This window comes from Pavona decussata, unplaced genomic scaffold (genome assembly GCF_977016875.1).
Source record: "Pavona decussata unplaced genomic scaffold, jaPavDecu1.1 SCAFFOLD_114, whole genome shotgun sequence".
NCBI classification, from domain to species: Eukaryota; Metazoa; Cnidaria; class Anthozoa; order Scleractinia; family Agariciidae; genus Pavona; species Pavona decussata.
Window position 1 is genome coordinate 169319 of NW_028145528.1, and position 572161 is coordinate 741479.

The 572161-nt window shown below is 38.3% G+C and overlaps 31 protein-coding genes, 3 long non-coding RNA genes, 4 other non-coding genes and 2 pseudogenes across 62 annotated transcripts; 19 read left to right on the forward strand and 21 right to left on the reverse strand.

Moving 5' to 3' along the window:
* Nucleotides 1-6942: 6942 nt before the first annotated feature.
* Nucleotides 6943-7014, reverse strand: Trnaq-uug (transfer RNA glutamine (anticodon UUG)). Its single transcript has one exon. It is a non-coding gene; the product is annotated as a tRNA-Gln (tRNA).
* Nucleotides 7015-8988: 1974 nt separating this feature from the next.
* Trnag-ucc (transfer RNA glycine (anticodon UCC)) lies at nucleotides 8989-9060 on the reverse strand. Its single transcript has one exon. It is a non-coding gene; the product is annotated as a tRNA-Gly (tRNA).
* Nucleotides 9061-25128: 16068 nt separating this feature from the next.
* Trnag-ucc (transfer RNA glycine (anticodon UCC)) lies at nucleotides 25129-25200 on the reverse strand. Its single transcript has one exon. It is a non-coding gene; the product is annotated as a tRNA-Gly (tRNA).
* Nucleotides 25201-25733: 533 nt separating this feature from the next.
* Trnaq-uug (transfer RNA glutamine (anticodon UUG)) lies at nucleotides 25734-25805 on the reverse strand. The gene has a single exon. It is a non-coding gene; the product is annotated as a tRNA-Gln (tRNA).
* Nucleotides 25806-29874: 4069 nt separating this feature from the next.
* LOC146469986 (uncharacterized) lies at nucleotides 29875-38179 on the reverse strand. Of its 2 annotated transcripts, none has more exons than XR_014867026.1 (2): nucleotides 37383-38179; nucleotides 29875-29934 (listed from the first exon to the last, which is right to left on the reverse strand). It is a non-coding gene; the product is annotated as an uncharacterized LOC146469986 (long non-coding RNA). The 2 variants fall into 2 exon arrangements; XR_014867025.1 differs by lacking the exon at nucleotides 37383-38179 and adding an exon at nucleotides 31741-32280.
* Nucleotides 38180-38675: 496 nt separating this feature from the next.
* LOC146469987 (F-actin-monooxygenase MICAL1-like) lies at nucleotides 38676-62645 on the forward strand. The gene is made up of 20 exons (XM_085122075.1): nucleotides 38676-39380; nucleotides 41968-42069; nucleotides 42228-42586; nucleotides 42915-43172; nucleotides 43900-44242; nucleotides 44619-44757; nucleotides 45141-45189; nucleotides 47164-47305; nucleotides 48079-48185; nucleotides 48475-48540; nucleotides 49432-49575; nucleotides 50400-50652; nucleotides 51556-52911; nucleotides 53331-53443; nucleotides 53690-53891; nucleotides 54503-54599; nucleotides 56454-56527; nucleotides 57629-57737; nucleotides 57901-57947; nucleotides 60390-62645. Exons 1-20 carry the CDS (start codon nucleotides 38897-38899, stop codon nucleotides 60407-60409), a joined length of 4464 nt encoding a protein of 1487 aa, XP_084978201.1. The 5' UTR covers nucleotides 38676-38896; the 3' UTR covers nucleotides 60410-62645.
* Nucleotides 62646-67578: 4933 nt separating this feature from the next.
* Nucleotides 67579-72091, forward strand: LOC146469988 (uncharacterized). The gene is made up of 2 exons (XR_014867023.1): nucleotides 67579-67750; nucleotides 71325-72091. It is a non-coding gene; the product is annotated as an uncharacterized LOC146469988 (long non-coding RNA).
* Nucleotides 72092-73094: 1003 nt separating this feature from the next.
* LOC146469989 (carnitine O-palmitoyltransferase 1, liver isoform-like) lies at nucleotides 73095-88992 on the reverse strand. The gene is made up of 14 exons (XM_085122070.1): nucleotides 88770-88992; nucleotides 86054-86343; nucleotides 85696-85907; nucleotides 84893-85080; nucleotides 83460-83591; nucleotides 83150-83204; nucleotides 81272-81398; nucleotides 80857-80996; nucleotides 80178-80377; nucleotides 78484-78652; nucleotides 77521-77592; nucleotides 76783-77103; nucleotides 75686-75805; nucleotides 73095-75272 (listed from the first exon to the last, which is right to left on the reverse strand). The coding sequence occupies exons 1-14, from the start codon at nucleotides 88901-88903 to the stop codon at nucleotides 75042-75044; spliced, it is 2391 nt and encodes a 796-aa protein (XP_084978196.1). The 5' UTR covers nucleotides 88904-88992; the 3' UTR covers nucleotides 73095-75041.
* Nucleotides 88993-89148: 156 nt separating this feature from the next.
* On the forward strand, nucleotides 89149-93889 carry LOC146469990 (dihydrofolate reductase-like). The gene is made up of 6 exons (XM_085122073.1): nucleotides 89149-89303; nucleotides 89956-90005; nucleotides 90705-90810; nucleotides 91081-91204; nucleotides 92344-92456; nucleotides 93397-93889. The coding sequence occupies exons 1-6, from the start codon at nucleotides 89215-89217 to the stop codon at nucleotides 93473-93475; spliced, it is 561 nt and encodes a 186-aa protein (XP_084978199.1). The 5' UTR covers nucleotides 89149-89214; the 3' UTR covers nucleotides 93476-93889.
* Nucleotides 93890-95177: 1288 nt separating this feature from the next.
* On the reverse strand, nucleotides 95178-98472 carry LOC146469991 (peroxisomal membrane protein 11C-like). 2 transcript variants are annotated; one of them, XM_085122072.1, is made up of 3 exons: nucleotides 98075-98472; nucleotides 96757-96974; nucleotides 95178-95685 (listed from the first exon to the last, which is right to left on the reverse strand). In XM_085122072.1, exons 1-3 carry the CDS (start codon nucleotides 98309-98311, stop codon nucleotides 95394-95396), a joined length of 747 nt encoding a protein of 248 aa, XP_084978198.1. In that variant the 5' UTR covers nucleotides 98312-98472; the 3' UTR covers nucleotides 95178-95393. The 2 variants fall into 2 exon arrangements, with proteins under 2 accessions (XP_084978198.1, XP_084978197.1); XM_085122071.1 differs by having other exon boundaries at nucleotides 96751-96974.
* A 2605-nt stretch (nucleotides 98473-101077) lies between these two features.
* LOC146469992 (HEPACAM family member 2-like) lies at nucleotides 101078-105135 on the forward strand. Its single transcript, XM_085122074.1, has 3 exons — nucleotides 101078-102097; nucleotides 104196-104326; nucleotides 104528-105135. Exons 1-3 carry the CDS (start codon nucleotides 102076-102078, stop codon nucleotides 104669-104671), a joined length of 297 nt encoding a protein of 98 aa, XP_084978200.1. The 5' UTR covers nucleotides 101078-102075; the 3' UTR covers nucleotides 104672-105135.
* A 2670-nt stretch (nucleotides 105136-107805) lies between these two features.
* Nucleotides 107806-124043, forward strand: LOC146469993 (uncharacterized). Of its 3 annotated transcripts, none has more exons than XM_085122076.1 (3): nucleotides 107806-108060; nucleotides 117620-117722; nucleotides 121230-124043. In XM_085122076.1, the coding sequence occupies exon 3, from the start codon at nucleotides 121232-121234 to the stop codon at nucleotides 123731-123733; it is 2502 nt and encodes an 833-aa protein (XP_084978202.1). In that variant the 5' UTR covers nucleotides 107806-108060; nucleotides 117620-117722; nucleotides 121230-121231; the 3' UTR covers nucleotides 123734-124043. The 3 variants fall into 3 exon arrangements, 2 of the variants coding, with proteins under 2 accessions (XP_084978202.1, XP_084978203.1); XM_085122077.1 differs by lacking the exon at nucleotides 107806-108060 and adding an exon at nucleotides 116715-117429; XR_014867024.1 differs by lacking the exons at nucleotides 107806-108060; nucleotides 121230-124043 and adding an exon at nucleotides 120372-121219 and having other exon boundaries at nucleotides 116654-117722.
* A 1385-nt stretch (nucleotides 124044-125428) lies between these two features.
* Nucleotides 125429-130943, reverse strand: LOC146469994 (dihydrofolate reductase-like). Its single transcript, XM_085121953.1, has 6 exons — nucleotides 130750-130943; nucleotides 129995-130044; nucleotides 129695-129800; nucleotides 128033-128159; nucleotides 126465-126577; nucleotides 125429-125582 (listed from the first exon to the last, which is right to left on the reverse strand). Exons 1-6 carry the CDS (start codon nucleotides 130857-130859, stop codon nucleotides 125501-125503), a joined length of 588 nt encoding a protein of 195 aa, XP_084978079.1. The 5' UTR covers nucleotides 130860-130943; the 3' UTR covers nucleotides 125429-125500.
* Nucleotides 130944-133742: 2799 nt separating this feature from the next.
* On the reverse strand, nucleotides 133743-135404 carry LOC146469995 (neuropeptides capa receptor-like). Its single transcript, XM_085121962.1, has one exon. The coding sequence runs from the start codon at nucleotides 135352-135354 to the stop codon at nucleotides 134266-134268; it is 1089 nt and encodes a 362-aa protein (XP_084978088.1). The 5' UTR covers nucleotides 135355-135404; the 3' UTR covers nucleotides 133743-134265.
* A 2286-nt stretch (nucleotides 135405-137690) lies between these two features.
* Nucleotides 137691-152998, reverse strand: LOC146469996 (uncharacterized). Its single transcript, XM_085122097.1, has 12 exons — nucleotides 152757-152998; nucleotides 151530-151901; nucleotides 150874-151122; nucleotides 150589-150709; nucleotides 148457-148528; nucleotides 145842-145913; nucleotides 142644-142715; nucleotides 142081-142391; nucleotides 141594-141875; nucleotides 139564-139973; nucleotides 138927-138999; nucleotides 137691-138123 (listed from the first exon to the last, which is right to left on the reverse strand). The coding sequence occupies exons 1-12, from the start codon at nucleotides 152965-152967 to the stop codon at nucleotides 137990-137992; spliced, it is 2379 nt and encodes a 792-aa protein (XP_084978223.1). The 5' UTR covers nucleotides 152968-152998; the 3' UTR covers nucleotides 137691-137989.
* A 5291-nt stretch (nucleotides 152999-158289) lies between these two features.
* LOC146469997 (uncharacterized) lies at nucleotides 158290-250893 on the forward strand. 6 transcript variants are annotated; one of them, XM_085122085.1, is made up of 28 exons: nucleotides 158301-158503; nucleotides 160170-160655; nucleotides 161968-162219; nucleotides 163432-163552; nucleotides 164294-164368; nucleotides 164463-164534; nucleotides 165638-165718; nucleotides 166368-166439; nucleotides 167278-167349; nucleotides 168744-168815; nucleotides 174719-174790; nucleotides 175549-175623; nucleotides 176501-176572; nucleotides 177317-177388; nucleotides 178293-178364; nucleotides 234599-234670; nucleotides 239360-239431; nucleotides 239591-239662; nucleotides 240486-240560; nucleotides 240926-240997; nucleotides 241495-241566; nucleotides 241678-241749; nucleotides 242660-242731; nucleotides 243241-243551; nucleotides 244574-244855; nucleotides 246674-247083; nucleotides 248488-248587; nucleotides 250007-250893. In XM_085122085.1, exons 1-28 carry the CDS (start codon nucleotides 158446-158448, stop codon nucleotides 250159-250161), a joined length of 3561 nt encoding a protein of 1186 aa, XP_084978211.1. In that variant the 5' UTR covers nucleotides 158301-158445; the 3' UTR covers nucleotides 250162-250893. The 6 variants fall into 6 exon arrangements, with proteins under 6 accessions (XP_084978216.1, XP_084978211.1, XP_084978213.1 ...); XM_085122087.1 differs by lacking the exons at nucleotides 177317-177388; nucleotides 178293-178364; XM_085122090.1 differs by lacking the exons at nucleotides 234599-234670; nucleotides 239360-239431; nucleotides 239591-239662; ... (8 more) ...; nucleotides 248488-248587; nucleotides 250007-250893 and adding exons at nucleotides 180028-180338; nucleotides 182207-182488; nucleotides 183371-183780; nucleotides 184977-185076; nucleotides 186487-188148 and having other exon boundaries at nucleotides 158290-158503.
* On the forward strand, nucleotides 171889-173204 carry LOC146469998 (neuropeptides capa receptor-like). Its single transcript, XM_085122115.1, has one exon. The coding sequence runs from the start codon at nucleotides 171889-171891 to the stop codon at nucleotides 172930-172932; it is 1044 nt and encodes a 347-aa protein (XP_084978241.1). The 3' UTR covers nucleotides 172933-173204.
* LOC146469999 (52 kDa repressor of the inhibitor of the protein kinase-like) lies at nucleotides 178424-179419 on the reverse strand. Its single transcript, XM_085121891.1, has one exon. It carries the CDS (start codon nucleotides 179417-179419, stop codon nucleotides 178520-178522), a length of 900 nt encoding a protein of 299 aa, XP_084978017.1. The 3' UTR covers nucleotides 178424-178519.
* LOC146470000 (uncharacterized) lies at nucleotides 189240-212412 on the reverse strand. Of its 2 annotated transcripts, none has more exons than XM_085122122.1 (3): nucleotides 212316-212412; nucleotides 191485-191600; nucleotides 189240-190360 (listed from the first exon to the last, which is right to left on the reverse strand). In XM_085122122.1, the coding sequence occupies exons 1-3, from the start codon at nucleotides 212396-212398 to the stop codon at nucleotides 190164-190166; spliced, it is 396 nt and encodes a 131-aa protein (XP_084978248.1). In that variant the 5' UTR covers nucleotides 212399-212412; the 3' UTR covers nucleotides 189240-190163. The 2 variants fall into 2 exon arrangements, with proteins under 2 accessions (XP_084978248.1, XP_084978249.1); XM_085122123.1 differs by lacking the exon at nucleotides 189240-190360 and adding an exon at nucleotides 190890-191044.
* On the forward strand, nucleotides 230634-232164 carry LOC146470001 (neuromedin-K receptor-like; annotated as a pseudogene).
* LOC146470002 (ankyrin repeat and MYND domain-containing protein 2-like) lies at nucleotides 246942-262216 on the reverse strand. Of its 4 annotated transcripts, none has more exons than XM_085122111.1 (12): nucleotides 262141-262211; nucleotides 261995-262059; nucleotides 261343-261450; nucleotides 260467-260497; nucleotides 259668-259766; nucleotides 258476-258550; nucleotides 257781-257866; nucleotides 256907-257121; nucleotides 255538-255673; nucleotides 253902-253957; nucleotides 252322-252394; nucleotides 246942-247078 (listed from the first exon to the last, which is right to left on the reverse strand). In XM_085122111.1, exons 1-12 carry the CDS (start codon nucleotides 262199-262201, stop codon nucleotides 247073-247075), a joined length of 1011 nt encoding a protein of 336 aa, XP_084978237.1. In that variant the 5' UTR covers nucleotides 262202-262211; the 3' UTR covers nucleotides 246942-247072. The 4 variants fall into 4 exon arrangements, with proteins under 4 accessions (XP_084978237.1, XP_084978234.1, XP_084978235.1 ...); XM_085122108.1 differs by lacking the exon at nucleotides 246942-247078 and adding an exon at nucleotides 251310-251927 and having other exon boundaries at nucleotides 262141-262216; XM_085122109.1 differs by lacking the exon at nucleotides 246942-247078 and adding an exon at nucleotides 251674-251950.
* A 61-nt stretch (nucleotides 262217-262277) lies between these two features.
* On the forward strand, nucleotides 262278-275520 carry LOC146470003 (uncharacterized). The gene is made up of 20 exons (XM_085122103.1): nucleotides 262278-262318; nucleotides 264080-264247; nucleotides 264557-264606; nucleotides 264937-265039; nucleotides 265170-265250; nucleotides 265887-265926; nucleotides 267580-267657; nucleotides 268238-268285; nucleotides 268786-268873; nucleotides 268985-269050; nucleotides 269288-269409; nucleotides 270080-270152; nucleotides 270949-270975; nucleotides 271122-271200; nucleotides 271416-271505; nucleotides 272101-272198; nucleotides 272968-273054; nucleotides 273550-273600; nucleotides 274108-274195; nucleotides 275370-275520. The coding sequence occupies exons 1-20, from the start codon at nucleotides 262291-262293 to the stop codon at nucleotides 275498-275500; spliced, it is 1596 nt and encodes a 531-aa protein (XP_084978229.1). The 5' UTR covers nucleotides 262278-262290; the 3' UTR covers nucleotides 275501-275520.
* Nucleotides 275444-315796, forward strand: LOC146470004 (uncharacterized). 5 transcript variants are annotated; one of them, XM_085122079.1, is made up of 27 exons: nucleotides 275444-275515; nucleotides 293448-293518; nucleotides 294399-294539; nucleotides 295006-295241; nucleotides 296141-296222; nucleotides 297080-297259; nucleotides 297673-298005; nucleotides 298511-298843; nucleotides 299221-299556; nucleotides 300331-300657; nucleotides 301715-301829; nucleotides 302065-302136; nucleotides 302872-302943; nucleotides 304167-304238; nucleotides 304369-304440; nucleotides 304847-304918; nucleotides 305461-305538; nucleotides 306234-306305; nucleotides 308361-308432; nucleotides 309274-309351; nucleotides 310663-310734; nucleotides 311040-311117; nucleotides 311358-311533; nucleotides 312588-312728; nucleotides 313111-314543; nucleotides 314947-315052; nucleotides 315372-315796. In XM_085122079.1, exons 2-27 carry the CDS (start codon nucleotides 293461-293463, stop codon nucleotides 315650-315652), a joined length of 5088 nt encoding a protein of 1695 aa, XP_084978205.1. In that variant the 5' UTR covers nucleotides 275444-275515; nucleotides 293448-293460; the 3' UTR covers nucleotides 315653-315796. The 5 variants fall into 5 exon arrangements, with proteins under 5 accessions (XP_084978205.1, XP_084978208.1, XP_084978206.1 ...); XM_085122082.1 differs by having other exon boundaries at nucleotides 299221-299448; XM_085122080.1 differs by having other exon boundaries at nucleotides 299224-299556.
* Nucleotides 275655-290080, reverse strand: LOC146470005 (uncharacterized). Its single transcript, XM_085122092.1, has 15 exons — nucleotides 289646-290080; nucleotides 287465-287812; nucleotides 286251-286523; nucleotides 285711-285749; nucleotides 285037-285096; nucleotides 284704-284781; nucleotides 284183-284251; nucleotides 283370-283432; nucleotides 283215-283280; nucleotides 282107-282211; nucleotides 281655-281723; nucleotides 280545-280601; nucleotides 279271-279549; nucleotides 278853-278888; nucleotides 275655-277997 (listed from the first exon to the last, which is right to left on the reverse strand). Exons 1-15 carry the CDS (start codon nucleotides 289704-289706, stop codon nucleotides 276397-276399), a joined length of 3204 nt encoding a protein of 1067 aa, XP_084978218.1. The 5' UTR covers nucleotides 289707-290080; the 3' UTR covers nucleotides 275655-276396.
* Nucleotides 315797-316273: 477 nt separating the features above from the next.
* Nucleotides 316274-348272, reverse strand: LOC146470006 (meiosis-specific nuclear structural protein 1-like). Its single transcript, XM_085122104.1, has 14 exons — nucleotides 348119-348272; nucleotides 347763-347984; nucleotides 346521-346580; nucleotides 345818-345885; nucleotides 344014-344116; nucleotides 342960-343189; nucleotides 342039-342114; nucleotides 341515-341655; nucleotides 340369-340418; nucleotides 339241-339298; nucleotides 338761-338883; nucleotides 317970-318104; nucleotides 317746-317871; nucleotides 316274-316642 (listed from the first exon to the last, which is right to left on the reverse strand). Exons 1-14 carry the CDS (start codon nucleotides 348119-348121, stop codon nucleotides 316532-316534), a joined length of 1506 nt encoding a protein of 501 aa, XP_084978230.1. The 5' UTR covers nucleotides 348122-348272; the 3' UTR covers nucleotides 316274-316531.
* A 132-nt stretch (nucleotides 348273-348404) lies between these two features.
* On the forward strand, nucleotides 348405-359099 carry LOC146470007 (RNA-binding protein with multiple splicing-like). Its single transcript, XM_085122121.1, has 13 exons — nucleotides 348405-348770; nucleotides 348855-348932; nucleotides 350801-350839; nucleotides 351895-351909; nucleotides 352629-352691; nucleotides 353249-353381; nucleotides 354114-354177; nucleotides 354312-354396; nucleotides 354897-355060; nucleotides 355657-355729; nucleotides 356776-356816; nucleotides 356935-357031; nucleotides 357799-359099. Exons 1-12 carry the CDS (start codon nucleotides 348741-348743, stop codon nucleotides 357002-357004), a joined length of 855 nt encoding a protein of 284 aa, XP_084978247.1. The 5' UTR covers nucleotides 348405-348740; the 3' UTR covers nucleotides 357005-357031; nucleotides 357799-359099.
* Nucleotides 359100-363613: 4514 nt separating this feature from the next.
* LOC146470008 (major facilitator superfamily domain-containing protein 6-like) lies at nucleotides 363614-369364 on the forward strand. Its single transcript, XM_085122100.1, has 2 exons — nucleotides 363614-366491; nucleotides 369041-369364. The coding sequence occupies exons 1-2, from the start codon at nucleotides 364946-364948 to the stop codon at nucleotides 369325-369327; spliced, it is 1833 nt and encodes a 610-aa protein (XP_084978226.1). The 5' UTR covers nucleotides 363614-364945; the 3' UTR covers nucleotides 369328-369364.
* A 4110-nt stretch (nucleotides 369365-373474) lies between these two features.
* On the forward strand, nucleotides 373475-377959 carry LOC146470009 (major facilitator superfamily domain-containing protein 6-A-like). The gene is made up of 2 exons (XM_085122098.1): nucleotides 373475-375530; nucleotides 376023-377959. Exons 1-2 carry the CDS (start codon nucleotides 373793-373795, stop codon nucleotides 376352-376354), a joined length of 2070 nt encoding a protein of 689 aa, XP_084978224.1. The 5' UTR covers nucleotides 373475-373792; the 3' UTR covers nucleotides 376355-377959.
* Nucleotides 377960-378535: 576 nt separating this feature from the next.
* LOC146470010 (putative maltase-glucoamylase 2) lies at nucleotides 378536-398922 on the reverse strand. Of its 2 annotated transcripts, XM_085122094.1 has the most exons (24): nucleotides 398691-398922; nucleotides 396964-397155; nucleotides 396203-396348; nucleotides 395762-395933; nucleotides 394119-394215; nucleotides 393216-393328; nucleotides 392502-392627; nucleotides 391661-391792; nucleotides 390349-390456; nucleotides 389889-389951; nucleotides 387500-387613; nucleotides 386607-386691; nucleotides 385842-385959; nucleotides 385219-385352; nucleotides 385002-385036; nucleotides 384500-384616; nucleotides 383578-383726; nucleotides 382638-382722; nucleotides 382000-382056; nucleotides 381701-381825; nucleotides 381541-381629; nucleotides 380815-380864; nucleotides 380001-380162; nucleotides 378539-379804 (listed from the first exon to the last, which is right to left on the reverse strand). In XM_085122094.1, the coding sequence occupies exons 1-24, from the start codon at nucleotides 398859-398861 to the stop codon at nucleotides 379649-379651; spliced, it is 2796 nt and encodes a 931-aa protein (XP_084978220.1). In that variant the 5' UTR covers nucleotides 398862-398922; the 3' UTR covers nucleotides 378539-379648. The 2 variants fall into 2 exon arrangements, with proteins under 2 accessions (XP_084978221.1, XP_084978220.1); XM_085122095.1 differs by lacking the exon at nucleotides 396203-396348 and having other exon boundaries at nucleotides 378536-379804; nucleotides 398691-398828.
* Nucleotides 398923-400006: 1084 nt separating this feature from the next.
* LOC146470011 (uncharacterized) lies at nucleotides 400007-402534 on the reverse strand. The gene is made up of 4 exons (XM_085122116.1): nucleotides 402102-402534; nucleotides 400986-401084; nucleotides 400364-400557; nucleotides 400007-400261 (listed from the first exon to the last, which is right to left on the reverse strand). The coding sequence occupies exons 1-4, from the start codon at nucleotides 402445-402447 to the stop codon at nucleotides 400037-400039; spliced, it is 864 nt and encodes a 287-aa protein (XP_084978242.1). The 5' UTR covers nucleotides 402448-402534; the 3' UTR covers nucleotides 400007-400036.
* Nucleotides 402535-403835: 1301 nt separating this feature from the next.
* On the reverse strand, nucleotides 403836-415898 carry LOC146470012 (uncharacterized). Of its 4 annotated transcripts, none has more exons than XM_085122119.1 (4): nucleotides 415282-415898; nucleotides 414235-414333; nucleotides 413294-413500; nucleotides 403836-404239 (listed from the first exon to the last, which is right to left on the reverse strand). In XM_085122119.1, exons 1-4 carry the CDS (start codon nucleotides 415625-415627, stop codon nucleotides 404055-404057), a joined length of 837 nt encoding a protein of 278 aa, XP_084978245.1. In that variant the 5' UTR covers nucleotides 415628-415898; the 3' UTR covers nucleotides 403836-404054. The 4 variants fall into 4 exon arrangements, with proteins under 4 accessions (XP_084978245.1, XP_084978244.1, XP_084978246.1 ...); XM_085122118.1 differs by lacking the exons at nucleotides 413294-413500; nucleotides 414235-414333; nucleotides 415282-415898 and adding exons at nucleotides 404351-404544; nucleotides 405217-405315; nucleotides 410883-411284 and having other exon boundaries at nucleotides 403836-404255; XM_085122120.1 differs by lacking the exons at nucleotides 413294-413500; nucleotides 414235-414333; nucleotides 415282-415898 and adding exons at nucleotides 404351-404544; nucleotides 405217-405315; nucleotides 410883-411284 and having other exon boundaries at nucleotides 404064-404251.
* LOC146470013 (uncharacterized) lies at nucleotides 405467-409498 on the forward strand (annotated as a pseudogene).
* A 1071-nt stretch (nucleotides 415899-416969) lies between the features above and the next one.
* On the reverse strand, nucleotides 416970-436305 carry LOC146470014 (uncharacterized). Its single transcript, XM_085122084.1, has 13 exons — nucleotides 436147-436305; nucleotides 433038-433319; nucleotides 430751-430938; nucleotides 429756-429977; nucleotides 429202-429428; nucleotides 428430-428623; nucleotides 427288-427456; nucleotides 426233-427057; nucleotides 425256-425357; nucleotides 424036-424305; nucleotides 422267-422400; nucleotides 420662-421348; nucleotides 416970-419857 (listed from the first exon to the last, which is right to left on the reverse strand). Exons 1-13 carry the CDS (start codon nucleotides 436219-436221, stop codon nucleotides 418493-418495), a joined length of 4740 nt encoding a protein of 1579 aa, XP_084978210.1. The 5' UTR covers nucleotides 436222-436305; the 3' UTR covers nucleotides 416970-418492.
* A 1276-nt stretch (nucleotides 436306-437581) lies between these two features.
* On the reverse strand, nucleotides 437582-449080 carry LOC146470015 (T-complex protein 11-like protein 1). Its single transcript, XM_085122107.1, has 8 exons — nucleotides 448819-449080; nucleotides 446987-447107; nucleotides 446192-446412; nucleotides 444815-444951; nucleotides 443590-443795; nucleotides 442133-442314; nucleotides 441306-441472; nucleotides 437582-439969 (listed from the first exon to the last, which is right to left on the reverse strand). The coding sequence occupies exons 1-8, from the start codon at nucleotides 448965-448967 to the stop codon at nucleotides 439743-439745; spliced, it is 1410 nt and encodes a 469-aa protein (XP_084978233.1). The 5' UTR covers nucleotides 448968-449080; the 3' UTR covers nucleotides 437582-439742.
* A 2060-nt stretch (nucleotides 449081-451140) lies between these two features.
* On the forward strand, nucleotides 451141-469287 carry LOC146470016 (prosaposin-like). 2 transcript variants are annotated; one of them, XM_085122114.1, is made up of 13 exons: nucleotides 451141-451286; nucleotides 455743-455873; nucleotides 456670-456738; nucleotides 457618-457677; nucleotides 459469-459528; nucleotides 461574-461798; nucleotides 464395-464457; nucleotides 465392-465509; nucleotides 466306-466412; nucleotides 467280-467342; nucleotides 468091-468168; nucleotides 468372-468479; nucleotides 468892-469287. In XM_085122114.1, exons 1-13 carry the CDS (start codon nucleotides 451244-451246, stop codon nucleotides 468925-468927), a joined length of 1161 nt encoding a protein of 386 aa, XP_084978240.1. In that variant the 5' UTR covers nucleotides 451141-451243; the 3' UTR covers nucleotides 468928-469287. The 2 variants fall into 2 exon arrangements, with proteins under 2 accessions (XP_084978240.1, XP_084978239.1); XM_085122113.1 differs by lacking the exon at nucleotides 451141-451286 and adding an exon at nucleotides 453125-453274.
* A 10459-nt stretch (nucleotides 469288-479746) lies between these two features.
* LOC146470017 (uncharacterized) lies at nucleotides 479747-502198 on the forward strand. Its single transcript, XM_085122078.1, has 25 exons — nucleotides 479747-480576; nucleotides 480675-480768; nucleotides 480881-480978; nucleotides 483368-483504; nucleotides 484925-484954; nucleotides 485100-485227; nucleotides 486242-486293; nucleotides 486615-486685; nucleotides 486926-486983; nucleotides 487115-487203; nucleotides 488726-488802; nucleotides 489332-489413; nucleotides 489507-489603; nucleotides 490799-490917; nucleotides 491638-491728; nucleotides 491943-492077; nucleotides 492511-492664; nucleotides 493104-493238; nucleotides 493675-494128; nucleotides 494796-495781; nucleotides 496069-498072; nucleotides 498512-498650; nucleotides 499458-499658; nucleotides 500086-500177; nucleotides 500644-502198. Exons 1-25 carry the CDS (start codon nucleotides 480458-480460, stop codon nucleotides 500795-500797), a joined length of 5796 nt encoding a protein of 1931 aa, XP_084978204.1. The 5' UTR covers nucleotides 479747-480457; the 3' UTR covers nucleotides 500798-502198.
* A 2256-nt stretch (nucleotides 502199-504454) lies between these two features.
* On the forward strand, nucleotides 504455-519547 carry LOC146470018 (putative cytosolic Fe-S cluster assembly factor v1g210509). Of its 2 annotated transcripts, XM_085122105.1 has the most exons (22): nucleotides 504455-504534; nucleotides 504608-504649; nucleotides 506064-506114; nucleotides 507050-507111; nucleotides 507696-507789; nucleotides 508286-508381; nucleotides 508645-508681; nucleotides 509534-509588; nucleotides 510734-510816; nucleotides 510942-510996; nucleotides 511500-511571; nucleotides 512351-512472; nucleotides 513346-513418; nucleotides 513516-513567; nucleotides 513743-513784; nucleotides 513867-513941; nucleotides 514755-514811; nucleotides 514929-514998; nucleotides 515586-515679; nucleotides 516929-516973; nucleotides 517988-518018; nucleotides 518484-519547. In XM_085122105.1, the coding sequence occupies exons 1-22, from the start codon at nucleotides 504469-504471 to the stop codon at nucleotides 518553-518555; spliced, it is 1446 nt and encodes a 481-aa protein (XP_084978231.1). In that variant the 5' UTR covers nucleotides 504455-504468; the 3' UTR covers nucleotides 518556-519547. The 2 variants fall into 2 exon arrangements, with proteins under 2 accessions (XP_084978231.1, XP_084978232.1); XM_085122106.1 differs by lacking the exons at nucleotides 504455-504534; nucleotides 504608-504649; nucleotides 506064-506114; nucleotides 507050-507111 and adding an exon at nucleotides 507519-507620 and having other exon boundaries at nucleotides 507662-507789.
* Nucleotides 519548-520738: 1191 nt separating this feature from the next.
* Nucleotides 520739-553983, forward strand: LOC146470019 (von Willebrand factor-like). Of its 2 annotated transcripts, none has more exons than XM_085122101.1 (8): nucleotides 520739-521478; nucleotides 545399-545476; nucleotides 546174-546592; nucleotides 547463-547622; nucleotides 549315-549736; nucleotides 550553-550709; nucleotides 552880-553038; nucleotides 553836-553983. In XM_085122101.1, exons 1-8 carry the CDS (start codon nucleotides 521187-521189, stop codon nucleotides 553910-553912), a joined length of 1764 nt encoding a protein of 587 aa, XP_084978227.1. In that variant the 5' UTR covers nucleotides 520739-521186; the 3' UTR covers nucleotides 553913-553983. The 2 variants fall into 2 exon arrangements, with proteins under 2 accessions (XP_084978227.1, XP_084978228.1); XM_085122102.1 differs by lacking the exon at nucleotides 520739-521478 and adding an exon at nucleotides 539801-540069.
* LOC146470020 (collagen alpha-5(VI) chain-like) lies at nucleotides 527095-534610 on the forward strand. The gene is made up of 7 exons (XM_085121892.1): nucleotides 527095-527152; nucleotides 527993-528411; nucleotides 529172-529331; nucleotides 530586-531007; nucleotides 532342-532498; nucleotides 533484-533644; nucleotides 534462-534610. The coding sequence occupies exons 1-6, from the start codon at nucleotides 527095-527097 to the stop codon at nucleotides 533606-533608; spliced, it is 1341 nt and encodes a 446-aa protein (XP_084978018.1). The 3' UTR covers nucleotides 533609-533644; nucleotides 534462-534610.
* A 3982-nt stretch (nucleotides 553984-557965) lies between the features above and the next one.
* LOC146470021 (uncharacterized) lies at nucleotides 557966-564743 on the reverse strand. The gene is made up of 4 exons (XR_014867028.1): nucleotides 564522-564743; nucleotides 560999-561043; nucleotides 559085-559171; nucleotides 557966-558989 (listed from the first exon to the last, which is right to left on the reverse strand). It is a non-coding gene; the product is annotated as an uncharacterized LOC146470021 (long non-coding RNA).
* Nucleotides 564744-572161: the final 7418 nt, after the last annotated feature.

Genomic DNA, 572161 nt, shown 5'->3' on the forward strand with positions numbered 1-572161 from the left:
ACGCAAAATCGTCAAAATAGCCAAAACTCGAGAAAAATCTTCACTCCTGTTGTCTTTAATTCCTCAAGAGCCAAAAATCTAGGAGTACATTAACTCCTATCATGTTTCACTTTCGCCTAAATAGGCACAAATCTCGGAAAACCTTCACCCCCGTTGTCCTTGAATTGAGTAAAAATAGCTTAGAATCGAGCTAAACATTAACCCCTGTTATGTACCAAATTTCTCAAAATAGCCGGAAATTGAGAAAAAAAGTTAATTTTCTCCTGGTCTCAAATTTTTAAAAATAAACAAAAAAATCAAGCAATAAATTTACTCCTTTCTGGTCTCAAATTCGTGAAAATAGTTAAAAAGTCGAGCAATAAGTTTATTCCTTTCTGGTCTAAAATCCGTGAAAATGGTGGGAATTCAAGCAATAAGTTCATTTTTCTCTGGTCTCAATGTCCTGAAAATGGCGGCCAATAATTTAGTTATCAGTTCACTCTTTGGTGGTCTCAAATTCGTGAGAAGAAAATATTTATTTTGGAAACAAAAATTGTTTTGAAATTCTTCAAAAACGTTTCATATCAAAAACATTTTGAGAAGCAACGGCCGGATTTAAAATTGAGTATGGCTTCGCAAGCGTTGTGTCGTACTGTATTGTATTGTAGTTGCCTGGTGTTGTGTTGTGTTTTGTTGAGTAGGTATGTTTTCTTTGTTTTGTGCATATTGCTTTGTGTTTAGTAGGTTTCATTTGTTTTATTCTTTTGTGTTGTTCTTTTCTATTGTTGTGTTATGTTATGTTTGGGTGAAGGGTGATTAGATGGAAAGGTAATTGTATTCCGAATTGAATTGTAGTGTGCCAAGAAAAATCAAAGCGTCCAATGAATAACAAAAGAGAAGGGTTCATTCTGTATACTGTGCGCTTAGTTTACTGATTCCACCCAAACCATCCGGGTGGTGTTGCACTTATATAGGCAAATAACAATAGCTTGATGGAAAACCAATCAGAAGCGAATGGCGTCATCACGTATTAACCAACAAGATAAAAGCCGCAGAATAATTAACGCAAAAAACTGGTAAGTAAATATCAGTAAGTAAACAGTTAGAAAGAGAATGTAGACAGAACAGCAATTTCGTGAATATTCGCGTTTGGCAAACTCTGCCGCAAGATAAGAATAGAAGAGATACGCTTGAGATATTCATGGCATAAAGTTTTGAGTTCAATTCCCTCAAGAAACTTAAACGATCACATGCTGATGATTTCTTTAACTCTATGGAACTTTACTGCTACTGTGTAGCGCGCGAATATTTCTGGTCTCGCATTCGTCACAATCGGCAAAAGTAGAGCAATGATTTCATTCCTTTCTTTCTTCAGGTCTGTTATGTCTCAAATTCTTCAAAATAGCCACAAATCGAGAAACATCTTCAGTCCTGTCTCGTCTAAAATTGATCAAAAGGGCCGAAAATCAAGAAAAATTTTCACCCCTGTTCTGTCTAAAATTCATGAAAAGAGCCAGAAATCGAGAAAAATCTTCACTTTCGTCGTGTTTAAAATTCATCAAAAGACCCAAAAATTGGTAAAAATGTTCACTGACCTGTCATGTCTAAAATTCGTTAAAAGAGCCAAAGATCGAGAAAAATGTTCACCTCTGTTCTGTCTGAAATTAATGAAAAGAGCCAGAAATCGAGAAAAATCTTCACTCCTTTCATGTCTAAAATTTATCATAAGAGCCCAAAGTCGAGAAAAATCTTCACTCCTGTTCTGTCTAAAATTCATCAAAAGAGCTAAAAATCGTGAAAAATCTTCACTCCTATTCTGTCTAAAATTCATCAAAAAGCCAAAAATTAAGAAAAATCTAAACTACTATTAGGTATCAAATTCGTCAAAATAGCCAAAAAATCGAGCTATTCCTTAACTCCTGTTATGACTAACATTCGTCAAAATACCCCCAAATCGAGAAAAACCTTTACTCCTATACATTTTATGTCTTAGATTTGCCGAAATAGCCAAAAATCAAGCAGTACCTGAACTCCTGTTATGTTTCAGTTTCGCCCAAGTAGTCAAAAATCTCGGAAAACCTTTACTCCTGTTATCTCTGAATTTAGTAAAAACGGGGAAAAAACCTTCAATCCTATGAGGTTTCGAATTCGTCAAAGTAGGCAATCATAGTGAAAAATCTACACTCCTGTTAGGTCTCAAATTCGGCACAATAGCCAAAAATCGAGCGAAACCTTAATTCTTTTAATGTCTCAAATTCTTCAAAATAACCCAAAATCGACAAACACCTTGACTCATGGGCCCAAAATTGTTCTCTCAAAAAGTGTGGGGGCTGTCTTTCTCAAAACACTTTTGATGTAGACAGATGAAACTTTGACAGATACTTACATTATTGATTTGCGGTAATTTGGTACTTTTAAATTATGCAAATTAGGTCACGTGACTTCCATTGGCTGACAAAGCTTTATCTAAAAATGGCAACACTTTTTCTTGTGTCCTTAATTTATTTATCATTTTAATAATGTTAAGGGCGTTTATTATATCACTTCTGTGCTTGGCTTTCTTAAGATTTTTCTAAGAAAAGGCCTAACGTTGGGGGATTATTGCTTTGGGGGACTAGGTACTAATCGAAAAATCCGTGTATTTTAAAAAATTATTTGAAAATTCAACAGCTTCCAGGCACATTTTTGTAGATACATTTATTGCAAGTTGTCTTGTACCAATCAGGTTAAATATCTCACAATGGAAAGTGTTGCCATTTTTGCTTTCATTATTTTTAGTAAACTGTGGCCGTGCAAAGTCACGTGGCAACATTTACATAATTAAAAAACACCAAATTGACACAACTTGTCAATATATCTATCCACAGGCGTCTCAAGCTCACGTTTAGAGAAAGCGAAAAATTAATTATCTTTTTATTCAAATATGCGTCATGGCTGTGTGAGTTGGAACGTGACCTTTCATCTTACGCGGTGTTAGGTTACATGAGAACCGTTGAGAATTTGAGCGCTTTATAAGACGTTGTATGGGGAATAGACAACCTAACACCGCGTAAGATGAAAGGTCACGTTCCAACTCACAGAGCCTTGACGCATATTTGAATAAATAGATAATTAATTTTTCGCTTTCTCTAAACGTGAGCTTGGGACGCCTGTGATCTATCTGGCAAAGTTTCAACCTTCTACTGCCAAAGCGTTTTGAGATAGATCACCCCTTTCACTTTTTGAGTGAATAATTGGGGACCCATGTCTTAATTTACCTGAGTCCTTGTCGGTGTCAAATTCCTCAAAATACACAAACATTTAGAAACGTTTTCACTCTTGTTATATCTCAAATTACTCAAAAGTGCCAAAAATAAGAAAAACCACTCCTGTTATGTCTATATTTCATAAAAAAAGCCAAAAATCGTAAAAAACTGTTCACCACTTTTAGGTCTCAAATTCGTCAAAATAGCCAAATGTAGAGCAAAACTTTACATCCTGTCATGTCTCAAATGCGTCAAAATAGCGAAAAGTCGATCAAAACCTTAACCCCTGTTATATATAAAATTTGTCAAAATTGCCAAAAATCGTGAAATAAGTTCATTTGCTCCTGGTCTCAATTTTTTAAAAAAGGACAAAAATTAAGCAATAATTTACCCCTTTAATTTCTGGTCTCAAATTCGTGAAAATAGTTAAAAAATCGTGAAATAAGTCTAAAATCCGTGAAAATGGCGGGAAATCGAGAAATTAGTTCATTTTTTTCTGGTCTCGATGTCGTGAAAATGGCCAATAATTTATCTGTAATTTACTCTTTGGTGGTCTTCAATTCGTGACTGAATAGCCACAAATCGAGCGGCAGGTTTACTCCTTTCTTTTCTCAAATTCATGTAAATAGCTAAGAATCGAGCCGTTAATAAGTTTGTTGCTTTCTGGTGTCAAATTCGTGAAAAGGAAATATTTCTTTTGGCAACAGATTTCTCGCGAGGAAACAAAAATTGTTTCGAAATTCTTCAGAAGCATTTCATATCGAAAATATTTTAAAAAGCAACGACCGGATTTAAAATTGAGTGTGGTTTCGCAAGTGTTGTCTTTTCTAGTCTTGTGTTGTACTATATTGTATTGTAGTTGTCTGGTGTTGTGTTGTGTTTTGTTGAGTAGGTATGTTTTCTTTGTTTTGTGCTTGTCGCTTTGTGTTTAGCAGGTTTCTTTTGTTTAATTGTGCTTGTCTTGTGTCCTATTGTGTTGTTCTTTTCTATTGTTGCGTTGTGTTATGTTTGGGTGAAGGGTGATTGGATGGAAAGGTAATGTATTCCGTATTGAATTGTAGTGTGGTAAGAAAATTCGATGGGTTCAATGAATAACAAAAGAGGAGGGTTCATTCTGTATACTGTGCGCTTAGTTTACTGATTCCGCCCAAACCATCCGGGTGGTGTTTCACTTATATAGGCAAATAACAATAGCTTGATGGAAAACCAATCAAAAGCGAATGGCTTCATCACGTATCAACCAACAGGATAAAAACAATAGAATAATTAACGCAAAGAACTGGACATAATCAAAATGGATTAACATAAGTGACTAAACAGTCGGGACAATGTCAAGACAGAACAGCAATAATGTCGTAAATATTCCCGTTTGGTAAACTCTTCCGCAAGATAAGAAGAGAAGAGAAGAGATTCGCGTGAGATATTTATGGGATAAAATTTTAAGTTCGATTCCCTTCAGAAGCTTAAACGATCATATGCTGACGATTTCTTTAACTCTATGCAACTTTACTGCTAGTGGCTAGCGGGCGAATATTTTTGGTCTCACATTCGTTAAAAGCGGCGAAAGTAGAGCATAAAATGATTCTTTTCCTACTTCAGTCCTGTTATATTTGGTTTTGTCCCAAATTCTTGAAAATAGCATAAAATCGAGCAAAAAAGGTATGTCTTGTCAAGCTTCAAAATCGTCAAAATAGCCAAAAATCGAGAAAGATCTTAAGAGTGATTGTTAGTAAAACTTGAAGAAATTTCCAAAAATGTGGCCAGGGCCAAGAAAACGATTTCGCTCATACTTTGTTAGTTTCAAGGCCTAGGTAGTAAGTGAAGGATAAAAGGTTAGTTTTTTTTAATACTCCATATAACGGTAGCTATAGAAAGCCAAGAAAAACGGTCATCCTACCGGAAGCTCGGATTTCTCCTCGTGAGAACTCGAAATTTTTTACTTTTCAGCTTCTCGCTACACAAGAAAAATGGAACAAGCATATTCAGTAATAGGACGACTGCAGGAACAAAAGAACTGTAGAAATAATGTGATGGAATATGTTAAATCTGGTAAATAAATAAGAATGATGTATTAATCAGTAAACTGGGACACAGGCATACTAAAAAAAAATCCGAGTGCTCCTATCAGGAGTCGAACCTAAGACCTTTTTTTTTTCGAGTATGCCTGTGTCATTTACTGATAAATACATCATTCTTCACAAATGCATCGCAGTCATTAGACTGAATTGCGTATTTTACAGAGAAATATATAAATAGGTAAATGTTAAAACTAATTACAATCATATGTACATGATATAAAAATATAAGTATCTCATGGGATTAAAATATGTATAGTTACTAGCTATGTACTACGCGTTGTTTGTTGCTAGGCATCTTTTGACATTGCATCCACAAAGGACTGTCTAAAGCGGTCTGTGCGCGAGCGTGGTAGGTTATATGTTCTCTGTTGTCGCAGGCAGTAGCTTTGTTCATTTCTTGGAGGCAGTAAGTTGTGTAGTTTATGCCCCGAGTTGTTGGCGATTGAATCAAAGGGTCGTTTACATAGTTCATTGCGTCTCTCTTTTAGCGTTGGCAGGCCTAGTCTGTCCAAGCAGTCCTGATATGACATATCTGTGAGAATTATGAATTATGGCACTGTTACCAAGAGTTTCACCTCGGTCCATTCCTTTCTCTTTAACAACAACTATTATCATCAATTATCGGCGCAGTGTTGTACAGACAGCAGTTATCTTAAATTAATTTTTTGGCTCCATTTTTCATTGAACTGACTTTTTCGCCTCTAAACATGCAGTGGAAACAACATAAGTTAATTTCAAACGTTTCTATATTCAAATGGAAGTCGAATGGAATAAAATTGTAAATGGATGGATGATTAAAATGAACAACTTTAAAAGGCTTATCCACATCGGATGGATGTTTTGACACGAATAAGGCGTCGGTGGTACAGTGGTGAGCATAGCTGCCTTTTTATATACTATTTTGACGAATTAGGGAGATCTCAGGAATTAAGAAATTAAGGTCTGCGCGAGTTTTGACTATTTTGACGAATTTGAGACAACAGGAGTGAAGATTTTTTATGATTTCTGGCTATTTTGAGAATTTGAGACATAAAGCTGGGAAAAGCTATTGCCCTTCTCAGTTAAAACACTCAGGCTTAGGCCCTTTTGAGTTGGTATAGTTCTTTGGAGAATGATGTATCAATCAGTAAATGACACAGGCATACTCGGAAAAGATATCCGAGTGCTCCTATCAGGAGTCGAACCTAAGACCTTCCGATTACTAGTTCGGGTGCTCTAGCACTGAGCTACAGGAGACTTGTGGGAGCTAAGGCCATTAAACTAGGTTCATGGGACAAACATCCTGCATACTGCTAGGATTGGTATGTCAATGTGTGGCAAATGCCCAATGGAAATAATGTGATGGAATATGTTAAGCCTGGTGAATAAATAATAAACAGTCTATTCCATTCCTTTCATTCTGCCCTGACTGGAGATCTAAGGTCAGTTTCACGAAGCCCGCCTATGTAAAGTTGTATTTGAAGTATTGTTTTTGAACAATTGTCTATTGTTAATTTAACAATAAGCTATTATTAAGAAACAATACTTTAAAATCTATCTTAGGAGGGCTTCGTGATTCTTGTTTCTTGAATACTACAAAAAAAGAGAAAAAGGGACAGAGTTTCTCAGTGTATATTGAAAAATAAAAAGGGGCTCTGTCAAGGTCCCACCGAGATTTGAACTCGGATCGCTGGATTCAAAGTCCAGAGTGCTAACCATTACACCATGGGACCCTGGACACGAGAAATAGCAAAATATTAAATGGCCTTATTAACCGGATATAGGCAGGAAGGAGGGAAGGGAGCGGATGATTTTAAACGTTTCTATCTTCTTTTATTATCTTATTTATTTTCTATCTTCAAAAAGCGTATTAAATCAGCTGATTTATTTCAACTGATCGACAATACTTGTAGGGACTGTTTTCTCTGCAACAACTATTTCCGTATTTATTTATTTTTATGAGTTTTATTAATTTTTATAATTTTTATAGGTAGTTGGGTGTCTTCTAACACATTGTATAGTAGTATTGATCGATCGTATGTATATTTTGTAATGTAAAGTAGTTAGGTGTCCCAAATTAGCGTCACTCTAGTACGCTAGAAGCTACGACACGTTAATAAAGTTTCCATTTCATTTATTTCTAAGCTAGAGCCACCAAACTTTGCGACTTATTTGTGAGAAATTTGTTGGAGCACAATTTGGTATGGTAAGTTAAGTCAATATCCACCGAATTTGATCATACCAAGGCAATCAAACTTAAACGGACATCTTCTTTTTCAGAAATGGAATATCACTGTTTGATCAATGAAGTAATTATAGTAATTTTCATATTTTAGATCATTTGACCGTTCGTCTCTTTATTTTGATAGCTTTCATGTAAACCTTTGGCAGTTTTATAAAGTTTTGGGTAAGTTAAGAAATCCAAGATGGCGAATCCAAAATGAAAAAAAGTAAAACAAAAATGGAACGATACCACATTAAAGGATCTAATAAGTTAAAATAACGAAACAAATATTACAAAAAAAGCAAGCCTGGTGGTTCACAGAAGGAAAAATACATTATTTTCTTCTTCAGAGTCCCACAGATAAGAACAAAAGGTTACGTGCAAGATGACCACCGGTTAGAAATTCATGGCGCGTCATATGGCACCATGACTTTTCATTGTGGACATGAAAGGACATATCCCCGCACGTACTGTTCATTCTCTATGTTTCATTGACATACCTTTAATATTGTGGGAGTTATAGAGGCGGGTCGGGGAAATTGTCTCTAGAAGACAACAAAAACCTAGTCTAGATTGGGTTAAACATGTTAAATAAACGCCAGTTTCAATTTGTAAGCAGACACTATCAAACTTTGTAAATATTCCTGAAATTAGACTGGCAACAATTTGGTATAAAATTTCATGACGTGATGCGTCCATGGCAACAAGATCGTGACAGTCATGTTTGTCAAAGGAAATCAGATATTGACGTACTATCATAGTTTTCCTCACTATGATAAAATGAGTTTGAGTTCGATGAACAAGATACAGAAACGAAAGAGTTAAACGATAGGGGAAAAGGAACAGCTAGATCAATTTCTGGCTCTATATAGTTCTCTGCATAACAATGTTATCGAGAAAATAATTCTCAAAAAATTACAAGACTCAGTATGCGTCCGCCATGTTGGTGCCCCTCTTTCAGGACTGCAACAAGGCAACCAAGCAGACAATTAACTCCATTTTCCTAGTTTCTCTTCAGAATTCATCAGAGAGTATCATATCTTAACATCATTATCAAGCTTAACAATGAAAAAGTCACAGAAAAACATTGGCTTGATGACACGGTTTTGAGAATCTCTGTGGTGCAAGCTGCCACCAATTTGATCAAATTTCAAATGTCTTATTTCTATACGGAAGCAAGGAACAAGCAATAGATGGACATGAAATTATCTTTGAAGGTTTGACCCATCGTAGCAGAGAACATGTTTAAAGAGCAGATTTGTGTTGGCCTTTGTTTAAGGTTTAGAATTTTAATGACATCACATGAAAACTAACCATGAATACATCACCTTTGTCGTAGGAAAGAAATAAAACAACTACAGTGCAAGCCTATTGTCGAGCCTAAGTTAAAACGTTTTTTTTTCTTGGACGCGTAGTTTGGCAAAAGGAATTTCAAGATGAAAAATGCGATTAAAAAAAAAAACAAAAATAAAAGAAGGAACTATGCGTCGGCCGGGAATCGAACCCGGGTCAACTGCTTGGAAGGCAGCTATGCTCACCACTATACCATCGACACATTCGACGTCAATAGCCAAAAATGTTCCCATGAAGGCTGGCTATACACGAACAATTTTTTCGTAGGCGAGTCTGCATTTGAGAAGTTTTATATTCTCGCGTGTAATGCAAAATTTGTGAAGTTTTTGTTGTTCCAGTTTTTGAACAAGTTCAGTGACAACTTATTCACTCATCACAAAAGGAACAAGTTAAAATTGTCTAAACTGAAAAGTTAATATACAGGGAAACGTGCTTGTGTGGGACCAGACAGTTTCGGTAGCTTATAATTATGCTTTTCGTTTTTGTTCCTTGAAGCCATCCCTATAAAATACTTCGTTTTGTATCGCCTTGCAGGTGAAAAAAAAAGAAGAAGAAGCAGAAGAAGAAGAAAACTGAGAAGAAAAAGGAAAAGGAAACGAAAAAATCGATAGGGATTCATTTGCCTGTTTCCTTCTCTGGAGTCTTTCCGGGTTTGCTTTGTATACATTGCAATGCACCCTGACATCGAAACTACGACCTCATAATCACGCCTTGGAAAAACCTCTTAACGTGATGGCGGTTTGTTGCAAAATGGCATTCACGGGGAAAGATATAAGCAAGCTAGTTTGGAATTATTTATTTACTTGTTTATTTATCTATTTCTTTGTCATTATGTCTTTTCTGGCCATTATTTACCAATTGTTCTCTCTTTTTGCACTCGCATTGAGATGACGATGGTGATGAAGATGATTATGATATTGATGATGATTGTTATTGTTATCATTTGACTAGGCTTGAGCCGAGATTGCAAATGAACAAGTTATGTATATAGTGGTACTTAACAGTTGTCTACTCCAGCATGTACTGACGTAATTGACATTTATCTGTTCCCCATTATCTATTGTTTATTTCCACTTATTCAGAATTTTCATTAATTTACACTACTCTGAAAGTCTACTCAAACTAAATATAAATTAAAGAGCACATAACTAAGTTCAGGACGCTTACTGTGTATCCGGGACACACAGTAGTTTATCACAGTTTACATTCAGATTATTTAGTTTCACTCTAAGAATTTAGTTTGGAAACAGTTTCAAATGAACTTTGCGTGTTGTAGTCCAAGCAAGCACTTTTAGAATTAGATAAATAATCTTCATTTTTTATAATAAACTGCCAATATTAGAGAGGGTTCCAGATAACCTGTAAAATAGAAAGACGATCATGAGTTAAGTATAGATTTGAAGGTTTTACCGTGTTGAATGAAATGAAGAGGAAGAAGAATAAATGAGTCAGCAACCAAAAAGCCAAGGTATTTACAGTCAGATATTTGCTTTAACAAAGGAATCCTGCTTGTTGCACATTCAGGAAAATAAGAAAATTCTCTAAGCCTTATGAGGAATGTCAAGCTGAGTCAATCTTCTCAATCCCAAGTTGTCAAATAAATCATGGTTGCTAGGGATACTCGTAAACAGGGTTGGGCAGCTTATGATGTTCACAGAACAGAAAACTTACCTCAAACTTAACAGTTAAAAAAATTAAGTTAAAATCAAAATAGTGTACGGACGCCTCGAATTCTCAAAATCGCTGTTCCCTGGATAAATGGAGTTCTAAAAAATTCAATGGTTTCTGTTCTTGTCTACGCCAAGACGTATCATAATTATCATAAGGTGTTCAGTCTTGTTTAAGAGTATCCATTCCTGGCACAACCTATAAATAGCGCCTAAATCACTTCCATAATACCTGAATTCAGTAAAAATAGAGAAAAATCTTAAATCCTGTGATGTTTGAAATTCTTCAGAAAAAAAATCTTGAAAAATCTTCACTCCTTTTAAGGCTCAAATTCCTAAAAATACACAAAACATTGAACAAAATCTTCACTCCTGTTATGTCTCAAATTCAACTAGAGAACCAAAAATCGAGAAAAAGTCTCATTCCTGTCATGTCTCAAATTCTTCAAAGTAGCCAGAAGTCTTAAAACATCTTCACTCCTGTTATGTCTCAAATTCGTCAAAGTAGCCAAAAATGGAGGAATGCCTTCACTTCTTCTATGTCTCCAGTTCGTAAAACTAGGCAATTATTGAGCGAAAACTTAATTACTGTTGTCTCCAGTTCGAAATAACAAAAACTCGAGAAAAATCTTCACTGCTGTCATTTCTCAAATTCGTAAAAGTAGCCAAAAATCGAGAAAAACATTACCTCCTGTTATGTTTAAATTCGAGAAATCACTCAAAAAGGGAGAAAAAACTACACTCCTTTTACGTCTCAAATTCGTTAAAATAGCCAAATATCTCCGAAAAACGTCACTCCAGTTATATCCGAATTGAGTAAAAATGGAGAGAAACCTTTTTCAGATTTAAAAATCATGTAATGTTTCAAATTTTTCAAAATAGCTAAAAACTTGGAAAAATGTTCACTCCTGTTGTGTCGTCAAAATAGCCCAAATATTTTGAAAAACTGTCACTCCTGTTCAGCCTTAAATTCGTCAAAAATCCAAAATTGAGCAAAATCTTACTTCTTGTGATGTCTCAAATTCGTCAAAAAAGCCAAAATCGAGCAAAACCTTGCTTCTTGTGATGTTTCAAATTCGTCAAAATAGCTAAGAATCGACAAAAACCTTGTCTCCTGTGATGTCTAAAATTCGTTAAAATACGGACAAATTGAGAAAATCTTAACTCCTGTTATCTCTAAACTCGTCAAAGAGCCAAAAGTCCACCAAAATCTTCACTCCTGTTATGTCTCATATTCGTCAAAATAGCCACAAATAGAGGAAAAACTTCTTTTATGTCTGAAATTCATAAAAATAGCCAATTATTGAGCAAAAACTTGAATCCTGTTATTTCTCAAATTCCTCAAAATAGCCAAAAATAGAGGAAAGCGTTCAAATTCGTAAAAATAGCCAATTGCTGAGAAAAACCGTAATTCCTCTTATGTCTCACGTTCGTAAAACTAGTAAAAACTCGAGAAATAAGTTAACTCTTGTCATGCCTTATCATTATAAAAATAGCCAAAAATCGTGAAAATTCTTCACTACTATTAGGTCTCAAATTCGTCAAAATAGCCCAAAATCGAGCTATACCCTAACTCCTGTTATGTCTAATATTCGTCAAAATACCCCAAAATCGATGAAATCCTTAACTCCTGTTATGTCTTAGATTTGTCTAAACAGCAAGACATCTTGACAAATCTTCACTCCCGTTATCTCTAAATTTAGAAAAATGAAAAAAGACCTGTTTCAAATGTTTCAAATTCAACAAAAGAGCCAAAAATAGTAAAAAATATACGGTTATGTCTCAAATTCGTCAAAATAGCCAAAAATGTAGCAAAACCAAAATTCTTGTAATGTCTCAAATTCTTCAAAATAACCAAAAATCAACAAAAACGTTGACTCCTTTTATGAGTCAAATTCCTCAAGACCTCACTCTTGTTATGTCTCAAATTACTCTAAAGAACCAAAAATCGAGAAAAACATTACTCCTGTTGTCTGTATTTCATAAAATTAGCCAAATTCGTGAAAAATCTTCACTCCTATTATCACGCAAATTCGTCAAAATGGCCAAAAATCTAGAAAAATCTTAACTCCTTTTGTCTTAAATTCCTCAAGAACCAAATATCTAGAAAAAGTAAACTCCACTTATGCCTAAAATTCGTCAAAATATTAAAAGATCATGAAAATTTTTAACTTTTGTTATCTCTCATTAATTCGTCAAAATAGCCAAAAATCTACCAATACCTTAAGAGCCGTTGTCAGTAACTTTCGAGAATCCGGCGACAGAAGCGAAAATTCGAAGATTTCGGCAAAGCCCATATAGACTTAGAAAGAAAATATAAAACTAAGAGGAACAAAGCGAAGTAATCCCAACGGCGTACTATTGTTATCCCTATTGTTTCCTTTGAACAAAGACTGTATGCATAATTAAATTAACACTTGCCAACCAAGCTTTTGTTCTTTCTGTGTGTTTGTCGAAAATACTGAAGAATAGTGCAACATTGTTACTGACTACTTGACTCATTCAATCACAACCGGATAACACGACTGAATACTAGATATAAAAAATGCTCTTACTTCTCTGCAATCGTTACTCACATTATATCTGGCGATGTCACATCCCCGAGGCATGGCTGAAAGTTGTCTGTAATTCCGCATATTAGAAATTTAAAGTTTTGGACAACGCGAATAACTTTCATTGCATGACAAGTTCTGTTTTAGGTCACGTAAAAAGGGAGCATTTACACTTTCTAGCTTAAAAATAACGGCAGTTTGGAAGTGTAGCATGATATGAGAGACAGGGTATTAATTTCACTGTTTTCAATGCAAGTTGTTTCCCTGGAAACGGCTCTTTTATCTCACTTGAACGGCTCAATATAAACTCGAAAATTTCACCTGAAAAGAATCATTTGATGCCTTAATGCTAATATGGGGAGCTCTCAAGTTTAAAGCTAGTTATTTACGTGTATTAAAGCATGAAATGAAAACCAGAGACCTTGGCTTTTGTCTAAAAGTTTCCGTGAACTGTATTGACACATGCAAAGTAACAGGAGGAACATGAAGTGCTGAAATGGCGAATTGTGTCAAAGTGCATTCCACACATCTCGTCCTAGCGCGCTCGTTTTTCACGGGCCAAACTAAATATTCTAACATGATAAATAAGAAAAATCTCCCGTTCAAAAAGTTATTTCATTACCAGTATATTCGTATATCCCCGATGATATGGTTATCTGAAATATGGCTAAAATCACTCTATCTAAGAAATAGCAAACATTGTATTCTTTACGTTGCTAACTTCAAATTAAAGAATGTTCAGGTCGAGATAAAATAAAGTTTGGAAGCAAGCACAAGGGATGTAAAAACGATTGTGAAAGTGTGAACTCGAGAAAACGTTGCCTTGTCTTGAACGAGAGTTTTGAAAATGTACTAATTTGCATAATTTAAATCGGGCTATCGGACACGTTGAGGCCAATTTCGAACTTTCCCAATTTTTTCCGAAAAAAAAATTCGCTGGAACTTTTGAATATTATTTTTGAAAATAGTTCACCAAAAGGGTCTTTTGGGGCAAATAAAAAGAAATTCGAATTTTCGCTTCTGTCGCCGGATTCTCGAAAGTTACTGCCAACGGTTCTTAACTCCTTTTATGTTTTAGTTTCGCCCAAATAGCCAAAAATCTCGGAAAACCTTCACTCCCGTTGTCCTTGAATTTCGTAAAAAAAAAAAAAAGCTAAAAAATCAAGCAAAACCTTAACTCCTGTTATGTGTGAAATGTTTACAAATATCCAATAATCTTGAAAAACATACACTCATGTTACGTCCTAAATTCGTCAAAATAGTTCGAAAATCGGCCAATAAGTTAATTCCGTTCTGGTCTAAAATTTCTCTGGTCTCAATGTCCTGAAAATGGCCAATAATTTAGTTAACAATTCACTCTTTGGTGGTCTCAAGTTTGTGAAAAGGAAATATTTCATTTGGTAACAGATTTCTCACGAGGGAACAAAAATCGAGATTCTTCAGAAACACTTCATATCGAAAACTTTTGAAAATGAACGTCCGGATTTAAAATTGAATGTGGCTGGCTTCCCAAGTGTTGTGTTGTGTTGTGTTGTGTTATGTTGTACTGTATTGTTTTGTAGTTGTCTGGTGTTGTGTTGTGTTTTGTTCAGTAGGTATGTTGCTTTGTGTTTAGTAACTTTCTTTTGTTTTATTGTGCTTGTCTTGCGTCATATTGTGTTGTTCTTTTCTAGCGCTGCGTTGTGTTATGTTTGGGTGAAGGGTGATTGGATGGAAAGGTAAATGTATTCCGTATTGAATTGTAGTGTGTTAAGAAAAATCCATGGGTTCAATGAATAACAAAAGAGGAGGGTTCCGTCTGTATACTGTGCGCTAACTTTACTGATTCCGCCCAAACCATCCGGGTGGTGTTTCTCTTATATAGGCAAATAACAATAGCTTGATGGAAAACCAATCAGATGCGAATGACACCATCACGTATTAACCAACAGGATAAAAGCAATAGAATAATTAACGCAAAGAACTGGACATAATCAAAATGGATTAACATAAGTGAGTAAACAGTTGGAAAGAGAATGTAGACAAAACAACAAAAATGTCGTAGATAATCGCGTTTGGTAAACTCTTCCACAAGAAAAGAATGGGAGAGATACGCTTGAGATATTTATGGCATAAAGTTTTAAGAGTAAATGTCCCTAAGCATCAAATATGATCGTCAAATCGCGGACACAGCTCAAAATTCGATTTCGCTCATACTTTTTCTATAGATAGGCCTTTGACCCAAACTAAACAAAACAGGGTTAGTTCGTTTTAAAATCCGTTTCCTTAAGAGTAATTTAATAAAAACGTTTGCGTTGGTTTTGAGGCTAATTTGGATCGAAATTTCACAATATTCATAGCATTCTAGTGTTCGTTAAAAATACACTGTAAATCTTCCTTTGCTGGAACTTTTTAGTTTGGTCTCTAGAAAATTCAGCAGTGATAAGAAAAGCGGTTATTTTCTTCCTTAACAACGGTCATGGGTTTTTTCTTGAAGCCACCTTCGATACTCTTTTCGAATAGTTTTGAGGTACCCTAAAATAACTCCCTAAAAATCATGTCGGTACTCCAAACTAGGACCTCAACCTATACTGCAGATACAAATAAAGGATAGATGTCAAAAGTTATGCTGGCATTTTTTTGGGATGTCGGTTAGTTGTGTGATACGACTTCATTGAAGTTTGCTAATATGACAAATTTGCCGACGGACGCCATTTTGAAAAACTAAAATCAGGAATCCGGAATCCGGAGTACGGAACAGAAAAATGGACTCCGGATCCAGAGGAATCCTCAAGATTGATCAATTAGATTGTACAAAAATTGTCTGAAAATATTGTCAACGCAAATGTTATATTTTTCGATTCGTGGCACCAGAGAAAAAATCTAATTAAGTCATTATTTCCCGCAAATGAAAAATGATTGGCCTCACGGTTAAAACATTTAAAAACGATCGAGCGTACAGTAAAGAAAAGAAATTTGATAGTCTATATCTTCATTTTGAAACTATGTTAAGGTTTTCTGGAGACAATCTTTGTACAACCTTATTGTTGAATCTTGAGGCTTCCGCTGGAACCGGATTCTGGATTCTGGATTTCGGATTTCAGATTCCGGATTCCTACTTTTAGTGCTGCCCCTTTCGAATGGGTGAGAACCAGACACTGACTGAGCATGTATTTGAGTTTGTTTGTTTGTTTGTTTTTTTTGTTTTTTTTCGAAAGCGTCAGTCCAAAATTTCCCTTTTTTGGTGGATCAAATATCCAAGAATAAAATGTTTCGGGACTACTACAGATTTTCACATATCCGACAAGGAAATGGATTGAAATAAGCTTACCTGTTTGTATCAAATTACCCTTGTCGAAGGGCCGTTTCTCACAGTAAACGTCACATGGCCTTCCGTCATTACTTTACCCCTTCAATTTACCTCAAGACGGCAGTATAAGTCCAAAGTGTATTGAACTCCATAATGTCTATGATTATGTACCTGTTCTGTCCAAAACGGTGTGCTGTGACCCGCGGCAATCGTGAAACCGTAGCAATGCCAAGTATTGTTTGAATACGTGCCTCGGTTAAAGAGTCTCTTGCAAAGTGAAGAAAGCAAATCAGTCGAAACGAAACTCGAAATGGAATAAAAACAAATATCATGAAAGGATAAATGCCGTCATTACATCAAATTCGAAGCAAAGACAGTTATCTCGCAGACCCGGTTCTCAGTTTAATAAAACTTATTAGAATATTTACTGAAATGAACAACCTTTCGGAGCCGACTCTTTTCTTTCATGTTTCCGAAATGCGGCTGTTAACCGAAAGATGATACGTCTGGTCAGAAGAAGGAAAATGTCTTTCTCTCTTTTGGTCGGTGGTGAATGTGGATGTGATTCAAGAAGTAGGATTCTGTCGTGTGGGATCCTACCTCTTGTGTCGTGCAACAAGAGTGTATCAGGTCACAAAAAACTGTTGAAATTTAGTGGCTGTGAAACGGAAGTCGAGCTCATACTAGCAAGAAGTGCCAGCCTGTTTTCAAACACCGCCGAACATCCAGGAAATGACCATATGTCCCTTGCACAGTGAACGTTTGGGTATAGGTTGGCGGTAATCTCGTACCCTGATCTCAGTCGGTTCTGGAATGTCGAGATTAGGTTGGCGATCGATAAAGTCATGCAGCTTGGCGAGCGAGAAGAAGTTATCAAATTTTCCAGTTAAAATGTTAAGGGAGCTTTGTGAGAATCTGGGATTAAATGTGGATGGAACTTACCGTTCATTGATCTGCTTACCCAGCTTGTTGGGGAAAGGTCATGTGCACGTAAATGACACCTGCCAAAATTATAATTATTATAATTATTATTATTATTATTATTATTATTATTATTATTATTATTATTATTATTACAGTCAACTCTCTTGTAAGCGACCACCCTTGGTGCACGACAAAGTGGTCGCTTACGGGAGGTGGTCGCTTACGGGAAAGATCAACAAACTAAGCCTAATACTGGATTGATTAATTAATTACAAAAAAATGTTACCTTAGCAGCTAAAATCAGGCAAATAGAAACTTATTTATTTGATTTTTTCACATTTATTCATTCTTCTGATGAAACTTTGTGTAACATGGTTCATGGTTCATTCTGGAACAGATCACTGTAACAATTCCCGTTTACCTAAAGATCTAATTGTAGCCATCTTCTCTGTCTGTAAACTGTCATTATCTGTCAGCAGTACGGGGAAGCGTCATCAAAATTGAACTTTTGTCACTTCTAAGTAATGATTTACATGCGATCATACGTGATTATGTTGTGTGGTCGCTTACCGGAAACAGAAAACAAAAGAATGTGTAATTTCTGGCCTAAAAAGTGGTCGCGGTCCCTTAAGAAATTTGAGTGGTGGTCGCTTACGAGACAGCTCTTGAAACAGTATTTAACTGAGAAACAAAACCGTTGTTTACAAGGTGGTCGCTTACGGAAGGTGGTCGCTTATGAGAAGTGGTCGCTATGAGAGAGTTGACTGTATTATTATTATTATTATTATTATTATTATTATTATTATTATTATTATTATTATTATTATTATAACAACCTTTCCAAATCTCACATTGTAAGCTGCAATTGGACAGTGCAACATAAGCTAAAGTTGCCAAAAATTTGGCATTAATAAAGGAGTGTTAGGGAAGACAAGTCTGCCAGAATACGTTTTCATATAGAATTGTTTATTTTGACAAACCCCTAAAGTGTTTAGTTTATGTGTGGTTGGTGCACTTCATGCAGTCCTCGTTTGATCAGAATTGAATATAATGAAAGTGTTTGCAATAGGTTAAGGACGAAGATCGAAGGGCCAGATTCTCTACCTCCGCTAGAATCTGGGCTAAAATAAATTCTTGTTCTTTTTCAGTCACAATTTTTGAGCGACAAATAGAAGACGCTGTGCGTGAGTTTGCCCCGCGCGCGAAAGTCCTGCGAAACGGTAACTGTCTTGTCGCGCGCGACCGTGAGTTTCATTTTAAAGAAAATGGGTGGGAGGGTGGGGGCATAGACCCTATGCAAAAATGACTGACATTTTAATATCCTTTTGTTTGCATTCAAATTAGCCTCACTAGCTTCGTTATTGAGTTTAAAAATCAAAAGAGTATTTTACCTTGAACGAGGCTAGTGAATGCAACAAACGGGAATGTTAAAATGTCAGTCATTTTTGCATAAGGTATATGAACACCCAGTTATATGGTACAAGCTGATCACAGTCAGCTTAAAAACATTTATTCATTTTCTATTTTTAGTCAACCTTAGCCTGAAAGTGCTTTAAAAAGCCTTGACTTTTATTCAATCTTTTTTAAGTTCGTAAAACAAATGTGTACTGCAGTAAGCCACCCATTTGCCGGTTTATTGGTTGGAGTTCCCGTTGAGTTAATTCACGTCTTCCTAGACAAATAGCGACAAGAAGTTTATTGTCTTTTTTCGCTTAGCTTAAGTTATAAAATTTGTTTGCCAGTTTTGACCTTTTCCAGTCTCAAGGTTCGCGTAAGCGAGTTTTGCCAAAGAAGGGGTATTGGAAGTTGCGTGAGCGTGACGCAAAGTAACACAAAGTGACGTTCCGTGTTGATCACGTGAATTTCTGTAAAACTGTATTCGAAATAGACGAAAATACTGCACAAATTTCCGGTTGGAACGGCTGAGCTCGCGGTGAAAGATTCACAATGGTTTGTAGCTTGGCTTGTATAGTAGGGAACGTAAGATTAAACCGAGAACTAAGAAAATAACGGCAAAGAAATCAAGTTTGTTGAAGGTCAGTGACAGGAATGAGGTGAGTCACGGCAAAACCATTGCCAGACGCGATTTTGTTATGTTAACTTGCTACACTTTAGGTTATGATTTCAATTCACAAAAAAGAACATAAAAGGGATTTACAGCAGTTGATACTTCGTACAAATAGATGTTTCAAGCGGCTCTTTTGAATAAAACAATGTAAGTTTTATAAACAATTCAAGTGTGTTTGTTGTTCATTTCAAAATGGCGGATAGTGAAAATATGCTCAGTTTAGAAATGTTTTTTTCTTAACGTACGAAAGATCCCAAGAAATTGAAGCGATAGAAACTGAAAACTATCATAAATTGTACCCCCAGAAGGTTTTTCGGTGAGATGTTTTGAGTACCACAGGTAGTTATGGCTAGTTTGTTGGAGGTCCTAACAAAGCCTTTAAGAGAAGCCGTTGGCATTCCTTAAAAAAAATCGTAAAATATTTATAAGAAGAGTTGCCTGGCTATGTTACAAGTCAGAGAACTAAAAAAGCATTTAATGAATAGGATTTGCGTGTAAGAGATTCAAAAGTTACGATTGCTTGATTCGGTAGCTTAATGAATGTTGACATTATTTCAGGCTTTGTTGACCAAAAATGCCGTTGGTAATTTAAAATTCGTTTCTCGTTAACGAGTGGTTATTTGGTTAAATGGATGTCCTTTTCATAAGTGTGGCACTAGGGCCTATCAATCTACAAAGTATGAGCGAATTCGAATTTTGAACTGTGTCCGGGATTTCTTTGGTTTTTACAGACATTTACTCTTAAGTTCGATTCCCTTCAGAAGCTTAAACGATCATATGCTGACGATTTCTTTAACTCTATGCAACTTTACTGCTAGTGGCTAGCGGGCGAATATTTCTGGTCTCACATTCGTTAAAATCGGCAAACGTAGAGCATAAGATGATTCTTTTCCTACTTCAATCCTTTTATCTCTGGTTATGTCTCAAATTCTTGAAAATAGCATAAAATCGAGCAAAAAATGGATCTGTTGTCAAGCCTCAAATTCGTCAAAATGGCCAAAAATCGAGAAAAAGTTAACTGCTGTTATGTCTCAAATTCGTCAAAATAGCCACAGATCATGAACAAGCTTAATAGTGCATGAGCCAGGGAGCCAAAATTGGCCATTTGGTACCACTCAGGGGGGCGAAGGCTAATGTACATTAAAATGTTTCTTGATATCCCCAGTTTATATTTTTGGGTGATAGCAATGTATCCGGTACAGCTATATGGTGTACGAAGCGTTTCTCCCCCCCCCCCCCCCTTCCCCATCCCTGAGGCTTGATTTTTCGATTCAAAATATAAATCATCACACTATTCAACTTATCATCGAGTTGAGACATTTAATTGATAATGGTCAAAAAGCTCTGGTTTGAACAACTTACATAATTTACAACACTAAAACAAATGCTAATTGACTTATTTGTGATCTGAATTTATTTACGTGACCGATAACTGGATCAAAGTTCAAGAAGTCAAATCTTAGTATTGCTTTCATTGTTAATTCTTACTTTATCTGCATTAAAGGTTTCTTCTAAATCAAAATACTACTGTTGTCATCTCAAATGACTTGCTTTACGCGAAGTGTTATCAAAATTGGTCATATTTACATTTTTACTCCATTATATTTGACTTTTGTGCTAGTTTCCAGTCTCTCTCTTGCGAAATTGTGTGACAGAAAGACTAAATCAACGTATGTACAAGTGACTTACAATGACATTTCTTTCTTTCTTTTTTTTCTCTATTTCGTTCTTAGCTTTTTTTTTCATTCTCTCTTTCCATTTATTTAAATAGCTTCAAAAACAAACATTTGCACCTAATCTTCATCATCAGTATCATCTGAGTCATTTGTGTCATCATCTGAATTATAAAGATCAATTTCTTCATCGCCTTCAACTTGGTTTTGGCATTCTTTCAGAGTGCAAATGTCTGTACATTTCAGACCATTAGCCAAGCAAACACAGCTGGGAAGCTTGCAGGACCTTGTACAACGGCATGCAAGTAGCTCTAGGGCTGCATCAGGAGCAGGTTTTCCATCCATCCAGTCAAACTGAAGTTCTCCTCGCTCTTCCACTTGCTGCAGTTTCCATCCCATGCCGGCAGGACTTGAATTGTAGGATGTTGTTGAAGACATCGTTTCCAGATACCCGCTTGATAGTTAGCACGCAGGGTGTGTTTCTGAAGGGAATCTTTAAACAGTGGTAGTTGAAAGGATTCCATCTCACCATTCTTGGAACAGAAGAGATTGTAGCGCGCAGCATTCACTTCAGTAGCTCGAGATGAATAGAGATCACAGGTGGATTTCTCTATACGGGTGAAGAGGTCAGGTGGAAGTTGCCATTCTTCGCCCAATCTAGAGAAAGTTTCTTTGACTTCTGCATAATCCTTAAGCATCTTTAGGGCTTTTGTTTTTCCGTTGCCTGCAAATGCACTTACGCTATCACAGCCTGTAAAAGCGTGCACACCAATGCATGTGTCTTCACCAAGCACGGTTGTGATTTTCTTCATGTCAATCACCTTGGTGCGTGTACTGGAGCCACACATCTGCAAGATGGTTGTGTTCATGGCTCTACAGAATGAAAGGAGCAAAACAAAAACATCTCTGTCTTCTGTGACGACAATGACAGCTCGATGACCCTCTTGGGAAGCGTGTGAAGCATGAAGTAAAAGCCGCGTATCAGCTTGTTCTTGTGAGCTTGTTAGCTCCGGCACCTCTTCGACACTTTCTCCTGTGATCTTCCACCATTTCTCTTCGCTTGTAATGAAAAGAACCTTTCTTTGGCGTTGCAGAATTTCCTTGTATTTCTCTTTCTTGAACTCATTTGCAAGAAATCGAATCAAGCTGGTCTTGTTCTTCATTTGACTGAGAAACCTCCTCCACTGTCGGATTATCTGTGTAGCAGACATGTTTGCTAATTGCACCCCTTGAACCTCCCCTCTGATATCTCTCTCGACATTCGTGATGGATATGTCTCTGTACGTAGGTCTCAGATTCTTCATTCCTGTTAAGTCTCAAATTCGTCAAAAAAGCTAAAATTGAGCAAAACCTTAACTCTTGTGATTGGATGGAAAGGTAATTGTATTCCGTATTGAATTGTAGTGTGCTAAGGAAATAAATGGGTTCAATGAATAACAAAAGACGAGGGTTCATTCTGTATACTGTGCGCTTAGTTTACTGATTCCGCCCAAACCATCCGGCTGGTGTTGCCCTTATATAGGCAAATAACAATAGCTTAACGGAAAACCAATCAGAAGCGAATGGCGTCATCACGTATTAACCAACAGGAAAAAAAGCAATAGAATAATTAACGCAAAGAACTGGACACAATCAAAATGGATTAACATAAGTGAGTAAACAGTTAGAAAGAGAATCTAGACAGAACAGCAATAATGTCGTAAAGAAAGTAATGAAATTATTTCTTTACTTCTGCTAATTGTAACGAGTGTGAGACCAGAAATATTCTTGCGCTGGCCAGTAGCTGTAAAGTTGTATAGAGTTAAAGAAATCATCAGCACACGGTCCTTTGAACTTCGTTCGAGAATCGAATTTAAAACTTTATGCCACAAATATATATGTCACGCGAATCTCTTCTATTCTTATCTTGCGGCAGAGCTTACCACACTCCTGTTATGCCTCAAATTAGTCAAAATAGCATAGAATCGTGCAAAACGATATCTCTTTTCAAACCTCACTGAAATTCGTCAAAATGGCCAAAAATCGATAAAAAGTTAACTCCTGTTATGTCTCAAATTCGTCAAAATAGCCAAAGATCACATGAAAAATTTTAACATCTGTTATCTCTCACCAATTCGTCAAAATAACCAAAACTCTTTCAATACGTTAACTCCTGTTATGTCTCAGATTCGTCTAAATAGCTAAAAATCCGTTGTGCTTGAATTTAGTAGAAATAGCTAAAAATCGAGCAAACCGTTAACTCCTGTGATGTCTCAAATTCGTCAAAATAGCCAAAAATGGAGAAACATATTTAAAACAGGTTTAAGGGAATAAAGATTTGGGACTACGTAATATACGAAGAACTCTTTTGCCGCATTTAAGTTCTTAGGTTGCGTGTTGTTTGCCAAAGTAATTGTTAATCGTCTAAACAGAGTATGAATTGAAAGTTAAAGTTTTGAAGGAAAGCAACTCTTTTACATTTTGGAGACACGTTTTGGCCATTACAACAGCGATCGTCAGTAACGAAATAAGTTGCAGAATTAAAAAAATGTCTTCAATCTCAAAATGTGCCTGCGTTTCTCTTCAAAAATATTACTTGTTTCCCGCTATCAAGACCTTATGACAATATGAAAGTCTTTAAAAAAAAAAATAAGGACGGTGCCTACCAATACAGAGGGTTTTTGCGCAGTTTATAACTGTGTGGGAAAAGCAGATCTTAGCAAGGGCTATTGGAGTCCTAAAAGAAAATTGGGGGTAGCCACGCATTTTTTTAGATAATGATGAAGAAACAATAATTCTAAAAAGTGCTAAAATTGTTCGTATGCATGTGATGTCATAATTTTCTAAAATCCAAGACTAAAGAGCCTCTAAAGTTTTTATCCTCATTAGGCATAAGAGGCCGTTTATTTATAACTGTTTACAATTTTACAGCTCCACAGCGTCCTTCGTTTGGAAATCAGAGAAAGTTTGAATTTCACGGTTATGGAGTTGCGTGACAAAGAGCTACGATCGACTCTGTTTAAAAATATATGCTTATCTCATTATTTTCAGCCTTTTAGAAGTTAGAACATTAGAGAAAGTGCTTATTTAAGTGGTTTTGGTGTTCAGTACTGCTAATCAGTCGCTAGATAGCCAAAGTAAGTTCCAGATGTTAACACTATTTTTCGGCCGCCATATTGGTGTTCCACTAAGGTACACCAAGATGGCGGATCCATACTGGGCTCTGTAAATTTCTGCAAAACATTTCAACGTATATCTGACGTTTGGGGAGACTTACAGGCCTAAAATTTGGAGAATTGTCTCCTTCAGTCATCCTCTATAATATCACAACTTCTCAACTTTTTCTACCGGATGGTTTTCGATTTATTTTTTTACTGCGTGACAGTACATACCAGCAATACAAAGAAATGTTTGGCATTTTTTAATCAAATTGAAGGTTTATTATCTCTGAAAAGTGCATGGTTACTCCAAATTTTTTTTTTAAATACCAAGAGCACTTGCTAAGTTCTGCTTTCTTCACATAGTTTTAAACCGCACAAAAATATCCCTGTATTAGTAGACACCACCCATAGGAAACCCGAGTATCTCGAGATGCAATCTCGTTCCCAGAGCCCACGTGTCTTTTAGTCAGCGTGTCTTTTGGTCTACCAGTACCGACACAGCGGCAAAATGACTGCGCATGCTCGTCACGCGTGAGCACTCTTACTCGGCAAAAGGGCGGCTTTTTTAAAATTTCAATTGCTTGTTTTCATTTCGCGTGGATAAGCCCAAATCAAAATAGCTAAGGTTGCCACTATCAGGAAAGGTTCCTTCGAACTTGTTCCATCACATATCTTATGCAACAAAAAAGTTGATTCACGATTGAATCACAAATCCCCGGAGCATGCGCACTCATTTTGCCGCTGTGTCACCAGTACCTCAGCTCCGTGTCTTGGCGCTGACCAAAAGACACGTGGGCTCTGGGAACGAGATTACTCGAGATGTGCAGAACGTATGCGCAGAAATAATAGTAGACACCGTCCTTAAACCAAAAGGGATAGATACACTTAGTATGCTACAGTTTGGCAAAGGGATTTATAATCAACAGAAAACGAAAATAAAAGAGTAAGAAAATGCACTGCGTCGGCCGGGAATCGAACGCGGGTCAACTGTTTGGAAGACAGCTATGCTCACCACTATACCACCGACGCCTTGCTCCTGTTAATCATCCATTCGATGTGGATAAGCCTTTTAAGTTGTTCATTTTAATCATCCATCCTCTTAAAATTTAATCCATTCGACTTCCATTTGAATACAAAAACGTTTGAAATTAACTTATGTTGTTTCCACTACACGTTTAGAGGCGGGAATGTTAGTTCAAAGAAGAATGGAGACAAAAATGAATTTAAGATAACTGCTGTACAACAATGCGCCGATAATTGAAGCAAATAGTCGTTGTTAAAGAGAAAGGAATGGACCGAGGTGGAACCCTTGGTAACAGTGCGCTGACTGGAGGTCAAAGGTCAGTTTCACGAAGCCCGCCTATGTAAAGATGTATTTGAAGTATTGTTTTTGAACAATTGTCTATTATTAATTTAACAATAAGTTATTATTAAGAAACAATACTTTAAAATTTTATCTTAGGAGGGCTTTGTGAATCTGGTTTCTTGAACAACACCAAGAAAGAGAGAAAAAGGAACAGAGTTTCTCAGTGTGTATTGAAAAATAAAAAGGGGCTCCGTCAAGGTCCCACCGAGATTTGAACTCGGGTCGCTGGATTCAAAGTCCAGAGTGCTAACCATTACACCATGGGACCCTGTCGTAGACGTAACATGTTTAAGACGTAGACGCGTAGACGTACACGTTTAAACAGCAGATTTGTGTTGGCCTTTCTTTAAGGTTTAGAATTTTGATGGCATCACATGAAAACTAACCATGAATACGTGCAAGAGACATCACCTTTGTCGTAAGAAAGAAATAAAATAACTACAGTGCAATTCTATTGTCGAGCCTAAGTTAAAACCTTTTTTTACTTGTACGCGTAGGTTGGCAAAAGGGATGTCGTGCTGAAAAATGCGATATAAAAAAAAAAAAAACAAATATAAAAATAACAAAAATAAAAGAAGGAAGTATGCGTCGGCCGGGAATCGAACCCGAATCAACTGCTTGGAAGGCAGCTATGCTCACCACTATACAACTGACGCATTCGACGAAAGTAGCTAAAAATGTGGCCATAAAGCCTGGCTATACACCAACAATTTTTTCCTAGACGAGTCTGCATTCGATAACTTTTATATTCTCGCGTTTGTTTTTTTATTCTGAGAAGTTTTTGTCGTTCCAGTTTTTGAACAAGTTCAGTGACAACTTATTCACCCATCATACAAGGAATAAGTTAAAATTGTCTAAACTGAAAAGTTAATTAGTTTTAATTGTCACCGAAAACGTGCTTGTGAAGGACCAGACAGTTTCGGTACTGCTTATAATTGTGCTTATAAATCCTTGAAGCCATCCTTATAAAATGCTTCGTTTTGTATCGCTTTGCCTACCAAAAGGTGAAAAAAAGAAAACTGAGAAAAAAAAAAAGGAATTGGAAACGTAAAAATCGATAGGGATTCATTTGCCTGTTCCCTTCTATGGAGTCTTTCCAGATTTGCTTTGTATACATTGCAATGCGACCCTGACATCTCATAATCACGCCTTCGAAAATTCCTCTTAACGTGATGGCGGTTTGTTGCAAAATGGCATTCACGGGGGAAGATATAGGCAAGCTAGCTTGGAATTAATTATTTTTTATTTATTACTTTGTCATTATATCTTTTCCGGCCTTTATTTGTTAAGGGTTCTCGCTTTTTGCACCCGCATTGAGATGACGATGGTGATGATGATGATTATGTTATTTTTTTAAAATGATGATTGTTATTGTTATCATTTGATTAGGCTTGAGCTTGAGCCGAGATTGCAAATAAACGGGCTATGTATATAGTAGTACTTAACAGTTGTCTACACCAGCATGTACTTACGTAATTGATATTTATCTGTTCCCCATTATCTATTGTTTATTTCCACTTATTCAGAATTTTCATTAATTTACACTACTCTGAAAGTCTACTCAAACTAAATATCATATAAGTTACAGAGCACATAACTAAGTTCAAGACGCTTACTGTGTATCCGGGACACACAGTAGTTTATCACAGTTTACATTCAGATTAAGTAGTTCAATTCACTCTTAGAATTTAGTCTGTAAACAGTTTCAATGAACTTTTGAGTGTTGTAGTCCAATCATGCACTTTTAGAATGAGATACATAATCTTCTTCATTTTTTTTTTAAGTAAACTTCCAATATGAGAGAGGGTTCCAGGATAACCTGTAAAAGAGAAAGACGATCATGAGCAAAGTACGAGTTTGAAGGTTTTACCGTGTTGAATGAAATGAAGAAGAAGAGCAACATCAACAAGACTGACATGAAGAAGAAGAAGAAGAAGAAGAAGAAGAAGAAGAAGAAGAAGAAGAAGAAGAAGAAGAAGAAGAAGAAGAAGAAGAAGAAGAAGAAGAAGAAGAAGAAATGAGTTAACTACCAAAAACAAAAGTCAAGGTATTTGCAGTCAGAGATTTGTTTTTGCAACGGGATCCTACTTTTTGTTAAACATTCAGGAAAAGAAGATAATTCTCCAAGTGACGTCTTACGTCTTACCCTTAAGCACTGACAATCCCGTTAATTTTTTTTGTAAGCTATGAGAAATGTAAAATTGATTCAATCTTCTCACACCCAACTTGTCAAATATATAACGGTTGTTAACAGAAGGGATACTCGAAAAACTGGTTGAACAACTGATGATGTTTACAGAACAGAACTGAACTCATTTCAAACATAACAGTAAGAAAAGTTAAAATAAAAATAGCGTATGCCTCGAGTCTGGGTCATTGGCTTCATATCTCCTTTCCAACTGACTAGGGATAGCTGACGAACGGGATAATATATTACTTGTGTTTGGTTTTATGGACAGAGTAATGATAAGGTATTTTGGCCATTGTAAAGAGATTCCTGCGGTGTTAGATTCAAGTACTCGAATCACTCTACGTTTGCCAAATTACATTATCAACCTTGTTCATAAAACCAAACATTAGTTCCTATTCCCCACCGACGTAGCAAAACAGTTTCTTTGAAGAGCTAAACCTCTTATTAATTTTAACTTTTTTGACAGAGTTAGCGACGACAACAGATGACAGCTAACCGTTTTCAAATCAGTGCCTAGGCCTAAAAAATTTAGATCAGTGCCTAAACGCTGTTAAAGGGAACCTCTGCTCCGAAAACAAATGAATGAATTCTTTATTAACAAATGCCAAAAGAAACATGCCCAGAGTCAAACGTCTGGACTTACAAATTCATATAACTAACTACTATAAGAAAGAACTTATCACAAACTATTGACAAATGTGCAAAGAAAAATAGATAAAATTGAAAAGGCATCTATTGACAAAACAGCGTTAATGACGTTCAGTTCTGACACGTGGCCGGATGTAAGGGTGTCGCACTTTTCCTAAGGCTTCTTGATCTCTGGGGTGGAAGCAGTTTATGAAGGGGATGAGTAAATGGGCGGTAAATTGTTGGAAATAGTGTCTAAATTCTGAATTTTAGTTTAAGAAGTAGAAATAACATTCAAATGTGCTTAAAATTGGGCTCTATTCTCTCAGTTCTGTGCCTAAAGCCGCCGTTACACGTTGAAACTTTTAGCTGAAACTTGTGTGCAACGGCGAACGAGACCAGTTTCACGAAGTGGTGTTACACGGTGAAACTCTTGTTTTTTCACCACTGCGACCGTTGCGAGCCGTTGCAGAAGTAGAAAGCGGTTCTACTTTTCGTGAAACTTGTCTCGCAACGGAAGTTCGAAAAAGTTTCACGAAACCGACCATGTTACACGGTGCAACGCCTGCTGAAACTTGTTTCGCAGCGCCGTTGCACACAAGTTTCAGCTAAAAGTTTCAACGTGTAACGGCGGCTTAATAGATTGGCTTCTGTTCTTGTCTACTTCAAGATGTATCATAATCATCATAAGGTGTCCAGCCTTGTTTAGGAGTATCCATTCTAGGCACCGAACCTATAAATAACTCCTTAATCTCGTGCCCACGACCTGTCGGCTACGAAAAACCGAGGTGGCTCAAGATATGGACAGTTGTGTGGGAGAAAAAGGGAGACCAATACGCATAATCCATCAAATATATTTGCTTGCCTGTGATTGATCAAAATAAGATACTTGACGCAATATGTCCCATCTAAAACTTGAAAATATCAGATGATGTTCCTCAAGTTATTACACCCAAGTTCCAAAATTTGATTTGCTTCAGTGCCAGAAAAATCCGCATTATTGTGGAAGAGCATTTTGATGTCGGAGCAGATGAAGACACCCGAACATACTTGTCCAAAGCGGTGCTACAAAAAACACTTAAAAGTCAACATCCAACTTGTGCTTTCGGCGATAATAAATATTTGAAGGATAACCAATACTAAAAGCTTTATTGGCTTTAAAAATATGCACCTTTATTTGCACTTGGATATTATCTGCTTACAGAAGTAAACAGTCTTCGAGAGCGTAGCTCGAGTTCAGATCTACCAACAAAAGACAAATCGCTGTGTATCGTTTCACGCTATATCAAGGTTATTGTCTATATATTTTGTGGAATTCAAAATTTTGGCTTGGTGAAAACAAGTAACGAATCTTCTGAAGTTTGAATATCTTGTTAACTCGAATTTGCCCCTGTCTCATTCATTGCAGAACTTTCGATTTTTTTCCTTGTCGGATGCACTTTGTACTGTAAGCATCTTTTAACCCTTGTTTGATGATTGCTTTTATACATGTTTTTATTGCTTTAACTTACTTCTTGAATAGAAATCACGGATGGTCATCTTTTACTTGCCACCAGAAACTTTCTTCTTCTCAGTTTGGCTGAAAAAGTAAATAAATAAATAAATAAATAAATAAATAAATAAATACACGTAGCAAGATCATCGGTACGTGTGGTATTACGCGTGTGAAATTATGACGCCCGCCCTGATCAGTGGCTGTGTTTTGATCAGCTTATATAAACAGTTATGAAATCGCACAACCGGCGTTTTTTTAGCATTGCAAAATTCTTCTTTGCAATAATAACATTATGTATGCTTAGTTTGAAGCTTTTAGAGCTTTTCTGTCCTCTTTTATGAGCATTTTGAAGGGTCGTACGGTAAGAGTTATCATGGGTAAATGGAGCGGTCGCCAGCTTTATTGGTACGGTAGATTTCTCAGTTTTGTTGATTTTATCGCAGTGAAAAGTCAAATAAATTAAAGTAAAAATAGCTGTCATTCTTGAAGCTGAACCATTATATCGAGTTAAACATGTTTTTAAAATGACATTCTGTACAAAACATTGCATTTCTAACTGATTTCAAAAAGGGAGAAATGGACAATTTTCAGTCTCGATATTCTTTTGTGTAGAAATATTATAGACAAAATGAATGCTTCTGTGAAAAGCAGCTTTTACAGTCTACACATACGTTTTCGCTCACTACTTAAAGTCTCAGAAAAACCAGGTTTATGGTGCTAAATTCTTATCCTTATAATGTGTATATATAGTCATAGAAAGTTAAGCTGAGAACAGAAATCACTGTGAACAAAGATGTGAAAATATGACTCACACCCGGGAATTAATCCCAGTATTATCTTTGAAAAGCCCTTGCGGAGAAAGATCACAATAAAGTATGTATAAAAAAATGTATGCAATCTTTTTTCCAGTAATGGAATTTATTCAATCCTTCGACGAAACAGCGTGAAGTACCCGGATTATTGATCAAACCACACAGTTCGTAAGCGAGACACTTTCAACTCTTCAGTGGATTAAATTTTATTTTCATTTTCTTGACAGATTTCCAGCCGGTTTTCAGCACACGGTAAAATCTTATGCAACTGATAAATATTAATGACAATGGAAGTTAAAATTAAACATTTGATAACGTTTCAATTGGCGGGAGATTTTGTTCAGTTCGCAAAATAAAACTAAGCGTAATGAAAATTATCGCATGAGCAAACAAAGCTAATGTTAAATAGTAGTATGTCTATTGGATAAAGAAAGGTTGTTGCTTGTTTGGTTTTGTGCATCCTGGAGGTGCGGGGGTATGCAAGTTGAACCATAGCCTGCAGCCAGGTGCTCTAGTTTGTTTCGCGCGAATTTTAGGCCGGCCAGCTTGGTGAACAGCTATTGCAATAGGATGTTAAAAGGGCTTGGAATACATACTTGAATGAGCAAAAATCGAATCAAATCTCTTAGAGCCTTATACCCAAATAACAGCAGAGTTTGACCTCAGAAAATCGAAGAACAATACCAACCAATTGCTTCTACACGATAAAATCGTTTTTACTTTGCTCAAACGTTGCATGATCCTAACAGTTTGCAGAAAGATAGAACAACAGCTCCAAAAATTCACCAAACATAAAGGAAGAAACGGAAAATTTAGTAAATAAAAGAAAATACGATTTCGTAAGAGAAAAACTAAACGAAAAAATCCTTTTCCGTTCCATCATGCCCTTCCCCAACAAAACTTTACAAAATTGATCTCCAATATCCGAGCTACAAACAATATTTTAGGCAGTTGGCTTTACATTTAAATGCAATAATTTTGGGTATGAATTTGCGAGGTTTTGAAAGAGAATTTTTGTTTGCCGGGAAGAGCAAAAACTTCTGGTTATCTGCAAGGAGAATTAATACTTTGATCATACCTTGTGGACTGTCCAGTGAAGACTGATAGTGGGCAGTTCGGTGTTGCAGAGTCACACAAGCCATCAAGGATGGAGTTACCGGCGCTGTTTGGGATTATTTTTTTCTTCCGACCAAAGCAAGGGAAGCAACAGAACGGAACACCCAAAACGGATCTCAGCACAGCTGACATGATGCTTCAGCGCGGGATTACGATGAAAACTGTGATTAATCTATCCGTGTATGTGGGGGCTGTTAAATCAGATACTAGTAAATTCCACGATCCACAACTTCTCAAGGTACCCATCGCAGATTTGCCGAGAGTAACAAAAACTGAAGACAATGCACTTTCTAAAAATACTTTTAAACTTATAAGGTAGAATCGAAAACACTGTTTAACTAGCTCAGTCGGACTTAAAGTGGAAAACTGCGGGGATAAATATTAAAAAGAATATAAAAGAATCGTGAGAATCAGAATTTTCCTAATTAGGTTATTTATCAGATCGATTGGAACATGTACTTGTCAAATTTTATATCTGAAAGCAAATTATAAACCACAGAGCAGGCCAACATTTTTTTTTTTAAACTCTTCTTTGGCACGGTATTTTTACTTTTTTAAAATTATCTAAAAAGACTTAACTAAAATAGTCAGTTGCTTGTGGACTTGTTTTGGCTTTTGACGTAAAAACTGATCCACCTTGCTAAACAAAAATCTTACCTCTAAGAGCTGATTAACTTTACGCCGGCTAGCTATGCTTAATAATTATATTCGTAATTTTAACCACTAATACCACAAATTTCATTTTCTATGTTTTGACCTCCGACGCCAAAGATGTGAAATGTTTTAAACACGCAAGCGGGAAAAGGCGGGCGTGATAGCCAATAACAGCAACCATAAGAAACCGGCGCTTTATTGTCGTGGTTTCAAGTTTTGAACAATATGCTTTTTTTTTCTGGTCCTTAGCGTATTTTATGATCAGTATTTAGAAACTAGTACTGTGCCCCCTTTTTGCCTCTCGGCAACGTTTTGGTCGTGTCTCAGTGAATATTCCAGTCTTAGTGCAGTCTATATAACAATTATTCCATGAGACCGCGTTGGATATGAAGTGATAAATAACCAACGAGCGCTCGATTACCAGCCGCTGTTCGGGAAAATGAGCCCGCGCTCAGAATCGAGCCTTTGAACATGATATCGAGCCATGCATTTAAATTTAAATAACTATTCATTCCTAATGGGCAATCGCCGAAAAACAAAAGTTGAGCTGCACTAGAAGATGGAGTCTCTCAAAGTGGCATTTGCCGATGCAACCCCTACGGGACTACAATAATCAAAGTATTACTAAGTCAAAGTACGGTTGAACAAGAGCATTGTAAATGTTGATTAAAGTTGCGATCCCGCGATAGTAAGGCCCTTGCACGCTTCAAGACTGCCAGACCCCCAGATACCATTTCTTAACAATCTGCTGGCCCCGGTTGTTCGAAAGCCGATTAACGCTAACACCCGATTAAAAATTAGCCGAGGTTTTCATCTCGCTTATTTTAAATGTTTTCAAGAGCTAATTTTAAGCTAACGGTAAAGGAAAATCTAAGTCAAATTAAAACTAAAGGATAAAACTCTTTTGGAAGAATCTTTATTGATTAGTCATTAAACTTGAATCAAAGTTTATGGTAACCCAGGATTAGCTTAACCGGGATTTGAGAAACTGGGCCCTGGTCAATAAGGGAGTGCCACGGTAGGGTGTCGTCTACATCAATCCCAAGATATTTGTGAGTTTTTATCCTGGCTATGAGATGTCCATCTATCTTGAAATGAAGATGACGATTTGCAAAAGTTTAAGTTTATTGGGTCGAAGCCAGGATTAAATTTTGGCTAGGTCACTGTTTAGCTGAGATTGAAGATCTACAGGATCGTATGAAGTAACAGTAAGACGAGGGTCTCAACTTGGGTGTAGGGCTTTTCACGGCTTACGGTTATCAAGGGCAAATTTCTTGCATGAGTTAAAGTAAATATTAACTTTTGTGGTCTTCAATATTAACAATTGTGTTTTGGGGTTGCTTTTTGGTTAGAAAAATGTTACCTTTGTAATACATTATTAATATTTTGAAACTAGAAGTACTTCCAGACGGAAGTTAGTTAGTTGTGATTTCATTTTAGACGCAAATTAAGTGGAAAAGAGTATAGTGAGTATATTTGTTGACATGAAAACTGGTTTACCAGTTAAAACGATTCTTTAAGAGCCAGAAGTCCGGGATGAGCTGAAATAGTGGACTTGCCTTTTTTTTGACGGAGTTGACGGTTCCAATGAGGCCTCTTAGGACATGTATCGTCGGCATACAATCTTGGTGTTGAGGATAGACTACAAGCAGAAACTGATCATTTATATAGACGTGATAGCGGAGCTCCGCGCGGGGAGCCCCATAGCTAAGAGATTTTGGTAAACCCATGAGTGTGAGAAATTTTGGGTTGGTTATGACGTCACTTCCGTCCGACCGACCGACCGTACGTACGTACGCAAGTTCATGTAATCAAAAGTGAAATGAGACACTCAACCCTGTGCTGCAAATTCGCAACGATCGGCGTATAAAATCGCCAGGTGTGTCGCTGGCTTAAGCAACTCACAATTCGCTTAGAAATTAAATGCAATTTTGCAGATTTTGTAGGTAATTTACCATATTTAACACATTTCAAACTACACACAAATACTAAGAGAAAATGAGGGGACAGACTCTCTGCCCCCTCATTTTCTCTTGCAAATACGTAAGTCGTTGCCATACGACAAAGATTCGTGGATAAATTAATCTTGAAAATTGACAAAACTATTCACAGTTATGAATTGTTTGGAACATTTTCATTCGCCATTCGCAGGGCATATTTGTAAACGCGCTCTAATTTTAAGCGCCCACTGAAATATTGTGGACCACAACCAAACATTTATTTTTCTGTATTCTCTTTTGTTTATTTTTACTTAGAGAGTAGAATTATTTCTGTAGGAGAAATATTCCCAGAGTTATGAATTGTTTTGAACATTTTGTGTTGGACTTGTGTATCATTCGCCATTCGCAGTGCATATTTGTAAACACGCTCTAATTTATTTTAAGCGCTCACTGAAATATTTCGCCTAAACAGTTTGCTTTATGTGCACTTAAGACATATATAACTCCAGAGAGGATGAGGAATTTGTAACGTTATTACGTGTTATTACGTATACAATAAGCAGACTTGCATGTGTATACAGTCGAACCTGTATAAAACGGCCCTGTATTAAGCGGCAACCCTCTATTAAGCGGCCAGATTTTATAGTCCCGATTTTCCGTGCATACCAACGCTGTATTTGTTACCTGTATTAGGCGGCCACCCTGTAGCAGTCCTATGTTTGTCGTTCTTTGTTATTGTGGGCTAAATATATATACTGTATATATTAGATTAGGAACAAGAAGAGACCTTTAAAAATAGACCCTAGGGGGGGGGGGGGGGGAGGGGAGGAGGCACCTACAACAACGGGGTGGTAATTAGACATACAATGTAATGCCATTTATATGTAAGTTCTCAGCATGCGACCAGTTAAACAAGAATAGAACCACTTTAAGAAAAGGAGGTCCACTCCATAGAGTTAGAACTTTTGTTGTAAAGGTCAAGGAAAAGCACGCTATTTAATATGCTTCAAGAGATGCTATTGTCCATATTAGAATAACAATCATTGGTTACATCTGGAAGGACAGTTCATGTTGAATTGCAAGGTCGAAAAAACCGAGTGAGTGTCTGTGTATGTAAGTCATGGCGTACCAAATATTCGTAAAATTTGTTAAAAACTATTCTTTCAAGCAGTTTACTATGAGCCATTAAGACAAATTTTTAAATCAGGAATGTTCAAATTTGAAGGACAAGTTTTATTCTAGTCCTTCGAATTTCTTCAAAATAGCATCGTACTTAATAGTTTCGGAGTGATTAACTGGCCGATCTAACCGCCCTTGAAAATCTTTGATAGCAATGCCAGCTAATGCTCCTGAAAGCATCTGCCTTTATTTATCGCCGCCAATTCCTGACTACGAAACCCATCTGAAGGGCATCTCAAGATTTGTCTCAAGATTCTAGCATTCAAAATATTTTGTTTATTTCATTTTTTCCTTTGCTCTTTAAGAGAGCTACTTTCCTCAAAGAGGGATCAAAATCATACATTAAACACCATAAATATTTTAAATACAACTGAACAGCGTTTACACGACAGAAAAGGAGGAACGGCTCGGATAGAAACAAGAACCGATCCAATAATTTTTGACCGTTTATACGAGAAATATCAGGGAACGGCTACGATAAAAAGAGACACCGGTCCCCAAATATTGGTGGAACGGTAAGGGCTGTTTACACGACGAAAGTTTAGGGACCGGACATGATTGAGCCCGCATGAATCAGTAGATCAGTGTATTTTGTTTAAACTGCACGTGCTTGTGAAGCAATATGGCGACGGACGATGGATTGTTACTTTATTTGTCGCGTTTGCTGTCCAGAAGGAAATCAAGTCGATCTCTTTTGAAGCAATGTGAAACCAAAATATACCTGAAAGAAAGATTTCTTCGGAAACGAAAATTGAAGTTTTTAGTTCTTCTAGCATTAGTAATCGGGCACTCCACTGTGGAAAGAACAATTTGGCAGAAACAACGTACAAGTGCTTGGTTCTACTCGGTGTGCGACAAATGCAGACTGCAGACTTGCAGACTTGCAGACCTGCAGACCTGCAGACTTGCAGACTTGCAGACTTGCAGACCTGCAGACTTGCAGACTTGCAGACTTGCAGACTCAACATACTGGCCTTTGCCAATTCATTTTAGAAATAGTATTGTGTAACCTCTGCCATTACATATCATGCGCTGTCCGCTTAGTACGCTTTGATACTTGGCTACTTTCACGGTTGTCATTCAGGAATTAAATTCGTACGTGCGCCAGTTTTGAGAAAACGTTGTCAAACTATATAGCAAACAGCATAATAAGGGCTAAGTTCTGGAAAAAATACAATTTTAGTGATTATTTTACATTCTAAAATATCAGGATCGGGTAAACGCTCCGACGAACGAAGCCTGTTGGATTAAATTTATCGGGTATCGAACGCCTGGCACGAACGAATTAGCTGCACAGCGTTATTCAAAAGACATTAATAAGGCTTTTCCGATATTTTGATTGGTTATCGAGATATCCGAGTTCAAAGTTAGAATAGCAAAAAAATATGTAGACGTCTTGCTCAGGTGGTCGCCATGTCAAAGTAAGTTTGAATTTAAAACCCTGTGCGAGATTTTAGCTCTCAAAATTTCGTAAACAACAAATGCCTCCGCAAGGGATTATATCACCTCGATCGTACTAAATGCCGCGAGCTAGTGAATCAGCAACACTCCATGGAACCAACAACACTAGCACATAATTCTCGTTAAATTCCAAAGTCGCGAAAATCCGGAAGTATGCAGGTCGCGCAAGTCTTCACGGTTGTCCTCTGAAAGTAGCCAAGTAGCCTTAAAAGCGTACTAAGCGGACAGCGCTTGATGTGGAATGGCGGGAGTTACACAATATTATTTTTAAAATGAATTTGGAAAGGCCAGTATGTTGAGTCTGCAAGTCTGCAAGTCTGCAGTCTGCATTTTGTCGCACACCGGGTTCTACCTGACATGCGACACTTACTCTGACGATGAATGGTATAGAAACTTCCGTATCTCCTGGAACACGTTCCACTTCCTTGTTGATGAACTGCGAATGAACATAATACGTCAAGATACTGTAATGCGGAAGGCCGCTGAAGTGAGAAAAAAGATTGCCTTTTTTCTGTATTTTATAGGCTCAACTGACGGATATCGGTCTCTACCCAATCTATTTGGGGTTTCCAGGGCATTTGTTTCTAGTTGCATTCGTGAAGTTGAAGACGCTTTCTTAAAAATTCAACTCCTGATAAATGGCGTTTTTGTCTCTTGGCGACCTCGCAGCCTCTAATGAGCTTTGGATGGTTTCCGAGCTAAATATATTCAACAACATGTCAATTTCTTCATCACCCCAAACGTCCTTTTGGGTCGCTTTTATTCTCGATTTCGTCTTCTGCCCCTTTTCTTGATTTTCCGCCATTGTCGTAAGGAAGTAAAGCCAAATACGCATGCACACAAGGGCAAATGTCTGGGAACAAAATAGTGCTGGCTCGCAACAAATCAAGTGGAGCGGGTACGTACATGTTTACACGATGCTCAAGACCATAACAGATGGGGACGGAACCAATTTTTATCCGTGCCGTTCCGCGACGAGACCATAGGCGGCTATGGTCCCGTCGTGGAACGGCACGGATAAAAAACGGCTCGGGTAAAAGTCGGGTACGCATAGTTTACACGAAAGAAACTATCCGTGCCGTTCCACTTTTTGTTCGAGCCGTTTTATTTTTTTCTGTCGTGTAAACGGGCCTTGTTCAATGTTGTTTTTACTCGCAATCTACTTGTTTGATAAACTCACGTGACGGACAAACTATTCTTGAAGCCCCTCCGTAAACATTCCAGTTTTTAAGATTCCAGATTTCCAGTTTTTCCTATACTCTGAGTTTAAGAAATTGCAGCAATTTCCCCAAAATGCAGTTATAAACTTTCTGACTAGTTGCACTGCAAAATGAATTTATAATTATTCACTGGAATGTAACCGGAAGTGAACTGATCAAAGTCAATATTTGCAATATAAACGATCAGATGGTAGAAGGTAAATATGCATCTCTTTTTATCTCCGCTCCGTACTTTTGCATTGAAAATAAGAGTGGTAGTCTTTATACAAAAGATTTTTCTATACAAAGCACGTATTTTCCGTGTACACAAAAATAGAAACTTATGTCAGCTTCCGGAAAAACAAAGAACCACAAGGGCAAATAAATAGAGCGGGAAGTTCTTCACGGGGTTACCGCTGACAAGCTGTTGACTTCGTTGTTGTTTGTTTCATTTGTTTGACTTGAAGATTGCGTCCAACTTTCTTTTTGACAGTGTCTGCGTTAAATTAAGGTGAAATGGGTCAATTGACACAGCTGATTGAACAAGTGCTGGTACAAGTGATCGCGGCAGCGATAAAGTTGAATGATGCTAGCGATTTACCGCGTTGACAGCCAAACGTCGATGAGCCACTCCTCCAAGGCGACTCGCTAATATTTATAATTTTGTCAGTAAAGTCGTGGCGTCATGGATGTAGAGGATGGCTTTTTCAAGGAAGAAATTTGCACGCTGACGCCAGATGAACTCTTTGACGCCTTTCTTCAGTCTGGCGATCTTGCGGATACCCTTGACGTTTTTCGAAAACTATGTTTGAGTGTGAATGTCAACCCCCGTAATCACAAGACATGTTATGCTTCCCTCAAGGCCAAATTAACTTCTTGGAAGTGCAAGTCGCTGTGGACAAAACTGGACAAAAGAGCCGAGCATAAGGATTACAAAAACAAGCCTTGTGTCAAGAACAAAGTGCTGGTTATAGGCGCTGGGCCGTGTGGTTTGCGAACCGCCATCGAATCCGCACTTTTGGGTGCGTACGTTGTTGTTATAGAAAAGCGAGATCGCTTCTCTCGAAACAATGTATTGCATCTGTGGCCGTTTCTAATCGTGGACCTGAAAAATTTAGGAGCCAAGAAATTCTTCGGGCAGTTCTGCGCTGGAGCAATCGATCACATTAGTAAGTACTCAATTCAAATTCCTTGTTAGAACTTATTTCTCGTGCTGGTACTTCCGGAAATGTCGATGGTTCATCATTCCAGACGAAAGTGATCTCCTAATTATTGAGTCATCTCTATAGAGCTTTCAAGCGGCTCTATCTTGAAAATAGAGTACATTCGGCGTAAGAACACAATCACTTAATCCAGACCAGAGAGATAGTTTGATTTTTTGCTAAAGATATGCTCATTTTCAGTATTTGTATTTTTTCCCGAATATCGCAGTTCATCGCAGCACGTTTCTCGACGAAATGTCATGCACGTGATGTGCTTGAGCGCAGGAAAATTTGTGGACAAAATATAAAGTTTACCGATTGCAGTAGGCCTAAACTTAGGCGACTTTTATTCGTAAAAGCGGTTCCTCCGCTGAAAAAGACACAATCTTAAGATTGCATAATGTCATTCGAGCATTAAAGAACATAATTAACCTTACATAATGTTTTAATTGATTCGGTGCGCATCATGCAACCAGTCAAGAAGATTTGAGAGTTTATTTCATTTTTACGATCGTATGAAGGAAACGCGAGAATAATGTCTGATACTGTTATACTGTGTTTGTCTGTTTAGAGTAGATTCAACGGGTGGCTTTCATTCTGATGCGATGTATTATTTTGTCACGAATTCATGCTGTGAAGGGAAAACGTTAAAAAAAGGTTTCGGGTAATTTCACACGAAATGAGGAAAACCTGCTTCTACTGTTTAAGCTGTTTAACGCCGGAAATATCCACGTGAAACACTTCTATCATTTTGATATTGCACTAGTTTGTTGAAAATCACCATATTCTACTCTTTGTACTTCATGCTAATTTTTACCACACAAAAATAAATTATTAATTTGCAGCATTGAATGAACAAAAGTTGAACAATTGTACATCAGCAAGCTGGTAGTAGTAGCTAGTATAGTATCAGCTGTTGGGGTGTTATTTTAGAGCCAGGAAAAAGTATCACTTCAAATACCTGTAAAACTGGGTGAATTTAATACTTGACTAAATTTCTTAAATATTCATATAAATAATACATGTATGTCTTATTACCAATGAATTTCCTTTTCTGATGATGATGTCTAGGGCATGAATTATTTTAAATTTGTGAACATTTGAGGTGTGTTCTTTTGATCACAAGGTATTGATGCTAATATTCTATTCTGTCCTAATATTAAGAAAAGACACAATATTCTAATACTGTATTTCCTCGAATAATAGCTGTCCCTCGATTAATCGCCTCCCTTGAATAATCGCCCCCCTTTGATGAAAATATTTACATGTAAAATACTCGCCTCCCTAGAATACTCCCCCCCCCCCCCCCACCTCGTGCCATTTTCTCTTTCTTTTATCCCCTCCCTCTCAAGTTAAAAATTGACATCTTGGGTAACAAACAAGCTCATTTAATCATCACAGCTGAACAGTTACAAAAGCACCAGTTCTTTTACTGTTTTTTTCTATGGAAATGTTCATGTATTTCACTTTTTCAGGGTCTGACACCAAAGATATTGACATTAAACATTGTTTAATCAATGAAACAAATTTGAAACACTTAAAAAGCCCATGTTCGGTTTATTTTTGATGTGATTAGTTTTTTGATTTAATGTTATAAGAAAACAAAATATTTAGAGCACGAGAAATATTTGAAATAATCACCTCCCTCGAATAATTGCCTTCCCTCGAACAATTGCCCCCTTTCGGTGTGAAAAAAGATAATTGCCCCCAGCTATTATTCGAGGAAATACGGTATTCTATTCTGAGGTAAAAAATTTGTATAAGAAAACATACACCCTGACCTTGAACCAATTTTATTAAAATCTTGAAAATTTCAAATATGTTATAAAGTTTTTCGTATGGATATTTTTAAGGGAGAGGAAGGGGAGCAGAATGGAAAAAAAGTCAACTTTCCCAAGTAGAAATAGTTCATGATCAGATGTCATTGCCTCATTTGGTGTTATTTCCTGAGAAGTCAGTAATGGTTCATGGTGCAGTGGTTAAGGAAATAACTTCCAAAAATAGTAATGGTTCACAGTGCAGTGGTTAAGGAAATAACTTCCAAAAATAGTAACTAACCTTGGTTATTAGGATCTTGTAGGTCAAGATAAATGTATGCACAAATGTGGAGCTGAATGAAACCATACAAGTTATGTTTGGAGCTTATATTATACAATGAAATAATTGTCTGTTTAGAGGCACCTGTATATAATGTGGACAGTCTACTGGCCTTGGGAAGTTTAAAATAGCCTTGGACTCTCCTTGACAACATACATTTAATATATTTATTTTGTTCAAGCAACACCGGTGCGCCAATTAAGACTTGTGTGGATCGACCAAATCCATTTGATGTCACCATAATGTTTAGTTAGTTATTAATCAGTTAAACAGAGGTCTTGTTTTAGGTTGTTCATGCTCAAGTGGAGTCTGTGAATTCATACATGCATAACCACCTTTTACTGTGTATCTAGAGCTGTGTCACTCTGGATTGCAGAAGCTCTTTTACACAAACACCCACCCTTGACAGCCAGACTTTAATTTTTTGTTAATTTGTTGTATTTATTGATATTCTTAGGTATTCGTCGACTTCAGCTTATTCTGCTTAAAGTCTGCCTACTACTTGGAGTACAAGTTTATCCCAAGTGTGGGTTTATCAATTTAGTGGAACCAACCGATGGTAAGTCATGGAAATTAGAATATATCCTTCTGCCTTCCCTCCCCTCCCTTTCACTCTCCTCCTTCCCACTCCCCTCCCCTCTCTGTTTATGTACTAGCCCTTCTCTTTGTTAATGTTGCTTCATGTTAGCTGCTTACAATTTTTTAAATCTGTTATAGCTCATGGCTGGAGAGCTACCTTTGACCCACCATCACATCTCCTCAATAAATTTGATTTTGACATTGTTGTGGGTGCAGATGGCCGACGAGCAGCATTAAAAGGCTTCAAAGGTAAAGAATTCCGTGGTAAACTTGCCATTGGGATTACTGTCAATTTTATGAACAGAAATACAAAAGAGGAGGCCCGAGTGGAAGAGATCAGCGGTGTAGCATTCATCTTTAATCAACAGTTTTTTCAAGACCTCAAAGAAACTACTGGTATTGACTTGGAGAACATTGTCTACTACAAAGATGAGACGCATTATTTTGTCATGTGTGCAAAGAAGAAAAGTTTGCTTGAGAAAGGAGTCATCAAGAAGGTGAGAGATGTTCAGTAGATGCAACTTAACAAATCAGTGAAAGTGGAAAACAAACCTTTTTATCTAGCATTTTTCTCTGGAAATCACATTCCCTGGCAATTTATCTTTTTATCCTGAATTTTTTATTAGACAAGTTTGCCTAAATTTTAGATAATTTTTAGTAATTTATTATTATTTTGTAATAATATTTTTATATAGTATAATTTGGAGGGCCACAGGTTCGTTCGCTCTAAGCTACAATGTACATGTATTAAGTGCCACTCTTACTAAATAAAGACTTGTAAGATTTATACTGTAGCTGTATTTTTTTTAACATTTTATTTTATAGGACTTCCAGGATGCTTATGATCTTCTTCAACAAGGCAACGTAAACCATGAGAAATTGTTGACTTATGCTAGAGAAGCTGCAAACTTCTCCACAAGCAACCAGCTTCCCAATCTTGATTTTGCCTTGAATCATTATAAGAAGGAAGATGTGGCCATGTTTGATTTCACATCACTGTATCACTCAGAGCATGCTGCTAAAATCTATGAAAGAAGAGGACGGCGACTTCTTGCATTGGTGGTGGGAGACAGTTTGCTTGAGGTAGACATAACTTAAGAAATTACTGTTTGTCAATCATAATTATATCACTTCAATCTGTTACTAGTAAACATGGATTATACTGAATTTAGCTCAGTTAAAAATACGATGTTTCTCTGTTTCCTTGGTAAAGCATCTGACTGTGCGTATCATCCTCGATCTAGAGTCTTAATTATTAGGTAGACCTCTCATGTACAGTACATGTGCCCCTCCTTTTTTTTTAGTTGATGTCGTAAAAACTGATTAGAACATTGATTCCAACAAAACTGTCACCAATCAAAAAAGGCTAGAAATAGTAAGAGAGACAAAAGAAGGTAGAATTCATACTTATTTTTTACTATCAAGTACAGAAAATTGTTCAAAACTCAAGAAGCAAAAATTTCCCATAACTATTGTTGAAATAAATGTCCATGGCATGTTTGAGGACAAACAGTGTTTAGGTCAGCATTGCCCCCTCCCCCCGCCTCCCTCCCAGATGGGATGCTACTCCATCACAGTTCACTGGTATCAACTTTACATTATTACATGTACACCTGAATACCTCAGTGGGTTAATAGAGAGACAATATGGAGAAAAGTTTTCCGTGGAGACCAGGGTCTGCAAGATTCTGAAAATTTCAATCCAATTTCATACTTTCCTTTACATTTGGGGGTATGGATATTTTTTTAAAGTTTACAATAGCCTGTTATGACCTAATGCACACTATTCTAAAACAGTATGCTGCTTTCAGCCCTTTTGGCCAACAGGCTCTGGGTGTGCACGTGGATTTCTTGGCAGTTTTGATGCAGCTTGGACAATGAGAGGCTGGGGCATGGGCCGAGAACCTCTTGATCTTCTTTCTGAAAGAGACAGCATTTATCGGCTTCTTGCTCAGACAACGCCAGAGAACATTTCCAAGAATTTTGAAGAGTTTGGCATAAATCCTGCTTCACGGTACCCTAACTTGAACAAGGAATCTGTCTCCAAGAACAGAGTAAAACACTTGCTTGACAATGAAGATGGGCCCATAGACCAGTATGCTGGCCCTGAACCCATGGACACAAGCAAGGACCTCAGCAATATTGAGGGAGGAGGTAAGGGGTTTGGGTATGTCTTGGAAAATCAGCATGTCACGGTTCACATGAGTGGTTCCAATAAACATTCCAACCCTTTGCTTTAATGACATGTTATTTAGAATGTAAATTATATGAAATAACTAGCTGTAATCGAAGATTATGGAGACACATTCAAAGTTTTTTCACTTGTGGGGCAGGAGGGGGGTGGGGGAGGCACATGTCACCTGACCCATGAATTTCTGGAAGAAATGAGCCCTTGAAAAAAAGCAATCTTTATTGCCAGTACTTGAATCAGGCTGTAAATAAAGGCAAGCTAGTGAACATTACTGAACTATGATTTAAATATATGATGGTCTACCAATACATGTATTTCTATTTTCATTTTTCATTGCAGTCAATGCAAGGAATCTGTTGAAATGGTGCCAAGAACAGACAAGGAAGTACAGGAATGTCAAGATCAATGACATGTCAACTTCTTGGAGGAATGGGCTTGGTTTCTGTGCCATTATTCATCGTTATAGACCTGACCTTATGTAAGATATGCATGATTTGTCTCAGCCTTCATTAAACAAGAAAGTTTGTCAATAACATCATTTTTATTAACAAACTCGTGTACAGAGCTCTTAATGTCGTCATGCTGAATTCAATATCCACTTGCAAAATGTGGTTTGCCTTTCATTACCCTTTAATTTTTGTTGCAATTACATTTTTACTTAAAATAATTATAGTGGATATTAAGTTCTTTTTTCAAGTTGTCACAAATTGTGTTTTAATATTGTAGTAACAGTATACTTCAGTAGTTGACTTCAGCGGTGATTTTACTGACATTACAAAGTTATGCTGTGAATATTTTAATACCGGAGTCTAATGTGAGAACATTGCTGTGTAAATAATAATTTTATTCTGTTTCTTTTAGTGATTATTTTTCTTTATCACCAAAAGATCATTTGGCAAACCTTCAACTGGTAAGACATGTCTTCACTTGTGTTTCTACATCTTCACAAGTTAAAAATATAGAAATATTAAGGTGCAAGTAGAGTAATGTATTAAACTATCTAGCTGTGAAGTAATGTAAATGCATCATTTGTTTAGTGGCAGTTAGTTAGACAAGGCGAGTTTACAGGGATTCCAATCAAATACTCAGAAACAAGCAGTCCAAACTCAACATAACAGGTTAAAAATCCTGAGTGGCAGGACGCAAACTTTGTAGTTGGCCATTTACAAGAGTGGCTGAGGAGCTATCAAGAAACAATTCCTTGCAGTCAGATCCTACAGACGTGAACCCTGGACCTAATACCTTAACCCCTTGATTGGCCTTGCTTCAAGCCATTTGCTTTAAATTTTAACAGTGTACTTGTATTAGGTGGTCAGTGATGATTCTTGGCAAGAAACTGTTAGTATTTATATATATTTTCATCACATGACACTTGTACAGGAATAAACAGGGCTTTTGATAGGGTGCGAAAAAAAATTGGAAATTATGCAGCACTTTCAAGTCTCATTATGCGGCAAGAAAAGTCTATTATGCGGCAAATTATGCGATTTCATTTTAGCTAATTTAACCTTGTTTCATTAGGTTTAAGAAGAGCACAATCCATGTTTTGCTGTTCATGAAGCAATTAAAGCATGGATAAATGAAGAAACAGCTGAAATAAATCATTTGTTGCCTCATTTCAAATTATTGAAAATCAGATATTGCTAATTTGGTCAAGTCAGCATTTGTTGCTTCCCACCCGCATTTTTTTCTGCATTCCGCTTGTGTGACTCAGCTTCAAGGTGCCTGTCAACCACAAACTTTCGAAGATGATCAACCACTACGTTGCATGAAGAGCAAAACATCTAGGAAGATAGAAGGAGACTCTGCGCGCAGGGTAAACAACAGACCATCGTCAACATGAAACGTTCCATCGGAGTACTTTCTTGCCCTGTCTTTCGCCGAAATATTTTTGCGATCTTTTTTTCTCCTGCAAAGAAGCGCTCCGCATTTTAACAACAAACTTATCCGTAATGAGGATGTTTGTTTCAATTAAAATAAAATAACTACATATTGCAAAGCGACTATCGAGCAGTTTTCCATCTTAAAAATATATCAATGGTTGTGATTGGTGTATTTCCATAAAAGGATTGTTTATTCCGTGCCAATGATCACTCGCTTAATATTGAAAACCAGCACCAGGTCCCCAGCATGTAAAATGAAGCATAGAACGCCTGTTTGTACGAACGAACGCTTCCAGGTGATTTTTGACGCCTTTTGAAAGAAAAAACTCCATAAGATAACATTTAAATTATCGGAGAACTTAACATTAAGTGAGATTTTTGCTCTTTTTTTCTTAAATTGTGCGATTTTGTACAAATTCTGCGATTTTTCATGAATTATCAATTTGTTGCGATTTTAGGTCAATTATGCAAAATCGCAACATGGCATAATATCAGAAGCCCTGAATAAACTAATTGGATTTAACCCCCAAAATCTCGCTGCTGAGAAAATCCAGCAAGCTGCTCATTGTATTGTTTCATTTACCTCTGCTGCCCATATACTGGGAGATAAATGGCTTCTGGCTTTGGACAAGAAAAAGATTGTCTGAATGTTTTCTGTTTGGTTCTCCGGATTTGCAATTTCAGTAGAATCCTTCGTTTATCCGAGCAAGTTCAGTCATTTATTTCCCATTCATCTCATTTTTCTTAAGTTTAGCTTTGCAGTTTTCTTTTTTTAACTTATTGTACTCGTGTTAGCCCTGTTAATTAGTCTGTCTCCGCCATGTGTTTATGCGGGTTAGTTGATCCAGCGTAAGCTCTCTCGATGAGCACTTAGTTGCTCTTAGTGCAAAATTAATGTCGTGTTCAAATATTGTTTAAATAATAAAAAAAAATAAAATCCAGAAAATATTTAGAATAAACGTTACACAACCATCCTAACTGTTCCAACTTTATATTCTCAGGCATTCGATGTGGCTGAAGAGCATCTCGGCATCCCACCTCAAATGTCTGCTAAAGAAATGGCCATGAAGGAAGTACCTGATACGCTCATGATAGTGAGTTATGTATCACAATACCATGAAGTCTTTAAGAATGAAACCCCAGGTAATATGGTTATTTATTTTTTTAACACACATTATTTCTAAACTAGTTTAGTCTAGGTGCTGTAGGTAGTCCAGTGTACATTGTATATTAGGTAAATAGTCCTTTTTGTCAGGATTGAAGTGAGTAATGCATGCCAAGTGCACTGTATGGTAATTTGATTACAGTTAAAAGTTTGGATTTAGCTAGCTGTTTGTTGAATCTGAGTATTGTTAGTAATACTCAGAAACACTTATCACCAAGGTCAATTGAATTTACTAGACAGTCCTAATTTTTCACTTCAGTAGTAAAGTTTTAACTTTATTTTCTTTAAAACTCCAGCCTCTTGAAGATAGCGTCCTCTCATCACTCCCTGTAGCATACACAAACACCCCTAGTGGCTGGGAGTTATGAAAGGCTGCTGTATTCTCATGCTATTGAAACTCTTTATTGTAGAATAAAGTCTGTAAAGAACCCGGGCTAAACCTTAATTTACATCTATACTGGGCTTTTTACGTCTTCTGGGATCTGGGGTGGGGAGGATTCTTCCCCCACCCGTCCATAACTTTGCAAGTATCAAAGCTCTGATAATGTGGAAATGAACATGGAAGATAAATGGTACATCCAAAGACGTTTTCTTTGAGGTCTGTAACTGCAAGTGATGATGTCATATGATGATGTTAATGCTTTGTGAATCTAGCCCAAGGACTGTATACAAATCTGTTCAGTCAGTTCTTCAAATCCTTAGTATTCTTGTACATGTATTGAACTTTCATTGATAAATTGTTGATTGACAGTTGCTACTGAAGGGAAGAAGCTGGTTTCAGAACAGCATGAATTCAGAGCCAAGTCTCCGCTGTCCAAGCTGTCAGTATTAACACGGTTATCTCGCCGCACCCACAAGGTTAGCCATTACAAGCACAAAGAACCTACAGTGTAGTAGACTCGGCAGAAAGTTGTAACTTATGGCTGTGTCGTAATTATTTGGTATCAGTCAGAATGAGTACTGGTATCTGAGCACATTATTAAATACAACTTTCTGTTTTAAATAAATAATTATTGTTAATTGCATGTAAAACATACTTTATAGCTGCATTGATTGGACTTAAAAGGTGGTTCCTTCATTAATTTTCCCCAAATGGAACATTGGGATAATAATAATAATATTTATCATTGGAATTGATTGATTGCAGGAAAAAAGGCGAAGTGAAGAAACTATTGATAGTGCCCCCAAACGAAGGAGGCCATCAGTGACAAAGGTACATTTGAATACTTTCAGAGATTTACAATAAGAAATAACTGAAAACCATGCCTTGACAATTAGATGGTCATTCATGTACATGTAAATCCCATGAGCTGGTTATGATTGAATTGCCAGCCAATGTGTACCAACGCCCTTCTCATGACTACCCTCACCTGATCATGCAACACAGACTGCTGATGTGCATCTGTAGACCATAAACTGATTCTGTGTAAAAATATCGCAACTCCAAATAAAAAAAAACTACCTATATCTAAATTCCTCTTTTTTTTGGTTAGTTCCCAGCAGAAAATATCCATACCGCCTTTGAAGAGATTTTTTTACGACACCCCCTCTACTCCTGCGGGAATTCTAATTTGGCTTCACACTTTCCATAGCCTCCCACACAATTGTTTTTAGGGGAGTCATATTAGACTCCCTCCCCTAAAAACAACACTTTTCTTTACATTTTTTTGCCTTTGAGACCCCTACTCCCTTAGAATTTCTCATTCCTTCTGCAGTGGGTGGTATTTTCTGCAACTGCAGACTTTTTATTAGTTAGCCTGCAAATACAAGTTGCCTTTGGAGTGATCAGAGACAGTTGTATTTACAGGTAAATTATAGGATATTGAAAGATTGAAATTTTTTAGTGAATTTCATTTTTGAAGACAGTTTAAGCTAGTCATTGGTATTTATTAAATACATTTAAAAGATGCAAGTTCTGAAGTTTGATAAGCACAAAACTGTTCTTGCTCAGGAAACCTAATTGTTCATTGCTACTCAGTAAAATAGAGACAACAAAACGGCAACAACTAAACTGCAAAAACTGAAACTGAAAAACGACCGCAAAACTGAAACTGAAAAAAAAAAATATATCACGCAGTAGATTAAAAAAATGCGTTACTTTTAGGAGAATGAAGAGAATGTAGTTCCTATGGATACTACTGCACCTGAGCAGGCCTCGTCCCAGGCCCCAGCTGTCACCACTGGTAAGGCGAGTAATCGGATCAGTGCACTGGCGGCACAAGTGTTTGGGCCTAACACTGGAACGAAAGTGAGTTCAAGGCTACTGCAACCTCTTACAGTCAACCACACCTAACCATAACGGACACCAGTAACACTCTGAAAACTCTTTTTTTGTGATCCCGTTCATTGTCCTTTAGAAGTTTCTTATTAAAAAGTAGATGAAGTCCTCAAGTGTGACCCTTTAATGAAAGCTACCGTTCTCAGCTTTCCCGTGGTTTTGTTTTTTGTGCTGTATCAAGTGAGTCCTTAGATGAATTCCTATACATTTTAGCAAGCAGTATTTTTCAATAGTACTTTTAATTACAGTGGAACCTCTCCTAACGGACACCTCTTTAATACGGACACCTCTCTATTATGGACCGTCACTTGGTCCCTGAGAGACCGAAATCCATATAAAGCCTACCTCTCTAAAACGGACACCTCTATAATGCGGACACTTACTCCTGTCCCCTTGGTGTCCCCTAGGTTCAACTGTACTTTGGGTTTTTTTTAGACTGTTTTTCTCTGTTTCGAGCACTGGTACTCATTAAAGTAAACGAAACATTGTTTGTAAACCATTTGAATCTCCTGCAATCGAGAGATTTAGTATTGTGTTTACGGTAAACGGCAGAAATGACCACGTGACCATGTTTATCCTTCATTTGCCGCTCGCTGTTTTCAGTTTGTTAGTAAAATTCAGTAGATTTAAGTTAGTATTAAAGGCCAGAATTATTTAGCACTACGCTCATCTATCTATCCCCCCCCCTCCTTTTTTTCGAAAAAACATACACGCGAATCTCACGTTCGTAGTTTGCCGTAAACACGATTCTAAATCTTTCTAACGTCTCTGTTGTTCTACTGATAAATTTTCAGAACATCATTCCCTCAGTGAGGGACTCCAGTGAACAATGCTTCTTCTGTAATCGTCGTATTTATCTGATGGAGAGGCTGTCAGCTGAGGGACATTTCTTCCATCGCGAATGTTTCCTGTGTGAGAAATGCGGCTGTACGCTAAGGCTTGGTACCTACTCCTACATACCTCCGTCATCAGACGGGGATCAGGGCCACTTCCTGTGCCGGCTGCACTACGATCAGCTGTTGTACAAGATGCAAGAGGAACCAGTCGGTATGTAGCTTGGCTCACACCAGGTGTAGATTTATGGGGAGCTTTGAGCAGAAAGGCCATATATTAGGGGGCTTCGGATTTGACTACGAGTACAACTTTTCAAAGCTAGTTTTCCGTGGTTTAGATAACCGCTTGTCTCACCAATCTTGTTTCTAGGGTTTCCTATCTAAACAACAGGAAGGCGCGAGAGTCCTGGGATGTGACTGATTTGAAATTTGAAAGTCGTACTCGTACTCTGATCTGATCTGAACGCACATTTTTATCCGTCCTCTCGAATCCTATCGTGAATTTTAATAAAGGAAAAACAACAACAACAACAACAACAACAACAAAAAAACAAAAACAAAATTTAAACCGATATTACATTAGAAGCCTCTTGTTTTGAATCTGTTAGCTCCGTCGGATTTCAGTAAACATGCCATAGCAGCTTTACTTGGATTTTTTTATCTAGCTTGAGGTTGCGTCTCGGATGTCCCTTTTGTAAAGTGCGCGGTATAATTTGATAATTACTATTATTTTGTACCTTCTACTTTTATCGGCTAGTTTACTACCAACAGCAGATATGTTTTTATTGGCTGTGATAATGAACTTAGCTTCTTTCCTTTTATGACATAAATGTTAAGCCGGCAGAAAACGAAAATTCTGTTGGACACATTACTCCATATGTATATTACAATTACTTACACATTACTCCATATGTATATTACAATACAGCTGACTGAAATTTGTTGGCATATGAATTGATCTCCCTTCTTGGCTATAAGCTGCTTACATTTCTCCTCTGTTTATGGTATAAAAATTCACGAGGGTTTTCGGATTTACGTGGTTAAAACTTAGTCTGCCTTTCGATGAAGAATTTTAATTGTATTTGGGGATTTGTAACAAAGTATTTTTTCCCCTCAGATGAAGTGGAAGTAGCTGGAAGAGGCAGACCCAAACTCTTGAAATCGAAATCTGCTGCACCCGATACCTTGTTCAAGAATGTCGAGTTTACAAATGAACCTGTTGGATTTAAACCCAAAGGAGAAGGCGGTGCTGCTAAAATGAACGGTTACCATGACGACCAGGAAATCGATGACGAGGAAGAAGATCGTCAGAGAGGTAAATCTGAGCGTTCCAACTCGTTTGGGAAATACAAGAGACTAGAGGCTCGTCCTTTGCGCAGATCCAGTATTGCTTCTGTGCGAAGGTCAGACAAAACTGTGCGAGAAAAAGGAAAAGGATACACTTTTGATGACGATCTAGGCAAAGGAGATACCAAGAAACAAGAGTTTCCACCGCTAAAGATGCCGCCACGAGATCAAGGGCGTAAGGCCAAGGATGCCGGGCGACCTACCACACCTGGTGCCAAGACAGGAGTACCCAGAAGCGTTGCAGTCGATATCAACATGGAGGATACATCTGCGGATGAGCGAAAGAAGAAAGAAAAAGAAGAGTGGCAGGGTGTCATCGATGCTGTCAAGACTGCAGCTGCTGGTAAATCATGGCTAAAGAAACAAGATGCACAGGAAGGGATGGTCCAAAAGCTTGGGACTCTGGAGAGAAAGAAGGCGAAGCAACGCCGAGCCATGTATCCGCCATTATCGACTTTTTTCAATCCCGAGGATAAGAAAACTCAGGAAGCACTTGAAGGGATTAGTCAAATTGCAAGTGGAAAACAGAACATGCATCTTAAAGTGGTAGATATTCAACTCGATGACGACACACCCGCTCCTTCTAAAGACAAGAAAGGTGCTGAACAAGTCAAGGCTGGGTCTAAGACGGTTTCTGTGCCAACAACGAACGAACCGACTTCTCCTCCCCGATCTCCAACCTCACCGACGTCGCCTACGTCACCGTTAAATTACAAACCAAGGAAACCTGCTGGTGGTCTTGTCGCCTCTCGAGCAGCGAGATTAACAAACTTAATGGCCAACGATTTCCGCCCTCCAACAGTTAAAGATAAATGGGCTGAGAGAGAGGAATGGAAAAAGGCTCCTCCGGTTAAGGATGAAGCAGTTGAGATTGAAACGAAAAAGGAAGAGCCTGCGCCCGCGGTCAGCCCCAGTGCTCAGCGGCGCTCCTTACCCAGAGTTCCAGCGGAGGAACCATTTCACTCGACGAAGGAGACCACGAAAATCGTCAAACGAAAACAGACCGGAAAACCCAAGTTTCATTTTGGTAAAGGTAAAAAAGGGGATAAGAAAGGAGCCAAGGAAGCAGAAGATATGGGATTTGTCGTCGTGGACGTATATGATGGAATAAGTACTCCAGAGAGAGGTATGTGAAAAGTGACTTTAGAGAGTCTTAGTTCCAGTTTACCGCGAACCTCTGCGGTTTGCGGTTCGACGTTCAAACGTAATTCGATTTAGGTCTTCTCAAACGTGACGTGAAAGACTGGTCATGTCACCTCCAGCGGTTCGCGGCTCGCGGTAAACTTGGATCTAAATCTCTTATGTATAATCTGTGACCTTAGTTAATGTGAGATCATACGAAGGACCTCGACTACAAGAACTATCTGTGGTTATGACGTCATTCGTGCGTCTATACTTTAATAACAAACTCCTCTAGACCAATTAAAACGCGAGTTTCACACTCTATTGTATAAAAGCGTGTTATTCGTGCATCTACACCGCCTTTACCTGTTTTTTCAGATTGAACAGGGTTGTCGCATGTTTATACTTACCATTTCTTCGTAGAAGCAATTAAACAAAGAGAGGAGGAAGGAGTGTTCTCGGAATCAAGTGAAGACGATTTGATTGCTGACAACAGCCCCAAGCTTCTACGAACAAACGCCAAGCGTTTCGGCAAGGTGAGCGTTCAAGAGCGTCAATGCTAACTCGATTTTGTTCATTATTATAAGTAAAGGTTTAGATATACATAAACAAGTGAAAATAGACGATAAAAACGAACAACGTTTCGGTGTCGGGGGGGGGGGGGGGGTAGTAGCAGGAGGGAGTCCCAATTGATAACTTGTCCGCAAGACAATGTATGGGCGTCGTAACCTGAAGAAGATGAGTGTCAGTCACTTGGGGTTTGATGTTGCTTTGTATTGCAGGGAAGACGAAATACCGAGATGCCAGATGATAAGGTGAAAAGACGTGAGCAAGCGAAGATCCGCTCCGCTATGAAACAACGTGAATACAAACGCCTGCGTATGGCTCAGTCGATCCAGCGCGAACTAGAAGAAGTAGCAGTGAAACAAGCAGAACTTGAGACGGAAGGAGTTGTTGTAGAGAAAGCACTCCGGAGTGAAAACAGTGAGTTCAGTTATTCATAGCCTTTCCTAGCCTGTTGACAGCCTTGTACATGTATTTTACATTCCTCGCAGAACTGCTTTGTTTAGCGATTGAGTGAGAAGAGGTTATGGTGATTACTTTGGATTGTATTGGACGGCATACCGATAGATATTCTAGAGATCTACCGTTTGTTTATTTTGTGAAAGTTTGATTTAATCAAGAGGGGCGCTCTTGATTTAATCAACTGAGTTCGGCACCGTAAAGAGATTTGAGAGCTGACGATTCGCTCTGACGAAGGGCTAATGCTCGAGACGTGAGCTCTCAGATAACCTTATTATCTCGCTACCAATTACTAATCGTCTATAACTAAATTGTCTTCTGGTTGGTTGTTCTTGCAAAGCGAAATCAGCAAGATCTAGGAATATTTCTTGATTGTTTTTATTAAAACAATTATTCCACTCGCGGTTGTTGGACATAAAGTGATTATAACCAACTCGGCTATCAATCATCTCATATCCAACGCGTGCCCGTGGAATAATTGTTAAATGTTAGGGGTTCCAACTCCCCCACCCACGCAGCACCACAGCTTCTTTAGAAACTAACCCCTATTGGTTTGTTTTTATTTTGTTCAGTGATTGGATCAGAGGAGCAGCAGTTGATGTTACAGTGGTTTAAATTGGTGAACAGGAAAAATGCGCTGATACGATATGAGTCCGAGCTGGTCATTCAGTAAGTACCTCACCCGTTCGAGTAGGAAGTGTATATTGTGATAGCGTTAAAATAAGTGATGGATCAGAGAAAGTAACTCTACAGTATATGTTAACATGCTAAAACGAAGCCATGAATTTCCCACTGAATATGAACATATGAAACATACATTTGAACTGCGGGTGAAAGACTCAATCGAAAAAAAATTAAAAAATTTTAAATTTTAAATTTAAATATTTAGTCTTTCATCCGAAGTTCAAATATATGTTTCATATATTGGTATTCATTTGGTCATCCTTTTCGGGTATATTACGAACTCACAATATGGCCAGCTCCCAGTTGGCTTGATTGCTCAGTTGGTAGAACACTGCACCAGCAACGCAAAGGTCATGGGTTCGAATCGCGTTCAAGCCTGATTTTTTTGAGGCTTTCTTTTCGCAACTACTAATAACTGCAAGGATCTTTTTTCCATTTTATTAAGAATTTTCCACCGAGCGTTAGCCCCAGTGAGGAAATGGACCTCCGACCGCGGCGGGAATCGAACCCACGACCTCCGAATTTGATCATCCGTTGCTCTACCGACTCAGCTACGAGGCCATTCGGGAGCAAGTCGTGGGTGATTATGGTGGTAATTTCGGCAATGTGAATGTGAAGGGTACAAATGAATGTTGTGTCGCTGACGCTAAGGAAAAAGTGCTAAAGTGACCCCATGAATTTCCTACTGAGCGTTATCCCTAATAAGGAAATGGAAGATCGCACGAGCTCCAAGGGCCCAGTAGGCCCTTCGCAGATTTTTGCAGGACCTTTTTCAGGTTTGGGGGCCCAAGATTTTGTTTTTGTTTGACAGAACGTAAGAATTAACGCCGTTAATTCTTACGTTCTGTCAAACAAAAATTTATCGGCGATAAATTTGTGAATGTGTAAAATTATTATTTTGAGATATCTGGAACTTTTTAATAACTTGCTTCGATAGCAGATTAAAATTGTAGCTTAGCTTTTTTAAGGGTGTGGCCCAGAGTGACTTCAAATATTACCATGTTCGCACATGTTATTCAATTACAAAAGGGCTTTGTAAACAGCCTTACTTGGTGAAATTTTGGCGCCAAAGTTTGACGCGCTTACGCAAAGTTTATGCGCCAATATATGCCACATTGCCGCACTCTAGATCGTACGAGGGAGAGAAATGTGGACCTAAGAGGAAAGTTGGTCACATCACTCTTCGAAGATTTCTACTATACAACAACTAGATGTAATATATCAAACACGTGACACAGTGTTTCATCACAAATCAAACACCGAGAAGAGGGTTGAAAATACGACGCGTAGCGGAGTATTTTTGACGAACTTCGAGGTTTTTGATATTTTAATGAAACACTGTTACGAGTGTTTGATATAACTTCTCAAACAAACTGATTTTGAAGGAGAAATTAAGGAGCTTTTCACCAGATATCCAAACACGTCACCGTGCATGATTTCCTTCGTCTTTGGCTTTTGAATGTAATGAGTCTGAGAAGCTTTGTTCAAAAACTCAGTGATGGACATGGCTGGCTTTTGACACCGTTTCCGTAGCATGATTACATTAGGAATGTTACTGCACCATTGGTTGAGACGCTAGTCCATCACAGATCGACCTCCTGTTAGTTGCATCCGGCGGCCTTAAGCAGCTATTCTATTAAAGAAATCGAGTTGTTGATACTGATAGGTCTGTTTAGTTTCCTCCGTCAAAGAGGCATTCATAGACTGAACGCGAATGGTTTGGAAATTTTGAGGCGCGCAAAGCCAACTTGATGAGGAAGTTTGGGCGCAACCGACAGACGTAGCGTTTAGAAGTTTTACAAACAGTAGTAATCGTAATTATGGATGTTCTGCTTTTAGTGCTAACTCCATTCAACTTGAGGATCAACAGGGAAGACTTGAGCAGGAGATAAGAGAACTTCTCATGAAGGAAGGTAAATCATTTCTTTAAATAGTTACAGTAGCCCGAATCCATAACCAAGAGTGCCCTAAACGAAAATGCAAATCCATTTTACAGCTTACATAAGGATGGTGCCTTCAAATACAGAGGTATTTTTGCGTGGTACATGTATGTGACTATGCGAGAAAAGAAGATCTTAGCAAAACCTATTGAAATCTAAAAAGAAAGTATCGGGTAACCGTGCATTTTTCAGAGATAATTAAGCAGCAATAATTTTAAAAATCATTAAAATACATAGCAATATAGCATATATTTTTTCAGAATTGCGTGGTTACCCCTAACCCTTTTTGAATTCAAATAACTCTTGCTAAAATCTGCTTTTCCCGTATAATCATAAATCGCGCAAAAATACCTTTGAATAAGTAGGCTCCAGGGTTTCTCGGACTATCCCAAGATGCGCAGAACGTATGCGCAGTAGCAAAGGAGGGTTAAAGGTACTCTGAGTAGAACTCTCTTCACAGGTCTTTTAATATAAACTCAACTTGAAACCAACTTGTGCAATGTGATAAACAGCTGTTCCACATGAAGAAGTTAATCTTCATCAACCTGTCGTGCGTCGTGAAGACAGTGTAGCAGAAGAAGGCATGGAAATTGTAATTGAAGATACACCTCCCGAAGAACACGGAAAAAAGCGGAAAAAAAATTAAAACACTTGTACTATGACTTATGATTTTGGTCGTTTACACTAATCAAAATAGTCAGAGTTAAATGACTAATCTCTATGGTTAAAACACCTATTATTAAAGGTTATTTTAACTATTTTAATTTGTTGACAATTTCAACTGTTAGGAATGGTTAAAATGACCATTGTTATTAGTCGTGACTATTTAAAATAGTCATTTTAACTAGTCAGTTTTTACAGTGCAGTTACATACTGTTTAATAGCAATCGCACGAACAGCCACAGCTTAGGATTTCATCCACAGACTCAAGAGCTGTTTTTCTCAATCGCTAGTTGTCGTTCCTTCCATTAATTTTGGATGTCCATGTCGAATGAACTTCGTTCGATTATGGTCGTGATGATTGCATGAAAATTTTTAAAAAGTTTCTTCTTTTATTTGTCGATATTCTAACAGATCCATCAAAACATGACAATCGAGTCATACAGCAAAAGACCAAACAATTGGTAGATATCGTGGAGCAGAGAAACATGTTAGTGGAGCTGTTAGACGAAGAAAGAAAACGGTAAGTGGAGTAACTAAACAGCCGTATCGTATCATTTCCCAGGTAACTTTCTACAGCAACGATCACAAAAGTCAACAAAAAACTATGAACTTGAGAATGGCAATTGACAGTACAATGAAAAATCTGTGCTCTGTTTCAAAATATTCGTTGTCTTCTTTTCCAGGGAACAAGAGGAAGACAGACTTTTTGATTCCATGATTGCAGCCAAAGGTTTGTAGATGTGTTCTCGACCATTGGCACAAACCATCCTGCTTCGCACATTTTTAAATTGACAGAATGTTTGTCAGTGTTCAAATAATTCGAGGCGTCGTTCCCATGCAGATTCCACTGAGATTACGCGTCGCCAAACGACACAAAAAGTAGCACAAAACGTGCAATTCAACATCCCCAGTTTATCGGACATGTGATCCGGAGGTCTCGAGTTTGAGTCCCCCTCTGACCGCCGGCTAGAGCTGTGGAGTTGTTTCTCAGTTTTCCTGAGGTCAACTGGTTTGCAATCCCATATCTGAATGGTAGTGATTCTTTTAGCCAATCATTTGTACGAACCAAATTTGGGAGGCGTAACGTCATCACACGGCCGAGTTTTGTACTTCGAATAGTAAATCGATGGGGAAAATTTGCAGGATTGCCAAAGTGGACGAGGCCGTGTCTGTCCAATTTGTAAAATATAATGGGAAGGTCGCTTTAATTGGATTAAAGGTCTTGTTTGTTAATGTATTGAAGTTTAGTGTAATTAGATATAGGGCCCTTTGGATACTAGCTATTGAGCTGAATGAGCTGCCCTGCCAAAATAAAGTTTTCCAATTTACCTATTAACTTAATAATTTAATTTTACAATAAATATGTGGATTACTTTTTCTGTTATAATTTTTGATTAAACTGAACGCTGGTTGTACAACCTGTAAAAGCGACTTAATACGTTCAATATTAAACTGAACCAACGTTATGAAAATGCAGTTAGAAAACTCAAGGAGCCACAACACACAGTAAAAATCTTGGAAACTGTGTTTCGTGAATTCATGCGTTTACTGATTGTATTTTAATATTGTTAAGATGACAAGCTGAGCTCATGACAAACTGTTGAATGTGTGAGGTTTTGCAAGGAAAACGTCCTCACAAACCATTTTTCAGCAGCGATTTATATTCTATAACAACTCTAAAATAACGGACTAACCTTGTAGTTTTGTAATTACTAACTGATGCATGTTCACATTCCGTTGGGCAGCCATGTACAAAAGGCGAACGGCTTGCAGAATCAGTTAAGTGAAATAACTTTATACTAACACTTGACAAGTAATATAGGAAGTGAATAAACGGATGATAGAGATAGAAATGTTAAACCAAACATAACAAGTAAATAGCTCGAGATCTAAGAATGAATGAGATAAAGTAAACTCGGTAAACAATAAATAAATAGAATACGAAATGGTTAATGGTCAAAAATAAACAAATAAATATGATTAAAAAAATAAACAGGAAGAACGAAAATAGAAAGAAAAAACTCGTAAATGGATAAAGAAACTACGAAGTGGATAAACATTACAGGAAGAACGAAAATAAACAACTTATCAAATTAGATGAAACCCAGTATGACCTTTTGGTAATCTCAGTATATAGCTGTTTCGACAAAGGTTGTCCAAAAAAGCGTAAAAGCGTACGCGACAGTGCCGAAAGGTAGTCTAGGATATGCCGGAAATACCCAATAAATTTCAATAAAAGCTCCGAATCCATAATTCCTCGACCGTGCAGTGAAGACTTGAGATGGCAGGTAATATGGATTCTGAGCTTTTTATTGAAATTTATTGGCTATTTCCCAGACTACCTTTCGGTATTGTCGCGTACGCTTTTACGCTTTTTTTGGACAACCTTCGTCGAAACAGCTGTATATAGGTTCAAGGTTAATCCGAGAAGTTCTGTTGTGTGTCTTTAATACAGACAACAAGACACAACTCTTTTGAAGAGTTGTACCCAGTCTTCGCTCTGTTTGTTTCTTACCCTTTCTCATCTTTGAGTGGTCACTTCAATGCTATGAAGAATAGAATAACACCGATAGAATAGAATAGAACAACACCGATATGTCTTACCGAAATTTCGAATTTCGGCACGGAAATCTGGTCAGCCTCGTCCCGGTCAAATGTGACGTCACCCGTTGAGCTGATCGGAAGACGTGCTTTCACGCTGAGCTCCAAGCCCCCATAGCCAAGCTGGGTACTTCAATAAGCGCGTAGAGGCCTGAGAACGAAGCTACAGTGCAAACTACTCAGATTAAACTTTTTCCTGAATAACTACATGCGCATGTAATACATTGATATACATGAATAAGCCAGTAAGAAAATAACAAACAGGGTAGATCGATCTTAAACGGATTAATAAATTTATACTTACCGAAAAAAAGTAGCAAGTTGATCAGTAAAGAATCTGATGATAACCGAATGACTAAAAATAAAGTAATTCAAAGTGAAAAAAATAATTAAATAAACAAACTAACTGATAACTACAAAATAGATAATAGCGCATCTCAAAAATATTTATAGTTTGGAAAAAGTAAAAGATGACCTTATGATTGCACAAGCTATTGAAAAACTTACATATTGAAGGTGGAAGTTGATGCTTTAACATTATCTTATTTACTTTATTATTTTTTCTTAACAGGCTTCATAACGACAGTTTAATCTAAGAAGACGAGCTTCGGGGGTTACATCACGTGGATCTTAATCTTGACCCTCCAGTCTGCCCAAAATTGGTATAGCCACTATACCATGGATACGGAGAAAAACACATGAAGTAAAAGTCGCCCTTTAGAACGTTATCAGAACATGGTGTAACAAGACTTGACTTAGTGAATTTAGTCTAAGTTACCTGTATATAACCAAATTGCCTGAAAAAAGGCGAAATAGAAAATATCTTTTAAATCTACGATTAAGAGAATTCGAGAATTTATTGGGGTAATGGTTTTATCGACAGAATTTGTTCTTTTGTGAAAAAGAAGTGTCAGTCAAAACGACACATACAATATCATTGGCTTGTTTTAGCTAATAGCTCGCGTAAGTTATTAACTGCTTTTGTACAATGACGGATTGGAGTGCTTTAAACTAATATTAGATTTAGCAGGGCTCTCTTCCGTACCCAACACTGATCCCAGTTCATTGCTTACAGTATTGATACGTTTTTAAGCAGACGTTTCAGAAGAATACAGAAAAATATCAAATACGTTTTTCGAAAAAGATTTGATAACTTGTCTTAAGTAACTTGTCAGAACATGTCAAATTACAGATGCCTTAACTTTAGGCAGTTGTTATTTGAAACATAATTTACGTCAATGCCTTATTTCCTGTTGAAGGAAAATTATTTGCTGAAGAAAAAGAAATGGCTATTTTCATTATAAAGTGAACTACGTATGTATATAATTACAAAAAAAACCTGCGTGAAAAAGAAAGTAATATTAGTAAATTCATTAACTATTAGTGTATAATATCGCCAAACAATTTGAGCTATAAATATCTAATAAACTCACGCAGTGTTAAGCCCGTGCAATTGGGACTGTTAAGGCTTGAACTCAAGCCTTGGCTGTGGTACAAACACATAATTCAGAAAATTAATGGGTTGAGTTGTGATTGTTTATAAATTCCATATAGTCGTTTGTGACTGTTAAAATGACTTAAATAATTGTGAATTTTAAATTCAAATGATCTGTTGTTGGATTAATGGTTTTCTGATTGGCTTAAAGTGCCATTAAGCCCCGGAACATTCGGCTGAATAGGTGAAAGAATTCTGGGATCATCTCCACATACTTTGGGAGCTTGGTCCAGACCTGGTGTGACGTCATTTCAGGAAAGGAGTTCAGTCGATCCAAGATTCTCTTTCGCATTTTTACCTGTTGGTCCAACTTCCAAAGCCATAAAATGCAATTGCATAAAGAATTGCATATTGATATCCAAACGTGGAGAGAAAGTTTAATTTGAAAACGTTTTCTGGCAGTTGGGTTAGGTTAGTTTTGAGGATTAGTGTCAATTTAAATCAGTTCGGTATTAACATTGACTCAATTCATACCCAGATCTTCTCTTTTTTTCGAAGATTGAAGGTATCTCATTGAGAGTTATTCATTGCTGCTGGAGCACTGCTCCGCTGTACTTTCATGAAGTGTTTGATGCATTCACGTAGAGTCAAGGTCGTTCCTGTGTCGATTATGACGAAAGCGGAGTGTCGTTTAAATAGTCGCAAGCTTTTCTGTTTTGTTGTTGTTGCTGCTTCTGGTACTTTTTATGAGTTGATGGAAAACATTGTCCCATTTTCAACCTCCATGGATTTTGCTAGGTGAATTGCAACATTAATTTTTAAGTGCTTTTGTCCTCTTTGTTACTTATTTGGACTGCCCTTGAGTCTCCGAGAATGCTGTTTCAAACACCAAATGTGTGAGCATCACTTGAATGTATACAGGGACTGGCTGTCGAAGGATGATTATGCTAATCAAATAAACCGCTTGTTGCAGTTGTTGTTTTTATTTTATTTTTGTTATTTTCTATTTTTATTAAATGCAATTGTAAGAAAAAGTTTTTTTATGAAATTATAATTGGCTTTAATAAATATGAATTTTAATTCAACTTTGATAAACGTTTTTAGCGTTCACGTCTCGATTAGCGTTAATCAGCTTGCGATCAACCACTATGGCCGAGGTAAACATCGAGGCTAGGATCTAGAAGGACCCTCGACTCGTTGCTGTTAATTTGTTTATAGTTTAAAATGAAGTTGAAAATTACAAGGGTATTTAATTGCATACCAAGTGGGAAATTTTAAACCACTGAAGGGGTCCTGAAATAGTAAGGAATCCGATAATTAAATATTGTAAAATGTGTAAAGTAGCAAACTAGAAAATAATAAAACTCATTTTGGTTTGTTTCGTATGGTCAAGTTAGTTTTGAGGTTGATCCAGTATTCTCGTTTGAAGCCTTCGTGGTTTTATTTCTTGCCATCAAAACACGATGTACGATTGTAATACATCGTGATGTACTCGTGATGTTGCAGAACATGACACGTGATTAAAACAATCAAAGGCTCCTGTGAGCCAACTCGTGAATGCAGATGACACATAGTAATTGCAATTTAGACGGCTACGGAAACTTCCTCAAAAGCTAAAAGAAATTATATCTTTGCCCGATTATGTAACGAAAAATGACCATTCTTGTACTATTAAAATGATTGTCAGATTATTCTGTACAGATTGAATAAGCCGATTATTCTGATGCGCCGATTAAAAAATATCACGTGTTTTTTTTATTCAAAGTTTATAGGAGCACGCCATGTGCAGCTACGTCATGCAAATTCGTGTGATAGTCCGCGGCTACTGGATTTCGCGATCGGGCTAGTGGATTCTAACCATCACTTGCCCGATGGGCAAGTGAAGTTTTTTTGGGAATTAAAATTACAAAATTACTGTAGGGCAAGCCGATCTCACAAAGGGAAATATGTTCAACAAAGTATCGCATTACGATTCATGCCCGACATAAATGCGTGAAATTTTTCCTTTGGAGTTCAGTCCACGCAATCCTCAAGTAAAAATAATGAACTATGACAAGCTCTTGCTAAATAAGAATTATTTATCGACCGCGTCCTTTTGCTTTCCCATAAATTACCAGTTGTAAATTTCGAAAATGAAACATTTTTTCCCTTTGAAACCTCTATGAAAGCTGACAAGATCTTAAAAGTGTTCATTTCACCAGAAATTTGCATAATTTTGTTTACGACGTCAATGATGCGTGACATGGCACGTTCCGCTTTCGCGTGAAAACTGACAAATTAAATTTTTTTTTAATTAAATTATTTTTAAATTAAATTATTTTTAATTCTTGAAAGAAACCGCACTTCGTAGAAAAAAACGAAAAAATCCTATAACTTTGCTCAGATTCAACGAAAAATCCCCATTCTTACACTAAAATGATTGTCAAATTATTCTCTACAGAATGAATGAGAGAATTCTGACGCGTCGTGAAACAAATTTTCACGTTTTTTTTTTTTTTCACTAATTGAGTTTACGACCCCGGACTTTCTGAAAAACTGAAAAAACTTGAAACTTTGCTCAGATTGAACGAAAAATCGGGGTGTCAGTAAAACGCGGGGCCGGGGCCGGGGCCGGGGCCGGGGTCGGGGTCGGGGTCGGGGTCGGGGTCGGGGTCGGGGTCGGGGTCGGGGTCATTTTTTTTTCTTTTTTTCTTTATTTTTTTCCTTTCTTTTTTTTTTCTTTTTTTTTTTTTTTTCAACATCACAGGTCATTTGTGGGTCAAATAAGAATTAAAGACAATATAAAAAAGTTAAGTCTCTAAACCTTACTAGCTTAGGATGTGTCATCGGTGACAACACTCGATACAGTTCCGTATTCTGGCGGACTTTGGTTCCGTGAATTGACTACATTTTATTCTTCCAAGAAACGAAATGAGGCAAAAAAATACAAGGTACGAGACAATATATTTCCTTGAACTAACAAATTCGTGAACTAGAATGTGCATGAACTTACTATGAACACCCCCGCCGCCTTCCATAATCGTGCTCGTTTATTTCCGAGAATGAAATAAACATGCGTTCGAATTCCTTTGTAAAGCTAGGCATTTGAATAGAATGTAGAACATTTCTCTGGCAATCTTTCCGAAAAAGACGCATTGACTGACAAAAAAAGATTCAAATACTTTAGAGACAATTGTTATTCTTGAAATACTTGTGCCATAATATAAAGAAAAATTCATAGTTTTATACTGTCAATAAACTAGGGAAATTTCTACGAGAACTCTGAAATCTCATTGCCGACATCAAAACTGACATGTAAATAGGCCTTATCACGGTTTTCGACGCCATTTTGGCGAGTAGGCAAACAGGCTGGCAGTGTTTGTATGGAAATCCGATGTCAAATAATTTTCATAAAACATCGCTGCTGAAAAATTCATGAATTGTCTTTTTCGGAAAGATTTCCAGAGAAATGTTCTACATTCCATTCAAATGCCGAGCTTTACAAAGGAATTCGAACGCATGTTTATTTCATTCTCGGAAATAATAGTCACGCGTGACATGGATTGACTGTAACAAACGAGCACAATCATGGAAGGCGGCGGGGGTGTTCATGAGTTCATGCACATTCTAGTTCAAGAATTTGTTAGTTCAAGGAAATATATTGTCTCGTAGAAGAATAAAAGGTAGTCAATTCACGGAACCAATGTCCGCCAGAATACGGAACTGCATCGAATGTTGTCACCGATGACCTATCCTAAGCTAGTAAGCTTTAGAGACTTAACTTTTTTAAGAGACTTAACTTTTTTATATTGGCTTTAATCCTTATTTGACCCACAAATGACCTGTGATGAAAAAAAAAAGAGAAAAAAAAAAAAGAAAAAAAATGACCCCGACCCGGACCCCGACCCCGACCCCGGCCCCGGCCACGCGTTTTACTGACACCCGAAAAATCGCCATTCTTGCACTAAATGATCGTCAAATTATTCTCTACATATTGAATAAGAATTTCCTGATGCGCCATGAACAACAATTGTTCGCGTGTTTTTTTCCACTAATTGAATTTAAACCCATTCACTGCGCACGCCCGAAACTTAACGACAAAACCGACTGATCGACTGATCGACTGATCGACCAAGTCGAGAGTCAGCTATCGCTATAACTCGTTCATTGCGCATGCGCGCATTCACGAGTTAAAAAGGGCAAACTGTAACTCTTTCGACTCACCAGGGTCCCCAGAGTCGTGTGCAAGCATTGGATTCACGTGCACTGTGAGCTACTGTGCCATTCGTGCTTCCAAGGTGATCTACGACGCACACCGCCTGCTTCAAGGGTATGGCTAATCGCTCGTTTTTTGGAGGGGGTGGGGTGGGGGGTTGCACTCACTTTTGCACCTTTTGCCTGCACGAAGAAAAAGGACAAACACCCCTTCGACTCCCCAGGTTGCGGTCTCATCGTCGTCACCGCAATTTTCTTGCAACTTAATAAAGGGGAAGTATCATGGGGATTTTGACCTTTTGAGGTGAAAATAGTGCGACAACACCTTCACTTAGTTACAAAATAATTCCAGAACATCAAGACAAAAGAAATCAACTGAATTCTTGAATGAAACAACTCATGACCTACTCCAGTGCATTTTGGAAACGAAACCCAATCCATCTTTGGTCAGAGCCAGGAGCTCTCATCGATAATCTTAGTACACTGGCGTGATAATCAGAATGTACAACAAATTTGAGCAATACTTTAAGGTTTCTGTTGATAAAAAACGTTTTGGAATTTTTGATGTAAACACCAAATTCGGAAAAAGTACTGTCAGGTATCGAGGAGAGACCTGGGGCCCGTTTCTCAGAAGTCCCGATAACTTTCCGGGCCCGACAATGTAGATTAAAAGCGGTGATCAGACAAACACATATTATGCGATTGTTTCAATATACAGAACGAGTAAAAATTCGCCAACTTTGCAATATGTAAATAAACAACTTATCTATTACAGATCAAAACCTCGCCGTTGTACAACGGCGAGGTAAATGCCTATGTATATAAAGACACTAACATCTCGCCGTTGTACTACGGCGAGATATCGATGCCTTCTATTATACAGACGGTTGGCTACGCCGATGATCAACGGCGAGATATCGATGTCTTCTATTATACAGACGGTTGGCTTCGCCGATGATCAACGGCGAGATACCGATGCCTTCTATTATACAGACGGTTTATTTCGCCGTTGTACAACGGCGAGATTTCAGTCACTTTCATATACAGAGGCATTCACTTCGCCATTGTACAACGGCGAAGTTTCGATCTGTAATATATAATTTTTTTTACTGTAATTTACATATTGCAAAGTTGGCGAATTTTTACTCGTTCTGTATATTGAAACAATCACATAATATGTGAAAGTATGATAAAATCTAGTATTTAAAGCTAACAAAAATTGACTTTGTAGCGAAACGACCGTAAACCTAAGAAACATTTATCACCAAAGAGTAAGACTCTTATCGGTCTTATCGGGCCCGGTAATGCGCCGATCAACTCGAAACTTCAACATCCCCCCCCCGGGCAAACCCCGGGCATTTGAACTTTTGAAGATTGGATCGTTCAAATTCCCGCCCCGTCGGGCAAAAATGGTGTTCAAATGCCCTACCTTATCGTCGGATTTGTCTGTCAAATGCCCCTCCTAAAGAACAATCGTTGTCGGCTACTGCCATGAGTTACTACAAAAACCACAACTTTAACATTGAAACTAATGATTGGAGATCGAATTTATTAAGTCAGACAATGTCAATCAGCAAGTGTAAGCTGTTCTAACTCCGAAACACGGCAAATGTTGTTCGAGTGGCAGGATATTCTGCAATTTAAGCCAAAGCGGTTTTTCATTCGACAGTGTTTATTTCTTTCACTATTCACTGCGGGACAAAGCCGCAGCTTGACTCATTGTATAAAAAATCTACATCGTTTATATACAATCTATAAAAATAATTAATATTTAAGCACTCTCACTTTTGAAGACCTTTTTTTGTAATGCTATATCTCTTCCTTTAAACTCTTCCATCTCGTCCAAACACGTGTTTATAGCTGTTTAATAGCGACCAAAAAAGCGATTTGAAACCTGACACTTCCGGTTCAATTTTCCCCACCCCACCCAGGCAAGGTCAAATTCCCCACCCCCGGGAAGGCCTTACCCGTCAAATTCCCCACTCCCGGGCACAGAAAATAGTCAAATGCCCGCGGTTTGCCCGGGGGGGGGGGGGGGGATGTTGAAGTTTCGATTTGATCGGCGCATAAGTTACCGGGACTTTCGAGAGACGGGGGTTTTTAGGCCTGGTTACTTAGCCAAGCGCTCAAATTCACACACGTAAGTTCCATTGATCGAGAGGTTAGTGCTTTAAAAAATTTTGTGATCAGATAACTAATATTCTTTAAGATGGTTGATTTGAACGATCCCAAGTCCCATGACAAATTTTCTGTGGACGTGAAACTTCTTCTTGTACCAGGAGGTGCTCTGATTCTTTTAGTGGGTAAGTCAAGGTAGAAGTCAATAAGAATTTACTTTATATTTGAATTGAATTTAACCTTAACTTAAGAAGATGAACACTTATTTGATGGTCTACATGTTATCTTTGAGTTAAGTTTACTTTTCTTTTTATCAAAACTGTTAAAAATTTAAAATAACCAAATCGGTGGTTCTTGTTTTGATATGATCTATGAGCTGTTTGATTTGTTGTTGAAATTGTTTATTTGATTCTCCTAAATTATAACTTAGACACCATGCCAAGTTACTGAAAAAGCTTTACACAGGTGTAATCCATTGAGCTTTTGGCCGTCGCCCGTCGGTTTTTATTTCTAAATACCAACCCTTTTTACCGGCAGCATCATTACTGAAATTATTTCCTGTTGAGACAATAAGGTATCACTGAGCCATTCTTTAATTTGCAGTTGTTCATTTTTCCTTTTGCATTTATGTCCTCTTCGCTTTACACTTAACGATGATGTTGTTTGGAAGGATAGCATGTTGATCATTCTCAGGAACAAGCAGTGCTAATTTGCCTGTGTGCAAAAAAACAATTACAGTAATAGCCCACGTATAAGAACCTGAATTTTTCAATTTAGCCTGTAGGTTCAAATTTAGGTTACCAAGGTTCTTAAAATAGGTTCTTATATTTTCATATGAATTTCATCTGAATATACTATATATATTATAAATATCATCTCATAATACAGTATAATGGCAAACACAATAGACATACAACATGGTACTTAAGCTTGAAAGAAAAAAAAGTTATGTCAAGTTACTTTTAAATAGGTGATGATGTTACACTTTCACAGCAACCCCACTGATAAGAACCTAAGTTAAAATTTTAGCCTAAATAGGTTCTTATGTGAAGGGGGCTTAAAATGAAAATTTTAGCCTAACAGGTACTTAAAACCCAGGTTCTTATACGCGGGCTTTTACTGTATTTAACATAAATGTACTTGCAACTCTCATGCATTATTGTCCACAGGTCTTGTCTCGTGGCCATTTTTTCATGTTGATGCTGATCTGTCTGGCATACTTAAAGTTTCTTACTCACATGTACATTAAATTTGATTCAATTTCAACCCAAGTAATAGCAAATAAACAGGGCTTGAACAATCGATGAAACCGATGATCGGAAAATCAATCGATCAATCGATGACAATCGATGCCAATTAATCAATTGATATTGATAATCGATGAACAATCGTTGCACGGGTTTTTTGTGATTATCGATTTCATCGATTATCAATTTTTATCGATTATCAACGCCAATCGATCAGTTACTTGACATCGATTGTCATCGATTGGTTCTCATTTTTGATGCGTTTTATATTCAGTCAAGATTAACAAAAAGAATCTGAGTCCAAACTGTGGCCTATAGTTCTCTTGTGACCGGTGGTAACTGTGTTTCGGACAGAGGCTGTACATGTTGTGTTGTTGGCTTTTTCCCGCGCAGCTCTAAGTTTCTCGATGTGGTCTCTTTTTTTTCCAGCTTTTACTATTAATACGGCTCACCCATTTAAGCCTGCATGCAGTAAACTTTATTCATTTTTTACACTGTTTACTTTGTGCACCTTTTGTTGTGACAAAGAAGTAATATAAAAGTGATTACCGAAGCCTATTCACGTTTATTCTGGTTTATTTTATTACAATTCAGTATGATTACATCACCCACCATTCAGAGCTCACTCGTCTCCAGTCGCATCTGCATACAAACAATCCGGTGAACGAATTTAAATCTGAAACATTTGTGCGTACTGCGAGAGCGAATACGTACATGCTGGAACGTGTGGAATACTGAAATTTTTTTTTAACACCAATCGATGACAATCGATGAGTTGAGACCACTTTTGTGTGATTATCGATTGGTCATCGATTGGCCGATACCAATCGATGCCAATTAACTAACAAGGCATCGATTGTCATCGATTGATCGATTGATTTTCCGATCATCGGTTTCATTGATTGTTCAAGCCCTGAAATAAATGATGCTACATCTCTTGTGAAACATACAGCTAATTAAAAGTTTTCTCTAATGGGCTCTAATGGGCTATGGTCAGCAATCTTTGGAAAATTATCTATAATCACACATCCGTAGCAACGTTTGGAAATCATTGAAACATCTTTCATCTTTGACAATGTTCAGAAATTTATCATCAAAACATCAAGTCAGAAATATGCTCAGATAATATGACGTTGAAAGTCTCACATGTCTTTGACTAAAGAAAAGTTGGAAGGTGCATATTTCTGAAAAACGACAGCATAATAATATTACAGACTGTTTTCGGTGATTATGGGGACTAGTGTGGTAAGCAACAAGCAAGGATGTACTATAAAAATTTGAAACACAAGGAAGAGTGTTTCATCCAGTTTCCAAAGTCTGAGAAGTGGGTTGGAACAGCAAGGTGCAGCTGAGTTAAATATTTATTAACCAGCTTCAAGGTGTTTGGAAATCACATGAGACACTCTTTCAAGTGTTTGATGTATAATGCCTCCCTCTGACTTTTCTGAGGTAATTTTCCATTCTTAGCTCTCCTTATAGCCTCATTTCACTTATTGTAGTTTTGAGCTTCCGACTAATAGAGTCTCGATTAACATCATGTGTCTTGGCACATTTTAAGGTGGCTGGCACAGGTTTCCATCATTTTCCGTCACTAAATACTCTGATGGATCAATACTACCGCTCTTTGTTAGTTGATACAACGATAAAGGTATCGAACAAATGCCTAAGCATTTCAATATAATTGGTTACAATATAACCTGTAAAAAAACACCCTTAACGTTACCTTCAAGTGGTTGTAACTCAAAAATGAGCTATAACCACCTAAAGATAAAATTAGGTTTTTTTAAAAGGTTATGCTGTAGCTATGGTAACCTATTATATCAAGAGAACAACCATAACTTCTTTGCCAATGTTTAAGAATTTGTTTGATACCATTATTGTTGTATGAACTGATAAAAAGTGGTAGTATTGATCCATCAAAGTACAAGTACTGGAAACCTGTGTCTGTGCCACCTTTTAGCAAGTTGTGAATCTCAATCCAACTCCAAAAGTTGCATCTTAAAAATCAGGGGCCAGATTCATGAACTCAAGCCTTCCTACGTTAGCCAGGATGTATCTTATGTATTGGTTCTTAACAATAGACTAACATTGGACACTGTTGTCAAGAATCAACACTTAGGATATTGACTTAGGGCTTTGTGAATCTGGCCCCTTGTTCCTAAAACACCAGGGGCCCGTTTCTCAAAAGTCCCAGTAACTTACCGTGCCCGATAAGTATATTAATTTTTTAAATGTTTTTTCGCCGATTGCACAGTGATTACATACATGGTACTTGGCCAATGTTTTCATAGAATTATAAGATAGTACTCAAAACTAAGAAATATTGACTTCTGTTAAGAAACTTTTATCACCAAAATCACTTATCAGGCCCGATATTGTTAGCGGGTCTTTCGAGAAACGGGCCCCAGGGCCCCTTTTATCTTGCATCGTACAATGCTGCAATCTACACCTTTACTAATGGTTTCTGCTCTGACTTGTATTTTTTATTGGAAATTTCTTTCCTTGGTTGCAGTGTTCTTTATATACCGGTTATTAAAGGCAAACCATGACAGAGAGAGAGCCAAGCAAGAAAAGAAAAAGATGAAACAGGAAAAGAAGAAGCAATGACAGAGATGGCGCGTGCTGTGCGTGACGTTAGGACTACTAAATTATTACAATTTTATTTAATATGATCAAATTATGCTTTCCAACACGGACAGACTGCAAACTGGCCTTTTGACATCTGAAGTGCATGATTCATGGACCAAGTCAACCTGTGAAGACTGCAAGCAATGAGAAGCGGCTGTAATATTGCTAGCTGTTGGGCACTCAACGGGGAACAAGCTTGTTTCCAAGAATTGTAGACATTTACTTGTACCCTGTAAGTCCTTCGAGGTGGTAACAGAACCTTTTACACCAGGGGTAGCTTAAGCCATGGCCTATCCCAGCTTCTATAAAGGCTTAGCTAAGTTGTGGAATTCACAACAAAAAGTCTGCTATTTTAATTTGGTGTCATATATAATTATTAATAGGTAGATTGATTCAAGTCAGGATACTGCATCCAGTGTTTAGCTTTTTTACTGTCTCATGCTTGAACAATATTATCATTGTGAAGTTAAAAGAGCTCATGATAAAAAATTGTGGGGACAAACCTCTTCCAAGCACTTAAAATTGTATCAAAAGTTCTTACATAGATCTCAACTTTCGCAGAACTGAAAATTATTAATACATTTACCAATGCTGACACTAATTCACCAACAGCTACTAATAAAAGCTTTATGCAGTTTGAGCAAAATTCAAGTTGGTATTACCTTTCATTCAAAAGCTTCTCATAGTTTCACAAACTGGTTTATCGGTTGGTTGATATTACATTTTTTTATCCCACTGATTGAATTCTGTGCTCTCTCATTGGACCAAACATATGTTGTACAAAATTGGATGCCACTTATTTTAACCAGATTTGATATGGCCACTAACAAAGCAGAAAAGAGATTTTCTGTTTAATAATTCTCTAAGTACTGTAGTGTGAAATTGAGTAAACATTAGTCAATTTGTATTGGGTTAGCAGCAATCTGCTGTATTGATCAGCAACTGCTGCCACAATCTGACTCATCCCCAGTCATCTATCCACCCCTTCTGCCTCACGCTTCCCTTTTCTGCGCGCTGTATGAAGACAACTGGGGATGAGTCAGTGCCATGATAGCTACTGAGCACACATTTCAAATTACTTGGACGAGTATTAAAAGTGTCTTGATATCTTTAGTACTGTAGTGTTTACTAGGGACACTGTAAATGGATGAAAGGAATGACACAAACTAAACATGAACATCTCTAAAAATCCCAACTGGCAGGGGCCTTAGGGTTTAATAAACTAAAAACTGTCATGAAACAAGTCCATCTACTGACCAGTCAGAGAAGAAAGTTGAGCCCACCACCTCCAGACTTACAATAGACCTTTATCACATGGAGGCCATGTTGAGTTTCAGGAGAATAAAAAGCTTTGTTTTTGCACGGCAAGCCTCGCACTGAATTTGCATCTGGCCCAGGCTTGCAGTGTGAAAACCAAGATTTTTGTTTCCCCGAGACTCAACATGGCTGCCATGTGATAAGGGTCTATTTGGTGCTTTAACCAATATTCCACTGTGCCCCCTCCCAGTTAAGAACATCCCTTAAATTTGACAATTACCCTGAGCTGTTCATTTTTCTGACAATTGTTCAGCATCATCCATTATCCCCCAATTTATACAACCTGCCTGAATAGTGTTATCATTTAGTAAATAACTGGTTCACTCAGCAACTAAACTGTGTTTGGTGAAAGCTTTATTGTGTTGCCCACCAAACTGTTTCTATTTCAACATGGGATAAAGACAGTTTCTAACAATCTGTAATTTCTAACTGAACAACTGTTAACTCTTTCTGACAACAAACAGTACCAATAAAAATATGATCAGCAAAATGTATAACAAGAACTAATCTGATAGTGAATAAGCAGGTCTTCACCAAGAGCTGGTGTATAGTAAAAAATCAAAAGCCATAATTCCTCTTTTCTCCAAATATATTTATTACCATCATGTGACATCCAAAATTTTCAACCGTCAATGAAAAAAATGTGTTTTTGAGTTTATGTCTTCTAACAATCACTCAAAGCTTATATGGGAACTGAAATCACCCAATTCTCTTGTGTGTATTTATAAACGCAGACAAAAACATCCGAGTAATGACAATCATTGGGAAATGACAATGACATTAAATGGAGAAAAAAGGAAATACATGGGCTAATTTATTCAAGTTTGCTGTCCTAACTTCAAAATGACAACATTCTAGTTTTGTACAAATTGAACTGCATCAGCCGTCATCTGTTCTAAAACTGTAATTGAACACTCAAAACAGTCTTGGGAAAATAAATAAGTGTTACTTCACAGGCTAGCAGTGACTGTCTCATGATGGACATAAAAATTAATACACTCCCCAGTGCAAAAATTACTAACCTTGTATAATACACTTTCCGTTATCAAACTGTTCAATTTTTCTATCGTAATATTTGATATTATAAAATAACAGGTTATATTATCGTATTTCCTAAAAAGAAAAGGCAGTTGATTAAGCCCTAAGCCGCCCCCTCTCCCCCACAGTAAGTACCCAGCTGGGGTCATGAAATTTACAGGTAAAAGAAACAACAAATCCCTATCCCTCATCTTAATTTAAGCAGTCTAGGAAAATGTATCAAGAGAGAAAAGATAGCATTAACTACATACTTATTGCTCAATAATAAAAGCACAATTTTTTTCAAGCTTGTTTGTGGATATTGAAAATGCAATTGATGTAATATATAAGCGTCTAGGACGTTACCTTGTTCAAGGAAATACTGTACACAACCTGGACCAATAGACTAAACCATCAATTTATAGACATAAAAGAAAACTTGCATGCCCAGGTAAAGGGTATCAAAATATTTAAGTGTCCAAGACTCTACCTTGTTCAAGCAAATGCTGTACACAATATGGACTAATAGACTAAACAGATAGTACTAACCCATAAATAATATTATTATTTCTTTGACTGAAATAATGAAGGTGTTTTCACTTGAATAAATGCCCCCGTTTGTCAACAATGGGTTCATCAAGGAGTGTTAAGTATAACTTAGAGGAGACAAAACAGCCGGTGGAACAAAATAAACAGATTCACCCTTTAAACTATCAGAACTGTAGAATTAACACTTGGTAACAGGTATGTTCTTAGTCAGTTAGTTCCTCATTCTAGCCAACCTCACAAGAAAGCAGAAATGTCAACAAATTATCATAGACAATGTGCCAGATTGAGTTTTATGTTAACACAGGCCAACCTACAAACTCAAACCCACTCCTTGAATTATTTCTTTATGAGCTGACACTATTAGTTGCAGTTATTTTAATTCAAAAATTTTAAGATTTGAGCTTGTGAATTTTTTTTTTTCGGGGGGGGGGGGGGGGTCCACATGCACAGAAAATAAATTTTATGAAGTAACTAGAGTTTAGAATTCTTACACTGTAGTTCAAGCTACGTGTATAAATTTATGCAAATCAGATGATGTTGAAAGTGGGAAAAGCCATGTCCCTTTTATAGTGCACTTTTGTGTTCAACCAATAAGGGCATTTATTCAAATGAATATGGTTTACTATTAATAATTTATGAAAGATCAATGAAGTACATGGAGTATTTTTGCCTAGGCCAAAGTTGCACTTTTTCTTTTTCCTCCATCCTGTACAAAGTATTAGGAACGTGTACTGTTTGGCCCTTGTTCCTTTGTTCCTTTAACTAATTCATAAAGTTCTTTGATCTCAGACATGCTTTCAAACAAGAATTTGACAAATCTGTCAGAATTTGTCTGCTTGGCAGAGATCTTGGAGGAAATATGGAAGAAAATCCTGTGATCGTCAGGAACCATGTAAGAAACACCATATCCATCATCAGCCACTGGTCCAAACCCTCCACCAGGAGAAATCTATGGACAAAACAAGTTCAGTGTTACAACCAAAATAACGCTACAGCATTCACTGTTGGATGTCTTGGAATGTTTGAATCAATTAAAGAAGTATTACTACAACAGCATTTAAGGCTTTAAAATTATTTAAATTTAGCTAAAAAGACAGTAATCAAATTGAACAGTTACATTTTCGCATAGTTTCCCTTGAGGGCGCATGTAATTCCAAGCATTTTTTGTTTGTCAGATTAAAAACATAATTTTTCAATATTGTGCAGTTTCACAACCCACCTCCCACCCTCTCCCCCACCCGAAGGCCAAAGTTTTAAAAGGAAACAGTTGAAGGTAAAGTAGAATTTCCACTGAGAGGTCGGTAGGAGGGAGTTTCAAACAGGAGGGGTATGGACTTTCACTTGTTTGATAAAAACACTTACCAAATGCGTGAGTTCTGGTTCAGTGACACTATAGTGCTGGCCGGCCATTTGCTGTTGAGGTTGTTGACTTGTTGACAGTGTCCATGGAAGGCTCAAGGCACTCTTAAGAAATTCACTTTCCTGAAAAATATATTGAAAGATATTTTGTTTCCTCTCTGCAGAAATTGCTTGCCATAATAGCATAGTTTTCAAGATCTTAGATGGTGATTTTACAAGTATGCAGGATATTTGTCCCATGAGCCTAGTTTAATGGCCTTATAGCTCCCATGAGTCTCCTGTAGCTCAGTAGTAGAGCATCCGAACTAGTAATCAGGCCTCAGTTGTGCAAAGGGCGGATAATTTTATCTACTGGATAGTTCGCTATCCGGCAGATAAGATGTGTGCAAGATTTTCTCACTAGTCCTCCTATTTGTGAATAGAGTGGAAGCATATGTCAAATTTAACAATGGGATTGTGTGGAAAACTTGGCAAAAGCTTTTGTTGGAGTACATTTTCTCCACTGGATAGCGACTTATCCAGTGGATAAAGTTATCCGCTTTTTGAACAACTGGGGCCAGAAGGTTTTAGGTTTGCCTCCTGATAGGAGCACTCAGATTTCTTTTTTCCAAGTATGCCTGTGCCACTTTCTAGAGTAATACATCATTCTCAATTATTATGATTATTATTATTATAAATTATTACTGAAACTGGGAATTTATAATAACAGGTGGTTGTTCCAGCATCTGATCTATCCCTGGAAACATTGTAAGGACAAAGAAAAGGCTACAAATTATATAGGAAGAAAACAGTCCAGGGTATTAAAGTAAGATGGTACATTTTAAGCTCCATAAATTGCAAATATAAGAAAGATGTAATATAATAATAAATTATTATATCCAAATAATAGGAGAAGAGTGTTTCATCTGATTCTCAAACAATGAGAAGAGGGTTGAAAAACAAGGCACAGTCAATTTTTTTTTAAACCAACTTCGAGGTGGCAGTTTGGAAATCCAATGAAACTCTTTTGAGTGTTTGGTATAGCTTCTCAAACCATCAATAATAATTATTCTTGGAGAAATGGCAATTAATTAATTGAGGGAAATTAAAGCTGTACTTACATATCCCTGACCCCTGCACACTACATAGAGTGCAAAAAGATGCCTGTCAATTCCCTTGCCATTCATACAGTCTTTGTACTTCTTTGCATGAAGGTCAGCAGCTTTGAGCAACAGTTTGTATTTCTCCTCAGGAGGAACCGTTTTATCTACAAATGCTTGTACAAACTCCTTGGCTTCCAGTGTGAAGCTGCGCACAGTTTCTGTCCGGCCTTGAAGGTAGAGGCGTGTCATGGAAGACTCATATGTGAGGGCATGCGTTCCACCGGAATCTTTGTAGTAGGCAAGCTGTAAGGACAACTGGATGAACGCATCAGGGCTTATCTGTTAAAGGCCAGAGAGAATGGAATTCTTCTATTAGCAAACATGCATGGTAGAGAGTATAAACTGAGGAGTAACATAGAAAAACAAGGAGCCCTGGGTTGGAAATTCACTGGCGGGTCTCAATTTATTTGATTCACTGTTAAAACCCAACCATTTGTTCTTTCTAGTTGAATATTACATCACCTTACAAAACTTCAAAACAACCTGATATGGATCTACACGTACAATGAAAATTAACTGAAACTCGTCAATAACATTGAAACCCAGAAATATTATAAGGCACTACCAATCCTAGTGACTTGGAATAATATTATAATGGCATCCAAAGTGATTTTCAGGTATTCAGAATCTGTTGGATTTTACACCTGACCTGACACCAATATATGTTCTATAATGATCAATATCAAGCAAACTGACCTTCATGTGTTTTATTAACCCTTTTCCAAATCCTTCATGAACCAACACATAATGCTGAATGTCATCATTATTCTGAAAAAATAAATAAATAAATAAATAAATAAATAAAATAAAAAAGGTGTAAGTTATTGTTTCTCATTATACAAGTGGCATTAGAGTAGTTTTCAATCAAGCAATGTAAACCCAAAACCAAAGTAATTGCATGTACTCTAGGCAATCACAACAGACCAATCAGAACTTACAGCAAAACAATACATGTAGCAGCATCAGTGCTCGAAATTAACTTTGCGCAGTACTGGCCCTCTGGCAACCTCAGTCAGATTTTAACTGGTCAAACTGTAAGTTTTACTGGCCACGTACAGGAGCAACTCAATCTTAATGACAAACGTGTCTATTAAAATACTGTAACTAGTTAAGTACAACTTCTAAACAGTTCTTGCAAGCCTAACATCATTGTGATTCAACATGTCACATGTTGGATTCATCTAGTCGAGATGGACTGGGCATGGCTTTATCCCGATATATGACAAAATCGTAGCACCATAACTTGAAAAATTATTTCCTTTTAAAGCTAAGAAATTAGTATTTGAAGTTTACTTAGTAAGGTTTGCAAATAATTCAAAATTAATCAAATCAATTTTTTTAAACATTTTTCTCCTGGCCAAAATGGCCAGTTGTTCCAAATTTCTGCTGGCCAGAGTGTTATTTCTACAGGCCAATGGCCAGCAGACCACCGTTAGTGTCGAGCCCTGAGCATAAAGTGTCAAAAATGCATGCGGCCAAGGTATGATTGGTTTTAATTTGAATAGAGTGAGAAAGTGACACAAGTTTAGCCATGATATGATATGTGTAACTTATGATATTTGCATAATTACGTATACTTTCCTTAACATGAACATGTGGGCAAGACTATTATTTATTTCCAACTGGATAACAATAATGGCCTTTTGGAAAACAACAGACCTTTTGTGCAAACTTGACAGCATTTTCAATGACTTCTTCTAGTTTAGGAGTCATATCCCAATACAGCCTGGCAGGTTTTTGTAGGTTATGGGTCCTCATGGTAGCACTTTTGTGAGCCCCACCAATGGGGCTACATTTGCCCTTGTCATTGTAAGTTCTATAAATGTACCTAAGCAACAAGACCATAAAGTTATTAACTTATCAGTAACCGTTACAAAAATATTATCAACACACATCCAAGTGTTTTCAGTAGCTAGTTCAATGCCATTTTAAAACACATCACTAATGTGCATGTCATGAGTTGCACTCACATTTTACTAAAAAAAAAACATCACTCAAGATTTAACCCCTTATATGTATCTGGACAGGGCTTGTTTGTGTCTTCTAGGGCTGGGGAATCCCCCCCCCCCCCCCCCCCCGCACAACTTCGCCAGTATAAAAACTATTATAATGAGTTTTGGAGGATAGATAGTAAGTCCAGATGTTTCCTTTGAGGACCGCAATGGAAGCCGATGACATCATGTGATATGGTAGTTATGTAATGATTGCCAAATGGCAGCCATCTTGGATTTCCCCAAAACTTCAGGAAAGCAACAAAATTGAACGAAAAGTAATCAAAAACTAATATGAGCTAAAAACATTAAAGTTACAGTAACAAAAGTAATTTTCCTTCATTTGAAAAGGGATCTTCCATTTTCTGAAAAAAAAAATTGTTGCCATGGTAACATCAAAGTCAACAGACACTAACCAACCAGATCCCATTTTTCCAGATCAATTCTGAGAAAGACTCACAATTTCATGGCATTTGCCCAAATATTAAAAAAAATTATTTAGGTTCATAGTCACCATGGGCAGAATCCCCCCCCCCCCTAAAAAACCCCAAAAAACAAAAACTCCTGGACCCAGTTGTTCAAAGCCTGATTAAGCTAATCCTAGATTAACTAGAACTTTGAGTTTAACTACTAATCATAAAGATTCTCCAAAAGATTTTTGTCCCTCAGTTTTGACTTAGACTTTTCTTAACCTTTAGCCTGAAATTAGCCTTTTAAACCATGTTAAACAAGCAAGATAGAAACTCTTTTAATCTTGGATTGGCATTAATTGGCTTTTGAACAACTGGACCCTGGGGCCCATTTCTCGAAAGTCCCAATAATTAATGGGCCCGGAAAGTTGTTCAATGTTGTTTACATTCAAGATCGAGGTTTCAATAGTTTTGCAGATAACATGAGAAAACTATCAGTTAACAAAACAAAATGGACTCGTCTGGTTCGTTAGCTAAGACCCACGCTTTTATTCTTTAGATTTTGATTTGAATATTTGATTTGGGACCTGAAAAGTTACCCGGACTTTCGAGAAACAGGCCCCTGGTCTACATGTAGATTGGATTAAGAAATGATTCAAGCCTAAAAATAAAATAATAAAGTTTACAGAGTAACCAGAAGATTTGGGTTCATAGTAAACAGAAAATGTTTACATCTTAGAGTGGAGCAGGAGATCAATCGAGCAAGCAAGTGGTTGCGCACACATGGTGTCTGTATAAGTTCACTCCAAAAACATACATATATGATTCAATCATGAATAGTTCAAGTATTGACTAAGCTCCCCTTTCTAAATTTACAATGTGTATTGCAAATCAAAGAATCCTTGTTCAATTATAAACAATGAAGAGAGTGTAACACATGGATTTAACTCACTCATAAGTAAGGCTATACTCGACCATGTGCCCGATAACAGGTGCATCAGCCCAGGAATGTTCTGCATTTATTCCACATTTACCATCGGAAAACACCATCAAACAGAAACTCTTGTCAAACCAGAAGCTGCGACCATCACCATGTAAAAGATACTTGGCACGATCACTTAACTCAGTGAATGATTTTTCTTCAAGGATTACCTACAAGAACAAAACAGCCAGCAGAAAACTGATTCATCACTGTACAATGTAAAAGCAGAATTAGAAAACACAAGTCAAGCAGTCTGTGGATGCAATATTTTATCCACAAGTGGGAAATCAAAATTCTATAATCATAACCCTGAATTCTAATCATCCATATTACAGGAAGTACACTGTACTGTTTAGACTGTCTCTAGCACCCCCATTACAACCAGTGAAACATCTTCCTTGGTTTTCCAGAGATTCATGACCTAATAATCCCAATCCAGGAAAGTAAACTTCAGACAGTTACAGCTGTAAATAGCAAGTAAAGATAACTGTTTAACAAAATTTGTTGAACAGTTGACATTTAATGTCATAATAATGAGATCACTGATTTTGAAAAGCTCAGTTTGACTACTGATTGCAAAACCACTACACTACATGTACAAAGTTTCACACAAACATAACGAGCTTCTTATAAAATTATGTACACTAACCAGAAACATAGCTTCCTCAATGGCTTCAAGTGCCTGTTGGTTAAGACCCTCTGAGAAGTACTCCTTCCTGATTTTAGCCCACTCTGCTCTGGGTAATGCTGTGAGAGCTGGTACACTTCCTTCGGGTTGTTCCTTTGTCACTACATTTCAATTATTTAGTAAAAGCAAAAGAAAGTCATAGAGTCAGTTTGTGTAGAGAACTTTTCACAGTCAAGAGACAAGTACAGATTTGGTGAAACCTCAAGAATTAAGGGATCAAGACTGCAATTTTAATTTTCTGTAGCCAACCAGAAAGTGATGCAAGATCCTACAAGCTAGTGTCTTTGAGAAAACATAATTACATTTTAACAAAATTAGATTTCAGTAATAAAGATACATGTACAGCTGTTATCTATGTAATGAGGACAGTTCTCACCATTGGAATGTTTCGCATCTGCCATAATCCACTCAAACTGGCCCTCCAGATCCAACGTTGATAAATATTTCCCCTTGCTAGTAACAGGCAGCGTGTAGAAGTTGCCTCCACACAACACAACTATGTGCTATTGAATGGGAAAAATAGTTTACATGTAAATACTTGTGGTATTGGTTCTCTATCTAAAACTTCCCCTTCAAGAAGCTGAAGAGTCACCTGCAGACTAGAATAACCCTAGGCCTATAAAACCTGGCCCCAGTTGTTCAAAGAGCAGATAACTTTATCCAGTGGATAAGCTGCTGTCCAGTGGATAAAATGTACTCCAACAAAAGCTTTTCGCAAGTTTTTCACACACTCCCATACTTAAATTAGACCTTAGACGCTTCTACTTTATACACAAATTATAGGGCTGATAGGGAATTTCTTGCACGCATTTTATCTACCGCATAGCGACCTATCCAGTGGATAAAATTATCCGCCCTTTGAACAACTGGAGCCTGATAAAAAGGTAAAATAAGTCCAAGATTATAGTACCTTGTTGTTGGGAATGAATATTCTAGAAATTAATGCAAAATTTATTTAACTCACAGTAATTTTTTGGAGTTAAATGTCCCTGACCCTAACAGAGTAGGGCATCAACTTCTAGCTGTCACAATTTTTATAACATTTAATGTAAGAAGAATGCACTCCTAATAATACAGATTGGAGTTGAGATTGTATGGGACAACATTGATTGCCGGAATGAATGGATGGATCTTGGGATGCGTATCTAGCATCCCCTGCAGATCTTTTTGCAGGGGCAGATGACATGACAAAGGAAAGAGAGCCTGGGATCGAGATAATTAAACACACTCCCTAATCTTTTATTATTACTAGTATATATATAGTCATGTGAAAAATAGACTCATCATCAACATTCAAACATCTCATGTGACAATTGATTATAACTTGACTGGCATGACATGCAAAGTTAGAGAAATTATCCCATAGTGGCCAGACATGTAAGATCATAATATCTATCAAGAATAATACATATTCGTCTGACTCCTGAACAGTCGTTTGTGTGTCTCCTTTCAGAACACAAGGGCAACTTGTTACAACTTCTGAGATGCTATAATTACAGTATGTGTAAATTTCCATGTTATCCTGTCTAGTACACATAAAATAACTCTTAAGAATAATATTACTGGGATACAATAAGACTCTCCTTTCATCATGAAATTCAACTTTCTTCCCCTTTTCATATATTTTCCTTCCCTTTACATTACTTTCAAATAATGTTATTAACACGAGTGCCAATTTACTCTAATAAGGTAAGCCTTAATAGTCAAGTGTACGTAGGTGTCTTAGGTCTACATGTTGTGTAGACTAGGACCAAATACAGTGTACCTACATGTAATGTAGTCCTCAGTGACATTAAAGGGGAAGTACTAGTATCATGGGGTTTTTGGTATCTTTTGTTAAAAATGATGAAATAAGACCTTCAATCAGCTGCCAAATAATTCTAGAATGACGAGAGGAAAGAGATCAACTCAATTCTTGAAAGGAACAACTCGTGATCTGTTCCTGTGCATTTTTGAAACAAAAATGCGAGAACTTGAAAAACATTAGCCTAACATTTTTCAAGTTTCAATCCATACCCACCTACTCTGTGTCTGGCCAGAGGCACTAATCGGCAGTTTTATGGCACTGGGGTGATAATTTATAACAAACTTGGCAATTATTTCTTTGTTTCTGCTGACTGGCAAACGTTTTTGTGTTTTGAAATAACAGCAAATTTGCGTGATCCTTCCCCTTTAAGGTTAGTTTGCAATCTGCAAAATAAAATTAATGTTCCATGCCTGCAATTTAAGGGTTCGTTACTGTTACAGCACAAACCTCATTTTCTGTGTGTTCAAAGTGAACAATTTCATCCACATCTTCTTTTGGAATCCTAAAGGGAAATGAAAACAAACACAATTTCAAAAATTCATTGCATCACTCATACTTTGGCAAATCCAATTTATTAATTAAGTAAGAGTCACAGTTAGAATGGGAGACTTTCTTTGTGGAACCCTCTTTCTCAAAGCTTAATGTTGACCACCCTGCAATTTCAAAATTAATGGTTTTCAGTAAACCCAGTTACACCAATTATACTCCGTTCCTCAGCAACAGTAGCTTGCTTAATTTATCTGTCAATTTGTATTACCTGGTTGTCTTAAAAGTCCTTTCATACTGCCACATGCAAATGGGAATAGTTTTCCTAATCAGCAAAGGTTCCAGGCTCTCTGTTTGGATCTCCTGATGATACCTCAAGAAGAAGTAGCACAAGGTTGCCGCTCTGTGATAGTAAATTATAACAACATTCAAAATTAGACAACATTGGCATGAAGTTCCACTTTTGCCACAAGCAGCCCTCGTCCCAGGCATTTAACCCAGCTTTTGTTGCAAAACCTGGACAAGATTCCCTGTGAAGGGTATTGTTTTAAAACTGTAATACTACATGTAGAAGACAGTCATAACACATAATATAGTATAGTTCCACAGTATAGTACAGTGCGCCGTAGAATGGAGCATCATGCTGCTTTCATACAGTGTATATAATTTACTTAATGACCATTTTTTCCACATGGTTCCAATCTTATTTAATGGCAATTTTCACGCTTATTATACCAGGTCTAGAAATAATATCCGCAAATCCACTGCCAATAGAAAATGGGGCCACTGGTTGTAAATTAATTTAGATCCCGCGATAAGGGAAGCAGAGTCACTGACTGCTTTTAAATGTGGACTGTACTGTCAAAAGCCATTTTATGATCCTTTTATAGTTCTACTTTTAACTCTTGTATAATTCTTAAATTATATATATTTTTCATTTCTTGTTTCTATAATTGGGTTTTTATTATTTTGTTCTTGGTAATTTTTTAGAGGACCCTTCTGTAAACCACTTTTGTGATGTTGGCATCCTTATTAAAGATTACCCCTCACTGTAACAAATACTGTACACATTTACTAATTAAAAATAGTAATTTCTGTAAGTTCAACAACATGTACATGTGCTGAACCAAACATGTCTTGGCTAGTAGTACCATCTGGTACAGTAACAGGGGTTTCATCAAGATTTTAAACAGGTGGGCAGGAGATTATTGCAGCTAAATAAATAAACAAATAAATAAATAAATATATAAAATAAAATAAATCAACTTGTTTATATGAGGGTGAGGCTTAACAGTCTGTTACAAGTGACAAACTTGTGGCCCTTAGATTCCTGACAGAATTGGAATTTGAAAATGTTGGTTTTTGAGGAGAGGGGAAAACTGGAGAGCCCAGAGAAAAACCTCTCAGAGCAAGGTCAAATTACCAACAACAGACCTGACAACCCACATATAGTGCTGAGTCTGGGAATCGAACCTGGGCCACACTGGTGGGAGGTGAGTGTTCTTACCACTGTGCCATCCCTGCTCCCCAACTTGGATTTGGTTATTGAAGAAGTTGGTCGAGATGTTAAAAGCAGCCAGGCAATGTTGTGTTAACAGACGGTCAATTTTCCCACTGCCCAGCCCTTAATGAGCCCCTTGTAGCAGAGGGGATGAAGTAAAGCAAACCTGTAATCCCTCCAAGTCAGTGTGAACATTTTCATACCTTGATGCTTGGTTTAAAGTAGGGTGCCAGTTCTGGTCAAGACAATAGTAGTTGCTATTGATGGGTAGTGGTGAGCGACCCATGCAATACACATATTTTTCCCACCAGTCTGTGTGATAATTGGGTGCCCACCATGACTTCAGTTTCAAGATAAACTGCAATTTTGGTCCAAGGTTTTTCACAAAGTCCTACAAAACAAGGAAGTCATAATGCCATATGAGGCCTTAGGAAATGGATGTGATTTAATTAAAACCCACACAGTCTTCTGCATGAAGAAAAACTCTGAAAACCAAGCTGGAAAATCCACATTGATGGCATGTACCTTTTTAAAAAATAATTATTATTGCTACCCAGGTCAAGTACTGTACATAATATTATATTAAATGTGTTGTTCTACTGTTTTGTTTTTGTTTGTTTCTTCGACATTTTGTCTTATAATCTTTATACTGTGAATTTGAAGACTTAAAACATCTACTTTGCAAAAAAAAAAAAAAAAAAAAAAAAAAAGAACGCAAAGAAAACTCACCAGCTGTCGTGATTAAAATAGAATGATAATTACAATGAATCCATAAACAGCCATTCTATTCAGACTTTTTTCACTACATAGTTTTATGCTATCAGTACAAACTCCCTACAATCTTTGTGGACAGTCTGATCACAAAACTTGAAAACACTGTTCAAGGTTAACAAAGTACGGGATGTATAACCATCTTTCTTTTGCTGAAAATATTCATTTAAAAGGTATTACACCTGGTACTTTTCTACGATAGCCAATACAATCATGAACCAAAATGCGAACCAACCTTAGCGAGCACCTCCATCTTTTTGTACTCTTCATCATCCAAGATGGGTTTGACAGAACGCAGCAGTTCTGTACAGGTATCACTCAGATTTGGAACAGTCATTCTTGGAAGACTGTTTTGATAACTGAACAGTTTTGGGTGCTGACCAGAACAAAGTTTCACCATTAATCCCCACAATAATGTCAGTTTGCTCTGTGATCGTGGAGGCTCATCTAAAAGGGTGGTAAAAATAACCAGTCATTCAAAGACATACATGAACATGGTATAATCTGCCTCTGGAGAGATTTAAAGCCAGTCTAAACAAGACAGCTGTAGGTAGAGTTCCAACTGCCAAACAAAAACTAAAGCTGCTACTTACACATCCATCCTCTGTAAGCCAAAAGCATCCTCAGGATATACTGCCGCAGATAGAGCACCACAATAAAGAATACCACACCCGCCAGAACCGATATAACAACAAGCCGGAAGTTATAGGGATATGCTTCATCTAAATGAAGTAAATATGTCACTTTCCACAAGACTGCTGCAACTGGTTGTAGGAAAGACAGCTTGTAGGAATCTGTAGCATACAGCATAGCACCAATAACCACCACAGCGCCTAACAAGTTGGACCAAGTTGTTGGCCATAACCCATTGGCAATCTGTTGACTGGAAAGGAAAGCATAACAGAAGTTCAGGTTTTTCAAAATGTTTTGAACTAGGCGTCAGCAACTGGAAGAGTAGGCGGCTGTGACAATTTTGGGGTCGAAAGGCCCCATATCCTAGGGGGGTCTGGGGGCATGCTCCCTCAGAAAATGTTGAAATCTAGAAGCTCGGAAATGCCATTTTCAGCATTCTAGCAACAATTTTAAAGTTAAATACTGATTTATTATCAGTGGCACAGCTGTATTGATTTTCTTACGTAGAATTAATTTTGATGAAAAAGTAGTCAAGCAAACAATGATTTATGTGTGTTGGCCGAATTTTTTCACCTACCTGATAAATGTGACCTTTTGAAACCAGAAGAAAAAAGGGTGTTTATGTTGTAGGTTAAAATGAATCCCAGGTTAAAATGCAAATCAACCTAGTTTGAAATCATTTTAACCTGAATTCACTTTAACCTACACCATTTACAGTATTTGGTTGTTTCCCTGCCATGCCGTCTGCCATGCACAAAGCGACACCCAAACGAGGCTGGCCCGGCCACTTATTTAAAAATCCAAGATGGCTACAGAAAGATGATAATGCAAACATCACAAAATATAGTGGACAATTTGAGCTCTCTTTTAAACAAGCTTACTTCCTATTGTATATGGATTATTGCCACAAAACTGAGTGTGCCTTCTAAAAGATTTATGGATCAGATGCAACGCTGAGCTTGTTTCCCTCGAGCTGATTGCTATGACCAGAGTAACTGGCGATATATAATCAAGTAGCCAGCGAAACTCCAGCGGTCGCCAGCTTGTTTTGAAAACACTGAGAAGAAAGGGAAATATTAGCTTAGGTATATGCTGGTAACTGGAACAAAAAAAGGTGGCATTTACATGCATATCATACACTTTGCTGTGCAATAATGGCAGCAGATTGGAAATGGGAGAAATGACAAATGTGATGGAAATTTCTTAAGTCAAATTTTGTTGTTTCAATAGACCATTTCTGTAGCTTGACTATGAGGCTTGAGGAAATAAACTAAAAGAAATTAATTATTCATCTCTGAACCTCAATGTTATTCTTGTTTTATTTCCCCAAGCCTCATAGCCAAGCTAGAACTTTAATACAATCGGAAATGGTCTTTTAATAGAATAGTGGACTATGGAATGCTTTGTATGGTTCCCAATATAGTAAGTTTTAAGAGGGGAGATTTGAGTACAAGTGCATAGATTTCTTGTATTAGTTTACTCTTATGGGGCTTTCTTGTGTAAATTTCCATTTTTCTAATTCTTTGTATTATTCGGGGGCATACAGTGTACAGACCTTCGATTTTCCTATAGTATCAATCAGGAGGTGCTATATAAAACCTAAATATAGAATTGTCTGTTGCAAATTGATTGCTTTTCTACTCCACTGTCCCAAAGTGAGATACCAACATGGTGTCATTAATATAAGTATTGCAGTAATTTATAAAATTTTCAACATTTTTTCCCTCAATATTTTGAAGTTTATTTGCCAACAAAACACACAAATTAGAAGGGTTAAATATTGGGCTTACGTGTATTTCATATTGTACCAAAAATTAATATCTTAATTTTTATGCTGTTCAAGTAATTTCCTAGATGAAGTAATATTTAAATCGCCAATATGGTGACTATTATCATATAAATGGAAAACAACACTTGCAGGGCCTTACAAAAATAATTTTATTATTGGACATTAACATGAAAATCAGATTTCAATTCCTTCAATACAATGGAATCCAGATTGACACGAAAAATAATTATAGCAGCGATCTCAAACTGAAAACATAATATTTTTAAGGTCCAAAGTTCATCTATGGCATCCAAAATCACGCGAAAATCAAATCGAATATACAACTATAAAATCACTTTGGCGAGACAAGCCATTGACTAATCATGTAAATTTAGAAGTTACGCCACATAAGCTTAATCCATCCTTTAAAACTGAAACAGTCAAGGAGGATCAGAAAGCTTTATTTAACCTCATGTTTTGCCGTTTGCGTCATCAGCATAGCCCAAGCTTCAGTCTAGTATTTTAGACTAGTATTTTATTTAAAGTTAGTAGGTCTTAAGTTTCACTCTCTAGGACATTCTTACTACTACTGACATTACCTTCTAACAGTTCCGAGAGGTAATTTGAAAGTTTGAAACCGATAACAGGCCAAGTTAAATCAGAATTCAAAAAAATTAAAGCTCAAGTTGAACTTCCTTTACAACTGCAGCTTGATCGAATCAGACTCGATCCAAAAGCCAGACTACATATGTATGAAATTAAACTGGCGTTATCTATCTTTTGAATAAACAAAGATCTAAACTGAAAAAATAATTCATTCTACATAACTGTAGAAACATAAAAAATTAGCCAGTTTAAGTGATTGTACTTAAATCCACGTGCAGGTCTCAAAACAAAAATTAACTCACCGAGTTCTGAAAGCACATTTCTTTAGAGTTTTGAAGGTGCTTTTTAGCAATTCGACTTCGGCTTCCTTTGTGCTTGTCCCTTCAGCGTGAAGACGAACATCGGGCCTTGTTACAGCCGCCCTGGCTTCTGCCATGATGCCTTCTAGGAAGAATGTGCCGGCAAAGTTCCCTATGAAAACAACTGAACTCTCAAACGGCGGCGAAGACAACTGTGTCGTGTTCAAGTTTCGCTTCGGCCCTCTACCCTCCCCACTAGCGCCCACCGTGTTTTGGTTTGCCCACGCAATAACCAATCAAATTTGAGCTACGAATAATAACAAGGTTTTCAGCCAATCAAAATTTTCCTTAGTTCACAGGTTGATTGCCCTTGATTGGCCTTCGGTTCCACTCCAGTTCCCGCCAAAATCTTTTGAACGGTGAGGCTAGAGAGAGAAGACGTGACAAAATGGCTTCGATCCGAAAGTTTTCGTGTGTTGTTGCCGTGGCAAATAATGGAGGAATCGGAAAAGATAACCGTCTTCCTTGGCATTTAAGGTTAGTTAGGGGACAGTGGGGTAATCTTCGTTTCAAAACTAGTAATTTCAGGAGGTGCGTGCATCGCAGCATCGGTTGATGCACTACATGCAAATTTTCGTGAACAAACACAATTTCCTTGAAGGTCCTAAATGTAGATCTTTCTTGAATATTATAAATTCTCAGGAATGGATGTGAAATTTACTGATTTTACCTTGCACAGCGAACGAATTTTCGAAACATGCAGTTACGCATGCATGCGTACAGTAGGCTTTAATTTTAGAAGCTTAAGAAACTTTTTTTTTTTAGTTTTACGGTCAAGTCTGCTCTTTATAGAACTTTATGGTGTGTATATGCGAGACTTAAAGTCTGTCGTTTCTTTTGGATAAGCCTATGTGCAGTATTTAGAACATGCAAATTCTCCCAAACACTTGACTTCGACTCACTCCATAAAATTTGGGTACTGAGGTTGGGTGGGGCATGGGGAGGGGTGCAAAAGGTTGGGTCCTGTTGGGTCCTGTCTATGTTTCTGAAAGCGGATTGTAGATTACTCAAACTATGCATAGAAATACTTTAGTTTGATTGTTATGTAAACTAAGTTTAACTAAGTTTGATCAAACATTTTTCTGACTATTAAAGTAAACTAATTTCATGATGGCTTTCTTATTCCCAGGGGAGACATGAAGTTTTTTTCTCACCTCACTTCAACAGTTTCAACTGAGGGTAAACATATTTTTATCTCCTTTTATCATTAGTTATAAATAAAGATTATTTATATATTTAGCTGCTTTATCGAATTTCTCCTTGCACTTTGAATACATATATTCAAGAAACGAGACATCAGAACTATGGTGGTTTTGACTTTAACACGTAATTAGACACACCCCCTGCATGGTTTTTAGCTGTCATCACTAGAGGTCAAATTTCGATAGTTGCTTTAAATTTGTTCAGCATTAGAGCAAAGGCCATTCGCAGTATCTCCTTCATTCTACCTTCATTATTCAGCGTTTTTTGCCCCAAACACTGCTTGGCTTTTGTATAGTCCTAATTATGAAATTATCCCCCAAATAAGGACTGTGTGATCTACTGGTGCATGCAGTAGGCATGCATATGCCTGTGAGAATAAGAGCACTTTTTTTAAAAAAAATGGTGTTGTGCTTTTTCACTTACCATTTATTGAAAGCACCAATTATCTTTATTTAATTTTTTAAGGGAGTGAATAGAGACCGCAGCAGATTTGAATCTAAGGAACATAAAAAGTTGTTGAAACCCAAAAAATAACATACAGTCAGCGCTGAATAAAGAACCAACACAGGGTCAAACCATTTACATTGTTATATGATACATTTAATACACAAGCCATATTTATGGCACAATCCTTCCAATATTCCACTTCATTCATCCTTTTCTTTTTTGTAACAGGAAAGCAAAATGCTGTGATCATGGGTCGCAATACCTGGGAATCCATCCCAGCAAAGTACAGGCCTCTTCCACATAGACTCAACATCATCTTGAGTAGGAAATTGAGGTACTTAAACAGAGTCTTGATTTCAGGTGTTGGGTCTTTTATTTTTTTGCTCTCACCCTTGGGAACTTGACTTCCATCACAAGGCCAGTTTATACTATATGGACATATATATGCATCATCCACAATTGGGAAATTTAACTGATTTGAACCAAAGTTTGTGGGTCGATTTTTGAAAACAAATTTTACAAAAGCCTAATGTGGCATGTCCTGTCCTCCCCGGCCACATGGCTTTACATTGATGGGTTAATTGGTAAACTGTTTTATTTTCAGTGAGGCACCTGAAGGGGCCGTACTCTGCTCCAGCCTGCAGGGTGCACTGGATATGCTGACCACTGCATCATACACAGACAAGGTGGAAAAGGTCTTTGTGATTGGTGGAGCTGCAGTCTACAAGGTCAGTTAATCAACACATGTGAACAGAATTATTACATCCAAGTTGATCCTTGTTGGCTTCCTAGACATACCTAGCCAACCTAGTTTTGGGATGATTTGGCGTGAGCTCGTTCCCGGAATATCAGTGCATAGTCTGTCATATAATATGCAATGGGAGAGTGTTTCAAAAGATTCCAGATTCAGTGTTTGACTGAGAACTGTTTTATAAAGGTGGTCATAAAGAAATAGGTGGTCACTGATGAAAGTGGTGAAGTAAGATGCAGATTGCTGTGATCTGTATCACAGCACAAAAACTGTAAAACAGCTGTTTCTTACTGTGTACCCTTCGGGGCAATAAAATGTTCTTGCCGCCTAAATTTTTGCATCAGCACCTAACATTTCACAGGTGGGGCTCCTAACTTCTCAGCTTTTAGCCTTGTGGTCTCCTTGGGATTTTTCTTAAGCAACAGCCTTGCTCTCCCCTGCAGCCTCCCACTCCCACACCTGTCCCTACCCACATACAACTGTATTTATAATATATTATTATAATATTCCTTAAAATAGAAACATGCACTGTATGCCCTTGCCCCATATTTATTCAAAGGACATGTTTTAGAGGCTTGTATTCAGGGGAGCTTATTATAAATTGGGGAAAATTTGCATTTAAAAATGGGTCGGGTTTGACAATAAGAACAGGCTGAAAAACTAAGCTAACAGCCTAAAACAGCTAACCCTAACAGTCTGCTATGGGCTGATAATAATATTATTGGGGAGACAAATGTTTGGTTTAATTTATCAGCAGAGTTGATAACTAAAGGTAAATTGGCCACCATAAAGAGATTCAAGTGCTGACATTTCAAGCGTTAGCCCATTGTCAGAACATTAGCCTTTTGCTCTGGTGCTAATGCTCAAAGCATCAGCACCAAATCTCTTTATGGGGTAGTTATCAACTCCCTCCTGATCTGTTGATAAACCAAACATTTATTCCTACTCCCCACTGACAAAGCACAGCAGTTTCTTCAGGAACTAACCTCCTTATCCTTATATATTTATCAGAATGATGTTTGCATCTGAGATTTAGGGGCAGGGGACTTATTTTCAGGGGCTTGTATTATTTTGGAACCTTGCTGACTTTACTTATTATCACTTGATATCCTTTAGGAAGCAATGCAACATCCTAAGTGTTACCGCCTGTACGTTACACACGTCTACAAAGACTTTGAGTGTGATGTGCACTTTCCAGAGTTTGACAAGAATGTTTTCAAGGAAACAAGGTAGGAGACCCTCTAAAAACTACTGAATTATTTTGTTTAGTGCATGTTACTGTAGCTTAAATTGCCAGATGGAAATTAAGCGTTGTTCTTGTCCTTGTCCAGTTTGTATAATTTTATATTTCATCTAAAGCTCAATCTACTGTATTGCTTTCTCATAACACAGGTAAACAATTTCTCCAGAATAGTATTGCATGATTGGAAATGAATATTGATTAATCTTATGGTACATGTATATTGGACATCATGTTTCTGCCTTACCTTGCCAAATATTATTTAATTCATCGGAGCTTGGCATGGCAGAAGTTCAATGTCGGAATAATTATAGCTGTTCAACTAGTGTTGCAACTTTGATTGGCTGTGTTACATTACCCAACAGAAATGTGTCACTGATTCAAATATTTATTGAATATCTGTCATCAGATGTTGAATCAAATGTAAACATTATTCTATTTTTTCTTAAGTCTGCTAGTCAAAATAAGGCAGAATTAATGCAGAGTTGAATGCAGTACTGTTGAATTTGATATAATAATTTTATGAATCAATGCTCAAACTTTCGCTGAACTTCTTATGAATTCGACTCATTTAAAATTTGGCTTGACAGAAGTGGGGTATTTGGAACAGGATAGAGAAAATGGAAAATTCTGTGTTTACATAGTTATGGTAACTTAAGTGGAAATTTTGGGGTCAGAACAATACATGTTTAACAAATTGCTTGTTTAGATGCTCCTTGACTTCACTACATGTTCCTGTAGCAAGCAGCATTTCTATGGAATTTTACTGCAGTTTTACATCTTTCACGTGCATGGGAGCACAACAAAAAATTACGCATCCACAATGAGTCAAACCCATGACCTTCTGCAAGTTGTGTTAACAGGTGTTACAGGTTGTTGGTTCAGTTCCACTGTTTTGCACCACTCTGTTTTCTGTTTTTGTCTTGTAGCGACCCAGATGTACCAAGTGAGATGCAAGAAGAAAATGAAATCCAATACAAATTTCAAGTGTATCAGCGAGATGTGTGATTGTCTGATGCCAAAACTACAACATACAAGGCTGTAGTATCAAATATAATCTGAACAACGAATGTTACTTAACTAAAATGAAGAAAAAAGGAAGAAGGAATATGCCATGCCGAGAATAGGATTGCCTTGTTTCTTTTTAAAGTAATTACACTGTAATAGTGTAACAAGCATGGACTAGTGTTTTCTAAACACGATTCTTAACCTTAACAGCGTAACAAGGGCCGACTAGACCAGTGGAAATGTGGAGAAGTATACTATGTAGGGAACAGCTGTAACAATGTACTAAGCATGACTAGACTTTGTGTGAGAAAAGGAAAAAAGAAATCTAAATTTCAGTTAAGCAAAAGAAAGTCTCACATTTGAAGCCTTGTAAGTAAAGGCTTAAAAAGCTTAATTAAATTGTTTTCAAAGTAATGCTTTCTTGCATAGTGGTCTTGGTCTTTATATGTAACATTCAGCTTTAACTGACTATGGTGGTTGCATGTTATGAACTGCAGCTTTTTTACTGGCAAGGACACCAAAAGCCGAGGAGGAGTGGGAAGGTGAAGAATTTATTATTACCAGCATTTTATCATTTTGTATTAATATTCTTTACTTAGCCAAGTAAGTTACCCAACATTGAACAACAAACATTTAGTTAATACAGTCAACTCTCGCCTTGCGGACACCTCACTATTATGGACATCCCAATAATACGGACAGCAGTTAAATCCCCGGCAAAAATAAATTACAGACGTTTGGCTGAAATAAATTCCTGCTATTACGGACTCTCGCTATTAAGGACACTAACTCGCGGACCCAAGGGTGTCTGCAATAAAGGGAGTTGACTGTAGGTTGCTTTTGCCGTTTCTTCCTGGTTTACACCAGGTAACTATTTGTCCCCAGTTTCATACATATAATTTCATTTTGTTAGGTTGTATAATAATAATAATAATAATAATAATAATAATAATAATAATAATAATAAACAGGTTTTCTAAAGATTACACGTAACATGGGTCCATTTAATAGACCGTATTCGTATTCTCGGTATGGAACTGGAACTAGCTTGCACACGAGGCTTATGCGGGGGAATCTTTTTACATGCAAATAGTTTCTAATATATTCCCCCGCATGGGCCTCCATTGCAAGCTCGATCCAGTTCCATACCGAGAATACGAATATGGTCTATTACAATGCATGCCTTGGACAAGCATGGTGACCTATAGGTGTATTTTTTTTACTACATTATTTTAGCTCAGCAATCATCCACTTTGTGTTGATAGATTTTTAGCCAAAATATTTGTCAGAAAATTGAGTCGTCTTCAGAAAAGTGAGCTTGCATGTTACTTCTGGAGACAAAATCATGACCTTGAGAATACATGCGCAAGAAATGTCGTGGGTTAATAATACCGCTTGATGCTGTTGTTCTCTGCCAAGAAGTTTCAACTTGATATTGACGTCCAGAGGACACAGACAACTGAAGTGAATAAACATGATTATTGAATTTCCTTTGTGGCCTCTAGGCCTCATTTTCAAGCTGAATTTTAATATATCAAAAGGACCTATTGCTTATGCTTCATGCAGTACATGTATATTTAAAGTTCTGCTGTTTCAATGTATCCTGTTCCCACCAAGGGCATTGAAAAAATTACATCTTAACTTCCCCTTTAAAAGGATGTTAGGTTTCATATGGACGCTTAGAAGCTCCAAGCATACAATATTCAGTTAAAATTAATGTAATTTAATTCATAGATAAATGCACTAACTGCTGAAAAATAGTTGCAAGCTAGTAAGGAAACCTTTATGCAAGTCTGTATCAGTACCAGAAAAATATATTAGGAAAGTCTCCATTTTTTACCACGACATAATGTATTAATGGACCCCTATTTACTCATTTGCAATGTACAGTGTGCATTGAGTACATGATTGTGTGACATCAAATGCTCCCAAGAGCTTCATCCGGCAATGCTGCAGCAGGTTTGAAGTATTTATACAACTCAGAAAGGGAAGATATTGTGCCAAGCAGTCCAACAGATCCTATTGAGAGCTTTTGTGCCCATAAAATTCCTGCAGGTGCCCAGTTGATTGCCATAGCCAGGTCAGCAGTAAATCCAATAACAGAAATTATGAGTCGCCTCTGCAGACACCTTATTTGATTATGCCTGGTCAAAAGAGAGCTTTCAGATTCCCTGTTGCTTTGAAGAATGCTACTGTCATCTGATTGAGCCCTGAGTAAAAGAATGATAACTGAGTAACCAGTAAATATTACTATTTTCTCTCATTTTGGTGTAATTTTAAAGTACATGTTAAATGTTGATCAAAGTTGTACTACAGAAAGGGTGAAGCATATTTGCCTTTTATGAAGGGTTAAATTATTTTGGGTCAAATCCCACCATTTGGGGTTTTATTTCACTTTCAAGTACGTCCTGGTTTTGAATTTGACAGTCAAATTTATGAAGATGGGGACAGAAAATTAGATCAAATGCCCTGCACCTCCCTGGCCAAATCTCCCTTCCTGTTCCTCAAAGTACATGTTAATTTTGTACAAGTGGGGAGAATTTGTTTAAAACTTAAAACATCAAGACTTTATCTTTGGGGATGCATGACTTCCTTAATTGTCATTACCAGAGTGTATGTTTGATCAAGGAGCGATCATTGTGGAGAAATTAGATGGTGGCTATTACTATAAGAGCTTGGTTTGTCCATTACTAGAGTATTCATCAGTGGCATGGGATGCTTACACTATATAGATAATGTGAAGAAACTGGAAATGGTGCAGAGACATGCAGCCAGATATGTATGTTAAACTGATATCACAACACATCCAGTGTCAGCGAAATGCTCCAAGAATTACAGTGGGACACCCTCAAAGAGAGAAGGAAAAGGAACAGGCTGTCCATTTTTTACAAAATCCACAATAGACAAACTGGGATTAACACCATAAAATATCTAACCCCCCTGGGGCGTATTAGTCGCCATATAAATGAGAAAGCTTACGAGGTCCCGTTTGCACATACAGACTACTACAAATTTGCGTATTTTCCTAGAACAATAAGAGAGTGTTTGTCTTATCATCTGAAGCGGTTAATGCCCCTTCCCTCACAGCATTTGTAAACTACGTTTAAATTGATGGTTTTTACTTATCTGTTTTTATTTATTTACTGTTTATTGGTTGATTACCGCTGACCAATTTGCAAGAATCATCATTTTTGATGGAGGCAAATTAATAGCAGATAGATAGATAGATTGAGACTAAAGGGTTATTAAGTAAAGGTATGTTTTGTTTTACTTACTTGGACCTTTCATGTTGTTGGAGCTTTTTAAGAAGCCACAAGTCTCTGATTATGCAAACTATGAGTGATCCTATCCAACAGTAGAGAGACAAATCCCACAGTTTGGCACTTTTGCCATGAAGCAATTTCTTGTCCCTAGCCCAGGCAATGTGCTCGATAGGATAGAAGGTCAAACCACAGAAGATGTCAATTAGGTTGGTCCAGCGAACAATTTTATCTTTTTCCTGCAAGAAAGTTAAAAACTGCATTTTCATTTATCCATTTTGTTTACAAAAAATATTGATGTGATAATTCATAAATACTCTATATCAGTCAGCAATCCCATCCCTTTCCTAAATGCATGTTCATTGCTTTGTACGTGTAATCTTCAGTTTCCAGTTCAATCAGCTATAACTTAATTCCTGGTTCACACTGCTACACCTTGGGGAAAGGGGGTTGGGGTGACATGGCAGTGCAAACAAAGTCAAAATTTACTATCAATAGCATGCCCATGGGCCAAAATTATGTGCCCCCACCTTCCCTTAAAAAAAAAAACAGACGCACAACACACAAAATTTATTTACAGTATCTAAAAGAAACATAAAGGTGAACTCAACTGTTGTAAACAATCACTAGTCAAAAAAAAAAAGAACTACTTTTGAACTCTTTTTGAAATTTAAATTAAGCTACCAAAAATACCTGCCAAATCACACTAACTGGAAAACTTACTGGATAAAATTTTCTCTGAAAACGTGGAAATATGTATTATATAATTGTGTATTAAAATCATGATTTTCAAACCAAAAATTAAAAAAAATCACTGATTCGCAACTCCCAGTCATTTCTAATCCCAGCAGAGGAATTCTCTCCTACCCTCTGAAGTGGAAACAACATGGATATGCAGCCAAACAATATTATAGGGCAGCATAAGTTTATCAAGGTGAATACACAGATTTGTGACGATAAGCGACTTCAAAAAGGAACAGCTCACTCCACAGAAATACTAAGTATAACACAAAATGGGCATGTGGATGTCAATGCAAAGATCAAAGTTTAACACTTTTTAATCGACATTTGTAAACAATGCAACCAAGTTGAGTTTATTTTTCATCTGAGATGTATCAACGGACAATTTAAATACAAACAAATTGTAACCTAAAATATTGTTCGATTTCGTGACTTCACCGGACCAGCATCATTAATTATATTAACTCACGTTCTTAATATTATATTAAAGCCTTATATTTCTTTGATTACTATATCATGTTTTAGGCCATCCTGAAATTATTTGCGTTCCACACCGTCCTTGATATCGATACTAAGATAAGTATGACATCTTCCCTACCTCTTTTCCCGTTCCATAACTACGGGCATACGAAATCATCGCCGCATCGTCGAACAATCGAAGCACTGTTCGACACTCGCTCATGGCTTCGGCAAAAATTCGGAACTTTTCGCCAGTAGTCTCGCGAGACACCTTGTGTAATCCTCCACTTGCCAAGAAGCTAGCATACTGAAGAAGTCGCATTAACTTCTCTCGTCCTCGGTACGTTTCCAACACACCAGCTAACCTGTCCGCCATCTTGTTCAGTGAACTTTGGCCGAGGTAGATTTCTTCCAGGCGTTCTGCTCGACAACGCCTGGAAACTAACTTGGCTTTAGGCCTCCTCGACGTCTCTTCTCCTCCTGATCTAAGAAAATCCTCTCCTCGACCAAATGAAGGTCAAAGAACTAGTAGTATTCCTCTGTTTTTGAGAAAAAAAAAAGGAGAAATAGAGAGCCAGTGTATTTTTAGCTATTTTACATGTTCTTGTTTTGCTAGTTCGGATTTATTTACTACTGATTAAACCACTTGGTGGGTTAGGGTACGAATCAACAAATTTAAAGCATAAAATGCTTGTGGGCTCGTGAAAACTACAAGATAAACAATTTTAAATGCATTAGATAATATTAGGTTAGAAAAGCTTCAGCAGTTCTGTGTGTGCTTAGTTAATTTTGTGTTCTTCAAAATACTGAGGTAAAGAAAGAGTGTACATCAAGAGATTTGTACACAGTGCACACGTTATCGCGCACTTCAGTTCTTCCTCTTTTGTTTCATCTATTTTTAACAGATCGGAACCGAAACGGGTTAGAGGAGAAGGGATGAAACAAAAGAGGAAGAAAGTGCACAATAACGTCGGTGCACTCAGGTAACTTACTGCTTTTTTAATTGGAGAGTCCGCCATCTGTACCGCGGCCTGAAGCAATACACGGTTTCTCTCACTGTCCCATAATATATTGCGTCCTTTATAAACAGAGTTTTCTTTTATGCCAACGAGCGGTTTAAGGCTTTTTAGTCCGTATTTTACCATTATTCCACCATTAAATATTTCTCTCTCCGTTCTAACAAACTTATTTCCAGTTCCGGATTCCGGATTCCTGATTCCGGATTCTTGGTTTTATCGCTGCCCGTCTGTGAGACTCTTCTTAAGAGTTCCGTTCGGCAAGTCCTTCATAAAAAAAATGCGTCGTTTGCCATAGTACTTTAGTAATCTGGGATAGCTGCTTTGTAATCTGGGAAGACTAAAATTGTTCTTGTTTCTTGTTCTTGTTAAAAAAAAATTTCCTAAACTTTCCAGTTGTATCTCTATATGTCGATCAGTTAAACCGATTTGAATGGCATGGCCGCACAATTATTAAACGATTGTTTAATTGTCATTAACCAGGCGCGTAGGAGGGGGGGGGTTCGAAGGGTTCGAACGAACCCCCTTTGAAGATCAATAATGGCGGAGGAAAAGCTTTTAAATAAAGTTCCTGTGGTCGAAATACATCAACTAAAAAAAAATAGATATAAACCCGTTCTTTAATGGCTTATCCTCGGTAAAAACAAAAATTGTCAAGAACCGTTGGAGATTCAAAGTTTTAAGGGTCTCTAAGCTGCTTGGGCTGGGACCCTCTGTAATTAGAGAAAGTCAGGTCGATGTTCAGCAGCTCACTGATTTTTTGGATCTCTATCAAGATGACCTACCCTCTCCACAACTCTTTTCCTCCGAATTCCAGAGGTGGAAAATTATGGTTCAGGACGTGTGATCCCGACGACTTCCCCAACCTGTATATGCTCCTGAAAATCGCTGCCACCTTTCCAGCAACCACTTGTGAATGTGAACGTTCCATAAGCACAATGAGGAGGTTGAACAACTACATGAGGTGTACCATGGGAGAAAGTAGGCTGTCCACCCTAGCTCTAATGCATATCAAATAGGATATGCCTGTCAATCTTGACGAGATAGTCAATTTGTTCGAAGGCCTACACCCGAGAATGATGCAGTTTACCAGCTTGGTGTGTGACTATCAGCAGATCGAACAGCTATCAGAACTTGAAAGGGCACGGAATGTACATTGAACTTTCTTGTTTAAGTTGAAACAATTATACCGTCCAAATGATGTATATATCTTAAAAAGCTGCCGTAAAACAAAGTTGTTATTTGTCTAAAATGGGTCTCAAAATGCAGGAAATGAGGTTTCTGGGAACCTAGATTTTCAAAAATTTTCGCGGGAGCACCGGACCCTTCTAGTAAGAGCGCCTCAGGGGCTCAGCAAGATTTGGGGTTCAACGAACACCTCTATCGAAACCTTAGCTACGCGCCTGTTAACAGATCATCAGTATCCAAAAACAAACAAACAAACTAACAAAAACGAATACATACAAGACATTTACTGCCTTAAATTCTCCTTGTCATTTTGGGATGCTCTCTACCTTCCCCATGTATCCATTTCTTATTATTAATTCGAAATTTGTAAACTAAAGCTGTTTGGTCCGTTAGCTGAGAAAACGAACCTATCCGGACAAAAACAGGAGTACGGGCTTGTATCGGACATCGTGTGTGTACTGATATGCGGCTGCAGTGTGATTTAAATCCCGGTATCTTCCATTTCCATCACTGATTTCACCGGCCTTTTGTCTAGATACCAAACTTAGAACTTCAAGAATAAATAAGAGAACATCCTGAAAAGTTTTAAAACTGGCCGTACATTTTCCCCTGGTCTGTTCTGTTATGATCACATTTCATAATTCTTAGACTGAAATGGTTCTTGTGAAATATAGATTAAACTTTGAAAGAACGGAGAATGCGCATTAACCAAAAATATATACACTGACAAGTCCTGTCCCAGAACTGCCTCTTATTTCACCCTGCACACGGTATGCAGGACGGAGTAAGAGGGGGTTCTGGGACAGGACTAATGCATATCCGGCACATTCACTTCACCGCCTTTTACGAATCCTCTTCTGAGAAGGAGCAAGATTCAGCTTGCAGCTGATTATGCAAACGGAAGAGAAAGTTTATAAGACACCGGCTGCTACCATTAGACAGTAGAGTGCCTTCAGCCAAGCGAATCAGTTCTTTTTGTTATCAAACCAGTTACAGATCATTAAAATCCTTGGTACCTATTCACCTCGGGATCGAGATGCTACGTGGAATTTTGCGAGGGGGGGAAACCATCACGCAGTCCGTTTTGGTAGTTCAGTTTCGTATAGCCTTCGAACAGGCGTTTGATCGCGACCGGGAGGCCTGTTCGCAGGTTAAGTTTCGTAATGTCTGCTAACATGACCTGATTCACAGTTAAGCTCACAGACTATCCGTGATATTCTTGATCTTGCTCCATATCCTCTAGGCAGTGCTGGCCTGCATCCTCTCTCAGTTTTAGCGAGGGACCTCAATACCGTTTGAAAATCAGTTTCAAGGCTTACCTCCTCCGCGGGATTTTCTCTTCTAAAAGGGAGAGCGCGAAACGCAAGCAGGACCGTGGGAACGACCGCAAACACGCAAAAGGCGAGAAGGTCGGCTCTCCTCCCGACCGAAAACTAACGTACGAGTTACTCAGGGACAATTGCTAAAGCCACAAAGGGTTATGCAACCTTTGTCAAACTAAAGCATTTTATATTTGGAGTCGTCAGCCTAAAATCATTTGCTCTCTTTCCACCCAAAGCAGCTAAAACTCTCTTTCATATTTCAAACCATTCAATAGGCAACTCACACCTGCTGTTTTGCGTTTACTGGCACCGTTTCAGGGTACTTGAACTTCAGTGTAAACTAACAGCAAGCATTCTCGAGGCATCCACCTGACACTATTTCATATACAACGACAAATTTATCGTATTTTAATTAAAAGTTGTTGTCACTTTTCCAACCTTATAATAAACAACCCGTCAAATGCACGTGTGACAATCCAACACCAGCAGCTAATTTTGTCTACCTAGAGGATCACGGGGGTTTGTTCCCTCCAAGCGTGACAGATTCGTTGCCGGCTCGTAAGCCGGGCAATACTTCATCTTAACTCAAAGACAAGTTTGCCCAACGCCGGAACATGCCCTCTATATTGAGCGAAGGTAAGTCGTGGTGTGCCATACGAGAACAGTGTTGCGTAAAAACAATGAGTATCTCATAGGAGTTTTAAGGTTATCCATGTGTGTTCCAAGAGGAGGTATTTTTGTCACCATAGCTCATTCTAATGCAATCTGCTGTCAATACTAAAAAGCTAAACAACTAGGAAGTGAAGGGACTTATTTAACCCATACCCATCTTTCAATATTTGAATTTCATCGTTGTTTGACACAAAATGCTTAACTACTGCCGAGCTTCCTCAATTTTTGTTTACTTTAACGATCGAGAATATATTGGCTCAGGGTGATGGTTATGTTTGCTCCGCTGATACAAACATTTTGCACATAATTCGGCTCAGGAATGTAAGGCTTTTTTTTAATCGAACACTTTTCGAAGTAAGCCGCTAATACTGTCCGTTTCGTATACTTTACTACTGAGCTGTTTGAAGCCATGTGCTTGTATAATGTAAGCTTGATATAGACCCGTCAATTAGCAGTTGCCGTACCTGCCATTTCAACAATCACACCTGTTCAGTGCAGTGACAAAAACGACTTGTCCAGGAACAAATAAACAACGTGTTTATGTGAATTTGGTATCAATCAAAGCTTTTACTGTTAACAATAGTTTGCAAATATATCGCGCATCACCGCAAGGAACAAAAAAGGTCTGCGAAAAATTCCGGTGTTTCAGCGAAGAAAGCACTTTTTCCGAATCGTTTCCTAAACCGGGTGCATGACCATAAGGCCGACGGCGCTCTCCCAAACTCTGGAAGTCAAACTGGGCAACTGTAACTAATGTGGCATAAAGGTGATCTGACTGTTAGCAGTAGGTTTCAGATCAGTAATAATCCATTCAGGATAATGCTGTTTTATTTGCAAGTGTTGCCAATTTAAAGTCGGTGTCCAAAGTTATTCCCTAGATGTATGATTGCGCGTTCTTTTGCGAATGGGTCCTCATACTATCTGCACTTTTCCATAATTTTACTGGGTAAACACCCGGCAAAAACGGGATGTTTAAAGAAGTACCAGAAAAGTTTGAATTTCTAGGCCAAAGTTCAGAATTAAATGGACCTCATATTTTATACATGTATGTTGATTATTTCGAGCGCAAGTTATACCGCCAAAATGGAATATGGCATCGTGATCTCTAATTGTTAACAAACTTTTCAATGGCGACGGAGATTTATCGCCGCATATTGTAATAGAGTGGGATTTTGTAATACCGAGCTCATAACACTGAATAAAATTTAATTCGTTTTGCTACGAATATCGCACTAACATTTGGTTGCAATTTGGGGAACTCTTAATTGTCGCGGTTTTTTTGTTTTGATAACTTGTTGATCTCACGCTTCCTTGTAAATGTTAGATCATAGTGACCCACAGGTCTTATACTCTTTTTTTTTTTTTTAAGTTGGAGTACTGATAAGACCTGTGGGTCACCATGATCTGGCATTTACAAGGAAGCGTGAGATCAACAAGTTATCAAAAAATAATAATAGTAAATAAATAAAATAGTCGCCCACAGGTCTTATACTCGGTTAAAAAAAGTCAGAAAGTACAATCGTATAATCGTTAGTTACCTTACTAATATTATCAGTATAAAAGGCTTTGCAGATCACTGCGATATGGTGATGCTAACATTAACGGCAGCTTGGGAGATTTCAAATAGCGACAATTTGTGATTGGTGCGTCATGAAAAATGCGACAAGCTATTTATTGCAATTAACGAGAGATATTTCCAAACGCGACAATTCATTTTATTAAAGAATTGCGACAGCATGACAATTTTTCATAGGCTAGCCATTACAAAATGTGAATAGCGTCGGCTGATGTCAATTTACAACAAATAATACCAAAAGTGTGGCCTGACTGTCGTTAACTCTGTCAGGCGGACTTTTAACATTTATAACTTCACACTTTCCATCCGTCTGTATCAGACAGATAGAACGTGTGCATGTAGGTCGATCCAAGTTGAGTCGGGCGAACTCAATGAGCGAACATCGAACTTATCATAAACTTAATTCGCTCAGTTTCGGTTCGTCTCATGTGAAGTTCGACGTTTGACCTGGACCTAACTTGAACCTGGATTATTATTTGCCGTTAGTCCCAGTCATAGAGAAACACCCTGAATCCTGCACTGTACAGCTAGGACGAGATTGCAAGTTGTTCTGTCATGTGACTGGCAAGAACCTCAAGTATCGCTGGTATAGAAGATCCAGATGTCTTGAGGGAGAGGTAACAGAAACATTACTTTGATTGAGAATGATGTATTATTCTGTCAGTGACACAAGCATACTAGGAATAAAAAAAATCCGAGCTCTCCCAACAGGGTCGAACCTAAGACCTTCTGCTGGCTACCAACCGCTGGCCAAAGAGTCTGAGGAGTCTGGGTACAAGATTGTAGACTGACCGATTTCTGCATCCCTTTCTTGCCAGATCTCTTCAGTTCTCCATATAAGGAAAGCCGCCATGAATGACGCCGGCCAGTACTCCTGCATTATTTCCAATGACAAGGAATCTGTGATCACGTGGGCAACTGTTGACGTCATATCAGTTATTTCTTCTCCCAAAGTCAGATAGCAGCAATTTAGCTCTAGCTACTAGGACACTTGAGGGTGTGAGACATGAAGCGGTGACTTGTATCAAGCTCCAAAGACATTACCTTGAGGTTGCAAGAGATCAGTTTTTGAAACTGATTTTTAGACAATTCTCTGTGATTGGTCATCTGTGTATTGCGTTCAGGTAACAGATTTGAACTGAGCAAAATAGTTTATGTATAGTATCTACCAAGATATTACTTGGTGTACTTGTTTGTTTGTTTTTTTTTTTTCTTTTTTTTTTTGCTTTGTTGCTTGTTAACTGTTGTTGTTATTTTCAATTCCACCTTTTTCCCAATAAAATAAAGTACTCTTTTGGGTAATTATTTCTTTATAAACTTTGCGCTACAACAAGATTCACTTAACACATTCTCATGCCGCTTTTTAAAACAAACAAGCTTAAGAGTTGGCCAGCCGGCGGTGGCAATAATCTACGCTGTAGGTAAAAAGCGCGAAGCGTGCAAGCTTAAAATTATTTTTTTTTTGTCTTGGAATCTGTGTTTTATTAAATCCCACGTTATAGTAGTCTCCGCTGCTCGGGCAAATCTCTTTAGTATGGTATACGATAGAGGGGGGGGGGGGGGGGTACAGGGTACTGAAACTTTTAAAAGAGTTGGACAGACCATCCTCGGAGATCCAGGGGCAGACAGTCGGGATGAAAACGGCACTGCATCTCTCTGTCTGCATTGATATGGTTATATGTCGAAAAGCTATGTCAAGTCGCTTCACACTAAAGCGAGATTGAGACGAGGAATGACTCGGTATGGTGGAAATGAGCGAAAATCAATACTTGGAGGAATCGAAATCTGTGATAAAGAAACACTAACATCAACCTAAAAATTAACTTGCGACGTGACAAACTATTTTAGATATAAATAGTTTTCTAGTCTGGGATGCAAGCCTTCATGTTACTGTCAGCAGCAGACAATGAGGGAACTTAAGCAACGACAACAAAAACGTCACTTGAAAATATAACTTCACGTTACTTCTATTACTTCGAGATTATTCCAATTGATTCACCTTCTACAATGTGGGCGAAGTATCCTGGAACTAAATTGACAGGAACGGCGTTCAAGTAAGGAAGGAAAATGAAAAATTCTCCTTCGTGTGCTCACGTTCTCCACAAAACCTTGAATTTGGTCATTTCACGTTGCTGTTTTGCTGATGACGGCAAAGAAATGTACAAAAACATATAACGCACGTGCAGAGCGATTGTTTTTGCTCAATAAACCTATTGTTTTGTGGTGGTCTCGTTGCCGTTGCCGTAATCGTTGCTTAAGTTCCCATAAATGTTTAGATATGACTGTTGAAGCTTGTTGACAAAATTGAAAATGTCTTAAAACGAAGTTTTAGTTAAACGCCGTCTAAACACCGACCCTTAGGCTTTTCGACCAAATTGGACTTACCGTCTGTGACAATTTTTTCCCGTTACCAACAGTATGAAACCTCTGCTAGCTTTCACAGGGCTAGAATGTTAATTTTCTCAATTGTGCGACGTGTTTAGTTGCATGCAGCCAGGTAGTTATCGCTACAATTTAATCCGCCCAAAATTTGCATCATTGGTTTAAAATTAACTGAACTCCAGATCATTCAATTGGCCCTCCCCTCCTACTAACTCTGATGGAAATTTTTTATTAGTAAAAGTGTTAAAAGCCAGACAAACCCGCCGGGAATAACGGTGCGAATAAAGTCAGTCGAATTTCTTTCATTAGGATCTTTGATGAATTACACTTAGCCGCAAATAATAGCTACAGGGTTTGCTAGAAGATTGGAATATCCGTCATTTCAGCAAGTGGCTACGTACCGCTGTCGTTAATGGAAATCATTTGGAATCTTAAAGAGATTCGTTTCGGATCGATCGATAGCCGCTTGATTCTCTGTATTCAATTGCAAACGGCGACTTTGTAAACAGATCATTCATTTTTTCCCTACTAATGAGGGATTTCATAGCCAATGGTGTATAAGGCCGGGTGACAAGCTATCAAAAACAACGCCAAAATTAGTATGTAGCTTTTAAAGTCATTTGTTCGTAGACATTTTAAGGACACCAAAAATGGAAATTTTACATTTAGTCGTTTTTCAGTCCTAAAAGTGGTTAAATTTGCAAGCAGAAAACAATAGGGGAAATAGAAGGTAAGTTTTTGAAAGCAGAACCAAAATAGTGTTTAACACGGTATCTTGACACTTCTCCGAGCTGAAACACGAGAATAGAAAATCAATCAATTGCCATTCTTTGTTAAACAAAGAATATTAATCATACAGTTAAACCGATAAACGTGGTTTACTGCGTCGGTGTTATATAATGTATATATTCTAAAAACGTAACCTTCGCTTACACTCCCCTTCAGACTAACATGGGTGAACCAGGTACAAAAAATGGTTACACGAGAAAGGAGGAAATGATCTCTCTCTAGGTTATAATTGTCTTCATTTTCTTTTTGCGTAGAATGTCTCACAAGCAATCGCCGGTGCTGGCCGTTTTCCATTTCCGATTGTACTTGCAAGTTCTGAACTTTATCCAGACAAGTTCTTCCTTGACCACGTTTTCAAATTTCATCCATACTTAAGCTTGTGTACACTAACTTGATGAAAAACCTTGAGCTCTGTCTCGATCTGTCAAATGCAAGTGTAAATGTGTATGTATCTTGGTTGACTCAGTTACCATTTTTTTGTTTGATCGCTCAAAAAGCGACATATGGCGCCGTCGTGTTCTCGCGTCGCATTTCATTTTACAACTTTCAAGATATTTGTACGCGTATCTACACTAGTACGGTAAAGTTATTGTTCCTTTGATGTTAAAGTGAATTTTCCCCCTTCTCGGCCATTTTTGCTGTCTACAAGGTCACGTTATACCAAAGATAAAACATCTTTTTGATGGACACTTTTTTTCTGCTCTTCTCAATATCTGCCCGTCTGAAACTGGCATTGTCTCGAGCTAAGCCTGCAACTGGCGCCGGAGCAAAGCCGCCGCCCGTTTGTTTTATCGCAACAAATGTATTTGTTTCAAATTTCAGTTATTTCTAAAACAAAAGTTTAGAATGAGGATAGAAAACTTTTCGGAAGCCGGGTTCCACACAGGGGGACATCTGGCTGGCTTGAGTTGAACAGTGCTTTTGTCAAATGAAAATACTCGGATTATTAGCTTTTAACCTATGAATATTTAATTTCATACACCAGCGCCTTTTCATATAATCTCTGGCAGTTTTAATTAGTCGACGGATAGTGAGACAGGTGTGCCACGGTATTGTTTTTTTCCAAGCTTAAAAGCTATTGATTTCGACGATTAAATTAAGTCACCTCGGAATCATACACATCTTATTCAAAGCGATCTAAAACTGAAAATTTTCCACCTCAATGAAGTTGATAAGCCAGGTATGTTCTTCTCAAAGTATCTTAACCTAAGCTGGACGACTATACTGACAATATAGATATATTTCCTTCCTGTTCCATCCGCCCGACACCTTCAAATATAAAATTTCAGATCAAATATTCAACTGTCAAAAAATATCACTGTTTGACCACTAATGGGACTTATCTTATTGGAATAATGTTGTTTTACTTCACATCTCTAGTTTTATTTCTGACGCTGAAGGACGGTTATTCGACAAGCTGCTGCTTCTGCTTGACTCTCAGTTGTCTGACATATTGATTAGAAGTCCCATGTTTAACTCCGACTGACAAATGTGAACTCTATGAGTTAGCTTTTGTTTCGCTAGGAAAATAAAGTGTATTCACCGTGATCGGCCATTTTTTGTCTGGCATTTGAGAAAAAACGCCTCAAAACGGTATGCCTATTCCATTTCGCGGTTAATTTGTCCAAACATCGACCATTACAGTTAAGAATCGAAATTAACCTCCAGTGAATCGGTAAAGTTATGAATTCGTAAACGCATTCGGGACATCTTGAGATTCGTATTAATATTCAAATCAGTCCTGTCAAGGGAAAATGCCGTTCGTACGAAATAGGGTTAAAAATCCAAAAATAGTGTTTTTTGAAAATTTATTTCTTTTATGGTTTAAAACAGCTGTTCCACCCACGATTTACATGGCATTTGTTATAAAAGGAATAAAAAACAAAAACAAAGAAAAGATGCGTTAAAGCTAAAGAAAAACGTCGAACGATCCATTCAAAAAAGTGATAGATGGTTCATATTCTTGTCCTTGTAAATGATTTGTTCTCCGGAATGATTTTATCGGTTAGGTTGTTCGTCAACTTAAATTTAAAGGTCTGCAATAACGTCGGGCCATCTTCTAAATTAATGCCGCAGATCAGTCAATTATCCGCAAATGTTGCGACTGCCGGTCCAGTGCGTTACATTAATTGTATCATGTTATGTTGAAAGCCTAGCAGTTTTCCATCGCTCCGGCAACAGAAACAAGTTTTAGACCTTCCCCATGAAATGCTCAACTTTTCGTCATCCTTTCTCTCGTGGAAGTGGGTCGGTCGGTCGCTTAAAAAACGAAAGAGAAGAAAAAAAAAAAGGCGAGTAAAGAAATGTTGAAAAATTAATAAACAAATAATTGCAAGGGAGCCTTGGCTATAAATATCTTCCTGCAAATGCCATTTTGGGCAGCTATCACTCTAAAAGGCGTTCGAAACCATTGTTTTGCGCCAACATTATCCGGGTATCCGGGCTTTTGAAGATGAGCACTTAAGGATAAAGCATTTTTGCCCAGAGGGGTCCCCTGGGCAAAAATACCTAACCTTTAAGTGCTCAAATGCCTCTCCTGAAGTACATATTTTCACCCTCAGTCAATAACTTTTCATGCTTCCGGACAGAGATGTACTAACGATACCTTCAAAAATGCTTTGAATCTCCGACTGAGTGAGCCATTTGTTCTCAAAGGCGAAATCTCGTCTTTTAAAAACCCCTCAATTCCCTCAAACTATGTGTACTTTGCAAGACCAACAGATAAATCTAGTTTAAAACACCCTTGCGGTATACCGGGGGATGTTGATTGAGGTAGATTGATTGATAGGCGCATTATGAGGGTGCTTTAGACGACATAGTCCCTTAATATAACAAAGGATATAAACTTGAAAACAGCCGAGAACAAGGAACAGGCATGGAATGAAGCCGAAACTTTTTTTATTACTATTGGCCAAATTGGGTCGGTCGGGCGATCAGAAATTCAATATTTGTTAAAAAACAAATGTTGATCTCATGTTGAACCGTGTGATGCTCCGCTGTCATACTGTATCCGCCAGGATTTGTTTTGTCACTACTATCAGAGAGCTTAAGTAGCATAGAAATTGCCGTTGTTTTGTTTTGCAAAGTTTTTCTCTAAGGTATACCTGAACTCAAATGATGAGACTGATGATGATAGAATTTCGAGCGTGAACTTCAGCTGAAACTTGAAAGAAAAATTTCAACACAGCTTTATGGTTAGCCTCTCACGTAGTCGTTTTTAGGGGACTCGTATTACCTCCTCCCCACATAGTGGGGAGGAGGTAATACGAGTCCCCTAAAAACGGCTGCGTGGGAGGCTATGGTGGGCCAGACCCAGGCCAGACCTACGACTGACTTGCAGTATGACTAGAAGCATATATGGTATAGTATAGATGTCATACCATTCTGATATGCTCACTCGCGGAGTGACCAGCAGCATACATGGGATACGTAAAAATAAATAAATAAATAAATGACAAAAACAAAAAATACATGGGATAGGTGAGGTTTCAACGCGTGAGCTATGCCATGCTGACGAGCCCTAAGAAGGGTGAAACAGCTATCCACGGCTAGTACTTTCTGACCACAGTGGTGCTGTGTTGAAGAGGTAAGCAGGGGCAATTTTGGCATATAATTCATATTTTTCTTTGAAACTACAACACAGGACATCGAATTTCGAAAATAAATAGAAAATCAGACGGATTTTGTTCAAATTAGTCCTAACTTACTCCACTGAATACGTATAACATAGGAATGGCCCTTTTTGGCGATAATATGTTCCTAGCTGATGTTAAGTTCCCATTCACATCCAACATTAAAGACAATGAAGACTATCAGGCCACTCCCTGTTCTCTCGTTGAGACCAGCAAGTCAAGGACCAAGGTGGGAACTGTACCACAGACTGAAATGGCACGTTCTAAACTTCAGTTCCCCGTTTTTACGTAGAAGATGGTTGCAGAAAAGTTACTAAATCAGTTTGTCTCGTAAAATTTTAGAGTGATTCAACACCAAATTACAGTAGTCCTATACGCACTTCACTCAGATTCCCTTTGAAATATTCATTTGTTCAACTTCATTCAAAACTGTCATGGTTCAAAATCTTATCACCTTAACTGAAACTTGCGACTGAGTTTGTTGATGATTTTCTCAAAGTGTGACCATTCAAATGAAAGCTACTGAGCAGTAATTTCCTGGAGTGCTGTTTATGATGCTGTACAAGGTGGTTCGAAGATTTCAGCCTGTGAATAATTTTCTAAATTGTGATCATTTAAAGACGCCACTAAACGAAATCTACTGGCTACTTTCGTGTGGTGATGTTTGTTATGCTGCGTAAAGTCTAGCCATTCAAACTGAATAGTTCTTCAGCAGTACTTGCATGTGGTATTTTCCAAAACAAAATTCACTCAGTTCCCTTCATCTGAGCACGGAAAGAGCCAGCTGAAAAAGCAAAATGACTTTTGAACACAGCTCAAAATCACCGTTTCATCAAGCACTCTTACTCATCTGTGCGAAAATCTTTTGTATATCATTCAGTCACATTGACTTAAAACAAACAAACAAACAAAACAAAGCAAGGTCTCAATGCAGAGGCAACTAACGGTTCGTTTCGCTGTAAATATCTCTTCAGAAAACCTTTTTATTGCCTCAAGAGTTCGGATTTAAATGTACTAAAACCGGACTAACGTTACTTTCAGTGAAATGTCACCTCGGTAAAAAAAATAGTTCCTTTCGTATTCGAAAGGACAAAACGGGTATTTTCGAGTGCGAAATATTTCGGACAACCACGTAATACAGCTCGTAAATTCGGGGGAGGGGTTTCTCTGTTCCCTAAAGTTTCTGCGATTAAAAATTCAGCAAAATTATCAAGAACAGATCAGATTGTATCCCGTTAAAGCGACGGTTTTTCGCGGACAGCAGCTTTTGAACATATGGTAATAAGGCCACTACACGTTCTTGACAAAGATCACGTTGTTACTCTATTGCAAAACAAAATATTTTCCATCTGAAGGCCAAGATGAAACGGAATATATGGCCACCTGTTCTCAGTAGATTATTCTCTTTTTTTCTTCTTCAATAAAACTGTTTTCCTCGCTGAAAGCGAAGAAAGTAACGTAGAACAATTATACCGGCATGAAACGGCATATAGGCCACGGCTATCGAAGGATGGCAAAATAAAAAGCGACCGATTTTTTTATTAACGAATTTTAGTTTTGGCATCTAAGATACCGGCGATTGGCATTGAGACTATCACCGAAAAGTTAGGAAGAGAAATAATAATCTAACGATGAATTCTGTTTTTCCATTCAAAATTGTTTTATCACGGGACTTCTGGTCAATCGGTAAAAAATATGTCATTGCATTTTCAAATAACAATCTTCTGAATCTTTCTGGTGTTTTCGGATAGTGATCCGACTTTATTTTGCCGATTCCTTTGATCTAAAAACAAATGTTCATGTTGAGTCCATTTGTCATTGTTGCAATATGCAAGTCACAATTCGCTGACGTCACTGCGGTTTGCTATTTGTATTTAATGTTTGTAAAAACTATGTACGTTATTATTCTCATCTCAAAATAAATTTTTCCCCCTTAATATCCTGCACGTGCTCTGAAACTATATCCCAATACAACCAGCTATTAAGTTGATTCAGCCCATTCATTCCAGCCCAGTCCCATAGCCATCAAGTTGAATCAGTCTTTTTAAACTAATATTATTTTTTTAATTTCTCAATTTTTTTTTTCTCAACGCAAATGGGAACTTTCTGTTTGAATACTTGTTTTGCATTGACAGCCCAGTACCTTGGCCATCATCAAAATGTACCACGTGTTTACATCACTTAGTCGGCCAAATATGCGCACAGTAATCGTAAAAAATCTAAAGCATGGAAACAACTTTAATTCATCGATTTCCTTCTTTTCTGTTGGGACCCAATGAGGGCGGTATATGTTTCTGTTATGGCTCATCAGATAAACAGGGAAGGTTTTATAAAAACAAAACAAAGCAAAAAAAGAAATGCCAAGTACAAGTAAATTGCGAAAAGAAGCCTTAGAGAATATAAATAATAATAATAATAATATAAAAAATAATGTTTTATAACCGACTTGTTTGTTGTTTCTTTTGCTGTCGGTGCAGGAAGCGGAGGGCGATTGTTTTTCTTGGATCTTACGTTTTAAACAGATTTCCTTTGTCTTTAATCGATTACAGTATATGAGATTTTGCGTCTAAAATATCAACTGAGATTAAAATAATTGGAAATACAGTGAGGCAAGTAAATAATAACTGGGAAAAATAATAAACTCTGGCTGGAAAACACTAATCAAAAATTGCCCTGCAAGCTCTTTCCTTAATCAAATGAAAATTATGAGCCAAGACAAAATAACAAAATGCAAATGATAACTATAAACATAACGGCAATATATAGGAGAGAAAAGCAAAGGCTGTTTGAGATCTGGTATCATAGGACGTTGTTTCAGTCACTACAAAAGGTAAACTTAAGAAGAGTTGCAAGGGTTTATATTTTATATCTGGAGATACGTTTTGGAAGACGAATGAACATATTCGGCGCAAGCCGTCTATACAATTTCTCTATCACGCCCGTTAGCGCAAGTGAAATTAAGCGGCAGTACCTTAAGTTTACACCTTTCCGAAATGTTGTCGACACACAGACCAGCCTGTAGTTTGCGCGATTCATGTAGGCTTATATGAAGAGCCTAGAGGCGCAAGTATATATGGGGCAGATTTGAGTACGAGTATGAGATTGAGTACGAGTTACGACTATCAAATTTCAAACAGTGACATCCCCAGAACTCTCGCTCCTTCCCATTGCTTACCAGCAGATAAAGAGACTCTAGATCACGGTGATATTCGATTATATCAGAACGGTTTTCCTTAAACCCGGCGAACTGGAAAGGTCCCCATTCATTACTTGGTTTTATGGCCTTAGCACGCAGTCCATATTTTGTACCTAGCTCACGTTTTATACCCAGTCCGTATAGCACGTGTTCTATAATGACCGAGAACTTTATATCGTTTCCAGATCGCACGTTCCCTTCACGCACCTACTGGGGCACGCAGGATTTGTAGATCAGTTTAGTAGCACGATATTACGCATGTGCGGCTATGATTAACAGGTGTGATGTAACATAGTGTAATCTACACCATTTGGACGTTGTGCACAACATCGTTTCCGAACACGCAAAATTTCTAAGCCAATATGATCCGCGTTCTTGTCATCCAATTCAGTCTTTTCCTATATCTTCAGCACTGGAGGTTTTTTGTGATAATTCATTCGCGGGAGGCATACATACATGGGCTTATTAAATAGAAAACTTTTATTTTGCAGTTTCTGTCGTTCTCCAAATTATATAATTCGCTGACAAAATTTTTTAAACGACTTGTAGATTAATTGAAGCGAGTTAATTACAGCCTTTATGTCTATTTTTGCTATTAAATTCGCTTTAGCCATACTAAAATTTGACAATTAATACAAGACAGAGAATCATACCGAAGACCTTATTTCATTTCCTTAGTAACAGCTGCTTGCAATATCCCCCGAATTGTCTATTCAAATTTGTAGCTTTCAAACATTGATTGAAATCTCTAGAATTAAAATTTTCTTTGCCAGTATAAATCCATTCCGAGTACAACAATCGAAGCTGACATGCTTATGTGCTGGATTACACTTTCGAAAGTAACGATTGGTTCGAAGCCATAAGTTGCACCATGTCAAACAGGTGAAAATTCTCATTAGCAAAAAGACAATTTGTTGTCTTTATTTCCTCCTTTCGATATTGAATAGCGTCTTAAATTTCATGTCGGACGCTGTTGAGCTTCATAAAATAATAAAATAATAGGTGCGGTTACACTACAGCCCTTCCCCAAAGCTCCCCTCGGGTAAATAGCTTGGGTTGGGTTTACTCTGGGTTTTGATCGATTTTATGCTTGCGGTTACACGCTGATAAATTGCCCGAGGGGAAGAGTAAAGCTTTACCCGATTTGGCGGGAAACATTGATAAATGCAAACATGGATGACACGAACCGTGAAATGTTTTCGGTAACTCTGCTGCTTTTATTACAACTTCCACTTCAAATAGGTTTAGTAGTTCAGCAAATTATAGTTTAAGAAGAGAACGTCGACGCCGACAGAGATTGCACTTTTTACTTTTTTATTTAAGAAGACGTCGAATCGTCGTTAGCCAACGTATACGAGCTTAGGCGTTTCCGCGACCACAAAATTGGTTTCAGCGACTTTTGAACGAAAGGAATCTGGACCACTGGTGGAAAGAGAACTTTCGCGTGTCTCGAGGCACTTTTGAATTTATCTGCTAGCTTGTAGGCCCAAACCTGGAACGTCAAAACACCAGGATACGAGAGGCTTTTCCCGTCGACAAGCGAGTAGCTGTTAGTTTATGGCGTTTAGCAACCGGTGAATGCTACCGGTCATGTGGATTATTGATGGGACTAGCGAAACCTACAGCAATTAAATGCTGCCATGAATTTGTACAAGAAATCTGTAGCTTAAAGTAAGTTCCCTTCTATACTTCTACATTTGAAACACATTTAAACGTATAAAAATTACTTACAGAAACGATTGAAAACCAACCGCAGTAGCGAGTAGGATTTGGCGCACAGCACGTAAACAACACGTGATTTCTAGTGTTTCGTACATTTCACTTTCTCGTGATTGGTTGAGCCGCTTTGGGTTGTCCTTAACACATAGACCTTACCTCTGGAACTGTCATGGGAAATTCTTTTGTTCTTTTTGACGTATCCATGGAAATTTCCCCAAGGAAATTTCACTCTGGGAATGTCGGTTACACACAAAAAGTTGCTTCCCCGTGGGCAAGAGCGATTTACCCAAGGGTAAAATGGCCAGTGTAACCGCACCTAATATTTGATGCCGTAAACACTGGCGAAATCTATATACCTTTAAGCTACGATAACAGAACATTTTCAACCGAGAAATTGACCATTCGCAGAAGCAACTGTTCTTAAAAGTGTATTTTCCAATAACCACAAAGTAACAAGGAAACCGTACTTGTTGGAGGACGCGTGATGAAGTACCCAGCCGCGCAAGTTTGTGTGGGACATTATCGGCAAGGCATGGTCGATAGATTAGGGATTCTTTTTTATGCCTGACACTTACTGACCAAAACGGGGAAAAGGGCGAGTAAATTCTGTCCGAAATTAGCCGTTGCAGAGAGATTCTTCAGTTTCTGATCCAGTAATCTCGTTACCGGATTACAACTTTATCTCGTTTCCAAATCACGCGTTTTCTTCACGCGCCCACTGGTCACAGAGAACGCGGGCTCTGTGGATATTATGTTATTGGGGAGATCATTAACACGACAGTGCGCATGTGCAGCTTTTGGCAGGTGTGATGCAAAACAATGTACTCGAATTGCATGAATTCTAAACCATTTGGTCGTTGTGCAAAACATTGCCTCCCAGGATGGAAAATTCTCGAGCCTCTATGAATTGAGTGTTTGTAATCTAGTTCAGTCCGCTTTCCCTATCTTCAACACTGGAGGTTCTTTGTCATAACTTATTCATGAACTTATTAAATTGAAAACTATTGTTTTCCAGTTTCCATCATTCCTCGAGTTATCTTATTTGCTGACAAAATTGTAAGATGACCTGTGGATTAATTTGATCGAGTCGCTTCAAATCGCAGCCCTTTTTATGGTTTATTTTTACTATTAAATTCGCTTCCTACCGGTTTGTAGATTAAAAATTTGACACCACGAGTCAGAGAAACATACTCACAAGCTTATTTCATTTTCTCTGTAACAGCTGCATGTAACTTCTCCTGAATTGCCAATTCAAATTTGTAGCTTTGAGACTTTGATTGACGTCTCTAGAATTAAAATTTGTTTTGCTGTAAATCCATTTAGAATACGCAAATCGAAGCTGATATACTCCCTGATATGCTTATGGTTATGTCGCATTACACCTGCAAAAACAACAATTGGTTTGAAACTAGAAGAAACATAAACGGAAAAAAGTGATATTTCTCATTAGAAAAAAACAATTCTGATTATTTCTTTCTTTTCCATATTGGCTAGCTCGTTAAATGCCATGTCGAACGCAGTTGACCTTCATAGAGCACAAAAATAATGTTTGGTGCCGTAAACAATAGCGACATTTATAGGGCCTGTAATCTCCCAAAACAAAAACTCTATTAAGTAAGCCGTCGATGTAAATCTTCATTTCCAGCCGATTATGAAACCATTCGCAGAAGCATCTAATTTGAGTTACGCAAATACGACGTGTGAAGTAACACGGGAAAGTCGAAGTTCTTCAGTAAATCAGCACTCGGCGTAGGTTTCACTGAGGTGAAATGCCAAAGGCTAGTCTCGTCACTCAGCTGCAACAGACGCATATGAAAGTTCGTTCACCGGGGTGACGTTGTATCAACGATCATTTCCTGCTTTCGCTAACCTTATCTTTCGTTTTCTTATTGCTGTCTAGCTACTATGGTGATAAGGATTAAATGGACACTGAATGGGGGAATTACCTATAGCACAATTATCCGAGGCGTCAACGTGTTTCGTGCCTGATAATTTGAAACAAGTAAACGGTCTGTTTGTTGTTGCACTTTATGGTGGTTTTCCTGCGGCTTCACGTCCGCTCCTAATGACAAAACATCTAATTATTGTGTGGATTTTTTGAATTACGCGGAAAAGAAGGCAAAACAAAAACTCTGTCCGCGGATGTGTCGACGCATTCACACAATAACACTACATTTCTATTTGTTGCTCAGCCCCACTGGAACAAAGCCAAAGTTCTGTGGCCAAGGGAGGGATTTTTAAGAGCCTGAAGCGAGGACCTACAGACACTGTTTTCTTACATCAGCAGTTTTGAAGGTAAGTAACCAACGATCACAAGCGATCACAGGAATATTATGTGCGTGTTGGTAGCCTACCCAAAAACAGGTAATCTATCACTACATACAATTGGGGACCTCCGTTCATAGTCTTCCTCCGAAAAAACTGCAGTGGTTCAAATAAGTTCATTCCTATAATTTCTTAACCTTTGTTTACATTAGCCTTTACCCAGCGTAGCTTCATATCGCAGTTTTTTTTTTTTTTTTTGGCGACAAGCAATGTTTAACTGTAAACGTTTGATAAGAAACAATAATTTCAGTATATACCGCGGTCTTGCAGCAGATTCGTTGAGCTTCGATACGGCAAAATTTTAAGTCATTTTTACTGGAAAATTATCAAATGCAAATACTAATATCGACTTATGTCTTGAGGAAGCTTCGGGGTACATTCTACTAATCAATGCAATTTTTAAGTGGTCCGAGTTGAACGGCTAAAGGAAGAAAACATTAAATGTAGTAACATCATAAGATTCCGTGATGTGTTTCTTGTTGACGAATGAAAAGGAATAAAATAGGATAATAAAGGGACAGGGTTTTAGAACTGTCTTTGTCCTAACGGAGAATGGAAGACTTTCTCACTGGCTCGAACGTTTGCATAACGCGTGGGTGATGTATGGCGCAAGACACCTGCAAGGTTTTTGAGACAATAATTATGGCAGAACAGAACTGAGGCTACCGTGAATTGGGCTCAACGACGCAAAAGCAATTATAGACCCAACAATTTATTTCCCACCCTAAAAAAAGCAACATTGAAAGCGCTGTACTTTCTCGCAATTAAAAAAGATTTACCGACAGAAATAAAATATCTTTCAACTAAACAAAAGCCCCCGTCAACTCGTTCTTCACCGTCGCTCATGTTACTTCGGCAAATGCCAAATGAAAAGTGCTGTCGTAAAAGCGATATTTTTAGTGTCGTTCTCGCATTCAAAATATATATACCGAAAGAAATGAAATGACCATCGGTTGAAAAACACTGACACCCACAGAAACTCATTCTTCATCATCGCTCTCATGGTATACGTATGCAAATGCCAAAGACATCCAACTATTATTGTAAAAGCGATATTTTTAGTTTAAATCTTCTTTAAAGCATCCATGATCGACAATAAAAAAGTCGAAAAAAGAAAAGACAAAAAATAAATAAATACGTAAATAAAAGAGGAAAAAGAAAAGAAATAAGAAACAGATAAAACTCGTCAAGACTTAAATGCTTTAATGTTTGCTTCACAACTGCAGAGATCCCCGCCTTTCAAAACTTGGCTCGTGCATGGTTTTCGCAGTCCATAATGCGATTTCCCCTTTTACGCTATTTCAAATTAAGGATTTTAGGTCATTCTATTTCACTAATAGCTACAAACCGAAACCTTATTAGAAGTTACTTATTTGACAAATGATCTGTAAATGGAAAGTGCCCACAAAATCACGTCAAAGGCAAATCAAATGCAGGAGAAAATCGGAACTTGCACTCTGTTGATTCCGTACTGGAGCAATACGTGCTTCGAGTTTCAAGTTCATTAGAAAACCATTTTGAACACTGTCAATCCGTGTGGGCCGCCTCCTCTTCACACCCACCTCAGAAGATGGCAGCCACTTATGACAAGCACCTTTATTTTTAGAATGTTTTAATTTTAAGGTTCCTGTGTTTTTTTCTTCTCAACACAAAGCTCGTTGTTCCAACATTCATTAAAATCAGGAAAACTTGTTTTTAATTCCGTGGGTTAGACAAAGCAATATTTCAATTATTTGAACGCGCCTGCACGAACCAAAATTGGTCAGAGCCTCTTTAATAACCCTTAAGGCCCTAATAGTGATCAGCGTATAATTTCTCTCTACAACATCACTTCTTGGTCAAGGATACAGCTCATGAGAATAAATGGAATGAAATCTATTGGGAACAGTGAGTGAAAAGAAAATGCATTTTGATCTTGGCGCAGTAAGTCAGCTATTAGGGAGTTTAAGAAGCTACAACGAGAACGTCACAAAACAATAGGATATAATGAGAAAAACAAAGGCCCTGCACGTGCGTTATGAATTTCGGTACATTTCTCCACCTTGCTTGGCCAAACAACAACGTGAAATAACCAAATTCAAAGTTTTGTGGAGAACGTGAGCACATGACGGTAAATTTTTCAATTTCTGTCTCAACTTGAACGCCGTTTCCACCTGCTCTGTTACTGGATAGTTCGGCCACATTGTACAAGTTGAACGAATTGGAATAATCGCGAAGTAGTACAAGTAATGCGAACTTATATTTTCAAGCGACGTTTTCGTTTTGATTTCTTAAAGTCCCTTTTTTTAGCAAAAGTAGAAGAAACATTAGAATCAAAGGCAGACAAAGAATAATGGTTCGGTTTTGTTTAGAATTCCGTGCTAGTTTTGTTGAAGTAAAAAATATAATAAGGTCGTACTTGACATCTGCCGTAATGCAATATGCTTACATCGTCGAAAAAGGTGAGAGCGAGCGAACTCGGACTCTCTTAAATCAGGCTAAGGTTGAAAATTAAAACTAAACCCATCGTTATTTAAAGGTGCTGTGTCGTGTTAGGTTTTGCGGTTTTTTTTTTTTTTTTGGCTCAAAACGTAACCATGTTAAAACCAAAATTGTGTTTCTTTTAATTTCCTCTTACAGAAATGCTTCCAGAACACATAGGGCAGAATATCAAGGATTTTCTCAAAGGGAAAACAAACCGTGATAAATTTTTAGCGATTCAGTTCGTCGAGACACAAAGGAAAAACTTGGAACAATCGCCATGTTTGTTTTTTCAAGTTACAATCCATTTCTATCCTGGCCAACCGTAAGGAAAGGCACTTATTTACAAGTGTCTTCTGCATGTGTAAGAGTTAAAATTTGCATGGACCTCTCTTAACAAAAGTGTTTGCATCCGAGTGCCAATCTTCTGCTTCGTGCAGGAACAGCAGGACAATTGAACATTATTGATCAACAATGTTTCGTGCAGGAACAGCAGGACAATTGAACATTATTGATCAACAATGTATGCGAGGATCGAGCTTTTAAAGGTTAAAGTTTTTCAGACGCTGGGAGGTACCTTGTTTACATCTAAAATTCCTTGGAGTACTTCCATTTCCTCGCCAGCTTATCTCTCTTAAAGGGTAAGCGTTCCGCCAAAACAACGAAGGTGCGCTTACAAAATGTTTGTGTTATATAGCCAACTGCCATCAAGTACACGTCTAAATTTTCAAGGAAAGATTGCAAAGATGAAAACAGAGCAAGTTGGAAATGGATTGCCACATACAGTTCACCAAGTTTGATCTCTAGACGGTCAAAATGTCATTTTGATGGAACTTGCAGTTTTTCAAGCCATCATTTTCTCGCTTTAACTTGTATTTTTGTTTTCATAACATTTTGGCAACTTTTCCTTCCTAATGTAAAGACAGTAAAGCAAGCTGCTAAGCGTACTTAAAAGAAGCCGTGATATGTAAGCCTTGGCAGTGTCCCTTTAACACATTTTTTAATTGTTTTGCACAGTTATGAACGACAAGGGAAGTGAAGCTCTGTTTCAAGCCAGCTCGACTTGCAAACTCCGTCTGGTGCGCATGCTTGTGGAAGGAGGGACATCGGTGAACGTACGAAATGAACACCTGGAGACACCGCTAATTCTCTGCTGCCAGTCCATGACGGATATGGAGGAAAAGCGACGGGTTGTGAACTACCTACTTGGAAAAAAGGCCAAGGTAAACTTACAAGATATCAACGGACGAACCGCTCTTATTCACGCTTCCCTTTCAAACTCTGGAAAAGAAATCATCAAAGCATTGCTGGACGCCAAGTCGAATCCATGGGTACAGGATAACAACAAAAATAATGTGTTTGACTACGTGATAAACGCAGGAGATCTGGAGACTACGAGGCTTCTGATAAACGCTTGCCGCGATAGCATGGTTACAGATGAGCGGGACAACGGTCAGATGGAACATCTCGAGGAATGCCTGGCTACTATCCAGGACATGCGTAAGGTATCCTGGCCCTTAATGGGGCCCAGACTCCGAAGAAAATACACGCATATGTACGCTGCTGAGAAAGAGGAACCCGCAATCTCGTGCAGTAACATGCTTGGCTCTGATCTGGGGGTAGACAACCTCAGCAAATCGCCACAACCCGAACGCCGGAGAAAAAGATCTGTATGCCATTTTGATCCTCTAGATATCCAAGAGATATTAAACTGCGACGAAGAGACTGAAACAAATACAAGCAATAAAGAAAACAAGTCTGACGATGGCAAAATGGCGCAGAGAAAAACTTCCGCTCGCTCTTTGTCCGAAGAAGAGAGGTTTAGTTTTCAAATCTTTGATAGTGAGCTGAATGCACCAAGTGGAGAGTCGCCTGGGTTAGAGCAGCTTTTGAAGTTACAGGACTCGTTTTCCTCCTCTGTTGATTCAAATGAGTTTCCCGGCACTGCAAAGGATTCAATGGACGACATAACTCGCTTTCCTTTTGTGGATCAACAAGATTGCCAGGACACAAACTCAGTCAAAGAAAACAAAAATATCATAAAGGTCAATGAGATAGAAGACAAGGGAAACAAGAGTGAAAATGGAAGTTCATATTCAAGTGACGAGGGACAGGAAGTTGAAAACAATGTTTTCAAAACGGACGAAAATATAACCGAGAAAAAAACCAATGAGAGAGAGCGATTATTTATGATTCGAAATCAAACTTGCAAAGCGGATTCGGAATTTGCAACCAAAATGCAAATAAATGCGACTCCGACTGACCCCAGTAAAACAGGTTTGGAAAACCTGGAGAGCGGGTCAAACCCGTACACATCTCGTGTCACCAGTCACCGTTCCTCGCCCGTGGGAAGTCCCCTGTCATCTCCGCGAGTTACTCACCGCCAAGTCCTCGGGACGGGAATGTTAAGCCCTCGGACTTCGCCAGTAACTGTTCCGTCCGAGAAAAATGGACGAGACGCATCCATTGTCCGAAGATATACCTTGTCTGCAATGGACATGGGAAAGCTTCACAGCACAGGTGTAGCCAAGACCCTCTTGGTGCCCCAGGTGCACTCTACGGCTGTGGAACCGGTTAACAAGCGAAGGGGGTCAGCGACGTTTGAATCCACAACCAGAGATGGTCCTGAGGGGAAATCCACCCCACCCGGGCTGAGGAAAAGCAAAAGTGACATGACAGACTGGAAATCCATCTCACGAAACCTTCAAGGGAAAGAAATCATAGAATTTGCACTGACAAACGGTCAAAGTGCCCCGCAGATTACTGACAAAGCAAACGAAATTGCACAGTTTCAGTTGCCTAGTATATCTTCTTCGAAGCAAGGTAGGCGCTCGCCGAAAGAATTCGTCTATCCAATCTCGGTAACGACTTCAGCCGTGGAGAATAAACAATCCAACGCAGAACAAAGGGTGGAGATGGCCACCCTTCTTTGTAGAAAAATCCTCGACAATGAAAAGCGCTTAACAAGCCAAAGTCGAACTTCCCACTCATCATCACAAAAAGAGCCAGTCAGCCCAAACAACATCGCTGACAAGAGCGATGTCGTATCTATATCAACAATTGCAGAATTCTCTTCGAAGAGACTGGATAAGATACCAGGAGATGTCCTTCCAGATCTTCTTTTGAACTGCCCTCATCAAGAGGGCCATTTCTCGAGGCAGGGCGTGGTGAGCCCCCATAATTTCAACTCTAAAACTTTCAAAGACACCACAATCTCAATCTCAAACTCAACAGAGGAACGTGATGCTGCAGGCCAATCTTACGGCGAACGAACGAGCCCCAGGCTTCGACAGAGGACTCTTCTACCACCGCTGCATATTACCAACAGGAGATCGCCGACTCATGAAATAGAAGATGGCTATTTCTCGGGCACACCTTCTCCTGCAGATGTGGAAAGCCCGCGAAGAAAATACAGTAATGAACAACTGCGCTACTCATTTAAACCGATTTCTCCCAGATCACCCATTCCCTCACCAAAAGTATTCGCCTTACAATCGGGAAAACCCCCTTCGTCTCGTTAGAGAAACTATGAATTCTAGAGTCTGATTATAAAGGGAACAGGAAGAAAATACAGTTGTAATCACGAGTCCCTGTTGAATAATGAAAATTTAAACTGAAATCTGCATCCCCACCCCGACCGTCATCATTCCCTTTTCAAAGGTGTTTGTTTTCAAATTTAAGCAGACTCGCATTTTACCTCGTTAGAGAAGCAGGAAATTAAAATAATACAGAGAAAAATAACAATACTTGATTTTGATTACTCAAACAACGTTGAATCATTAATAGTTCAGAAGAAGAATAAAGGGACATAATAAAATATATTTAAGCTCATTGTTATGATCAGTGTGCAGAACTTGCCGCGATCATTGCGTCAATTCGCGTTACGTGAAATTTCCATTAAGCTTCCGGTGGCGTAATTTTTTGGGGACCCACCTTAAGAGGAGCAGGATCGGAGAGCACTTATTTCGGGTCAAGAATTTTGAACGAAACTTGAAATGATTTTCTTTCACCACAATATCAACACCTCAATCCACATTTTAATTCTTACCGCTCACAAAGAAGTGGGAAGGGGAGCTTAATAGAAAGAGTGTTGTTGCTACAAAATCAAACACCCAAAGGGTGAGGGGTTAGAGAGGGGCTTTACTGTAATGCGTCTCGTTTGTAGACGGATGTAGCTCAATTTGGAGCAAATCCAGTGAAGAATAAGGAACAAAAAGCAAAAACGTTGTGATCTGTTTTTCGCAAAGTCAAAGTAGATAGCATTTACCCAGTCGCTTCGTGAAATTTGAAAACTACTAGTTTGGATATTACCGATAACAGTAGCAAGAAGGATGCTCCAGTCTCTCACACTCTCACTTCCAATAACTCTTTAATTATTCTGGTCACTTCTTTAATTTTTCTAGACTATACCCCCCCCCCCCTCCCGTAGCAGACCAAGTCCCTAACCCCCCTTTTAATCTAAAACTATGCACGTTGTCTTGAACGACTTCGACTTATCAAACTCTACACAGAAAGAACGTCGAAGACGTTTTTGTAGTTTACCATGAATATTTTAAATTTACTGACATGTGCTGAGCGATAATTCTTGGGTAATGTAGCAACTCTCATAAGGTCTCACGTGATTGGCTTGTAACCCTTCTAGAAAACAATACAACAATACCCCTTACAAGAGCTGCTACACTACTGGAATTATTTGCTTCTAATATTGGATATGAACAAGCCCACAGATGATACACTTCATAGTGTTGGCAGTGGCCTTAACGATATCAGTCGAGACAAAAGAATAATGTTTCGGATTTCTTCGAAATAAATTTCAATCATGTGAGAAAAATAAATTTCATGGTACAGTGTGATGGTGTGCATCATAGAGAGAAAAGCAATGGGACTAAAACTCACTGGAATCGCGCTAAATGGCCCCAAAAACCATATAAGAGAAAGAACAATAGACAAGGGAGTTTAGGTAGGGATTTTCTTATTGTAAACTTGTTGGTATTTTTAAATTGAAGTAGCAATCGTTTTTTCCCATACAAATCTTTATAATTTCGCCGTTACGCAATGGTCGCCGTGATGCTCAATTTACATCACTCACGCAAAGGTCACGGTCTATAGCCCTCATAGAGCTTGGGGTGCCTGTGGTATCTACTGTGTGAGAGTTGACGTTTGAACCCCTCCAATCGAAAATTCTTGGATCGGTCCCCTTGACAACGTTCACATCATAAAGCTTGTAGCTTTCATTAAAATCAATCAAAGACGTCTGGTTTGTTCAAAAACTTCTCCTCACCAGATGTTCAAAGCTGTTTCTCGTAAACACAAATTCTGTACTGTATCTGATTTTCTTCTATTACTCCTTGAGGCACTTCACTTGGGGTACTGAAACGGAAATATAGAGTAAAAGAGTCTCAAAACTCTTATGAAACTCTCTGTCTTAAAGAATCAGATCCACCCAGTTTGCAACGCGCGACTTCTGTAATTTTTTTTCATCCAGGAGAGTCTTCTGCTTCTCCCATTTTTCGGCATCAGGTTTGATGTTCGCGTGTGTGATTAGTTAAAAGATCCTAGCTACCCACTGTGGTTTGCGCGCCTCGACAACGGTCTCCTGGGTACCAGAGGTCTTTTCTCGCGCCCCGCAAGAACTCGGGATCGGTCGGTCGGAGGCTGATTGCTGTCGACTGAAGGCCGAGCGCACAAGAAAAGCCTCTGGCACCCAATGGCAACCGGAATGGAACTGCGTCCAAAACCAAACTAGCTATAAAGACTCATAAAATTGCAGTCAAATTTCAGCCTGGGTGGAAAGGTAAACTGGTTATATTATTGAAAGAATCACCGCAAAGGTACAGAACAGGACTTGAAGGTGCCAAAAATAATTTTTTCAGTCCCGACTGGCAGGCAAATAAGCGTTTATCACAAATTATGCGCTTTCTACATTAATACCTCATCAAATCCCATAATTTTACAAATCAGATTAATTATTTAAGCCTGGAATGAAACTGAGCATGCACGTACATGTAAAAGGTAAAAAAAAAACAACACCTGCCAATTTTGAATTTTTGCATTTTAATTTTTTTTCCGTTATGAATAAGCCATGCTCTTCCCTTTGAGTTCACTAACAGGTGCAACATTAACACAATACCGTCGAGATTGTGCTATTCCAGAAAACGGATTAGTCACTAAAGAACGTGATCACCTTTTCGTTATATAGCGTATTTTTCATAAATTATTGGTGTTTAACAGTACTAAGAGGGTATACTATACCTTATAATTTTATACGTGGTCTTGTCAAATATGGGGAAGAATGTGTCTGCTTCAAATTCCTTGTTTATTTCCGTTAAATAAATTCTGTAGCAGTAGGAAGACTCGATTGCCTCCTAAAATAACAAAACATTACATGCATCTTAGTTTTTGTTGTAGAAGGGAGGTTTGTGTCCCTTATGATCCCCAAAGCAGTGCTGGTGTGAACTTTGTTTGCAGTAGCCTGTCTAACCATGGCAGTTTGAACAATGTTCAGTGGGAGTGGGATCAGACAGAACAACACTCTGATCCCCCAGAATGGCAGACTATGCACTGGTTTTCACGTCAAACTTGAGTGATATGACATAACTATTTTATTTTCCGGTATGTTTGTTTGTTTATTTGTTTGTTTTCATTTAAAGTTTTGTTTGTTTGTTTCTTGATTTATTTTTCATTTTTTGACAGTATCTTTCTTAATCAGATAAATAACCACATTGCGCTATTATAACACTATATTTTTCATGGAAATGAAGCTTGATGTTATTACTGTGTCCGCCTACCGTCCTTCAAAACCTGAGAAACCGTTACTCTTTGCGTAAACAACTCACGAGAGATGCTGTAGGGGGTTTAAGTAATATATCACACACGAGAAAGCGTGTTTCATCGGATATCCAAACACCGAGAAGTAGGTTGAAAAAACAAGGCGCAGCCGAGTTTTTTTAAACGACTTCGAGGTGTTTGGATATCTGATGAAACACACTTTCGAGTGTTTGATATGGCTTCTCAGATGAGCAATAATTCTTGGAGAAATTCAAGGCTAAAGTTGGCAAAATTTTATGGTAATTAGGATCACATATCCAAACCACGGTCACAGTGGTGATTTTCTTTGTTTTCTTTTGATGAATTATTAATGAGTTTGAGAAGTACTGAAGGATTATCTGTGAGGGACCTGAGCCGGGAATATCCCACATATACGCTCTCTCAGCACTGCGCCCGAAAGTGTATCCAGAGGGGAATATCTCGCATGGGACAGGTCAATTACAAGCTTATTTTTCTGGCCTCGTGAGGTTCCTTATTCAAAAGAAATATTTGTTCTCTCATGAATACATGATGTGATGAATTGTACCTGTACGACACCTGAGAACAAGATAACATGTTTCTCTATCTGTTGCAAATTTACATCATATACTTCGTTTCCGTTTTCATGGTCTTCTCATGCAACCCATAATTACACTTCAACATCTTCATAGCAACTCAAAATAAGCACTGTGTTCATTGCATAGCAGTGCATAGTATAGTGCATGGTGGGGCAGGGGTGGCGCAGTGGTGAGAGCACTCGCCTCCCACCAATGTAGCCTGGGTTTGATTCCCGGACTCGGTGTCATATGTGGGTTGAATTTGTTGTTGGTTCTCTTGCTCCAAGAATTTTTTTTTTCTGGGTACTCCGATTTTCCCCCCTCCTTAAAACTAACACTCTTTAATTTCAATTTGATCTGGAAAAGTGTCCCCAATTAGTGTTCTGTGCTAAACACATTGGCACTTGAATATAAAGTAAAAAGTGATTTGCGTAACATAGCAGCACATCCAGTTACCCTGTATACTTCAGTTCCACCAGCCACGAATATTCCCTCCACTGTGTCTGTAAAGGGTGGAGAAGATAGCATCTGCACAGCAGACAAGACACTGCTACAGACATGATGGGCAGCACCTGGGGGGCTCCTAAAAAAAGTAGATAATGCATTATAATTATGTAGATAATGTCTTTAGAATTGAAATGAAGGTTTGGTGGGGATGGCCCACAAAAATAGATAGCTCACAAGAAAAAATGTCCAGGGACTTAGGACTGGGGATAACAAAACCCTCTCTTCTTGATTCTTGTGTGTTTTATTTTAATCACTTCACACTACAAAATATCTCAGGCCCTGGAAAAAGCTTGACCACGGACAACAACCAATCTAAAAAGCATGAAACTGGAAATACAGGGGTTTCATTAAGATTTTGAACAAGCAGAAAGGAGATAAGTACATTTTATGGAAAAAGTTGGTTGAGATGTTAAAGGCAACAGGGCAAAGTTGTGATTACAGATGGTCATTTGCCTGGTACCCGATCCTTAATGAAACCCCAGAAATGATCATCGCTGTTGTTTCAATACATATGCAACTATTATTAAACATAAAACCAAATGAAACCAAATACAGTCAACTCTCTCATAGCGACCACTTCTCGTAAGCAACCACCTCCAGTAAGCGGCCACTTCGTAAACCGTTTTGTTTCTCAGTTAAATACCGTTTCAAGAGCTCTCTCATAAGCGACCACCACTCAAATTTCTTAAGGGACCGCGACCACTTTTTAGGCCAGAAATTACACATATTCTTTTGTTTTCTGTTTCCGGTAAGCGACCACCCAACATAATCACGTATGATCACTTGTAAATCATTACTCAGAAGTGACAAAAGTTCAACTTTGATGAAGCTTCCCCCGACTGCTGACAGATAACGACAGTTTACAGAAAGAGAAGATGGCTATAATTAGATCTGTAGGTAAACGGGAATTGTTACAGTGATTTGTTCCAAAATGAACCATGAACCATATTATACAAAGTTTCATCAGAAGAATGAATATATGTGAAAAAATCAAATAAATTAGTTTCTATTTGCCTAATTTTAGCTTATAAGGTAATATTTTTGTGTAATTAATTAATCAATCCAATGTTGCGCTTAGTTTGTTGATCTTTCCCGTAAGCAACCACCTCCCGTAAGTGACCACTTTGTCACGCACCAAGGGTGGTTGCTTACGAGAGAGTTGACTGTAATATAATATTATGGCAAATCATGTTACATGTACTTCCAGTTGAAGCCTTCTTTACCCTTTGACACTGGTACAATGCTGTGTCAGTAATTTCTTGTCAATTTTAGTAATTTGTAAAAATATTGGATTTTAGCTTTTACTTAGAAATTATAGTTGACTATTTCCCTCTTTCGGGAAGTGGTTTTAAATTACCTGCATTTGGCTTTGCTTCCTGAATAACAATGTACGTAAAGAATGAAATAAGCTACAGCTCCAGTTGTAAGTAAGTACTCAAAGCGAACCTGCTGCTGTTTGATCACTTGTAAGAAAGGATCAAAGAAGAATGCTGTCGTTGCAAGTAAGTCTGTACACTGTATAAGATACTATCATTCTGTTATTGCAAGTCATTTAACAAAATTTTCACCCTAAGAAACCCAGTCCAAGCAGAAATAGAGTTTTATACTCACTTCAGTGATTTGCTGATGACAATGTTAAGTCTCCCAGGTAGAGGCTGCTGAGAAGAGTCAAGAGATTCCCAAGTTCTTCTTCCCAATAATACAGCATTCCATTTACCTTTGAATGAAAAACACCAGAATTCATTATTCTCTACTATTTCTCATGTAATAAGTCAAACTAATTTGTGATATTAATTTTGAAGGGTTTTGGGCAAGACCAACTTACATGTATGTGACTTTTTTGTCTTAATTAAAATCGAAGTTGCTCCAGATATACTAATTCAGGTTGCTTTAATTACTACTTTATCCCACCTTTATCTTTCACCTCAGTTGTGATCCTCTTTAAAAACTCTAAGTCAGTCCTGTATATATGAGAACAAAATAAAAAGCAGTGTCAAGATTTGCCTCAAGTTCATGGTTGGTGGACCTGTACAATTATCTCAGCAGTGATATTGGTAGGCGCCACATCGCTAAAGGATAGGAAAAGGCTGGTATCACCCAACTATTAGATGAATCGTTTAGTCTTCCCCCTGAGGATCCATTTGAAGGGATTGAAGGTTCTATTGAGATCTCCTAGAAAGGACATGTAACGATACCCTTGATACTCGATAATGACTCGGAAGAACAAGAAGACTTTTTTTATTACCTTACTGTAAGACTGACTTTTAGAGGAAAACAGCTGCCGCTACGGGACAGCATATTGGTTTTGTTTCGCTTGTTGATTAACGTACAATTTTTGTAAAAAAGAAAAAATATAGTCACTTAATCGTGAATTTCGCGAAATTAAATTCCCTGCAAACACAATTTTTCTCCGCGATCGCGAAATTAAATACTTGCCAAATGTGCCGAGAAAATTTTCGCGAAATTTAAGTCCCGCGAAAATAAAGGAGAATAAGGTATGTACGTTTTTCGCAAAACGGACTTAACGCCGACAAGTTAAATCATCAAAATTTTAACCTAGTAAGATTTAGTCTTAGTTATTATGAATTTTTGTAGCAACACTAGTCGCCCATTGTATTAGCTTGCTATTTGGCAATTATCTTGATTAAAGAGTAAAGATTGTTTACCTGAGGGATGGCCACGGCAGTTTCCCGATCTTTCCAATTCCACGATTTAATGCCATAGCAGCCACACAACTGACACAGCGAAGACTCTTGTTCGTCATTTCGGTATCCATCAGCTATAAAAAAAAATGGCAAGACGGCCAATGTTCATCGTAGGGTTCTTGCTCCGAGATTCACAAATCCATCCGCCATTTTGAATTTCGTCCCCAAATATGACGTTACATAACGTACCTACCTCGGTAAAGGTGTTGCCGCTGGATGATAAACTACACGGGCGCGAAGGGCGCGAACACTGGAATTCTCTGAAAATTTATATGTGGAGTGCATAATGGGGTACGAGTCGACGTTATGTACTGCTACTGTGATTGGGCCCTTCAGCTGATGTCTTTCATTTTGCACGTTAAACAGGTTGAGCTCTGCTACTGGTTGTTATACAGAGTTGTGGTCTCAGTCACTCAGAAGCCTTTCAGAGAATCATGCCACATGCATGCTGGCACTAAGGGTGGGTGGGTTTGTTACATTCCCATGGGTTCTTTTACGTCTCCAAATTTAAGTAGGTACCGCCATTTCTACCTGGTCATCCATGCCACGTGAAGACCTAACCCTGTCAAAGCAAAGGCAGCACCTTCTCCACCGGCCGGACCAACACTCGACCTCCTACTCAGCAGTCTGGTGCTTAGGAAAAGCAAGCATCTGTTATCGAATCTGTCAGGACACGCTAAATCAATATGTACGGTTTGCGTAAATGGAAAGCGCGCGGCGTCGTGGTTCCTTGTCCTTGCATATAATTGTGGCTACCGTCATTCGATTTCAGTTGCAAGAAACAGTTTAGAAATACAGTAGTTTGGTAGGTTGTCCGTGGGCAGCCGCATCCTTGGAGACCCGCTCTCTGTCACCCCCTGGGTCTCCGAGGATGGGGCAGCCGTTGTTCTCGACCTGTTCGGTAGATGTGTCAACAGCTTTTCCGGTCGGCTCGCACGCCATTAATTTTGATTAGACCAGCTCAAAAATAGCTGAAATCTTCGATTTTGATACAGTATTTGGTTTCAGCCCAGTGCTCTTTTCTGCAAATCATACAAATTTCCGTAGAACCAGCAGGAATGAGATAATTTTTTTTTATTTAAGTTACGACATTTTTTATAGTATACATGTCTCGGATGAAACTTACCTTATAGTCACCCACAAAGCCCTAACCCTAACCCTAACCCTCCATATAGTCAGCCAACCCTCCATATAGTCACCCTTACCTTACCATGAATTATATGCCAGAAAACCCGCTGGTGGGTGTGGAATAAATACACGCTGTAATCAGCTATATGTTTACTTTTCTTGTCCCGTTGTAATTAGTTATTTGCTCTATATTTAGTGTCACTCTGTAATTAGCTTTATTGTATACTGATCTATACTTCTTGTATTTATTTCACACCTACTAGCGGGTTTCTGTACTAAAGATGGATGAAAGTTCATCCGAAACACGTATACTATAAAAAACGTAACTTTCATTAAGAAAAAAAGATACAAATAAAGAAAACACGATTTTCTCATACCGTAAATAATTAAAAAGCGCCCGAGGCATGTATCAACTTTTTTTTTGTTTTGAAGGGACATATATGACTGAGATATGGGGTTGTGGTAGATCTATGGGAAGGGATCCCCACCCCCCTCCCCCTCCGTATTTTTAAGACCAAAAGCGAAGCGCCGTGATCTTTCGTTCTACGAAGAGAAGCAAGTGAGCGATCCCCCCCCCCCCCCAACTTACTTAAAGGCTTGGATTCAACACTGTGGAGCGTAAGTAGACAAAGGCCTTCGAACAAGTGCTGTAGAGCTACTTCAAATTTAAAAGTTTATGATACGATCATGGTGAGTGTTGACAGCAAAACTTGCTCTCCGGGAAACTTCACAAGACAAACATTTCATCGTGCAAAATAAAATACTAGTGCTCTCGTGATTAGTGGTTGTTTTTTTAGTAGATCCAAGATAAATTCCACTTATTGGAAAGTACGTGAGAAGAGGAAATGCTAAGGCCACCTGACTGTTCTTGGCCTTGTATACAGAACACAAACAAAGATAAAAAGACTCATCAGGAAAGGAAGGAAGAAAATCAATAGAGGCTGATTATGGACGTTAAAAGAACGCTATCATATTTTGATCTGATTTGAATTTGAATTTTAGTCAGGGTTTTAGTGCATAACATTGTGTCAAAAACAGACTTAATAAAGCAAAGTAACTGAACTAATTTTAAATTTATCCTTAAGCTAGTTTTTCTTTTAAGGAAGTGATGTGGAGCATTAATTACTTTGTTCAGTTGGAACTTTCTTTCCGTGCTGATCAGTTCAAGAGGCACGTATTGATATGGGACTCCTATTAGCTGGGGTCATTTATCACAAAATGCCTATTTGATAAGACAAGGCATCTATCAGTCAGGAAGCAGAAGTTGGAATATTACGGTGAACGCCTGAAGAAACAAAAATCAATCCCGTTGACTTGCTGTTGAACGTTCCGCCTTACATCTTAACCAACCTTTGGCACAGTGAAAAAGAACGTGGGTGTAGTTCGAATTCCAAGCGGAGACCAGGGAAAATTGGCCCTGTCTTAGGCCATACGATACCTTTTACTCACCTGGTGACAAGGGGGGTAGGGGCTTTTCTTTGAGCACTTCTATTGTCTCGGAAAGTTAGAAAATAGGCTCGATTATAATCACCAGCTGCTGTTCGGAAAAAAAGATCAGACTCGAGAGAATGGCGGAAATCGAGCCTAGTTGGGAAACTGAAAACGCAAGAAGTAAACAAACAAACCAAGCCGGGCCATACAAAGACGTGTCGAGAAAGAAATTTTTCATCGATCGAGCTACGACGTAACTTTCACTGGATAAGCTCGTTGGTGACCTTTACAAACATGATTGACAGGAAATGCCAATTTTGCGTGTTATTCTCCTAAAAATGTTAATTCTACGTCGAGTAAAAGATGACCTAGTTCCCATTTCATTGATTGACACAGCAGATATTTCTACAATCCACAACAACTTTCAGCCAACAAATTAATTTATTTAAAATGAATTGTTTAAATTTATAAGTTAACAAAAGTACAAGTAACTCAATAAACAAAACCATCTATTTTTTAACACTTTTACGGGAAGTTCGGAGAGTTCTATTGGCTGATAGCTCGCCCCTCGCAAACTGTCAAAGCTATCTAACTGCTTTAACCCGGTGACCGTTCCACGCAAAATAATAATAATAATAATAAAAATCCGGTAAAAGTAGATTATTTCCAATTTTAAACGATTTCCCTTATTATCCTTTCGTGCTCTCTCAGGGTAGTCTATCAAAATTAAGACGCCCTTGGGCAGCCAATCAGATTGCAAGTTTTGCCTTATCATCGGTCACTCAGGTTACTGGGCTTCACGCCGGAATTTCTAAACTACTTGGACTTCAATATATACCTTCTGCCGAAATGGGTTCTGCTTCCGCATTCAATAAATGGCCATAACATAAAGCTAAAAGCAGAATGTTTTTCCATTGTTTAGGATTTCGCTGATGAGTTGTCATTTAGCCTACTTTGTAGCTTATTTAATCCTAGAACTTCCTGGCTCTGTCCTTGGGGTGTAATTACTCCCGGTACAAAAGCACTGACTGGTCTCGTCTTCCTAAACAAACAGGAACACAAACTCTTTACAGCTGCGCGATAGCTTGAGCTGAAGGTAATTAGAATAAATGGATTAATGGCTGTACTAAGCAGGGGGAATATGTAATAAAATATGCCCACAAGTTTTACTGAAAGACATTCGTCGTTCGTAAATACAGATGGATGTAGCGCTTTTAGTAACATATAAACATAAAGAGGTGTCCAGCAAATGAAGAATCCCAAAACGATTGATCCAAATATTTTCATTATATTTTGGCTTTGCATGATTCTCTTTGCCCTAAAATCGCTTCGTTGTCCGTTATGGATCTTCCTTTTTCTTTTTAAGTGTTTCATGATACGAGAGTACAGGGCAACTATTAAAAACAACGGTACGCAGTAGAACAGCACAAAACCGAAGAAGTGGTAGACATTGAGCGCCAACTGGCTCATCATGTTTCTACAAAAAGTATGTTTCTTAACTTCAACGATCTCGGGATAAAGGAAGTAGGGGACAAGACCAAGGCCGGGAAGGCACCAGCTGAGAAAGAGGAAGATTTTCCTAATCTTCCCTGTTAACATTAAAGATTTCAGTGGAAATGCGATTGCAATAAACCTGTCCACGGCGATTAACACCAGGCTGAGAATGGAGACCGCGTACGATATTGCTCGTGAATAAATTCCCAGCTTGCAAAATAACGAAGCCACAGCAGGGTCTTTAATGAGACTTCCACCAGGTTGTAACATCCCTTCGGTGGCATAGAGGGGCCAATTGAAGGCAACGCAAAGCAGGTCCGACACAGCCATGTTCACTATGTAGTAATTGGGGCTTGTCTTCAGGTTTAAAGTCTTGATAAATGTTGTTATGACAGCAAGATTTCCTGTAAATGCTAACAAGCTAATAGTCGAAAGAATAGCAGTGAATGCTGTAGGTACCCCGGGTGAACAGTCTTTCTGGTTAATATGATACACCAAAGATGAGTTATTCATCCTTTTGCTGAAATATCTCCAAGCGCACGCAACTTCCAGAATCAGTTTCCCTACAAATGGTTTACAATATATTAAAATCGTGTTAAAGGCGAAGTGACTCATTTAAATAGCTTAGCACCTGCCAATCAAACTTTGGTAAATATAAGAAAGTGAAGTAAGAATGTAAACAGAGAATATTGTTTCAGCTCTTCAGCTTATTTCTCGTCTATTGTTATGGTTATTTCATATCGCATGTATTGCACGTACGCAGGACGAAAACTCAGTATCTATTGCTTTAATTTTGTCATGACGACAATATCTGCAGTTTGGTATATATATTTATGGTCCAATACATTATAAAATTTTAGCATTGGTAATATATATAGTTTTTTTCTTTACAAAGATTGAAGAAGAAAAGCGAAAAAGGTTAAATTTTGAAACAAAAGCTTTTAAGGGTTAAAGACAATTGTCATGCACACTTATTTGGGTTTTAAATATAGGAAAAATGATTCAATTTCTATTAAAAGGAAAAAATAAAACAACAATTTTCACTTGTTATAATTATTTAAACTAAATTCTTATCAAGTATTTAGCCAAAAAAACGGATTTATACAGGAAATCTATGATGACATTGAGCCCATAAAACAACCTGAGAGTAAAGTTTGTTTTGTTTAATTTTGATTCAAATGAGTACAAACAGATGGCCGATTTTCTCGTGTATTTCGAGAAATAAATACATTGAAAAACCTTCGTTTTAGTGTCAAGCATGTAAGTATTCAAAAGTAAAAAAAAAAAATTGACTCGTTTCTGATTCCTTGGAGTGGGGAGAAACGTAAGATTTCAAAAACGATTTTCTGAACATTTTCAAAATATAATCAAGTAAATGAGGCTGTTGATGTCTTTGCCAAGCACCAAGAAATATCGAGTCGGCCGAGACAAAGCCTATCGGCTTATTTTAAATCTTTGGAGTTGGACTGATACGTGAGAAGATTTCAAGGACGGTGTTATCCTGAATATGCCTCAATGGAAGAGAACACAAGCTTCGCTAACTTGGGACAATATACACATGCGTTTATTTGTCATATTTTATCAGTGCACGAAAACACTGTCAGATAAAGAGGACGCCGTAATTATTTTATTTCATTTTCTGCTAGGATAAATACAGTCGAACCTGTATTAAGCGGTCATCCTCGGGGAATGGCTTAGTTACTGCTTAATACAGGTTGCACAGAATTCACGTCAAAAACAATAAAACGCCATTTTATATAACATTTATTTGACAACTTAGTTGACAGTTTATGCTTCAAAGCGCTCACAACATCGCTTACTCGGTTAAGAAACTTCAGCGATAAAATGGTATAACAAAGGAGAACATAGTTTTAAAACAACAGACTAATAAAACATTAATGCCAAGATGCTACAGTTGGTATTGTAGGTCGTTAGAAATTAAATTACTTGGCAGGCCAGTCAGTCATTACTGAAAATAGATAAATAGCACTCGAATCTCTTTACGGTGGCCAAATTACCTTTATTCTGTTGAAAAAATACAAACATTCGTTTTCGTTACTCTATTTTAGTGGTTTCTTTTTTCAAACTGACCGTTAAAAGCAGTTCAAGACAATAGGAACAGCTCGTTGAGACTTAGTAAAGGGTGACAGCGAGCGCTTGAGGTGACCGTTTAATAGAGGTGACTGTTTAATAGACGTCAAAATTACAGTAATTTAAGGGGAGTAATTTTCGGGAGTTTAACAACTGACCGCTTGATACGATGCGTGCCGCATAATACAGGTTTGACTGTACTGAGCTCCGTTGAGTAAAAATGAAGCTGCAACTGAAAGCAGGTACACGCACAAACGTGACATGCATAAAATTGTCTGAAAACAAGCACATTATTAATACACAGATTTTATCGCCCTGGGCAATCATCTCCCAGCAATAAATCAATCGACTCTCAAACCCTGGCACCTGATCAAACTAAACTTTCGCGACACTCACGTACTAGTATATGTTTGTTTCTTATTTTAACTATTTGTTTGTGTTACTAGGACATTCGAGACGTGACACATTTAATTGTTATCAACATCGCGCTATCATAAGCAATTATGTTGGCACGATCGTCAGTGACAGACAAGTATGCCTGTAAATATTCCCCTACTAAATTGGCTGCGCCTTAATATATGCATGGAAAATGTCTCACATTGTGCTAGTTCACTAAATTTTTAAGGAAGAAATTCTGAGGATTATTGGAGAAATTTTCGTAAAATCCTTGAAAAAAAAGTTTAAAATTCATAAAATCGTAAAAAGCCTGGTTTTGTGGTGATGAGAATAGCCGGTTAAAAACCATTTAAGGCGCGCACGGAATGCTGGGTGATGTATTCAGTTAACTTCAAATTCGGATGAATGCCAAGATAAGACGGCTTTTATGCTATTTTCGGTTAAGTAGCGTGCGGTGAAAAATTATGCCGGCGGACATATTTATGATTTCGTGATATGTATGGGAAATCGCACCACCTCGAGTACAATTCGTGATTATTAGGTACGAGTGATATTTTTAGCTAGACTTTCCGAAATTAAAGAACTTTCAAAACATCACGATCGAGGAGTATCTTCGTAATCAGAGTACTAAACGTTTAACCGGCAAAGGAACTGAGAACACTTAGGCATCGTTCTGTGGATGGACTTCTCCGCCAACGTTGTTGTTGCTGGGCTGTACCTCCTCCATCATGAACGAGAACTTCCTTTCAATAACACTTTCTCTTGTGTCTTGGATGTTGAATGCTTTAGTAAAAGCTGCAAGAAGTAGAACACGGACCAGTTGACGACGACCTCCTGAGTAAAGATGTATCTTAAGAATTTGACCATAGCGTATTGCAAGTACACAATACACTTTTGTTAAGAAACAATACTTAAAGGAAAAGTATCATAGGTTTTTTTGATATCTTTTGTTAAAAATGATCAAATAAGACCTCCAATCAGCTGCCATATAATTCTAGAATGACGAGAGGAAAGAGTCAACTCATTTCTTGAAGTGAACAACTCGTGATCTGTTCTAGCGCGTTTTGGAAACAAAAATGCAAGAACTTGAAAGATATTAGTCTAACATTTTTCAAGTTTCCGCCCATTCCGACTAATTCTGTGTTTGGCCAGAGACACTCATCGACAGTTTTATTGCACTGGGCTGATAATTTATTACAAACTTGACAATTATTTCGTTGTTTCTGCTGACAGACAAACATTTTTGGGTTTTGAAATGACAGGAAATATGCATAATACTTCCCCTTTAAGATAGATTTTAACTTTAGGAAGGCCGGGCCATGAATCTGGCCCCAGGCCTATAACCGCGGAATCGCGAGACGGAAATACTATTAAGTGATTTCATCACGCTGACACTGTGTAAAGATAGAATCCAGGCCTAAACGAGCAGGATCCACAAGGGACTATGTTGGCTAGTTTCGATGTACAATTGCAGGTTGAGAAATGTGTGTTGTAGCAGTTAAACCTAAGGGTGCAAACACTCGGGAAAAGATTGGCATTTACGATGCCGGTTCAAGCTAAGAGAATATCGTAGCAATAAAGTGCTGGGCCATCCTTACCATTCAAGTTGTAAGTTCTTCGGCAGAGACAGCAAAAGAGATTCAAGGCCCAGATTTTGAGGAAACTTCTCACCTAATGTTCATAAAGATATAATAAAACAAATAAAATACAATGAACTCAAAGCAATCATAGAGGTACTTCCTAAACCTCCCCCTTTGGTTGCATACTCTTGGTTAAGTGATGCATGTTTTGGTGTCCAGTCAAACTGTCGTTTGTGGTTATGTGACAAAGGAGAAATAAAAGATTAGCAGTTGTCTCGGGAAGGGAAGGTGTGTGTGTGTGTCTGGGGGGGGGGGGGGGGGAGGGTTTCAAAAAGAACAGTTACAGGGAATCGCAAAGACCTTTGTTGGGTTGAAGTGTGCAATTGGAGACTTGTTTTGGGTTGGAAAGACTTCTTTCGGGTCGAACGATTTTGTCAACTGATTCGAGGAGTTCTGTGCAGAGAGATGTGAAGATTAATTTCTAGGCCCTGGGAATTTTGGGGATTGACCTCATCTGCACATTCCGTTCCTAATATGTTTAAGTAATCCCCTTGAATTACTGCATTAGTCACCAGTGCTGCATTAGATTTAAATAGTGGACGATCAATACCGTCGCCGGAAGACGCATACAACTAATCGGTCGCTTGATTCCTACCTTGGGCGTAGAAAAAGTGTAAAGCACAGGATTGACTGCGGAGTTAACCGGCAGAACAAACGCTGCAAACCACACGTAAACCTTTCCGTGAGGATCGTAGAATTTCTCAATAAGAGCAAGAATACTCAAGATTATAACAGGCACCCAACAACTGAAGTCCGTTAAGATGATAGCGAACACTCTCCGTGCCAGGGTGGACTCTCTTTTGAGGCTCGTGGGATTCGTTTGTGATTCTCCATGAGCTTTGACCCTACGCTGTGATTTGAAGACTTTGAGAATAATGGCGATGTAAGCTGCCAGAATGAAGAGGAATGCTGCGAGATTCAAAGCGATAAACACAGCAACTGAATACTCCCAGCCTGCCAGTCTTTCTTCAGATAACTGAAGAGGAAGACAAACCGAGGAACGACCTGTATGGGAAAAACGTTACACATAGTGAAACTGAAATGTAATGCCATTTTATGTCACTGAGAGGTCTTCAGAGTTTTTAGTCGAACGACAACGAACGTCTGCACTTTCCACCACGCTGTAGACCCTCAATCTCGTCTAAACTAGGGAAAGGTGGAGGGTGGGGGGATTCTTTACGCGCAGACGTTTCTAATATTTTCGATATCACCATCAAACTTTGTGACTTTTTCAGAAATTTAATAAGGAACAGTTACCTTTCTTACAGTATGTTTATGTTGTTACCTCACTTTAGTGTTCCTCTACTAGTTTTGATTACTTTTTGGTGAATTTTGGCGGTTTCTGAAGTTTTGGGAAATCCAGAAAGACAAGTTGGACACCATTTGGAAATCAATCATGTAATTACGACGTCATATGACGTCATCAAATCATATTTCGAACCTCAAAGGAAACATCTTTGTACGTTCAATTTATTCTCCAAGTTTCATTGTCCTAATATTTATACTTTCAGAGGCATTAGGGGGGGGGGTGGGGCTGGGGCGGAATCCACCACCTCACCCCGGACACAGACGAAAAAAAAAAACTAGTCTAGAGAGTTTTGATAAGAAGTCGCGGTTTCCAGTAATGGTGAAACTTGTGTTTATTTGATATAACAGCCTTGAACATAAATATATCAAGCATAGGCTATTGACAAGAGAAAATAAGGGGACAGAGAGGGGCGTTGGCTGGAATATGTGAATTTTACTTAAGGAGGCTCGCAGCAGTTTTTCTGGACTTAGGGTGGAAGTTTTGAAATTACAATCTCGCATAGAAGATAATCTTCGATCTCCTTCATACTACATCATCATTTCAACATATAATCAAAGTTAATTTTCTCATCGGTTTCAAAGCAACAACTATTACTATAGCAACGATAGCGCATATCATATCATTTTAAACATTGTCAATTATCTCGAAATCTATTCAGACACTTTATAGCAAAACTTTAAGGATTTAAACTACTTAATCTAGACAACTTGTAGACGAAATTGGAAACAAATCTGTAAGAGCGTTTTCAAGTAAATAATGAATAAATTTTTACTGGGTAATTTCGTTTATTGCCGCATTTTTCACCAATAGCTCTGGCAAAATAAAACTTGACACTTCGTCTTTTTTGTTGAAAGGCCTATTCTCGTGGCAAAACATTCAAATATGTATTGAGCTTCGTGGGTGTCTCCGATTTTAAGATATTTATGTTAAATAAGGTGCAAATGAATGAAAAAGTTCCTACTTTGCATAAATCGAGATATCTTTAAAATGCCTCCAAACATTTTTCTGTTAAATTACAAGCGGTTAGAGTAAGAATTCTTTTCGACATTCGCGCAAGTTTTAGGCTCAAGAACCGAAACCGGTGTTAGATAAGAAGGCTGTCTAATGGCATTGTCTAATGGCGGCTGTTACATATTCAGTATGGCTTTCCCAAGTGGCATTTACAGGCGTTTTTAAGTGAAATTCACATATCCCAGTGGCTATACTGGGGGTCTCCCTCTCTGTTCCCTTTAATATTTTCTCTTGCTATTGATCATTTTGATTGGCGTCTTTTCTCACATACTGTTTTGAAACAAAAATGGGAGGAAATACTGTACCGTAAAAACCATATTTCCTCCTCTTATTGTAAAAGTAGGTAATGCCAAACGCTGGAACAGAGGCGATGACAACACCACATATCCATGTTGCAGCACAAATCAAATAAGCTCCTCTTAACGTCAAACGAGAAATCCTTAATGAGAAGACGATGCTGATTAACCGCTCAGCGGTGATAACAGTCAGCATTAGTACCGAGACCTCGCTCGACAGCACGGCCAAAGCGCCAGCCAGCTTACAGACAGTTCCTGACCGCCATTCCAGATCGTAGCTGAAGTAAGCGCCTTTTGAAAATACCTATCAGTTAAATCAATTGTGGCAATTGTGGCTGAATTGGAATTTTCAATTACGAAAATATTCACCTTCTGGTGCATTAAGCTATATATTCCAACGTTCGTGTAACTCAGAGTGAGCAAATGTGCATGCACACACAAACACAAGAACAAAGAGAAAACGCTTAGCGAACGTATAACAGCTGACCAGTTTTACCTTCCCATATTTGGTCAGCAACGGCGATTATCATTAGATACACCCCCATGAGGAAGTCAGACATCGCGAGGTTTGTCAAAAGACAGGTTTGAACCGGGTGGTCATCACGCTTAATCAGACGCCAGACAATTACTGCCAGGTTACCAAGCACGGCAAGGATACCGACCAACCAGATGCTGATTCTGGGGCCTAGGTCCTTGATCATGCGATTGCATTCAGAGAAGACATCTCTCTTTCCCGGTGGAGACTCACAGATCACGTTAGCAATAAACTTCTTAACGTAGCAACACAGGGAGGAAGTGTCCATTCTCCTGCGATCAAATGAGGAGCTGGGTTTATATTGTGAATTTAAAGCGAATATGATTTTTATAACTTTATTCATAACACAGTCGGATTTCCAACATAGCAACGTAGAGACGTGTATGTGTTCCTGCGATTAGTTCACACACACACAAGAAAAATCGATTTACGAATTTCTGCAAAAAAAGAGTTACATATACTGCTTTGACCTGTCCTGAATTTCAGCTAGGTATTAGTCGAGAAATCAGAGTCTTAAAACATACACACGTTTGAGTCTTCTTAGGCCTTTAAACGTATATAATGGAATCCTTTTCAAAAAATTGTTTTGTAAAAGACTGCAAAGAAAAAAAAAAGGAGACAGAAAATCGTCAGATAAGATAATGAAATTGAGTTAAAAATCGAGACCTATATGTACCTAGATTGCTTTCCAATTTGTATGGAAGAACCGACTGTTCCAAGAGGAAATCAAATTAAACGATCCTTTCTACTGAAAATTTGGACAAAAACCCGGGTAGCACTAATCTGCGGAACTGGAGACCGCGGAACCGCGGAACCTGCGGAACCAAGAGAAATAACTACAGTCGAACCTCCACTAACGGCCACCTCTCCACAACGGCCACCTCTCTATAACGGCCACATTTTTTTGTCCCGGCGGATCCTCCATACATTAGCTCTTGTTTAAACCTCTCTACAACGGCCACCTCTCTATAACGGCAACGGCCACTAAAGTGCGTCGCCAACAGCCAAAATAACCTCTCGATAACGGCCAGTACAGTACTTTTTTGTAAAAACTTTTTTTTTTTATAAACTGATGCAGTAATCGACATTTGTCTTCGGAACATTACGTTTCTGTATCCGTTTTAATGATATACGTATTTTGACTGTGTTCCATTTATATGCTGCAGTAAGCATAAATTGTCTACAATAATATAGCGAATGTTGCGAACCTTGCTCGTTTCGTCTTGTTAACATTTTGTTTCAAAACATTATTTACGTTTTATTGTGTATTTTATCTATTATATTATTTAAGATTGGATTTATATTATTATAGGCCACAGTAAGCACGAACTTGGCACAATAAACATGTTGTACTTCCCGAAAATAAAAATGTGTCATATTATACCCCTACCTCCCCATAACGGCCACCTCTCTACAACAGCCACTTTCTTCTGTCCCCAAGGTGGCCGTTGTGGAGAGGTTCAACTGTAGTTTTTTTTTTTTTTTTTTTTTTTTGCAACTTACATACCAGGTATAAGGTTACAGCTGATTTCATTGCTGTGTATAGACCCGGATTTTTTTTTTTACATGATTCGACCAAGAGAAAATGAGATTTTCTCCTGATAAGACAGTATGATTCGACGGTCATGATTTGACCGAGAGGTTACCAAGCTCATCGATGAACTCGCAAAATCATGAAGGTTTAGTCTGAAATGTCAGCCGTCTCCTCCCCCTAAGCGGGTTAGGGGGAGGAGACGGCTGACATTTCAGACTAATGAAGGTTCTGCACGAAGACTTGAGGTGGCAGGTGATTTATCACCAATATTTTTACGGGAGCTCGATGAAGGAAACAGCCAATGTTCTTTTTACGAGGACCGCATTTGTTTAAAAAATCCGTAGATTTTATCAGCAACGTGGCGAGGTGAACCGAAAGAGAAGAAAAGGACGGCAATAACATTTGTCGTGGTATAATCAGCCATAAAACGACAGTATGTTGCCCTCAAGAATTCATTTCTCTGTTTGGCAATCACCCTCAGCTGAAGTTCAGAAAAGCAAAACAATAAGCTTGGAACGTTTGGCAACCAGCCATTTCATATACCAGCATATACTAGAAGAGATGGAATTTTGAGGGAAATAATTTTTGTATACTCTGGTGTAACTGCAAACTTTGTTCGACTTCAAACAAAGGAAAAATAATGAGTTAGACGTGCCTTTTTGTACATAAAACCAAGGCGCAGAATCGATCGACACGTTGTTGCAATGCTAAGCCGGGTCCCTGTACCGGTCTAGGTATATATTAATCTATACAGAGTTCCGGCTTGCTCCTTATCATCGCCTCTAAAACTTTGTTTTCTTTATCTGTTCCAATACCAGGCAAACAAACGTTTATGCAAGCATATATTGTTCAAGATATTGTTCAAGAAACCAAACATAAACAAAACAAACAGGGATTCGGCCCAGGATAAGTCTATTGGGATAACGGCCGAGTTTGTCTCGGTATATAGTATTAATTAAATTGATTAATCATTCTTTGTGCTGATCGAGACTCGGCCGTTAACTCAATTGGGATAACGGCCGAATCTGTATCGGTATATAAAAACCGAACAAGTTAACAGCCGAAAAATGCTTGCTATATACCGAACAAGGTTGAGGCTTATCTCGTTATTATCAAAACACTCAAACAAACACGAGCTTACAAGACAAGATTCTTTGCCGTCCTTTTCTTCTCTTTCGGTTCATCTCGCCACGTTGCCGATACAATCTACGGATTTTTAAAACAAATGCGGTACTCGTTAAAAGAACATTGGCTGTTTCCTTTATCGAGCTCCCGTACAAATATTGGTGATAAATCACCTGCCACCTCAAGTCTTCGTGCAGAACCTTCATGATTTTGCGAGTTCATCGATGAGCTTGGTAACCTCTCGGTCGAATCATGATCGTCGAATCATACTGTCGTATCAGGAGAAAATCTCATTTTCTCTTGGTCGAATCATGTAAAAAAAGAAAAAAAAAAAAAAAAAATTACGGGTCTATACACAGCAATGAAATCAGCTGTAACCTTACACCTGGTATGTAAGTTGCAAAAAAACTAGTTATTTCTCTAGGTTCCGCAGGTTCCGCGGGTCCGCTGTCTGCAATTCCACAGATTAGTTCTACCCCCCAAACCCTGCTAATTTCATCAAGGAGCATTGTACTATTGCCATGAAACAGGTATCCCTTTTCTCGAAAAATCTCAGGTGGAAAACATCGCCTTTCCATTTGATTTCTCATGATCACCAGGAATTAACTACCGCGGAAAGAAAATGGAAAGCGATCCTCAACTTAATATTTATCCATTTCTGCCGGATATTTACATATATTTCCAAATCGGCTAGGACGTCTTCCATGTGTGAAATAAGAAGAAAGAAACAATGCTAGAGTGAACAGAGCCGAAAAGCGGCAAAACCAAAGGTAGCTTCCCCCACCTCCCTGACATGATCTTTTAAGAAATTGCTAAGTTAATCCCGACTCCCTGAGGCAAAGTAAACGGCTCCTTTTGCTGTCACGATTGCGATTTTTGTGCTTCCCTAGTTTTTATTATAATAGTGAATGCTCAGATTCATCAAAAATACTCTTTACATGGAGCGGGTAACGACTGGAGGATGGCGCAAATTAAACAACGTATATAAATTTATTAAAATTATTTATTTTCTTAGAGCCGCTGTTGTAACGCTGTTGTAAACGAACGAGAAATCTTTACTTACAGAGTAGTCAAATTCTCGAGGTCACTGAAGCTGTACCAGCCAAAGTACCTAAGGTCGTTACTGGAAAGGTCACTAAGAGAAAATAAACCATATAAGAACATTTTAATATCCAATCTTATTACATGTAAAACTGGATCATTGTACAATGCAATTCCAGGGGTTTGATCGCCTTAGCGGCCATGGTATGTGAGCCATGCATTATACCATGCCGGAGAAACAGCCACTATTAGTTATAAATTTTCTTCTGGTTGGTTGTCTTCGCAATATCTAGGACTCAAATTTCTGCAAGGCTGATCGGACCAGGGGCACTCAACGGATCGTTTCGGTAAATTATCTGTTCGGAAGGCCTTAATCCCCTACAATTTTCTAAAAATAATTTTCGCCTCAAACTTTCGTGATATGGGAAATTTAAAGCCTGGTGTTTTCGGAATGATGAAAATGTCGTTTCGAGTACCGAAAAAAGGTCAGCTAAGATTTTCGGAAAGGAAATAAGACCTAAGTTTTTTGGGAAATGGACAAAAATGCCCTAGTAATTTCGAAAAGACTTAAGTTCCCCTAGAATGACCGAAGAGATAAAAATATTATAGCGCAGCTTTAAATGAATCTACAGAGCTTTAAAGGCACTCCAGATAGCCTAAAATAGCGTTTCAAAGGATCTGAGTGAAAACTCCCATTGGGAGCCCCTGTCGGACTGCGTAGAAAACATAGCACGACAGCGACATGATAGACACCACACCGAGAATCAACAGAATGCGGCAACCGTAGACAGCTGTTTCGAGCTGGTTGGCCGTCGTCAGCACGGTGTAGCACAGCAAAAGGTAGAGCAACCAACGCTAGTCGAGTTGTCAGCCAAATGCACGTGGTAGCCGATTTCGAATGGGCCCATCCGTCCACGTCATAGCGCGTGACTACGAACAATGAACAAAAGAACTGAAATATCATGTCGCTGTCGCAATAAGTTAAATGAGAAAAGCTAAACTCTCCTTCACAAGTACATGGTCAAACCATGTTAAAAAGAACTACAGCATATCGGATCTGAAAAGATCTACGGTCCAAACACATAAAAGCAAACAATCTGCAAGGAACCGCACAACGAAAATGCTGCAAGTATACGCAGGATCTGTGAAAGATCTAATCAGCCAAAAATATAAATGAGACAAATTTCTGCAAGGCTGATCGGACTGCGTAGAAAACTTAGCACGACAGCGACATGATAGAGTCCAAACCGAGAATCAACAGAATGCGGAATATAGGAATATTTCTTGATTGTTTTTAGGTAATTATTTCACTCGCGCTTGTGGGATATGAAATGATAGACTCATATCCAACAAGCGCGAGTGAAATAATTGTGAATTATCCGAATATCAACTTTATAATTAACAATTATTCCACGAATAAGATATGATAGATAGCCAACGAGGCGCGCAGCCAACAAGCGTGAGTGGAATAATTGTTTTGTTAAAAACAATCAAGAAATATTGCTAGATTTTGCTGAATTCGCTTTTTTCTCGGGCATGGTGTAATGGCTCATATACCATAGCCGCTAAGCCAATCAAATCGCTGGAATTGCATTATACAATGATCCATTTTTTACTAATGTGCAATATCATTCAGATATCATCATTATGATCTTGAGCTTCCCGGAAGGAGTAATGGAAGTGCTAACGAAAAAAAGATGTAAAAGCTGTAGAATGCTCGTGAGACTAAGATGGCGTGCGTTCAGATGTAAAATGATAGCTGCAAATTCGAGAATTTGGAGTGCTTTTGCAATTGATTGTTCAAATTTATTTAGCGTTTTCTAGGGTGATAGTTTATTACGCTTTAGGTTGGTTAAAAAACTCCTGCCATTAATCTTCTCAATCAATTAGATGTAAAAGACAGAAACGGCCAAAGTAATCAAGACTTAATCGTCACGTTTTCCCTACGTTGTCGGACGCAATGTGTATGCATTTGCTTCGAGTTCTAATTAGGTTATTGTATTGTTCGCGTCTGTTGTGATTGGTTAGAGGGATTACTTTAAAGACAGGTAACGAAGTCACGAAAACGAGATTAAAAGAATTTGGAAACGAAACTTACAATCTATCAGAAAATATAGTTATAAGATACCCGGATTTTCATCTTAACTGGATGCTATTTTCTTGCACGTCTGATCTCCTGGGTCATCAGTGAGCCAAGACTCTAACAAGCCTGTATAGTAATGAGAATAAGCTAAGATGGCCGAGGGGAAGGATAATTACAGTCAATCCACGCCACGCGTGAGCGGTATTTTTGAAATTTGAATGGAATTTTGAAATTTACCTGTCAGTTTCGAACATCGCCAACGAGATTTCAGAGTTCTTATAGAAATTTCCCTAGTTTATTGACGGTATAAAAGCTATGAATTTTTCTTTACATTACAGCATTAAGTATTTCGAGAGTAACAATTGTTTCTCTTGAGTATTTTTGAATCTTTTTTCCCGTTAATGCGTCTTTTTCGGAAAGATTTCCAGCGATTCCAACATTCGATTCAAATGCCGGACATTACAAAGAGGATTTCGAAAATTTATTTCATTCTCGGAAAATAAAATAATGGTCACGCGTGACGTGGATCGACTGTAACACGAATACATACTTACAGAAATTCAAGACTGGGAACCTCTTTGAAAGTACCACCACTAATTCCTGTAAGCTGGTTGCTGGAAAGATCTCTGAAAACGTAAAACTGTCAGTATTCTGGAAAAATAAGTTATAAGAGGGCAATAAAAGACATTTAGTCGCTTTCTTGAAACCGTCACTTTTGACAATGCCGGAACGCAATTACAAACTTGTGTTGGGAAACTAAGGGCGCGTTTTTTTATTCACAATTCTGGAATGAGAATGGCCAGAATGTAAAATGCGCGCGTTTTTCTATTCCGCATTTCTATTCCGGAATGGACAGAATGCCATTCCATCCATTCTGCTCCCAGGGGTAGAATGAACAGAATGTTGCGAATGAAAGTCCAAGATGGCGGACGGCGAGATGAGCGCTGCGGATTCAAATATGTCTCTACCGGAGAAAAAATCAGGTTACACTTTTGGACACAATGAAACATTGCTTCTAATTTCATTGTACCAAAAGTACGAGGTTTTTTCAGTGATGTTTCGTACAAGAAAAGGGCGATTTGGCAAATGATTGCCGACGACATGAAGAAAAATGGCTACTCTCCGTCGGCAGTAAACTGCGAGAACAGGTGGAAATGCCTTACATCTTCGTTCCGGGCGTTTTTTTATGCAGACAATCCGAGTTATTCCTAGCATTCCGTACCAACCATTCTTATTCCAGAATTGTGGATAAAAAAACGCGCCCTAAATTTAGTTGTTAGTTGTTTACAATGACCTAAGATTCTGGTTAAGCCCTGGTAGCGCTCAGTACAGGTTGACCAAGACTGAAGTCTGGGAGCCTGGTTATACCCTGGTAGCCCGGATTTTTTGCAAGACCGGGAATACCAGACTTACCTGGAATACCAGGGTTAAGCACTCAGACTCTTTGCACGTGTGTTTCAAGCCTGGTAAGTCTGGTTCAAGAACCAGGATACCCCGATCTTTGAACCAGACTTGAACCAGGGTATGATCCTTGTTTTACCAGGTTCTTAGGCTCTTGTTTCCTGGAAATGGTAGAATTGTTCAATTTCTAATTCAGTTTATTTTAAGTGTTTTTCTGTTTTCTACGAAACGTAAGACTGTGATTGTTCACAGTTTTGCAAGGTTTCCTCGAAGGTTCAAATTGGGAGAAGCACTTAACTCCTCATTAACTGATTGGTCGTTCGTTATTTATTTCCTGAGACGAGTTGGCCTGTTGATTCGTTTTGACTTTCTAAATCACTTATCTTTTGAAAACACCATCTACTAGTATTTGTCGTTGAACTGCAAATATGTTTACAGGACAGCATAACTTTAGACAAATCGTGTCATGTCAGTACGTTGTTGATTAGTTGCTGTGTTAGCTGTTGTCCAGCAGACCACAGTTAATTAAAGGCAACCTGACAAACTTCTTTGTTATATGTTTTTGTTTGCCTTTTTGGCCTTGACCCTGACAAACAACAATAGAATTTGGTATGTGTTGGAGAAACCGACCAATCGAAACGTTTTTGTTAAGATATTCAACTGTGGTGTGAATGTTAAAACAAAGGATTGTGCAGGGTCGCGGCCCTTCCAACATAAATTAAATTGCAGCACCATTGTTTTCATGGCAAGGTTTCGTGATCAGTCCTTAATTAATTATTAGCAGACTAAACTTGAAAAACCTTAAAGGGGCAGTGACACTATTTTTTAGATTCACTTTTAATAGCCAAAAAATAGATTTGTATCCATAGAAACATTAAAGTAATGGTTCAGCCTTGTTAACAATAACCTTACTAGTAAATAGAAACTAGTATTGATTGTCTTTGGCTGCAGATGGCTAGGATGGAAATGGATTGCAATTTGAACAATTGGCCAAATTTTTCAAGTTCATTCTGTGCACCTTAGAAAAATCACTCTGAAGTTGATGAGAGTTGTTCTTCCTCCTATAAATATTTTAATATCTTCCTCCCGTTACTCTAAGAGCAATATAGGAGACTCCATGTCCTTCTCGTTTCAACCAAGTGGGCACTCGACGCTTGCATGTTTTCCTTTTTTGCTACGAACTCAGTGAATTTTACACGGCTTACTGTAACAGTGTAGGATGTGAGAGACGTGGGGTGAAGGAGCCAGTAAAAAGACGAATTTTTCCTGCATGATGTATACTCACAGGTATTTTGTGTCTCGTGGTAGGTCTCGTGGAATTGTTGACAAATTTCTACTACTGCAATTGACACGAATCCTGAATGGAGCTGCCTTGGCAAAAGAACAGTTACACTGTTTGGAAGAATCTGAAAATAACAAAAAGATATTGAGCTAAGAAAAAAAATTCTCCTATTCCAACTGGCAAACAAAGCAGACAAATAGAAGGGAAATATCAAATGTAGATTTAAGACAGTTGCCATCGGTTTACTAGTTTTTAACTGACTGAAAAATATATATCTCCATTACTTACATTGTCCATCAGTTGATATGTTCATGGTGACTGAACCAAAAGAGTTACTTGCGGCACAAACGTAGCGTCCATGTTTTTCGTTAGATGTCAAATTGTAAATCACACTTGTGCCGTTTTGTAAAACGTTACTATCTTTTGACCAAGTAATTATCGGCGCTGGGGCACCTCGTGCTTGACACCACAAGGGTGATTCCTGGCCAACGAGTATTGCTTGTTTTGAATATGCTGTCCTGACAAACCAGGGAGCAACTGGAGTGATGATATATAATATACAAAAAAAATTAAATAAATATGAACAAAAAGAAACTTTTTTAAATAATTGTTGTTCATTTGCTATTGTTCCACGTACGAAGCGATAGGCAATTGTACAGGATATTCTGTAGGATATTCTGGGTGAGTTTGAACTTCTTTCCCCGATTACGCCTTCATGCTTTTTCGTTTCGAGTCGAGTTCAGGTTTTTTTCGTATCATTAGCAACTCTTTAAAAGTTAACGCTTACTTACAGAAGACTGCAGTTATCTATCCTTTCTTGGCCATTGATTTCACGGGCGTGGAAAACCTTGCTAATTGTTCTTTATTTTGATCATGCTAGCTGGTCTCTCGTAGATAATAGCTATTCAAGATAAATAAAATATTATATTACACTGTGTTCTTACCACCATTGCTCAGGTCAAAAGCTTGGTAACGGGCACTAAAGCCAGCTCCTTTCCACTGACCAAAAATCTCCACAGACATCGTATTGCCACTGGAACTTAAGGGCATCTGAAAATCGGCGTGTTTGTCACAATCACGCGCGAGTATGCTACTTGAGCAGTCCAAACCATCACGCACGGCAATGAAACTGTCGTTGAGACAAACCATGTCGCTTACATGAAGACTGTCGAAAGTCAATTTCACATACTTCCCAAGGGGAGCGTTGATATTCCACCGTCGATAGTTTTTGCAGGCAGTATGTGAGGAGAAGGATGATTTACTAAAGGCTCCTTTCACTCCGTTCAGGGTTTCACGGCAGGGAGAAGAAACACAAGCTGTGTATGCAACATGGAGTAAAACAACAACAACAACAAAAAAGGATAACAAACATATTAAAATTTACAGAAGTGCTTTCCTTAAAGCAGAGCTCGCAGGAAAATAGATTATTAGTTGTAACAGGGAAAATCATGATTGCATATACATTTACCTGTTTTGAGAAAAACGTCTTCAGTTTGCAAATACATGCTTAATGAGAGGAAATGAAATTTTTATTAATGGATGGAACGTGTCGTGATGTTTTATAATACTCGAATTAAATATTATGTACATATGTATGTATGAACACCGGAAAAGATATTTAATAAAATCGATTACAGCAAAAGTTGAGAAACGTTATTACAAAGAAGGTCAAAGGTGAATTTGTAGTAATATAGATCTAAGGCTTCAAGAAAGTTGTTCCACGGTATCGCTGGAAAATAAAACAAGAAAGAGGGAAACAAAATGCAATTCTTTCAGTTCCGAAGATAGAAAACCAGTTGCAGAAAACTTTTACCTCAGAATATCCTGGCGATACGTTTTCATGATCTCTTTTGTTGTTACTTTTAGATCGTAAAAAACGGTGATGCGTATCATGCCCTTGGAAAGGAAAATTCACTTTTGCCTCAGTTGGAAAAATTACCAAAGAGAGTTAGTTGATCGTTTTTTAAACTGCCATCATTTTGAAGTCAACTAAAAAAAATGATCATTCAGAAAACTACACTTTCTTTTATGATCTCATTAATCGACAGGATAAACCCTAATGTTGTTCCTCGCGAAAAACTTATCTTCATTATCTGCTCTGAAGGGTCCTTCTTTAATTAAAAAACGCTGTTGGATGCATCAAGTATAAAAGAAAGTAAAATAGCACGTACCTTTTTCACATCCCATGACAACAGATATAATCCAGAGAGTATAGGCTAACTGCAATCTTTTCTCAACCATTTTACTGCTGAAGTACGTGTGAGCTGTGCAACTGAAAACTGAAAACCTCAGAAAAAAAGAACATCCGGTATCACTAAAACCTAACAGGGCAGTAAAGTAAAGAAAGCACAAAGAAAAATTTGCATGAGCAAAGCTTTCCATTCTGCGGGGATGATGATTACAGCTTCAATGACAAGTTGGGGTTAAAATTAATAGCGTCTTTTGTTTTGACGAACAATTGCAATCAGAAAGACATAAAAGATAGCTACCAACATCTAGTTAATTAACTTTATTCTGTCACATTTTTTTCCTGAGCTTTAGAACTGTGATTTAAATCTCCTCTTAAAAATTGTGTTTTGATGCGACGCGAAAAATCCTATTATGCCTCTAGAATCAATTTTATTATTAATTTTTTTTTTAAAAAAAGTGCATTTTGATGCGATGGGAAAATTCTACAATGCCTCCACCATCAGCTTAAAATTTAAAAAAAGACAATTTTTATGCGATCGCGATGGAACTGAATCTTAAACCGGGCTCCGATATTTTATAAACAAGAAATAGTTAAAAATGATGTCTAGAAAATATTTCCTTTTTACGATTTTGAGTTAAGCAAATTACTATGCGATGCAAGTTTAATTTGGGGGAAACGAAGGAAGAACTGACAAAATCATGCAATAGTCAAAACAAAAAGGAATGTTTGCTTTATAGCCGCAAAGTAAGGGTTGCCTGCAGTTCTCAGCAAAGCTATATGCTACACACTTATCATTACAGCTTGGATCAATGATGCACTCTATATTATAACATATATTTATGTAAATAAAGAAATTTTCTTCGTCTTTTTATAATATCCAGAACAAATACAACTGCAGCTTACATTTAATTTCGGAAAGATTTCCACACAGCTCCATACATTAATTATACATGCACCACTGTGATACTAACCATATCTTGAAAACGGCAAGCGTGAATAGAGCTTGAGTCACTGCAAAATGTATACATAGGTATTAATGTATAGGCCAGTTCGGAAATCTTGCCAGGAAAATTCTTGGCTGATCTTGTGTACTTGAGCGTTTTGCTTGTTGAACTATGAAAATTATTGCTGGTTTTGCTTGTTGGATTTTGTCTTGGCTTATAAGCAACAAAGGTAAGAGAACTCATTACTTCTCGCTTTGATCGTTCCAAAAAAGGTAACGCGAGCTTAATTTTTGCTTGGTTTTTTTTATTATTTATTACTTTTTTTTATTAAGGCCATCCCTCTGGGTACTTAAAGTACAAATGACTAGTTTCTCTTGTTTCGAATTTAAAAATGAGCGCATTTTTGTTTGAAATGAGTTAAAATTCTTTGATATATGAAGTTGAGATTGTTATTGCACCAAATAATTAGAAATGCTGTTCATATTAAAGAGCTATTGTCTGCACTGAGGCACTCTAATCAAGGTAAATCCTGTATCATGTTGGGCTGTTTGACTTTACTGGAAAATTATATACTGCTCGGGATTTTACACTAAATATTAAAACTAGTAAGACATGCATTAACAAAATCAAATCAAAACAAATACCCTGTGGTACGTTTAGTACAGAATCAATATTTTGATCTAAGAAATATGACCTTATATGACAAAATAAAACAGCACACTCAAATTTCTAGTGAGCTTGTACTTTTGGCGTTCGACGTTAGGAGAACACATCTTAATCTGTTGGGTATTTAGTTTGTGATTAGGTCATTTTTCTGTGTTACCAAAGGGTAGATTTGGTCCGTTTGGCTGGCTGTCGTGTACCATTTCGGCGCCATTTTGAATAAATTATTTTTGGGCCTGTACTTAGTTTAAAATACATGGCCGACGTTTTGTGACATGTTGGAAGGTTTTGTACTTCAAGAAACTGACGAAGCTTCGGTTTCACATAGATTAAAGGCACCAAATGTATTGCCCTTTATCTTAACGTTGGTGAAATGCTGGCCTCACACAATTTCGAATGGCAAACTAGCTGTTGCGGAATCGGCCTCGAAATGCTTAGCTATAGATCCTTTTCCCCAGTTAATTATTGACTACAGAATGTTCTCAATGCGCCCTGCAGAAAAACAAAAGTTCTTATTGGCTGGTTACAAACACGCCGCAATGCTAAGGTCTGCACGAGAACGTATCATCTGAAATTCTCAATGAAAATTTGCTCCTTTGAAAATGAAATGAAAATATAGATAATATATAATATAATAATATAATATGGGCGCATCGCCGTGCGTATGTTGAGAAATGTACCCGATGATGATCCTAATCAGTAGGAATTAGACAAGGATTAACAAGCACACTCGCTATGTTATAATTGTTAAATGGATGCACGCGAGAAGTTTGGAAAGCACGAGAGAAGCGTAAAGAATTAATCAAGGTGCAATCTCTTGCTTCCTGAGTGCTCTCCAAACTTCCCAAGTGCCGGCATCCATAACTGGATCACGCTCAGCGAAAAAAGCATGGACCAATTTTTTTATAACATAGTGACAAACAAAGTAGTGCACAGAAAACAGGTTTTATTTGGGATTGTTTGCAATTCTCTGAACGTGCTGTACAGAAAAATAAAGGTTCTTATTGGCTGGTTACAAACAAGCCACAATGGTATGGTCTGAACGAGAACGTCTCGTCTGAAATTGTCAATGAAAATTTACTTCTTTAAACTAGTTTGTATAAAACTAAAACTAAGCGACGGAAAACCGAGTTTGTCTGATTTACACACGTCATCTTATGGACGCACGGCCGTGCGTACGTTTAGAAATATACCATGATGACTCCAATAGGAATTAGATGGAGAAGCACACTCGCTGTGTTATCATGAAAGTGCAATTAAGACCTCAAAGATTAATAGTTAACAATTATTTACCGAAGTGGAGATGAATAGTGATGGATGCCGCAAAGTCAATATTCACCACTATCGCCGACACTGAGGTGAATAATTGTTTTAGTATATAGCACACAAGCTGAATAACTAACGGACCAAAAAGTTACTTTATATCTGACAATTATTATACCGACATATGGTCGGAAAATAAACTGGTGAAAATCTCTTCGTGTGATGCTCATTCGCGGTAAGCGATTTCTTATTGTAAAAGTTCCCGTCTCGCTTTCCTGCGGATAGGAAGAACTTCTGGAGGCACTTGTTTAACTGCCCTGGTGTCATTTCTTCATTTTTTTTTTACTCGTCTTGAAACAATGCTACAAAACATTGGATGTTTCATCTTTTACTTTTATAGTCCTAGACAGTTTACGGTAACTTTGATTTCTCGCCTTATTTTTGCCAAAAAAATAAATAGAAGACAGTGTTAAAATAATAAAATAGAGGTGGAGAGGAAGCCCATGAGAAACAACAAGGTTTTTAAATAATGGTCTCCCTCTATTATATATATTATGACAAAATCAATGGCAGAGTAGAAATAGAACAGAGCCAAGACATTAATTTAAATTACCTAATTAGGGAAAAACAAACCAAAATATTATAGGTTTACGTTAGGTTTACATTAAGAGGAATCGAAGAGACAATACTTGTTGCATTTTGAATTTCAGAGCTAAGAGACTTAAAGTGCTACTATGATCAATTTTTTACCCCTTGAATTTTAAGGTTTATCACATAGAATTCTAGGAAAGATTAAAAACGCCGTTTACCGTTTCTAAATATCTGCATTGGTTCCGGAGATATTCACGTTTGAAAATTGTGTAAAATATGTAAATGAGAGGACTGATGACGTCACACACTCAACCGAATTTTGGACAAATATTATAAATAGAGTAATCTCAGTCAATTTACAGCAGAGACCATTGAAACCTGGCAGGCTAATAGTTCTAAAGGCAATACACCTACGGCTATAAAAATTCGGTTCCCATGGCAACTCACTCTTTTCCAGTCCCCTCCAACCCGATTTCAACATTTTAGTGATTTTTAGCTTGAAAAACATTTAACAAGGCCACGAACTGGACCTAACATATTTATACGCTTGCTGGATCATGCAGATGAGGCACCATTGGCAAATATCAAAATAGAATGCCAAAGGTGGCCAGCAAGGCCTTAAGTATCAGGGAGGACTGGAACCCAGTATGTTGCCATGGTAACAAAACTGAAAAGCTCATATTATGAAGCGCACCTAGAACAATGTCAGTGCAAAGAATCAAGCATTTCTGACACAAATTGGCTGAGATATCTTTATTCATAATGTTTGACCAAAATTCGGTTGAGTTTGTGACGTCATCACTTGACTAATTTGCATATTTTTTAAACTTGAATATGTCTGGAACAAAAAGAGATATATGAAAATAGTAAACAGCATTCTTCTTCACGTACAGACTACTTGTTTATGTTTTAAAATGGCTGAGATTAGAAAGACACGAATTTCGTCATAGTAGCACTGTAAAGAATTTTGGGCCTTGGAAACAGATAGAAAACTTTCTGGGGCAAATATGAGATTGGAAAGATTAAATAACTTACCATTCAATGCCGTCAAACCAAACTGTGTTGTCATTTCTGTATTTTTGTACCAGCCGCCTCGTTTATCGAAATAATTTCCTCTTGAGTGACCGTGGTGAAATTGGAAGCCATCTTGCATGTTTCTCTTCGGCTGCTCGGAGGTCAATAGTACTTAGCTAATCACCTTCGAGCTAACCAATCAGAGCACGCGAAAAGCACTATTCACTTGTGTGGTATTTAACAAATGACCTCGGTTTTTCATGCGTCTGTCCTGTTAATTGATCATGAATTGCGACATAACATTGTCAAAGTGGCTGCGGATCGATCCACGAGGCGTATAACAAAAAGCCAGAAGAGACAAAATGAAGTCGAAAATCGAAAACTTGTCTCACTCTTTTATTGGTTAATGGGGAAAAAAGGAGACTTTCTATTGATTCAAATTCCCCGTTCGCGTTCGTGGCGTCAATATCGCGTAAATTATAAATTCATGTGTCCGTCTAATGAAAATTAGCCAATGAGCGCGCTAGAATTTCTGCAGTTATTGTAAAAATACTAATGGCTTTTATTGTTCAGTTGCCGACTACTGAGAAAAAGCTAAAAAAACAGCTGTCAAAATATGATGTAAATAACTGTGTTCTGACTCAAAAGTTTTTCCGCGCTCAGGCCGTTTTAATCCGGTCTGAAAAACTTGCGTTTCGATATCGTGCGACACAAAAACCCTAAAATGTCGATTAACTCGGCATTTCAAAAAAAAAGTGGTTTTCTACTTGACTTTTGCACGTTACTATGACATATTTATAGTGACGTATGGAGGAAAAATTGTAAATAGATTCGAGAACAATAAAGTCAGAGTCAAAAATAATATCTACCTCTCACAGGATGCCTGCATGAACTTCACATTTAAATATTTGGCCACATTTTCTTCTCTCTTTTGACGAAACAATTAGTGCCGACAGAGGGCAGTATATTAATTTTCTGATTGTTATGTAAATGTTATAATGTTCTGAACTGGCATGTAATAGTCATAACAAATTAAGCTGAGATTGCGTTTTAATTTAATATCCTTTTGGTCTAGCTACTTGGCAAAAGGATATAAAAATCGGCTACTTGAAAGTCCTACTGACATTTGTTGAGAAAAAACGTTAGGGTGAGCATTGTATAAAAAGAGGTTAGTTTTTTGATCAACAAGCAAGTATGGCAGTAATTTGTGGTTGTGTTTTTTGCCTTTTGCGTTTCCTCCTGTGTTGCAAAGGTAAGAGAACTAACTATCTTTTAAACTGCATGTCAGTGTTAATCTAATCCTTTTAAAAAAATGTGATGTAATTCTACGAGACTGTTACGTGGTAACAAGTCATTTGATCAAAGCTACCTCTCTGTTTCGGCTTTAATGTTTATCAAAACAGCCAAGATAAATTCGTTGTCCAGCCGTGGTGCACTTGTCAATGTTTTAAATTTTTATGGTGAAATCTTTATAAAATAGACAGCAAGTTGTCATAGCTGAGTGGCCGGTGTCCGTATTGTACAGGAGGTGTTTTTGGTTTCTGGTTTCCATGGGGCCTTGAACTCTCCACCTTAATTATCACCTTGTAATAGCAGATTTTGGAACGTATTACGCGAATTTGATGTCATTTCAAAACCCAAAAATGTTTGTCTCCCAACAGAAAAAAAAATAGTTGTCTAGTTTTGTTGATAAATGTTCACCCCAGTGCAATAAAACTGTCGATTAGCCTAAGGCCTTAGATATTTTTCAAGACATTTGTGCAAAGGCTTGATAAATATTAGACTTGAAGAGGCGGCACATGGCTAAACAGCCATTGACAAATTTATAATATTAGAAAGAGAAAGACGAAAATGAAATATTAACTTTGTCTCAACACCTCATTTTGGACTCAAACAGTTTGAAATCCCTTGAGCAAAAACATTCCGTAAGCAAGAAAGAAACTTTTGCAAAAGAAAAAGAAAAAAAACTAGGGCAATTCGATCTGCTCTCAACGCCTTATTGCTTCTTTTGTGTGATGCCTTTAAGTAAACAACTTTTAAAATAGATTAATTTTGACGCTTAAGTAATTCTTGTGAACATTTGTGGTTGCTGATCAGGTGTCCCAGGAAACGCTTGTCGTATAGCCCCTTTTTTTTGAGTAGGCGGGCAGGCATAGCTTACGACGAGATTCTAGAAACCGGACTTTTCAAGCGTATCATTGTTGAATTAGACTGTCTTGTTACAGTATTAAGGTGATAGTAGCAGTAGAGTTAAAGACTAGGTGCTGTCAGCATTCGCTAACGGTTTTACGACCTAGAAATACAAAGCATTAGCATTTGTATGTATTTATTATAAATACAATTTGCGCTTTACAATTGAAACTGAAGATGACAAAAGAGCTGTCGAAACATGTTTTCATCAAAACTGTTAACGTTTTTCTAAAACTTTTAACCTGCATGCACTGTACTGCTATCCAGACCTTTTGTTAGATATCCCTGAAATGTCTGAAATGTCTAGTGCGTTTGTATGTAAAACACTAACCAACTTTAAAAAGGCTACGATCTTTCGACTTGCAGAAATTGTGTGGGGTTTGCATAATGTCTGTACATTAAAACAACACTATAAAATCTCTGTTAAAGGGCGTATATTAGGTACTGTATAAAGGCTTTTACGGGGCACTGTAAAAGCAATACAGTAAGGCTTATACGGGCATTGTAAAATCACTGTATAAAGGCATGTACAATTCACCGTAAAATATCTGCAAAATGACGTGAGCGAGGTATTGTAAAATCCCTCAGCTGTTACACTGCATTAAAAAAACATTTCATGCAACCCCTTTTTTTGCAAACTGATCAAAGGTATGGTCATCTAGGCTTTTCAATCGGTATTTAGTGCCACCAAACAGCTATTTTTCTAATCGAGAAATCTTTCTTGGTAGTGTTTGCTTTTCACACGACTACATCACCGACACGCGGACAAACGACTCGGCGCACATCATATACCGGTGCATACGCCACCACTAGGATGCCAACAGTAACTTGCAATGTGCCTCTTATTGGAAAAGAGGGCAGTTTTGATAGCCCGGCTTTCAAGCCAACGAGTCAACCTTGTTCCATAAGCAAACGATGGATGATCACAGTGCCACAGGGTCACTATGTGGAGATGATCATAGAAAGTACAGATCTTGGTCCACGGGCGTGCTTCCTTGATACATATATAATCATGAGAGATGGGCATTCTCTATCAAGTAACGTGCTTGGGCATTACTGTGGAGGTGATACCAATCCTCAAAACATAAGTTCCAGTGGCAACAAGATGTTAGTGGAGATAAATCGGAGTTGGAGATCGCTTTCAAGTGATTCTTTTAGTCAGGATAGTCCAGGATTTAAAGCTCGCTACGTTGCGAGACAATTAAGCGATGGAGGTTGGTACAATTTTATTTTACCTTCTAATGGAATGAACAGGATGTAGTTTCATTGCTTTGTTCTTACTTGCCTGCAGCCTAATTTGTATTTTAACTGATCATCCACTAAGGGTCACTTCTCTACACTGCTCAGTGTTATTTTCGCGACGGTGCATGGTTTCCATTCTGATGGAAATGTTGCTCTCGCCTAGAGAGTTCCATGGAATTAATACCATACCTGAATGTTCTGGGTCCGGTTGTTCGAAAGCTGATTAACACTAATCCACGATTAAAAGTTAACCAAGGCTTTCATCACGCTGATTAAAAGTGGTTTTTGAAAGATTATTTTAAACTCATGCTAAAGAAAAGTCTAAGTTAAAACTGAGGGACAAAAATCTTTGGCAGAACCTTCAATGATTAGTCATTAAAATAAAAATCAAAGTTCACGTTAATCCAGGATTAGTTTAATCGAGCTTTGAACAACTGGGCCCTGGTGTGCAACTGAAGATTTGGCTCTTGTGCCTTTGATTGCACCGAAGTTTCTGATTTTGTACTAATGTGGTATAAAACTGATGAAATCGACAGGGAAGGTGATAGTAGCAAATTAATTGAGGACCAGGGAAAGAAGATGAATCAAAATTTTAATTGAAACAGTTGGTCGAAGATTTGCCAATTGCACTTTGGCAAACTGGTTTGTTTTCTTAGATCTGACTGAACGCAGGTTTTTGGGTAAATATGAAACCGAAAGAGTGAGACGATTTTTCGTACATGTTCAATCAGTGGGAAAGAAGTCGTTCCACTGTTGCAACAGTTCGTCCAGGAGGACGTTCTTTTCAAATTGAACGCAGGTCATAGTCATTTCAGTTCAGTCCCAGTGTGCTACAATTTAGTTTGTTTTTCAAGGTAATTGTACGCTTTTTGAACCTGTTAATGAATTCCTAGATTAAGACCATTTTTCATGGCATAACGTTCTGTTGTGCAAGGAGGCTTAACTTTTAAGTCTGCTGAAATATCAATACCGGAATAAAATGTGAAGAGAGCTGTTGGGTGTTACTTTGGCTATGCTGAAAAATGTGGATGTTACTTTTAAGTGTGTTGGTAAAATTTTGACCTATATTTGTTTAGCAGGTTATAAAACTAATTTTAAATTTCTGCAGTCGCCAGTTATATTTGATGTTGCTTGACCTGAACTGTGAAGCGCCTCTGCCAGGACCTTATGAATCATGGCGCTATAGAACTTATCCATTCTTATTTTTAAATTATGAACTGCAGTGCTACAGGAATGAAAGCGGGAACGGTTTAAAGGTATCTTTCTTCTGTTTAATTTACACAGAAGCTCCTCAATATTCTCTGCGACAACACAATGTAACCATAGCTGATGGATCGGAATCAACTTTGTGGTGCCCAGTTCATGGCTCCCCCGCTCCCCAGATCGTGTGGCTTAAAGATGGACAACTGCTGCAGAACAGCACTAGTGTCATGTACAAACTCTACGCATGGCAAGCAAAAGAAGAACCCTACTTTTGCTCGGCAAAAAACTCGTTTGGATCAACTAAGTTTATAGCACTTCTGGTCATCAAGCAAAGTAAGCTGGAGTCTTTATTGGCCGTTTTTAAACTTTATGTTTATTCTTTTTTGTTTGGGACGAATTTGGGGAAGACAATGCAGTTAAGCTCACTTATCTGATTATGCAACTCGTAGATCAGCTGGATTTTTATAAAGACCGGTACAAAACGGATCACCTGATGATGAAATTATTTCCCAATCTTCGATTACTGGTCCTTTCAAGATGAAGCGAAACCAAAATGTTCGTGTGGAGGAATAATCTTCCTTTTGACCGTCTCAGACGAACGAATCATTAATTAACGCAAAACGAGACCAACTTAACGTCTTTCTCCAATGCTTTGCGAATGTTAACAAGAAATTAATATTATTTTGTATATCATTAAAGCTTTTAGGAACGATGAGTGCCAAAATAATCTCAATTTTGCACCATTGATTGCGCCACGATGAGTGCCAAAATAATCTCAACTTTGCACCATTCAAATGGAAAACCACAAAAATGATCATACTTATAAACAAATTTGACAACATTAACCCTATAAATCACACAGTTTCAAGAATTTGGTTGGATAACAAACGAATTTTAAGTCGACCTTTCATTGCCGGTGGAGTACTTTTAAAACAACTAGCTTTCGAGAGTGCGGCGTTGGATATGAGATGATAGATAGCCAACGAGGCGCGTATTGCCGAGTTGACTGTAATCATCCCAGCTGATATCCAACAAGCGTGAGTGGAATAATTGTTTTATTAAAAACAATCAAGAAATATTGCTGATCTTGCTGATTTCGCATTGCAAGAACAATCAGAAAAAAAATTGACGGTCGCTATTATTTCCCCGGCATGTTATAATGACTCATATACCATGGCCGCTAAGCCAATCAAATGCCTGGAATTGCATTATACAATGATCCAGTTTTTAATAATGTTCTACAGCACCGGAAAAATCATGGAACATCGCGAAATAATATTCAATAGAAATGACGAGCTTTGACTGTGAACTGATTCGCCAGTGAAATCTTGGTCCCGTCCGATTATCTGCACCTGGATTTCTGAGGATGAGTAGTCACATAACTCCCGTAGTCAATTTGGTCTAGGCTCGATTCCCGTCTTTGTTGTTATATGTGAGTTGTTTGTTGTTGGTTTACGTTTTTGCCCCGATACCTTTTTCTCCAGGTACTCCGGTTTTCCTCTTTTCCCCAAATTCAACATTTCCAAAGTTATTGTTTTCTTTCAGGTTGCTCACAAAAGTGCTACTGTTCAATGCTGCAATCACGTCCTTCTTGGATGAAAGTTCAATGCTTTGGACAAAACCTCAACATACCTCCATATGACATCCCACACGCAGCCAAGTACTTGTAAGTCAAACATATCTTTCACATCTTTCAGTAATACTCAAACACGGTTTAGTGCAGTCAGTGCCGTGTCTTCTTTTCTGAAAGCAGTTTCGATCAGTTACAGCTATGACAAGTCGACTTCGACTACCCAAAGTAGTTTAATTGGGGAGACTGAATCACGCATAAGCTTTCTAGTTTGTTTACGGTCTCCTCTCCACTTTTTCTTTGTAACTTAATTTAGACCTTTTTTATTGTGTCTTGTTTGTAATTTCTTTGTCTGGCAAAGAAATTTAAAAAAATGAGTAAGCACAATTCTATTCACGAAATTTTCTGGGTTTCTTGATGCGTATACGATGATCAGGTATAGCTTAGGCCACGAGTTAAAATATCGTTAAAATAAAGGGTTGGATGGAGCATATTGAATTAATACATATAACTAACAACTGGCCAAAATTTGAACTGCAAGTTGAGAAAACCTGTTCCGTTTTCAAGGAGCTAGCGGGGGTCATTGTTTTCCATTGGGTAAGAAACGATCGTAAAATATTGAACCAATCAGATCGAAATTGCAATAGACCGTGGTGAATGTCTACTTATAACCATTATCATATGTCAACTATTCTATAAGCCTTGTGATTGGTTAGTTGCCTTGAGCAACGCTGTCAACCCACCAAAAGTAAAAATATTGCAAATATATTGCTCTTTAACCTTGTTATTTGCATAATAGCATAAACAATTTACCTTGACCTCATGTGTTGATTCCAGATTATGTTATGGAGGTTCTTTGCGCGGAAGTATTCCTGTGGGGTTTTTCAAAAACTTAACCAGTCTACAATACTTGTAAGTACAAAAAGCATGTATCAAAACATCAGTGTACATTTCAGTTTATATGGCGGCAGAACAACTTTATGGTCTGTTATTGTTCCATGAACAGGTCGATAGAGAGGACATCACTACACAATTTGACAGAGAATGTGTTTCTTGGGCTCAAAGAACTTAAGATACTGTAAGTAAGATATAAAGCTCCTGTGGACATTTAGTTGTATGTTGGCCAAAACAGCTAAAATATTTGACAAAGAACACCTTATTTAAGGGGAAATCACTCTTAGAGTTCTGGGAGGAAATAATGAATAGATTACTCCACGGAGGAGTAAACTATAATCAGGTTTTAGCAGTTTCTCCAAAATTCACGGTAGGAACTCTAAAAAATATAGCCAATTTTTTCAAATTGCAATCCATTTCCATCCTAGCCATCTGCGGACAAAAATGATTCATACTTTTTTCTGTGTCCTAGAAGGATTATTTTAACAAACTTGAACCATTATCATACAAATTGCGGACTCTCTGACATTTGTAGTGGAAAGAAGACATCTATATGCACTCGTTTTTTGGCTTTGTTTCTGTGCTTTGGAGAAAATTGTTTTAAGTTAAATGAAGTATCTTATCTTATCTTATCTTATCTTAACATAAACTTAAGTACTATTGCAGCTAAAGACGCAATTAAATGTTTACATAAGTTAAAAGTAAGCCCATATCGAATAGCCCATTTTACAGGTAGTGACCTGGACTTTGAGTGTAAACTTCACATGAAAATAATGAAGAAGCGTTCTCAAGTCGAATAACTGGAAAAAGAATTTTCCGAGGCCCCCAACGGGAATCGAACCCATGACCTTCCTGATACCGGTTGGACGCTCTAACCACTGAGCTATGGGAGACTCATGGTGATCGAGGTCATATACTAGGTTCTTATGGGTGACACATGTCCTGCTATACTGCAAGGCTCAAATATGTCCAAATGATAAATGTGGTTAAATGATAAGAACCTAGTATATGACCTCGCTCACCATGAGTCTCCCATGGCTCAGTGGTTAGAGCGTCCAACCGGTATCAGGAAGGTTATGGGTTCGATTCCCGTTGGGGGCCTCGGAAAATTCTTTTTCCAGTTATTCGACTTGAGAACGCTTCTTCATTATTTTCACTTTATCCAAGTCGCCATTCCATTTATCATTTAAACTTCACTTCTTTACATGTGTAACCCATGATGTTCTCATGCTAGCTAGTTTGCATCTTCATTTGAAAACTCAAATGCTCTTATTGTTTCCTCTTTAGGGAAATAAATTATCATTACACTTCTCCACTATTTGAACTCAAGCCCGGATCGTTTAACAATTTGTCGTCATTAGAATATTTGTAAGTCATTGTTTATTGAATTTCCTCTGTGCTAACAACTAGCCCGCGAAGCGGTTCCTTGATCTCTCTGCGTACGGACTGAGAAATAAGTAACTTGAATGTATGTAACTTACTTGTCCTTTCTATCATCCAAGAACTCTGATTGAGTTTAGGCTTTTTTGTAGTGAAGATAATATATTGGACACTGATTTATGGCTGCTGCCCTGATTGGCTGCTATATGTCGAAAAGGGCGTGATCATAAGATCTCCATTTTGGTCTGCTTTTAATTAGCTTGTTGCACAGCCTTCCAGCGCTTCAACCCGTTCCAACTCATTTGTTTCTTTCTTTCTCTGCCAATCTTCTCCACGTGTCTCTTCGTCTGCCCTTTTTTCTTCTTCCCGCCGGTGTCAGTGCTATTCGTCCATCATCTTTTGGCTCCTTATGTAAAACATGTCCTATCCATTCCCAACTCCGGGCTTTCATCATGTCCGTAGCATAGGGCATTCCTGTAGCATTCAAAACTCACTTTTAGTTGGGCCGAATTTAGTACAACACTGATGATGTCTGAGTAGCTTATGAAGCAGAAAAATTCTCGTCACGAGTTAAACAAGGCGTAAAGTTGAGACAAAATTGGTATACAATAGAATAATTTCTTTCGTTTTCAAACAGGGATATGTCAAATAATTATCTAGTAAGACTGGATGGAAATAGTTTTCAAGGAATTTCAAACTTAACATATCTGTAAGTATTCAGCGCTTTTATTTTTCAAAATCCTGTTATATATACACTAGAAAATTAGAAGCAGAAGCATATACTGCCTAATTGTTCAAAACAATATCATTTTGCAAGGTTCCTCTCGTGTTGTCAAAGCTACAGTGTATTAACCTGCTTGCAGAAATTATTTCCACATCAATAGCAATGACAACAAAAATTATCACAATAACAACAATAAATGACACGTGCAACAATAATGACAACCACAAAATTGACACCAAACAGAAAAATATGCAGTTGAAGTGGATCAGTAGTCAAATCAGCAATAAAACAGGGTATAATAAACACCAAACAAATACGTCAATATAATGAATCATTCCTCAATAAAAATCGTAGTCGGATAGATTGTTTGTTTTGTTTCCAGCAGTTACCATATTAATAGCTATTGTGATAATCGTGTGAAATCATAATTTTTGCCAAATTAAAAATCTTCTTTACTACAGTTATTCAGGGGTACAGGGTGGAACGCAAGAAATGATAGTCGTGAGAAAACAAAAACAAGAAAACGGATAAAACAAACAAACTGGACAACAATAACAACAACAACAACAACAACGTCAATAAATATAACATTCTTATCAACAAAGTGGGCAATGAAAATTTCATTTATTATTGATGAATGGTCGTAGTAAGACATTTTATCTCCTGGAAATTCTGTGCCGGAAAAATGATGCTAGTACATTGAGTCGACATAGATAACCTCAGCGTTCCTCTTCATTTTTTTTCTGTGTGTGTGTGGATGTGTTAGTTCTTTTAGGAAGAGAGTTAACAAGTTAATCTCGCTTGATTTTTTTCTTAATTTCAGAAACCTTGAAAGGACTCGGCTAAAGGTGGTGTCAGAAGATGCATTGCGGCATTTATCTTCCGTAAAAAGATTGTAAGTAAACGGCCCAATGGGGTCAGTTTTTTCTCAGAATATTTGTGGGTGAGATCTTACAGTGTCTGAAACACACTCAGTTTGAATTTATGTACTTCTTTCACTTCCAATGACAAGAAACAATCACTGAACACATGACTCACCGCTCACCGGTCAAATGATATAGGCATTTAATGACCCACAAGCAATGATAGCATCAGTAAAAATGCTAAATATGGACGCACACAATATATAAAAGGAACCTTGTCCTGACTTTGGTCAAGTCTCCAGTCATTTCACTGTAGATATAAATATCTCATAGTGTGCAGAAAGATTCGATAGAACATTGACGGAATATATTTGAAATTTCAATTCGAATTTGCCTTGTGAACAACGCTGGGGATTTCCTCAAAAAAGTTAAGTTTCCACTTGGTTCAAACACATTTCCTTTTCACTTCGTCTGCCAACAATAAACGTGACGTTGAATCGGTCACTATGTGGCAAAGGTTGGGTCAGGAGATTTCCTTTTATAGTACATGTCCTTGTTTAAACCCCTCTATCCTGCCGTACTTTCCGTTTCATCAAGAGCTGCCTGGCAGTGAAGTCAACCGGACTCAGGTCGAGTGTATTGGACATGAGTGTTAAACGAGAGGTACGACACGGATACAGAGTGAAGTGGCTATGTTATAGGCCCTCATAATATTCCATTTTGTGAAGTCTGGTTACGTCTGTTCCGTTTTCAATGATATTCTTTAACAAAAGAGTATGCTTTGATGGCAACACGTTCTAGAAACGGGTGCGAATTCTCATTTTATGGTAACAGTTGACGATGACCTATGACACTGTCTCAAAGAAGTAGAACTCAATTTAAAGCGTGCTTTTGAAAGGCAAGGATTTGAAACGCTGATTTCTTGTCCCTTGGAATTGTATTTAGTACATTGATTTCTTTATAACCAGACTTTATTTTATTCTTGTTGCATAATTGTAAGATGCTGTACTCCTGCTTGGTCCTTCGAGCCGGATTCGAATGAGTTAACTTGATTAATCAAGACTTACTCGTAAAACTGAAGAATGCATTTTTAGTTTCCTTTTCTTTCTACGACGGAACATCTTATGACAATTAATTTAACAATAATTTTTAACCGAGAAGCTCCACTAACCATGGTCGCTTTCAGACAGAAAAATTGAAAACTAATTAGAAAAGTGACCAAAGCAGCTACAACAAGATAAAGATAACAACCATAATAAGAATAATAATGATAAACACAGCTTTGATAAAGTATTGAAAAGGTATAGGCTGAACATGTCAGAAAAATTAAATAGAATGGAAATATATCAAGACTAAAGTTCTGCTAACCGATATCATTTGACATTAACGAATCTAATTGTACACCGCTGTATATGTTCCTTTTCAGGGACCTTTCTGGGAATAATTTAGAAGTGCTACCGATGGGGGTGTTTCGAGAGCTCTTTGGATTGCAAAATCTGTAAGTAAAGTAAATACTACGGTTCTGCTATAAGTGCTTAAACAAGATCAGAAAAACTGACCATGATCCTCGACAGGGCACCCAACGAGAGGATTAAGCAGAATACTTAAAATTTTGATAGCTCAAAATTTTGATAGCTCAAAATTTATCGGTTGTCTCACGATTGTGCAGCATTGACGTTTCGGTCGCTTGGTCTTCAGTCAGGCGATGGTGTCGACTGGCTGTTTATCAATATAAGGAGCACCATTTTTGATGGTGATTGGTGCATTTCGATGCTCGCTTGAGGTGTTAGTGATTTGAGGATTTCGATCGTCATCTTTCAGACCACACGCTGTTCCCTCAGGCGTCCGCTGTAGTACTGTCATCGGCTGTTGTACTATTTGATCGTGGGAACCCACGCTTCAGGAATTTCAATTTCATTATTCCTATTGATGTTGGCGTCAATAAACGTAACCTTGTCCCAGAGCGGATAGTGCCCTGTCTCATTAGCACGCTCTGAAACTGCTGAGGTCTGAGTACGATAAAGATGTGTTCCTTAATCCGTTCATGCAGTTCCCCCCATTTCTCCAGTTTAGGTTTTTCACATTTTTAGAAAATCTTGTGGACTTTAACTCCGCCTTTTTTTTGGGTCGACAGCGTCTTTATGTCGCACTCAATGTGATTTAAGTGGCATATTAAACTTAATTTAGCCATACAACCGTATGGCTTGCTGATGTAAGAAACGACCAAGAGCTTTTGTTACCCCGTTGATATCTGACAGAACTACGGTGGATATTATTTCATACGCATGTTCTTTTCTGGCTGTTTTAATCCTGTTGTTAGTGATTTTCTTTACAAACGAATACGATGAAGACCAGCTGTGTAGCGGTCGAAAAGTCGCGATCCTCACCTAGCTATGCTACAAAATCGTGAGGAAAACGATGAATTTTGAACTACAACAATAACTAACACCTTTCATGACACTGAAATGTTCTCTCCTGTGTTCCCAGATCGTTTTGTGGCCTTTTAATGACTTATTTGTGTTAGTTAGTACAGTTTGATCGGTTCGGATGCTTTAAGGACGGTGCCTACTATTGTTACTGCGCATACGTTTTGCACATCGCGAGATACTGGGGTTTCCCATGGTTGGTGCCTTCTAATACGGGAATATTTTAGCGCGGTTTAAAACTATACGGCGAAAGCAGAACTTACCAAATGTCGTTGGTATCTCTAAAGAAAATTGGGGGTAACCATGTATTTTTCAGAGAAAATTAAGCTTCAATTTAGGAAAAAATACCATACATTGCTTTATATTTTGGCACTTTTTAGCCATATTGTTGCTTCATTATCTCTGAAAAATGCGTGGTTACCCCCAATTTCTTTTTGGATTCCAATAGGCCTTGCTAAGATCTGCTTTTCCTGCATAGTCATATACCGCACAAAAATACTTTGGTATTTGGTACGAAGGAGCCAACCTGTGGAATAAACTACCGAATGAATACCGAAAAGCGGACTCTTACAAACTGTTCATATTAGATACGGATTTGGCCGGCCGCTACATGTTGTAATCAAATGCTGATATATTTTTAAAACATTTTATACAATTTTATACTATATATTCAATAATCTTAGAAACATTGTAAATAGTATCTTTCTCATCTTTTTCAGTATTTTCATTTATCATTTTCATTACTTTTTCCTTTTATTATTATTATTACTATTTTATTTTGTGACTATTCCTGTAAAGTAGCTGGTTAGCTAAGTGTTTAGACTTACTTACTAACTTACTTATTAGCAGGCACCGTCCTTAACTGAAAATTTAAAGTTTTACGGAATGGAATCTTATTCCCCAGATTAAGAGCTGTTGTTAGCATTACGGAAATGCTAGCTGACTTCTAATTTGTCCTGTTTTTATTTTAGCGACATATTTGCCCCACCGAAAACGAAAGGAATTAGTCTTACACCGAGAAATTTTGAGCCGTTATGTTGCCGAAGAAAACTTGGGATTTTCTTAACAACTAAATTCGAAATTCTAGGCGACTGACGTCTTTTTAACAGGTATCCACCTGAAAATGAATCGTTGGGTACCTCTTCTTGAAAACAAAATGACATATTTTCAGTTCGTGAATAATGACTTTTACGTTTGTTAGAATCACGCCCCAAATATTTTACATTTAATTTGGTAAATTAAAAACCCCATGAAACGTTGTTCACGATTATAGCTGTTCTTGTGAACATTTCTAATTTTCATAGATGTTTGACAAGAACAAATATTTTTTGTTTTCCCATCAATTATTATGTTAAATGGAATTTTCAACATATTAACTAGGTGACTACCTACAAAGGTCCTCGTAAGTAACGTTTTAAAGACCAGAAACTTTAAAAGTCACTCGTGGCAGCCTGATAAGTTCGATTTTTTTTTTTTTAGCATTTGGTGAAGACTGAATCAGGTAGAACGACTGCTTTTTTCACCACATGTTGTTTGCAGTTTAAACGACATTTATTGACAAGGTTCTCAAAATTTAATTAAAGACGGCTTAAAAATATCTTTTTATTAATAGAATTTCATCGACGGCGCTTTTTATTATGTCAAGCATTTGGTAAGCTTTAAACTTATATATTTAGTCATTTTAGTCATCAGTTTTTTTAAATCTTTGAGAAAACTGAGTTGGGAACATTTTTTTCATTTGCAATTCAAACTAGATTCTCAAGATTTCTGACTAAGGCAGATCCTCAAAATTATCATGAATTATTGAGTAGCTCTTCAAATCACTGATTCGGCTTGAAACCTGGAAATGGATGATTTCGAAACGCAAGTGATGACAAGTCCTACTCAGCAAATCTACTTTAGTGCCGTATTTGACTGCGATAAGCCCAAAGTGAGTTTCTCATGTATGAAAGTGAGACAATCAACGCGATAATGGACATATAAACTACTTTATTCAACACCTGATTATCAACACTTGAATGACAACGCGATTGATTAGCAGGTGGTAAACCGTAAAATCAGCGACTGGTTAATATCCGCACGCAGTCATTGACATATTTACCTCCCGAACGGTCAGTAACAAAAGAAAATTAAAGAAAGAAAAGGATGAATAACTCCACGCCAGTTCAGCTTATCAACCTAACAGACTGTTCCTCCGATGTTTCCACATCACTAACAGTTGTTCTATCAGCTGTCAGCTTGTTAGCGCTAACAGGGAATGTTCTCGTGTTAATAACATTTATCAAGACTATAAACCTGAGGACAACAAGTTCCAACTACTACATCGTGAACATGGCTGTTTCCGACCTGGTCGGTGTAGTCCTCAACTGGCCGCTCTATGCCACTGAAGGCATGCTCAAATCTGGCGGGAGTCTGATTTCACAGCCTTTTCTCGCTTCGTTGTCTTGTAAGCTGGGTATTTACTCACGGGCACTGTCTTATGTAGTGTCCATCCTGACTTTGGTGCTGATGGCTGTTGACCGATTCATTGCAACCGCATTCCCGCTGAATACTGTACACGTGTCTGGAAGGATTCGGAAAACGTTGCTGTTTCTCACGTGGCTTCTTTCAGCTCTCGGTCTCGCCCCGCTTATTGTCCATGTCAAAATCATCGAAGTTAAAAGACAGTCCTTTTGCAGAAATATGATGAGCAAATCGTCGTTGAAAATCTATTACTTCTTTGCTTTTGTTTTATTGTACTGTGCGCCGTTGATTTTAATACTTGTTTTGTATCCTCTCATAATGAAAACTTTACAAAGAACAAGCACACAGTTTCAAAACAGCAACAGAATTACAAGAGGAAAGGCAAAAAGACACAAGCAGGAAAAAAACATAATGAAAATGTTTGCATCAATTGTTTTCGGATTTTTTGTATGCTGGACACCTCACTACGTCTATCTTTTTCTAAAATCGCTCTATCCTGTGGTATTTATTAAGGATAAATGTCTTCTACTAGTGGGTTTGTTTTATTATATATTTCCTTTGCTTAATACAGTGTTAAATCCATTTATTCTGATCACCTTCAGTTCAAGTTATCGTGCAGGTGTCAAGAGATTATGTTCCTGTTTGTTTCTGAGATGTTCCTCCAATCGTATTGCACCAGGAGGTGCTTCCTCGCTGCAGCGGGGACAAAAAAAAGGACACCATTGAAACGAAGTAGACTTCTTTAATAAAGAGATCGTTATATTGTACACCCATAATCAAGTCAACTTAACTCAACTCAACTCACGAACGAACGTTTCAACATAAAAAGAATGTTGTTAGTTCAGGTAAAATTTCTACTTCATAAGCACGAGCTGTCCATGTGATAGCTTTATTATAAGCATTATAAGAGATAATGTCAACAGATATTAAGCTTTATGTATGTGAAGATGTCACGTTGAAAACCTTGTAAAAAATTTTTTATCAAAACAATAGAAACAATGGTAATGAGTAATGTCGACGTACTTAAACGAGGCAAGAAACATACGCTATAAGGGTTATAATTAGTAAAGTCAATTAGTCAGTTGTCCGTAGAAGGGTGTTTTTGTTCCGAGCTTGAAACAGATATTTTGAGTGCTTCCAACTTACTGAAATTACTTAATGAGAAAGAGCATCTGGTTTATCAAGTGTCCTTTGTCATACCCGGCATTCAGAGTTTAGAAGTTAAGGAAGCTTTAATTTTAGGTCTTTTTTCAATGAAAATGGCCCTTCTACTAATATCTGTCTTGAATGGGTTATATTAGCCGGGAAACCCTCATTAATTAATTTCTCAGTGCCAGTTGCCTGAGAATAGAATGGCCAACAAATCCACAAACTTTCTGAGACTATCTGGTCATAGAACCAAAACAGAATCAGTTAAAGGACCGAGGCATTCTGTAAAAGACTGAGAGCCTTTAGTTACTTGTAAATCTATGTAATTCAGTTCTGTTGATAATGGAACCTTGACCTGTTTCTATTTAACAAGCGAAAAATTTAAAAAAATATGCTTGATATAATTCGTTTTACTTGAACAAAATAAAAAAAACTCCAAGTGACTGGTAGGTGGCAGATACGTCTCCAGGTAACATGAAATCAACTTCAGCTACAAATTAAGAAAAACTGTTAAGGGTGCCATACTAAGACGTAAACAGTACCGCCATAGCCCTATGCAACCTTTTCTTTCAATACAAATTTCTATCAAAACCCATTAACTTTAAACGCCTTATAGTAATAAAGGTCTAGCGACATTAAGTGCGCCGTACTCAACAGACGATTAATCTCTGTTCATTAGGCGAAAATTAACCAAAAAAATAATAAGTGAACTCTTTGTTTCGACAGGTACCAGATACTATTCAGTTGGCAGATAATAATAGGCAAGTGAAAAAAATGATGAAACCGAACAACGTTTCGGAGTTGTCATGACGCCATTATCAAGTTCGAAATAATAACAATAAAGTCAATGTCAGAAATAGTTCACCAAAAATTAACATAATATGAGAATATGTAATTACTTCGAACTTGATAATGGCGTCATGACGACTCCAAAAAATTGTTCGGTTTTATCGTTTATTTTCACTTGCCTATGTATATCTAAACCTTTACTTACAGATAATAATGAATAATAATAATAATAATAATAATAATAATAATAATAATATAAATAATAATAATAATAATATTAATAATAATAATAATAATAATAATCATAATCATAATCATAATCATAATAATCATAATAATAATCATAATAATCATAATCATAATAACAATTTGTATCGCGCCAATTCCGTTTAGTCCGTTAGCGTTTTACAATAAAATTACGTTTAACATACAATCTTAAGAAAACAAAGTTGTTAAAATTATAAAGTCAAAAGAGATTCCATCACTATATAAGAAATCAATATCAGCCAGCGAGGAAACACGAAACAATCACTGCTGATCAGCTGAGTAATTACTTTCCATCGTCTATTTGTAGGGATCTTTCTGGGAACACAATTTCTCAGTTACCCGACTCCATATTCCAGCAGCTAACAGAACTGATATCACTGTAAGTTGTATTCTTATGTTTTTGATACATTGGATGTTTCCGTTATTTTTTCCGCTAACCTACATTTTTTAATTACTTCCCTTGGTTCGCTCAATTGATATGGTGCAATATTGTACAGTACTGAGAGGCTTCAGGCTCCAATCCAGGCCGATCTGTGCTCAACGCCTTGTCTCAGTTCAGACATAGTTAATAAAAGGCAATGGTTATGCAGCTTGACAAACTCCTTTGTTATATGTTTTTGTTAGCGTTTTTGGCCTTGACCGTGCACAAACTACAATAGATTTTGAAATGTGTTGGAGCAACTGACCAATAGAAACGTTCCTGCTAAGATATTCAACTGTGGTGTGAACAGTTAAAACAAAGGATTGTGCACGGTCGCAGCCCTTCCAACATAAATTGCAGTACCATTGTTTTCATGGAAAAGTTCCATAACCAGTCCCTCAATTAACTATGGTTCAGATGACAGTGTATTAGGCGGTGATTCTTAAACCGCTGGCCTTCTCTCTTTCCCTTGTCTGCAATAAAACTGTGCGTTGTTGTCAATATATTGAATAATAAAACTGCTTAGTCTTCCCGAATTATCGCCTGATTTTAGCCAACTCGGCCTATGGCCTTGTCGACTATAAGTATTAGATGATACTCCTTGCGATTTTGCAGGATAATTATTAATTACTTGTAAGATGCTTCTTAAAAATAGGTTTTGCAGTAACATTGATTCTGTTTCATTATTTTAATAATTCTTTTAACTTGCTTTTTAGTGACCTCTCAGAGAACGAGATCTCTTCGTTTGAGGATCAGTTTGTCTTCAGAACGTTAAGAAAACTGGAAACTCTGTAAGTTGAATGGTTCAGTAATTCTTGTTAATATAATGCATTAGATTTGCGGAGTGGTTTTCCAAATTTTGCATTACGTCATATGACGAGTGAAACTCTCTGAAAAGAGACAAACCAGTAGTTTTGAGCGATTATATTCAAAATGTTTTATAAAGTTCTATCACAAGTAACCCGTCACACTTTAAAATGACGTCATAAAGTTTGTTTGCCGTCACTCGAATCATTTTGAAGTTACAAAGGATGGAGATCTTCCCGGAGAGATTCAATATTCTTACGGTCTAAAACAAAACTGAACAATGGCTTTCTCATGATGAATGTCTTTAATTTGTTTTAATGATTTATTTTAGTGACCTTTCTCGTAACAAAATATCCAGTTTACCGCAATCCATCTTCAAGGAGTTAAAGAGCCTTAAAAATCTGTAAGTTTGAATTTTTGTTTTGTCAAAATACTTTTTCTTTTCGTTAACGTTTTTCTTTATCAATACAGCTTATACTTATAGTTTTCTTGATTTTACATGTGTAGCTAGAATCAGTTTGTCTTCAGAACGTTACGAAAACTGGAAACTCTGTATGTTGAATTGTTCAGTAGTTCTTGTTAAAATAATGCATTAGATTTGCAGAGTGGTTTTCCAAATTTTCCATTACGTCATATGACAAGTGAAAATCTCTGAAAAGAGACAAAAGATTAATTTTGAGCGATCATATTCAAAATGCTTTATAAAGTTCTATCACATGAACCGGTCGCACTTTAACATGACGTCACAAAGTTTCTTTGCTGTCACTCTAATCATTTTGAAGATACAAAGGAGAGTCTAAACCAAAGCTGAACAATGGCTTTCTCATGATGAATGTCTTTTGTTTTCATGATTTATTTTAGTGACCTTTCTCGTAACAAAATATCCAGTTTACCTCAATCCATCTTCAAGGAGTTAAAGAGCCTTAAAGTTCTGTGAGTTTGAGTTTTTGTTTTGTCAAGATACTTTCTTTGTTTGTTTTCTTTATTAATATAGCTTATACTTATAGTATGAGAATCTTAACTCAGTCATGATTTTTAAAACTCGTATTTTAGAATTCTATAGATCGCAAGCTTTTTAATTAATTTTAAAGTTAGTGGCTGTATTTACGCTTTTTAGGTTTTTTAGGTCCTTTTCTTTTTTGCAGGCCCCCCTATTAATATCAGCATTTTATGCGGAGGAGGTCACCCTGGTTAAATGACATTTTTTATTAAATAGTTTTCTTGATTTTACATAGTTTAAGGGGGAGTTACACTTGAACGCCATTTTTCCGCCACTTGACATGGCTTTAATGGAAATATCTCGTTCCCTTTTTAAGCAATCCAAAAACCCTATCATCATATCGTGAATCTGTGTTGTGGGGTATTTTGTGAATGTTTAGGTGATTTTTGGGTATATTTGGGAGGAGTAGTTATTCCAGAAAGATTGGTAAAATTAAGAGAAATAAGAAATATTGAAGATTTAGTGAAGTTTTAAAATTGGAATTTGTAGTTAATAATTAATAGAAGGATACCAAGTTAGTCCACTAGCAACTTGGGGTGCTCTTGCGTGGGTATCAACTGTCTGTTAGTGTTCCAAAAATCATTTTCTTTCCTCTATCCCTTCTTAAAAATTTTTCAAATTTCAGTCAAATTTAGGTGGAATGCCCCCTTAAAGCTGTAAATTTATCCTTTTTCAAGATATTTGAACAACAACGAGATTACGTCTCTTTATGCTGACATATTTCTTGGACTCAACAGCCTGGAGAAGTTGTGAGTGTAACCTAACATTTAAGTAGCAGATAGCATCTTATAATTATGGTCCTTTTTTAGTTGAGAAAAATGATTTACTTATGAAGAGACAAGGGCACCCAACGAGAACATTCACACAAAATTGATAAACTGTTTTTCCTTCATTCTCACTTCATTTTAGGCCTATTAACAGCTAAAATTTGTGCAAGGTAAAACGGTTTCATCTGTGTTTAAACTGTCAAACAAATTTATGAATTTATGAGCAGCTGTTGGCTTTCTGAAAATACCAGCTGGCCTTTATTCGCTGCTTTTACCACGTATTTGCACTTCCGAAAACAGAAGGATTAGTCACGATTAATTTTAGCGTTGCAACAGTTTGAGGTGACCTTTTGCTAAAGGAAGTGCTAGCCAAGTTTTTTCTTCACAATTTAAGACAACAGGGACCAAAAATATGTAAAGTGTTTTAGTGTTTTGTACACACAACAAAATATTGCCGTTGGTGAGTTGTCTACAGTGGTAATCAATAAATTATACAGTTAAAAATCTCAGTATAATAAATGGTCTAGAATAAAAATAATATATCACATGTATAATACAAACAGACACAAATTCAGTCTACAACAGCCTCGTTCCCCAATTCAACAGCTTTGTTCTCAGGGTTTCTCCTCTTCACGCTCCCTGGGACGTGAAGAGAAGAGACCCTAGGAACGAGGTTGCATGCTCAAGGTAGTGGTCCATCTCCTAGCTCCGCCACTGAGTTATTGCTAAGTTTTAACCCTTGTGTTATTCCTAAGATTTTTCTTCGTCGTTTTCAGGATTTTAATCTATAATTGAACAATTTAAGCTATAAGGATAACCCAAATAGCATGCCTAGCTTAAACGGTTAATATTTTGATTATCCGTGGATATTTGTCTTGCCATACAGATATCTACAGGGAAACTTAATCAAAAAGCTACCTATAAACGTGTTCAAGGACCTCCACAAGCTAGACATCTTGTAAGTTATGGTAAAAACGTGTGTGTGTGAGTTTGTCTTTTCAAGAGCAGGGGCGTAGCCAGGATTTCTAGGAGGGAGGGTTCCAAATTGGTTCCAACGAAAACGGTTGGTCTAAAATCCTTACATTACGTAGGTACAAGACTTTGGCGTTTACGCTACGCAAACAGAAGACGCCTTGGTTGCCGTTGAGCGAACGTGTTTATCACTTCCTCGATATTTATGTCTCGGTGGTAATTGATGTTCATCAACGCCAGCCCAGACTCTCGCTCGCTTGACATGGTCGACCTCAGGTATGTTTTTAACCTTCGTAGTTTACTGAATAAACGCTCACATTCAGCTGACGTTATCGGCAACGTGCACAAAATGCGGATCAAGGTGTGGATGTTAGGAAAGAACTCTTGATCGCTTGCTGCAAGTATCTGAACTGCACTGGTGGGAAGGTGGGCATCCTCAGTGCTGCACCACTTTCTCTTCCATCGCAGAAGCTCAACATCAACGACATGGGGAGAAGGCAGGTCGTTCTCATAAAACTCCAGCGCTGCTTCAATGTCAGGATTTCTGTCTGCGACGGCTACCAGCTCAGGCAGAAGATTAAAGAGGCTGGACAAGACAGCATCATTAGCAGGATTGAAGTATGTTTTCATCTTTGATTGTAGATGGTCTAGAAGGGGAATTGCAACTGCCCTCTTATAGTAATCAGATGGTGTCTGGGCTGGTACATTGTCGCGATGCTGCTGCTGATTGGTCCGGCGCGGGATGGAAGGCACAACACCTACATTTGCCGCGGTAGTGACCGCCAGATCAAACCACTCGGTCCAGATGTCTTCGATGTTGTCTTGGATGTCCTGGAGATCGTCCGTGACATTATTACTGTTAGTGTACGCCTCGTAGACATCTAGATCTCTCTTCTGAAGTTTTACACTTAGGGGTTTCAGGACGGAAAGGCATTTCATTGCCGTCAACAAGGTGATTATTAAAGAAAAACTTGAAATGGCGTTCGCAAGTCCGCTCTTTATTCTTGGTGTCTGTGTCCCAGCTCCATGCTGCGTCGCCATATTGGTCAGCAAATAGACGTTCATTTGCCATTACCTCAAGCGCTCGCATAATATACTGTTAAAAATGGGAGAGGGGGGGGGGGTCCTTGATCCGAGAGGGGGGTTCCGGAACCCCTGGAACCCTCCCCTGGCTACGCCCCTGAAGAGACATGGTCTTTTTGCTTATTATAAACAATGTATATTTTGTAGGAAGCATTTTTTTTAGTCAGTGACACAGCCATATTCGAAAAAAGAAAATCCGAGTTCTCCCAACAGGAGTCGAACCTAAGACATTCCCACTACTAGTTTGAATGCTCTACCTCTGAGCATCAGGAGACTCGTGGGAGCTAATAACAGAAGCCATTGAACTAGGATTTTGTGACAAACATCTTTCATCGTGCTAGGATTTGATTGTACTCGAAAAAAGAAAATCTAAGTTCTCCCAACAGGAGTCGAACCTAAAACATAACAAAACCTAAAACATAACAAAACATAATATCTTGTTACATGTAAACACAGAACCTTTTAATGACTTAGTTTAACCATTTATTCCAGTGCCATCCTTCATCTCGGTAATTTAAGGCTTCGGTGTTGATTCACACTGTTTTATGTTCATTCTTTTTTTGTAGAAACTTAGACAGCTTCTCCTTGTGCTGCTATGCTACAAGGGTTCTCGAAAATGTCAACTGTCAATACCCATTTTCGGAGCGAGACTCGTTTTCAAGCTGCAACCGCATGATCGAGGCCACAGGCCCCAGGAAGATCATTTGGCTGCTCGGTATCCTTGCCGTGCTTGGTAACCTGGCAGTGATTGCCTGGCGTCTGATCAGGCGTGATGACCACCCGGTTCAAACCTGTCTTCTGACAAACCTCGCGGTTTCTGACTTCCTCATGGGAGTGTATCTGATGATAATCGCCATTCAAGACCAAATATGGGCAGGTAATGCTATGGTAACATTGCCAAAGGACTACTGATTTTCATAACGAATGGACAAGAGGATTAACTTAGCTCATTTGAAAGCTCTGGGAATTAGTATGCTCTTTTAGCAGTAGTTATGCGATATTGGGAACCTTGAATCACTTTACACCAGCCAGGACTGGTATAGCATGTTGAATGTATCCAAATGTGAATGCTGTTTTCTTTAGCGTGTCGATCTGGCTCAGATACTTGCGTAAAAACATCCAGAAAGAACGTAATCACTGCTGGAAGCTATGTCGTGAACTGTGAATCCAAATGGTCGGAATAGAAGCAGAAAAATCGACTTTGTTAACAACAGAACTGATCTCTTTAGTTTGAAACATGCAGACCCTTCAATGCATTTTCCATCATCGTTGTTTAGATGGGTTTTAAAAAGCTAAACGTCAGTTACAATACATAATTAGTAAGTCTAAACTTCGCTAATAGAAAGTCATTTTCTGCCAGTGGATATACATTCATAATCAGCAACTTAATCATGCGAATTCAACACTTTCTATTTAGCCACTTTCAGACTTATAATAATGTTGTATTTTGAAACTGTTAGTACAAATTTCTCATATACAATAACGACGATTCTGCACGTGTTAGGATTGGTCCTTGCCCGAGAGCAAATCAGGGACAGACACATGGATGACGTCACTGTGCGGTGTGACTAGTGCGCATGATCAGTGTTAGGGTCCAAAAACTAATCAACAAAGTTTCCAAACTATTTCGATTCGTCGTGAACAAAAACAGGGAAAATAATTTTCACAAAACAAGAACCATTAGATCAAAGCAAGTGACACGAGAGCCAGGTCGAATAAGGTACAATTTTGTTGTGAAGTGAAGAGGAAGGAAGTGTTTTCAGCGTTTTTGCCGCGGGAAATCTAGGAATAGCAGGGATCATTCTCTACTCGCAGTGAAGCAACCGGCATGCGGTTAGCGTAAATATTAGTTCTAAAACTATTTGTTTGACTGTAAGCCTCTTTCGATCTATTCTCTTATTTTTATTGTTCCCGATTGTGTACAGTAACCTTGACGTTTTTAACAGGTTATGAAAATACTTGGCTCGTTTAACGTAAGGCTAGCTTGAGAAATGTCGACGTTATTGTATAAACAAAAAGATTACATTTCATCGCTGTGGGTCTGTTCAGTTGTAGATCGTATAAGATGTCAAAATGTGGTAAGAAAATAAATCATGGCCACACGAGTCCTAACATCAGTGACAGTCGCCTACGGCTCGCGCGCCACTTCTTGTCTTCATCACAATTTGATATTATCTGTGATCTATACCCGAACAGCCCACAGAAAATGGAATCTATTTTTCAAGTAACTGATGATTATGGAAGATTCATTGAAATATATTTTCAAAAAAATAAAGAGCAGTTCTTTTCCTAAAGGAAGTAGCCCCGGGAAATACTGTCCAATCACACAGACGCAGATAACACAATGAACCAATTACAATTCACAACAAATACACGCAAAGTGGTGATAGCTGGGAGAAAATAACTCAGGTTTGGTTTTACCTCTAGTGCGCATGCACGGTTGAGAAAGTGGCACACAGTGAGCCCAAACAAAGGCAAACACGAATAATTTTCGTCACGTAATTGAAAACTAGTCTAATCACTAAAACCTTTTTTTAGACATGCTTTTAATTTGTTACCTCATTAGTTTAGAATTTAAATCTTTGTAAATATTGTTCATTATTAAGCTCTACCTCTGTAGTTTAACATTAGTTAATTGTTTATATTAATTTTATTCCTGTAAAGCGCATTTGATCATGCTTACATGGAATTTGCGCTACAAAAATTTTAATTATTATTTATTTATTTTAAACGATTCACTTTCAGGAGCTTATTTCAGCTTTGACCTAACATGGCGGTCAGGAGCTCTCTGTAAGCTGGCTGGAGCTCTGTCGGTGCTGTCGAGCGAGGTCTCGGTACTAATGCTGACTGTTATCACCGCTGACCGGTTGATCAGTATCGTCTTCACATTCAGCTGTCGTCGTTTGACGTTAAAGATTACTTACTTCATTTGCGCAGTGGTTTGGGTCTGTGGAGCTATCATCGCCGCTGTACCAACAAATGATAGCCCGTACTTTTACAACGAGGACAGAAGATATGGCTTTTATGGTATGTTGGAAAGAGCCCCTCAATTAAATTTAAACGAACCTGTGAATTTGAGCAATACCTCTTGTCTGGCAAAGAAGTTATTCGTTTGTGTATTTTGAGTATTTGCTTTTTGGAAATGTTTGTAAGGTGGCACGCCAACCGACCGTCATATACCTTACAAAGTCTTTAAAAAGTGATTTTCCCTTGCATACAAGCAAGATTTAGTGCTCAAAATGTAAGTTTACGTAATTTTAAGGTGCTCTTTACACCGTTCGAGTCAATACTGATGCCCGCCATCTCAAATCTATGCATTATGGATTCTGAGCTTTTATTGGAATTTATCGGGTATTTCCCAGAATACCTTGTCGAAACAGCTGTATACTAAAGTTTAAATTTTAATTTGTCGTGTGCCTTGTATATTCCTATCCCCCACGATCTTCTTGCGAGTGCTGGTACAATTTTCTGGTGGCGGAATAACATCTGTTGTCAATTCTTCTTGTCACGAAATGTTTGCACCGTTCATTTAACAATTTAGTTTCAGATCGAGCTTGCATTTTTTACTGTTACCTCTTTTATACCTTACCCATTACGAGGTTTCCGTTGGCACTTACAACGGGCAATTCCCTTGTTCCAGTGAGACCAAACTAATGTACGCCTCTGTATTACAAACCAGTTCCATTGTACGGATACTCGCCTCTCCCCCGGGCCTTTGGTGTAAGTATTTCAAAAACAGGTTCCACTGAACTAAGTGGTTCCTGATCATGAATGCCCTAAGGAACTTTGGGGCTATAATGAAACGGACGTAGTACAGGCGTATTATTCAAACACATTTCCTATACGTTGTACGTTAAGCTTTTCAATTGAATTCTACTAAAGACTTGTTGCATTATTTTCTTTCCTAAGGTCGTTCGTCAGTATGTCTTCCTCTCCAGTTATCTGAAGAAAGGCTGGCAGGCTGGGAGTATTCAGTTACTGTGTTTATCGCTTTGAATCTCGCAGCATTCCTCTTCATTCTGGCAGCTTACATCGCCATTATCCTCACAGTGTCTAAATCACAACAGAGGATCAAAGCTCATGGAGAATCACAAGCGAATTCCACGAGCCTCAAAAGAGAGTCCACCCTGGCACGGAGAGTGTTCGCTATCGTATTAACGGACTTCAGTTGTTGGGTGCCTGTTATAATCTTGAGTATTCTCGCTCTTATCGGCAAATTCCACGATCCTTCAGGATTGGTTTACGTGTGGTTTGCAGTGTTTGTTCTGCCGGTTAATTCCGCTGTCAATCCTGTGCTCTACACCTTTTCTACGCCTAAGGTAGGAAGACAAATTATTGTAAAATTGAACAAAGCACCGGTGAATTGAAGAACAATCCGGCTTCAAGTCAATGTGGCTCTCACATTTGATGAGCCAGTCAGCAAAATCCTAAACAGTATGACCACTCAAATGAAAGCTGTGCTTTCCTATTGTGCTGTTCATGTTATAGATAGTTAAGTCTTGACTTTTACGCTTGTGGATCCTTTACTGTGGCCGGTATTCAAACCAGAGCTATTGGGCAGTAGCTTTTTAGCTGTGCTGCTACTCATGCTGTAATAAGAGGTTCTAACCGTTCAGTCTTGAGGTTTAAGTAAAACCATCCAAATGAAGCCACCAGGTCAAGACTGGATGATGGAGGTGCACAACGGTTTTGCTACGATAACCATTTGTCAATAATGTCAATTTATAAACAACAAAATTTATTTGCATTTAGTTTAATATACTCATACCCACTCGCCTCGACTAGCTTTAGCTTTTTGCGGGTAGGTATATACCTAACTTATAACTCTCTATTTTTAATAAAGTGTGGTTATATACTAAGTCCCCCATTATGTCAAAAGGGCACGCTAAGCGACCACAAGATAGACTTGGTATTGGACAACAACGAGATACAAGTGACAAATTTTGACTGAACAACACAATGAACTTGGGATATGGAGAATCACCCCAAGCCTAGTGGTTCGAACGCTCGTCTACTCCGCCGGAGCAGAAACATGCTTGCTGAATTCTGCTTTGTTCTCACGGTTTTGTTACGATAACCACGCCTCGACATTTCTGCCGGTTCGATCGGACTTGTGGGTGATGGAACAGGGTTTCGTTTCCAATCCATCGTACAGAAAAGATGGCGGCCGTGCATTTATCACAATACCTTGGGAACCTAACGCAGTCAATAGGCGCAAAGAAAGCTATATTTTTGCGAAATTCGTCCATGTACTAACAACATTGTGTATGGTTGGTTTGAAGTTGTTTGAACGTTTTTATCTTAAGGTTTTGGTACGCTAGGATCTGTTGGTAAATGTACCAGTCACCATCTTTTTCGATTATGGTGGATTTTAATATTCTTAATCAAGCTCAATTGTACACGCGAAATAAAATATCTAATTTAAACTTTTATCCAACTAATCATACTGCAGCATTAACAAGTTACGCCCTCATTCACACGCAGTCACACTTATACTCCGGCCTTTATTTGCCAGGTGAGAAGCGTCCTAACAGGATGGCTGACTCGAATGTTTCACTGCGTGAGCTGCAAAATCAGGCCTATAAGCTTCTCCATCTCCGGTCAAGACAACTTAGGTAAGCGTTGAATTGGACTGTAGCATAACCGGTTTCTGGTATCGCTCTGGTTGAAAGACAAACCAAACGTTTATAGTAGGAGTTAAAACCCGGATTAATGGGGAGGAGGAGGGAGGGGGGAGGAAGGGGCTTTCAGGTATATTAATGGAGGGGAGATGCGAAGACCTCTAGCTTTTGTGTTTGAAATCGGTGGTTGGGGACTTTGGTTGGGTTAGGAATTTTCTGGTGGACTTTTATGGATGGAAAGATTTTGTCAGGGCTTTGATGTGGAGAAGAATGGACTTTTAGGGTTAAGTTCTAGGCTTTGGGGTACAGTTTTTGGTAAGGTTTTAAGGTAGAATACAGCGAGGGCAAGTTTGCTTGACGGCAGTCTGGTCGCGTATGGTTGCTCCTTCACGCTCTAAGCAAACAGAACCACGAGTTAGGGCAGTACCTTGTGACTCTTTTTGGTCAGAATGTGTACCTTCGATAACTACCATCTGGTGGCTTGCCTTTATTTTGGCCAAGCTCACATTAGCTCGCTTGTTAGCACGAGATTCTTACCCCTTTTCGGGAGAATTGAAAGTCGACTCAAGTTGGTCTCAGTATTGTTTTCTCTGGTATTGGCACCGTGCAATTTTGCTTTGAAATATATTTGGAAAGTTTCGTCTACTTGCAAGCCCGTGTGGTCACCCAACGTAAGTCTGTGCGCTTTGAGTTGGCATTTTCAAACTTCTTTGCCTTGCGGGCTCGTCTGATTACTGTTCTCTTTGGTTATCGTGATTGGAAGCAGCACCGGTCTTGACATTCCATCTCTGGCCTCTGCATGAAGATATTTCAGCTGGGTGGCCCAGAGTTCAACTCTGGAATTTTGGCGAAGCTTGTAAATAGGCACGAAAATTTGGTTATGATCACCTTTGATTCACATTAAAGGCGTGTCAAAAGTACCTTAACTGAAACAGTAACCTTTGCCATATTTTAATCCGTAGAAGCGCTTTTACATAGCGTCAACGGTATTTCCTTTGACGCGCATCAAATGTACCTATGTGTAAATCAGGCAACATTTGAAAGCAATTTAAGCTACATCTGATAACAACAAAAAGCGCATTACTTTTTGTCCTATGCGTGTCAAACGCTAGACAGACATCCTTTGACACAGTTAGCATGTTTCTGAGGTGATTGGTAACTAAAGGCAGATTTTTCGTGTATTGTTGGAGTTTTTGTATCCTCTTATATCCTTTTTGAAATTTACCTTTTTTTGTGTTTAGTTGAGGCCACAATGTTAACTATACCACTTAAAAGTATCTGTGTCACTCCCACCCCCTAAAAAAAGTTGTTTTTGTCAATTACTTTGGCCTTGTGGAAAGCATATGGGAAAAGTCTCTTTTAGCTTATGGTTTAGTAACATTTGGCTGGTTTGTACCCATACAGGACATGATGAAGGAATCACAGAGCTGGAAACAGTGGGTCGCAATGCAATCACTGTGACCACCGTGTCTGTAAAACAACTACCAAAGGAAATAAGCATCCAACCGGAAGATGAAAATGCCACTACCAGCCAATTTCAGCACCAGATTGAGAACTAGCAGCGCTTTTCTTTCCATCGACAAAAAGAAAGAAAAGACAAGAAAAAAAAAAGACAAAGGATTCGGCAGCAGGTCCTGATCAGTACATTTTCGTGGACGAGTATCGGAAACTGTTTCATCATTCAATCTAGTGTCGGCTACTATCACCAAAGTGAGTTATTACGAAACTCTTCTACGATGAGATATTTATTTAAACAGAAACGGAACAAAATGTGTTTGTTTGGTTTTGCAAAGTTTGGCTGAAATTCTGCCAGTGGCATTGGCTTAACCTCTTTATTTAATTGAGATACCTGCATATTACAATAGCTCAGTTTGTTTTTTAAAAGCAGTTGTGATCACAAAGAATAACATTTGGTATAGTTAATTTGTCTTCACCCATCATCTTAAGTGGACATTCACTTGTAACCAGCAAAATTTGTCTATTTTTTTAGCGGAAGTAATCTGACTCAAAGGCAAATTTTGAGGTCTGTGAGTTAGGTCGATAAACTTTTAGAGTCTCTAGGTGAACTTTATGAGAGTACTGAAATTTGTTAGGCACTACTTTTCTGTAGTAATAACTGGGTACTAAGATTTTGTACACTTCAAATCTTAAAAGATGTTTCCCTTTTTTGGACCTTCACGAGGCATTTTAAGAGTCCGAGAGTCAATTGATGGTTAAGTTGTAACATAAACAATATTGATGTACGACTTGAAGTGCAATAAACGGTGAATGAACAAATATGGTGCGTTGTCATGTTACCCCGGGCTTTATATATATATGACAGATGCATTCATTTCAAATAAGGCTGCCAAACACAGCAACGAAACCAAAGTCAGAAATTGTTATTCATTTCACTTAGTTCATGGAGAGCTCTTTTCATTTACAAATTTCACGCACGCTAGGCGGTGTATTTCACTAGAGAATTACTGATTTACATTTGCAGCACGTTTTGGAGAACAACCTTGAATGTAAATTTCTTTTTTGGAAGTAATCGTAAACTGGTATAAATAAGTGTAAATATCCCGTGTAGAATTTTGCTTATCAGTTACAAACAGCGCTTGACGTTGTACTGCATGAATCTTGATCTCCAATGACAATGAAAACGAAAATCATGAGTGGTTTGGAAATGGAAAAACAAAGCATAGTGAAAAAAAGAAAAAACACTAAAAAAAAAAACAAAAAACACGCAAAAAATAGTTAAATTTACACATACTTCCTTTGTCAAGGAACAGACCAGCAAATACAAATTGTTGCTTTTTTTTCAGTACATTTATGTTAACAGTCTTACTGCAAAATAGCTAGCCGCAAACTTTTCCCAGTTAGCTATTACATGTAAAGTAGGATCAAAAATCGCTAAATTGGTGTTTAACAGAATTGTATATACTACTTTTGTCAAAAACAAGAAACAACTTTACCGGATGAAGAATTTACTCCATCAATTAACGGCGTAAATAACGTTCTTTTTGTTACACGTAAGTGACGCAATGTCAAGCTTTCTCTTCAGGAACACCGCTGGATTGGTCGTCAGTGGACTCAGGTTTTACTTTCATTACTAGTTTCTGAGTGTGCGCAGTTCAAAGACTCTTCTTTATTTTCACCATTCATCTGACTTGAGTTTTCCTCTTTAGCGTTATTCGATTCTTCAAGTCTTTCTTCCTCTAACTTGGCGGCAAGTTGTTTCTCGTAGTCTTTCGCCAACTGCTTGCAAATTTTTTTGTGTGTATGCCAATGCAACTTTTGACACCTGACGCTACAATAGCCAACCTATTGAGGAACAGTAAATACGGCTGCTCATTCACTTAGTAGGGGGTCTGAAGGGGTTATCGAGATACCAACGGGTGAACCCCAAGAGGAAGAACCGAGAGAAAAAGATTTCTTTCAAAACGGGTTTGAACAATTTAGAAAAGGCAACTTGAAAGTCCGTCCATTTAATCATACCTGTAATATAATTGAGACCAGATTTGGTAAAAACCCTTCAAGAAATATATTTTATCAGAGAATTAAAAAAGTTTTAAAAGTGCTGCTCATAACCGGACGAATTTTTCCTGCATAATGTATACTCACAGGTATTTTGTGTCTCGTGATAGGTCTTGTGGAATTGTTGAAAAATTCCTACTACTGCAATTGACACGAATCCAGAATGGAGCTGCCTTGGCAAAAGAACAATTACACTCTTTGGAACAATCTGAAAATAACAAATCGGATAGTGAGCTAAGAAGAAAAAATCTAATCCAATTGGAAAATAAAACAGACAAATAGAAGTAAAATATCAACTGTAGATAGACAGTTGCCATCGGTTTGCTAGTTTTGACTAATCAAAGCCTTCATCAAGGGGTATCAGTACGGTAGGTAGCATTGTTGTTGACTAGCAGTACATCATAGTAGCACTCTCCATTAAGAACTATATGGCTCTCGTCTACATCCGATAATTACAAGGAAAAAGACCTATGCCTGTGTAACTGACTAAAAAATATATCTCCATTACTTACATTGTCCATCAGTTGATATGTTCATGGTGACTGAACCGAACGAGTTACTTGCGACACAAGCGTAGCGTCCACGTTTTTCGTCAGATGTCAAATTGTAAATCACACTTGTGCTGTTTTGCAAAACGTTACTATCTTTTGACCAAGTAATTATCGGCGCTGGGGCACCTCGTGCCTGACACCACAAGGGTGATTCCTGGCCAACGAGTTTTGCTTGTTTTGAATGTGCTGTCCTGACAAACCAGGGAGCAACTGGAGTGATGATATAAAATATACAAAAAAAAAATAAATAAATATGAACAAATAGAAACTTTTTCAAATAATTGTTGTTCATTTGCTATTGTTCCACGTACGAAGGGATAGGCAATTGTACAGGATATTATGCAATTTTCACGTCAAACCGCAAAACATTTTTCCCTTTCGCCCCACGGGTGAATTTGAACTTCTTTCCCCGATTACACCTTCATGCTTTTTTGTTTCGAGCAAGTTCAGGTTTTTGTCGTATCAATAGGAACTTTTTAAAAGCTAGCGCTTACTTACAGAAGACTGCAGTGATCTATCCTTTCTTGGCCAATGATTTCACGGGTGTGGAAAACCGTTTTAATAGGACATTTTCACCATGGCGTCATTTTACTACAACTACCAGAATCCTTCTGGTTTTTGTTTTCTCATGCTAATTAGAGCTATTGTTCTTTGCTGTCCACTGGGATTACAAAATCTGAATTTGAAAAGGAAATCGAAATGAATTCTGGTAGTTGTAGTAAAATGACGCCATCATGAAAATGGCCTATTGTTCTTTATTTTGATCATGCTAGCTGGTCTCTCGTAGATAATAGCTATTTAAGATAAATAAAGTATTATATTGCACTGTGTTCTTATCACCATTGCTCAAGTCAAAAGCTTGGTAACGGGAACTAAAGCCAGCTCCTTTCCACTGACCAAAAATCTCTGCAGACATGGTATTGCCACTGGAATTTAATGGCAACTGAAAATCGGCGTGTTTGTCACAATCACGGGCGAGTATGCTACTTGAGCAGTCCAGACCGTCACGCAAGGTCATGAAACTGTCTTTGAGACAAACCATGTCGCGCTTACATGAAGACTGTCGAAAGCCAATTTCACATACGTCCCACGGGGAGTGTTGATATTCCATCGTCGATAGTTTTCGCAGGCAGTATGTGAGGAGAAGGATGATTTACTAAAGGCTCCTTTCACTCCGTTCAGGGTTTCACGGCAGGGAGAAGAAACACAAGCTGTGTATGCAGCATGTCGTAAAGCAATAACAACAACAACAAAAAGGATAACAAACAAATTAAAATTTATAGAGGTGCTTTCCTTAAAGCAGAGCTCGCAGGGAAATAGATAATTAGTTGTAACAGGGAAAATCATGATTGCATGTACATTTACCTATTTTGAGAAAAAAGTCTTCAATTTTGGTAAATTAAGTTAGGCATCAAATACAACTAAAAACATTAGTAAGAATAGTCCATGTAGGGCACGTTTGAGTAGTGCAAGACCGTAAAATTGCTGTACGATATCCAGAAAAAGACACAACTAACAAATTGAAGGATTCTGGTAGTTGTAGTAAATAAAGTCATCGTAAAACTGGTTTATTGCGGATAACTTCTCCAAAAAATTCAGTCGAGGTCGCAAACGAAATATTGAATACGGTTATGCGATAAACAATATGCAAAAGCAAGGGAAGCAGTTTGCAAATTCATGCCTGATGAGAGGAATTGAAATTTCAATGGATGGAACGTGTCGTGATGTTTTATAATACTCGAATTAAATATTATGTACGTATGTACGAACACCGGAAAAGATATTTAATAAAATCGATTACAGCAAAAGTTGAGAAACGTTATTACAAAGAAGGTCATAGGTCAATTTGTTGTAATATAGATCTAAGGCTTCAAGAAACTTGTTCCACGGTATCACTGGAAAATAAAACAAGAAAGAGGGAAACAAAATGCAATTCTTTCAGTTCCGAATCTAGAAAACCAGTTACAGAAAATGTTTACCTCAGAATACCCTGGCGATACGTTTTGATGATATCTTTTGTTGTTACTTTTGGATCGAAGAAAACGGTGATGCGTATCATGCCCTTGGAAAGGAAAATTCACTTTTGCCTCAGCTGGAAATATTACCAAAGAGAGTAGTTGATCTTTTTTTAAACTGCCATCATTTTGAAGTCAACTAAGAAAAGTGATCATTTAGAAAACTACACTTTCTATTATGATCACATTAATCGACAGGATAAACCCTAATGTTGTTCCTCGCGAAAAACTTATCTTCATTATCTGCTCTGAAGGGCCCTTCTTTAATTAAAAAACGCTGTTGGATGCATCAAGTTAAAACAAAGTAATTTAGCACGTACCGTTTTCACATCCCATGACAACAGATATAATCCAGAGTGTATAGGCTAACTGCAATCTTTTCTCAACCATTTTACTGCTGAAGTACGTGTGAGCTGTGCAACTGAAAACTGAAAACCTCAGAAAAAAAGAACATTCGGTATCACTAAAACCTAACAGGGCAGTAAAGTAAAGAAAGCACAAGAAAAAATTGCATGTGCAAAACTTTCCATTCTGCGGGGATGATGATTACAGCTTCAATGACGAGTTGGGATTAAAATTAATAGCGTCTTTTGTTTTGACGAACAATTGCAATCAGAAAGACATAAAAGATAGCTACCAACATCTAGTTAATTAACTTTATTCTGTCACATTTTTTTCCTGAGCTTTAGAACTGTGATTTAAATCTCCTCTTAAAAAGTGTGTTTTGATGCGATGCGAAAAATTTTATTATGCCCCCAGCATCAATTTTATTTTTATTTTTTTTTTAAAAAAGTGCATTTTGATGCGATGGGAAAATTCTACAATGCCTTCACCATCAGTTTAAAATTTAAAAAAAGACAATTTTGATGCGATCGCGATGGAACTGAATCTTAAACCGGGCTCCGATATTTTATAAACAAGAAATAGTTTAAAATGATGTCTAGAAAATATTTTTCCTTTTTACGATTTTGAGTTAAGCAAATTACCATGCGATGCAAGTTTAATTTGGGGAAAATGACGGAAGAACTGACAAAATCAATAGTCAAAACAGAAAGGAATGTTTGCTTTATAGCCGCAAAGTAAGGGTTGCCTGCAGTTTTCAACAAAGCTATATGCTACACACTTATCATTACAGCTTGGATCAATGATGCACTCTATATTATAATATATATTTATGTAAATAAAGAAATTTTCTTCGTCTTTTTATAATATCCAGAACAAATACAACTGCAGCTCACATTTAATTTCGGAAAGATTTCCACACAGCTCCATACATTAATTATACATGCACCACTGTGATACTAACCATATCTTGAAAACGGCAAGCGTGAATAGAGCTTGAGTCACTGCAAAATGTATACATAGGTATTAATGTATAGGCCAGTTCGGAAATCTTGCCAGGAAAATTCTTGGCTGATCTTGTTTACTTGAACATTTTGCTTGTTGAACTATGAAAATTATTGCTGGTTTTGCTTGTTGGATTTTGTCTTGGCTTATAAGCAACAAAGGTAAGAGAACTCATTACTTCTCGCTTTGATCGTTCCGAAAAAGGTAACGCGAGCTTAATTTTTGTTTGTTTTTGTGTTGTTTTGTTTTGTTTTTTTTGTTTTGTTTTTTAGTAAGGTCACCTTCTGGGTACTTAAAGTACAAATGACTAGTTTCTCTTGATTCGAATTTAAAAATGAGCGCATTTTTGTTCGAATGAGTTAAAATTCTTTGATATATGAAGTTGAGATTGTTATTGCATCAAATAATTAGAAATGCTGTTCATATTAAAGAGCTATTGTCTGCACTGAGGCACTCTAATCAAGGTAAATCCTGTATCATGTTGGACTGTTTGACTTTACTGGAAAATTACATACTGCGGGATTTTGCACTAAATATTAAAACTAGTAAGACATGCATTAACAAAATCAAATCAAAACAAATACCCTGTGGTACGTTTAGTACAGAATCAATATTTTGATCTAAGAAATATGAAATATGTGAGCTGGTACTTTTGGCGTTCGACGTTAGGAGAACGCATCCTAATCTGTTGGATATCTAGCTTGTGATTTGGTCATTTTTCTGTGTTACCAAAGGGTAGATTTGGCTCGTTTGGCTGGCTGTCGTGTACCATTTTGGCGCCATTTTGAATCAATTATTTTTGGGCGCGTGCACAGACCAGTACTTAGTTTAAAATACATGGCCGACGTTTTGTGACATGTTGGAAGATTTTGTGCTTCAAGAAACTGACGAAGCTTCGGTTTCACATAGATTAAAGGCACCAAATGTATTGCCCTTTACCTTAACGCTGATGAAATGCGGGTCTGACACAATTTCGAATGGCAAACTAGCTGTTGCGGAATGCTTAGCTATAGATCCTTTTCCCCGGTTAATTATTGACTACAGAATGTTCTCAATGCACCGTAGAGAAAAAGAGAAGTTCTTATTGGCTGGTTACAAACATGCCGCAATGCTAAGGTCTGCACGAGAACGTATCATCTGAAATTTTCAATGAAAATTTGCCTCTTTGAAAATAAAATGAAAATATAGATAAACGAGTTTCCAAGTCCACAAAATGTTTAAGAGTCATTGTGTGAGAAAACCGGGCAAAATCTGAAAAAGCTGAAAGATGGGGGTCGGCCAAATTATTCCATACTAACATCATAGATAGGTTAGGCGGACTTATGGATAAATATACTAAAGTTTGCTCTTCAAGTGTTTTGGTATAGGAGATATGAGATCCACTCTCCATCACCCCCGCAGGTCCTTGTTTTTTCTGGTAAATTCGACCCAAATTTGACAGCCAGCAAAAACTGTAAAATTTAGCGAACGAAGTTCGTGTTTTGTACCTGATGTAAATGGTTATAGAACTTTTTGTAAAAAGCCAGAGATATGCGAAATAAGCAAAAGTCACTCCACAACATTTAGTTTTGGAATACCTATATTTCGCATCTGCAAATGAGCAAGAAATTGGCCATTTTCGAACTCACACAGAACACACAACTAACTATTCAGCAACAATCGGATGCTAAAACCAAACACTCTTACCTTCCCTCTATCACAATCAGCAATAATCTTTTTGGGCCATTCAAACAGCAAGATGCTTCACCACCTCCATTACTCCTACCACTCGTTGTCATGTACAGCACGACACGACGCAAGCAATGTGCCGATTAAGCCGCTCCTGGATTCCACATTGGATTTCTCCACGGTTAAATATATGCAGTTGACTAAAGTGGTCCCAAAAAAATCAGAACCCCTCTCTGGCCAATTTAACAGAAGGAAAATTTAAAAAGAAATACGAACTAAACAGAACGACGCCATCTTGAGTTGGATTGCTCTCAAGGGACTGGGACCTACTTATTTTTACTTTGGGTAGGGAGGGGACAGGGAAGGACCTATCGCCGGCGCATTGTTGCTAGAAACGTCTGCCTGTCGCAATAAACATCTCAAGATCTGAAAAAATAATGACATGAACGAATCATGCTCAAAATAGAACCAGCAGAACCGCGCAATAGCGTGAAAAAAAAACTTTATTGGATTTTTTTTGAGCGTGCGGCTTTTGATGTTCATTTTCACCGTCAAGAAATCAGAGGTATCCAACTCCCGCGTTCTTCACAATTCGATAAAACACGCTAAAGTATGAACAACTGGAATTGATGAATTTAATAACAAAAATTGCAATGCCTTTATAAGAAGGTTTCCGTTTAGTAACTTCGAAAGAAGTACAGTTATTTGACACTTGTACTACATAACACTAGTAAAACAAATCTCTGTACAATGTATAAGCAAACTGATCACAGTTATTACTCAACAAATTGACTCTCCTAGGTTAATCTCTGTACTCGACACGCTCCCCTCTGAATCACTGAGGAAAGCTGAAATATGATCTCTACCTTTACCGCAAAGCAATCAGCCTGGATGTGTGAAATAAGTAGAAACAGTGTCATGGAATTGTTCTACCTTTAAAATAAACTGCGTAAAACTAAAGATAGCTGACGGAAAATGTGCGCTTGATATTTAGAAAAAAGAATTTTCCTTGCAGATCCCCTTTGGGTTGGAATTTCCTTTTTCCTATAGATAACTGCCTTTTCCAAGGTATATTTGTTTTTGCTTCCGATCTTTTGTTTACTTATTTTGAACTTTGCTCAGTTCCGTTGGTCTGTCAATGAACACATGTCGTGTAGTGAAATATTTACCTAGGAGCCCTCACTAAATACGTCATTTCCTTTTAATAAAAGCGTTGGACTTATCATTCCGGCTTGTCATGTAAACCAGAAGGCCCTTAGGAGTATGCGCTTTTTGGTTATAAAAGCTGCTGTTGAAAACTTACACAACAAATTAACAAAAAATTAGTTTTGGCTGTATTATTTCCGCTTTGATACCTTGATAAAATGATAGGTGGGAAGCAGGAGCTGCCGGACCGTCAAGAACGCTAATCAGAGAATAAACAAATAACATTACATTAACGTAGAATCTGCAACGCCCGACTCTTCAACTCTACTGTGATCATCACAAAATTGTCTCCGGGTCGAATAAATAAAGAAGTTATATATCGGTCCAAGGGAACAGTAATCTTACTATTAATTCAAAACATTCACCTTAAGCTTGTCCTCAAATTTTGAGGTAGCATCCTCCACTTTAAATCTGCTTGAATGGCCTTTTCGACAAGTGTTACACAGGGCTGAAACAACATTTGAAATGTTGATTTCAATTGAATGAGATGTTTGTTACATTGTAACAAAACAACGCATCTGATAAATTAGCAGAGATTTCCGAACTGATGAGAAACTACACATAAGGTGAAAATATCTTTAGGTAACATATAAAGAGTAAATTAATTACCAAAAATAGGTAAATTGCGAGAAAATTATTTAAATATTGGCTTATTGTACATACCGGATCCTATTGGAACTGAAACTTGAAACTCCTGGTATATTTCTTCCGACACCTGTTTGTTTACCCGACGAGGATTTTTTATTATTTTCGCTTCACCTCTGTGAGATGGGTGAGAACAACTGGATTTTAACTTCTGGTAATGTGTTGTTAATTCGTATTTGTGCTTTGGACATTTCCCTGTCTTCCTCTGATAGAGAATGCAATCAGGCGCGATTGAGAATAATCCGTGTCCCTAAGCCTCGACGTCGATGCACTGACACCCAGATTAGTTAGATAATCTGTTAAATCCTTTCTGCGTGGTTTTAGAGGAATAGCATAAAGCTCATTTGACGTATGGTGTTGGACCGTGTTGGACTGTCAACAGTTGAAAATGAGCAGCTCATTGTGCGTCGTACATTACGCTTCTGACTGCAATGTAAATACTGTCGCAAGAGACTGGAGCGAAGACCATATGTCACGTAATAAATGTAAATATGGTAAGAACAAAATTGTCATATAAAACTTTCGTACGTGTATAGTTTCTTACGATATAAAATAATATGACGTTATTTTTTCGGATTTTTTCCCTTTGTATTGAAACAAAATAAAGTTTCTGCAAGTGAATCTGCAAACAAGACTTCCAACTGGGCTACGGTATTGTTTCTCCAAATTACTCTTGTGTTTTTGGCTCTTATTTGATTCGTTGTAATCCTGTCTTTGACAGTACAGGACAGCTTGACCCAGAAACTTCGCCCAATAAAAGCCCACAAAATGCAAATTAAATTTCAAAACGATTTTCCCTGCCCAGCAAGCATAACAACATGTAGGCCATTTAATAAGCAAGGAAATGGTTGTAACTCTCGTTGGTATCTTTATTTCCCAATAGTTTGTTATTCCTTGCCACTTACGGCATGAGCCTAACTGCCAGCCTTCCTTAAATCAAAAAGCTTACTTATGAAAAACAGCGTGGAACAATCATCCATGGCCAGCCTGGCTCCCTTACAACCAATCAACTAGTTCCCAGTCTATCCCGAGTGAACAAATTCAACATGGCGTCGTTTTGTTTATTTTCGCGTTTTCTTAATTTTCTTTCCGTTAAATTCGCAAGAGAGGCGATTTGAATTTTTTGTGGAACTAATTTGATCAACTGAATATTTTTAACTTGAGACAAACCCAATGCGAAATCCAGGAGCGGCTTAAACAGCACATTGATTGCGTCGTGTCGTGCTTTACATGACATCGAGTAGTAGGAGAAATGGAGGTGATGTAGCATCTTGCTGTTTGAATGGCCCAAAAAGATTATTGCTGATTTTAATAGATGGAAGGTAAGAGTGTTTGGTTTTGGCATCCAGTTTTTGCTGAAGTTTTAGTTGTGTGTTCTGCGTGAAGTCGAAAATGGCTAATTTCTTGCTCATTTGCAGAAACGAATTATAGGTATTCCAAAACTAAATGCTGTAGAGTGACTTTTGTTTATTTCGCATATCTCTAGCTTTTTACAAGAAGTTCTATGCCCATTTATATCAGGTACAAAACACGAACTTCGTTCGCTAAATTGTACATTTTTTGCTGGCTGTCAAATTTGGGTCAAATTTACCAGAAAAACTAGGACCTGCGGGGATGATGGAGAGTCGATCTCATATCTCCTATACCAAAACACTTGAAGAGCAAACTTTAGTATATTTATCCATAAGGCCACCTAACCTATATATGATATTAGTATGGAATGATTTGGCCGACCCCGATTTTTGACCACCTGCCTGGTTTTCTCAGACAATAACTCTTAAGTACTCGAAGGTTCAAGTAAAAGTAGGTTTCGATTCACCACGATGTTTCATTGTGCACGGTACAGTTGGAGAAGAGTCGATTCCATAAAAAAAATCGTGTAGTTCTTCACTATTTTCGTCCATTTCTGGGGAAACTTTGTAAAAACTACGCGACGGAAAGCGGTGTTTGTCTGATTTACACGCGTCAACTAAGTAATAGACGCACCGCCGTGCGTATGTTGAGAAATTTACCATGATGACCCTAATATAAATTAGACAAGGATTAACAAGCACACTCGCTATGTTATCATTGTTAAATGGATGCACGTGAGAAGTTTAGAAAGCACGAGAGAAGCGTAAAGAATTAATCGAGGTGCAATCTCTAGCTTCCTGAGTGCTCCCCAAACTCCCCAAGTGCCGGCGTCCATAACTGGATCACACACAGCTAAAAAGGCATGAACCAATTTTTTTACAACATAGTGACAAACAAAGTAGTGCGCGGAAAACAGGTTTTATTTAGGATTGTTTGCAACTCTCTCAACGTGCTGTACAGAAAAACAAAGGTCCTTATTGGCTGGTTACAAACAAGCCACAATGGTATGGTCTGAACGAGAATGTCTCGTCTGAAATTGTCAATGAAAATTAACTTCCTTAAACTAGTTCGTATAAAACTAAAACTTAGCGACGGAAAACCGAGTTTGTCTGATTTACACACGTCATCGTATGGACGCACGGCCGTGCGTTACGTATGTTTAGAAATATACCATGATGACTTCAATAGGAATTAGATGGGGAAGCACACTCGTGTGTTATCAAGTGCAATTAAGACCTCAAAGATTAATAGTTAACAATCATTCATCGAGGGAGAGGTGAAGCTGTTTTAGTTAATCCATTAGCTTTATCTTCTTTTATCGTTGTCTTTTACTTAGTTATGTAATGTTAACTTGACTCTGAAAAGCCCCGTGGGGACGAACCAATAAAATATGTATGTATGTAACAGCGATGGATGCCGCAAGTTAAATATTCACTACTTTCACCGACACTGAGGTGAATTATTGTTTTAGTATGTAGCACACAAGCTGAATAACTACCCGACCAAAAAGTTACTTTATATCTGACAATGATTATACCGACACATGGTCGGAAATTAAACTGGTGAAAATCTCGCCGTGCGATGCTCATTCGTGGTAAGTCATGCATTTCTTACTACAAAAATTCTCGTCTCGCTTTCCTGCGGATAGGAAGAGCTTCTGGAGGCACTTGTTTAACTGCCTGAGTGTCATTTCTTCAATTATTATTATTTTTTCTCGTCTTGAAACAATGCTACAAAACATTAGATGTTTCATCTTTTACTCTTATAGTACTCGACAGCTTACGGTAACTTTTATTTTTCGCCTTAGAAGATAAGAGGTGCTACGAGCGTATTTCTGCAGAGAAAAAAAAAAAGAAAAAAAAAAGAAATAACAAGTCAGTGTAAAAATAATAAAATAAAAGTGGCGAGGAAGCCTATGAGAAAACATAAGGTTTTTAAATAATGGGCTTCCTCTATTGTATATAGAAACAAATTAACAGTAGAATAATGACAGAATCAATGGCAGAGTAGAAATAGAACAGAGCCAAGACATTAATTTTAATCACCCATATGTTTAAAGCATAACTAGGCTTAGAAGAAGTGAAAATCGAAAAAGTGAAAAACAAACCAAAAAATTAAAGGTTAACGTTAGGTTTACATCAGGAGAAATGCTTTTCAGTTTAGAAGAGACATGCTTGTTGCATTTTGAATTTCAGAGCTAAGAGACTTTAAGAATTTTGGGCTTTGGAAACAGATAGAAAACTTTCTGGGGCAAATATGAGGTTGGAAAGATTAAATAACTTACCATTTAATGCCGTCAAATCAAACTTTGTTGTCATTTCTGCGTTTTTGGTAACAGCCGCCTCGTTTATCGAAATAATTTCCTCTTGAGTGACCGTGGCGAGACCGGAAGTCATCTTGCATGTTTCTCTTTGGCTGCTCGGAGGTGAATAGTACTAAGCTAATCACCTCCGAGCTAACCAATCAGCGCGCGCGAAAAGCACTATTCACTTGTGTGTGGTATCACAGGCAACCCAAGCTCGCGTCACTAGAGAGCGTGTAATAATTAATTACTAGTGGGCATGACGACCTTTGAGTGCAAGCAGCAATTGAGAATTTAAACAGTCGATTATGAAGTTTAAAAAACGCTAAATTTAACTTTCATTCAATAAAACGAATAAGACTGCCAAGTTCGCGGCGTCACTATAGAGCGTGTGATAATTAATAACTAGTGAGACGATGACCTTTGAGTGCAAAGCGGTATTGGGTTACGGGCAGCCGTTGAGAATTTGAACGCATTGTAAGACTTTCTATGGGAAATAAAATATCGACGATTCTGACGCTTAAAAAAACGCTAAATTTAACTTTCATTCAATAAAATGAATAAAACTGACTCACCTCTGGTGTATTCTTGTGCGTTTTGGGGTTTATTTTGCCGTTTCGGGCATTCTTTGAAATCACTGTCATTCCCTTCATAAGAAGGAGTCAAGGCAGCACACTAAGATTTCGACCGTAAGCTCACGTAGTCCACTCAGAGGCGGTTTGCGCCTCGAAAATCCATTCCAGCCGCGAGTTTTTCACGCAAAGCTTAAGCCCAATCATTCAAAAACCTCGGTAAATGTTTCGTCGTCAAAAATGCCCACTCACTTGGCTGGAAATGAGCATTTTCTGCTTCCGATTCCAAGATAGCGACGTTTCTCCAACAGTTGATGATTTTGAAAATGGTCACGGAGCTTGGGTCCATGGTCAAATTAACTCCACGCGATGGGGTACAGTCATTTCATGTACAGCACTTACCCCATCCCCACAGCGGCATCTCGGACCGCTCCATTGTCACAAGCGACCAATGGCATAGCTGTGGGGATGGGGTAAGTGTCGTACATAATGACTGTACCCCATCGGGTGGAGTTAATTTGACCTCGGACCCAAGCTCCGTGACCATTTTCAAAATCATCAGCTGTTGGAGAAACGTCGCTATCGTGGAATCAGAAGCAGAAAATGCTCATTTCCAGCCAAGTGAGTGGGCATTTTTGACGACGAAACATTCACCGGTGTTTGCGAATGATGAGGCTTTAGCTTTGCGTGAAAAAATTGCGGCTGGGATGGATTTTCGAGGCACAAACCGCCTCTTGGCGGACTATGCGAGCTTACGGTCGAAATCTTAGTGTGCTGCCTTGACTCCGTCTTATGAAGGGATCGAATGACAGTGATTTCAGAGAACGCTCGAAACGGTGAAATAGGCTACAAAAATCACAAGGATACACCAGAGGTGAGTCAGTTTCATTGTTTTTATTGAATGAAAGTTAAATTTAGCGTTTTTTTAAGCGTAAAAATCATCGGTATTTTATTTCCCATAAAAAGTCTTATAATGCGTTCAAATTTCGCAACGGCTGTCTGTAACCCAATACCGCTTGCACTCAAAGGTCATCGCCTCACTGGTTATTAATTATCACACGCTCTCTCGTCTAGTGACGCGAACTTGGGCTGCCTGTGATGGTATTTAACAAATGAGTTCAGTTTTTCATGCGTCTGTCCTGTTATTTGATCATGAATTGCGACATAACATTGTCAAAGTGGCTGCGGATAGATCCACGAGGCGTATAACAAAAAGCCAGAAGGGACAAAATGAAGTCAAAACGCGCGATAAAAGTGCGAGAAACTTAAATTTTATTATTTATAAAAACTGACACGACCAAAATCGAAAACTTGTCTCACTCTTTTATTGGTCAATGGGAAAAGGAGACTTTCTATTGATTGAAAAGTGACAGATTGTCATTTGGTTGTTTTCGAATTCCCATTCGCGTTCGTTGCGTCAATATCCCATAAACTATAAATTCATGTGAACTTCCAATGAAAATTAGCCAATAAGCGCGCTAGAATATCTGCAGTTGTTGTAAAAAAAATACTATTAAATGGCTTTTATTGTTCAGTTGTCGACTATAAAGAAAAAGCTAAAATAACAGCTGTCAAAATATGATGTACACAACTGTGTTCTGACTCAAAATTTTTAACGGGCTCAGGCCGTTTTAATCCGGTCTGAAAAACATGCGTTTTCGGTATCGTGCGACACAAAAATCCTTAAGTGTCGATAAGCTCGGCATTTCAAAAAAAAAAGTGGTTCTCTACTTGACTTTTGCACGTTACTATGACGTATTGATTCGAGAACAAAAAAGCCAGTGTCAAAAAGAATATCTGCTTCTCACATTACATTAATTATACATGCACCACTGACAATGTGACAAATGGTCCGTATAACACATTTGAGTGTACATGAAGTGAAAATTGATCTTTGCCTCAATTTCATGCACGTCCCACCAGGCCTTTAATGTGGGGTTGTCCACTGCATGCGTTTGGTTTCGGGGGCTTTGTGGTGTGTTGCGTTTTGCAAGCGAGCTATTGTTGACTTTCCTTTCATTTGCAATTTAAATGAGTGATGGGCAAATGTGTATTTAATCGTAAATGGTTAAGTGATGCAAAGTTAAGCTGGGTGAAAGAATTCAAAGGCGACAAACACAAGGCCATGTGTTGCGTTTGTAACAAAGTGATAGACATAGAAAGCATGGGAGAAAGCGCCTTGAAGTCAAACATGAAAGTCGACAAACACAAAAGGAACGCTGGTGCAACTTCAACTTCCACTCAGTCTGTGCTGACGACCACATTTTTACATAAAGAACGTAGTTCAAGTTGTGATCAAAGGTCGGAATCTGGTCCTAGTTGTGCAGAAGCGAATAACGATGAATTTTCTGTTCCCCTACCACCACCAGCACCGGATGGTCAGTCAACAGTCAAGCGTACTGACGGATATCAAGGACGTGGCACATTGGCGAATTTTGTGGGAAAAAATGACGTGCTCTCTACTGAGATTCTGTGGACATTGATTTGATTTGATTTGAGTGTCAAAGCTGAAGAAACTGGGAAGCTGACTCTTGTCACTAAGTCCAATGCTCTCAGAAAGGCAGCCAAAGATAAGACTCTTCAACTGCAAGAAGTTGAGGACAAACTAAATGGAAAATTAGAAGCTCTAAAAGGCTGCTGAAACATTTGGTATCATTTTTTTTTTGTTGAACAATATTGTATTCCTGTATCTGTTATTCAAAATTTATTTCTTTAACTCAGACGTAAGTGCAAGTAAAATAGACAGTGATTGGTCATTTTACAAGATGGCCTTACCGGGACAAAGGTCATCAACCAAGGCTGAACTATTTAAAGACCGGATTGGGTTGTCAATGAATTGAGTGTTTTTGGTGTGAAAAAAGGGTACGAAAAAGGTCGTTATATTGAATAAACGTTGGTCCTTGAAAACTAGTTTTTGTCCTTGAAAAGTCCTTGAATTTTGTTTGTCAGAAGTTGTACGAACCATGTAAAATACACTGTATGGCTTAATATGTAAGCTTAGTTTATTTCGTGTCCTTAACGAATTAAGATGTTTCTCTAAGACTTTAATTAAAACCCCTAGCAATTTACAGCATTTGTTTCTTTTGAAATGTAAGCCCAAATGTAAGCATTATTTGTCGACAACAGTTTACAAGGTGAATAACTAACCGTGGTAAACATGGCGGGATATCCAGCTCCAATTTGCTTTTCCAGGATAACAAAAAACCTTAAGGTATGTTTATTTTACACGATGAGGAAAGTTTTTTAACGTCGAGTGACAAATTAAAAAGACTGAAGTTTATTTTTGGAAATAGGCCTAATGGCAATTAATTAGCTTCCATTTTGTCGATAAATCTTGTGTTATTTGAGCCGAACACATTGCAAAAAGTTCTCCGATTTTCTCAGAGGGAAGCGTTGCGAGTCCGAGCTTGAACCTTGGCATGGTGAATGTTTAATAACTATATGGTAAGGCTGTAAAGTAAAATTATCGAAAACTGAGGTACCAGGAACACTTTTGTGCCGTTAAATATTACCTATATTTCGCCGCCATTTTAAGCGCTCTACAAAGGTGGTTTTAAAGTGCCTGCTAGACTCACAAAACGAATAGATTTGAAACTGTTTAGTAGTGGAAAAATAAACAAGAATAGTTGTTCATAGTTTGTGTAAAGTTTGACTTCAACTGACGTTATTTTAAGCATTTGGCAGTGCTTCGTTCGCGCACCTTATTTTGAACCTTCAGTCGGCCGAAAAACCGCACTTTGACCGCATTTTCAAATTTCTGGGATTCGCTCAAAATTAAAAGGTCGCTGGAACTTTTAAATATGATTTTTGAAAATAGTTCACCGAAGAGTATTTTTGGACCGAATATGAGTGATTCGCCAAATTGGTCGTTGAAGGCGAATTCTCGATCATTACAGGCAACCACTCTTAGAGCCAATGTCGGAAAATATCGAGAATCTCAAATCAGTTCTAAAAATTCAAATTTTGGCTGATACCACCCAAACATCCCTGTGGGTGAACTTTTTCAAGAAATGATATTAAGAAATCCCCAAGCGCTTTACATTTTGAGAATTTTAGAAAAGTTCGAAAATTCGCTAAAAATACAGTTTTTTATTCGGGAAATGGGTGCAAATTTCAACAATTTTCATCGACACAGCACAAGCGCGCAAGAGCTCCTATTGACTTGATATTACTCATGTATTTAGCAGACATGCAAAGCTTTAAGACCTCATAAAAAGGTTTTGCAAAATAACTATTGTAATATAGTTTCTGGCTTTTATTGTGTGCACCCTGATTGTGTGTTGCTTTGGCAGTCAAAATAACGCCCAACTTCAACCGTCAAAAGTCGATCCTGGTATGTCACAGATTGGAAAAAATACTATACTGAACAAAAGAACTGTTATTTTATTAATTTTACCTGAAGTTTCAGCTCTGCAAATTAAAATGCTTGCGAGTAATAAAATTTTAACTTGAGCCCCCAAGTCGCCGTGCGCGACAAGAACGTGGAATGTAAACAAAGGAAAACATATGCAAATCAAGGAGAAAATCACACGGAAGTTATAACTAGCCCATCAAAGCGCAAAGAATTGGTGGGAATTCTGTTATCTCAACAGGTATTGCTATCTGAGAGACTGATAAGGCGAAATTATCCGTCCAATAATAATAAAAAAGGTATTTTAGGGCTAGAGGGCAAAGGGTCATGAAATCGGGTCGGATGAACTCGCGCGGATGGTTCCGAGGTAAAATAAAATCAATCATTTTAAGTCCAAACGCTCTCAAAGAAGCTTTCAAAATGGACCATGGAGCAAACAAACAATGTCAGTAAAAGTAGATATTTTGAGGTATGATAGAAATGAACCATAAAATGTAAGTTTATTTTTAGAAATATAAAGAAATGACAGAGGCCATTAAGGGCCATTGACGATTCCGTTTTAAATGGTCCGTCCCTTGGTTATACTACGCCATATTAAACCCAAAAAGTAACAAGATACAACAAAATAAATCAGAGTCTATAATAATTTTAGAAAAGTATAATACTCACTTGGGGATTAGATTTCCCGCATCGCAAATTTCTAATTATATACATTTTAGGATTGTTTACTCACTGACCTTGTGTCGTGTTCCGTGTTCCAAGTTTGCACAGTTCTCACTAGAGTAAAACCCTCCGTCTTGTTTAAACATTTCATAAAAAAAGACTAACTTATTTTTTCATTAGAACTATTTATAGATAGGTAGTAAATAATCCTCGCATAAACACAGAAAACGAAGAAGCCACTTCATCTTGTTTGTTTTGGTGTTGTGTTACCTGTCACGTTTTTCAAGTCACGTGTTGCTGTACATAGTATTGTGAAAATGAAATATAACATATTCTTTAGTTATTTCTTTTAGGGTAGTAAAATAAAGGGGACTAAATAAAGGAGGACTGTGCAATCAGAACTAAAAGAATCTCCTAGTGCACCTACGCCATCTCCGTTTATATCTTCATAAGCAAAATACTACTTCTCTCCAGAAATGAATAGGGGTGCCAATCGCACCCATGCCGGAGCCCTCAAGCCCCTTTCCAGGGTCATTCTTCTTCTAATCCCTGGAGTTAAAGAGACAGAAAGGGAAGTAAGAAGAAGAGACTCCAAGAGTCATGCGAGCTCTGGCGGTACCTTTCAATGACTTTAAGTCCATTGATCCGTTAAAAAATGAGAAATGCTTGTCATTTGTTTCCTCATTTCTGTTGGACACCACTTGAAGAGGGCACATGTAGAGTACCTCTTCCAGTGTTTTGTAAATTTTCTGCCACGCGCTGCGCAAGTTTTATAGGGAAATATCCCCCGGCTTTAGGGACAGACGATTAGAAAGGTTCTGGGGTGGGGACGAAGTAAAAAATAAAAATATTTTCGCCAAGGGAAAATCTTATGAAAAAAAAATTCATGCACGCCGAGTAGCCTTAAAAATACTCCCGCATTGGCCTATAGGGGAAATGTTAGCGAAAACATTTATGCCGCTCTTAAATTCCCCACCCCCCATAACTTTCGTTATGGTCCGTCCCTTACAACTGAAGTATTTGAGATTTTCGTAGGCTCAATTACCAGAAGCTGTTTAGGAAATGAGCCCGCGCTCCTCCCCTTCTCGGGGAAGGACAAGATCGAACACGAGAGAACGGCGAAAACTGAGGCTTAGATCTCCACTTATTTTTCTTTACTTACATTAAATATTAGTTAAAGAAATGACAGACGGATTGGTGGAAGTAAAAAACTGAAAGGAGGTCTCCTTCTCGATGTTAAGGAACAGGACTTGCTAGAGTCACCTCTTCAGTAGTCAATTTCTTGGCTTTGGTAACTGCAATCACTAATGGCTTCTTTAAGCAACTTCAGGTATGGAGCTTTGCGGCGAATTGGTAGATTAGGGATGTCGAGATTGAGGCCTTGGCAATCACCTGAAGCAACGAAACCTTCAACCCCTCAATGTGTCTTTTTCTGCCATGGCATAGATGTTGTATTGGTCAAACATTATTGGATGCTGGAGGGTGACAGTCGCCATCACTTCGTCTCTGGCCGTAGAAAAGTTTATTTCTTCTTCAATAGCTGCAAGGTCGACTTCATGGGTCTGCTGGGGAGTTGTTGCAGAAATGCGGGAGAAATATGAAGATATCTGCTGAGAGGTCAGAAACTCAGTTGATTTAAAAAGCCGTTCGCCATTCGAACTATGGGCACTTCTCATATCACGTGCTACAAGACTTGCGTCGACTTTCCGTCTAGTGGACTGACCAATGTTGAATTTATCAGTGAGGTAGGCCTTCTGATTTTCACTAAAACGATACGCCTTCTTAGCTGGTCGCAACCCCCATCCCTCTGTTAAACGTCCCCTGGATTGTTTGCTTGCAACACCGCTGGTTCTTAAGGTTGGTACAACACCGACGCCCTCTTCTAAAACCTGCTGATAGCCAAGCTTGGCAAGATCCATAAGAGTGTGTTTTTCCAGGGACCGTATGCATTTCTCAGAGGATAGATGTTTCGTCAATGCCGAATATCTCTGGAAAACCCTTGTACATCCACTCTCTAGGCAAGTGTATACACCATGCTTGGTCTAACTCTCCTAAATGTCACTGGAACTCTCTTCTGTTCTGGGAGACTCGTCGTCGTTAACATGCTTTTTGTCTTTATGGCCGAGAGACTTGAATTACCCCGGAGAAAATGCAGATTCTAACCACCTGTTTTCGGATTCTGTAATTAGGCAAATTTATAAGTGTCAAAACGATGGGTAAACGAATACATTCAGTGTACGGTCGAACCTGTATATAACGGCCCTGTATTAAGCGGCCACCCTCTATTAAGCGGCCAGTTGTTAAAGTCCCGATTTTTGGCGCATACAAACGCTGTATTTGTTACCTGTATTAGGCGGCCACCTCTATTAAGCGGCCGCGGCCACCCTGTAGCAGTCCCATGTTTGTCTTTCTTTGTTATTTTTACCTGTATTAAGCGGCCACCCTTGAATGAAAACTAAGCCATATGCACAGTACCATGGATAACAGGAATTGTCGCTGGCAGTGCCGACAGTCAACGACTTCCTCTACAACAAAAGTTTCAAATTCCGAGGCGCAAAAGGCACGTGTCCCACTTGTTTAAGTAGCTGTAATTCTTACCCTATTCCTATCTTAACTTGACGAATTTAACTATAAATTGTGTTACTTTTAATCAGTAACATTACCGTTATAACTCCACTTCGTTCGTAACAACTATGAAATGACGGAATGAAATATTTTGTTGTGAACTGCAAGTCACGTAGGTAAGTGAGTTAGAAGTACAGTACTGTACACCGTACAAGAGTAGAGGACAATTTATTGCACAGTGCTTTTACACAATGTTACGTATATTATACCATTAAGTTACAAGCTGGCACTGAACTTTGTTTAAAGTATTGATCTCTTGAAAGAGTGTTGATTGTCCTATTGTTTCCTCGCATGAAATGTTTTTGTATGATGCACCATTAAAATTGACATTAGACAACGCCCAGTGAGTATTTTTAGTGATCCTGTATTAAGCGGCCACCTGTATTAAGCGGCCAGTTCCTCAAGTCCCGAGGGTGGCCGTTATATACAGGTTCGACTGTATTATGTTCTAGTTTTAAAAGAGCTTTGTATATTGCTAAATTTTGTTATTATTTTTTCTGTTGCTCTTATTAGTTTTGAGTTGATCTTTCCGCTTGATTTTTTTAATGAAAATTTAAAATAGTCGAGGGTCCCAAATGCAAACAACAACAACAAAAAAGACTGAACGTTACGTTTTGTCAAGGTATCGGCCTTGATTTCTTTTCCTCTGCAAATGTCATATGCCCTCCATGCTTTGATACCACCTTCTGTAAACTCAAAGTTGTTGAGTTTACTGACATTTTGGATCTTCGCTGTGTCGCTGATTGGTGATGCCGTTGTGATTACATCCAGACACACTACCAGAGCCGTTCTATCGATCTCTCATGAGAACTTCAGTAAAGATAACAAGACATTACGTAAAAATTACTTACGCGATCCAACAGCAATTAGCTGGCCTGTTTCCTTCAAAATAAGTGAAGATATTCGACTGTTTATTCTGCGTGTTCCTTTCACTTTTGCTGGCTTATGTGCAATCTTTGGACTTGGAACCAAACACATAGTTTTCCCTGTTCTCCATCTTATACCATATTCCACCCGATGACGGAGACATAAAGTTATGAGTTCATGAGACACATCCGGCAAAAAAAATCCTGATAAAAAAAACCTTTCGTTATAGTACTGTCACGCAATAATCACGCAACAAGATTAAAAACAAAGTAAAAATTAAACCAAATGTCGTTTACCTGCACCAGCTAGTAGCAGTTTCATTTCTGAATCACTTTCCAACGATGGATCTTCACTAAGGCCATACATTTCCAGATGTCTCGTTCACGTTTAAGAAGAGGTATACATTCGTATTGACCAGGATATTCCTGGCTAACATCGCACTTAGAATTTCCATCAACAAGAGTCGAAAAACTGCACAATATTTTTTTTTTCCACACAGAGCGTTATAAACGCTGTAGATTATACCATGTGTCGCTTATGCAATGTAGTTTGTTTGGATTTCGAAATACTGTACGGAATTAGGTGGGGCTGCAGGGTAATTTATTCAAATCACTGACCATACATGTAACTTGACACCAAATTAAAGAACCAACATTTGGCGCCGAAACCTTTGTACGGCCTGATATGTTCAATTTCAGTTACTCGTTAGTTTTTAATTCATTTTACTCAGGTAAGCTACAGACGCCTTACATCACGAGAAAGATGATGAAAACTTGCTAAGACTGTGACTGGGTGTAGGGTATTAGTTTCTAAAAATCCTGGACGAACATCGAAAACCAATTCTTTTGTAAGAGTAAGCTTATCTCAAAGCTTGGAGGAGATGGACGTCTGTAGAAGACCCTGCCTGGAAGGTGTGTTCATCATTATTGTAAATGTTTGCTTTGATATACTTACATCTTGATGCTTTTTGGCTTTGAGCACAAACAATTATTGTTTATTTTATTTGAGATACAATTATTACGGTCCGTTTTGTTTCTGGTCTTCATAGCCGCTGTCATTCCATTTTGTTGAGAGGTCATTTACGATAATTTTGACTTTCATTTCATAGTTCATTTTTATCTAAGTAAATTTATTATCTGTTGGCGAAGCTAATAATATAAAAAAATAAACATAGTTTGCCGATGAGGTTTTGAAGTTGAAATGATTGATAGACCGAACGCCTGTTACTTTAGAACTGGGAATTCACCCGACCAGATTTCGTGACCGTGCAAAGCCAATCGCTGTTTTTTTATAACTTTGTTTTAGGATATTGCCTTGTTTAAGATTATTCGACGAACAAGTGCGCCTTATTGGCTTCCCAGGTAGCAATACTTGTTTAGATAACATAATTTCCATCAATTCTTTGCGCTTTGATGGACTAGTTATAACTTCCGTGTGATTTTCTCCTCGATTTGCATATGTTTTCCTTTGTTTACATTCCACGTTCTTGTCGCGCACGGCGACTTGGGGGCTTAAGTTAAAATTTTATTACTCGCAAGCATTTTAATTTGCAGAGCTGAAACTTCAGGTATAATTAATAAAATAACAGTTCTTTTGTTCAGTATAGTATTTTTTCCAATCTGTGACATACCAGGATCGACTTTTGACGGTTGAAGTTGGGCGTTATTTTGACTGCCAAAACAACACACAATCAGGGTGCACACAATAAAAGCCAGAAACTATATTACAATAGTTATTTTGCAAAACCTTTTTATGAGGTCTTAAAGCTTTGCATGTCTGCTAAATACATGAGTAATATCAGGTCAATAGGAGCTCTTGCGCGCTTGTGCTGTGTCGATGAAAATTGTTGAAATTTGCACCCATTTCCGGAACAAAAAACTGTATTTTTAGCGAATTTTCGAACTTTTCTAAAATTCTCAAAATGTAAAGCGCTTGGGGATTTCTTAATATCATTTCTTGAAATAGTTCACCCACAGGGATGTTTGGGTGGTATCAGCCAAAATTTGAATTTTTAGAACTGATTTGAGATTCTCGATATTTTCCGACATTGGCTCTAAAAATGGCTTTTATTGTTCAGTTGCTGACTACTGAGAAAAACTTAAAAAAACAGCTGTCAAAATATGATGCAAACAACTGTGTTTTGACTCAAAAGTTTTTCCGGGCTTTGGCCGTTTAATCCAGTCTGAAAAAGGTGCGTTTCGGTAACGTGCGACACAAAAACCCTTAAATGTCGATTAGCTCGGCATTTCAAAGAAAAAGTGGTTCTCTACTTGGCTTTTGCACGTTACTATGACATATTTATGGTGACGTATGGAGGAAAAATTGTAAATAGATTCGAGAACAATAAAGCCAGTGTCAAAAATAATATTTACTTCTCACGGGATGCCTGCATGAACTTCACATTTAAATATTTGGCCACATTTTCTTCTCTCTTTTGACGAGACAATTAGTGCCGACAAAGAGCAGTTTATTAATATTCTGAATGTTATGTAAATATTATGTTCTGAACTGGCTTGTAATAGTCATAACAAATTAAGCTGGGATTGTGTTTTAATTTAATTGCTTTTTGGTCTACTTGGCAAAAGAATATAAAAATCGCCTTCTTGAAAGTCTTACTGACATTTGTTGTTGTTGTTAGGGTGAGCGTTGTATAATATCGTTAAGTTTTAAGAGATTAGTTTTTTTTATCAACAAGCCATGGCAGTAATTTGTGGTTGTGTTTTCGGGATTTTGCATTACTTCCTGTGTAGCAAAGGTAAGAGAACTAACTATTTCCGAAACTGCATGTCAGTGGTTCTAATCCTTTTAAAATAATATTAGAAATACGTGACTCGCAAAACCTCGCGAAGCTCGGTGGAAAACCCTCTTTACTCAAATTGTAGCATCAAATGAGGAGATTAAAAGGTTTCTGAACATAGCAACTATTTTGATAAGCATGGTGTTTTCGTAGTTCCACAGGCTAGTTAGCGGTTGAAAATCTGTTTCTGACGCGACAAAATGTACAACGGGCGTGCAGCGCTGTCGTGTTCGATGAATTTATTTCCCACGGAAAATTATTTTACCGCGGTCACAAAAGGTGTAATTTCTTCAATGCAATCTTTCACAAAAAAGATTTCAGGAAGAAAGGGAAAAGATTCTGGAGAGATAGTTCTGTATCCAGTGAATATTGATGAACATTGCAGTTGAAATTAGATCCGGCACGCAAACTTTCCCGATGTATGCAAATTTTGCTCCAGACAACGCAAGACAGTCTCAGGTCAGTCATACTTTGTTTTTCACTGTTGCTAGGCAACATTACGGACATCTTTAACGAAATATATATGGTCGGTTTTTCTGTGTAACCAAAGGGTAGGTTTGGCTTGTTTGGCTGGCTGTCGTGTATTATTTCAGCGCCATTTTGAATTAATTGTTTTTGGGCTCGCGCCCAGACTTGTATTTAGTTTGAAACACATGGTCGACGTTTTGTGACATATTGGAAGATTTTGGACTTAGGGAAACTGACGAAGCTTTGGTTTCACATAGATTAAAGGCACCAAATATATTGCCCTTTACCTTAAAGCTGGTGAAATGCTGGCCTGACACAATTTTGGAGGGCAAACTAGCTGTTGAGTGACCGTAGCGAAACCGGAAGCCATCTTGCATGTTTCTTTTTGGCTGCTCGGAGTTGAATAGTACTTAGCTAATCACCCCCGAGCTAACCAATCAGCGTGCGCGAAAAGCAATATTCACTTGTGTGGTGTTTTAAGAAATGACTTCGGTTTTTCATGCGTCTGTCCTGTTATTTGATCATGAATTGCGACATAACATTGTCAAACAAAAAGCCAGAAGGGACAAAATAAAGTCAAAACGCGGGATAAAAATGCGAGAAACATAAATTTTATTATTTATAAAAACTGACGCGACCAAAATCGAAAACTTGTCTCACTCTTTTATTGGTCAATGGGAAAAGGAGACTTTTTATTGATTGAAAAGTGACAGATTGTCATTTGGTTGTTTTCAAGTTCCCCGTTTGCGTTCGTTGCGTCAATATTGAATTAATTTTAAATTCATGTGTCCGTCCAATGCAAATTAGCCAATGAACGCGCGACAATTTCTGCAGCTGTTGCAAAAATACTAATAAATGGCTTTTATTGCTCAGTTGCTGACTACTGAGAAAAACTTAAAAAAACAGCTGTCAAAATATGATGCAAACAACTGTGTTTTGACTCAAAAGTTTTTCCGGGCCTCGGTTGTTTTAATCCGGTCTGAAAAACGTGCGTTTCGGTAACGTGCGACACAAAAACCCTTAAATGTCGATTAGCTCGGCATTTCAAAGAAAAAGTGGTTCTCTACTTGGCTTTTGCACGTTACTATGACATATTTATGGTGACGTATGGAGGAAAAATTGTAAATAGATTCGAGAACAATAAAGCCAGTGTCAAAAATAATATTTACTTCTCACGGGATGCCTGCATGAACTTCACATTTAAATATTTGGCCACATTTTCTTCTCTCTTTTGACGAGACAATTAGTGCCGACAAAGAGCAGTTTATTAATATTCTGAATGTTATGTAAATATTATGTTCTGAACTGGCTTGTAATAGTCATAACAAATTAAGCTGGGATTGTGTTTTAATTTAATTGCTTTTTGGTCTACTTGGCAAAAGAATATAAAAATCGCCTTCTTGAAAGTCTTACTGACATTTGTTGTTGTTGTTAGGGTGAGCGTTGTATAATATCGTTAAGTTTTAAGAGATTAGTTTTTTTTATCAACAAGCCATGGCAGTAATTTGTGGTTGTGTTTTCGGGATTTTGCATTACTTCCTGTGTAGCAAAGGTAAGAGAACTAACTATTTCCGAAACTGCATGTCAGTGGTTCTAATCCTTTTAAAATAATATTAGAAATACGTGACTGGCAAAACCTCGCGAAGCTGGGGCTGGGTGGAAAACCCTCTTTACTCGTATTGTAACATCAAATGAGGAAATTAAAAGGTTTCTGAACATAGCAACTATTTTGATGAGCATGGTCTTTTCATAGTTCCACAGGCTAGTTTGCAGTTGAAAATCTATTTCTGACGCGACGAAATGTACAACGGGCGTTCAGCGCTGTCGTGTTCGATGAATTTATTTCCCACGGAAAATTATTTTACCGCGGTCACAAAAGGTGTAATTTCTTCAATGCAATCTTTCACAAAAAAGATTTCTGGAAGAAAGGGAAAAGATTCTGGAGAGATAGTTTTATATCCAGTGAATATTGATGAACATTGCAGTTTAAATTAGATCCGGCACGCAAACTTTCCCGATGTATGCAAATTTTGCTTCAGACAACGCAAGACAGTCTGACGTCATTCATACTTTGTTTTTCACTGTTGCTAGGCAATATATCGGACATCTTCAACAAAATATATATGGTCGGTTTTTCTGTGTAACCAAAGGGTAGGTTTGGCTCGTTTGGCTGGCTGTCGTGCACCATTTCAGCGCCATTTTGAATTAATTATTTTTGGGCTCTCGCCCAGACTTCTATTTAGAATGAAATACATGGTCGACGTTTTGTGACATATTGGAAGATTTTGTACTTAGAGAAACTGACGAAGCTTCGGTTTCACATAGATTAAAGGCACCAAATAAATTGCCCTTTACCTTAAAGCTGGTGAAATGCCGGCCTGACACAATTTCGGAAGGCAAACTAGCTGTTGAGTGACCGTAGCGAAACCGGAAGCCATCTTGCATGTTTCTTTTTGGCTGCTCGGAGTTGAATAGTACTTAGCTCATCACCCCCGAGCTAACCAATCAGCGTGCGCGAAAAGCAATATTCACTTGTGTGGTATTTTAAGAAAGGACTTCGGTTTTTCATGCGTCTGTCCTGTTATTTGATCATGAATTGCGACATAACATTGTCAAACAAAGAGCCAGAAGGGACAAAATAAAGTCAAAACGCGGGATAAAAATGCGAGAAACATAAATTTTATTATTTATAAAAACTGACGCGACCAAAATCGAAAACTTGTCTCACTCTTTGATTGGTCAATGGGAAAAGGAGACTTTCTATTGATTGAAAAGTGAGAGATTGTCAGTTGGTTGTTTTCAAGTTCCCCGTTTGCGTTCGTTGCGTCAATATCGAATTAATTTTAAATTCATGTGTCCGTCCAATGCAAATTAGCCAATGAGCGCGCGACAATTTCTGCAGCTGTTGCAAAAATACTATTAAATGGCTTTTATTGCTCAATTGCTGACTACTGAGAAAAACTTAAAAAATAGCTGTCAAAATATGATGCAAACAACTGTGTTTTGACTCAAAAGATTTTCCGGGCTCAGGCCGTTTTAATCCGGTCTGAAAAACGTCCGTTTCGGTAACGTGCGACACAAAAACCCTTAAATGTCGATTAGCTCGGCATTTCAAAGAAAAAGTGGTTCTCTACTTGGCTTTTGCACGTTACTATGACATATTTATGATGACGTATGGAGGAAAAATTGTAAATAGATTCGAGAACAATAAAGTCAGTGTCAAAAATAATATCTACTTCTCACGGGATGCCTGCATGAACTTCACATTTAAATATTTGGCCACATTTTCTTCTCTCTTTTGACGAGACAATTAGTGCCGACAAAGAGCAGTATATTAATATTCTGAATGTTATGTAAATATTATAATGTCGTGAACTGGCTTGTAATAGTCATAACAAATTAAGCTGGGATTGTGTTTTAATTTAATTGCTTTTTGGTCTACTTGGTAAAAGGATATAAAAATCGCCTTCTTGAAAGTCTTACTGACATTTGTTGTTGTTGTTAGGGTGAGCGTTGTATAATATCGTTAAGTTTTAAGAGATTAGTTTTTTTTATCAACAAGCCATGGCAGTAATTTGTGGTTGTGTTTTTGGGATTTTGCATTACCTCCTGTGTAGCAAAGGTAAGAGAACTAACTATTTTCTAAACTGCATGTCAGTGGTTCTAATCCTTTTAAAATAATATTAGAAATACGTGACTCGCAAAACCTCGCGAAGCTCGGTGGAAAACCCTCTTTACTCGAATTGTAGCATCAAATGAGGAGATTGAAAGGTTTCTGAACATAGCAACTATTTTGATAAGCATGGTGTTTTCGTAGTTCCACAGGCTAGTTAGCGGTTGAAAATCTGTTTCTGACGCGACAAAATGTACAACGGGCGTGCAGCGCTGTCGTGTTCGATGAATTTATTTCCCACGGAAAATTATTTTACCGCGGTCACAAAAGGTGTAATTTCTTCAATGCAATCTTTCACAAAAAAGATTTCAGGAAGAAAGGGAAAAGATTCTGGAGAGATAGTTCTGTATCCAGTGAATATTGATGAACATTGCAGTTGAAATTAGATCCGGCACGCAAACTTTCCCGATGTATGCAAATTTTGCTCCAGACAACGCAAGACAGTCTCAGGTCAGTCATACTTTGTTTTTCACTGTTGCTAGGCAACATTACGGACATCTTTAACGAAATATATATGGTCGGTTTTTCTGTGTAACCAAAGGGTAGGTTTGGCTTGTTTGGCTGGCTGTCGTGTATTATTTCAGCGCCATTTTGAATTAATTGTTTTTGGGCTCGCGCCCAGACTTGTATTTAGTTTGAAACACATGGTCGACGTTTTGTGACATATTGGAAGATTTTGGACTTAGGAAAACTGACGAAGCTTCGGTTTCACATAGATTAAAGGCACCAAATATATTGCCCTTTACCTTAAAGCTGGTGAAATGCTGGCCTGACACAATTTTGGAGGGCAAACTAGCTGTTGAGTGACCGTAGCGAAACCGGAAGCCATCTTGCATGTTTCTTTTTGGCTGCTCGGAGTTGAATAGTACTTAGCTAATCACCCCCGAGCTAACCAATCAGCGTGCGCGAAAAGCAATATTCACTTGTGTGGTATTTTAAGAAATGACTTCGGTTTTTCATGCGTCTGTCCTGTTATTTGATCATGAATTGCGACATAACATTGTCAAACAAAAAGCCAGAAGGGACAAAATAAAGTCAAAACGCGGGATAAAAATGCGAGAAACATAAATTTTATTATTTATAAAAACTGACGCGACCAAAATCGAAAACTTGTCTCACTCTTTTATTGGTCAATGGGAAAAGGAGACTTTCTTTTGATTGAAAAGTGACAGATTGTCAGTTGGTTGTTTTCAAGTTCCCCGTTTGCGTTCGTTGCGTCAATATTGAATTAATTTTAAATTCATGTGTCCGTCCAATGCAAATTAGCCAATGAGCGCGCGACAATTTCTGCAGCTGTTGCAAAAATACTAATAAATGGCTTTTATTGCTCAGTTGCTGACTACTGAGAAAAACTTAAAAAAACAGCTGTCAAAATATGATGCAAACAACTGTGTTTTGACTCAAAAGTTTTTCCGGGCCTCGGTTGTTTTAATCCGGTCTGAAAAACGTGCGTTTCGGTAACGTGCGACACAAAAACCCTTAAATGTCGATTAGCTCGGCATTTCAAAGAAAAAGTGGTTCTCTACTTGGCTTTTGCACGTTACTATGACATATTTATGGTGACGTATGGAGGAAAAATTGTAAATAGATTCGAGAACAATAAAGCCAGTGTCAAAAATAATATTTACTTCTCACGGGATGCCTGCATGAACTTCACATTTAAATATTTGGCCACATTTTCTTCTCTCTTTTGACGAGACAATTAGTGCCGACAAAGAGCAGTTTATTAATATTCTGAATGTTATGTAAATATTATGTTCTGAACTGGCTTGTAATAGTCATAACAAATTAAGCTGGGATTGTGTTTTAATTTAATTGCTTTTTGGTCTACTTGGCAAAAGAATATAAAAATCGCCTTCTTGAAAGTCTTACTGACATTTGTTGTTGTTGTTAGGGTGAGCGTTGTATAATATCGTTAAGTTTTAAGAGATTAGTTTTTTTTATCAACAAGCCATGGCAGTAATTTGTGGTTGTGTTTTCGGGATTTTGCATTACTTCCTGTGTAGCAAAGGTAAGAGAACTATCTATTTCCGAAACTGCCTGTCAGTGGTTTTAATCCTTTTAAAATAATATTAGAAATACGTGACTGGGAAAACCTCGCGAAGCTGGGGCTGGGTGGAAAACCCTCTTTACTCGTATTGTAACATCAAATGAGGAAATTAAAAGGTTTCTGAACATAGCAACTATTTTGATGAGCATGGTCTTTTCATAGTTCCACAGGCTAGTTTGCAGTTGAAAATCTATTTCTGACGCGACGAAATGTACAACGGGCGTTCAGCGCTGTCGTGTTCGATGAATTTATTTCCCACGGAAAATTATTTTACCGCGGTCACAAAAGGTGTAATTTCTTCAATGCAATCTTTCACAATAAAGATTTCTGGAAGAAAGGGAAAAGATTCTGGAGAGATAGTTTTATATCCAGTGAATATTGATGAACATTGCAGTTGAAATTAGATCCGGCACGCAAACTTTCCCGATGTATGCAAATTTTGCTTCAGACAACGCAAGACAGTCTGACGTCATTCATACTTTGTTTTTCACTGTTGCTAGGCAATATATCGGACATCTTCAACAAAATATATATGGTCGGTTTTTCTGTGTAACCAAAGGGTAGGTTTGGCTCGTTTGGCTGGCTGTCGTGCACCATTTCAGCGCCATTTTGAATTAATTATTTTTGGGCTCGCGCCCAGACTTCTATTTAGAATGAAATACATGGTCGACGTTTTGTGACATATTGGAAGATTTTGTACTTAGAGAAACTGACGAAGCTTCGGTTTCACATAGATTAAAGGCACCAAATAAATTGCCCTTTACCTTAAAGCTGGTGAAATGCTGGCCTGACACAATTTTGGAGGGCAAACTAGCTGTTGAGTGACCGTAGCGAAACCGGAAGCCATCTTGCATGTTTCTTTTTGGCTGCTCGGAGTTGAATAGTACTTAGCTAATCACCCCCGAGCTAACCAATCAGCGTGCGCGAAAAGCAATATTCACTTGTGTGGTATTTTAAGAAATGACTTCGGTTTTTCATGCGTCTGTCCTGTTATTTGATCATGAATTGCGACATAACATTGTCAAACAAAGAGCCAGAAGGGACAAAATAAAGTCAAAACGCGGGATAAAAATGCGAGAAACATAAATTTTATTATTTATAAAAACTGACGCGACCAAAATCGAAAACTTGTCTCACTCTTTTATTGGTCAATGGGAAAAGGAGACTTTCTATTGATTGAAAAGTGAGAGATTGTCAGTTGGTTGTTTTCAAGTTCCCCGTTTGCGTTCGTTGCGTCAATATCGAATTAGTTTTAAATTCATGTGTCCGTCCAATGCTAATTAGCCAATGAGCGCGCGACAATTTCTGCAGCTATTGCAAAAGTACTATTAAATGGCTTTTATTGCTCAGTTGCTGACTACTGAGAAAAACTTAAGAAAACAGCTGTCAAAATATGATGCAAACAACTGTGTTTTGACTCAAAAGTTTTTCCGGGCCTCGGTTGTTTTAATCCGGTCTGAAAAACGTGCGTTTCGGTAACGTGCGACACAAAAACCCTTAAATGTCGATTAGCTCGGCATTTCAAAGAAAAAGTGGTTCTCTACTTGGCTTTTGCACGTTACTATGACATATTTATGGTGACGTATGGAGGAAAAATTGTAAATATAGATTCGAGAACAATAAATTCAGTGTCAGTGGCTGGGTGGAAAGCCCTCTTTACTCGTATTGTAGCATCAAATGAGGAGATTAAAAGGGGCATAGGATTTTTTTTGTCGATGAGCATGTTTTTCTTTGTAGTTCCACAGGCTAGTTTGCGGTTAAAAATCCATTTCTGACGCGCCGTAATGTACAACGGGCGTGCAGTGCTGTCGTGTTGGCTGAATTTATTTCCTACGGAAAATTATTTTACCGCGGCCATTGCGGTTGAAAATCTATTTCTGACGAGACAAAATGTACAACGTGCGTGAAGCGCTGTCGTGTTCGATGAATTTATTTCCCACGGAAAATTATTTTACGGCGGTTACAAAACGTGTAATTTCTTCAATGCAATCTTTTACAAAAAAGATTTCTGGAAGAAAGGGAAAAGATTCTGGAGAGATAGTTCTGTATCCAGTGAATATTGATGAACATTGCAGTTGAAATTGGATCCGGCACGCAAACTATCCCGATGTATGCAAATTTTGCTCTAGATAACGCCAGACAGTCTGACGTCTTTCCTACTTTGTTTTTCACTGTTGCTAGGCAACAGTGCGGACACCTTCACGGAAATATATAAACATACATATATATATATAAGTAGAAATACGTGACTCGCAAAACCTCGCGAAGCTGGGGCTGGGTGGAAAGCCCTCTTTACTCGTATTGTAGCATCAAACGAGGAGATTAAAAGGCGCATAAGATTTTTTTTTTTGATGAGCATGGTGTTTTCGTAGTTCCACGGGCTAGTTTGCGGTTGAAAATCTATTTGTGACGCGACGTAATGTACAACGGGCGTTCAGCGCTGCCGTGTTCGATGAATTTATTTCCCACGGAAAATTATTTACCGCGGCCACAAAACGTGTAATTTCTTTAAAGCAATCTTTTACAAAAAAGATTTCTAAAAGAAAGGGAAAAGATTCTGGAGAGATAGTTCTGTATCCAGCGAATATTGATAAACATTGCAGTTGAAATTTGATCATGCACGCATATTTTTTTCGATGTATGCAAATTTTGCTCCAGACGACGCCAGACAGTCTGACGTCATTGTGCGGACACCTTCAAAGATATAAACATATACACATATATATATATAAATATATTTTTCGCTCGAATTCGCGCGGCTTAGCTCCGCTCGGGCCGGCTCGGCCCGACAAATTTATTAACCTCGCTTCGCGAGGAAATATATGTTCGGCTCGAATTTGCACGGCTTAGCTCTCGAGCGCGGCCTTCGGCGAGCCTTGGGCCCGACAAATTTATTAACCTCGCTTCGCGAGGAATAGTATTAGAAATACGTGACTCGCAAAACCTCGCGAAGCTGAGGCTGGGTGGAAAACCCTCTTTACTTGTATTGTAGCATCAAATGAGGAGATTAAAAGGTTTCTGAACATAGCAACTATTTTGATGAGCATGGTCTTTATGTAGTTCCACAGGCTAGTTTGCGGTTGAAAATCTATTTCTGCCGCGACGAAATGTACAACGGGCGTGCAGCGCTGTCGTGTTCGATGAATGTTTTTCCCACGGAAAATTATTTTAACGCGGTTACAAAACGTGTAATTTCTTTAATGCAATCTTTTACAAAAAAGATTTCTGGAAGAAAGAGAAAAGATTCTGGAGAGATAGTTCTGTATCCAATGAATAAATGAACATTGCAGTTGAAATTAGATCCGGCACGCAAACTTTCCCGATGTATGCAAATTTTGCTTCAGACAACGCAAGACGGTCTGACGTCTTTCCTACTTTGTTTTTCACTGTTGCTAGGCAACATTGCCGACATCTTTAATGATATATATAAATATATATATAATTCTTCTCAGAAGTTCAGGCTTTAGGAGTTATCATCGTTTATTGCGACAATATGTGTCGTATGGTTCGAAGTTATAGGAGCACACTCATCAGGCAATTTTTAAAGAGTCGTTAAAAATTGCCTGATGAAAATGTTTATCAAAACAGTAAAGATAAATTCGTTTTCCGGCCTCAATATTTAAGGCCCGGTTGAAACGTCGCATTTCACATGTGCTGAATATAACTCCTATTTTAGTCGACTAGAATAATTAAATGCGGCATTTGATTCAGACGTCGAATTTAATGGTGCCGAATTTAACTCCGTCCGCCTTCAATGTTTTTGTTTCCGTTCTACCAGTTGACGAATGCAGCTTGTTTGAAGTAATATCTTCATTGCAAACAGCGTGATGAAAAGGCGCAGGTCAAGTGATGGCCAAAATGACTCATCTTGGCCTTTACTCGACCCGCGCCTTTCATCGTTTCATTCAAGCACGTCTCACAATATGCCACAGATTTTCCCGCTTTCCACCGAGGAGTGTCCTCTTCATTTTCAAACACCGAGCACCTCATACAATAATAATTGCTGCACGTCAAACAAGTATATTTTGTTTTTAAAAAGCACGAACTGCACATTCCTTCGCCTCGCGCCATTTATTCAAAGTGCTGTTTATACTCTTCTGCGCGTGGCATTTACGGATTGTGGTTACAAAATGAATAATAATGATTTACTATAATTTATGTATTATATTCGGCACATGTGAAATGCGACGTCTGAATCAAATGTCGAACTTAAGTCGAATATTCGACTTTTTCAGTCGCAGATTCGACGTAAGTCGAATTTAATTCGAAACTGTGGAATTTAATTGATTCAAACGTCGCATTTCACATGCAGTTAATTCTCGAGTTTTATTCGGCACATGTGAAATGCGACGTTTGAACCGGGCCTAAAATATTTATGGTGAAATCCTTATAAAATAGACAGCAGGATATTATAGCTGAGTGGCCGGTGTCTGTATTGTACTGAAGGTGTTTGAGGTTTGCATGGGGCCTCGAACTCTGAAAAACTAGGTACCCGCATAATTAATTATCACCTTGTAATAGCAGATTTTGGAACGCGAATTTAATGTCATTTCAAAACCTAAAAATGTTTGTCTCTCAACAGAAAAAAAAAAATGGTTGTCTAGATTTGTTGAAAAATGTCCACCTCAGTGCAATAAAACTATCGATTAGTGCTTCTGTCCAGAGACGGAGTAGGTAGAATGGATTGAAAATTGATAAATGTTAAGCTAACGTTTTTCAAGTTCTTGCATTTTTGTTTCCAAAATGCGCTAGAACACATCGCGAGTTGAAGAATTGAGTTTCTTTCTTTTTTTTTTTTTTTGTAGCGAAATAGAGGTCTTTTCCCACCATTTTAAATAAAAGAAGTCCCCTTCAAGAAATTATGCTGTACGACGCACTGAATTTTGGTTCAAATTTAATAACTTTTAAATCAATCATTCCAGTTAGTATGTAATAATAGAACAGCCTAAAGCCCTAGATGTTATTCAAAACACTTGTACAAAGGCTTTATAAACATTAGACTTGAAGAGGCGGTACACGGCTTAACAGCCATTGACAAATTTATAATATTAGAAAAGAGAAAGACAAAAATGAAATATTAACTTTCTGTCTGAACACCTCCTTTTGGACTCCAACAGTTTGAAATCCTTAGAGCAAAAACATTCTATAAGCAAGAACAAAAAAATTTTGCAAAAGAAAAAGAAAAAGTAGGGCAATTTGATCTGCTCTCGACGTCTAATTGCTTCATTTGTGTGATGGGTCCATGAAAACAACTATTAAAATCAATTGATTTTGACGCTAGTAGTTCTTGTGTTTGCTGGTCAGGTGTCCCAGGAAACGCTTATCGTTTTGCCTTTTTTTTTTTTTGAGTAGGCGGGCAGGCATAGCTCACGACGACATTCTAGAAACCGGACTTTTCAAGCGTGTCATTGTAGAATTAGAGACAGTGTCTTGTAACAGTATTAAGGCAATAGTAGCAGTAGAGTTATAGACTGGTTGCTGTCAGCATTCGCTAGCGATTTTGCGACCTAGATATACAAAGCGGGAAAGCAAAATAACTTCCAGGAACAGACACTGGCAAATAGACTAAGCAGACTAAACAGAATTAACAAACTAGGCCATTTCCGAGTTGCCGTGTACCTCATTATGAAAGCGAGGCTAAGTGCAACAGCTTTTCATATGAAAATTAGTTTTGTTTGCATGTGAATGAAAACTAATTTTCATGATAAAAACTTTTCACTTTTTTTTTTAAACACCTCGGAAATGGCCTATTGCTGTAATGGGGATTTTACAGAAATTAAAATCTATAGCTGGTAATTTGTTATTAATATATTCACAAAATACTTGTAAAATATATTTTAAAAAAATTTTATTGATATTTCTAATTTAGTCAGTAATTTGTTAGATACAAAAAAGGTTTAAGATAAATAGCAACAGTTTTGATTTTTTTTTAAAAAACACTTTCGACAGCTCTTCTGTCACCTTCAGTTTAACATTCAAAGAGCCATTCAAAGTAAAAAGTTGAATTTATAATCAGTACATACAATTGATTAAAAAGGAAAAGTCAGCAATATGTTTGGCGGGAAAGACTCTATCTCAAAATTCAAGCGGGCTTCGTTCGTGTGTTGTATATACAAATTGTTGTGTGCCGTCTGTAATGCCTGTTACGTCGGCGAAACCACCAGGCATTTTGCCACAAGCGTTCGTGAGCACTTTATAACCACTGATAGGACTTCTCGTTTATTCAAACACTTACAAGCTTCTAAGCAATGCCATAGTTTGTGTTCGCCCAATTGTTTTAATATGATAGAACATGCTTCCACCAATTTTCAGCTTTACATAAAAGAAGTTATTCATATCCAGTGGGAACAACCTACTTTGAACCAACAATTGCACCATGTAAATTTAAAACTTTCTTTCTAGTCACACATTGTCACGTTTTCTTTAATTATAGCTACAGTTTTTTTCTTTTCTCATTAGCATTTGTATGTATTCATTATAAATTCAATTTGCGCTTTAAAATTTAAACTGAAGATGACAAAAAAACCGCCGAAACATGTTTTCAAAAAATCAAAACTGTTAACGTTTTTCTCAAACTTTTAACCTGCATGCACTTTACCGTTATCCAGACCTTTTGTTAGATATCCCTGAAATGTCTGAAATGTCTAGTGCGTTTGCATGTAAAACACTGACCAACTACGATCTTTGGACTTGCAGAAATTGTGTGGGGTTTGCATAATGTCTGTACATTTAAACAACACTATAAAATCTCTGTTAAAGGGCGTATACTAGGTACTGTAAAAAGGCTTATACAGGGCACTGTAAAAGCAATACAAAAAGGCTTATACGGGCATCGTAAAATCACTGTATGAAGGCGTGTACGATTCACTGTAAAATATCTGCAAAATGTCGTGAGCGAGGTATTGTAAAATCCCTCAGCTGTCATACTGCATTAAAAAAATATTTCATGCAACACATTTTATTTGCAAACTGATCAAAGGCATGGTCATCTCGGTATTTAGTGCCACCAAACAGCTATTTTTCTAATCGAGAAATCTTTCTTGATAGCGTTGGCTTTTCACACGACTACATCACCGACACGATGGCGCGGACAAACGACTTGGGGCATATCATATACCGGTGCATACGTCACCGCTAGGATCCCAACACTAACTTGCAATGTTCCTCTGATTGGAAAAAAGGGCAGTTTTGATAGCCCGGCTTTCAAGCTTACGAGTCAACTTTGTTTCACAAACGAACGATGGATGATCACAGTGCCACAGGGTCACTATGTGGAGATCATCATAGAAAGTATAGATCTTGGTCCACGGGCGTGCTTCCTTGATACATATATAATCATGAGAGATGGGCATTCTCCATCAAGTAACGTGCTTGGACATTACTGTGGAGGTGATACCAATCCTCGAAACATAAGTTCCAGTGGCAACAAGATGTTAGTGGAGATACATCGGAGTAGGAGATCGCTTTCAAGTGATTCTTTTAGTCAGGATAGTCCAGGATTTAAAGCTCGCTACGTTGCGAGACAATTAAGCGATGGAGGTTGGTATAATTTTGTTTTACCTTCTAATGGAATGAACAGGATGTAGTTTCATTGCTTTGTTCTTACTTGCCTGCAGCCTAATTTGTATTTTAACTGAACATCCACAAACGGTCACCTCTCTACACAGCTCAGTGTTATTTTCGTGTCGGTGGTTTCCATTCTGATGGAAATGTTGCTCTCGCCTGGAGAGTTCCATGGAATTAATACCATACCTGGATGTCCTGGGCCGGGTTTTTTGAAAGCCAATTAACGTTAATCCACGATTAAGAGTTAACCAAGGTTTTCATCTCGCTCATTAAAAGTGGTTTTTGAAAGCTTATTTTAAGCTCATGCTAAAGAAAAGTCTAAGTTAAAACTAAGGGACAAAAATTTTTGGCAGAACCTTCAATGATTCGTTACATGGTGTACAACTGAAGATTTGGCTCTTGTGCTTTGGCTGCACCGACGTTTCTGATTTTGTACTAATGTGGTATAAAATGAAATCGACAGGGAAGGTGATAGTAAAAAATTAATTGAGGACCAGGGGAAGAAGATCAAACAGATTGAAACAGTTGGTCGAAGATTTGCCGTTGCACTTTGGCAAACTGTTTTGGTTTTCTTAGATCTGAATGAAAGCAGGTTTTTGGGTAAATGAGAAACTGAAAGAGTGAGACGATTTTTCGTACATGTTCAATCAGCGGGAAAGAAGTCGTTCCACTGTTGCAACAGTTCGTCTAGGAGGACGTTCTTTTCAAATCGAACGCAGGTCAAAGTCATTTCAGTTCAGTTTGTGTGACTATTTATTTTGTTTCTCAAGGTAATTGCACGCTTTTTGAACCTGTCAAGGAAATCCTAGATTAATTTTTGGGCATAACATTTTGTTGTGCAAGGTGGCTTAACTTTAAAGGCTGCTGAAATCTCAGTACCGAAATAAAATGTGTACTTGTCCATGTAAAAGAGAGCAGTTGAGTGGTACTTTGGCTATGCTGAAAAATGTGGATGTAACTTTTACGTATGTTGGTAAAATTTTGACCTATATTTGTTTAGCAGGTTATAAAACCAATTTCAGATTTCTGTAGTCGCCAGTTATATTTTATGTTGCGTGACCTGAACTGTGAAGCGCCTCTGCCAGGACCCTATGAATCATGGCGCTATAGAATTTATCCATTCTTATTTTAAAATTATGAACTGCAGTGCTACAGGAATGAAGGCGGGAACGGTTTAAAGCTACCTTTCTTCTGTTTAATTTACACAGAAGCTCCTCAATATTCTCTGCGACAACACAGTGTAACAATAGCTGATGGATCGGAATCGACTTTGCGGTGCCCAGTTCATGGCTCCCCCGCTCCCCAGATCGTGTGGCTTAAAGATGGACAACTACTGCATAACAGCACTAGTGTCATGTACAAACTATCCGCATGGCAAGCAAAAGAAGGACCGTACTTTTGCTCGGCAAAAAACTCGTTTGGATCAACTGAGAATATAACACTTCTGGTCATCAAGCAAAGTAAGCTGGAATCCCCCCGTTTTTATACTTTATGTTTATTCGTTCTTGTTTGGGACAAATTTGGGGAAGACAATGTAGTTTCGCTCACTTGTCTGATTATGCGACTCGTAGATCAGCTGTACTTTTATAAAGACCTGTACAAAACGGATCACCTGATGATGAAATTATTTCCCAATCTAGGATTACTGGTCCTTTCAAGATGAAGCAAAACCGAAATGTTCTTGTGGAGGAATAATCTTCCTTTTGATCGTCTCAGACGAACGAATCATTAATTAACGCAAAACCAGACCAACTTAACGTCTCTCTCCAATGCTTTGCGAATGTTAACAAGAAATGGCTCATATATCATGGCCGCTAAGCCAATTAAATGCCTGGAATTGCATTATACAATTATCCAGTTTTTAATAATGAAAAATCATGGAACATCTCGAAGTAACATTCAATCAAAATGACGAGCTTTGACTGTGAACTGGTTCACCAGTGAAGTCTTCGTCCCGTCCGATTATCTGCTCCTGGGTTTCTGAGGATATGTAGTCACGCCACTCCGCCAGTCAATTTGGTCCAGGCTCGATTCCCGTCTTTCTTGTTATTTGTGAGTTGTGTGTTGTTGGTTCTAGTCCTTGACCGATAAATTTTCTCCAGGTACTCCGGTTTTCCTCTCTCCCCCAAATCAAACATTTCCAAGGTTCTTTTGTTTTCTTTCAGGTTGCTCACAAAAGTGTAAGTGCTCAATGCTTCAGCCACGTCCTTCTTGGATGAAAGTCCAATGCCTTGGACAAAACCTCAACATACCTCCATATGACATCCCACACACAGCCAAGTACTTGTAAGTCCAAACATTGGGAACATATCTTTAACATGTATCAGTAATACTTAAACCCGGTATAGTGCAGTCAAAGAGCCTTCTTTTCTGAAAACAGTTTCGATCAGTTACAGCTATTCGGTTCTCAGTTTGACTAGTCGACTTCGACTCGCCAACTGAGTTTACTTGGGGAGACCGAATCACGCATAAGCTTTCTAGTTTCTTTTCGGTCTCCTCTCCACTTTTTCTTTGTAACTTAATTTAAACTATTTTATTGTGTCTTGTTTGTAATTTCTTTGTGTGGCAAATAAAAATAAGAAAAATAGTAAGCACAATTCTATTCACGACACTTTCTGGGTTTCTTCATGCTAATGCGGTGATCAGGTATAGCTTAGGCCACGAATTAAAAATAGTTTAAATAAAGGTTTGATTGGTTTGGCATTGAATTAATACACATAACTGATAACTGGCCAAAATTTGAACTGCCAGTTGATAAAAGCTGTTCCGTTTTCAAGGAATTAGTGGGCGTGATTGTTTTCCGTTGGGTAAGAAACAATTGAAAATGTTGAACCAATCAGATCGAAATTACAATAGACCGTGGTGAATGTCTACTTATCGTATGTTAACTATTCTATAAGCCTTGTGACTGGTTACGTTGCCTTGAGCCACGCTGTCAACTCACCAAAAGTAAAAAAATTTGCCGAATATATTGCTCCTTAATCTTGTTATTTTCATAATAGCATAAACAATTTACCTTGTCCTCATGTGTTGATTCCAGATTATGTAATGGCGATTCTTTGCGTGGAAGTATTCCTGTGGGGTTTTTCAAAAACTTAACGAGTCTTCAATACTTGTAAGTACAAATTAAAAAGCATCTATCAAAACACCAGTGTCAAGGTACTCCCTTGGGGTTTTTCCAGCAGAGCTGAACTAATTTGTATGCAACTTTGGGCTTGCGAACTCGCATAATTAACTGACTAACGGTGTGTGAAACGCTGAGACTTTATATATTAATAGTTTTTCATTTCCTCGAGATAGATAGGAGAAAACGGTTTTGTAATTGTCAAACAAACTTGAAATATAGAGTTTTCAGGGCCACTTTGTATATATTAGTGTGTGTGTGTTTTGTTTTTTAACGGTAATGATCGATATTCATCACGAATAACCTGAAATTTCGGAGATAAATTTTCCCAGCAAACGGATTGCACGAATGACGCTACCAAGAGAAACCGCGCTTTTATTCAAACTGACAATACAAGTCTTAAGATCCAATCCGTGTTAACTATTAGCGGGCAAGCCCAGGCAAGTTTATTGTTTTTATTTTACTGGAGTGACGCCTATTAGTAAACCCTCGGCACTTATTAGTATGAAGGAAGCAAATAAATTAGTATGCGGGAAGGCACTGACTAGGCACTTAATTAGTATGCAGGAAGGCACTTGATTAGTATGGAAGAAGGCACTTATTAGTATGCAGGAAGGCATTTTTTCCCTAGGTTATAACGAGAGGTGACGTCATGGACTCGAACCTTATGCATATCAATGATTTACCTCGGTACCTCGGCACTTACGGGGCTTAATTCCCCTGAAGGTATACTACTTCTGTTATTGTTCCATGTACAGGTCAATACAGAGGACATCACTAAACAATTTGACAGAGGATGCGTTCCTTGGGCTCAAAGAACTTAAGATTCTGTAAGTGAGAAATAAAAATTATCATGTGGATATTTAGCTGTGTATTGGCCAAAACAGCTAAAATGTTCCACAAAGAACACCTTCTTTAAAGTGAAATCACTCTTAGAGCACTTGGAGGAAAATGTGAATGGATTTATCTGCGGAAGAGTAAACTACAATTAGTTGTTAGCAGCTTCTCCAAAATTCACAGTAGGAACTTGAAAAAATTGGCCGAGTCAGTTCAAGTTGCAATCCATTTCCATCCAAGCCATCTGCGGACAAAAATGATTCATTCTTTTTTCTGTGTCCTAGAAGGATTATTTTAACAAACTTGAACCATTATTTTAATGTTCCAATCAATAGAAATATGTCTTTTCGCTATTCAAAGTGAAACTAAAAATAGGTGACACTGCCCCTTTAAAGACCAAAAAAGTATGGCTCGATCATACAAATTGCGGACTCTCTGACATTTGTAGTGGAATGAAGACATCTATATGCACTCGTTTTCTGGCTTTGTTCTTGTGCTTTGGAGAAAGTTGTTTTAAGTTAAATAAAGGATCTTATCTTATCTTAACAAAAACTTAAGTACTATTGCAGCTAGAGAGGCAATTAAATGTTTACATAAGTAAAAAGCCAGTAAGCCCATATTGAATAGCCCATTTTACAGTCAGTGACCTGGTCTTTGAGTGTAAGCGAAGATGGAGCTGACTTTGTTTTGGGGTAAACTTCACTTCTTTACATATGTAACCCATAATGTTCTCATGCTAGCTAGTTTGCATTTTCATTTGGAGACTCAAATGCTCTTATTGTTTTCTCTTCAGGGAGATAAATGATCATTACATCTATCCACTATTTGAACTTAAGCCCGGAGTTTTTAACAATTTGTCGTCATTGGAATATTTGTAAGTCATTGTTTATTGAATTTCCTATGTGCTAACAACTAGCCTGCAAAGGGGTTCCTTGAACTCTCTGCGTACGGACTGAGAAATAAGTAACTTGTATGTAACTTACTTGTCCTTTGTATCATCCAAGAACTCTGATTGAGTTTAGGCTTTTCTGTAGTGAAGGGAATGTATTGGACAGGGATTTATGGCTGCTGCCCTGATTGGCTGCTATATGTCGAATACGGCGTCATCATAAGATCTCCATTTTGGTCTGCTTTTAATCAGCTTGTCCCCCCCCCCCCCCCCCCCACCCTTTCAGCGCTTGAACCCGTTCCAACTCATTTGTTTCTTTCTGTCTCTGCCAATCTTCTCCACGTGTCTCTCGGTCTGCCCTTTTTTTCTTCTTCCCGCTGGTGTCTAATGCAGTGCTATTCTTCCGTCATCTTTTGGCTCCTTACGTAGAACATGTCCTATACATTCGCAACTCTGGGATTTCATCATGTCCGTAGCTGAGGACATTCCTGTAACATTCAAAACTCAATTTTAGTTGGGCTGAATTTAGTACAACACTGATGTTATTTGAGTAGCTTATGAAGCAGAAAAAATTCACGTAACGAGTTAAACAAAGCGTAAAATTGAGATAAATTGAGATAAGTCTTGCCGAAAGATCGCCTGATTTTAGCCATACTTCACGCGATTTTCGACAAGTTCCAACTATTACATTGTGAACATGGCTGTTTCCGACCTGGTTGGTGTAGTCCTCAACTGGCCGCTGTATGCCACTTAAGGCATCCTCAAATCTGGCGGAAGTCTGATTTCACAGTCTTTTCTCGCTTCGTTGTCTTGTAAGCTGGGTATTTACTCACGGTCACTGTCTTATGTAGTGTCTATCCTGAGTTTGGTGCTGATGGAAGTTGACCGATTCATTGCAACCGCATTCCCACTGAATACTGTACACGTGTCTGGAAGGATTCGGAAAATGTTGCTGTTTCTCACGTGGCTTCTTCCAGCTCTTAGTCTCGCCCCGCTTATTGTCCATGTCAAAATCATCGAGGTTAGAAGACAGTCCTTTTGCAGAAATATGATAAGCAAATCGTCGTTGAAAATCTATTACTTCTTTGCTTTTGTTTTATTGTACTGCGTGGCGTTGATTTTAATACTTGTTTTGTATCCACTAATAATGAAAACTTTAGAAAGAACAAGAGTACAGTTTCAAAACAGCAACAAAATTACAAGAGGAAAGGCAAAAAGACACAAGCAGGAAAAAAACATAATGAAAATATTTGCATCAATTGTTTTCGGATTTTTTGTATGCTGGACACCTCATTACGTCTATCTTTTTCTAAAATCACTCTATCCTGCGATATTTGTTAAGGATAAATGTCTTCTACTAGTGGGTTTGTTTTATTATATATTTCCTTTGCTTAATACAGTGATAAATCCATTTATTCTGATCACGTTCAGCTCAAGTTATCGTGCAGGTGTAAAGAGGTTATGTTCCTGTTTGTTTCTGAGATGTTCCTCCAATCGTATTGCACCAGGAGGTGCTTCCTCGCTGCAGCGGCGACAAACGTTAGACACCATTAAAATGAAGTAGACTTCTTTAATAAAGAGAGCGTTATATTGTACACGCATAATCAAGTCAACTTAACTCCACAAAACTCAACTCACGAACGAACGTTTGAACATCAATAAGAACATTGTCAATTCAGGTAAAAACTCTATTTCATTAGCACGAGCTGTGTATGTAATAGCTATATTATAAGCAGTATAAGAGATAATGTCAACAGATATTAAGCTTATGTATGTTAAGATGTCATGTCGAAAAACTTGTAAAAAATTTTTTTATCAAATCAATAGAAACAATGGTAATAAGTAATATCGACGTACTTAAACGGGGAAAAAATACAGGGTTATAATTAGTAAAGTCAATTAGTCAGTGGTACGTAGAAGGGTGTTTTTGTTCCGAGCTTAAAGGGACACAGTCACCTTTGTGACCACGCTGACCTGGACACTAGTTTTGTCATTTTGAAAAACGTCCACCTCAACCCGAAATCAAACATATGCGTCGAATGCATCTAGAAATCCGCTTCAATCTTCCCAGTGTTTTATTGGATTTTCAATCTTTTACTGGAAACCTGTTGCTGAGTATGCTTTTGCTCATCCTATGGTATTATTTTATCATACTTGGATAAAACAGTTTGGATCGCGTCTCCAACGGAACATGAAAAGAAGAGGTGGGAAACGTGAAGCGCCGGGCGGAAGAAATCGCCCGCGTTTACCAATATAACGAGAGAAATCAATCAAAAACATTGGAGAACAAATCTCCATTATACATATTTGGAAAATCGCATTTTCTGAACCTGGCGAAAGGTTCGTGCGGAGGAAATCTTCGTAAACGGTTAGAACTTTGCGTCATAGCTGCTTGGTTTGGAGCTCAGACGAAGACAAGCTTCGGTACACCGTCGATTATCTCCTCGACAAGGAAAACCTCTTTTAGAACCTTGTTTTCTACGGGTTGAGAAAGCGTTCTTATAATGACATGGGTTTGGTTTCTAAATTTAGCTAACGGAGAAGTTGTAGAAACGAAATTATAAACGCAAAATATATGATTGAAAGCAGAAATAAAGCTTGCCGGTAGTTTCGCTACAAAGTCGTTTCGCTACACTGCAGTTCAGGCGATTCGCTACGTTTTAAAATTGACATATTCTCTAATATTTGAACTCAATTTGCTTCTCATGCAAACACTGTAAACGTAGAAACAGCTAAGATAATTTTTCACACGACCGGATACCGTGGTAATGAGTGTTCAAACATGACATTAGGTCTATAATCACTATAATAATTTTGACTGGCAAACACTTCAACTCGAGAAGGTTTGTTTGGGTTTTTCAAAGGATGCGCTTCTCAGCGCGAGACTTGCGGATGAAGTGTGATATGCAAATCAGCTAAGAAATGGTATCTAATACGCATGTGCACCAGGTGACTGTGTCCCTTTAAACAGATATTTTGAGTACTTCCAACTTACTGAAATTACTTAATGAGAAAGAGCATCTGGTTTTGCGAGTGTCCTTTGTCATACCCGACATTCTGAGTTTAGAAGTTGAGGAAGCTTTCATTTCAGGTCTTTTTTCAATGAAAATGGCCCTTCTACTAATACCTGTCTTGAATGGGTTATTTTAGCCGGGAAACCCTCATTAATTAATTTCTCAATGCCAGTTGCCTGAGAATAGAATGACAACAAATCCACAAACTTTCTGAGACTATCTGGTCATAGAATTAAAACAGAATCAGTTAAAGGACTGAGGCTTTCTGAAAGCCTTTAGTTACTTGCAAATCTATTTAATATCTGTTGAAAATGGAACCTTGACCTGTTTCTATTTAATAAACCAAAAATCAAAAAAAATATATCCTTCACATAACTCCTTTTACTTGGTAAAATAGAAAAAAAATCCAAGTGACTGGTAGGTGGCAGATACGTCTCCGGGTAACATGAAATCAACTTCAGTTACAAATTAACAAAAACTGTTAAGGCTGCCATACTAAGACGTAAACAGTACCGCCATAGCCTTATGCAACCGATTCTTTCAATACAGATTTCCATCAAAAGCCATTAACTTTAAACGCTTTATAGTAATAAAAGGTCCAGTGACATTAAGTGCGCCTTACTAAACAGACGAATAATCTCTGTTCCGAAAAGAATAATAACTCTTTGTTTCGACAGGTACCAGATACTATTCAGTTGACAGATAATAATAGGCAAGTGAAAATAAACGATAAAACCGAACGTTTCGAAGTCGTCATGACGCCATTATCAAGTTCGAAATAATAACAATAAAGTCAATGTCAGAAATAGTTCACCAAAAATTAACATAATATGAGAATATCTAATTACTTCGAACTTGATAATGAAGTCATGACGACTCCAAAAAATTGTTCGGTTTTATCGTTTACTTTCACTTGCCTATGTATATGTAACCCTTTACTTACAGATGATGATGATAATAACAACAATAATAATAATAATAATAATAATAAAGGTAATAATTTTTTTATTAAAGAAAATGATATAATAAGAAATTCACAAGTTAAAAGTAGAAAAAAGAACTTTTAAAAACTATTTACAATTCAATTCAATGAAAAAAGAAACAACTTTTAAGGCGATATTTTTTTAAAGAGAAAAAAAATGTCATAAAGTTACTATGCTATTCTTATAATAGTAATAATAATAATAATAATAATAATAATAGTAATAATAACAACAATTTATATAGCGCTTTACAATATTATTACGTTAAACATGTAATCTTAAAAATACAAAGTTGATAAAATTATAAAGTCAAAAGAGATTCCATCACTATCAATATATCAATATCTCAATATCTATCAATATCAGCCAGCAAAGAAACACGAAATAATCACTGCTGATCAGCTGAGTAATCACGTTCCGTCGTCTTTTTGTAGGGATCTTTCTTGGAACAAAATTTCTCAGTTACCCGACTCCATATTCCAGAAGTTAACAGAACTGATATCACTGTAAGTTGTATTTTAATGTTTTTGATAAAATGGATGTTTCCGTTGTTTTTCCGCTAACCTACATGTTTAAATTACTTCCCTTGGTTAGCTCAATTGATATGGCGCAATATTGCACAGTACTGAGAGATTTCGGGCTCGAATCCAGGCCGGACTGTGCTTAACGCCCTGTCGCAGTTCAGATGATATTGTAATGGGCAGTGACGTTAAGCCGCTGGCCTTCTCTCTCTCCTGTCATGTGCAATGTGTAGCTAGAAAACGTTAAAGAACCCCAACGTTCTTAGAAAAAAGTTCAGGACGTAGTCCCCTCTGTTACGTTCACCGACACTAAGGTGAATAATTGTTTTAGTATATACCACACAAGCTGAGTAACTAGAGGACCAAAAAATTATTTTATTTCTGACGATATGCCGACAAATAGTATGAAATTTTAAAATCTCGCGCGCCACGCGGTAAGCGATTTCTTATTGTAGAAAGTTCCGTCTCGCTTTCTTGCAGACAATTAAAACTTTTGGAGACACTTGATTAGTTCCTACAGTGTCAATTTTTCAATTTTTCTGTGAAATTCGTCTTGTTGTTGAAACCATGCTGAAAAATAGTTCTCGGCAGTTTTCGTAAACAAGGTATTGTATTTTCATTTTTCGCCTTAGAAAATGAGGTTGAAAAGATAAAAATAACTTACCATTTAATGCCGTCAAACCAAACTTGTTGCCATTTGTGTATTTTTTTTAGCAGCCGTCTCGTTTATCGAAATAATTTCCTCTTAAGTGACCGTGGCGAAACGGAAAGCCATCTTGTTTCTCCTCGGCTGCTCGGAGGTGAATAGTACTTGGCTAATCACCTCCGAGCTAGCCAATCAACGCACGCGAAAAGTACTATTCACTTGTGCAGTATATACTAACAACAGATATTAAGCTTATGTATGTTAAGATGTCATGTTGAAAAACTTGTAAAAAATTTTTTTATCAAATCAATAGAAACAATGGTAATAAGTAATATCGACGTACTTAAACGAGGAAAGAAATACAGGGTTATAATTAGTAAAGTCAATTAGTCAGTGGTACGTAGAAGGGTGTTTTTGTTCCGAGCTTAAAGGGACACAGTCACCTTTGTGACCACGCTGACCTGGACACTAGTTTTGTCATTTTGAAAAACGTCCACCTCAACCCGAAATCAAACATATGCGTCGAATGCATCTAGAAATCCGCTTCAATCTTCCCAGTGTTTTATTGGATTTTCAATCTTTTACTGAAAACCTGTTTCTGAGTACGCTTTTGCTCATACTATGGTATTATTTTATCATATTTGGATAAAAACAGTTTTGGATCGCGTCTCCAACGGAACATGAAAAGAAGAGGTGGGAAACGTGAAGCGCCGGGCGGAAGAAATCGCACGCGTTGACCAATATAACGAGAGCAATCAATCAAAAACATTGGAGAACAAATCTCCATTATACATATTTGGAAAATCGCATTTTCTCAACCTGGCGAAAGGTTCGTGCGGAGGAAATCTTCGTAAACGGTTAGAACTTTGCGTCATAGCTGCTTGGCTTGGAGCTCAGACGAAGACAAGCTTCGGTACACCGTCGATTATCTCCTCGACAAGGAAAACCTTTATTAGAACCTTGTTTTCTACGGGTTGAGCAAGCGTTCTTATAATGACATGGGTTTGGTTCCTAAATTTAGCTAACGGAGAAGTTGTAGAAACGAAATTATAAACGCAAAATATATGATTGAAAGCAGAAATAAAGCTTGCCGGTAGTTTCGCTACAAGGTCGTTTCGCTGCACTGCAGTTCAGGCGATTCGCTACGTTTTAAAATTGACATATTCTCTAATATTTGAACTCAATTTGCTTCTCATGCAAACACTGTAAAACGTAGAAACAGCTAAGATAATTTTTCACACGACCGGATACCGAACTAAACAATTAAATGATTCTTCGACTTCAGAGGGATTCGTTGACGTTTGACTTTACCTGAACAAGTCCATCAGTAAATTTTCCATGGTATCCAGAAAATGAGTGTTCAAACATGACATTAGGTCTATAATCACTATAATAATTTTGACTGGCAAACACTTCAACTCGAGAAGGTTTGTTTGGATTTTTCGAAGGATGCGCTTCTCAGCGCGAGACTTGCGGATGAAGTGTGATATGCAAATCAGCTAAGAAATGGTATCTAATGCGCATGTGCACCAGGTGAGTGTGTCCCTTTAACCCTTTCACCGCTAAAGGCGACTAATGTCGCCGTTTTAGAGGCTACCACTTTCAAGATTGGCCACGTTCTCAAATCCAGAAATCTGGTTATTATGGTCTACTAATAGTGTTAATTAGTAGGTGTTTTAGGCTTTAAGAGGAAATAAACTGAGTTTATCTTCCGTTTGCCGTTCCATATCAACATTTATTTTCAAGCAAAACCAAAAATGCCCGTTTTCTGCTGCATCGACAAAGCTGAAAAACACACATCTTTGCTTCCAATTGTTTAGTTCAAAATCTCATTTTAAAACCAAGATTCCTTCATGACAGCAAACCTTAATCTCATGACTAAGCATTTATCTCCAATTTTGCCCTTCACGCGTACAGCTGTTCGAACATCAGCCATTTGATTCGAGCCACTTTTCAAAGCCCATGATTTCCCCTTTGCCGTCCGAGTTGCATTCTGGGTAATTTCGATACAACGACGAAATGGAGGTCCCACCATCTTAATTTAGTAGTTTTTTTATAAGTGTCGAGCCACCCGGTCCTACTGGCAAAATATCGCACACATCGTTTTCTTTGCAAGTCAAATCTCCCCCAAATTGCCTAGGTAGGTCCGAGAATCCACCCACAGAACGGCCAGGGAGACGACTTCACTCGTGAGCCACCATGACTCGATACGAACACTTTTGGCGTCCCAGTCGCTATGAAATCATCTCTCACCTCTGGATTCTTTCAGAGGATTGCCTCTACTGTCCATTCCAGCTTGATGATGCCAGCCTGGGAGCCTCTGCAGTGGAAAATGGCCCCAAAGTACACTTATAAACCGACAACTTACCGATTAGAATGTGTTTGTGCTCGCGAGCAGAACAACAACGGTTCAAATAGGTGACGTCACAAAAAAACTTGAGTCCTCGTTATTGCAGGGCGGCGAACATTTCAAAGGAGATCTTCATATAGGACAGCTAAATCCGTTTTGGTCATCTACATCGAGATAATTGTCCAGAGGGTCCAAGAAATTTGGCAGTGAAAGGGTTAAACAGATATTTTGAGTTCTTCCAACTTACTGAAATTACTTAATGAGAAAGAGCATCTGGTTTAGCGAGTGTCCTTTGTCATACCCGACATTCTGAGTTTAGAAGTTGAGGAAGCTTTAATTTCAGGTCTTTTTTCAATGAAAATGGCCCTTCTACTAATATCTGTCTTGAATGGGTTATTTTAGCCGGGAAACCCTCATTAATTAATTTCTCAATGCCAGTTGCCTGAGAATAGAATGACAACAAATCCACAAACTTTCTGAGACTATCTGGTCATAGAATTAAAACAGAATCAGTTAAAGGACTGAGGCTTTCTGAAAGCCTTTAGTTACTTGCAAATCTATTTAATATCTGTTGAAAATGGAACCTTGACCTGTTTCTATTTAATAAACCAAAAATTAAAAAAAAATATATCCTTCACATAACTCCTTTTACTTGGTAAAATAGAAAAAAAATCCAAGTGACTGGTAGGTGGCAGATACGTCTCCCGGTAACATGAAATCAACTTCAGTTACAAATTAACAAAAACTGTTAAGGCTGCCATACTAAGACGTAAACAGTACCCTATGCAACCTTTTCTTTCAATACAGATTTCTATCAAAAGCCATTAACTTTAAACGCCTTATAGTAATAAAAAGTCCAGTGACATTAAGTGCGCCTTACTAAACAGACGAATAATATCTGTTCCGAAAATTAACAAAAAAAAATAACTCTTTGTTTCGACAGGTACCAGATACTATTCAGTTGGCAGATAATAATAGGCAAGTGAAAATAAACGATAAAACCGAACGTTTCGAAGTCGTCATGACGCCATTATCAAGTTCGAAATAACAACAATAAAGTCAATGTCAAATAGTTCACCAAAAATTAACATAATATGAGAATATCTAATTACTTCGAACTTGATAATGGCGTAATGACGACTCCAAAAAATTGTTCGGTTTTATCGTTTTTTTTTCACTTGCCTATGTATATGTAACCCTTTACTTGCAGATGATGATAATAATAATAATAATAATAATAATAATAATAATAATAATAATAAAAGTAATAATTTTTTTATTAAAAAAATAATATAATAAGAAATTCACAAGTTTAAAGTGGGAAAAAGAACTATTAAAAACTATTTACAATTCAATTCAATGAAAAAAAAAACCTTTAAGGCGATTTTTTTTAAAGAGAAAAAAAATATTATAAAGTTACTATGCTATTCTTATAATAGTAATAATAATAATAATAATAATAATAATAATAATAATAATAACAACAATTTATATAGCGCTTTACAATAAAATTACGTTAAACATGTAATCTTAAAAATACAAAGTTGATAAAATTATAAAGTCAAAAGAGATTCCATCACTATCAATATATCAATATCTATCAATATCAGCCAACAAAGAAACACGAAATAATCACTGCTGATCAGCTGAGTAATCACGTTCCGTCGTCTTTTTGTAGGGATCTTTCTTGGAACAAAATTTCTCAGTTACCCGACTCCATATTCCAACAGTTACCAGAACTGATATCACTGTAAGTGGTATTCAAAGTTGATAAAATTATAAAGTCAAAAGAGATTCCATCACTATCAATATATCAATATCTCAATATCTATCAATATCAGCCAGCAAAGAAACACGAAATAATCACTGCTGATCAGCTGAGTAATCACGTTCCGTCGTCTTTTTGTAGGGATCTTTCTTGGAACAAAATTTCTCAGTTACCCGACTCCATATTCCAGAAGTTAAAAGAACTGATATCACTGTAAGTTGTATTTTAATGTTTTTGATTAAATGGATGTTTCCGTTGTTCTTCCGCTAACCTACATGTTTAAATTACTTCCTTTGGTTAGCTCAATTGATATGGCGCAATATTGCACAGTACTGAGAGATTTCGGGCTCGAATCCAGGCCTGACTGTGCTTAACGCCTTGTCGCAGTTCAGATGATATTGTAATGGGCAGTGACGTTAAGCCGCTGGCCTTCTCTCTCTCTTGTCATGTGCAATGTGTAGCTAGAAAACGTTAAAGAACCCCAACGTTCTTAGAAAAAAGTTCAGGACGTAGTTCCCTCTGTTACGTTCTGGACCTGCTGGCCTTTTTACCGAATTCGCTCATTAGTCAAACGTTTGACTCTGATCCGTTTTCCCAGGAGACGGGGTAACTAGTCCAGAAATGAACAATAAAAAGACTGATTTCTGACAGGTTGTTTTTTCCTCAACCCATTGTAACACTTTCGAGATATGGTCATGATGCATTCAATATTCGTCTCCTATACACAACAGGTATTTTCGATATACGTATTTCGTGTGTAGGTTACGTAGGGGAGAAGAATATATAACAAATCATCTCCAGCTTGTCTGCAATGAAACTGTGCTTTGTTATCAATATATTAAATAATAAAACTGCTTTAAGTCTTGCCGAATGATCGCCTGATTTTAGCCAACTCGGCCTACGGCCTTTAAGTATTAGGTGATACTTCTCACGATGTTGCAGGGTAATTATTAACTATTTGTAAGATGTTTCTTAAAAAATAGGTTTTGTAATACCATTCTGTTTCATTATTTTAATATTTTCACTTGCTTTTAAGTGACCTCTCACGGAACGAAATCTCTTCGTTTGCGGATCAGTTTGTCTTCAGAACGTTAAGAAAACTGGAAACTCTGTAAGTTAAATTGTTCAGTAATTCCTGCATTAGATTTGCGGAGTGGATTAAATTCTAATGCATTAGATTTGCGGAGTGGTTTTCCAAATTTTCCATTACGCCATATGACGAGTGAAAATCTCTGATAAGGGACAAACGAGTAGTTTTGAGCGATTATATTCAAAATGTTTTATAAAGTTCTATCGTAAGTAACCGGTCACACTTTAACATGACGTCACAAAGTTTGTTTGCTGTCGCTCGAATCATTTTGAAGTTACAAAGGATGGAGATCTTCCCGGAGAGATTCAATATTCTTACGGTCTAAAACTAAACTGAACAATGGCTTTCTCATGATGAATGTCTTTTGTTTTAATGATTTATTTTAGTTACCTTTCTGGTAACAAAATATTCAGTTTACCTCAATCCATCTTCAAGGAGTTAAAGAGCCTTAAAAGTCTGTAAGTTTGAATCTTTGTTTTGTCAAAATACCTTCTTTTTTCGTGATCGTTTTTCTTTATTAATACAGCTTATACTATTAGTTTTCTTGATTTTACATGTGTAACTAGAATCAGTTTGTCTTCAGAACGTTAAGAAAACTGGAAACTCTGTAAGTTGAATTGTTCATTAGTTCGTGTTAAGATAATGCATTAGATTTGCAGAACGGTGGTTTTCCAAATTTTCCATTACGTCATATGACGATTGAAAATCTCTGAAAAGAGACAAAAGATTAATTTAGAGCGATCATATTCAAAATGCTTTATAACGTTCTATTATATGTAACCGGTCGCACTTAAACATGACGTGACAAAGTTACTCTTTGCTGTCATTCGAATCATTTTGAAGATACAAAGGATGGAGATCTTCCCGGACAGATTCAATATTCTCACGGTCTAAAACAAAACTGAACAATGGCTTTCTCACGATGAATGTCTTTTGTTTTAATGATTTATTTTAGTGACCTTTCTCGTAACAAAATATCCAGTTTACCTCAATTCATCTTCAAGGAGTTAAAGAGACTTAAAAGTCTGTAAGTTTGAATTTTTGTTTTTTCAAAATACCTTCTTTTTTCGTGATTGTTTTTCTTTATTAATACAGCTTATACTTATAGTTTAAAGCTGTAAATTTACCGTTTTTCAAGGTATTTGTACAACAACGAGATTACGTTTCTTTATGCTGACATATTTCATGGACTCAACAGCCTGGAGAAGTTGTGAGTGTAACCTAACATTTAAATAGCAGATAGTATCTTATAATTGTTGTCCTTTTTTAGTTGAGTAAAATGATTTATTTATGAAGAGACAAGGGCACCCAACGAGAAAATTCAAGCAAAATTGATAAACTGTTTGTCCTTCATTCTGACTTAATTTTTGGCCTATAAACAGATAAAATTTGTGCCAGGTAAAACATTTTCATCTGTTTTTAAACTGCCAAACAAATTTATGAATTTATGAGCAGCTGTTGGCTTTCTGAAAATACCAGCTGGCCTTTATTCGCTGCTTTTTACGACGTATTTGCACTTCCGAAAACAGTAGGATTTAGTAGTCTTGATTTTAGCGTTGCGAAAGTCTGAGGCGACCTTTCGCTAAAGGAAATGCTAGTTTTTTCTTCTTTAAGATAACAGGGACAAAACATATGTAAAAGCGTTTTAGTGTTTTGTACACACAACAAAATATTGCCGTTGGTGAGTTGTCTACAGTGGTAATCAATAAATTATACAGTTAAAAATCTCAGTATAATAAATGATCTAGAATAAAAAAAATATATCACATGTATAATACAAACAGACACAAATTCAGTCTACAACAGCCTCGTTCCCTAATTCAACAGCTTCGTTCTCAGGGTATCTCCTCTTCACGCTCCCTGGGACGTGAAGAGGAGAGACCCTAGGAACGAGGTTGCATGCTCAAGGTAGTGCTCCATCTCCTAGCTCCGCCACTGAGTTATTGTTTCGTTAAATTGCTACGTTTTAACCCTTGTGTTATTCCTAAGATTTTTCTTCGTCGTTTTCAGGATTTTAATCTATAATTGAACAATTTAGGCTATAAGGATAACCCAAATAGCATGCCTAGCTTAGACGGTTAATATTTTGATTATCCGTGGATATTTGTCTTGCCATACAGATATCTACAGGGAAACTTAATCAAAAACCTACCTATAAACGTGTTCAAGGACCTCCACAAGCTAAACATCTTGTAAGTCATGGTAAAAGCGTGTGTGTGTGAGTTTGTCTTTTCAAGAGACATGGTCTTTTTGCTTATTATAAACAATGTATATTTTGTAGGAAGCATTTTTTTAGTCAGTGACACAGCCATATTCGAAAAAAGAAGATCCGAGTCCTCCCAACAGGAGTCGAACCTAAGAACTTCCCACTACTAGTTTGAATGCTCTACCTCTGAGCTACAGGAGACTCGTGGGAGCTAATAACAGAAGCCATTGAACTAGGTTTTTGTGACAAACATCTTTCATCGTGCGAGGATTTGATTGTACTCCAAAAAGGAAAATCTAAGTTCTCCCAACAGGAGTCGAACCTTAGTCACCAGGCTCAAAACATAACATATTGTTACATGTAACCACAGAACCTTTTAATGACTTAGTTTAACCATTTATTCCAGTGCCATCCCTCATCTCGGTAATTTAAGGCTCCGGTGTTGATTCACACTGTTTTATGTTCATTTTTTTTTTTTTTTTTTTTTTTTTGTAGAAACTTAGACAGCTTCTCCTTGTGCTGCTATGCTACTAGGGTTCTCGCAACTGTCAACTGTCAATACCCATTTTCGGAGCGAGACTCGTTTTCAAGCTGCAACCGCATGATCGAGGCCACAGGCCCCAGGAAGATCATTTGGCTGCTCGGTATCCTTGCCGTGCTTGGTAACCTGGCAGTGATTGCCTGGCGTCTGATTAGACGCGACGACCACCCGGTTCAAACCTGTCTTTTGACAAACCTCGCGGTTTCTGACTTCCTCATGGGAGTGTATCTGTTGATAATCGCCATTCAAGACCAAATATGGGCAGGTAATGCTATGGTAACATTGCCAAAGGATTACTGATTTTCTTAACGAATGAACAAGAAGATTAACTTAGCTCATTTGAAAGCTCTGGGAATTAGTATGCCCTTTTAACAGTAGTTATGCGATATTGGGAACCTTGAATCACTTTACACCAGCAAGGACTGGTATAGCATGTTGAATGTATCCAAATGTGAGTGCTATTTTCTGTAGCCAGTCGATCTGCCTCAGATACTTGGTAAAAACATCCAGAAAGAACGTAATCACTGCCGCCTGCTATGTCGTAAATTTGAATCCAAATGCTCGGGATAGAAGCCGTGGGTCTGTTTAGTTGTAGATCGTAGAGAGATGTCAAAATGTGGTAAGAACATCATGGCCACACGAGTCCTAACATCAGTGACAGTCGCCTACGGCTCGCGTGCCACTTCTTGTTGTCATCACAATTTGATATTATCTGTGATCTATACGTGAACACCCCACAGAAAAATGGAATCTATTTTTTTAAGTAACCGATGATTATGGAAGATCCATTGAAAAATATTTTCAAAATAATACAGATCAGTTCTGTTCCTAAAGGAAGTAGCCCTGGGAAATACTGTCCAATCACAACAGACGCAGGCAACACAATGAACCAATCACAATTCACAACAAATACACGCAAAGTGGTGATAAGTGGGAGAAAATAACTCAGGTTTGGTTTTACTTCTAGTGCGCATGCACGGCTAAGTGAGTGGCACACAGAGAGCACAAACAAAGGCAAACGCGAATAATTTTGGTCACGTAATTGAAAACTAGTCTAATCACTAAAACCTTCTTTTAGACATGCTTTTCATTTGTTAGCTCATTAGTTTAGAATTTAAATCTTTGTAAATATTTATTCATTATGAAGCTCTACTTCTGTAGTTTAACATTAGTTAATTGTTTAAATTAATTTTTATTCCTGTAAAGCGCATTTGATCATGCTTATATGGAATTTGCGCTACAAAAATTTTAATTATTATTTATTTATTTGAAACGATTCACTTACAGGAGCTTATTTCAGCTTTGACCTAACATGGCGGTCAGGAGCTCTCTGTAAGCTGGCTGGAGCTCTGTCGGTGCTGTCGAGCGAGGTCTCGGTACTAATGCTGACTGTTATCACCGCTGACCGGTTGATCAGTATCGTCTTCACATTCAGCTGTCGTCGTTTGACGTTAAAGGTTACTTACTTCATTTGCGCAGTGGTTTGGGTCTGTGGAGCTATCATCGCCGCTGTACCAACAAATGATAGCCCGTACTTTTACAACGAGGACAGAAGATATGGATTTTATGGTATGTTGGAAAGAGCCCCTCGATTCAATTTAAACGAACCTGTGAATTTGAGCAATACCTCTTGTCTGGAAGAGAAGTTATTCGTTCGTGTATTTTAAATATTTGTTCTTTGTCAGATACCTTACGAAAGTCTGAAATAAATTAACGTTAAATCGTTGAAAATACAATCTCATTTTAAATTTCGTTGGAAAACATGGAAATGATATTTCTGGGTCGGACAAAAAAGAATTTGATTAGCGCCTATTTTTTCATTTAAAATTCCCGGACGCCGCCATCTTGGATTTCATGACGTAATATGGTTGCTCTATTGTTTCACACAAAAGAACCTTTGCTTACTAACAATAGCGGCAACCATATGACGCCATAAAATCCAACATGGCGGCGCCCTGGAAATTTGAAATCGAAAATAGGCGATAATCATATGTAACTTTTACCACACTTGAATGTCACTTCTACTTTTTAAACTAAAATTTAGAATTTAGGCACTATTTCCGACAATTTACCGTCAATTTGTTGTCGGAGTGGAGGTTCCATTTTAAAAGTGATTTTCCCTTGCATATAAGCAAGATTTAGTGCTCAAAATGTAAGTTTTCGTAATTTTAAGGTGCTCTTTAAACCGTTCGAGTCAATACGGATGCCCACCATCTCAAGCCTATGCGTTATGGATTCTGAGCTTTTATTGAAATTTATCGGGTATTTCCCAGACTACCTTTTGGCATTGTCGCGTACGCTTTTACGCTTTTTTGGACTTCCTTTGTCGAAACAGCTGTTTACTAAAGTTCAAATTTTAATTTGTCGTGTGCCTTGTGTATTCCTATCCCCCACGATCTACTTGCGAGTGCTGGTACAATTTTCTGATGGCGGAATAACATCCGTTGTCAATTCTTCTTGTCACGAAATGTTTGCACCGTTCATTTAATGATTTAGTTTCAGATCGAGCTTGCATTTTTTTGCTGTTACCTCTTTTATACCTTACCCATTACAAGGTTTCCTTTGGCGCTTAAAACGGGCAATTCACTTGTTCCAGAGAGACCAAACTAATGTACGCCTCTGTAATACAAACCAGTTCCATAGAACGGACACTCCCCTCTGTCCCAATCCTTTGGTGTCAGTATTTCTAAAACAGGTTCCAGTGACTGAACTCAGTGGTTCCTGATCATGAATGCCCTAAGGAACTTTGGGGCTTTAATGAAACGGACGTAGTGCAGGTGCATTATTCAAACACATTTCCTATACGTTGTGCGTTAAGCTTTTCAATAGGCCTTATCACGGTTTTCGACGCCATTTTGACGAGTAGGCAAGGACGTCTGAAATAACAGTGTTTGTATGGAAATCCGATGTCAAATAATTTTCATAAAACATCTCTTTGACAAAATCATGAATTGGAAACTTTTGGAACTGGAGAAAGGATTTTAAGAAAAAAATTGGAGGGATGTAGCTGTGCCAGAAAGCGCCCAGTCGTGTTGTGAACTTTCCATACATTTCCCTGTATTTTTTCCCCGCGAACTATGTTTAGTAGCAGTTCACGGCTGGTTCGCTATACAGACAAATGTATGGAAAGTTCAAAACTCGACTGGACGCTTTCTGGCACAGCTACACCCCTCCAATTTATTTCTTAAAATCGTTTTCCTAGTGCCAAAAGTTTCCAATTCATGAATTTTTCAGAAGCGCTGTTTTTTGAAAATTATTTGACATCGGATTTCCATACAAACACTTTTATTTCAGACGTGTTTGCCTACTCGTCAAAATGGCGTCGAAAACCGTGATAAGGCCTATTGAATTCCACTAAAGACTTGTTGCATTATTTTCTTTCCTAAGGTCGTTCGTCAGTATGTCTTCCTCTTCAGTTATCTGAAGAAAGGCTGGCAGGCTGGGAGTATTCAGTTGCTGTGTTTATCGCTTTGAATCTCGCAGCATTCCTCTTCATTCTGGCAGCTTACATCGCCATTATCCTTACAGTGTTTAAATCACAACAGAGGATCAAAGCTCATGGAGAATCACAAACGAATTCCACGAGCCTCAAAAGAGAGTCCACCCTGGCACGGAGAGTGTTCGCTATCGTCTTAACGGACTTCAGTTGTTGGGTGCCTGTTATAATCATGAGTATTCTCGCTCTTATCGGCAAATTCCACGATCCTTCAGGATTGGTTTACGTGTGGTTTGCAGTGTTTGTTCTGCCGGTTAATTCCGCTGTCAATCCTGTGCTCTACACCTTTTCTACGCCTAAGGTAGGAAGATAAATTATTGTAAAACTGAACAAAGCACCGGTGTGTTGAAGTACAGTCCGGCGTCAAGTCAATGTGGCTCTCACATTTGATGAACCAGTCAGCAAAATCCTAAACAGTATGACCACTCAAATGAAAGCTGTGCTTTCCTATTGTGCTGTTTATACTATAGATAGTTAAGTCTTGACTTTTGCGCTTGTGGATCCTTTACCGTGGCCGGTATTCAAACCAAAGCTATTGGGCAGTAGCTTTTTAGCTGTGCTGCTACTCATGCTGTAATAAGAGGTTCTAACCGTTGAGTCTTGAGGTTTAAGTGAAACCATCTAAATGAAGCCACCAGGCCAAGACTGAATGATGGTGGTGCACCATATACTAAGTCAAAAGAGCACACTAAAACGACCACAAGATAGACTGGTATTAGACAACAACGAGATACACGTGACAGATTTTGACTGAACAACACAATGGACGTGGAATATGGAGAATCATCCCAGGGCTGGCCTAGTGATTCGAACGCTCGTCTACTCTGCCGGAGCAGAAACATGCTTGCTGATTTCTACTTTGTTCTGACGGTTCTGCTACGATAACCACGCCTCGACATTTCTGCCTGTTCGATCGGACTTGTGGGTGATGGAAGAGGGTTTCGTTTCCAATCCATCGTACAGAAAAAGATGGCGGCTGTACATGTTACCACAATACCTTGAGAACCTAACACAGTCAATAGGCACATAGAAAGCCATAAATTTGCGAATTTCATCCCTGCACTAACAACATTGTGTATGGTTGGTTTGAAGTTGTCAGAATTATACTGTGCTTTTTTATCAGCGTGTTTAGGGTTTTGGTACTCTAGGATCTATGGGTAAATGTACCAGTCACCATCTTTTTCGATTATGGTGGATTCTAATATTCTTTAAGGGGTAGTATCATGAGAGATATCATGATTTTGGAAAAAAATTCATTAAATTTCAACTTTGAACACTGTGTTAATTAATTTCTAAATCGATAATTTAAAGAAATATGAGTTGTGATTCTACTGAGACGAAAGGTTGAACCAAATATAGTACAACCGATTTTTAGTACATTACGACAGCGAAAATTGAAAACGTCGGCCCGACGTTTTCAAATTTGAACCCATTTTTATTTTGGTCATCTGACGGCAAAAATATCTGAGTCTTTTAATGGAATTTTGGTCATTATATCTTGGCTGCTATCAACCGAATAGCGTCTTTTCGATTTTCAATGCGTTACTAAAAATAGCGTGATACTGTCCCTTTAATCAAGCTCAACTGTACACGCGAAATAAAATGTCTAACTTCAACTTTTATCCAACTAATCATATTGCCGCATTAACAAGTTACGCCCTCATTCACACGCGTTCACACTTATACTCCGGCCTTTATTTGCCAGGTGAGAAGCGTCCTAACAGGATGGCTGACTCGAATGTTTCACTGCGTGAGCTCCAAAATCAGGCCTACAAGCTCCACCATCTCCGGTCAAGACAACTTAGGTAAGCGTTGAATTGGACTATAGCATAACCGGTTTCTGGTATCGCTCTGGTTGAAAGAGAATTCAAACGTTTATAGTAGGAGTTAAAACCCGGATTAATGGGGAGGGGTGGGGGGAAAGAGGGGGCATTCAGTTATATTAGTGGTGGCGAGATGCGAAGGCCACTAGCTTTTGGGTTTGAAATTGGTGGTTGGGGACTTTGGATGGGTTAGGAATTTTATGGTGGACTTTTATGGATGGAAAGATTTTGTCAGGGTTTTGATGTGGAGAAGAATGGACTTTTAGGGTTAAGTTCTAGGCTTGGGGGTCACGTTTAGGTAAGGTTTTAAGGTAGAATACAGCGAGGGCAAGTTTTTCGCGTATGGTTGCTCCTTTCCGCTCCTAACCAAACAGAATCACAAGTTGAGGCAGTGGAGATACTTTGTGTCGGCTTGTAACTCTTTTTGGTCAGAATGTCTGTACTTTCGATAACTTACCATCTGGTGGCTTGCTTTTACTTTGGCCAAGCTCACATTAGCGCGCTTGTTAGCACGAGATTCTTCCCTTTTTCGGGAGAATTGAAAGTCGACTCAAGTTGGTCTCAGTATTGTTTTCTCTGGTACTGGCAACGTGCAATTCTGCTTTGAAATATCTTTTGGAACGTTTCGTCTACTTGCAAGCCCGCATGGTCACCCAACGACGTCTGTGTACTGTGAGTTGGCATTTTCAAACTTCTTTGCCTTGCGGGCTCGACTGATTAGTTCTTTTAGGTTACGTGATTGGAAGCAGCATCGGTCTTGACCTTCCATCTCTGGCTTCCGCATGAAGATATTTCAGCTGGGTATCCCAGAGCTCAACTCTGGAATTTTGGCGACGCTTGTAAATAGGCACGGAAATTTGGTTTTGATAGCCTTTGATTCACTTTAAAGGCGTGTCAAAAGTGCACCAACTGAAAAAGTCACCTCTGCATGCCATATTTGAATCAGTAGAAGCACTTTTACATAGCGTCAACGGTATTACCTTTGACGCGCATCAAAGGTACCTTTGTGTAAATCAGGCAACATTTGAAAGCAATTTAAGCTACATCTGATAGCAACAAAAAGCGCATTACTTTTTGTACTATGCGTGTCAAACGCTAGGCATACATCCTTTGACACAGTTAGCGTGTTTCAGTGAGGTGATTGGTGAGGCAGATTTTTCGTGTATTGTTGGAGTTTTTTGTATCCTCTTATATCCTTTTTGAAATACATGTTTCTTGTGTTTATTTGAGGCCACAATGTTAACTATGCCAGTTAACAGTATCTGTGTCATCCCCACCCCTAAAAGAAGTTGTTTTTGTCAATTACTATGGCCTTGATGTTACATCCCTGTGGAAAGCATATGGGGAAAGTTTCTTTAAGCGTATGGTTTAGTAACATTTGGCTGGTTTGTACCCATACAGGACATGATGAAGGCATCACCGAGCTGGAAATAATGGGTCGCAATGCAATCAATGTGACCACCGTGTCTGTAAAACAACTACCAAAGGAAATAAGCATCCAACCGGAAGATGAAAATGCCACTAGCAGCCAATTTCAGCACCAGATTGAGAACTAGCAGCGCTTTTCTTTCCAAAGACAAAAAGAAAGAAAAGACAAAAAAAAGACAAAGGATTGGGTAGCAGTAAATTTTCGTGGACGAGTTTCGGAAACTGTTTTTATCCCCATGTAATTTTGGTACAACACTGTAATTCACAAAAATCTAGTGTCGGCAACTATCGCCAAAGTGAGTTATTACGAAACTCTTCTACGATGAGATATTTATTTAAACAGGAAAGGAACAAAACGTTTGTTTGGTTTTGCAAAGTTTGGCTGAAAATCTGCCAGTGGCAGTGGCTTAACCTCCTTATTTAATTGAGATGCCTGCATTTTACAATAGCTCAGTTTGTTTTTTAAAAGCAGTTGTGATCACAAAGAATAGCATTTGGTATAGTTAGATTCTCTTCGCCACTCATCTTAAGTAGACATTCACTTGTAACCAGCAAAATGTGCCAATTTTTTTTTGGTGGAAGTAATCTGACTCTAAGGCAAATTTTGAGGCCTGTGAGTTAGTTCTATAAACTTTTAGTCTCTGAGTGAACTTTATGAGAGTACTGAATTTTTTAAGCACTAATTTTCTGTAGTAATAACTGCATACCAAGATTTTGTACACTTCAAATCTTAAAAGATGTTTCCCTTTTTTGGAACTTCAAAAGGCATTTTAAGATTCCAAGAGTCAATTGATGGTTAAGTTGTAACATAAACAATATTGATGTACGACTTCACGTGCAATAAACGGTGAACGAAGAAATATAGTGTGTTGTCATGTTACCCCGGGCTTTATACGACAGATGCATTCATTTCAAATAAGGCTTCCAAACACAGCAACGGAATTAAAGTCAGAAATTGTTATTCATTTCACGTAGTTCATGGAGAGCTCATTTCGTTTACAAATTTCACAGACGCTAGACAGCGTATTTCACTAAAGAATTACTGATTTACATTTGCAGCACGTTTTGGAGAACAACCGTAAAGTGGTATAAATAAGTGTAAATATCCCGTGTAGAATTTTGCTTATCAGTTGCAAACAGCGCTTGACGTTGTACTGCATGAATCTTGATGTCCAATGACAATGAAAACGAAAATCATGAGTGGTTTGGAAATGGAAAAACAAAGCATAGTGAAAAAAAGAAAAAACACAAAAACAAAACAAAAAACACGCAAAAATTAGTTAAGTTTACACATATTTCCTTTGTCAAGGAACAGACCAGCAAATACAAATCGTTCCTTTTTTTTCTGTACATTTATGTTGAACAGTCTTACTGCAAAATAGCTAGCCGCAAACTTTTCCCAGTTAGTTATTACATGTAAAGTAGGATCAAAAATCGCAAAATTGGTGTTTAACAGAATTGTATATACTACTTTTGTTAAAAACAAGAAACAACTTAACAACTTTACCGGATAAAGAATTTACTTCATAAATAAACAGCGTAAAGAACGTTCTTTTTGTTACACGTAAGTGACGCAGTGTCAAGCGTTCTCTTCAGGAACACCGCTTGGTTGCTCGTCAGTGGACTCAGGTTTTGACTCGCTCACATCTTCATGTTGATGGCTGGCTGTTTTACTTTCATTATTAGTTTCTGAGTGTACACAGTTCAAAGACTCTTCTTTATTTTCACCATTCATCTGACTTGAGTTTTCCTCTTTAGCGTTATTCATTTCATCAAGTCTTTCTTCCTCTAACTTTGCGGCAAGTTGTTTCTCGTAGTCTTTCGCCAACTGCTTGCAAAATTTTTTATGTGTGTGCCAATGCAACTTTTGACACCTGACGCTACAATAACCAACCTAATGAGGAACAATAAATACGGCTGCTTATTGACTTAGTAGGAGGTCTGAAGGGGTTATCGAGATACTAACGGGTAAACCCAAGAGGAAGAACCGTTCAAAACGGGTTTGAACAATTTAGAAAAGGCAACTTGGAAGTCCGTCCATTTAATCATACCTGTAATATAACTGAGACCAGATTTGGCAAAAACCCTTCAAGAAATATATTTTATCAGAGAATTAAAAAAGTTTTAAAAGTGTTGCTCATAACCGGACGAACATGAGAATTGACAACACCAAAGCCGGAAATAGAAGGTGAGAGTTTATCAGGATAAACAGAATGCGTGGAAATCGCTTAGGAAAATTAGCACACACAGCTTGGTTAAGTGCAGTTCGATACACTAAAATTACTTACCGATTTACAAGCGGAGCATTTTTTTATATTTCGTTTCTCGGTGCAAACCCCACAGCAATCGCTAAAATCCGCGCTGAAAACGAACGAGGAATCTTGTTATATTCCGTGAAAAAATAAGTAGTTGTGCTCACTTAGCAGTTTTTCATATTAGTCTGACTTTAATAGGTCTATAAACTTTTCTTTAACGCTCATTCTTGAAGGAGCGTTATTTTCCTATTATCAGAAAACTTATTAAAACGCCAAAGTACATGGCAATAAGTGAGATATGGTAAGATGGATGATTAAGATAGTTAACTAAGGGAATAAGGTCTGCGTACTTCCACTCCCACTTTCTTGTTAGTAGCTTCCTGTTTTTTGATCAAATGACCAAACTCCGCATTTCCTATCTTTCCTTCTTTTAAGTTTCAAGTTTTCGAGTTTCTTTATTTCCACATACTAATTTACAACATTAATGCAAGGAACAGGGATTAGAAAAATGGGAAGGAGTGCAAACGAAAACCTATGGGGGTTAAAACGCACCTGATCTCATTCTTAACAAAAGATATCGTGCATTTAAATTAATCTTACCCAGCGAGCATACATGGAAATAAGCAAACAAAGGTTATATTAGCAAAAGTAAATGAATAAACAAATAAATAAATAAACAAATAAGTAACGAAAAAGAAAAAATATATATAACTAAGCAGGAAGTCATTCTCAAGCTTCGGATGTTAGCAGATATTCTTTTAGTTCTTTTCTAAAACTTTGAAGAGATGCTGCATTCTTGATTTAGAGGCATTTTGTTCCAAAAATCAGCAGCAGCATATCTAACACTGCCCACGCAGGAAGCTGTGGACTTTACTGATCCTATCGGTATGCAGGCCCAGAGGAGTGTCATATACCAACACTGTTTGAATGGCGAAGCTCGGCATGAGTGTCCCGGTATTCACTGGTTAGGGCATCTGACCGGGGAGGAAACCGTCTTGGGTTCGATTCCCCCCGGAGACTCGGAATTGGTTTGCTGTCTTCCATGGTAAATACTGCTTACTTATTGCTTCAAAGAATGATGTATTATTCAGTAAAGACACAGACAAACTCGGAAAAAGAAATTCCGAGTGCTCCTATCAGGAGTCGAACCTACGACCTTCCGATTACTAGTTCGGATGCTCTACCACTGAGCTACAGGAGACTCGTGGGAGCTAAGGCCATTAAACTAGGTTCATGGGACAAACATCCTGCATACTGCTAGGATTGGAATGTCAATGAGTGGCATATGCGCAGTGAAAGGAAATGTGATGTAATATTTTAAGCGTGGTGAACTCCTTCTAGTTACCACCGCTGCGGCGTCGACAGCCGGTGCAGACCTTTAGATCCTAATATGAGTACGACTACGAACACGAGATTTGACTTCAAGTTTTAACGAAGTAATAAAAAGAGATATATCCCAGGAAGCTTCATTTTACTCTTTGTGAGCGACGAACTTGACGCAGTTCTTTTGAATGATAATAGCTAAGCCCTTTAGCAAGTCCGCTAAACTTAACTAGCGGAGTCACGTACCATTAAAGAAGTGTTAAAATCTTAGATATTCAATGACAACCTACCAGCGGAGACCATTTATACTCTGGGTGAGAACAGCAAGAGCTGTTGGATCAAGCCCCTAAAAACAAACCGACAAACAAAGAAAGTAAACAACCAACCAAACGAACTAGCGAACAGAAAAGCGGCCTAGCTTCCAAAGAAACTGTGGTGCTGCGTCAGTGGTAGCCTGCTAAGTTCTTTGGCTCGTTTTGTGGGGAAGAGCGTGTGGCGTGAAGAGCTACCGAACGTCTGCGTATGAGGCTACGTCAGTGGGGGAGAACAAACGAATATTTGTTTTTAGAGCGGTTTCCAACTGAGTGTCGAAAGTAATTTCACGTTTGCTTTGGTTTTACATTACTACGCTCTGTGATTGGTTAACAAAACTCGCGACACTTTCTTAACCAATGGGAATCCACACCAAAACCAATCGTGTTTTGGCCGCACGCGTTTTCCCGCGCTTGGCGCCAGTTACATGTATTTGCTGCGAATTCTGATTGGCTCGTTGTGTTGTTTACGTCTGTTGCGATTGGCCAGAGTAATTACTTTGGTTTTGGTCTTACGACACTCAATTGGAAGCCGCTCTAATACTGAGGTGATATAGGTAATTTGGCCACCGTTACGGTAAAGAGATTAGCGAGCTTACGTTTAGAGCGTTAGTCCTTCGTCAGAACGAATCGATTCCCTCTGATCAAACTTAAGGTTACCCGGTACCTTCAGAGGTGTCTTCAGAGGTGTCTCGCGTCCAAGCGATGTAGCGCGTCCGGTTTGAACTGTGGATACCTGAACCCTTATATCAAATTAAAGCTTATAGAGCTGGCTATCCAACTAAACCAAGAATTTTGAAATAAAATGAATTGCCGAATTTTTAGCGCTGTTTTCTCGAATAAATTTTTTTCACTTGGAGGAGCCTCTTCAAAGAGCTAAAACGTAAAAGGAATTTGTCCGTTTGCCTTCAAATTTGGACAGTAGCTAGTTTAACATATAAACAACAAAAACGCGTCTGCGAATTTTTTCTTTCGAAATATTTTTTTCTCCGAGAGCGATTTTTGTACGATTACTCCACATTTTTTTCATCCTATTTCAAAAATGCTCTATAACTTTTCACTGCGATTGAATATGGCAAAACGCAGACACGTCTTTTTAGCGCTTTGGGTCCGGAAGCAGAGGAGAAAATTAAATTAGCAAAAAACAAAATTCACATTGACTTGTAGCTTTAAAAAGGTGATTCGGACGCTCGCAATTAGAGGTCGTGAAAAATTCGATTATTTATTTTATTTCAAAATTCTTGGTATGGTTTGATAGTGAGCTCTATAAGCTTCAATTTGATATAGGGGTTTAGGTATCTACAGTTTAAACTGGACGCGCTACATCGCTTAAACGCGAGACACCTCTGAAGATATCGGGTAACCTTAAGGGCTAACGGACGTCAGCTCTCGAATCTCTTCACGGCGGCCAAATTACATCATCAACTAAGCTGATAAAACCAAACAAGCAAACAATCGATTAACAAACGAATAAACAAACAAGCGCTTCGCACTGAAGTATAAAAATTCTTATTGCATTTTTCTTTCTGTGAAAAAAAAAACTGAAATTCAAATCATCAAAGTTAACGTTTGATTAATGTAAAAAGAGAACAGAGCGCAAAGTGGAGAATCGTACCTTTTCTATAGGTGCTACCGTCTGAACCAGCTGTCTAAATATGGTGCATTCAGGATAGTCAAACTCCTTTATGGCCTGCCGAACAAGATCTTCAACATTCAGGAAGAACCCATCGGAGGATCGACCTTTTGTTAGACTGTAGGAGAAAACGTTGGGAAAGAAAAGAGCGTTTGGCCAAAGGCTCATCACTTCTCTATTTAGTTTCTTAGCTCGCAACTGAGAGTAAGTTAAACTATTAGAGTCAGCGTTTTCTTTCTTTTAAAAGACAATGAAGGGAGTGAGACCACAAAACAGACCGTATACTATTATTTCGTGGGCCCATCATACGAACTCGTCCGGTCCTTGAACTAAACTTCTGGAGCGAGCGAAGAAATGGAGAGTAAGACAAGGGAGAGACGACGCTCGCGCGCGAGAATCCACGCTTTCCGCGCGCGCTTCGCGCCTCACTATTTGGACTTTCGGCGATTCGAGACTTCCTCCGTAATTTCAAGAGAAGAAACGAGTGTTTTGCAGTCCACGTCCACTCACTCCCACCCCTTTGCTTTTAACCTTGTTATGTAAATCTTCTGCGATTTTTATTTTGCTAATGCATCCAACGATCAGTGTGAGAAAATAAAAGGTAAGTGAACAAGCTACCTTTACAAGTGCAGTACCTAACTCAACAAAGACATACAGCCAGGAGTGGAGAACTGCTCCCGGCTTTGCCGTCATGACGACTCCTCTGCATGCTCCTCACGAGAGCAGAGGCACCCCGAAAGTTATGTTTTATGTGCTGTAAAATTTTGTGTGCTTTCAATTTTCACATTTTTATCGATGAAATAGACCATACAAGGAAAACAGTTTTACTTAAAGATGGTGTCTCCTAGTACAGAATTATATTTTGCGCCGTGCATGACTATGCGAGAAAAGCAGATCATATCTTAGCAGGGACTGTTGGAAGAAAAAAACCCAGCATTTGCAGCGATAATTACACAACAATAAGCTTTAAAATACATACAGCTGTAACAATAATATTATATTGCGTTTCTTTTTTTTCCGAAAATTGAAGCTCATTTATCTCTGGCAAATGCGTGGCTAGCCCCAACTTTCTTTTTGGATTTCATTATGTAGCCCTTGCTAAGATCTTCTTTTCCCCATAGTCATAAACTGCGCAAAAATACCTTTGTACCACCCGGTAAGCAGAGTTTTGTGCAGAACGCATGCGCACTAGCAAAAGGGGGCACCGTCCTTAAATACCCAAAAATAGAAACCATCCAAAACTTAGACAGCGTTTCTTTAAAAGTAACTGCTACAAAAGACTGCTCAAACCGATAGCAATGACTCGCGCTAAGGTCAGGTGCAACCTTTATGCATCTAAATGTTTACTCACTATTTTATGAAGCCTTCAATTCCATCTTTTCCATCCAAACCGTCATGCCAGCGAGCACACTTCTTTAACATGAATGCAAGGTAGTGCAACTTCATTGCAATAACCTCATGCATCTCTGACGACTTCACATTTGACTCCACTAACAGCTCCAGAACTTTTACCAGACTTTTGGAATTTTCAACAAGGTTTAGGTTATCCTGCAGATACGTCGCTATCTAAAATAAACAAAAACAAAACAACAACAAAAAAATCAACACAAGATGCTAAATGGTTGCAGAATAAACTCTGCTTTACTATCCCTAATGCAAAGTTGAAAAAAGGAAAGTTAAAATTAATTTAAACATTTTTTTTTTCTCAGTGACAAAATTCGGGTTTTTTTTTTTTACTGTTTTCCTATATATTGTTCTTCTTGTAGTGGTTTATTATTATTATTATTATTATTATTATTATTATTATTATTATTATTATTATTATTATTATTATTATTATTTTATTTTATTTCTTTCTTATAGCTACCTGCATGCTAAGCTTTTTTAAATTGTAATTCAAAGGTGTGTAACCGGTATGGTAAGTAATCTAGTTAATTGTATGTTTAAAGCGGTATGTATTGAATTGTAAGTAGAGTTGTATTGTATTGTTGGTAGTGTAAGACTAACCAGTATAGAAAGTAATGTAAGTATTGTATTGTAGGTAGAATACTGTATTGTTTAGTGATGTATTTAGACCATACTGTAAGTAATGTAAGTAATGTGATTTTGCAAATAAAATTTAAAAAAATCCCTAAGAAAAATATGTGACTGCCTGTAGTCTAGGCCTAACAGAACTTCAGAAGTCAATTTCTGGAATAAACCTTGAACTTTAAATCTAATTTTACCTTGACAGGACTTAGGTTTTGAGTGACAGCATACTTGTGTAGCACAGGCACCAAGACAGCTGATAGTTTAGGCTCTTTCTCCAAACCTGTTAGTCCAAAAATTAATAATATTTAATTTTTGATAAAAATATTATGTTAAACTTACTATATCGAGCTTTTGCTCATGTGACCCCAGTTGTTCAAAGAGTCGATAACTTTGTCCAGCAGATAAGTTGCTATCCAGCGAATGGTATGTATGAGTTGAAGCACATTTTATCGGCTGGATAGTGCTTTTTTCTGTTGGGTAAATTTGTCTGCTCTTTCAACGACTGAGGCTTTGGAAGTTTGGTACAGAGACCTTAAACCTGGCACAAGCACGACTGTGAGCTGACAAGACTGCCAACTCTCCTTCTTTGTTCCCTGTGAAGGGGGAAGGTATTTGTACATGGAGGCTCCACCTAGCCTGTGCGGCAGGAACTAGAAATGGGAAGGGAGAACCCACATGCTTATACATGTAGACCTGGAGTAACTTGGATGATGAAACAAGGACCAACTTTTGTACAATATATTCTGGCTTGCCATAATTCTACACGGTGATCCCAGCAGCCACCAAGAAAATTACTGTATCCAGAATATATCCATGATTGAAATATAGTCAAAAGCTATTAATAATAATATTTACAACACAAGAAATAAGTCAGTCATGTTACATGTACCTTGGGGTTTTGTATAGTACTCCAAGTCTTCCAACGACAAGAAGTTATTTATAAGGCTAACACAGTCATTCTGTCCTGTACAAGAAGATTAACAACATGATTAACACTTTTACTTTCAACGTCAGTGTACTGATTTTTAATTAGAAGATGAAAATTTTCTGACCGGATGTACCATTTTGTGCCTTATTCTTATCAAGATCCTAAATACAAACCTGCAGAAGGAATTTTATTAAGTTTATCATTGCAGATATTATTTAGCTCAGAAAATGTACACCACAGCTGTCCATACAAAGAATAAGTGTGAAAACATAACTCCCAGTAGAAGCTCATAACATGGTGGAACCTCTCCTTATGTGGCCCCAGAGAGTGATACCCCGAAACATTAGAACACCTCTGATATTAAGGGCAACTCACTTGTCTTCAGAGAAACAAGAGTTTATATGAACTCTACCTCTGCAATAAAAACACTCAAGTTGAAACCCCTTGGTGTACAGATGTTTCCAACAATTGCCGGTTTTCACTGTCACGCCATTGCTGTGTGCGTGAAAAAAAAAATTGAAACAATTCCATGAATGAAGTCAAGCAATTGACATGTTATAGATGATAAGTAGATAAGAAACCTGTCCAAGTGTCAGGTCTGTGCGGTATCCCGTACTCGAGTTATTTGACAAAATGTTTCACACAAATTTATAGAGCTTAGTATGGAGAAGCCATGTTGTCGATGCCCCTCTGAGGGACACAAACATGGCGGCCAGAAATAGGAAAAAAAATCTGGAGTTCACTTTTGCCAGAAAAGAGGTTTGCTTTTCCTTGTGAATTTTCGAATGTTAATATAAATATTTCTCCTCAAACTTAAATTGTTTAGAATACTGAAAATCACCCGAAGAGGCATTTTTAAGATACGGAACAGCTCTGTCACGGCCGTCCTCTTGATGTCACGCACAAATTATTGAAAACTCGAAAATTGGAACTGTTCTGTTTTCAAAAGGAAGTACGACATCCCGCTAAGAAATTATTGTGAAAGGACATATTTTTAGGTAATTTTTCCTTGAATGAAGGTAAAAATTTTGTAGACCTCCCAGTTTTGCATTCTAGAATTTGGTGACGTCACATGAAAACCAAGAATATCTACATTGTACTAGATTACAAATTTTATTTATAAAGTTAGTTTTGACATTATTTTTTTTCTTACCAACAAAAGCTCCTAGTTGAGCAGCAGTTCTTCCAATATTATTTTCTGCACTCACTCTGGCTCCCGCTTCAAGTAAGACTCTTACAGCGTCCACAGATCCTGAAGAATAAAGAATAGCAAATCAAATTTGATTTATGCTTGACAGACCATTTCACTGATGGTAACCAATGCACTCGGTGTTAGGCATGACAATACTTTTTAGTGATTGACTGCACAATATAAACCCTATCCAAGAGAAATAATCAATATAGTGCATTGTTGATTCTCTCATTTTAGGAAGCACCTTTTAAGATGTAGGTTTCACAGCATTTTAACTGCTTACGCTGATAGCCTTTATTTTTTCATGTCTCTGATTAGTTGTGTTAATACTGATATGTGGTGTGATTGATGGCTTTTACTGAGGGATTTTCATGCGGGTTACCCCGGTAACCTTAGCCGATTCTTTTGACTGGTCTATTGACACAATGTTGGCTGCTGAGTCTCTTATCCGTGGCCAAAGATGCTTCAGGAATTTCAAATCATTATCCAATTCATTTATTAAGGAACTGTTACACTAGGCTAAACTTCATGATTAATTTGTCTTAAAATTTTGTACAGTAATACACTCCAAGGAAAGCTGCAAGCATATGGATTAGTTGGCATTAGGGGAGCTACTGGCACGGGGAAAAAAATGCCGAAAAGCCAACAAATGATGTGAAAAAATGTTAAGAAATAACTTTCACTTGTTGAGAATGTGGAACACAATTGTGACTAGAGACAATTTGAATGAAACACCACTAACAGATGCTAATTTACCTACCAGAGAGACAGGCAAACATGAGGGCTGTGTACTGAAATAGAAAAATATGAGAGAAATGGAAAATAACTATAATTTTATCTACCTATAGAGTAAACAAGAACTCCAATGAACTATTCAGCTAAGATGTAGTATTTATGTTCAAACCTTCACCATGAATGACTATTATAAAAGTAATGTTCAATGAATGAGTGCAAGCAGGGATGACACAATGGTGAGAGCACACTGCTGCCTCCCACCAATGTTACCTAGGTTCAATTCCAGACCCAGTGTCATATGTTGGTTGAGTTTGTTGTTGGTTCTCATTCTGAGGTTTTACTCAGGGCACTCTGGGAGATTGCACAAGCACTCCCTGTGTTATTGACATTAAATATACTACTTTACTTTTTACTTTTAATTACCTCTGACTATGTCTGAGATACCGTAACATAGATATTGAACAGAACTTTTAATTTTTTCTCAATAATTCTGCTGTGCAACACTGGCTGTACAAAAGCTGGATGTCTGGTGTGAGTGTTCCAATTACCAAGCAAATACTGGATGTTCTGGATGAGTCATACTTGCATTTTACAAGTCACTGATGCAGTGGCCTGGCTAAGAATATTACTTTTAGCAAGATATTAGTCAGTATAAAGTTAATATGTAGTTTACTAATTCGATGGTTTTTTTCAAGTAGGTAAAATTGATGTGTTTGGAGACAAGTCACTTGTAGAAGGTAATGGTTGCAGTTTTGGCAATTAGTTATAACACATGAAAGCAATAATGACATGCACATAAGGGTCTACCAAAACAAGAAGCCGTAGAATAAATCAGAGGGTTTTTTTACATGATTACGAAGCATAAATGAAAAAGGGTGGGTTTTAAATAATTTTATTTTACCTGGTGTTCATGGTAATTTGAATTAACATCTGCCCCTTGAGCTAGAAGTAACTCACACATTTCTGACTTGCCTTTATATGCTGCACTCATTAATGGGGTCATTCCATGCTAGAAAGTAAGAAAAAATTGTAAGGTAAATGATTATAACACTGTATTACTTTTAAGAGCCACTAATATCTTTTATCAACATTTAAAGCAAAAAAAAAAAAACTGTTGTTAAGTTAAAGAGAACAAGGTCGATAAAAAGAAAAGCTATTATTTCAAGCTTACATGTAATCAGATTCAGTATAAGTAAAATTTTCGCTTTCAACACAATATTTAATAAATATAAGTCTCTGCCAGCAGCGGTTTAGAAAAGCTCCACAAAAAAGAACAAGTCATTTGACCACCGGATTCAACGATACATCGACTCAGAGTATAAATCTAGCTTAACTCTGCTCACATACTTCCGGCCTGGAAAACAATCATTATTCTAAAGTCGTTTTCTTCTTGGAGGAAAATGTTCTAAAAATTTAAGACACCATGGAATAACTTCGTTTAAGACAAAAGATAATGTTCAATGCACTTATGTACGTGGATACCAAAATAGATCCATGGCAAAAAAAAAAAAACATATACACCACACATAAAAGAGCTTCAGTCAAATAAATACCTCGTCCAGGCAGTTTATTCTGACATCCCCCGAACTCAAAAGTTTCATCGCCTCCTGATCATTGCCTTCAAAAAAGTAAAAAACGCCGAGTCTGAATAAAAAAGTACCTAGAAATATCTTGTTACCAACAAAACCCTTATTATTACCTTTGTTGAGATGCGAAAACAGCAATTTCTCGTTGTCTGACAGATCCCCAACCTTCGCCATTTTGTGTTGACTTTTGGAATTGACTGTACCTGTCATTTATGCATACCTCAAATATCCCAAGCCGCTGACACTGAGGCTCAGTTTCCAAGATGGCGGACAAAATGAAAAACAACGAAGGTAAGGACTAAATCATATAAATTGCTCCTTTAATCGGGGTTTAGTCTCAAAAAGTGGACATTTTCCATGATAAAGAAATAAAAAGTTAACTCGAAAGTACTCGGAACGTGCTACAGCTCACAACTAGCTCCCGAAACAAGGTTGAGAGAGGACACCACGTACGTGCACGTGACTCTCCCAAGCTCTTTTGGATCTCGTTCAAATTCGTAACCTAATCCAGGACTCTAAATCTCGACAATTATTTGTAGCTGTGATGTCATAATTAAAATTTTGGCTATGTTAAGAAGAAAACAGCATCTGTGATTAAGAGTGGCCAAATACACGACACATGAAGCCGGTGTGGAGATGTCAGAGCTGTGATCACCGAGATGTGGTGTTGAATTGTGAGGTGGTTATCCTGCTCGCAGGCTATGAGGTGGTTAGCATGCTGGAAGTTTAACTGGCCTTTTGTATGGAAGATCTGAAGGTCTGCGACTTGAGGCTTTACATCGCATTTAGGTGTACAAAGTTATTTGGGCAAGATTTCTACACAGCCCCATGCATTTATAGCACTACACATGCACCACTGTGACTAGAGTTTTATTAGTAAAATGAATACATTTTTAATGTAGGGGACTGTGTCGACAACTTGCCCAAATTTGATGTTCCAGAAAATATCCATACCCCTCCCATGAGGTCTTTTGGTTTGTACCCCTGATCCCTCGGGAAATTCCAGTTTAGCTTTGTACTCGTCTTTAAAATCTTTAAATTTTGAGCCATTTTACCCATCATAAATTTCCAGTGACCCTCTGTGGGCTATGAATAGTTTGTAGAATCAAAATACTCCTGGCTGCTGCATGCTACAGAAACTAGGCCCAAGAGCCTAAAAATAATTATACAAAGGAATTTTCAGCTGAGAATCAAGATTGGCCTAAGTTCATGTTCTGAATCCAGGCTGAAATTTTGTGGTAACTACACTGTGTGAGAGTTTCTTCAGCCTGTTTGGCACAGGTGAAAGTTGAGCTAATTGGGCTGAAATTTTTAGCCTGGCATGAAACTTTTTCTAGGTACAGTACTACTCAAAACTAAGTTACCAGTGTCTCATTTTGTGTGTGAAACAATTTGTGTCAAAACTCTTGGCTTTGGACCAAGACCCCATATTCCTGAAGGATTTGGCTAAAATTACCTTGATTTCATGATAAAATCTGGTCAGCATTTGGCATGAATAAATACGGCAAACTTCTAAGAGTAATGTTGCGTTATTTCCAAAACTGTGGTGGCTTTTCATTCTTTTGCTTGAAAGGAGGCGCACAGATGCTACCTGTTCCAAAGTAGAAGTTCACCAGTTTCAATTGCATAGTTTTCAAGAGTCAGATCATCAAAATGCCGTTGACTATTGACAAGTTTTTTTTTTTTTTCAGTGGAATTTTCTACGACAATCGGCAATTAATTAGTTTTTATGCTGCTTCTGTTACCCTTACAATAGTTCATTAACATCATCATAACACGTACAATTCTTAGTCCTTTATGTTTAACCCGATTGTCGTAGCCTGCGATGTAATTCTTGTAGGTGGTAACTTACTTTGAATCGTATGGTACTGTAATTACAAACTTTTTTTAAATTGTCAATGAAGATAGGCAGTATTTTCAACTCCCCACCCCATCGATACGCTGATAAGTTGAACATTGAGCACATTGTCATGTGAATGAATTTTTTACAATAAAGTCGTATGCGAACTAGAGAGTTAAAAAGCTAAAAGCATATATGTATTTTTTTCCCAGAAAGTGGAAGTGAAAATGAAGATGACTGGGAGGAGATAGAAGAAGAGGAACAGGAGAGCTCCATTGTTTGTCTGTTTTGTGAGGACTGCTTTAGAAATGCTGATAATGTCTGGAATCACTGTATCTCAGCTCATGGAGTTGACATTCTTAAAGTAACAAGAATGCACAGTAAGTTGGATCTGCTGCATTTACAAATGTTTTAATCTGACGTACAGTAAGTACAATGTATTTGTTGTTAATTGAACAAGACAACCTTCATACATTATACATTGCCCCCTGTCCCACCAAGGAGAATATGCACATTTTTGAAATTTAATGTAAAGCACCAAGAGTGATTCCAACAGTGTACAATTACTTCATGTGTGAAGAAACTGTAGAGAAACACACAGGTTCAAAGGTTCAAGACAGTACAATACTGTACCTTCTGTCACAAAATAATATATTTCTCTTTCTTTTTTTTTTCTTTTTTTTTTTAAGGACTGGACTTCTATGGATGTATCAAGTTAATAAATTACATTAGGAAAATGGTAACTTAATGTATATAAACTGTTGGTGTCTGTTAATACTAAAATGTAACATTCATGATCAAGAAAAGTGTCATGTTGATTATTTGTAAATTGCCATGTTTTTAACAACCATTGTCTTTTATTTGGTTAGAAAGCAATAATGGTTGCAGAAAATAATTGGTAGGAGAGGATCAGAGGATTTTTCAATGTTACTTTTAACTGTTGGGTTTTCATCTGCTTTTCCTGTGAGACACATGTTTTGCCATTGTTCTTGTTTGCTACTCCATGGTCAGTACATTGGTTTTCTTTTACATGTTGACTGAACTGCATTCTTTGTTTTTCTTGCACAAGAAACCTTCCTCTGAAAGCTTTGGATCTGTCACTCCACCTCTGCCATGGGAAAATGATGAGTTTTTACAGCCAGCTCTTGCTAATGATGGCCTTTTGCAATATGGTATGAAACTCAACTTGTTTGTCTTTTACTGTTCTACTTTGAATGTAAGGAAAAAGGTCTCCCTAATTCAGACATTTGGCACATGTATGTGCTGCATTAATATTATGTACAATTCTTGTAAACACTGCAGATTTTGATGATGATTCTGACGTCGAAGTTGACAAGGACATGCATGAAAGTAGTCAGCTAGAAGGCAGCAGTGAGAATGAAGGTAAACTTTGCTCATTAAATTTGGATTATGTACTTGTATTTAGGTATCAGCAAGGTAGAATAGAGCACTTTGCTCTATTCTGTTCTGACCAATCTCAACAAGAGATTTGTTGTGAAAAAAAAAAAAAACTCGACAGGAGCAAAATGGGAAAGACTATTGTGCATGAAATAATTATTTTCCCTGGCAGTATTACCAATTTGTGCTAAACTGGTGCCTGATGTTGTCAAGAAGGTCCTAAGGAATAGTCATCTTCAAACTCAAAGGAATAGCTAGTAGTGTAGAAGCAATAGTCTGTTTAAACTGAGTCTCTACATGACTATTGGCCCAACTGTTTACAGATTGTGAGGTTACTGTCACAACCACGATTTCTAGCTCATACTTCACGTCTTGGGAGTTATATACTTACATTCCTCTTATACTCATGGATTCAAACCCTTTATTTACACACGTGTATTGATAGGTAACATAAGGCAACTCTCAATAGTTTACTAATTGAGGACAGTGTTAATGTTTTGGGTGATTAATTTGAAAATAAAGACGTATGTGCATGCAGTGTTATATCTGTATGTTATGTCTTTCAACAAAATACAGTAAAAATGTTTATTTAGTCTATACTTTTTTTTCTTAACCATACAGCTAGCATACCATATTCACAATATCTGGACATGAAGCAAAGGTACCTTCGATCTAACCTTTTTTTTTTCTAACCTTAATTACGTTTCAGTCTAAACTATAGTACATGACTCATTACCGCGAGCACTCAGCTCCAGGTTTTGTAACAATTTTCGAAGTAATATACAGTCGAACCTGTATATAACGGCCACCCTCGGGACTTGAGGAACTGGCCGCTTAATATAGGATCGCCAAAATTACTCACTTGGCGTGGTCTAATGTCAATTTTGATGGCGTATCATACAAAAATATTTCATGCAAGGAAACAATAGGACAATCAATACTCTTTCAAGCGATCAATACTTTAAACAAAGTCGTTAACTGTCGACACTGCCAGCGACAGTTCCTGTTATCCATGGTACTGCGCAAACGCCCGTAGTTGTTCTGCATGTTCTATAGCATCTGACAATGATCTTTGAAGGCGATTCATTCTCCATCACATGGCTGAGGAACAAGCTAATTAAAGAGGAATTTCTAGCTAAAGAGTGAAGCATATTAAAAACAAACTTGTTTTACCGTTTGTGATATGGTACTTTACTTCAGCACATTGCGGACATCTGAAAAGTGTTAACGATACTAAACGGCCGAGTATCAGCTTCAGTTACAGTAGCTTTGTACATGTCGCATTTTAAACACAATAAAATACCGCATAAAATAACATATGGCTTAGTTCCCACTGAAGGGTGGCCGCTTAATATAGGTAAAAATAACAAAGAAAGACAAACATAGGACTGCTACAGGGTGGCCGCGGCCGCTTAATAGAGGTGGCCGCCTAATACAGGTAACAAATACAGCGTTTGTATGAGCGAAAAAATCGGGACTTTGAAAACTGGCCGTTTAATAGAGGGTGGCCGCTTAATACAGGGCCGTTATATACAGGTTCGACTGTATATCAAACACGAGGAAGAATGTTTCATCCGATTTTGCCGAATTTTTTTTAACCAACTTCGAGTTTTTTGAAAATTGGATGAAACATTCATTCGAGTGTTTGAGATAGCTTCTCAGATCATTAATAATTCTTGGCGAAATTCAAATTTCCAATCCTCCTTCACGTGGTGATTTTCTTTGTTTTCTTTCCATGTATTGTTTTTTTTTTTGCGTTTGAGGAGTGACTAGAAGTATTGCTGCTCCTGGACTGGGTTGCAGTCTTTTGTAGTCCATTACCAAATTAGTATTGCTCATGGCTGATCCACTGCCGGCCAAGTACACTACGTAGAATACTCTGCGTAGATATGAGATGGATGAAGTAGACCTCCATCGCAGGTTACACAGGGATGAACTTAATCTGAGGCCTGTATCATCACCAGTCTTTTGCTAGCCCCCTCTTGTACATAACGCCTATCCTTTGATGTCCAGAGTACAGTAATAATAAAAATGTTTCGATAAAACGCATCTAACCTTACATGTAGTCTTGATCCTCCTCACCTAGCGAGATTCAGATAAAACAATTGTAAAAGAAAACGAGTTTAAAATCTTAAGAATTAACACAAAAGGTGAAATACGAACGTGAGAATTCAATATCTCTGAAAACAAGTACGTGTCGAACATTGTTTTAATAGAAGAAATAGAGTCCTCCTCAGTGTACTCTTTACTCTTCACATTGTCGTCACGAAACGCTGTTTGTTGGTTATTAATTATTCTCGTCTCTTGTTTAAAGGCTTCAGCAGCTGGAGAACCGTGCTCATGTTGCAGAAGCAAATCTCGCTAGAGCAGTTGAAGATATTTATCAGTTAAGGTACATGTATTTATTTAAATACTATTTATCACCGGAAACTTCGAACTGTTTGCTGAATTATTCACGCCTTCACTTCCAGAATCAAAAGTCAGTCACTGTGATCTGGTTCTTGCTTTTAAAGGTACAATGTGACCTATTAGAGTCACTTTTAATAGCCAAAAACATATTTGCGTCTCCCAGACAGTCACTCTGGCAGTAATTATGGTGATGGCCAAGTATGGATGTGGATTGCACTTTGAACATTTGGTTAACATCAGTTTTCCTCTTGTGCATTTGCATAAAATCGCCAAAAACTGAGTAGGGTGTGTTCTTCCCTCGTGAAATCACTGAACCTTTCTTCGAGAAATTACTTGATATTTTCTTCTTGGTGCTCCAAGAGCAATTTCATGTCTAAGCAAAGACACTGTCGAAAATTGGTGCTCTTTTATCTTGAACATAGCATGTTTAAAAGCAATTTGTCGCTAGTTGATTGCTGTACTACGGCTGATGGAAGACTTTCCATCGACCTGCAACTCTCTGAATTTGGATTGATATCTCTATAAAACTAATTAATGTCTAGTAAATTTGTTTTATCTTTTAGATCTGTTGCACAGAGTGCTTTACTTGAGGAACAGCAAAGCCATGACAGGTAAAAACGGGCACTGTCAGACAACTGAATGATTTTGCACACAACACGTGCGCCCCACGAACTTTACGGGCAATGAAGGAGGCAAACCAAACCGGATCACTGTCGCTTTGCTTTGGTTATTATGTCTGCCACCCAAGCCATGGAATGCAAATTGATAAAATTAGTAAATCAATTAATTTCTCTGTAAGTGTTCATAGCCATGATTTGTTACTTTACCGTTTGGTTGTACGTTGTGGACAGGAGGAATACCCGCAGGAAGGACTGTAACCAATGCAGTTGTCATGACACCATCATCTTCCCGATTTATGTATAAAGACACACTGGTTCTTGATCCGGTCATGAAGTCGAACTTTCCATCTCTTGTCCTGGGTACTTTCAAGCCCTCTTCTATAGAATAGTTATTATAAGTGTTCCTTCCAAGACAAGATGTAAGAGCCCACTCTTTCTTCCTGGTCTGTACCCGGCGTTATTCTGAGGGCTTTTCTATGCATTAATTTCAGATCTAGAACCACTAGCGATAATGATGGCGACGACGATGCATATTTCAGCTCGTATGCGCATTTTGGCATTCACGAGGAGATGCTAAAGGTACGTGGTTAGCTCGACTTAAAAACACTCTGTGCGTTTTTCTATAGCGTGTTGTTACGTTCAGTCTAGCCGTGCTAAAGTATCTTACTCGGTTATGCCTTTTTTGAACAGGATAAAACAAGAACTGAAAGCTACAGGGATTTTATAGTCAACAATCCGGCGATTTTCAAAGACAAGGTATACCAGTATTCTTTAACTTCGAGCTGTAATGTCGAAAGTATGAGACATTGACTCATTGATGACATCTTTACAACAAAGAAGCAAGGTTTTTTACCTTCGTACAACACGTTTTAATGACTTCAGTCTAAAACCAAGTAAAGGTGCTCGGTAAAGCTGCTCAAATAACATACAGTTCATTTTACCTTGATTCCGATTTTCAAATTTATAACTGCTTCTTTACACTTCGCTGGTTAGGTTGTTTTAGACATTGGATGTGGAACTGGCATACTTTCCATGTTCGCTGCGAAGGCTGGGGCAAGTCACGTGATAGGAATTGACCAATCAGAAATAATCTACCAGGCTATGGATATTGTGAGGTAAGCTTCACGTAAAATCCTTCAATACTCAGTAGTAATACTACAAAACCAGGGTTGAGTTGTTCAAAGCCTGATTAAGCTAATCCTGGGTTAGCGTGAACTTAAATTCGAGTTTAATTACTAATCAACAGAGGTCCTTAAAAATATTTTTCTCCTTCAGTTTTGACTTAGACGTTTCTCAAACAATAGCTTAAAATCAACTTTTAAAACCATTTTTAACGAGCGAGATGAAAACCTCGGTTATCCTTTAATCGGCTTTCGAACAACCGGGCCCAGAGTAGAAAACAAAGTAGTGAAGGATTCCGTTAGTTGCAGTAAAATGGTCTATTGCATTTGTATAAGTTCAGTTATCGTATGCATTTGTCCTTTCTATGAACGTCACAGGATTCTAAGTACCATAATTGTTGATTGTGTAGACTGTTCACAGTCCCCCTATTTTTCCGTGGTATTCTCGAGACCGGTACGCTTCGATGGCACCGCCGCCATCTTGCTCCGCCCCCCTCCCCTCGGTAGTTTAGACACTCTCCCCAGATCGCGCTCGCTATTACAAACCAAGATGGCGGCGGTGCCATCGAAGCGTACCGGTCTTCGAGAATCCCACGGGAAAATAGGGGGACTGTGAACAGTCTATTGATTGTGTTAGTCATAAGTTCGTTCTGTCTCATTTCAGGGAAAATGGCCTGGAAAATGTCATTACATTGGTGAAAGGAAAAGCAGAGGCAGTAACATTGCCAGTTGACAAGGTAAACTTAAAAAAAAAAGCAGTCTACTACTATGACTAGTCGCTCATCAGTAGACGCTCATTGCTTTCCGTATCATAAAGTAGGCTCATCCTCGGTGTAAAAACCTGCCAAACTCATAAGTGACATAAAACAAAGCAATCAAAAGGTATATAAACTCCAGTAGAACAATAGTGTGTGAGGCAACAAAAGGTAGAAAACAAAGAAAAATGTCACGGGTATCGTCCATAAAATAACTACTGTGGAATCCATAAACCCATCCACCAACGGACCACGAATATCTGGCCATATGGACATTTTCACGATTCCGGGTGGCACCTTCCTTTAAATTGAAATAAATGTATGGGACTTGCTCGACTCTGGACTTTCAAAATTTAAAATAATTTTTTTAAGATAATTCATCTCATCAAAAATGAGACCATTAATGATTATAGACATCACATCGTTCGCAAACTTTCGTTAGAAATTCTCTCATTTCGCTTTTAATTTCGTGGCAGTCTACATATTTGATCAGAAGAGTTTGTCCGAAGTTCTATAAGATCGTTTCCGGCTCTTACCACCTGAATCCGTTGTCTATGAAGGAAAACGTTGTTGTCGACGTGATGACTATACTCCTTTGTTTTCTCGCGTTTCGAAACGTTCGGACTAAAATTCACTCGATTTCACATTTTTGAATGTTAATATCGGCATATTAGGCGCATGCTAGCGTTAGTCTCCTTTATTCATCTTTGTGGTTTGTATCACTTTATTAATGTTTTCTTTACTATTCTAAGGTTTTTCTTTTGGGTTTTATATTTAGGTAGATGTTATTGTATCGGAATGGATGGTGAGTTAAAAGATTCTTGGTACTTTTTTGTCACAAAATAATCCCTTTTCCCCGCAAGACAGAAATTATTATTTTGCACAGGAGGTATAATGCCTTGGAATTTCTGTTCTTATTAAAAACTGCGGCCTTTTTTTTCTTACTTTCAGGGCTATTTTCTACTGTTTGAGTCAATGCTTGACACTGTATTATTTGCAAGGGACAAATGGCTGAAACCAACAGGCTGTGGTAAGATTCACGTCGATTTTCAATGTACGTCTTCCTCCTTTCGTCCCAATACACTTGTTATGACCGGGTGACAATAAAAAAAAAGCAGTGGAGGCGGTGGGGGGACGGGGGAAGGGGGTTGGGGGCGTTTGACTTGCAAAAAAGATGATTTCATTCTACTAAAAACTTTCACCTGACACCTCACAATTGTTTGAATGTTTTTTTTTTTTTTGCAGTATATCCAGATCGATGCACGATATGCTTCGCTGCCCTGGGAAACAGCGAAAAAGTTCAACAGAAACTCAACTTTTGGGATGACGTTTATGGTGAGGAATTGTTTGCATATTGCGGACGCACATGTTTTCTGCGTCGTACGTTTTTCAGATAAAACGCTTCTGCAAATTGCTAGTCCAAAGCCCAGGGCAAATGGGACGCAACTCAAGGAAGGTTTGAAAATGACAACAGACACTAGGGGTACGTTTCTTTGGGAGAAATCCGAAAACGGATTTGTGATCTCAGATCATTCGGATCATACCGCATCAAAGGAACCGACGAATCCACTCTAAACAAGGATTCGTCGGTTCCTTTGATGCACCATGATCCGAATTATCTGAGATCACAAATCGGTGTTTGGATTCTCCCAACGAAACGCACCCTAGATTGCAGCTTTGCACACGGCACTGAAAGAGAAAAGTATAATTTTGGGCGAATTTTGTTTGATGGCCAAACTTGCCCCAACTTGCGTGCGAATTTCTGTATGTAAGTACACACAAGCTCTAGCCCAATGAAGGGCGAAACGACACAAGCTTGAGACTTGAAAGTCCGTTTGACCAGGGTTAAGAAGCACAGGATTCTGGTCGGTTGTTGGGTGGACACTTTGTGATTTAATTACTCTTCTCTCGTGTTCTTGTTGCTTAATAGGCTTTAAAATGAGCTGTATGAAAACGTCTGTTTGTACAGAACCCTCTGTAGAAATCGTGAATCCCACGGACGAGATTTCATCGCGGTGTACAGTAAAGGTAATGTCATGCTTCGTTTGTTCTAGCAAACGGTAGTGACCGACACATATCGTAAAACCCTCTTGTAATAATAACCTAGTGAATTGAGAACCTGTAGGCTAAAAGGTTCTTTTCAGTTTAGTATTAGAACTTAGTCATGATAGTCATGATATCCGTTCATGACACTCGAAGTAACACTCCCATATTAAATTAGTTTTTTGATCAGCAACAAGAAATTCCCCCAAGAAAATAAGAACTTATTTAAGAGCCTCAATAGCTCTATTTTTCAGTAGTCAACAAATGTGTATACAAGATATTTATTTAACAATTATTCCACGAGAACGCGTTGGATATGAGATGATGAGATGATAGTTGGAGAGCGAGGCGCGTTGCGCCGAATTGGCAATAATAATAATCCCAAGTCCAACAAGCGCGAGTTGAATTACTATTATAGTTACATGTAAGACATACAAATGCCGATGGTAGCCTTTGTATATCTGCATAAAACGTTGGTTGTACGGCTGTGGTTAATCGCTAACGTCAGGGTTTAAAAGTTGGACATACTTTTGAAAACAGAATGATCGACGTACAGGTCACTTGTAGTGGACTCCTAATACGCTCCAGGCAGGTTATAATGGACACCACCGCACGAGTGAGAAAACTTGGTGTCCGCGAAATACCATCTCTCTTTGTCATTTCTCTTTGTCAGTTGTAGTAAAAATTAACAAGAACGTTTTAATACATGCATTTAAGACATTTTACAATGCAATCCTTTGTTTTGTTTTCTTAGGATCTGGATGTACCTAGCTGTGAACTAAATGATTTACAGTTCAAATCACCCTTCACTGTTACAATCAACAAAGACAGTCTGTGTTCGGTAAGTTTCGATGTTCCAGGACGGCAAGTTCAATCAAATTACCATGAGCAACCTCCTGTGAACATTTAGGCTATTTGTCCGCTCAAGAGGAAACTTTTGATGCTCGATGTTTTCTAGTTTCTCCAAGAATAATCTTGCTTTGCTCAAAAGTAACTTTCCGTTTTTTGACTGCGTTAACCTTGACACCAGGGGTGAGTTACATAAAATTTAACGTCGGGCGTAAATGCTATCGTCAGACGTTAAAATACTGAATGTGACTGGGATGAAGGTCTGGCGTTAGCAGTTACGCCCGGCGTTAAATTTTATGCAACTCACCCCAGAACTCTGAAGTCAAAAACCCTACCAGAGGTTGCTTTTCACTCTCAGTAATTACTGTGATGACAACCAAAAGCATTCTGAAAAAAGACTTTGCGAAGCGCCACTCTCACCGTTCTACGTACGTTGGTCCAAACATAAACACCACACTAACAGTCTGCTTTGTTATCTTACGTCCAGGCTTTCGTTGCGTACTTTGATATATTTTTCGAGAAGAACTGCGTTGAAAAGGTGAGCTTACGTAAGGTTGTTTTAAGCTGTTTCAGCCTTCGTAAACGTTATGATCAGCTACAATGACATGGCCATTTAACAACCGGTCCCGATTGACATGTGGGTCAAATACGACACTCAACAGTACAAGAGCTTGATTTTGCATGTTGACATTCTGTTTACAGACCTTTGTTAGTTAATCGGGGTTGAGATAAAAAAAAGAGCAAGTCACAGTCCCTTCTACCATCCAGGGTAGAGTTGACGAGGGAGGCGGTGGTTTGGAAGACGATTAACCTCCCAAAAGCTTCCAATAATGTTGTATAAAGAGATTGTAACAATACTTTGTGAGAGGACTGCTGCAAAAAGGCTTTCATTTCCTTAGCAATTCAACGATGTTTCATGAATATGAGAGTAAAGGATTAATCCCTCGATGAAAAGTGGACTACTTGTTTCTTATACTATGTGAGCGCCGACAGTGGGGCTGCCTGTGGCTCGTATGCTATTAAATTTTACCTTGCTTCCTCCCAGGTCAGTTTTAGTACCAGTCCTTCGCACGCGCCAACACACTGGAAACAAACTGTGTTTTATCTCGAACAACCAATCAACGTCACCCAAGGTAATAATAAGTTCATACTTTATTCCAACTACTTTTCACAGCTATGAAAATAAATCTATCAATCTTAACTGTTTTGTAATAGTGTCCCTGTTCATTGTTGTATAAAATATTGCCTAATTCGTTTTCATAATAATTAATGAAGAAGGTTTATCGTGTTATTAATCGCTTTGATACTGTTATATACTTTTTATTCGTATTTAGCACATTAAAAGGTCCAGTTGTCTGTTGAAGAGATTCCTTCCCATAAGCCTCCTTTACAAACTATTTCCAGTGTATTGTTAGAACATTGCATGCTAAAGCCGATTTTCGACGGTACGACTTTGTTGAATGCGACCTGTTGACGGCAACCTTACGATAAAAATTGTTTCTTGTAAATCAAACTTACAACTTGTCGTACACGTCAAGTACAATGTCGGAGGATTTTGAAACATGTTATCAAATCCTTCGACAATCAAAGGTGTAGACAACATTGAATGACAAGAGTTGCATAACCAGTGCGCGCTCTAGAAATCGCATGCGACAGTAGTAAGCAAAAGTTGTATCGTGTAAATCGGCCTTCATAAATTCAATAGAATTAACTTTTCTGAAATATTAAAATTGAAGTAAATATCATGCTACTATGCAATAGTCATTTACAAATTTGGAATTGTTAATTGAGATGCGACTGTCAATGTGCAATTGTGCTCTAAACTTATTCGTACTGAAAAGAAAACGACGTCAGAAACTTAAAACCGCTAATCTGATCGTTTTTTGTACGACCCGAGAAGCTAAAACACACATGTCTAGATAAAAGGAAATCTAAAAAAAATACTGGTTTAATTTCATAGAACGGTGTTCTACATGTCACGATAATAAGTAAAGAATTGAGAGGAAATGGGGATGACTCACGATGTTGAGGTGGAAAAATGAAAACACGAGGAGCACAAATGAATCTTCTTGCAAGCCGACGTTCAATGGAGATTTGCTTTGTACAGCATTTTTCAATGCTTTCTTTGTCTATTATTTGAGGTAGTCCCCTGTATTGAGCAAAAGACTGGCAACAGAGCTTATCTGATTTTAAGGCATATTAATGTCATTTTGTGTTTCATTTAGACATCATTGAGATCTTCAAAATAAGCTAGCTAGCTAAGTAAGAGCTGAGATATTCATGCCTATCATTATTTATCATGCACAGGTCAAGTACTAGAGGGCTTCTTGTCCTGCACCAAGAGTGTCAAAGATCCACGATCACTGGATATTACCATCGAAGTGACGGACGCGGCAACACAGAAAATACTGTCCCAACAGTCTTACTTACTACAGTAATAAAAGACGATTTGAGTGAGTTTCTGTATACGTTTGTCTGTTAGTTTCATTATTGCTTGACTCAGGTACTCAATTGTCTCAAACGTATGTAAAGAATGGTATGAATCATTTGAGCTCTCTCTGTACCTCACAGAGGAGAATATAGATAAGGATCACCTCGAACGTGGGGGCACTGCAAACGTAAAATTTCGACTTAACCTGTGTTAGATTACTATACAACAGTATCCAGTCGTCTTCCACAATGTGCCCAGGACAATGCCCCTCGATAATCCGCGCGTTTCTTAGTATGAATAGCAAGCGGTCATTCGCTGACCCAAGCTGTCTTGTTTACAAAAAACGTCTGGCTATCGAGTCCACAAATTCCATGCTTATCACTGACAACGTAGAGGAACTGTATTTAGGTATTGATTATAACCAATCAGATATGGGTCTGTCTCTTTGCCCAGGAGATCGACCGTCTTCTCAAGGTACATTTGTACAAGCTTAAAAACACTTTGTGCTACGTTTTGCGTTCAAATGGGATTGGTGTTGCACAGTGTATGATCAAAACCAGAGGTTGTGGGTTCAAAGCCCGCCGAGGTGAGAGAGTTTTCTTTGACCTCGGCAACTGTTGGAAACTGTAAACTGTTGGACAGAAGTCCTCACTTTGGCGCTCAAACAAAATAATTTCATTCCATTTGTAGTGCATATACTGCGTAGTTTCGAATCATTATGCACGTCGACCAACATCGTTCAACATACATGATGCGGTGAAGAATCAGAGACTTCAAGAAATGTGTTCAGATTGTTGATGTCTTGAGAAAGCTTATAGCAAAAGCAAGCGACAATATCGATGCACAACTGAAGGCCGCGACGTTCTTTACATATGTACATTACACATTCATTTATGAATTGTTCTAGTTGCTTTTCTCTTTCAGTGGCCGGCCTTTCCTCCAAAGCAGATCGTTTCTAGAACCACTGTCGTCAAATTTGTACTCTTCACTTCCCTCTTCCTCGCCGCTGGTTTCTTCTGTTTTCAGCCTCGTGTCCTTTTTCTTGGGTTTGACTTTAGTTTTCTTCACGGAGGAACTTTTCTTGGGTTTCATTTCATGTTCCGTCTCATCTACATCTTTCCAGTTTGCTTTCACATTAATTTGTCCGTTCCACTTGGCTTCAACATGGAGAACTTTGTGTGGTCTTCGTTTATGTCCAATGTTTGTTGTCTTCGTAACCTTTTTGGAATCTTTAACGACATTCTTGGCGGCCTTCTTTTTATCTTTGTCAACCGACGTGTTGTTTATAGGTGCGACGTGCGTTTCGAATACTTCGTCAACATCTTCTTCAGGTCCTAAAGATATCACTCTTTGGGATTTTGTTTGGTTTGTGCGACTCGTGCCATTATTTTTCGTCCCATTGGTAACGTTGGACCGATTTTTCTCCTGGTAATGGGCGTCGTCCCCAGGCTTCTCCGTTTCATTGAGGTGTGTTTTGTTCCTCAGTGATTCAATTTTAGTCCTTGGGATTTCAGTTTTTTTGTTGGTTTTACTTTCGGTTATAACGAAGTGCACGAAGCTTGAGTTATTTGGCTGAAATTCCGACATGGACTCGTTCTTCACCGGTTCTTCGAACGCTTTTCTCGCATTCTGTATTTTGTGAGGTTTGCTCTTTGACCCGTGTTTTCCATCTTTATCAGCCACTAGAATTAATGACGGCAGTTTAGAAATACTGTTACCATCTTTAGATTGTACTTTGGGAACTGTCTGTGTTGCGTGCGTTGAGGAAACCTGACTTCCGTTGCTAGAATTGTCGTTTTTGGAAGGAGTTTCCTCATTAGCTTTTTCTTTTGTTGCTGCACCGTTGTCACTGGAATTAACAGACTTAGCATCAGCTTCTAAAATAAGATCCTCATGGTTGCTGGTAGCTTTTGAGGTACTGTTACTACCCTTTTTGCTCCAGTTTTTATAATTTGAATTGTTAACCTTAACCCGTTTGAACCCAGCATCCTTTGTTGCCTTAGAAGCTGCCAGATTGACTTCTAAACTATGGACTGCTTTCAAGGGCTTCATGTCGCTTAGCCTTGTTCTGTCTCCAGAAATGATTTTATTGGCTATCTTTTTCACGATTTCTGGAGTCATGTCTTCGAGTATCTTCCTGAGTTCTTTGTAGCTTGGCATTGGTTTCTTCTTAAGTTCGCTGTTGCCATGAGATAACTCGTTTGGCTGTCGTTGCCATCTCGCCAGCGTGTGAAGGATCTTTCTCAGCTTGCCATAGTCTTCCATAGTTATGGGTCTGCCTTTATTTCCGTGGTTCGGGTGTGTTGGTTTCTTTGGCTTGTCCTTGACAGTTTTGTCTTTGATTTTAGGCGCTTTGACCTTTGTCTTGTGTGGAGGTGCCTCGTGTAACGTCGACGGCTTGTTAAAACTTAAAGGCTTTGGTTTGAGTTTAGGTTTCACATTTGCAAGAGCAAGAGAGCTTGGTAGTTTATTTTGAGTAAATGTGATCTTCTGGGTCCTTGGACCTGTAAGAAAAACAAAAATATATAAGGGAGCAGTTCACTAGAAAATAAATATCCAATAATATTGGATCAACGGTTCTGTGTTCTTGTAGTAGGGTAGCCGCCACGCAGCTTGTAAATCAACCGACTTGGTTGTGATAGTTCGCCGTCCCCTGACTCGGAGACAGTAGAGAGCTTAAGCAACGACAACGGCAACGGCAACGAAAACGTCACCTGAAAATATAACTTTATTTCATTTGTGCTACTTCGTGATTATTGCAACTCACTCAACCTTTACAAAAATGGCGAACTATCTAGGAACCAAATTGGTAGGAGTGGCGTACAAGTTAAGAAAGAGAATGAAAAATTCACCGTCGTCCGTTGACGTTCTCCACAAAACCTTAAATGTGGTCATTTTCACGTTGTTGTTTTCCAGAGGATGGCAAAGAAATGTACCAAAAATGTAAAACGCACGTGCAGAGCGATTGTTTTTGTTCATCAAACCCATTGTTTTGCAGCGTTGTCGTTGCCGTTGCCGTCGTCGTTTCTTAAGCTCCCTAGTCTCTCTCTCTCGGTCGTTCGCTAATCAAATGTCCTGTATGAGTCACACGCGCAACCGCTCTATGCTATGCACAGTTCTGTAGTCTAAAAATAGATTTTGAAGGTTTAACATAGACATAACTCCTGATTTTTATAATTTTTGTCTTGGTACTTTACAAACAGTTTTTAATGTGGCCAGCAAATAGGCTGGTTGAGGATAAGCTAGAAAATGAAACAAGACAATTTTCAAAGGATTAGTGGCGTTGATTCTTTTAAAGAGGCAAATTGTCTTTGATGCTTGCTCAAACAGTCATACTCGAGATTTAGTGAATAACTTACCGAATTTTGTCTCGTATGGAATGGCCTGGCCAACGCCTGAAAAAACGAGCGTTTATTGCATTAGTAGTGCAAAGAAAAGGGGCAACGTGCGAGTGACTACGTCGGAAGGTTATAAGGTTAAACGTTCCGTAGAATCAACGACGAGGTTAAACAGTTCCACTGATGAGCTAATAATTTGTTGGTGTCGATGCAAAAATACTAAAAAGGAGGACACCCTCTGTTTTAAGCCTAGTATTGATTTTTAAGAACTAGAAATGGCTGAGGATTTTTTTTACAACTTTATTGGGTTCAATAAACTACAAAATGAGTCTAAGATTATATGATAACAAAATCGAGGAAAAAAAGAAAAGAGCACATACACCCAAAAGTAGTTCCCTTTTATTTAGATTGGGGTTATTGTTTAAACATTTTGTCTCACCCGTGTAGTATATTGAATTCATCAAAAATCCACCGCAAATTTCTTTGTAATTTCCGGTACAATGCATGGTACAATGTTCATCTCTGAGCCTCCCGTATCTACTGTACGTCGTACCGCAGAAGCATAGCGTAGAGGACTGGAGACCAGCCATGGAGAAGCCTGATTGGCCGCACTTGGAAACGCAGCCTTCAACTGTCAGCGGTCTCACGCTCACTTCTGTTGGGAGGTCACGTGCCTCGGAATCTTGAAAACATCCCATGAATCTCGGGTTGCTGATAACTATGGCAATAAACACATCATGACGTTAAGATTAGGTGCTTTTCGCCTATTAACCTTTTTATTTACGTAGAAAATTAAGGTCACTCGAGACTAAAAGAAATACTCCTTGAATCTCGCCAGAGTGTAAACGAAAAATTAAGAAAAGGATTGATGTATGAATTTTACATCATCAGTATATCGTTAATTCTTATGTTCTGTAAGAGAAGTTGAAATATGTTGGGCATTCAGGAGCCAATTTCTAGAACACATCCTGAGCCCAGTTGCTCGAAGCATGGTTAGCGCTAACCCGGGTTAAATACCATGAAAACCTATAGGTTTTATACCTCTTAACCAATGCTTAGCGCTAACCATGCTTCGAGCAACTCAGCCCTGCACACTAAATGTCGAGAACCACCTTGAATTTCTAGTCAGATCAAAGTGATAAATGGCTTTCTGAAGCGCATAGTCAACTAAACACAAAATACATTCTGTAGCCAGTATGGGACCCTTTTTAATTCCACAACGGGATGCACGACTTTCTTCACTTGACAAGAATGAATGATATTCCTCTATTAAAACGCATTCGTTGTTTTCATGCCGGCAAAATTCAACTGAAACATCTCATTTAGAGCGATGAATTTGTCCCGCAACGACGCTGTTTGAAGTGATTATCCTGCAATTAAACAATGTTGAAACTACTTATTATTTGATACTTTTTCTTTTCCCCTCTCATATTTGATTAAATAAAAAATAAAATTGTTTCTCTAATGGGATTTTCCGAGGTTTAAAATCGTTTTGCGATGAGTTGTTTTCAAACGCCATTTTGAATGAAAAAGACTCACGCCGCGCCAGAAGAGGAAAAGTTGGAGCTATGCGAAGCTTCGCCTTAAACACTTTAAAGTTCGGAAAGTCCCGTTAAAGAGACATCTTCATTTTATTTTTTGTTTTACTCATAATTTGTTCCGGGGAAAAAACGTCATTCGTTGTAAGTCAATTTCCATGTTTCACAGTCGTACCTACAGGTGTCCCAGTGATGTGCCTGAACAGTTGCGAACTGACTTTTTTCAACATACCTTGATAGAAAGAAAGCATGCATTTCTTATAACTTTCACTAACATGCATTTATAGATAAATATAACTGAATACGTTCTCGTCGCTCGTTAACACTTTACTCCGAGACACCTCTAACACGAAGGAATTAACAGTTATGTACTATTTGCTTTTCTCCATGCCATTATTTATCAAAATGATACAATAGAGTGTTTCTGTCGGGGTACAATCGGCTGATAGTTCCCTCGCGGAAATTTCTTAAAAACTAGTTTTAAGATCATCAAATTTCCAAGAGGCAGCTAGCAACTATCAGACTGATAGTCTCGAGACAGAAACAGTCTATTTTTTTTTTTGTTCACCACTAAATTTTTTTCCGCGCAAGAGTTACTTTGAATGTACCTTGTGGTTTAAATAAATGTACAAAAAGCACTGGGACTAGCATTTCGAATTTATACAGCTCACCAATTTGAGGTTAAAATGAAAACGACGAATGAACAACGTGCCACATAAAAGTATAACGAAGGCAACCTGTTTGTTAATTAATTGTAGGAATAAATGGGAGGTTTTTTCGCGGACGAGTATTATCCATCCGGGCATTTTCGCCCGGTGGACACTGCAGTGATGGTGTCTCCGCGGATGAACACTATCGCCTCACGTGACCAATTTAAACCAATCAGAATTGGTGAAAATCTAGTGGTGAACTATAATTACTTGCCATTCAGCCTGGTAGCAAGTAGCGTTATAGTCAAGCGGGGGTGGGTGGGGGGAGGGAGGTGTTTGTGCACCACTGTGTTCCTAGAATAGGCGACTTCTCAAGATATTGAATCATAAAATTTATCGGCTCACATGAAAGCCGTGAATGGTGCAGTTTGCAATGCTGTGTAAAGACTGCTCAAGGCTAGTCAAAGTCGTTATCGCCCCCGCTCCATGGCTAGAGAACGTTCACTTTATCGAGACCGGATCTGTTCAATTACACCAATCTGTTGTCACAATGTGACAATCTACTCATCCATCACTCCTATTTGATTTTTTTCTATTTTCTGTTTTATATTGCCAAGGAAATGTTACTATCTTACTCATTAACTTGGCTCCTTCCAGGGGTGAGGGTTTTGGGGCAGGTCTCCTCTGATAAGCACTTCGATAACCTAAAAGATAAAATGAGCTGTAAAAATTTGTTATATCGGTTCACAGGGAAGTGAAAACGGGCAAGAACTGATGAATGACATTCAAGCAATTGGAATGGTTTTCAATTAAGCGCTGAAAACAAAATTGTGCGATTGCTTTGGCTCTCTGTCAACGACACTTGAAAGCCAAGATTCTCTCTTACACCAGTGAAAACCTACGACCACCTACACCACCCCAAAAGAGAACTTGGTCACAGGCTGCCATCCTCGACGCACTAATTTTGAGTCTTGTTCGAAACATTCTTGGGACTGGAACACGGACTTTTGTGGGAACCATTTGATGGATGCTTTGTGATAGCATTAATATCTCAAATTAGGGTGAACAAGAGGTGTTCTTTACTTACCATTGTAAGGCGTGTTTGTGAAGCTGTTTTGAAGGTTATAGTTTCTATATTTGTAGTTGTTGTAGTTGTAATTGTAAGGCCAACGGTAAGCCTGGGAATTTGGAGCTGAGGGAACAATGAAGAAGATTGAAAAATAGTTACGAATGACATCTCGCTTTCTCAGCATGCAAATGTATGACTTGCTATGATTGATAGGGGTGATAACTGACTAGGCCATTTCTGAGTTGCTGAGAACCTCATTTTGAAAGCGAGGCCAAGTACAAAGCTTTTCATATGAAAATTAGTTTTGCTTGCATATGAATGAAAACTAACTTTCATAACAAAACTTTGCAATCAGTCTCTTTCATAATGAGGTTCAAAGGAACTCGGAAATGGCCTAATAGCATTAAACCAGGGCACCCAGACTTAATTGTGAATACAAACCAGCGTTTTCGATTCTTTGGTTTTCTGCATGTACGGGGTTCTAAACCTTTAGTCAAGTTGGAAAATGAATTTCCTTTGTTTTCTAAGGGACAAAAAAAGTAAGGCCAGCTAGGTCTTGAGGAACGGAAACATAGGTTCATAAATTCGGAGATAGGGATCTTCCAAAAGATTTTTTTGTCCCTCAGTCTTGACTTAGACTTTTCTTTCCCATTAACTTGGAATTAGTTTTTGAAACACTTTTTAACCAGCAAGATAAGAACCTCGGTTAACTTTTAACCGTTGATTAGCGTTAATCGCCCTTTGAAAAATTTTCTGTTGCTTAAAACTTCAGCAAACGACTTGTGTTCAGTAGCAAACAAAATATCTCTTTTAAAAAAACCGAAAACGATCGTGGAAATGAAAAACGACATTCGAAATATGAATAGTGACTGGTAAAAACTGAACAGTGCGCCCGTAAATGAAGAATTTAGAAGCGCTACTTCTTATTTTCGGCCGACGTACTTAATTTAGTTGATTTCTGTATTTTTCCTGATGAGATTTCATAATCAGCGCCAGAAAGCGTGAAAAAGTTCTAGATGTATCGTTGGATTGTGGTCGACGGGTGCCCACGTTTGAAGGTAATGTAAGGTAAAGATGACATTATTGGCAAAATCAACTTGGATTAAACTACGAAATTTGAACTGACCTGCTGTTTGGTAATTATATCTTGAAATGGTCTGTGGCAGTTGGCGTCCATTGTAGTTTAAGAGGTCTATAGGAAATAAAAGGAGCATTGGTTAGCATTTGTTATCATAAAACCGAGTATGCAGTAATGTAATGGCATGTTGAAAGTGTACTCACAGGGTTTTGCTCCATAATACTGTTGATAACGCCGATATGCAGCTGGTGAGTAGAGTGGTTTACCTGAAGAAATGATGCAGAACTGAGCCGCCATAAGAAATTGATTTGAGGGAAACAGTGAAAAGTTGACGTTTGAAGGTGATTGAAATTTAAATCTGAACATAATTAACAATAGATGGACATGCAAGCAGTCTCTTTCTTCTCCTTATTTCTGTCCACTTTTTCCTCCCTCTCCCCAATCCCTCCTCGTTTGCTTTTCTAATTTGCATAATTTACCGTCGCTTTGCGCGCGGGATCTGAGAAAAAAAGTACAACTGCTCGGAGTCTAATAGTTCTCAGACTACTGTTGGTAGCGCTCAAACCCGGTGTTTATGTCCCTATGCCCATCCCTCTTTCATGCTTCCTATTCCTAGCTCTAAACCCCATGACTATTGGCAAAGTCAGGTATTGCTTTGGTTGAGCTCTGTTTGTTGGGACACAAAATTGTGAAATATTCATTTGGGATATATTTTGACAACAGGCGTGGCCTTTCCAGCAAAGGAGACGGCATACCTGTCATCCAATGACAAGACAGAACAGAGAAGATTTGGGAAGGAACATATATCTTGACTTGCTCAGAAAACGAACGAAAAGGACTCGCGCCTCGCTTTCATACCTACGAAATGAAGTCCCGGATGACAGGAAAGCCAATCCTTTCCTCGACTCCGCCTTTTACCCAGCTTCATTTATAGCTATTTTAAATTTTTCTCTCTTTTTATGATGGAAAATGGAAATATGATCAGACTGCCCTTATAAGTATATTCCGTGACTTACGTTGGTATACTGGTGGATATCGTTTTACTCCGCTTGATGGTTGTGGTCTGAGTGATGCAACGTTATTTCCTGATTAAAAGAACAGTAGGAAAACCATCTGTACCCCTCTTTACAAACGTATTTGAACGTATAAACCACAGGTCGTTATACCAAACAGCTGTTTTTACGGTGGCTTAGTGAACTAACATTCCATTTATTTTGGGTCAATAAAGTTTAAATCCTTGGACCGAACTGAACAAGTTTGTTGGAATTGTCTCTCAATGTTCTTGTTAACCTCATTCCCAGGGTCCCCTCTCTTCCTCCATCTCTCGAGGGAGGAAGAGAGAGGACCTGGGAACGAGGTTGTGTTGTTTTAATGATTGTTTTAAGACTACAGGCCTTGCAGACGGCTTTCCCCGCGGAATCATTCACCTCGTATATGAATCCTTACTTTGTTTTAGTCATGTTCAGTAACGTCATACTGTTACCCTTTAAGACCATAATTGACTAACTTTAGCTATTTGTATAACTCGGAATCTCACCTTTCCAGGGATAATTTTGATACCAGGCCCTGCTGCGAGCTGCTCCTGGTGTGTGCTGTAATGGCCGTTTTGATCGGGCTAAGAATGAAGAATACATTGAATTCTCATGAGTATCAGATATATCCTTTCAAAATTAGCAACGCTAAAAATTGATCTGTGTTTACCATATTCAAATTCTGTATCGTGGAAACACAGGAACACTCATACGTTTCAGTTCGCTATTAGTAATTTTGGATTAGTCCCTAGAGGAAGGCAGGACCAATCCTTAGAGCCCAATCGTTTTACAGTTAACTGAGGAAACAATCAACGAAGCAAAACACTCAAATGGGATACCGTGCATAAGAAGTTCCCATGGAATCGGATGGTTTGAAGGGATAAAGTGTTTCTGCAGTCCTGTTTTGAAAGGAAAGAAAAAAGATTAAAAAAAATATAACCAAGGATAAAAAGTAAAATTTGCTGATGTTGTAAGTCTAATGAATCTTGAATGATAAGAAAAATATTTGAGTTTTACATCAAAACGGCAGTCCCGTGTTCACCCGTGTTCATACTATGCTAATAACCAGCCGGCCAGCTTCTTGGCGTCTTGCCAGTTTGATTTTTGACACGTTTATGTTCTTTTTCCAACATTATGTTTCGTTATTTGTCTGCACTGCCTGTAAACTAGCTTAATAATTTAAGGCTGCTTTCCATATTATCACTAATGATCGTTGCATTTGTAATAACCGAATGATCGTCAGCACTCGACTCGAGCGCTCTGAATCGCCGCCTGCCACTTTGTGATGTCATGTGGTCAGCGGTGGCCCAACCCTGCATAAGACCCATGTTGAAATGTCCCTGCATGTACGCATCATGAAGTCTCCCTTATTGATCCCTTATCCAAGCGTTCAATCGATCGTTGGAGATCTTAAGGTCTTGGGATCTTGGCATTTAGTTGTTCTATTCATTATATATTTATTTTACGTTTAATTTATGAGAGCCAAGATTCCTTCTTTTACTCGAGTTCTTACCGAGTGTAGGTGTAGCTCCAAAAGCAGCATCCACAATTCCTGTAAGATAGAAATGAAAGAAATGCTTGTCACTGAAAGAGAAAACAACGGTCTGTGACGAAGTCTTCCCATTTTGGTAAGTGGTGTAGACATTTTTAAAAGCCTGGGTTACTATAGGCCTTAAAATTAGGCTCACAGACTGAGCAGTTAACAGTCGTTGCTTTGGTTAAGGTTTCAAGGCCTTACGACTAAAAACACTCAGTTTCTCAACCAATCAGAAGTACAACGAAAACTAACTGTACCATCGTCGGACGCGTTTTTCGCGTTTAGCGTCTGTTGCATGTATTTGTTTTGGAATTGTGATTCATTCACTATGTCGTTTTTGCTGCTGTTTTTGACCTGAGTGATTACTTCCGTTTGGGGTTAAAATTAACTAAACTAATTGAAAACTGCTTTAAAACGATGTATTCATTTTATGTAGACCATGGAAAGCGTAACGTTAGACCTAAGTGCCAATGAGTTAAGAAAAATTGCTGCTATGTGAACAATGTGGACTCTTACCTGTCCAATACTGCGAGAAGGTCATAAATCCACCGCAGAATTCATACGAGTTGTCATAGCAAGGCATATCGCACTCTTTCTCTTCAACTTGATTAGATTTACTGTACGAATTTCCACAGAAGCACAGATCAGAATTACGTAACGCTCCAATACTGTAACCCTGTGACTTGCATGTGTCCACGCATGCGCCAATGGTAGCTGGGTGGGTGGGGATGTACACCTGGAGATGTCTGGGAAGGACATCACGGAAACAGCCCAGGTATGCGGGCTCATCTGCAAGCAATAAAGTATACACTCATTCTACCAAGACTCCAACAGCAGCTTGAGCACTTCACCGTTCACATCGTCGCTTTGATGTGAAAAAGTACGAATACATGCCCGCAGTTTTAGCTGCAGTGCGGTTAGTGCAAACAGGGACCATTTTGCAAAAGAGTGGAGCCAGATTCCATATTTACTGGTTTCATGCAGGCTATTGGGGTCTAACTTCTGACACCATGGCATATAGCGGGATGCAACAACAAAGGAAGAACAGAAATATTTAAACATGTAGACTGAGTCATCATTCCAAAAGTTCAAAAGTACAAACCATGGGTTATCGGGCGCAAAAACTACACATGAGCATTTGCTTACTTCTCTTTTTTCAGAAAACAGAAAGTTTCAGTAATGAATAAGTGAATGATCATATATTCAGTTTCAGAAAGTTTCAGTAATGAATAAGTGAGTGATCATATATTCACTTTCAGAAAGTTTCAGTTCTAGACAAAATAACGCGTAGGTCTTAAACTCCAAATGCAACTCTTTCGAAAAAAGCGTGATGTTACAATTGCTTACTGATGTTATTCCTAAGGTGACCAAATGTGTGGATTTAACAATCTCTTTGTTTGTAATCCAGGTGAATTTATTACTGTGTTTGCAACTGGACTCGGTAGTATACAGCTGTTTCGACAAGGGTTGTCCAAAAAAAGCGTAAAAGCGTACGCGACAATGCGAAAGGTAGTCTGGAAAATACCCAATAAATTTCAATAAAAGCTTAGAATCCATATTGCCCGCCGTCTCAAATCTTCGCTGTACGGTCGAGGCATTATGGATTCTGAGCTTTTATTGAAATTTATCGGGTATTTCCCAGACCACCTTTCGTTTTGTTTGTACAACCTTTGTCGAAACAGCTGTATCCTCGACAACATGAAATAATTTTTGGTGTCGCATGCACTTACCACATATACGCGACTTATTAAACACCCTGATTTGGTCCAGTGTGTGCAGTATCTCATCACCATTCTCATAAAGAATCACAAATCGTCCATTTTTAATGTCCCGTATGTATCCAATCTCGAACGCGCGAGACCTGGGCCGATTGACGATAATCTGGCTACCCCAAGGCACTTCGTTATGATCAGGAATTCTATCGATCACAATGTCCACATTGTCACGCGGGTTATAAGCCAACCGAGCGCCGTTATCAAACAGCACATTCACTCTGTTTGTTATTGAGTCAATCTCGCCCTTGTAGTAGTTTCCATTCTTCCAGCGGCTGATAACTCTGGATGCGGGCTCTAGGCATTCTGGGAAGAGATAATCATACATCGTATATCATATCAAATTATATCATCGGCACGTTCTCATTGGGCAAAACACGTCACCTGGAAAAAAATCGAAAACAGTCGTCCAATTTGATAACCGTCGCCGATTATTTTTGACGAGGAAAAACAAAGAAAGAACGACACAGTTTTAGATCTTAGCTGTTGTAATCCAGTCACAGTTTAATAAAATCTAGTAAACTAGTCAGCTTCCATCTGTTTGCCTGCAAGCATCTCGTGACCATCACTAACTTTTCTGGCTTTCCACAATGAAGTGCGCGTGTTTCAGAATGTAATCGCGGAGGGTTACAGAATAAAATGGATCCCTTTCCAGTTTGGTGGTATATCGGAAAATAATACATTGATGCTTAAAGATTGTCCTCAAAAATTCACAGTTGCTCTCAAAGCTTCGCTTCTCGGCCATCATATATCATATCATATCATATCATATATCATCATATCATGTTAGTGGAACTTTCAAAACTCATTAATAATTCATAAGCATATTAACCAATCAAATGGTTGATAAACATCACGTGCTAGAAATGAACACAGTTTAGGACGCTTGAATCAGTCAAGTTCGTGTGTTCCCAGGACTGTTTGTATCATGAGCTTCGAATGCAAACTCTGCATCCCATATACAAGAAAATGTGTTTGTTATCAAGTCACAAACGCTCTCTTTTGTCCATTACCAGTTTATCCTGGGTAAAATGAGAACATAATTTCTAGCTGCGTGCAAAAATGTAATATTGCATAAGTAAATGATTGAAACAACTGTTATTACCATCTTAACAAAGAAGTTTTTTAACTTAATTATAAGTACTCTTGAACAATAGTCGTGTTTGGATTTTACTTAAGGGCGTAATTTCAGCAATTTTTAGTCTCGCTTTGAATTGCCAAAACATATTTGTACAACGAAAACGTTAAAGTAGTGGTTCAGTTTTGATAAATATTACTCTATTAGTGCATAAAACAAGTATCAATTAGATGTTTAAGATAGAATGGACTGCAACTTGAAAAAATTGGCCAATTTTTCAAGGTTTTCCTGTTTATTTAAGAGAAATCGCTAAACATGTATTTTATTCTGTTCTTCCTCAGAGAAATCACTTAATATTTTCCACTCAGTGCTTTAAGAGTAATTTTATGTTAAGAAATGGTTCTTTGTAACATATTTGAATAGATTTGACAAAAATACAGCAAAATGTCCGTGGCACTGTCCCTTTAAATTATCTCTCCACGATCAAAGACCTTATTTAAACACCCTTAAAATGCTCTTATGTGTCGATGTGTTTAACAGTCAGGCGGGTTTAATGATTATGAACACAAAGTGAACAATTCAAACACTTGTTGCCTCACAGGCCAAATTCAAAATTGTTATCAATTCAAATATAGAAGTAATTATCATTCAGTTGGCTATTTACACTTGCCAGGCCGAGGGCCGCATATTAGGACGCTGTACAAGTTCGTCTTCAGCTTTTTATTGCTACGTAATAGTTACGTCCGTAGCTGATTTCAATTAAAGCTTTCGGGGCAGACTTTCTCATGAACTAAAGCCAACTAATTATGAAATGAAATAAACCGTAAAAGAAAGATTCGTCTTTTCCCCTCGTACCCTCTTTAAATATTTTTTATTTAATTTCTAAATTTGCTGACTCTTTGCCACCTGTTTGTAAGTTGCTTTGATGACAATTTTTTCACGGCATTTTCCTGCAAAAACAATCTGTGACAAGGATTTCATTTTCACCTTCGCTACTCCATGTCCTGAAGACAAGGTTAAAGAGCAATCTTATGGTGGATACAGTTGTTTCATTGACTTACCAGCCGTCACCCAGCGAACTTTTAGGGACAGAAGCACCAGGCAAACCAAAGCGAGTCTCATAGCATTCTCTAACCAAAGTAAATCGTTGATCAATTTAGATTTCAAAAAACGTAGGTGTGTTTTTGAAGGTAGAAGGCCCGTCTAAGTCGAACTGACGCTATACAGATATCCGCGCTTCCAGTAAAGTTCCTGTGTCTCTCTCTCCACCGAAGAATCAATGATAGTTTTACTTCATCTTTCAATAGACATATTGCGCGTATGACAAACAATAATCACAGTTTCTCTGTGTCCTGGAAGACTTCATCCCGAATTAACTGAGATATAAATGTGACTTTTCATCGAGGAAGGATGAGATCAAAAGCTCAGTTGATTGGGAAGCCATTTTCAATTCAAATCGCTTGGTATCTTTTTGTTTCGTTTACCCAGTAACTAATTGAAAATTCTGCCATTCGTTGGTACAGCTTATAATTTATGGATAACTGTTTTTGGATGGCGCTGTGTCAAGCGGGTAGCCAGATAATTTCAAAATAGAAAAAACCAGCCACAGCAAGTGTTTCATTATTTTAAATACAACCACCAGCAATTTAACTTGACTTTAGGAAGAAAAAAAATTTTGTGAAGGTGAACCATATCATATATTTTGCAAACAAAACTAAAGGACACTAATAAGTCTGTATTTTTTAGTTTCCACGGATTTTTTCACTCTTTAATTTCCACCTCCGTGCTAAAATTTTTGTGCGAAAAAACCCATAATTTTGTTTTGGAAAATATGAAAAAGCAGCGCTATTTGATGATGCCAATCGATAGCTTACTTAATCGGAATTTTTGTAGCTGTTTATGGACTTTGTCTTGGAAACATATTCGAGCTTCAGGGCGGATATCAATTTAGAACCAAAGTAATAACTCAGGCCAATCACAATAGACGCAAACAATCAGATATCGTAGCATATACATGGTCATGTTATCGAAAACAATACAATTATGAACCAATCAGAACTCGAAGCAAATAAAGAAAATGACGTAAGGCGCGGGAAAACTCATTCGAGCAAGTCACGTTTGATTTTAGTTTTACTTCTAATTGACTAAAAATAGAAGCAAGATCAAAACAAATGCGAATTTTGTTTTTCGACACAGTTGAAATGTTCTTTATATAAGGGTGTTCAGCTAGACTGTGATCACGTGATTAGTTAATTCCCCAGAGTGTGAAAAACAATGAAAGCCAGTGAAGCGTAAAATAATAGCTGAAACAAAATCGACGGATCTGGAGCTGTTGTTGATCCCAGTTCTTACTTTTGAGACGTAATTTTTGAAGGCGTTTGTAACCATATAGTGACATGTCTTGCACACTTTCTCAGTTCTAAAAATCAGGAATCTTCAAGCAAATATCTTTTCATGAAAAACGATATCGCTCGTAGAATCATCGTCAGGAATGCAGGAGGGCTTTCTATCACTTTTTTTCTTTCACTTTCTAACACGATAGATTAAAACTTATTTTTCCATTTTTTTTTTATTTTTTATATTTGTTTAATTGATAAGACTTTCTCGTCATTTGAATAAACAAACAATGGCCAGTGTATGATTCGAAAACGAAACGTATCTGTTTATTCAAAGAGAGTTACATAAATACGGCAAAAATTGAACGATGCAAAATATACCCCTTAAAATATAGCACGATAGCCGAGCGAAGGTCATTGGTTCATTCATATGACGAAAAAAAAACGTTCTTTGCTCAATATCGTGCTTAGATTGAACAGAATAAAGGAACTTTTGGGAATCGAGGAAGGTGCTTTGAATAAATGCCTAAACAAGTAAAATCGAATCTGACTTGCTAGAGTTACAAGTACCCCCCCCCCCGAAAAAAAAGAAAGAAAAACGAAGAGATATGGTTTTTCCACCAATTACAGTTCTCTGTGACAACAATTTCCACTTTACGCAAACGTTATCTTCAAAGTTTCAAAGTAGAAAGAGAGGAGACCAAAACGTCCACAAACCCACCAAACAGAATGAGAGAGAGAAACTTTTCACTTCGTGAAAGTTTTCTCTTGTTCCCTGAACACATTTGTTGGAGATTGCTGGAGAAACGTCTCCCTGAAAACAGCAGTGATGAATAGGAGAGCAGATCTTAAATAAATTATCTCAAGATTTTAATTCGCTCTAGAAGAAATTAACAAAGGTTATTCATCACCCGTGTCCATCTGGTAGAAAATATCCGTTTTCTGCCAAGTTTCGTCGTGATACATACTGTTTTATTCAGGTTTTTTTTCAATGTCATCTATCGTGCGTCTATCAGCAAACAGGAGTTCGAAGGCCGGGTAAAATTTTAGTGATATTCTGAATGAATCAATCGTGCACACTCATAAGTATAAACCGAGTTATTTGTGTAAAGAACTGACCCCTAAGGCCTGACCTTGCCTTATAATTAAATTTTCAAGGTTAAATTCAGAGAAAATTTGAAATTAATTGGTTTTCAACTGAAGACGGTCACAGAAAGGGACCGAAAGTGTATTGCAAGTCTGTACTGATCTATTTTGTTACCGATGACCGATCAGAGAATTAACTCTGTAGTGTACCATGAAATTCCTACTGAGCTTTAGTCCTAGTAAGGAAATAGCAGACCGCACGAGACAAAGAAAAATGTTTTGACCTCGGCGGGAATCAAACCTAGGACCTCCAGAGGCCAGACGGGAGCAAGTTGTGAGTGATAACATTGGTGATAATTGCGGCAAATGCGAATGTGTAAGGGGACAAATGAACGATGTACCTCTAGCACTAAGGACAAAAACGGACATATACGTACATTGGAAAATGTGCCTTCGACCGGTAAATGTTGTCTTTCCATTAGTTTCAGTTTGATTTTGTTTACTGAACTACTGATATGATCAATTTGGTTTTCCTTACCTTGTTTTCACAGTTGATTTAAGTAAGTAAGAAACTTTATTTTGTGTCAGCCGAAGAAAGGAATCCTTCTACTTATAGGGGCACATGTGTCAACTAGCTCGAATATTGGTCACTTTGTACGTACTTCTCCTTTTGTAAGTCCACGGAGTGTTTAAATTCTATTGATATCCTCTTTTGCGTTTAAATAAAGAAGAGAGAGCAAAAAAAAAAAAGGTGTATGCAAACTGGGGACATTCAACTTAATCCAGGTGGCGTTTATTCTTTATCCACATCTCTTTCAAAGGTTTTATTATATGTATAATGGGATACGATTTTCCTTAACTTTTGAAGTCTTAGGAACATACTACTTTTCGCAATTTTATTTCAAAAAAAATCCCTCTGTTTTCGATTTTTGCAGTATTTATTTTTTGCTGAGGTAAATAAGTGTATAAAGTGTTCGCTGGGGTAATATATTATTTTTGGGTTCTCAACATGAGCCCCTGACAGTAACTTAATATTTTTAGTACTGACGTTTATCTAAGTAATAATTTAGTCAAATATGTGAAAGTTCTTCTGTTACTTAAGGGGGGAATAAAAAGCACTGTAGTGCTACATATCTTATGTTCATAACAGAAAAAAAGAGAAAGTATGTATTAAATTATCTTTATATACGCTTTTCCTTTTTAGAACCGAAAAAGAAGTTATGATTTTTAATTAATGGTCACTTTTTTTATATAATGGCCAGTCTGTGGCCTATATCTTATTCAGGCGATAGAAAATGGTCTAAAGAAAATACCTGCACTTTCCGTGGCGAACAACAATAAAACTTTCTTGGAATACAAGGACGAATACTGTTAATTAAAATCTTCTATTTTTTTTCCATTGTTTAACCTTTAAACAGTGTTTTTTTTTTCTGTTTTCTAGAAACTGAAGAATAATGATGCCTAAAATAACGATGTTTTTGCTCATTGTAATTCCGTTCCTTCCTTGGGGAGGTAAATATATCGGGCATTTTTTGTTTTGTTTTGCTTGTTTGTTTTTGCTTTGTTTTTTCTATTTTGTTGTTGTTGTTGTTGTTGTTGCACGAACCCAAACAATTCAGACATTCTTTGTAGTAGGCATTGCATACGCCTAACCACTTGGTGAAGAACATGCTAGCTTCTCAGTTAAACAAAAATCCATTATTGCAAGTTGAACATAAACTTGCTCAAAATCTCAACAAGTTTAAGGCTGACCAGATGTCTAATTGTATCGGGACTCGTGGGCCCCAGACGTCTCACTGATCCATGATCAGGAATCGAACGTGAACCCGAGGCCTCTAGCGATAAGCCCAGCACTCTAACGCTGTGAAAAACAATTAGCTGCCGAATGTTAGCGAATGAGCTTCTCCTTTGCTTCGTAAATATAGAGCAATTCTTTCATTTTTGCGCGTTATTTAATTTCATTCCATGCATTAGGATTTTACTGTGTAAAGCAAGGCCACTGAAGTTATATATTTGAGGTCGAGAAGATTACGGTAGATGGGACAGTTCAGACGCAGGGCTTTTAATGCGCCTTATGAATTCGACGAATTTGGCCCAACTGTTGTACCTAACGCGTACCAAATAAGAATATAATCTGCACATGAGACGGTGCATGATAAGTGCATGTTATTATTCCGAATCGCGCTAGCTACTAATACAGCGCGACAAAGTTTACCGAGCCCAAATAGTTTCTACCACAATGAACTTAAACATTAAAAACTAAAACATCAGCCTATTCTGACGCCCAGTCACTGTTGTGCGACTGGCGTATACCACGTTAACACTTAGTTCGGTGATTGAAGAGTGCCGTGTCTGAACTGAGATTCTGCACAATGAAAATGTCTCATTTCAGCGGAGGGGGTCTCCTGTAACTTTGAACCTGGATTTTGCGGCTGGGAACAAGAGGATACGGATTCGTTTGACTGGACACGAAGAAGTGGCCGAACACCCTCTTACCTGACTGGGCCATACAAAGATCACACCACAGGAACAGGTGATTATAAACTAATTAATGAAAGAAATAAAGGCAGATAGTTTTACTTACTTGTTATTGGCCAAGCGCGAGGGCCATTACTGGGGAATATTGACCAAAGGTCGTGACATTACGGACCGAGCGAAGTTTGTTCTTAGTTGTTCCGTCTTTAAATCTGCTGGAAGGTATAACGCCTCAATTCAGGTGTAAGGCGGTGTCTACTATATATTACACCTTAAAATTCCCTGTGGGTTTCAGATCATCCTGGCTTTCCCGATAACGTTGGGGGTAGCTTTCTAAGGCAATCCACAAATCCAGCTTATTCAATTTCTTTCTTTGGGTAAGATCTCTTATAACCTGTTTCTCGATACCTTTCCAAAGACTTGCTGTTCATTTTAATTCTTTAGTATCACAGCCTCTCGAACTTGTCCACATCATAGATGAGAAGTGGGCAGATTAACGAACGTGGTATCTACTTCAATTTCAGTTGAGGGTTTCTACATTTACATCGAAGCTTCGGGGAGGAGTCCCGGTGCAAACGCTCGACTGTCTCTTAGAAATGTAACTGGCGGACAGTGCTTGACTTTTTTTTATCACATGTGGGGCACTGATATTGGAGAACTGAAAGTGTTGGTGAATGACACTGTAGTGATGCCTTTAGTAGGAGAGCAAGGATTTAACTGGAACATGGCTCAAGTCAGACTGAATGGGTCGCAAAATAAGGTAACTTGTACTGAACTAGAAGGTTGAGACTGGTTCACACATGCAATTGTCAGTTGTTCACACCAAACAACAAGTGTCAGTTCACACCTAACGCAAACGCAAACGCGCGCGCAAGGAATACCGTACACGCATCTTATTGGAATTGTTACAGGTCCAATATGGGGGATAAACCAAGCTTTACTTGCTTCATTTCTTGCGTCGGTGCTTGGGCTTGTTATTTCGTTTGCGTTGCTTGCGTGTGCGTCGCACATGTGGACCAGCTCCTAAATCCCTGCTGATGGGACATCGGAGAAACCAAAACTGGTGTCGGTCTTACGTCTTAGTGGCGTGGTGAAATTCATGATGCTCTTTGGGATACTGAATGGTGACAGACAGAAAACCAACATAGGAACTAGCTAGGCGCAAGTGAATTAAAAGTAAAAAGGAAATCCTTAAAATTTACGAAATGCAATTGGTTTTGAATTACTTTTTCTACGCGTCGCAGGTTGACGCAAAAAGATAAGACAAAACTGTTAAAACTGATCCCGTGACAATCAGAAGGAAACTTATCCATTTTCGGGAAGGAAGAAAAATAGGACCCTAGCATGGGATAGATCAAATTTATGAACAAAAGAACATTTTGAAATTTCGGAAGGTTAACTCACTAGTCACGTATACAAGGTTTTCGGATAAACGGGTTTACAAATAACAGTATTTGTCCTAAACGATTTTTTTCGGGCACAATAACTGGTCTCAGCAACGGTGATATCTTTTTAACGAAGCAGTTCCATTGTATTTCTATTTTCTAAAGGCGGCTTACTATTGTTGGCCGACACAGGACAATTTGTTATTAATTTGATATTAATTGATTGATTTGTTTAGGTATCTGATTGTCTAGATTGTGTTCTTTATCCCTTTAGGTCACCATCGAGGGCGTCAGAGGTCCTTCATTTCGTGGCGATATTGCAGTTGATGACATTTTTCTAACAAAGAACTGTTCCGGTGAGAAATAACAAATCAGTAGAAAGGTTTAGAATCGCGTTTACGCCAAACGTAAAACGTGAGATTAACGTTTATGTTTTCTTTGAAAAAAACAGTACGTAGATGACAATATTGCAAAATAATTTAACTTTGATGTAAATGGTCTCTACTTGTACGTACATTAAAAATAATCTTATACGAATATGTATGATTCTATTTTATTTATAATTTTTGTCGGCCACAGTGGTATTTATCATTTTAGAATCATCATGCCAACTTTCCAAATCATTCGAGTAATCAATACAATCACCAAGTGCGCAACACAACTGAATTTCATGGCCACAAGAAGCTGGGAGGGATGTCAAAAGAGTAATGGTGCACAGGAACGTTCATCGTTCTTCCCATTCTACTTTGGGATGGCACTGCTTGGGCTGTACAGGACAATATAGAGATTTAGAATCGCGTTTGCAGCAAACGGCAAACGCGAGATTCGCGTTTGTGTTTTCTTGGAAAAAAATTAGTACACAGATAAGTATTGTGCAAAATAATTCGGGCCTGTGAGGCTAATGCAAAACTACTTAATTCTACTGAGAAAACTGAGAAACTGAAAACAGCGAGCGGCAAATAGAGGGTAAACATGGTCACGTGGTCATTTCTGCCGTATGCTTTAAACATAATTCTTAATCTCTCTAATATCTTGTGAGTAAAATAATTGAAACTCAATATTTACAGAACATTGAGATAGGGGGAAAGGAAGAAGGCTGAAATCATGAGAGGAACAAATTAATTAGCAAAATGTCGCAAAAATGTAAATAAAATATACTAACACTGTTGTTCTCATTGTTGTTGTTGTTGTTTTAAATTATTGTGTGGATCAGCTCAAGAATGTGTAGACCTAAGCTCACCATCAAATGGACGTGTTAACTGCAGCCAAGGAAAAGCAATTGGAAGCACATGTCAGGTTGTTTGTGATCCCAGTTTCCTAATCAGCAGCCCAAAGAGTCAAACCTGTCTCGTTAACGGAGCCTGGTCTGGGATACAAGCAACATGCGATTCCTGTGAGTATAGTTATTTAGTTGTTGGAATAGTATCCAGACCTCTTTGTCAGGAGGCTCGGTGGTGTAGTGATTACTGCATCGAACTTTCAACTGGACTTTCGTGCGAAAGACCAGAGGGTCGCTGATTTTAAGGCTAGTTAGTTTCTACACTGTCGCTTTTCCTGAGATGTGAACATTTACTCAACACTGTCTCTCTCTCTTCTCAACTATACAAATGGCTACCAGCGAAAGCCTCCTGGGTGTACCCCAAAGACACTAAGAAGAACTTAACATCCCATTCAGAGGGGAATGGCTTGGCCCGAAGATCGGCTTTGACGACTTTGTCCTGACATCTTCATCTAATTAATAGATATTAAATTAAACGTTGGCCCTATCTCAACCTTTACTTGTATATTTCCTTTTATGCCTTTTAGTACTTGTGAGATTGTCAGATGGGATGTCACCTAACCAGGGCCGTGTAGTGGTGTTCGTCGAAAATAAATGGCAAAGCTTGTGTGATTTTCCATGGAAAATAAAGGGAGCTACAGTTGTGTGTAGGATGCTTGGTTTTTCCTTTGCAAGCGCAGCAGCGCCAGCATCAGCATTCGGGATTAGGAACGTCCCAATGTGGCTGCACGAATTTGACTGTAATGGAAGTGAGCGTCAACTTCTTGAGTGCCCAATGGACACAAGGTACTCGTCTGCTGTCCTGTCATATTTCTGTGATAGTGACAGCCAGGCGGGTGTCGTCTGCGGAACTCCTAATGGTATGTGCATATGATTACATTTTCCACTGTCTCAGTTATACATCGATGAAATCTCGTGACGCATGCGTAGTAAAAATTCAAACAGGCTGCAAAGCATTCTCGACCCCATTACTCTTTCCTTTTGTGTATAACTTTGCGACATGCGCAGTCAAGCCAAAGGCTCTGGGGTGTGAGAATGGCCACAAAAAGCAACGCATATTTAGCGTGATGCATATCTTTTTAACCTACAAGCAGACCTTTTTTCTTTCTTGGAAATACAGAGTACGAAATGTGAAACATCATAGCATAATCGCGCCATTCTTGTTCCCAGAGCTCCCCAATTGTTACGGTTCTACTGATGACCAAATATTTGTAGGTAATGGGAACAGAACACCTTCTTTAATTAAAAGGAATTCTGGTAGCTGTCACACCAATCAAATGTGCCCCCTTATTTGTGCTGCCACTCTCTTAGTAATTATTAAAGATTTTCTTAATGCTCGACAAAATATTCCTTCCCTTTATAAAGTGACAGTTCGATTGTCAGACGGAGGGAGCTCCAGCCAAGGAAGAGTTGAACTGAATGTTAACGGCCTCTGGGGAACTGTAACGGACTCTGATTGGGACAACAAAGATGGTGACGTAGTCTGCCGAATGCTCGGTCTTCCAGCTGCCACCGGTACCCCTGGAGGGGCCATATTTGGACAGGGAACGGGCATGATCTGGCTTTCACATGTTGAATGTTTTGGAAACGAATCTTCGTTGATTTCGTGTGGCAATGTTGGAGGCTTGGGTGCTGGTAAATATTACAGCTCCAGTGGACACGCGAATGACGCTAGCGTAATATGCGGCGAACCAGCTGGTGAGTTGTTGAAATCGTGAGGCGGCGAAAGCGCATGCAGTGTGACCATGAAACAAGATTCCTGGGCGGTCTCTCAAGGCAACTTTCAGAAAGAAATCTTTTTTACTTGGCTCCTGTCGCATCAAAACAGCAATCAAATCATCGTTAATTCACCAACAAAGATGTTTTCTATTTTTTTCACGTATCGTAGGAGAGACATGTCAGAGTGAAATGTTGACAAGAAACGCCTGGGCACAGCAAAATGTACCAGTTTCAGGGGATTTAAAATCATCCCTAACTTGATAGCCGCAAAAATTGTCACCCAAACCGCATTAAACGTCCCTTTGCAACGTTTACTGAAACCTGAAATAACATTCATTTTCTTCTTTTTCTCATAGCAGTTGAATTGCGATTAGTTGACAGCTTATCAGGTTCAGCCAATGACGGCCGCGTGGAATTAGGAATTGGAGGAGTCTGGAAAGGAGTATGTTCCGCTGGTTGGGATTTACGAGAAGCTATGGTCGTTTGTCGAATGCTTGGGTTACCTCCAGCAACAGTAGCACAAGGAGAAGCCGTGTTTGGCAACTCTGGCGATACACCGTGGCTTGGACATTTAAAGTGCTTTGGTAACGAGTCTAGCATAACGCAATGCCCTGAAAGTAAATTGGGAAAGGCGATAAAATCACGTTGTGACAGGAAAACAGACGCTGGTGTCATCTGTGGCAATCCCTCTAGTGCGTAGCTTAGACTGAATACCTTTTAAGCATTTCGCTCTCCTCCTTCCCCTCCTCCTCCTTCTTCTTCGTCTTCTTCGTCTTCTTCTTCTTTTTATTCTTCTCACCTTCCTCCTCCTGCCCCTCCCCTTTCTTTCATTCGCAGATTCTAAACCAAGAACCACCTTACTTGACTAAAGAAGGAAAGGAAGATTTTAAGGGTTTGATATCTTTTTTAAGCTCCAATATCAGCATTTCTTATGTTTCCTTGCGATACCATTTGGCTTTAAAAAAATCAGACTTTGTATGGTAAGTGACAATTTCTTCTATTCTCTTGACTGCTGTAGGTAATATTGTGAAGAGGGTCCTGTGAAGGGAAGTTGGACTCTGGTTACTATTGGAGCTTAAAGGGTTAAAGGAGTAGCCTTTTAGAAATATATGTTACTTTGGTAGAGCGGTTTTAAAAACGACTGTGATTCGTCAAACCAAATCAAAATCATTACGCTGACCAAACACAACAACAGTAAACAACACAATGAACCAATCACATCTGAAGGAAATGCACGTAAACGGCGACACGAGTAGCGATTGCATTTGATCTTATTCCTGATTGGCTAAGAAGGAGCGAAAACCAAACGAAACACAACTTCGTTGAACAGTTAATTTAAAACCACGCTAAGACCTTAAACAAAGTAATTCCCGAAACAGCACACCATTAATTACAAAAACCATTGACATGAAGACAGCCTTTAAATGTAGGTATATCAATTTGACTGATTTTTTCTCCTTTTTTAGTTAACGTTCGACTGGCGGGAGTTAACTCTTCAAACCAAATGGGCCGAGTGGAAATATCGCTGAATGGAGTCTGGGGCACAATTTGTGACAATCATGCTTGGAACATTCGTAATGCGCATGTCATCTGTCGTATGTTAGGGTTTCCTGCAGCTACTACGGCTCTTGGTTCAGCGGTCTTCGGTCGTGGCAAGGGAGTGATATGGCTTGAAACCTTGAAATGTAGTGGAAATGAAAATTCCATTCTTGAATGTGAGCATGGAGAGTTTGGAAGTAAAACAAGATGCACCCACTCTTCAGACAGTTCGGTCATATGTGGAGTAGATCCTTGTAAGTATTAGAATAGAACTGAACTACGGGTGCAGTCTACATCGCCAATTCACTTAAAATGTTCCGATGCAGTTTTTGAGCCACCATGCCTCCCTTTTTAGCCGCCTGTTAGGTAGTCTTCTGCAGTACAAATTGATCTTACATTTACAGCAGTTATTGATTTTGGATTAAAGTTTGTCGGGATTGATGAACAAAACCCCTCGAAATCAGTAGATTGCAAATTAATTTTGCGACATCCAGATTTTTATTTGAAAAGCCACCACCAAATCTTTGAAGTATTGTCGCAAATGAAACGGACAAGAATGGAAAAATTCTCTCTGTTTGATTTCAAATAAATCTAAAACATTTCAAAACTGAGTATCTGTGTGGTAATAGTGAATGGACCGTAATTATAAAACACTGCTTTCATGAAGTGACTTGACAATGTTGTCAATATTGTCAATATGTACCCTAAAGCCTTTTTTTGAAGCCACTAAAGTTTTACTGATTTTCTCTTTTGTGATCCTGAAAACAAGATTTTTATTTGAGATCGTTCGCATTGAATTTTCATGGAGGTTTTAAATTTATCATTTTGTTAAAAAAAAATCGGCCAAACTGCTGGATAGATTTTTGTAAGATTCCCACCACGCATGCTTAACGATGTGAACAACTTCATTCCGAAATTTCACAGGAAGGAAGGAAGCCTGACGAATGGGGTGAGGGGCGAGGAAAAGCACCTCCGCGATCTCGTTGCCTGTTTTTTGTCCAACGATCCCGAAAAGGAGATATGAAATTGGTTTTGGAATAATATAAAAATACTGAAATGCGTCCCTTGTTGAACGGTTCCTTTGTTATAGCAGTGTCTTTACCTATGTCTCGTGTCATTTAGCTTCAAAGTTATCTTTTTTCAGAAGGGAACTCATGTAATGTACAAACCAATATTTTCGGGTTGAGCATCACGCCCTGTATTAAACGAATTATATTAACCTCATCTCGTGACTATATTATGGTCATAGGACATATAAAGCCAAGAATGTAGAACGTTTTTGCATTTCACTGAAGTTTTTTTCTTGAAAAGTTTGCCCTGATAGGTGTAGCTGTTACACGAATCGACACTTGTTTTACACTGTGAATTGCTCAAGCGTTCGCCTCTCTTCTGCGGAAATATTCATCCCAAACTACGCTAGATTTCTGTGAGTATCGATGTTGTGACTTTTTTGTTTGTCCTTGTTGTTTTTTGGTCCTCTTTCTTTTACGATACTGTTATGTTTTCATTTTTCAAGCTTTTTGATATTAGCTACTGCCGGTTCGATTAGCTACTCCATTGCCACAAAGTTTGACTTGTCGAATTGATCCAGAGTGACTGTGAAAGTGATTAGGGTAGAGCGTTAATCGATCACCTATAAAAGTCTTTTCCTCGTGTTTCAGTTATTTAGATGGTAACGACATAAAGAAGATATCAAGTGGAATATTCTCAAGCCTTTATTTCTTAAGAGAATTGTAAGTTTATACCCATGTAAGTCTTCGTCAAAATGAGTGTTTGCAGTATTCGTAAAAGCATATTTGCCATGTTTCCCTTTTAAATTAGACTGACTGGAACCACCAACACCGTTGACTGGTCAAGATTTTTTTAAACGTGGTCGGGTAATGTGATTGTGTCTCCTTAGCCTCCTTCTCCCATGCACTAGGTGATGTCTTTGGCAACTTCCATCTTTAAGTGTACAAAGACACGCACTCACAGAACTATCCAGCATTAAACAAGGTCGTAAGAGAGGGGGGTGTCCCAACGACGTGATTATAGCTTGGATTGGGCATCAGCGCAAATAATGCATGGGCCAAACAAGTGTCCCCGGGTCTACTGAAGATAGTTGAAATTCTCGTTCTAATTTAGTGACTTTGGCTAGTACACTCTTAAAGAGTTTGAATCGGTTCAGCCTGTAATCAGCCTCCATGGTTCAATGGAAGTTCAAACTCTCGTTCGGCGTCTAATCAGCACCTTCGACCTCATACACTATGTAAGAGTTTGAACCCCTCTCGTCAATTGTCGTCAACTCTTGTTCTTGCTTGGCCTGGGCTAATAAATTTACTATGAAAAGTCAAACTCAGCTTACTTCATTCTAACAATGTGATCAGAAGTTAACATCAATAAGTGAAGCGGCAAAGCATTATCAGCGACTGTAGATTTCATACAGTTATACAGATAAGTGATCTTCCGCATTACTTACTCGGATACAGGTATATAAACAAAAGTGGCATCGAGGAGATTGAAAACAGTTCATTCATTGGTGCAAAAAGCATCGTAACGTTGTAAGTAGCCTCTCTTTCGTAGCCGATTCATAAAGCTTAGTTTAAAAAAGTTGACATTGAATTATACCGTTATAAAATTTAGATTTTCTTATCGCTTATTTTCGTTTTTCATTTTCTGCCCGCCACCATTTTGGATTCTATGACTTCATACGGAAGATGACAAAGGCGGCAACCTATGACGTTTTAAAATCGAAAATGAACACTAAAATGTTGTCTTCGCTTTCTAAGCTAAGCTTTGAAATTTTGACACTATTTCCAACAATTGAACGTCAATTTTTTTTGTAAGACTATTTTTTTTAAGTTGGCTATTAAAAAAATGTACTAACTTTTGTTGAACATCGTTTCTTCAAAGACATGCTCTCTGAAAACTGCGGTATTATTATGTGCAGGGTTTTTTTAAACTCGGATTGTTTTAAACTTATTCTCAAGAAAGACTAGAAGAAGACACCTTTATAGAGCTTATTCCTAAATGACTACCATTTTAATATTTTTCGTTCGTATTCAAATAAGCCCTTCACCTCTTTCTTAAGCTCAAAAATTCAGTGAGCGAGGCAAGAAGGGCTAATTCGATTGCAGGCAAAAGAATATTAAAATGACAGTCATTTTGGCATAAGGTTTATTTAAACAGGGTAAAGTACACAAAGGACACAAATTTATAATATTCAATATAATGAGATTAGAAAAAAGGCAATGCAAAAACTTTGCACAGCGGCTAAATATACTTGGAAAACTGAACAGTGCTTCACTTAACACCGCCTTGTATTAATATCGTTAACGACGTGCACAAATAATTTAATGAGGGGCTTCTCGCCATCCTTTGTTACAGTAGTATCTACAGTTTCAACACGCGTTACATAAAGAAGTATAACAAAGACACTTTAACTACTATATGGAATATGGTGATAATGATACAGAGACCTGGTATACATAACTACTGGTCACAGATCTTGAATACATGCATGCATGCATCCATCTATTCGTCCAAAGACCAGTCAAGCCAACGCACCAACGCAACAACCAACCACCAACCAAAACAGCCAGACATCCATCCATCCATTCAAAGGCTCATCAAACACGTTGACGTAGCTAACTCCCCTTACCAGAAGCTCTGCAAGGGTAGACTGACATGCCGACAAAAGTCAGCTCAGACTTTTACAAATAGGCACGACTTAAAGTCATTCAGAATTACGTGGACATATATCTTTTCCTTTATTTCGTCTTAGAAATCTTCAGGAAAACAAGTTAAAAAGAATTCAAAAGCCCGTGTTCGAGGGTCTAGTTTGGTTGAGAGATCTGTAAGTAAATCGTTTCATTGTGTGGACTCGTATGACTTCTTTTTGAGGTACTTATTCTTCTTTACAACAGTTGACAAGCTTTTGCGTTAATAGCTAACGTAACACTTCCATTTTCTGTTTCATTTTTCAGGTTTCTTGCAGAAAACTTCATTTCTCAAATTGACGAGGACGCTTTTGTTGGGCTTGATCAATTAAGATATTTGTAAACTTTATTTTTCTGGAACAGTCTGATAAAAGTTAAATAGGATTGATCGATATATGAATGAGAATAATTTTCGTATAGTTTCACTTGGTCAAGTTTCGTTCCTTAAATCTAAAAGGGAACTCAAGGTAAAGCAATACACTGGAGAAAAAACATCTGCTGAGCCACTTAGAAAAGTAGCCTGTTCATACAACTCCCTACGGTAAAATTGATATGTTGCTCTAACAGGGACGTACGCAAGATTATGTCTTCATGAAGATATCCAGCCGTATTGTCAATTTTCTTTGAATAGCTTTCTTGGATAAGCATTTGGTTAGATAGAGACATAAGTAACTGGTAATAATTTAATATTACAATTTTAATTACGATTTTAAAATGTTTTTTTTCTTTGTTTATTTGGAACCAGAGATTTAACAGGAAACTTATTGCGAAGGATAAAAAATAAAGCATTGGGCCATTTGACGGATTTATCTTTTCTGTAAGTAAACAACTTGGTTGTTGATAATGACACTTTTTTGCAATTTATTCCTTTTTTAAAATTGTTCATGCGCATCAGAGAGAATAACCTGTTTGGACGACACTGAACCTCAAACTATTGTTTCCAAAACCAAGAAGTACGAAGAAGTTCCAATAAACTCATCAATGAAATGCTTCAATTCAAAAAGCGTTATCAATTTTATTTTAGCTTATAACAATGCTGGACGCGCTGCTAAAGTCGTTTAACATCACGCTAACATTTGTTAAAATTTGGTCGAAATGTTTGAAGACCAGCAAAACATTCATCCAACCAAAAACATTGTTCAAACATTATCTAAAATGGGCAGCTAAACGTCTCGATGACAAAAATGAATAGTGCTGTGCCCCGTTTCCCCAGTTCACCGTAAAAGCTTGTTCCTGGGGTCTTTGCATTTCACTTCAGTAGAAAAAAAATCATGCAAAGCCCCTTTTGCTCGAACATTCCAACATGATAAAAAAAAAACTAATCGTCCATCCCCCTCCAAAACCGTTATTTCCTTGAAGGTCACTGAGAAACAATGGACTGGATCTAGGAAATTCTTCTGTTCCAGACGAGAGCAAGTTATCAGCAGTAATAACATTGTAAGTAATCCTGTTTAATTGTTATTGCTTTTTGTTTTCGATTTATGACTAGCCAGAAAGGACGTCCTTTAGTTTTTCACTTCGAATAAAAGGAAAAAGTGAAAATATTGAGTCGAAATCAGTGTTAAATTTTTTTCAACGTAATTTTTGGGGGGGTGAGGTTATAAAAAACCTTCAAGATTCATTTATCCCCCTAACTCGACTTTTTACAGACATCTCATCCCTAAAATGATGTAGTTTTTTATGTAATTTTCAGTAGTTTTTTTGTGTATAACGTGTCAAGATAGTAATTTGTTATGCGTCTAATAAATCCACTTGTTGTTGTTGTTGTTGTCCGAGTACGTATGCATTTGTCAATGACTGAAAAATTACCTCAATCATTTCACGGCACCAGATTTAAAACATGACATCACATTTCGTTCACAAGAGATACTTCGTTTGTCAGTCTAATCAGGTGAAATTAGTAGACGTGAACCTATTTTAATGCAATAGGCCATTTCCCAGTTGCTGCGAACCTCATTATGAAAGTGAGGCTGAGTGCAAATCTTTTCATACGAAGTTGTTTGCGTTTGAATGAAAACTAAACTTTACACTTAGCCTCGCTTTGACAATGAGGTTCAAAGCAACTCGGAAATGGCCTCAGTCATAAAACGCTGTTGATCATAATTTTGATATGATTATCAACTTTTTTCCAGAGATCTTTTTGGTAATCGCATAAAACGGATAGAACGAGACATTTTCTCCACGATGCACTTTTTAGACCTGCTGTAAGTGTAATTACATTTTTAACATCACTGACTAAAGTTAAAGGGACTGTTCATTTTTAACACAGGAGGGAGGCGGGGAAGAAATAGAGACATTTGTCGTTTTTACCAGCTAGCCGGGAATGCAATAAAACGAGTAGAGGAATGGACTTGGGTTCATTTGGTCGCTCAGCTGTAAACTGCCAGGGGACTTGAACCGGTAACTTAATGAAAAAGGACAGCGGACTCAAGTGAGCACGAAGGTGTCACGAAAAAAATACTTGCTGAAGTGAGCACGTTTTAATGGTATACATGAAAGCTTCAAGACGCTCGACAGCATCCTTTTTAAACTATGAGCTCACGCTCTATTTGTTGTTAGAGGGTAAAATGTACTGGTATACGTGGAAAGTTTAAGGACGATAATTTCGACTGATACATTATCATTGCCGGATATGGCGTCCGCATCAAAGAGTGTTTGAGCCGTCAGTAATGATCCAGCAGATACTCTTTTAAGAAGGTCTTCTGTACGTTAAAACATTATTTTAGAAGGCGGAAATGATCCAAATGGAATGTGTAGTTTAGAGAGTGATTTAGATGACGTCAGTTCAAAAATGAGAACGAAGAATCTAGGGGCGCGTTTTTTATTCACAATTCTGGCATGAGAATGACCAGAATGTAAAATGTGCGCGTTTTTCTACTCCGCATTCCTATTCCGGAATAGACAGAATGCCATACCATCCATTCTGCTCCCAGGGGCAGAATGAACAGAATGTTGCGAATGGAAATCCAAGATGACGGACGGCGAGATGAGCGCTGCGGATTCAAATGCGTCTCTACCCGAGAAAAAAATCAGGTTACACTTTTAGACACAATGAAACATTGCTTCTAATTTTATTGTACCAAAAGTACGAGGTTTTTTCAGTGATGTTTCGTACAAGAAAAGGGCAATTTGGCAAATGATTGCCGACGACATGAAGAAAAATGGCTTCTCTCCGTCGGCAATTAACTGCGAGAACAGGTGGAAATGCCTTAATTCTTCGTTCAGGGCGTTTTTATATGCAGGCAATCTGAATTATTTCTATCCTTTCGTACCAACCATTCTTATTCCAGAATTATGGATAAAAAAACGCGCCCTAGGTAAGCAGCAATAAACTTTCACACAAGACGTCGCTTCGCAGCTGCCATGCAATCGAGCAAATAGTCTTGAAATGCGATGAGATACGGCTCAGATCGCTTGCCACGTTCGAAACCTTGCTTATTTCACATAATAAATCTTCGAATTTATATTTGGGAGTGTATAGCTCAAACTTTGTGGTTGAAAACATCTTTTTTGAGCGTCAGAGTAAAATAATCTAGTTCAAGCACGCGTAAATATCGAGTTACGGCTGGCGTCCTCGCTTTGTATTCGATTTACATAATGATCATTCAAAAAAGGGAACTTATTCTACATCTGTCCTTTTTCATCCAGATTTGCATGATATGTTGCCATTCTATTTTGCAAGTTTCCCAAAATAATTAATGAAAAAATTGCTTCGTTAAACAGGCCTTGTACCTATACGCATTTAATAGTTGTACCAAATACAACAACCACATTTATACACTATATCCTCTGCATTCACGAGTTGCTCATAAGAGCCTAAAATTGAAACCAAATTTAAGGGAGACTTAAAGATTTCTTGTGTACTTTAGGAAGAGGTGATAATAATATGCTGCAGCGACAACATAGCAGAATTCGAAGAGCACGTACCACAACATCTTGTATTCTAGTTTTTTAAACCGCCTGTTTCTTACAGTTTATTAGCACAGAAAAACATAAATCTTAATCGATGAAACTGTAAGGGTGTATAGCATGTCCAAATCTAACGTGAATAAAATATGACGGTGACGTCATTTGTTCCATGCAGACGCCATCTTGAATCCGCCATCTTGGATTTCTTGGTTCTCCAAAACCTCGCTAAACCGTCCAAATGTTTGGTGTTATATATTAAAATTTGTCCCTTTGTGCTTTGCAGCATTCAATACAAAGAACTTAATACCCAGAATCAGCCAGTTTTCTTGATTATCTTTCCTTTTTTGCAGGTCTTTATCTCTCAATCAAATCACGTATATTGATGAGGAGGCTTTCCAGTACAATTTCTTCCTCAAATACATGTAAGATAATACAGACACAGAGTGCCGAAATATTACAGATTAATTGCTTAATACAGGTTAGAATGTTTTATAGAGACATTCCACGAAAGACGATTTCAGGGACATGGAAGAAGACCGGCAAAATGATTTTACCGTTTTCAATACCTTTTAGTCTTCCCGATTTGCTAAATGCACTTTCAGCATTTTATTACCAATATGATCACAGTTAGAATGATTTCATTTTACTTAGTGGTCGATTGATACAGGTCAAGCTTAAAACAGGACAAAGAACTCCTTTTTACATCACAAAAGGTGACCTTGCCCCTTCCGTAGATGTGAAAGCTTACAACAAAGTAAGAGAGGAATTGTCCTAGACAGTTTACTTAGAAGATGGTCATTGCTTCAACGGGGCCTTGTAAAAGAATTCAAGCCTCATTTTTTAGTGGTTTCTTCAGGTGGCAAGCTTGCATGCTTGTGAGGGCATTTTTGGGTACCCGTTTTCCAAAACAGGCTTTCCGGACCTTTTGGGTGTCGCATTTGAACCTGGTGCACCAAGAACGCCTGAGATAAAATGGGTTACTACGCTATCTGGGTTATCCATGGGTTATAAAAATAAGCTTCACAGGCTTTTTCGGTAATGCTTTAGAACACAGCCTTACCATTGAAATTATGGACAGAACAAGACCTTGGACGTTGAAAACTTAAAAAAAAGGAAAGAAAAAATGCCTTTTTTTCCTGTAACTTCCCAATTCCGGGTAACTATCAATTAACGCATTGCCTTATAAATTTTATAGTTGTTTCAGTTGTTATACTCAAAACACAGAGCGAATGCATTTTCTTTTTCTAATTTTATATTCATCAGATTTCTGGATGGAAATCGCCTTCGTAGAATCAACAGACGTCATTTCTCTTGGCTGGGTGCAAAAGAGCTTGAGATTCTGTATGTACCATGATATACACAGTGGGTTATATATCTGAAGACAAGCTAACAATGTTAAATGCCTCAGAAGAGAAAGGCTCTATGATGTTGACCTTTAGAGCGGGTTTCCATTGAGTGCAGTAAAACCAAAATCAAAGTAATTACTCTGGTCAATCACAACAGACGCAAACAATGACTCGAAGCAAATACTGTAACCGGTCCGTGGCGAGGGAAAACGCGTGCGAGCAAGTCACGGTTGACATTGGTTTGGTTCCCCATCTGTTGAGAAAGTGCCGCGAGTTTTTCTTATAAATCACAGAGCGTGTTTTCGACACTCAATTGAAAACCACTCTATTAACCATACACAAACACTTAACAACGAAGTCAGTAGACACATATTTCTATGATTTAAACGAAAAGCTACATATGTAATAAGGTCCCTAACTGCTTATGGTCATGTAATTTACATTGTATTATATAAAGGGAGCATCCGAAATGAAAACAGAATGTGGCCGAAGTGCATGGTTAAGTTGAGACATCTGATGTGAGTTACTGTGACTCATTAAGTGTTGCTCATCGCCTGTTTTTCAAAATAACAAATGGATCGCCGCCATTTTGAATACACTAGAAGGCCCTGGGACACAAATTTCGTAGCCGCAAATAGCACAAGAAGAAAGTTAATGCTAACCAGCTTTTATTTGAATGCTCACACTTTTAACTTTTTACCCTATCTAAACCCCCCGTGGGGAGAAGGGGGAAGATATTCTGTCCGCGCCGACTTTAAACGTTTTGAGTACAGGCCATCAAACCTTGTGACCTTTTGAGAAATTTATCTGGGAAAACTTCCATGCGATAGATCAGTGGTCACTGAATTTGATGTTACCATATCAAACAAATTTTGAGGGGAAGTGTTTTAGAATTAGTAATATTCATGTTTTTAATGACGAAAAATTAACTATCTTACAGTAATTTCCATGTTCTTAGATCAGATAAGTGTTTTTACTTTGGCTTTTGATTGCGTTTGATCAATTTTTGTGGTTTATGACGTTTTGGGGTAATTCAGAAATCCAAGATGGCGGATCCAAGATGGCCGACGTTTGGAAATGATGGCGTAATTTCTACGTAATATGACGCCTTCAATTCCCACTGTGGGAAACATCATTGGGGTACTATCTATGCTCCCTTCCCCCACCCCCCTCCTCCACACCACCCCCAGCCACTGAAGACGAAAAAGATCCCGGTCTAGATAGGGGTAAAAAAGTAAGTTCATCTATGACGCCAGACTTCACCGCATGAGGAAAAAAGATTAACAACTAATGCATTGCTCTGCAGTATTCTTTCAGGAAATCCACTCCAGGTGATCGAAGAAGGTGCTTTCGACAGATGTCAGAACCTGGCGACCTTGTAACTATGTGCTTTGCTCCTTCTTGAACTTGGTTATATCCGATGCAATTTTAATTAATTCAAACGTTCGGTCTTATCCACTTAGTTGAGTCCAAGGATTCGCCCTGGCGAAGGGCTAGCGTTCGAAAGGTCAGCTCTCGAAACTCTTTACAAGTGAAGAAATATTCGTTTCCACTACCCATAGACGCTGCACCACAGTTTCTCAGTTTAAGAGCTAGGACTTTAAAACAATGTGATAATCACACCAGAGATTCTGGGAAAATGTAACCGCGATACCTTAACCACCTTGTGTTTTTCGATTTCAGATTAATGGTAAACACAGAAATAAAGACAATACAGTTGAGGACATATTCGGCCTTGCCAAGCCTGCAAGAAGTTTTCATGTACGCTTATCGAATTATAACGATGTAGAATGCACCTTGTTTTGTTATTTACAATTAGAAAGATAATAACGCGAGATTAAATACCGTGTGCCATTCTATTTCTTACAGTTGGTCTTTTAAAGAAGTCGGTTTCAGCCCGGTTCTATTACAGACACGTTCAAATTCAGTAGCCGGCTTATGCTTAAGCTCTATTCTATTTTTATGACAAATCAGCATGAGAAAACTGATTTTAATTTACAGCTTACCTTCACTTGCGAAGTCGATTCCTGTCTTTGTGCCAACACCAGTTAATGTATATCTGGAAGAAACTGGTTACACGTGCCTATCCGATGACCACTGGCAAAACTACTACGCATGCTCACCATGCAGCTATGGCACTTATAAGACTGAGGAGGGATGCACACCTTGTCCTCCAGGTAAAATAGCGGTGATTAAACTAATCGTCCACGGGTACGTTATAATTATACATCTTGGTTCACTTCTTAGTGGTCTCTGCAAATAACATGTGCTAATTGCATTGGACAATGGAACCCTGTGTTTAATCGGCTGCAGAGAGTACATAGTTCATTCTGATCAGTAGCTACGATTATCATGATGACGCATTCATGCGCGGTGCACTACTGGGTTTCCTTAAAACAGTGAATTTGACGAGGCATCAAGACATTTTATGATAAAAATGATTTGCAAAACATGACAAGAACAATGAATCACAGATGAGATTGTTTTGGATATCGCAAAACGAGTAAACCAATAACTGCTTAGAAATGACCAAAGCTACCTATATTAGGGTGCAAGTGTTCAAGTTTCAAGTCAAGTTTACTGTGTAGATACGATAAGCTTTAGTGAGACAGCTCACCAGCTAGTTTTCAGATATTAAGCACGAAAATAAATTTAAAACAACTAAACATCGTGGCTATACACAAGTAACTAGAATAACAAAGAAGCTATAAAAACGAGCACTTACGTTGTGCCCCAGTCAGGTTGTCTCTTGTAAACATGAGATTGGCCCTGATAATCACTGGATTTTAGTTGCTCTCACAAAAATTCAGTGTGATATTTGTTTCCTTCACAGTATCACACTGGCCAGTTTCGTCACAGCGCATGATTTTATAGTCGGTAATATACAAGGCATACGCCACATACGAAACTAGTAAATGACGTACCTAGTTCGATCAGCTAGTTGAGTCCTTTATAATAGGCCATTTCCGAGTTGCTGAGAACCTCACTATGAAAGCGAGGTTAAGTGCAAAACTTTTCATATGAAAACGAGTTTTGTCTGCATATAAATGACAACTTATTTTCAGAACAAAAACTTTGCACTTAGCCTTGCTTTCATAATGAGGTTCAAAGTAACTCGGAAATGGTCTATTGATCGGACACATCGATACAAACATTAGGGAGTCTTCCCTAGAAATTAACCAGAGGATTATGGAACTATTGCATAATATCAAAAGTGATTTTCCATTCCAGGCGGTTTTTATCAGGACACCTTGGCGCAAGAAGGAATAATTGCGCATGGTATGGGCTGCAAGGAGTGTCCTCCAGGTACCTATGTTGATCCTCAAAGAGCTCCTGGCAAAGCAGAGCCAGATTGTTCAGCTTGTCCTAAAGGTATTATTTCTTTGATTAATAAATGAAACCATTTTGGCTCCTCAAGATCCTCCCGTTCATGATGGTAACGGAAAGTCTTATGATTTCATTTTGACATCATTACTAAAAACCACTGACATTAAAACAAGATGCTTCTTATCCATGGACGTTCAAAAGAGTAACGCAATCCGCACCGGTTCCGGCCCTTAAACAGCGTGATATAAGGTGTCCGTTGGCTTTGTTTAGGATATTGAACCATTTCTCCTGTTTTAACAGTTTACTTATTTCAATTTTTCTACCGACCAAAATATCTCGCCTCAGACCACTAATTTTGTAACCTATCTTCTTAATCCAATCAAATACGTGCAAAAAAAGTTAGAAATGGTTTAACATCTTTCGACAGGTACAAACCTAAGAGTTTTTGCGGGCTTCAGAGCATGCTTCTGTCTCCATGGTAACTATCGTCTGGACCGATTCGGTGAATGCCTGGCGTGTCTTCGAGGGTACAAATGTGGTAACGGCACCGTTACTTTAGCTAGAGGCTTTTACTGGAAGTGGTCTCATCACAAGACAAAAGAACTGTATACCCGGTTCAAAGACAGCCTGCAGATAACTGATAATTCATACAATAAAAGTTTGACAAAATACCCAAACTTTTTGCCTTTGGCGTACGCGTGTCCAGTTGTTGAGTCATGCCTTGGAACCATGGACTCGACTTGTTCCCAGGGCTACGAAGGTCCTCTCTGCGGTGTATGCGCTGAGGGATATTTCAAGTTGTTAACCAAATGCCAGAAATGTCCATCATTACCTTGGATCGTTGCTCAATTCCTTGTGGCCATTATCCTTGTATTCCTTGTCACATTTCTTTCGCTCAGGGATAAGAAGAAGCAGGCAAACACTCAAAGATCTGTGGCAGACGTTTTACTTGCAAGGTTTAAGATAGTTATCAGCTTTTATCAAGTCACTTCCGGGACATTGAACGCTTTCTCGTACATCGAGTGGCCTGAGACAATGGCAAGTATCGGCAAGTACGCGGGAATGCTGCAACTCAATCTTTTCCAAATCGTCCCCATCCACTGCTTGAACAACTCGGCAAAAGTCGACGCTTACTCCACATTGCTTATGTTTGTTGCTGTCAACGTCTTGGCAGTGGTCATTCCAGCATTTTTCTTTCAATGTAAAAAGATCATCGTCAATCGACGAGATGAGATGCCTCTTGGGAAGAAAAGTGAAGTCCTAAAGCTCACAAAGGAGCGTTGCTATCGCGCTGCGTTTCTGGTGCTTTTCATCACATACCCGTCAACGTGCATCCAGATCTTCAGAATGCTCCCTCAGACGTGCCAAGAAATTTGTAGCGAGAACCAGAATGCCGGCTGTGAGTCCTTCCTCCAAGCAGACCTCGCTGTAAAGTGCCATGATGAGAAGTACAATCACTTCGTAAAATTTTCGTACGCCCTCACAGCCTACCCAGTTGCCTTTCCACTGGTGACACTAATGGTCTTATGGAGGTGCCTTTCCAAATCAAAAGAACCAAGAAACCGAAACGAGCTTCATTCCGCTTTGGCCAGGGGGTTGAGATTCTTCTACGAAAACTATTCGGACAATTGTTGGTTCTGGGAGATTGTGGAACTGGCGCGCAAGGTGCTGTTGACTTCAGCACTTTTACTTGCGGATGCCCAGAGTCGTACATACATTGGTTCGGCAGCTATTGTGTCTGGACTTTACACAATCTTGTTTGCATGGTACAAGCCTATAAAGGACTCCTCTGAGCACTGGTTACAGCTGATTTCACTCATGGCATCCTCTGTCAACTTTACAGTTGGAATGTTGCTCAAAGTAAGATTCTTATTTAGTATCACGTATTTAAAATATCAGGATTGGCCTTTGCAGTGACTAAATTAGTTCATTGGTTTTCATCTGCGTCGATGTGACGATAGCTTTCAGTATAACGATAGGTCTGTTTAGGTCTTCCACTATGAGACATACTCCGAGATTAAATCAAAAACTCTTTCCAAGGTATTTTGCAAGGTTAATTTCGGACTATCCGAAGATAACCACTCAGGTTAGCTATTCGCAGTTTCTTATTTCGACTCTTTCAGACAAGTACGCTAGCGTCGTTTCGGGCAACCTTCGGAACGAGGTTAATTACTGCTTTCGTCAGAATAACCTCCTCGGTCTCAGTCACTAATTTGTTCTGCTGTTTTAAAACCTTCATGGTTGTTTGTTTCTTTTTTCACAGATACCAGACGAAGTTATCTCCTCAGCGGGTGACAAAGAAGTGGATAAGATAATGATTACTGTTTTGCTCGTTACGGCCAACATAATGGTTGTCGCTGTAGTGGCAGGTACAAATATTACGACAAATCAACTCTTTAATAAAGAATCATCGTCCAGCATATTTTTTTTCTTAATAGTAGGTTAAAAAAAAAGGCTGGGGGATTCGATAGGGAGCGACATCCAGATAAATTTAGCTACACCAAACTATGTCATTGTTAAACTGTGCTCCCAATTTTAGTCTAACGTATTTACTCGAAAAAGCGATGTAGTGCTGATTAACGACGGTGTCTCCTAGTTCACGAATCCCTTCTTAGATGTATCTCAAGTATTGTTTCAATAGCCTGTTGTCATCCACCGATGTTTAATCTGTACTTTTCTTCTTCACAGTGCAGTATCTAGTGAACCTTGGTCGGATGCTGTGGGAGTGGCGTCAGAACCCTCAGTGCAGTGTAGACTGCTGCCTGTCACTTGTACTCACACTGCAAGACATCGGCAGTACGGCAACCACGGATCAACAACCTGAACTCAACCAAGGAACATTCGAAGAAAGCTTTGATATGTCAGAATTGGGGGAAGCTGATGATAAAGTGGAAGAGGAAGGTGCAGCGAAGAGGAAAGATGCCATCAAACGCGGTCACGTGAATCGGAACTCATCCGCTTTGACATAAAACGGCACTTGACTTTATTTCAATTTTGTTGTTTGTTTGTCGTTGTTGTTTTTTATGAGGGGTGGAATTAAGTAAGGTTTAGCAGATTTTAGATGCCCTAATATAATGCTCTTTTCAAAAAATTAAATTGAGTTTTAGTTGAGTTTACTGCATAGATGTATTGTTTGTACATGTAACCTTTTTCGATGCTAGGGGATTCAAGAGGTTCTGTAAAAAGAAAATGACAGAACGTACGTCAAGTAATATATCAAACACGAGACACAGTGTTTCATCACATATCAAACACCGAGAAGAGAGTTGAAAATACGACGCGTAGCGGAGTATTTTTGACAAACTTCGGGGTTTTTGATATTGTGATGGAACATTGTGACGGGTGTTTGATATAACTTCTCAAACAAACTGATTTTGAAGGGGAAATTAAGGATGCAAAAACGAGGAGTTTTTCGTCAGATTTCCAAACACGTCACGGTGCATGATTTTCTTTTGTCTTTGGCTTTTGAATTATTAATGAGTTTGAGAAGCGAAAATCAAGTGCCTCAAATGGGAAGTCAAAAAGGCAGGCTTCCACTTTGCTATGCCGGGGCCTTTCTTAAGTATATAAACAGAACACAATCTACTATCTGCAAATATCTAACCTTTATTACACAGGTAGTTTACCACTGCTATTTACAAGTTAACAAACTGCCTCAGAATTACTGTATCTCCAAAGCACACTATGTACTTCCCCAACAATCACAACCCAAAGGCCAACTTTTTAAGCTAAGGAGAACAATTACAATGGTGACTGTCATGAGAATCTCAAGGAGAACGCATTTTAGAGGCTTAATTACACATTGAACTCTAAATTGATAAATGTAATTCGAAGAAAGCCATCTATATTTAATAGCTTTCGCTGTCATCGTCATCAAAATAGCCAACCCTTTTTGTTGTGTAAGCTTCTTTGAACCTTTGATCAAATAACTCCAGATCTCTCTCGTCACGTAACACTCCCTGTTGATATAACAAAGTAACGATTACAAATTATACAATGAACAGTGTAAAACTCGCGTTTTGATTGGTGTAGCGGAGTTTGCGATTGGAGGACAGATGAATGGATGACGTCATTGAGCGGTGTGACCGGCGCACGTGACCAGAGTCAAGAATCCAGCCAGAATGACTGATCAACAAAGTTTTGTAAACTGGTTTTTTGAGAAGTGGACAAACATAAGCAAATTTTCTCAGGAAAGTGAAACTGCCCGATAAAAAATCTGATTACGACCCTCAACCAGGTTCAAAAAGCTGTTTGTTGTGATGTGAAAAGGAAAGAAATATTTGCCCAAATATGTCTCCAATAGAAATCCGGTGATGACCACATGCTGTTTTATTTTGGGGTCAGAAATTCCTTCTGGAATAAACATTAGTTTTGAAAACATTGTTACACTGTAAATTCTTTCGGAACATACTCTAATTTAGAGAATGACAATTGCATGTGTGCAGTAGCCTAGAAATTTGATTGAAACTTTTTGACACGGCTCAGTCAACGTGATGCCCACTCATAATATGTATTATTTTGCCGTGGGACTGTACTTTGATAACGCACAGAGGACGTCAAAATATGGCAAGATCACCAGTCACGTTACTTGCCCGCGGCTAGTAGCGTACTTCTTTGTTATCAACACGTTTGGACGTCATCTGTATGTTATCCGAGTACAGACGCACGGCCGAATGGAATCTATTTGTTAACAAACAGCGAAATTTCGCGTTAAACCTCGATTTGTTTTGGCAATAATTTTTGTTGAGTTGAAACTCTTGTCCATAACATGTATACAACGTGCTTAAGGGCGGTCAATTTGATTCCAGAGAACCAAGATTCTACCGCTTTTGCAGCGACATGGTGCCATTACGAACCATTCGCTCAGATGCCACCATTAGTATTATGCGTACCCCCTTTAAGGTCGCAAAGTTCCTCTGTCAAGCAAGATACAAATTCAGATGCAAACTAGCCCCCAAATATGTATACAGCCGCCTCTCACCACGCCACTTACGGCCACAGAAGACGAGAGGCGGCTATATTCGTAACGAGCACGTGAGTGCCCGTGCTCTAGAACGCCCACCTTGGGTAAGAAGCCGAGTAGTTTGGAAGCGTGTTCTTTAAGTAGTCTCTGTCTTTCTTGTTCAATAATCTGCCTCTTGTATTCTTCCATTCTTTCTTGTTCACGACGGGCTTCAAGTTCTGCATCCTGTAAATGAAAGATGGAATACATTATTAAAATAAAAAAGAAGAACAAAACAAAATGAAAGTACTGACCACAGACTTAAGATGTGACTTTGTTCTTACCCTTTCTCTCTGGAATTGAATTCTTCTATCTTCAATCAGTTTTTCGACAGCTTTCTTGTGCTCCAGTTGTTTCATGCGTCTCTTCTGCGCGTTCATTTGCTCAATTCGGTCATCTTCGGCAAACTTTTCAAGCATCTGAAAAAAGAACCACGACTCGAGTAAACAAATGGTCACAAAATCCTCTTTGGAACGTACAAGGCACCTTGGAGAAGCATAACGGCGAACTAATGAGCAAGCTCAAAGTGAGATACACATTAAATAAAAATAAGGAGAAAAAAACCTTATCAGAACAGATCTTCGCAAGTAAGTGCTAGAGACGCCCATCTGAAAACATTTGTAAGGTATGGGGTTGCGAAAAAGATGTGATGCTGCACGGGTACAAACTGAGTGACTGTACAGTGGATGTGAAGGTAGTAGTTAGATATATGAGGGTATCAACCCACGTTTCAAAAAATGATAAAAAATCCCATACAAATCCTTATAAATCCAATATTTTTTCTAAACCCCATAAACCACACATTATCTCACCCCAATAACTACATAAAATACTATTTCAGCCTTTGAATTCAACACCTAACTCCTGCAACGGAGACGTCAAAAACCTAAAAACCTAAAAACCTAAATTTAGCTTTTGACCTAAAAACCTAAATTTTTCTCCGTTCTGTTTTTAGTCACTTTATAACATCTGAAATAAACTTTTCGAGTAAACTTTACTTCAAATGTTTGTAATTTATTCACGCAACTTCACTGAAAAATTTCACAAATGACTATGTGTTTCACTGAAAAATTTCACAATTGTGAAGCAAAATTGTGACGATTGTGATTGGTTGAGAGAATCATACGACTGTCATATGACTTGTAAACAATAGAAATCTGATGACTCATTTCATAGGGAAAGTCCCTTATGTATGACATCATCAAGTTCACGATGACACAACCCAAAGCGGACTGGACACTAGTTTGTTAATACACGTGTCGGCCATTTTGCGAAGAGCTTGTGTTTTCATGTTTATGGCTCCTGTTTTGGGATTTTTGAACATTTATTTCTCCACTTTCATCGTTCTGATGTTTGTAGACGCTTTTTGAGGTAAGAATATCATTTATCTTGCACACAACAATAGATTTTTTTATTGAATCGACTCGCTATCGAATACTCGTGAAACCGTGACTGTGTGATAGAATGAGCTATTTATTTTTGCACAGCAACTAAATCCTCAGCAACCTAAATTTTCCTTGCTTTTTCAAAACTGGTTTAAACCGGTTATTCAATTTTATGTAACCTTATTTATATTTGAAAAATGAGTAACAACCAATTTGATCATAATGATAAAACATATTTTATTCATCCAACATTTGAAAATTACGGAGCCTCAGTTGATGGTTATATAATCAATCGAAAAAGATTAGAACCTAGAAAAGGATATTTGTCTGAGAATGGTTATTATATAATTTCTCCGGGACGTAACAATACATGTCCAGCTCACAGATTCGTTTATGAAGCTGTAAATCAATCAATAATTCCTCCTGGATTGCAAATAAATCACATTAATTCCAATCGACAAGACAATTCAAGCAAAAATCTTGAGTTGGTGACAGCTTCCGAAAATATCAAAAAGATGCATCAATCAAGAAAAGCTTTTTTTAACAGCTCTTACTCTGAAGATGAATTACAAACAATCAATAGATTAATGGAATTTCCACCAATGGAAGACAATGATTGCGAATTTACCCGCACAGAAAATAAAATAATTAATAAGATGTATTACCGTATGTGTCATGACATGGATGACAAAGATTTTCCACTCTACAAGGATTAATCATCAATGAATTCAAGGGTTGTTTGACTATATTTTGAATTCAACAATGGTTGATGTCTTTTTGGAGGGTAATTTGGACATGAATTTGAAAACCAAAAGGGCTTAAAGACAAAACGAGTCCCATAGGGTAACCGAAATGAGTGGAACAAAAAAATCAGACAACGCAAACATGAATTTTTCAGCTGGTGAAAATTCATCAACACAAATTCCAGCAATAAATACTGTTTTTCATGAAGGAAAAACATATTTTATTCATCCAATTTACACAAACTATTGTGCCTCAGAAGATGGATACATCATTAATCGCAAGAGATTGATCCCAAGAAAAGGAAGATTGAGAAATGATGGGTATTTTGATACAACTGTTTATTTCAATGATGGAAAACAAAAAACAATGCAAGCTCATAGATTTATTTGGGAATCAATTAATCAACAAATAATTTCAGATGAATATGAAATACATCACATCAATTGTGACAAACAAGATAACTCAATCGTTAATCTTCAGCTTGTTACCCGGCAACAAAACATGATTTATGCTGGTAAAGAAAGTCGTGGGAAAACAAAATCCAAACCACAAAATGTTACAATTAAATGTGAAAAAATTTATTATCATCCAATTTATACCAACTTTGGGGCCAATAAACATGGACAAATATATAATAAAAAAACCAACAGATGTTCAATTGGTAATTTGAATCCAAATGGTTACATGTATACAATATTGAGTCAATTTGGATTACCAAATAAAAATTTTAGAGTTCATCGACTGGTATATGAATGTATTAAAGGTGATATTCCTGATAAAATGGAAATCAATCATATAGATTCAAATAAACAAAATAATTGCATTAATAACCTTGAATTAATGACTCGTTCAGAAAATTTAAAACATGCTTTTGCAGCCAAGAAATATAAAACAAAGATTGAAATTACAACTGATAAGCCCATTGAATCAATCAAATTGGATATTAAAATGAAAGAATCAGATGATGATTTTACTGAAAATGAGAAACAATTAATTGATAAAAAATACAATGCAATGATGAATAAAATCAATAAGGGAGATTATCCATATCGAAGGCAATTGCGAGAACATTTACCAAACATGGAATTTTGGTAAATAATTAATAAAATATTGTGACAGTAATTTGACCTTAGATTTCATGAATAAAAATGGAATTTGAGGCCATGTTGCCACAAAAAATAAACAAGAAAACGTACCCGTCAGATGTACAACCGATATCTGGCATGAATGTTGTTGACAGTCGACATTCATTAGCAAATCTGTCAAATGCACCCAATAAAAATAATATGTTGTATTATTATAATATGAATAAATCTAATCTATCCAAATTAACGAAAAATCAATTAATTGAATTGTTAATCGCTAAACAAAAACCGGTTCCAATGCCGAGAACCAAGAAAGTGAAACCAATACCCTATCCACGAAAATCTGTCAAACAAATGGTAAAAGATTACGAGAATACAATCATCAAGCCGCCAATGCAATTTAGAGATGGACCTCAACCTATGCCGAGAAACAACATAATTCCACCTCCGATTCAATTTGCTGATAAACCCAAAGCAGCACCAAGAATGAAGAAAATGGCTCCAGTTCCAACACAAAGAACTCAAATCACAGAAGTTGCAAGAGCATTCAAGGGATATAACAAATCTTATGAAGTTGGAATTAAAAATGAAACAGATCCTTTGATTCAAATGAGTTCAACCAGATTAGCGATAGCTCATTTTATGAAACAATTATTAACTCAAATGAAAGGAATTAAATTTATTGAAACTTTGACAATTTATTTTGAACAACAAAAAGGAAACCAAACTGTCTCCAGAATTGGATATTTTAATAGTAAACCAAAAACAATAACTAATGCCAATGATTTTCAAGAATCTTTGGATGTTAATGTTGAACAAATTATGAATGATATTCACAAATGGATTAGTGAAGGTTCAGCTTGGATAATTAAATCAATCAATGGACATTACATTAATATTATCAAATATGAGCCTCTTACTGGAAGTTCTTACATTAAACTTCCAACTGAACTACAACATAACAAAAGTGGATTGATTAATCTAAAGAATAAAGACAATGAATGCTTTCGTTGGTGTCACGTTAGACATTTGAATCCACGAGAAAATAATCCACAACGAATCAAAAAAACTGACAAAGCATTTGTCAAAAAATTGGATTATCAAGGAATTGAATTCCCTGTTTCAGTCAAACATTATAACAAAGTTGAAACACAAAACAATATCAACATCAACGTATTCGGTTATGAAAACAAACAAACTTACCCAATTTATGTATCCAAAGAAAAGTTTGAGAATGTGATGAATCTATTGCTAATCTCAGAAGATGAAAACAAACATTACTGTCTTATCAAAGATTTTAATAGATTTATGTATCGAAAAACAAGAAATAAAAATAAAAAACATTTTTGTATGCATTGCCTTCAATGTTTCTCCAAGGAAGAAATATTGTTGAAACACAAGGAAGTATGTATTGAAATCAATGGTGTACAATCAATCAAAATGCCCGAAGTTGGTTCCAAAATAGAATTCAAAAATTTTAATAAACAAATGCAAGCGCCATTCGTGATTTATGCTGATTTTGAAGCAATCACTGAACCAATTCATGGTTGTAATCAATCTAACCAACAATCTTTTACTGAAGCTTATCAAAAACACACTGATTGCGGTTATGGTTACAAAGTTGTTTGCTGCTATGATGACAAATATTCAAAACCAATAAAATATTATCGTGGAGAAAAAGCTGTTTACAAATTTATGCAAGCAATGCTTGATGAAGTCAAATACTGCAGACAAACTATTAAATACAAATTCAATAAACCATTAGTTATGTCTCCAGAAGATGAAGACAAATTCCAAAAAGCAACATCTTGTCATATTTGTTGCAAACCATTTACCAAAAAAGATAGACGTGTTAGAGACCATTGCCATATTACTGGAAAATTCCGTGGCTCAGCCCATAATCAATGTAACAGGGATTTTACAATAACTAACAAAATCCCTGTAATATTTCATAATTTGAAAGGATATGATAGTCATTTTATAATGCAAGAAATTGGTAAAATTATTGAGACCAATACTTATGTGGATAAAAAAGGTGAAACCAGACAACACAAAATTAATGTAATCCCAAATAACATGGAACAATACATGGCCTTCATGTTGGGTTATAATTTAGTATTTATCGACAGTCTTCAGTTTATGAATCAATCATTGGCAAATCTTGTAAAGAATCTACCAGAAGATGCCTTCAAATATACCAGTGAAGTTTTCAAAGGTCGTAAATTACAATTAATGAAACAAAAAGGAGTTTATCCGTACGATTATATGAGTAATTTTGATAAATTCAATGATACTCAATTACCAACCAAAGATGAATTTTACAGTCAAATGAATAATACAAATATTACTGATGAAGAATACAGTCATGCACAAAATGTTTGGAATACATTTCAATTGAAAACCATGGGCGAATACCATGATTTATATCTCAAATCTGATGTATTATTGCTGGCTGATGTTTTTGAAAATTTCCGTAAAACATGTTTGGAATATTATAGATTGGATCCATGTCATTATTTTACATCTCCGGGATTATCTTGGGATGCAATGTTGAAAATGACTGAAGTCAAACTTGAATTAATCACGGATATTGATATGTATCAATTTGTTGAAAAGGGCATGCGTGGAGGAATCAGTTACATAGCCAATAGATACGGCAAAGCTAACAACAAATACATGCAAAATTGGAATCCAAATGAACCCAGTAAACATATCATGTATTTGGATGCAAACAATCTCTATGGTTGGGCTATGTCACAACATCTTCCAACTGGGAATTTCAAATGGTTGAATAAACAGCAAATAAAAAACATTAATTGGAAAACGATTCCCAAAGATAATAAGACTGGATATTTATTGGAAGTTGATTTGGAATATCCTCATGAATTACATGACCTGCATAATGATTATCCATGTGGCGCTGAACAAATCAAAGTGGCACCAAATATGCTGTCAGATTATTGCCAAAGAATTGCAGAAAAATTTGGAATAACAAGTGGACAAGTCAAAAAACTGATTCCAACATTGGCAAACAAATCAAAATATGTATTACATTATCGTAATCTGCAACTGTATCGTGAATTGGGTTTGAAATTGACTAAAATATACCGTGTATTATCCTTTAATCAAAGTCCTTGGTTGAAGACATACATTGATTTCAATACACATCAAAGAACTAATGCAAAAAATGCTTTTGAGAAAGATTTCTTCAAACTGATGAACAATAGTGTCTTCGGTAAAACAATGGAGAATATCAGAAAACGGGAAGACATTAAACTGGTGACTAATGAGAAACAATTATTGAAAATGACTTCCAAACCAACATTCATCAATAGCAAAATCTTTAATGAAAACTTGGTTGCAGTCCATAAAATAAAGGAATCGTTGACACTCAATCGACCAGCATACGTTGGTATGTGTATCCTTGATTTGAGCAAAACATTGATGTACGATTTCCATTACAATTTCGTTAAAAACAAATATGGTAACAAAGCTAAGTTACTGTTTATGGATACAGACAGTTTGACATATGAAATTGAAGCCGAAGATGTGTATCAAGATTTTTGGAATAAAAAAGAAATGTTTGATAACTCGGATTATCCATCAAATCATCAATTTTATGACTCCACAAACAAGAAAGTTATTGGAAAATTCAAAGATGAAGCCGCTGGTGTACCCATTACTGAATTTGTGGGATTGAGATCCAAAATGTATTCATATATCAAAGAAAACAACAATGGTGGAAAAACAGCCAAAGGTATCAAAAAGAATGTGATCAAAAATGATATTCAACATTCTGATTACAAAGATGTGTTGTTTAATGAGAAACAATTATTTCACCAAATGAAAACAATCAGAAGTAACCATCATGAACTTGGTAGTTACACCATCAACAAGACATCGTTGTCATGTTTTGATGATAAACGATATTTGTATCCTGATGGAATACACTCATTGGCCTATGGTCATTATGCTATCCAATGATAGTATCAACTTGTGATCAAAACATTGCAACAAAAACTTGTGACAAAACTTGGTTTTTATTTGTTTTTTGATAAATATTTGATTTGAACACTTTGACTCATCTTTTGTGATGAGATATTTAATTTTAATGTTTTTGGAGAAAATTTGGTTTCAATATCTTTACAATTATTTGGTTTGTTTTTTGTCAAATATTTGATTTCGAGACTTTGTATCATCTTTTGTGGTTTCAATATTTTTGAAAACATTTTTGTGTAATTATATTATATACTATATTTATACAAAAATGAAATCCATTTTGAAAAAACCAAAAGATGTTTCCAAGCAGGTGGAATCATCTCTGTGCCAATTCCTGCATTGCAAAGATGAATGTGAATTTTGTGGATATCATGATGAATCCAAAGTTGAAAAACAACAATCAATGCCTGAATGTTGTGGATCACAAAATTTGAGAAACATGGAATGTCAATTAACGTGTGTTGCTTGTGGACAGGTTGTTGGTGAAGAATACAAAACAGAATATATCAATTTTCATGCCAATTTGTTCAAAATATACAAGAAAACAGTGTATAATAGAAAATACCATTTGTCGCATACATTAGATAAAATTATTTTGAAAAATAAAATTGAAATCAGTTGTTCAACCAATTTCAAAATTCATAAAATATTCGTTGAAATAAACAAAATACTGCCACAAATCAATGGTAAAAGAAAGAGAATAATCAGTTTGAAATATCTTTTGCATAGAATATTGCAATTAATGAAAATTGATTCTTCCCAAATTGAGTTGTCAAAATCCAAAAAAACAATGAAATTATACAATGTTTATTGGGATAAAATTATGGACATTATTGGCCCCCAAATCATGCACATTATTAATCAAACATAAGTGAATATCTGATATTTTTTATCATATTTGTCACCCCATTTATCGACAATCGGCGAATTATCCAAAATGAAATCATCATTTTGAGTAAGCTTGTTTGTCAAATCATCTCTATCAAAATGTCCACTTCTCATTATTTCTTTTATTTCATTTAATAAATGTCCGTAAGTTTGAAAAGCATATTGGCATTGATAAAGTTTGATTTCAACTTTTTTATGCTTCATATAAGCTTGAATTATGACAGACACCGATGATATTGCCAATAATGAAGCTCCACTGGTTGCAACCGATGATGCAATACCACCAGTTGCAAACACAATGGATGAAATATTACCAGCGAATTCCCATTTTTTGAATCTTTTGTATGCACTTTTGTACATCCACATCTTTTTGTGATATGACATGTAATAAGCTTTCAATTCATCAATTTCTTCTGTTGATAATCGATTTGAAATATGATTGAAATCGATTATTAATTTCTTCTTTTGCATATATTATATGGTTATCTTATTTTTGATGCAATAATAGAGACCAGTTATTTGACCCAAAAACATGCATTTTTTCATCCAAGGATATGTTTTTTTCTCATTAATGGTGTACATGTATCCTTTGTCACGATGATATCTGTTGTAAAATTGGCCATAAGCATCATGTAATATTCCATGTGATCTGATATATGGTTGCCAACCAAATAATCGATGGAGAATAGCTGTTAACCATCCATCTCCAGGTCCAATTAATCCGATTCCATCATGAATTAACTCTTTGTAAACTTCATCAGGTAAACCTGTGTTGTAATGTTTTTCATACAAATATGTGAATATTACGATACTTTTTATCATGCATTCCTGTCTGGGCAATATTGGAAGACTCAATTTACGGTGAAAATCTATCATCGATGTTCGAATGTGTTCTTGCAATTCTGACAATTCTTTCATTATACAATTTGATTACAATATTTTTATAAAATAAAGTAACGGAGTCCACGACCTAGTGGTTATTGTCAGGTAATTGTATCCTAATATATTCGACAAAATACTTCATTGTCCAATCAGATGGATGATTGTTGAAGTAGCAATAATAGTTTTCAAATGACACATCAAAGAAGAATTCCAATTGATCAAATGATGATGACACCAAACCGGATTTAGAATGATGATATCTGTCATTTCTCCTGATATATGTGTTTGTCACAATAATCTCTTGCAATGTATTGATTCCTTTAATGTCATCTTTACTCAATAATTTTATCCATTTGTAATTTGTTTTTGGTATTGTACCACTTTTTCTTCCTATTCTCATTGCAACTTGATTGTTGAGAAACGTTACAGCTTCCTGAGCTTGTTGAGCTTTAAACTGAGCCAGAGCTTGTTGTATTTTTGTTTCAACATATGGTTTGATGATGTCCTCATTGTTGTTAATTAATTGTTGGAGTGAAATTGCATGATTTGAATTAACTCCATCTTTGATAACTAAATGTCTGTTTTCTGTATCCAAATGACCATCATCATTCAGATGTATTGGTTCTCTATATTTAAATCCATCTGGTAAGTTGTCATAAGTTACTGTGTATTCTATTTTATCTCCATTTTCATCAAGAATATGGTTTCCATTTTCATCTTCAACGTATGGCATTATATTAATAGTGTTGATAAATAAATTTCAAAAGTTCCTGTGACTTCTCTGTTTATAATTGGAGAAGTAAACCCTGGTCTTCTTTTAAAAATCCCCATTTGAATTATCATGGGTTTGATTGTTGTATTTGTAGTTACAAAATTTCTCCCAATTTTCATATTAAATTGTATTAAATGGGAAAATAAAGTTTTACTGTTAGCAATGGCGACAAAAGAAACTTGGTATTGATTTTTTGTATTAATTACAATATTTTTTATTTTAACCGGCCCTAATGTTCCAAAATTGAAACCATGTACATTTTCAAAAACTCCATTTTTTATGTTGCCGTTAACAACACTTGAAGTTTCAATATTTGACAACCAACTTTTATTGACAGCATGATATCTTTCAAAATAATCAGAGTATAATACTTTCAATTCAAAAGTTCCATTAACAGCAGTTCCTGCTCCTATGCTATCCATGATTGACATAGAATCAATACTGACAAATTTTGTTGATTTAGGCAAAGCGAATGTATTGCTTCCACTTATTATGTTTCCAATTCTGTGGTATGTGTCAGTGTTGGTTGTTTCACCTTGTTTTTTCCCATTTATCAAAATTTGTGCATTTGCAACTTGTTGATTGCTTTGGAAAACAATGGAGTATAGATTGAAAAAGTTATTTCCATCAGCAGCGATTTGAAAATTATTTGTTGGATTTGTTCTTTGGAAAACACCACTGGCAATAGTTCCAGTGTATTTCGTTTTGAATAAGTTGGTAAAATAACCCAAATTCATTGCTTCAGAATCAAATATCGGATTTAATAAACCAGAAATAATCTTATTATTCATATCCATATTGACTTTCATCTCCATATCTCCATTTTTATATTCAAACATTACATTGTCCAAGCCGTCATACACTCCTGGATAAACGCTATCTGACCAATCTTTGACACCGTAAACAACCAGATGACATTGTACTGGAGTCGCTGTAGCTGTTCCATGCATCGTCAAATAGATGTAATTTGGAGTTTGTTTGCTGTTGTTATTGAATTGAACCAATAGCTTGCTATAAGCAGTGAAATCACGCTGTACAGCTTTGTGGATGTATGCTTCAGAAGCAGTACATGATAATTGAATATTAGGCATTTCTGGTGGGTAGAATTCAAACACAATTGTGTATGTTCCAATAGCAAGAGTATAAATATTGAAACCTATCCTTGATCTGTAATCATTACTTCCACTGTCTTTAATCAATGTGATATCATAAGCTTTTTTATTCTGATGCGGGGATTGATTGAAAGCAGCTATTCCATACACTATGATATTGTATTCTGAACTGCTTTCATCGGTATCTGTAAGATATTTGAATTCATTTGTTTTATGGCTGCTGACAAGATGACTTTGCTCCAATTTGTCATCAAAATATTTTTTGGTAGTAGCATCATTATCATCAGTTGGTTAAGCCATATCTTTGATTTGTTTATTATTCATATCAAGGTTTCCAGTCATTGCAACACTTCCATCTTTTTTCAAATATACACTCAAATCACTTCCAACAGATGGTATTTTAGCTATTTCTGTATCAACATATGCTTTAGTGGAAGCATCATTGGGATTGGAAGGATTTCCAAGAACGATTATTTTATGACCTCTCATATCTAATTCACCACCAAGAGCATTGGGTGTTAACCTGTTGAGAAAGTTATGATCAACGTAGTGTTTATTAACAGCATCGTTATCATCAGTTGGTTGAGCCATATCTTTGATTTTATGATTGTCCATATCAAGGTCACTATTGGAGACTTTTTGTAAATATTTAGTATCACAGAAACCTAAATTAACGACATCATATGTATTTTGTATATTGGCTCCAAGATTAGTTATTTGTTGATTACCCATATCCAGATTTCCAGTCATTTCAACAGTGCCATCTTTTTTCAAATATGTAGACAAATCAGGTGATGGTATTTTTTTAATCTCATCATCGACATATTTTTTATTCGCCGCTTGATCGTTATTATCAGGTTTTAAAACACTAATATCAAAAAATGTTTTCCGTCCAGTAATATGTTGTTCTGTTGATGTAACCATTATTTCACTTTTAGCTCGTCCACCATGGCCATCAAAGTTTTTCAAATCTGGTATATTAAGATGAATGTTTTCATAAGACTGATGCTCAGTCAATAATCGAACATCATTGGAGCTGCCAGCACCGTCTGGCGTGTCTTGTAGATAAATACTATTGGTATGAACACTTCCACTGTTGCTGTAAATTACTGCTTTATTAGCTCGCACATCACCAGGAGCATTATCCAACAATTGTATTTGGCTCTTTGTGACAACATCATTGGGATCAGCTCCTTGTTTAACATTAACAAGTTTTTTGTTTTGTATATCATAATTTCCATTTGGGGTTAATTTAAACCCTATTCCTTGAGGCCCAGCGGCTCCTTGAAGAGGAACCGTTGTGAAAGAAGACGATGAACTATGTTCGTTGAATATTCCCATTTATATCATTTGGTTATATTGTTCCATAAAAATTCCTGTTAATTCTCTTCATGGGCTTATCAACATATAGAAATGAAAATGGCTCTTTGGTTGCTTTAATGTATTTATCCTTTTCGACACCCAACTCACGGGATATCAGACCTCTTTCATTGCTGCTAGGAAAGTCATAGACACAGAAATGAGAGCAATTGAGTCGAATATCTTTTGGTGTTTTGTAGAACGATTGGCTCAGATAAATAACAGAGCAGTTCTTGTGTCTGCCACGAATAAAATAATCAATCAATGGTTTCTGGTTTTTTTCACAAATAAAGTCATCAAATATGACTATCTTCTGGGCATCATCATCCTTCAATTCCTCTACTGGAATTATATCATCATTGCTACAAACAAGGACATTATACCCGACACTATTTGATATATCAGTCAATGTTTGTAGCATATCCTTGTATTTTTGTTGCTCCAAATTTTTGGCATATAAATGTATTCTATCATAATACAAAAGTGGTTTCATCAGCATATGGTACAATAAATTTGTCTTTCCAGATCCTGAATTACCACATATTAACATCCGAAACGTGTCACTTGGCATGTAACCATACAATCTTTTGAAATTAGTGTTTTTATCATGTCTATCATAATTTGGGATTTCCATGTATATCAATACATTATATAAGTTAATAATATAATGGATCTACAAAGATTAAAACAATTATCTGAAGCCAAGATTAAGGCTGGAACAATAACCAAACAAGTTAGAGATACATTGAAGGAGTACAAGCATGATAAACAAGATTTACAACAAGGTTTATCAGAAACTTTCAAACCAATTATTAAAGCTCAAGAGGAAACAAAACAAACAATTGATGAAAAACAAGACAAACTGATTGAACAATTGGAGAAAAACCAAAAAGCGTTGACTTCAGGTTTGGAAGACATTGCTATGTTAACTTATCAACCAGAAACAAAACCACCAGAAGCAAAGCTACCAATTGGCTATAAACCATTAATGATGTCACCTGATGTTGAATCAAATTTGGATGCTGGTTTTGATATTGATGAAATCCAAAAATTGATGCAATACGATCTTGCACCTCCAAGTTCTGTTCTCCAAGCTTCTATGCAAGGAGATATTGACATCAAGGATTACGATGCTAATATTGGCAAAATGTTGAAAAAACTTGGAATAAAGAAGGGACCTTTATCCAAGGGCCAAGGAAAGACCAAGAATAAAGACAAAATTGATAAAATAGATGAAGATATAAAATTATTGCAAAAATACAGAGGGCGCATTAAAATAATCCCAGAAGGAATGAAAACCATCAAAAAAGGTTCTGGTTATACGCAACCAAAGAAGAAATCCAGCAAAAAATTCAAGAAATTGGGCTCTGGTGTTGTTTATTTCAATGATGCTAATGATTTGATTGACAGAATGGAATTGCTTGGTGGATCCATTTTGGCTGGCAATAATGGAGTCAAAGAGGAATTTTCACAAATAGCCCATAAATTGAATCAACTTGGCTTGATAAACAACAAACAACTCATTGATTTATTGCAACAATATATAATTCGCTAGGTCGCGTAATCAGTTACATAATTAATTATATAACTGAAGTATATATGCAAGAAAGGGCGATACATATTTCATCTGTTAACCGTCAAAAAATAGGTCGAAGTCGGCCTGAAGACTTTATTATCAAATTTGATCCACCATTGAAGCTTGACACAACAATGAGACATGAGCTAGCTGTTGATCGAGTGTCAATGACATACTCGTGGCATAATGTCAATGCAGGATACAACAATAATACAATAAAATACAGCCCAGATAATGGTACAAAATGGAAAACAATCACATTTGTTGATGGAATGTATTCATATGATGACCTTGATGATTATATCACTCAATCAATAATTCAAAATGGAGATAAACCATCTTCCAGCAAGGGCATCAATCTATATTTTGTGCTTTCATCATATAGAGTTGTCATTGAGCTGGACAACCAATGGAAGCTTGATATTAGAAACTCTAATTTTGGGGCGCTTATTGGATTTGAACCAAAGTTAATTAACCAAACTGAACATGGGACAAAATTGCCAAATATTACCAATGATATTGACGTTTTGGACATTAATTGTGATATAATAACTGATAGCCTCAGTGATGGACGATTCACAAATACACTGATAATGATACCCACTGACAATTTAACAAGGAGTTATCCATTTACTTTTGAGCCAAAAAGAGCATTATACAGCCCAGTTTCCAAGTCAATTATTTCAGAAATGGGGATAACAGTGACTGACGCTTTGGGTCGGCCAATTGACTTGAATGGCATTGACTGGTTCATGAGCTTGATTCTCAGGTCTAGTTTAATATAATATATCAATATATGGTACGACAAAGTGAATTTAAGCCACGTTTTGACCCAGAATTGGGTCGTTATGCGATGAAACATATCCATGGTGAAGGAATTATGGATGTTTTCAGATCAGTTGGATCAAAACTTTTCGGAAAAACAGCAAAAGAATTAGCTAAGAAAGGAGCCAAAACTGCAGCTGAAAAAGCAGTCACCAAAACTGGTGAGTTTGCCGGTAATAAAGCAGGTGATAAAATAATTCAATTATTGAGCAAAAAACAACCTACCAAAACAAAATCAGTGACAATGAGCCAACCAAAAATGGAGCAGCCACTGACTGATTTTCAAATAGCTGAGAGAGTTAATAGGATGATATCTGGTGGAAAACTCAAAAGAAGGAGGAAATGAAAATAATGTAACATATCTGTATAAATGAAATCATTCAGAAATCCAAAATACATTGAGAGATATGAAGATGTCTTCTTCCAATTGGAGACACCATTGAATACTGGTAATCCAGGAAATAACAGGTCACAAAAGAAAGATGGTTATCGTTTTGTTGTTGACAACACAGGAGAAGTGACCCCATTTGATTGGTATAATGCAAGAATATCAGTTGGTTTTAAAGTCCAAACAATGCAGAATGCAAATATAGCAGCTGAAGACCATAATGGTATTGTTAACGGTTCACACAGTCTTATACATGATTTCGATGTAAGATTGAATGGTAAAATGGTATATGATTGTAATGATGCAAATCATTGTGTAAATATCAAGAATCTATTGGAATATAGTCCAGGATATGCTCAATCGACAGCAACAAATGAGTTTTTCTATCTGGATACAAACCGACACGCTGAAGAACGATCGGCTGAAGATAACTACAATAAAGGATTTGCTGTAAGAAAAGCACTTTTGGGTTTATCAGTGGTTGTCAATACAGAAATACCATTGAATCGATACTCATTCTTTGAAGCATTGATGGATGAGTTATTACCATCAACAAGATTGGAATTAAATTTGCAGATTGAATCTGATACTATTCTAATATGGCAAGCTGGGGCTGATTGTCGTGTAATTATTACCAGAATGGAGTTGATTGTACCAAGAATCACTTTCAATTCAGAGGGGCAATCACTGTATATGAGTCAGTTTTTGAAGCCACATAAATGGGTTTATTTGCGAGAAAATATTGAGAGAAGTAATTCTTCAACACAAAGAAGTGGTCATTTTCAGATAACAAGTGGGATTTCAAAACCAAGGCATGTATTTGTTTTCATTATCAATGATGCAAATCTTGCTGCACAAACAGTAAATCCATTTTTGTACAATACATTTAGTGTATCAACAGATCCCAGAACATTGCTAAATTGTCATTTATCTGTGGCTAATGGCAATGAATATCCTGATGTACATTACACTCCAGAAGCTGATTTGACTCGAGTTTACAGAGATGTCCTCAAATATGTGCATGCAAATAATGAATACAGTCAGGGGACTTTATTGAATGTCAACAATTTCAAAACACTATTTCCATTCTTGTATTTCGATTTGACAAAACAAAAAATGGATATCAAAGATGGTACCACAAAGCTGACATTCCACTATGAATTATCTGGCACAACTGCAACCGCATATTCAGTTTATGCATTGACATTATACGAGCAAGACGCTGAGCTCATTCAAAAAGATGGCAAACTATTGTTTCGATAATTAATGTAACGTTAGTTATATAAAAGATATGACAACTTATCATTCACATGGAGTAACACTATCAATTGGGCAAAAAGATAGACTAGCAAAAGCATTAAAAAACAATTCAGCAATAACAATAAGATTATCAAATTCTGAATTAACTGGACCGGATCAGCTGATGTTAACCAAAACACAAATAAATAGGCTGAAAAAGGCAATGCAAAACAAAACTGGAGCAGATATTAAAATAAGCAAAACACAGATACGAAAAGCTGTACAACAAGGAGGCAGTCTTTGGTCATCATTATTCAAAATTGGCACAAAATTACTACCAATGGCAACGAAAGCAGTTGGACCATTAGCTACTGGAGCACTTTCTGGGCTTGCAAATGTCGGAGTCAATAAAATATTTGGTAGAGGACAAGCTGGTGGTTTCCTCATTCCTCAAAATAAAATTGATCAATTAATAAAATACAAAGATTGGCTCACTGAAGCACAAAAGAAGCAAATTGTCAATGCAATACATACTGGTGGACAGATTGTAATTAAACCAACTAAGACACAATCAGGAGGTTTTTTGGGGACATTATTGGCTTCAATTGGCATTCCAATGGTTTTGAATGCATTAATGGGCAAAGGGTTACAGGTGGATAGAAGTAGATCCAGAAGATCGGTCCCAGTTTTTGTTCCAAACACAACCAAAAAAGATGGTGGTTTGGTCCTACCACTTAATTATAGACCCCCTCCATTTTTCGGTACATGGGATCAGTATGGTAAAGGGAAAAAAAAAACCAAAAAAGGAAAAGGTCTGTTGTTAGGCAAAAACAGTCCATTCAAGGGGATTCCATTAATCGGAGACATTCTGTGAAATTCATAAATAAACCACTCAGTAACTTTGAACTCATTGACTGGGTCAAAAAACTCAAAATAAAACACTTCAGAGGCATTTACAGCAGAGATAATCTACCACAAAAGATGAAAAAAGATGAAGTTGGTATCATTAACCTGGATTCACAGATTGGACCAGGTACACATTGGGTTGCGTATCGAAACGGAGACAAATATGTAGAATATTTTGATAGTTTTGGGTTAATTATGCCAAAAGAAATTATGCAATTCATGTCAACAAGTGGCAAACGATTAATGTATTCAGGTGATGAAATCCAGGAAAGAGATTCAGTATTGTGTGGCTATTGGTGTTTGTATTATTTATTTGAGAGACAAAAGGGTACAAGTATATTGAAAACAATCCACAATGCACATTTTGACATGAACAATCAAAGTGTCAATCATAATTTTATAATCCAATATTTTAAAAAATTATCTAATTAGTTTGTATAATGGTTGATATAAGATATTGTGAAGAGTGTGATGAGTACACAGAATTTTCAGGAAAATTATGTTTATGGTGTACATTGGTAACAGATTCTGAGCCTGACTCTGATGATAATTAATCTAATATAGTGATATAAAATGGTCAAATCATATTGTGTTAAACAAAAGAAAGAAACTGAATGTGTTCAGCCTTCAGGTTACAAGGAAGCCAAAAATGGTCGGCTCATGTTCTTCTGTACATGTGCTGAATGTGGGATAACTAAAACCAAATTTGTTAAAAAACAGGGAAACTAAATAGCCCCTCTGAAGGGGGGGGCATAATGGATACTTTAGCATCAACTGGTGCTGATATGTTAATTCAACATGCATTACCATGGATGGGAAAGAAAGCAGTTGAAATGGGTCGATATTATGGGTCTGAAGCACTTAGAAACCCTAAATTGCAGAAGAAAGCTATTGATTATGCTATCTCTAAAGCAACACCTTTTGTTCAAAAGACTGGATCAGAGATGTTTGATAAATTATCAACCAAAGTAAGGCCAAAAAGAAGGTACAAAACTGACCGAAAAGAACTTGATGGTGGTAATTTGAATACAATTTTGGAACAACTCGGTACACCAGGTAAGGTTGCGTCGAAGTCAATGGATGTTGTTGGAACATTAATTCCATCAACAAAGGAAGTCTTTGATAGATACAAATCTGGAGACATTGCCAAAAGTGCATTTAGCACAGATACTGGCATATTGTCGAGTCAATTTTGGTCTGGCAAGGCTGGGAAAAATACATTAGAAAAATACAAAAATTATCCATGTGAAAGCATGGTAAAAATTGGGAGCAAATTTCACAACACACCGAAATGCTCAAGCTATGATTCAATTGGTTGGCACCCACCAAATTGGGGTGAATATGAAAAGGGAATCAAAGGACGACCCAAAAGTGGTGGATCAATTGATATACACAAAATGATAGGTAAATTACCGCGTCCAAAATCTGGATGGGTATTACCTGGACACAAATACACTGGTCCATACAATGATTTGGAAAATCAAGTCAAATATAACCCCAAAACTGGACAAATATTGGAAATATATGATAAACCAACAGGCAAAACAGATGCAATAGCCATGCAACATGATGTTGATTATTCAGTCTGCAAAGATGATAAAAAATGTAAATTAAAAGCTGACAAAAAGATGGTAAAGTCATTGGATGCTGTTCCATATTCCGAACGACAATGGGGACATTGGTTGGCAAGAAATGCAATAAATACAAAATCAAAATTGGGACTTGGGGTTCCAAAAAACGTCAAAAGCCGTCGGGTAAAGAGGAAAACTGGCAAGAAGAATTAGCTAATGAGCTGCATAAACCCATAAGACGTAACTTTACTCGGCGGCGTGTTATTGTAAATAATATTGATGAAATATGGGCTGCTGATCTTGTTGAAATGCAACAATTCAGTAAATGGAATAAAGGTAATAGGTATCTTCTCACGACTATAGATGTTTTCAGTAAATACGGCTGGATTGTCCCATTAAAAGATAAAAAAGGTGAGACCATAACGAAAGCATTTCAAAGCATATTCAAAGAGGGTCGAAAACCAAAGTATCTGTGGACTGATAAAGGCTCAGAGTTCTACAACAAACATTTCAAAGACTTGCTCAATAAACATAACATTACACTGTATTCGACTGAAAATGAAGAGAAGTCATCAGTTGTTGAGCGATGGAACCGAACGATTAAAAATAAAATGTGGAAACGATTCACTGCTCAAGGCAATACAATGTATCTGGATATTTTGCCTAAAATATTGAAGCAGTATAATAACACTAAACACAGTTCAATAAAAATGACACCGACAGAAGCATCTAAGAAAAAGAATGTAGGAACTGTTTACTTCAATCTATTTGGCAATTTGAAACCAGTATCAAACAAGCCAAAATTCCGAATTGGTGACAAGGTTCGAATATCAAAGTACAAAAGAAAAGTGTTCGATCGGGGTTATACACCCAATTTCACAGAAGAGGTTTTCTTTATCGATAAAATACAATACACTAATCCAATCACATACAAACTGAAAGATCTTAACAACGAACAGATAAAAGGTAGCTTTTATGAACCGGAATTATTGAAAGCTGAACAGGAGTTATTCAGAATCGATAAAGTTATTAGGAGAGATTACAAGAAGAAACAAGCTTTGGTAAAGTGGAAAGGATACAGTGATGAATTCAATTCTTGGATTCCAATCAAGGATTTAGTTGATGTGCAAAAATAAATACGGTGTAAGGTCATTTTATCATTACAGCAGTCACGGCCTCACGAATATTCGATAGCGATAAATCTATTGTTGGATGCAAAATAAATGATATTCCTTACCTCAAAAAGCGTCTACAAACATCAGAACAATGAAAGTGGAGAAATAAATGTCCAAATATCCGAGAAAAGGAACGAAAAACATCAAAAACACAACTCGTTTCAAAATGGCGACAAAATGGCCGACACGTGTGTTAACAAACTAGTGTCCAGTCCGCTTTGGGTTGTGTGCATGAAAGCGCATGCGTGTTAATCCAAATCAAGCAATATTACGCAATATACAGAAAAATAGCACCACAAGTGTAAAAATTTCAGAACTGAGTGTAATATATAGGTAATCGGGTCATTATTATATTAGTTCACAAACTCTGGTGAAGCTTTAGGGTGGTGTCAGCTGGCCCCTGACTGAAACCTGTTTAACGGCTTGTGCAGATGGTGAATTACTGAGTAGTGTGGGATGTCTTCCAGTAGACGGTACCTCCAGGGTGAGCCCGCTCAGGCCCTACTGGTTTACAGCGGGGTGCTCAGAGTTCGTCCCAGGACTCAACCTCGGTCCCAGAGGTAAACTGGGAAAGGGACAGCCGCCTTGTCAGCGGCGGGTAAAAGACCTGGCGGGGGCCAGGCAAGTAAACAGCCAACCGAGCACCCCACGTTCAGGGTTTTGTCCATTTTCGTGACAAGTCACACAACGTCACGCGTGACAGTAACGGCATCCAGTCACACAACAACCATAATGATTATTTTTTTATCCAAATTGGTGTTCAAAAATATTGTATTCATCATTCAAATCAGCGATTGATGAGTTGGTTGGATTTAATCGATGATTGTTTGTGAGTTTGGTGTCATTTATGAAAGTAAAAATTTAGGTTTTTAGGTCAAAAGCTAAATTTAGGTTTTTAGGTTTTTAGGTTTTTGACGTCTCCGTTGCAGGAGTTAGGTGTTGAATTCAAAGGCTGAAATAGTATTTTATGTAGTTATTGGGGTGAGATAATGTGTGGTTTATGGGGTTTAGAAAAAATATTGGATTTATAAGGATTTGTATGGGATTTTTTATCATTTTTTGAAACGTGGGTTGATACCCTCATATATCTAACTACTGAAGGTCTGTTGCGAGCTGTAACACTGCTCACCGTCAACATACAATTAAGGAGTGCATAAGTATCCTCTTACCTTTCTTCTGAACTCCTCTTCTTCTTCTCTCTCTGCTTGCCTCTTCTGCTCCTTAAACTCAAGCTGCTGTCGGCGCGTGCTCTGTAAGTCCAACCGCTGACGAATCTTGTTCTCAATTGCCAGCTGAACGAAAAAAAACCAAACATAAGTACATGTAAGATACCAAATATGTGTGTTGTTGTTGTTGTTTCTGTCATGCAGCTCGGCTTGGTGAAAAGAAACTCGGAAAACAGAAAAGTTTGACGTTTTATCCAGTGAGTAAGAAGTCACACTTAACAAATACGCTAAGTCTTGTTGGTTCAAACTGAAGGGAAAACGTGCATCGCTAATTAGAGCATCAAAATTTTACTAATCTTGCTTGCTCTGATTTTCCTTGATAAGAAAAATGTAGATCAGGATTTTCTAGGTTCATCGTGACACTTAATAACATTTAAATTACAGATAGATACAACTTCAAACGTGATTTGTTTGTTTGTTTACCTTTTCTTTCTGTCTCTCCATTTCCTCTTGTTCTTCCAAGTAAAGTTCAGTCCGAATTCTGAAACAGGCAATGAAAGAAATAATAAGTATTGTGATGCAGGAATACATGTAATTTTTCCTTCTCCAAACTCTGTAGGGAATTGCATTAAGTCAGCAGCGTGTGTGTCGCGTTAGTGATATCAACAAAACGACTGGGGAAAGTCACTGTGAATGCCTTGATTTTGCGTTTCTTGAATTGAAAAACTTAAAGAGTCTGCAAGAGGCTCTATCCAATACATGTATGTGGCCGTTAATTCGAACAATGAGGAACAAAGCCAAAAGCCAACACTGGGTAAAACCAAGGTGTATTATATTAAAAGCGCAAACTGCAAAGTGCCTTTGTGGACGATCGACACTAATCCGGAATAAATAGCTACATGTATAAACAGGCTTTCTGTTCCTCTCACTTTAAATGTAGGAAAAAAAGACTTACTGGAATCCACAATGTTATAATCAGTCTACATTTAGCGGCCTGCTTATTTCCCTAGCAAACTACGGAGTGTAACTCAAACGACAATGGGCCTATATACATGTACTAGCCGTTTCCCTAAGAGTTTTGATTGCTCACAACGGGCCAGTCAACACTTTTAGCAAAAAACGACTCACGTTGTGTTATTTGTTCTTCTTGTGGATGCAACTACAGTGGTACTAGTTTAAAGGCAAGATAGGATTAAGGCGCTCTCTGGTTTTTTAAAGATCAAGAACGCGTATACATTTTGTATACACTGTAGCTGTAATTAATAAGCGGGGTTACTGAAGAAACTGTGGTGCTGCGTCGCTGGGGAGTGGAAACAGATGTTTGGTTTTATCAACAGAGTTGATAAGGTAAGGCCACCATAAATTCGTAAAACGCATGCGCTGTTGGCCACTCTTGGGTCATTTTCGTCGGTGTGCTGGCCTGATTAAGTTTCAATTTTGCAGCGGACAGCGCACAAAGGTCCCGGATGTGTCGCAACATTCTGGGCGATAAGTGTTGACGTTTCGAGCGTTAGCCCTTCGTTTGAGGGAATCCAAAATAATAGCTGTCAACAGAACAAAATTAACTCAGCAGCTATTAATCCTTTTTCTTTACCGCAAGCATTACTGTACCTTTCCATTTCCTCCCTGGCTTCGTTTTCTTCCTCGATTTGCGTGGCGAGCTGAAGAAAATGGAGAATTATTAATGGCAAAAAATTAAGATTTAGGTATTGACATATCTGTTAATTACAACTGAGTTCATCCCAGTTAAATGTTTCGTTTTCCACCACCCTCTCTCTTTTCGGTAAGTCGAGCAAAAGTGTACTGAGAAAAGAAATAAAAAGTTCTTAGTTTTAATTGCCAGATCTTCCTTACAAATGAAATTTTGCACTTTTGAGGATTAAAATCAGTTTAAAAAGGGTTCAAAGAATCTTACAGGCGTATAACTGATCTTAACGTCACTATCAAGGTGAACGTAAAATAAAATTAACCAGTTTATAAAACATAGAAAACCCGAGGAAAGGGAGCAGGTAATACTTCGGAACTTTTCCTTTTACTTTGCCAAAACGCTGGGTGGAAAAGAAACTGAAGAATAAGAAACCTAAAAAACTATAAGTGGAATGGTGAAAGATTTTCTGGTTGAGACGACAGTTTGTTAGAAAGTTGGCCATGTTTGGTCGATTTAAATGTTCTTACAACATAGCCAGTCTTATATTAATGTCTTATTAATGCTGACAGTCAGGGGGGAGCGGGCGTCTACAGAGTGACTTTGCGCAGTTATCGCAATAATCAACACCTTCAAAAGCCTATTTAAGGCTTGTGACACTTTTCATGCTTTTCAAGTTTTGATAAAGATGGCTGACAGTCATCGAAACTGTCAGCATTAATAAGACATTAATATAAGACTGGCTATGTTGTAAGAACATTTAAATCGACTGTTCACTTATCTAGCCTGATGAATTTCTTCAAGAATTGGCCATGTTTGCAATTCAAAACATAACTGACTCTCACCTCAGGGTATAAGTGGGACCAAATTTGAAGGTTAAGACTCAGGCATTGCACTGATAATTCTGCATTTATGTTGGGAAAAATCTATGACAAAATAATTGCATGCGCTTTGCAATACAGTGGGGTGAGGAGGGAGGGGGGGGGGGGGGACTTTACCAGCCTGCTTGGGGGCGTTCGTGCCCTGCAATTCAAAATGCACATGGGTACAAGTTGCAGAATCCCTCGTGTACGACACCCCCCCAGCAGAATATTTAAGGTGCAATGTCTCACCTTGTGCTGAACAGCTGCCATGCTCTCCTCCTGTTGTTTCTTCTTCTCCATCCTATCCTCTTCTCGTTGCTGTTGAAGTTTTGCAAACTCCAGGATTCGTTCGTTCTCTTCCTCCATCAACTGCCGTTCGTGTTGCTTCCACTGAATTGTGAATTTAAAAACAACTGTTAGAATCGACTGGAAAACAACTGAAACCTGTTTACTGACAAAACGTCAAGGAAACGTAAAACTGTTCAAGTTCATGGAATGAGCAAATTTTTGAAGTTTTATTACTTCGGCAACAGAGTTTGTGGCGGAACTGTTTTTGGTTGGACTCAGCAAGAAAATTTAATTTAACCAAAGTTAGAGTCAACAAGCGCGTGAGTTGTCTTAAGATCTCTAATTGTGTTGGACAAGTATCAGTTCCTGTTTTTTTCTCTATGTTGAGCAATTGAAAAATCCCACAATGCTATTATTTGAGTTGTCACTGGACCTGCAACAATCTATCAAGCATGCACCAAAAGCGCTGGAGTTAAATAGTATACCTCATCTCTCTTGGTCTTGAACTCTTCAATGTATCTTTGTGTAGCCTTTTGTTTCTGTAATCTTTCTTCAAGCTCCCTGGTGAAAAAGTTAGAAAAAAAAAATGTACGTTATACCTTTGCCATACTAAAATTTGCCACTTGCCAAATTATTTTTTCCAATTAATTTTTGACATCTTTCTGACAACTTTATGACTTTTGGTTTCAGCTTCAAACAGAAAATTATAATACAAGAAGTGCAGAGGTCGCAGTTGTCAAGTTCTACACTTCCTTACATGTTCTTTACTTCACTTTATCCCAAAAATTAACAACTCTGCATTGCACAATGCAAACCTGGCTGATGTTTAAGTTTGGGCCTAATAAATCTCTCGTACTCAGCACTGTGTGCCACATGAATCGATTACGCAAATTGTTAGATATGTTGTGTTGTGCTGTGTTATGTTTCCCTAAAACTTTTGTTGGTACTTATTACATTTATACAGCCAGGTGATGAGAACTTAACAGTGGAGCAATAGGTGGCTTGCATTGCCACTATGTTGGTGTGCAAAACAAAAGAAAATTTGCTTACATAATTTGCATAAAAATGGAAGTTAACTCCCAGAGGAGAAAAATCTCATTGTTCCTGTCCACCAACATGGCCGCCATGTCGTCACATGCAAACCATCAATACTGTAACTGCCCCCAGGTTTAATGCATTTTTTTTTCTTATGGGCAAAGATTAACCAAGACAAAGATTAGAGTACTCCAACAGGGGGAGGGGTACTCAATTCAATTTTATAAATTTAAACTTTCAGAAATTTTGCTTTTGTAATTAATGGTCACCATCCCTTTCACCTCCGTGCATTTAGGCATTTAACTAATATGACGGCCGCCACAACACAAGTTTGAAACTTCCTATGCGTACTATGTAAGAAACACACATACCTTTGATCCTCTTCATATATCTTCCTTACAATTTCATCAATCATGAGTTTTTCTTTGAGGAACTCCTCATAAGCCTCCTGTTTTCTACGCTCCTTCTCTGTCAGTTGTTTCTCAAGCTGCTCCTGGTAGCGCACACTTTCTTCCCAGCGTTGAATCTCCTTCTCTTTCTCCACTTCCAGGGCTCGATGATATTCTTCTTCCATCTTGGCATGAATCTCTTTATCTTTTTCCTGCATTCATGAATAAGACATTAAAAAATAAGTCCCCTGAAAAATTATGTTAGCTTTGTAGACTTATTGATTCTCTTTCACCAAAAATTAATTAAAATAATGTGAGTTATGTCAGAATGCAAACAGTGTACAGTGTAAAATTGGCAAAAAAAGAAAGAAAGGGTTTAAGCAGAAAGCACATTGTATAAATACTAAAAAGAAATATTCGTGTACTGTAAGGGACAATTTTGCCAAAAAACATCAAAAGAAAAGCTCAAACTTTGTTATCGCATACAGTAGACTTCCTCCAGTCATCAGTATTGGGATTTTATTCAAGGGCTATATCTCAAAGAACTGACATTTCCAATAGCTATGTAGATGTTATATTGCTTTCCATAAATATTGGTATTATGAATCAACAAATTTTTCAAAACAGATTTAAGTATAAAAGTTAATGTTAAAAAAGGACAATGTTTTGACCGTCCAACAGTCATTTTCAAGTTCAAGATAAGAAGTAAAATTAGTATGTGCTTACATGTACATACAATTGTTAAAGGAGTAATGATATATATAAAGCACATGCTAATTTACTAACCTTATCCTGAACTTGAAAATGACCGTCAGATGGTCGAAATGTCGTTCTTTTTAACATTAACTTTTATGGTTAAATATTGGTAATAGCGGCTAAACTAAAACAACACCCTGACACTCTAAGATGTTTTACAAAATAATTAATCCATAAATTGATAAAGAGGAGATAAATTAACACACTGTGGCAAATTTCATCAACTCGTCTAAGGGCAAATTGACTTTTTTTAGTTTTTAGTAACATCATGATTTCTGACCTTCCTGTCTAGTTCCATTGCAAACTTTTCTGCCAATTGAGCTGCTCTCTCCCGATTCATGTATCCTGATTTTAGCTTGGCTTCGAGTTCTCTCAACTCAACACTAAAGATAAATCATTTTACAACATTATCACACAAGAACAAGGGAAATTTTGACTCTTGTAGTTCAAAACTTTCCACCCGTGTACTGAACCTCTGAAATCAACTGGGGTACATCGAAGGGAAACATTGGTTACAGTTTGGTTTATTAAATTAAAGTGCTTTGCAAAAAAACAAAGTGTTAAAAGTAATTTGCATTATTTTGCTTTGGCTTTACTTTATCTTGTCTGTGATCAGTCAGAAAAAACTTACACCAGTACTTTCTTAACTGAAAGAGGTCAGACTGATTAAGCAATCTTGACAGGTTAATGCCTGTCAGTTTGCCATACTTAAGTGTAGCACCAGTGGGATGCATTTGCTGTTAGTTCAGATTGCTTGCATTACTGTTTGGGTCAGTCTTTCGTCATCTGACAGAATGATTACTTTTATTACTTATATGGCTTTCAATAATTTATTCAAAACCACAAATTATACCACACATGATTGAACACAGATTTAAGGTGGCTTATTACAGTTTTAATGGAGTATAAGGGCACAACTTTTAACTCTTTTAAAAAAGGTTCCAAGCTGTTTTTCCCTTCACTATTTACTGTTTGCTTAAGTCTTTTACGATTCTATGTGAAATTTGAACAATTAAACGTCAACAAATAGCCAAAATGAGCGACCGAGTACCCAATGAGAGACTGGGCACTATAGGTTAAGTCACGTTTTTCTCAAATTCTACCCGTGTGACCCCACCTGAAAATTTCAAGAATAAGAAATTGGGTCTGATTTAACATTCATGCAAAGTAAAATAAAAATCTGTAAGGCAGTTTTTGTGCAAACTAAGAGAATGTGAAATCAAAAATAGCTCAAAATCTGTCTTACAGATTTTTCAAAAATTTTGGCTCCAAACGTGATTCACCCGAACAAATCAACCGTGAAAATTTCATCATAAGTTGTACGGTAAGTTTTCGAGCAATCCTCGATCAAAGACAGGTTTTTACAACCTCGGACGAGAATTGAATTGTGCATGCCCTTTATTTAAGCGCGCGCTCATGTAACGCCATGTATCGCGTGCGAGAAAGGTACAGTAAAGTAGAGCTCTTTTACCGAATGTTTATCAAACTTTTTTGCCATATTTTTTCGGCTTTAGGCTTGATTACATGTTTGAACGGAGTTTTGAGACTGTCGCTACATATACCAAAGAGATTTGACGCCTTTCAAGTGCTGAAGTGGTTTTTGTTACTTCTTGAGGTTACTTGCGTCATTTTTGCACGCGCGACAAATACTGACGTGTGGCAGGCTATCATAGTGCGCGCTACTAAGTCTCGGAAAAACTGTAGTAAGCCACCTTAAAAATACTTAATGTATGAAGAATTGATGGTTTCACTCCTTAGAATTAACTGGAAAAGCTGTTGTTGAGTACAATATAAACACTACAACAAAAGTAGTATCAGTATCTGTTAATTAAAACCTAGTAGGCTGGGGTGATGTGTCTTGCAAAATGTTATCCAAATACACAGGTCTCCCGGACTCAAATTTTGCACGGGCGCCTGCCTTTGAATTCAATTTCAATTGCAAGGCTATTAGAACACCATTGGCTCACAGAAAAGAGTAGTCTTGTGACATCTTGCAAAGTTTCGAATTTACCATATGCAACCCTTCCTTGTATGTGGTACAGGAAAGAGGAACCGGTCATAATATTATAATCATTGTTAAATACCTGTTCTCCCTTATTTGCTGCTGGAGCTTTTGTTCCCGTAGTCTCTCTACTTTCAAATGTTCTAATTCCTAATGATGCAATGAACATAAAAATCATGTTAAAAAAGATAAGTGTTGCTTAATGACTGGGTTAAAAAATAGAACAGTTGAATCTATCTAGTACTGTACATGTTAGTGAGTGTCCCATTTGAATCAGTTCTGATTGTGAGTACCCTCTGCAGAGCAAATGATATATCTCAACATTTAAGGGCCATTTATATGGGAGACATGGAGATGCTGGCTGACAAAATAAGAACAGCTTAAAACCTTGTTCTAAGATAAGATGCGTGTTATTTAAGTTGCGTCTAGACGCTTATTTTGTACTATTTATATGACCAGTCTGTGTCTCATTTAAGAGATGTCTTATTTTATCCCATATAAATGGCCCTCTTGTTTCAAACATATCTCATTATCTTCTTTTACATTTACAATGAACTGAATAATGATGTGAAAAACATTAATGATTACTGATGCCATAGATTGGAGCAAGGTGCTACATGTGTTCTGTTCAGCATGTTTAATGGCCTTAAATTCAACATTTAATGTTACATGACACATAAATCAAACAGCAGTCACAATATTATTCAATCAACAAAATTCCAATAGTTCTTTGCTTATTAGGAGTCTTGTGAAAAGGAGGGAGTTATATAATAATACACACCAACCTTGGCAAGTCTATCCTCTTGTTCTTGCTGCTGCTGTTTGAGTTCCTTTTGCTCGTGTTGCTGAAAAGGAGATTGTTTTATTTGGTTAATTTGTGTACAGTAAGAACATTGTTTAGAAAACTAGTGTTACATTGTACAAGTTAAACAGGCCCCTGGCTCTAATGCAAAAACAAAAGGATCATCAGCCTCTTTCTTATGGTCTCTCTTCTTCCTGTCCCTTGGAGTAAAAATGTGAGAGGGAGATGACCCTCATTCCAGGAAATAGGTAGAAGAGAAACCCTGGTACCAAGGTCAAAAATTCTGTTTTCCTTTTCTCCTAACTACATCCCTCAATAACTTGGAGCAGTTCTACAGTACCAGGTATGAATGACAGCCCACTGCCCCATAGTTGACGAAAAACAGTAACATGCATTGAACACTTGTGGTCCGGCAGCCTCTGCCATCGGTGGTCCCCCAGTGGATGCAAATAATAATTGACTAAAGATTTGTCTGCCACCATGGTCTGCACTCACTGTCACTCGGCGCATGAATAATAATGAAGTAAATTATTTCGTCTGCTACTACAGTCCAAGGTCACACAGCTGATGGATATTTGCATGAGGTAAAGAAAGTAAAGATTTGTCTGCCATGGCAGCCAGGTTGCACTCCCTCAGAAAAATATAATGAGGATCTTAACCTACCAAAAACAGTTTCGACACTTCAAGATTCAACACCTTACCATTGAATCTTTGTCAAACCATTGGCAGAGCAACATGAAATACAATTGAAACTTACCTTTCAACAGGACCACAAAAGAAACAGAACGAAAACACTGACCAGTTATAATCAAAGTACATAAAAAACCTTTGTGTAGCCCCAAAGGATACATGCATTCGCAGGCCAAAGACACCACAAGACTGTGGTGGCATTTGCTTCAACTTTACCCATCAACTGTGGGACTGCAGGCTAGGAAGGATTTACACACAACCCCATGCATGTAAATTAAAGTCATGCTAACCCTCTTACACAAACAGTGAACTAGAATAAAGTCTTCAGTCGAAAACTGCTTACAAAATTATTGTATTTGGCTGTGCGGAAATCTTGCCCAGCAAGCTCAACAAAAGCAGCAGCGCATTACATGTAAGCGTACATGTAACTTACATGTAAGCTTACTGAATTTCAAGGGTGTTCAACATGTGCGAAAATGCAAAGTCGTCAGATTATTGTACTTTATATCTAGCGAATATAGTAATGGGTATTTACTTTTCTAATAGCTTCATCCATTTCTCGCTCGTTTTCTTCCTGTCGACGTCTCCTCAGAAACCTTTTATTTTCTATCCTTTCTTCACTGGCCATGTTAGCTTCTAATGTTTTCTCTTGATTGATTCGCTTTATCTGATCCTCCCTCGCGATCTCTTTCCTCCTGTTTTCAGCGAGAAGTTTCTGTTGCTGGGCATGGCCAAGATTCATTCGTCGTACAGAAGCCTAAAAGAATATTGCAAAGATATGAAGTAAGCAGATGCTACGAAGGAAAGTAAAGTACTCGACGTTCTCCCATCATCTCTGATCATCAAAATCAACAACGGTCCCAACATCAAGCGATTTAGTGCTATACTCACCATTATTCAAGCCCTCGGAAGCTAGAATAGATAAAATATCGTACAACAAAGTCTATGGTTCCTTTTGAAACCACCAAAGTCCAATACAGCCACGGAAAATACTTGTAAATGAACAGAAACCTTCTCGCAGATCACTCTGGCTTTGCAAATTGTGCTTGTTGCTGTAACAACCAGTTCACCAAAGCCTCGCTATCATGCTCGGCTTAGTTTCCCTCGACTTTTGCACTCGGCCCAGATTCTTTTGCTTAGCATCGGTTTTCCTTGGCGAAGTAAGCAACTGGACTCCTGTTTACCCTAAATTTTGAGGGGAAAAACAATGGTTTTTCCACCTCAATATAACTGTTGTCATGGAGACTAAAGCGTCTCAGTGGGATTCTTTTCACGTGTAGCTTGCAATGGAATGTCACGCGGGAAAGAAAATTCTTACGTCATGCAGAGTTACCTGTTGGTTGTGCCATGCAGCTGCAGGGAATAGCAGAGGCCATTTTAATATTGTAGAAGGTTGTAATGCTTTCCATGTTGTTACACTGCACGTTACAAGCACCTCCGCACCTAAAGCACTAACACTGTCACTGAACTGAGCGAGTCTTGCGCACAGCACTACAGAGGTGCAGTTAGGGCCATGGACACAAAATCGACTTCTGATGACGAGGTTTGGAACAGTTATACGGCGAGATAGGAAGCAGTATGTCTCCACACCCATGCGTCTGCAACATTTTAATCCTTTCCTTCCTAGGTTCGTACTCTGTTCGTAAGCGGATTGCCCATCGATGTCAAACCCCGTGAAATCTACCTTCTTTTCCGCGGCTTCAAGGTACGGTGCGCTTTCTTCCATTCAGCTGTTAGTTCGCTAATATTTTTATCATCGGTTACGGCTCGGCTGAAAATGCCGAAAAACAAGACATTAAACTTGAATGGGGCTCGTTTGGCCCCTGTCCCAAATTTTTTCCTTAAATGAGTCAACTAAGAGCTGAAAACGCTAAGTAAACTCATATTACCGTTAAGTACAGTATTTAAATGACTCTGTCAATGTTTTGAAATCGACTTGGCCGAGGTCGTAGGGTTCAAGCTACGCTGCGAAAGAACCGAATGAATATTGAAAACGGCGTTTGTTACCTTCGGCTAGCTTTTATTAGATACCGCCAATACGCTGCTTTGTACGATCCAATAGGTTTTGGAACTTAATTGCCGGCGCTAGTTGAAATAAGTTTCCTAAACTTCCTTAATTGCGCAAAGTCAGTTTCTCAAATTTTGTCAAATATTTGCAAAGCGTCTCGGGCGGCCATTATGAAAACGACGCGATTTGTGGTGTTAAGCTAACTCATCGTATATGCAAACAACAAAACAAAGAGGCGGCTTATGGGCTCTTCTTTATTATTTACTGGAATGTACAGGATCCGAAATTTAACGGCCAACCGTCGAGGAGTAACGGAGGTTGTTTAATTTCATGACCTTCCGTTTGGTACAAAGTGAAAATGGTTGCAAATTCTATGAAGTTAGATGAAACGAAGTCGCAATTATCACTTCTCTGCGCTGGTGATTCCAAGAGCAATTAAGGACAAGGCAAGCTAATTAGGTGCCCAGAAAGAATAGACAGAGTTTGCGAAGCAGTGTGTGGCTAGAATATTTGCATCGGAGGTGATTACTTGCAATGAAACTTGCTAGAGATACATCTGTTATGTACCCACCGTTTTCCGAAACTTGTGACTTAATTATCATTTTAACGAACAATAATTCAAGTTGTTGGCGATAAAATTGTTTAGAATCTCACAGTACTTTCTGGTTGTTTAGATCTACAAACTTGGGCGAGAAAGAATACGCAAATATTCCATTGGTCATAGCTCATAACACTACAGTGTTTATCAACATTTCAAAAGAATTAATTTGTACGTAGCATGGCTCTCAAAATAACTTGCAGAAAATTCGCCATTCATCGAACATCGTACAATGTGTTAAACTAATCTCCGGCACAAACATTTTTCCATTTCGATCTTCAGTGGTCTACTTTCAGTAGTGAAATCACAGTTTTATTTGCACGGGTTTGCACACTTTTTCTCTTCGTCAGCTATATATCCATATCTGTGTTATCGTCAAATACAGTACTTCGAATCTTAATCATTTGGGCGGACTGGTCATTATGATAATTTTGTCGCTTTTACAGTAATTTATTTTCCTTTACTTCAAGTTCATGTATCGTCCAGAGTTTTTGAGAAAATGGCGGCCGGAATCTGCTTTCGGTGCCGAAATCTCTTTGGACGTTTTCAATATGATACGTTATGTACTTTAAAGCAAAGCAGAGCACATATAGGATATTATTAGTAGGTCCGTGGGCGATTAATTTACTCTTGGCCTTGCCTTCTTTGCATAATAAAAGTGAAAAACACGGATACCAATATTCGTTTCATTCACAGCACGGTCTAATACAAAACGCGCGTAACCGCAGATTGATATTGTGCGCAAACGTTTTCCGGCATCTTGGAATTACGAGAGACGTAGAGTCGTTAGTTTGAGCACATTTTTTGGTTGTTTTTCATTACTCGATCAAACAAACTTAATTCCTCAAGCGCCAACACGTTGATTACACATTGTCTTGTTTTCCTTTGATCAAATAAAAACGCTTGACTTGCTTGACTCAGTTTAACTGAGAGATTCACATATTCTTTTGCTTGTTTTATTGTTTAGGGATACGAGGGATCGCTATTGAAGCTCACGGATAAACAAGTAAGAATAATGTTTTTAACCTTATGGGGTATAAGAAGTAATTATCGGTTGACTTTGTATTCACCTGCGTCCTGGTGAATAATATACCCCAAGGATTATGGTGTCACAACTGACCCGAATTAACTCCAACTTCAATAGATAATCGAGGTATAGCACCTCACTTATAACACTGGACGAGTTCAATTCTAGCCACAGTTTTCTTTTTCTCGATATATTACAATGTCATCTCGGAAGCCTTCACTGAAAAACTGATTGCTGTATGCGTGGTTTATTACTTTTTGGACGCGGAATGACTCCAAGCTTTTAAGAACTGTTCAACTTAAAAGGAGTACGCCTTGTTTGATGGGTTCTGGCTATGCCGATGGTATTGATCCCATTTTTGTGTTCTAACAGTATTCATATTAATAGCAAGCATAATGTGACCTGTTACAGAGCAGTAATCAACCGCACAATCATTGGTGTGCACCCAATCGGGACAATATGCTGGGAAACTTTTCCAAGGTCGACACTCAATTGATTTCTTGCCAGGGAGTTAATTGAAAGTGTTAATCGGTCTAAAGAAATCACAGCATGAATTCTCCTGCTTTCAGAGTTATTACTTTAAGAGCTAGAAACATTTTCAGGCGAGCTTTGAATAGAACCTCATTGAAAGCTAGCTTCATGCACCTCGGGGAGGATTGTGCTTGCGTTATTTAAACCGCACCGTTATGCACGCGTTTTTGCGACGCAGCATTGAGAAGGCATTTATCTCCGTTCTTGATCAACTAACAATAGAACGCATGTTAAATTTTTCAGTTAATTGTTTTAATCAGTTATGGATGAACTGGTCGAGTAAAGTTGTCCTTTCGTTTGCGTTAAATCGTGAAATAGTTAAATGATAGGAATTTTGACGACTTTTGTAAAGTAAAAGAGACCGACTGAATACCCCTCTGTTCTTCCTTGTAACTTTTCTTCACGGTGGACTAACTCCCATTACAGTACTCAATAGACAACCGTTACCAGTTAATACTGAACTAATAATGGAAGTTCATATTTTTCTTTCTCCTTCTACACAGGGCAAAACTCAGTCAGTGAGTATTATTTTAGTTTTGTTTTTCTCTTATTCAAAATGGTTATAGACGAAAATGAGAAGCAGATTATTTCAAAACACCCTTCATCATTTATTTCCAATACAACTGAAATTCTTCCTGATATTACTCGTCTGACGGCTGCACGTAATAAACTCTCAATTGATATTATGTTATCGTCACGGGCATCACTACCATCATCATCATCGTCATCATCCGATTCGCATAACCGTAAAAGTAATTAAAGGTAAAGAAAATTATTTTAAGTCAATAACACGGGGAATGCTTGCACAATCTCCCGAGCCTGATCTAAGCTCATGATAAAGTGCTTGACAATAATCCAGATCAAATTGAAAACTTGGAAACGTCGGTTTTTGAGGAGAGGGGAAACCGGAGTACCCGGGGAAAAACCTTTCGAATCAAGGACGAGAACCAACAACAAACTCAACCCACATATGACGCCGAGTTTGGGAATCAAACAGGGGCCACATTGGTGGGAGGCGAGTGCTCTCACCACTGCACCGTCCTTGCTCCCCTGATAACCGTGACTATGAATACCTCTGTTGCAGAGGAGTTGACCGGCAGTGATTTTGTTTATCAAGAATTACTCAATCGCGGATCTGCCTGCAACTGGACCAGATATAAGACTTAAACATTTTGTTATTTCAGTTTTTCGTTGGAACCAGCATTTCTTTTGACACACAGCCTAAATTTTATTTCAGCCAGTAGCGTTTGTGACGTTTGAAAGCCGAGGACAAGCTGAAGAAGCCAAAGCTTCATTACAGGTAAAGAAATCTTTTCATTTTCGTGTCTATTGGCACATAGTTAGTTCGGAAAATTTCAATGCTGACAAATGAACCTTTAGTGTTCTGGCCCCAGTTGTTCAAAGAACATATAACAGTGCTGGATAAATCGCTATCCAGCGGATCAAATGTATAAGTTGGAGTATATTTTATCCATTGGATAGCGACTTACAGATCCGCTGGATAAAGTTATCCGCTCTTAGAACAACCGCCGGGCTCTGTTAAATAACAACAGAACCCCACAATGAAGAAAATGATTTTTCTTTTAATGATGATAACTTTTTTCAGTCTAGATTGGTATTCTGAAAAGGTTACTTACTGTGTTCTATGGGATTTTCCATAATCAAGATCTCTGTGTGATGAAAATTGTTTTCCATTTCCCATAGTCGTTTCCTAAACAGCTGACATTTTGACATTTAAAACAACCTCGGAGAAACAACAATTGGGAGTTTATTTCAGTGCGGAGAAAAAAGTCAGGCGTTAAGGTTTCTGCTATTAATTCTTTAGTAAATAAGTTAAGTGGCCGTATTTCTTTCCAGGGCGTACGATTCGATCCTGATGCCTCTCTCACGTTGCGATTGGAGTTCGCTCGTTCCAATACCAAGGTATCCAAACCGGTGAATAAGCAAGCCGTATTGGCCCCGCACTTTTATCCAAGGGAGCCTCAATTCTGTGAGTAAATAGTTAATTTCTTCTTCTTACTGGTCAGTGTTGTTATTTGCATTTGCACATCTCGTAAGTGATCGCCACTGTCCTTGCACACTTAATTAGTCGTCGATCGTGCGATTACGCGGACGGGATACTCAAACAAAAGCGTTTGAGTTGGAAGAACTGTGAAGGGAGGAACTGTGTGTCAATGAAACGACAGCCAAAGGGAGCTGGGTACGAACGCGCTGAAAAAGAATACAACTGAGTTTAGCATGCACATGGATCAATTAATGATCTTGCGTCAGGATTTCTTGAAAGTCAAAATTTAAACCCAGCTGTTCAGCTCGATTAACCGACTCTCGCTGGAAACTACATCTCAGGACGATTCATAGGCGTGTGTTTTATCAACAGACTTACAGCCGTGCACATTATTCAGCATAACAAAGATTACTATAGGAAAGTACTGCTAAATAACTTTCCTCACGGTTAAATCCACACTCTTACAGCCGGTGCTCTGAAGTAATCAGCGAACCAACCTTGTGCACTATCATAAAAAGCAACTGACTGAAAGTTACCGATCATAGGATTTCACTAACAGATTTTTAAGTGAACTGACCACTATTATAACACTCTATAGCTTTTATTTGAGTGGTTGAAATTTAAATCTTATGCACAGACTCCGCAGAAGTTAGATCCACTTGTAGAGTTCAAAGAAAAGCATCATCGCAATTTAATCGTTTGTGTGTGTTGTTTTAGTACCAGCAGATTTTGCAACAGCAGGATTTCTACCAACACAAGAGCCGAGCCTGACATACCCTACGTGAGTAAAAACAAACGTGACTGAGCATAAATGATCCATATAATGAAGCGTGTAAATTTCTTCTTCTTCTTCTTCTTCTTCTTCTTCTTCTTTGTTGCTATACTAAATGCTTATGCGTGGATTTTTTTTGTCAGCCCTATATTTAGCGACATAATGGCTGCAGCAGCAACAGCGCACCACCCTTTTAATCACCATCCTACGTTCTTTCAACAGCTACAAGTAAGTTATCGCCACATGCAGCCATTACCTTAAGGCTCAATACTGTTTAAATCAGTGAAAAAATGTCGACGTCCCGAGCCCATCAGTGCTCAGATTCACAAATCGGTTCCAATTTGTTTCAAAGGCAGTAGACACCTTCAAATTATGAAAAGATGTTGTAGGAAAGGAAACAAGAAGAAAGGTTTCGTAAAGAATAAGAGTGAGCAATCATACATTAAACTTGTCATTTGATATGTGAGATCGCCCCAGACTTGTATGGGAGAAGATTTCGTCCTCTTAACGGATCCAATCCACTGTGTTTCTCAGTACACCAGGTTAATTTCCATTCCGACCCTTTACAAGATGGGGAGAGAGGAATTCTGGGTCTGGACTACTGTGTTTTGTGCCATGTTTTCCCTATTTTCAAACGGCAAAAACGTTTTCTACTCTACGAGCTAGCTACTGTGATGCGAATGAATTTTCATCAGTGCTGTTGTTTACGGTTGTATTATTTGTTTCAGAGTTTCCCTCAGCACCATCCTATCCTCCCATTAGCCTCCCCAACAGCGCCGCTTCAAATGGCATTGTTCGGAGACATGGCGGGAAATCTACCTTGTCCCACGCTGTTCGTAGCTAACTTAGATAAAGGATGTACTGAACAACAACTGAAGGAAAAATTTTCCGAGTAAGTCTTGTTGATTTTTGCAGGAATTTGCATACTTTGGTCGCATGAATTTCTTTATGGTAAGCATTACTGTAATCGTCCCAGTGCACCCATTAGGTTGAGAAAGAAGCGACCCTATCCGCGACTTAACAAACAAGATACAACTGTAATATGCTAGAAGATAACCAAAACAGTTAGACGGTTTTCAGTCCACCGTCCGGAAAACATGGCGGTTGTACATGTTACCACAATACCTTGCGAACCTGACACTGCAAATAAGCACAAAGAAAACCACATTTTTTGCTAAATTCGCCCTTTGCACTAGCAACAATGTGTATGCTAGGTTTGAAGTTTTTAGAACTCTTCCGTGCGTTTTTATTAGCGTTTTTAAGGTTTTCGTGCGCTGCGGTGGATTGCCGGATCTAAAGGTAGTCGGCTACCTTTAATCATCCTCATCTGCGAGACTTGGTAAGATCTCGAGATGCATTGCTACGTGGGGCGGAGTGAAAATGTATCAGAATTGTGTTCTTCCCTAGATCCACTACTGCATCAGTTGGCAGTAAAATTGATTGTTTGTAAAATGAAACTGATAAAAAATAATAAATTTTTTTTTCTAGGAAACCCGGATTTCGGCGCCTTAAAATGCATAGTAAAGGACTTGGTAATCCAGTCTGTTTCGTGGAATACTTGGTACTTATTTGTTTTTTTTTATTACATGAGGAGCTTAGAGTAGCTCAGGAATTCGCAGCATGCAGTATCATTTGCAGGCGTGAAGTTAGGTCAATCATTTGCCGGTCTTGCATCTAATCCTTTCTATCCTCTTGTAAGATTCTTCTTATATTAATTGCAGTCGGCGTGAAGAAAAGATGCCCAACAAACAATCTCAAATTGATAATCTAGTTTTTTCTTTACTATAACTGATACGGCAGCGCTTAGATTTTAAAGTTCCTTTAAACGCATTTCAGTTGTGGGCATAATTATGTTATTTTCGATAATCTATTTCTTCACTCTTGACTGATCTTTCGGTAATTTCTGTTTTAGCTTTATCTGTCCTTTTCTACTTTAAACACGCAATTCAAAGAATGCCCAGTACCTTGTACCTTCTTGCTCTTGGGGAAGGGTTAAAGGGACACGGTGTCGCCCACTTTCAATGTCACTTTTGAATAACCAGTAGACTTATCTGCATCAATGAAAATATTTTAAATTATGGTCTAGTTTGTTTCTCAATAGGGCACTTTCATTAGGGCGCTATTTGGCTACAAGTACCAGAATCTTCAGTTGTTTTGTCTTCTCATGCTAACTACACTGTGGTTATTTACATTCCACAAGAAATAAAAAAATTGGAATTTGAAAGGGAAACGAAATGAATTCTGGTTATTGTAGTCAAATGATGCCATTATAAAAATTGCCTATTGCTGTACTAGAGGTGAGAAACTAGTCAGTGATTAGTTATCTTTTGCTGTCGATGATAAAGATAGAAATGGACTGCAACTTGAGAAAAACTGACCAGTTTTACAAGCTCTTGTTTTGTATTTTGAGAATCGCTAAGACTTGACTAGTGGTCGGTTCTTGCTTGGTGTTCTGAGAGCAATGTCGTATTAGTGAAGAGTACTTTGTGAAACATTCAAGCAGTTTTGACAGAAATAGAGTAATATCGCCCTGCCAGTGCCCCTTAATAGCAGTTTGCCACTTATAAGCCACAATGAAACTGATAATTTCCTTTTTCTTTCCCTCAGGATGTTGCAACTGCATTTCATGCAAAACAGCATCTTCAAGGGTGAGTGGAGTTTATACTGGCCACCAAAAATTCATATTATTTTCACAGTTTTCAAATAACCTCCAGAGATTAATTTTGTGACATCTTTGTTTATTTCTTTTTTGTTTTGTATTTGTAGTCAGATCCTTGGAACAGGGGAGAGAGGCGGCATCAGAATAGAATTCGCCAAAACAAACATGGGAGAATGACTTTTGCAGTCAAGCCATCATTTTTAGGTATAAAATCTATCTTCACATACGTTTTATCGATCGGATGTATCGTTCGTATTAACAAGTCTTTTGAAAATCACTTAAGTTTGGTTTATAGAGAAACTCTCTTCATATATGAGCTCTAAAATGTGCCCGTTCAAGGAGTATCTCTCTTACTTTGTGGCACTTTTTGACTGCATGAAATTGTGATCCTAAATCGATCTAAATAACGCATGTTTTGACTTCTTTTCTCAAACAAGTTATAAAACTTCTGTTATTTTGGTTTGAAAAAGTGGATCGATTATTAAGCCTTAGGCAAAAATCTTCTGAAACAAATGACACACTGCCCAGTGGTAGAGCAGTATTTCAACAGGTAATCTGTACGTCATGGGCTTGATTCCCCCTGGGAATTTCGCTTTTTTGAGTAAGACCTAGCTATGACATTTCGAATTGTTATTTATTTATTTTTTTCCTGTTTCAAACGTAGTGATTTTTGTCTAAAATATTTGAAGAAGAGTTCATGAATAACAACAATGACATCCATCACTGGTCATCATCATCATCATCATCATCATCATAACCACTATCATTTTCTGGCCAATGGGGTGAGAGAAATTTAAACTTCTGTTGAGCTTATCCAGTCTTATAAAATGAGTTCGCAGGGTTTATTCTGCTGACGTTTGTCCCGATTTTGCCCGTGAGGTCTTCGTCCCGTCCCGAAAATCACTCCTTCGTGATCTCCAAGGATGTCTGGTTGTCCACTAATGATTTCTTTCCTTTCCTTTGCCTTACAGGGTCAAGTTGTTATTGACTCGTTCGGTGTGCCGCTATCGAAACAGCATCGAACCGTTGAGAAGTAATTTATTTTCCAGTGAAAGGCCGTTCAGTGATAAATATGAAGAAAACTTCAAGACAAGCCTAGATCTCTAAAAAACAAAACGGAAAAAAATGATCAAGATCTCAATTTTAAAAAAAGTATTTTGTTAGTGTTCTTGATCTGAGATTTCCTGCAAAAAACTTACTACATGTATATTTATTTCTGCATTTAAAAGGTACAAATTTGAAAATTATTTGAACCTTTTTTTTAGAAAGAAAGGCAATGGTCACAATCAACTCTCGACTAAAGGACAGTCCATTATTACAGCCAGAAACCAGACTCTAAATTGCTGAAGATAAAGTGTTTTGGGCAGCATTATTGACGCGTCGAGGAAAACGGTTTTTGAGAAATGAGTATTTGTGTTACTTTATCATGTCTCTATAGTTTCTGTACAAATCTGTTCAGTTTTCTATTGGTAGCAGAGCTACCTTATATGGTAAATACTGGTCTAAAAGTAGGGGGTTCACCTGCCACTCTTTGCAGGAATGAGTCCACGCTCCACCCCGGACAGGATACTGGATCCCAGAGAGCGCGCGGCGAACTCGATTTTGATGTAAACGCAGTCAGATAAAGCACGAGGCATTCACCGATGCGATTGACGTTGTCCATAAGACCCAGGCTATTTGGTCATGTCATGTTGCTGTTTAGTAAAGTAGAGTTAAATGTACTGTCCAAAGTGTAACACACGCACAGTGCCACTGCATTTACGGCTCATTAAAACACGCTAACAGCACCAGCAATTCGCAAACTATTTCTTAAATTATGGACATCAAATCGCGTCGGATCCTTAAGGAGTCCGTTGTAGTGTGAGTACCAACTTTCAAGTAGCACCACACTGTGTAAACCTTCTATACAAATGAGAATGAGATTTCCTTATCACTGCAATCTACCTTTCTCAGACATTCCTTATTGTATTGAACGCTTAAAATTGATCAGAGAGGATACGTGAAATGAACTTTAATCAGTTTGATAAAAAAATACAATTTTTTTTGTTTCTTTCCTTTCAAAAAATATATTTCCTTCTTATCGTTGTTTTTATTTTTCATGAGCGGCTATTTTCTTACAGGGTCGAGAAATGTCTGAAAAATTCGTTGTCGGAAGGTAAAGTTTTTAAATTATTTGAATGAGGTGTGAGATTTTTTCAACTGTTTACAGGTTTCAGTCCAAGTTGTAAATATTGTTATTAATATTTTACATTAAAGTATCCAACGAGACCAAGATGTTTATGAGCAGTCATTTGCTTTTCTCAGTCAATGAGAACCACTAACTCAAGTGAGTCTGCATAAAAATGCCGAGTTCCAGGGCTCCAAGACAGAAATAAAGAAATAAATGTGGTCCAAAGTTCAAATGACGTCAATAACTGGGCTCCAGAGGAAAAAATCAAGGGTTCCTTGGGAAATCCCACCAGCCTCATTTGGGGCCTTTCGTTTGCCTCTTCTCAGCTTTAATTTTGTGGCTCTGAACTCCTCTGATGGAATGTTTTTGTAAACTTTGACAAAAAAAATGTATCTAAAGATCCTGTTTTTAGTTCCATAATAATAAAAAAATTGGGGTTTCCGAGTTCGATTTTGAGGTATTACCACTTAAAAGGTAGAATTAGGGGTGTTTGTAACACGTCATGCTGTTGCCATGGTAACTTCTTATATCGGGAAGATGACCATAACTTGTTCACGAATGTTTAGGCATGTTTTTGATACTATTATTGTTTTATCAACTGATAAAGAATGGTTCTATTAATCTGTCAAGGTATAAGTGCTGCAAAGTGTTGGCAGCCAATGCCAGATGCTTTACGCTATTTTTTCCCTACCTCAATGCAAGCATAATTTTTACGTTGTAATTTCTGCCAGGAATTTCTGCTTAGTTTATACTGCCTTTTCTAATCATTGGCCTTTATTGCTATAATTTTGGTTCAGTGTCTAATTTTAAGACCCTTTAAGATTCTGAATTAAATTAAATGAGACCTAAATTGAAATTTTAAATTTCGCGCGACATCCTTTCGTATACTACGTATGTGGCGATTAAGAATACTTCGTTGTGTAAACGTCATAAGGTGTCCAACCTTGTTTTGGAATAGCCATTCTAGAAACGACTAAGTTCAAACACAAGAAACCATCATTCAGTTCCACGTGCTTGGCTTTCCTTTAAACGAGTTCACATGGACTCTTGTGCTTGCGCATATGCTTGCATGGATGGTGGAAACAAGGCTTCATGATCACCATGGAAAACTCTAGATCTGATCATAGTTAATTGAGGGACTGGTTATGAAACTTTGCCATGAAAGCAATGGTGCTAAAATTTATGTTGGAAGGGCCGCGACAGTGCGCAATCCTTTGTTTGAATGTTTACACTGCACAGTTGAATGTCTTAACACGAACGAACGTTTCTACTGGTCAGTTGCTCCAACACATTTCAAAATCTATTGTCGTCTGTGCACTGTCAGTGTCAAGGCCAAAAATGCTAACAAAAACATATAACAAAGAAATGTGTCAGGCTTCATAACCATTGCCTTTTATTAACTATAATCTGATGTACGCTTGCATATGATAGGCTATCAGGTCACCAAATCTTTACTTAACGACATCAAAGTGATGGACGTTTACTCAGATGATTGCTGTAATTATTCATTTTTTTTTTCAACAGTTTATTTTTTATGAATTAATGAAACCAAACATTCTGTCAAAAATATTTTGTCAAATATATGGTTGGGCAAACGGCTTTTCTCTACCTATTCTCTACATAATCCGACAAACTTGTTGTTATTGTTTGTGCAAGTGGTTCGGGGTGTTTACCACTTACAAAACCTTTCCGGAAATTCTCGTTGAAATGCAAAAGGAACACGACTTCTTGCATCGTCCCAGTGGAAAATTTCCGGAAGAAACGGAACTTTTGAAAAGGTAGTCCAGTTCTGGTTGGACCGTTCCGAAAGGAAATTTGTGTTCTACTTACATGTCTTGCATCTTTCATAACAGTTTCAGACCTTTGGTTTCCACAAATGATGGATCAGATTATTAACTCTGCAGTGTATGTTAAAGTGCTTATTAAGTTAACTCATGAATTTCCCACTGAGCGTTAGCCCTAGTAAGGAAATGGGAGACCGGACGAGGCAAAGAAAAAAAATCCGACATTTGCGGGAATCGAACCCACGAACCCTGGATTTGATCGTCCGTTGCTCTATCGACTTAGCCACGAGGCCAGACAGGAGCAAGGCGTGGGTTACCAGTATGGTGATAATTGCGGCAATGTGAATGTGAAGGGCACAAATGAATGTTGCTCCTCTAACACTAAGGACAAAACATTCTTTGGCTTTCACCGCAGCCGTGCCAAATATGTGTCCCAACCGAAATTACACCTTCTTGGATTGAATGGAACATGTTGTACCCGAACGGAAATTCCCAACCAAAATGTCCGTCCGGAATTGTTTTTAGTAGATTAATGGTAAACAACCTCGATTTTGCTATATTCCGAAAGCCTCCTGTTTACGTTTTCTTCTACCGTTTTCTTTCACTATATAATTTTATGAAGAATCAAGCAAACCAGTAGCTTGAGTAATGAATAATTAAAACTGTCTTCCCCTGATGACATTTATTTTGTGGGTTCAGAATCGCTTTGTGTTTTTGTGCACGCGATATGACCTAAACTGATTGACAGCACGAACCAAGCAACTAAAGAGAGTCAAAGTCCTCATGAGATTTAATTCAGTATAAAACTGGTGCATTTTTATGCCGTAGGAAGCTATAGTTTTTTCTGGAAACAAAAATTGCTCGGGAGTATTTTGGTAGAGACAAAACATGCCTGCGTTTATAGTATCAGTGTTAATTTAAAGTTCTAGTGTTTTTGTGATCATTTTCGTTTCATGCTTTCAAGTAAAGTAGTTAGTGCATTCCAATGGCCAACGCGCTGTTACCAAAGCTATATTGCCAACGTTTTTTAAATAACTTGAATAGTCTATGTTTATGTTTTTATTTTTATAAGTGCCATTATGAGTTTGGTCGCACCTATCTTTGTCTTTACAAAAATCCTCTTCGAATTAACTTTTGTCTGAAGGATGGCCTGTTGAAAGTTATATTTTTTACACCAATGAGCAGAAATTCGTTTTATTTTTAAATTTCAAATATGTTACACTGTAGTACACTGCATAGTGTTTTCGAACTGGAATTGTATACCAATTTTTCTCACGAAAAACAAGAACCATGCACTCTTAAATTTGTTTACTTGTCTCAGTTGAGTGTTGAGGTTGATCTGCGAAATTTCATGTGAATTTGATAAAAACGGCACCAGAATCAGATTGACTCCCTCCTTCGGCAATCCTTTGGTGATTGTTATAAAATTTTGAGTTTTTATTTCCCTCAGTAGACATGGTTAACTTTGATTGAACGGAAATTGTCGTCGTGTTAATGGATTAATATCGAGCTACTCTCTAAATGATTTTAAATCGAGGAATAATTGGCATTGGGAAGTGCTCAGTATTTCAATTTTGTTCGATGGATCACGATTTTTTTTTTTTGACACATTCAAGTCTCGCCAGATTTTGTCACTTTTTCTACAGCTCAATACATCTACCAATTGAACACCTTTTCGGTTGAGGATTTTGTCTTTGTTCGATCACGCGTCTCAAAACAATTGTTTTATATTTTGTTATTTTAGTCTAAAAGCTATTAGCTTTGATGGTGGCTAAAATTGTGAAACAGCTCTTATCACAAGGTTCTCATTCGTTGAGTACTTGACAGATCTCAGATTAATTCCAATGAAGTGAAAATCCCATCTTCCGCCGGGCCTATCATAGAATTAACTAAAGATGTTTTAGTGTTGCATAAGTTTTCGTGCAAGTCATGACCAGTAATATTAACATAACCACAATTTCATGAAAATCATTACACCTGCTAGTACTGAGCTGATCTATCAAACACCGGCGCTAATAGTGACCTCAATATGAGACGTATTTTTAAAAATTAACAATCTCAAACCACTTTGTCTGCAATGCGTTTCACTGTAGATTTACAAAAGATTTTGCTTTTATCTTGCAACAGCGTAATTACCGCTGCTGTTTATGAACGCTGTCTGTGGCTCCTTTTTGGGGGCGCTAGATCATTACAAATTTAGCACTGGACTGAAAGCTGCGCGCGAAAAGATGATTTTTACCAAAAACCACAGGAAACCACACTGTTTACCTAATTTTAATTTCAAGCCTAATTTTCGTTAAAAAGAAACTGTTTTCGTATTTTTGATTGCTTTTATTATTTTCCTTTTCTCATTTATAATGCCTACAGTTATTCATTGCAAAAATCGTGATTGACTGTATTTTTAACCACGGCAGATCACTAATAATTTGTCTAATTTAAAGCTTACGGTGGCCTGAATTTCTTTTCGATTCTTTCGATTCTGTGTTTCATGTAACAGTGTTTTTTATAAAACTCAAACCAATATCCTGTTCGATGAGTGAAAAGGAAAGTCTTTCAGTGGATCAGTTGGCTAGCTTCGGTACAATTCTACGTGGGAGTATTAAAACTAAAATAATGAAATATTCTTCGCTTTTCAACATGTCTTTGTTAACGGCTTTTTTGAGTCACATAAAAGACGAGATCACTCTTGGCCGCTTTCTTCGTACAAAACATTCATCAACCGACAGAAAATAGTAAAATCAATCTGATAAAATTAAAAACAATCGAGGAAAAGTGTGGGTGGCCGAACGTGCGTGCCGAATCCATCTTCACCGAGGTGCTGAACAAAAGAAAGACCAACAATTTGGATAAAACATGTTTGAAGCAACTGACAAAATACCCTGAGCCGGGTTATCTTAAAATTCAGCGTGAAAGTAAACTTCCCAATTTTATCTATTTGCATTGCTACATGGTTTTAGATAATTTCCCGTTGCTTAGCTACGGTCAGTTAACTATAGTATATTTTCTCTGAAAGCTGACGTGAAGATTTCATGTGAACGCGTCGTATCTTTTTTTCTTTCGTAACTAGTTGTTGAAAAGAAGACTTGGTACCGCCCAAAACAGTTGAATTTTTGATAGAGAAACAATTTTAAATATTAAAATATAGGTGCGGCTAGCTTGAAGAATTAAAATTCTGTTTTCCAGCTGCAAAAACAGCGGCATGACGCCATTCAAGTTAACTTTGTAAATTATATAGGTTTGCTTTGAACGAACACGATTCTTTTCTTATTGCTTTTCTTTGTTTTTCCTCATCATAGTGAGCAAGGCAGGGAAGGTCCCAAAAACACTGAGTGGTTACTTTCCAATAATTCGCAATATATTTACTTGCTTCCAATAATCGTTCGTTCGAGTAATAAAATAACGTTATGGAATAATTTATGATCAGTGTAAATCAAATATTTGGCGATAAAAAGTTGCATTTGCATACTTAAATGGCCACTTTTTCGCCTTTATATATAGATATTTTTTTTGGTCTCAGAATGACCTCGCTAGATCGCACGAATTAAGGGACGGAGAAAAATTACTTAATTGATTCGATTTCCATTCCAGTTGAAGAAAAAGAGTACAATGGAAATGTTTATTCATCAGTAAGATAAATTGTTGATCCAGTGTCTATTGAGACGTGTTTTGCCATGAAAAGCGGTGCCAATGGAAACCGCGAAGAATTCTAAGCGATTATTTGATGAGGCTTTCATGAAGACTAAGACTGTCACTCGGTTATATTGACAAGACACACGCGGCATTGTCTTCCGCGTAGTCATGAATTTGTAAATGTAAATCATGTTTCGCAGCTAATAAACAGTTGGTTTCAGCTGTTTACATTAGGACGAAGGTGGTTTAAAGTGCTTCAAATTATATTATTTTCACGCGAGGCCACTCCGAGCTTACTTCATCTTACTTCAACCGGCGCGATCGTTAAAGACGTTGTAAAGTCGAGTTGAGCCGACGGCTGCAAATGAAATTCTTGGGGTAATCTCATTTCATCCCGCGATGTCTCCGACTGTGATTTGTTATATCACAGTAAGGCAATATTGATTTTTCTGTCGTTTTTCTGAGGTTTGAATCTCGACGTTTGGATCGAGATCAGCATCGGCGACGATTCGAGGACTTATTGTGAGATCTCAAATGGAGACGGAAACGTCGAAGAACCCCTCGAAGCAATGCCAGAAATTCGAAAACGAATCGATGAAAATGTCTAAAAAGATCTTGAACTCAATCGACAACGACTTGGTCGTGCCGAAGTTGTCTTTCTTTTTCTTCTTTATGGCAACCGGTGCTTTCCTTCCATATCTTGGAGTGTTCTACAAACAACTTTGGCTTACAGCTCGACAATCTGGGATCCTACTCGGCGTTCGCCCTTTCGTCAAGATGCTGTGCTCTCCGCTCTGGGGAATGGTCACCGATGTCTGCAATAGACCCAAGCTTATACTCGTTGTCTCTATTCTAGGAACAACTGTGGCCCACTTTTCACAGAGCATCGTTTCGCCATTTAATCTCCCGTGTTATCCCGAGACTAACGGGACAAACTTAAGCCATAACAGCCAACTCCTTATAGGAGACGCGGCTATCGATCGCTCCGCGCGCCGAAGCGGTTTTGGAAACGCTAAAACGGATTTACAAAATGGGCAGCATGTTATTACGAGAAAAGGTAAAATAAATATTTTACATGGTGGCTTGGATGTGACCACAGCGCCTCAAATCTCAAGTGATGTGGAAAAATTGGTTGGGAATTCCGATTATGACAAGAGGAAAGATTTCAAGAATGACATAGGGCAAGTTAACAATCCGGACGATTCCAAGTTGGTTCAAGAAGAGAGTTCTGAGGAAAACGAACCGAGACACGAAGATAATCCGAGAGTAGCCAAAGAAAGCCCATCGAAAATATTGACAAAAAACAAAAAGCGCAAAAAGCCAAATATGAAGGATGATTTCCGCGTAAAGGACAACCAGACAATCTTCATAACACTGCTCGTGATCGTGTTTCTTGGTGAATTTATCGCGGCGCCAGCTCCCATGTTGACCGATAGCGGAACACTCGGCATCTTAATCGGACGCGAGCATGAGTATGGTAGACAGCGACTGTTTGGCTCAATAGGATGGGGAATAGGATCTCTGATGTCCGGAGCGGTCGTCACGGCTTTCAACACATGTCCATATGAGGATAGCATCAACTATGTGCCAGTGTTCTACGTGTTTGCAAGTGCAATGATTGTAGATTTCTTCGTGGCATTCTTCTTCAAGTTCCAACCGGCACCACCGAAACACGACGCGCCGACGGAGAACGAATTCTGGAAAGGACTTAAGGTTTTTTGCAATCTGAAGAACGGAGCGTTTATCTTCACACTCCTTTTTCTGGGATTTTCTCACAGTCTTCAGCTTTCATTCCTGTTTTGGTTTCTTCAAGACATCGGTGGAACTCCAATCCTCTTCACCATTATTGTTGCCGTTAACTGCATGTCCGAGGTGGTGATGTTTTTCATGGCAACCTACTTTGTCCAGAAGATTGGCCACGATGCCGTGCTGTACACTGGCCTGGGGTGCTATGGGTTACGATTTTTGCTATACTCGTACTTGCAGGAGCCTTGGTGGGTGTTACCCTTAGAAGCTCTTCAAGGATTCACCTACGGAGGCGTGTGGACTGCAAGTGTGGCGTACGTTGGACCACAACCAGGTAAAGAGGTTTTGAAACTTCCCGTTAAAATGGTTCAGTAAAAGTTCTATTTAGACACAAAACTTTGTCTTCAGCATATGCATTTACGTTTATTGGTGTACATGAAATCGACAAATCTTAGGTTGCTTTAATTATGCCTTAATTCTTAACCTATAAAAGGTATAATTTGTCCTGAGTCCGAGGTAATCTAAAACTGAAACCAAGTTAACGTCCAGATTCCTGAGAACTGGAATCTGGGTCCAGGTTAGAAGAATTCAGTTTTTTTTCCTATCAGGTACTGGATCACTAGCAATCACCAAGAATCCATTTAGTTTAATTTCTCTTATGGCGCTTTAATTTTATACTTCTAAGTCGATCGCTTGGCATTAACAGTCAAATGTTTGTTAGCACAGCAGTTCAGTGACTTCAAATTCTTGACGTCTTGTCTTTCAGCGTTTGCTTCAACTGTCTGGCTGATCAAATAACATAACTCGGGTTATAGAGGAACACAATTCCTACATTTCTTTTTTTTTATGTGCGAACTAAAAGGCACTTATTTGAAAGAGTAAATATATTTAGCTAAAATAAATGCGCTAGGAGTTCCAGCGATCACAAAGGGTACAGCCTTGGATGAACTGTCGAAAAAACCGTTTGTTTACTCAAAATTGGAAAAGACGTTTTAAACAAACAGGAAAAATTGTATTTCTATTCGTTCAGTACCTATTAAGCAAAACCTTCAATTAAATGCTTCGGCCTAGCTTTCGAATAATGGAAACTTATTTTACGATAAAAATTTCCTTGCGGGATAATATGTCTCGTCTTCAAATTGACATTCTTGGCAATATCGATTATTTCGTTTTTACTCACATAATTTTTGCGTTTCATTATTCCCTAGCAAGCAGTGTGCAATGCGCTAATCTTTATTCCTGAAATTTTAACTCCTTTAAATTCTATACTCTGTTATTCCGCGTCCACTTCTGACTCCCAAAATGCAAAATTGAAGCTCCACTTGATCTTAAGACAAAAATAAGTTAACGAATGAATGAAAGAAAACTTTTTCAGTTAACGAGGGAAAGTTCTAGAAATTGGGGGTTGAACTAGTATAACAATTAAGGCAGTGAGAAGAGAATATGATCTTCACACCTTCCCGCTAGTCAGTCTTTTGAGAATCTAAGCGCCTTTTGAATCACTTACGAGTGAAAACGCCTTTTAGTTACCTCATGCAGTAGCCGCACGACGATTTTCTTGGGTCATTGTAAAGGGGCTTATCTGAGAAATTCATCAGAGTAAAGTCGAGAAAAAAAGAAAGCATTTGTCTTCTTCTGAACCAAAAAAAATTCAAAAGCAGTTATTCGCGAATCGGAATATAAAATGAGTCTTGAATATCGAGTGCGAGCAAGAGTTTGCAGAGACGGTATGGATGCTGTTGACCGGAATACGGTCAACCGGCCCGAACAGCGGCCTTGGATTCCTCAGGATCAATTAATTTCAGCCAGTACAGCCGGACAATGGAATGTGACGAACAGTTTGACAAAATAACAAGAAATAATCCATCTTTATACATCAAATACTCTTCGTAATAGATTAAAACAAATCACTTAGCCGGTATGCATAAAGCTGAGAAAGCGACTTGCTTAATTAATTTAGAATTCCTGGACGTTAAGCCGGTTTGGGCGCGTTGCTACGATACATTAAACTAACTCACTAAATTATTTACACTTTCTTTTTATGACCTTAATCCCGAATTCTTTTCTTTCTTTCTTTTCTTCTCAATGCCCGCTAATCGCTTATTATGTATCTTCCGGAGCATCTGGTAGTTTTCCTTTGGGAAGTGTATTCCCCGCTTTTCCGCGTAACATACATATAAAAACAAGAAGTATTTACTCAAACCCCCCTCTGACAAAATATAAAAAACTTTATTTTCCTTCTCCAAACACGATGTCACACTTCGAGTTCTCAGCTTGACAGAATTTTAAAAAATCATTTGACATATTTGTTCTTGAAGTCTTAATCCGGCTAAAGATCAATTATGATTTCTAAGCTGAGAACAAATTAAAAGTTTCCAATTCGTTGGCTAGTATTATTTTTGGTTAAATTTGTTATTTTAAGAACTTTTTCAAATAACAAATCGAAATGAATTGCCCCAGGTTAATCTTTCCTGAGCTATACGTCTATAAAATTGATCGTGTTCTAGATTTTCTAACATATTTTTTTTCAACTTTTTCAAAAACCAGAGATCTTCCGCCTGTTTCCCATAAAATAAGTTGATACAGGCTGCCGGCTGTGTGCGTACGTGATTTCCTTTCTTTCTTTCTTTTAATTTGCGTTTTAAGTGTCGCCATGTGCAGGGATATTTTCATTTTTTCCTGCCATATTACTCTGATTACAGCCTTCTCTCGCTCCAGGCCGGGACGAGAGACGGTTGTACGTATTCACAATCCATTTACAAAGTAGATAACCTTGTTTTGTGGTACTAAGACAGTCAGTTAAAAAGCAGGGCTTAACCTTTCAGTCTCCAGTTCTCACTAAATCTAAATCTCATGGCAACTTTTTCCTTTGTTCGAGTCCAGGTTCCGGAGCGACAATCCAAGGCATAATTCACGGAGTGTACTGGGGACTAGGAATGGCAGTTGGTGGAGTCCTGGGCGGAGTTATGGTTCACGTGATTGGTGCGCGTTTGACGTTCCGCATTGAGGCGGTTTTCTCTTTTGTAATCCTTCTTCTGTTTTTCGCCATCAATAACTTCCACGAGAAAAGTAGTAGATATTCCAAGATTCCTTCGGACGATCAGGATGAGGAGATTAGAGATGACGTTAAGGGAGCAGAAGAATGCGACAGCTCGATGGATTCTAAATGAAGTAATTTATTGAAAAATCCAGAAATTTAGAGACACGCAAAATGTGTTATGGGAAAAAGTTATTTTTATTTAATTTTTTACAGTATGAATTACTTTATTCGAAGTAAATTATATTTATTGTGGATTTTTAGATACTTTGGGTAATGGTGGCTTTAAAGCCGTTGTTGATTTTATAGAAGAAAAATATCATTGGTTGTAAGAACTAAAATGCGAGAAATTAACTCGACTCAAGCAGATTAAAAGTCTGATCCAATGCAGTCGATAATTTGAAAGAGTGGGCGGCGGAAAATATGTTAAATATTTGAGTAAACTGTTTAAAATTTCGTGAAAGAAATTTAAAATTTCTTTGAAATAAGTTAAATATTTTAATCACGTGACTAACCACGTCCAATTTTATTTAACAAAATATTTTAAATCGAAATTTCCACTAGTTAGCGTGCAACTTCTGAAGCACTTACATTGGAATGCCGGGTGTACTGGTACAAAAACTGGGTCATTTAAATTTCGGAGAGGAACTGGCATTAGTCAAGAACAACACAAAAACGTTTACCCTTATTTCCAGTGGATTCCTTAATTCCTTCTTAAGGTAACAACTAGTAATATATAACCTTCAATGCGTTAAATACAGGAAGTCCTTTCACAAGCTAGTTATCAGAAGCGAATGAGGTGTGGCCAATCAAGTGACCTGGGTTGTTTGTTCGCAGTTTTCACCTTCATGGTTTGATTCATCAGAACATGTTGCTTTTGTAAAGCTTTGGGGTACGATTTACTGAAAAAAAATATTAGGAAAATTAACATCACAGAGAATTGAGAACAGATCTTCAGAATGACAAAATTTTCGCAATAGCTCGTGTGAGATTAATATGAGATAAATATTTCTCCTTTTGAACTTATTAACACCAAAAACTGATTCGCGATTTGGCTTTCAGGCGAACATTTCATGTTAAAAACTTTGAGATTAGTAAGTATTTCAAGCACCCAAAAGGGCAAAATAATTAATATATTAAACAGTTTCAGAAAAGAAGAAAACGAAAAAAGCTCAACACACTGGAAAAAAAAAAACAATTTATGCACAACGTTTTATTCTGAACTGTTCTGTTATAGCAAAAAAATGTATTATTTTTCTATTGCCACTGCTCTTGGTCCAATCAAAATTAGATATAGAAAAATGTTAGTTGTGAGATGCTTAGTAGGTACAATATCAATCTCTTCCTCTTGGTTTATCCTACAGCGGGACATGAGACATATCACCTGCGTAACATTTAAAGGTGAAATAAACGAGTTTAAATTATTTCATCTTTGTTTCCTTTATAATCTGGCTCTTCTAATTTTGTTGAGCTGATTATAGTTTTACCATCGCTTTTGAATCTGTAGTTTGATTATTTTTTAAAATGTAGGGCGAGCTGCTCTTCAAATTTTGACAATTAATTAAATTAGTCAAATTATGGGTCGTCTGGAATGTGAAGACTGATTATCAGTTATGCCCATGCACTGACAAATATGCTTACCGTATTTACTCGAATAAGCGCCGCCGCACTTATTAAATATTTCGCGCCTTAAATGCGGCGCTTATTCGAGGGCGGCGTTTATGTGACAATTGGACGCGACAAATAATTTTTTTCTTTAATTTCACGGTATATTTTCTATCTGTACAAAAATTTAACAGTAACTAACAGAAGCGTCTTTTTATTGTCACCATTTTTCTCTTTGGGTACTTTTCAATTGCTTTACCAATGCTGTGTTAGACTTGCTTTGTAGTGGTTTTTTTAGTTATACTAAATTCCTCGAATAAGCGCCGCATCGGGGCCGCGGCGCTTATTGACTTTTTTGTTCCAAATGCGGCGCTTAATCGGGGGCGGCGTTTATTCGAGTAAATATGGTAGCCCCAAATTATATTAGAAACTCTTTCCTGTTGAATCGGTAGCCTGCTGGACAGGTCGTGTTTGATTGACCGCCCCCGCCGGAATGCTCAATACAGTGGAACCTCTCCTTACGGACACCTCTATAATACGGACACCTCTCTATTACGGACAGTTCACTTGGTCCCTGAGAGACCGAAATCAATATAAAGCCTACTTCTCTAAAAAGGACACCTCTATAATCCGGACGCCTATTCCCGTCCCCTTGGTGTCCGTAATAAAGAGGTTTGACTGTACCTATAAGGGAACTTCTCCCAGTCCTCCGGTCTAATACAAAAGGATCGAAATCCGGACTAGTATTCAGGGGAAGAGCTGGTCATGTGCATGTAAGTAGACAATAGTTCTTGTTATTGAACAATAAATCTACTTTTATTTCGGTGAAAAATCACTTTTTGTCTGTTTGTCCTATTAATTCTCTCCTCTCGCTCCCTCTCGACCACTCAACAGTTTTGTACTCCGGTCGGTCACAGACCCGGGGAGGGTACTGCTTGGAATTTTTGGTGGGAGTGTGCGGCTCGTTTCTCCAAATCCTGACCCTATTTCAGACCAGAATATGTAATTTTCCGGTACTCTTTTTCATACCTGTCCTCTAAAATTCATACCGTATTTTTACTTGATTTCTGAAGAATCCATAACCGTTTTCAGACTTTCAAACCAAAATCGTTCGGTCAAAATCTATACCCTATTTACCCAAAACGGATCAAAACTTATATAAGGGAGTAGCCCCCCTCCCCCTCCCCTCTCTCATGAGTCACAGGTTCCTTAGGCCGCATTAAAAATGGAGTTACAACTTACTACAAATAGAAATTATTCAATACAAGGGAACTGATTTGGAGTCCGCTCTGAACAGTCCACACTGCATACTGACCTGTACCAGCTGTTGTGCAAGCTAGTATTCGGAGAAGTGATACATCCAGCTTTTGAAAAATAACGAGAAGTGGGGCGCAGATCAGTTGAGAATTTCGGAGGCTGGTGTTTACAGTTTACAAGTGAAGCACAATCAATAACCTCTCTCATACAAAAACTAGCTGGTGGCCAATATACGGATTGTTATCTTCGTTAAATCATGTGTGTATCTTTCAATCGAAGCTATTGTTTGGTCACCACCCTCTTTTATAATTAGTAAGGTGGAGATCTACAGAAAGATCGTTTTCAGTATGCTCCACTAACTCTCAGTGCATCTGCTCTTAATTTTCGACTCTTCGGTTCCTGTATGCGTCGGACTTTCGATATCTAATGACGTGCAAATATCAGATCAGTGCAAACAGTAACGCGTTTTCTGTTTGTATAACTTACTCCACTGGCAGATCGACCCTCGTTAGTCGGTACAGATTTTCTCATTAGCATACTAAACCTAGCCCCGGGCAAGCAAATTCAGAAATTATCATACATTTATTAATTTTATAAGAAATCGACTGATATTGACTATTGACGAACAGTTTGATTTTTCTTTTTCAGTAGTAACGCCGAATTTGAACAAGACCTAGACAGATGCACGCCACATGGTCTAAATATATCGAATCCACTTCTCTAGTACACAGGCGCAACAAAGTCAAGATACCCAAACAACGTGCTTCTTTCCGAGATAAACCCGGCGGGGAATCTTGTTCAAAGTAAAATAGTCGTAAAGCAATACGTAAGGAGACAAAGTGGCGTAAAAGCCGCACCTGCCAATCGGTCAGGATAAGTTTGTTTGTCCGGTTTTTTATCTATATTTGTGGCTGGCTAGTTTGTGCATCGTCCCATTATGAAGTTCTCACTAAGCTTTTTTTGGAGTATGAGAGAATGAAGAAGTCACCTGATTTGCATGTGACAAGGAAAACAATCTTTCCTCTCTTTTATCGTTAGTCATAATTCGATAAAACGGGCAACAAAAAGCCGTGCTTTTAGTTTGGTATTACTTCTTGATACAAAAATATATATATGGTACCTGACGCATAGTCTGAAATAAAGGAAATAAGATGGCCCATTCAAAAAGACACTGCATTTTCATGCGTTATTTTCCTTCGAGTTTGAACTTGTTTTAAAATCATCGCCCACTAAAAAGGGACAAAGGGCAGATTATGTGCGGATTATTCCGGCTATAAATGGGTATGATTTAAATTTTGTTTTCCAGGAAAATGAAATCCAAGCTGGGCAGGCTGTCACGCAAACCAATAGCTTGCCTGCTGAGCCTGTTTAGTAATACCTTTGGATTAAATCAACAGAGGATACATAAAACTCATCAAATTTTTCTGTACGATGGCAGCTCTCTGCCCGCTCTTTGTCGGATAACAATAAGTTTGCAACTGACTCTACAATATTGACTTGATTATTTGTTACCAAACTGTTTTTTGTTTGCGGTTGACTGCCCACAGATGAAAGACAAATTATGACATTTATTAGCATATTTAGTTACGAGGGGTGATGTATACGACTTTTATTCTTGCATACTAATGCAACCGAAGCGTCTATGTTGTTCTCTTGTCAAGCGAGCGAACCTTGCTTACTCTCAATGAAAGCTTTCAAAAAGTGTAGGCCAAATTTGCCAGTGTCTCCTGTAGACAATGATTCCTAGCTCTTACCAGCCGATAGGATCGGATTCACCCATCGAAAACGACGAACATTTCGACGCTGGAACAACCGACAGTTCACAACAATCGAAATGGCGGAAAGCTATTCACAGACTTCGTCAAGTGGACAAGAGCTTTTTTGTGTCAAAGGCCTTCTACTTCTTCTTCTACACGGCACTGGGGACGCTTTTCCCATTTTTTAGCCTGTTTTACAAGCAACTATGGCTAACTCCAGGACAAATTGGTCTTTTGCTCGCTCTGAGGCCAGCTGTGAAACTTGTGTGCTTGCCGTTGTGGAAAATGGTGACGGACAGATACAGCAGACCCAAAGTAGTGTATTTTATTTCGATTCTAGGATGGATCGTAGGTTACTTCGGACAGTCGTTTGTTTATCCCACTAATTTGCCATGTTATGGTTATACTAAGGAGGGTTCAATCATTCAAATAAGCGGTCTCACTACTCCATCCCCAAATCATCAGCTTAATTCAAGCGCCAAACCTGAAATTAATATTACGTCAAGGGGACTGTCTCTAGACTCTCGTATTCCTTACTCCTTGCGAAAATGGGATCCGAGGAATTATCAGGACTTAAACGAGAGAAAGAAACAGAACGGGTATTTATTTAACAACGTGAAATCAACGAAAGATATTGGAAATATCGCGAAAGCGCCATTTTCACAATTGAATGATCACGATGCAAATGCGGAGTATACAAATGCAAATATGAAATCAAGAACAGACAGATTAATTCAGCTAAGTGATACTGGCGCTAGTTCCCCTTCAAAAGAGAAAAGCGGAGAAGTACATCGCGATGATCTGTCATTTAACGATGGACACCAAGCTGAAGCCTCTTCACAGGAGAATAACGACAAAATCAAACGTGGGTCTATCATGGAAGATCCAACAAGGGAAGTAATAAGAAAGAAGGAACCTGATGTGATGAAGCCGTACGAGAAATTAGGACAAATGACCGAGAGCCCCAAGCCAAATGATGATTTTCGCGTAAAATTCAACACCTGGATTTTTCGTTGTCTGATCCTAATTGTGATTTTAACCGAGATTATCACAACACCGACGCCAATGATGGCAGATAGCGCCATTGTACAATCTCTAGTGGAGACTGACAGCGAATATGGCAAGCAACGGTTATTTGGTTCGCTTGGTCTCAGTCTCGCCGCAATCCTTGTTGCAGTGTGGGTGTCTCTGACGACTGACTGTCTCCACACAGACACCATCAACTATCTACCGTGCTTTTACTTGTTTGAGATTGCTATTGGTGCCACCGTTTGGGTGTCACTGTTTGTCACGTTTGATCGGCCTCTTGGCGAGGAGAACGTGACCTACGAATTCCTGGATGCGATGAAGCTGTTCAAGAACTTCAGAAATGGCGTGTTCCTGGTTACCCTGTTCGCGTTCGGCTTCTTCCACAGCCTTCACTATTCGTTCCTGTTTTGGTATCTTCAGGATCTCGGTGGGACTCCTGTGCTTTTCAGTATCATCCTGTTGATCTACTCTCTGGCAGAAGTGGTGACGTACTTCCTGTCTGGGCACTTGGTGAAAGCCATTGGTCAGCAGGGTATGATCTGCCTGGCCTTCGCATGTTACACAACTAGATACCTCATGTACACCTACCTGAATGATGCCTGGTTTGTGATTCCAATGGAGTTGGTTCAAGGAATAACATATGGAGGAGTGTGGTCAATTGCTGCTGTTTATGTGAATGCACCACCAGGTAGGAACATAGTAACATATAGACCGACAGAATGAACTGCAATTGTCAGAGAGGCAAAATGACAGATTGAATGATTGACACTGTAAAGAGATTCGAGTGCCAGACAAACAGACAGACAGATTCCAGTGCTAGACAAACAGATTAACCGACTGACTGACACACAGGCAGACTCGGTCACTGACCAACAGCCGTACCGTATTAATATGACATGGTCATAGTTTCAGCAATGGCTACAATCTTTGTGGACATGACTTGCTAAACTGAGAACGCTCTTAGCTGGGGCTCAAAAGGTTAAGGAAAAGTCCGGCGAAATAGAAAAACACAGACGCAAACAAAAGTACCTGTACCTAAACACTAACCTCGAGAAAGATGACGTCTACATCATTCGTTCCATCTACTCCTCCCCTGCCTCCCATTTCTTGTTCAAAATAGAAAAGTATTATCACATGAACTTTTTTTCTAATATGTTCTTTGCTTCTTCTCTCCTTATAGAAGCAACACCTATGGTTCAAAGCATTCTGCACGGCAGCTACTGGGGCATAGGGATGGCGCTGGGCTCAGGAATCAGCGGTGTTATCATAGATGCCGCAGGCGCACGCACCCTTTTCCTCATTGCAGCTGGAGTTTGTTTCTTGTTTTGCATGTTTCACCTGGGCATTGACATTTACAACAAAATGAAAGCATTGGAAGAAGACCAAGAGCAGAGAATTGCCGCTAGGCGCGGGGAGGAAATCGCGAGAAAGCCCAAGAAAAAGGAAAAAGACGGTGATTTTATCGGAGCAGCAGCTGCTCCCCTGGTGCCATGCCTTCTTTATGCCAGATAAAGCTTAGTGTTTTTTTCACTCAATCTCGTAAGCAGAGTCTTTGGGCTGACCTCTGGGTACGAAATTGATTTTGAATTTATTCAACGAACTTTGCAATAGAAGGACTGAAAGGAAAACCCTCCCTATGTCGAAAAAATCATAAGAAATATCCCATCCCTCCCCTCCCCTCCCTCAAGAAAAAGGAACCCCCAAAACGTTGCGCCGTATTTTTCTTCGCCATCAAGACCATCTTTTCGGTCAAGATTTCGTGGATAGCGGCAATTTTACCCTTACAGCCCTTTGCAACCCTATCTTCCAAGACCTTTTTCCGTGGAAAACAGGCAAAAAATACGGGGCAATGTTTTGTGAATAAATTGAAGCAAAAATGATCTAAAATTATCCATGGGACGGTTAGCCTCTCACGCAGCACATAAATGGTCTTCAGTTGTCGCCGACGAATTAAATCAATAGCCATTGTATTTCTTATGTAGTGGGCTGGACTTTCAATTTAAGGGTCTGTGCCTCGATCCTGTTCTCATCTGTTATATAATTTCATGTTTCAAAGCGAAGTATTGAAATCTGTACAAAAAACCCAGCTGGTAATTGGGCAGCAGAAGAACAAAACTTTTGTCTCCTGTTGGGCTAAAAAATTATACGGGGCATTGTTTTGGGAATAGACCTTGAATGAACTTCATTTGTTTGCGAAGAAATTGAAATACTGTTATATTTCTTTCTAATGTACAAGGTCTGACTCTCGACCTGTTCTCAGCTGTTACTTAATTTCGTGTCTCTGCTGAAGCATGAAAATTGGTTCAACTAAATAAAAAGATGATTGGCTTCGTACAGCAGCTGATTGGAAAAAGAAAAAAAACAAGTATTTTGACTCAATCACAGAGACCAGGAGACAAAGAACCAACAAAATGAATTATTTTTTCGGCGTTCTTAAGAAACTTGGACTTTGAATCGATATATTATTGTATAAGGAGAAACTTATAGTTGAGAACTGCAATTATCGGTTAAACGTTTCTCATTAGACGATGTGTTCTTCATGCCCATAAGTGGTGGCTGTAGGGGAGCGGTCCGTGAGCCCCACCCAACTCTCAAGGAAAATCAGTCAGGAAGGGTTATAATTATTAGTTTTGTTCGCATGTTTGTTGTTTTTTCATTCTATCTGAAAAGTTTTCGTTCTTGGCCCGCGGGCCGACATTTCACATCAAGTTCTGGCTCCACCTCTGTATGAGACCTTTTTGTCGGCTAATACTGTTATCGGTTGATAAAGAAGCGGACAAAATTGGGCCATTTAAGGGGACAGCGCGTCAAAACAAAGTTGTAATCCAGAAAATAGAAGCAAGGCGATGTATTACCTACCCTTCAGTTGTCTCTGATGTTCTGTGGTAGGATATCGATTGTCCGGAGCACTAGCACTAGTTATTGGGAAAAATAATAACTTCAATTAATTCTTTGTTGAAAGGATGTACCCAAAAACATTTAAGATCTCCGTTCGGTTCTTCCGACAAGCAGCATGCATTAGATTATTTTTCCATTCACGAAGTCGGGAAATCGTTCAGATACACAAATATAAAGTCATCATGTTTCGATTGAAAAAATATAATAAATTTACAGTAACTTTGTTATAATTTTTTGACTCGTTTTCAAGAGTGTCTTATCTGGGTGTGTTATGGCGAGGTTGGGAGCGGGAATAAGGGAGTATGAACAATCGGTGTACCTTCACAAAGGTGTGCGAAACTCAAAGTTCGTCTGCATATATGTACCCCAGAGTGACTTTATGTGTGTGTATACAAGTCGTATACAACGCCCAGTTCCTAGGGCTCTCGCTGTCTTTTGTCTTGGTCAAAACCGTTCGAGCCCTTTGTCTCTGATACATCACCGAAACGAATTGACCGTGAACATGGTGAAGGCCTGGGAGAAAGCAGTGCAGAAACTAAGAATTTCTATTTTAAGAAAAATCAAATAACGGGTAGTACCCTTGTAGTTTTTTGTGGAAAGAACTGGGACCGTTAGCCCTTGCTACATTACCATGGATTAAATACTTCTCCACAAGGGACTCTCGCTTACGTTGTTCTTGCTTATTGTTGTGCCCAGGATAAAACGACAATAACCCTAGACAAAATGACTTCAAACACATCCCGCGCGCTCCCCTTGGTATTTAATGTTCAACAAACAGGTTTCTCCGATACTGTAACTATGTTTTCATGCTATAGATGGGTTGTCATTGTGAACACTACACTAACCAACTAAAGTAACCACTGATTCTAACCAATCGCAATACACGCAATCAACGCCGGCAATGAACCAATCAGAACACAAGCAAATGAACACTGATTTTACTTCTAACTGATCAGGAAAGTGGCGCGAGTTTTTTCAGTCAATCGACGGAACGCGTCAAGCAAAACCAAAGCAATTGTGACACTAATTTCAACACTCAATTGAAAACCGCTCGAAAGCATTTTATACGCTTATACTACACTGATTGAGTTCAACAGGGCATTTTCGTTAGCCGCCATTGGACTACAACTACCGGAATCCTTAAAAGGGAAATGTCATGGTGTTTTTGACCTCTTTTCTTTAAAACGGTGAAATAAGACCTTAACTTAACTACAAAATAATTCTAGAACAGCGAAAGGAAAGGAATCAACTAAATTCTTGAAAGGAACATCTCTTGACCTGTTCTAGCTCATTTTGGAAACAAAATGCGAGAACTTGAAAGAATTAGCCGAACATTTTTCAAGTTTCAATCCATTCCGACCTACTCTGTTTCTGATTAGAGGCACTAATCGACAGTTTTGTTTCACTGGGGTGATAATTTGTAACAAAACTAGACAATTATTTTCTTGTTTCTGTTGACAGACAAACGTTTTTGGGTTTTCAAATGACATCAAATTCTCGTGATACTTCCCCTTTAAGACATTTGCTTTCTGATGCCAATTAGAGCTACTGTTATCTGCTCTCCACTGATATTGCAAACTTTAAATTTGCCTAACAGATAGTCAGTGAAGTCAAATGATGCGATCACTGATGAAAATGGCTTCCTGTCAAAGGTTTTCCTGTCAGTTCAGTCTTGGTTGTTTCTAACGTAACAAATTAACAAGGCTGTATTTTGTTCCATCATACACGTTTTACGTTACTTTGTACGAATACGTTTCAAACAAAACAACAGTAAATAGAACATTTCTATACTGCTGAGCCACGTTCTTACTCTCGAGCATACAGGGCCTTCTAACAGTATCATCTCAAGCAAACACAGCTCTAGACTAGACAAACTGATGGCAAGACTTTAAGACTTGATATAAATCACTACTTGGTGAATACGAAACTGATGATCAGCGGCAGAATCCAGCCAATGATGGCAGAGAGATGCATTTTGTTTCCAGTCCCCTTAGGATGGGTCTCGGTCCATTTAAACTCGTGGGCTTCTTTGATATTAAGCGACAGATCAGTGATTTTCAAGACCTGCAAATAAAAGCAGAATGGAGTCATTCTAATAGAATACACTGCGGTTTCAGTTGAAAGCTTTTCAGTTACTTAAACTAACAACAACAACAAAACTTACATTAGAGCATGACCACAAGATCCATAAAATTTTATTGGAGGAAACTGTTACCAATAATAACACTACTGTATTATTTCTCCGTAATGTTTTCATCACCTTATTGTCTTTGTCAAAGTTGGCATTACATTTCATATCTTCTCCATCGATATCCAGGGACGCGATACCCTCTACCTGTAGTCCAAAAACTGTGACAAAGCCCCACTTAGGAAGATCCGAGGCAGAGTAACCATTCTTCTCGAGAGAGAATTTTAACCCGGTCTAAAAGAGGAAAGAACAAATGCTTTAAAACCATTTCAGAATCAATATGTCATCATCAAGGTCGTGAGGGTTTTAAAATAATCTGTTTCGAGTAAATGCTGGAGAATGTTCAATAAAAAGGCAAAGTTATAAAGTTGCTTTGCAATTTTTTCAATTGTAATGTCTACGCGCTACATAGAGAACAAATTATAAACATGCTTAAACGTAAGGGTATAGTAAATTGAAAATGGCATGAGCATATCAGGCATGTCCTGAGACAGACCAAAAAGTGCTTAACTGAATATGACTGTATTCAATATAAAATATTGAATTTAATAATCGTTCAGTTCGATAACCTGCGAACGCAGTCGTAAGAAGCGACAGCCGGAAATACAGTCTGCGTTCGCAGGCTATCAACTCGACTGATATTTAAATAAGGTAAGGCAATGTGAATTTGAATCGATTAGAGCAGAATAGAGTGGAGGAGAGGAGAGGGAAGGGAAGGGAGGGAAGTGGCGTGCTGAGTAGTCTTCTAGAGTAATAGAAAACAAACAAAAACAAAGGCAAAAAATCTGACAATATCATTGTCAATCTAACAATCATCCACCGTTACATTCTCAAAAAGTTAAAAAGGCCATCACTGTGACGCCAATATTAAGGAAATCTTGCGCACCCCATCAGAGGAAAACTTTATAAGCAGGTATTCATCGTTTTCCACAGTGCCTAAAGGAAGGAAATAACATCACCGTTAACAGAGGTACAAAGCCTCACACCTAATTAAAATCATCGTGGACTTGTAATATTATACACTTAATGTATGGTCTCGAGGGAACAGTTAGTTTTGTTTTCCCGACAGTCCTGATGTTTCACGAGACGAAGTCGAGTGAAACATCAGGACTCGAGGGAAAACAAAACTAACCAGTTTTCCGAGGGACCCTACATTGAGTGCTTTGTTGTATATTTAGACTTTCCCTTCAACAATCACAGCAAAACAAACAAACAACTGAGAGGGCAACAACTGCAGAATTGTATCCCGGTCGGGATACATTTGTATTTGATCAGGGGCACGTGACCAAGAATCAACCAATCACAGTGCTCGCTTTGTTGAGTGAAAGTCTAGGTATATAACAATGCATACATATACCATGATGCACTGTCAGAATATTTCCTAGAGGGAACTTGACATTGTATCCATGCAAAGTATTCAGTACATTTGATACTTGCTTTTTTCACCGTTAGCACGTCTTAGTTCCTGTCGTTAGGCACCTTCCCTATTTGAAAAGCTTTCGCTTGTGATTATTTAGTCTTGAATGAAACCTAACTCTAACCCTAAAACAAATTATTGTGTTCGCCAACATTAAGATAATGGATAAACAAGAACTACGAGAAAGTATCTTACCAATGGATTCTCCATCATCCCAGAAAAGTTCTCCTTGAGCTTTTCCACCTTTTCCGAGTGCCACGATCAGACCCATTGGCTTCTTACGGCTACAAAAGAAAGGGTAAAGTCTCAGTACATTTCTGTAAGTCATAAAAATGGTTCTAGCTGTAGAAATTACCTGAAAGCTGTGTTGTTGGCGGGTTCTTGAATGGGAATAACGTGACCGCCTTGAACATGGAGAGGAATGTGATCAAGTGGTGCGTCTAATGTCACGTGACTCTTACGAGTGTTCATCTCCTTACCCTGCAAACAGACTGACGTTAGTATTCTATATATTGTATCTCAGAACCTGGTGGGATATATTTATAAAAGGTATTATTTAGAGATGATGATGATGATGATGATGATGATGATGATGATTTAAGAGGAACCCTGGACAGTAATCAATGATTAACTGCATTAGTCCAAGATGCTTACCGTGTAATAGTCGTACCAGCGAGCATCTGGAAAGTACGCTTCAACACTCGTCTTACCCTACAAAGATTACCAAAAGGATGAAATTATTTCTAGGTTGCTTATCCGTCTTCAATTTAGTCAGAGAACATCGCTCTGTGTTTTTTGCTGATATAAAAACGAGTCAGCGAAAGAAAAGCAAACAAAGAAGCGAAACAACAGATGCCTTGGAGCGAAAAAAACACCGGAACAATTACATGGAGGGAGGACGATCCTAGCACCATTTAAACTACCTTCGCTCGGAAGGTCCTAGCACTAAGGACAAAAAAGAACATGGCGGCGGCCAGGCGTTCAGCTGCCAAAGGCCGACAATTTCTCTTCTTTTCCTTTTTCACTTGGTAGCCACCCCGACCAAAATTTCTACTTTTAAGCCAAACGAAAAGTTGTTTCGCCTTCTAGGATCTTTCTTGTGCTAGGATCTTCCTCCCTTCACGTAAACAGGGCCTAAATTAAAAGTCACCGCCAAAGATTCACGCACTCTTGAGCAAAACAAAAAATCAGCTAGTGCTCTCAGCCCTCCAATTGCTTTAAATTAACTTGAAAGAAAGGCTTGAAGATATTCAATTAAAAAAGGAATGGTGTCATTGTATTTCCTTTGTTACCTGATCTAAAACAGGTGAAATAAGTAAACTTCGACCCCAGAGAAACTGCCGATCAATATCCCAAGTGACTTTGTCGTCTGGAAACCTGTCAATAAAAATATTATTTTGCTAAAGACTGACTTTTACGCAGCATTTTAGTTTGACTGTCCGAGGCAAATGGCATATCACAGAAGTTGAGGTATAATCACCTGAGGGGATGAAAAATAAATAAATAAATAAATAAATAAATGAAACAAGGGCATGAGGGCGTGGAGCTCCAACTTTGACCAGAATTTAAATTCTCCATACACTATAACTTCTTGACCAAACATTAAGGTCACGAGAATAGAGGAAATGACCACTAAATAAAAAATGTTTTGATGCTTATGGAGAAAACCAAGGAAAAAATGCATGGTCATTTGGGGGCTTAAGGGTTAGCTGATAACTGAGAATAAATTAAACTGCGAGCTGAGAAATGGCCGAAGATTTAAGTAACAAGTGAGATTCCAGCAGGCTCTTCCACACCCTAAAGTCAAACTTTCACAACAGATTTCTCTTCTTTCTTCTCTTCTCTCTTCTTCTCTTCCACTTGACGGGTATATAACGAATTCATAATATTATCAGCTCCCAGTTGACGTGATAGCTCAGTTGGTTGAGCACTGTACCAGTGTCGCAGAGGTAATGATTTTTCAGGTAAAATAAATCCCGCTGAAATACCGCTGATCGAAATATTCGTTTTTTGCTGCTCTGAATTTGGTTCGACGAATTATGTTGGACGTTTCAGCCAACAGTCGAGCTTTACCCATTTGGATCAACCCAAATTCCAATTTAGTTCGTCTCATTTGAAGTTCGACGTTTGACCCAGGCCTTAGAAATCGTGTGTCTTCGGTTTGTTTTGAGTGTCTTCGTTTTTATGTGTTTTTTTTTTTAGTGTGACCGGTCTGGTCACGTGGCCACTTACTCGTGCATCAGAGGCCTGACCACTGTGGAGCCGTCCAGCTTTGCTTTGTAGAACAGTGTGTACAGGCATGGCAGTAATCTGTAACGTGTTTGCAACACTGTACGGGCGTTGTTTGCAAATTCATCACCAAACGCCGTAGGATCTTGAGCCTGACAAATCAAATGAACAGAGCGAGAGTTTCTTTTATGGACTATGCTTTGTTATAGTGGCGGTGTGGTGATCTGCACGTCGGATTTTCGATCGAAAGATCATTGGATAGGTGGTTCGAGGCTAGGTTGCTCTCTCTGCCTGCACCCCCACCCCACCTTCCTCAACTTCAAAAGATGATGTCTTTGTTGCATAGCCACCTGGCTACCCAGCAATAAAAATTGGTAATAAAAAGATTCAAATCTCACTTTTATTGTTTATCTAGCAATCCTGACTCTTTCAGATTTCTGAGTGAACTCAAATTTTAAAGCCTATAAAATTTTGGTCGATAATGTTCGTGGGAACGGTGGTGTCTTCGATAACCCCCCCCCCCCCCTACCCCAGGCAAGGTGGGTTCTCTTCGATCACACTTGTTATGACCAGTTTCCTTAGATGGCCTGGTTTCAGCGTGATCATCACTCTCCCTGGAGGGGATGCTAATCCAGCGTAAGGTTACCCCCAGCGCCTCCTCGCCTGTACCCATTTATAAATTATATCAATCTGGGTAGAGAGAGACTGACTGTGAAGCAAAGTTCCATGTCTGAGGAAATAAAACGACAATAAAGCAGGGACCAACTTGGCCTTCAACCACCAACCCTGTAAGTGAAGGTTTTAGTGTTTTAGTGAAGCGCAAAATGTGCACAGTTTCTATATTTTTTCCATCAAATCAACCGCAAAATGCATCATCATGATCCATACGAATTTATGTAATCTCTGAAAAGAGATTTATTTATACCTTGTTTCCAAATCCATTATGATTTCTGAAGAAAGGATAAAACGCTCCAAGCTGTGTCCACCGAAGACACATCTCACTCGTCGGATGATCAAAGAAACCACAAACGTCTGCTCCATTCTAAAAAGAATGAAGATAACTTTGGATGAGTGGCTTTGACGAAACACTTGAGAAGGGGAAGAAGAAATTCAACGAAAACCGATGAATACGACCCTCGACAGGCCACAAAAATTTGGTTTTGACAGAGATTCACTTAAGTTTACTTAGCCTTTCCATATCGAGAGTGTTGTTTCGCCGGTGACCAAAGACGTAATGAGAAACTTAAAGCGATCAATGCTAACGTAACCCTGTTGTACAACATCATCAGATTTAGCGCGAAAGAGTGAAACGAGTCAATCGATTTGCTGTCCACTAGGAACTACATTTCTTGACGGTTCCTCTCTAGTCAATTAAATGTTTACATAAAAAATATCACATCAGCAAATAGTAAACAAAAATTACTTACGTAAGGGATTCCAAAGAGGTTGAACTCGAGCATGCCTAAAAGAAACAAAAATATTAAAATAACTTTGAATTTGGTGGGATCATTCATGATTTTTAAGATGCCTTGATCGTAATCTGCTCGATCCAGAACCACAACACCACGTCCTTTGTCAGGTTTTAAAAAGAAACAGCAAGTAAAAGATTTTGAAAAGGAAAAGGTGTAAAAAGTTTGCATTTACCAATGATTGACGGATGAAGTTGGTCCCATGATGCTTTGTTGTCTCCCAGCCAGTGTCCGGCATATTTGCCGCTGCTAGCAAAAGTTGATCTTGTAATCACGAGACTTCGTTTACCTGTGGTATTCCTTGCTGCCCTGAAACAGTTTTAAAAGTAACAAAAATCAGCTATGTGCAGATGTTAACCGCTGATACTTTGAAATAACGTTAGTGATACATAACTTCCGAAAATAACCAGTAAAAAACAAAGAAAGATGAGAACAAAGGGCGTGCCATAACCAGCATGCACATTCGACGTCCGCGTGCCTCTGCGAAAAAGGGACTAAAGCATGATAACCTATTACAGACAGAACAAATAAAATTCTGTCTAACTTCAACCTCCAGACATTTCTTTCCAACTTCAATCACCTCTCAATTTTGACTTGCCTTAGAGACTGTGGGTGCGTTCCATTCGGAGCGGCCACACCGGTCAGTTCGAGTTAAACGCAGAGTGGAAACTAAGTCTATTATAGTGTAACCTGTATCCTTTTCATCAATATAGGCACTTGCGCGTTCATATGCTGAGTGTAGTCAGACTCACTCCATATAATAGTGTGACCTAAACCTTAAGCACCTACTGCACTTACTCAAATGTTACAAGTGTCTGGCTCCAGCCGTACAAACTGTGTACATTGTAATGTATATTATTGGTCTGCTGCGCGTTCATACACAAAGTTTTATCAGCCATGACGTTCCCGTTGATCCCTGCAGGAACAAGAAAATAATGTTTAGTTGATTTAAATGCTGAAAAAATTACTCTTCGTCCTCGTCCTCGTCCTCGTTGGGTGCTACTGATTTATCGGCGGCGCCATGGGAGGTGTATTACCATGTCAACTGTGACGTGAATAAGAAACCGAGCCGATACCAGTTTTTTTTAATCGATCCCATACGAATACAATAGTTACGATATTTGGAATTTTTTCGATATCGATTCCGATATTGTGAAGAAAATGTTCGATATTGTTACCGATACTGTGGCGTTGTCATCCAAGACTTTTCTGTGATGTTGTCACCTATACTCAGAAAGACTTTTTATGGACTGTAAACATCAAACAAACAAAAAAACAACGATAGCAACAGTGAATTTAATTGTTGTGATACTTCCTTCGAGCACAGTGCAACAACGGTAAAATATTGGATTTTGGCACCAAAAAAGTGGGCGGTCACGTGAGCAGTATCAAAAGAGATCGTAATATTCCATATTTGTCGCAAGTATCGATAGTTTTCAAGGAAACATTAGTATCGAGTATTTGGCATCGGTATCAGCTATGCAACCCCTGCCTTCAAAATTTCAGCGTTATGGACAGATTAAAACTTTTACGGCTAGTTACAAATTGAAATAAATTGCTCACGAGGTTTGTACGGAGGGTAGTCCCACTTGTTTTTGCTGCACCCACTCACACTTCCTATCACAAAGTTTGCCGGTTCATTCATGTCCTGTAAATTAAAGGTGACATAGATTAAAGGAAAAAGGCGAGTCTGAGAATAGCAATCATCGCAGAATTAAGTTTTGCAGTTAAGCAAGATTTAATGAAGAAGACACAATTTTCAACTCTATTCCAGAGTCATAATCATGTCGTGTCACAAGGATGTTACACTAGCGGTATTTATACCTAAGATAATTAGCATATGGTATACAATGAATGAACAAGTCTAATTCTCTGGAGGCTCTAAGGCCTTCATTAATTGTAGGCTTCAAGTTCTTTATGTAGAAAGCTTCTAGAAAACCAAGCTGTCACCACTTGTCATTACGATCTATTATTTCACAGTTATTGTGAACCGCCTCGTGTATGTGGTCATTCAAATTGACATTAATAGAGCAATTAGTGGAATCAGGCAAGCCGAAAAAACTAACTAATCAAATAAGTGTCTGAACATAGGTTGTTCTTGGTCGCAGAGGTGAAACCCTGATTAACATATCTATCAAGAAACTGAATAGGTTATTTAGCGATAATGTTAAGTTTGTAACACATTATTCTACTTCCAAGCTTTCTCATTATTGTTCCAACAAGGATCCGGTCTTTTTTTGCATAAAGCTAATGTCATTTAGAGATTAACATGTCCTGGGTGTGCGCAACATTATATTGGCAAAACAGATCGTTCCTTAGCTTTTACCAGATCTGAACAACCTACGTTCAGACACTTATTTAATTGTGATAGATTTGAAGAATCTTTAACATTAGCAGCCTAAATAAACGTTTGGGAGGTTTATAAAGGAAGTATAGAAGCTCTTAATTGAACTTACAATCCACAATCCGTCAAATTCAATGATTTTGTGAAAGTCCTTGATAAGTTCACCCCAGTATGTCTTGATGTTTGGATGGAAAAAATCTGGAAAAGTGGCGTATTGACGGTACAGCTGAAATCAAACAGGAGAACCACATAAATTAACGATAAAAAACTCTGCCAAGCCACTGGATAATAGGCTGAGAAGCCTAGCGGTTATTAATTCATCGATCTATAAAGCTGCGACAAACGTAACAGCGCGTTCAATATCACTGATTCCAAGTTGTTTTTGCGCAGTTGGAAAGTCACTTCCGCTTTTGGTGTCATAAAATAGAAACTTAGCGTCACAGTTACGGGGAGATCAACAGTTATTTCTTCAACTGAAAGACGCCAAAGTTACAGACCTTTTTTTTTTAACACGCTTTATTTAAATACGCAAATACACTTAGGTTGCTTACAGTTATATAAATTACTAACACCGTATACAGTATTTGAATTTTACAAAGTACTTTTCTGTTAAGTTAAAAGAGAAAAAAAGACAACTAAGTAATCGAGAAAAAGAAAAGAAAAGAAGAAAAAATTATTAAGATAACAAAAGAAGTTAAACAAAAAAACTACAAAATCGAGCCTCTGCATTAGCTTACATATGTGAGTTAAGAAAAAAAATGCATCACATCATTCATTTTGATTGAGAGCAGAAATTTCATTTAAGCACATTTTTCTAATTTCCATTGAATAGTAAGTTTGTTTACAAGCTCATCTAAAGACAATTCTTTCTGAAGGTGTTTAGAGGAGTATAGATATATTGTTTGACCAAGATGATGAGTAAATCTAGCCTGCGTCTTTCGGGGTCCGAGAGAGCATCAGTTACATGATGTATATCACGAAAGACAATTTGTTCGTTCGAGAGTGTTATTGTAGTACCTTGGCACTGGTTGAACCATGATATAATTTGCGAGTAAAGTTTTACAGACTCCCTGCAATCAATAAAGGTGTGTTCTATTGAATCAGCACTAGAGCAATATATACATTTATCGTTATCCGCTAAATGAAATAGTTTGAGTTCTCTCCTTGTTACAGTTATTCTATGCAGAAAACGAAAACAAAATTGACAGAGTTTGTTATCCTTAGTAAAGTGGTATATATCTTGAAACTTATTTGACCAATCAACATGTATTTGAGGATAATAGAATGAAATCTGTTCTTTAAAATCATCATCTTCTAGGAGAGAGTTATTGAATTTCCACGTGCCCGGGCCTCTCTAAAGTTCTCTTTATATGTTAATCTTCAAGAAAGTCGCCTTATGATCAGGTGCAACTGACATTCGAATCTCAGCATTTTGGACTTCTATGGAGATCGAGCGGGATACCAAGATAAAAATTAATAGTTTTAGATTCGTAGGTGAAAGATCTTGTTTTGGGGTGCAATTTTCGATAGATATCAATAAGATTCAGTTCACTCATAAGATTGCCAACAGCATCCCTGTAATTCGTGGATTTCCAGGCTACACCCCCACTTTTATCTGCTTTAGTAAGTGTACAATTCCAATCACCCGCGATAATTCACCTGGAGGTATCCGTTTTCTTTAAAAAAAATTCACTTAAGTTTTTAATAAATTCATTTTGGTCTCGACAATCAGTGGGTGCGTAGATATTTACAATGAAAAATATTTCCTCAGAGATTTTGAGGTTTGAAATCAAGATTCTGCCTTGATGATCAGTTTGAACTACGTCGAGATTAAGCGTAGAGTTTGGGTTTGCCAGAATACATACGCCCTTAGAGTGTGCAGTTCCATGGCAGAAGAAAATTTTTCCGCCCCATTCCGCAGACCATATTTTTTCATCATCCGGTTGTGAATAGGTCTCTTGTGAACAAAAAATATTGGCTTTTTGCTGTTTTAAATAGCAAAAGATTGCTCTCCTTTTGTTTGGCCATGGATTTCTTATACCTCGCACATTTAGCGAGATAACTTTTAGATTACCTACCATTATTATGTGAAAGAATTGCTTGCATACAAAATATTGTTAAGTGAATGCGAGACCCAGAAGCTAGAAACAGTACGTGACAGGAGACGAAAAAGAACGTAAAACTATTCACTCCTGGGAATTGAACAAACAACCGGCTATAAACAAGGAAATAATTAGCATTTCTAATTGAACTTTGTGCATTGCCTGACAGCCTTCAGTAAACCGAACAAAGAAAATACAAATGAAGAAAAAAGACGCAAAATAAAATAAGGAGAAAAATAATCCAAAAACGATGGAAGACATAACGTAGAAAACACACATAAACGACTTACCTCTCGAGTTTTGGGATATGTACAATCAAACCGTATCATGTCTGGGAAGCGCAAATCCAGGAAAAAAGGAATAATTTTGCTAGTAATTTGAAAGTTCAAAGTTACAGACCTTTGTTTGCTCGTCCCACGGCAAGCTGTTGTTCACTGTCACGTTTTCGTATGTTGGCCACACCTTAAACAAACCAGAAAAACCTGTTACGCAATTAAAAATAAACTGCCACTGAAAAACAGTTTTGAGGACGGACGCGATGTTTTCTTTTTTCCCCTCGAGTACTTTTGAAAAACAGAGATTTAAGTGTAAGTGTAAGTGAACTCATGAATTTGCCACTGAGCGTTAGCCCTAGTAAGGAAATGGGAGATTGCACGAGGCAAAGAAAAAAAAATCTCCGAGCTCGGCGAAAATCGAACCCACGACCTCCGGCTTTGATCGTCCGTTGCTCTACCAACTGCGCTACAAGGCCAGGCGAAAGCAAGTGTTGGGTACTGATTATGGTGGTAACTGGGTAGAAATGAATGTTATAACAACAGGGCACAACATTCATTTCTTTCAATACTTCAGGAAACGTTACCTTTCCAAAAAGATTCTCTCCAGTGTCACCATCTTTAATGAACACATTTAAGGTATTTCCCCATTCATGGGGACGATAATTCGAGTCGTTGACTCCAATGGCGGGGTCCTAAGTTAAAGAAAATAAAAAAGTCATGTCAATTCGATTAATCATAAAAATCGCTATACAGGATGACATCAGCTTTCTTTGTGGCTGAGTACAACAGAACAGCAGAGGGGAGCAGGGATGGCGCAGTGGTGAGAGCACTCGCCTCCCACCACTGTGGTCCGGGTTCGATTTCCGGACTCGGTTTCATATGTGGGTTGAGTTTGTTTGTTGTTGGTTCTCGTCCCTGCTCTTATACATACATACATACATACATACATACATACATACATACATACATACATACATACATACATACATACATACATACATACATACATACATACATACATACATACATACATACATACATACATACATACATACAACCTTTATTTATACACGATAAAAATGTCAAAGCTAACAAGCTTGTGGGGTCGTGTTCTAGTAAGATACATAACAACACTACAATAATTAGATAAAAATAATTCTTACAAAATAAAATTTTGATAAAAACGAATGAAGTCAATAGTTAAAAATAAATAAAATTCTCCGATCTTTTGTTGATTATTTGTGGGACTCCTAGGGTTTTTCTCCGGGTACCCCGGTTTTCCTCCCTCCACAAAAACCAACCTTTCCAAATTCCAATTCGACCTGGAAACAGTGGAAAGAAGAGCCACCCTGTCGAATCCACTGAAATTCCCATTAACACTTAAATTATCGTTTGATTGAGAGACCAGCTGGAACCTAACTGCAAACTTTATAAACGAAATCAGTTTTAGGCCTTGTTCAGTCAAGACTATTGTAGGTACCCATGTCAGGGCCGTGTGCCAGGGCCTGAGTGAGAAGGAAGTTGTTCAGACTGCTTGGTACCTAAGGGCAAACGTTTCCACGATCGTCCTTATAAGCGCCTTATAACCGGACCCGGACACCCAGTCTGAACGGGGTCTAGAGATCAGTTTGGATTAAATACCCAGTCTTGTTTGGTCGCTTTGTCACAAAATGGCAACAATGTCGATCAGTTACTTGTTCGTTTAGTACTCGGCATCAATCAAAAGCCAATTTTAGGTTAATTTTGCCTGCGGGGAAAAAAGTCCACTCAGTTTAGATTTTAAGTAAAAACGAGGGCTGATTTATGGGGAACGTATGTTCCATGGTGGCATTCTCTCATCGCAAGCTCGTTTCGTGGATGCAAGAATAAAATGTAGACACCAGTAAGAACACAAACCAGTATGATGACATAACGCAATCCATCCTTCTTGATTGAGCGAACAAATTCAGGTAAACCCTTGAAGTTAACAGGATCATATGTGAAGTCTTTCTGTCGTATCATGTAGTCAATGTCGCCAAACTGTACATCCTATTTGATAAGTAGAAAATCAAATGAACAGGTAAACTTCATCATTTTCTCAGGGAACCGGTCATAATAAGTTTGTTCGAAGAGGACCACATTTTCTGGGATAGGGGGTTATCGAAGACACCACCTATCTCACAAAACATTTTATTTGCTTTAAAATTTGAGTTGATACAGAAATATTCAGCCAGCAAGAGTCAGCATCGCAAGATAAACATTGAAGTTTGAATCTCGTGAACATTTTTTTACTGTTGGATAGACAGGTGGCTGTGCAATAAAGACACCGTCTTTTGAGGTTGAGGAAAGGGGGTGCAGGCAGAGGCCACCATCTATTTTGTGATTTGGTGGGTCCTGTTCGAGTATTAGTTAATCTTGAAATTCGTGTTGTTCTACATTTAAAATTTTTAAAAGGACACACATTTTATTTCGCACCCCTTTGGAAAGGAAAGTAATGCCCAAGATAGTATTGTCATCATGACACTGCTAGATCAGTTACATACACTGGAATTTAATACTGGAGAGGGAGGCTACACATTAGACAGGGAAGAGCTGTCCAGTCATGTACATGGTGTCTTTTTATAGTGTTTGTGGGGCAGGTTAATTTGCCGCTTCTCTAAAATTGTTATTCCTTCAAGGATGCTAAAGTTCTCGCGGATAGTACAAAGAATTCGAATACCTCATTAGTAAGATGGAAATAAAAATGACAACAACCAACCTGGGGTAGATTGTGTTTGCGCATGTTTTCCACCAGGTTCTTCACTGTCTCAATCTTGTTATATCCCCAGCGAGATAGCTGGAATCCTAATGACCAATATGGCGGCAAAAATGTACGGCCGATAGCCTGAAAAAGGACAAGAAGGAAGTATGTCTTCGAATTGATCGTTTGATTGGTTTCGTTTCCAAGTCACTGCCACAAATCTCAAGTTCTTACATCTACCATATGACAAATAGATGTTACGCTGTCAGCCTATCTTTACTTGAAGTAAACAAAGGAAATCCTAGCTTTCGTAGCAAGTATTTCTGCAGCGTTTTGTGCACTTTTCGCTGTTTGACCGTACGGAAATTATCTGCGCGGTCTAAAAGCGAAAAGCGCACAAAACAGCAACGGACGTAGCAAGCTTGGGCCAAGAAACGATTGATTTGGGGAGAGGGGGTTATTTTTATTCGGGGGAAAAATAAAAACTGCGTGCACTGATTTGCCTTGTTGTGGTGACGAGATCACGTCGTTCAACGGTCCGTTGAACGAGATTTTGTTTTGAGCTGCTTATCAGCACAGCAAAAAACATGAAAAAACAAAACTGACAAATCAAAAACTAAGACGCGCTTATAATTCCTTTCGGAAATCAAAACGCCTTTATGGTAACAAACCACTCTTAAATTGTGAAAGTGTAAAACGGATATAAAAATAAACGATTCAGGCTCTGGATACCTCAGTATATTGCATTACAACTTCTTCAGGGGAGGGGCCGAGGAATAGGTAGAAATCAAGAATTCCTCCAATTGTGCGATACGTTATGGCTGGCTTGGGCTGCAGGGCGATATCTGTAAGGACAGGCAATAACAAGACGGTATGAAACATTTTACCACTATACATCAGGCCCCAGTTGTTCGAAGAGCGGATAACTTTATCCACTGGATACGTCGCTATCCAGCGGAGCAAATGTACTCCAACCAATGCTTTTGCCAAGTTTTCCCACACAATCCCATTCTTAAATTTGACATATGCTTCTACTCTATTCACAAATTATAGGACTATCGGAAAAATCTTGCTCACATTTTATCTGCCGGATAGCGAACTATCCAGTGGATAAAATTATCCGCCCTTTGAACAACTGGGGCCAGGAATATAACATTAGCCCTTCTACGGTGGACCCGGCTGATCCCTCAAGTCAAGACCTTAGTTTTATTTCTCGAAGACGACTTATTTCTGTATTAAAGCCCACCTTCGTCGTAGGTTACTGGCACCAACGTTCATGTAGAAATTTACCGTAAAGCATTGATGACACTAGAAGTGAGAACAATATGGACGACTTGCAACCGTTTCGTGCAATTACCCAAACAAAGCCTGGTATCTCAAAGCTCTGGAAAAATATTTATTTCCGTAGCGCGTAAAAGAAAACCTTGTGCGCAAAGTGCTCGTGATAATTCAATTTTTAGTGATGTATATTATTTTGAAAGTTAAATGCCAATTGTCATTATAATGAATGAGACATTGGGTCATTTTGTGCCAAAAATGAATCTTGGCCCTCGGATATTTCGGGAGTTTTGAGAAACTCTCACCAGAATTCAGTAGGGAATTCACAACTGTAAAATGAGGCGTTCTTGGACTTACCCATCGCATTACTGTTCATAAGAAAAACTCCATGCGCTTTTCCATCGTTTTCCATGCAAGTATAGAAGGGATGATGCCCGTACAAATTTCCTCCACTCTGTAAACATTCATCAAACAGTAATTATTAAGTATTTGATGTAAAACTTTGAGCCCGTTAAAAAATAACAAAATATACGTAAACCGCTCAAAGAACAAGATATCTGGCAATTGCTGCGAATTTCATGTCCCGGATACAGAGACTGTTTCCAGAAACCACAAGAAAGGTAACTATCAAACTCACTACCATTGCTATGGTGGGCAAACCAAAACTGAGCCTTGCCGAGAAATCATGAAACGCACAGAAAAGAGACATTAGACCAGGCTAGGACAGCCTTCTAACCACATCTTCTGTACCAGTTTTTCAAACGCAAAGTGTACATGGTCATTATTTAATGGTAAGAATTTGTGCTTAGTCTAAGTGAACGATTAAATGGCTGTGAAATGAAAATACCAGAACAGATTTAGTCCCATGATTATCGCGGTCCGCTTGCAAAATAGGAACCTTCCGTAACCACGACGACAACGCTGAATAAAAGTCACTTAGAAATACACTATGAGTATCTGATCTACTTAGTGATGCAAATAAAGTATCTATCTACCATGATTCCAACTCACACGACTTGCACAATGTGGCCAAATTATCCAGAAAAATATCTAGTGGCAATGGCGTTCAAGCTTTAGACAGAAACTAAAACTTTCGAGTTTGTTGATTTCTCAAAGAATGCACCAAAATTGTCAAGGCACGTCCAGAGCCATCGCTTCGCTGTTTCACTTTCTCGTCGCCGTTGCGCCATGACCCTAGGTGTGCTGAAACGTATCCTATATGTACCATCTTTCCTACACCGGTGGAATGAAACACGAGGAATCTACTCGTAGGGTAGTATTAAATACTCGACGATTAAATGCAATCACATAACGGGGGAGTGGTGACAAAAAGCTACAGTTCAGTATAAGAAGCATTTATTACTAAATACAGATGATTCAGCTTCTATCATTACTGAACATTTCTGCTATTTGGATGATCCTAACTCGCTCTCTATTTTGTTGTTACAATTTTACTTTCCTTAGTTGAACTCTGTTTTAGTGGCCAATGTGAAATTCAACCTTTGTCATGTAAAACTGACCTGAGTTAAATAAATCATCTTGTCTTGTCTTTCCTTGAACTACGTCTCTTTCGAAAAATAGATCACAGAATAACTCTGCAGTGTCTGTTGTAGTGCTAAGTGAACCTATGAATTTCACTACTGAATGTTAGCCCTAGTAAGGAAATGGGACATCGCACGAGGGAAAGAAAAAGATTATTAACCACGACGGAAATCGAACCCAGGACCTCTGGATTTGATCATCCGTTGCTCCACCGACAAAGCTACCAGGCCAGAAGAGAGCAAAGATCTTTAACTTTGCCTCGTATACAGTATCCCATTTCCTTATTAGGGCTAACGTGCAGTAGGAAACATGTGGCTTCACTTAGCACTACAACATACACTGCAGCGTTAATTCTCTGATCCATCATTTATGTCATTAGTGCTAGCGGCACAACATTCATTGTACGTCTCTTTCTAGACTATGTCTTCATGCAGTTGCGGAAATGTTACGCTACTTACAAAAGGAAACTGATCTCTTGAAAAGATAGGCAGCACCTCCCAGGCTGATAAGTTGTGTTTGAACGATTTATGTTCCTGTTCACCAAAACCGTACACAAATGAAGAGGGAGGCTGGGTCGAGATTTGGATAAATTGGTCCTCAAAAATGAACACACCAACAGAAGAGTCCCACCTGAGAATAAATATATACTATCAGATGCTTTGGAGAGCTATGAACTTCGGACCTACACACCGGTTACTGTCGCGAGAGGGGTAAGCGGGGAAACAACTGCAAATTGGTTTTCACACACCCGGAACGGTAAACAATTTAGAGACGGTAAACCGCTAAAATTAATTTTGGGAGTGGATAAGTGAAAAACGCTCTGTAAATTTCCACGCCACACAACTGCCTTCTAAGAATCAAAGCTCCATACTTGATCCACGTGAACAGTATCTACTTACAGTACAGCGTCGGTTTCTTTTCGTTTAATTTGCAGAGAGAAAGGATTGGATTTGGTCTCAACTGTGTACTTGGGGTTGGAAGCCTTTGTGGTTGCTGTTGGCATCTCGACTGGGACTTCGTATCTTTTATTCTTTGCGTCATACAGCTGCCGAAAGAATATGAATGACCAAAAAGTAAATTTCTCTGTACATTATCATATACAAACATGTGAAACCACAACTTGAGGATGCGGAGTTCATGAAAGCCACCAAATCATCTACCACAAAGGATTTGTTTCCCGCGAATGTTTTGTCTTTGCGCTTATACTTATCGTATTCCTTTCCATTTCCGGCGAAGAACAGAGTTTATAAACGGCTGGGACTGTTTTTCCCTAAAATCTATGAAGTGTCCTCACCCCATCTTACAGTGTGTGTGTGTGTGGGGGGGGGGGGGGGGGAAGCTTTTTTTAATCTCAGGTCTCAAGAAAGAAGGACTTATTAGAGAAGACGCTTAATACTAATGGGAGGTCTTAAAAGAGGCTTAAAAAATCTTTCGTTTTGATCTAAAGAGGCAGTAGCTTTCTCCAATGGTATTAAAAGTTAGGTTGTCAGGCATGCTTCTGTAAGCTTAGTATTTCAAAACTTAACACGTAAAGTGACGTCTGGCACGTGCATTTCTGCTACAAGAGATCCGGCAACGAAACGTACTCAGAACAGTTTATTTGTGCGTCGTGTGTGGTGACCTGCATTCAAAAGTTTAGTCTTTCACTTTCATATTCTACCTTAAATCTGACGCGGTCATCTGTCTGAAACTCAACGTCAAGCGTGAGTTCATCAATATCCTGTCCATATATGGTTGTTGCAGATGAGCGTCGTTTCAGTGTGGCTTGGACACCTAGCTTTGAAACTCTCGCGTCGCCTTCCATCTTGTATCCACCGCTGTAAGATTTTGGAAAGAAGCACGACGGGACGCCCTACAAACAAAAATAGCAAAAGAATTTCTGTGACACCAATAATTAACAATTACCCTTCGAAATCGCGTGGAATATCGCCTGATAGTTAGCTAACGAGGCCGTCGGCCGAGTTGGCTAAAACCAGGGATATCCCGCAAGATTGAGCAGGATAATTGTTTTATTATTCAACACATTGATTGATTGTTGTAGAAAAGCTGGGGACGATCTTTATTTTGCCATTTTCCTCCCGATACACGAAATTACGTATATCCCAGGATCAATATTGACAACGGACGACGAATATTCAGTGCACCATGACCATATTTGAGTAGTGTTACTATGTGTTGAATAATAAAACGCGTTCTTCACAGAACAAAAAAAAAATTAAAAAAGGATAATTACGTCCCGCCAGCCTGTCTTCTTTCTGTCTGTCTGTCTGTCTGTCTTTTTTTTTTTTTTATTTCTTCTCCTTTCTTTCTAGCTTGTTTCCTTTCTTTTTGTTTAATACTGTCTGTACATTTCTGAAAATGTTCCTCAGCAGCCACTAACATATTTGTTTCACGAATACCTCAAATACTGCTGCCAACACAATGGAGATTTAAAAGAAAATAAGATGGCGTGTAGCATCTTTGAAGCATTCGATCGATAATGGAATTGACACAACTAAAAAAAATGTCGTCAATCTCTTTTCAATTTCTGTTGATTCTATATCTACAATTTCAACATGTCACTTTGTTGTCAGGTGTTGATGTAAGTCTGGGAGTGACACAAAAAACAGCACAAGATATGTCGTCAAATATATAGCGAAAAACTCTCCAGTTAATGCGAATCTGCTCAATTATTCTTTTTCAGACTTCCTTTGAACTGATCCTTCCTTACTGTACATTTTTTTCCCGACACGTTTGAATGGTGCCTTTGAACCAGTTTGAACTTGTCGCAAAACTGAAAGCCAGGGTAGTTGTCTTTTCATTTCAACAGTGTACATATTCTTTGAACTTTCAAAGCCATGAAAGCTGGAGAATAAAAGGATAATCTATAAATGAAAAGATCAAGCTAAGTTGATTTGGGATGTTAAGCAATATGAACCGCTTGTTCGCTCGCGATTGTCACGAAATGCACCTTTGGAATCGGCGACCCGACATTGACCCGACGATGCCACGTACATAAAATATCTTTAAAATCTTTCACAATTATCAAGCTCACAAGCAGTCTTCCTTAGGTTTTAATTTCTTGCCAGATGGGTAAGAAGTTACACGGAATGCAATTTTTCTCAGTATGGCATTCTGACATCGGAACACGTAGTTTGCAAGCCTGAACAGCTGTAGAGTTAAACAATAGACTTCGTTAAACCTTCGGAGGTGCACTCAACCATGATCCAGACGAAAACGCGAAATTCACAATCGAAAAACGAGCTCAAGGATACGACAGTCAGTAAAAAATCTTAAATCTTTTGCTTAAGTGTACTTTGACGAATTAATGTAAGTCTGCCCTCTGAAATATCACACGTGAGACAGTCCGGACTCTTCGTAATGTAAATATAAAATTAAATTTAGTACCTCTGCACTCGTTTCCTCCCATGTACATCCGCGAGACTCGCAAAGAGTTTGGTTTCCCTTTTCAGGATAACAGTCGATTTTGTCCTTATCAGCAACATGTTCAGCGAATGCTGAAGACAGCAATGAAACGAATAAAACAAGAAGCAACGTTTGCCTCAAGAGAGTCGCCATAGTAGCTAGAGTGTAACAGGAGAATTTGTTGTACCCTGGGCTGCAGAACTCCACTACTGACGTGACAACGACAGGGGCGTGACTCCGAGATGGTTTTATTTTTCAGTTCGGATAATTAACACCATCATTGCATCATAAGTAATAATTTATGCGTGCGTACCTTTCATGGCATGGCACCCATTTTTGCCTGCGTTCCAAGCGTATCCGTTGCGATTTTGTGGTCGGGTTCGTGTGTTTTTCGCTTTTGGACAGCGCGGATCATTGGGACGACAGCGTTGCAATATCTGCGCCTCTAATCAGCGCAACACGCACAAAACCCAACGGAAACGCTTGCTTCATAAGTACAATCTCGTTCCCAGGGTCCTCTCCTACTCGGCCCCGGTAGGAGGGGACTCTGGGAACGAGGTTGACATGAGTACACCCATTTCGGCTCCTTCCTGATTTCCTTTTCAAAATATCGCCCGTTAGTGTGAACTATAGAACCATGTTGACTGTGTTCAATGGCCAGCTAATTAAATCATTTATATTTAAAAGCACAGGGGTTCGCCCCGGTTGTTTGCTACTGTGCTTTTCAGAATGTTGTTTTTTCAAGAGGGGACGTTAGGTAAACTGCTAAACAATCCGTATTTTTTACGTTATAAGTTGTAAGTGGTATCAACGTACAGTCTTTGCAGGGAAAGTCTGGAGAGCAAGGGAAAGGAAAGTGAGACTTTTTGCCTCGGAAGTTCTTTCTTTATATGCGTTTTACGTCTCCCTCCGTGAATCTCAAGAGAAAAAAACGACTGTATTGTAGTCTAGTTGTGGTGCAGAAGGGGATACAAGGGTCTCGGGATATGGCATCAATGTAAACACCATAAATATGAAACCCTCGCGAGTGAAAACAACTTAGAAATGGTACACGGCATACGATAACATTGAATTTAGTTCATGTTCACTGAAAGCTAAGTTTTCCCACATCCAAACCAGTCTATTAAGGATATAACGGCAAAAATACAACATTTTGAATAAGCACCAGAAGTGAGGATCGAGGAAAGAAGCAAACTTCGACGGAAATGTTTCTTTAGGTTACGTAAGCAAGCTTTCAGAAAATCGTAAAGACTTCTTTATAATAAGACGAATTATTCCAGTCAGTTTTATGGTAAATGGGTTGATAATCATAGGTAGCCCGCCGCTATCTAATGCGTCTCTGACGATGACTCGTTTCCAAGTGATTCGGGTCCCAAAGCCAAAAGGCCTCCATCCACCGCCAATTCTGTGCCAGTTATATATGAAGCATCTTTGCTGCACAAGAAGGCGATAGCCGCTGCTACCTCTGCGGGCTCACCGTAGCGCCTGCTCATCTGACGCTTTGCAACGGAGGGCTCACAACTTTCTCTATCACGCATAATAACTTTTTCTGCCTGTAAAATCAAATCAAATTCAAAACGTAAAAACACATGACCAAAATCTAACAACAAACCAACATAAAAAAAACAAAGGAAATTGAAAAAGCAATGAATTACGAGCTCAGTCCAGATGTATCCGGGGCTAATGGAATTAACTCTGATACCATCTGCAGATAGATCCAGTGCCATGCTCTTGGTCATTATTGTAACAGCACCTTTGCTGGCCTGGTATGTCCATCCTGAATGATAAGGTTGAGCACGGTGGGCCTGGACACTACTAATGTTCACAACAGCGCACTCCCAGGCTGCAGCTACAAAAACAATAAGAAAATGTTCCGTGTCCATAATATTCGCTACCCCTCTCTCTTCTCCTAACACTTCCTGCCCCCCCCCCCCACCCCCTGTAGAACTGACTTCTGGGACTACTGCATCCGTAACACAACGATTTTATCATAAACAAGACTACTACAGTACAATTCTGAACTTCGAACTCCAACGCGACCAATCGTTGTATAACATCTCCTCATGCTCAGACGCGGAAAATTGGAAAATCCCATGATTTCGTTACACAACCCTCTCTCTTCCTTCAATCCACCCCTTCACCTACCCCCCCCCCCCCCTCCTCCCCCACGCCGATCCTACTCAAGCAGGGTCGCATTTTGGTTTGAGCGATTATTGCAATAGATCTTTGGTCAAAATAAATACAAATAGAAGACCTTACCATGATAGTAAAGCGTACCTTTCTTCATGAATGGATAACAAGCTTGCACCATGTTGGAATAACCAAGCACATTCACACCATAAACTCTGTCCCAGTCCTTTTTTGCAGAGTCCAAACCTGCCATAAAACAGAACGCAATTAGAGAATTACCAACTGTACTTGCTTTGTAGTTTCCACCCCATTAGTTTCTTGTAAGCTAATCAAACTCTCAAGATAATGAAGCTGGGCAAAAATAAATAGAATGCAATGTTCGTCATGTCAAGCTATGTCACTAGCACTGCAGTGACTGCAGAGGATAAATAACTGTGCCACAGAAGACCCCTTACATCTCACACACGGCCACTTAACGCCCTTACCCTGAGGCCCCACTATTTATAACTCTACAGCCACCTTTCCAAGCTCTCCAGGCCAGCAACATTGCCAACGTCATAGAGGAAGCGATTCACAGCACAGGCCTTAGGAAACCAAGAATAGTTAGGATACCCTGACATTGTTATGAAAACGCAAAAAACTGTGGCCGTTAACGATTTCCATTACGTCGACCACATCACCAGGTACACTAAAAGCCACCGGCGGAGTACACACACGATGTTTCTATATTTCATGAGCAATCGTTTAGGTAACGAATATCTACTTAGGAAATAAGGTTTACTGTATGTGTAGCGTGACATAAGTTTCTCAAAATTGTGAAACACAACACATTCAAGTTTTGTAGTCACTCATATTCTTGCTTGCTGCGTATATTCTGTATGGTGAATTTGTGGCATTCGTGGTGGAGATGTACCAGACGGCAAGAATAGACAATACATTTCATAGACAATGTAAGTGCAGCATGACGTAAGTTTCTTAAAAGCGAAGTTTTGGCGAGGTTTTCGAAGGACGGGTCAAAATCTTCCAATCACTTGGTACAATTTGACGTGACCAGCCGCTGAAAGACGAACCGCTCAAAACAGCTTTCGGGAGCTCCGAGCAGCCATAAAAACACAACAAAACACTAGGTGAGCTTTTTCAGGCTTTATTGTAATTATTGTAGGTTTTCGAGGGGAAATTGTTGCCTAATTATACTTGCAACCGAATTTTAACGCCATAATGAACTATGATACGCTTTGGTGACCTATGTCCAACCCGTCTTACCTTTACACGGAGCTCCAATGCCTGCATTATTTATCAGAAAATTAATTTTGCCTTCGTGTTCTTCACCAACTTTCTTCACCACTTTGTCACACTGTTCTTTAACGGACACATCTACTGAATAAAACTTGATGTTATACCCAGCCGCTGTGAGGTCAGTCTGCAGTTGATTGCCAGCCGATTCGTTGATGTCAAACACTGCTACAGCTGCTCCGTCGTTCAAAAATCTTTGAACAGTAGCTCGTCCGATCCCTGATGCTCCTCCAGTTATGATGGCCACCTTACCAGTGAATCTACCTTTGGTGTATTGGGAGTCCAGTGGAGGGCTTGATAGAGCCATCGAGGCCATATGTTGAAAAACTGTATATAATAAGACTGGCTGCGTTTAGTCTCCCTCTCGTTGCGTGACAAGACACAGAACGGCTGCGAGGGAGACTAGGCTGGGTTGGACTTGATAAGATTTGCTGGACGAGGATTGGTGACGGGGGATTGGGAAAGGGTTCGTGGTTTCAACGAGGACTAGACTGTTCACAGTCCCCTTATCTTTCCGTGGGATACTCAGGACTAGTAGGCTTCGATGGAGCTGATGCCATCTTGCGCGAGCACGATCTGGGGGAGAGTGTCTAAACTACCGAGGGTACGGGAGTGGGACTTTCAGAAGCAGTTACACTTGACAGTCCCCCTATTTTTTCGCTCCTCTCTCCGACTCAACTTAACCCCACTTCGTCTCCCCTCGCTAGTTTAGACACTCTCCCCAGATCGCGCTCGCTTTTACCAAGATGGCGGTAGCTCCATCGAAGCGTACCATTCTGGAGAATCCTACGGGAAAATAGGGGGACTGTGAACAGTCTAAATGAGGACTGGTAAAACGCAAGTTATTTAAAATAGATCGAAGAAGACGATGAATTGAAACGAGGGTTAGTACAAACTGTAGCTCGGTATGAATACTTATAAAAACAAGGAAACTACCGAACGTGGAAGGGCGACACTGATTAAAATAAAGGGAGGGCGATAATTAGAACAAAGGTTTACGTACGATGAGCAAAGTCTAAAATACAAAAGGATCAATTGGAAAGCCCAAAAAGAGCCAAAAAAATGTATTACTTCAACCAAGACCCATAATAGGCTCCTTTCCACATATTAAAATACAGCTTGAGAATGAGGCCAAGAGCACACAAACAAAGGAAACTTAAATAATCATGTTTATTCAATTCTCTTGTTTGTGTCCTCTGCACCTCAATATCAAGTTGAATTTTAATATTTCGAAAGGAGCCTATTACAGAAAGGCTCCAATAGGAACAAAGCGTACCATATAATTCTCCAACCGGAATCCCGATTGTACCGTGTAATCTGTCGTAGTACACAACACCGGGAATCGCTTTCTATTCATCCAAAATTATCGGTATGAAATTACGGAGATCTTTCGTATCAACTGAAAGGATGATAAAAAAAAATTGTAGCCCAAAAAATGAAAATGGACATTTTGTGCAAGGAGTGGCAATTTCCGTTCCTGACTCAGCAGTCGAAACGGAAAAAGAGGAGAACCTCCGAAGATCGAGCACACGTTTCACTTCTAATTTCACCTAGTCGAACATTTTTACTCAATTTTAAACGCCCCACGGTATCCGACCGACATTTATATAGTTCTGCCACGTACGAACATTGCAATGTTTTACGCCAACACCAATTAAATAAAGCAAGAGAATAATCAATTTAACTTTTTATTTTGAAAATTTACACACTCAATTACATGTATCAAAAATATATCCTTTACTTCTTTTGCGTCAAATAGAGATAATTAAATAGCACGATTGTAAATAAGAAACATGATACATGTAAATACTAAATTTACTTTCAGAAGATCCTGGAGACTTCTTTAGAATAAGAAAATTATTCCACTCAGTTTTATCGTAGATAAGTTGACGATCATAGATAGCCCGCCGCTATCTAATGTGTTCACGATGACTCGTTTCCAAGTGCTTCGGGTCCCAAAGCCAAATAGCCTCCATCCACTGCCAGTTCTGTGCCAGTTATATATGAAGCATCTTTGCTGCACAAGAAGGCGATAGCCGCTGCTACCTCTGCAGGCTCACCGTAGCGCCGGTTCATCTGACGCTTTGCAACGGAGGGCTCGCATTTTTCTCTGACTTTTTCTGCCTGTAAAATCAAATCAAATTCAAAAGGTAATAACACAAGACCAAAATCAAACAACAAACCAACATAATTAAAGCAAAGAAAAAGCAATGAATTACGTGCTTAGTCCAGATGTATCCGGGGCTAATGGAATTAACTCTGATACCATCTGCAGAAAGATCCAGTGCCATGCTCTTGGTCATTATTGTAACAGCACCTTTGCTGGCCTGGTATGTCCAGCCTGAATTATAAGGTTTAGCACGGTGGGCCTGGACACTACTAATGTTCACAACAGCGCACTCCCAGGCTGCAGCTACAAAAACAATAAGAAAATGTTCCGTGTCCATAATATTCGCTTGAGATTTCAAATACTATTTTACAAGGCTAAAAGGTTGGAAAGTTAAAAAATTGAAAGCTTTTACCCTTGTAAAATAGTATTTTAAAATGTCGTTTCATGTTAGCATGTAGTCAACACTCAATTTTCCACTTGAAATGAAAATTTGTGTTCCCTAGTTCCCTCTTCGACTGCTAACCTACTTCCCCTCTACCTTCCTTTCTACATCCCTCTCTCTTCGTCTAACTCCTCCTTTCTTTTCCCCCTTCCCACCCATTGTAGAATTGACTTATGGGACTACTACATCAGTAACACAACGATTTAATCATAAACAAGACCATTAGAGTACAATTCAGAAACTTCGAACTCGGACGTGACCTAGGGAAAGCGTTGCATAACATCTCCTCATGCTCCGACGCGGAAAATTGGAAAATCCCATGATTTCATTACACAACCCTCTCTCTTCCTTCAATCCACTCCTTCACCTCAACCTCCCCCCCCCCCCCCCCCATCCCACTCCCATCCTACACGAGCAGGGTTTGCATGTTGGTTTAAGCGATTATTGCAATAGATCTTTGGTCAGAATAAGTACAAATAGGAGATAAATGAGATCAGTAACAAGCCATACCTTACCATGATAGTAAAGCATACCTTTCTTCATGAATGGATAACAGGCTTGCACCATGTTGGAATAACCAATCACATTCACACCATAAACTCTATCCCAGTCCTTTTTTGCAGAGTCCAAACCTACCATAAAACAGAACGCGATTAGAGAATTACCCACTGTACTTGCTTTGTAGTTACCACCCCATTAGTTTCTTGTAAGCTTATTAAAACTGAATATGAATATATGTAATACATATTTTGAAATGAGGATGAAAGATCAAATAGAAGAAAGATGCTCGCAGTTTGTAAGCAACTTAAGCAGTTGCGAAAAGAAAACCTGAAAAAAATTCAGGCTTGAACTGGTCTCCTGACTGATATTATAATTTTTCAAGGGCTATAAATACTGATTCCCAAGTGACTTTAACCTTCGTTGAAATTTTCACGTCGACAAATTTTCATTTTTTTTTTTTATTCCGGATTCCAGGTTTTAGGTACTGACCCGTTCTTAGCCAACTTTCTCCTTTATAACTAGTATTTTCTGTTTTTACAACTAACCCGCTTTCTTAAAAATATTGTGAACCCCCTTTTAATATCTATAAATGTAATACCCCTGTAACTCTATTGTTTATGTTGTTCATGTATATACGCGTGTGTATAAGTAGTTTTTCTAGGGGGAGGGGAATTTGAGGTTCATAGTTGTTCTAGGGGGGAGCGGCGAGGGGTTCAAATAAATATCTTAAGTGGCGCCATAAAAGCCGTCGACCTCCTGAACAGCAACAAAACACTCCCAAAGGTAACAGCCTTTCGATCTCCTCATGCAAAACCCGAAAACAGAGTGAGTGTTGACAGTCTAAGAACTCCTGTCATTTGTTTCTTCTATTCGGAAGAGAAAGAGCTCTAGTGGACAGTCAAAGCGTTCTAACACAAAAAGCTGTGTCACCTACTGTTCAGTAGAAAGCCTTGAAGTTTAACACAGTTGAAACTTTTACGTACGTAGGCTAACATCTAATACGTTTTATTTTTAGGTGTCTTAAATGGCTTTCGTGTTTTCAGAAGATAAAAAAAAAACTGGAATGACTGTAAAAGAGATAGAAATGTGCATTGGCGGGGTCGTTCCAGAAAAAAAAGTGTGTAGAAGAGTTCCCACCGGCGTAACAGAAAGTGCAATTTTTATTGTGGATCTGGAGGCCGTTCATTATAAAGAACTAACAGTGGATGATAACGGTTTCTATGGAGCTCCCTCGAGTCCATCTGAACACTTTGAGGTCTTCCTCGATGGCCAGGGAAAGGTCAGGGCCATGACCAAAATTTTTAAGCCTGAAACAGAAAGCAGTTGTGAGGTCTTGACCGCCTATGACTACTTCGTCATAAGAAGATATTACAGTTGGTCAAGTGATGACAAGAACTTTCGTCGTATGGTAGCGAAGGTCGAGCACGAAGGGAAATTTTTGCGATTAGCCATTATACAGTACAAATGACTCCTGAAGAAGCAAAGTTGCTTTTTGCTCCACCGAAAAAAAGCAAATTACGCCATTTGGGACCCCAGGTGAGAACAAAACCAAGTGTTCTAGAGAGAATGAGAATGAGAATTGGGAGATAAGATGAGCGCTAAGAAGATTATTAGTCACATTCAAGAGGAAACAGGGGGCGTAGTGTCAATATCGTCTCCATCTAACATTCCTAGGGACAGGCAACAAGTGTACAATCAACTTCGACGAGTTGAAGGCAAGAAGAAATCCCGAAGCACTGGCCCAGCTAAGCCACCAGACATAACCAAGTTGTTGTCACTTCAACAACCCGGAAGATTTATCCGTGATGTGAGTATGGGTGCTAGATCAGATAATAATGGCGAGATTCGAGCAGCAGTCGGCACGTTTGCAGCCACCAATTACAGCGTCGGGTGGATAAAAAGATTCTGTCATCCTCGTTCACATCCAGCTGCAGTGGCTGGAGTGGATATGACCTACCAATTGGGGCCTTTCTACCTGACAACAGTCACCTTCCCTAATCCAATGTTCGTGTACAAAAACAACGTAAATAAACATTCAACAACCCTGGGAGCGGCAATGACCTCTGTCTTCAAGGAAACACGCGACTATGAGTACCTCGCCAAGTCGTTAAAGTCGGAAGGAATAGAGTCATTGACGTACGGAACGGATGGAGAAAGTGCCCTGGAGAAAGGCTTTGAGAGCGTTTACCCCATTGAAGGTCCTGCTTATCGAGACGTCCACCTACGCTGCTTTGACAACGCTGAAGGTGACATTATTACGAAACTCAAAGATCTAAATGTCCCGGAAAGTGAACGAAAGAAAATTCAGCTGGAAATATTGGGAAGCGAGTTTAGAGGAAAGCGAAGCAAAGGTCTAGTCGATTGTGAGAACGAAACAGAATTTGAAGAACTGTACGTGAACAAGGAGGCTCATTGGCCCGAGCAATTTAAAGAATGGATGGTAACCACGAAAGGAGGCACATATCCATGAAGATGACTTAAAAGTTTTGTATGTTGAAACAAACAAGAAATGCTGCCGGCCAAGGTAACCCCCCAAACAAGTGGACAATCAAAGAACGGAATCGCTCAACAACGTCATCAAAAAAGCTGCGGAGAATCAGGTGACTGATCAGGCTACGATTCACGAAGTTCTAGAGGCCGAAGTGATACAACAACAAGAGCAGGAATACTTCAAGGCTATTTACGGCATGGGGGATTACAGGTTGGCTCCTGACTTTCAAGCCTATTCTGTTACCTCATTTGCTTGGTCACAGAAGACATCCGAGCAGCAACGGCAACCTTGAGTTCATCGTCCAATCAAATCCAAACTACGAAGAGACTGTCGACTTCAATCGAGGACTGTGGGGTTATCAGTGTCGCCGCAGGATTTTTAAATCAAATTTGGCACGGAGCAGAAATCATTGTCTCTCATTACAAAGTAATCCGGATTTAGGGCAAGGTGCGTATTGTGTGACAGAGTTTGGCAACTGTGTGAATGTCACGGTCAAAGGTGGTAGCCCCACTTGGAGATGTCGCAATTCGCAAAGTACAGCAGGCCTTTGTTCTCACATTCTTGCCGTGATAGATACTATGGGAACACTTCCTACGTTCTAGGATGGTTTCAATATGAAAAAAGGCAAATCACACAACATACTCGGTGCTAACATTCCAAAAAGGGTGGATGAAAAGGCAAAGGAAAAGAAGAAGCGAAAAGGACAGAATAGCGTGGAACTCACCCCGATCATAGAGGTGGTAAGAAGAAAGTAAGAAGTAACAAAGTAAGAAGACCAGACAGTAAAATAGACTTCCAGAAGCCTCTCGCGTTCAGAGAAATACGGCACAACAACAACAACTTTTATGTTCTTCACCAAAGACTGCATCACGGCTAAGAAGTGCCGCGAGACATGTAAAGTGGAATTTGCTAGAGGTGGCGTAGTTTGCATTCCACAGGACATTGCAATACTTCATAAAGAGCGATACTGTTACCCCAAGAAAGACAGCAAAGGAAGGGTGACTATGGAACCAATGTGGCATCGGGAGGTTTCCAAATATTATTGTGTAAAGAAAGATTGCATTTTACGTAGGCTTCCCTACTTTTGGAAGGGAATGGTGGAGCCGGATCGACCAAGATGTAAGAGTGAACTTGAAAGAGGGCCATTTGAAACTTTTAAGGGAGGCTTGGCAATTGTCCGTTTGATTCTTCGGTCTCAGGTAGTTTTCACGAAGGTCACGGGCTTTACCTAATTAAGTCGTTTATTTCTAATACAAGGAAACAGAAGTAAGCGAGAATTTGGCTCATAGAAGGTGTTATCGTATTTAGCATTTTAACTACATGACACGTCACGTGACATTTATTGCAAATATTGGACAAATTGCCCACGGGTTTGAGAGGAGAAAAAACGTAGTTAAATGCATAGTAAACACTTCCAGTCCTTCATGCTTTGAATAACCGGTATGCTGTTCTCTACGTTGCTATCTTTAATTATACAAAACTCTACTTTAAACCTTCAGGACAATCATTGAAAACATGGTTAATACACATCTTAAACCTCTATGAGAAAAATGATTTTCAATTTATGGTACGAAGTAATGTTTAAAGTGCTCATCGTGTGGCACTTAATTTGACCAAGTACCTTACGGCAAAAATGACGTGTAGGTAAACATTCAGGGACAATTTCATCTTCGTCTTGGTAATCCAGGCTCTGGTGCCAGGAGCAACAAAACTAGCATGTATCTTTTTAGACCTTATAAACAGCTATTTCAAATAACGTTGTCGGACTTTAAGGCCTCAAGCTTACGCGACAAGACCACAATGTCATATGGGTAGCTGTAAATCCTTTAAAATTTGGTCACAATTGCGCGGTTGTCATTGCCATAGAACGGTATAAAAGGCCAGAAAAGTTCCAACAACCCTAATTGAAATAGCTGTATTCCGAAAGTTGGGTCATCAAATTGGTTTTAAATAGGGAAAGTATTCCTTAAAGGTTCTATAGTGTTACATTTTGTTCTGCAAGTGCTTTTATTCTACAAGAGATTGCTCATTGAATGATTATAATGATTGACGACACAGTACAGTAGAGTCAAGTAGTTTTGCTTCATAGAACAGATTATTCACATATATAATATATGCATTGTTAGATGTAATGTCACAGACAGTTCCAGTTTTAATCTCGTTATCCGTTGGCTATGTAGCTGTAGAGACTATCAAAAATACTTTAATTGTTTACGCAATCTGCCAATTTTGCATTTGTTCGACGAGTGATTGCGGTTTTGGATGTGCGTGTGTTTTGTAATGACCATAAAACAATAATATGCTTTATTGCACGCATGATCTGTATTGTTAGATATTGTTTAGATAGTTCCAGTTATAATCCCATTACCACTGATCAGTTAGTTTGAAACGCAGACGTTGGCTCAGGATAGACCGTCCTAAACTTTTCGAAAGGAGGGGAAGGGGTGTTGGGAAAGCTGCTGGCAATTATTTTTTTAGAGCGAGTTTTTATTATTTGATCAGCAGGGATTTGCTGAAGCAAGAGCATATAAAAAACAAAGAAAGATTTATTGCTGCTCGACGTTTCGGGGTCATCGTGACTAGTTAAATAGCATGCAAATAAGGAAAGGTTCAAGATAAGCATAAATAAATAAATAAATAAATAAATGGCCTAAACAAACACCTTGGCGCGGATGGAACCGTTTGCACGTTCAGTGTTGGTTTACGCATGCGAATGTAAATTAAAGCATTTCTTTAACGAGGCAATCAAATTTGCTGCTACATTTCGCGATGATGTCATTGTGAAATTGCCGTATGAAGCGTTCAGGCATTTCACTATTGTGTTGGAGGTTGTAATGTTTGTGAATCGAAGATGACTTTCTAGTGTGCCCTTCTACGCGCTTCATCGAGCAATTTCACATCATCGCGAAATGTAGCGGCAACAAAAACGCCAAACTTCCTCACGCCATCCGAGTTTTCCGAATATTTTGGCATTTCGTAAACGGAATATAGCGAGTCAAATAATGTCACCGATTTCCATTTCACAAAGTACAGATTTTCATTTCGTTTCGCAAAGTACAGTAAGCCTGTCCAACCTGTCTTACCTTTACACGGAGCTCCAATGCCTGCGTTATTTATCGAGGGGAAATTGTTGCCTAATGTTCGATCGAATTTTAACGCCATACAAACTATGATACGCTTTGGTGACCTGTGTCCAACCCGTCTTACCTTTACACGGAGCTCCAATGCCTGCATTATTTATCAGAAAATGAATTTTCCCTTCGTGTTCTTCACCAACTTTCTTCACCGCTTTGACACACTGTTCTTTAACGGACACATCTACTGGATAAAACTTGATATTATACCCAGCTGCTGTGAGGTCAGTCTGCAGTTGATTGCCAGCCGATTCGTTGATGTCAAACACTGCTACAGCTGCTCCGTCGTTCAAAAATCTTTGAACAGTAGCTCGTCCGATCCCTGATGCTCCTCCAGTTATGATGGCCACCTTACCAGCGAATCTACCTTTGGTGTATTGGGAGTCCAGAGGAGGGCTTGATAGAGCCATCGAGGTCATATGTTGAAAACTGTACAAGACTGCCTCGGCTGGGTTTAGTCTCCCTCGCGTTGCGTGACGAGACACAGAACGGCTGCGAGGGAGACTTGGTCTTCCGTGGCAACGTTCTTCTTTCCACCAATGAAACTGCGTTGTGATCGTGTCCTCTGTGATTTAATATTTTGACAAGGGAGGGGATCAACGTGGTCGACTTTCGCAGGCTATTAGCATTTTTAACCAAACACGAACTGAACCATCACGAGATGACTCGTAAATTGCAGGTAAGCAGCCTTGGTATTTTTTCGTGCAGTGTTTTGTAGGACTTTTCTTTGTACTGTAAATTACATTTGATGCCAGCTGAAACCCGGATGGCTGACGCAAAGCTGTCGTCCTTTTGCTAAATGTGCTACTCTTTAATTTGGTGCATGAGGCAACGGCACAATGATATGTTGTTATCGCAGTCTATATACTATGATATTTTAGACCACTAACTTTGGTCTGTATATTATATTATACAACAGACGCAAATTAGGCCAGAAGTTAAACATTGGTCTGTAGATTATATATACAACTGACTTAAACAACAGACTCACCGAGGAATGTCTCTTTTCTCGCCACAACTCATAGCCATTTGCCAAGCTACACAACTCGGTAACTTTTTGCTTTGGTGACCACAACTCATGGCCATTTGCCAAGCTACACAACTCGGTAACTTTTTGCTTTGGTGACCGCAAATCGTGGCCATTTGCCGAGCTACACAACTCGGTAAGTAAATTATTTGACGAGCTACACATCTCCGAAAGTAATTGTTTTATATTTTCAGATATTTTGCTGAAACTACGCAACTTGTCTCTTGATTTATTCAGCGCAAGGCAGCGTTGGTTTCGTGAGTCATGTATCTTTAAGACCTTAGCTCTCAAAATTGAACAAGAAACAGATGATGACATAATATGCGGTTAACACAGTCTATATACTGTAACATTTTGAGCGACTAACTTTGTCGGTGTTTTAGTAACTAGTTAATATACCGACCCAAAATTAAGCCAATAGTTCTTGGCCTTAAACGTTACAGTATGTAAAAACTATTAAAGTGCAGACGGGAGAGATGCAAGAACGTGAAACTCGACTCCCGCTAGAAACGAAGGAAATGAACATCGATAAGGTTTATCAATGCTTTCGCAAGATTCCAAATGCCAGTAACTCTAACTTCAAAGGTAACCAACGCAACTTACCTGATAATGGTCCACACGGCAAGGAAGCACAGTCCAGAATTCGACGAGCAGGCACAGTTAGCACACCAAACGCGAAGAGAAGGTCAAATTCGACAAGCAAGTACACCAATAATGAATATCCATCAGTTATAAACACATGAATATCAAAATTGGGTTATACATTGATAACATGTTTTTTGCGAATTAATAAACATGTGAAAAATATCTAGCATTGATGTTTTTTCCTTTTCCCAAATGGTCGAACACATCTCGCTAATCTCTGATTATTACCAGTATAGTTCTGCCACGTAAGAACATTGCAATGTTTTACGCCAACACCAATTAAATTAAGCAAGAGAATAATCAATTTAACTTTTTATTTTGAAATTTAGACACTCAATTACATGTATCAAAAATATATCCTTTACTTCTTTTGCGTCAAATACGGAAGTCATAATTAAATAGCACGATTGTAAATAAGAAACATGATACATGTAAATACGAGAATAAGAAAATTATTCCACTCAGTTTTATCGTAGATAGGTTGATGCTCATAGGTAGCCCGCCGCTATCTAATGCGTACTCGATGACTCGTTTCCAAGTGATTCGGGTCCCAAAGCTAAATAGCCTCCATCCACTGCCAGTTCTGTGCCAGTTATATATGAGGCATCTTTGCTGCACAAGAAGGCGATAGCCGCTGCTACCTCTGCAGGCTCACCGAAGCGCCGGTTCATCTGACGCTTTGCAACGGAGGCCCGCCAACTTTCTTTGTCGCGCATAATATTTTCTTCCTGTAAAAATCAAATTCAAAAACTAAATAAATAAAAGATAATCACATATGACCAAAATCAAACAACAAACTAACATAAGAAAACTAAGTACAAGTACCCGCTCAGTCCAGATGTATCCGGGGCTAATGGAATTAACTCTGATACCATCTGCAGAAAGATCCAGTGCCATGCTCTTGGTCATTATTGTAACAGCACCTTTGCTGGCCTGGTATGTCCAGCCTGAATGATAAGGCTGAGCACGGTGTGCCTGGACACTACTAATGTTCACAATAGAGCACTCCCAGGCTGCAGCTACAAAAACAATAAGAAAATTTTCTGTGCCCATAATATTCGCTTGAGATTTAAAATACTATTCTAGAAGGCTAAAAAGTTCAAAGGTTAGAAAAATAAAAAACCTACTTTTTAAAACCTTTTAGTAACTTCCCCCTACCTTCCTTTCTAAACTCCTCTCCCTTCTCGTAACTCTTCCTTCCCTCCCCCCTCCCACCCACTGTAGAATTGACTTCCGGGACTACTGCATCCGTAACACAACGATTTAATAATTAAAAGCCGCGAAGACTTTAGCGCGACCGAAAACATCTCCTCATGCTCCGACACGGAAAATTGGAAAATCCCGTGATTCCCCTACACCACCCTTTTTCTTCCTTCGATCTTCCCCCTCCCCTCCCCTCCCTTCCCAAGCCCCCACCCCCATCCTACTCAAGCAAGGTCACATGTTCGTTTGAGTGTTTATTGCAACACCCTATGTTGTCTATGTTACCTAATGCCGACCTTATTGCAATTGATGGTTTGCATGTGACGTCATGGCGGCCATGTTGGTGGACAGGAACAATAAGATTTTTCTCCTCTGGGAGGTAACTGCCATTTTTATGCAAACTGTATGTGAGCAAATTTTCTTTTGTTTTGTCCACCAACATGGCGGCAATGGAAACCACCTATAAATCTTTGGACAAAATAAGTACAAATAGGAGATAAATGAGATCAGTAACAAGCCATAACTTACCTTGATACTGAGTATTGCATACCTTTCTTCATGAATGGATAACAGGCTTGCACCATGTTGGAATAACCAATCACATTCACACCATAAACTCTATCCCAGTCCTTTTTTGCAGAGTCCAAACCTACCATAAAACAGAACGCGATTAGAGAATTACCAATTGTATTTGCGTTGTAGTTACCAGCCCCATTAGTTTCTTGTAAGCTAATCAAACTCTCAAGAAAATGAAGCCGGGCAAAAAGTAAATAGAATGGTGTGGAATGAAACAATGATCGTCATATGTCACAAGCACTGCAGTGACTGCACAAGATAAATAACTACGCCACAGAAGACCCCCTTAGCTTGAGGCCCCGGTATTTATAACGTTACAGCCACCTTTCCAAGCTCTCCCGGCCAGCACCATTGCCAACGTCATAGACTGAGGAAGCGATTCGCAGCACAGGCCTGGCAAACCAAGAATAGTTAGGATACCCTGACATTGTTATGAAAACGCGAAAAACTGTGGCCGTTAACGTTTTCCATTGCGTCGACCACATCACCAGGTATACTAATAGCCACCAGCGGAGTACACACACGATGTTTTTATAATACTTATAGTCACTGTCTGTGTAGCGTGACGTAAGTTTCTCAAAATTATGAAACATAACACACTCAATAATTTACTCTGCGCTATTGTAGTCGCTCATATTCTTGCTTGGTGTATATGTTCTGTATGGCGAATTTATAGTATTCCTGGTGGAGATGTACCAGACGGAAAGAATAGGTAATACAAGTGTAGCGTGACGTAAGTTTCTTAAAAGCGAATTTTGGCGAGGTTGGGTCAAATTGCAACCTCCCAATCCGTTGATGTGAGAGATGAACCGCTCAAAACGGCTTTTGTGAGCTCCGAGTGGCCATAAAAACAAAACAAAACACTAGGTGAGCTTTTTCAGACTTAATTGTAATTATTGTAGGTTTTCGATGGGAAATTGTTGTCTAATTTTCTATTGAATTTTAACGCCATACAAACTCTTATATTAATCGCTTTGCAATTTGGTGACCTCACGTGTGATCCATGTCCAACCCGTCTTACCTTTACACGGAGCTCCAATGCCTGCGTTATTTATCAGAAAATGAATTTTCCCTTCGTGTTCTTCACCAACTTTCTTCACCGCTTTGTCACACTGTTCTTTAACGGACACATCTACTGGATAAAACTTGATATTATACCCAGGCGCTGTGAGGTCAGTCTGCAGTTGATTGCCAGCCGATTCGTTGATGTCAAACACTGCTACAGCTGCTCCGTCGTTCAAAAATCTTTGAACAGTAGCTCGTCCAATCCCTGATGCTCCTCCAGTTATGATGGCCACCTTACCAGCGAATCTACCTTTGGTGTATTGGGAGTCCAGTGGAGGGCTTGATAGAGCCATCGAGGCCATATGTTGAAAAACTGTAAGACAAGAAGCTGGTATTACGTAAAAGTTGGGTTGGACGAGGATTGAGAAAGCGTTCGTGGTTCAACGAGGACAGGTAAAACGCGAGTTAGCTAAAATAGATCGAAAAAGATGATGAATTGAAACGAGGGTTAGTAAAAAACTGTAGATTGGTTTTGAATAATTATAAAATTATTCTTTCTGGGGGCTGCGTAGCACAAAAGCCCCCTATTATAACCCTATTCCTATGAGACCTGTATATTCAAATTCCCGCACATCTGTGGATCCTCAGGGGAACCGGTAGCCTCCCACGCGCACGCACGCAGTCGTTCAACCCCGTTCCCAGGGTCTCTCATCTTCCTGCTCCAGGGAGGCGGGAAGATGAGAGACCCTGGGAACGAGGTTGGCAGTTGTTTTTAGTAGACTCTTATTACCTCCTTCCCGGTAATTCGAGTCCCCTAAAAACGACTGCGTGGGAAGGGAACCGGTGGTGCATAATATTTATAAGTTTAGTATAAATAGGCCTGTTTTATCCAAGATATCAGGTTGTCGCCCCACCCTCCTCCTTGCAGCGATTGCTCACTTTTGTGCCTGAGCTCTCGCTCCTTTCCGCCTCAGAACTCGCCACTTCCCATAGGAAGCGCGACAATAGGCCATTTCCGAGTTGCTGTGAACCTCACTATGAAAGCGAGGCTAAGTGCAAAACTTTTGGTTTGAAAATTGGTTTTGTTTCCATATGAATGAAAACCAATTTTCATAACAAAAATTTTTTTACTTAGCCTCGCTTTCATAATGAGGTTCAAAGGAGTTCGGAAATGGTCCATTAGAATAAAGGGCGGGTGATAATTAGAATAAAGGTTTGGGTTTGATGGACAAAGTCCAAAAAGAGCGAAAAAAATGTATCACTTCAACCAAGACCCATAATTACAGAAAGGTTGCAATGGGAACAAAGCATACCATATAATTTTCCAACCGGAATCCCGATCGTTCCGTGTAAATCATAGTAAACAATACCGAGATCACTTTCCATTCATCACATTCATCCAAAACTTTCGGCATCAAATCAATTGAAAAGGATGATTCATATTGGTAGATCAAAGAGTTTCTTTGCCTACAAAATGAAAATGGACATTTTGTTCAAGGAACAGCGATTTCCGTTCATGTGACCAGTCGAAACGGAAGAGGCGGAGAACCTCGGAAGATCATTCACGCGTTCCACTTCTAATTTCAGCCGGTCGAACAGGAAATTTTTACTAATAACAAAACGCCACAGGATCTACCTAACCGAGGACACTTATACAGTTCTGCCACGAACGAACACTACCAATTAAATGAAGCAAGAGAATAATCAATTTATTCATTTTTATTTTAAAAATTTAGTTTTACTTCAATGAACTCAATTTACATGTGTCAAAAATATATTCTTTACTTCTTTGGCATCAAATACGGAAGAGATAATTAAATAGCACAATTGTAAAGAAGAAACATGATACATGTAAATACGAAATTAACAATAACTGAGGCGTTTTCTTTATACAATTAAATACAATTAAATTCCTATCCGTACCCCCCCCCCCCCCCTACCCAACTATAAAATTGAAAAAAACTTTCTATCTAATTATCTTGACTTTCGCAATATTAAGCTGAATTATTCTTATGGAAAACGATACAAAAAAACCTACATCATATTTTATACATCATTAACGGTATGTTCTACAATCTTCTGTAAAAACTAATCCTTGAAAAACAGTCTATCTGTTCTCTTTAACCTAGCAATCCGAAAACCGAGAAAACTAGCATCCTTAGAATAAATGACTGACTCAAGAGATGACTCAACAAAGATCCTATTAAGGTTCGAAAATCGATTCTGTGAAAAAAATGTAACCATTTCGTCAAGTTGAACGAGGCATTTTTAACTACAAGTTTTAGCACAGCACAGCACTGATTTTACTCATAAGAAACTACTTGTTTGACTGACTCAAGAGATGACTCAACAAAGATCCTATTAAGGTTCGAAAATCGATTCTGTGAAAAAAAATGTAACCATTTCATCAAGTTGAACGAGGCATTTTTAACTACAAGTTTTAGCACAGCACAGCACTGATTTTACTCATAAGAAACTACTTGTTTGAGGATGGCAACCATCCAACGTGGTGGATTTCAAAAGTTTTCATTTGAAGCAGTAGCCTTTACTTAGCTTAGGACTACCGATTCAACCTAATCAAGCTATTGTAGTTAAATTACCAAGCCAGCTTCACTAGCGCTGCAAGAACACTACACTGAACAATTTCTTAGTTCCTAGCGAATTAGTTCATAGATTTTACACACCCTTTGTCTGAGTCGCATGCTTTGTATAACGACCGAAATTAGGAATGCTAAGCTGGACTTAAGAAAAGTCACAAGAAAATAAAACAAGCATTTGAGGAATTTCTCAAAAAACCTGCCCCAGGGTGTTCGCGATATTCAAAATGGCGGAGGCGGAGAGGACCCTGGGCTGTAAAATATTTTGTTACGTGACACACTTGATAGAAGGCCTTCACTGCACCTTTTCCGAGTTCAAATATTGCTGTCGGATAGTCACCATATTTGATCCCGTAAAAGTGTACGGACGACGAAAAGCAAGTGGGTGTCACGTGACAAAATACTTGCAACGGGTCCCAGAGTTTTCGCTGCCGTCCGCCATTTTGAATACCATCGGTTCATATCCCTTGTGTCTATCTGCGGTAGTGAAAATTTGCTTCTATTTTTTCTTTGTCTCATGTTCATTTCAGTTCACAAATAACCATACTCTAGGGCACAGAGAAGGAAAAATGAAATAAAAATCAAACCGAAAACCACAGGTGTTCGTTGTTTTTCAACTAAAATTAACACCTACGGTGGTTTAGGTGGAGTCGGTTTCTTCCTTATTGACCCAAAGCCCTTCTTTTTCTTACTAAACCCAATCGGTACTTCCCACACCTTTCTCGGTATGTGAGTATAGTATGTGAACACGAATGCTCGAGTGATATGCTGTCCACAACGAGTATGCTTCAAGTTCTGCATTCTTTCCACATTATGTTCCCTTCGCTTTAAGAGCAACGCCTTCCTTCGCGCAGCGGCTTCAGCGGAGCGCATGCGCGCCAAGGCCTCTAATCTTCGCGCCATTTCAATCCTTTTCTGTTCCTCGCGCATTCGCTTCTGCTCCTCTTCCTCGCGTTTACGCCTTTCTTCATCCATTCTTTGATGTTCCTCTTCTTCTCTCCTCAATCTTTCTTCCTCTTCATGTCGCAGCTTGGCCTCCTGCATTTCAGCTATCCTTCTCATCTGCTCACGGTACTCGCGTTCTTCTTGTATCCTCCGTAATTCTTCCTCTGCTTCACGTATTTTCTCCTCCTCAAGTCGTCGCTCTTCTTCCTCCTGTTGTAGCGCCAAAAGCTTTTCTTCTTCGCGCCTTTGCTCGTCTTCTAAGCGCTCCAACTCGTCCTTCCGCCGCCTAGCTTCTTCAATTTCTGCCATTCTTTTTTCGCGATTCATTCGCTGTTGCTCAAGCTCTTTCTCTCGCTCTCTTAATTCTTCTTCCCGTTTCTTTTTTTCCTCGCGTTTCTTCTGAACTTCTAGTCTTCTTCTTTCGGCTTCTGCCGCTCTCCTGTTCTCTCGCTCTTCACGCGCTCTCTTCTTGGCATCCTTGAGTTTCTCTAGAGCTTCCTGTTCCTGCTGTTTAGCCTCTTCTTCTTCCGCCAATCTTTTCAACTTTTCTTCTTCAATGTTCTTTTGCTTTTCCTCCGCTTCTGCCTTGGCTCTCACCGCTTCTTCTTCGCGCTCCTTCAACAGTCTCAACTCCTCCTCTTTCATCCTCTTCTCTTCTTCCTTTCTCTTTCTCTCCTCTTTACGATGATCCGCTCTCATCTTAGCCAGCTCCTTCTTTGACAGTTTCTTTGGCTTTGACGGCGCATGTGCGTCCCGCTTCTCCGGAGGAACCTCTTGCGCTACCTGTGGAACTTCTAAGATCTGGACAGACTCCTTCCTTTTCACTTCTTCATGAACTACAGCAGCGTCAGTGGACTGATTGGTAGTAGCGGAAGTGATATCACTCTTACTCTGCTCCTGGATAAACTGACGTAGTTCGTCGTCCATTCCTTCCAGCATTTCAGGTGTGTTGAATGCATCGAAGTCAATGTTATTTGGATCAATGGCAATCTCGCTTTTCTTCTTTGGAGATTTCGATGGTTTTCCTGATTTCTTTTTTGATTCGGCTTTCTGTGATCACAACAAAAGAATTAAACTTGTTAATGTCGCCAAAAACACGTACTACAAATAAACTGGCGACTACTATTCGAGTGCTCAACGTAACAGCCAAACGGGCCAGCTCATCTTACAATATATAACATAAATTAAAAAGAAAGAAGCAAGACCCATAAGGGGTAGGTGCAACGGGACGAACGTCCCATGCGAGGCACCGCCCCTGGATTAAGACCTTAAAATTAAATCAAAATGAATACTCAAGCATTCATTAAGAGAAAAAAAATTAAGAGTGGCATGGGCACGTTGGGACTAGCGTCCACGTGCAGGGGTAATTGAGTTCATATACCCTCGACAGATGAATGCTCATTGATTTGCAGACAAAAAGTCCGCAATGTGCATGAGTTTACAACTCAACATGTCGGGTGTCCGTTCCTAATTAAGACAAGGTGTAAGAGCATAACACTACACAATTATCATGGGCATGAACTCGTTTTCTAAACAGCATATTGTAGTACACTTAAGTACACTATTATTGGCTAAAAGGCCTCCCACATCGATGGTATCAACGTAACCGTGAAAAGAACGGTTAACTCGAGTTCTGGGCTGTTTTTCCACTCCCTGTGTCTTCACTTTGAACGAACTTGTAACTATTTGAGCTGAACATGGCTAAGCTCCAAATGAGACAAAGTTCACTCAAATTGAGCCAGGAGAGAGACTAATTAATATAATCAAGTGGCGATTCAACGCAAATCTACGGCGTATGAAACGCAATTTCGACGGTTTAATCAAAACCTTCACCGTAATATATTGTACACTTACCTTTTCTTTAGGTTTACTAGGAGTTTTGTTCTTCGCCACCATCGCCGCTAGGTCTGACAAGTCGTTCTTCGTTTTCTCAGCAACCGTTGGAGTTGTCCTAATTACCGGGCTCTCTGACGCAGGCTCGTCTTCTTCGCCCTCTTTACCAATCCCTTCGAGCTCCAGCTTGCCACCTTTGGGCCCATCTCGTTTGGAAAGCAAACTGCTGACCATTTGGCGGCGGGCCTCTCTTTCTTCATCTGTTGGTTCTTTCACTTCTTTGCTTTTGTCGTCGTTTTTCACTACGCTCAATTCTGGTAAATCCGGTTTCGATTCCACTTTACTCTTACCCTTGGGCTTTTCGCTCAGACTTGACACGTGTGGTTTAGTCTGTCTATTTACAGTAGTTTTAGCAACTTCTGGTTTAGAACTTATCACTGGCTGTTTCGCTTCCATATTTGGGGCACTCGTATTCTCCGCTGCCTTCGTTGCATTTTCTGTCTCCTCGTTACCAGTCTCTGACGCACGCCTGCTTCGTGCAGATCTCTCACGAACTTGAGGCTCTTTTCCAGTCTCCAGGTAAGTTCTCACGGCCTCACCGACACTCACTGGCATATTTCGTTGTTCTTCTGTTACCGGAGACGAGGGACGCGACTTCTCTATATCAATTGTTTCTTTATAAGGTGAGGGCGGTCGCCGATTGTCCACCTGTTAAAAATAAAAATGGATTAAAGCAAGAGAAAAAGCTGTCAATTAACGTCGATTATCTGCGGTGACAATTTCTCCATGAATATAAACAAGTCTGGTTTCAAAGAGCGAAGAAAGACAGCAATTCCCCTTAAAGAGTTTTCTGTTTACTTCATGTTTCCTAGTCAAAAATGACTGCAATATTGTAATACTATTACAAGCATTCATTTCATTTAGTTTGTGGATACAGTTTCCGCTAAAAAACAAACAGGTATTATTTTCACCTCAAATATATTCAGTTTACGTGTTCAGTTTCAATTTTTGTCGCCGAGTAGTCAGGTAAGCGGTTATTTTTGTCAGTTTGTAGACACAGTTTCCGCTAAAAAAACAAACAGGTATGATTTTTTTTTAAATATTCCAGTTAATGTGTTCAGTTTCAATTTTTGTCCCATAAATATTCTTTTCGTTTCGTTCCTTTTTGATTTCTTTGGAGCGAGATTCAACTGTGTAAGTAACGTGGTGAAACGTCGTAGTATTGCCCAAAGAAGCACAGTAATTATTTAAAGTAAACTAAAGCAAAATAAATGTAGCTGAACACGCGACACATTTCCCTGATTTGCATTGTATTTTTCGAAAAATAACCTTTTTCACTTTAAACTTGATCAACTAACTAAGGTCTCCCATATTCTGTTCGCGAAATCCACTGTAGCGTGAACAGAAATTACATCTAGTTCCCTAATTAAGGCCAAGTAATACGGGTGACATTTTCTTTCAACTTGTCGCGCAACAATGCTGCATTGCAAGTTGCGATTGTCTGTTGCCCGTATTACTTGGCCTTTAGGGAGTCTGGAAACTTAAAACCACAAAAACAATCAAACAAAAGATAGGAAGACATTAGCTTCGCAGAAATTTTATCGAAAATTGCTGTTAAAATCTTACCTTTCCTTCGATTTCCAATCCTGTTTCCGCCAACAGTTCTTTGTGAAGTATTTGATCAGCTTTAATCGGCGCGGGAGAATTGGCACGAGGAACCTCTGTGAGCTTTTCTGATACAATCAGAGAGCTTTCAGATTCTGAAGAATAAAGGAAAAAGATAAATGGCTGTTAGTGAACTAGTGTAAAAATCCCAAAGAAACGCCTTTGCAGGTTATTCCGTTCCAAGTGGTCACTACAATTGAGTGCGATGACCAACACTTTCTTCAGTTATAGAGACGAAACGATTCTCGCAGTTTTCTACGCAGCCAAACTGTTACGAAAAAATCTCATACTTGAACGAGATTTGAACCACAAATTCGGGTTCAAATTCCGTTCAAGCCTGAATTTTTTCAGGTTTTTTAACAACAGTCTGGTTGCGTAGATAACTGTGGGAATCTTTTCTTCTACATAAGCTTTAATCTGCAGTGCGTATACATGTTCCATACACTTTCTACGGTGTTTTATAAAAGAAAATCATTTCAACCTCAACCGGAGATCCCTCAAAAGATAACAAATACAGTTAATTCTCTCGAGCCATTAAAAGAAATCATTAAGGCTAAATTACCAGAACCACCCAACGATAACAATCGACCAAAATACTTTACATGTTGTCTCCTGTGTCCTCAGATCGTTTATGGTCGTTAAGACACATTTGTCGGTCAGCTAATACGGTATAATCTGTTGGGATGTTTTAGCTGAAATTTTAAGTCGCAGAAAGTTTAAGGAAACGGATTTTATTCTCGCGATTTTCAAGTTGTTGTTGGTTTAAACGATGTATTTGCCTCATCCTCCCCCACCCCCCCCTCCCCCCCCCCCCAAAAAAAAAACAGGATTTGAGTTTTCCAGTGTTACGAGTCAGGCGACAGTTTGACGAAGAAAACTTTAGTTTTATCGTTACCATTAAATCCAAATTTTTCAAGGTGATTACGGCCTTCCGGAAATATATTCAGCTGAAGTAATCCGTTGGATGACATTTCCACTGTTCGATGACAAGAATAATTATTTTCAAGTCTTGTTTTTTGCTAACAAAAGCTAGATAGACAGATAAGAGCCATTATCAAAACGTGTCTGTCCAGCCTGTTGTAGCTGTGAAGTAATTGATAAGGGTGAAAAACAGAAGAAATTAAAATAATGCCATCGCTCAACGCCGGAAAATCATTTACCGTTTGTAATGTTCAGTAACTAGCTTATAAAATGAAAACATAAAAAAAAAAAAAGAAAGAAATCGGTGTTTTCCTTAGTATCTTCTGTACATTATCGGAGAGTACAACAAATCACCAGAGTTTACAGATAATGATTTAAATATTGTTCTTTCTTTTAAAATTTGCATTAGACACTGACACCAGTCAATCTCAAGGAAAAATCATTTGCTTCACATCTTCAAAGAAACGGCATAAAAATCATTATTTTCAAACTACTCTCACACTCAAATTTCAATAGCTTGTGATCATTCAATGCTAACTGCCGCTGCTAGAAGCAATTTTTACCGACCTTTGTCGACAAGTGGATGGTTGTTTTCAATTCAATCTTTTATTATTCAAAATAATACCAATGTTCTCTCTGTTGATTTTATCTAGATAGCAAAAAAAAAACCGCTCTATTTGGATACGGTGAGGCTTGAACAAAAATTTCGCTTCTCTCTTTTTCCTACTCTTCTTTAGGTTTTTGTGAACTATGAACGCTTACTCCAAAACTGAAAAAAAAAAAAACAAAAAAAAAAAACAGAAAGCTACCTTGAACATCGACAGGACGACTCATCGGCACTGGCGCTGAAAGCTCGGAATCCTGGACACTTCCATCGGCTGTTACTGTTAGTTCTGTTGTCGGCGTGTCACCTTTTATAACTGAAAATTCTGTTGTGTCCGCCTCTCCAGAAACGGTTACCAACGAGGAAGCCTCGTTTTCATGCAGTTCTGAGAAAGGTACTGACGTCACAGCCTCTTCTTCGTGCACCTCTATAACTGGTGTTTCCTGTTGCTTCTCGTCGTGTTCAGGAGGAGTTCCTGTAAAAGTTGAACGCCTATCAGAGCTGTCATTACGTTTTGAGCCACATGGTGCATTAATCTTCAAACCCGTAACAAAATTGCTGTTTTGTGAGTCAAAACAGTCAAGATTTAAGCCTTCTTAGCAATCGTTTAGTTTTTTCCCCCGGGGGCTATCCGGTTCGCTTCTCGTGCTGTCTTGAAAAACAACTGCTGCGTAGACTAAATCAAGATCCCCTGTAAATTCAAGACCCCGGCAGGGGGTGTTTAGCCGTAACATGTGTTGCTTGTTACCTCGGCTAACTGCCTCGTTTAAGTTTCTTTTGATGTTAGTTAAACGAATTTAATGGTACAGACAATTTTGCGACAAAGGGGCAACGCTGTACCAAAAGTGTGATTTAATCTTGTTTTTACTTATTAGTGTCTTTAATTATGAAGGGAAAATCGCCAAAAGGATGAAAACAGAAAAATATCAACTATAAACTAACTATTAGTTAGTACCGGTGTTAGATGTATTGCAAGTTGTGCAGCTAGTTTGTTGTGTAGGTAACTATAGTTAAGTATGCTTCTTTTTTGTTTTGCAATGTAGTATCATATAGTAATATAACTAATGAAATGTACTGTTCTGAAGTACTCAATAAAGTGTTCTTTAAAAAAAACTATAAAAAAACATAACAACGGTTAAAATACTTAAAGTTCCATTAAATGGTTTCCACACCACCTGCTCCCAAATCAAGTTTGATCTACTGCAATCCATTTCCGTCCCGTACATTTGTAACCCGTTCTTTTTCCCCCAAACTACTCTGGATACTACATAATTTTTCTGTGCCATATTCAAATGTGTATTTTGAGGCAAGTTGAACATTATAAGAAGAGAATTTAAAAAGCGAAAATTTCGATGTTTTGGCATCACTTCCGCGTTGACTTCAACTGAGGAAGTCCACGTATTACGCATCTTCTCCATTACGTACCTGGCTCTATAGAATCTAGGTCCGAGCTTTCTTTTACGTTCACGGATGGTATAGAAGCCAATTCCACTTCAGGGGGAACCTCAGGGGACGACATTGCCAGCTCTAAATGAAAGGAGAACGAAAGAATAAAATTTTTTACCCCCCAACAGTCAACGTTTAAGGCACAGATGGCTTGTTCAAGAACGATCTATCCAGTAACTGTACGTTTTAGGTTATTTTTTGGTTGTTTTTTATAACAGACGTGATAATTTATATCAGTGGTGTTTGGCGAACGTGGCGCAACTTGTCTCTAAGTGTGCAGATGTATATTTGGAGCTGTCAAAAGATTTGCTGTTGCGAGAATCTTACGACGCGTTCGTTTTAATTTGGGACTCCTATTTCGGAATAGGAATGCACGGAATACATTTTCTTTTAGGATCGATTATCAGTTTCGGAATGAACAGAATAGTATTCCGTTCATTCTGCCAGTGATAACAGAATATACTGAAAACAGTTAACTCTTTTTTATTTACAACAAATACAGTTTACTCAGAATAAGAGGAACTGTGTTTTTTGGAAATGTTTTTTGGTTAATAGGAATAAGCGAAACTACGTTCTTTGGGAAAGGTTTTAGGTGAAATTGCGTTCTTTTAGAAAGGTTTTAGGTTAATAGGAATAGGTGGAATTAATTTCTTTTGGGAACTGAACCGGAATAAAAAGAGCCAGAATTGTACAAAAAGATTGCCTCCTTATAGGCAAAGTTTTATCGCAAGTTCGTGTGAGCACCACACCAAAACCTTCTGAAAACGCTCACCATTTAGGATCAACAGTAAGCATTAAAAGTTTTGGCAGGCTTCCCGACAGAATTGCCGCTTTCACAGACGAAGACAATCTTCTTCCAAGTTGTCTAATTTAAGCAATTATACTGTAAACCTTTTTCTTACGTTCAGGAGTGGTTAAAGAAAAATCTCCCTTGACTCGTCCTGGACCGAACATACCTTTTGTAATGCTATCATTGTCATCGCTTTCATTCACGTCTTCTTGCTTGGATACTTCCGCGCCCTCCATCACTCCAGGCCATTCCTGGTCAGCAGTCTCTTCTTCAGCAAGCATATCTTCATATACACCTTCGAGCACCGACTGGGATCGAACAACCACCTCGGAAACTTGGTTCAAGTCCGCCTCACTTCCAAGAGTCGCCTTTGTTTCTGCGCCTCCATTCATGGACTTTGCACTGGACGTCCTTGTGTCGTTTTCCTCCGGATTACGATCACTCTGGCGGCTCTCAACAGTTCTTTCGCGCGAAGAAGAAGACGATTTTCGCCCTTCATTTCCATCAATCGCTTTTACTGCTTCTTCCCACTGTTGATTTGCGTCAAACGATGCAGCTGACGAGCCGCGAGATTTGGCTTCTTTCTCACGACGAGACTGCACCGAAGGCGAGCGAGTGGATGGCGAAGCCACACGGGAAGTGACCGAAGGACTCCTGGCAGGTGGAGACGTGCTTTTAATGGGACTATCACGTGATGGATAACTGACACTTTCACGTGATGGAGATGCAATGTCTCTTGATAATTGCCATGTTGAATTTTGGTCAACATCCTCAGCCGAGTCGTCTTGTAACCTTGAAAGTTCATCCCGCATTCCCGGCCATGTTGGTGAATTTTCATCGCGCTCTGAGTCGTCCAACGCCGGTGAACGAGCAAAATGTTCTTGATCACGTGAAAATGCAGAGAGAGTCCTGTTGTTTAGATTCGATACACTGGAAACACTCGCACTGCGACTGGAGTGGGCACTGGAACGAGACTTTCTATTGGCTGTCCCTTAAAAAGAAATTAGCAGGTCACGTAAGTCACAAATGAATCTCCGGGATGCTATACTCAAAATCACTGAAGAATGATTAAAGTCAATAAAATTAAAACTTTTTGTTAAGGAAACAAGTGTGATACGTTTGACATATTGCCAAACAAAACGGATCACAACTAAATCCAAAAATTCGAAATTGCTAAAGCAAACTTGATCGAGTTGGAGGGTTTGGCTGGAGTTCTCTTACCAGCGCTTGAAGCTCTCCGTTTTAACCTCATTTTCTCCTCCTTTCCACTCTGAAGAGATCCTGCACTTGATGGACGTCGGGAACCTTTTCCAGAACCCCCATGGTCAGCTGGAATCGAGGCTTCATCCTCTTCCTCAATAACATGTGCTGTTCGGTTCCATTCCTCGCTCTAATAAACAGAAAAGAAACCATTATTGTGATAGTAAGGCATGGACGTACTTTTCCGGATTCGGTCCACAGACTTTATTATCCATGTCTTTTACACATCGCATTTCGGGCGCGACGAACACAATGTATTCGGCTTAGTCTACTGGCATCCAAAGCAAAGTTTATTAAGCCTGATTTACGTGACTGATTAATCGGCTCGATTTGGCTCAATTTGACAGAGAAAATCAGCGAGCGGATGAAAATTGACCTGATATTCAAAAATCTGTGGCAATACTACAGATTTTTTAATCAGGAAGAGTTTCACCCCGCTCTACACCAACAGAAAAAGAAATCGGCCGTGAAAATGAAACGTGTCAGTAAATTGGCCCGTGTGATTGGACAATACTAATCGAGCCGATAAATCGGTACGTGTAAATTAACCTTCGCTTTTTGGCTGCGGCCGGTTACTACGATGATTTGTTGTCATATTTTTGCCAGTTCTTCATTATTTTAATCCTCCCAAAAACCTTCCTTGTTCTTGTGTCTTTGATATTATAGCTCAGTCTGCCTTCTTACTTAGCAGTTAAAGTCATTCTTTCTTTTTGTCATCCTGGACCGCCTATATTAGCTTTGCTGCCTGCGGCGCCAAGAAATTGTACATGTAAATTTATACGAACACCTAATAAAGTTGAAGGTGAAGTTGAAGGTTTGAATTGAAATGCAATGAAACAAATTGAGCCTTAGGGTGTTTTCCATTTGTAGGAACTGGTCGGCCACACTACCAATTTGAAGGACTGATTCTTCGAATACTTCAAAATGGCACATTCTGAGAGTAGTGTGCGCCATTTGAAGCAATTCAGAAAAGTGGCATATGCACTATCGTTCAAATTGGTGCATTCCGTTTGCAAAATGATTGAACTGGCCGGCCAGTTCTGACAAATGTAAAGCGCTCTTAGAGAAGCCTGGGGAGGATACTAATGTCCACGGCCACTTACCTTGCCATCTGGACTGGCCAAGCGCTGCAGCTTGGTGCAGTCAGGGGTGGCTACCCTGGAGGACCCCAGATGGAACGACGGAGAGGGACTGCGACTGAGCTTTCTCCAAGGAATAGGACCTTGCCGCTGATATCTGCCGAACCCGACGTCTGCATTTACGATTTCATCCAAATGACCTGGAGTAGAACCGAGAGCTGCAAACAAATGACAATGTCAGTGACATTGATGAAAGCTATTCAAGAGAACACTGGAACAGTTCCCGCCATTCTAACCTAAGAAAGCGGTTGGTGAGATTGCCTTAAACCACACAAAATACAACTGAAAGCTTGGAACTCCGCGTTTGAAAAACGAGAATGTGGTAGAAAACCACATGACGAAAATGTGGATTTAGGGGCCACACACTTCACTGTACTCCGTCGTTCAATGGAGGTGCAATAAACAGCACAAGACATAATCAGTGCCATGCTTAATACAAGCGCAGAAACGTTCTCCACATCTGTCGAAAAGTTCCGTCGATTTAAACCCGGTTTTGATCCAAAACTGACATGTTGCATGGAAACCTAAATAAATTTTCATGGGAAAAGAAACGAAAGAAAGGCTTTCAACCAAGCAGGAGTTAAATCAGTCAAAGTAAATCGTCAAATCGTGTCTTATACAATTTTTCTGCGGTTTTCTCGCGTTCGGCACCGGTTGTGAGTTTTTTCTTTCAGTTTTGCTCCTTACTTTTGGTAGGAAACTGTTGTCAGTAATAACCTTTCCTTATTAGACTGACCTCTGGGAACTGGAGGCGGCTTAGCACTTGTAATCCTGGGGTTAGCTCTGGGAGACTCCAGGGTGGGTGGGATGGGAGCCGTTTTGGGTCTTGAAATCGAGTCTTCAGCCTCATGGAAAGATGACGACATGCTCGGCATGGAGGGTGAAAAGGTGCTAGATAAGGTACGATTTATTCTGGGAGATCTGGGAGAAGAAAAACGAGAAACGTCCTCGGCAGCTTCATGCCTGTGAATGAAAAAAACCCAAAGAATGGTTTGATTAGAAATCTTTAATCTAGTTACTTAGGCGGGAATTTCAAGAAGCCGAAAGCTACTTTTTCATTAAATGAGGTTGGTCTCTCCTGTTTTTTTTTTTTTTTTTTATCACACAAACTTGTAATGGGTAGTTCGGTTAACGGACTTGCAAAGAGATACAAGCTTTGCATAGCAAATTGAAAAAAGTCATTTCGTTGCAAACCAAACAAAACAGCAGTGAGAAGAGCTCGCGCGAGTTTGAGCTTCATTTTACAAGCCCTGGCATAGACTCATTTGGCTGTAAGGATATTAAACTTACCCTGTAGTGCCGATATCTGGCATATGGTCTGATGAAACAACACCATGTTCCAAATGCTCCTTATTTTGGCTCCACCCCGGCCTGCCACACCTAAGATAGTCTTCGACTATACCGGTAACCTCCTCATCATCCTCCAAGAAGTTTAAATATGTGTTGCCTGAATATGACGTTTTGGTAGAAAATGGGGTGTGCGATCTGAACCTCCTGTGCGAGTTATGACCACTGAAAATTGAAAACGTGCCGAAGATTATAATGAAAGTTAGCAAAACAATTTGCACTCGATTGAAAAACAAAAACCTTGTCTGGTTAAAGGGATAAACCATGAACTGTTATACCCAACAGCTTTCTTGGAAGTATTTTACCTTATCTGCATTCTCCTTGTTAGAAAGTAAATAGACCACGGGCGGTTTTAGGACTTAAAATTTCCATATTTCTCGCGTACAGAGAGGAAAAACACGAAGTATGCCGTGGTAAAGTAGATCATACCATAATTCTATTGGGTTGCATCGTTTATGATGCACATTTTGCACAGGACAACTTTTTTTTAATCAAGTGTATACATGCAGTAGACCACCAGCACAGCAAATTCACAGCTAGCCTGTGTAGCAGGTATAATCAGGGAGGGGGAAAGGGAGAAAAAAAAACCCTCCCTAATTATACCTACCACGCAGGCTAATTCACAGCCTTTCTTAGCACAAACAGGATGAACAGAGGTGGATCAAGGGACTGAGGGATCATCCTTTGGACCTTGAATCTGTATATCATACTGATTGTCAGGTTTTTCTACAGAGAACTTTTGACATTTGACTTGTGATTAATCGGCCCTGTCCAGACTGTCTGATTAGAAGAGCTGAACAGATCATACTGCCCAGCCTTCCTCCGGCTGATCTAAGCTTGGGACCAGCAAGATGGTTCCAATTAAGACCCGCCCATGTGGCCTTATATTAACACCACATGAGGTGTGCAAGGAACTGATGACAATAAACTTCATTTACCTGGATTTTTTCAGTTCCTCAAGGTAGTATTCAGGATCAGCTCCCGGTTGAACATGTTTATCGGCTGTCAAGTTTTCTGAGTCAAGGTAGTGAAGAAATCTTAAAAACAATGTTTTGTCTCTTTTCTGTAGCCGGCTTTCTGATGTTTCCTTTGGGTTATCTGGAATGCCTTCCCACGCCTCCTCATTCTTCATTAAAGTAAAGTAAGAAAGTCAAAAGTTATAATAAATGTAAATTGTGAAAAACTTCAGAATTGAAAGACAACCCTGGAAAAATAAGACATTAGGAAAGTTTTAAGGACTTTCAAGATGTCAACCCTCCAAGATCTTAGTTAAATAGGCTATTTCCAAGTTGCTGTGAACCTCACTATGAAAGCAAGGCTAAGTGCAAAACTTTTCATACGAAAATTAGTTTTGTTTACACATGAATGAAAACTAATTTTAATAACAAAAAGTTTGCACTTAGCCTCGCTTTCATCATTAGGTTCAAATCAACTCGGAAATGGTCTATTCAAATTTACTGTCACTAAGTTCAATTCTGCTGGAGCTTAAACAAAATCATAAATAAAAAAAATTATTATAAATCATGACAATTAACTCAATGTACATGATGTTTTAAATAAATAAACAGAGTGATGCACCTGAGCTAATTAAAAAAGTATTAAAATAGTAATATTACACAATAAATAATAATTATTTTTGGAGGTAACTACCCCAAATTCATCACAAGGAATGAACGAATGAAACATTCCAGTAATGTTAAACATGGAAGGTCAATAAATATTGATGTATAAGCTGGTCCCATGCAGACAATCCAAAATTGTCAGGACTGATTAGTTACCTATGGTCAATTATATTATTAAAGAAGTGAACAGATTATTATAATAGTGACTCAAGGAAAATCTTAATAATTTGGATAATAATACCGGTAATATTGAAAGAGATTTGGGTATGGTAATGTAAACTGCCTTATAAATAATATTATTGTATCATTTTGGTACTTAACACTGATTGGTGATTGATGTATCATGCTAGTTTGGTCATGCCATGGGGATCTTCACTGGCATGATGTAATAATTAGAACAAGATGCCCCTCTAATGGCATTACACGGAATGCTTAATGTAGCCCCAATTATTCCCCATTGTATGTTTCGCAGATATTTAAAAAATATCCTCCCTTGGCCATTGAAATAATTGTCTGAATGGTTTTATTCAGATATATTGCGTGATACTTATCGTTGTGTTACTAGGAATCATACCAGAAATAACTATGCAATAACGTCATGACCCCGCTGAACTGGTCTGGCCTCCTCTAGCTCTAATCCTTCGCGTTGATCATTCGATCTGTTTTTTTAAAGCGGATTTTCTTTGCTGTGAACTCTCCCAATTTTCGCCGTTTCAACTGTCGAGTACTACCTAGAAGTTATTATTTCAATTTACTGCTTGAAAAAGGTTGGTTTTCTCTCTGAAAACGGCAGATCCGGAGTCTTAAATTCAGACATGTGGCCGCCATTGAACGAAAACAACTTTTCCAAGTGATGATTTGCTTTGACATCACACAAGTAGAGATGAGTGGGTCCCCTCCCTCGTGATATACGCACAGATAATGGAGTTTGATTGGGCCGCTTTTGTTCAAGACAATCAAAACAATAGATCCCTTCTGGGAGAGGGAAGAATTTAATCTAGTTTTAATGAATAAATCAAATGATGATTTGACGTCACACAGAAGTGATGAGTGGGTCCCCTCTCTCGTGATATGTGCCTGAAAAATAGATTTTGATTGGGCCGCTTCTGTTGAAGACAATCAGAACAAAATATCCTTACTAGGGGAGGACAGAGTTTAATGCATAAATTAATGTGCACATTTGCGACACCGATGAAAAAAAAGATACCCAACCGAAACCTAGACACGTCATGCCCTGCGGGCATACCGTGTAAATATTATTATTCCACGAGCGCGCGTTGGATATGAGATGATAGATTAAGCCAAAAAGGCATGTATTTGCTGAGTTGGCTCATCTCATATCCAACAAGCACGAGTGGAATAATTGTTTTATTAAAAACAATCAAGAAATATTGCTAGATCTTGCTGATTTCACTTAGCAAGAACAACCAGAAGACAATTTAATGGCCACTATTTTTTGGGCATAGTATAATGGCTCATGGCTGCTAATTAAGTCAATCAAATCCCTGGAATTGCATTATACAGTGATCCAGTTTATAATAATAATAATAATAATAATAATAATAATAATAATAAATAACAGTTATTAGTACGGAAAGTTCACCTCCTTTCCAAACTGAAGAACAGAGTTGGTCAAATTCCCCAGAGTTCTTAGTTTGAGACCTGCTTCATACACGTTTTCCTTCTTGTGGTGGCTCTCCCCATTTCCATGGTTACAAAGGTCATCGCTTGGGGTAAAAAGTAGAATAGCACCTTTGCGAGTGACAAATGTCCTTGGGAGAAAGAGCTGTCCATCATCCAAAACAAAACTGCCAGTTGATTTGGCTGACTTGTTACGAGGTAATGTTGGATTGAATAACTGAGGAAATAGAGTTCCTATAGGAGACTGGTAAAGAAAAAAGAGCATTTTAGAAGCAGTCTCAATGTGAATTTTAATGCTACTATATTTTAAAAGGGAGTTTTCTTAAGTATCTTCCATCTCTTGGCTCACTCTACTTAAAACTATAAGCTTGACTAAGACGTTTAACCAGGAACTAGTAACCAAAAATGGAGATCATTACTATCATCTCCTGGGCAAATGGCCACTAGCCATTTGTTCCATAAAATGGAGATTACCACTCATGCCAATTCTCCCGGATTATCCGGGAGTCTCCCGGATACGGAACGAATTTCCCGGTCTCCCGTACGGGTGACTAAGCCTCCCGGATAAAAGCGACTTGGCATCTTATTTGTATCATAGGCTAGTATTTCAACTCAAATGTTCTATAAATTAAAGAAACATTGTGTCGTGGTTGCATTTGCATACCTGTTTAACCCAATCTGCCACAAACTTTGACGGAAACCAAAGAAAATACGCTTTTGTCATCATTGCAATATAAACAACTTTCTGATTGGATAAACATTCAACCAATTAAAGAGCAGGACAAAAAAGCTCTGGTGTTGTGTAAATTTTGTGCCAACTGGGGGAGGGGGGGAAGTGCATAAATTTTGTTCAGGGGGGAGGGTAGGGTAATAAGGGGGGGGGGGGGTGCTCAGAAGAAAAATCTCCAGATTTCAGATCTTCAGAGGCAATGGCATCTCTGGATTACTGAAATGAGTCTAACCTTGAGCATTTATTAGGCCCACAGGTAACCAGTTACTTTACACCAAAATATATAAAACAATAATATTATTAAGACAACAACTGGCTTCTTGAGAATAAAGGCTGATCTTTATATGAAATTATTGCAGCAGAAATATTTGCAGTTTAACTAAGTTTACAATAAAGAGCAGTAAGTGGTCAGCATTTGATGTCATTGGTGCATGCTCACATGGATAATATCCAGTCATATCGTAACAGACATTTTGGAGCTTCGTCAGCTGGATAAGGATTGTACTGTTTTAGTGCAGTTGCCTTGGTTCCCCCCCCCCCCCCCCCTTCCCTTCCTATTTTCCACTGCTTGTCAGTGTGACAGGTGCTTCAATGCCTAGCGTGGGGGCTCATGGTTGGGTTGCAGGGAATTCCCAGCCAATTGGTAGCGGTACTCGGTCTAGGGGCTGGCTGACCTCCAGTGGAATCAAAGTCGCTGGACATCTCATGATCAGGCACCCAATCTCCACTTAGCAATGCAGTTGTTAAATGATTTCAAAATGCCAAATAAAATTAATTCACATTGTTAACGAACCTAAAGGAAACAATCTCCCTGTGGTACTGAAACATCAGACAGCAAAATTGTGAAAAATGACTGGAATATCATGTTTATACGGTCATGCTTATAATCTGCCTAATTATTTCAGAGGCCAGAAGGAAGAAATTGAACACAAGGGGTGCCAAATGGTCCCTTCGAAAATATAGTCAGTCTGTTTAAAAAAAAAAAATTAGGCAAATTAAGACTTGGAATCTTGGACCTTGAAAGCTCATTTTCTAAGTGAATAACTAGATTTAAAGTGAATATATAAGTCTGTAGCTAAATACACAGTCTTCAAGACTGTGTCTATATCCATACCTGCCTAGGGAAGGCCAGTGGAAATTCCAAGGGAGATGAGGTGGGGTGGCTCAAAAGCCAAAATTTTTTAAAGGAAGTATGACAATAAAATGGGATTACCTCCCTGGATGGATATTTTCTGGAACAACAGAGACCATGTGTACTCAAAGCAAATGAAGAAATGGGCATGCATCCAACAAACTGTATTCATATTCTGCGTATTGAACTGGAACTTGTTGCATTGTACATGAGGCCTGAATGGGGGAAGCTTTTCACATGCAAACATTTTTTAAATATATAATTTCCTTGGCAAGGCTGCCTCCATTGCAAGCTATATCCAGTTCAATACCAAGAATATGAATATATGGTCTATCAAATAGTGCGACACCTCAACCTTGGGTGTTTGTTTGGGGTAAACAAGCTGTCACTCCAGGAGTAATTAAGTCCTGGCTAATTTGATTCTTTATCAGTAACTCCTCTGACATTTCATTAATTTTGCAAACTTCGTCTCATCTTGTTTAAACATACTTAATAATTACAAATAGTGTCTTAAAAGACTTGTCAAAGAAGACATTTATACTTTGGAATAACCCATGAACGTATATATATATGTATATTATGCAGCTGCTGTTCAAATTTTAAAATTCATTCACCTTTCACAAAATGTAGTATACTTGCAACCCTGATTTTTATTTCTTCCTTTAATTTTATAATAAAACCTGTATTCGAAGTGATATTAAATTCAGTCTACCAGTCAGCCAGTTAATTATTAAGTAGTCAGATTGTTTATAACTGAATTGTCTTCCCCCTGTACTGTGTCTTGACCCGAGCGAAACCAATATCTTCCCAAAATTACGGAGACTTATATAAGAAAGACAGTTTTCTAAAAGTAGGCTCTTTGAAGTGCCTTTTGCAATAATTATGAAGCACGCTTCAAAAAGGCCGAACTCACTTAAAGCCCTTTCTTTTCTCGTCCTTTGTATTTGCGTGTGTTCGCTGTGTTGTGTGTTGTAATTCATTGATGAAGAAAACAAAAGATCTTCGATTCACCAAGATAACTAAAGCCAAAAGTCCTGAATTTCAAATTTTGCCGGATCTGCCAGTAAACTGATAAACGATGGATTGTTTTGTTATTTAATATGTACGGAGCTAAACTTTATAGAAAGTTTCTGCCCGCGCGCGCGGTCATTTAACAAGCAAGCTGACAACTTGAAATCGATTTAAGAAAAAGAGCAATTTGCTTCTCACCTTTTCATCCAAATACTCTTCGCACTCGACTCCACCATCCCAACTAGCTTTACCGCGGGCAAGCGGCGAAAACATCTAACTACGGCCAGTTCTATACAGGCTTTAATTTTTTCAGCATCCTTGCTTTCCGGCACGCATCACGCCATCTTTGATTCTTGTAATTTGACATGCAGGAAACAAAGATGGGGTTGCCATGCCAATATGGTAATTTGAACAATGCCCGGTCAATAAGTTAATCTACCTGAACACTGAAAGTTAGGACGTTCAAAAAACTTCATAGGATACCATTAGTCGCTTCAATGGTCTTCAATGGGTCTGAAAACATTTTTGTTCAGTGCAGCTAATGAACGAAATTAGACTTACGCGATTTTTTTTATTATTATCCTGGCAAAAAGATGGTCGATATGAGACAAGACGAGGAACTCCATAAAAGTTTTTTTCCGAAGTTAAAAAAAAAGTATTGTTAGTTGAAAAATAATTCCCAAATAGCGTTTTACGCTTCCTGAAAGCTTAATCCTCATAAGGTGAGCGAATTAAGGGAAAATTTCAAACAATTCCAGAGGGAAATTTGTTCAAAATTAAATGCGAGTGTGGCAAAAACTGTTTTTCAAATGCGGCTGGATGCTGGGTTAATGTGTCAAGTGGCGCCCAAAATACTATACCACTGACGACCTGCCCTGATTGAATTTAAGCCAAATCCGGTAAATGTCTACCATGAATGTTTCGCAAGAAAACAAATTTTATTGTTTTTACAAAAAGTGGCACTTTATAGATTAATGAAAAGCCATTAGGCTTATAGCAAGCCGACTGGCGCCGTTTCTTGCTTACACTTCGGCTTTATTAGTTGTGAAAAGTGTTTTTCCATAGGAAAATATTCAAAATCGGTGAAAATTTGAAACGTTTTGGTCGAGCCATGCTTAATGGAGTAGTGTCTCTTGCCATGTATTGAAATTTCTTTAAAAAGTTTAAGAAGTTTAACGTATAGATTTTAAGGTTGGAAATAGCACACATAAAGGCGTTGACTAGGGGATTACGGGATTACAGGATTTGTAAAACATGCATTTGTACAACATAGACTTACTGACCGAAACACGCAAATCCAGTTTTATAGTACCTTCACTGATTCGCGGCTTGACGCACAGTTAGCGATTCACTGTTAAAGAACTATTTGGTCCGGTTACAGCTACTCAACATTATTTTTGCACTGATTTAGCCATGGAAAATAATTGCTTAACCTTATCAACTCTGTATATAAACCAAACATTCGTTTCTACTCCCCACCGACGCAGCACCACAGTTTATCTAGAAACTAAACCCCTTATCCATTTGTCTGTTAGTCAATTGCTCTCGGCTTTAAGGCAGACGGATAGAGATGGTTTCGAGGGTTTCACCTCAAAGAGAATGGCCTGCACACACTGAAACAAATTAACAGAACAAGTGTCTCTGTACAAATTTATTGGAATATACCTTAACTCACTGGACAATTCTTTTCTTTTTTTTAATCTCTCCAAATACTTACACAGCCACTTTCAGTGTTAGTAAATAGCGGAGAATAGCGACTATCTTTTCGACATGACGTCTTTCGGCAAACAGGTGAGAGACCGTTTAAACTAGACTTGACCGCTTTCGACCGGCTCTTGCCGGTAACTCGGCCGTTTTGTTCGCAAGGCGTTAAAGTTCAAAACAGTTTATTTATCGATATCAAATTGACTTCTTGATATTCCCCACGTCAGTCTGAAAATAAATAAACCCATCTTCGTCACCCAAAGTCGAGTTCAAGGCTGGTAAATAAATGGGCCCGGATGTTCGAAAGCCGATTAACGCTAATTCACGATTAAAAGTTAACCGAGGTTTTCGTCTCGCTCGTTTAAAATGGTTTAAAAGGCTAATTTCAAGCTAAAGGTTAGGAAAAGTCTGAGGCAAAACTGACGGACAGAAATCTTTTGGGAGAATCTTTGTTAACTATTAGTTAAACTTGCATCAAAGTTCACGTTAATCCGGGATTAGCTTAATTGGGCTTTGAATAACTGGGCCCTGCAGTTGTGCTAACATTCAAGACTAGAGCTTGGTTACATGGCATGTCGAAAGATAGACGCACACGTAACATTGGAAATGGCTATAATAAGTGACTAAATTAGGAACTGCAAATCACGAGTAAGCTTCTAAACATCCGTTTAAAAGCTTGATAAATCCAGTAATAAATTTTTATCCCCGTCAAGGGGATTCAGATACAGCCATATATTTATCCGGCATATTAATCATAAAATACAATGAAAAAAAACTCCTAACTCATTTTCGTCTTGTAAATTAAATAAAAAGTATAAATAATAACGAACAAAATACCTTTAGAAAACCTTACAAACTCACTATATTGCTTTTACTTTAGGTAATATATTATCACTCCAAAACCAAAATCTCATCTGTAAGAGAAAATACGCATCTCAAACGCCCTAAGTCTAGATCATTATTCTCTTTTAATCCCGTAAATGTTATGCCAAATAGCCCAATCATATATCGTATCAAAACTCTTGGAACACCACTCGACTCCAAAGCTAAAACAGAAACGTTGTTTCGGAACATCAATCAACCTTCCCTCCACAACAAAGGTTTCAAACAATCTTCCCTTTCACACCGAAGATGATTCCAAGCATTAAGCAACATCTTTTTAGGAGACTGCCCAATCTTTTTTAGGTAATTTGGTCATAAGGGGCTTGTTTGCTTTTACCGACGCCTCATCAATAGCGTTACCTGCTCTACCTATCAACAAATTTTAGCTCTCATATGATCAGATTTAAGAGCACCTATCGCTTAAGGATTCCCTTTCGCAGCTCATAGTAGTCTCTTGAAAGTAAAGCTGACTGTAAATGAAGAGCAGGAATAATAGAGAGATCAGTTTAGAATCGCGTTTACGGCAAACGGCAAACGTGAGATTCGCGTTTGTGTTTTCTTGAGAAAAGTGCAAACTAATTCTGGCTTTTGATGTTAACCCAAAACTACACAGTTTTTACTGAGAAACTGGAAACAGCGAGTGGCAAATGTACGATAACCATGGCTACGTGGTAAATTCTACCATTTGCCGTAAAAGTAGTTGTAAACTGATCTCGCTATGCCTCCTCCCCCACCGTCAGATTTAGAATTCAAACTAACCTTGAATATTTACTATCACAGTGATCTTTTTAGAGTTATATTTTTTTCTTAGTTTTAAAGAGAAGTTTCATTGTCACCCAACCATCTAGTAACAGAAAGAAGAGCAATTTGATAAATGCATAACCTGCCATGAAGCTCCACTTTCATTTTGTCTGGTTTGGTGAGTCGTTGCAAGAGAAACGCGAACAACGCATTTTGGCGAGGCGTATCACACAAATGCTCCGCTAAAATCCGGGTTTATCGCAAATTGCTGACTGTACCGGCAATCAAACTAAAGGCAGAGGCAGGAGAAGGCCTCCCACGCAGTCGTTTTTAGGGGACTCGTATAAACTCCTAGGGGAGGAGGTAATACGAGTCCCCTAAAAACGACTGCGTGGGAGGCTTAAAAGGCAGATGAGCTAGTAAAGAAAGCAAGGACACTAAACGAAGCAACTGAATGTTCATTACTGTCATGAGCCCTTTATCTCAACTAAAATGTCCTCGTAGAAGGGCGCAAACACTGCCATGTTATGACCAACCACACGAGCAAACCGACCGGTGATCTCTGACAGTTCTGTGTTCACACTACCCAGGCCCTGAGGGATGCTGGGTAATGAGGAATGTCCGTCTTCCCTCTTGCCCAGTTGATGAAGTCGAGTCTTTATTCTGGTTAACATGAAGTCGTACGCACGATTGGCTGCAAGAAGAATGACCAAAAATTGTGAGTGTTTTCCATTTGCCGGAAATGGCCGGTCTGGCCAGCCAGTCTGTAAATTGAATGCGTCATTTTGAAGGGATGGCGCTGCAAAATCTTGAAAAAATAATCACTCCGAAAACGGTGCGCGCTAAGAAGAAATTCGAAGGACAAGGATGAAACTTATCCTTCAAGTTGGTACATTCCATTTACGAACTGACCGCCTGCCACTTCTGACAAACGGAAAGCGACCTGTGACTACTCTGCTTTCCCTCTCCTACTACGGCTATTGTATAAGAGAAGTAGTTTTCTGCTGTTTATGACTATGCCGGAAAAGAAGATCTTAGCAAGGGCTACTGGAATCCAACAGAGATAATTAAGCAACAATTAGGAACTTAAGCACAGACGTTCGTGAGCCACGGACGGCAACCGGAAGTCGAAATTTTCCTTTTTGGCGCGTTTTGACGCCCAACAAAGAGCTTTTCCCGTCTTTTGTGAGGAGCAAAAACGCGCCAAAAAAGCAAACATTCGACTTCCGGCTGCCGTCCTTGGCTCACGAACGTCTGTGCTTAAGCTCCCTAATAATTCCAAAAAGACAGTTTAAAACAACAATGGATGACATTTTTCTGATTCCAAATTAAGAAATGCGTGGTTACCACCAATCTTCTTTTTGAGCTTCAATATCCCTTGCCGACACCTTCTTTTCCCTCATAGTCATAAACAGCGCAAAAGTACCTTCGAATTAGTTGGCACTGGCCCAGGAAACTCTGATTAGATGCGCAGAGCGTCCTTAAACAACATAAGCGTTAACCTCTCAGACCAAGGGCCCGTTTCTCAAAAGTTCCGGTAACTTACCGGGCCCGATAAGTATATTTTTAAATGTTTTTTTTTTTTTGCCGATTACACAGTGATAACAGACAAGGTACTTGGCCAATGTTTTCATAAAGTTATAAGATTTTAAATTCCAAGATAACAAAAATTGACTTCTGTTAAGAAACATTTATCACCAAAAATCACTTATCGGGCCTGGTAAGTTACCGGGACTTTCGACAAACGGGCCCCAAAAGTCCCCGTGTTTAGTCTAGCCAGCTGGCAAGCCGCCTGACTCGTAGCCCAAAACAAAAAAAAATATTCTTTAAACACCTTATTTGCCAACTAATTTTGGAGGTTGAAGTAAATTCGCCATCTGTTACATCAGTGAGAAGATCAGGTCAAAACAAAACAACTACGCCTTGCGTTTGATTTTTCTTGCTTGCTGGGGACTGACAGATATACAAGAGTCGGGAAATTTCTTGAACTGAGTTGTGATTTACAACAAAGAGCAAGATTGGATACTCACAGATTAATTTGAAGACCGTGTTATCGGGAGACGCAATTTCCTCAATTTGTCTTTTCAGCATGTCTTTTTGTTGCGGTGTAAGTTTATTTAATCCTCTGTCGTCCAAGAGCTTTTCCGTTTCTCTAACGATCTGTTCGTACACGCCAGGGAGGGCTGAAGGGAAATCCCTTTCAAAAATAAAGAATTTACAAGCGTCAAAAACCTTTTGACGGACTTCAAGTATTTTGAGGAATACCAAGCCTGAGTGATAGACAAAAAGGAACTTAAGCACAGACGTTCGCGAGCCACGAAGCGAAACTAGAAGTTGGATGTTTCCCTTTAAACACTTTCTGATGTCCTAGCACCTGTAATGACTAGGCCACCAAAAAAAGAATATTTCTAGTCCTTAGCAAAAAACCAAAGCAAGCCCACAAGGGCAACACTTCACTTCCGATCACCGCTCATGGCTAACAAACAACCACCGACAAACGTCTGTGCTTGTTAAAAGTTCCCTACAACGTATTCGTAACAGAGTGGTTTCTATACATTTTTTAAAGGAAATTCATGGGATTGCGCATGTGTTAACATCACAAGACCATCCGCCATCTTGGATAAATGCTCCGATTTGGACTGGAACCGATGACATGTGACGCTTTTTACGTCACCGTTTTCACAAGTCTCTGTTTTCAACTGTCCACACTAGAAACAAGGCGTTTTCGAAAGTCTCCGCTTTTGAAACCGTTTTCGAAAGTCTCTGTTTATGGGCGTTTTCGGGCGTTTTAGTGTGGAGTGGACGATCAAAATGTGTGCGTTTTCAAATGAAAACGAATTAGTGCAGTCTAACTCACCCCTCAGGTACGCCATCCAAGAGAATATAAAGCACTTCCTTAAGCGTGGCCAGATAAGCTGCATCTGAAGCCAGCTGCTGACCAACTGTGTTCAGTGTTACAAGCAGAACTGAGGCTATAAGCGCAGTGCGGCGAACACTCCACCTCATTTCAGCCAATCGAAATTCATCCATTATCAAGGTCTAAAGGGAAACAAAAATAGTTATTTGTACATATTTCTAAACCTTTCCTCCCAAGAAAACATGTTTGAAACAGGAACAAATCCCTTTTTTAAATGTTGTTTTAAAAATCAACGTAGCCACACACAAAAAAGGAAGAACCACCTTGAATTTTACAGCATGACAACAGTAACAAAGTAATGTAATTATACATAGCGTTCATTTGAAAAGTTACACTGAAAAGTTTATCCACTGACTGCTTACAGGGCGGTGTCTCGCATGGGCCCTCATGTCCCATATGTGGGTCTACCCTCTTGGGTTCAAAGCTTTTGTTTCTTTTTTATTTATAGTTATACCCAATAAAGCTGTATAAAAAAATAACGCCTTAAGTGATTAGCAAATATCAATAGTACAAGGAAGTCAAACTTTCCAGATTGTAATATAAACTGGGAGTAGTAAGAATTTCCTCTTCTTTGGGGACAATGCCATTTAATAAAGAGGCCCTGCCCGGATGAATTCTGAAAAGTGACATGGGAAAAAAGTAGTGACAGCACTTGAAATGAAACAGCGACAAATGACAACCTTTATTAAAAAAAACACTGACATCAACACCTGTGACTGATCAAGGAGGAACAGCGAAATTTGGACACTTACTTATGGACCAAAAATGAAGGAATTGCTTTTACACTTTTAAAACAAACACATGAAAGAAGATCAGTGCTTGAACCTTCCCTTAATGTCTAACTTAAGACCCTGCGCTTTAGTCTTGACATTCTGACAGCGACATCAAGTAATGTTGAAAGGGTGACACGGCATTTTGAAATGGAGACAAATGACCTACAACAGCTTCCTGACAGCACCACAAAAAATTGTGTCCGAGCGGTTTTACAGGTACCCACAATTATCCATGGCAAGATATTTTATAGTCATTTTATAAACCCAAGTCTTTTTCTACACCACCATGTACAATAATAATCATACCCATACCCATTGTATAATTATTGATTATCATTAAAAACTGACTCATTGGATAACACAGTTCCAAAGTTTTGATTGGTTTAGTGGCCATGGTATATGAGCCATTATATACCATGCCCTAAATATATTGTAAGAATACGAGTCAGGGGGTAAAGAAAGTATCTCTAAATCAGCAAGATTTAGCAAGTCAGTTCCATGGTTGTCTCACTTGCACTTGTTGGATACAAGATGATTATAGTCAACTTGGCAGTGTGCCCCTCGTTGGCCATTTACCATCTTGTATGCAACACACATTTGTGGAAAAAATATTGTTAACTGTACCTCAGGATATGGCCAGCCAGGTTCACCAAAGATTATTCCTAAATATCCATGAACTAAAACATCTGTTAGACTCGCATCTTGTAGTTTCACTTGGAAGTCTGTTGTATCTGACGCCTCATCTGAAACTTGTGCCGCAGACCTTGAACCTGTTCCTGTTGCTACTTCTGCTCCTCTTTTCAGCCACACCTTAGTTGACATGAGACCAGCTACAGGTGCGAAGAAATGCATGGGAATCAACTTAACGTAAAAGCTCTATTAAGCCCCGCCCTTTCTACTTACCCTTCCCCCTCTCTAATAAGCCCCCATTTAGAAGTTGTTTTTTGTAATAAGCCCCCCCCCCCCCCCCTTTCCCGTTTGGGACATGAGAATTTGTATATTAGTTCCTCCTATTCTCTGTTACAAATCCCCTTCATCCAGCTCAGTTGGTTTGTTAATTAATTAATATACTCTCAAACACATGATAATTTAATGGCTGGCCTTTAAAAGTTTCAAGGCAGTTGTTTGAGTTTTGCACAAAGACTCTTTTAAGATGAAACTGGTGCTTTAAGATATGAAATAAGTCCCCCACCCCACCCCCCCCCCCCCCCCGGTGAATAAATGATAGGGGTATTTTTTTTAGGCAGTGACACAGGCATATTCAGAATTTTAAAGAAAATCTGTGTTCTCCCAACAGGAGTCAAACGTACGACCTTCTGATTTACTAGTTCAGATGCACTACCACTGAGCTACAGGAGACTCATGGGAGCTAAGGCAATTAAACTAGGTTCATGGGACAAACATCCTGCATGCTGCTAGGGTTTGAATGTCAATAAGCAGCATATATGAAAGAAAATAATGTAAATCGACATTTAAAACCAAGCAGTTTGTAGGCTGTTTGTCACAGGAACCTAGTTAATAAGAGCCTAGCTAGCATGAGTTATGATTTTATTAGTGATGCAAAGTCAAGCAAAAAATAACAATAAAAAAATGATGTTTCAGTGTCATCATGATGCCATTGTAGAGGTGATTATTAAGTAACTAAGTCAAAGCCAATGTTCTAGGAAACTGAAAGAGCATCGACTAAATTTGCATTGTGATTAAGGAACTTAATACTTACTTTAGCTCGAATGGAGTCCGACTGCACATTTAGACAGGGTTTCAATTTACTGTCTTATAAATAATTACTTCTATTTTTTCATCACAAATTCAACCCAGCTGTACATATAGATGTTACTGTAGAAAGTACCTGGATTTGACTGAAGGTAATCTTTAAACTTTTTTCTCTCATATTCAATAGATTGCTGCACCAGATGGGGTTTTATGGTCTGAAGCTGAAAGTTTGCCATGTCTACCTTCATTGCATCCATCAAACTAAACACTTCCCTGAAATGCAAATAAGTCAAATGATCCATTTGCTAATGCCTTGTTAAGTTTCACAATTATTTCTTACTCTCTCTCTCCCTACTCTGTCAGTCTGGGCCAAGCATCTCATTTAAGGTTACCCTATACCTTCAGAGGTGTTTCACCTTTAAGCGATATAGCACGTCCAGTTTAAACTGTAGATACCTAAACCGCTATATCAAATTAAAGCTTATAGAGCTGGCTATCAAACCATACGAAGAATTTTGAAATAAAATGAATTGTCGAATTTTTCACAACCTCTAAATGCGAGCGTCCGAATCACCTTTTTAAAGCTACAAGTCAAAGCGAATTTTGTTTTTCGCTAAATAATTTAATTTGCTCCTCAGTTTCCAGACCCAAAGCACTAAAAAAACATGTCTGCGTTTTGCCATATTCAATCGCAATGAAAAGTAAAAGAGCATTTTCGAAATAGGATGAAAAAAAGGTGGAGTGATCGTACAAAAATCGCTCTCGGAGAAAAAATATTCCAAAAGAAAAAATTTGCAGAAACGTTTTTGTTGTTTATATGTTAAACTAGCCACTGTCCAAATTTGAAGGCAAACGAACAAATTCCTTTTGAGTTTTAGCTCTTTGAAGTGGCTCCTCCAAGTGAAAAAATTGATTTGAGAAAACAGCGCTAAAAATTCGGCAATTCATTTTATCTCAAAATTCTTGGTTTAGTTTGATAGCCAGCTCTATAGGCTTTAATTTGATATAAGGGTTCAGGTATCTACAGTTTAAGCCGGACGTGCTACATCACTTGGACGCGAGACACCTCTGAAGACACCTGTGAAGGTACAGAGTAACCTTAAGGATGGTGCCCACTTTTGTTACTGCGCATACATTCTGCGCATCTGAAGATACTCAGGTTTCCTATGGGTGGCGCCTACGAATACAGGGATACTATTTTTGGGCAGGTTAAAACTATGCAGAGAAAGAAGAACTTAGCAAGTGCTTTTGGTATCAAAAAAGAAAACTGGAGGTAACCGTGCATTTTTCAGAGATAATAAAGGTTCAATTTGGAAAAAAAATGCCATACATTGTTTTGTGTTTTGTTTTTTGTTTTTTTAATTACTGTTCTTTAGAATACCCCAATTTTCTTTTTGGATCTCAATAACCCCGGCTAAGATCTGCTTTCCCCATGTAGCCATAAACCACACAAAAATACTTCTTTATTAATTAGTAGGCATCGTCCTTAACATATTAATTTTTTATCACTTACTTGAAAAGATCCACAATGTCCTGATTGTGAAGGATTTTCTTGACTTGTTCGTCTCTTGCTGGAGCACAGAGCTTGCCTAAAACGCTGACAACAAACTGTGCAAGTCTTGATATGTCCAGAACACCATGGTTAGCTTGCTGTTTTATAAGGTCTAGGTCTAGAACTTCATTTATCTGGGCTCTTATGGAGTTGTGATGAGGAAGAAGTAATGATTGCATATTCTGTTGAAAAGAAAAATTTATTTATGATCAAGACGATGATATAAATTATTTACTATTTTGTTTGTTAAAAGGTTGTCTTAATATCGATAATTTTTTAAATTTCTGTCTATACTTCTTTAAACATTTCCTTTTCATTTCATTATATTTTCATCTTTACTTAATATCAGTTATTGATGTGCAAACAATGATCAGCTTCACAGTTCTAAGATGTTTAATGCATGATGCATGAATATAAATTAACAAAAAACGATCATTACTGGAAAGTAAATTGCTACAAAAATTTGATGCCATACAAAAACAAAGTCCTTGTTTATTGGTCTTGTATGGGCAGAGAGTTGCAACAAATTCTCAAAATTCCCAAACGTTTTGTGTTACAAAATGTCAGCCATCCAAATCACAAAATTTTGAAGATTTTGTGGCAATTTCTCGCGACAGAGTACCTCAAAACAAGCTTTAAGAGTGACTGTGTTCAGAGTTGTTTCAATAAACCTCTCTTAAAGTCTTCACCTACATGGAATCCTCCCAGTATCACTCTAACACACAAAACCTTGATTCAAACTAAGTACAGTATTACCTCTTTGACTTCTTGTATCAAAAACAGTGCTTGGCTAAAGATTGGAGGATCATGATTTAGTTCTTCTTGAAGTTTATCCCAGAATGCCTTGTGAACAACATCTCTGACTTTCTTTTCCAGCCTGCAATAGTAACCATTATTCAATAACAATGCATCTGTCTCTGCCACATCAACTCTTAATCTGTGCATAAGAACCAGTCAACAACTATGTGAGCCCCAGCAACTGGTCACTCTTGGGTTAGAATTTACTGGCAGCAGCAATGGGAATGCATTTCATGCACGGGGTCACCCATCCAAGGTGGCTTTAACGCTTGTGTACTTCTTTCTGTCACTCTACAGTAACATTCTTTGTTCTTTGAAAATAGCAAGAAGGTTGATTGGTCACTAATAAAATAATAGCGTTTGTTTGTACAGTTGTTTTTATTTTTTGTTTTGTTTTGTTTTTTGTTTTTTCATATGGGCCAGGGCTGCCATTACAGTCAATCCTCTTGTCACGTGACCGGTATTTTTAAATAAATTTGAACAGAGTTTTGAAGTTTACATGTCAGTTTTGAACATCGCTGGGCGAGATTTTCAGAGTTTCCGTACAAATTTCACAAGTTTATTGACGGTATAAAGCTATGAATTTTTCTTTACGTTACAGCATTAAATATTTCAAGAATAACGATTGTTTCCCAAGTATTTTGAATCTTTTTTTCAGGTAATGTGTCTTTTTCGGAAAGATTTCCAGAGAAATGTTCAACATCCATTAAAATACCGGACATTACAAAGAGGAATCCGAATGTTCATTTCATTCTCAGAAATACTGGTCTTGCGTGAAGTGGATTGACTGTAATATTATTGGCTGGCAGCCAGCATCGACACTGAAGTTAGCTGGCTGCTTAGAGTTTGGAAAATCTAAACACTAGCAACTAACAACGTGGGAGCCTTTCTTCAGTTCATGACTGGCTATTTTCCTTGTGGACCTGGCTCAGTTCAAAACTCAATAAAAACAGCTGCAAAAATGCAGATACCATGTGATATATATGATAATCCCTTGTCATATTTAGCATCCAGAATTTTGCACCTTTTTGATTCTCACTGAAACGAGACAGGAATTTTGAACAAAAATAAAGTTCACTCAAAAGATATTCCCAGGGCTTAATTTATATATATCTTAAAACTGCTAAATGCATAATATCGTAATATGTTTTTTCTTGTTGTAATTTCTAAAGAAAGCCATCTTAAATAACACCATATAAGTGTCAGATGTGTCAGATAAGAAATGTGTTCAGAATAAATTATTATTTATTTTTCAACAATCTGCCTAGATTGATTTTGACTGCCTGAATTAAAAGTTGAAAATTTTGCTCTGAAATTAAACTTTGCCACTGTTTGATGGGGCTTTTAAGGATTATTGACAGTCAAGAATAAGCTTACACCGCATGTTTACTTGAAGTGAATGTCATTAGAAATTTAACCTCGACGGTGACGTATAACTTTTTTTAATAAAAAAGAAAAACTCTCAAACAAAGAACTTGTAAACAAAAGCTCGACTGCCAAGACAGGAAAATTTTAGAAAAGACAACTTATTGGTAGAGTTGGCTTGTGAATGATACCAAGATGGAATACATGAACAAGATAAGCTTCAATGTCGTTGTCACGCAACTTTTTTTACCCAGAACAGACCGGCGGAAGCTTAAATAAGCTTCCTCTGAATAAGCTTACATATATATGCAAATCATTTACAACACTCACGAAAGGAAGGAACGATGAACGATGAACAGATGAATGCAGGTGTGAAAAAAAGAGCTTCCCTTAGATATAAAGATGAAAATAAATAAATGGCTTACGAGTTTTCGGGAAGTTCTGACTGAAGTCTGAATGAGTCATCCATCAAAAGTTCGTGCGCCAGAGCCATATTTGACACAATATTTGCGGTCTTCTGTAGGGTATTTTCAGTTGCACCAGGAGTGCTTTCTTTATCTTGAATCCCGTCCATGTCTTCGAGAACACAGATCTGCCCCGTAAACTTAAAAGATTTCAAACAAACACTTGGGAGTCTTCACAAAGTCACAAGTTTTAAAAGTCACAATACGTTCAACAAAAACAAAGATTTGGAGCATGCGTTATGAAGGACGAATGGTACCAGACTTCCACGGATTTCTAAAAGCTCGTTCCCAGATTCTATTCGAAATTCGTTGGTAAGCTGTCAGTTTTAGAGAAATTATTTTTTCAAGCGCTGCTAGTTTTTCAGCGGTATAAAAGGCTTACGTTTCGGAATTCCCCTTTATCGCGGTATATTAAAATTTTGCTGTGGGCTAAGGGACGAAACTCAAACTTTGCGAACCAAGCCAGCGATTACTTGGTCAATGATTTCTCGCTTCAATTCCTAACTCACCTCAACGCAAATCCTCACTCGTGTCCAAGTATGGGATATCAACCTCGTTCAGAGGGTTTTCTTTCTTCCTCTCTAGGGTATGGGTGCATCCGCTCCATAGTGAGATTGATTGCACAGGATTTCTAGTCGATCCGAAAATCGCACTCGAAACCACAAAGTAACTTAGTCCATCGAATGAGTTAGATACGGCGAGGCAAAAACTTCACTGTCACGAAAAGAACAAGAGGTAGCCTTTTCGTTTTCTAAATGACCATTCTGTACCGAAAATTTTGGCCAAATTTATAAAGGGGGAGGATCATGGAGTTTTAACCCGCAGCTTTTGTTAAAAATGATGAAATAAAACCGTCACTCTAAAAAATTATTCTAGAACAACGAGAGGAAAAAAATCAACTCAATTTTTGAAAGAAACAGCTCGTGATCTGTTTGGAAACAAAACTGCGAGAACTTGAAAAACGTTAATATATAGCCTAACATTTTTTCAAGTCAGTCAATCCATTCCGACCTACTCTGTCTCTGGCCAGTATTATTTCACTGGGGTGATACGTACTTTATAACAAAACAAGACAATTGTGTTTTTGTTTTTGTTGATGAGAAAACGTCTTTGGGTTACTTTTGAAATGACATCATGGAATCCGCGTGATGCTTCCTCTTTAATACCTGCCACTCAGTCATCTTGGTGCCCGAATGCCTACTTGTGATTTTCCGTGAATGTGTAATGCATCCATAATTCACATGCACTCAACGAGACCATTGAAAAGCCGGTTTATATGTTGAACGAATGTTGGTCAAGTGTTGAAACCGTTTCAACGGGCTTTTAGGTCCTCTTTGTAATTTTAAGGTCGGCACCTACGAGGGGACTAGTCGCAGGGACTCGTGTTTCAGGGAGTAGTCCGCTGTAAAGTTTACACGATGGGACAAGTCACGGGCACAAGTCCCTTGAAGGGTTTACACGCGCGGACCTGTTACACATCGAAACAGCAAAATTTACGGTGCTTTCACTGAAATTCAGGGAAGCATAGAGACGAAAAAGGAGCGGTCCTAAACAGTGAAACTGAATTTACTAAATTAATCGCAAAACATTGAAATACAGGTACACGTCAATAAAACAGCACATTGCCGATCTATAAAATTAGTCAGTACTCTTCTAGAGTTCAGTATACTACTGATCCAGGTTCGAAAAACAGCAGCTATTCAAACAAGGCCTAGGCTTTTTAATACAAACAAATTCAAGATTTTTTCTCCAGGCCATGTCGAACAAAATTTGAAATAGGACACGCGATAGATTGACTGGACTTCGCTTCAACCTCCCCGTCGGCCTAAAATACTGATCAGCGATTGGTTTATTTTCATTTGGCCGCAAGGACTTGTCCCACGAATATTCACACGCAAGGACCAGCATAATTTGAGGAGACAAGTCCCGGGGACAAGCCCACGAATTCAAACCAGTTTGAATTCGTGGTACAAGTTTTTGTAATTTTTTTGTTTTAATTTTACTTTATTTCATGGAGTACTTGAAAACTAGCTTTGAAGCTAAGCGTATTAGCCACTATAAATATAGTGAGTTGATTGAGTTGAGTTTTGAGTTGATGAGTGCATGGATATGCGTGAAACAAATGTGATGTCACGTTTTAAGCCTGGTGAGTAAAAAAAGGAAAAATTTTTAGTCAGTAACATGTATCGGCGGGGGTGGGGTGGGTATTTGCATGTACCGTCCAATGATGAACCCATGATATTCTGAAAGCTGTTTATTGGCGGAGGTCGAGTGCAGCTTGTCACAAATTTCGTGAGACCGTGACTCTCACACATTTTTCCGCGGAAGGTAAATTTTCTACTCTCTAATCGGCTTTGCGGAGATTGTTCAAGGACAGAGAGGGAAAATGTCGTTTGGATTTGTAGTTTTTCTTCTCTTTGCTGTTACAGGTAGGTTTATGATCACTAAAAAGCGAAGTTAAGATTTAAAAGTCGGCTAAATCTTTCCGCCAAGCGATGATGTGAAATTGCAAGTTCCTTCATTTTTTCAATGTTTCAAAGGCCTTATCATGCCATTCAAACAAATGAGAGATTTTGCTCTCCGTGATATATGTTACTCACAATCAACAGGCTTAGGATAAGCGGATGAATTACTGACTTGACTTTTTACATTCATTGGGGTAATTACAATAGGCCAGCCCGCAGCATGGGGAGGGGCAGGGGGGAGGGGGCTTGAGGCTTGAGTCTTGAACTCTGATGCTGCAAGTGCCTTTCCGCAACCTTCAATAATTAATTTACTACAGTACCTGTCAGTTTTCTTCGCTAACAGTTTGTTTTTACGTACAACAACAACAACAACAAAGGCAACAAGCCGTGAAAGCTGTTGAAATAAACTACTTGTTTTCTGACATCCCCTCATTGATAGCAATATAAAAGCCCTTAGTTTATAACATGTTAGTGTTTGGGCGTTGTCCGTAAAGCCACACAAATATGTCCCTCAAGAGCCACAGAAAACATATGGAAATTATCCTGCAGTTGGATTCTTACTGCCCCATTCCAAATTTAAAAAAGAGAAAGAAAACTTTGTTGCCGTTGTTAACATCCTACCTCAAATATGAACTGAATTAGGAAATTTTACGTGGTAGTTCGCATAAAAGAAACGACAAAGAAATGACCGAAAAATCGATGCAGGTGCAAAGTTATTGTTTGCTTACTAAATCTACTGGTTTTTTTTTTTTTTTTTTTTTTGACGTTCTCGTTGCATTTTAAACACCCAATCGGTCTGGGTTTTTCTTTTTTTCGGCGACGGGAGGGAGTAGTTTTGTTTGACCAATTTGCTCGGCTCCAGCGCCAGTTGTTGTAGCTTGCTACGGGCAGGCCTGTCCAATCAATAGGTTTTAACCGCTGGATAAAGTTATCCGCTTTTTGAACAACTGGGGCCTGAAGTTTGATCATTGCTCACTTCGGTTATTTTTGGAAGCAAGTAGTCGTGATTTTATCCAGATTGTATCAGATTCAAAGTCCAGTCATTCTTCGGCTTGTCATGCGCAAAAAGGAAGCGCTTTGGGGTCGGAATGACTCAAGTGGCTCATACATGCGCATTAAATACATGTACGTGACAGGCTTTTGGATTTGTCCGCACATTTTCGCCCCATTCCCGTTAGGAATAGCCTGTGAACAGGCTCCCAAGTGGGGTCTTTTCGCCCTAGACCCCCACTTGGGAGCCTGTTCACAGGCTAGTTAGGAAGGCCTGCTACTCAGGTTACCGTGATGCCTGGTGTGGTACCTGAGACGCTGATTTCTGCAGAAGATCTTGTCTATATACGGTAGTCATAATTCTCCAGTACACCAAGTGGGAGTCATGCAAGTCCATAATTTTAGAGCCTGACGACGGTACGAAAAATAAGAACCTACTGACAGTCGTCACTTGCAATAATAGGCAAGTAAATTGTACTTCGAACTTTCCCAGAAAAAACAGGGAATTACTTTAAAGGTCATGGAAGGTGACTTTTCCAAGAACGCTGGTTTCTAGCTCTATTTCATAGAGCTACATTTAGATCAGAGAGTATTTTCGTGAGTAAAAAGGTCAAAGTACATATAAACAGCCTAATGCAATCAAAGATCGATCTAAACTACTTCGTACCGTCTAGACAAAAAGAGGAAAACGGGGCTTATATGTGGTCAAAAATTATTTTTTGACGTTTTACGGGGGTGCGGTAGTGGGCGGTTACCATCGCATGATGCGCACGTGATACTTTGAGAGCTGCTGATTGGTGGAAGTCATGTTTGTTGTCTGGTCGCATCCCGTGACTCTCACGCTTTTCCGGCGGACTATAAAATTTTGCATAAAATTCTTCCTCGACACTTTTCTGCTGCTGGACTGAACCGTGAAAGAATGGCGTTTACATTTGCAGTTTTTCTAATTTTTGCTGCTTCAGGTAGGTTTTTGCTCAGACTAATCGAATAGCTAAAAAGTAATTTTAAATCTTTCTCTTCTTGAATTTGTGAGATCTCAAGTTCTTTTCCGTTTTGTCAATTCTGTCAAGCTTTGTTGTACGATTCAAACAAAGGGATATGACTAGGAGTTGCTCTTTACATGGTATTAGCCACAGCAAATAACTAAGCAAATAAGGTAGATTTAAAGAAAACTGAAGAACTAACTGTATGAAACTTTATGCGTCGCAAAAGTTTAAAACGCCTGCTTCGGGCTCAAGGAAGTTCAAGATCGACACAACAAGCGCAGTCAAGCTTACATGAACTTTCCAAACAACAACGAACCGTAGCAGCATCGAGATGAGCCACACCTGAATGGTCTAACATTGAATTCTGGAAGTATTCTGTGCTGTGTTAACTTTTTTAATACACGAGTGAGCCGCGAGGGGCCGTATTTTCGCAGCTGCAGGGTCTTGCATTGTTCAATCTTTCGCGATGTTTGAACGCCATCTTGTTGTCACAGGACACCCAGTGGAATATTGTGCACTATTGCAACGAAAAGCGTAGCATAGTTTTTATGTGTGCGAGCTAAGATGTAGGACAGTTTTATGACGAATAGCTGACATATGGTGTAAGTATAAGATTTAGTAAGTTCTAAAAGCTATAGATGCTTACATGTGTAATGGGGAATTTGACAGAGATTCAAGCACATGTTACATGGAAAATGTTATCTTTTTCACGTTTCTAGTTCTACAATTTACATCTCTTAGGGAGGCTAAAAGTTACAGCTCAGGTTAAGATTTTTACTGAGCTGCTGCAAACTGCTACTAGAGTAGTACTGATAATCATATACAAGACTGTTGACTATTAATCAGTGGAGCCTTTTATAAAAAGAAAAGTGAAATTGGTAAAAAGCTGTTATTGATCTTGAATCAAACTTGGCTCATTACTCATGCTTCCTCATAGCTGAATAACTTGAATTCTTTCACTTCAGTGATACAGGAAGAAACTACAATGTAGTTGTACACAATGATCAACTCCCATACATAAAAAGTAGTTGAGTGCTTGAAATCAGAGAGAGTGGGCCAGGATTTTGGTGAAAACTGTGGCTTCCATCTTTTATCTTACTTTGTAATCAATTGTACTTTAGCCAACATCAAGTGATCACAAATAATGAAATATACATGTAATTTATACTCCTATTTCACTTTCGTCAACTGAAGGCTTCAGGATATTTTTTGTTCAGACACTTGGGAGACCCAATAACAAATGGCAAATAGTTGAGCTGTGGCAAATGACAAAGACTAGTCGGCAAATAGTGACAAATAAAAATTTTGTGAATAGTAGTGAATACATGTAGCTCTGGTTAGAAACACAAATAGTGATGAATATTGGCGAAGGGTCACAGTAGTTCCTGGTATGTCTTTTTCCTACCAAATGTAGCCAGCATTTAATATTGGCTAATTTTTGGTCTTGTTAATTTTTTTTAAACAGTCAGTGTTTTGGCCCTTTGTTTAATTAACTTCCTGGAGAATGGGATAATTAAAAAAAAAAAACAGACGCAACTACATTTTTTTAACAACAACAACTTTTTTACAAATTCAGATGATATAAGGGGCTTGTCCTGCAAATCGGCACAAAGCTAGTTGAACCGGCACAAGACGAGCATGAGAACATAATGGAAAAAAATTACAAACTATAAATTACAAACATGCTGGAAAACGGAAAAACTTAACTTTGCATAATAACGCAGATTTATGGAATGCTTCAGTTTTTGTGACATGGGGAACTGAAGAATATCACATTCATCCCACTGCACTTTATAACAATAATTTATTATTAAGTGTTTTTTGTTTTGTTTTTTTTGTTGTTGTTTTTTTTTTTACTGTTCATCAGTAGCAGTGTTTTTGTCATTACTTGTCACTAGTTAGTCCAGCAATTTTGTTAGAAGCTGGAACCCAGGTACTAGGACCCAGTTACTCTGATCATGGTACATGTCTTTAGCAAGATTTAAAGCCAGTCTAAACAAGGCAAATTACTGAGTGGTGCCCATCTATTCACCATTAAGAATCATCCTACCCTAAATTTATGAAAACCCTGCACTACAATCCATGGTGTTTTTTACAAGTTTTGTGGTGAAATTACACAACTACCCATAGTCCCAAAAAGAATCTTGGAAACTTATTTCCCCTGCCCCCTACACAATGTTAAAGTTGATAAAATGTACAAGATTTTCACGCCATGTCTGACTCCTGACTCTCAACATTGTTTAGGGGGAGGGGGAAAAGAATTTTTATGTCTTTAAGTAAAAATCAAAAGGCCAACTTAGTGTCCTGAAAGTTCTGGCCAGGATCGTAGTTACAACTCAGGTTATCACTATTTAGCAATATATGTCAATTTCACCCACTAAATATAATGTAGATGTAGATGTTTCAATATCATCCATATTTTGATGTTTATCTTGATCTTACAGTCAGCGCAACCCCCTTGGGACAAGAAAAGTGTTCCTGGGGTCCGTCCTACTGGTGTGAGAGCTATAAACAAGCTGTAGAATGCAAAGCATTGGAACATTGTCGCACTAAAGTCTGGGCTCTGAAAAATGAGGTGATGTTTTATAAGTAATGTGATGCACTGGACTTTTAAGTTTAGTGTGTTGCACCTGTGGACAATATATGACATACAATTTTTTTTAAACAAGGTTCACTAATTAATTCTGGTCCACTGTATTTTGTTTGAGTGGATGACTTAACTAAAACTAGAGTTGAAAGTTTAAACATTCAAATTTATACAAGACATTGTGGGTTCACAACAAGCCGCTCAGCTTCACGTAATTTAAGATTTAAAGCTAAGCCGCCAGCAGTGAACCAACAACGTCGTCTTGTTTATAATTAAGGGTTGTATAATAATTTTTTCAGTTACTCAATTACCAATTGAAGATGTTTCACTTTATTATTGGATCCATGTCACACCCAAATAACTGCAGGCAGTATAGATTCCAGATTTAACAAGTTTAGAAAAACGCAAGACAACTTTAACAAGCCCTGTTTTGTTATGACTCATGCCCGGCCTGTGCCATCTTCAGTTTATAATTGTTTATATAAGCAGGTTACAAAGGCATTGAAATAATAATCGCATGCTGAGGCAACAGTAGAGAAAACTGTAAAACCATTACAAGATGTTGAGCACTGACTGATACCAATATTCCTTTACAAAGTGTCTAACACAGAAAACATGTACCATGACAGAATGTCTGGATTCGAATAGATGAAGTCAATGAACTTTTTATATGGTTTATTAAGAGATCCTTTTTAAAGGGCCAGTTTTTTCACTCGAAACCTTATAACTAACAAGGAGCGTACACTATACTAACTTAAGTATTTTTCATTGGAACCACTTTCAGGCTGCTTGCGAGATTTGTGAACTGGTTGTTCCTAAAATCAAAGATTACCTGTCCAAGAATTCAACCCAGGTACAGTAAGTTGCATGTGTGTTCAGCTACCAATAATTGCTATTCTTTAATCAAATTCTTGGTTTTCACGTGACGTCACCAAATTCTAGAATTCAAAGCCAGGAAGCCTACAAAATTTTTACCTTCATTCAAGGAAAGATTACCTAAAAATATGTCTTTTCATAATTTCTTAGCTTGATATCGTACTTCCTTTTGAAAATAGAACAGTTTCAATTTCCGAGTTTTCATTGTGCGTGACATCAGGAGGACGGCCGTGACAGAGCTGTTCTGTATCTTAAAAATGCCTCTTCGGGTGATTTTCAGCATTCTAAACAATTTAAGTTTGAGGAGAAATATTTATCTAAACATTCGAAAATTCACAAGGGAAAACAAACCTCTTTTCTGGGAAAAGTGAACTTCAGATGTTTCAGAGGGGCACAAACATGGCGTCTCCATACTAAGCTCTCTAAATTTGTGTGGGACATTTTGTCAGATAACTCAAGTACGGAATACCACGCAGACCTGACACTTGGACAGATTCCGTATTTATTTATCATCTATAACCTGTCAATTTCATGACTTCATTCATGGAATGGTTTTGATTTTTTTTTTGATGGCGCGACAGTGAAAATCCGGCAATAGTTGTTCCATTGCTTATGACTCTGTGCTGGCCAAAGTACATTTAGGCCACTTTCCAATCAATTTTTTTTGTAACATTTACTCAAAGTTGAAAGTCGTATGTCAAAGTACATACACAGAGCTTCTTGAGTTTGAATAGAAGTTGTGATTCCTTGAGTATAAGGGCAGGTACATGTACAGGTTAATACATGTAACAGATCAATGATAATTTCTTAGAATCCATGGTACCATTTGTTGATGTGGTTACTTTTACTGTTGCAGACGGAAGTCATAACCGCGCTTGAGGGAGCCTGCAACGCGCTTGGACAATTTGCTCAAATGGTAATCATGCAAGTATATAATTATGTAACACAGCATGTATAATACAAATGGCATGGTTAGTTTTGATTCCAGCCACAATTTTCTTTTTCTTTCTTTTCTGGGATAGCCATACACTAATTATTAGTGTATGGCTATCCCACAGCCTTTTACCTTTAGGTAACTACTGTATATGTTGTGGTTTAATTTTTTATTAATTTTTGAAGCAGTTTAATTTTTATTTTCCTTTGTACAGAACTCATTACCATATTCTACGACAAAGGGAAATAAAAATCAAACTGGTTTTAATTGACAATTTTTAAACCAAAAATAAATTTGAACCACAACTTGTACACCGCTTTTTAAAGCCCCAGTGTTCTATCAGGCTTTCATTACTGGGTAATCATTCATTCATTATTTTTCTTGAAGTAGAACATCACAGTACAGTGGAACCTCTCCTTTTTGATACCTCTATAATATACCTGCCAACTTTTTCCGAGTCAAACAAGCGAGAGTTTTGTCTCGTCAGGAGCGGGATTTTCTGAAAACGTCTGAGCCACTTCCGAAGATTTCCAACGATTTTCCAAAGACTTCCGAATGTGGCCGAAAATGTCCGAAGATTTCCAACGACCTTTGAACACTTCCTATTCAAACAGATTGTAGACATTTGAAAGCTTTTGTGATTGTTATAAAGAGCAAAGAAATAATACATAACAAATCTGAAATGAAATGAAGGTTTTTTAGAACAACTCATCCAGATTTGTGAGTCAGGCGTGAGAAATTGGCCTTGATGAGTGAGATCGATTCTTTAATCATCAGGCGTGAGACTCGCGCATGACGCGTGAGAGTTGGCAGGTATACTATAATATGGACGCCTCTCTATTACAGACAGTTCACTTGGTCCCCGAGAGCCCAAAATCCAAATAAAGCCTACTTCCCTAAAACGGACACCTCTATAATGCGGACACTTATTCCTGCCCCCTTGGTGTGCATAATAAAGAGGTTCAACTGTATTGTATTGTAAACTCTGTTTCAGTTCAGTGGAGGTACCCAATGAAGGGGTGTCATATTGAGTCCCATTTGGTGTTTATTTAACTCTTTCTCTACTGGCTGTTTGGGAACAAAAGTACCCAAGATCACGGTATTGAATGTATTTTTCAAGGCAAAATGGTGCAAGATTTAAAATGAACCTTATAGTACCAAATAGTGATAACTCCTAGTTAAACAACAAAACACCTTTGAAGAGAATTACCTTCATGTGCAAAGAATGATTCTCTCTTATAATAGAGCTTTGTTTTCTTTAAAAATAGTGCCAAAATGTTATCGCCGCAGTATTACTGTACAGTGCAATGACATTGTTGATGTCCTTATCTCAAAGTCAAGTTTATACTTGTCCTACATGTAAGGGCATCGTAATTGGCATCAAACTTCTCAGGCTGTCACTTTGGCAAGCAATAAGATCAAAGAATCTTGAAGAGATTTCTTCTCAAACATTGCAACTTACTCCTAAGAAATGTGTGGGGTGTTTCCTTTTCCTACTTTCAGTATATTCTTCTTCATTCACATCCCTAATACAGTACTAGTGGTCATCTTGGTCACCTCAAACCATAATACTTTTACATGCAAAAAGTTTTTTTGCCATAAGTGTAATGTAGAGTACATTAATGTAGGCCAACAATGGATTTAACAGCATTGCCAGCTTCTGGCCATTGGTTTTTATAGCTTTTCTTAACTTTTGTGTATGGATGAAAGGGTTTAAATCATCTATGCACACACAAACACTGTTAGAGCTTCTTTTATGTTGTTGCTTTATAGTGCAAATCCCTTGTGGATCAGTATGAACCAGTGATCATGAACAACCTTGAGGAATTTCTGGTGAGTGCACTGTTCGAATGTCAGTGTTTTGAGTGTAGCATACTGTAACAGTTGAAACTCTGTAAAGTAATTTAGGAAGTATTTCAGCCTGTGTAATGTCTAGGGTTGTAGCTCTCCACTTAACAGAAACCTGCTTTATATGGAACTCAGGGAGTAGCGTGGGCGATTCTAACAGGAATCAAAATTAATATTGAGAGTAAAGTCAGGTTTTGAGTGAATCAATTCTCAGTTCTTGACTCCATTTTCAGTACTCGATTGCCATGAAAAAGGCTATCAATTTAGTGTTGCCTGGCACATTTACTAAGTTTATACAGATCCTCAGTCTTGGCAGATAACATTTAATTAGCACTCCCAGAAATCTTGCATAATTCGAGCTGATAAACCTAAACAAATGCCACAGAGTGTCCCACGGAGCTACAATTGTACGTGGGAACTGTAGCATACACATTGTCATGCATATTGAAACCTAATCCTAACAAACAGTAAGAAAATCTCCATTCAGTATATTTGAGGATTTCTCCTCACCATCATGAGCGGTCACTCCACATTTTGATCAGAAGGGAAGATAAAGAAGCAAAACTACAAAGGCTTTTATCAACACAACAGACACACAGCAGGAGTCGCTTAGCCTGGTCTGTCAACCTCAAATTATAATCTTGCATAAGGACCATCGTGTTGGTCATCACAGAAAATTCATCATGCTTTGTGAGTTAATGCGCTCGATCTGACTTTTAAAGACTATTACTTCCATCAAAAGTGAGTTTTTGACGGGCCTGTGCAATTTCCGCTGGCAGCATCTGTGCTCTCTTTCATTCTCAAATCGAACAAAATCGAGTTTGGAGAGACAATTTCCAGCAAACTACGAAATTCTTCGCCTTTTCATTTCGGCAAAATATATCCAAGTACTCAATAATCATTCACTGAAACGTCGCCTTTGAATCGAGCGCACAGAACAGTAACGGAAAGGCCATCTTATCTTCGTCCTCCTCTTTTTCTTGAGCTGCTGGACGCCAGTATGATCTGCATCGGGTCGAATGATTGCAACAACTTCCATTTTGCCTGAATCGCCTGACTCTTTCAGATATCTGTTGGAAAAGTCTCGGTTAAGGACATTGCTTCATCATTGTCCGACATTTTTTGGGGGGGAAACCTTGAACACGAAAATTTTCGCGATAAAAATATTGGGTGATTCTATGTAACAACAAGGCGAGATGTGTTGTAAACAAATCTCTGAGGCATTTGCTACGTCATCAAATGCTAAACTAGTTCCCAGTGCCCAGGACACTATATTTTTCATTTTGGGCTAATTTGTATGACTAAAATAGCACCTTATTGTTTTTTCTAGTGCATTTCTTTTATAATTTCGTAATTAAGACATGGTAAACTTCAAAAAATGCGAAAAAAATTTACTTCATAGGCACTTTAAACTCATCATCAGTAGGTAATTGCTATGTGTAGGTAACTGAAAACTTGCTCGAACTATCTGCAATCCAGGTTGAATGTACTGGGTATCCATGGCAACCATCAGGCACCCTCGTGTTAAAATCATTGAAAACAACATAACTAATGGTGCATTCGATTGACCCTCTTCCGGAATAGGAAAACGTCATACAACGATGATAAGAAATCCCTTATAAGAGGTTTTAGGAGTTACTAGAGTACGAAACGGTTCTTAAATTGTCATGTGTCAGCAAAAATTTGACGAAATGCCTTCCCAGTGTTAATGTAACAGCTATTCTGCTTATTCTTATTTCAGATTACGGTTCATCGATTACGGTTAGCCGAATGCAACCTAATAAGTCTTCCATAAAACATACTTGCCAATAGTAAAACATGGAAAAGGCAGAGCAGTACCTTTATATTTTATGAGCACCATTGACAAAACACAGCAACACTAAATGATCTGATATCATCAGTACAGCTCGGTAAAGTGACAACTGGGTTCCTTCAAAACTGCTGGGCCACCCCTAATGATTTGGTTCATGGAAGATAACCCTAATTCAGTCTTGCCCCATCTAAAATTTTATGCTTTTTTCTGTTATCAGTCCAATCCTCAGCAAGTATGCACTCTTCTGGGTCTGTGTCAAACAAAGCAAAGCAACAAAGTTGCTGCCAAGCTTATCTTGAGCTCACTGCCTTTGAAGCAGCTCCATCTTGCTGCAAGACCAGCTGTCCTCAAATCCAAGCCTTACAGGGCTTCTCCCCAATGTGTTCTCTGTGAATTTGTCATGGATAAACTGAAAACTGCGCTGACCAAACCTTCAACAGAGGTAGGTATCAAACAAAGAAAAATACGGAAAATGTAAAGATCAACTTGCTGAAAATTTATGTCTTCAGGATTAATAGACTTGCAAACCTCCACATTGGTATGCACATTAGTAAGCTATGTGAAATGGTTGTTGGTTCTTGTGTTTAGGATTAAATAAGATCTTTAAGAGTGGCTGCCTGTAAGAATCGAGAACTGCATTTCAGCAACCACTTGGTCGAATTCCTGATATTTCGTCTGAAGATATCCTTGGATTAACTATTTTCAGAAATCGTATTTTAAAGTTCCAAGGTATTTTATTTTTGGAGAAAATTGCAAGAATTTGAAATGCGGCTTAGGTGCGGTCACGGGCCAATGAAAACCGCGAAAATTTAGGTCAAAGGACGAAGCCCCATTCACGGTGTAAAATAACCCAATGAACTTGAAACTTTACACAAACCTAGACCAACCATCTCACAAGAGAATTAATACAATAAACATTCCAAACTCGCTGGCTGCTATCTAAAGCATGCAAATTTGTGTACGCTACTCAAAATGGCGTTGAAACTAATGCCTATTTTCATTAAAATAAAAGTGTTTCTGGTATGTTATTTTTGCCGAAATTAAATCTCATATCTCGAAAGACGAAGAAAAGAACTTTATTTGCTCCAAGTTTCAAGCTCTGATTCAAACTCTTTCCCGCACAAGGAAGATTGAATATGCGTGCGATATTTGCGGCTTGCAATTCATGTCACGAATTATGAGATCAGAACCGATTTACAAACACTTGACATCTGGAGCCCGTAAATGTTTCCAAACGTCACATGTTGGGCCCTAAAACTTATCAGTTTGACTGAAGACAGCCATTTAATGGTTTTTGATCCCAGATTTCTTTCCTATTCTGCTCTAAAATAATAGATTTATTCCAGTCAATTAGCCTACTAAACATGTGCAACAAATTTGCATACCATTTCGATGTCGCAGGAAAAAGTAGTGCAAATCAAACTTTACAGCTCCATTCTCTTCTTAAATGAAGCAGTCGATCAGTAAAATGGAGAAAAACGTGTGACTTTGTTCCTGCCGTGTCATTTTGAATGTTCGTTTTTAGCAGTGACGGTTCAAATCAGTAAGCCACTGTGACAAAACAACTGTAACTTGATATTCACTTCGCTGATGTGGGTAACGCGCATGTCATCCTGGCGAGGCTTTTCGGTATTGAATCCTGCGTGTACAGGGCGCTTTTATAAACTGTAAATAGTGAAAAGTACTACTTGTGGGCCAAGTTACGACTACCCTGTTGATGAAAACCTTGTCAAGGTAGAAGACTACAAGAGATGCAAGAGCCCATCTTGCCAGCTTTCTTTTTTTTTTTCCGCGAAATAAAATTCAAGTTTTAGTGTCATTTCGATTTTAAACTTACAGTTATAAAGCCCTTGGAACGTCGAGTTTTTCGCGAAAAAAAAAGCAACATCCATAACCACCATCCCCACAATTAAAAATATGAAATCTGTATATTTGAGGGCATAGTAGTGAATTCCCCACTGACCACCAACCCGAAGTCCCCCTCCCCCTAGCTATCAGCATCAATAATATTGTGGTTATTGTTTACTTTCCTAGACTGTTTTCTCGCTGCTTCTGCCAGTTTCTTTCAACTCCGTGAAAAAATAATAACATGAAATCTGAATTGAAAAACTGAATAGGCGAAATTCGGACTTCACCCGTTTGTGCTAGTATAATAAGGTAGTTATGGTCCTCATGCGCTTGCGCCAGTAATAAGTTCGTTTTTGTGGCCATCGCCAGACAGAAAAAGGCTGGCAAGATTCGTGACATGAATTGCGAGCCGCAAGTATCGCACACACATTCAATCTTCCTTGTGTGGGAAAGAGTTTGAATCAGAGCTTGAAACTTGGAGCAAATAAAGTTCTTTTCTTCGTCTTTTGAGATATGAGATTTAATTTAGGGAAAATTACATACCAGAAACATTTTTATTTCAATGAAAATAGGCATTAGTTTCAAGGCCATTTTGAGTAGCGTACACAAATTTGCATGCTCTAGATAGCAGCCAGCGAGTTTGGACTGTTTATTGTATTAATTCTCTTGTGAGATGGTTGGTCTAGGTTTGTGTAAAGTTTCAAGTTCATTGGGTTATTTTACACCGTGAATGGGGCTTCGTCCTTTGACCTAAATTTTCGCGGTTTTCATTGGCCCGTGACCGCACCTAAGCCGCATTTCAAACTCTTGCAATTTTCTCCAAAAATAAAATACCTTGGAACTTTAAAATATGATTTCCGAAAATAGTTAATCCAAGGATATCTTCAGACGAAATATCAGGAATTCGACTAAGTGGTAGCTGAAATGCAGTTCTCGATTCTTACAGGCAGCCGCTCTTAAATCTTCATCTTTGCCATCCAACCCACACCACCAACCAATATACATGTAATGGGAACATTTTTAACTTCATGAAGAATTTCTTGTTGTGGTACTCATTCTGACTATAAAATGACAATTGGACAATGTTGTGCTTATCAAAAAGGAAATCTGGAAAATGTAATGAAAATCGTACCCAGTACAGGGTCTTTATTTTAATATTAGTTCATTTGATATTAATTTTTCATCTACAGAAAGAAATTGAACAGGCACTGGAACAGGTATGCAGCCACCTGCCATCATCAGTGGCAAATGAGGTATGGATGTTTTTTGTTTCTACACTACTCTTCCCCATCTCTTCCTCTACTAGTAAGATGCAAAGCCAGTAGGGTCAGAACATACTATACCAGTCATGTCAATATTACAAGCATTTTCAGTGTCGTCTGCATGGCATGTACATGCAGCTGTATCTTTCAGTGTGATGTCTTTCAACATGCAGTGTACAATAAGTTAAGGCCCACTAGTCACAAATGTGGGCACAGTTATGTCTTAATGATTGAACTTGAATTGTTGTGATGACAGATTTAATTATCTGAGGTCTCTGAGGTGGGGAACATTTTATAAGTCAATCCATCAACAATGAATTGTTTTTTTTTTGTTGTTGTTGTTGTTTTGCAATATATCAAACTGGCCTTATTCCTCCAGAAGTCACTTACAAGAGCTAATCAATAATAAATAATTGTGTTTAATTCATTTTAATAGTTCCATAAATTGGGAGCTGTGCAAGAACACCTTCCTTCTTTAGCCATTAATTTTTTGAAGTCATTAGTTTGGCTTTTTGTTTCTCCTGTCAATAGCCAGAAAAAATTGTCAGTGTGACAGTTTGTTAGAGTATTCTAGAGCCCTGTTTGCATAGTATGACATACGTGGTAATTGAACCAGGGATAAAAGAATGATCCCTACCCCTTCTTAGACCTTTATGCTCTGTGTCCTAAGGACATATTACCCTATCCCAGCATAAATGATCAAAGCATGCAGTAAGTACATGTGCAGTCAATTCCTGTTACAACAGAAACCCTCAGGACAAAAATTTGGTGTTCAAAATAGCAAGAGTCCTTAAGTCCAGGAGTTGTTTTATGTAATTCCTTTGAGCTTGGACCTCAACCCCTCTCCATGTTAAAAACGGGTGTTCAAAATAGCAAGCTGTCCACAGAGCGGGGCTTGACTGGATATATTCTATTTTCTGCATAGTGTAAAGACTTTGTGGACCAGTACACAGCTGCCATCTTTGATATTCTTGCTCAAGAACTGGATCCAGCAGTAGTTTGTGCAACTCTCGGACTTTGTGCTTCTGAGGAGCACCGTAAAGGTATGGAGTTAACAGGTTAAATTGGCCAATGTTGTTTTCACATGCAAGGACTGTTCATATTATATACTTTTTTAGTTGTTATCCATTGGTCTCTGACAGTGGCATCAAAGCATGAGGACATATCACATGAAAACATTGACCTCATTTGGTATCAAAAAAGGCCATGATGTAAAGGCCATGATGTAAACAACTTCAGCTTTAACTTTTTATTGTTAATGTTTGCAAATTTTACAAAGTTGATCCAGTAAGTAATACTGAGTCAAATTTTTTTTCCTTTGTTCTGTTCTTGTTTGCTAACATTTAGTGATGTACTGTAGATCTCCCCTTATAATCCCTGGGCTTGGATTTCCAATTAGTTCAAGGACTTTTATATGGAAGCGAATAGTCCATTGGGTTTGGCTTGACCATAAAAGAACATCTTGAAAAAACTGAGCTGACAACTCAGATCACTAACCCTGACATGTCTATGGACTTGTTCTGGAAATATGATTTTAGCACAGGAGAAATTTTGTGGTATTACATTCAACTGTAACCTGATCTTGTTCCTGTAAAAGTTTTTTTATTCTTGAAGTTAGTAAAATTTGGAGCCAAATGATGTTAACTTTGTGGTCGCGTTGACTGCTCTGCAATCTTGGTACAATTTGATCAGCCAACTACAAAACCCACAAGGAACATTTTGCAAGGTGTAACGTCTGTCAGCTTGTAGGGACATAAGGGTAATAAATTTTTTAAACAAAAGATAAAGCAGATTTGAAGTGCCTTTGAGTGAACTAGACTTTTTTTTTTCATTTTGTAGCCATGGAGAAGCCAGTTACTCTTGTTGTGGGAAGCAATGAGACATGTGAAATCTGTGAAACTGTCATGACATACTTGAAGAACTTGCTAGCTGATAATGCCACCAAGGTAAACATGATGTATAAAGTTTGCACTTTCCAGAACCTGAAAGAATTTTTATAAAGTTTATGCAGATGTAATCAATGCTGTGCAGCTAAAGATTTCCAAACAAATTCACATTATTTTACAAACCCCTTTGTGCAGAGGATATCTTACAGGTGGTTATGTTGTTTGCATAATTGCACCCTAAGCAATTTGAACAATTTTATATACAGTCGACTCCTGATAACTCGAACCCTCACTAACTCGAACCAATTTCCTTTCCCTTCAGGTCATCTTCTACATAATTTTACCCTCGATAACTCGAACTCCTGATGACTCAAACCTTTTTCAATTTCCCTTGAAGGTTCGAGTTATCGGGAGTCGACTGTATAAGACTATCGTACATTGTATGTGAGTTGTTTTTTTTTTTTTATGTGCCTTGACATTGAAATTTCTCCAGATAAGCTCTATTTTGGCACAGAGACTGGTTATCATGAAGGAAACTTACTTGCTTACTTATGTTTTTGAGCAAAATGCTAAATATTTAAAATAAACAAGAATTAGCTATTGATTTCCTTTAAAAGTTATGCAAGCAATGCAAGCAACACAAAAGAGGAACCCAACACTTGATGGAATTCTTTTATGTATGAAACTGAAGCATTCTCGGAACGTCATACACAAAAATCTTGCATAAAAGCCTTCATTTAGTCTTGGACGATACTTGACCACGAAGGATCCATCTGCAGGCAAAGTTTCTTTAGGGGTTTTAGTTTTAAGAGTTTTCATCATCCTATTGTTGTGGTATTAGTTTCACCTTGTAAGTTGCTTGCAATGGATGAATTTGTGGATGAATTTTAACTGTCTTGACGTGGTTATTGTCTTTGTTTTATCCAGCAAGAGATCTTAAGTCTTCTGGAACAAATTTGCAACTACCTGCCATCTCAGGTAGCATCAGAGGTAAAGTGAATTCAGCATCTTGATTATTGGAGTTATTACAACTGTGTTTATTTAAATCCTTACTTAATTTATAATAGCAGTATATTCATTTCCAGAAAATACTTCATAAAGCACCCATAGTGATGGGTCCAAAGTTTTTATTTTCCTCAAAAAAAAATTAAATAAAAACAGATCTAAAGAAAACCTCTATGCCCCAACAATCTTATCAGACCATCTTCACCCATGCTCATGAAAGCAATGCAAATAGAAGAAAATCCTCAGACATTTACAGTTCACGGTTACGTCAAAACAAGTCACTTACAAAAGTTTGAGTTTCTGCCATCCACATGGATATATTTTCCTGAGTTTGCATTTTCAAGAGTATGTGTTGGCTAAGTGAAGTTCCACAGGTTAACTTGCTGCGGTCTGGATGCCGTGAGATCGAATACAGTTTACTTATCCATGATTATTACTAGTTTTTTTCACTGTGGGAATTGTCATTTCCAATGCTTACACATAGTCGTGTCCAGTGGCAGATTTATGGGTGAGACCTGGCGCGCCCCAGCGGCACCAAGATATTTCATTTCAAAGAAGAACAAGTGGAGTGTTCTAAGAGTGCATGGGGCCCCCAAATAAATGTACCTGAGGGTCTGGATCCACCACCTTGTCAATTTATTGTTAAAGTTTGCCTTTTCAAACCAGACTGCATCCACATTGAAGGCTTCCAAGTCTGGTACTAACAAAAGATGTTTGTGTCTTTCTCTGTTAGTGCAACGCCATTATCTCTGAGTATGGTCCAGCTATTCTGGATTTGATTGCCGGCACTGATCCTCACACACTCTGTCAGGTAATAATGTTGTTTTTGCCCTGATCTATAATCCAGTTTTAATTTACAGTTGGCTGAACCTGAAGAACAGGAGCTCTTAAATGTGGCCTTCTACTAAATTATGTATTGGGTAGTAAATGCTGAATAAGAAGAGATTGCCAAATCAATACTTGTCGTTTTGATTCACTTTCTTCTAAATGTGACCACTGTTAATTTTTCCATAGGAAATTGGTCTCTGTGACGCCGCTCTCTTGAAGAAACATGAGGGTGACTTTTGCTTCCTGGGTGCATCCTTCTGGTGTGCCAACAAACGCAATGCAGAAAAGTGTGGTGTAAGTATCCCCTCCTTCTGCCACCCTCCTTCCGCCAACACGCAGAACTCTTTATTGTGAGCAACAAGTCGACTTCTTAAAGCGCGAAACATGAGCCACGAGCAGTGGAGTTCGGCCTGACTGGACTCCATGAAAATGACCTTTAAGAATATTTCCTTCCCCATTTGTGTAGTTTGGCCTTATACCACTTGCATTGTCCAATCATTGTAAGCCAGGTTGTTGTGATCATTTGGTTTATTTGTTTCAAGCTCCCCCCAGCCGTATTCTTTTTGTAGCACAAACACCAACATGCAGTGCTTTTCATTCTCCCGCTCCCTCCCCACCCCCTCGCTTTAGTGCTCATCAAATCCCCCATCAAATTATTGGTGTTTGCCAAAGTTAACTGATGTTTTGGTATCAATTTTTTCTACAGGTTATGAAGTACTGCACAGATCATGTTTGGAAATAAGTCCTTAATTTCCAAGGAGAAAGCCTTTTGCTTACATTTTTTTTATTATTAAGACGTAAACTGCTGATGACATGGTTGAAAACCCTAAGTAAATAGGTTTGTTTTTGTTTTTTGGTAACTAAATTGTAGCTGTTATAAAACCTTACAGAGCCTGGCTTAGTCTATACAAATGCGACTGTCAATACAGCAAAAAAAAAAGTTTAAAATACTTCTCTTTTATTAGCACTGATGTTTGATGTTTGATGTTTGATGCACTGAGGTAGCACAAGGAATTTATTTGTTTTGTTTTGTATTTTTTCTTTTTTGATATAATTCGGTAAGCGCTTGCACACATTAATTAAAGGACAAGAAAACCCCCCACCTTTGTGTCAGTTGTGTAATGGTTGTTAACTAACTTTAAATAAGGAGCAGTTTAATAGAACCTGTCAAATTTTCCCTCTGTAGCTGATTATTTTGTCGCTGTGATCAACAGTAATTAAGGGAATGTCAGTTTTTATAGCAAGTTTGTTAATTGGTCAGCTTGCAAATCAATCAAAATTGAAGGAGCGTGGGTCCAAATGAGGATGGTGTGTCTGTGAGGATTCTCCCGCTGTAAAGCGCCCCCACCCCTACCCCCTAGAATAAATACGTGCGCACCCCTCAGCAACAACGTGACACTTATTCGAAGCACTTGTACATTAAACCGGCGTTTATTCGAGGAGTATCGAGGTAAAATACACAAGGGTGTGGCTCAAAAGAGAGTAACGTTTTCAGCCGCAGATATCCCAACACTTATAAACGAAAACTTTTAACAACTTGTATAACGCCAACGCAGAACTTGAAAGCAGAATTTTAGGGGAACGACAATCAGAGCAGTCTTTACATTTTACCAATTTTGCGTTAAAAGGTTCTGAGACACCAGTTCCTGTGTCGTCCTCTTTTTTCGTTTCCGCCCGTGAGGCCTGCTAAATGCAGCTCAATGCTGGTGCCTGGCTTGCAAAGAGTGTACCTTGACCAACCCCGGAACGTCGTCGTCGTGTGAAGCGGAATTTAGGCGGCCAATTCACCTATTGACAAAACCAAACGTTAGTTTTCCCTTCCTCCACCAAAGCAGCAAAAACGTATTCTTTAGAAAGTAACCCCTCTATCAATTTTCTCTTCCTCGTTGTCCTCCACTGTTCAGTTTGAGATATTATCTGGCTAATGGATTTAGAGAATTATCCTGGAGAAAGCACAAGGGTTTTATCTTTTTGGCGTGTTTTCCGTTGTTCACGGAGCCTTGAAGAACTACTGTCTTCACGTTTGAAAAGACGACTAATGTAAAATCACCCGTTAATACAAATGGGGTTTTCAGTATTGAGAAAGCAAACTGGAGGTATAAATAGTTGTTCTGAAATCGAATTAAAGGTTGAAAGGGTGCGGCCCTTCTATACAGTTGGATGTGGGTTAAGTTTGTCATTGGTTCTCGTCCCTGGCCAGAGAACGGGTTCACCAGTTTTCCGCTCGCCCGAAAACCAACATAAGGGCGATGTCTACTAATAGAGTGGTATTTTTGCGCAGTTTATGACTATGCAGGAAAAGCAAATCTCAGCTCAACAATAACGATACAAAAGCTTTAAAATACATCATAATGTATGAAATTGTTTTCGGAACTGAAGCTTAATTACCTCTGAAAAAGGGCGGGGTGGACTTCAATAACCCATATCAAAAATACTTTTGTTCTTGGGCCATCGCGGCAGCTTGATCAAAAATATCAGAGTAATACAAACAGCGGTGATAAACATAAACTTGCGCATTTTATATAACTTGACGTTTCGTATGCTAGTCAACATACATTTTGAAAAGTGACCGTTAAAATGTTTTACAACCATATATATATAATAGTGGTAAGGGGTCTGGAACCGAGAATCTTCAGCTTCTCACCGCTGACGTTGACATTAAAAGCTGGCTTTAGTTCTTGGATAAACAAAGTTTCCTTGATTTAACAGTGATAATCACTTTTGCTGGACGCTAAAATATCAAAATGATCCCACTTGATATTGTGTCCGGTGGTTTTTACATGGTCAGCAATGGCTGACGTGCTGTCATTTTTAGCGAGGGTCTTGAAGTGTTCAGTTTTCCTGTCATGAAGTCGTCTCTTTTTTTTTTCAGTACAATCATTACAGTACCAGCAACCGGCTTTGTAAATGATTCTAGACTGTTGTTAAAAACAACTAATTATGGTTTTTTTCTTCCTAGTATTTAACAATTATTCCACGAGCGCGCGTTGGATATGAGATGATAGATAGCCAACGAGGCGCGTAGCGCCGAGTTGGCTATAATCATCTCATATCCAACAAGCGCAAGTGGAATAATTGTTTTATTAAAAACAACCGAGAAATATTGCTGGATCTTACTGATTTCGCTGTGCAAGAACGACCAGAAGGCAATTTAATGGTCGCCATTTCTCGGCCATGGTATAATTGCTCATATACCATGGCCGCTAAGCCAATCAAATCCCTCGAATTGCATTATACAATGATGCAGTTTTTAATAAAAGGCGATAACCCCTTAATATTTTCTCCCCGGTGTTGTAAGAACAATTTTATGTTACAAACCAGGTTCTTTGTAAAATATTTGAACAATTTTGACCAAAATATAGCAAAATCGCCGTGACAGTGTTCAGGTGAATATTCCAGCACCAGTGTGTTAAATATTCATATTTTTATGGTATTTTTTGGAGACATATATAAACTTGGGAAGATGGCATGTGACGAGACGCGGGCATGCATCGAAAAATCGCGCGAATGGATGAAAATTTGTCGAAACCCGCACGTGTGAAGAGTTTTCAGTTGTATGCAGGCTTGTCGGTTTTTGTACCACGCAGTACATACAGATCAATGTTTCGCTTTTGTGCTTCACTTTCCTTGATCTATCGAAATAAAGTGACACATAAGTTACCTCATAATATGATAGTTTTCATTAACTTGTTACCATCCTCGATCCATTTGACTGATTTGAGAACAGGGAATCCACTGAGAAAGGTTGCCGTTTCTATAGTTTTGTCTGCTTACATCGCGGGGCAGGAAGCCTTTGACTCTAATTTTCGCAACTAACGAGACTGGCGATAGAACTAATGTGGCATTTCTCTGTCGCAGGACATCAGGTTGCTTCAAATTCGAGCCACAAACTTAATTAACTTGTTGCATTTCAGTTTCGTCGGTGATCTTAGAAAACCGCAAGGTTTAAAACCGAAAGTGCAGCCCTTCGCCGATTCTTGCAAACGAGCAGCCTATCAAGGATTCGTTAGACTGTAATTGAAATGCTTAAGACATTATTTAGTTTAATAATTACGTGGGTGCGAATATTGAGTTACAAAACTACTTTTTAATGAAACTTCTACAGTAAACGATCGGTTCGGCGTTTTTAACCGATTTGTGTTGCTTCCATATACGAACTTCAGTTGCGGACTAGTGAATCCTTGTAAGGCGGGGGCTCTCGGTCCCGACAAAGTTGAAAACGTTCCAGCTGGAATTAACCCTTTAACCCCAAATATCAAATTCTCCTATCTTGTCCCCATACTTTTTCTTAAGAAGTACTGGGGAGAAGTTATTAAAATATCAAGAAAACGTACCTTGGGTGATCATATCTTTAATTCTCATGACCTCAGGGGTTAAATAAGCATTGATATTACAAGGAGAATTTTGATGCTGATCAGGGTTAGGGCTTTAAGGGTTAAAAAAATCCCCTGATCTCGACCCTCGGGGCCTTATTTTCTAAGCAATTAAGGAAGCCCCCTCAGCCCCTCCCTCCCCTAAATTTGTCCCGACTTTTTTAAACTTTTTTTTAATTTTATTTTAAATAATATTTGCACACGACATTTGCTCTAAGAGCAACTAAGTGCTCATCGAGAGAGCGTACGTCGGATTAACTAACACGCATAAACACAAGGCAGAGACGGACTAATTAACAGGGCTAACACGAGTACAAGTTGAAAAAAAAACTACAATGCTAAACTAAGAAAAACGAGATGAATGGGAAATAAATGACTGAACTTGCTCGAATAAACGACCATTCGACTGAAATTGCAAATCCGGAGAACCAAACAGAAAACATTCAATCTTTTTCTTGTCTGAAGCCAGAAGGGAGAGTACAAAAAATAGGTGCGTTGCACTGAGGGAAAACCCGTCCCACTTTTTCCCCTCCATATAATAAGTTTTCACTGAATTTCCCATCGCGTCTTGTATTTTGGGTGATAGTTCCAAGGACAGTCCCCTACAAAAGTGATTTGCTATCGCTTATTTAGAGGCAGCAACTCTAAAATGCGGACTTTTTGCTATTCTCATCCCAGCACCCCTTTACTGCGCAATGCGAAAAAATAGGAAAGAAAGACATACGGGAAGAAAAAAAAATAAGGAAGGAAGGAATTCATGTGAAGGAAGGAAGGAAGGAAGGAAGGAAGGAAGGAAGGAAGGAAGGAAAAAAAGAAGGAAGGAAGGAAGGAAAAAAAAGAAGGAAGGAAGGACGGAAGGAATTCGTGCGACGGAAGGAAGGAAGGAAGGAAGGAAGGAAAGAAGGAAGGAAAGAAGGAAGGAAGCAAGGAAAGAAGGAAGGAGGGAAGGAAAGAAGGAAGCAAGGAAAGAAGGAAGGAAGCAAGGAAAGAAGGAAGGAAAGAAGGAAGGAAGCAAGGAAAGAAGGAAGGAAGGAAGGAAGAAAGAAAGAAAAAAAGAAAGAAAGAAAGAAAGAAAGAAAGAAAGAAAGAAAGAAAGAAAGGAAGGAAGGAAGGAAGAAAGAAAGAAAGAAAGAAAGAAAGAAAGAAAGAAAGAAAGAAAGAAAGAAAGGAAGGAAGGAAGGAAGGAAGGAAGCAAGGAAAGAAGGAAGGAGGGAAGGAAAGAAGGAAGGAAGGAAAGAAGGAAGGAAGGAAGGAAGGGAGAAAGGAAGGAATGAAGGACGGAAGGAAGGAAGGAAGAACGGAAGGAAGGAAGGAAGGAAGGAAGGAAGGAATCTGAAGGAAGGAAGGAAGGAAGGAATCTAAAGGAAGGAAGGAAGGAAGGAAGGAAGGAAGGAAGGAAGGAAGGAAGGAAGGAAGGAAGGAAGGAAGGAAGGAAGGAAGGAAGGAAGAACGGAAGAAAGCATCACTAGCCCCAACATCAATGGAAGCAATAACTTTTCCCAATATCTCTAGCCTTGAGCTCACTAATTTATTTGAACTTTTGTGGGAACTGGCCTTAAAATGGTTTTTACTGGCAAATGTTAATATTTAAGTGGATCGTGAAACTCGCAATTTGTTGTCGTCCAACTCTATCCTTCTCTCCCAAATCAAAGTTGAATGTCCATGCTGATCACTACGAGGAGAGGGATTAAACAGACCGTGACACAGAAGAGGAACTTCTGTAATCAATTGTCCACGACTTTATTTCACTGCTGCACACAGACCGCTTGTGCTTTTCTGCATTTGCATAAAAATTAATGTGCTCCCTACTTAAATATGCGTATACAATAGGTGCTAATTAGCACATGCTAATATGTTACATCCCCTTCTTTTTAAAAAAAAAATGTTAATTGAAACGAAAACAAACAAAACAAAAACATTCATTCGAATAGGGTTAACTGTCTAGTGATCGTATATCATACTATTAATCACTACTAAAACAAGAGTCACTGGAGGTTAAGTCTTTCTGGTGCCCGGACTTCACGTCCCGAGCGAGATTTCCTTGGAGCCCCCCTCGGTTTCTGCTAAGGTGGAACATTGTGGATTGGCGCTTGAGGGTCGTCAATTGCTTGGGTTGTTTGCTGAGATGGACTCTCGTAGATTGGCGCTTGAAGATTGCAAAGTCATACTTCCTTGGGGAATGTAGCTAGACAAGTTTTTAGCCAGGTTGTTGGAAGCATTGTTTGGTCTAAGATGGATCCTATTTCTTCGTAGTTGAGCATCAGCCCTAGTTTGTACAATATATGAGCGGGGTGCATTTCCCTGATCTATGACTCTAGCAGGGCTCCACGTTTTTCTCACTGGATCTTGTGCAAAGATGGCTAGGTCCCTGTATAGTTTTGGGAGATCTTTGGTATGCCTGTTGTAATAGCAGCTCTGATTGTCTTCTCTCGCTTTGAGCCAATTTCTAACTTTTTCTTGGTTCTTTGATGGCTGGATCTTACCGGGAAGTGTGGATTTGAATACTCGACCATTCAATAGTTCAGCCGGTAATGGTACATTGGAACTAAGGGGCGTTGTTCATAGAGCCAACAGGGCTAAATCTATGTCTTCTTTGGTCTCTCTGCACTTTAGAATCATCTTCTTAACTGTCTGGACTTGGCGTTCGACGAACCCATGGCTACGTGGGTAATGGGGGGGATGACGTCACAATTTCAAAACCATATTGGCTTGCCATTTGTTGAAACTCGTCGGATGTAAACTGCGGACCATTGTCGCATTGGAAAGATTTTGGAATGCCATTTCTGCAATATCACTTTCATCTCATTCACGACGGCTCTGGTTGTGAGGTTATAAAGCTTCTTGACAAATGGGAACTTGGAATAGTAGTCGACAATTATGAGGAACCACGACTGTTGTACACAGAGCAAATCTGCGCTCACTGCTTTCCACGGTCTTGAAGGAATCTCTGAGGGTATCATCGGCTCCTTTTGTTGAGAATTGTGGTATTTCTGGCAAACGCAACATGAGTTTGCGAGATGTTTTATTTCTTTGTATATGCCCGGCCAATAAACGCAGGATTTGGCTCGTATACGGCTTGCACTTTTCTATACCAAGGTGCCCTCCGTGAATTTGCTACAAGATGTTGCCTCTCAAGGATTCAGGCACTATGACACGGCTTCCAACAGCCCATCTTCTATTGATATGTCATCTCGTAGGGGCCAGTATGGTTTTGGTTCCGGATCAATTTCCTTCACACTGTCGGCCCAACCTTGAGTAACCTGGTGGGATAGGAGCTGCAAGGTTTCATCTTTTGCAGTTTCCATTTAAACTTTTCCATTTTAGCTAGGGTGATTCTGATTAGGTGGTGAACTTTGACATTCATGTCTGGTACTTCAAATTCATCCAATGGCGAAAGGCGTAACAGGGCGTCAGCTATGACCATTTCTCTTACTGGGAGATGTTTAGTAACGCAGTCGTAAGGTTGTAGACGCAACAGCATTCTTTGAAGACGTGGAGGTGCTTGCATCAAGTTCTTCTTGTAGATCTGTTCTAGGGGGCGATGATCTGTTTTAACCACAAACGATCTTCCGTAGAGAAACGAAAGGAACTTTTCGAATCCATAGACTACTGCCAATAGCTCTCGTTCAATATTGGCAAATCTGGTCTCCGAAGGGGTAAGTGCTTTCGATGCAAAAGCAATTGGCTTGTTGTTGTGGAAGAGAGCTGCGCCTAAGCCCTTGTTTGATGCGTCAGTGTAGAGGACAACTGGTTCTTTTCTGTCATCGTACGCCAAGGTCGTTGTGGTACATATCAATGACTTCACCTTCTCAAAGGCTTTCGAATGTGATGAATTCGACACAAAGTCAACGTTCTCTTTCAAAGATTTCTTAAGGGGGCAGTGTGGTCAGCTAGATTGGGGATGAATGAGCTCATGTAGGTTGCCATCCCCAGAAAGGTGTGAAGCTCATTCTTGTCTTTGGGTGGTTCTAGATTTTCTATGGCTCTGACTTTGTCTGGGCTGGGCTTAACACCGTCCGATGTATAAAGCATACCAAAGAAATTGCACTCCTTTGTCTTGATGACATATTTCTCGTCATTGAGCTTGATGCCAGCTTTCCTGGTGCCCGCCATGGTTTCGTGTAGATGTAAATCATGCTCTTTGTCATTCTTTCCATAGACTGTGACGTCATCGCAATACCAATGGCTCACTGGCAGTCACGATATGTCTCGTCAATCTTGAATTGAAAAATATCTTGGCTCATTCGTAGAGCAAACAGCATCCTAAGGAAACGGTATTGACCGAATGGTGTACGAGGATTCTTCGTCTAGTTTGACATTCCAATAGCCATTGCGAGCGTCAAGCTTACTAAAAAGCTTTGCTCCAGTGCTAATTTGGGTGTGATTTCCTCTAGAGTGGGTATGGGATGATGCTCTCTTTTGATCACCTTATTCAGGTCCTTAGGGTCGAGACATAAACGGAGTCGTCCATTTTCTTTTTCTCTGATAACAAGGGAGTTAACCCAGTCTGTGGGTTGTGTTACTCTTGCAATGACATCTTGGCTTTCCATCTCACATAGTTCGGCTTGTAATTTGTCTTTCAACTCTATGGGCACTTTGCGGGGTGCATGGACCACTTGGGGTACTTTAGGATCCAATGTTTAATATATGATACGTATAATTGTCAAAATCCAACAGTACCATTAAAGCATTCTGGGTACATTTCCATCAGTTCTTGCTTATTTCTTATTGGTGGTCGCTCTTCGAGTGGTACTTGACTTTCGATGTAATTCGGGCTTTTCTTACGAGTGCCCGTGTTTTGAGCTAGGGGCTTGAAGCTGTTAGGCGGAGCAGCTTGGTCTGGTTGATTTGTTTTGAGTGAACAGTGTAATGAGATTAGTTTCAGTGCAGTGGACGCTTTTAGACCGAGAATAGCTGGTCCTGGAGTGTCTGTGGCGTAAAAAATGCAGTTGATCTTCTTTTCCTTGTACTCAAGATAAGATCTACAGAATCTGCAGTAAAGTGGAGGTCGTAATTGATTTGAAACAAGATCTAGATGGAGAGACCGCGGTCAGTTTGCAGAACATGACAAGTACGCTCGCGAGTTTTCAGAAAATCCTTGTTTGTTTCTGCAGGAAAATACCTCTGTGTAAGTGCGAGATGTCGTTGGGTTTTACCATAGTAACAGTGAGAAACACAGGTGGATTTTAGTCGTGCTTTCAGAGCAGAGTCTGCTTTTGAATCATTAATTTTTATTTTTTCCTTAAACAACATGTAAGGACACCGTGTACATCGCTGTAAACTGAGAAATCTTCTTTTAAACAATAAACCGGCAAAAGCACTCTTCAGTGGCACTGACTGATGATGGAAAACTATCGTTAAGCATCAACGCAGACGTAGCTGTAGGTGCGTAACATTAATATGTTAATCATGCAGCAATAAACGTTGTTTCAAAGTGAAGAAGAAGAAGACTGAGAAGAAGAAGAAGACGAAGAAGAAGAAGAAGAAGAAGAAGAAGAAGAAGAAGAAGAAGAAGAAGAAGAAGAAGAAGAAGAGGAAGAAGAAGAAGAAGGAGGAGGAGGTGGAGGAGGAGGAGGAGGAGAGGGAGGAGAAGGTTCTGACAAATTAGCTCTACAAACCTGCGTCGCAATCCGGTATTACATTAAAAACTCATAACGTTATAACGCTGTTTAGCCCTTCCCGAAGGGGGAAGGGGTGCCTCTAATTTCAGGCTTCATGGTCAAGAGTTACGGCAATCGGCTCATGGCCTTGAACAAAACTCCAACTGCTGTTTCCAAACTTCTACTACACATCTATTAAACTGAAACCTGACACAAATGCTTGTTTATCACAAATATGATGTCAGCACATTAGCACAAAATTGACTTGTGCACATTGAAGACAAAGTTTCTAATTATGCCGAGACTGGCTTAATAAGCAACGGGAAATCAGTTTCAGTGCTTCGACCATTGGTCTCTTTGAGTTTTGAACTATTTATTCCTACGCCTGCCAGCTCTCCTTATATCTCAACCTTTTTTTTCAGTTTTATTCTCGTATCTTCTCTTGTGGAGGTGGAGACTTCACAGTCAGCGCTTTTATGATACATACTCAACGGAAAAGTACGACGGAACGTAAACTCTGGAATAACACAGTATATGCATGCTATTATCCCCGAAAATGTACGTTTGATTCCAACGATTAGTAATCCAATCTAAGAAATGTATCTTTCTTTCGTTCCTAGTTTAGTTAATTGCTATTTAAATGGCGCCTGAAAATGCCACGGTAGTTTAATATAACTCAATTGAAAGTGTTGATAAGATAAGATCTACAGAATCTGCAGTTAATTGGAGGTCATACTGAAATCTCAAAATTAATCGGAAACAAGATCTAGATGGAGAGACCGCAGCCAGTCTGCAGAGCATGACAAGTACGCTCGCAAGTTTTCAGAAAATCCTTTGTTTGTTTCTGCAAGAAAATGCCTCTGTGCGTGCGAGATGTCAGTCAGGCGTCGAGTTTTGCCATGCCATCCGTCAGCTCTGCAGACTGGGAGCGCAGGAGAAAAAAATTAGATTAGAACGGAGTTGAATAACTGTGAGCATCAGGGTGGTAGGCAATAAAAAGCTGCTTTGAAAAAATATATTGAAAATCAAAAATGAGAATATTATAATAAGAAAGTAGGAAACTGAAACATCCCTCCCATGCATGGTTCAAGGCACCACTGTGTGGCATCCACGAAATGGAACGGCCTTCTTTTAGGTTGAATTTTTATACAAGATAAGTAGTTTAATTGTCGATCTCGTAGGGAAAAAAAATCCAGAGGTTTTTCTATGCCCATCAGTTTCGAGTTTTTAGGAAGCTGAAGTTTTGCAGCCGGAAAAAGACACGAAAAAGGCCTCAAGTTTGGCCGCGTTTGCCCAATACAATAAGCTCACCCCCCTCTAGAGCCAAATAGCAAATCGCCAGTGAAGTTGCAAGAAGATAAATGTTGATCAGAGAAATTACCGGCGGGTTTTCAAATATATTTCAGATTCACTTACTTTAGAGTTTAGAAGTAAACTTATTCGAGTAAACTAGGTCTGATGAGTTTCTTAGTGAGAGTTATTGTAAGTTTTTACCATTTTAGTGGTTAAATTTTTTACCAACATTGCAGATTGCAGGTAACCTCTCAGTAGCTGTCCGTTCAGCGCTTTAGTGAGCTATCTCGTGTTTGAAGTAAAAGTTCAGACTCGGTGTGATGAATGCAATCGGGTAATATTCGTTAAAATGGAGGGTTTTCTTCGCTTATCGGACCGTTTCTTCGTGTGAAATTATTGCCTGCGTAAAGGAGAAATAATTCCTCGGACAGAGCTTCTTGTCTTGGAGTCGAAAGCTTTGTTATACCTGCCGTAGAACGGCTTTTTATAACAGGGAGAAGCGGGCAGGACAGCGGTTTTGGTGCAAATTCAAGATTTTTTCTGGCTTTTTATCGTGGACGTTTGAGTGATTTGTCGAGGAACTTAGTAATTTGTTTGTGCACGGACGTGCATTTGTATGTTTTTGCGGCGAGCCATATGCGGCGATTTACTTTTCATGCAGTTTTGCTTTTATTTATGATGGACTGAGGTAATCGATTCATTGACAATGGCCGTGGTCCACTGGTCGCGTAAACTCTGGCCGAACGTTTGACGGATTTTGTTTACTACTGGGTTTAAGTTTTATTGGATTGGAAGCACATTTGCTTTGGAGTTCAACTTGGGTAACTGCTTGTGCTAGAAGTGTGGAAAGGCAGACATTTGTTAGCGTATTTTGGTTCCGTTGTATGGATCGGCGAGATTCCGTGATTGGTTCACGCGCGTGAGAGTCGAAATTTAAAACTCCCTCCATTTTACTCGCCTACAACTTTTGTGCATTAGTATAAGCACAGTTTAAACGAGGAATACGATGTTTCAACCTTCGCACTTTCAAAAGATGGCCAAACATTTGGGCATGGACTCCCTGTCTTACGAAAAAGAGTACAATGGATTCATGGCAAAGTTAAAGAACTTCCACGAGTCCAAAGGGTGAGCTGATTTAGTGTGTTAAGGTTTCTTGCTTCGGAAGTTTCTGTGTTGTTCCAGTAACGCAGGAAATTAATTCTGTATTATGGTTTGTCGTCTAGGACGCCGTTTAGACGTTTACCGTGGCTAGGAGGGCAATATTTAGATTTGTACCTCCTGTACCGTAAAGTCACTTCGGCCGGTGGCTGGTTGAAGGTTGGTGGACCAAATTCCCGCGTTTTGTTCAAATTTTAGAATGGTCTTTATCGATCTTTTCATCTTAAGAACCACTGGGATGTGACTTGAACAACGTTTGTCTATATTTCAGGTCACGGAGGGGAAAATGTGGCGAGATATCGCCGAAGTTTTTAATTTACCGCCAACCTGTACGAACGCTGCTTTCGCTTTGCGACAACACTACTCTCGGTAAGTGAAATTAAAACCTTGTATTTGCGTCGGTAGTTTTGTCTATTTAGGCCTGTAACTTTTCAATTAACTGACACTTATGAACGATACATTTCGTCTGTATGGTCTAAATGGTGTAGTTTCAGCGACAAAAGTGTTATCTTTGCATTGGAGCATCTTCACCTCTTCACGTACGGTTCATGTACGGTCGCGTTACAACAAGCGGATTGGTGATGAGATCATACGCTGAGAAAACTTCCGTTAGCCCCATTAATTGCCGTTATTTACCTTGAAATGTTCTCAGTGTAATCTAAACTAAACGTTATTGAGATCACCGTTGGAATTTAATGTTTCCTTTAAGCTTTTAGAGCAGAAAATTGTAGTTTTGTTTTCTGGAGGGGATGTCCTGGGCTAACAATGGCAATGTTTCTTTCACACGACATGTCTTGCTAAATTCCCGTAATCTTTTACATAGTTGTTTTATTGATTTGTTTCTACGGGGCTATTTCCGGTGTTCTTGACTTCAAACTTCGATATTCCTTCGGAGCCTTTTGTATCCTCGGTGTAGAAAAAATTCGGTTAAAAAGTGAAAACAACACAATAGGTTACTACTTCTTTTTGTTTATTGTATGATCGAATTTCTGTGGTTGTCATATTTGGTCCGCTATGAAAATGTTTCGATGTGTTATCGTTCGTAGTTACAGTTTTACCCAAGGCAGAACAGTTGTTCCTTTGGGCTATGCAGGAAACAAGGCACAAATGGTTTTATAGCATTAAATCTCATTATGCAAATGAAAACGTGTTACCGTAGAACAATTGCCTTTTTGGCGTAAGGCGAACATCGAGGTTTTTGTACGTTGGTACAAACACTTGGTACATGTTTTCGCCTAAAGTGTAGGTTGCTCAGAAATTAAAAATGTTTTCTTTGATTATTTCACGTTCTGGCTAATAGTAAGCTGAGCACTAACTCCTCCAAGAAATATGCGAATCATATTTGGGGGATTTTTGTTCCAGGTGAAAGGAAAATCCTTTGTACATTAGTTTTGTTTTTTTTGGACGTTATCATACCAAAAATTTCAGATTTTTAGGTACATCCTGAGTGGGAAGTGTATCTATAGTGTAATGCTCTGAAATTTTAATCTCTTATATCTCTTCTCAAAAGTAATTATTAGTTCTGCTAATCCTCTATATCAATGTTTGTAAACGTTTAAAGTGACATTACCCTGGATTGCTCTTCTTGTGTATTTCTTGTTCCTGTGTAATGTCTACAGGGGCTTCTTTTTTCAAACATTATATTGTCATCCATTTTAAAATCAATTTAGGTTGCAACAAAATATATGTAGTAGTAATAATTATTATATTATGAGTTACAACTAAGCAATTATGTTAGGTGAAAATGGGTGAAGAAAAGACTTAAAAGACAGAATGAGCTGTGGTTGAAGAAACAGATTTTCTGTATTATATTATTATATTTTGTTCTTCAGTGAAAATGCCTAATGATTTCAGGTGGATGTGGAAAGCTAGTTTACTAGAGTTCATTAAGGAACTCTGTTAGATCTAGAAACGTGATTATCCAGGAATTTTCAAATTTTGATCTAAACGTCATTTGGCTGCATGCAATGTAGATAGTCAAACACCCATTAGAAGAATTAGTTTGACATTCCAGTTCAGTTAATCATTGTTTTTATCTCCATTCACATACTGTCAGCAGTCATTGTTTAATAGACTGGTATTATGCACCTTTACTCACTTCTAATAAAATGTTTTAACTTCAAAAAGTGTCACTCTTATTTGAAGATTGTAGGAATGTAGGATATGTACTCTATTATGTACTTGTGAATGTAGTAATGACTTAATGACGGTGCCTACTCTTGTTGCTGCGCATATGTTCTGTGCATCTTAAGACACTCAGGTTTCCTATGGGTGGTGCCTACTGACACAGGAATATTTTTGCATGGTTTAAAACCACGCGGAGAAAGCAGAACTTAGCAAGTGCTCTGGGTATCCATAGAGAAAATTGGGGGTAACCATGCATTTTTCAGAGATAATAAAGTTTCAATTTGAGAAAAAATTCCATACATTGCTTTGTATTTTTAGCGCTTTTTAGCATCATTGTTGGTTAATTATCTCTAATAATGCGTGCTTATCCCCAAATTTCTTTTTGGATTTCAATAGCCCTTGCTAAGATTTGCTTTTCCCGCATAGTCATAAACTGCGCAAAAATATCTCTGTATTAGTAGGCACTGCCCTGAGCATCTGGCTGCTGTGTGAAGTTGAGGTTTCGCTTTGTGCTTGGGGGAAACTGATGGCACGTAATGTTCGTGTATATTAATATTTGTTGGCAATTTGGCATTGCTTCATGAGTGCATGTATTTCTTTCTTAGTACATTCGTTTCACATTTGTGTTCAGATACTTGGAAAGCTTTGAAAGAATCAACTTCTTTGGGGAAGATGCAGAAGATGTCCTTTCGGCAGGAAGACCCCATACCCCAGTTGGAGGAGGTACATTTCCTGCGCATGTACATGTGCCGTCAGTAACAACATCAGGTGTGTAGCTAAACAAGCACAGTCCAACATTTTTTATACTGGTGAAAATTAACATTTTTCTGTCTTAAAATAATTGTTATTTTAATTAAGAAAAATTCTTGCTGACCATTTTGGGTTATTGGAGCAAACGTTTAGTAACCAGGTGCTGAAGGTGGTTAGGTCAATGGGATACTGTTGATTTCAAGCCCTGCTGAAACTACATACACAGTGTTTCTCAAAATAGATTCAGTTTTCATTGATTTAAAAGTCTTAACAATCTTAACAGACACTTTGGATTTATCTGCACTGAAAAGTGCTTCCTAACAAAGAAAAAAGGATTTGAAATAGTACTTTATTATCGAGCCTGGCAAGTCAATGTTATTGGGACTTTCGGGGAGACAGTCTGCTAGGCCAGGTGTGTATGTTGTGGTTTAAAATGTTTTGGGGTTTAAAAATTTTCAAACCAGTTTCATTTTTGTTTTTGTTTGTTTCGTATTTGTGGTAATGAATACTGCACAAGGGAAAATAAAAATTAAACTGGTTTGAAAAATTTTAAGCCAAAAAAAAATTTAAACCACAAAATATCAAAACCCATCTCTACTTGTTGATTCAAAACCGACTTTCAGTGTAGCCCAATGCCTTTTAGTTTTGCTATTTCTGTTCTTACATCTGTTTTATGGACTTGAAGCTGTTTTTTTATTTTCTGTTTTTAGACAATTTGGCACATAATTCCAAACCTTCAAAAATAAAGCTGTAGTTCCATTCTGTGTAGTAGATTGTTAGGTTTTTCAAAGATTTGCCTGTTACAGCGTATGTTCCAAACAAACTTACTTCCAACCAAATGTAACACTCTGATGTACTATTAGAACATTAAACCAACTGCTTCATATAACATATCTGGAATAATATCCAGGGGCTCCAGTACTCCATTGCTGGCAAATCCCTGCAATCTGGCCATGAGCCTCTCGGGGGCTTGAAGATAATGTCAAACATTCCTTTAAAACAGTACAGGAATATCGTGGAGGTACAATTAAGTACTCAACAACCCACCATTTCGTACTGTGAGTGCTAATACTCAATGCATAAGGGGGTTAGTTTGTTAATGAACTGTAGTGCTGCATTGTTGGAGAGTGGAAACAAATGTTTGGTTCTATCAACAGAGTTGATAAGGTAATCAGCCTCTGTTACTCCTGAAGATACTCAGCCTGTCTGTTATTTGTTTAATGAATGAACTTTTTAACAGTATAGTTTTCTACCCTGAAGAAGGCAGCATTGCCGAAACGTCAGTTTAAACTCTCTTAACAACGTCAATTTTATAATCTTAATTCTCTGTTATTTACAACTGTTGACCAGTAAAGCTAGTTGATGTCACGCTTGTTGTTGATTAACTTGGCTAAAGTAAATCAAATTTGTTTAATGTAAAGCATTTTTTATTTTGCAGATTACATTTCTGTCATTTCCACGAGTAAAGGTATCATTTAATTAGGAGTAATCAAACACATTATATAATTATGTTTGCTGTAGAGATTATTTTCTCAGAATTTAGAGAATTTGTTTACTCCTGCCTTCTCTGATTTCTGAGGTGTTCATTTTATATAATTTAACTTCTTTCACAGATTCAACAAGGAACTTTGATAAGCTTGTCCTTTCTCTTCAATGTGGCATGCCTAATGAAGTGGATTTTGCTATCAACATTTGTATGCTGTTGTCAAATGTTAGCAACTCTGTTTTTAACCTAAGCAAGGTAAATTACTAGTAATTTTTGTCTTATACAGTAGAACCCTGGTAACTTGAACTCGGATAACTCGAACTCCCCCGCTAACTCGAACTGAGTCTCAATTCCCATGGATTTGACCCAACTTTTCAGTCATTTTTACTCGGTTAACTCAAACTTGGATAACTCAAAAACCCCACTAACTCGAACTAAATTTCATTTCCCTTCATCAAAATTTACTCCGATAACTCGAATTTCTGGTTCTTATAACTCATCACGGATGTCCACTGAGATATCTCATTAGCTTTTCTTATCGTGTGATCGATTTCTAACAATAGATCAAAGACTGGAGCAATTTGATTTTAATTAGTGCAACGAACAGATACAAAATGTATTAGTTTCTCATGAAATAAGTTTAATTTGCACTGTATTGTATACCGAAGTGCTGAAAATCAATAAACTATTAATTATTAACCTGGAAAATTGAATATTTTTAATTGACCCCAATAACTCGAAACCCCGTTAACTCAAATAGTTTTTCGTTTCCCTTCAGAGTTCGAGTTACCGGGGTTCTAGGTGTGTTACTATCTTACTAACTCTATAACTACACTTATTTTGCTTGTTTGATGTGTAAAGTGCCGACAAATGATGCTACTTCAGCTCAAGTGTCGGCGATTATAATGAACAAACAGACATTTGATTGAAATGAATTCCTGCTATTACAGACTCTTGTTATTAAGGACACTAACTTGGGGTCCTGAGGGTGTTGAGGGAGTTGACTGTACTAGATTCTCATTTTGTAGTTATGGTCAAAAATCGTAGAGCTTGGCTACTGGCCAAATCATGATTCACCTGAACAACTAGGTATTTTGTACTTTAGGGCTGTTCTTAAATCATTGAAATGCCTATTACCACCCTTAATGTAGTGCAACCAGTTTTCAAATGCTGTATATCAGTTTGGCATAGAGAGACTTGCCTATTTGTACACCAAAGACTTGGAATGAACATTTTTGTTTACCACTTTCAATCTGATTTTTTTTTTAGGCTCCTGCTGTTGTCGATACGTTGCTGGCACACATTGGCATATATTCAGAAGGTATGGAGCTTCTCAGTGAATCTCATAAAGCTTTTAACTTGCCTGTAAACTAAAATAAATCGTTTCTGGAATGCTGCAGGCATGGACGCAGCAAACAGAAAAGGCCATTTTACTATCTCAAAATTCACCTTTCATATCGTTTGACTTGTAGTAACTAGCCATCTCACAAATAATTTTATCTTGTTTTGTTTTTCCCTGTTATGTTAAAGATTTTGAATTGTTTTTTTGGTTTTTCCCAGTATTGGTGAAATATAGCCATCCATTACAGTTTCACAGATGTTGAGATTAGTCACAGTACCTTTGTTTTTATTTCTGTTACAGATTTGCATGGATTAAGAGAATTGCACGACGAGTGGTACTTCAAACAGGACATGGAGAGAGATTTTGTGAAGGTAAACAAGTTAGTTGATGTACATTGTAGATATAAAAATTTAAATGTAAATTCTTTTCCTTATGTCTTGGCAATGTACCATTTAGAGACGTGGGAGCTAGCAGGATCCCAGTCCATTCAGCCTTGAAAGACAGTGATGTCTGCAGGGATTAGGTATCATCAGTGGTGTTTTAAATGCCACTGTTTCTGCCTTGATTTGATGACAGGTGATAATGACTGACTATGATTATTTTTTACACAGTTCTGGAAGGAAAGTTTAAGAGTGAAAGGCGTTCAGGAGATTCTTTGTGGTGGCAAAGGTATGTACATAATCACTGTAGATCTGCTTTAGGGTTAGGTTCTTAAGGATGACATCGGTATGAACAGTGCATTATTTCTATTCAGCATGGGTGTGAACATTTTCAAGTAATTCTGTGATTACTCGTTTCAGACGAGGAGGTGACTGATGAGGAGTCGCTTTTCCATCCTGCAAGAAGAAAAGCTGGCGCAAAAGATGTGGAGTGCCAGAGGATTTCACAGGTGTTTATAGAACTGCCCTTAATAAGCTGTTGAAAATCTGACCTTACTTTTCTTTACTGGCTGATATTATTAAGTGCTTTTTTTTAACTGTTTTGTTAATTTTTCTGTCTTCACTGAGTATAAACCAGTCCTTGGAAAAGAAGTCTTTCAGTTGATACAAACTGTAGTTAAATTGACAGATATCAATTTTCTTTTATGTGAAAAATATGATGACTGTTTCTGAAATTGTTTTAATCAATGGCAGAAAAATCAACACTGTGCATAACATGGAAATTAGAGACCATTGCAGTTTTGTACGCAACTAAAGCTGCTGCAAAAAGAAAGCTCCACTTTACCAGTATCACAGAGGTCATGGGTTCAAATCTTGTTCATGCCTGAAAACATTCAGGCTTTCTTTTTGCAGCTGCTTTAGTTGGGTACATAACTGCTCATTTATTAATTAATTGTTTCATCTGCAGTTCAAACAAATTATATGAATTTCATGTATTTCATTTCCATGATATAAATAGCATTGTCAAAAGCTTTTGTTTAGACCTCTCCACTCTAGCCCATCTGTTTCGTCTCATGTGATAGGTGTAAACAGTGGAGAAAGAAAAAATAGTGGTGTTATTTTGAGTGCGTGACATTTTAATGATAACACTCCTCTCTGCACCACTACACTGCCAATGCATTCAGTTGTGTTATTAACAATTTAATAGGAATGGAGAGTAATTATATTACCCTTTCCTGCCCAAGAGAAATTATGTATTTGGTCAATTTGTGTGAATTTGTTGAATGACAAGGGATTAAAGGGTTAACTTACTGATCCCAGGTGTTTTCAGTACAGTAGAACCTGCTAACTCAAACTCCCAAAGGAAACAAAATATAGTTCAAGTTGGTGGGGGTTCAAGTCAGTGGGGTTGGTGTTGCATTTCAAATATCCTGTTAATAATAATTGTGGTTTATCATTCTTTCACAAACAAATAACTTTGGTGCAGTAAGTTTGTCTGGTAAGAGCCTTTTGAGAATTTGAACCAAAATTTTAAGAACATATTGAGGATGAAACAAAGGCTGTGACCTAGTTAAGCACAGTGATCAAAAAGGTTATTCCAAAGGATCGCAGAGCTACGTCCATGAAAGTTGGTTTGTTAATTTAACAATTTCCGAAAACAGAAAAGTGAAATCTTAAATTCTGTCTGAGTTATTTAAGAAAATAACTTGTTTAAAAATAAAAGTTTATTAACCATCAAAGTGTTATACAAAAGGCATGAACTCTTCACTAACCTTTTCCCAGCAAACAGGTTCATCCGGAAGCTTTTTTCTCATTAATTAGTACTTTTTGTTTTCATTTGAGTCAGTGTCTTGTTAAAAATTCTTGTCATCAAACCTTCTATAAGAAATGAAAGGCTTGGAAACAAAACAGGGCTAACCAGAACCCCATATGGCATAAAAAGGAAAAATGCAAATTTTGCTATCAGGAAAAGAAAACTCTTGTAGACAGTATAAGCCATGACATGACATCAACTTTCAATTTTTTCGTCAGGTTGGCATGATACTCTATAACTTCTCCTTTGATGACACAAATGCCAGTGTACTTGCAAGCCACCCCTTGTGTTTAAGGTAAGTGTTGTCATGCCATAATTATTATTTTGTCCGCTGCTATAATTTCTTAAAATCTTTTAAACAATCTTTGTGTGCTTGCCATGTGATGACTCCTCTGTTGTTGTCGCTGGAATTAGAAAATATTGAACCCATATTAGTCAGACCATAATTAATTGAGGGAGTGGTTATGAAACTTTGCCATGACAATAATGGTGCTGCAATTTATGTTGGAAGGGCTGCCACCATGCACAATCTTGTGTTTTAATGTTCACACTACAGCTGATTATCTTACCAGGAACATTTCTGTTGGTCAGTTGCTCCAACACATTTCAAAATCTATTGTGGTCTGTGCATGGGCAAGGCCAAAAATGCTAACAGGCTTCATAACCATTGCTTTTTATTAACTATGATCAGACTTGAGAAAATCCTACATTCTATTGGCCCTTGTATCTGTCCTTAACGCATCCTCTGCGTGGGGTATTCTTCTATTGGTTGAGTACACTCGGAGCAAAATAGAAAGTGACTGCTCTTTTTCTCCTTGTTCCAGATTCCTTGTACTCTGCATCTGTAGTGACCATGGATTTCTTCAAAGAATGGCTTGGGAGACACTTTCTAACTTAGCTGAAAAGGTAAAATAATAACAAACTGACAGTCATACTGCCTGTTAGCATAAAGATTGTCAAGGCTGCTAATTCATGATTTTCTCATTGTCCCTCAAACAGATGTTACTGGAGCCCATAGAGTCCTCAAGTACCCAGATGTTTTTCCAGATGCTACATTTCTTCTTAGAGCATAAAGATCGCTACCATGTCACTAATGGTAAGCTTAGAAAACTGACATTTAAGTTGCTTCAACGGGGCAGATATAATGACTTACAGTAAAGGATTGTTGTAAAATCCCGTATCTCATTGTTACTATTGAGGACCCTTTATATTACAGAATCTTGTAAAATCTTACAGGATTCTGTCTAGGATTTCTATTAATTGAACGCATTAAAGACAGGGCTTCTGATATTTCGTGCTGTCGTGGAGCCGCAAAATTCAGGTATATCCGTGGAATCCCCCAAAATTCACAAAAAAACGCGTAATACCGCTTAATTCGTTAAAAATCCTACCAAGTACATGTCGGTACAACATATTTGAAACTTATCTTGGCTATTGGGGTTGTTTACTTTCCATAAATGCAAATTTATCTTGAAATTTTGTCACTGCTACGAGTAAACATAACGTACCATAACTACCAGGCGTCCTAAGATTAATGTTGCGAAAAACTGGGCACAAGAAATGAGAAGACTTTTCAGTGACACTATATGGATTGGGAAAGGAAACTGCTGTCTGTAGTAATGCAGGCACATGTTTAATCGTACGTGCAGGACACAATCGAAGACACAAGAATGTTTTGACTTCACGGATTTGAGCCTTGATCACGAGCAATCTTGCCTTGTAAACTGCAAAGCAACACAAGAGACCAAGGAGAGAACAGAAATTTATTGCGTTGCTGTGTTCGGCTCTAAATTGCAGCTGAAAAAGGAGGTTAACCGGCTGGGCGTTTCGGTAAAGCTTATGTTTTTCTTGTAGCTCGAAACAAGTACAATTGCCTTGAGAACTGTGTTGGATGAACTTTTGTGTTTTCTTTCTTGCCCTGAATTTGACATCCTTCCAGTATATCTTTTTTTTTCTGGAATCTTTCTTCTTTTTTTTTTTTTTTTTTTCAGCGAAAATTTGCCCTGAAAATTCCCTCGAAATTTCCGCGAAATCGGCCGTTTTCTTCGCGAATTTGTTTCCAAAAATCCCGCGAAATTTGACTTTCTTCCCACGAATTATCAGAAGCCCTGTAAAGATCTCAGATAAATATAATGATTTAACTGGAAAGAAAGTTTGTACGACAGAGAGGTGGTTGCCTTTTTAGGAGGTGGTTGTCTATGTAGTTAGATTTCTTCAAAAGGGGAGTCTCTATCATTTTGTGCTTTGTTGTTCTGCTTTAACTCTAATATTGTTTTCTGTCCTGTCATTAGCCATGGATGTCCTGGGCAAGTTGTGCACACTAGAAAGAAATGATGGCGTTATAGAAGCTGGCCTGGAACCTGAAGCGTATCAGTCGCTTATCAAAGTTCTGATCGTCAATGATGTACAGGTAGTGTAATAAACTAATGAGCATTATTTAATCATTTGTGTAGTCTTTATTAAAATAGTTATTTTACCCTATGTTGGAGGTGCAGCATGTGGTTATTATGTGAGGAATATCTTCAAGAAGAAATTTGGTGTTTATTCCATGATATGGGGGGAAATATCTTTATGAGTCTTTGATTGATGCATTCTGAAGTGTGACAGGCATTAAAGACAACATTTGCTTTCTCTGAGATGGATGTACTAAAAGATTATTTGATGTACATTTTTTCTGTCTTTTGATGAAATAAGGCTTCAGTTTTAGATATAATTAATGACCTTTGTGAACTTGTCTTCAAAGCTGCATATTATGTTGTTAAAATCATGTACATTCATGTGAGATTTACAGTCAGTGAGAGGTTTTGAATAAGAGGCTTTCGGTGTCAACTTGAGAAAAGCAGCAGCAGAAATGATTACATGTGATGGGAAAGAAGTGTTTGTGTCCAGAGGGTCGACACATCTGGGACGTGATTTGTGTGTCTCATCAATTGCATGCATCTTAGATGTAGAAAGTACACTTAGATGGGGTCACATGTTTAGGATGAAAGGGGTGAATTCTCACAGTGTTGTTCTTGCAGCTTCCCTACTTGTACTTTAACTGTCACTGCTTCTCAGAGGTAAAAGATTTATGGGGTGTACAGTAAATGTTGTGAAAGATACATTGAAAAAGTCATTTGTTTTGTTTCAGTTGGTGCTGTCTTCGCTGGAATCACTGTACAATCTATCAGGAGTTGGTCAAGTGACCTCAGATCACATTGCTGAGGTTCATCATAGTATAGGTATGGGGGTTCTACTGTGTTGATGTTTGCTTCCTGCATTCATATGCTTAGATGCAAAATCCATTTTAATACTTCTCCCCTCCCCTGTCCACCACAAAAAATATTCCTGAGAAAATGCCTTTGAAATAAACACAATTCATCAGTTATTTCCATGCATGTATTTGTTTCTTCCAAGATGATTTTATTAATAGAGGTGTTTTGTTTTCCTTTGTAGATGTTTTGGTGTGTCTTGTGACTATGGATGCTGAGTCCTTTGGTCCAGAAGCCTTATCTGAGGTGCAAATTTTGGAAAAGAGGATACCAACTGCCTTGCCAGCAACACCAAAGCCACAACCAGCTGCAGTGCCAGGTTGTTATTGACACTTATCAAACTGTTCTTATGGTTTCAGGAATAATGCTTTGTTGTAGATGGCAATGTTTCAAATTAGTATGTATTCTTGGCCTATTGCAATTCCTCATGGCCTGCCTACCTTTAACCCTTAAAGCCATTGCAGTGATCGACGCCAAATTTCTCCTTATAATATCAGTGCTTATTCAACCCCTGACGTCACGCGAATTAAGGATATGATCATCCAACATGAATTTTCATGATATTTCATTAGCTTCTCCCTAGTATGTTTACAAGAAAATTATGAGGACAAGATAGGAGAATTTTTTCTTCGATATTAGGGGTTACTGGGTTAAAACTTACTGCAGGTGTTTTATCAGCTGGTAGCTGTGTCTGTCTTTGTTCTCTTTAGACAAGCACGTAGTTATAATGGAAATTGTTGTTGTTTATACAGCTGTTTCACAACAACCCAAGGAGACAGTTGTACAGCACCAGGCACCGGCACCTTCCAGTCCTTCGCCTGGTCCAGTATCCACTCCACCCCCTAATCCAGTTCCCATCAAAACAACAGGAAGTGAGATTGATCCAGAGGCTTTCACATATAACTGGTGAGTCATTATAAGTTACACCAGAGGGCCAGTGGAATACTGTTACCACCCTAGGATGTACAATCACTTGAACTGAATCAAGTTTCCATTCGTATATCCAGTATGATTGCACGGTACTGTTTCTTCAGAGTCTCCTAGCAGTCTCCTACTTCAATAACTTCAAAGAAAGCAAACTCGGTTTTATTTTTTCCCCTGTTAAAGTGGATAGGTCACCTTTTTAAGAATGACCAATTCTTTAGTGAACCAGCCAACCACCCAATGCTATGGAAATGAAAGTCTTTAATACTTCAATACTTATTGGAGAAAAAGTATTAAAGAAGTGCGCAGAATTTTGCATCATAAGTATATTTGAATCCTGTAACTGATTTTAATGACAGTTGTTTAAATTTGAATGGTATCAGTTTGATTTATTGCTTATGTGGAACTTATTGTGTTGCAGGTTACAAGGAACTTATGAAACTTCGCCTGGTAGCTCTGTTTCCCGTATCGACATCTATGCTGACTACCTGTCATCTTGTAGCAGGTTGGCAAGAGTGGGAATCCTAAATGCGACAGCTTTCAATCGTATCATCAAGTATGTCAACGTTTCATTAATTGAATTAGTTCATGCTCTTGAAGCAATGCAAAACGATGGAACATTTCTTGAACAGATACTTAAATAATTATGCTGCTTTGCTCTTGCTTATAAAAATGAAAGTATTTCTGTAAGTAGGTTTGGAAACATGCTCATTTGGTTATGTATACACCATTGGGATACAACACTGTGTAAACATCTCATCATGGGAAGGCATCAGTCAAATGATTGACAATGTTATGCTTGCAACAGAGTTTTGTGTCTTCAAGGCCAATAACATCATGACTTGACTGAGTGATCAGGTTATTAACCAGAGACTTGAAACCATCCCCTATGTCTCTCAGGTTGTTTAAATGTCAGTTACTAAACAGTCTTTTTGTGGACTTTTTTCTCCCTTGTAATCACCTGGAGCAACAGAGGTTCCTTTACTTTGCAGATTGGCTTTTCCTGATGGCCAACTTCGAAGAGTACAGTCTGGGGTAAATGTACAATACGTCCTTGCTGGGATAAAGAGAAGAGCCAACCCTCTCCCAGTTAAAAGCCGCACAGATTCACCAGCAGTTTCCCAGCAACCTCAGGCTGCTAGCCCCCAACCACCAGTACAAAGAATGTCTCCTGTCCAACAGAATATCCCTAGAACACCTACTCCACCAGTGCAGAATCAAATGCCCCCTGTCTGGAATCCTACCAGACAACAAGCCATAGGGGTTCCACAGCAACCACCCACACTGTCCATGCAAAGACCATTTGATCAGAGATCTGCACAGATTCCTGGAGTAAATCAACAACAGCAGCAGCAGCAGCAGCAACACCAGCTGCCAGGAATAGGTCAAGTGTCAAGGAGACCCAGCTTACCTAATCAAGGAACCATTCAGACAACTACTGATCAGGTGAGCGTTCTTGGCATTGCAAGTAAAATGACACGAAGAACTTGTATTTACAAAGTATCAATTCAAGGCTGCTGCCTAACAGGAGCTTAGTAACCTGGGGCACCCAAAAAAATTCTCTGGGTCACCTAAACTTTTTGCAGCAGCACCTTAGAACACAACAACAACAACAACAATACTTTATTTCACCCCATTATTATTACAACAGAAAATATAAATATATACTTACAATAGATGATAGGGGTGCTGGCTGCCCGAAATATAAAATTTATTTTTCTGCATTTATGTCTTTTCAAAAGTTTATGGAATGTGTAACCAATTTTCCATGTTCAGGTAACTTTTCTTCGATCTGCAAAGGCATGTTTACAATTTACTTCCACTAAACAAATCAGTTTGGAAAACATACCTCCTTTATCAGTAATTTCTTTGGTGTATACTTTTGGGTCTGTAGTCTCAAACTTGCCAGCTAAACAATTTCATGAGGCCAAGAGCTCATTTTTACATGTATGTAAAATACCAAATTGCTGAGTTTTAGAAAATGTTCAAATTGGTTAACATCCTCAGTTCTTATCTGAATGATTGATTTGGTTGTCTTGGAAATGTTTGATAATAAAAAGCCTTCCATTTGCTAAACGGACTGACTTTTTTTGTCCTGCTTACTTCTCATCAGGGAATAAGACAATTTCCTGCAACAGCCATGCAACTGAAAGGCCCCCAAACAGCTGCTGATCCCAGGCAGATGATGGCAGGTCAAATTCAAAGGAGCACTGTTCCATCAGGCAAGGAGCAACCTCTGGATAGATTAGCAAACACGCGTAGAGCAAGTGTTGAAGGAGTGAGTACAATGCTAAACCAGAATCCACAGTCCCTGTCACATCATAACCAAGCACAGGCAGTGCAGAGAATGCCATTTCCTCCTCAGAGCCCAGTACCACCAAGACAGGAACATGTGCAGCAAACTGTTTACCCTGTTCAAGGCCAACGTATGCCTCAAACTGTGCCAGTATTGCCTAGTCAAAGGGCTGCACCTCAACCTGTCCCTGTTGGTGTACCAGGAAATGTTCAGTCTCCACAGAGCCAATTACCGGCATCAAGGTCACCACTTCCACCCCCAAGGCCTATACAGCCACCTGTTGCTCAGCCATCTCAGACACCACCTCCAACAGGTTTTGTGCCAAGAGCTCCTTCACTCGCAGAACCACCATCATATAGATCAACACCTGCTTACCGGCAGCCAGCTCCTCCCTACACTCAGCAGCAAAACATAAATATAAGGCCTGCACCACCAGCCTACAACAGCCGGCCTGCATATCATGGTTCTTATCCACCTCTGGCTCCTAAGCCTGCACCAGGAACGAATGTGCAGTTAACACAGCAAAGCCAAGTTAGGATTCAACTTGCTTCTAGTGGAACTCCTGCTCCTGCTGTTAGATACCCTAGCTCCCCAGTTGTACCAAGCTCTCCACTCCAGCGACAGAATTTCCAGCCACAAGCACCTCCTCCAAACATGCCAGCTTCCCCACTTCCATCTGCGACCTTGGCGAGTGGACAGCCATTTGCCAGTTCTCAGCAAGACTTACCTGGTGGATTTACTGGAAGAAATATTCGACCCAAAGTTGTACAGGATAGACATGTGAACAGAGAACCTTTGACTGGGTAAAATTTGTGTTTTTGTCTGTTTTTGTCATGTGCCAGTGTTATTAAATGTAAAGACTTCTGTAGATGACATTAGATCACACTTTAAACTAAACTGTACTTGAAGAGAGTTCTTTCAGCTTTTTTACTTAGATTTCGCTTGCTTGGTTTTTGAAGTTTCCCTTTGATTGTCTTTCAACTCTTAAGGCTCAGAGAATCTTTCTTGCAGTTTCCTTAGGTAGTAGTCCTACTGTAGGTATCGCCTTAAAGTGAAGCCCACTGGGTAACACTTGTTTCTCTTCTGATAGGAGGAGACCAGAAGGTGTTGTTCTTATAGCACAAGAAGAGAGAGCAGCAGATGTTGTTTCAACAGGCCTCATAGAAGGTGCTGAGGAGCAAAAAATTATAGTTGTTGAAAACAAAAATAGAACAGAAGTCAGCACTAAAGGAGAATCATCAAACCATGCAACATCTACTCAGCATGCTCAGGTGTCTCACAAAATGGCAACGGACCAAGTGGGAATAGTACAAAACAGTCGAGGTGAAATGTGCAGATTGAACATTGATGGAAATGTTGAGAAGCCGTTAGGAAGACTGCCACTGGCTGTTACTGAAGGGGAGAAGAATGCTATGCTGAATAGTACTAAAGCAACTTTTCATCCTTCTAGTAATGGTGGTTTAAAAAGAGACTTAAATGCACATATGATGCATGCTTCAAGCGAGGAAAACCTCAATTGTCAAAGAGACAGTGTCGGTGGTGATTGTGGTGCAGTTAAGAGACCAAGGCTTGACAAAAGAATGTCTTCTCTAGAAAACGAGCTTGATAATTCGTCATCAATACCCTCTAGAACTGGGAGTCCAACTCCCCTTGTAAATGGTGACATCAAGGGAGATTCAAGAAATAAGCTTATGGATAAACTCCTGGATAAAGATCTCCATCTGCCTCTTAATGGGATTTGCGGAATTGACACTTCTGAACTGGATCTTCTTGCTTCTGATGGAGAGAGACTTAGCAGCAGTAAGGCGTCTTCTCCAGACTTGTTTGGCAGCGAAACAAACTCGGATTTTGGAAAATATCTCGAGGAAAGTGATACCGATACAGGCCTGTTTAGTGATGTTTTACAAGGAGATCTAAGGATTGATCCAATGGAGAACGGTACTGAAGGATCTCATCCAGTGACATCTAAGATGCCTGCTTTCTCAGCAGCACCTTATAATGACAGTGGAAGTATACCATATGAAAAAGGGGTTGCCTCTGGCATTGCGGTACAACAAGGTAAGATTCCAATTCCTCCCTCAGTTAGACCAGATCCACAGAGACTTCATGAAGGGGCCGTACCTAGCCAGTATAATGCTGCAGTAAATAGGAACACAGTTCCTGTAAATGCGGCATGGAACTCTACAAACACTGTACCTCAAGGGTCAAAAGCTGGATATGCTTTTCAGCGGTTTGCTCCTGATGTGCAACAGAAGATGCCTGTCCAGGCACAACAGGAGAATCTACCACCACATGTAGGTAATAGGATGCAAGTCGAGAATAAGAGGAGGGTGGAACCCCAGGGACCAGCAATGCAAAAACCTGTTTTTCAACATCAAAATATCCAGGCTAACCCACAGCAAGTGGTTACAGTTCAGGGCACATCTGCAGTACATCCATCTGGTCTACCGCAAAATTCACTGCCAGGAGCTCAGATTCCTAGTGCTGTCAATAGTATGGTTCCTGGGATTCAAGGATCAGGCATACAGCAACCTTTGCTAGCACCACCTCCTTATCCAGGAGGGGAGCAAATGCCCGCGATTAAAACATCGTTACCAAGAGTAAATGCAGATCCAAGTAGAGGAGTGCAACCTGCTGTTTGGTCTCCGAGTACTGTTCAGCAGCAACAGGTGTCAGTGGCGCAACATGCTGGTCTTAGGACTCAACAGAAGGTTGGTCCAGCTGGTTTTCAAGCAGGATTGCAGCATAACTCTATTCCAGGATCACAGATACCACCAAGTGGACCCCAAAACGTATCTGGCTGGCAGGCTCAGTACCCTGACATAAGGACTCAATCTGCACCCACTCCAAGTCCAGCTGTGTTTGATGCGGCCTCTGTATCCCAGGGAAGACAAGCATCGCCTGCCATGCCTCCACAGTATCAGCATCCTCCTCTGCTTCCAGCTGCGAAGAATGTGATGCCCACCCCGGTCGCTCTGGCTGGTTCATCAGAATTTGCATCCACTCCTGTTGTACAGACAAACGAGGCAGACTCAGCAGTGCCTCCAGTGGTATCATTTAGACCATACAGGTGTCGGTGGGCCACTTGTTACAAGTAAGTTAATATCCATTCTTAAAATATGGTGATTTTGTTTGTTCCCTGAGGAAAGAGTTAAAGCATTGGGAAAAGTAACTGTAAAACTGATAAAAGATATCCTTGTAAATATAGGAACAGGAACGCAACTGAAGTAATACTCCTGCCATCTTGAACTTTCAAGGCAAACAGAAGTTGATTTGTAAAGTTCGGTGGGGTTTGAAATAGCGATGGTAGAGACATATTTCATTATTTTATGAACAAAATAGAACTGGCGCTACAGAGTGTGCGCCAGATGTCTTTCTGGAAAGTGTCGAGTGCTACTTTTGTATCATGCAACAAATACGCGAGCGCCTTTTCTGCATTTTTATTTTATTTTATTTTTTTTTTTTATTTATTTATTTTTTTGCTGTCTATTTTGCGTTAACCTGTGTTATCTTGTCATTTCCTCCCTGACCAGCTCGTTTGACACAAGCAAAAATTTGTTTTCACACGTGGTGAGTGAACATGTTCCTCGTGACAGCTTGGTTATGTCCTGTATGTGGGAAGGCTGCCCACCTGTGCGCCGCTCTCGGTCCTCTCTCCTCTTTCATCTGCAGGTAACCCAGTTGTCTTGTTGAATGTACAGTCGTTATGTATACTCTTTGTCATCTCTGAAGCTCAGCACTCAACCAGCGATTGCATTTTACTCTGCTACCGGTTACCTTAGCGTGAAGGGCAGCAGCAATTTAGGATTACTGTAGCAAAAACATTTTGTTGTGAGCACAGGCAAATTGTACATGTATCCTTTAACATCGTGAGTCGTCGCATTGTCACTTAGTCAAGTCAAATTGGGCAGGTTTTAGAAAAGCTTGTATTCCATATCTGCTGTGACTCTTGAACAGACAGTTCACCACCTAAAATCTCACCGGATATGTAACGGGAAATTTGGCGATCAAACGAGAAATCCTGAGAGTTACTGTTACCGTGTTACGCATGCGCAACAGTTTGAATGCCGCATATTTCATGGACTAGTTTCTGCGTGAGAATACAGTGAGGAAATAACGTTGCTTCAGTTGCAAGAATGCTTTTCTTTCAGTTAGCACTCGGTAACAGCGTCCATAAACAAATAAATAGGATTTATTGTTGAAGGTGACACGGCATTTCACGGCAAAAATTCAATTTTAAAATACATAAGAAAAACTTTAAAACTTTGAAAAAACTGACGACGTTTCGACATTTCTTCACGTCATTGTCAAGCACTTGATAACGACGCGAAGTAACATTCAAACGTCATTAGTATTTTAAAAGTTTTAAAGTTTTTCTTATGTATTTTAAGAACGTCCTAGCGTAGAATTTTGCCCGGCCGTGAAATGCTATTCAACATCTCTTCTTATAAGTTGACAAATTTCTTTGTTTTATCTTAGCAAAAGCACAGTGAGCCATCGCCAGTTCCTAGTGCTGTCCCACCGCAGCCACCACCGGCACAACACCAGCCTCCTCCTGTCCAACCTCCTCCTCCTCCTCCTCCTCCACAGCAGCAGCAACAGCAGCCTCCAACTCCAACTCCGCCAACATCATTTGTACCGGCCTATCACTTCTTGGCTCGTATGCTGCAGTCACTACAGGTAAAACAAAACAAACAAACAAGACTAAGAAAGGAAAGCAACACGAAATTGCATCCAAGGACAGTTTGCGGTCATTACGCTCCCTTAGCTATTTAGCCCTAGCCAGTTAGACCCCCCTCCTCCCACCCCCAACTTTAGGACACAGCCCCACTCATTTAAAGAGTAAGCATTCTAGCCCAGTAAATTTAGGCAATTGGCGCCCAAACGTGTATTCTACTGGCTGGTGATAATACGCGTCGCCTGGAATGTCAGTCGTCTCTTCGCACTTACCTCTGCTAAGTCTCAACCAACTAAATGGATCATGAGGTGTTATTCTGAGTGATGAAAGAAGGTGGTGAAAAAAGAAAGAGAAAACAATTTAATATTAGTGTTCACATGACTTAAAATCCTCTGCAACACTCTAAATCGTTTCTTTGTTTTTGTTTAGGGAGAAGAGGAGTCACCATTAACAAAGTCAGTAAGATTAACTGCAGCGCTCGTCCTAAGAAACGTGGCCCAATACTCAGCTTTGGCCAGGAGGTAAGTTTATTTTCACGCGCAGTATATGAAGATCAGTATGCTACCAAGTAGCCTATGAGAGCAGACGTACGGTGTCTTCCTCTGAGGGGTCTGAAGCCGTAACTTCTACCCCTTTTGTTGACATTGCAATGTAGCATACTTATTCACAGGTAGACAAACTTAACACTCAAACGATTCACAAAGGGGGGCTTTTCTGTTGTGAGGCTCTACCTTGCGTGGTTGTCCTAATCATACCACTTTCTGACGGGTGAAACAGGATTCAAAAATGGATGCCCCAGGGTATAGTTATATTGGTTTACAAAGAATACTGAACTTATGTGCTCACATGGATAAGAAGATTTTGAATGCTTCAAAGGAGTATGACTATTTCATTGCAGCTTTTTAAGTTTCAAGCTTATTTTCTAAGTAAGAAATCGTCTCATACTTTACCTAAAGTGACTTATCGCTTCTTGTGTTGTACTTGCAGCATGTTGAGGCGGCACGAGAGCAACCTGTCACTTGTGGCCATGTCAAACTCAGAAGCTGCTCACGCTGTAGCCGCATGTCTCTCGGAACTGTCTCCGCACAGAAAAGCCTCATCCAGCGATTCGGACACATTCATCTGGGCGCTGAGTAGATGATAGTGGAGCACATGAGAGCCAGGCTAAGTCACGCTGGGATGGATAATTCTCTCACCAGCAAATATTTAAGACCAAAGAAAACAATATTAACAACAAGAAATGTTTAGAAGTCGCGGAGATATATTTCTTATACAATTTTACGTTTGGAGCTCGCATTTGCTAAAGATATATACAAGAATCACAAAGTCAGTTTGCCCCTGGCCCTTCAATTGGATTCTTTTATTGTCGTTTCTAAAGAGTGTTCTCGCTCAGTAAAACGTGAAGGGCCTAAGAAAACAATATTAAGAAGCCGTGGAGGAGTTTATTTTCCAGTGCAGCTGTCCAGTGCTTTTCCCCACACTGGAGGCGAAAGGTCGATGAGCCACCAAAATTAGTGAACGTTGTAATCAATGCGCCAGTTGTCGTAGTTACATCGGCGGATGTTTACTCTATGCACAAACTAACGGGTTGGACATTTTTTGTGTGGACGTTAACTGATATATCCGGACCGTTAAAAAGACGAAGTCAGATTTAAAAAGAACAGAAAAAAAAGTGCGTCATCCCAACCAGTGATCGAAAATTTCTGAAACGAACAGGATGATGCGTGCCCTTTGTGTTCTCTTTTTCTCTTTTCTCTGTTGTTACTCCGCTTGAAAGATGCACCGAGAACGACAGTGTTGAAACTTGTGAAACGTTTTTTCTATGGCTTGCAGAGCAAGGGGAGATGAGTACGAAACCCGAACTATATTGCAAACAATAGCACAAACAGTGTATTTATAAAGACTTAGAGCAGAGTATTTGCCGTAGGTTTCGAGCGGTTAGTTATACATGACTGAATGAGATAGTTATTATGTACATTACCCTTGTGAGATAGACATTCAGCTGTTTCGACTTTCTGTCTCGATTTGGCAAAAGATATTCCTCGTCATCCAATTATTATTTAGTTACAATAAACAATTATTGACGAAGGTCCAAAAATTTGTTACGTTTATTACCGTTCCTTGTCGGTCTATTGTGAGATGAAATCCCAAATTAATACAAAAATGATATTCTCTCGCGTTGAAAGAAAATGGCTTTATCCATTACTACGTTAATTCGTGAGTTGTCTGTGCAATGCCTTGCATCATGTTGTTCAAGACGACGCTAAGTCGCTTGCTCGCATTTACTAAGCAGTTACTCATTCATGTTTGTATATAATCATTTTGCCTTATTTATACGTGATAATATAATGTACATAGAGTACAAAAGTCGTGCTTCTTTCAGGCTGCGAAAACTTGGCCGCTAGTCGTTGTATTGCCTGTATCGTAAAATATTTAAATTCCAAAATCCCATGTGGTGTCAATTTTTTTTACATCATTCATGCCTTTGCAGTGGAAAAAAACTATCCCCGCTTCTTTACTCAATAAAGTTTTTTGTACCGTTGTGGTTTGTTGTCTTGCTGGAGTTATCACTCTTAACTGCAGTCGATCTTAGAAGGCGGATCACCCCAGCGCCACATGTTTTCTGTATTCAGTTTACATGCAAAAGGTTGTACTTGGCCCTAACGATAAGATCTTTCTAGCTGAGAGATAAGAAGATCCTAGCACCATGTAAACTACCCTTCGCTAGGAAAGTCCTAGTACCAGGAACAAGAAAAACAAACACGGCGGCGGCCGGGCCTTCAGCTGACAGGCCGACAGTTTCGTCTTGCTTTCCTTCTCCGCTTGTTTAACATCATGATCGAAACTTCTGCGTGTAAACCAAACGAAAAGTTGTTTCGCCTTCTTGGATCTTCCTACTGCTAGGATATTCCTCCCTCCGTGTAAACAGACCCCACCTTACTTGGTAATGGCCGGGCAACAGGTTGTTCGGTGACGTCATAATTTCGAGAAAGAAAAACCAGGCGTGCGCTTCTGGAAACTCCCGAAGAGTTTTCGGACCCGAAAAACTACTACTGATTTTTCGTGCCAAATTTTGTTTCCAAAACTTCAGTTTTTTATAGTATTGAAGACCAAAACATTTAACACTTTTTCAAGGTCATGAAACACATTGTAAATTCTATCGGCAAGCAATACAAAAGGGATATAAATAGAAAACTCTTCGGGCCCGAAAACTCTTTGAGAGTTCGAGAAGGGCATCCCAGGGACGCTTCCCATTAAGCAGAAATTTACAGTTCAGCTGATTGAAATGCAAATGGCGCGTGCATCAAACGCAATTTCCTTTTCAAACGAACGACGGCCTTCGGAGGCACTCCACTTTTTCCGTTACAACCGATCACAACGGAAATTACCGTTCCAGTTATGCCCTGGTCAAACGGTTCATGATAGTTGATGATAGTCAAAACTATCATCAACCATTATTAACTATCAAGCGAGTGGTCAAACGACTCGGAGAAACTCGTGATAACTGACGATAGTTTACCGTGAGCCTCTAGTGTCAGGCAACTGCAGAGTGTCATCACAAACAAAACTTCGCTTGGTGAGTTTTTCGCGGCGAAAGAAAGCAGCTGCCTGCTTTGTTTTCCTTCAGGTGTTGGAAGGACTAACTGAAAATTAATCTTGAGTGCGCTAGGGTAATCGCTGGTGGCCGGCATGGTGGAGCAAATACTCTCTCCAGGCATCGAGAAAACCTGACAAGGGTCATCTGGAGAAGAGGTTGTAAATAGAGAGAAAAGAGCGACGTGAGCTCGACGCCACTGTGACGGCGAAAAGTGGCTGCAATAATTGGAGTGCTGACGTTTCGAGCGTTAGCCCCTCGTCAGAGCGAACTCGCTCTGACGAAATATAGAGTCCATTGGCTCCTTAGAATAAGTGGTACATATGAAAGATCCGTTTTGCCTTTAACAAGGGACTGTTTAACAAGGCATCACAGTATTATCAAGCAGCTCAACTGACAGCTCTATCAAGCAAATTAGATTGTCGATGATGATGACGATGACGATGACGAAAATTATGTTGATGATGATGCCAAAAGCAAACTTGTTTAATGTATAAATTTACAACATGAGATGTCGCTGTTGTGTTCTTGGTAGACATTTACTTTACATTTATATCTTAATACTAAATACTTGTCTTTTTTTGGGGGGGGGGGAAACAAATAAATTTTATTGTATTGTCTTTTAATATGAAAATGCTATCCCTGTCATACCATAAGGTTAATGTTAAAACACAATGCTTGCTATGTCACATGAGCGTAAATTTATGTGATCCTATCATTTTCACTGATTATTTTTTCATGACCCTCCCTTTTCAGGGGCTCCAAAAGTTTATGACCCTCCTCAATTCTCCCCCCCCCCCCACCCCCCGCCCTCCAATCCCCCGCTAATAGACCATTTTACAGTTGTTGCTGTGTCACCTGGCTTATGGCTGGAAGCGAGGCTGCAGGTGACCTTGTTTTGATACAAATCTCTTTACTTTTCTTATGCAAATGTAGGCTAGTTTGCATCACAACAACACAATTTACATGATATAAACAGTGAGGTCTGTATCAATACAAGGTCACCGGCACTCTCACTATCATTAATAGGCTCGGTCACTGAGTAAACAACTGTAAAATGGCGTATTTCTAACAAGTCCTTTACTCTCACCATGCATTGACAACGTAACCGAGTTTAAAAGGGCCTGGGGCAAGAGAAAGCTTGCGATCGTTCAGTGGTAATACAAGTCGGTACATTATATGTCCCCATACACCACGTACCTCCCAAGTAAAACAAAATGGCGGCTGGTTTTAGTGGAGCTCTACAGCTGACAGATTTGGATGATTTCATCACTCCTTCACAGGTTAGTGTAATGTTATCTATTCCATAAAGAGGTTAAAATATTTCTTCTAACTATGACGTTCATATAATTACAGGAATGCATCAAGCCAGTGAAAGTGGAGAAGAAACCAGGCCAGGTAATGATGTGTAAAAAAGCTGAGTCACAATTCAACAAAATTTATACCCTGAAATATTCCGCAGTTGGATGGAGGAATGTTTAGTTCTGTGTCTTGCTCCCTGATTTATTGCAGTGTAGTGTATTTCAAAGGGGCTCTTTTATCATCGTGGAGGATCCCTTAGATTTCACTTGAGAAAGATACAAGATTTTGTACCAGCTGACAGTGCATAATTTACGATTCTCTTATGTTACGTCATATTGTTAGCAAGAGATTGATCTCATTTATTTAAGGAAATTATCCACTTTCCTTGATTCTAAAATTCTGAAATTCAAAGCTTTCATTACCTTTCTCAAGTGAACTGTTCAATAACATTTGTCACATGACCCAGCCAGGTCATTGTCACATGACATGATGTCCAAGCTTATGGCTGGGGGGTGAGGTCCATTATCTGGCAGGTTAAGGCTGGGCATTCAATGGCTTGAGGAAAGGCAAAGTGACTGCTGTTCTAGAGGACAACAGCAACCTGTAATATATATAGGAAGTAAAAGAGCAGAAACAGGGCCATTGGATCTGATGGCTATTTACCACTTGCCTTCTTAGTCCATTGTCCTTCTTTGGAACTCTGATCAGCCACTTTTATCATTATCGATTTATCTGTATTCCAATAGTATTATTGTTATCATTATTATTATTATTATTACTATTATTCATAATGATGATGATGATGATGATGATGATGGTGTGGCCACAGAAAATGATGACACTCATGTGATTGGCAAATACAGATGTCTATATTTCTTTTTACAATAACTGTCCAAATTCTCGCGCGCTGATTGGCTCGTAGCTATTGTCTATAAGAGTACAGACAATAAAAATGACGTCAGATGTAACGCGCGCGCTTTCTCAACGAAAAAAATAGCCAATTCCGCTCGTACTTTTTCCATGTTATTGTAAAAAACAAATCGACGGCAGTTTTCTATGGTCTATACTCTTATAGACCATAAAATGACGCCATAAAATGTCCAAAACTTGGCAGTGAAACCACTCGCCTGCGGCTCGTGGTTCCACTTGAGTTTTGAACATTTTTTGACGTCATTTTATGGTCTATAAGAGTATAGACCATAGAAAACTGCCGTCGATTTGTTAAATAAATGGCACATTTTAGAATAATTTATTTTGAGCTTGTGAAGGTGTCTTTGGAAGCCACTCATCATACAGTACTATTTAAAGTTCTGAAAGGTAATGTATCATAGCCAGTGTTCATTACATCATCAGTGGATCTTCTAAAATTCCCATACTGCAGGTAGAACCATTTCTATATAGCAGATGCATATATCATGGTATTGCTTGCTGGTTTTATAAATTTAACAACATACATTTATGTATATATAAATTGTATTTGTTTTCCTCTCTGATTTGTTATGTTGGGCAGTTGGCAAAAATCAAGATTGAAGATGATGGTAGTTATGTTCAGTTGTCAGAGGTAAACATGATTTCACAACCAATAATACTACATTATTATTTTAAATACTTACATGTGCGTGTTTTTCCAACCTGGATGAGTCTGGAGTCTGGGATCAGCCACTGTTTGAAAGTGAATGCTCTGAAAAACAAAACATTACTAAAAAATTGAAACATAATGTATCATGTTTCCAGTATTACTGTCCTCATATCAATAGTTTGTGTGTGCAGATGTGAGTGTGGTGTTTTGTATTTTTCATGGTATTGCCTATGTACTGTGATGCTAATTAAAATTAAATAAATAGGGTGAATAATAATACAAGAAGAAAGATTTTAAAAGGGGATTTGACTAGTCTGCGAACAAGCTCCCATTAGTGGGGTATAGGGTGAAAAGAAAAATTGGTGAGTGGAGCGAGGTAAGCTCACTGAACAGTCTATTCCACTTGCATCTTGGGAGCCTATTCATAGGTTACTGGATGTGACCATATCAGGCGCGTTTACTCTGTTTAATTCCAAAAACAGCCATAAGAAAACAAAGGTCTCGCACACCCTTCTGTAAATTAACTAGTTTTAAACTATACAGTTTATGGCCTGACAATTGAAACAGGCTGGCAACCTTTTTGTGTTTTAACTGTATGAACCCACAAAAGTGCAGATGGTACTGATTCTAATTAATGAGAGACATGTGACTCATCCCTAATGTCACATACATGTACTTGCCAGTTGCAGAGCTTAAGTTTAGAAAATTAGCATCAAATTTCTTGGAGCAAAATTAAACCATAAGTATTTACGTGCATTAACAAAATTTACTTGTTAGTGAAGTATGTAGGCCTGATTTTCCACCTTGCTGGAGAAAATGTGTTCTGACACTCAAACCCTAAATTATACTGGATCCAACAGAGTGGGAGAAATCAAGCTTCTCCTTCTCAGTTCTGACTCTGTACATTCTTTGTTAAGGGTGGTGAGAGGACCAAACTACAAAGAGCCCAGATAACACTCAACGATTGCCTGGCTTGTAGGTATGTATATTAATATCAATTATAATAAATATTCTATTAACAGAAATGAACTTGCTTCCTGCTGTCAAGACCTTTTGGAAATAATTTGTTATACATTGAATTGGAAAAGCGCAAACTTCAAAAAGAGTGTTGTGACAGTAATTTTAAGAAAAAGCAAGTATAAATGGTAGATATCTTAAGGGTTTGCTGCCTGGACTTGGCGTTTTAGCCTGTTACCAAACCGCCTAAATAACATAGGCTGTTATTTACACAATTGTCACATAATATAGGCTCCAGTCCAAATCCAAGCATACATATATATCTACCCATCTGTAACCTTAGGTCCCAGTTGTTTTCATCATTTTAGGGTGTTTTAATGTGGATAGGTTAAAGTGAGATGAAAACACTAATGCGGATGAAAATATTTTGCTATGTTTTTGGCAAGATGAAAACAGAGACTTTTCAACCTGCAATTGCATTGGTGTGGATCAAGATCCCCTAAGATGCACAAGCCTCACCAACATGGCAAGGTGACAAGGATCTCTGACTGTGTCCTCTATCCAAATGAAAGTGCACATGAATGATCTTAAATGTTTTGTTTCTAGTGGCTGTATAACATCTGCAGAGAGTGTGCTGATAACCCAGCAAAGTCAGGAAGAATTGTACAAGATTATAGCAAACAACAAAAAGCTTGCTGAGGTACAGTAGACCCTTTGATAATAATAGGAACCCCTGCTAAGCCAACTCCTTTTGGTCTGTGAAGTTGATAGCCCTGCAAAGAGCAGCTAAAGATACCTGACTGCAAAGATGACACCCCCACTCATTATAAATTGAAGGCTTTGTTCAATGCAAAAGTTGCTTAAGGTTAGCAAAGTTATCAGCTAGCTAATCTGCTGAATTCAGAACCAAGGCCAAAACAAAAATACAGAAATTTTTTCTTACTAAAATAATGGAAGTGCCTTAAATCAAAGTCTTATGTGAAACTTGTTTTATAAGCAATGCTTTAATCCCGGTAAAGTCAAATGTTAAGAAATAAATAAACAAAACGATTATGGTAATAAAAGTGTAAATGTTTCGCTGGGTGATGCAGATAGCATGGGTAACGACATTGAGTCCAATGACTCTGCTAAACAGGCAGCAGATGACAATATTATTAATATGCTTTCTGCATTAATGTCTTTTCATTATTTTCTAGGAAGGAACATCAGCAGGACAGAAGGTGATCGTAGTATCAGTGTCCCCACAGTCACGTGCATCAGTGGCAGCTAAATTCAGATTAAGTATAACTGAGGTAAGCTTAGATTAATTTTAAGCCTTTTGAACTTCTTTTACATCAGTCTACTTATCAACTCTATGATAGGCATTACAACATTCTCAGAGACTCAGAAGTAGATAGTCAGGTCAGAGCCTAGAGATCAAAAGTCTCTTAATTAAGTACAGATTTAGTTAAGATCACTGCTACAACAACAACAACAACAATTTTCTATGGTAGTTTCTTACTCTGGTTGTCCTTGGCATTTGTGACACCAAACTGTATTCCTTTCCTTTTTTCAGACAGCAAATAAATTGCCAAAGTTTTTTAAAGATTTAGGTAAGAGGGGAAAATAACATACCTAAAGTTTTGTCAAATGTGGTAGACTATTGAAGATGACACATGGCACAGTAGTATGTGGTTTTAAGTCCATTCTCTGTTTTGGATACCTGGTTTTTTGAGGGGGTGTTAACATGATACCCATACAACTTCAAACCAAGACATGTTCATCTTGCCTCCCTCTCTTTGTTCTTTAATTGTTTACACAATGCGAGTCCAAAATCTCATATTGGTATGAGTCATTGCTGCCAGTTCACCTCAGTACCCATACTGGATTACGATTCTCATCCCAGTACAAGAATTGAAAAGAAAAGATTTCCACACAGCCCCATACATTGAATGGAGTTTGATTTGCAAAATGTATACATATTTGTAATTAACGTTTAGGGCTGTGCAAAAATCTTGCCCAAAATCCATCCTGGTGTCATGTAAACGTGGTATGACTGTTTGCTTCACATTCCTCTTGAAGAAAATGAAACTTGGTAGAGTGGCTCCATAATAGCGTTTAATATGTACAGCTGTAAACACTGTTTAAAGTTTGTTAGCAGAATATAAGTTGTCCCCGTATCATGTAACCACACCCAAACACATTAGTCCTAAGTTCAGCTTCATTGCTCTGATAATGAAGCCACCCAGTCTTAAAGGCTGCCTGCTACCATTCAGCATCACTATTTCTCTGGTCATCAATAATTATTACATGTATGTCACTGATAATTTCAGTGATTATCATAAATTGAATATTTAAATCATTTGGATTTCATCTGGATTTCGAAAAAAAAAACAACAACACTGTACTAACTGAATACCCAAAGAAAATTAATAATAATTATTTTAACCTCACTGAAATTTCAGGTGTTCACCATGTTTTTGACACTACCTTTTCCAGGGATTTTAGTCTGGCAGAAAGGTTGGTAAAGATCTGACCATGTTTTTGTTTACTGTCCTTAAATGTTCCCATAAATTTCCTATTTTGTGACTATAACTAGTTACATTGTTCTTGTACATTGTAAGAAACTTTATTTCACCACGAGGCCCTGTTAAATATGTTTTAAACTTTGCAACAAGGATGTGAAACAGTGACACAAAAGTAGTGAAATGATCACAAAATATAATGGGAAGGCCGGGTGCTGCCTAACTTGCTACACTAATGCAAAAAGTTAGAAGAGGACAGCAAATCTCTTGTTTTTCAAACTGGACAGTGATTTGGCGATAGTCAGGAAGATACAGAAGAAGTGTTAAACCTGCTGTACTGAGGCAAGGTGCTGCCTAGAGTCAACAAATTAAAACAGGTTCTGAGTGGCTCACCTATGTTAAAGTGGCCCTTTCTATAATCTTTACATTTTTCATTTCTGAATGATATATATTTCTTTACTGGTTAAAACAAATAATTTATTCTGATAGGGGCTTTCTGAATGTCAAAATAACATTGTAGTAGCTTTCAGTGCAGGCTTTTTTTGTGCTTGGCCGAGTGTTGGATGAATTGCTCGTCCATTGGGCAGCCATCCTGGATTTCCAAACGTAGTCTTCTTCTCATCATAATCCAAAATGGAGGCAAGGCATTCCACAGAAGAAAATACTGAGCATTCACTCGCCCCCAAAGTATTCCTGCACTGCACAAGTTTTACCAAAATTGTTACAAGAAAAGTTTTCAAATTCAGAAGGTGGCATGCATAGACCTGATTCTTACATGGTCTCAACGATGGCATCCCCTCATTGATTTGCACTCAATGCTCTACCAGAGAACCATACCCGTTAATTGGTTATTAATTTATTATAGTGAACACCTGTCACATTTATATTAAAACGGTTACAAATTTTGTTGTAATTGTAATCAATCATGGTTTTTGTAAATCTCCACTCCAATCACTCTATTTGTCACTTATTTTAATTAATTAAAATAGTAATAGTAGCTATCATTCTGTTGGAAACATCAAGCCACTAGCCTGTATAGCTACTTCAAAATTGAGTTTAAATAAAGTTTATGGTGATGATCAAGATCTTCATAAAGTTAAGAAAGACGCATTTGCAATCAATCTGATTGTTCTTTTCTAGTCAGAGAGAGTTTGTTCAAAGATTAAAGAATCATCAAGCAGGGGAGAAGAATAACATCCCCATGTTGGCATCTGCTTGTCCAGGTAAGAATTAATGATGGCTTCGTCATAGCAATGTCATGCCTTTGGTAGATGGTACATGTACTTGGTAGATGATGAGGTTTCGTAGCCAGTCCTTCAATTACCCATGTCTTTACCTATGTTGTTAGGTTGGGTATGTTATGCAGAAAAGACTCATGGAAGCTACATTTTACCTTACATCAGGTAAGGGTGCGCTCATGTTACTCTTTTCATTTTTTTCATCAAATTCCAAATCGCTCTATCTGGATTATTTCAAGCACTTTAGCCTCTAGCTCGTGAGATATAGGCAAGCACGCCCAGTGCCATTCACATTAAATAAATTACTTTACTTTTACATTTTGGTGTGATCCAACAGGAAAAAAATTGCAGCATTATAGACAGTTGGCTTCAGAAGTAATTTTAAAAGCTCTATTTAGTGTACTTTGTAACTAAAGCACCAAGCCACTGTTACAATCATCAATTCATTGACGTCATTTAAAAATCAATTGCAAAACATCAACAACTTGAAATTAGTTACTACGACTTTTTTGTGGTACGTTTAGGAGGCAGACGATTCTGGTCATCACATATTGTTTCACATTTCTCATAAAAAAGAAAAGAACTGTTTAATATAAAGTCTTATACCAGGTTTACATCTTTATGACATACATTTATTAAATTGTCTTTTGTTCATTATCTTACTGTAGCACAACAAAATCTCCTCAACAAATAATGGGTTCATTAGTCAAGAATTATTTGGCTGCATCATTAGGGAAAAGGTATTTCTTTCTTTGTTCCTTTTTTTCCTTTTTCGTACGTTAACACTAGCACTCCGACTCATTTACATCTCTCAAAAAGTGAAACTTATTTCAACTTAAGAGGAAAACAAAGAAAAGAAAAACAGAAAAGTTTAAGCCTCGAACCCGAGTCGTTTGCTTCATTTCTTCTATTCATAACCAATACACCAACGAGGACTAGCTGCCGAGGATTGTATTTTTTAATGTTTTTATCTAGAGTTACCCATCACAATGAACGAAAGCTAACCGTTTTGGAATCAGTGCTTGACCCTAAATACTCTAGATCGGTGCTAAACCCCAAAATGATGATCCTTGCCTAGCTGGGGCTCTATTCACTCAGTTCTCTAACTAATAAGGAGGTTCTGTTCCCGTGTACATCTGTACCATGGCGATAAGGAATACGACATTGTGTAAACCTCACAAGGTGTCCAAAGTCAGTTCTTGAGATATGGAAACGAATGTTAACCTTTTTTCGTATAGACTTATAGTATTATAGTGTGATTATTGGGGCCATCCAATTGCATCAGAGAACAACACATCATTTCAACTTTATTTGAAGTCGAAATAATGTATTGCTCTGTCTAGGACTGATTGAGAGCTTCAACAACTAATTTGTTGTTCTATGTTCTATTCCACGAAGAGACAAGATATAAATGGTGTGTTGTTGTTGTTTTTTTTATATATTTATGTTCAAGCAAACTTCATTTCTCGACCCTGATGTTGGTTCTGTAAAATGTTTCAGTGTTTTTATTTCTGACCAGGCCGGATGACATGTACCATGTAACGATCATGCCCTGTTATGATAAGAAGCTCGAAGCTTCCAGAGAAGATTTTTATAATGACATTTACAGAACCAGGGATGTGGATTGTGTTATTTCAACGGGTAAGTTAATGAAAAGAAATGCGAGCAACTACTGTCATATCTACAAGAAGTATTTTTTTTCTGTGAGTGACGCAGGCATACTTGGGAAAAGAAAATCCAAGTACTCCTATCAGGAGTTGAGCCTAAGACCTTCCGATTACTAGTTCGGATGCTCTACCACTGAGCTACAGGAGACTCGTGGAAGCTAAGCCTTCTGTAACCTCTGATTAATTTTATGAACTCCAGTTCGAGTTACCTGTCAAACAAAGGTTTACAAGCATCACAAGTAATCAGCTACAACTTTTCATGATCCTAAGCTTTGGAGTCATTTGTTAAAAGAAACTAAGCTAAAAAAAGTGATAAATTTGACGTGGTACATCGTTACTCGGGAAAATAATCAATAATCAGAGAAACTCATGTTGTTATGTAAACAATACAGAAGGAGGCTACTTGTTTACTGTTAGATCTACAATAGACTGGAACAACCTCAAGACATTTTTAAAGAAATTAAAAAAAAGCGAAAACTGTGGAGTATTTTAAAGGAACAGTTTTAGTTACTTATTGGAGAAACAGAAAAATGATCAGAGACTTTTAGATATATAGCTCTTTTTTATTGCCTTTTTGATAATGTTTTAACATTTTAATAATGTTTTAAGATGTTTATCGTTTCCTTAAACATTTTTAGATTTAGGATGTCGCATAAGATTTATTTTGTAGTTTTCATCTTTGTTTTATGATCGTAATGGCCACAGGTTTATCAGTTTATAAGTACTGTCACGTGTAACCCTCCTAAAATAAAGAGTTCAACATTGTTGATTTTAAACTAAGGTGCAAGAAATCTTCTTTTATTTTTTTGTCACCTAAATGTTCTGCTGTTGTGTTTCGCTTTTGCAGTTGAACTTGAAAAAATGTTCGAGGAGAAAGGTGTGAACTTCCCCGAGCTGGAGAGTGGGGAAATGGATGGGCTGTGAGTTCAATATTCTTTCTTGGTGTTCTTGTTTTTAACTTGTTTGAATTTCCGAGCTCCAGTTCATGATTTGTCTGTCTATATTTTCCGTGTTTAGATTTACAAGTGTTGATAGAGATGAACTGGTCAGCCATTCTGGAGGTGGCTCGGTAGGTGCTTCTGAACATGCTGTTGTTTTTTTTTGTTTTTTTGTTTGTTTTGTATATACATGCACCTTGAAATTCTGTTTCTGCTGACTGTGGAGGTGTCGTGGTGATTTTACAACAAAGGTTTAATTTACAATAAAGAAAAGATTACAAAACTTGTCTCGCTCGATCATTTCAGGGAGGTTACCTGGAACACATCTTCACATTTGCAGCTAAAGAGGCAAGTCTCATTCAATTTTTATTATTAAACTTATGACGAAAATCATTTAGCAGTGAAATGACTCGTCCATTCTTTCTCGCAGTTGTTTGGCAAAACGGTAGATAACATAACGTACAAGACTCTCCGAAACAAGGACTTTAAGGAAGTGACCCTGCAGGTAAATTGCCGTTTTGTTGTCTACCATTTATTCAAATCTTAATACCATAGAGCGGAGAGGACACAGCGTAACTCGGGGGGGGGGGGGGGGGGAGACCGTCTCTGTGGATAAAACTAACGTCTAGCTTGCTTAGAGGGGAAAGGGTTACTCAGTCTATGTAATATTTATGGCTGTATGTTTGTAAAACAATTGTTGGTACTCTGTACCGTACATGTAGCTTGCATGCCTGATTGATTCTTACAACGCACGGTCCCTACTCCAAGTAGTCTGAATACAGCCCACTCCCTTTGTAGCTGAGTTGTCATCGTCGTTCTTTTAGCCAAATGCATTTCTGGCCCAAATCAATCAATCAATCACCAATCGTCCTTTATTTATATGCAATGTTTTCATCAGTTGAAAGTGTTTAGAAGTATGTTTGTTTTATTCGCAAAGGCTCAGAACCTGTTGAATGAGTCATTTATGAGCAAACAGCGTATGACTTTGGACATTAGAGTTCAAAGGCGACAAGTGTTAAATCACGTGACCTATCATCTTTTTAAAGTGGCACCAAAGGTTTAAATTCTCTGACTCCTTTGACAAGTACGTCCACAAATGTACAGACTCACTGCTTAAAGGTCTTATGACAGTCACATAGCACATATATGAACAACCTATACATCATCATAAACTATTTAAACTCTGATTTAAGAATGACACAAAAATAATAAAGGTAAACACTGATTAAAAAAATTAACCATGAGACAACTTAACCATTACCACTTGTTTCAATATTGTGTGCCACTTAACACAGTCTCCTTGTTTTTCTCACCGAAGGTGGATGGACACGATGTCCTCAAATTTGCAGCGGCTTATGGGTTTAGAAACATTCAGGTTCGTTTGCCTCTGTTGCAATATAGTGTAAACTGCTGTGTTAGTAAAATCGTACAGTAAAATACTGTGAACTTACTAATTGGCAATTATTGTTGGCTAATTGTGTTTTGTTTGTAGAATCTTGTTCAGAAAATCAAGCGGGGTAAATCCCCGTACCATTTTGTGGAAGTAATGGCTTGTCCATCAGGTAAGACTCAATTCTTATTGGCCTGCATAGCAGGCCCATGAAATTCCTTCCTCATGCGGCCCGTTCTTTCTCGCACTCTAATTGTTCTCCTTTTTAAAAAGGGATTTTTCATGTTCTGTACCCTGCTAGCAGAAGTTTCTTTCTGGCGATTTTTTTAGCATGTATGAAGTCGTTCGTGTCTCTTGCATTTTGCGTAGTCGGCTTGTTTACTTCCAAGCCGACTACGCGAAATACAAGAGACGCGAACGACTTCATACATGCTAAAAAAATCGCCAGAAAGAAACTTCTGCTAGCAGGGATACATTTTCTGAAAAAAAGGCCTGTCAAAAATTGGTCAATGGACACGAACCGACCACAACATTTTTTTCCTGTTAAATTTCTGAAAAAGTCCTGAAGTTTCATAACGTTTGCACAAATCTTTAGAAAAGTTATTCAGGTTCAAAGTCGCGGCGGGCAAAATCCGCCCCCACTCCCTCTCCCCCAGTCTAGATAAGGTAAAAGTCAGTAAAAGATTTGAAAACGTGAACGTCATTGCAGACGTAATCATGATGTCTATGACATGAAGTATTTTTTTATTTTGGTTCTAGGCTGTCTCAACGGAGGTGGTCAGATAAGGCCTGGTGACGGGGAGACATCAAAAGAACTGATAAATAGACTGGATGAACTTTACAATTCACTCAGGTGATTTAAACACCATTTTTGTTCAATATGGTTGCCCAGTAAACAAACTCGGACTGGTCCGTGGGAGTTGCGATCGAAAACGTTTTAAGATTGTAATCCTAAGGCCAGATTCACCAAGGCCTCTCAAAGGGGAAGTATCATGGGGTTTTTTATATCTTTTGTTAAAAATGATGAAAAAAGACCTTCAATCAGCTGCCAAATAATTCTAGAATGACGAGAGGAAAGAAATCAACTCAATTCTTGAAAGGAACAACTCGTGATCTGTTCTAGTGCATTTTGGAAACAAAAATGCGAGAACTTGAAAAACATTAGCTTAACATTTTCAAGTTCTAATCCATACCGGCCTATTCTGTCTCTGGCCAGAGGCACTAATCGACAGTTTTATTGCACTGGGGTGATAATTTTTTAACAAACTTGACAATTATTTTGTTGTTTCTGCTGACAGACAAACATTTTTGTGTTTTGAAATGACAGCAAATTTGCGTGATACTTCCCCTTTTCTGGTAAGATATGTCCTTCGTGTTGCTTCTTAACAGGAGTCTACTGTTGGAATAACAATAGCCTGTTGTTAGCAAAATAATAGACTGTTGTTCAGAAACAATACCTTTGTGATGCATCTAAACTTGGAAGACTTGCGTGAATCTCACTCGTGATTATATTTTTTGACGTTCGATATGAATGACTTATCTGAACATTGACCGATTCTCTCAGATTTATATTTTCTTGTACCGGGGATGATCCCGGAAGGGACTAACATTCTCTACAGACAGAGGCAGGTATTACTCCATTGGACGCTTCATATTACAGAATAACAAGAGAGAACACTTGCCTCCCACCAATGTGGCCCAGGTTCAATTCCCGGACTCAGCATCATATTTGGATTGAGTTTGTTGTTGGTTCTCGCTCTTGCTCCGCGAGGTTTTTTGTCTGGGTAATCTGGATTTTTCTCAAATCAAAAGCCAACATTCCAATTCGATCCGGAATCCGAGGGCCACAGGTTTATTAGCCGTAAGACTATCAGTTGTCTGTCGTGTTGAACCAAGACGATTTAGAAGAAAGCAGTGATTGGTGATTGAGGCGGAGTTGTGGATCACGCGTTATAAGGCAAAAGTTACTTTTTTAACGTTTTCTTTGTCAAAAAAAAAAAAAAAAAAAAAACAGTCGACTAATCCGTTAGCATACATTTGTTACTGTATTTTTTGAAAGACATATCGTTATTTTGTCGATATATTGTTTTTCGTTTGCTTAGAACAAGAAAACCTAGTGAGAATCCAGCGGTGGAAAAGTTATACAAGTGAGTATCATCAGGGGTCTAAAATTGTCGTCCTGTACTGTTTTTTTTTTATTTTTTTTATTTTTATTATTCACCACGACATACATTCATAGAAAGTTACAGTGAATAATAGACTAAGATCTTAAATAAGTTTACAGTGAATAATAATAGTAAAAGAAGAAGTAAGAAGTGGCGAGGAGACCTCAAGAAACCCCCGAGAGGTCTCCTCGGAGATATGTTAGGACTGTAAGACTAGTAAAGACATTGTATTTAGATTTTTTAACATACGGTGGTAAGACTATAAAGACATAACAGAGTCGGACGTTTCATACAATTAACTAAGGAAACAAGTTTACTGAGGAAATAAGTTCCCACGAAAGTGTGAACTAGGCATAGCAGGAGAAAAGAAGCATTCTTGGAAGTGTCTGTAGTAGTTGGTAATGAATGACGTATAACTATTCTGAATGAACCAACGAACCACTCACCGGGCAGAACGTAGAAGGAAAAGCAACATGTAACCCGTTCCAAGCGCAGGAAAACTCACGTGCATTGAGTCATGATTAGACTGGATTCTTTTACGAATTGGCTTCTTTCCGTTTGGATAGATCAATAGATCACATAAAACAAACACAAGTTTCTTAGTTCACACACTTTCATGTTTATGTTCAACAAACGTTCTTGTTATTTTTGAGAGACAGTATAAACCACTTTAGCAAAATGAGCACACGAGGCATAGATACTGTACCGATTATTTTAGCTGCCGACACATAGCGTCGGTGGGACCCATCTAAAAAACGGCTTTTCTACTTTTTTATGTACTGAATGTTTAACACAAAAGTCAAGTTTGTTTGTTTTGTTTTCTTCTCTCCACTCAAAACTTTCTTGAATCACTGAAGCGGCCAAACAGCTTGTCGGAAATATGGATAAACAGTGAGGTCGTAGTCATATTAAAGAAGATGCTGTTGCTGTTTCTCAGTTAATTATTGTAACAGTGTGTTTGTTGACTTTTTTCGTTTGTTTGTTTGTTCATTTTAGGGAGTGGCTTGATGGAGAATCTTCACAGAAGGTAGGGCGAGTGACTTGTAGATATCGATAAAATTCCGGCGTGTTGTTTGGGACCAGTCTCTCGAAAGCTCCGTTAACCTACCGCGCTCGAAAACTATTTATAGTATATGCAGAGCAAACTAATGTTCAATTTATATTAATTATAAAGGATGCATTTTAAAAACTGAAATAAGACCAAGTTCACGTTTCACGTTGAAGTTCACGTTTCTAATTTTTTTCATGTGTTGTTTTCAGGTCAGGTCTATGGTTTACATGGTCTCTTTTTATAACAGTGGGGCAAAATATGGGGGGAGGGGGGCGGAGCTTTTTACATTTCCTGAAGTCTAAGTTCTGGGGTTACCACATATGAAGGAAACTAGTAATTCAAATTAACCGTCAACACAGTTTTTTACCTTCGGGAGGGAAAGGGTAAAATGTATAAAGCCTTTAGGTATCCATTTGTTGTAATTTTCTTTCACTTACTCAGGCAAGAGAGATACTGCACACAAGATACCACGAGGTGGAAAAGCTGAACACAGCGCTCAACATAAAGTGGTGACGGAAGAAACGTTGTGTTGCGTGACAAGTCACGCAACACAAGCTAGCTCCACGTCACTTATTGCACGTGAAGAATCGTGCCCAAAACGTCAGCAAAAGTAGTGGGGCCTTTAAACAGGAGCGCGGTGATCGCTATGGGCTAACACGTGTCGTGATTGTGCTTGATTGGCCTAAGCGTGAATCATCAATCGCAAATTTCTCTAGACTATTAGAACCAGCATTTGCCAAAGCAGGAATGCGTTTCCTCTGTCCTGCACGGTAGCGTTAGGAGTGAGGTGAGGCGGGGAGGGGGGAGGAAAATGGATCAAGTGGTGAAATGAATGGAGACAATAAGCCAATAACTTCGCAGACACTCTTTGGGCAAGTACATTAGGGAACGTTGGGACGAGTGCATTACATGACGAGCCACAGGACGTCTTCGTGGGAGGCTACAAATACATGCGCCTTTTGTCTCCCTTCGTATTCCTGCGAGAGCTTCAAGCGAGCGACAGCAATTGAAGGCCACCGCATGTATTCGCAGGCCTTCGAAAAAATCGGTACGGATTTCTTGAAAACCTTAAGCAGACGATTGCCGCGGATTTAAGCGGGTATTTATTGTTGTGGAAATTTTTTCTCAGTGGGGTGTAAAGTAGGGATCTAAATCATATAAAACTGGGGTCAATTTAATAAAACTTATACACTTGTAGTTTACAAGCTGGGCCATTTTAGTTAAAAATGTAAACGCTTTTTTAAATTGGCCTCTAGTGTGAATATTGAATGCAAGCAATATTTTTTAGAGAAATACATAATATTTATTCTAATTGAAAATGATAATCAAAACTCGATTTAATAATTCGTTTTTAAGTGCCTTGGTAGCCCGAAGCGTTTTGATGCCTCTTTTTGCTCCGTGCTATTGACAAAAAGAGACATTACCACTTTAAGCAAGCTATAGAAAAGACTGAACAAACATCATCGTGAATTGACAGCTGTATATTAAAGGATTTTATGTGTAAAGACCTTGTAGTGGTATCATAAATTTAAGCGGTTGCAAAGAAAACCTGAAGAAAATTGTTACTAAGTATTTCTTTAACAGTTGGTGCTGTACTGAGTAATGAAATCTTACTTCCTTTTCCCTCTGTCTTTCTATGCCTGCCCTTTGCCCACCTCGAGTAGGTGGTTTCTTTTTAATATTTTGCAATGGATTGGACCGAAGCTCTCTTGTATTTCCCCGTTAAATAGTCAGTCTTTGACTGGTTGAATTCTTGTTTGATACCAGTATTTATAGTAGGGAAAAACTAAAATTAAATCCATATCAATCGAATGGAGCATTAAAATTGTAATTCTCAAACTTATTAATAATTCATCTATAGAAAACAAAGAAAATCACTACTGTGGCCGTGGTTTGGATACGTGTTCCCAATTACCTACCCTGCGAGCAGAGGCCCTTCGATCTTCCTAGATAAGTCGGGAAGATCGAAGGGCCACTGCTCGCAGGGTACCAATTACCATAAAATTTTGCCAACTTTAGCCTTAAATTTCTCCAAGAATTATTGATCATTTGAGAAGCCATATCAAACACTCGAAAGTGTGTTTCATCAGATATCCAAACACCTCGCATAAAAGTCGTTTAAAAAAAACTCGGCTGCTCCTCGTTTTTTCAACCTACTTCTCAGTGTTTGGATATCTGATGAAACACACCTTCTCGTGTTTGATATATTACTTGAAACACTGTTTAATTAAATCATTCTTCTACCTGAAAAAATATAGAGGGGTTTCCACTCCACCAATTAAAGATTATCTTTTAGCATTGTAATTAAATTTGAATTTTGAGGAAGGAGCCCTATTAATGGACCGTTGAAACTCGTCCTGTGTTTCGAAAATCAAGTTGAGATCTAAATCTATGGTGAACTTTTAAAGAATATCATTTGCACGAAATACAACGTAACCTTTATACGATCTTTTCGCATTCTTTGCGATGGCAACCGGCTCAGTTCTACTCACGAATGTCATTCTTCTTCAGTTTTTTTATTAGTGTATGAACGAATACTGTATGATGGAATACATACAAATAAATTTCAGCAAGACATGTTCATTCACAAACGTTTGGGTTTTGTAAAATTGGCAGACAGCTTGCAGATCTTTATCACGCAAATTGACGCTTAATCGGTTAAATATTGTCATTCTAGTGACAAGTGTCAAGTAAGTGGCTTCAGTTCTTCGATATACATCTTTACCAATACCAGTCTAAACTGGCAAAATTCGTTCTTTAAGATAGGATTATCATTCACAAATGATAAAATTTCCCTTTTCAAGCGACATTTAACCATGAAATGTGTTAATACAATAGATGTCTTTGATCACATAGACATATAGAAAGTGTTTAGGAAGTAGATATATCATTGAATTACATTTTCTTGGTGGATCAGTTCAATCGAAGCTTTCAGGAAAAACAGTTAAACTTTCTATTGTTAAGCCGTGAAGGCTAAATGTTCTTTCTAGGCTAATATCGCTATCGATTAGTTAATGACATGACAGTAATGTATCAAACACGAGAAGGGGTGTTTCATCAGAAATCCAAACACCGAGAAGAAGGTTGAAAAAAACGAGGCGCAGCCGAGTTTTTTTAAACGACTTATCGGTGTTGGGATATCTGATGAAACACTTTCGAGTGTTTGATATCGCTTCTCAAATGATCAATAATTCTTGGAGAAATTCAAGGCTAAAGTTGGCAAACTTTTATGGTAATTGGGAATACATATCCAAACCTCTTGATGAATTATTAATGAGTTTGAGAATGTCAGTTGAAAACCAGCATACTAGTAGAGCCTGTGTCAGTTTAAGAGCCGCATTGAGGCGAAGCCACGCAGTCGAGGGTCGATTGAGATCCAGGGAGAATACTATATCTTTTGAACTCAGTGAAGAGGAAACAGAAAAGCAAAAGTATAGTGAGTAACCTTTGTTATAACTTTACGAATACCGAAAGCTTTCCAGTAAAGTTTCTCTAAAAACAAAATGAACGATGAAATCCAGCGTCTTTCTGAATTGTTATAACACAGCTCTCGATAACGTTAACCATTCATGCCATTTCCAACTACATCCAGACCCAATCCATGTTTAGAGAAAGTTTATTTTGATGTTGATGGTTGTAACCGTCGAGGTGAAAGAAAAAACAATTTTTAGCGAGCAACAACGTAAGATGTGGTAAATTAGCCCTTTCCATTCACATGAAAGCTACTGTGTCGCGCTTTGCTGTGATGCCATCTGTTATGTTGCCGAACAGGGTGGTTATAACTTTTGAGTTTGTGGGTGGAAACGTTAAGTGTACAGCCGTTTGTTAATTAATTATACAGCTAAGCTTGGCGGTTTGTTGGGAAAGAATGTAGGTAGAAGTCATTCCTCTTAAGATCAGAAAGAAGATAGAGTTGTCACTTCTTTAGTTTTCGAATACAGTAGACTTGTAGAAGTGTAGAACTTGTAGCAAGAATTTGCGCTTTTTTAAGGCTCAGAACAATGAACGAAAAACTTGCCAGTGCAATAACTGACAATGTGTATTCGAAGTAAAGAAGAAGCCAACAATTTTATTGTGTTGTAGTTCCTATCTTTATCATTTAACAGCACTGAGTGTAACGCATAAAAAGTAATAAGACAATGCTGTGATCAGGCATAAACATCAAAACAAGTAAATAATAATAGTAATAAATATTCCATGTACTCGTGATCACGCAAATCAAAGGACATGAAAAAAACTATAACACTGTCTATATATAAAGTGCTTTACTGGAGTCCAATAGGACAATCGTTCCTCCTTTTGTTGAATTTATAGAAGGGAGACCCATTCTAGGAGGGCTGTTACTCGTCCTGTGTCTTACAAATCAAGAGGGGATCTAAATTCATGTTGATTTTTCTAAAGGGCGTCATTCTGGAAAATACTCTGGAACCTTTATAAGATCTCTCTCCGACAACTTCTTGTTAAAAATGCCATTTTTTCTTCATTTCAGGGTATGAACTAATATTGAGTGATACAATAAACAAATTTTCAGCAATTGATGTTGTAAATTAGGAATTGTGTTTTTAACATCAGTAGCCACAGATCTTTGTCTAGACAAACTGACACTGAATTGTCCAAATATTGTCATTTCAATTCAACAAATGAAATAGTTTTCCCTCCCATTGATTAGAAACGTGATTTTTAAACGTGTGTCCGCGTAAAAGCCACGCACTCCAATTTCTTTGGAAAAAAATTTCCTTCATATTTCTGCACAAGACAAGCAACATGTACATTAAACAAAAGTGGTGTTTATTTGGGTTGATTCACTTTTCTTATAGCTACCTCCAGAAGCACATAAGACCGATCAAAGCTCTCTGTGAGCGAACTCGTGAATTATTATTATGTTTTAAGTTATTTTTCTTCTTTGAATTTTCATATATTTTGCCGCTGCTGCCGTCCTAATCAAGCGTCCAGTTTTCCTTCCAAGAACCGTCCTTAATTTTGTTCCTCGCGTCGTGCTATTGCCGAATGAAACTTGATCTTGCTGGTGTTTTCAATGTAACAGTTCCTTTCAGTCTACGTCCAAACGACGGCTTCTGTCAACGTTTTAAAGCCGGCCGGCTCTCGATTTTGAAAGTGTTTTTATGCCTTTATTCAACGTAAATATAGAAATGCGCGAAGCGTTGCAGTAAGTACTCAGTGGTTGTCGCTTTAAGTATGCAAATTTTCAGTGTTTACGTTTGTTCCGATGTATCGATCTTATCGCCAACGCTCGACCCCTTTCACTCATGGCATGGCCTTGGAACTTTAAAATTAATCGAACGTTTCCATTTTGCGGCTGGAGATAGAAATGCGCGAAGTGTTGTGTTACCGTAAGCAAATTTTCAGTATTTACGTACTGATCTGATCGAGTACGTTTGCACCGAATTAGATTTATTGTGCTGTGAAATTTCCTATTTAAGCGGAGCTCCGCGCGCGGGGGCCCACAGCTAGAGATTTTGGTAAACTTATCAGTGCGAGAAATTTTGGGTTGGTTATGACGTCACTTCCGTCCGACCGACCGCACATACATACATACATAAGTACGTACGCTCCTTCATGTAATCCAATGTGAAATGAGACACTCAAACCCTGTGCACTGAAACTTGAGTTTTTTTCGGCGGGAAGTGGGATGGCCAACTTCTTTTAGAAAAACAAACGAGAATTTTGAAGAAAACTAATTGTTGTATTCGTTGAATATTTCGACAAACGACATATGTCGAGAAAGCAGGTGACTAATGAGGAAAATTGAAACCCGAGAGCAACTGAGTGGGCGAACAAACAGGCGAAATGTCTGAAATGTCAGTTGAAAACAAACATGTGGTGAGTAAGCAACTGGCAAGTCGCTTAGAAATTAATTTTGCAGACAATAGGCCATTTTCATGATGGCGTCATTTGCCTACAACTATCAGAAATCATTTTGTTTTTCTTTTCAAATTCAAATTTTGTAATCCCAGTGTGGGGCAAAGAACGATGGCTCTAATTAGCACGAGAAAACAAAAAACTGAAGGATTCTGGTAGTTGTAGTCAAATGATGCCATAGTCAAAATGTCCTATTGTCGGAAATTTTCCACATTTAATATATTTCAAACTACACACCGATACTTAAGTCATTGCCATACGGCAAATATTCGTGGATGAATTTTGAACATTCACAGAGCTATTCACAGTTATGAATTGTTTTAAACATTTTTGTATTATTAATTCTTTTGCAGCTCGTATTTGTAAACACGCAGTAAACGCTTAAATCAGTTTTGGGACCACAACCAAACATTACTTTTTCTTGTATTCTCCTTTTGTTAACATTTACTTAGAGACTAGAATTATTTCTGTATGAGAAATATTCACAGAGTTATGAACTGTTTTGAACATTTTGTGTTGGACTCCATTCTCAGCGCATATTTGTAAACACGCTCTAAAGGCTGGTTTCCATATGATCGCAGATCGCAATAAGGTCTGCCATCGTCTGCGATCATATGGAAACATACTTCTACGATCGCGATCGCAGACGATCGCAATAGATAGAACTATGTTCTATCTCCTGCGATCGTCTGCGATCAATTGCGATTGTGCGATCATATGGAAACGAAAGTTTTGCGATCCGCGATCGAAACGCATCCCATAATATCTCGAGTTCTCTCCCACGATTTAACGATCGTGTGTTCGATTGTAGGAACGGTCTACGTAGCAACACTCACTTCGTTGTCATCATGGCTGAGATTGAACATGTTAGTAACGAGGAAATTATGGAGGAAGTTGCACGTTATGAATGTGTTTACCATCGCAACAGCAAAGATTTTAAAAACAAGAACAAAAAGGCCAACTTTTGGGACAAAATCGAACAGAAGGCAGTTTAATTTATCGGCCGGGGAAGCGGGGGCCAAATTCGCATAAGAACTGCGTACGGTCGTTATCGCATCCAAAACCGATGTTTTCGACGGTACGGTTTGGAGCTGACGACGGCGTCGCTTCATGACAAAGAGAAGAAGTTAATTTGCCTGCAGCAAAATCTCTGCCATGTCCACTCTTCCACGTTGGCGATGTTGTTTGCTACACGCGCGTGTATATTTGTCATTTCTGCTGACCAAAACGAATGGCTACGGTCGGCTCTGCGATCGTTGCGATTATATGGAAACAGCCTTTTTTGCGATCGTCTGCGATTGTTTGCGATCTGCGATCTACGATCGTCCGAGATCATATGGAAACCAGCCTTAATTTTAAGCGCTCACTGAAATACTTCGGACCACAACCAGACATTATTTTTCCTGTATTCTCCTTTTGTTGACTTTACTTAGAGATTAGAATAATTTCTCTAGGAGAAACATTCACAGAGTTATGATTTTTTATTTTTTGAACATTTTGTGTTGGACTTGTGTAATTCCATTCGCAGCGCATGTAAGCTTATATTTGTAAACACGCTCCAATTTTAAGCGCTCACTGAAATATTTCGGTCCATTTTTCCTGTATTCTCCTTTTGTTAACGTTTACTTAGAGAATAGAATTATTGTTGTAGGAGAAATATTCCCGGTACCCAGAGTTATGAATTGTTTAACATTTTGTGTTGGACTTGTATAATTCATTCGCCATTAATTAATTTCAAGCGCTCACTGAAATATTTCGCGTAAACAGTTTGCTTTATATGCACTTAAGATATATATATATATAACTCTAGAAAGGATGAGGAATTTGTAACGTTATTTAATTACGTGTTATCACTTTCATACAATAAGCAGACTTGCATGTATACTGCTATTAAAAAGGAATTGTGGAGCTCCGCTTTTCGGCTGGGCCAAATATGTATATTACGTTTATTCTTTCCCTCACGGCATTTCCTCGAATATTTAGGGTTAGTTTCTATGAAAGTTTTCATGTTGCGTTTCATGTTTGCAGAAACGAGCAGTTCCACGTGTCGAAGTCGAACTTTTGGAAAATATCTGTCCTGAAAAGGACAGTTGTGCCTTACTTTTAGTAAATAGAGGGATTTAACAGACAACACCTCCCTAACTATTTTTTTTTTAACAATTTTAATTAAAATTGCGTTGATTTTCGTCCTTGTTTCAGTTTGGTCTCCGGTCGTTTTAAATAATTAACAAATTTTTCCGTAAACAGGCAGGACCACAAAAATATTTAGGCTCATAGTCGAATGGCGATTAGAAACCATTTATTGTGCCATACTCATTTGGAAATTAATAAACCTTGTTTTCCCTGAATAATGTAATTTTTAAAACCTTTACACGTAGCTAGTTAATTGCAACTAGAAACTGTTTTTCTTTATTAAAAGGGACTGAGCGAAGTTTCGTTTTTTTGTCGCATTCCCTAGGAATCATCCTTTCCATTTTTTTGCCAATAGAGCCTTTAATTAAATCGATTTTTCTCTCTGAGGTGTCACCCAGCTTGAATGACTTTCTGCCCCCTCTTGTACTAATCCTAGACTTTTAAAAAGCTGTGGGCTCTCTTCCTTTTTGTTGATAAAAAAAAAGCGTTTTGGAAATCCATTTATGCACTTAAACAAAGCATACACTTACAGTGGCTAGTGGCTTTCAATAATGCAACCAACGCACCCTATGCCGCCAACATTTTTTCAGCAAGGGTAGGTTGTCAGAAATTCAACAAGATGACAACCATTTTAAGTGGCACTCAGTGTAAGACCTTCACTGTCTGTTCTGTAAATTATATTGGGGTAGGTTGATCTGCAAGTCAGTACAAATCAATTTTATCCCGTCCAACAAATGAGATTGAAATGAAATTTTTCAAGATCCTATTCCCAGTGCACAAATTTAATGACCAAATCCCGTCTCCCTGTGACTGCGACAAATCCTATTTTGCCAGTGAAAACAAGGGTAAATCCCAGTCCCCATTTTACCCCTTCAGCACTCTCTTAGTGGCTCCTTTGTCCTTCAGAGTTTATTTTAGAACTGCCCAAGATGCAGATGAAAGTTTTGCGTGGACATATAGTCACTTTCTTATGAACCCTGAAATACGTCTGTCATTCTTTTTCTCGCTTTCAGTGTTAGCCTGAGTGAAGGAATTTAAGATGGTTTCATGGTGTACTTTGGTTTGCCTGCTTGGTGTGCTGACCGTTACGGTCGCAGGTGAGAATCGTTTGTTGCTAGCAGATGAATCTGTAGGTCACACCAACATTGGAGTAGCCTGCGTTCAGACGTCTCCTCTTTCCTTTACTGCACCCGTTACGCAGACGTCCCTTTTCCGAGTGCAACAAAGGAAATTGGAGACATCTGCACGCAGGCGTCATTGGAGATGCTGGCTTTCATCAGAAGAGTGTTTTATTCTTCGAATACGCTATGTTAAAGTGGATTTCCACTGTCGCGTAGATTTTCTGAGCGTAAAGAAGTAAATTAACTTGTTTTTCATGTATTCATGAACCGCTTCAGGAAAAAATTGAGTGCTGTTCGCGGACTCAGTTTTACGTTTACGCAAGCGGCTCTTTACACCGCGCCTCTTATTTTATTCACGCACGTAAAGGCAGTAACATTTGCGTCTGTACGCGCGTAAAATCTTTACTTTTAAAATCCAAAAAACCTTATTTACAGAAAAAATAGTTCCCTGGCACTGAAATTATTACTTGTCTCGCGATACAAATGCCGGAATGGCAGTTACACCACCGAAGTGTTTCAAGATCGTGCTTGCTGGTGTACATGTATCTCGAAGAAATCGCTCTAAACTTTTTCCGAGATCAAATATGGCTTTCGGGTGGATACCATATTTGATTCCGGGCAAGTTAGCGAAGACGAAAATAAAGTGTGTGCCACGTGACAAAATACTCCTCGATTCGGGAAGTGTTTTACAGCGTTTCCCAGGTCTTCGTCACCGTTCGCCGTTTTGAATTGGGGTGATCGATTGTTTACATCAATTACGATCATTTTGTTTCCTGTTCGTATCCAACTTTCTCAAAACATTGCTCTGTCTTTCAGATGCAGGTTGCAAACTTGACCTTGGTTTTGTGGTCGATACAACGAAGAGTATCGAGAAAAAGAACATCCCGAAATTGAAAACAGCTCTGAAACTTCTAGTTCAGCAGTTTGACATATCTCAGGATGGAACACATGTGTCCCTTGAGACATTCGACAAGATGGGCACGCTTCACAACAAATTCAGTGATTCCAACTATCACAGTGAGGAAGCTGTTTTCACGCTAATAGAAGACAGCATCAACAAGCTGGCAAAGCCAACCCGTCTGGACTACGCTATACAAACGGCTAAAGATGAAATGTTCCTCGACGAAAGTGGTGACAGGCCAGGAGTACTGAGCGTGATGGTGCTGCTTACGGATGGGAAATCGCACCCCAAGACGGATGTTGCAAGATACATGGAAGATTTAAAGGACATTAAGGTAAGGCAATCGTTAAGGGGACTATTTCAGTCGGGGTGCATGCGCAGTAGAGTCCAGTTGTGATTGCATACAACTCGTCACGGGATTTTTCCTTTTCTGCCATTGCAAAAGCTTTTAAGAATATCGCAACAAACAGCTTCTGTAATTACTAAAGAGCGTTTGTAAATAAAACATTCAGCCAACTTTCCGAAGATAAACTCGATTCAAACAGATGAATACAGCTCCCTAAACTCTCCGACGGTATTTGAAAAAGTTGGGCCAACGATTTCAAAGTCGCCCAAAAGATGTCGCTCTCACGGCTAACTTTTGTCCCCCAATAAAATTAGAAGTATACTTTTAAGTGATGTCGTTTGTCTTTCTATGCTTTTCCACAACTGGTTTGAGTATCCATGTTTTTTTGTGAACGGAACTTTGGGGAGGGGGGGGGGGGGGGGGCATTCAGCCATTTTGTAGTTGTTGTCGTCGTTGTTTACATTTCGGCCGGGCTTTTCAAATCTCTATAAAATCTTCGTTAAAGTTCTTACCAGAATTCTTACACGATAAACGTTGAGGCACTTTGATATAAGTACCTACCATTGACGACACTTGTACAGCGACTCGGCCCTAATGGGTTCATTGTACCATCAAAGTCAAACTTTTACAGATAGTTAAATGTATAGATTTCTCGCAAAAGTAAAGAGCATAACTTATGGTCACTTCTTACCACCTGTTTGGAAAACGAACAAATATGATGTTTCTTGCTTCTTCTTCTTTTTTCCAGTCCAAAGGCGTCCGTTTGGTCGTCATTGCAATTGGTCCTAAAGCAAAACAGGATAAATACCGCAAGGTATTAGTTGCGATTGCAGGAAAGGAATTGTTCTTTGTAGATAACTATGATGAACTTGAAGGAACAGTCGCCAACATCACTGCCTTTATCTGTCGTAAGTATTGCTCAGCTGCATCAGAATATAAAGTTTAGTACCACCCAACCTGTTTACAAGGAGGGAGGATAACTCTAGAACTAGGGTTACCCTAGCAAGAAAGTTAAAGATACCGGGTTTACAAGCAAACTTTCACGGGTAGGTACTCTATCACTCGGGTCAACTACACCACAAGGCGTGAAGCGGACGAAAGCGCGGGAAAATTGAAATCAAAACCTTGGAAGGGTGACCCTAGCGCTAGGGTTACCTTGCCTCCTTGTAAGGAGGCCATTATATTTTTTATGTACTATCGGCGACCACAAACAACAGAACACGTTATGTAATTGCGACTTTAAATTTTCTCCTCTACTGGCCCAGAGCCCCGATACTGACTACTGGTGTAAGCTGTGGTTGGAATTTAGTTGGGAGGGAGTTTGTTTTGACAAAAGGCGATCAAACTAGTTAAGAACATAAGGAAAATCTGAAATATTTCATTTCGATCTTATTTAGCTAGAGTTGACTGTACTCAATCTACCCTGTCTTTTTCTGCACTAAAGAAAGACACTGCTCCAAATTAAAAAAAAAAATAGACACCCTCTCTTTATTTTCTTCACCATTATATATCCTTGGTTTATTCTTTTCGTAATTGACGTCTTGTATTTGCAAGCTACTTTGACTACTCTGCCTGTCGTGTTGTATGCAAATCATTACGTACCTATATATATTCCCCCAATTTGACTATGTCCTTCCATGATCCGGCAAGCCTTGCTACTGTGGGTCCTGAGGATGGGGTGTGTGTGGTTTTTATAGGTGAGGGGGTGGGGAGAGGAACTCCTCGGAACATTTGGTAGGGCTGTATGGCTTAGTTACTCATTAAACCCTGACCATAGTTTAGACCAAAGTATGGAATTTTCCCATACTCTTTTTCAGACTTTGGTTTCTTGAATCAATACCCGTTTCTGCAAAATCCAACCCCGTTTTCAGACTTTCAGACCAAAATGGTAAAATTAGAAAAACTTATTTATACAGAGTGGCCAAGTCAGCACCGAGGCTGGTATCCATAGGGGCCCTGTGTGTATTACAGACTAAACCAATAAATCTGCCCTTTGCCGTAGTGCCAGCCTTGCATTCAGTTTTGTATTTTCACGTTCAAGTGACGCCTGACACGAGGTCTTTCACAAGAGAGATCCGGCAAAATTACCAACAAGTTTAATTCCTGCGTTGTGTGGACCTCTGCATTCAAAAGTTTTTCTTCTTTATGTCATTTTATTTAAGCACCAAAACAATGTGAGGTGGACTTGGCATTTTTGGTGGACAAAACGGACAGTGTTGGAGAAGACAATTTTAAGTTGGTAAAAGGATTCCTAATGGAAGTCTCTAACGCCCTAACAATCGGCCCCGATGCAACCCACACCGCGTTCATTCTGTTTGCCAAAAACGCAGAGGTGCTAAACACTTTTGCAGACAGTGAATACTACAGCAACAAGGCCGTGCAACGTCTGATAGAGAACATACCTGTCAAACTTGGCAAGCGTACCTTCATCGACCGAGCACTAAAAGCAGCCGCTGACAAACTATATACTCTGGAGGGAGGGGACAGGACCGAGCCAGACTTTCACAATTTGCTGATTCTGATGACCGATGGAAGAACGAATCGTGATTCCGAACCCTTCTCGAGTATACTTCCTTCTCTTCAGGTATAACGAAAACGGAGCTTTGTAATAATGAAATTTGAACGGAGGAATGTTAAATGAGCAAGAATTGGAAAGGAGTGCAAAAATTAATTGCTAGCCGCGCCAAGTAAGCTGTCCTGAAAAATTGACCCCTTAAAGCTACCTTTTCGCAATCATCAGCGAGAGTGAAACTTGGCAGGATGATAGAACCGTTAGTTTTCCGAGCAAATGTGTGATTTGTTTTTAGTTTTAACATGCAGTTCTTGAAGGGAAGGAGGCGTTATGTCTTAAGATTAATGGCTAATTTTAGTTTTGTCCTTTTGACCCAAAAAATTACGTGAAATGAGAAAAGATGATTGAAGAATTTCCAAGGTGAAGAAAATATTCACATTGAAGTTGGCTTTTATTAAACTTATTTCAATATTTTTTCGAACCTTCTTTGCTTGTCTCATCAAAATTTGATTCAAGAAACGTTCAAACATAAAGTTACGCATTTTTGCATGAAAACCAGGTCGGTAATATTATTAAAGATCGGCGAACATACAAAAGAGCTCACGGAAAGAACCACAGTGTATGAATGTGCTGAAGTTGCGCCCCAAGCGTCGATAGCAAACTCCTTGGCGTTGCTATGACAACCCCGAGGTAGAAAGTAAACTTCAAGGAATCAGTAAAAAGCGATCTTGTCAAAGGTTATTAGTTTCTTGTATTCTTATTAGCAGTTGTGTTGTTTCCCAAATTACCCAAAAATTAGTCTTTTGTTTGGTTTTGTTACCTTTCCAAGCCTGTATGTTTTTTTTTCTGCTATAGTTTAATATATAGCTTATTATTACTTGCCATAGCTATTGTGTGCTCCTCTTATATTACCGTTTTGTATTCATATTTAAATTTAACTATTCTAGACTTCCCTCATAGCGTAGAATAAGCGTGTTCCTCTCTTATTTTTCTTTTTATGTGTGCATTTGTGCTTCAGCCTTCTTGCTGACCTGTTTTTATTTCTATTTAATACTGATGTCAACTGGCTGCGTGGCTCCGCTTAACCCTATGGTTATTCAAGGCAGCCAGTACTCTAATTATTACTTTTAATATTTTCTTTGTTGTAAATTTATTTTTGAGCAAGAGTGAGTACAAATGAAGATTGATTTGTTAGCTGAAGATGACCACTTTTTGGGACATCGCGAACAGCATCAGCATTTTACCTAATGATACTTCACTAAAAGTAACAGACGTAGAATTTTAGTTCACTGCTTGGTGGAAATTTTTGCGAACATTTTCGTTACATAAAGACAATCTCAACTGCAAACATTCTTTTTTCTTTCTTATCTGAAAGGCATACTGATTAACCACTACGATTTTTTCAGGCTAAAAAAGTAAAAATTGTTGCCATCGGAATTGGCAAGTATGAAAAGTTTAAAGATCAGCTGGAAGAGATTGCAGGCGGAAAACAAAATGTTTACACTTTGAAGGACTTTGAAGACCTGTCGAAAATATTCCATGAAATACTGGAGGAGACCTGCGGTAAGTTATCCACAAGCTAAGCATCACCTTACTTTGTACGAAAATACTAGCTGGAAGCTGAGATCTCTCGACCGGCAAGTGGAATTAATTACAGAAGTATGAATGTTTCAAAAGCAATCTATGCCTTTCCTCTTCTTCTTCTTCTTCTTGACCAGTAAATGAGGCCTTTTTCTTCATAAGTAATACCTTTAGGTGATAAATTTTGAGAGAAAAAAACAACAAGCAAATTGTACAATCTAGAAGTAATATTTCTCAAACTTATTAATAATTCATGAAGAGAAAACAAAGCAAGGTTTGGAAGTCTGATCTTAATTATAATAACATTTTGTGAACTTTTGCTTCGAATTTCTCCAAGAATTATCAATAGTTTGAGAAGCTATATCAAACACTCGACGGAGTGTTTCCTCCTATTTCCAAACACCTCGAATTTGGTTAAAAAAAACTCGGCTGCGCCTCGTTTTTCCAACCTACTCCTCGGTGTTTGGAAATCGGAGGAAACACTTTTCCTCGTGTTTGATCTATTACATCAAACATCACATCGTTCTTATAAGCCTTAGCTGCATTAGTGCAGTTAAGGCTTATAAGAACGCTATTTTGTCAGAACCAAATAGATTACACACTTTATGGGCTCGGATAACTTGTCTTATTGCGGTGTAATAGAAAAAATATGTGATTTGCTGTTTTCCGAGTGAATAAAGAAACTTTAAACGGTTGCCCTTTGGACGATCATGAATTTCCCTGCAGAATGTTACTAAGGGGACCTTTTGCTTTTATCATATAAATGCAAAAATATGATTTAAATCATTTGGCCTATTGATCATGATATTGTGTAAAAAACTAAATGTTACAATTTTAACATTTACTTTTTAACTAGCACAATTTTGAATCAAAATGGCGTTGAAAACTATAAACTTTGGACAACGGGTATGTTTTTACTTTCTTTTTTGTTGTCTAATCTGACGTAATTATGATATAATTTTTCCAGAGCCGTACAACAACACTGCCAAGCGCCTGCTGCCTCATCCGAAGATTTATAAGCGGAACCGTGGCTTCTTCGAGCGCCATAATCCTAAAATTGTCCGCACGAAAAATCACGATGCAATGGAGTGAACGAGCTTAGAGCTCGCCAACGGATTGACTTTCAAGGTATTTTTTTTATTCAAATTTAACGTGTGTGAGATATAACTAAATAGTCATTTCTCTTCATACATTACTGTACGATAAACACGCATGAAAACAACATATGCGCTGTAGTATCATTCGGTCTTCTGCTAAGCAGTTCAATCTTAACCAGTGAAGTACATGAGTAGCCCATTCAAAATGTTCTCGAGTAGTGAATAACAGTCTACTGAAAAAAAATAGAGGGCTGCATTGCTATACTTTAAAATCTGCCGCACTAGACAAACTTAGTGGAGAAAAAACGGTAAAAGCTTGAGGAAAACACATGTCTTTTCGATCTTTTTCTAGTTTTCAGAATGAAACCAAAAGGGGAGACAAGATGGCAGTGAATAAAGTTAATGGTCTGGCGTTTCATGAGGATTCCTGAGTAGTCGCATAAACAACACTGATTTGGGGCCCAGTGGGGATTAATATTATCAATGAATCGCGAGTAATCATCTGGGCTGGGTTGTTCGAAAGCCGATTACGGCTAATCTACAATTAAAAGTTCATCGAAGTTTTCATTTTGCTCGTTAAGAATGGTTTTAAAGGCTAATTTCAAGCTCAAGTCAAAGAAAAAACTAAGTCAAAACTGAGGGCCAATAATCTTTTGGAATTATAATCTTTTAGAAGAATCGTCATTGATTAGTAATTAAACTCGAACCAGAGTTCACGTTAATCCAGGATTAGCTTAATCGGGCTTTGAGCAACTGAGCCCTGAGCATTAATCTCAGAAAGGTGCAAGAATATTCGAATTTGAAGTCATATTAACGTATTTTATGCCCTTTGTTATTATTTTTTCTAGGATTCACCGATGTTAGTTACAGTCTTCAGGGTACCGGCAATAAGGAAGCACTAAAATTAAACTCTGATAATAAGTAATATGCATTTGCAAACGTTTTAACAGTATTAGAGACCGATCGTAAATAAATAAACAGGGACTAATTTAACTTTGCTGTTTGTCTTGCTTATGAAGAGTTGTGTGGGCAAATGGTTAATTCTTCAATGGTTAAAGTTGCTAGGTGTTATAAATTGGACTTCCCCTGTGCACAGGTAGCCCAAGCGGAAACAGTGCTCCCCCCCCCCCCCCCCACCATTTTTACAGAAGAGGAGTGAACATTTTTCTCCATTTTTTGCTATTTCAATTAAATTGACACATTAACGGGAGTGACAGTTTTCCTCAATTCTTGGCTTTTTGACGAATTTGAGACACTACAGGGGTGAAGAGTTTTGACTTTTTTTTGGCTATTTTTAAGAATTTGAGTAAAAAGGAGTGACGATTTTGCTCGATTGTTAGCAATTTTCACTAAATTCCAGCACAGCGGGAGTGAAGGTTTTCCGAGATTTTTGGCTATTTAGACGAATCTGAGACATAACAAGAGTTAAATTACCGCTGCAATTTTGGGTATTTCCAGATATTTAGCTATTTTGACGTATCTTAGAAATCACAGGATTTTTCTCGATTTATGGTCATTTCGACGAATTTGACTAATAACAGGAGTAATGGTTTTTCTCAATTATTGTGTATTTGAGAAATTTGAGACATAAAAGGAGGTAATGTTCTGCTCCATTTCTGGCTATTTAGACGAATTTAAGACATAAAAGGAGTTAAGGTATTCTTGGTTTTCACATGACGTCATAAAAAACTGAAATTCATAACTAAACACAATTTTGGGTTTTTACCTTCATCACATATAAGAAAATCTAAATTTCCATCGGCTTGCTTGTTTTCAGCAGGATAGCATTCTTTGTTTTGAAAATAGAGCAGTTTGAATTTTAGATTTTTGTGCAGTGCGTGACAGAAGGGTTGCTGCTCTAAAAATATCACGTACATGAAAACATCGATTCGCCTCGTGCTTTTTTAGGTCTGATCAGCTAACATGTAATAGAAGCGTTAATGTCAATGTGTGAAAGTTCAGCAGAGAGAAGAAATGCTTTGAAATAGCCAAGGTAAACTCCAGATGTTTTTGCTGGTTTCCGGCCGCCATGTTGGTGCCCATCAGACGGGGCACCAACATGGCGTCCCATACTAAACTCTGTAATTTTCCGTGGTACATTTTCTCGAATAACTCGATTAGGAGATATCGCACAGCCCTGTGGCTTTCACGCGTTGTTTATGTATCACTCTTCTACAACATATCAATTTCTTGACTTTATCTATTGAATGGTTGAGGATTTTATTTTTTCACTTGCGTGACGATGTGTGAGGTGAAAACCACCTATTGCTAGATTTTTGCCTATTTTGATGAATTAATGAGACATAATAGAAGTTAAGATTTTTCATGATCTTTGGCTATTTTGACGAATTTGAGACATAACAGGAGTTCATTTTTTCTCGATTTTTGGCCATTTTGACGAATTTGAGGCTTGACAAGAAAAACCTTTTTGCTCGATTTTATTCTATTTTCAAGAATTTGAGACATAACAGGACTGAAGAAAGAAAACAATGAACTTATTGAAGAAATCATCAGCATACGGTCCTTTAAGCTTTTCGCGGAAATCGAACTTAAAATTTTATCCCATAAATATCTCACGCGAATCTCTTCTATTCTTATCTTGCGGTAAGGTTAACCAAACGTGAATATTTACGACATTATTGCTATTCTGTCTACATTTTCTTTCTTATGTTAATCCATTTTGATTATGTCCAGTTCTTGGCGTTAATTACGCGCAACACTTATCAGCACTGAGACACACGCTGATGAGCCCCAATAAGGGCGAAACAGCTGTCCATGGCTGCCACTGCCCGGGTGATATAGTTGTGCGCATGCGTACGGTATTGGCCATACCACGGGGATGGTACGTGTGTCTCAGTGCTGATAAGTGTTGGTAAACAAAAAGCAACACGCACAAAACAAAGAAAACATACCTACTGAACAAAACACAACACAACACCAGACAAATACAATACAATACAATACAATACAATACAATACAATACAATGGACACAAGACAAGCACAATTAAACAAAAGAAACCTACTAAACACAAAGCAACAAGCACAAAACAAAGAAAACATACCTACTGAACAAAACACAACACAACATCAGACAAATACAATACAATACAATACAATACAATACAATACAATACAACGCAATACAATACAGTACAAGACAACTCACAGGACTAGAAAAGACAACACAACACAACACGTGCGAAGCTTCACTCAATTTTAAATCGGGCCGTTGCTTTCAAAATGTTTCGATATGAAATGTTTCTGAAGAATTTCGAAACAATTTTTCTTTCCTCGCGAGAAATCTGTTTCCAAAAAAAATATCCTTCTCACGACTTTGAGACCACCAAAGACTGAACTGATAACTAAATTATTTCCCGAGTTTTTAACTATTTTCATGAATTTGAGACCAGAAAGGAGTAATTTTATTGCTTACTTTTTGTCCATCTTTAAACATTTGAGACCAGGAGAAAATTAACTTATTTCTCAATTTTTGGCCATTTTGAGGAATTTGATATATAAGAGGGGTTAATGTTTGGCTCGATTTTCGCTATTTTGACGAATTTGGAAGGTAACAGGAATGTATATTTTTCAAGATTATTGGTTATTATCTGCATATATTATCTGGTTTGAGAAGGAAACAGTTTTCCGAGAGCAAGCTTGAGGCATACTGTCAGTCTCAGGGGTCAGGTAATGTCGCCCGGCTTCGAATTTTCCCAGGAATCGTAGTTATGGCTAGTTTCTAGCTTTGCAATGGCACCCTTTTTGCGGTGTTACTTTAAATGGCCATAAACCAAATTTATATCGATGGAACCGCTAAAATAATCGTTCAGTTTTGTTAACAATTACGTTACTAATACTTATTAAAATTAGTTTTTATTATTTATATTGCATTGTGGTATTTTAAAAATATTGAAACGGATTGCAACTTGAAACAATTACCAATTTTCAGTTTCAAGTTCTTTCTGTGTAATTTGAAGGAATCGCTAAAATAAACTGATTATATTTTGTTATTTTCAGGAGAAATCACTTAATATTTTCTTCTCGGTTCTCTAGGAGCAATTTGATGTTAGCGAAAATGTACTTTGTCAAATATTTTGACCAGTTTTGCCCAAAACATATGGGATGAAGAATCTTATTGGGGAAGTTACCCTTTCTAACAAAGCGGTTCTCAATTGAGTGTCGAAAGTAATTTCGCGTTTGCGTTGGTTTTGCAATTACTGATTGAAAACTCGCGCCACTTTCTCAACCAATGGGGAATCTAAACCAAAACCATTCGTGTTTTCACCGCACGCCTTTTCCCGCGCTTGGTGCCAGTTACATGTATTTGCTTCCAAATCTGATTGGCTCGTTGTGTTGTTTACATCTGTTGTGATTGGCCAGACTAATTGCTTTGGTTTTGGTTTTACGACACTCAATTGAAAACCGCTCCTAATCCATGTTCTGATCACCGCAACATTATAGCAGCCAAAGTAAATCATTGTTCATCAATGATGCTTTTGAGATTTGCCTGTAAATAGCCATTGCTTAAATTTTTAATTAGTTCAATTGATGTAAGTCGTATTTTTTAAAGTTTTGGTTGGGTCTATAACCAGAGCAACTTATGAAACTCTAGTTAATCTCGTCCCAAATTTTAATTCCCAGATAAACAAAAGATTGAGACACGGGATGGAAATGAACAGGATTTATTTTTATTATTTCTTCACTACACTCAGGAAAGAATTAAAAGAACCTTGATATTGGTTGTGGTGGAATTCGAAACACTGTCATATTTGAAATGTTCAACTTAATACAGATAGAGTTTTTCCTCCAAAAGAAATAATAGAGTAATCAAAGACGTTGATCTTTCTTTGCTGCCAAACACACGATTGTAAAAACGGACTTATTTTCCGAATACTCATATAGAAAAATAATTAGCACGACGGATTCAAACGTGTACACGTTACTAGAGCGCCAACTCAATCAGTATGAAAGAAACAATGCAAAAATAGCTGCTTAGTTTAGCAAGTATTTATCATGAGAGCAAACTAACTATAAAAGTAGATAATAACACTTATGAAAGAAAAATATAAAAAAATGCTTAAAATGTAAAAACAATCGCTTAGTGTTTTGTAATTGGTCATCATAACAAGTTTGTTCGAAAAGGACTCTCCTTGTCTAGGGTAGGGGGGTTATCGAAGACACTACCTATCTCATAAACATTACTGACAAAATTTTATAGGCTTTAATAATTTCAGGCTCTTAACTAATCGATAGCGTTATTAGGCTAGAAATAACATTCCGCCTTCACGGCTTAACAATCAAAAGTTAACCGTTTTTCCTGAAAGCTTTGATTGAACTGATCCACTAAGAAATGTAATTCAATGATAAATCTACTTCCTAAACGCTTTCTCTGTGTCTATGTGATCTAAGGTATCTACTGTATTAACACATTTTACGGTTAAAAGTCGCTTCAAAATAGAAATTTTATCCTTGATGAACGATAATCCTATCTCAAAGAACGAGTTTTGCCAGTTTATACCGGTATTGGTAAAGATGTATATTGGAGAAGTACTGAAACCACTTACATGACACTTGTCACTGGAATGAAAATATTTAATCGATTAAGCGTCAATTTGCGTGATAAAGATCTGCATGCAGCTTGCTGCTAATCCTACAAAACCGAAACGTTTCTGAATAAACATGACTTGCTGAAATTTATTTGTGCGTATTGCATCATACAGTATTTCGTTCATACACTTTTTAAAAGCTGAAGAAGAATGACATTCGTGAGTAAAACTGAGTTGCCATCGCAAAGAATGCGAAAAGACCGTATAAAGGTTACGTTGTATTTCGTGCAAATGATATTCTTTAAAAATTCACCATAGATTTAGATCTCAAATTGATTTTCGAAACACAGAATAACACACATGAATAGGGCTCCTTCCTCGAAATTCTAATTTAATTACAATGTTAAAAGATAATCTTCAATTGGTGGGGTGGAAACCCTTCTATATTTTTTCTGGCAGAAGAATGATTTAATTAAACAGTGTTTCAAGTAATATATCAAACACGAGAAGGCGTGTTTCATCAGATATCCAAACACCGGGAAGTAGGTTGAAAAAACGAGGCGCATGCAGCCGAGTTTTTTTAAACAACTTCTTTGTGTTTGGATATCTGATGAAACACACTTTCGAGAATTTGATGTGGCTTCTCAAATGATTAATAATTGTTGGAGAACTTCAAGGCTAAAGTTGGCAAAATTTTATGGTAAATAGTAACACATATCCAAACCTCTTGATGTATTATTAATGAGTTTGAGATTATATCAGTTGAAAACCAGCATTGTAGTATAGCCCGTGTCAGTTTACATGTAAGAGCCGCATTGAGCCGAAGCCACACAGTCTAGGGTCGATTGAGATCCAGGGAGAATACTATATCTTTTGAACTCGGTGAAGAGGAAACAGGCAAAAGTATAGTGAGTAACTTTTGTTATAACTTTACGAAAACCGAAAGCTTTTCAGTAGAGTTTCTCTAAAAGCAAAATGGACGATGAAATCCGGCGTCCTTCTGAATTGTATCTCAAACCTCGATAACGTTAACCATACATGCCAGTTTAAAGAAAGTTTATTTTGATGTTGATGATTGTAACCGGCAAAGTGAAAGAAAAAAACAATTTTTAGCGAGCAACAAGGTAAGACATGGTAAATTAGTCCTTTTCTTATGTTGTATCATTCACATGAAAGCTACTGTGTCGCGCTTTGCTGTGATGCCATCTGTTATGTTGCCGAACAGGGTGGTTCTAACTTTTGAGTTTGTGGGTGGAATCGTTGAGTGTGTAGCCATTTGTTAGTAAATAATACAGCTGAGCTTGGCGGTTTGTTGAGAAAGAATGTAGGTAGAGGTCATTCCTCTTAAGGTCAGAAAGAAGACAGAGTTGTCGCTTCTTTAGTTTTCGAATACGGTAGACTTGTAGAACTGTAGAACTTGTAGCAAGAATTTGCGCTTTTTTACGGCTCAGAACACTGAATGGAGAAACTTACCAGTGCAATAACTGACAATGGATATTCGAAGTTAAGAAGAAGCCAACAGTTTTATTGTGTTGTGGTTCCTATCTTTATGATTTAACAGCACTGAGTAATAAGAAACGTGATGCTGTGATCAGGCATAAAAAGTGGCAAAACAAGTAAATAATAATAGTAATAAATATTCCATGCACTCGTGATCACGCAAATCAAAGGACATGAAAAAACTATAACTTTATATAAAGTACTTCATTGGAGTCCAATAGGACAATCGTTCCACCTTTCGTTGAATTTATAGAAGGTAGACCCATTCTTGGAGGGCTGTTACTCGTCCTGTGTCTTACAAATCAAGAGGGGATCTAAATTCATGTTGATTTTTCTAAAGGGTGTCATTCTGGAAAATACTCTGGAACCTTTATAAGATCTCTCTCCGTTCTTTGCAATGGCAACTTCTTGTTAAAAATGCCATTTTTCTTCATTTTTCTGGGTATGAACTAACGTTGCGTGATACAATAAGCACAATTTCGCACGCGTAGTTGTAAATTAGGAAATGTGTTTTTAACATCAGTAGCCACAGGCGATCTTTATCTAGAAAAACTGACACTTAATCGTCCAAATATTGTCATTTCAATTCAACAAATGAAAGTTTTCCCACTTGTTGATTAGAAACGTGATCTTTAAACGTGTGTCCGCGTTAAAACCACGCATTCCATTTTCTTTGGAAAAAATTTCCTTCATATTTCTGCACAAGACAAGCAACATATATAATAAACAAAAGTGGTGTTTATTTGGGTTGATTCACCTGTTATATTTTTTTTTTGGGGAGGGGAGGGGGCAATTTTCTTATAGCCACCTCCGAAAGATATAAGACCGATCACAGCACTCTGTGAGCGAACTCGTGAATTATTACTCTCTAGAGCTCTACAATCAGTTTAATAAATTCTACTATCCTCCATTTTTGTAAGTGCACAGAGGTAGTGGCCAACACGAAAGCCTTGCTCCTTTAGCCTTCTCTAGAAGGTAAAACCACTAATTAAAATATAATGCTCTGTATGTTTATTTTCTTACCATAAAAATATTAATATCGTATTTCGAATAAGTGTGAATAAAATTGAATTGAATTATTATGTCTCAAGTTATTTTCTTCTTTGATTTTTCATACCTATGAGCAGCATTTGTTCGCTACAAATGTAGCAAAGAAACACGGCTGTGGCCGCCTTAATGAAGCGTCCAGTTTTCCTTCATTGAACCGCCCTAAATTTTGTTCCTCTCGTCGTACTGTTGCCGAATGAAACTTGACCTTGCTGGTGGTTTCAATGTGGCAGTAAAATAGAAGTGCGTGCGGAAGCTTTGCAGTAGGTACTCAGTGGTTGTCGCTTTGCATATGCAAATTTTCAGTGTATACGTTTGTTCAGGATGAATCGATCTTATCGCCATGGTTCGACCCCAAATGAATTTTTTGGCGAAGAAATAGTTTCCTGTTTCATCCTTAGCCTTTGAACTTTAAAATTGATCGGACCTTTCCATTTTGCGGTTGGGAATAGAAATGCGTGAAGCGTTGTGTTACCGTGAGCAAATTTTTAGTATTTACGTACCGATCTGATCGAGTACGTTTGCACCGAATTAGATTTATTGTACTGTGAAATTTCCTATTTTACGTTTATTCTTTCACTCACAACATTTCCTCAGATATTTAGGGTTAGTTCCTATGAAATTTTTCGTGTTTGCTGAAACGAGCAGTTCCACGAGTCGAAGTCGAACTTTTGGAAAATATCTGTCCTGAAAAGGAAAGTTGTACCTTACTTTCGGTAGATAGAAGGATTTAGCAGACAACACCTCCCATTGTTAAGCAGAACGGAGCACTTAACATTCAATCACACTCTAAAAAGAGGGGAGATCCTTCTAAAGAGCCTGCAGTTCAACCCTCCTGTCAAGAGCAAAGAAGGTTTCAAGACTGATCGCAAAAAGGACTGGCTGGAGATTTTCGAGGCTTCGCATACAGAATGGTCACCAACGGATTGCACAATTAGACGAACAGCGTTCCAAATGTATGCGTAAGTTGTCGCCCATAATTTCTCAAGAACATTTTGCCACACTTCTTGAAGTTATCGACCACGACGCTAACAAGCTAAAAGTAAAGTTAAGGACAGACATTTACGTAAACTCACTAACATGGGAGCTTTCAACACCTGCGATGAGCACGTTGACAAAGATCGATGGGTGATAAACTTGCCTAACCGGCAACTCAGTGAACATGAAACCATCTCGCTACAGAGGGAGCTAAATTTTGCCACAACTCCAAGATCCATTCCAACTTCGAGAATCGTAGCAAACATCGAAACAGGTATTTACAACCTTTCCCAACGCTCTAAAGCAACCATACGTGCTTCAGTTGTTAGCATATTAAAGTTCAGCACACCTGAGACCACTAGTAACATTTCAAAACAACAACTGACTGCTATAAGAAATCTCAAACAGGACTCTTCCATTACTCTCGTTCCGGCAGATAAGGGTAGAGCCACTGCAGTCATGAACACGGTTGATTACAAAGAGAAGGTTAGCGCTTTATTAAAAGATGGTAGTACCTACAAGAAGATTACTGACAAACGTACCTGAACCCAACATCACGAGTTGAAAAGTCAAGTCCTGTCCGTCTACTCATGACCAGGATATATGCCAAATGGATTCCAAACTATATCACTACCTTCACAGCACTGATGCTACACCTGCTTCTTTCTATGGCCTTCCCAATGCAAGATCCATAAAGTTGACATACCACTTCGTCCTATAACTAGCTGTCTCAATTCACTAACCTATAATTTATCAAAACATTTGGTTTCTGTCTTATCCCCCTGCTGAAGGAGAGATACTCTGTAAAGAACAGTACGGTGTTTGCCCAGCATATAAGAAACCAACACATGACGGAAGATGAGATCATGGTGTCATTTGACGTCGTTGCCCTGTTCACAACTATACCAGTAGAGTTGGCCTTACAGGTTACTCGTGAGCTATTACGGCAAGATGTAACTCTCTCCCAACGCACCAACATATCTATAACTAATGTTAAAAAGTTGTTAGAGTTTGTTTTAAAGAACATATTTCTGTATGAACAAGAGCATTATCAGCAAACGTTCGGTTGTGCCATGGGATCACCTGTCAGTGCCACGGTAGCAAACTTAGTGATGGAGTTTGTAGAGGAAAAAGCTATTTCTTCTGCCGCTCATCCTCCACGGTGGTGGTACCGATACGCGGACGATAGTCATGCCTGTCTCCAGAAAAAAATATGTGCAAGAGTTCCACGATCACTTGAATGCCATTAACCCACACCTACAGTTCACTAAAGAGGTTGAAGAACAACTGCATTTCGTTTTTGGACACTGTAACGACAAGGGTTCATGACCGCATACAAGCTAGCGTGTATAGAAAGCCTACACACACCGACAAATATCCCGATTTCCATTCTCATCACCCCGCGCAGCAAAAGAGATCAGTTGTTAATACTGTCCTCTACAGAGCCAAGAACATACCATCGACAAGAGCAGGACAATGTCGAGAGAGGAAACCTGTCATTAACGTCTTGAGGCATAATAACTATCCTTTAGGATTTATCAAGAGTTGCGACTCCTATCGTAAGGTCCCTCGTCGTGTCAAGTGACATCAATACTTCCAATATAGTAACAAATGGCAATTTTGTGTACTATGGGTAAACGGACAGAGCCTTGGCAACAAGGATCAAGAACACAGAAGAGCAGTCCGCGTTGGCGACAGCAACTCAAAGATAGCGCAACACGCAAATCAGTTTGGCCATAGTATAGATTTTGACCAAGCCACCAGTGTCGACAAGGCGCGTGATTACCACAAGAGACTTTTCTTTCAGGCCTGGCATTCTCTGCGAGACCGAAATGCGGGCAATGAACATATTGATGTCCCGGTAATTTATAGCTCGCTTGTTTTCTCGCGCGGTGATCGTTCGTTAGGTGTCGTGATTGTAGCACGCGCAAACTGTGAACCGTTTGATAAGCGTTTGCTTATTTGCCATTTTTTAAACCGATTTTCGGCCGAAACGTCTTGTTAAGTTTTTATAAACGTTTGGTTTTTAACGTTTTACAAGTCAGTGTCATACACATTTTAGATTACTTTATGTCCACTCTTGACTGCAAGTTCAATATATTTCACCTCCCTAAACGTTTTTTTTTTTCTTTTTTAAAATAATTGTAATTAAAATTCATTGCGTTGATTTTCGTCCCTGTGTCAGTTTCACGGTCCCGTAATTGGCGGCTGAGTGCAAAAACAAAACAAAACAAAACAAATCAACCCAAACAAACGCTGCTGATATAAACTGTGATATAATCTGAGTTTGTTGTCAGGAATTCAACAAGATGACGTGACAACCATTTTAAGTGGCACTCTGTGTAAGACATTCACTGCCTGTTCTGGAAATTATATCATGGTAGGTTGATTCGCAAGTCAGTACAAATCAATTTGATCCCGTCCTGCAAATGGGATTGAAATGAAATTGTTCAAGATCCTATTCCCAGTTTACAAATTTAATGACCAACATGAAATCCCATCTCCCTGTGACTGCAGCAAATCCTATTTTGCCAGTAAGGGTAAATCTTAGTCCCAATTTTACCCCTTCAACACTCTCTTAATGGCTCCTTTGTCCTTCAGAATTCATTTTAGTTCTAACTGCCCAAGATGCAAATAAGAGTTTTGCTTGGACATGTAGTCACTATCTTATGTCCATTGAAATACGTTTGTCATTCTTTTTCTCGCTTTTAGTGTTAGTAAAGGAATTTAAGATGGTTTCATGGTGTACTTTGGTTTGCCTGCTTGGTGTGCTGACCATTACGGCCGCAGGTGAGAATCGTTTGTTGCTTGTAGATAAATCTGTAGGTCACACCAACATTGGAGTAGCCTACGTGCAGACGTCTCCTATTTCCTTGCCGCACCCGTTACGCAGACGTCTCTTTTCCGAGAGCAACAAAGGAAATAGGAGAAGTCTGCACGCAGGCGTCATCGGAGATGTTGGCTTTCACCAGAGGAGTGTTTTATTCTCCGAATACGCTATGTTAAAGTGGATTTCCACTGTCGCGTAGATTATACGTGTGTGTGGCAGTAAATTAACTTGTTTTTCATGTATTCATAAACCGCTTGAGGAAAATATTGAGTGCTGTTTGCGGACTCAGTTTTACGTTTACGCAAGCGGCTCTTTACACCGCGCCTCTTATTCTATTCACGGAAGTAAGGCAGTAACAATTGCGTCTGTACGCGCGTAAAACTTCTTTAGCTTTAAAATCCAAAAACCTTATTTACAGAAGTAATAGCTCTATGGCGCTGAAATTATTACTTTTCTCGCGATACAAATGCCAAAGAAGACGAAAGTGTGTGCCACGTGACAAAATGCTCCGCGATTCGTGGAGTGTTTTGCAGCGTTTCTCAGGTCTTCGTCGCCGTTCGCCACTTTGAATTGGGATGATCCGTTGTTTACATCGATTACGATCATTTTGTTTCCTGTTCGTATGCAACTTTCTCAAAACATTGCTTTGTCTTTCAGATGCAGGTTGCAAACTTGACCTTGGTTTTGTGGTCGATACAACGAAGAGTATCGAGAAAAAGAACATCCCGAAACTGAAAAGAGCTCTGAAACTTCTAGTTCAGCAGTTTAACATATCTCAGGAAGGAACACATGTGTCCCTTGAGACATTCGACAAGATGGGCACGCTTCACAACAAATTCAGCGATTCCAACTATCACAGTGAGGAAGCTGTTTTCACGCTAATAGAAGACAGCATCAACAAGCTGACAACGCCAACCCGTCTGGACTACGCTATACAAACGGCTAAAGATGAAATGTTCATCGACCAAAGTGGTGACAGGCCAGGAGTACTGAGTGTGATGGTGCTGCTTACAGATGGGAAATCGCACCCCAATACGGATGTTGCAAAATACATGCAAGATATAAAGGACATTAAAGTAAGGCAATCGTTAAGGGGGCTATGTCTGTCGGGGAGCATGTGCAGTAGAGTCCAGTTGTGATTGCATACTGGTCACGGGATTTTTCCTTTACTGCCATTGCAAAAGCTTTCAAAAATATCGCAAAAAACAGCTTCTGTAATTACTAAAGAGCGCTTGTAAAAAGAAAAATTCAGCCAACTTTCCAAAGATAAACGCGATTCAAACAGATGAATACAGCTCCCTAAATTCTCTGACGGTATTTGAAAAAGTTGGGCCAACGATTTCAAAGTGCCTCTCATTAATGCACGCATGCGCCGGGGGTAACATCATCCCTTTAAGTCGCATTTTTCTTTTGCTTTGAGGCGAACCTCAGTCGCTCAAAAGATGTCGCTCTCACGGCCAACTTTTGTCCCCCAATGAAATTAGAAGAATACTTTTTTAAGTAATGTCGTTTGTCTTTCTATGTTTTCCACAACTGGTTTGAGTATTCATGGTTTTTTGTTAACGGAACTTTGGTGGGGGAGGGGGGGCGGGGAGCATTCAGCCATTTTTTGTTGTTGTTGTTGTTGTTGTTATTGTTGCTGGTTTCTTTTTACATTTCGGACGGGCTTTTCAAATCTCTTTCAAAAGCTATAAAATCTTCGTTAAGATTTTACCAGAATGCTAACATGATAAACGCTGAGGTATTTTGATATAGGTACGTACCATTTATGTAACTTGTACAGCGACTCGGTCCTAATGGGTTCATTGTACCATCAAAGTCAAACTTCTACAGATGGTTAAATGTATAGATTTCTCGCAAAAGTAAAGAGCATAACTTATGTTCACTTCTTAGCGCCTGTATAGAAAACGAACAAATATGATGTTTCTTTCTTCTTCTTTTTTCAGTCCAAAGGCGTCCGTTTGGTCGTCATTGCAATTGGTCCTAAAGCAAAAGAGGATGAATACCACAAGGTATTAGTTGCGATTGCAGGAAAGGAATTGTTCTTTGTAGATAACTATGATGAACTTGAAGAAACAGTCGACAACATCACTGCCTTTATCTGTCGTAAGTATTGTTCAGCTGCATCGTTTAGTACCACTCGACCGGTTTATAAGGAGGGAGGGTAACTCTAGAACTAGGGTTACCCTAGCAAGAGGGTTAAAGATACCCCGGGTTTACAAACAAAATTTCACGGGTTGTCACTCGGGTCAACTACACCGCAAAGCGCGAAGCGGCCGAAAGCGCGGGAAAATTGAAATCAAAACCTTGGAAGGGTAACCCTAGCGCTAGGGTTACCTTGCCTCCTTGTAAGGAGGCCATTAGATTTTGTACGTACTATCGGCGACTACAAACACCAGAAGACGTTATGTAATCGCGACTTCAAATTCTCTCCTCTACTGGCCCAGAGCCCCGATACTGACTACTGGTGTAAGCTGTGGTTGGAATTTAGTTGGGAGGGAGTTGGTTTTGACAAAAGGCGATCAAACTAGTTAAGAACATCAGGAAAATCTGAAATATTTCAATTCGATCTTATTTAGCTATGAAGCAGTTACTCGCAGAATCAAGTATTAACTGAAAGATTTTGTCGAGCGTGTTGACATTTAATCAGTATGCTGAAAAACAAGGTTTGCGACTGATTAAGACTTCTTAATACAAACAGCCGATATTACAACACGCCTACCGCCTTTGGTACCACCCGAAGGTTAGCTTGGTAACAACAAAAGAGTACTGACAGCCAACTCTCGCCTTGCGGACACCTCACTACTCACTATTACGGACACCGCGATAATACGGACAACAGCTCAATCCCCAGCAAAAATAAATTACAGACGTTTGACTGAAATAAATTCCCGCTATTACGGACTCTCGCTATTAAGGACACTAACTCGCGGACCCAAGGGTGTCCGCAATAAAGGGAATTGACTGTACTACAGTCTGGGGATTGAGCTGCTGTCTGTATTATCGGGATGTCCGTAATAGCGAGGTGTCCGCAAGGCGAGAGTTGACTGTACTCAATCTACCATGCGTTTTTCTGCACTAAAGAAAGACACTGCTCCAAAGTAAAAAAAAAAAAATAGACACCCTCTCTTTATTTTCTTCACCATTATATATCCTTGGTTTATTCTTTTCGTAATTGACGTCTTGTATTTGCAAGCTACTTTGACTACTCGGCCTGTCATGTTGTATACAAATCATTACGTACCTATATATTTCCCCCATTTGTCTTCCGGTGATTCGGCAAACCTTGCTACTTTGGGTCCCGAGGAGGAGGTATGTGTGTGTGTGGAAGGGGGGGGGGGGGGGGGGGGGACTCCTCGGAATATTTGGTGGGGCTGTGTGGCTCACTTACTCATTAAACCCTGACCATAGTTTAGACCAAAATATGGAATTTTCCCGTACTCTTTTTCAGTCATTGGTTTCTTGAATCCATATTCGTTTCTGAAAAATCCAACCCCGTTTTCAGACTTTCAGACCAAAATGGTAAAATTAGAAAAACTTATAAAAAAATTATACAGGGTGGCCAAGTTAGCACCGAGGCTGGTATCCATAGGGGCTTTGTGTGTATTACAGACCAAAGTAATAAATCTTTGCCGTAGTGCCAGCCTTGCATTCAGTTTTGTATTTTCACGTTGAAGTGACGCCTGACACGAGGTCTTTCACAAGAGAGATCCGGCAAAATTACCAGCAAGTTTAATTCCTGCGTTGTGTGGACCTCTGCATTCAAACGTTTTCCTTCTTTATGTCATTTTATTTAAGCACCAAAACAATGTGAGGTGGACTTGGCATTTTTGGTGGACAAAACGGACAGTGTTGGAGAAGACAATTTTAAGTTGCTAAAAGGATTCCTTATGGAAGTCTCTAACGCCCTGACAATCGGTCCCGATGCAACCCACACCGCGTTCATTCTGTTTGCCAAAAACGCAGAGGTGCTAAACACTTTTGCAGACAGTGAATACTACAGCAACAAGGCCGTGCAACGTCTGATAGAGAACATACCTGTCAAACTTGGCAAGCGTACCTTCATCGACCGAGCACTAAAAGCAGCCGCTGACAAACTATATACTCTGGAGGGAGGAGACAGGACCGAGCCAGACTTTCACAATTTGCTGATTCTGATGACCGATGGGAGAACTAATCCTGATTCCGAACCCTTCTCGAGTATACTTCCTTCTCTTCAGGTATAACGAAAACGGAGCTTTGTGATAATGAAATTTGAACGGAGGAATGTTAAATGAGCAAGATTGGAAAGGAGTGCAAAAATTAATTGCTAGCCACGCCGAGAAAGCTGTCCTGAAAAATTGTCCCCTTAAAGCTACCTTTTCGCAATCGTCAACGAGAGTGAAACTTGGCAGGATGATAGAACCGTTAGTTTTCCGAGCAAATTTGTGATTTGTTTTCAGTTTTAACAGTTCTTGAAGGGAAGGAGGCGTTACGTTTTAAGAGTAATGACTAATTTTAGTTTTGTCCTTCTGATCCAAAAAATTACTAGGATGTGAAATGAGAAAAGATGATTGAAGAATTTCCAAGGTGAAGAAAATATTCACATTGAAGTTGGCTTTTATTAAACTTATTTCAATATTTTTTCGAACCTTCTTTGCTTGTCTCATCAAAATTTGATTCAAGAAACGTTCAAACGTAAAGTTACGCATTTTCGCATGAAAACCAGGTAATATTATTAAAGATCGGCGAACATACAAAAGAGCTCACGGAAAGAACCACAGTGTATGAATGTGTTGAAGTTGCGCCCCAAGCGTCGGTAGCAAACTCCTTGGCATTGCTATGGTAACCCCGAGGTAGAAAGTAGCTGAAGATGACCACTTTTTGGGACATCTCAAACAGCATCAGCAATTTAACTAATGATACTTCACTAAAAGTAACAGACAGGAAATTTTTGCGAACATTTTTCGTTATATATAGACAATCTCAACTGCAAACATTCTTTTTTCTTTTTTTGTCTGAAAGGCATACTGATTAACAACTACGATTTTTTTCAGGCTAAAGAAGTAAAGATTGTTGCCATCGGAATTGGCAACTATAAAGAATTTCTAGATCAGCTGGAAGAGATTGCAGGCGGAAAACAAAATGTTTACACTTTGAACGACTTTGAAGACCTGTCGAAAATATTCCATGAAATACTGGAGGAGACCTGCGGTAAGTTATCCACAAGCTAAGCATCCCCTTAGTTTATACGAAAACACTAGCTGGAAGCTGAGATCTCTCGTCCGGCAAGTGCATGAAATTAATTACAGAAGTATGACTGTTTCAAAAGCAATCTATGCCTTTCCTCTTCTTCTTCTTCTTCTTCTTCTTCTTCTTCTTCTTCTTGACCCGAAAATGAGGCCTTTCTCTTCATAATTAATACCTTTAGGTGATAAATTTTGAGAAAAAAAAAAACAACAAGCAAATTGTGCAATCTTGAAGTAATATTTCTCAAACTTATTAATAATTCATGAAAAGGAAACAAAGTAAGGTTTGGAAATGTGATCTTAATTATCATAACATTTTGTAAACTTTTGCTTCGAATTTCTCCAAGAATTATCTATAGTTTGAGAAGCTATATTAAACACTCGAAAGAGTGTTTCCTCCTATTTCCAAACACCTCGAATGTGGTTAAAAAAATCTCGGCTGCGCCTCGTTTTTCCAACCTACTCCTCGGTGTTTGGAAATCGGAGGAAACACTCCTCCTCCTTCTCAAACTTATTAATAATTCATCAAGAGAAAACAAAGAAAATCACTACCGTGACCGTGGTTTGGATATGTGATCCTAATTACCATAACATTTTGCCAACTTTAGCCTTGAATTTCTCCAAGAATTATTGATCATTTGAGAAGCCACATCAAACACTCGAAACTGTGTTTCATCAGATATCCAAACACCTCGAAGTCGCTTAAAAAAACTCGGCTGCTCCTCGTTTTTTCAACCTACTTCTCAGTGTATGGATATCTGATGCCCGGGGGGGGGGGGGGGGGGGCACTTGACCTATGTTTGGGTATAGGGGTGCCGCTGGGGGTTTGAAACCCTGACCCTGGTCAGGACGAAAATAACCTTAAATACCTACCCTGTGTAGGACAGCGCCCTCTATTTTAGGACCCTATCTAGGACAAAGGACAACATCTATCTGTTGGGTGACACAAGTGTTTATTGGTAATAGTAATAACATTTAAAGACCCACTGTCACTTACCGGACGTGATGTTTCATGCATTGAAACGCAAATACCAATCACAACAGATAAAATAATACACTTCCTAAAAGTGATGGCGAAAAATCCCAAAATTTCGCATTAACAGCGGTGAACCTTAAGTGGAAACTCAATTGACGTGAAGCATTGTTCACTAACTAACGTCTCTGATTTCGGATTGCCAAAGACAAGACGACAGTCTTGCAACCGTACCCTGTCTAGGACGGATCCAGGACAGACTCGCTTGAAATTATGAACCCTGTTCAGGGCAGAGAGGCCAAAAACCATACCCTATCCAGCGGCACGTCCCCGTATAGCCCATATAGGGGAGTACCCCCCCCCCCCCCCCCGGATCTGAGGAAACACTCTTCCTCGTGTTTGATATATTACATCAAACGTCACATCGTTCTTATAAGCTGAAAAACTTTTTTGAAAGACTTTGATTAATTTTAAACCTTGTTTTTGTTTTTTACTCGACAACTTGACTTTTTTACTATTAGGAACATATTTGCTTTTATCTATTTTGTATGTTGTCAGTTTATGTATTTAGGTAGACCGCCTTGGCGAGTTGGACCCCCTCATTAAATATTATCATTATTATTATTATTATTATTATTATTATTATTATTATTATTATTATTATTATTATTATTATTATTATTATAAGCCTTAGCTGCCTTAGTGCAGCTAAGGCTTATAAGAACGCTATTTTGTCAGAACCAAATAGATTGCACACTTTGTGCACTCTTATGGGCTCGGATAACTTGCCTTATTGCGGTGTAATAGAAAAAATATATGATTTGTTGTTTTCCGAGTGAATAAAGAAACTTTAAACGGTTGCCCTTTGGGCGATCATGAATTTCCCTGCAGAATGTTACTAAGGGGACCTTTTGTTTTTATCTTATAAATGCAAAAATATGATTTAAATCATTTGGCCTATTGATAATGATCTGATTATGTTAAAAGCTAAATGTTACAATTTTCTTTAAACATTTACTTATTCCTTTAAAAATGACATAGGATTTAACTAGCATAACTTTGAATCAAAAGGCGTGGAAAACTATAAACCTTTGACAATGGGTATGTTTTTTCTTTCTTTTTTGTTGTCTAATCTGACGTAATTATAATATAATTTTTCCAGAGCCGTACAACAACACTGCCAGGCGCCTGCTGCCTCATCCGAAGATTAAGCGGAACCGTGGCTACGTCCAGCGCCATAATCCTAAAAATTGTCGGCACGAAAAATCACGATGCAATGGAGTGAACAAGCTTAGAGCTCGCCTACGGATTGACTTTCAAGGTATTTTTTCTTCATTAAAATTAACCGTGTGTGAGATATAACTAAATAGTTATTTCTCTTCACACTGTACGATAAACATGCATGAAAACAACATATGCGCCGTAACATCATTCGGTCTTCTGCTAAGCAGTTTAATCTTAACCCGTAAACTGAAGTACATCAGCATCCCATTCACAATGTTCTCGAGTAGTGAATAACAGTATACTGAAACAAAATAGAGGGCTGCAGTGCTATACTTTAAAATCTGCCGCACTGGACAAACTTAGTCGAGAAAAAAACGGTAAAAGCTCGAGGAAGAATGAAACCAAAAGAGGAGACAAAATGGCAGAGAATAAAGTTAAGGGTCTGGCGTTTCATGAGGATTCCTGAGTAGTCTGCATAAACAACACTGATTTAGGGCCCAGTGGGGATTGATATTATCAATCAATCGCGAGTAATCATCAGGACCATCAGGGCCGGGTTGTTTCAAAGCCGATGACGGCTAATCTACAATTAAAAGTTAATCGAAGTTTTCATTTTGCTCGTTAAGAATGGTTTTAAAGGCTAATTTCAAGCTCAAGTCAAAGAAAAAACTAAGTTAAAACTGAGGGCCAATAATCTTTTGGAATTATGATCTTTTAGAAGAATCACCATTGATTAGTAATTAAACTCGAACCAGAGTTCACGTTAATCCAGGATTAGTTTAATCGGGCTTTCAGCAACTGAGCCCTGAGCATTAATCTCAGAAAGGTGCAAGAATATTCGAATTCGAAGTCATATTAACGTATTTTATGCCCTTTCTGATTATTTTTTTCTAGGATTCAGCGATGTCAGTTACAGTCTTCAGGATACCGGCAAAAAGGAAGCACTAAAGTTAAACTCTGATAATAAGTAATATGCATTTGCAAACGTTTTAACAGTATTAGAGACCGATCGTAAATGAATAAACAGGGACTAATTTAACTTTGCTGTTTGTCTCGCTTATGATGAGTTGTGTGGGCAAATGGTTAATTCTTCAATGGTTAAAGTTGCTAGGTGTTATAAATTTGACTTCCCCTGTGCACAGGTAGCTCAAGCGGTAACAATGCTCCCCGCCCCCCCCCCCCCCCCCCCCTCCATTTTTACAGAAGAGGAGTCAACATTTTTCTCCATTTTTTGCTTTTTCAATTAAATTGAGACATTACGGGAGTGACAGTTTTCCTCAATTTTTGGCTTTTTGACGAATTTGAGACATAACAGGGGTGAAGAGTTTTGACTATTTTTTGGCTATTTTTAAGAATTTTAGTAAAAAGGAGTGACGATTTTGCTCGATTCTTAGCAATTTTTACTAAATTCCATCACAGCGGGAGTGAAGGTTTTCCGAGATTTTTTGCTATTTAGACGAATCTGAGACATAACAAGAATTAAGTTACCGCTGCATTTTTGGGTATTTCTAGATATTTAGCTATTTTGACGTATCTTAGAAATCACAGGATTTTTCTCGATTTATGGTCATTTTGACGAATTCGACTAATAACAAGAGTAATGGTTTTTCTCAATTATTGTGTATTTGAGAAATTTGAGACATAAAAGGAGGAAATGTTCTGCTCCATTTCTGGCTATTTAGACGAATTTAAGACATAACAGGAGTTAAGGTATTGAATTGCTAGATTTTTGCCTATTTTGATGAATTAATGAGACATAATAGAAGTTAAGATTTTTCATGATCTTTGGCAATTTTGACGAATTTGAGGCTTGACAAGAGATGCCTTTTTGCTCGATTTTATTCTATTTTCAAGAATTTGAGACATAACAAGACTGAAGAAAGAAAACAATCAACTTATTGCTCTACTTTCGCCGATTGTAACGAATGTGAGACCAGAAATTATCGCGCGCTACCCAGTAGCAGTAAAGTTGTATAGAGTTAAAGAAATCATCAGCATACGGTCCTTTAAGCTTTTAGCGGAAATCGAACTTAAAATGTTATCCCATAAATATGTCACGCGAATCTCTTCTATTCTTATCTTGCGGTAAGGTTAACCAAATGCAAATATTTACGACATTATTGCTATTCTGTCTACATTCTCTTTCTAACTGTTTACTCACTTATGTTAATCCATTTGAACTATGTCCAGTTCTTTGCGTTCAAATTATTCTATTGCTTTTATTCTGTTCGTTAATACGTGATGACGCCATTAGCCTCTGATTGGTTTGTCATCAAGCTATTGTAATTTGCCTATACTAGTAGTAATCGAAGATTATAGTGCGTCGACTTAGGCCCTTTAGCACCCTACTGGGTTGCATTAATCATGTTAAGATTACAGGAACCTGTAAGTATAGTTGCAAAACATTAGGTTATTGTCTGGGAACAATTGTCAACAGCTGTTAGAAACGTTTTATGCTACCAGTCCCAGGTGTTTATAGGGCATCTTACCAAGGATGCGGCGGATATTTCGGAAAGAAAAGGATCTTACCTTGTCTTGTACTTTTCGCAGCGAAACCACGAGGAACGGTACGAAACGCGCGCGGGACGTCAAGATGTTATTGCCAGTGACGTTTTCATAATGAACGGTGAAAGAAAAGTTCCTCGGAGATGCATGACATGACCACTCTGAAGAAACGTCTATGTTTTTTAATATTTTGATATTTATTTTGATAACAATCACATCCGATGCACAACCTCTTTTCTCGATTTCTCGCGCTCAATAACATGCATGTGCACAGAGGTAGGTTCTAAGTACGAAAAGCGGTTTTCTCCACACTGAGAAAGGGTTATATACCCGAAACGCGCGCGCGCGTGTGTGTGTGTTTTTTTTTTTTTTTTTTTTCAAAACATGATTTTATCTATTTTTATATCAATCCTATTCGATATACAACTTCTTTTTTCGATTACTCGAGCTCAGGAACATTTACAGCGGTAGGCACTGGGCACGAAACGCGCTGGGCATGATGGACTGTCATATTCATTATGCTATTGTGACGGTGCGATTTTGTACCGACATATTTTCTCGATTTTTTGCACTAAGGAACACGCGCGCTGGGCATGATGGACAGTATTGGGACGACTCGATTAGGAAGCGTCTCCTTCGTCGACGCAATTAGTGCAACACCACCCGGATGGTTTGGGCGGAATCAGTGAACTAAGCGCACAGTACACAGAATGAACCCTCCTCTTTTGTTATTTATTGGACCCTTTGATTTTTCTTAACACACTACAATTCAATTCGGAATACAATTACCTTTCCATTCACTCACCCTTCACCCAAACATAACACAACACACCACTAGAATGGAACAACACAATAGGACACAAGACAAGCACAATAAAACAAAAGAAACCTACTAACACAAAGCAACAAGCACAAAACAAAGAAAACAAACCTACTGAACAAAACACAACACAACACCAGACAAGTACAATACAATACACGTACAGTACAACACAACACAAGACTAGAAAAGACAACACAACACAACACTTGCGAAGCTACACTCAATTTTAAATCATGCCGTTGCTTTCAAAATGTTTCGATATGAAATGTTTCTGAAGAATTTCGAGACAATTTTTCTTTCCTCGCGAGAAATCTGTTTCCAAAAAAAATATCCTTCTCACGACTTTGATACCACCAAAGAGTGAACTGATAACTAAATTATTTCCCGATTTTTTAACTATTTTCACGAATTTGAATCGAGACCAGAAAGGAGTAATTTTATTGCTTACTTTTTGTCCATTTTTAAACATCTGAGACCAGGAGAAAATGAACTTATTCCTCAATTTTTGGCCATTTTGAGGAATTTGATATATGACAGGGGTTAATGTTTGGCTCGATTTTCGCTATTTTGACGATTTTGGAACGTAACAGGAGCGTATATTTTTCAAGATTATTGGTTATAATCTGCATATATTATCTGGTTTGAGAAGCAAACAGTTTTCCGAGAGCAAGCTTAAGGCATACTGTCAGTCTCAGGGGTCAGGTAATGTCGCCCGGCTTCGAATTGTCCTAGGAATCGTAGTAATGGCTAGTTTCTAGCGGCATTGCGGTGTTACTTTAAATGGCCATAAACCAAATTTATATCGATGGAACCGCTAAAATAATCGATTAGTTTTGTTCACAATTAGGCCGACTAATACACATTAAAATTAGTTTTTATTATTTATATTGCATTATAGTATTTTAAAAATAATGAAACGGATTGCAACTTAAAACAATTACCAATTTTCAGTTTCAAGTTCTTTCTCTGTAATTTGAAGGAATCGCTAAAATAAACTGATTATATTTTGTTATTCTCAGGAGAAATCACTTAATATTTCTTCTCGGTTCTCTAGGAGCAATTTGATGTAAGCGAAAAGGTACTTTGTCAAATATTTCGACCAGTTTTGCCCAAAACATATGGGATTGAAGAATCTTATTGGGGAAGTTACCCTTTCTAACAAAACGGTTCTCAATTGAGTGTCGAAAGTAATTTCGCGTTTGCTTTGGTTTTGCAATTACTTCGCTCTGTGATGGAAACCTCCGCCACTTTCTCAACCAATGGGAATCTAAACCAAAACCAATCGTGTTTTCACTGCACGCGTTTTCCCGCGCTTGGTGCCAGTTACATGTATTTGCTTCGAATTCTGATTGGCTCGTTGTGTTGTTTACATCTGTTGTGATTGGCCAGAGTAATTGCTTTGGTTTTGATTTTACGACGCTCAAATTGAAAACCGCTTCTAATCCATGTAGTTTGATCTTCGGTGTTACTGATCACCGCAAAATTATAGCAGCCAAAGTAAAAAAAATGCGTTCATCAATGATGCTTTTGAGATTTGCCTGTAAATGGCCATTGTTAAAATTTTAATTAGTTTAATTGATGTAAGTCGTATTTTTTTAAGTTTTGGTTGGGTATATAACCAGAGCAACTTATGAAACTCTAGTTAATCTCGCCCCAAATTATGATTCCCAGATAAACAAAAGATTGAGACACGGGATGGAAATGAACAGGATTTATTTTTATTATTTTTTCACTACACTCAGGAAAGAATTAAAAAAAACTTTGATATTGGTTGTAGTGGAATTCGAAACACTGTCATATTTGAAATGTTCAATTTAATACAGATAGAGTTTTTCCTCCAAAAGAAATGTTGACATTAATCGTGTAATCAAAGACGTTGATCTTTCTTTGCTACCAAACACATATTTTCCGAATACTCATTTAGAAAAATAATTAGCCCGACGTATTCAAACGTGTACACGTTACTAGAGCGCCAACTCAATCAGTGTGAAAGAAACAATGCAAAAATAGCTGCTTAGTTTGGCAAATATTTATCATGAGAGCAAACTAACTATAAAAGTAGATAATAATACTTATGAAAGGAAAACTATAAAAAAAATGCTTAAAATGTAAAAACAATCGCTTAGTGTTTTGTATTCCACTGGTATTTCCTCTAAGATTAATTAAGAGAATTGGTCATAACAAGTTTGTTCGAAAAGGACCCACCTTGTCTGGGGTAGGGGTTCATCGGAGACACCACCTATCTCATGAACATTACTGACAAAATTTTATAGGCTTTAATATTTGAGTTGACACAGAAATATTCAGCTAACAAGAGTCAGTATTGCTAGTTAAACAAGAAAAGTGAGGTTTGAATCTCATTGCCATTTTTATACTGCTGGAAAGAGGGAGGGGGGCTATGCAATGAAGACACTTTCATTGCAGGTTGAGAAGGGGGTTTCAGGCAGAGGCCGCTGTTTTTTAGTTTGGTGGGTCCTGTTCGAGTATAATAGTTTCAACCACATCAGTACGTTTTTGAAACTAAGATGGCGCTGGAAGACAGAAAACAGAGGAGAGTTAGAGAACTTCACAATCAAGTAGGAACGTAAAGGGTTAGAGTCACATGTCCAGATAACTCGCCGGTGATTGGTCCTCTTATGTGGGACATACAAGGGAGGCTGGTTCCACTCCTAGTTCCATTGCCATCCAGGCGCACTCGGCAATACAGCAAGTGCGGCGGACTGGTAACAAGAATAAAAAGCGCGGAACGTGTTAGTTTTGGAATTAGAATAGAAAGATTTTAAACTTAAATTTGACGATATAGCCTTTTTTTTACCTCGTGTTTGTGAAATGCATTGCATATGGTCCGTGTCTACTCCATATTTTGCCATCTTCCTTTTCACAAGTTCTCCGCATTCGCCAGCTAGAATAAAACACAATTCAATTTCGTGAGATATAAAATATCTGAACTGATCAATAATATTTTTAATGTAATCCTTTTTGAACATTGGGGATGCTGAATTAAAGAATATAATAGTAAAATAAATAAACAACTTCATTTCTCGAGGATAAAAAAAAACATGACAATTAATTGTTGTTCAGTAGTTAAACGCAACAACAACAACAACTCCTAAGTCCTATTTATGCTAAAGCATTCAAGAGAATCTAACTGTTTCAAGTAATATATCAAACACGAGACACAGTGTTTCATCACATATCAAACACCGAGAAGAGAGTTGAAAATACGACGCGTAGCGGAGTATTTTTGACGGGCTTCGAGGTTTTTGATATTGTGATGAAACACTGTGACGAGTGTTTGATATAACTTTTCAAACAAACTGATTTTGAAGGAGAGATTAAGGATGCAAAAACAAGGAGTTTTTCATCAGATTTCCAAACACGTCACGGTGCATGATTTCCTTTGTCTTTGGCTTTTGAATTATTTTAAAATGAGTTTGAGAAATTGTGATGAAATAATATGACGAGTGTTTGATATAACTTCTCAAACAAACTTATTCTGAAGGAGAAAATAAGGATGCAAAAACGAGGGGTTTTTCATCAGATATCCAAACACGTCACGGTGCATGATTTCCTTTGTCTTTGGCTTTTGAATTATTTATGAGTTTGAGAAGAGCAGTTCACATGTGTTTCGTAAATTTGGAATTAATGAGTGTTCCTTGAGCACTGATCAACATCATTCCACTTACGGCCATCACTTTCATTTACATATCATAATCAGGTTGTTATTGGCCAAAGCTCTGGTGTGTACTTATAGGCTTTCTGGGCATTACCCAAGAATAATTTTGTGGCATATAATAAGTTTGTTAATGCGTATTATATCATCTATTGGAAGCCAGCCAGCCTAACTTAGTAAAAGTACCACAGAATTATTGTTAACTACGGCATCTAAAATTATTATAGCATAGGCCTGTGGTTTTTGTATTCTTCCTCAGGCCTATGCTATAATAATTTTAGATGCCACAGTTAACAATAGTTATTAAAATAATCTTTCTAAATTCTAAATGGAGCAGTTACCCATGGCCAGAAAAGGCTTAATGAGGGCATTAAACAATAATTTCCGACAGCTGATAGTCAGGCATGTTTTTGCTATATATAAGAAGAGAAATTCTGTGGTTCAGCTTATTAATAATGTAGTCTATATGCAAATTTGAGTTTAGATTAGAAGTGACAAAAATCATAAAATTTTGTTAGTAAAATCCGGCGCTAGAGAGATGCCTTAACCACTCGGCCACTGAACCAACCATACTGTTAACATAGCCTTTTTAACATTGATTTTTTTTATTATTATTATTTCAATGCAATTACAGATTGGCTGTTTACGGACCGTACAGTGGACAGCTATGAGGTGACATCTTAACACAAGACAATCGTGAACTTTAAATAGAGCGGTTTTCAATTGAGTGTCGAAAGTAATTTCGCGATTGCTTTGGTTTTGTATTACTACGTTCTGTGATTGGTTAACAAAACTCGCGCCACTTTCTCAACCAATGGGAATCCAAACCCAAACCAATCGTGTTTTGGCCGCTCGCGTTTTCGCGCGCTTGACGTCGGTTACACGTAATTGCTTCAAATTCTGATTGGCTCGTTGTGTTGTTTACATCTGTTGCGATTGACCACAGTAATTACTTTGGTTTTGGTTTTACGACACTCAATTGGAAACCGCACTAAAGGAAGCATATGAATCATATGAAATCTAGGTTACTGTAAATGCAACGGTAAATCAACTTACAATCTCTCTTCCGCATCGGCTGATCCTCCCATACGGGAAGTGCAACTAGAAATTAGGAAAAGAAATAATTGAGTTAGTAAAACAAGCACAACGAGATCCATCCACGAGCTTCAAAAATGTTTCTAACTAGCATTAGAATTTTTCTGGTCTATCAGTAACAATAGCAGAACATTCAAACACACAGAACAGAAAGCTTCTGAATTTGTGTATTACAGAGCACACGATTGACAACGGGGGTGTCTTTACAAAACGGCAAGGAACTTCCTAACCATCCGAAATCGATTAACCATCGGTCTTGTCTTTGTAATTCTAGATGGTCAACATTTTCAGTGAAAAGCCTACATTTTTCAAGTCAGTTTCTCCAACCCTTTCGCTCATATTTAAGGTTCGAATTCAAACCTAGTAAAGACCATTACAGTGGAACGCCGACAATACAAACCACCTTCGGGCCGTAAAAATGTGGTCGTAATACAAGGTGGAATTAACGAGGTTGTGAAACTAAGGAAATGACTGGACTTTCAATTCGTTCGGGGTACAAAAAAGTGGTCATAATAACAAGATGGCTGTAAGGCGAACTTCTATTCATCGATTTCAAAATACGAGACATTGGCAAAAACAAGAAGCTAGTTTCTCACAGGGTTCAAGGCGCGAGTTTTACTTCTGTGGGCAGCCGGGGACATGGTCTACCGGAAAATGTTTGAAATTGCTGTTTTCGGCGTTTTCGAGACTGGGGAACTGGTTTTCAAGCCCCAGATTATAGCTCTGAAGCATAAGAACGTAAGAAAGATTGAAAATTAAATAACTCAAATCAAAGCACCAGATATTACATGGCAAGCAACCTGATGTTACTTCCTGGACGAATATCCTATTTACAGCTGATCTTTCATTCGAATGATCGCCCTCTATGATTTCATCTAGACTCGAAAATTAGTGCCATAGTTGGAAGAACTGTTCAGTAGCTTTTGTTTGATTCCCATAATGCTTTCATTGGATTTTCTAAACTTCCTTCGATTGCCTCTACACTGCACTGCAGGCTACGGATCTGTTGTGTTTTTAGAAGAGTAGGTTCACTTCCTTTATTTAGTCTAAAAAATCGTTTGCTTGATTGGTAGCAGAGCAAGACCCTGTACGAAACTGAAGTGGAAAAACCCTGGAAATGCGGAGTTTGTTCGGTAGCGTAAGGAACATGGGCATTGCGTTACTAAGTTAATTCATTGTGAGGCAATTCTTTTCGCTCTCATTCTGTGGAAGATCATTAATTAAAGACTATGAATGACGCCGTGTAACTAATTTGTGACTAACTTCAGGACGGTACTTACTTTTTTACTGCGCATACGTTCTTCGCATCTCGAGATAGTTGAGTTTTCTATGGGTGGTGCCTACTAATGCAGAGGGTATTTTTACGCGGTTTAAAACTATGCGAAGAAAGCAGAACTTAGCAAGTGCTCTTGGTATCCAAAAAGAAAATTGGAGGTAGCCATACATTTTTCAGAGATAATAAAGCTTCAATTAAGAAAAAAAACGCCATACATTGCTTTGTACTCTTTTGTGTTTTAGAATAATTGTTACTTAATCATTTCTAAAAAATGTGTGGTTACCCCCCATTTTCTTTTTGGATTTCAATAGCCCTTGCTAAGATCTGCTTTCCCCGCACAGTCATTAACCACACAAAAATAATTCTTCATTAGTAGGCACCGTCCTTAATTTTTTGTAACTTAGTTTAATCGGGGAGGGGAGGCCGAATCACGCATAAGCTTTCTAGTTTCCGTCTTCTCGCCACTTTTTCTTTGAAACTTAATTTAAATTATTTCATTGTGACTTGTTTTGTAATCTCTTTGTGCGGCAAAATAATTTTAAAAACGAGAGAGACAGAGACAGAGAAAGCTGCAACCGCTGACTAATAGTACCGCTCTATCGAATAGTATTCTAAAGCCGTCGATAACCAAATTTTAACGCCGGTCTGGATAAATTCACTACTTTTAGCAATAATTTGATTGCTTTCTACTGGTTTACATGGTTGGGTTTTGGTCTTCATTTCCTTTAATTAGAGCATTTTTAACTTTTTTAGTTTGCATCGACGTTCCAAAGACCATATACTTAGTTAGAAGGATGTATTTTTACATCTTAATCAAATCAGCAAAAATGAGAAGAAATTTCCAATCGGTAAATTGTAACAAACATTTAGGTCAATCAGCTAAGCAATTTGATGTAAAATAAAAATCATAAAACCCCTGAAACTTACCAAAATTTAAAAAAAAGAGTCATTTTAACTGTTTTTAATATTTTTAGAAGGTAACAGTCCTTTTTTTGGATTCGCTGATCTAGTTGATCAATCTTAATTCTACGAAAAAAATCTGTGATGACCAGACAATCGGTTCAATGTTTCCTGTCAATCATTGTCGATGATTTGAAAGCTAGCTGGTAATTATAAGATTGCCCCAGAATCAATGAATTATTGAAGAATATTTAACTAGATTGACTAGTGACTTGACACAGTCAGTCTTTGATGACCAAAAATGTTTAGTCCATACATAGTAACGCCGCATGATAACTCTAAAAAAAAAGGAAAGAAAAAGTTCACTGAGATTTATAAGACTTGCTTCCGAAGTGATTATCAACCGGCACTGGACATTGGTCAAATAAAGGCGCAAAGTGGAAAATCGGAGTTCACAGCAGACGTCAGCATTTCATTCGATAATTGACAACGGTTTTTTAGGCGGTACTCGTCGACAAGTAGCTAAAATAACCGTCAAATGTTGGCAATAACTTAATTAAATATTCTGCTCTACATCTCCAGACGTACATTACTCGGTCGACAATGCTATTTCCTCTTATTTTATAACTTTCAAACTTTCCGGCTGTTTTTGTTCCATCAAGTCCATTAATAATCCCCTAAGCCATCAAAAAGGAGCTTTTTCTGTGATATCAAAGGCTGTTGTCTCTTTTGTTCTCGAATGTAGCATTTTCTTTTCCCGATAACAAACGCTTACAAATCCCAGTGTTCTATATTCATAAAACAACTTACAAGAAATCAAACAGCTAAAGATGAAGTCGTGTCCAGTTAACAAAGGTACCACTGCGCTGGGAAATACAATCCGTAGCAATAAAAAGATAAAATATATACATAGGATCCGTAACGAAATAGCTTTGCCAATCTAAACTCCCCAATGCCTCTTTCACCATCTTTCAGTAAGAAATTGAAAATTGTTTTAGCAAACAACGGGTGAGCCTAACATCCTACTCAGGGGGCGAACACAAAGAGCCATCGATATGTTTGGTTTCGTTTCGTTTTGCCGTACGTTCCTCAAACCAAATTTTCTCCACCAGCATTGAGAGCAATACGTTCCACAACACTTAATTTACCTGATTCTTTCAGTTCCTTCGTAAAAGCTGAAAATTGTAAGCCGATACCACCCTATGTTGTTTTAGGTATTTTCTCATTATAGTGCGTCGTGCCGTTATTTTTAAGAAAGAAAAGTAAACAACGAACTGGAGTGAATCATTCAGAAGCTACAATACTCACGGCATATTGAGGTGAGAATAAACAGTATCGCGATTTCTTTGTAAACCATTTCAGACCGCAGACTGTCGGGGTTTTGACTACGCCGTATCAGTTTAAGGGTGCCACTGATCGATTCCTCACTTTCGAAACCTGTGCATTACCTAAATGAAGCTTTATTTTATACCCTCCCATATCTTTCTGCGGAGCACCTGCGTGCGACTTATCCGATAAGCTTCCATTCATAACACGTTTAATTAGACCGCCGTTACATTAACACATTTAGCCAGCCACAAAAGACACTTTTCGGTCAATTTCTGAAAGTAGCACTTCCTTGAAAGCCTGTAGAATGTGGCCAACTAAACTAATATGTCAAGCGGTTATTACTTTTGCCTTGCACCACGTATTTGTAATTGTATTTTTTTTGGCAGAGGCGTATTGTTTCAATCGAGAGCGCAATCCGGTCCTAGATTACGGAACCCTTGTCTCCAGATAAATGAATTTCTGAAGCAAGTCTCACTCTGCGTCAATCGCGACCTGACATTGATATTATTGAAGTGTAAACTAAACGTTGTACTACTGATTACCCGACGATATTTTCTCGGCCGTAGCAATATCCGTTCATAAAAACTAAAAGTTGGCTAATATTTGGTCTTTTTTCACAAAATTATTGCCCGGTTATTGGTCTTATGCTATAGCGCGTGCGGTTTTAAGCGGTTTTTCGAAATATACCTAAGCTATGAAAACGACAGGATGTGCCGGCGGATAAACATATAAGACATCCTAAGCGTCTCTTATCGATTTCAATGAAATCTTTTTATCTCTCGATGCCAGTACTTAATGAAACTATACCTCTCTTTCAGCGAGATGCGAAGCACCGGAAAGATATTCAAGGATTAGCTATATATCCAAAACAAATGTTTTCTTTTCAAAATGATTTCTGACTCGAGAAGGCGTCAATAATGCTGTCAAGCTAGGAGGAAAAGTGGAAGGCTTTTGTCCTTGCCACTAAGCCGGCATAATGAAATTTCCAATTGTTTTTCTTTTTCATTTTCATTTTGAGTTCCTGGTTTGCACAAAAAGATGGCCCGCTGGAACGAAAGTTTGTGGTTTATTAAGCAGAAAATGTATTTGTAGATAGTGAGTATTTCATTACATTAGGTTGGACAAATTTTCATTCAATTTGCAAGCGAGACTTGTCACTTAAATAACGAAAGTGTGGGGCTGAAAACTGATTCAGATAACAACTATAATTGTAAGTAACCGTCACTATTTCGATCAAATTTACTTAAGTGTGCTTTTTAAGTGCTTTTAGGAGAAACGAAACTTTACCTTGCTAATAACTAGCTATTGCTAGCGCAACTCAGCAGCGGTCAGCTCAATAAAGGTAGTGATTTCATTTATTTTGAGAAGGCCATTCACAAGGGAAATTCTTAATGCATGTTTTTTTTTTTTTTTTTCATATTTATAGGCGAATAATAACTGCACAAAAGATCAGAGATGAAGTATTTTTTATTTCAAAGAAGATCCGAAAAGTTTCCAATGTGACTACTGAGATAACCTACGTCCTTTGCCGAAACTGGGATATGATTCATTTATGAACCTAATGTTAACACTTCCTAACTTAGAAATAACAGGGCAAATCTACAAAAAAGAACACAATTTTCTTAAAAAATAACATCACCATGATAGTACTGCTTAGTAGCTTTTATGTGAATGGTCAAACTTTTAGATTTTGTACATGGACCAAAACATTACCACAGCTACAGTGTGATTAAGCAAAATAATTAAAAAATTTACTAATACCCGGCGTTTTTGAAAACGTAATTCATGATATGTGCAATATATGACTCATCTTTCATATAAATCTACTGTAAATTTCTCAAGAACAGGCAGTGTTTAATTTCTTCCGATTTAACTTTCGGTCTTTATTTTAATTTGTCTCATATATTTAGTAGCTGCTGTTATATGTATATGGCTTATTATAGCATGTATCCCACGTTATGTTATAGCGATTATTACCTATTGTAACTAGTCGCGATGAATTCTGATCATGAAGAACTTAAAACATTCTATCTGTGAAGTTTGCGTCAAGAAAGTCAAACAAATAACTCTGTAAAATTGGGGTCGGAACACCATTCCATTTTTAAACTTGTGTGCTAAGTGACCTGGCCTTTGAGTGGAAACGATCAACCCCAGCCTCGCTTCCACTCAAAGGCCAGGTTACTAAACACACAGCTGTAAAAAAAAATTCAATTCAATCTGCGCAATGCTCATTTTATTTCATGGTCTCTCTTTGGCCAGCTTTTCAGTTTCCCGCAAACTGGCTAGCCAAAAACTGTACTTTTATGTGTTATTTCTCGTGTTAGCTTTCCAAGCATACTACAGTTTCGAAACAAAATTAAAATTTGGGCCTGACAACAGTTGTAGACTAAGAAAACAAAAATACACAATAGTTAATTATAAACTACAAAAATTATTAAAGATCCGATGAACTCAATTAACTATGACGTCAATATGCAACTATTATGCCAATCTTCAACTGATCAAACACGTTGCTTTCTGTCTTGATTTGAGTGAAAAATCATTATCAACCTCTACCAATGCACTTTAGCAAATGTTAAAGTTGTAAGCTTTAGCAATACTGTGTGTATTTACGGGCGTGGAAATATATTGTCTTCTGTGTTTCCAGATGGTTTGTGATTATGCTCTTTCAATACAGTATGATCCGCTGAAAATTTAACTAACAGAAAATTTCAGGCCAACGCAACTTTAATCCCCAGGGCCCAGTTGTTCAAGGCCCGATTAAGCTAATCCTGGATTAACGGGAAATTTGATTCCAGTTTAACTACAAACCAATAAATGTTCTTCAAAAAGGTTTTTGTCCCTCAACTTTGACTTAGACTTTTCTTTACCATTAGCTTAAAAATAGCTTTTAAAAACAAATTTTAACGAGTGAGATGAAAACCTTGGTTAACTTTTAATCGTGGATTAGCGTTAATCGGCTTTCGAACAACCCAGCCCAGATCAATAGCTGTTGTTGTTTTTACGAACATGGAAGCTGACCTTTTTTCGCATTTTTAACGCCATTTCTGTGGTGGTTAAGGTCTTCGAACAGATACCCAACGAAATGAACCAATGGGTGCCCCTAAAATGAAGCTAATTGTTGTTTAAAACAATAGTTGATAGGTCATAACAATCCCCCGAGCCCTAAAAAGCAATACGCCATTTCCGAGTTGCTTTGAACCTCATTATCAAAGCGAGGCCAAGTGCAAACATTTTCATATGAAAATTAGTTTTGTTTGCATATGAATGAAAACTAAGTTTCATAATATAAACCATGCGCGCAGCCTCGCTTTCCAAATGAGGTTTATGGTTTGCCGTTTTCACGGCGGTATGAGTTTCCATCTCGAACAAAATTCAGTCGAACCTGTATATAACGGCCACCCTCGGGACTTGAGTAATTGACCGCTTAATACAGGTGGCCGCTTAATACAGGATCACTAAAAATACTCACTGGGCATGGTCTAATGTCAATTTTAATGGCGTATCATACAAAAGCACTTCATGCAAGGAAACAATAGGGCAATCAACACTCTTTCAAGTGATCAATACTTTAAACAAAGTTCAGTGCCAACTTGTAACTTAACGGTATAATATACGTAACATTATTTAAAAGTACTATACAATAAATTGTCCTCTATTCTCCTACGGTATACAGTACTCTATTTCTATGACTTACAGTTCACAAAAAATATCTCATTCCGTCATTTCATAGTTGTTACGCTCAATGTTCAATGTCACATGGCTGAAGAACAAGTTGATTAAAGAGGAATGTCTTGCTAAAGAGTGAAGCATATTCAAAACAAACTTTTTTTAGCGTTCGTAATATGGTACTGTACCAGGCTACCACTAGACGGTTAAAATTTGCCAAATTGCTGGCTTTAGTGATAGTTTTTGGAAAAGGAAGCAAAGTTTGAATGCCCAGTTTCAGTGCGACTGTAAGTCGACCTAAGTCCTACGTTCGGGGAGATGTTTACTCGATCGTGATTAGAGGCAAATGAGCCATTTCCTTATTTTTACCCAGCACCCTTTGTGAGTCGTGACGCACACCGCCTGGTACTGTACTTCAGCACAGTGCGGACATCTGAAAAGCGTTAACTATATTAAACGGCCGAGTATCAGCTTACAGTAGCTTTGTACATGTTATTTCTTTATAGTGATGCTGGATCGCATTTAAACACAATAAAATACCGCATAAAATAACATATGGCTTAGTTTCCATTCAAGGGTGGCCGCTTAATACAGGTAAAAATAACAAAGAAAGACAAACATAGGACTGCTACAGGGTGGCCGCGGCCGCTTAATAGAGAGGTGGCCGCAAAATACAGGTAACAAATACAGCGTTTGCATGAGCAAACAATCGGGACTTTGAAAACTGGCCGCTTAATAGAGGGTGGCCGCTTAATACAGGGTCGTTATATACAGGTTCGACTGTTGTTAAAACTAAAATGAACATAAAAACCTTATGGTACTGCATTTACGTGAGTTTCCTATCGGAATGAAGATCTCGAATTGGCGCAGCTACCGAGGTGAACCAGCATATCTTAGATTTTGAACCGGTAACGTGTGAAGGGCGGATATCAATTTGTGGAATCCGATTACTGGTACCGCTGTGTAAGTCGTGCACATGTAAACACCAATCTGCCACCCTGGGGATTTGCTGCTGGGAGCGGGGGAGGGGGGGGGGGGGGGGGAGAGATAAACCAGGCAAAAATTGGTGGAACTCTTGTCGAACTTTCGTCCCGCCGATTTTAAACCGGTTTAGGTCGGCTACCCCGATTATAAACTAACCCCCGAATCTCCGAGGATTACATCGAAAACTTAAATGATGCCATACTTTTTACGCCACGCTTTATAAACGGGAGCCAGTCTGAATCTTCATTCCGACCCATTTACTGTCATTAAAGTAGCAGCCAATTTAAACGTCGGTTTTTTCAGACGTGATCTGACTCCTGGAATACGGCGACAGTCACTATTCGTTGGTGTGAGAAATTCCATCACCAAAGTGATTCATTTCAGGAACTAATAAGTGTTTTATGTACTTGTCTTTATAGACTTTAGTACAATGCACACACCCGAGTTGTCAAACAAGATTCGACTGTCATGATTCGCCGGTCACGATTTGCTCAAGTTTAGAAAACGGTAAAGCGGCATATGGCTGGTCTCATTTTCAGGGGTCACCCAACAAGGACATCTACACAAAATACTTCAAATATTGTCTCCTGTGTTTCCAGATCGTTTGGTGTCCTTTTAAAGGCAAATTTGTGTAAGCGAATTCGGTTTGATCTGTTCAGATGGTTTAGCTGAAAATTAAAGTTACAAAAGTTTCCAGGAAATGGAATATTATTCCCAAATTTACCAGCTGTGTATGGCTTAAAGAAATTGCTAGCTAGCTGGCCTTTTCCCGCATTTTAAAGACATATTTGCCCCTCAGGAAACAAGAGGAATTAGTTTCGCAGTGTAACAAAATTTTGAGCTGTCATTTTGCCGACGAAATTGAAGATTCTCTCAACAACTCCTTCCGAACAGATATCCACCGAAATGAACCATTGAGTGCCTTTGATTTTCTGTTTTCTTCATCATTCTCTAAACATCAGCGAATTACGACGGTCGAATCTTAGCCCATGAATTTTGGACGAGAAAAGGCAGAAAAATGGCAACAAATCAGGCGAGCTCACTCACCTCCTGTCAATCCTGGACAGACTCGATTGATTGGTTGATTTTGTTTTATCGGTAATCTGGTTGGCATTATGCATTTATTTCTTTTAACAGATGCCTGGACTGACAATTCAGTGACTTTCTGTTAATATTCGGACTGATGACCAAGCGAGGTTGATACATTGGCTAATGTCAGTCGGTTGTCACGATTAGTATACTTTTGCTATTTTTAATCTAAAAAGTAAATACAAAATCACGCTAATCAATACTCAAAAATTTGACATCTGTTTTAATTATACGACAGTTTTACTTTCTAGTTGCTTGGCTGTTAACGATGGGCAACATAAAGAAAACGTGGCCGCTGGATTCGTAAGAATTACGCCACATTACCTAGGAAAACGCTAATATAAAAAGCAAATAGTACCGGTATTACATTGTAAAAGTTCAACGCCTTTTGCATTTCTTGTTTACATTAATACTGAGTCTGTCAATCTGATTTCTGAATAACGCTGACAATCGCCAATACCTATTGACAGGTGACACAAAAAGTTATGACTGATTAATCGTTCCTTATCTCGTCCTTTTTCTTTTATAATAGCACATTGACTCTTTTTGCGAGTTTGCTTTTTAAGTCCTGCCCCATAGCCGTGCCTTTTGCGCACATGTTTGCCGATTAGCCCTGGCACACTGCAGGAATATTTCATGCCCAAAACGAACTTCAGGAAGGTCCATATTTCGCTTTACTGACATGGCATCCGTGAATTTACGCATCGCCAGCGTCTCCCGGCCAACTCTGTTTTCTTCCTGGGAATTTTTCTTCACCTGAGATGCGTTTTTCGCGTTCTTATCGCCATATGCGTAAAAAAGTTTCTCAAACGTCGAGTACAAATCCAGGAACAGGAATAAGTATAAAATAAACACAAGAAATGCCACTTCAGCGCTCATGTCAAAAGATGCCAACAAAATGCGTTCTGGTCAGTAATGCCACATGTCATATGGTGTTTTAAATGCTGTTGTCTCTTCTCTATTCTCGATGGAGGCAGTTTTTCTCCAATCTTTGGAAAATTCAGCGATCCCTTCGTTGGTTGACAGCACTTTCTAAATTGATGATTGCGGTTTACCAGCAAAGACGGTTGTTGTGAATTTTCCTCGTAGACACCTGCCAGTTGGCCGAATTTGCATGAGATAAAAGTTCAACGGTTGGCTTATACTTCACAAAAGACAGTATTGTTCGTCTTTTAACACCACGGCAGAACAATAATAACAAGCAGCAGCTAGTGTACGTGTTTACAATTTGAACGCTGCGTTCATCCCAAAACACAGAAATCCGTGTTTGTATATATACCGAAAGAAGTTGCTGTTTATTGCCTGTTCTAAGAAGTTTGGAGAAAAATCCTTTCAGGAAAAGTTGTCCGTAAAGAGCTCATTAACACTTCAGTTTTCGCTACACCCTTTTTGTAATCAAAATCTTTTGTATGGCAGGTAGGCAGTTCTACAGACAAACAGTGCTTTCTTTCCTCGCAATACAAAAGATGCCATTACCGTTGCTTTGAAAACAACTGACTCACATGCTGACCTGTTGGTAAGCAGTTTATCGGTCGCGCGTGTATTGGATCGTCTTCAACGTGCAAAATCGCTGAGCATAAACATTTTACTCGAATCTTATTTAACTGGCGGAGAAGATTGGCGATTTTATTTTGTGGCATCAAAACTGCGCGTTTTAAAACTTTAAATCTTCTGAGAGTTTTTTGTGAGTTTGCTTGTTTGTTTGTTTTTGTTGTTTCTTTTTATTAGGGAACTTAAGTAACGACGACAGCAACGGCAACGAAAACGTCACCTGAAAATATAACTTTATTTCATTTGTGCTACTTCGCGATTATTTCAACTCGTTCAACTTCTACAGAAACGACGAACTATCCAGGAACCAAATTGGTAGGAGTGGA

What these genes read in the sequence shown, in the direction of transcription:
- LOC146469987 (XM_085122075.1), top strand. Translation starts at nt 38,897, where the DNA reads ATGGATGTAGAGGATGGCTTTTTCAAGGAAGAAATTTGCACGCTGACG. An exon ending in GGAGGCCATCAGTGACAAAG is followed by an intron (nt 48,541 to 49,431) that starts GTACATTTGAAT and finishes CGTTACTTTTAG; the next exon opens with GAGAATGAAGAGAATGTAGT. An exon ending in TTAGACGAAGAAAGAAAACG is followed by an intron (nt 57,738 to 57,900) that starts GTAAGTGGAGTA and finishes CTTCTTTTCCAG; the next exon opens with GGAACAAGAGGAAGACAGAC.
- LOC146469989 (XM_085122070.1), bottom strand. Translation starts at nt 88,903, where the DNA reads ATGGCAGAAGCCAGGGCGGCTGTAACAAGGCCCGATGTTCGTCTTCAC. An exon ending in GGCTTACAGAGGATGGATGT is followed by an intron (nt 85,908 to 86,053) that starts GTAAGTAGCAGC and finishes CCACCCTTTTAG; the next exon opens with ATGAGCCTCCACGATCACAG. An exon ending in AGGACTTTTAAGACAACCAG is followed by an intron (nt 83,205 to 83,459) that starts GTAATACAAATT and finishes ATTTCCCTTTAG; the next exon opens with GATTCCAAAAGAAGATGTGG.
- LOC146469990 (XM_085122073.1), top strand. Translation starts at nt 89,215, where the DNA reads ATGGCTTCGATCCGAAAGTTTTCGTGTGTTGTTGCCGTGGCAAATAAT. An exon ending in CGTCTTCCTTGGCATTTAAG is followed by an intron (nt 89,304 to 89,955) that starts GTTAGTTAGGGG and finishes TCTTATTCCCAG; the next exon opens with GGGAGACATGAAGTTTTTTT. An exon ending in ATCTTGAGTAGGAAATTGAG is followed by an intron (nt 90,811 to 91,080) that starts GTACTTAAACAG and finishes TTTTATTTTCAG; the next exon opens with TGAGGCACCTGAAGGGGCCG.
- LOC146469991 (XM_085122071.1), bottom strand. Translation starts at nt 98,311, where the DNA reads ATGGCGGACAGGTTAGCTGGTGTGTTGGAAACGTACCGAGGACGAGAG. An exon ending in GTTATGGAACGGGAAAAGAG is followed by an intron (nt 96,975 to 98,074) that starts GTAGGGAAGATG and finishes ACTTTCTTGCAG; the next exon opens with GAAAAAGATAAAATTGTTCG. An exon ending in CAACAACATGAAAGGTCCAA is followed by an intron (nt 95,686 to 96,750) that starts GTAAGTAAAACA and finishes TCTTTTACTCAG; the next exon opens with GGCTCAATCAGATGACAGTA.
- LOC146469992 (XM_085122074.1), top strand. Translation starts at nt 102,076, where the DNA reads ATGCCCTCTATATTGAGCGAAG. An exon ending in GCCCTCTATATTGAGCGAAG is followed by an intron (nt 102,098 to 104,195) that starts GTAAGTCGTGGT and finishes ATTTGCCGTTAG; the next exon opens with TCCCAGTCATAGAGAAACAC. An exon ending in CCAGATGTCTTGAGGGAGAG is followed by an intron (nt 104,327 to 104,527) that starts GTAACAGAAACA and finishes CTTTCTTGCCAG; the next exon opens with ATCTCTTCAGTTCTCCATAT.
- LOC146469993 (XM_085122076.1), top strand. Translation starts at nt 121,232, where the DNA reads ATGAACGACAAGGGAAGTGAAGCTCTGTTTCAAGCCAGCTCGACTTGC.
- LOC146469994 (XM_085121953.1), bottom strand. Translation starts at nt 130,859, where the DNA reads ATGGATACCGAAATGACGAACAAGAGTCTTCGCTGTGTCAGTTGTGTG. An exon ending in CTGCCGTGGCCATCCCTCAG is followed by an intron (nt 130,045 to 130,749) that starts GTAAACAATCTT and finishes TCATATATACAG; the next exon opens with GACTGACTTAGAGTTTTTAA. An exon ending in ACCACGTATAAAATTATAAG is followed by an intron (nt 125,583 to 126,464) that starts GTATAGTATACC and finishes TTTCCGTTTCAG; the next exon opens with TACCCCAAGTGAAGTGCCTC.
- LOC146469995 (XM_085121962.1), bottom strand. Translation starts at nt 135,354, where the DNA reads ATGAATAACTCATCTTTGGTGTATCATATTAACCAGAAAGACTGTTCA.
- LOC146469996 (XM_085122097.1), bottom strand. Translation starts at nt 152,967, where the DNA reads ATGGAAAGCTTTGCTCATGCAAATTTTTCTTTGTGCTTTCTTTACTTT. An exon ending in CCACGAGACACAAAATACCT is followed by an intron (nt 148,529 to 150,588) that starts GTGAGTATACAT and finishes TTACGTTTTCAG; the next exon opens with AGATCTTTCCAGCAACCAGC. An exon ending in CTCGAGAATTTGACTACTCT is followed by an intron (nt 142,716 to 145,841) that starts GTAAGTAAAGAT and finishes TTTTCTTTGCAG; the next exon opens with TCTTTTACAAAACAATTTTT.
- LOC146469997 (XM_085122085.1), top strand. Translation starts at nt 158,446, where the DNA reads ATGGCAGTAATTTGTGGTTGTGTTTTTTGCCTTTTGCGTTTCCTCCTG. An exon ending in TTAAAAGAACTGATATCACT is followed by an intron (nt 239,663 to 240,485) that starts GTAAGTTGTATT and finishes CTTGCTTTTAAG; the next exon opens with TGACCTCTCACGGAACGAAA. An exon ending in TTAAAGAGCCTTAAAAGTCT is followed by an intron (nt 240,998 to 241,494) that starts GTAAGTTTGAAT and finishes GATTTATTTTAG; the next exon opens with TGACCTTTCTCGTAACAAAA.
- LOC146469998 (XM_085122115.1), top strand. Translation starts at nt 171,889, where the DNA reads ATGAATAACTCCACGCCAGTTCAGCTTATCAACCTAACAGACTGTTCC.
- LOC146469999 (XM_085121891.1), bottom strand. Translation starts at nt 179,419, where the DNA reads ATGGCGACGCAGCATGGAGCTGGGACACAGACACCAAGAATAAAGAGC.
- LOC146470000 (XM_085122122.1), bottom strand. Translation starts at nt 212,398, where the DNA reads ATGGCTTCCGGTTTCGCTACGGTCACTCAACAGCTAGTTTGCCCTCCA. An exon ending in AGCATTTCACCAGCTTTAAG is followed by an intron (nt 191,601 to 212,315) that starts GTAAAGGGCAAT and finishes TTTTTTTCTGAG; the next exon opens with GTTTTCAGTTTTCAGTTGCA. An exon ending in TGTCATGGGATGTGAAAACG is followed by an intron (nt 190,361 to 191,484) that starts GTACGTGCTAAA and finishes CTGCATACACAG; the next exon opens with CTTGTGTTTCTTCTCCCTGC.
- LOC146470002 (XM_085122108.1), bottom strand. Translation starts at nt 262,201, where the DNA reads ATGGCGAAGGTTGGGGATCTGTCAGACAACGAGAAATTGCTGTTTTCG. An exon ending in AAAACCTAAGTCCTGTCAAG is followed by an intron (nt 257,122 to 257,780) that starts GTAAAATTAGAT and finishes TGTTTATTTTAG; the next exon opens with ATAGCGACGTATCTGCAGGA. An exon ending in AATGCTCCGCTTGTAAATCG is followed by an intron (nt 251,928 to 252,321) that starts GTAAGTAATTTT and finishes GTTCCTCATTAG; the next exon opens with GTTGGTTATTGTAGCGTCAG.
- LOC146470003 (XM_085122103.1), top strand. Translation starts at nt 262,291, where the DNA reads ATGGCGGACAAAATGAAAAACAACGAAG. An exon ending in TATCTGGACATGAAGCAAAG is followed by an intron (nt 265,927 to 267,579) that starts GTACCTTCGATC and finishes TCTTGTTTAAAG; the next exon opens with GCTTCAGCAGCTGGAGAACC. An exon ending in CATCGCGGTGTACAGTAAAG is followed by an intron (nt 272,199 to 272,967) that starts GTAATGTCATGC and finishes TTGTTTTCTTAG; the next exon opens with GATCTGGATGTACCTAGCTG.
- LOC146470005 (XM_085122092.1), bottom strand. Translation starts at nt 289,706, where the DNA reads ATGAGACTCGCTTTGGTTTGCCTGGTGCTTCTGTCCCTAAAAGTTCGC. An exon ending in TCAAAATTATCCCTGGAAAG is followed by an intron (nt 284,252 to 284,703) that starts GTGAGATTCCGA and finishes TCTTTTAATCAG; the next exon opens with GAAATAACGTTGCATCACTC. An exon ending in ATATAATTACCAAACAGCAG is followed by an intron (nt 282,212 to 283,214) that starts GTCAGTTCAAAT and finishes TTGTTCCCTCAG; the next exon opens with CTCCAAATTCCCAGGCTTAC.
- LOC146470004 (XM_085122079.1), top strand. Translation starts at nt 293,461, where the DNA reads ATGATGCCTAAAATAACGATGTTTTTGCTCATTGTAATTCCGTTCCTT. An exon ending in GCAAAAAGCATCGTAACGTT is followed by an intron (nt 302,944 to 304,166) that starts GTAAGTAGCCTC and finishes ATTTCGTCTTAG; the next exon opens with AAATCTTCAGGAAAACAAGT. An exon ending in TTGACGGATTTATCTTTTCT is followed by an intron (nt 304,919 to 305,460) that starts GTAAGTAAACAA and finishes ATTTCCTTGAAG; the next exon opens with GTCACTGAGAAACAATGGAC.
- LOC146470006 (XM_085122104.1), bottom strand. An exon ending in TGGCAGCTGTTCAGCACAAG is followed by an intron (nt 340,419 to 341,514) that starts GTGAGACATTGC and finishes CATTTTCTTCAG; the next exon opens with CTCGCCACGCAAATCGAGGA. An exon ending in GCCAGGGAGGAAATGGAAAG is followed by an intron (nt 339,299 to 340,368) that starts GTACAGTAATGC and finishes TGCCTGTTTCAG; the next exon opens with AATTCGGACTGAACTTTACT.
- LOC146470007 (XM_085122121.1), top strand. Translation starts at nt 348,741, where the DNA reads ATGGACACAAAATCGACTTCTGATGACGAG. An exon ending in AATCGACTTCTGATGACGAG is followed by an intron (nt 348,771 to 348,854) that starts GTTTGGAACAGT and finishes TTTCCTTCCTAG; the next exon opens with GTTCGTACTCTGTTCGTAAG. An exon ending in TTCTTTTCCGCGGCTTCAAG is followed by an intron (nt 348,933 to 350,800) that starts GTACGGTGCGCT and finishes TTTATTGTTTAG; the next exon opens with GGATACGAGGGATCGCTATT.
- LOC146470008 (XM_085122100.1), top strand. Translation starts at nt 364,946, where the DNA reads ATGGAGACGGAAACGTCGAAGAACCCCTCGAAGCAATGCCAGAAATTC. An exon ending in GTACGTTGGACCACAACCAG is followed by an intron (nt 366,492 to 369,040) that starts GTAAAGAGGTTT and finishes GTTCGAGTCCAG; the next exon opens with GTTCCGGAGCGACAATCCAA.
- LOC146470009 (XM_085122098.1), top strand. Translation starts at nt 373,793, where the DNA reads ATGATTCCTAGCTCTTACCAGCCGATAGGATCGGATTCACCCATCGAA. An exon ending in TTATGTGAATGCACCACCAG is followed by an intron (nt 375,531 to 376,022) that starts GTAGGAACATAG and finishes CTCTCCTTATAG; the next exon opens with AAGCAACACCTATGGTTCAA.
- LOC146470010 (XM_085122094.1), bottom strand. Translation starts at nt 398,861, where the DNA reads ATGGCGACTCTCTTGAGGCAAACGTTGCTTCTTGTTTTATTCGTTTCA. An exon ending in TGCGTTATGTCATCATACTG is followed by an intron (nt 390,457 to 391,660) that starts GTTTGTGTTCTT and finishes TCTTTAACTTAG; the next exon opens with GACCCCGCCATTGGAGTCAA. An exon ending in CGTGGGACGAGCAAACAAAG is followed by an intron (nt 387,614 to 389,888) that starts GTCTGTAACTTT and finishes GTTTGATTTCAG; the next exon opens with CTGTACCGTCAATACGCCAC.
- LOC146470011 (XM_085122116.1), bottom strand. Translation starts at nt 402,447, where the DNA reads ATGGCCTCGATGGCTCTATCAAGCCCTCCACTGGACTCCCAATACACC. An exon ending in CATTGGAGCTCCGTGTAAAG is followed by an intron (nt 401,085 to 402,101) that starts GTAAGACGGGTT and finishes GTTTTATGGCAG; the next exon opens with GTTTGGACTCTGCAAAAAAG. An exon ending in GATACATCTGGACTGAGCTC is followed by an intron (nt 400,262 to 400,363) that starts GTAATTCATTGC and finishes TTGATTTTACAG; the next exon opens with GCAGAAAAAGTTATTATGCG.
- LOC146470012 (XM_085122117.1), bottom strand. Translation starts at nt 415,627, where the DNA reads ATGGCCTCGATGGCTCTATCAAGCCCTCCACTGGACTCCCAATACACC. An exon ending in TTATCCATTCATGAAGAAAG is followed by an intron (nt 413,501 to 414,234) that starts GTATGCAATACT and finishes TTGTTTTTGTAG; the next exon opens with CTGCAGCCTGGGAGTGCTCT. An exon ending in GATACATCTGGACTGAGCGG is followed by an intron (nt 413,210 to 413,306) that starts GTACTTGTACTT and finishes TGATTTTTACAG; the next exon opens with GAAGAAAATATTATGCGCGA.
- LOC146470014 (XM_085122084.1), bottom strand. Translation starts at nt 436,221, where the DNA reads ATGTTTTCGCCGCTTGCCCGCGGTAAAGCTAGTTGGGATGGTGGAGTC. An exon ending in TTCTTCAGTTTGGAAAGGAG is followed by an intron (nt 430,939 to 433,037) that starts GTGAACTTTCCG and finishes ACTTTAATGAAG; the next exon opens with AATGAGGAGGCGTGGGAAGG. An exon ending in TGGCCAGTCCAGATGGCAAG is followed by an intron (nt 427,457 to 428,429) that starts GTAAGTGGCCGT and finishes TCTGTTTATTAG; the next exon opens with AGCGAGGAATGGAACCGAAC.
- LOC146470015 (XM_085122107.1), bottom strand. Translation starts at nt 448,967, where the DNA reads ATGGACGGGATTCAAGATAAAGAAAGCACTCCTGGTGCAACTGAAAAT. An exon ending in TCAGAACTTCCCGAAAACTC is followed by an intron (nt 447,108 to 448,818) that starts GTAAGCCATTTA and finishes TTACTATTGCAG; the next exon opens with GCTGGAAAAGAAAGTCAGAG. An exon ending in CACGGTCTTCAAATTAATCT is followed by an intron (nt 439,970 to 441,305) that starts GTGAGTATCCAA and finishes TTCTTCTTGCAG; the next exon opens with CCAATCGTGCGTACGACTTC.
- LOC146470016 (XM_085122114.1), top strand. Translation starts at nt 451,244, where the DNA reads ATGTCGTTTGGATTTGTAGTTTTTCTTCTCTTTGCTGTTACAG. An exon ending in TCTTCTCTTTGCTGTTACAG is followed by an intron (nt 451,287 to 455,742) that starts GTAGGTTTATGA and finishes TTGATCTTACAG; the next exon opens with TCAGCGCAACCCCCTTGGGA. An exon ending in ATCCTCACACACTCTGTCAG is followed by an intron (nt 468,169 to 468,371) that starts GTAATAATGTTG and finishes ATTTTTCCATAG; the next exon opens with GAAATTGGTCTCTGTGACGC.
- LOC146470017 (XM_085122078.1), top strand. Translation starts at nt 480,458, where the DNA reads ATGTTTCAACCTTCGCACTTTCAAAAGATGGCCAAACATTTGGGCATG. An exon ending in CATTGGCATATATTCAGAAG is followed by an intron (nt 486,294 to 486,614) that starts GTATGGAGCTTC and finishes TTTCTGTTACAG; the next exon opens with ATTTGCATGGATTAAGAGAA. An exon ending in CTCTCCTCTTTCATCTGCAG is followed by an intron (nt 498,651 to 499,457) that starts GTAACCCAGTTG and finishes GTTTTATCTTAG; the next exon opens with CAAAAGCACAGTGAGCCATC.
- LOC146470018 (XM_085122105.1), top strand. Translation starts at nt 504,469, where the DNA reads ATGGCGGCTGGTTTTAGTGGAGCTCTACAGCTGACAGATTTGGATGAT. An exon ending in AAAGTTTTTTAAAGATTTAG is followed by an intron (nt 508,682 to 509,533) that starts GTAAGAGGGGAA and finishes CTGAAATTTCAG; the next exon opens with GTGTTCACCATGTTTTTGAC. An exon ending in GAACTTTACAATTCACTCAG is followed by an intron (nt 515,680 to 516,928) that starts GTGATTTAAACA and finishes TCGTTTGCTTAG; the next exon opens with AACAAGAAAACCTAGTGAGA.
- LOC146470019 (XM_085122101.1), top strand. Translation starts at nt 521,187, where the DNA reads ATGAAACACTTTCGAGTGTTTGATATCGCTTCTCAAATGATCAATAAT. An exon ending in AAGATATAAAGGACATTAAA is followed by an intron (nt 546,593 to 547,462) that starts GTAAGGCAATCG and finishes TTCTTTTTTCAG; the next exon opens with TCCAAAGGCGTCCGTTTGGT. An exon ending in CATCACTGCCTTTATCTGTC is followed by an intron (nt 547,623 to 549,314) that starts GTAAGTATTGTT and finishes ATTTTATTTAAG; the next exon opens with CACCAAAACAATGTGAGGTG.
- LOC146470020 (XM_085121892.1), top strand. Translation starts at nt 527,095, where the DNA reads ATGGTTTCATGGTGTACTTTGGTTTGCCTGCTTGGTGTGCTGACCGTT. An exon ending in CATCACTGCCTTTATCTGTC is followed by an intron (nt 529,332 to 530,585) that starts GTAAGTATTGCT and finishes ATTTTATTTAAG; the next exon opens with CACCAAAACAATGTGAGGTG. An exon ending in GTATACTTCCTTCTCTTCAG is followed by an intron (nt 531,008 to 532,341) that starts GTATAACGAAAA and finishes CGATTTTTTCAG; the next exon opens with GCTAAAAAAGTAAAAATTGT.